Source organism: Myotis daubentonii, chromosome 9 (genome assembly GCF_963259705.1).
Source record: "Myotis daubentonii chromosome 9, mMyoDau2.1, whole genome shotgun sequence".
Taxonomy (NCBI): Eukaryota; Metazoa; Chordata; class Mammalia; order Chiroptera; family Vespertilionidae; genus Myotis; species Myotis daubentonii.
In genome coordinates this window covers 14,520,498-15,065,740 of record NC_081848.1, presented here as the reverse complement: position 1 = coordinate 15,065,740, position 545,243 = coordinate 14,520,498, and the positions used below count along the sequence as shown (strand labels likewise).

Sequence of the window (545,243 nt, the reverse complement as noted above, 5' to 3'; positions counted from 1 at the left end):
AAAAAGAAGAGAAAGCAGAAGAACTACAAGGCATGGAAGTGTTTAGAAAAAAAGAGGGAGAAGAAAGGGAAGAAGACAACATCCTGACACAGCCCTGTCCTTCAGCTGCCCCTTTCCCTGTAGTCCAAGGAAGAAATAGGAAACAAGTCCTGTTGCACAGTGACAGGGCAGCTGCTGTCAGCCAGTCTTTGACTTTACCTGGGTTCCGATGTGAGCTGGGTGTGGGAAGGGAAGCAGCCATGGGGGGCAGGGGACCTCCCTCCGAAGGGGTGAGGGTTCAGGTCTGCAAAGTTGGGGGGGAAGGCGCGGTGAGGGTCTGTGCCCCACCTCCGTTGACCCCCAAGTTGTCTCCTGACGGCCCCGCTGCGACTGTGTCTGTCTTAGGTTGTTCCTTCCCTGAGGAATCTTACCATCTCTGGCTAACCAGCCATCCTCCGGGGCCAAGCAGAGTGATGTGACGTGTGCGGATGAGGGATGGGGCAGCACGCCCCTGCAAGAGGCTCAGTTCTGTCTCCTTGGTAGCATGTGCCCCCGTGGCCTCCACGCCCAGCACCTGCCTTGGGCTCCCCTCGCCTGCCAACGGGGTCCCGGCTCGGGTCACATCTCCTTGGGAACCCAGGATTCTTCCCCAGGGACGGCCCAGCACACCCCATTGGGCGAGAGACAGATGCAGGGCACCGGCCACCACCAGGCCTCAACCTCAGCGTGAACAGCCAGCTCAGGGCTGCACATCTGCTGCAGACGGGCACTGGTCAGGTGTGCACTACCCGCCTGGCAGTTTTGTTAAGGGTTTTGTTTTTGGTTTTGGATTTTTTTGGGGGGGAGGGGGTGGGGGTGGAATTTGTTCTTTACTTACAGGAGACTGCAAGCTATGAAATTCCACTTAGGAGAAACTCACAGAGAGCAGAAGCTTCATACAGTATGTACAGTTTGGAACTGTTCACCTATAGATTCATTGTACAAAGTGCTACAATAACAAACCACGTTTAAAGAGAGTTCTTTATTTAAAAAAAAAAAATATTTTATTGATCTTTCACAGAGAGGAAGGGAGAGGGATTGAGAGCCAGGAACATCGATGAGAGACAAACACCGATCAGCTGCCTCCTGCACGCCTCCCGCTGGGGATGTGCCCGCACCAAGGCGCATGCCCCCGACCGGAATGGAACCTGGACCCTCGAGTCCGCAGGCTGACTCCCCATCCACTGAGCCAAACCAATCAGGGCTGAAAAAGAGTTCTTAGTAGAGAAACAGTGAGACGTACTGATACCAAACACAGTACACAACAGACAACTTTATGCCTCAGTTGTCCAATCTAAAAGTTAAAGGTCCCAGGAGTGCCATCCCAAACTTGGAGTGTATAACCTTCAGAGGTAGTTTCCGGCACGACATTTTGATCTTCCTGTTCCTCTACGGAAAAATATTTCTCAATCAAGTATAGTGACGCTTCGTACACAGACTCATTTTTATGGTTTTGTAGAGCTTCAATTTTGTCCAAACCTCCACATTCTTCAATCATCGTACTGAGCTTCTCAGTTTCACCTAGTTTCTCAGCAGCCTGGAATATATTGGAAATGGCATCCAGAATAACCATAATAATTTTGGTATCTTTTGCAGTTAAGAGGTTCATCAGTGGTTCTATTATGCCACAATGAACGAGGTATCCAATCTGTTCAACTGTTCCGCCACTTGTGTAGTTGCTCACAGCCCATACAGCTTCCTTTTGTGTCTGAAAGCCCGCCTTAGCAAGAACAGCAATGAGGAATGGGACTAATCCATGATTGACAACTTGCTGTATCTGGTCCTGGCGGCCAGTTGTGATGTTTGAGAGGGTCCGTGTAGCTTCCTTGTGAATTTTAGTTTCGGAGTTCATCAGTAGGCTGGGAAAGATGGCAAGTGCTCCTGCGTCTATTACAGCCTGTGTCTGTTCATACGTGCCAGCGGCAATATTGCCTATCGCTCTTAGCGCAGGAGTCACAATTGGCACTTCAGTAGCTCCTAGGAGCTTCACAAGTTGGGGCACAGCTCCTGTTTTCACAACCATTTCAATCCGTTCATGTGGACCAAGAGTCAGGTAGGAGATGGCCCAGCAGCTATCTGCTAATACTTCTGGATCTTCATGATGCAGGAGCCGAACTAAAGTCGGGAGAATCTTCTCAACAGCATCTAATGGGGGTACAGCATTCTTGTGGCGACAAAGGTTTAAAAGTGTCCTGGTCAGGTTACGTAGGTAACCACGTGCTAAGGATGACATATCAGGAACTGCAAGAAGAGCCAGCAGTGGGTCAACTGCACCATACCTGATAACCAGGTCTCGGAAAACTGGACCATCGCCTGCAATATTTCCTAGAGCCCATGCGGCTTGGTCCCGGATGTGAGCGTGGGGAGATGCCAAGAGAGAAATGAATGCTGGAATAGCACCTCCATCTACTACAGCTTTGGTCTGTTGCGAAGTCCCGGAAGCAATGTTAGTGAGGGCCCAAGCAGATTCAAACTGGATGCGACTAGAGTCGGTTCTGCCCAAGAAGGACACAAGTTGTGGGATCAAACCAGCCCGGATGATGGTGCCTATGGGTGGCTGCTTTCCCCTAGAAAGCAGTTTCCTTGCAGCCTGAGTAGCTTGGAGCTGGCTTCCCAAATTGTTGCTATTTATGGCTTTGACAATGTCCTCAACAGACCAATGTACAGTGCCCTGGTTGTTGCGGTGTTCCTGCAGTGGAGACGCAGCAGCATCATCGGGAAAGGAGCTCACATTTCTCCTTTTCAGCATCTGGTCATCCTTCTTAGCTTTCCTCAGCTCCACATTAACTTCTATTCGGCGCCGCCTCATTTCTGTACTGTCTTTCCCCTTGTTCTTGAACCTGTGAAGGTGGGCAGCTGGCGAATCAGCATTGTCGTTGGTGGGCATGGTTATGAGACCAAGGGAGAAGCTCCACACAGCCGCTCAGGCTTGCACAGGAGACCCGTGAGCAGAGGACGGGCTGCGGTTCGGTGGCTCCGAGAACGTCTACAGTGGCTCAGCTCTCAGAAGGTGTGTTGGGGTCCAACCCCAGCAGGTCCAGGGGTTCCCAAAGGTGTGGACAGAGTCGGCGAAGAATGAAGGACACGGAGACAGCGTTCCGTTGATCAGCAGCCTAGCCAGGATCTCCAGCCAAGTTCTGTCCAGGATCTCCAGCCAGGTTCTGTGTTTTAGTGCCTTGATACGTCCGTATTTATACCGGCTGATTGTAATCCTATCAATGTCTGTTCCAAAGGTTAGGGCGTGTCTCTTCTCCATTCCAGGGATTAAAGATTACGTAGCTTAAGCATGACTGTTCGTAGTGAAAGTGATTAACCACCCGGCTGGCACTTAGTTAAAGGGTTTTGTTCCCTCCCTAACTTCAGGGGAAAATCCCTACCTGGGGAAACAACCTCTCTCAGAGAGGTGACCTTGGTTAAAACACATAGTGCCAAGGAGGGGAGCAAACATATTAAGAACAGTATGCCATTATGCGCCAGGTCCCTTGAAACATATGCCGAGCAGAGCAGAAGTTCCTTCCCTGCAGCGACTGTGTCAGGCAGCAAGGATGGACCGGCTCCCGGCAAATTCCCCCTTTTTATTTTTTAAATGATGGCGCATGTAAATCTGCGGCCACCTCTTGGATTGGGTTGCTTAAGGCTCGGAAGAAGGCTGACAAGCAATGGTAGCGAGCATAGCTATAAACATAGTGGTTGGAGTGCACAAGGAGCCTGGTTCCTGTAGAAGGTTGCGAGCCTGTTCACTCAAGGGATTTCAGCTGTCCTCAAGTCAGTGGTTTGGTTGTCCTTGTTGACCCGGCTAGCGGGCGGCATCATTGGCGCCAGGCTTCCCGAAGCTTCAGCGAGTTGAAGGGCTTCATCAAAGGGTCCATCAGGGCCGCTCTTGGTGGTGACGTAGGTGTTCGGGGAGGAGTCAGCTGTGCCCTGTGGGTCGGCTGATATGAAGATACCGGGGAGGAGGAGTGGGGGGAGGAGGAGGAGGAGGAGGAGGAGGAGGAGGAGGAGGAGGAGGAGGACTAGGACGAGGAGGAGGAGGAAGAGGAGGAGGAGGAGGAGGAGGAGAAGGAGGGTAGTAGAGAGAAAAAGAAGAGAAAGCAGAAGAACTACAAGGCATGGAAGTGTTTAGAAAAAAAGAGGGAGAAGAAAGGGAAGAAGACAACATCCTGACACAGCCCTGTCCTTCAGCTGCCCCTTTCCCTGTAGTCCAAGGAAGAAATAGGAAACAAGTCCTGTTGCACAGTGACAGGGCAGCTGCTGTCAGCCAGTCTTTGACTTTACCTGGGTTCCGATGTGAGCTGGGTGTGGGAAGGGAAGCAGCCATGGGGGCAGGGGACCTCCCTCCGAAGGGGTGAGGGTTCAGGTCTGCAAAGTTGGGGGGAAGCGCGGTGAGGGTCTGTGCCCCACCTCCGTTGACCCCCAAGTTGTCTCCTGACGGCCCCGCTGCGACTGTGTCTGTCTTAGGTTGTTCCTTCCCTGAGGAATCTTACCATCTCTGGCTAACCAGCCATCCTCCGGGGCCAAGCAGAGTGATGTGACGTGTGCGGATGAGGGATGGGGCAGCACGCCCCTGCAAGAGGCTCAGTTCTGTCTCCTTGGTAGCATGTGCCCCCGTGGCCTCCACGCCCAGCACCTGCCTTGGGCTCCCCTCGCCTGCCAACGGGGTCCCGGCTCGGGTCACATCTCCTTGGGAACCCAGGATTCTTCCCCAGGGACGGCCCAGCACACCCCATTGGGCGAGAGACAGATGCAGGGCACCGGCCACCACCAGGCCTCAACCTCAGCGTGAACAGCCAGCTCAGGGCTGCACATCTGCTGCAGACGGGCACTGGTCAGGTGTGCACTACCCGCCTGGCAGTTTTGTTAAGGGTTTTGTTTTTGGTTTTGGATTTTTTTGGGGGGGAGGGGGTGGGGGTGGAATTTGTTCTTTACTTACAGGAGACTGCAAGCTATGAAATTCCACTTAGGAGAAACTCACAGAGAGCAGAAGCTTCATACAGTATGTACAGTTTGGAACTGTTCACCTATAGATTCATTGTACAAAGTGCTACAATAACAAACCACGTTTAAAGAGAGTTCTTTATTTAAAAAAAAAAAATATTTTATTGATCTTTCACAGAGAGGAAGGGAGAGGGATTGAGAGCCAGGAACATCGATGAGAGACAAACACCGATCAGCTGCCTCCTGCACGCCTCCCGCTGGGGATGTGCCCGCACCAAGGCGCATGCCCCCGACCGGAATGGAACCTGGACCCTCGAGTCCGCAGGCTGACTCCCCATCCACTGAGCCAAACCAATCAGGGCTGAAAAAGAGTTCTTAGTAGAGAAACAGTGAGACGTACTGATACCAAACACAGTACACAACAGACAACTTTATGCCTCAGTTGTCCAATCTAAAAGTTAAAGGTCCCAGGAGTGCCATCCCAAACTTGGAGTGTATAACCTTCAGAGGTAGTTTCCGGCACGACATTTTGATCTTCCTGTTCCTCTACGGAAAAATATTTCTCAATCAAGTATAGTGACGCTTCGTACACAGACTCATTTTTATGGTTTTGTAGAGCTTCAATTTTGTCCAAACCTCCACATTCTTCAATCATCGTACTGAGCTTCTCAGTTTCACCTAGTTTCTCAGCAGCCTGGAATATATTGGAAATGGCATCCAGAATAACCATAATAATTTTGGTATCTTTTGCAGTTAAGAGGTTCATCAGTGGTTCTATTATGCCACAATGAACGAGGTATCCAATCTGTTCAACTGTTCCGCCACTTGTGTAGTTGCTCACAGCCCATACAGCTTCCTTTTGTGTCTGAAAGCCCGCCTTAGCAAGAACAGCAATGAGGAATGGGACTAATCCATGATTGACAACTTGCTGTATCTGGTCCTGGCGGCCAGTTGTGATGTTTGAGAGGGTCCGTGTAGCTTCCTTGTGAATTTTAGTTTCGGAGTTCATCAGTAGGCTGGGAAAGATGGCAAGTGCTCCTGCGTCTATTACAGCCTGTGTCTGTTCATACGTGCCAGCGGCAATATTGCCTATCGCTCTTAGCGCAGGAGTCACAATTGGCACTTCAGTAGCTCCTAGGAGCTTCACAAGTTGGGGCACAGCTCCTGTTTTCACAACCATTTCAATCCGTTCATGTGGACCAAGAGTCAGGTAGGAGATGGCCCAGCAGCTATCTGCTAATACTTCTGGATCTTCATGATGCAGGAGCCGAACTAAAGTCGGGAGAATCTTCTCAACAGCATCTAATGGGGGTACAGCATTCTTGTGGCGACAAAGGTTTAAAAGTGTCCTGGTCAGGTTACGTAGGTAACCACGTGCTAAGGATGACATATCAGGAACTGCAAGAAGAGCCAGCAGTGGGTCAACTGCACCATACCTGATAACCAGGTCTCGGAAAACTGGACCATCGCCTGCAATATTTCCTAGAGCCCATGCGGCTTGGTCCCGGATGTGAGCGTGGGGAGATGCCAAGAGAGAAATGAATGCTGGAATAGCACCTCCATCTACTACAGCTTTGGTCTGTTGCGAAGTCCCGGAAGCAATGTTAGTGAGGGCCCAAGCAGATTCAAACTGGATGCGACTAGAGTCGGTTCTGCCCAAGAAGGACACAAGTTGTGGGATCAAACCAGCCCGGATGATGGTGCCTATGGGTGGCTGCTTTCCCCTAGAAAGCAGTTTCCTTGCAGCCTGAGTAGCTTGGAGCTGGCTTCCCAAATTGTTGCTATTTATGGCTTTGACAATGTCCTCAACAGACCAATGTACAGTGCCCTGGTTGTTGCGGTGTTCCTGCAGTGGAGACGCAGCAGCATCATCGGGAAAGGAGCTCACATTTCTCCTTTTCAGCATCTGGTCATCCTTCTTAGCTTTCCTCAGCTCCACATTAACTTCTATTCGGCGCCGCCTCATTTCTGTACTGTCTTTCCCCTTGTTCTTGAACCTGTGAAGGTGGGCAGCTGGCGAATCAGCATTGTCGTTGGTGGGCATGGTTATGAGACCAAGGGAGAAGCTCCACACAGCCGCTCAGGCTTGCACAGGAGACCCGTGAGCAGAGGACGGGCTGCGGTTCGGTGGCTCCGAGAACGTCTACAGTGGCTCAGCTCTCAGAAGGTGTGTTGGGGTCCAACCCCAGCAGGTCCAGGGGTTCCCAAAGGTGTGGACAGAGTCGGCGAAGAATGAAGGACACGGAGACAGCGTTCCGTTGATCAGCAGCCTAGCCAGGATCTCCAGCCAAGTTCTGTCCAGGATCTCCAGCCAGGTTCTGTGTTTTAGTGCCTTGATACGTCCGTATTTATACCGGCTGATTGTAATCCTATCAATGTCTGTTCCAAAGGTTAGGGCGTGTCTCTTCTCCATTCCAGGGATTAAAGATTACGTAGCTTAAGCATGACTGTTCGTAGTGAAAGTGATTAACCACCCGGCTGGCACTTAGTTAAAGGGTTTTGTTCCCTCCCTAACTTCAGGGGAAAATCCCTACCTGGGGAAACAACCTCTCTCAGAGAGGTGACCTTGGTTAAAACACATAGTGCCAAGGAGGGGAGCAAACATATTAAGAACAGTATGCCATTATGCGCCAGGTCCCTTGAAACATATGCCGAGCAGAGCAGAAGTTCCTTCCCTGCAGCGACTGTGTCAGGCAGCAAGGATGGACCGGCTCCCGGCAAATTCCCCCTTTTTATTTTTTAAATGATGGCGCATGTAAATCTGCGGCCACCTCTTGGATTGGGTTGCTTAAGGCTCGGAAGAAGGCTGACAAGCAATGGTAGCGAGCATAGCTATAAACATAGTGGTTGGAGTGCACAAGGAGCCTGGTTCCTGTAGAAGGTTGCGAGCCTGTTCACTCAAGGGATTTCAGCTGTCCTCAAGTCAGTGGTTTGGTTGTCCTTGTTGACCCGGCTAGCGGGCGGCATCATTGGCGCCAGGCTTCCCGAAGCTTCAGCGAGTTGAAGGGCTTCATCAAAGGGTCCATCAGGGCCGCTCTTGGTGGTGACGTAGGTGTTCGGGGAGGAGTCAGCTGTGCCCTGTGGGTCGGCTGATATGAAGATACCGGGGAGGAGGAGTGGGGGGAGGAGGAGGAGGAGGAGGAGGAGGAGGAGGAGGAGGAGGAGGAGGACTAGGACGAGGAGGAGGAGGAAGAGGAGGAGGAGGAGGAGGAGGAGAAGGAGGGTAGTAGAGAGAAAAAGAAGAGAAAGCAGAAGAACTACAAGGCATGGAAGTGTTTAGAAAAAAAGAGGGAGAAGAAAGGGAAGAAGACAACATCCTGACACAGCCCTGTCCTTCAGCTGCCCCTTTCCCTGTAGTCCAAGGAAGAAATAGGAAACAAGTCCTGTTGCACAGTGACAGGGCAGCTGCTGTCAGCCAGTCTTTGACTTTACCTGGGTTCCGATGTGAGCTGGGTGTGGGAAGGGAAGCAGCCATGGGGGCAGGGGACCTCCCTCCGAAGGGGTGAGGGTTCAGGTCTGCAAAGTTGGGGGGAAGCGCGGTGAGGGTCTGTGCCCCACCTCCGTTGACCCCCAAGTTGTCTCCTGACGGCCCCGCTGCGACTGTGTCTGTCTTAGGTTGTTCCTTCCCTGAGGAATCTTACCATCTCTGGCTAACCAGCCATCCTCCGGGGCCAAGCAGAGTGATGTGACGTGTGCGGATGAGGGATGGGGCAGCACGCCCCTGCAAGAGGCTCAGTTCTGTCTCCTTGGTAGCATGTGCCCCCGTGGCCTCCACGCCCAGCACCTGCCTTGGGCTCCCCTCGCCTGCCAACGGGGTCCCGGCTCGGGTCACATCTCCTTGGGAACCCAGGATTCTTCCCCAGGGACGGCCCAGCACACCCCATTGGGCGAGAGACAGATGCAGGGCACCGGCCACCACCAGGCCTCAACCTCAGCGTGAACAGCCAGCTCAGGGCTGCACATCTGCTGCAGACGGGCACTGGTCAGGTGTGCACTACCCGCCTGGCAGTTTTGTTAAGGGTTTTGTTTTTGGTTTTGGATTTTTTGGGGGGGGAGGGGGTGGGGGTGGAATTTGTTCTTTACTTACAGGAGACTGCAAGCTATGAAATTCCACATAGGAGAAACTCACAGAGAGCAGAAGCTTCATACAGTATGTACAGTTTGGAACTGTTCACCTATAGATTCATTGTACAAAGTGCTACAATAACAAACCACGTTTAAAGAGAGTTCTTTATTTAAAAAAAAAAAATATTTTATTGATCTTTCACAGAGAGGAAGGGAGAGGGATTGAGAGCCAGGAACATCGATGAGAGACAAACACCGATCAGCTGCCTCCTGCACGCCTCCCGCTGGGGATGTGCCCGCACCAAGGCGCATGCCCCCGACCGGAATGGAACCTGGACCCTCGAGTCCGCAGGCTGACTCCCCATCCACTGAGCCAAACCAATCAGGGCTGAAAAAGAGTTCTTAGTAGAGAAACAGTGAGACGTACTGATACCAAACACAGTACACAACAGACAACTTTATGCCTCAGTTGTCCAATCTAAAAGTTAAAGGTCCCAGGAGTGCCATCCCAAACTTGGAGTGTATAACCTTCAGAGGTAGTTTCCGGCACGACATTTTGATCTTCCTGTTCCTCTACGGAAAAATATTTCTCAATCAAGTATAGTGACGCTTCGTACACAGACTCATTTTTATGGTTTTGTAGAGCTTCAATTTTGTCCAAACCTCCACATTCTTCAATCATCGTACTGAGCTTCTCAGTTTCACCTAGTTTCTCAGCAGCCTGGAATATATTGGAAATGGCATCCAGAATAACCATAATAATTTTGGTATCTTTTGCAGTTAAGAGGTTCATCAGTGGTTCTATTATGCCACAATGAACGAGGTATCCAATCTGTTCAACTGTTCCGCCACTTGTGTAGTTGCTCACAGCCCATACAGCTTCCTTTTGTGTCTGAAAGCCCGCCTTAGCAAGAACAGCAATGAGGAATGGGACTAATCCATGATTGACAACTTGCTGTATCTGGTCCTGGCGGCCAGTTGTGATGTTTGAGAGGGTCCGTGTAGCTTCCTTGTGAATTTTAGTTTCGGAGTTCATCAGTAGGCTGGGAAAGATGGCAAGTGCTCCTGCGTCTATTACAGCCTGTGTCTGTTCATACGTGCCAGCGGCAATATTGCCTATCGCTCTTAGCGCAGGAGTCACAATTGGCACTTCAGTAGCTCCTAGGAGCTTCACAAGTTGGGGCACAGCTCCTGTTTTCACAACCATTTCAATCCGTTCATGTGGACCAAGAGTCAGGTAGGAGATGGCCCAGCAGCTATCTGCTAATACTTCTGGATCTTCATGATGCAGGAGCCGAACTAAAGTCGGGAGAATCTTCTCAACAGCATCTAATGGGGGTACAGCATTCTTGTGGCGACAAAGGTTTAAAAGTGTCCTGGTCAGGTTACGTAGGTAACCACGTGCTAAGGATGACATATCAGGAACTGCAAGAAGAGCCAGCAGTGGGTCAACTGCACCATACCTGATAACCAGGTCTCGGAAAACTGGACCATCGCCTGCAATATTTCCTAGAGCCCATGCGGCTTGGTCCCGGATGTGAGCGTGGGGAGATGCCAAGAGAGAAATGAATGCTGGAATAGCACCTCCATCTACTACAGCTTTGGTCTGTTGCGAAGTCCCGGAAGCAATGTTAGTGAGGGCCCAAGCAGATTCAAACTGGATGCGACTAGAGTCGGTTCTGCCCAAGAAGGACACAAGTTGTGGGATCAAACCAGCCCGGATGATGGTGCCTATGGGTGGCTGCTTTCCCCTAGAAAGCAGTTTCCTTGCAGCCTGAGTAGCTTGGAGCTGGCTTCCCAAATTGTTGCTATTTATGGCTTTGACAATGTCCTCAACAGACCAATGTACAGTGCCCTGGTTGTTGCGGTGTTCCTGCAGTGGAGACGCAGCAGCATCATCGGGAAAGGAGCTCACATTTCTCCTTTTCAGCATCTGGTCATCCTTCTTAGCTTTCCTCAGCTCCACATTAACTTCTATTCGGCGCCGCCTCATTTCTGTACTGTCTTTCCCCTTGTTCTTGAACCTGTGAAGGTGGGCAGCTGGCGAATCAGCATTGTCGTTGGTGGGCATGGTTATGAGACCAAGGGAGAAGCTCCACACAGCCGCTCAGGCTTGCACAGGAGACCCGTGAGCAGAGGACGGGCTGCGGTTCGGTGGCTCCGAGAACGTCTACAGTGGCTCAGCTCTCAGAAGGTGTGTTGGGGTCCAACCCCAGCAGGTCCAGGGGTTCCCAAAGGTGTGGACAGAGTCGGCGAAGAATGAAGGACACGGAGACAGCGTTCCGTTGATCAGCAGCCTAGCCAGGATCTCCAGCCAAGTTCTGTCCAGGATCTCCAGCCAGGTTCTGTGTTTTAGTGCCTTGATACGTCCGTATTTATACCGGCTGATTGTAATCCTATCAATGTCTGTTCCAAAGGTTAGGGCGTGTCTCTTCTCCATTCCAGGGATTAAAGATTACGTAGCTTAAGCATGACTGTTCGTAGTGAAAGTGATTAACCACCCGGCTGGCACTTAGTTAAAGGGTTTTGTTCCCTCCCTAACTTCAGGGGAAAATCCCTACCTGGGGAAACAACCTCTCTCAGAGAGGTGACCTTGGTTAAAACACATAGTGCCAAGGAGGGGAGCAAACATATTAAGAACAGTATGCCATTATGCGCCAGGTCCCTTGAAACATATGCCGAGCAGAGCAGAAGTTCCTTCCCTGCAGCGACTGTGTCAGGCAGCAAGGATGGACCGGCTCCCGGCAAATTCCCCCTTTTTATTTTTTAAATGATGGCGCATGTAAATCTGCGGCCACCTCTTGGATTGGGTTGCTTAAGGCTCGGAAGAAGGCTGACAAGCAATGGTAGCGAGCATAGCTATAAACATAGTGGTTGGAGTGCACAAGGAGCCTGGTTCCTGTAGAAGGTTGCGAGCCTGTTCACTCAAGGGATTTCAGCTGTCCTCAAGTCAGTGGTTTGGTTGTCCTTGTTGACCCGGCTAGCGGGCGGCATCATTGGCGCCAGGCTTCCCGAAGCTTCAGCGAGTTGAAGGGCTTCATCAAAGGGTCCATCAGGGCCGCTCTTGGTGGTGACGTAGGTGTTCGGGGAGGAGTCAGCTGTGCCCTGTGGGTCGGCTGATATGAAGATACCGGGGAGGAGGAGTGGGGGGAGGAGGAGGAGGAGGAGGAGGAGGAGGAGGAGGAGGAGGAGGAGGACTAGGACGAGGAGGAGGAGGAAGAGGAGGAGGAGGAGGAGGAGGAGAAGGAGGGTAGTAGAGAGAAAAAGAAGAGAAAGCAGAAGAACTACAAGGCATGGAAGTGTTTAGAAAAAAAGAGGGAGAAGAAAGGGAAGAAGACAACATCCTGACACAGCCCTGTCCTTCAGCTGCCCCTTTCCCTGTAGTCCAAGGAAGAAATAGGAAACAAGTCCTGTTGCACAGTGACAGGGCAGCTGCTGTCAGCCAGTCTTTGACTTTACCTGGGTTCCGATGTGAGCTGGGTGTGGGAAGGGAAGCAGCCATGGGGGCAGGGGACCTCCCTCCGAAGGGGTGAGGGTTCAGGTCTGCAAAGTTGGGGGGAAGCGCGGTGAGGGTCTGTGCCCCACCTCCGTTGACCCCCAAGTTGTCTCCTGACGGCCCCGCTGCGACTGTGTCTGTCTTAGGTTGTTCCTTCCCTGAGGAATCTTACCATCTCTGGCTAACCAGCCATCCTCCGGGGCCAAGCAGAGTGATGTGACGTGTGCGGATGAGGGATGGGGCAGCACGCCCCTGCAAGAGGCTCAGTTCTGTCTCCTTGGTAGCATGTGCCCCCGTGGCCTCCACGCCCAGCACCTGCCTTGGGCTCCCCTCGCCTGCCAACGGGGTCCCGGCTCGGGTCACATCTCCTTGGGAACCCAGGATTCTTCCCCAGGGACGGCCCAGCACACCCCATTGGGCGAGAGACAGATGCAGGGCACCGGCCACCACCAGGCCTCAACCTCAGCGTGAACAGCCAGCTCAGGGCTGCACATCTGCTGCAGACGGGCACTGGTCAGGTGTGCACTACCCGCCTGGCAGTTTTGTTAAGGGTTTTGTTTTTGGTTTTGGATTTTTTGGGGGGGGAGGGGGTGGGGGTGGAATTTGTTCTTTACTTACAGGAGACTGCAAGCTATGAAATTCCACATAGGAGAAACTCACAGAGAGCAGAAGCTTCATACAGTATGTACAGTTTGGAACTGTTCACCTATAGATTCATTGTACAAAGTGCTACAATAACAAACCACGTTTAAAGAGAGTTCTTTATTTAAAAAAAAAAAATATTTTATTGATCTTTCACAGAGAGGAAGGGAGAGGGATTGAGAGCCAGGAACATCGATGAGAGACAAACACCGATCAGCTGCCTCCTGCACGCCTCCCGCTGGGGATGTGCCCGCACCAAGGCGCATGCCCCCGACCGGAATGGAACCTGGACCCTCGAGTCCGCAGGCTGACTCCCCATCCACTGAGCCAAACCAATCAGGGCTGAAAAAGAGTTCTTAGTAGAGAAACAGTGAGACGTACTGATACCAAACACAGTACACAACAGACAACTTTATGCCTCAGTTGTCCAATCTAAAAGTTAAAGGTCCCAGGAGTGCCATCCCAAACTTGGAGTGTATAACCTTCAGAGGTAGTTTCCGGCACGACATTTTGATCTTCCTGTTCCTCTACGGAAAAATATTTCTCAATCAAGTATAGTGACGCTTCGTACACAGACTCATTTTTATGGTTTTGTAGAGCTTCAATTTTGTCCAAACCTCCACATTCTTCAATCATCGTACTGAGCTTCTCAGTTTCACCTAGTTTCTCAGCAGCCTGGAATATATTGGAAATGGCATCCAGAATAACCATAATAATTTTGGTATCTTTTGCAGTTAAGAGGTTCATCAGTGGTTCTATTATGCCACAATGAACGAGGTATCCAATCTGTTCAACTGTTCCGCCACTTGTGTAGTTGCTCACAGCCCATACAGCTTCCTTTTGTGTCTGAAAGCCCGCCTTAGCAAGAACAGCAATGAGGAATGGGACTAATCCATGATTGACAACTTGCTGTATCTGGTCCTGGCGGCCAGTTGTGATGTTTGAGAGGGTCCGTGTAGCTTCCTTGTGAATTTTAGTTTCGGAGTTCATCAGTAGGCTGGGAAAGATGGCAAGTGCTCCTGCGTCTATTACAGCCTGTGTCTGTTCATACGTGCCAGCGGCAATATTGCCTATCGCTCTTAGCGCAGGAGTCACAATTGGCACTTCAGTAGCTCCTAGGAGCTTCACAAGTTGGGGCACAGCTCCTGTTTTCACAACCATTTCAATCCGTTCATGTGGACCAAGAGTCAGGTAGGAGATGGCCCAGCAGCTATCTGCTAATACTTCTGGATCTTCATGATGCAGGAGCCGAACTAAAGTCGGGAGAATCTTCTCAACAGCATCTAATGGGGGTACAGCATTCTTGTGGCGACAAAGGTTTAAAAGTGTCCTGGTCAGGTTACGTAGGTAACCACGTGCTAAGGATGACATATCAGGAACTGCAAGAAGAGCCAGCAGTGGGTCAACTGCACCATACCTGATAACCAGGTCTCGGAAAACTGGACCATCGCCTGCAATATTTCCTAGAGCCCATGCGGCTTGGTCCCGGATGTGAGCGTGGGGAGATGCCAAGAGAGAAATGAATGCTGGAATAGCACCTCCATCTACTACAGCTTTGGTCTGTTGCGAAGTCCCGGAAGCAATGTTAGTGAGGGCCCAAGCAGATTCAAACTGGATGCGACTAGAGTCGGTTCTGCCCAAGAAGGACACAAGTTGTGGGATCAAACCAGCCCGGATGATGGTGCCTATGGGTGGCTGCTTTCCCCTAGAAAGCAGTTTCCTTGCAGCCTGAGTAGCTTGGAGCTGGCTTCCCAAATTGTTGCTATTTATGGCTTTGACAATGTCCTCAACAGACCAATGTACAGTGCCCTGGTTGTTGCGGTGTTCCTGCAGTGGAGACGCAGCAGCATCATCGGGAAAGGAGCTCACATTTCTCCTTTTCAGCATCTGGTCATCCTTCTTAGCTTTCCTCAGCTCCACATTAACTTCTATTCGGCGCCGCCTCATTTCTGTACTGTCTTTCCCCTTGTTCTTGAACCTGTGAAGGTGGGCAGCTGGCGAATCAGCATTGTCGTTGGTGGGCATGGTTATGAGACCAAGGGAGAAGCTCCACACAGCCGCTCAGGCTTGCACAGGAGACCCGTGAGCAGAGGACGGGCTGCGGTTCGGTGGCTCCGAGAACGTCTACAGTGGCTCAGCTCTCAGAAGGTGTGTTGGGGTCCAACCCCAGCAGGTCCAGGGGTTCCCAAAGGTGTGGACAGAGTCGGCGAAGAATGAAGGACACGGAGACAGCGTTCCGTTGATCAGCAGCCTAGCCAGGATCTCCAGCCAAGTTCTGTCCAGGATCTCCAGCCAGGTTCTGTGTTTTAGTGCCTTGATACGTCCGTATTTATACCGGCTGATTGTAATCCTATCAATGTCTGTTCCAAAGGTTAGGGCGTGTCTCTTCTCCATTCCAGGGATTAAAGATTACGTAGCTTAAGCATGACTGTTCGTAGTGAAAGTGATTAACCACCCGGCTGGCACTTAGTTAAAGGGTTTTGTTCCCTCCCTAACTTCAGGGGAAAATCCCTACCTGGGGAAACAACCTCTCTCAGAGAGGTGACCTTGGTTAAAACACATAGTGCCAAGGAGGGGAGCAAACATATTAAGAACAGTATGCCATTATGCGCCAGGTCCCTTGAAACATATGCCGAGCAGAGCAGAAGTTCCTTCCCTGCAGCGACTGTGTCAGGCAGCAAGGATGGACCGGCTCCCGGCAAATTCCCCCTTTTTATTTTTTAAATGATGGCGCATGTAAATCTGCGGCCACCTCTTGGATTGGGTTGCTTAAGGCTCGGAAGAAGGCTGACAAGCAATGGTAGCGAGCATAGCTATAAACATAGTGGTTGGAGTGCACAAGGAGCCTGGTTCCTGTAGAAGGTTGCGAGCCTGTTCACTCAAGGGATTTCAGCTGTCCTCAAGTCAGTGGTTTGGTTGTCCTTGTTGACCCGGCTAGCGGGCGGCATCATTGGCGCCAGGCTTCCCGAAGCTTCAGCGAGTTGAAGGGCTTCATCAAAGGGTCCATCAGGGCCGCTCTTGGTGGTGACGTAGGTGTTCGGGGAGGAGTCAGCTGTGCCCTGTGGGTCGGCTGATATGAAGATACCGGGGAGGAGGAGTGGGGGGAGGAGGAGGAGGAGGAGGAGGAGGAGGAGGAGGAGGAGGAGGAGGACTAGGACGAGGAGGAGGAGGAAGAGGAGGAGGAGGAGGAGGAGGAGAAGGAGGGTAGTAGAGAGAAAAAGAAGAGAAAGCAGAAGAACTACAAGGCATGGAAGTGTTTAGAAAAAAAGAGGGAGAAGAAAGGGAAGAAGACAACATCCTGACACAGCCCTGTCCTTCAGCTGCCCCTTTCCCTGTAGTCCAAGGAAGAAATAGGAAACAAGTCCTGTTGCACAGTGACAGGGCAGCTGCTGTCAGCCAGTCTTTGACTTTACCTGGGTTCCGATGTGAGCTGGGTGTGGGAAGGGAAGCAGCCATGGGGGCAGGGGACCTCCCTCCGAAGGGGTGAGGGTTCAGGTCTGCAAAGTTGGGGGGAAGCGCGGTGAGGGTCTGTGCCCCACCTCCGTTGACCCCCAAGTTGTCTCCTGACGGCCCCGCTGCGACTGTGTCTGTCTTAGGTTGTTCCTTCCCTGAGGAATCTTACCATCTCTGGCTAACCAGCCATCCTCCGGGGCCAAGCAGAGTGATGTGACGTGTGCGGATGAGGGATGGGGCAGCACGCCCCTGCAAGAGGCTCAGTTCTGTCTCCTTGGTAGCATGTGCCCCCGTGGCCTCCACGCCCAGCACCTGCCTTGGGCTCCCCTCGCCTGCCAACGGGGTCCCGGCTCGGGTCACATCTCCTTGGGAACCCAGGATTCTTCCCCAGGGACGGCCCAGCACACCCCATTGGGCGAGAGACAGATGCAGGGCACCGGCCACCACCAGGCCTCAACCTCAGCGTGAACAGCCAGCTCAGGGCTGCACATCTGCTGCAGACGGGCACTGGTCAGGTGTGCACTACCCGCCTGGCAGTTTTGTTAAGGGTTTTGTTTTTGGTTTTGGATTTTTTGGGGGGGGAGGGGGTGGGGGTGGAATTTGTTCTTTACTTACAGGAGACTGCAAGCTATGAAATTCCACATAGGAGAAACTCACAGAGAGCAGAAGCTTCATACAGTATGTACAGTTTGGAACTGTTCACCTATAGATTCATTGTACAAAGTGCTACAATAACAAACCACGTTTAAAGAGAGTTCTTTATTTAAAAAAAAAAAATATTTTATTGATCTTTCACAGAGAGGAAGGGAGAGGGATTGAGAGCCAGGAACATCGATGAGAGACAAACACCGATCAGCTGCCTCCTGCACGCCTCCCGCTGGGGATGTGCCCGCACCAAGGCGCATGCCCCCGACCGGAATGGAACCTGGACCCTCGAGTCCGCAGGCTGACTCCCCATCCACTGAGCCAAACCAATCAGGGCTGAAAAAGAGTTCTTAGTAGAGAAACAGTGAGACGTACTGATACCAAACACAGTACACAACAGACAACTTTATGCCTCAGTTGTCCAATCTAAAAGTTAAAGGTCCCAGGAGTGCCATCCCAAACTTGGAGTGTATAACCTTCAGAGGTAGTTTCCGGCACGACATTTTGATCTTCCTGTTCCTCTACGGAAAAATATTTCTCAATCAAGTATAGTGACGCTTCGTACACAGACTCATTTTTATGGTTTTGTAGAGCTTCAATTTTGTCCAAACCTCCACATTCTTCAATCATCGTACTGAGCTTCTCAGTTTCACCTAGTTTCTCAGCAGCCTGGAATATATTGGAAATGGCATCCAGAATAACCATAATAATTTTGGTATCTTTTGCAGTTAAGAGGTTCATCAGTGGTTCTATTATGCCACAATGAACGAGGTATCCAATCTGTTCAACTGTTCCGCCACTTGTGTAGTTGCTCACAGCCCATACAGCTTCCTTTTGTGTCTGAAAGCCCGCCTTAGCAAGAACAGCAATGAGGAATGGGACTAATCCATGATTGACAACTTGCTGTATCTGGTCCTGGCGGCCAGTTGTGATGTTTGAGAGGGTCCGTGTAGCTTCCTTGTGAATTTTAGTTTCGGAGTTCATCAGTAGGCTGGGAAAGATGGCAAGTGCTCCTGCGTCTATTACAGCCTGTGTCTGTTCATACGTGCCAGCGGCAATATTGCCTATCGCTCTTAGCGCAGGAGTCACAATTGGCACTTCAGTAGCTCCTAGGAGCTTCACAAGTTGGGGCACAGCTCCTGTTTTCACAACCATTTCAATCCGTTCATGTGGACCAAGAGTCAGGTAGGAGATGGCCCAGCAGCTATCTGCTAATACTTCTGGATCTTCATGATGCAGGAGCCGAACTAAAGTCGGGAGAATCTTCTCAACAGCATCTAATGGGGGTACAGCATTCTTGTGGCGACAAAGGTTTAAAAGTGTCCTGGTCAGGTTACGTAGGTAACCACGTGCTAAGGATGACATATCAGGAACTGCAAGAAGAGCCAGCAGTGGGTCAACTGCACCATACCTGATAACCAGGTCTCGGAAAACTGGACCATCGCCTGCAATATTTCCTAGAGCCCATGCGGCTTGGTCCCGGATGTGAGCGTGGGGAGATGCCAAGAGAGAAATGAATGCTGGAATAGCACCTCCATCTACTACAGCTTTGGTCTGTTGCGAAGTCCCGGAAGCAATGTTAGTGAGGGCCCAAGCAGATTCAAACTGGATGCGACTAGAGTCGGTTCTGCCCAAGAAGGACACAAGTTGTGGGATCAAACCAGCCCGGATGATGGTGCCTATGGGTGGCTGCTTTCCCCTAGAAAGCAGTTTCCTTGCAGCCTGAGTAGCTTGGAGCTGGCTTCCCAAATTGTTGCTATTTATGGCTTTGACAATGTCCTCAACAGACCAATGTACAGTGCCCTGGTTGTTGCGGTGTTCCTGCAGTGGAGACGCAGCAGCATCATCGGGAAAGGAGCTCACATTTCTCCTTTTCAGCATCTGGTCATCCTTCTTAGCTTTCCTCAGCTCCACATTAACTTCTATTCGGCGCCGCCTCATTTCTGTACTGTCTTTCCCCTTGTTCTTGAACCTGTGAAGGTGGGCAGCTGGCGAATCAGCATTGTCGTTGGTGGGCATGGTTATGAGACCAAGGGAGAAGCTCCACACAGCCGCTCAGGCTTGCACAGGAGACCCGTGAGCAGAGGACGGGCTGCGGTTCGGTGGCTCCGAGAACGTCTACAGTGGCTCAGCTCTCAGAAGGTGTGTTGGGGTCCAACCCCAGCAGGTCCAGGGGTTCCCAAAGGTGTGGACAGAGTCGGCGAAGAATGAAGGACACGGAGACAGCGTTCCGTTGATCAGCAGCCTAGCCAGGATCTCCAGCCAAGTTCTGTCCAGGATCTCCAGCCAGGTTCTGTGTTTTAGTGCCTTGATACGTCCGTATTTATACCGGCTGATTGTAATCCTATCAATGTCTGTTCCAAAGGTTAGGGCGTGTCTCTTCTCCATTCCAGGGATTAAAGATTACGTAGCTTAAGCATGACTGTTCGTAGTGAAAGTGATTAACCACCCGGCTGGCACTTAGTTAAAGGGTTTTGTTCCCTCCCTAACTTCAGGGGAAAATCCCTACCTGGGGAAACAACCTCTCTCAGAGAGGTGACCTTGGTTAAAACACATAGTGCCAAGGAGGGGAGCAAACATATTAAGAACAGTATGCCATTATGCGCCAGGTCCCTTGAAACATATGCCGAGCAGAGCAGAAGTTCCTTCCCTGCAGCGACTGTGTCAGGCAGCAAGGATGGACCGGCTCCCGGCAAATTCCCCCTTTTTATTTTTTAAATGATGGCGCATGTAAATCTGCGGCCACCTCTTGGATTGGGTTGCTTAAGGCTCGGAAGAAGGCTGACAAGCAATGGTAGCGAGCATAGCTATAAACATAGTGGTTGGAGTGCACAAGGAGCCTGGTTCCTGTAGAAGGTTGCGAGCCTGTTCACTCAAGGGATTTCAGCTGTCCTCAAGTCAGTGGTTTGGTTGTCCTTGTTGACCCGGCTAGCGGGCGGCATCATTGGCGCCAGGCTTCCCGAAGCTTCAGCGAGTTGAAGGGCTTCATCAAAGGGTCCATCAGGGCCGCTCTTGGTGGTGACGTAGGTGTTCGGGGAGGAGTCAGCTGTGCCCTGTGGGTCGGCTGATATGAAGATACCGGGGAGGAGGAGTGGGGGGAGGAGGAGGAGGAGGAGGAGGAGGAGGAGGAGGAGGAGGAGGAGGACTAGGACGAGGAGGAGGAGGAAGAGGAGGAGGAGGAGGAGGAGGAGAAGGAGGGTAGTAGAGAGAAAAAGAAGAGAAAGCAGAAGAACTACAAGGCATGGAAGTGTTTAGAAAAAAAGAGGGAGAAGAAAGGGAAGAAGACAACATCCTGACACAGCCCTGTCCTTCAGCTGCCCCTTTCCCTGTAGTCCAAGGAAGAAATAGGAAACAAGTCCTGTTGCACAGTGACAGGGCAGCTGCTGTCAGCCAGTCTTTGACTTTACCTGGGTTCCGATGTGAGCTGGGTGTGGGAAGGGAAGCAGCCATGGGGGCAGGGGACCTCCCTCCGAAGGGGTGAGGGTTCAGGTCTGCAAAGTTGGGGGGAAGCGCGGTGAGGGTCTGTGCCCCACCTCCGTTGACCCCCAAGTTGTCTCCTGACGGCCCCGCTGCGACTGTGTCTGTCTTAGGTTGTTCCTTCCCTGAGGAATCTTACCATCTCTGGCTAACCAGCCATCCTCCGGGGCCAAGCAGAGTGATGTGACGTGTGCGGATGAGGGATGGGGCAGCACGCCCCTGCAAGAGGCTCAGTTCTGTCTCCTTGGTAGCATGTGCCCCCGTGGCCTCCACGCCCAGCACCTGCCTTGGGCTCCCCTCGCCTGCCAACGGGGTCCCGGCTCGGGTCACATCTCCTTGGGAACCCAGGATTCTTCCCCAGGGACGGCCCAGCACACCCCATTGGGCGAGAGACAGATGCAGGGCACCGGCCACCACCAGGCCTCAACCTCAGCGTGAACAGCCAGCTCAGGGCTGCACATCTGCTGCAGACGGGCACTGGTCAGGTGTGCACTACCCGCCTGGCAGTTTTGTTAAGGGTTTTGTTTTTGGTTTTGGATTTTTTTGGGGGGGAGGGGGTGGGGGTGGAATTTGTTCTTTACTTACAGGAGACTGCAAGCTATGAAATTCCACTTAGGAGAAACTCACAGAGAGCAGAAGCTTCATACAGTATGTACAGTTTGGAACTGTTCACCTATAGATTCATTGTACAAAGTGCTACAATAACAAACCACGTTTAAAGAGAGTTCTTTATTTAAAAAAAAAAAATATTTTATTGATCTTTCACAGAGAGGAAGGGAGAGGGATTGAGAGCCAGGAACATCGATGAGAGACAAACACCGATCAGCTGCCTCCTGCACGCCTCCCGCTGGGGATGTGCCCGCACCAAGGCGCATGCCCCCGACCGGAATGGAACCTGGACCCTCGAGTCCGCAGGCTGACTCCCCATCCACTGAGCCAAACCAATCAGGGCTGAAAAAGAGTTCTTAGTAGAGAAACAGTGAGACGTACTGATACCAAACACAGTACACAACAGACAACTTTATGCCTCAGTTGTCCAATCTAAAAGTTAAAGGTCCCAGGAGTGCCATCCCAAACTTGGAGTGTATAACCTTCAGAGGTAGTTTCCGGCACGACATTTTGATCTTCCTGTTCCTCTACGGAAAAATATTTCTCAATCAAGTATAGTGACGCTTCGTACACAGACTCATTTTTATGGTTTTGTAGAGCTTCAATTTTGTCCAAACCTCCACATTCTTCAATCATCGTACTGAGCTTCTCAGTTTCACCTAGTTTCTCAGCAGCCTGGAATATATTGGAAATGGCATCCAGAATAACCATAATAATTTTGGTATCTTTTGCAGTTAAGAGGTTCATCAGTGGTTCTATTATGCCACAATGAACGAGGTATCCAATCTGTTCAACTGTTCCGCCACTTGTGTAGTTGCTCACAGCCCATACAGCTTCCTTTTGTGTCTGAAAGCCCGCCTTAGCAAGAACAGCAATGAGGAATGGGACTAATCCATGATTGACAACTTGCTGTATCTGGTCCTGGCGGCCAGTTGTGATGTTTGAGAGGGTCCGTGTAGCTTCCTTGTGAATTTTAGTTTCGGAGTTCATCAGTAGGCTGGGAAAGATGGCAAGTGCTCCTGCGTCTATTACAGCCTGTGTCTGTTCATACGTGCCAGCGGCAATATTGCCTATCGCTCTTAGCGCAGGAGTCACAATTGGCACTTCAGTAGCTCCTAGGAGCTTCACAAGTTGGGGCACAGCTCCTGTTTTCACAACCATTTCAATCCGTTCATGTGGACCAAGAGTCAGGTAGGAGATGGCCCAGCAGCTATCTGCTAATACTTCTGGATCTTCATGATGCAGGAGCCGAACTAAAGTCGGGAGAATCTTCTCAACAGCATCTAATGGGGGTACAGCATTCTTGTGGCGACAAAGGTTTAAAAGTGTCCTGGTCAGGTTACGTAGGTAACCACGTGCTAAGGATGACATATCAGGAACTGCAAGAAGAGCCAGCAGTGGGTCAACTGCACCATACCTGATAACCAGGTCTCGGAAAACTGGACCATCGCCTGCAATATTTCCTAGAGCCCATGCGGCTTGGTCCCGGATGTGAGCGTGGGGAGATGCCAAGAGAGAAATGAATGCTGGAATAGCACCTCCATCTACTACAGCTTTGGTCTGTTGCGAAGTCCCGGAAGCAATGTTAGTGAGGGCCCAAGCAGATTCAAACTGGATGCGACTAGAGTCGGTTCTGCCCAAGAAGGACACAAGTTGTGGGATCAAACCAGCCCGGATGATGGTGCCTATGGGTGGCTGCTTTCCCCTAGAAAGCAGTTTCCTTGCAGCCTGAGTAGCTTGGAGCTGGCTTCCCAAATTGTTGCTATTTATGGCTTTGACAATGTCCTCAACAGACCAATGTACAGTGCCCTGGTTGTTGCGGTGTTCCTGCAGTGGAGACGCAGCAGCATCATCGGGAAAGGAGCTCACATTTCTCCTTTTCAGCATCTGGTCATCCTTCTTAGCTTTCCTCAGCTCCACATTAACTTCTATTCGGCGCCGCCTCATTTCTGTACTGTCTTTCCCCTTGTTCTTGAACCTGTGAAGGTGGGCAGCTGGCGAATCAGCATTGTCGTTGGTGGGCATGGTTATGAGACCAAGGGAGAAGCTCCACACAGCCGCTCAGGCTTGCACAGGAGACCCGTGAGCAGAGGACGGGCTGCGGTTCGGTGGCTCCGAGAATGTCTACAGTGGCTCAGCTCTCAGAAGGTGTGTTGGGGTCCAACCCCAGCAGGTCCAGGGTTCCCAAAGGTGTGGACAGAGTCGGCGAAGAATGAAGGACACGGAGACAGCGTTCCGTTGATCAGCAGCCTAGCCAGGATCTCCAGCCAAGTTCTGTCCAGGATCTCCAGCCAGGTTCTGTGTTTTAGTGCCTTGATAAGTCCGTATTTATACCGGCTGATTGTAATCCTATCAATGTCTGTTCCAAAGGTTAGGGCGTGTCTCTTCTCCATTCCAGGGATTAAAGATTACGTAGCTTAAGCATGACTGTTGGTAGTGAAAGTCATTAACCACCCGGCTGGCACTTAGTTAAAGGGTTTTGTTCCCTCCCTAACTTCAGGGGAAAATCCCTACCTGGGGAAACAACCTCTCTCAGAGAGGTGACCTTGGTTAAAACACATAGTGCCAAGGAGGGGAGCAAACATATTAAGAACAGTATGCCATTATGCGCCAGGTCCCTTGAAACATATGCCGAGCAGAAGTTCCTTCCCTGCAGCGACTGTGTCAGGCAGCAAGAATTGACCAGCTTCCGGCAGCGGGCCACATACAAATCCAAATATTGTATTTGTTCCCGTTTTGTTTTTTTACTTCAAAATAAGATATGTGCAGTGTGCATAAGAATTTTTTCATAGTTTTTTTTTTTAAACTATAGTCCGGCCCTCCAACGGTCTGAGGGACAGTGAACTGGCCCCCTGTTTAAAAAGTTTGAGGACCCCTTTTCTAATGGGTCCTTCTCAGTGGCCGGGGAAAAGAATAATAACACAGACCAACCAATAAGAATCGTCATTCACCTTGTTATTTTCCCAAATACATTGAGAACTTATGGCCACACATAAACCTATATGTGGATGTGTATGGCTGCTTTATTCATAATTGCCAAAACTTAGAAGAAACCAAAATGTCCTTCAGTAGGTGAATGGATTAATACACTGTGGAACATTCAGACAATGAAATATCATTCAGTGTTAAAATGAAATGAGCTATCAATTCATGAAAAGACATGAGGGAAACTTAAATGCATGTTAGTAAGAGGAAGAAGCCAAAGAGTAAGAATATCAGTGGTTACCAGGAGCTAGGCGAGAGGGAGAGGTGAGTAGGCAGAGCATAGAGGATTTTTAGGATGGTTCAACCACTCTGTATGATACTATAATGGTGAATACATGTCATTACACATTTGCCCAAGCTCATAGGATGTACAATATTAGAGTGAATCCTAGCGTAAGCTATGGACTCTGGATGATGATAATGAGTCAGTGTAGGTTCATCATCTGTAACAAACATATCACTCTGATGTTGATAATGGAGGGTGGTTTGCATAGGAGGTATCAGGGGATATATGGGAAATCTCTGTACCTGCCCCTCAGTATTACTGTGAATCTAAAATTCCTTTAAAAAATAAAGCCTATTAAAACTATTATAATGCCCTCATAGAACCCTCAATTGCAATTACCAGATAAGCAGGCATTAAAATAATTACAAATTTTGTCTGTTTATGTTATGAAAGAATAAAAAATAAGAGGGGCTGAGATAACAGAGAAAGAATACGCTCATCGTTTTGATTCCCAATAGCCTGGGTCCTTTGGCAGGTATCCTTTATTGTAAACAAAGTGCTACTAAACTGCCGTAGACCTAAGACTTCAGTGAATTCATTAGTCTGAGCCAGTATCTTAAGTCTGATTCCCTTTTGTCCCTACCAAGAGTGATTTTCTGGCCTTCCAAAGTGGGAAGTCAAATTCTGGAACTGGTAATATAATATGGATGTAGTAGATCTTCTCTTAACCTACTTCTACTAGTTGAGTTGACAGAACCAATGTGCTCCGGTGCTTCTGTAACACATACAGACTGAGGTACTCATACTCAAAGGCTTTGGTTTTGTGTCAAAATATCAGCAAATAAATTCACATTTATACATTTCTAGAGAAACTATGAATCACATTGTATGCTTCTTCAATTTAGTCACTTTTTCAATCAACCAATCAACGGCTGGTCCTGAATGTGTAGGACCTGTACCTGTACTGTGGTGCTAGATCCAGCTCTGCAGAAGACCTCCCTCCGATAGAACCACCAGCTTCACCAAACTCCTACAGCTAGGTCAAGAAGCTTCTATAGTTACATACTGGCCTCCAATTATGCTACAGCAGTGAGGCAGTTGTGACATGAAATAGAGATTCAATCAATGTCTGCAGAGGAATCAATGATTGCTGGATTAATGAATAACAGAATAAGAACCTGGAGGTTCTTCCAACGTCTTGCTCATCTAGTTCCCTAAACTAGCTCATGTAAATGTTAGTGTTTTCTTTGTAAATATCCATTAGAGAAGAAAAGAGTTGAAAGTTATCCTTGCTTTGGAAGTACAAAGACTTGTCTCTCACCTAACAAAAATGATCAGTCCTAAGATGCCAGTTTCTTTCTGCTTGCCGGCTCTAAAAGACATGGTGAATACTCCTTATTGCTCAATCTGCTTTGGTTCCTCCAGATTCTGCTAATTCACTCAACAAACACTCATTAGGGCCGACAGTGTGCCAGGCACTGTGCTGGGTGTTGGGAATACGGTAGGAAACACAACAGGCACAATCCCATCTCTCAAAAGCTCCCAGTCACAGAGACATACTAAATATAAGAAGGTTATCTTGGGTTTTGAAACAACAAATCTATAGGCAAGGCCAAGACTAGGGTGAGAGAAGTAAGATACCGAGTGAAAGGAGTTTTGGGAGTAAAATAGGAGGTTTGGGGGTAAAATAGGCAGGTTTAGGAAATTTTTTAAAATTAAGGGGTCCATGGAAAAAGCACAGGGCTACAGAGCTGCAGAGGGTACATTTCCATAGAATAAGGAGACAGGGAGCTGCAGAAGGGTTTACATTTACAAAAGAAAGGGAAAGAATCCCTTCATTCACAGAGAGAAGAGGAAAGCCCAAAGGGAAGAGGGAAACAATGAGGGAGGAGGGGAGGAGAGCCTCACAAGACCCCTGTGAGGTTGACCTTTGAACTCAGGAGTTACTATAGTAACCAAATCAGGAAGGGATGGTGACCAATCAGAGGGGATATCAAGGCATAAAGCTCTGCAGCCTTTATAACTATAGGAAAAGGGGACTCGGTGGGACTCTTTTCCCCTCCCCACATGGGAATCTGTACTTGTTCTTGAATAAATTTCCACCTTTACTATACCATCTTCCGTCCGTGGTTTCATTCTTCCACTCCGACGAACAAAGAGCCCGGGGAAAACCATCCTCCCCAGGGGAACACCATGCATTCCAGTCCAAAAATTCCTGTTTCACTCGGGCACAAAATTTAGGGGGGTGTCACTCTCAGGTTCTCATGCATGACCTCGAGTGATGTCTCCTTTCATCTCGAACTCGAAGCACCTTGCTTGCCCAGTCTGTAGGTCCTCCCCCACATTGGCAGGTTCCCTGTTCTCCTCCTGAATATGTTTAGTTTTCTGTAGCCAAGCTTCCAGAAGCCGTTCCTTCGATTCATCTGTAGCCCACTATAAATCTCAGGGCCCTTTTTTTCGCAAATGTGTTTGGTATATTTTAACATAGTTGGAACTTGAAAATAGATCTTAAAGATGTGTTTAACCATAAAATTATCTATCAACCTTACTACTCTTCAGGAAGAAAAAAATCACTGTGTACTTTATCTTTCAAATAATAAATTATCAAGCAAACCTGAGAGTAATGAAGAACTGTTTTACTCTGAGGTATAGATAGGTTTCAGCAAATAAAGATGCCAATTCTTCTTTGAGTTTAGAGATGCTAGGAAAAATCTCTCTTTTTAAAAAATTTTATATTTTTATTGATTTCAGAGAGGAAGGGATGGGGAGAGAGAGAGAGAGAAACATCAATGATGAGAGAGAATCATTGATCAGCTGCCTCCTGCATACTCCCCAGTGGGGATGAGTTTGAAACCTGGGCATGTGCCCTTGACCAGGGAAAAATCTCTTGCTGAAAAACAAAACACACATGGGAGACAGGATAAAGCAGTGGTGGAGTTTAGTAGTAAAAATGAGAGTTCAATTTCAAGTTCTGATATTTGCTAGGTGGATTAAAAAAATGAGTAAGATATAATCCCTGCCATCAAAGGACAGACATCTAATAGGGACAATAAATAAATGATCACCACACAGTGAGGCAAGCCCAGCACTGGAGACTGGAGACATTCACAGTCTTAGGAGCATAGGGGATGGGGCCAGAGGGGAGAGAAGGAGGAGACGACAAAAGAAGGAGGAGCATCTGAACAGAGCTGTAAAGAATAGAGGTTAGCCAGGAAAAAGAGGGGGAAGAGCAATCTAGACAGAGGAGACCTCAGACCTATGTTAAATTTTTCCAGATTGAAAGACTAAAAGGTTGCTTCAGTTACTGGGAATCCTATATAATAAAAGCCTAATATGCAAATTGAACCAATGGCAGAATGACCGGTCACTATGATGCACACTGGCCACCAGGGGGCAGATGCTAAATGCAGGTCCAGTGGGCCCTCCCCCCAATCACCCCGCCGGTCGCCCTGAAGGTCGCCCCACATATAGACCCTGATCGCTGGCCAGGCCTAGGGACCTACCCGTGCACAAATTTCATACACCAGGCCTCTAGTTTAATATAAAGATGCACAGAGAAATAAGCGACATGAAACCATCTCTTCAGAAAGATGGTTGGACCTCTTTTGGAACACTCAAGAATCAACACAATTGTTAGTGCTCAGTCATCCTCTCTTCTCTTAGAAGTAATCCATTGCCCCTTATTCTAGTGACCATCACAATGGTGATTTAGTCTCCCCGCCCCCTCCCTCTCTCGCTCTCTCTCCTACACTAGCTTCTGTCTACCACCTTCTCCTTAACTTCTTCCCATGCTGATTTTCTGCTCATTGCATTCAAACTTGCTGAGAGTGGAACGCCATTGGCCAACCCTGCCCAGTATCAAGCAGCTCTATTGAGCCAAGGTCTCAAGCCAGGTCACCTGGGGCTGCTTGTCAGTGATGTCTGTGCGTCCTTCTATTCCTGGTTGCTATCTGCATGCAGAGTGGTGGGGTGAACAGATAACCCACACGACACACAAACCTGCACATACAGGGCTTTGTTCAGATGTTTCCTCTCAGGGCCCGAGCCAAGGCACCGAGGTGGAAAGGCAGTCCTGCTGAGAACTGCAAGCTGCTTGGCCACACTGCAAAGTAAAACTGCAAGAGGGAGTGTTCAGAGGTGAGGCTGGCCCAGGTCCTGGGACAGGGAGAGTGTGCTCAGCTTTAGGATAAGCAGGGAGGAATCTCAGTCTACAAACTCAGATATGCACGAATATCACATTTCTGCACGGACTTTAAATCCATTTAAATCCAATGCTGAGCCCCCCTTCAAAATGCTGACCAAATGCAATCACAGTTGAGGGCTTGTCCTGGGGGTTGTGCAGACATCCCAGAGTCTCCTCCCGACTCTGGTCCTTGGTCCACACAGGGAACCACTAAACACCTGTGCTTGCCCCGGCAAAGCTCCACTCTCTTGCTGTTGAAGGAGGCCCTGACCCCTCCTCACCTAGCGGGTCTTGGAGTATGAAAAGGAGCCCAGCTCCAAGTGCATAGCGTTGCTCTTTCGCATACAGGCTCCAGCTCACACCACCACACACCTCTGCCCCCTCCGCCAGCCAGGCAAGGTTACAGAATGGAACTGGCGTTTTATAGGACTCGTCTGTCCCACTGGAGAATTCATTTATGACACAGCCTGGCTAACTGTAATGAATCACAGGATAACGCATCTCAGGGGGTGGGGGTAAGAGCTGGGTATCCAAGCAGAAATGTAAGCAACGACAGGGCCCAGCACATCCCTCTGAGGCAGGCTGCGTGCGGTGGCCCAGACGCAAATCCATCACTGACAGGCATGAGATGGGGACTGGCAGGGAGCGACTGGCCCAAGAGACACAAGAGGAGATCCACGAGGCAGGAGAGTGTCTTTCAGGCTGATTTGGCAGAAACGGAGACAGCGGTAGTTCCTGGGAGCCGCAGAGCAAACAAAAATCAGCTTCCTGGCTGAAAGAGATGTAGCAAAACTGCGTCTCTGGAATACATTTTCCCAGAAAGGAAGAGAAACTCCTTGAAAGCAAGGACAGAAAAAAAGCCTACAGAACAGGTCAACAAAGAGTCACCGTCATCAGAGCCTTTTCCTGTCTGCACTGCGAGGCCTCCTGGCAGGAGAGCATCGCACACCTGGGAGCACCCTCGCCTGCTGTGTGCCTCCTGGAGCAACCTGACGCCCCCTGAGCTCAGTGTCTGGGCTATGAAAGGGGGATATGAACGCCTGCCTCACGGGGTTGTGTAAATGCAATGCTCCTCTGCAAGGGCCTAACCCCAAGGCCACTACCCACTGTATCAATCCAACTATATAACATTCTGAAAAAGGCAAAACTATAGAGACAGTAAAAAGATCCGTGGGCCCTGACAGGTTTGGCTCAGTGGATAGAGCGTCGGCCTGTGGACTGAAAGGTCCCAGGTTCGATTCTGATCAAGGGCATGTACCTTGGTTGCGGGCACATCCCCAGTAGGAGGTGTGCAGGAGGCAGCTGATTGATGTTTCTCTCTCATCGATGTTTCTGTCTATCCCTCTCCCTTCCTCTCTGTAAAAAATCAATAAAATATATTTTTTAAAAAAAAGATCCGTGGTTTCCCAGAGTTGGGTTGAAGGGAGGGATGAATTGAAGGAAAAGGGGATTTTGAGGCGTGAAACTATAATAGATATATGTCCTTATACACTTGTCCAAGCCCAGGGGATGTACAATACCAAGAGTGAACTCTAATGTGAATGATGGACCTTGAGCGGTAAAGATGTGCCAATGTAGGCTCCTTGGTTATAACAAATGTACCACTCTGGTGAGGGATTGATAATGAGGAGGCTGTGGGTGAGTGGGGGCCGCAGGTATATGGGAAATCTGTTTTCCTCTCAATTTTGTTGTGAACCTAAAACTGCTCTGAAAATAAGGTTTATTAATAAATAAAGCCTGCTTTTTTAAAAAAAAGAGCCAAAGTTAGTGTCACCAAACGTTAGCATGAGATGCAGTGTGCATGCACTCATGTCAGAGACAGGCCCAGGGCTGTCCCGTGGCACCCCGTTCCAAACCTGCACAGCACTGCATAGGCTACAAACCACTTTCACATGCCTCTCCGGTGGCTTCCTCAAGGTCACACAGCTCCTTGGCTGGCTCAGGTGCAAGGAGCAGCCCAAGGCAGCCCCAGGCCTCTGCTCCTGCCACCGTGTCCTATTGGCAGATGTCTCAGAAATGGCTTCTCTCCACACCAGCCTGGTGCCCACCTCGTGCCTCCCTTTCCCAGTGTCTCCAAGAGCTGCCAGGATGTGCTGGGCCTTCTTTTGCGAATGTCTCCCTACCCTTCCTCTCAGCCCTTGCCACTGACAACTGCCTCAGAGACCACACCCGCTCCCCTGATAGCTCTGCCTGTGCTCACAGGTGTGGCCAGATGGGCCAGGCTCCCATGAACCTATATCAACCCAGGGTTTCTGGCCTCAGCTCTTCCTTTATGAATTCCCTGATGGAAAAGCAATAGTAGCATCACTGTTGAACATCTACTCTACACCAGGCACTTCTATATATTTCATCATCGAATTCTCACTGTAGTTTGTTGACTTAAGCTATAAGTAAAAAGCCAGGATCCCTGTTTTTCAAATGAGAAAATTAAGGCCCAGGAGACTGTATACAGGAGTACATACAAGAGTCAGGGTTCAAAGCAGATCACCTGACTCCAGAGCCCATGTTCCAGTCCACCCTCCAAGTGCTCATCATGGAAACTGTTCTGCTGGCTCTGCTTCCCCCCCAGTCCTGTGGTGAAAAGACTTCTCACACCCACACATAGGAGAAGGGCACTCCAACTTCCCATTCTCCATTTTTGGGTGGATCTTTAACGTCCTTCCCTCACTAGACAATGCCAAGGCTGTCAGCCTACACATTTCCTCTGGACTTCATCACAGCCTGCCTTCCTCTATCTATGATGTCCCCTGTCATCAGCCTCAAGGTTATCAACACCCCTGTTGACAATCCTCTTAATTCCTTAGCCTCTGATTTAATCTACAAAGCTAGTGACCTCCATATCTGCTCTCACACAGAACCTGCAGGGACATAAGAGTTCCATAGACATATTGGGCTCGGGCTGCCTGTGGCTGTGTCCAATAACAAAGGCAGGGTGGAATCATACTAGGCGTTTATTGAGAAGGCTAGCCAACCAAGAAGACAGGGCGCTTACAAAGCATTCAAATCCTGTCCTCCCAGCAAGGTATAGGGCACAGGATTATAAAAGGGAGCTGGGGTGGGGAACAGACGTCAGGTGATGAGATGATGTTGATGAGATGCTGTTTTGATTCCTGGTCTGACCATGCTTATCAGTTCTACTTGCTGGATTCACAGCTAAGTCACCACCCTAATCACTTCGCACAGGCCTTGCAAAGGAAACTTAAGAAAAACTTAACCCTCTATGCACATATAAGAAACTTAACCCCCTATTCACATAAGTATATGTGTTCTAAGATTTAAAATAATATGATTACTTTTCAGATTAGTTCAGGTGCTCTATCAGATGATAAGACCCCCTTATCAATATCATCCCTCATAACGGCTGTAGAGCATCCTACCATGTCTATAAACCCTTCCTGCCCATCCCTGATCCTTTACTTCACCTCTCTAGCTGCTTTGATCTCCGTTTACTCACCTATATTAGCTGCCCAGTCTGCCAGCCCCTCCCAATGTTCATTCACCCACACCCCAGAGGTAGTCACTTCAACAGTGCACTCACTTCCATCCTAGGATACCATTTGCCATCAAATGCAGCCCTTCCCTAGCTAAGCAACCCCCTCTTTCCCAAGACTTTCTCCAGAACACACTGGCAGTCTGCCAAGTGGGGATGGATTAATAACATGACCCTGAGCTTTTTTCAAGGTAAAATCAAACACACGCTACCAATTTGAGCAGGGCCCTATTTCCACGGAGAACCTTTCATTGGACTCGGCTCTCTCCCTGGAGTGGTACTTTTCATAACAGCCACTCCCCCGCTTCCCTTAACCTCAATTCAAAATGTGCCACCTCGCTTTCTATAGATAATTTCATTTTTACTGGGAAGATTATAACAACTTAATGTGATTTAATTCCCTCAGCTATCACAGTCTCTCCTTAAAATATCTCTGAAGTTCCTTCACCTTCTTATCTGAGAAGTGTCCGGCTTCTTTGCCAATACTAACACTTCCACCTGCTCTTGATCCCATTCACTCTTATCTCCTCCAGCACCTCACATTATCTACAGTCTAACCTCTCTCTCTCCATCCTTCCCTCCACGGCTCCTTGCACTATGTTCACACACAATATGGTTTCCCTCTGCTCAATCAGCACTCCTGGAAGGGCCCCAGGTATACCATCAATGACCACTGTGAAGCAGGCACTGTGTTTGATGCTGGAGAGACAAAGAGAAATTGGTAACTTCCACTCTTCAGGAGCTCAAATTCCAGGATGAGAAATAGATAAATGAAGATAAATTCTAAGCGAGAAATAAGTACAGGATTGTGCGGGATAACAGATGAACGACAGGAATGTTCCCAGAAGGGCTTATACCTGAGCTTGGTCTGTGTCAGTTTCATAGAAATCAAAGAAAACTGATCAATAGCTCCCCCAAATACAGTTTATCTCTCAAGCAGAAGCCCAGGAGAGGCAAGCCTGGGGTTGGCATGGCAGATCTCTTTTCTATTTTCCAGAAAGAAGAAATGGACATGAGGGAAGAAACAAAAGACTCCCTGGACAAACTTGCCTTTTTGGGGGGGAAATGGGTGCCCTGTGCAGTGACTTCTGCCAAGAACATATTGTTCAGAGCAGTATCCCATGGACACCGGCAGCTGCAAGGACAGCGAGAAAGCGCAATGGTTTAGTAGGACAGAAAAGACAAGAGTGGGCAAAGCGTCGGGAAATAGAGAAGGGAGAACAATAGACCCAGATGAATCACTTACGTGAGATAAGAGTGTTTGAAAATTGTCAAGTGGAGCAGGGAGAATCGGAAGGGGCCATGGAGAGGTGAGGTGGAAAAGGCAGGCAGGGGCTGGGACATACAACACCTCAATGCCATGCAATGGCTTAGGACTTCATCCCCTAGACCAGTGCTTCTCAACCTTCCTAATGCCGCGACCCTTTAATACAGTTCCTCATGTTGTGGTGACCCCCCATTTCATCGTTACAAATTGAACATAATTAAAGCATAGTGATTAATCACAAAAACAATATGTAATTATATATGTGTTTTCCGATGGTCTTAGGCGACCCCTGTGAAAGTGTCGTTCGACCCCCAAAGTAGTCTCGACCTACAGGTTGAGAATCACTGCCCTAGACCCTTGTAATAATGATGATTATATGTATATTTTAGAAAGATCACTGTTTCTAAAGATCACTTTATAATGGGGAATGAATTTTAGAAGCGTCAGATTGGAGAAAGAAAAACCTTCAAAGTGCCTGTTTCGAGGATGATGGGAAAGAATAGTAACATGCGCTTGGGGGAACAGAATCTGGGGATGTTGCAGGCCCCGCCTCCTCTGAAAGGACTGTTTTCACCACCCTACCCTAAACAGCAGCTGTATTGAATTGTCTGTTAGCAATTCCCCCATCTCATTCTCACTTGCATCACAGGGCTACAAGACTGGGAACTACATTTTCCAGACTAACCTTGCGACTTTAATTGCAAGGTTGTATCCTAACCCTGTTCCTCACCTCTTCATTCCCAGATATAGCAAACATTCTTCTGGATACTCACATGGTTTCCAATCATCTTTTAACCCAACCTTCACACCACCTGAAATGTAAAAATCACTTCATAACAGATACTTCAATGGTAAATACTGCTCACCAACTCAAGATGCAAAAATGGCTCACCTGACCTACACAATGGAAGAAGCTATTGCAAAGTAGATAGTTCTCACCAGTACTGCTGATACCACTTACTCTGTCTTTACTTTGTCGCCTCTCATTTCTTATATTTCCATTTGTATGACTCATTTTCTCTACAGAACTGTAATTTCCTTGAGGGAAATGTTGCAGATGGAGGAGTTCTTTATCTTTTCCTATTGCGTCATGACATGTCTCAGTTCCTTATCAGACTAGAAAAATAAAAGGCAAGAGATATACCAAGAAATATTTGTGACATATATGACACATTCAGATCTTATAAACATTTTATATAAAGAGTTCTCATAAAGCCAGCCCTGGCTGGCATGCTCAGTGGTTGGAGCATCGGCTCACGCACTGAAGGATCACAGGTTTGATTTCAGGTCAAGGGCATGTACCTGGTTTGCAGGTTCAATCCCCACCCCTGTAGATCTCTCCTCTCTCTCTCTCTCTCTCTCTCATTCCCTTCCTTCTACTCTCCCTATAAATCAATGGAAAAAAATATCCTCCAGTGAGGATGAACAACAAAAAAAAGAGTTCTCATAAATCCAAAATAAAACAAACCCCTCAATAGAAACGTAGCCAATAAACATAAATAGGCATTTTGCAAAAGAAATAAAAGTGGCTATAATAGTAATTTCTTAAATGGTTTAACCTTACTAATGATCAAAGAAATGCAAATTAAATTAAACACCTTTTTAAATATGTGAACCAGATAAAGATGAAACAAATTAACAACAGCTATGATCCAGGTTCTCTTTTAAGTACTTTGCATGAATTTATTCATTTAATCTTCACACAAGCCTAGGAGGAAGTTGCTATTATTATCCCCTACATTTTACAGATAAAGGAATAAGTCACTGAGGGGCTAACTTACCCTGAGTCATACAACTGGATAATGGATGACACAAGGGGGGGGGGGTGGGGCGGGGAAAGGACTCCCTGGACAAAAATCTGGAGACAGAATTTTAATTCAGAAACTTGGGCTCCAAAACCATGCTCTTGACTATTTCACCTTTATGTCTCCTCCAGAAGACTCAAGATTTATTGGATGTCTTCTATTTGCCAAGTGCAGTGCTAAGTGTGTGCATAAATCATCTTATATGACCCTTGTAATAGCCCTAGAAAAGCTTTAAATTTATTGTTTCTACTTCACAGACTAATAAAACTGGACACACAAAGAGCCTTCTATAAAGATGTGTAATAACCACTATTTATATTATAACTTAACTGGAGCAATAGTTAATGGTGTATCTTCATAAAGGAATACAATGCAGTCATTAAAAATGATGCTATAGTATGACATTTTTATGACATGAAAAAATATTAATGATCTGTTGCATAGAGAGAAAAAGTAGATCACCAAACAGCAGTACTATATGACCTCATTTTTATGAAAAAATGTAATATAAAGAGTCAACTAACTAGATAGCTGAATAGAGGTAATTAGCTAGATAGGTACATAGAGTTATCTAGACAGATAGCTACAGTTAGATTTTTTTTAATTAAGAAAATGTTTAAAGTAGTCGTCTTCATATGGTAGGATTTTAGGTGATTTTTTTTCTTGTTCTTTTCTGTATAGTCCCAATTTTCTAGTTTTCCCCTTGTAATAGGGAAAGATACCAATTTTTGTATGTGGTTCTATAAAATAAACTAAAGAAGGTGTCTTAGGCTCTTCTACAAGTAAAATATCTACCTAAAGTTCACAGTCAAGAGCAGGGATTACAGTAAACCAGGAATAATGATTAATGTCCCCCATAGGCCAGTCACAGAAAAGATTAGTCCTTCCTCCCAAATCCAACAAGAAATTTCTCTAGACTCTGGATCCCTTCACATCAGGGGACTCTAGACAATTTTCTCTTGCCCTAAAATATTGGGTTTTCATTTGATGATGTTCCCCATGGACCTCCCCTCCTACACTCCAGTCTTAATACATCTTCTTGGCTGATGAATGAATCAGGTGCTTTGTTTAGAACTCTATTTGCTGACTACAGAAATCAAATGGAGAAGCTTGCATTGAAATGAATTTATCAAAGAGATACAAGGTGCTTCTCCCAAGTGCAGACTGAGAAAGGCCATAGGTGGCTTCGGCTCCAACACCTGCTTCATTCCTGTGTGCCCCTCGACTGGCACTCTCTGTTTCTCCACCCCACAGTAGAAGATGGCCCGAGTTCACGGCCTCAAGGTCAGCCCACGGACTCACTGGAGAAAAGCCAGTTGGCTGATTAGGCTCAGGCATCCACTCTGGTTGTCACAGTGGGCTGGCATGAGGGTTCCAGGGCACACCTGCAGACTCACCTGGTGACCCTGTGGATGGAGTTGCGGTTCCCAGAAATGGGGGAGGTGCTAAAAGCAGAGCAGACTCTTCCAAGAGGTGTCGTAGGCCAGTTCACTCTGCCGTGCCCTTGGCTGCTCGACCACTTTGTCTGCAGTTAGGATCCCACAGGTTAGCATCCAGCAGCTCTTATTTCAAGTCCATTCCAGATAAGAACAGCGATCAACGTCTCTGTTCTTCTACAAGGTATACCTTCCTCATGCAGCACATCCGAGGCTTTGAATAACTGCAAACCCTAAAACCAGCTTTCAAGTGATAAAGCCAAACAAGCAACTCTGCTCCAGAATCAGGACCACGAACGAGGGGTGGGTTTAAACTCTGGGGTTTAAAGCCACATTTAAGTGGAACTGAATGTATTCTATGCATGTGGGTGCGTGCATACACCCAAGCATGAGGGCATTTCCTCCTCACTGGCAAAGTGACGAGGTGAGAGACTAGAAATCACCTCCATTTCAACAGCACGCAGTTTTCCATGCTGGGAGCCAGTTAGAAAGATATTGTGGTCCGTGGAAATAAAACAGCGATGTTTGCATAAGAATACAAGATAAAACAGCGATGTTTGCATAAGAATACAAGCAGAATAAAATTTAGATCCCATCTCCTCAGACCTACCTGATACCCAGCTCAGACTCATTAGGAGAACTCCATTTGGGATCTTGTTTTAATTGGATTTTCTAATCTTCCGTATGTTCTAATGAGCTTGGGGGGAATCATCAGTGTTTAGGATACAGCCTCTATCAAGAATATCCAAGAGCCTTTTTCCCTGTCGGCTGCTCTGTGTTGGGGATCAGGGTGAGAGGGATTTAGCGTGAATTTCGATCACCGGAGGGAATTTCCCAGCCTTCCGAAGGTACTTTCCCCAGCCTTTTATTTTGGTTTCCAGGGAGCCTTATATTACGAAAGAAAGACCCAAAGGCCTTCCGCAAAACAACTCCCTCAGGGACTCACTGCAGTTTAATATGTGGCGCTTGGTGAGGACTTAACAAGGACCTACAAATCCAGCAGCAGCCAGAGGTCCCTGAGCTGCCGATTGGAAGGGCAGAGGGCTCAGTGGCTGCCAGCCACCGAACAAAGGACACATCACCCAAGGAATCCATGACCGTCCACCCAAACCAGATGGGCAGGGATGCCCAGCTCCTTAGCAACAGTGTCTAGGAAAACAAAGGTGGGCACAACACTCACCACCTCTGGCCATCTGTATTAGTGTGTTAGGTCTGCCATACAAAGTAGCAGACTGTGCCATTTAAACAATGGAGTTTTATTCTCACACATTCTGGAGGCTGTGAATCCAAGGCAAAGGCGCTGGTAGGGTTGGTTCCTCCTGAGCCTCTCTTGGTGTCTTGTCGACGGCTCTCCTTTCCCTCGTGTGGTCTTGCCTCTGTACATGTCTATGTCCAAATTTCCTCTTCCTAAAAGAACACTGTCCTATTGCATTAGGACCCACCCTAATGACCTTATTTTAATTTAATCACCTCTTCAAAGGCCTTATCTCCAAATGTGGATTTGAGGGAGCACAATTCAGCCCATAGGACCACCCACCGGGCAAGCTGGCAATGTGCAGGTTGCCTCCAAACCTCTCTGACCCTGCTGGAGTGTCAGACAGACCTGTTCATACATGTGCAAACTCTGAACAGAAGGCCCAGATCCCGCTGCTGCACATCCAGACACACGCTGAGAGACCTTAGGTGAGTTACGTGTCCTCTCTGGGCCACAGTTCCTCAGATGCAAAATGGGAATGACCATAGTAGTCCTATGACATCGGGTTACCATGACAAGTCAATGAGTTCACACATGTAAAGGGCTCAGAACAGCCCCAGGCACAAAGCAAATTCCTAGTAAATATTAGTGATGATTATTATTAATTGAACCACTGCTAGCTAATTGCACCCTAGCTGATTGCTGGCCCAGCCTGGGTGGGGATCTGTTGGATCCACCCAAAGCATCATTGAAGGTGCCCCCAAGGGACACTAACTGAGGACACTCTTCAACCCATAGCGAGCCTGACCACGACCTGTCAGCCACGAATTTGGGAACAAATACCCATTCACCTTACAGAAGGCTCAGCCAGTTTGCTCTTTTAACATAGGCCCCTGAGCACTTCAGGCATCTGCTTGTATGTATTAAGTGAGTTTGCATCCACTTGTACATCCCTTTGTAAAGGCTGAATTGGAAGGCAATGAATGTTTCCCTTTGCTTTCTTGTTCTCAATGCAGAATATAAAGAAAGGCTTAAGCTAATCCTTGGGAGATAAAAGTGTTCAAGTGACTCTTCTTCCCCAAGCCTATGTAGTCTCGACTGTAATTAATCAGCTTGCTCGTCAAAGCCGACCCTAGATCTGCTGGAAATTCATGACAAGCAGCAACATATCCAGACGGCGACATCTGCTCTGTATGCTGGGTGCTTGCCATTTGAGGCTGCCAGGTCCCCAGCTGGACAGGAACTGCACCGGGTCAGTGGAACCTTGTTTCCACCCCAGATGTGGAGTGCCCTCACTCAATCAACAAGCATTTTTTTTTTTTAGAACCTACTATGTGCATCTCTCTATCCCGAGGTGGGCAATGAAGAAAGTGCAGTAAGGAATAAGTAAGCCCCTGCACAGTCAGCAATTAGAAGACCTGGTAGATGCTGGAAGAATCGTAACCACTCTGCTTGGGACCACACAGGGCCCATGGTTGTGGCTGGTGGTGGGGAAGGCTGCATTTGAAGTGGGCTTTGAAGGATGAGTAGACAGGTAGCAAAGTGAGGATGAAGGCCTTCACCACAGAGTGAACAGGATAAGCAAAAGGGACAGGGGCATGGAGACGCTTTCAGTAATATCATTGGGGAAGGTGCAGGGGGTGGTGAGAGAAGGGAGTGGAACTCACAAACACCACCTACTTGGAATTCCTTCGCTTATCGGGACAGGCCTCACTGCACATGTACATGGAGACCAAGCTCACCTACCTTTCTCACTTCATACCTGTCCCCACCTTCACTCCCATTTGCTGCTTGTTTTCCTAGGCTTGGCTTCCTGGAATAGTTCCATCACTGCAGAAATATCTCTTGGACAGTGCTGTCTTAGAGAGTATTGTTCAAGAGAGCTGATGGGTTTGAAACAAAGCAATTCCATAACCACTGCTTAGGGAAGTTAGAAACCAGGAACATCACGGTAATTTATTTAATGTACCATTATTTTTGCCTTTGCTAACAGAACACCCAAACATTTAGACCACGTTATAAGCATCTTCAGTCTCAAATATTTCTTCCAGGTTTTGTGTAGCCCTTGATAAGTTACCTATTGTTTAGAACCTAGCCATGTCTGTGATGTTGGTGTCATTTTTGTGCTCTTCGTGTATGTGCACTAACTCATATATATGCGCCATCTCACAAGATTTTAAGTTCCTTAAATGCAAGGATTTGTTGTTTCAACTTTTGATGTCCCTATTGCCAAGCACAGTGCTTTGCTCATAGGCTCTGCTCAGAAACCATAATAATGTCACACAAGGTTCTCTCTGACTTGGTCCTGCTTTCCTTTCCAGACTCATCACACCCCTCCCAGAACTGCTGGGCTCCATGCAGTTCCCCCGAATGCTCCCGCTTTTATATGCTCCCAGGCTTTGTGCACATCGATTCCTGGGAATCAGCTTCAGCTCCCTGTCCTTCACCTTGTCTAAGCTCGGCCAGTGGGCAGCCCCTCCCAGGAGCTCCCTTGGCAGGCCTCTGTATGTGCTGTGTCCTCCTAGACCAGTGGCCGGCAAACTGCGGCCCTTTGAGTGTGGCTCTTCCACAAAATACCACGTGCGAGCGTGCACGTACAGTGCGATTGAAACTTCGTGGCCACACTCAAGGGGCCAAAGAGCCACGTGTGGCTCGCGAGCCGCGGTTTGCCGACCACAGTCCTAGACTATTTCATGAGCCCTGTGAAGCCTGGAACTATGGCTGCTTCCTGGTTCTAGCCCCAGAACTGAGTAATGTTTGGCACATGGAAATGACACAGTATTTATGAAATGAATGCATGGATTAATGAGCCGCTGAAATGATTGCTTATCAGATAAGTTCAACTGAAGATTTGTAGAAATGATGTGAACCCACGTTAATCACACGATGGCATTTCTTCCTCCCCATCATTTAAAACAGCAACCATGAATCCAAAACTCAAGAGAACACTTACCTCAGAGACAGAGAGGGGGGCTTGGGATGGAGAAAGAGCACACAGATGACACTACAGTTGAGCCGTGAACGACACGGGTTTGAATATATATATATATATATATATATATATATATATATATGCAGATTTTTTCAATAAAAAACCCTCTGTCTGTGGGTTTTGCATCCACAGGCTCAACCACAGTTTCCCAGCCTCGGATTCCCAACCCAATAGGAAATAGTGTTATCAACTTGCGGTTGTCTGAGTCTGCAGATTTGAAAGGCTTAAGTTAAACGTGAATTTTCAACATGGTGCAGCTCCCCTAATAGCCTTCCTTGTTCAAGAGTTCAGCTATATATTTTTAATATTTAGTTTTTAAGCTGGGTGGTGAGTTCATGGTGTCTATTTTATTAATATGTCTTCTATATGTGTTACTATATAATTTAGGTATCAAATATTGCAGAATATAAAATAAAAAACTTTTCCGGTTTTATTGGCCTTTAATGACAAATTAATTTTAACTGTTTTATCGTTTACTTTTTATAAAATTTTACTTCTTTTGCTGTCTTTCATAACTATTTCAGCAATCATTTTTATATTCTTTCAAATAAGGAACAAAGGGTACTAGCTTGGAGTGTAATGGTAAGATGCTCAATCCTTCTCCCACTTATGAGAAAATGTATGTCAATCTCTCTGTCAGACCTTGAGACATCTTTAAAAGATTGTTTTCCAGCTCAGGTGGTCATGGTGATGCTAATGACAGCCAGTGCAACGCCTATGCCTAAAAGCCCAATTCCTAACAGCTCAACATTGTTTTGCCAGGTGACGCTTTCTTCCAGGAGCGATGAAAGAGCCTGCTGAGCTATGGAGCAGGCTTGCTATCTCCTCAATGTGGTGACGTCTATCTGGTGCCTGCTACTAGTATGTGCTCAGCATTGATGGGCACTGAGGTCACAGTGAAAACTAAGACAAAAGGACACACTGCTGGTCTCCAGGAACTCACCTTCTCATGTTGGCAAGTAAACAGAAGGGCAGAATGTCAAAGAAACACGGGAGAGGAGGGAGGTTGATGGTGAACCAGAAAAAATCTTCTAAAGGTGGGGGAAAAAGGCATTTCAGGAAGAGGACACGGCATGTGTTAAACCGTACATATCACTGAGGTAGTACTAAAGGGCATTTAATTTCTGAACTGCCCTCAAGTCCCATTAAAATAAGACCATTATGTAGCATGGGAACAAGGGGAGACCTTCAGCACACCAGGAATTTTGAGAATTTCATAAGTGTATCCACCTACCCTTAACGGGGGGCCCTCGGCTGCTAGAACTGGCGATGCACAGGTTATATTAAAAATTATTTAAATTTTGCTCTGCAAGACTTAATACCTAATTATATTTGACTTTGATCAATGTTAAAAATTACTGTACAACTGAGCATTCTGCAAGCTAAAAGGGGGAAAATACTGGCTCAGCATCATTAAAAAATAAAAGCAAACTACAAAAGCATACCAGAGCTGAAAATGGTTTAAATAAAGCGATAACAAAAACCCAGGTCACTGAACAGTCTCTAACATTAAACCTTCAGCTTCCTCTGTGAGAAGAGGTGGCTCTGCAAGACCTGGGATGTGGCCTTTCTTGCCCAAAGCCTCTTTCATAGACATATTCGTTCTCCCTTCCCAAGAATCTTTTCAAAGAACTGGAGAGCTCTTCCTGTCAGATCTTCATGTATAATCTTGTGATATTTCTTCAACAACCCAGCCAGAACAAGGCTTTTAAATTGCTCACTAGACTGGGGGGGGGGGGGGGGGGGTGCGGTTACAAACTGATAGTCTTGAGTTCCCAGTCCTAACAGAAGACAGCAAACTACAAGTACTTGATGCTCCTTTCAAATGGATGATTCTTTTCTGGTTTCTTTTGGACTCTCCCATTTCCATTCTGGGTAGCAAGCTCTGCTGGCAGGGATGGTAATTAGGTGTGATTTAAGTGCTGCATAATGTGTACAGTGCTATAAAATGCCAATGCAAAATCAAGGGAGTTTGGTCAAGAGGAAAATTTATTTTGGAAAAGAAGAGGAGAGGGGAGCAGGTGGCACTAGGCCATCTGCTTCAGAAAGGATAATTAGGATTCTGGTTTTGCTGGGAACATTTTTAGAAAAAGCATTTGCAAGGGTTGCTGAAAAGTAGCATCGATTCTGAGAAGGAAGTAGCATGAGAGAGCAAAGGCTGAGCAGCTGAGTTCTCCAGATTAAACCAGTGTCAAGTCAACCTTGACAATGAAAACTTTCCAGACAGACCCAGCCCGAAGGAAAGCCTGCAGGTTAAAAAGTCGCCACCAGAGTGGATAGGATGCCCCCAGCTCTGAAAAGTTGTTATCTCTTTTATCCCTGGTATTTCAAGATGTTTTGAAAATGAGACGATTTTCTTCATTCTCAATCTCTGGCTTCTGATTATGTGGCCATTTCTTAGTGCCTCTACCCCTGTCAAGGCAAAGAGTTTGGGCATATTACCCCTCAGGTATACATACCCATGAGGAGAGAGACAAGCTCTTAAAGGACTCAGGAAAGAAGAATGGGAGGGAGGAAGGAGAGAACAGAAGAAAGTGAAAAGAAGAATATGTTGTTGTGCTCTAGTTTTAGATGGTATTGATTTGTGAACAAGGGTCATGAATTTACATCAATAAAGATGGAGATGGTTTCTATAAAATTACTAATTCAAAGTATTTGTGCTATGAACTTTAAAAAAATAACTGCACAGTTAGAATGTAATGCTTCAGTTCTAGTAGTTTCTGTAATGTGAACTAAATTAGTCGATGGATTGCAATATTTGCCAGCATCTATTATAATCACTGTAATTACCTTCATCTGTCTATTAAAGGACAATTTCTACTTCATGTCATTATCCTCACACTAAAATAGCACAACACAAATTAGAAATTATATGTAGACAAATTGAAGCTCCCTCCCAGAATTTGTGTTTCTCATGTGGAAATTTCACTGATAGAATCCAAGATGGGTTAGAAGAGTTTAAACTTAACTCATAATCTGGCATGAAATGAAGTGGAAAATAATGGATAAGATGGAACAGAGAGAGAAAGTTCATGAATTCAGACTTCATTAATGTAAACTTTGCCATGCTTATCTTTGTTATATTCACAAAAATATAGTTTCCTAGCAAATTGTTGCTATAAATTCAATTGTCCCAAGAAGAAGCTCCCCAATGCTCTATTTTTAAGAGTCTTGAGGCCTATAAAAGCCAGAACTTAACAATGTTTTCTATATTAGTGTATATTATACTCAGTCACAAGCTTTCAAGAGTTCAGCTTACTCTTTTTTGAAACAAAAACATTATATCTAGTTTTATTTAATACATTGGGAGAAACACACCCCACTAAAAGCTAATATCTTTATTCCTTCCTCTACTTGAATATATTCTTATTAAAAGGTTACAAAGGGTTAATTGAAAGAAAAACATGTAGTAGTATCTTCATGTACATAATAAAATAGTCTACTTTTTTACATATTAAGACAGAGCGTTGCCAAGTCTCAACACTTCAACAGTGTCCATTAGGGCATCTCCTTTTGGAAAGCCCTCTTTTGTCCCCAACTTGGAATTCTTGATGCCATTGGTCAGCTTGAAATCTATTTCTATCAAATGCCTGACCCACTGATCTCTGGATAATGGCTGGAATGTTTTTCTAAATCTGTTGGAACTTGAAGCAGAAATGCGTCTCCTCTCTTCCTAATGCCACTGTATCCCACTCCTCTCCTAAGGAGACTCCTAAGTCTCCCTCTGACCCTTCACACACCGAGCAGTCAGTGCGGGTACTTCTGCAGAGAACTGGAGTGGGAAATGGAGTGAATCCTCCTAGCTCAGCCTGGCTTGTGCAACCATAAATACTAGTATTTCCAAGCCATAGGGCCATAAATCTTAGCATCAGAAAGGATAGCGTCCAATTCAAAACTTTCGTTTTACAACTGAGGAAAATGAGTTCTAGGGAGGTGAAGGTCACCTATCTATAAAAACATAGTTGCCCAAGGTCACCTATCTCTTTTTGATAGTATTGTTAAGAACTACGGAAATTCACTAGGGAAAATGATGGCAGTTAGACTGCTAGTTCTTGTTGTGAAAATAATGAAGTGACATTAATTTATTTTTCTACTTTAGGCTTCACATTAACTTATATGAGCTTTAGCCTTAATTAATCTGTGAACCTATAAGCCTTTAGCCCATGAATGTTAAAAAGGGAAATTCTCAACTTATTTCCCCACATTTTGGTCTTGGTCCATAGTACAAAAAGAAAGGTTTTGTGCTCATACACTGGTCTTCTCTCCACTCACTTCCTAGCCCTCTCCTCTAGAGAAGGGGTTGTCTCTGCAATTGCTCAGAGCCTGATGTTCATTAGGCTACATTTCACCAGAAGGTGAGTTACTAAGCCATAAACAGGAATGATACTACTTTTTGTTCTTTACTTCCTACACCATGGGACAGTGGGCTCAGCTTATGGCCCTTTGAACACCCTAGTGCTCATCCATCTCCTCTTCTTTCTCATAAGCAGCCTGACTTGGGCTGCTGACATAGCCTTGAGCCAAACCTACTTTGGGCCACATACTGACAACAAACATGTCCCTTAGTGATGTCTAGCATCCCTTCTCCTAGTGTTAATAGGTGTACTTTGGATTAGCCCGTCCTTGATTCACAATTAAAAGATCCCCTCTTCTGGTTGGGGATGTTGGGGGTAAGGATGAGAATAAGCAGATATTCAGAGGGAAGGAAGCAGAAGATGGCATTTCAGCTCAAGTTTAAAGCGAGCAGCCTGCCAACTCAGTTCTACAAGAGAAGCCCTGCCCAGGGGTCAGGAAGGGAGCAGTGGCTGGTTATTGTGTGTTGCCAAGTTCTATCACTACTCCTAATGCTGAGAATATGTGTCCTATGTCCTTGGTCCTTGTATTTGTGTGTATAGATTCCCTAGAAGAAACCCCAAAGCAAAGAGGAGTGAATGGGAGGATTCAGTGATCAATTCCTACTCCAAACCCACCAAACAAGTACCTAACTCATCATCACAGAAGAAAAAAAGATCCGGGTCATCTTCTAGGGGGAAACTTAGCTCAGCTCCTGAATGAAGGCTGTCTACAAGGTGCCTCCACATCAAGACCTCTGCTCATTGTTTCCCAAAGCCATTTAAGAGAGCATGGAGATAAATGCCTGTGTTCCCATTGGGCATATCTCTGGTCCTTTCTCCAACAGAAGGACTCAAGTGGCTTGAGTTCATTTGTCATTTTACCAGAAGGAAAAATTACCTGATCATGCCTGCCATAGGCAAGACTTACCCAGAAAGAGAAAAATCATTCTACTTGTGGTGAGACCACATTGAGAAGTTTACCTGGCTGATCCCTAAGGTGCTACCAACAATAATCAATTTCTAATTCTAGTTCAATCTATGCCTAATCAAATGTACATTTACATATGTAAATAATTATTTTTTTAGGCAAAAAAACATAAACAGAAGTGGTGCTTGTAAAGGTCAAAATGTGGAGTCCTTGGAAGATTGCACCAATGGAGCAGAACCACAGCAACTCTTGACTGTACTGAAAACCATGCTCTTCGAGGTAAGAAATCTGATTGGTCAATATGCTCTTTAGTGCAATACAGAAAAGTGGAAAGAGTACCAGAAAATAAGGACACTCAGGTGCTAGTCTTGAATACCATTTAACGAGCTGTGAGACCTGTGGCCAGCACAATATCTCTGAACATTTTTATACACCTCATCTACCACAGCCACATCAAAATTACAACTAAACTACAGAGCAACCATCATTCAAAACCTCCTGAAATCAATCTAAACACAAGTCCTACAACTAAGGACATAAAAAAAATAAGCCACATTGACACTGGTAGGAGGAGTGAAGATGCAGAATGGGCTGGTCCCACACCCACGCGTGGTATGTGGCAGATGAAAACTGGGAGGGATATCTTGGCTGCAGAGGTTCCCCCCTGAGAAGTGAGGATTCCCAGCCCCACACTAGGCCCCCCAGCCCAGGATTCCAATGCCAGAAAGAGATAGTCCCATAAGTTCTGGCTATAAAAACCAGTGAGGATTATGGCTGAGTGCGATGGACGGCTGCTGAAGTCCTAGGTTATCTTCTTAATGGGCCCATACACAAACTTACTCAGACTCACTGCCTCCAAGCTCCAGCACTGGGGCAGCAGCTCAAAAGGTACCAGGGACATACGGGAAGGAACTGAATTGCCAGGCATCAGGGCAAGAGCTGGAGGGGCAGCTTTCTGCCAGAGAAAAGTGCTGGCAGAGGCCATTGTTCCTTTTCTGAAACACACCCCCACCGCCACCCCCTCTGTATACAGACAGAGCTGGCTGGCAGGTGCCGTGTCTAAGTCTTCATCAACCTGGCTTACATTGTTCACCACGCCCTGATGGTTGCCTGAGATCTCACTCCACCCAACCTCTGGGCCCACCCAAGCTGTTTCCAGTGGCTTTTCCAAACGAATGACCTGCCTTGGCTCATGCTTAAACTTCCTTAAAATTCTCTCAAACAAGCAGCATCTTGCCTCAGCATGCCCCATACCTCTCGCTAAGTGGTCTCTCGCTAAGTGGCCCCAGTACGAGCAGCAGCCATCCTTGGTTCACAGCTTGGCCTCACCTGGGCACCTCCAAGCCCAGCACAAGTAGCAGCAATCTGCAGATTTTTGTTTTGTTTTGTTTTGCTTTTTTTCTTGTTTTGTTTTGTGTTGTGTTGTGTTGTTTTGCTTAATTCTCATCCTAGGATATTTTCCCATTGATTTTTAGAGAGAGTAGGAGAGAGGGAGGAGGGGGAGAAAGAGAGAGAGAAAAAAAAAACCATCTATATGAGAGACACATCGATTGGTTGCCTCCTGTATGCACCCTGACCCAGATGTGGGATAGAACCTGCAACTCAGGTAGGTGCTGTTGACTGGGAATCAAATTCACAACCCTATGGCCCTTTGGTCTGTGGGCCATACTGTAGCCACTTAGCCAAACTGGCTACAGCTGAAGATTGTTTTGTAGCTCATGCTGGGTGGCCCTGGGAAGAACATAAGTTGTGGCTGACCTTGGCCTGCACCTCCCAGGAGGCCCCAGTGCCAGCACAATTGGTGGACAGCTTCAGACTGTCCAAGCTAACACCCAACCACCTCCACAAGTGACACACTCTAGGTCAGTGATGGCGAAACTTTTGAGCTCAGTGTGTCAGCATTTTGAAAAAACCTCAACTTAACTCTGGTGTCGTGTCACATATAAAAATTTTTTGATATTTGTAACCATAGTAAAACAAAGACTTATATTTTTGATATTTATTTTATATATTTAAATGCCATTTAACAAAGAAAAATCAACCAAAAAAATGAGTTCGCATGTCACCTCTGACATGCATGTCATAGGTTCGCCATCGCTGCTCTAGGTGTTGCCTCAGCAGGCACCAGAGCCCTGCTGAAGTAAGTCCTACTCTGTGGGGGAGGCCCCTGCACAGCTGATCCTCCATGGTGGTTAGTGGTCACAGCTAGTCCTTACAGCCACTGTCCTGGAGATAAATCCCTCCCATTGATGTGCCGACAGCAATCAAGACTCAAATACAATGGAGGGTGTATACAGTCCACAAGGGGTGGTGGGAGGGAGCACACCTGGATTGCCCAGCTCAGGTGAACAGGGAAGTTATGCCATTGGCCCTTACAGAACACTCTACCAAGCTTACGAGATGTACCAGCTCTACCTAATACATGGGGACAAACACAGAGATGATGTCTCAAATAAAAGAACATAACAAAACTCCAGAAAAAGAACTAAACAAAATGGAGACAAGCCATCTATTAGATGCAGAGTCCAAAACACTGATATTAACAAAACTCAATAAACTTAGCAAGAACTTCAACAGCATAAAAAAGACATGGAAACCATAAGAAAGAACCAGTCAGAAACGAAGGATACACTAACTGAAATGAAGAATAATTTACAGGGAGTCAATAGTAGAGCAGATGAAGCCAAGGGTCAAATCAGTGATTTAGAATATAAGGAAGAAAAAAAAAATAAGAAAAGAAATTTAAAAAATGAGGATTGTGTAAGGAGCCTCTGGGACAACTTCAAGAATAACAACATTTGCATCATGGGGGTGCCTGAAGGAGAAGAGAGAGAGCAAGAAATTGAAAATCTATTTGAAAAATAATAACAAAAAACTTCCCTAACCTGGTGAAGTACAGGAAGCAGTGAGAGTTCCAAACAAGATGAATCCAAAAAGATCCTCACCAACACATCATAATTAAAATGCCAAAGGTTAAAGATAAAAAGAGAATCTAAAAACAGGAAGAACAAAGCAGTTAGTGATCTAGAAGGGAGCTCCCAGTAGGTTGTCAGCTGATTTCTCAACAGAAACATTTCAGGCCAGAAGGGAAGAAAAGCAAGGATCTATACTGCCAAGCAGGGCTATTGTTACAGAAGACCGGGAAGAACCAAGCAACGCTTAGAGAGATGGAGTTATACTTTATTATTATTATTATTATTATTATTATTATTATTATTATTACACATGGGCCGAGAGAAAATTGTATTTCAAATTCTGGGCCCCAACATGGAGGAACTTTCTCTATTTATATCTTTTTACCTTCTTTGTCTCCCAAATATGGTTTTTTCCGGTCCCCTTTGCAAGTTCTTAAAGAGCCCTATGTGCTGGGGCTTTGAGACCTCAACCAAAGGCTTGGCCTGGCGCCAGCACTGATAACTTCATCCGAGGAAGGTTTATGGCCTCTCTGGAATGGGAGTAGTCTTATTTTCCTTATTATTTAAGCCAGCAAGCATTTACAGGAGCCAAAACAGCAGGGTTAAAATTTCAAACAGCAGTTTTTATGTAAGATGGATGCTTCACTATCATTTAAAATTAAAACAGACATAAAGATAAAAAGTTAAAGGAGTTCATCACCACCAAATCAGTATCAGATGAAATGTTAAAGGGTTTTCTTTAAGAAGGAGATAAAATAAAATAAAATGGCAATAAACACATATCTATCAACAATTTAATCTACAAACAAAATGAACAAGCAGAACAGAAAGAAACTCTTAGATACAGAGAACTTTGTGTTGGTTGCCAGATGCAAGGGGGTTGTGAGGATGAGTGGAAAATGGTGAAGGAATTAAAAAGTACAAATTGGTTGTTACAGAATAGTCATGGGGGTATAAAATACAGCATAAGAAATATAGTCAATAATATTCTAATAACTATGTAAGGTATCAGATGGAAATGAGATTTATTGATATGATCATTTAGTAAGTTATATAATGCCAACTCAATCACTAGGTTGTACACCTGAAACTAATATAATGTTGTATGTCAACTCTAACTGAAAAATAAAAAATTAATTTAAAAAATATTTTTAATCCTAAAAGAATTAAATTAAATTAAATTAAATTAAATTAAGGAGATGAATAATATAACTACTGGGTCCTTTCCAGCTGTAGGACTTCATGTTGTTAATGAAATGCCCCTTCACTAGAGATAATAAGAGGATAGTACCTATTTTTTTAACCAAGAAATTAAGGGTGGGGCAAAGGTAGGTTTATAATTGTTCATATGGAAAATGCAATTATTAATAAATAATACTACAAGACTAAACTCTGTGATTCACGTATTCACAACTGCAAACCTGCTTTTGCCCCACCCTGTATATATACCTAAAAATGGCATTATTTACCCCCAATTTTTGAAAGAACCAAACTCAATAAAAATAGTTTTTTAGCCGAAACCGGTTTGGCTCAGTGGATAGAGCGTCAGTCTGTGGACTGAAGGGTCCCACGTTCGATTCCGGTCAGGGGCATGTACCTGGGTTGCGGGCACATCCACAGTGGGAGATGTGCAGGAGGCAGCTGATCGATGTTTCTCTCTCATCGATGTTTCTAACTCTCTATCTCTCTCCCTTCCTCTCTGTGAAAAATCAATAAAATATTTTTTTTTTAAAAATAGTTTTTCAGAAGAGATTGGAATTCAATCCATTAAAATAATTGCTTCCCAAATTCCAAATTCAAAATAGATTGTTTCAGTCTATTCTGAGTGATTTTGAGAAATATTACATTAAAAACAATTTGGCCCTTTTCCTGAAAAATCCTGGTGGCTTATGTTTCTGTTCCGTAAGAGCAATTACCACTCTGTCAGTGGGAACATGAGCAGCAACTTGGAGCCAGAAGTAAACCGAAAGTCCATTTTCATTTCCAAAAGCACTAAAGACAAAAACCCAGGGGTTAAGTAGAAGCTGTAAAATAGCAAAGATGCTGAATGTGTTTTTAAAATTCCAATTTCATTTTCAAGTGCAGAATGTACCCAGAAGCAAGACTCAACACAGCAACCTACAGTAAATGTCCTTAATTACTTCTTTCCCGGAACTTCCAGCATTAGCAATCTGGAGGCTTGGTCCCTAAAACTGGCCGGAAATTGTTTCAAATCATTTTCTACTCACTTACTAGGGAAGTAGGCAGAAGTTACACTATGACGTGATTCCCCTGCATAATTATTCGACAGAGTGAAGCTCTGGCCTCCGGAAGCCTCTCGGGCCAAGGGCATTTCAGAGGCAGCAATGAATGAACAATTTGTTTCCCTTGAGATCTAAATGGCATAGTTCTCTCTGCTTCCCTTGTTTTATACACCAAGATGAAGTTCTTATTGCCTTCCAAGTTCTGGAACAGACATAAAACGGTCTGCCTTATTGCCTCCACTATTACAAATATATTTTCCAGGCTATGTGTCCCAATTTGTAGCCTGAAAAATTGGATATCCTAGAGACTGGACCTACCATAACTTGTCCTCTGTGCGCTCGTGTGCTCTTTCTTGCTCTCACTCCTTTTATCCAATCAAATGGCCTGCTTTTTTCCAAATAAAATGCACATTGCCCAACACACCATTTGGTTTTAGTCAAAAGATTCCTTCAGATACTAATCAATAGCACACAAAAACTCTAAGAATTTATTTTGTCTCCAGGGTCAGTCTGAGATGCCTATCACTGGTGTGGAAGCAAACATCTCCTGGAGAGGCAAATAAACGTCCTGTCCAGTGATGTCAAGCACTGCAGTGTGGAGGGGGCTGGGGGATCCTGCAACACAAGGATGCAGGATGAAAAGGTAAACAGAGAACAGAGTGGTGCCGGTTATCTTGGATAGAAGAGATTTTTTAATTGAATTTATTGGGGAGACATCTATACATATATATATAAGCTTAAGCGACCAAACAACCAAATGACCGGAACGACCGGTCACTATGATGCACACTGACCACCAGGGGGCATATGCTCAATGCAGGAGCTGCCCCCTGGTGGTCAGTGCGCTCCCACAGGGGGAGCACTACTCAGGTGACAGACCCATCCTGGTGGCCCATCGGCCTGGTGGCAGCCACTCCCTCAGTAGTTCCTGCAGGTCCAATCTCCAGAGAATGAACCAGCACCACTGGCACGATCCTGACAGCACTGCTGGCCTCCTGGAAATCAGCCTTGGGCACCACAGCCGATTCCCCTCCCTAGATGCTCCGCAAAGAAGAAAGGATATAAAAGAGACCGCCAGGTGGCTCCCGACAACTTGTGCAAACATCAGCGAGACAGATTGGATCCTGGGCCGGCAAGGGTATCCCACCGCCCACCCAGAGGGCCAATAGTGTCCCAGCCCCCCACACACACCCTCCTCAGGACCCCACTCTTGCACAAATTCGTGCACCAGGCCTCTAGTTGGTTAATAAAATCATATAGGTTTTAAGTATACAATTCTATCATATATCATCGGTATATTGTGTGTTCACCACCCAAACAAAGTCAATTCTCCTTCCAACACTATTCATCCCCACTTTACCCTCATCTACCTCCGTCTCCCCCCTTTCTCTCTGATAATCACCATACTGTTGCCGGTGTCTATGGGGTATGTGTGTTTTTTAACTCCCCACTTTTTATTTTATATATATTTTTTCACACAGCGCCCCCAGCCCTCTGATAGTTGTCCATCTCTTCTCTTTATCTATGAGTATGTTTCTATTTTGTTTGTTAGTTTATTTTGTTCATTAGATTCCACATATAAGTGAAATCATATGATACTTGTCTTTTTCTCTGACTGGCTAATTTTATTTAGTATAATACTCTCTAGGTCCATCCTTGCTATTTCCTTTTTCTTTTATGGCCAAGTAGTATTCCACTGTGTATCGCTGCTTTTTTATCCACTCATCTACTGATGGGCATTTGGGCTGCTTCCAAATCTTGGCTACTGTAAATACTGCTGCTGTGAACATAGGGGTGCACGTATTCTTTTGAGTCAATGTTTTGGGTTTCTTCAGGTAAATTCCCAGAAGTGGAATCACTGGGTCATAAAGCAGTTCCATGTTGAATTTTCTGAGGTAACTTCATACTGCTTTCTACAGTGGCTGCACCAATCTGCATGAGGGTTCCCTTTCCTCCACATCCTCACCAGCACTGTTGTTTGTTGGTTTATTGATGGTAGCCATTCTGACAGGTGTGCGTTGATATTTTACTGAGGTTTTAATTTGCATCTCTCTGATGATTATTGACATTGAACATTTTTTCATATGTCTATTGGCCATTTGTATTCTCTTTGAAGAAGTGTCTATTCAGGTCCTTTGCCCATTTTTTAAAAATTGGATTGTTTGGGGGTGGTTTTGGTGTTGAGTTTTGTAAGTTCTTTCTAAGTTTTGGGTATTAACCCCTCATCAGATGTATCATTGGCAAATATGTCCTCCCATTCAGTGTGTTGTTTTTCTTACTTTGTTGATGGTTTTCTTTGCTGCGCAAAAACTTTTTAGTTTGATACAATCCCATTTGTTTATTTTTTCTTTGTTTCCCTTGCTTGAGAATATATGTCAGAAAAAAAAATATTGCTATGAGAAATGTCCGAGATTTCACTGCCTATGTTTTCTTCTGGGATTTTTATGGTTTTGAGTCTAACATTTAAGTCAATTCATTTTGAGTTTATTCTTGTGTATGGTGTAAAAAGGTGGTCTAGTTCCTTTTCTTTCCTTTTCTTTTTTGCACACATCAGACAGAAGAGATTTTTAAAACCCTCATATGTTTCATCAAACATCATGAAAGGACAAGATCACCGTAGGGGAGAAAATTGACCACAGTCTATGCTGATGTACTTGGCAGAAGCCACGCAAGAAATTTACGTTGAGGGAACCCAGTGCCCTCCTGAGGCAGGTGGCGTGTGCGGGATACCTGCAGGATGATGTCTGAGTGATGCCCATTCAGCCAGCTTCCTCATCAGAGGCCAAAGAGGCAATTCTGCAGCTGCAAAGTGCTGACCCCATGCTGTACAGCCCCTTGCGCTTTAGAAGGCCGGTTCACTCACAATGTCGCAAGAGCCACTTGACTCCTGATTCAGAACGTCCCTCCTTCCCAGCAGCCCCCAGCAACCCAGCCTTCCTGCAAGTGCTCAGGGCAGGCAGAAGGTGATTACTGGAAGGGCAGGTGTGCCTCCCCTCCTGACTAACCCAGGCAACCTTCACAGTGGTGAGCAGGTGTCAGTAGCAGGCATAACAGAGACAAAGAGATGGACCCTCTTTCTGTAAATAAACACAGACATCTGTTCTGGGATTCTATGTTTACAAGTCATAAAGGTGCAATAGACACACCACATTCCCCATCACCCACCAGGAAAACCTTGGCATTATGTAAGAATTGGTTGGTGCTTACACAGAAGGCAACTTCAAGACACTTTTAAATGTAAGTTAATGTTAATGCAACAGTTCAGGAATGTGTATTTTAGTCTGAGACAAGGAAGAAGAGGAACTTTCTAGGCCTTTTGAGTTTTCCTACATTTACAAACACTTTCAGACCTACCCTAACAGTAACCTGGTTACTTTAAAAGAACGCAGAGTCCTCCTGTGTGCCAATCTGGCCTATTCACAACAGGGATATCCAACCCTGTACTGAGCTTTAAAGCTGACCCCAAAATAGTTTGTGGTTTTGGTGAAACCAAACTTGTCCAATGGCTTATCTTGTATGATGAACCAACCACCCGTGATGGAGCTGTCAGGTCGGAGCCACGGAGATACATCCTGACCAGCATCAACTCCATCTTGCTGACCAGGCTAGATCAGCAAAGTCCCTGGCTGCCCCACCCACCAGGACTTTTTCTCTTTTTTCCCCTTTTATATATTTTATTTTATAGCTTATACCTAAACATTTATAATTGTATGCCCAAGTGTATCATTTCGGTGATGATGGCTATTTTGTTTTGTTTTGCAACTTTGCTCTCCTCCCTCATGGCTCCACCCACATCATAGCCTCGTCCCCCAAACAGCAATCTTCTGGTAACGGCCTAACATGTGTCCTTCCCTACTTTTCCCTGTGCTCATATAATAATGTACAAACACAGACGCGCGTACATATATGAACATATACATGGAGAAGAGATATGGCATTGTTTCACAAAAATGGAATTCTACTTTAAACCCTTTTCTGCATCCTGCTTTTCTCACTACAGCCCTCCTCATGGAAATCCCTCCAAGTCAGGCAACGGAGTTAGAGGTGATTTTGTTTGTTTTGCTTTGACTTTTAAATACCTGCACAAGATGCCTTGGTATGCATGAATTACTATAACTGATGAAACCACTCCTTTCCCACCGGGCAGTCACTTCATTTTTTATGTGTAAATCTGCGTTGGCTGAGGATCTCCACAGAAACAGGTCTGAGAGGAGGCATGTGCACAGAGAAAAAGTTATTATACAGAACTGGCTCACGCAGTTATGGAAGCAGAGAGGTCCCCAGCTCTGCGGTCACCAGGCTGGAGACCCAGGAAGGCCAATGCTGTCGTTTCCGTCCAAGGGAAAAGGCCTGAGAATCAGGGGCGCCTAAGTTCTGGTGGCCTAAGTTCCAGTCCCAAAGCCAGCAGGCTCAAGACCCACGCAGAGCTGCTGTTTCAGCTCGAGTCTGCGGGCAGGCAAAGGTCAATGTCCAGTTCAAGGCAGTCAGCAGAAGGAGTTTCCTCTTACTCTCAGAGAGAGCCTTTTTCTCTTCTTTACCTCTTCAACTGATTGGACAAGGCCCACCACACTGGGGAGAGCAACCTGCCTTATTCAATCTGGTTCAAATGTCAATCTCATCCAAAAACATTTTCACAAACCCAGAATGTTTAACTAAATATCTAGGCAAGTTAACATAAAATTAACTATCTCAATCTCTACATACTATTTGGGTATTTGTTTGTTTGGGGGAAGTCATGTGTGTGTGTGTGTGTGTGTGTGTGTGTGTGAGTCCTAACCTAAGGATATTTTCCCCCCATTGATTTCTAGAGAGAGAATGGAAGGGAGGAAGGAAGGGGAGAAACAGAGAAAGAAGCAGCGATTGATTGCCTCCCGCATGCACCCCTACCGAGGCTGGGAAACTTGCAACCAAAGTATATGCCCTTGACTGGGAATCAAACCCATGACCCTTCGGACCTTGGGTTGTCGCTCTAACCACTGCGAAAAACTGTCCAGGGAAGAGGTGTTTAGGGGTTTAGTTTTGTTTTTTTATAAAGTCCCAGTACTGGGAGAACCAAGATGGCGGCATAGGTTAACACCGGAGTTTGCTGCTTTGAACAACTACTTCAAAAGTGAAACTAAAACACGGAACGGACATCACCCAGAACCACAGGAACGCTGGCTGAGTGGAAGTCCTACAACTAGGAGGAAAGAGAAACACATACGGACACTCAGAGGAGGCGTAGTGCTGAAGTCAAATTCTGAGGTGCGGAGTGCGCGGAGCAGGCTGGCGGCAGAGGGCACGGTTGGCGTTTTCAATCGGGAGGGAGTCGCAGACTCTGAGCTCCAGATCTGGGCGAGTCTTTAGGGACCCAGACTCAAACGGGAGAAGCGGGACTGTCTGGCTTCGGTCAGAGCGAGTGCAGCTTTCTCTGCGAGCTTTGCAGCGGGTGCTGGGACTCAGAGAGGCAGAGCCCCTGGGGACAGGACTGAGAGCCGCCATAACTGCTCTCTCCGGCCCACCCTGTTGATCCTGTGCGACCCGCCCTGCCCACGCCCTGCACAGAGGCATTTGCCGGATAGCCTCAGGCAAAGGCTAGATTAGCACCTCCCTAGAGGACAGAAGTTCCCTCACTGCTGACACAGCTGATTCTCATAGCCACTTGGCCTGGAGGTCAAACCCTCCCTGGAATTAGCTACAACAATCAAGATTTATCTATAAGACTGCGAACAAAGACCACTAGGGGGTGCACCAAGGAAGCATAACAAAATGCGGAGACAAAGAAACAGGACAAAATTGTCAATGGAAGAAATAGAGTTCAGAACCACACTTTTAAGGTCTCTCAAGAACTGTTTAGAAGCTGCCGATAAACTTAATGAGATCTACACGAAAACTAATAAGACCCTCGATCTTATATTGGGGAACCAACTAGAAATTAAGCACACACGGACTGAAATAACGAATATTATACAGACGCCCGACAGCAGACCAGAGGAGCGCAAGAATCAAGTCAATGATTTGAAATGCGAGGAAGCAAAAAACATCCAACCGGAAAAGCAAAATGAAAAAAGAATCCAAAAATGCGAGGATAGTGTAAGGAGCCTCTGGGACAGCTTCAAGCGTACCAACATCAGAATTATAGGGGTGCCAGAAGATGAGAGAGAGCAAGATATTGAAAACCTATTTGAAGAAATAATGACAGAAAACTTCCCCCACCTGGTGAAAGAAATGGACTTACAGGTCCAAGAAGCGCGGAGAACCCCAAACAAAAGGAATCCAAAGAGGACCACACCAAGACACATCATCATTAAAATGCCAAGAGCAAAAGATAAAGAGAGAATCTTAAAAACAGCAAGAGAAAGAAACTCAGTTACCTACAAGGGAATACCCATACGACTGTCAGCTGATTTCTCAACAGAAACTTTGCAGGCCAGAAGGGAGTGGCAAGAAATATTCAAAGTGATGAATACCAAGAACCTACAACCAAGATTACTTTATCCAGCAAAGCTATCATTCAGAATTGAAGGTCAGATAAAGAGCTTCACAGATAAGGAAAAGCTAAAGGAGTTCATCACCACCAAACCAGGATTATATGAAATGCTGAAAGGTATCCTTTAAGAAGAGGAAGAGGAAGAAAAAGGTAAAGATACAAATTATGAACAACAAATATGCATCTATCAACAAGTGAATCTAAGAATCAAGTGAATAAATAATCTGATGAACAGAATGAACTGTTGATTATAATAGAATCAGGGACATAGAAAGGGAATGGACTGACTATTCTTGGGGGGGAAAGGGGTGTGGGAAATGTGGGAAGAGACTGGACAAAAATCGTGCACCAATGGATGAGGACAGTGGGTGGGGAGTGAGGGCGGAGGGTGGGGCGGGAACTGGGAGGAGGGGAGTTATGGGGGGGGAAAAAAGGGAACAAATGTAATAATCTGAACAATAAAGAATTAAAAAAATAAAAAAATAAAAAATAAAAATAAAGTCCCAGTACTGAGATGACTGAACCAAAAGAAAGATGCGGTTCATTTTAAAGGCTTTAACAGTTTGCTTTCCAAAAAGACTATAAAAATTTACATTTTGCCAGCATTGTATAAGAAGATTCTTCTCCATATCCACCCCACCCGCAGGAATGGATGGTCTTGCCCTTTTAAAGTTGGCCAGTTTATGTCTTGCTCTTATTTAAAATTGGATTCCCTGAATACCAGTGACTTTTAATATCTTCTCATAAAGTTTTGGCCATTTGGAGTTGTTTTTATGCCAACAGCCTCTGCATATTATTTGTTCATTTTTCTACTGGGTAGTTTGTCCCTTTTTGACAATTTTCAAGAATTGTTTGTATATTTTCAGATATATGGCTATTGATCCTTTTTTTTCATTGATTTTTTTCTATGACTAGCATTCACTTATTTTTGTTTCGTTTTGCTTAGTGAAATCTTTTATTTTTTTAATAGCTAGTGGGTTTCTAGTCTTGGTTAAGAACTCTTCTGCCACCAAGTTGCACAATTGAAGGGGCAAAATTTACATTAATATGTGCATATGAAAGTGATCCAATTTCACTTTCTTCTAGTTGGGAAACCAGGAATCCCAAGACCATGTTATTAAATCCAGCCTTTTCCTGCTAAATTAAAATGTCATTTCTGGAATACACTAAATTCCCACCAAATCAAGCTCTATTTCTGGATTATTTATCCTGTTCTGCTAACCTCTTTGTCTATCCATGCCAGGAATATATTGATGTAATCTCACTGCCTTAAAGTGGGTGGCGATATCAGCTGAGGGCAGTCTCTCTGCCATTGCATTTTTCTTTTAAACAAATGTATTCTTCCATATACTCTGTACCATTATTTTCTTTAATTCCCCAAACACTCCCTGTTAGAATACTGACAGGAATTTCTAAGTTTTGTATATGAATTTGTATTAAATTTTTTAAAAAAATAAAGTCTTTCCAAATGTTCAGAGATTGTTGCGTATCCCTCAATAAAGCTTTATAGTTCTCTTCATATAGGTTCCACATATTTCTTAATCTGCTTACTTATAAATATGTCATAATACTTAAAGCTATGATGAATAAATTTTTAAATTTTAATTTCTAAGTGCTTACTTGTAGAAAAAGACTTTTGGGTATTTGTATATGTATCTTATTTCGGCTACCTTACAAAATGATCTTATTAACTTCAGCATTTTTTAATAACTAAGGGTAGAGATTGAGTTTTAAAAGGTTAAAGAAAATATATCACCAGCAAAAAGAAGTCATTTTAATGTCAGTTTTTTGTTTTCATATTTAACCCACTACAAACTTCAGTACAATGTTGCATAATGATAGTAGGAATATTCCTCTTTAGTTCCTGATTTTAACAAAACACCTGACTTTGTGTTTTGCCACTAAGGATTATATTTGCTGGTAAGTTTTGGTGAATGGTCTTTAATGTATTTACATTGTTTACTTCTATTTTTCTATTACTTAACTTTCTTTTATAAAATACTAGAGGCCCGATGCACAAAATTCATACAAGAGTAGGCCTTCCTTCCCCTGGCACCGGCTTCCCTCTGGCTCCCGGGACCTGGACTTCCCTCCGGCCCAGGCTTCATCCAGAAGGACGTCTGGTCTAATTAGCATATTACCCTTTTATTATTATAGATTTATACAATGAATGCTTAAAATCTATTAATCTAATAATATTATTATTTGCTTTTAATTTGCTGATGTAACAAATTATATTAATAGATACTCTTTTTTAAAATCTATTTTTGCCATCCCTAAAATAAATCTTACTAGGTCACAGTGTAGTATTTTAAAACTTCACTAGATTCTAATTGCTATTTATTTTATTTTATTTTTTGCATCAATAGTCACGTTAGATTGGTTTATAATTTTAAATTTCCAATTATGCCTCCTTTATGAGTTGAGGATTAAAATTACGTTGGCCCCATTAAGTGAATTCAACTCTTTTTTGTATTTCTCTATGGCTGAGAATACTTAAAATAACACTGCTACTGTCTTTCTTTAAATATTAAGTAAATCTGAGTCATGGCGCCTGATTTCACTGGGAAATCTTTCATCAAGACTTGCTCTCGGCTCTTCTCTTGATGCTGCTGGCCCCAGGGCTAGAGATGGCTCAGTCTTTCAGAACCTATGGCCAGAGAGAGCAAGGTTCTTTTTGCTCAATACTGTTTGCAGTTCTTGTCTTCCGGCTCCGTTCGCTTCCCCTTTGTGTAGAATCCTTTTCAAGCATTTTGCTGAGATGGTGGATGTGAGTGAAACACGCCAGAGTATTACATATCTTCACATCACTTTTTCCCCCTGGCCTTGACAGGCGAGTGATGTCTTGGCTGGGAATAGGATCCTTGTGTTGTGTGTTTTCTGTACATTTCGTTCCAATATCCTCTAGCTACCAGATGAGAAGTCTCATGCCAACCTTATTCTTATTCCCTTGCAAATAACTTGTTCTTCCTGTTGAACATGTACGAGATTTTATTCTTAGCATTCAGGAATTTTTACCAGAATAAATTGGGTCTCACTTTTCTCATTAATCTGACCTGGAACTTGGCTCATCCCTTCAATATGGAGAGTTGGATCTTTCCAGAAAATTTTCTTCTACTGTACGTCTAATTATTACTTCATCTTCAGCTGTTCCTTTTTCCTTCTGTAAGCCCCATTTTTTGCAGGTTAGGTCTCCTGGTTCTATCCCCCCGCCCCCCCCCCTCCTTTTTTTTACTTATGATTTTCCTCTCCTTGTGATTTCCCTCTTGGGTTTGGTCTTCCAAGCCACCAATGTGGGTCTCCATAGTGACTGTTAACTCTTTTCAATTACATCTACGGAATTGATTAATGAGGATATTTTCACATTGTAATGTTTTTTTGTATTGCATTGACTCGCGTTGGGTTCTCTTACTACATTTCTGCCTCCTTCCCCCAGCAGCTCCCTTTTGCTGAGATTGTGTGCGGTTGGCTCTGACTCATCTCCCGCTCTAGCTGCGGGGTCTCCCACCCGCCTGCTCTTTCTCTCCGGTTCGGCGGGGTCCAGTCTGGTTGGTGGCTCTTCACAGGCACCAAGGGGGTGAGAAGTTCCCGCAGCCTGGGTACCAGGATTTCCCTGGGCCAGGCCCTCCCAATCTCCACAGAATGCCGATGGTGGTCCCACAGCTCTTGCCAAACTGGTGTCCAGTTTTGACGTCAACTTCCTGTGTGAGTTCTCCCCTCCCCTCAGTCTAGCTCCAACTAGAAAATCACATGAGAGGCCTGCTGGGGGCTGGAGGTGGGGGGGTGGGGGAGAGGAGGAGAGTGAGGGGGAATAGGAGGAATCCAATTTCAGAAACACTTTTCAGTAGTTCTCAACCTTCCCAATGCCGCGACCCTTTAATACAGTTCCTCATGTTGTGGTGACCCCCCATTTCATTGTTACAAATTGAACATCATTAAAGCATAGTGATTCATCACAAAAACAATATGTAATTATATATGAGTTTTCCGATGGTCTTAGGCGACCCCTGTGAAAGGGTCGTTCGCCCCCCAAAGGGGTCGCGACCCACAGGTTGAGAAGCTCTGCTTTAGATGCTATTTTTCTTCATTCCTGCAGGCCTGCCCTGATTCTGCAGAGGCCTACAGCATGTGGGTCAATTCTATGTTCGCCACTGTGTTCATTAAATACAGGAAACTGGGCCAAGAGGCAGATCCTAAGCAGAGGCGATGCCTCCCCTCCCCTCCCCTCCCCTCCCCTCCCCTCCCTTCCCCTCCCCTTCCCTCCCTCCAGCTCCCACTGCTCTTCATTTAATTCAGCTGCAATGCCAAGAGAATGACACATTACAAAGCAATAATCCTTGCGTGAGCACTAAGTTAGGAAATGAAGAAAAATATCCCTGGCTCATGCCCTAATAAAACGGAGCTATCGGAAAGGCTGAGGATTTACGGCAAAACTCCCCTCTGCGGAGCCTAATGGCCATTCCGCTTCTCTGCTCCCTTTTACCAACGATTGAAGTTTGTTTGTGCAGCCTGGGGCCGCTCCCGAATCTCAGCCCAACTCACTTCAAATCAAGCGCGCGGGGAAATCACAGGCCCAGAGGTCTCGGGCAGCATGGTCGGTGGCTGCAAGCATAAGCCTGAATGCACCAACGCCAGGCACATGTCCATCTGGGCCCAGAGGGGGCTGTGACGGGAGGAGAAAGTTCTGGACTAGGAAGCTACCCAGGTTTCCTCACCAGGAGGTAGAGGCCAAAATGTCTACCTCACAGGGCTCTCCATGAGTAAAGGCAAGCCATGCGAAAGCGGGTGATGGGGTGGAGATCGTCGCCTGTCCCCCCCAAAGGCTTTTTACAGCTTCACTTTCCAGATCTCTGCCTTTGCTCCCTCCAAGCCCGGCAGGTTTCAGACAACACATTTCTTCACACCTCCGTCTATTTTTATAATCCCCATTAGCAACAAGAGGCCTCCGTGTGATGAAGCCAGTGTTACTATGAACAGTCACTCAATGATTTATGACAGCGCAAGCAGGAGAAGCAGCGTCCAGGTATAGCTGACTGGATACAGTAACTGTGCAATAAAAGATAATATTTCTAAGTAATAAACATAAATCAATCCTGGCTCTTCAAAACAAGACAAGAAGGGAACGATCTTGACTAGGCCAAATCCTTCAGAAAGCGTAGGTTTTTGTTTTGATAGTCTTCTCTGCTTTTGTTTGTGTGTTTTTGTTTTGTTTGTGTGTTGTTGTGTTTTCGTAAAATGGGCCGCCTCTCTAGTTCTTCTGGCAGAGAAATAACCAGAATTTTTCTTCACTCAGAGTGCTCAGCATTCGTGGGGTGTCAGCTTTGACTCGCTGCCCTCCCTCCCACTGATAGCCAAAGAGGAAGTCTTATCTCCAAAGGCAAAAAAGAGCCGAGAAATTCTGGAATCATCACTTACCTCATAGACTAGCGGCCGTGGATAGTGGTTCAGTGACAGGCTTCCTTCCACAGGCAGAGACACCTGGGCCCAACCATATCCCAAACTTGAAATCTTTCCTCAAATAATCTCCAACTTCTTTCAGCTTCACATGCCTTCACTCCAGAACATGAGGATGATCTACGGCTCATCCATGAAGACTATGCTAAGTTAAGTAAAATAATTCTTGGAAAGTCCCTATCCCAGCGTCTGGCAATAGCAGGTAGTCAGTGACTTAATATTGGTTTTTGTTAACAAACCATTATTTACTTCTACACTAAAATGCCCGTCTTCTTCTTCAGAGAAAATACAATGCCGATGTAACCAAAGCTGGGTTGTAAATCAGAAAAATGTGACTGGGGGGCGGGGGGGGGGGGTGTGATTCCCACACCTAGGTGCTCATCAGAATTTTCTGATGAACTTGACATGCAGCCGCCACAGCCCCAGTGAGTCAGAAGCTCCTGGGGGAGGGGTCACGGCAGGAAGCTGTATCTACCGAAAGCATCTCAGTCATCGTGACGAGCAGTTGTATATGGAAACCACCAGCTTAAACAAAAAGGACCCAAGAAAAGTTAGTTTCCTTGCAGCAAAAGCTAAAATAAATTCATCTCAATTTCATTTCAAATTGTGTGTCTGAGTTCCCTTTTAAAAAAACAATTTTAGAGAACGCCTGTACAAATGTGACAAGATAAATATAAACACGTAAGGAAACAATATTCACAGAAGGAAAACATCCATGGAAGCCAGCAAAGTTACCCATTGCCGCAAATGGGCCTCTTACAACACAGGCACACTGTGGGATGGGAAAATGAACCAAACCATCCTTCCGTCTTCACACTAGAATCAGCGGGAGTTCAGTAGAGTCCTGAGGGCGACTGCAAACTGTGTCCTGCTGATGAGGCCCAGCAAAGCCTCGCTGGTGTTGTGAAGCATCTCAGGAGAGGGCGGTGTGTAAGGACCCAGCTTCCCTCACAGCTCTCCCTAAGGCTGTCCTTTCCTGCACATGCTGCCTGGGGACACCCTACACTCCTCCTTTCCCCTCACCTGTCTCACCCAAACAGTGACCAGCCCTTCCTGTCTGTGCCACCCTCTAGCCATTTTCCCGTTGGCTCTATCCACCCGGTTACTGCTGGCTAGGAGAGCCCTTCCTTTTCCCATCCCAACTATTCCACTGCTCTTGGCAGATCGGGCTCCGCCCAGGGCCAGGGCCTCGACAAGGAAGGACACAGGAACTCATGGATGCTAGCTAGCCCTTTTATCAATAACTGGATGTATATGTGTCTGTTTTTCTGTTATTAGAAAGAAACTGAAAATATATAGTCAAAAGAGAACTATTATTTAGGGTTACATCATCCTCAGTTTTAATTTTCAAATTTCTGTAAATTTTCCCACAGCTTAAAAGTCTCAGATTCTGCAGGGGTTTGTGTTTTGTTTTTGACACACAAACACGATGCCATTTTGACGTCAGCTTGGTTCCCCAAACAGCCTAACATGTGTCCTTCAATGCTTTTTCCTTTGCTCATATAATAATGTCCTCATGGAATAGATAACAATAATAACTGATCATTAAAATCCGGTTTGTTCTCAGGTCTTGTGATAAGCAGCTTTCCATGTAATTCTCATGATAACTTTTTGAGGTAGATTCTTCTGTTACTCCCATTTTACACAGGAGGGAACTGGGCCTTGCTGGGGTTCAGCCACTTGAACAGGCGCCCCAGCTAGTAGGGGCCGAGTGGGAACTCAGCTCTCTCTGTCTCCAAGCCCAAGGAGGGAGCCCCTGCAATGTGCCTCCTGCACAGCTCTGAGGAGGCTCCGGTGCTTTCTGCATGGACCAGCGGGGAGAGCTGGCCTAAGGGGCTACTCTCCTTACGTTGAAAGCATTCCTTCCACTTGTCCTCCCATATCCATCTCAGTGGAGGAGAGCATCAGGGTGGTAGTGGCCAGTGCTGCTGCAGTTGCAGCTACACCCACCCATCCGCCACACCCTTCCACTCCCTCCCTGCAGATTCACAAATGAGTCTTCCCCTCACATTTTGATGATTCTTGCTCCCTGATCCCTAAACATCTAGGAGACAGAGTGAGACTGGTGACTGTTGCAATAATACCTAGTCAACCCCCCTCACCCCCCTAGAGACGCTTGAGAGAGAAGAAAGGAAGAGGCTTGGGACCTTATTTGTCCCATCACATGTGATGCTTTACGTAAGCGTCCCTGATTTTTAAGTCATGAGGAGGGGAGCAGGCCTTTCAGCTCGAGGCTACATAGGTACTTCCTGAGACAGTCAGAGGGTGGAGAGGCGCCGGGGATGTGTCCGTGCAGAAGGAGGAGCCCCGGGGACCCATGGTCCCAGGGAGCGTGCACCCAGGCCGGGTTATGGGTACAGAAGCCTGGGAAGTACTTTGAGGTCAGAACAAAACAGATTTCTTTTTTCTGCTTTTCTCGATGAGTGGCTCCTGGAAGCAGGTCACAGTGTCCCCATCCCATCCAGGCTCAGCTGACTGTGAGTGCTTGGCATGCCCTCATTAGGATCCCAACTGAACACGCTCCGTACACTTAGTACCTAATGTGGCGCTCAGTGCAGACAGATGTTAGAAATTACTCCTAAATTAGCATGTGGCACGTGACCTCTCTTCTCTCTCTGCAAGGAAAGGTTGAAATAAAGATGAGGACAATGGTAGCGCTCAGTAACCTTGTCACAGCACTATTTGTTCTCCCGCGGCCCCATCCTGGGGCCCCTGCAAAGGGATGTGGTCATTAAAATACCTAAGAGACACGTTGCAAGCTGGTTTCACCGAAAACACAGTTGAGGTACATCAATTTTTTTTAAAAGAAATCGAATGTCTTGCTCTACCTTCATTCCTCGCTCTGTCTCCTAGATGTTTAGGGATCAGAGAGGGGAGAGGAGGTGGCAGATGACGCTTTTAAACATCCCAATGGTTTAACTGTGTGTGGAAGTGGAACCAGAGAGAGAAATCTATTTCCCCAATTCACTTAAGCAGCCTACTGAGCTACTCCAAGTCTCCAAAACCTCCAGCTGTGATGGAGAGATTGGGACTGGACCCAAATCCCCACCTCCCTTTATTCTTTCAGTATGAATTAATTGCTCTGATGTGCCAGGCATTCTGCTGTGCAAGATGGAGACAATGGTGGAAAAGACCACACGGACTTGCTTCGTGAGCTCCAGTCTAGGGAGGGAGGCAGGAGCATCTCACCCACGTGTCACACGCCTCTTGGCCTCACCTCGTATCCCCTAAGCCCAGCCTTCACTCCAGCTTCCCACGGCTGCACCACAATGACTGCTCAACGTGTCTCTCACTTCCCGTCTTCTCTGCAGCTGCTGTGTGGGATGTCAGCAGGACCACTGGGCACTCCACAGGTCTAATCTGGAAGAACAGGAGAGTTTACACCCTGGGGACATGAGAAAAAAAGACACCTACTAGGAAGAGCACCTGGTGGCTAACTGGGCTCAAATTTTGAAAAACAGAGGCTAGCAGCCATTTCTACACGGGGGCCTCTCACCCAAACGGCACTTCACAGAGAAGCATGTGCTGGATTTCCTGCCTCTGCTCTGAGCTGCCTGCCTGTGCGCGCTGTGTTTCTGCCACCTGGGCCAGCCCTTATAAAGGAGTTTCTGGAATCATATTTCAACCAGTAGGACTGAGGCTTTCCCCCATCCAATCAGAGCAGCACTTTTCTGAACTAATCAAACTTGGAGGATGTGGAGTCCTCATTTACATGAGGATGGACCCATCAGGGACCAGGGGGGGGGACTTCTGTCCATGTCAGCCAGTTCCCCTCTGGGTCCCAGAGCTCACTTCCCCTTTCCACTAAATGCAGAAGGTGTGCCAGCAGAGTAGAATGGGCCAGACCAAAGCAGACCAACATGGAGCAGAGATGAGCCTGGCCCCAGGGCCACCTGGCCCAGACCTGTTTTCATGGCCATGCTGTGTCACAGTTGAGCTGTTTTGCACAGAATAAAGTTTCCTTCTTCATCACACCCAAAACTGGGGATTCCTGTTGGCATTGAACTGGACATATTATGGGTTAAATTGTGTCCTCCAAAAGGTGACGAAGTCCTAACCCCTAGTACCTGTGAATGTGACCTCATTTCAAACGTCTTTGCAGATGGTCCTGTTAGATGAAGTTCTGAGAGTGGACCCTAATCCGACAGGACTGGTGTCCTCATAAAATAAGGACATTTGGACACAGAGACAGATGCACACACAGAGAGAAGGCCATGTGAACATGAAGGGTGATATGGGGCGATGCTTCTATGAGCCAAGGGACGCCAAAGGCTGCCAGCAAAGCACTGAAAGCTGGGAGAGAGGCCTGGAGCACATTCTCGCTCAACACCATCTCAGCCTGCCAGCCTCCAGGAATGTGAGACGGTAAATTCCTATTGTTTACGCCGCCCGTGCTGTGGCGTTTTGTCCCACCTGTCCTAGGAAACCAGCACACAGCACCTCCAAATGTCCCAGTGAGAGGGTGCCTCAGTTTCCCGTGGTGAGGACCAGCTAGATAACCCTCCCTTGATCGTGGGAGCAGGAGAACTAGGGAAGCCCTTCTGCCCGGCCTGGCCACTGACCGTGAGCGCAATCGGAGTGTTGCTCCCACCTCCACAGCCCGCCCTGCACATGTTATAATCAAACAGCAACAGCCCATCACATGCTCAAGGGCTTGGGAGGGGAGCCAGAAAAATCAAAGACAATCTCTTGCCACAAAGCTCCCACCTGCAGCAGGGCTATGAGAACCGTCCTATTTTTAGTGAGGAATAATGGCATCAGGTGCTGGGTGGAGAGGGCGGGGGTGGGGCTGGAGTGAACCAAAAGTTCTACACAGACTCGCTCTGCCTCTCTGCCATGTGCACCCTCCCAAACGCACTTGCTGCTGGTTGCACTTAAGGATCATAACATGCGTAAGAGAAACTAGCAGCACAGAATACTAAACGCTGCAAACAAGTGGACCCTGTGGGCACTCATTTGCTCAGAATTGATGTGTGCCTGCAACTATCTGGGCGAGGTTTGAATGGCATCGGCGCGAAGGGCGGGAGAGAGGTTCAGGTCAGGCAGCCTGGCGTTGCACTCTGGGTGCGGTGAGGGCTGCCCGCACTGTGCAGAGGTGAGCCTCCGGGGACGTGGGTCTGCCCCAGGTTCCACCTCCTAGAAAGTTCCTCATCTCCCCCGTGACGCTGGCAAAGCAAAGTAGGCACAGAAAGTGGTGATTCGGTGGCTGGTAACTTGCAGAGGACACTGGACCAGTCTAACTCGCTGCAGCTGGGCTGCAATAAGCCAGTCACAGTTAGAGCCTGTGAGCATCTAGCACTCGCTGGGCACCCCCGGGGGGGGCCTAAGGAGGCGCTCACTCCCGTGTGACTTGCACAGAAGCAGCACAGGTCAGGGGCTGTCTCTTTGGGATCCAGATGTCAGAGGTGTTTTCCCGTCGATCTCACATGTGTCTCAGTTCTAATCACTTTGGGGAAACACCACACATCCTCTTGCCAATAAAAATAAATTGTTATCCCCAGAAGCAATCCAGCCTCTATCAATGAGGGTGTTACGCGCTAACAATGAAGAATGCCCTCAGCCCCGCAGGTGCAGTAAAATTGATCTGACGGCATGATGTGAGCACCTGACCAATTTATCTCCCTGACAAAGGAATCGATATGCCAATTATTAAAATAGCACTAGTCATTAGGCGAAACATACTGGTTCTGCAGAAATCTTTGTACTTTTAGTAACAGGGGTTTCTCTCTCAAAACCGTCACTGTGAGATTTCTTTATCTGCAGATGCGACATTTCGACACTCGGGCCCACAGAGGACAGTGCACAGGAAGCAATCCCAGGCTTGGAGGCCTGCGTTCTTCCCGGGACCAGTGATCTCAGACAAGGCCGTAAACATCTGCGAAGCTGGAGGCAGAATGAGCATCCACTGTCAGGCCTGGGCCCAGAGAAAACACATGTGGCTTCTTGTCCCCACCCCACTTTGCTCAACAGTTGGTCCCCTGTGGTTCTCCAGACCAAAAGCTCTGAGTTAGGCGGGTGGCTGGCTGGTGAGTGCGTCTGGGAGGCGGCAGGCAGGGTCAGAGAATAGAAGGCCTACCTGGCCAGGCCAGGCAGCAGTATCATCGTCCCAGGTCCTTCCCAGAGCACGCTTGTTTAAAGGAAAAATCAATAGGCGAACGGAGGTCTCAGCCCTGGGGAAATGGTTTGGGAGGGAAAGGCTGGGTATTATCAGAGACTGTTCGCACCTGGGAACTAGCATTCCTCAAGCCCAGCGGTACCTACTCCAGACCTGACAGCAACTGATGCCAGTGACGTCAACAGGCTTTTTGCTCCCATAATAAAGGGCAACTTCAGGAAAGCGTGTGCAGTCAAAGCACGGAGACGCAGGAGTCTCTCTGACATCTGTCCGGAGCGTACTTTTCACCAAAGAGCCCGTTTTGCCGGCAGAGAAGCACACGGGCTGGGCCACCTGTTGAGTGTTAGCCATGGACACCTTCCCACGCAGTGGGAAACCAGGCCTCTCCTCAGGCAGGAGGTGACAAATGGGGCTCTCCGGAGGGGCAAGGGGACACCAAGTTATTAGGGCAAATCGAAGCCCAGAAGAAGCAGGCCCTAAAAGGGGGTGCCAGGGATTGCTCCAGAGGGGCAGGGCACACACAGGACTGAGGGATTGCAGTCTGTAACTGGCGATTACTGGGCCTGGTCCTGGAAGTTTGAAAACACACCTTCCCTCTCTGCCCCACCCTCGCCAGAGCTCCTTTCCAGTCATTCAGCACTGACGGATGAGCCACAGTGCTGCTCCTTGGACTGGCCATTTGAACTGGTCCATATTGACGACAGCTCTTTGGGGCAAAAGTGTATGCACATGTACATGTCCATTCATTGATTATTAATCTTATAGATCTAACAGGTGCATAACATACAAGTGACAACCAATAATAACATCTACAATACTCTCTATTGTAAATGTCATATAACTAATTGATTCTTGTTGATTTTTGTCAAAGTCCTCTAATTGATGGAGTAACCATTTGAGGATCATCACCTCACGGGGACAGCATTCCAACAAAGCAGCAGACAGGCAGAAATTTCAGGGATCAATTCATCTTTTTCCTGAAGTACCAAATTCCTCAGCCATGATGTTAAACATGGCCCAGCAGTTCTACTCTTGGATACATCCTCAAGAGAAAGGGAAACCTGTCTACATCAGCACTTGTAGATGAGTGATGTTCACAGCACGTTATTCATATAGCCAAAAAGTGAAACATCCCAGATGTCCAACAACTGATGAGTGGATGAGCAAAATGTTGCGTGCTCATTATATAGCAGAATAGATAAATAAGACAGAAATTCAGATACATGCCTCAACATGGATGAGCCTTGAAAACATTGTGTACGTGAAAGAAGTCAGACACAAAAGGTCACATGCTTATGATTGCATTGAAACTAGAAACTTATGAAACTAGAAGCCCGGTGCACGAATTTGTGCACCAGTGGGGTCCCTTGGCCTGGACTGCAGGATCGGTCCAGAACCAGCTCTCCAACATCCCCCAAGGGGTCCTGGATTGAGAGAGGGCACAGGCCAGGCTGAGGAACCCCACTGGTGCAAGATCGGGGCCAGGGAGGAACATGGGAGGTTGGCCAGCCTGGGAGGGACCGCGGGAGGGCTCCAGGGTGTGTCCGGCCCTTCTTGCCCAGTCCTGATCAGCCGGACCCCAGCAGCAAGCTAACCTACCTGTCAGAGTGTCTGCCCCCTGTTGGTCAGTGCACATCATAGCGACTGGTAGACCGGTCTACTGCCCCCTGGTGGTCAGTGAATCATAGTGAGTGGTTGAGCAGCCTTAACATATCATTAGTATATTATGCTTTGATTGGTGGAATGGACAACCCGACGACCAGACACTTAGCATATTAAGCTTTTATTATGTAGGATGCGCAGAATAGACAAAATTATAGGGAGAGAGTAGATTGATAAGTGGTTTCCTAGGATTGGGGAAGTTAGTGGGATAATGGGGTGTAACTAACAAATACTGTGTTTTGGGGGGGAAGATGAAAATGTTCGAACACTGATTGTGGTGATGGTTGCACAGCTCTGTGAACATACTAGAAATCACTGAATTATACTTTTTAAGTGGTGAGTTGTATGGTACGTGTACCATATGCTACACATTCAATTTTTTAAAACCTTGAGCCATGACCGAGTTGTGCACCAGTTTAACCCTATGAATGCGCTAATGACACTGCTAATGGTTCAGAGAGGAGCATTACAGATGACTCGGCCTCATTTTCTGATTGAATTCCCACAGCTACCCTGTGCGGTTGGCAGAGCAGAAAAGATGACGCTCATTTACAGAAGACTGGGCCCAATCTATTACGTGACTTACTTAGGGCCACACAGCCAGCTTGGCAGGAAAGATGGGGACAGGAAATCTGCCTCCTGGTGCATCGGGCTTCTCCTCCTCGTGCTGACACAGTTCAACCGAGTGCAAATGAGGAGCTACCACCCTGAGTGGTCACACAGCAAGGCCTCGAGGGAGCCCAGCGGGTGGCTGGCTCCACGTGGAGAAGGGGAACGGAGGGCTGAGGTGCTGACTCGCAGGAGGAGCCTGAGGAGCAGGTGAGATCAGGTCTCCACAAATCCAATGTCAAGGATGCCTGGCCTGCCTATCTATCCATTCAGCAAGCACCCACTGGGCATGTGTGATGAGCAAGACACTGCGAGGCCCCACGGATCCAGTGAGAAAACTCCCCACCATCTCTGAGCTGCCACGGTGGGAGGCACAGAGGTTAAACAGATAATCCCACGAACAAGTAACTGTAATTGTGGAAGGGGCTCCAAGAAAGAAAAAAAAAAAAGGCTAAGAGATGTATAATGGGACCGGCCTGCTCTGGATTAAAGACAAATTGAGAGGGAAATCTAATATTTTGCCAGTTCCTAGCTTATCGGTTCCAAGTATGTCTTTGCCTTGCAGAGTCAAATCAGATAACCTGTGTCTGGTTTTCTGTGTTAGCAAAGGATGTTTACTCCTCTACTCTCAGGTTCTCACAGAAAAAACTTCTGCAAACACTTCCATCCTCTTCGACATCCTCCAGAGAGAGGTTTGTCTGATTGGTGGCGAGCGGCTGTCACCGCTGGGCCATTTGCCAGGGCAGGTTGGTGCATGACACAGGGACACGGGCTCCTTGCTCAGCTCACGCCCTCCGGGACCCCGGGCTCTGTTTGGGTCCCAGCCTCATCTAGTCAGTGCGGTGTTGCTGGTCCTGCCAAGCTGACCTCTGCTCTCAGTGTCCCAGCGTCTCCAGCGGGGGCCAGTTTGCGATTGCTGAGAAGCAAACTACTTCAACGCATAGTGGCTTAAAACAACAGCCGTTTTATTACAGATCACTATTTCGTAGGTCAGGAATTTGACTGGGCCATTCTGCTCTCCCTGGCACTGGCAGGGTTCCTCCACTGTATTTGGCTGTGGGCTGGGCCGGGTTGGGGATCCCCAGACAGCTTTCCTCAGACGCCTGGCATCAAAGTGGGGGGGGGCTGGGAGGCTGGGCTCCACTGGGCCTCCCCCGATGGAGTCACAGGGCCCTGCTGCTCGCTGCTTGCACCAGCAGGATGGTTGGACGATGTGCACGTGCCACTCGGGGCTCTGAGAGTAAGCACTCCAGAGACCAAGACAAGGGTACGGGTGGTGGGGGGCGGGGGGAGGGCCGGAGCAGTGTCACTTCGGCCACGTTCTCTTGGTCAAAAATCCTCACCACATTTCAGATACTCATCACATTTCAGATTCTCACCACATTTAAGAATGGGGCCACAGATCCTACTGGCAATGAAAGGAGGGTCGAAGGATTTGCGGCCATCCTCAGCTACCAGGGTGGGGAGATTGATTTTAAGATGGGGATAGGAAGCAAAAATCCCCATTTTTTTTTTATCTCATGCCTGCATAGTTTCCTGGGGAGCCTTGACTTTGAGAAATAAAGACTGCGTGTGGAGCCCTGCTTGGCTGGCTACATTCCCTCCACCGGACCCTGAGGGGTAGAAGGGATGGTTGCCTCTCAGACCTGAAGAGCCTGGATCAGAGAAGTCAGGAGCCCGAGGCAACCAGGGCCGGCTCAGAGGGTGAGGAGCCCAGACAAGGGTGGGTGTCCTCAGTCTCTTCTGCTGCCAGTATGCAGCTCGGCGCTGCTGTGCTCACCAGCTGCGGTCCTGGGACTCCGGGGACAGGCCAGCCTGGGAAAGAGGCTCCAAGTGAAGCTTTTGGAGCTCTGCCCAGACCCCGCACTGAAACGGGCCCAGTGGGCCTGGAGGTGCGATTCCTCTGCATTGCTTGGCAGCTGGCACCACCTTTTCTAGAGCAAACAACCTGGCCCTTGGGAACCACACCAGCCAAAGCGCAGACGGCTCTGGGGCAGCAGAGCCCTGCAGGGGCGCCTGCAGACCAGATCAGAGATGCACAGCAGGATTCAGTCAGCCTCAGACCCATATATCTGTGCAGGGAGCACCCCACACTCCACCCCCGCCTTCATCCCCAGGGCCCTGTACAGGCAGCATGGCTGTGGGCGCTGAGCACGCCATGCACAGAGGCAGGGATGTGCCCAGTTGGAGCTGGGGGATAAGTCATGGTTCCTGATCCCAAACCCAAGGGAATGATGCCTTTATTAACCACAACGGTAACAGCAACCACTGCTCTAAATGCTGATGGACTGCAACTCAATTCACCCTCCAAACAACCCTCTGAGGCAGGGACCAGCATGAACCACATCATACAGGTAAGTATTCCCAGGCACGAGCCCAAGGTCACCCAGTGAACGCGTGGTGGAGCGAGGACTTGAAGGCCAGAGTCCCTGGCCTGTCTTCTGTCTGCTTAACTCAGTCACAGGGCAGAGGACTCCCCACGGTCAGGCGAGCACGGAGGACCTTGGCTTCCGGTTTCTTAGCCTCCCTGGCACTGGTTTCTCAGGGTTGCCACAAAAATGGCCACAAACTGGGTGGCTTAAGATAACAGAGATGTATTCTCTCACAGCTCTGGAGGCTGAAAGTACTATGCCAGGGTGTTGGCTGGCAGGGCACCCCCTCTGAAGCCTGGGGGGGTGGGGAAAGGGGGAGGAGGAGGGAGAATCCTCCCTTGCCTCTTGCAGTCTCTGGGTCACCGACACTGCTTGTTTGCAGATGCCTCACTCCACTCTCTCTGCAGCCCCCACCGCAGGGCCTCCCACGTTCCTCAGTCCTCTCTGCAGGTGTCTATGTCTGTCTCCCTCTTAGCACAAGGACACCAGTGAGGGTGCATTTTCAGCCCACTGCACCCCAGAACAACCTCAGCGTCACTGAGCACATCTGTAAGACCCTCCTCCCAAACAAGGTCACACTCTGAGGTCCGGGTGGCCATGAGTTGTCAAGGGACACGAAGTGGTATATCTAGGAACAAAAACGGCGTCATTTCACTGCAAAGAGGCAAAGGAAATTTAGATCTGGACACGTCAACTTGACTTCACATTAAAAGAGATGCATGTGTTTGGCCAGGCGAGCTCTGCTGTCGGGACCCTCTTCTAGGACTGAACTCATCATGGTTCTCATCCCGCAGCTCAGGCATTTCATTGGCTCATCGTGAGCTTTGCTGGTTAAGGAGACTCCACGCGGGAGTGCAGCATCCCGTTTTCTGCCTCTCTCGACCAACATCTTGCACAGCCGGTCTGCACACGGCTCTCAGAATGGACTTTCTGAAACACAGTCTGAATGTCCAAATGATAAAGTCTTTCCCAAACCCTCCTCCCACCTCGGGAGTGTCGCATGGCACAGTCTCCCTGGCGTTGAGGACCAGCCCCAGGCTGCCAGGGTGGGCTGGTGCTCCTCGACACTCGGGGACTTGTCAAGTTCACGTTATGTCATTCCCTTTCTGGAATGCCTTTTTCTCCTTCTTTCTTTTTTGACTGGAAAGTTCCAGTTTTCTTTAAAGCCCAGCTCAAAGTCACCCTCTTGGGGACACCCGCTATCACCTGGCTTTGGCAAATTACTGTTTTCTCCTCTGCAGACCTTGAGCTTCCAATCCTCTGCCCCCATTACCTGCCCCCCACCCCGACTCAGAAAGTTTCTAGCACAGTACCTGGCACATTGGTAAGTCGCCAAAAACTATTTGTTCAATGGATGTACAAAATAGCGAATAGCTGACACTTTTTCCATTCTTCCCCCTCCTCTCTCTCAACTGCACATAGACTCGCCATTGTCCTTCAGTCCACCTGCCTACCCACAACCCCTCCCAGCTACTTTATAAATAGGAAATGACAGCTGCGTACAAATATATCCCAGAGGCCGGGAATGTTCTGAAGACAAGGTCAGACTTATTTATTTCTTGCATCTTCTAAAATATCTGATTCCTACCGATTCCAGCTTCTTCAACATCTAAAACTCGGGCGTCTCCCTCAAGGTCAGTGAATGCTTCGCTCACCTTTCCACATTCGTCCTGGGGAGCCTTTCTCCTCAGGCTGACAGCCCTTCCCCAAGGTCACCCAACCTGGCGCTAAATTGCTTCATTTGAAATGACTACACAGTGCTCAGAGAATCCAAATGCTTTATTGATTCACCCAATTCAACAGGGAATCTAACAAGACAGGTAGATACGGACCCTGTCCTCGGGGTTCACTTTGTCGAGTGAGGAAGACCTATTTATATAAAAACCCTGGGTGTAACACCCATCACGACCAAGGCTCAACCAACTGGAAGGAAGTCAGTTCTGCAGGGGTCACTTTGGCAATGGCTGCGCCCTCCCTGAGCTGTTTCCGGCGAGGGCGAGGTTTAAGAAAGGAACAGGCCCTCGGAGCATGGAGGCATATCTTTATAAAATTTTAATACATTATATTAGAGGTCGTGGTGGTACTGTTTTACCCACAGCGTCTACAAGAATTGCTGCAAATTTACTTCTCAGTGGAAGAACCTTTCATTCCCAATATAAATTACCAATTCCATTAAATGAAACTTCAATTTCTAGACTTGATATAAACAGTGAAGTTGCTAAAACTATTAAAAAGGCTCAATTTCTCATTGATGAATGCACCATGGCATCCAGTCATGCTATAAATGCCATAGACAGATTACTAAGAGAAATTATGAATTTGAATGTTGTATTTGGTGGGAAAGTTCTCCTTTTTGGAGGGGATTTTCAACAATGTCTCAGTATTGTAGCACATGCTATGCAATCGGCCATAGTACAAACAAGTTTAAAGTACTGTACTGTTTGGGGATGTTTCAGAAAGTTGTCTCTTACAACAAATATGAGATCAGAGGATTCTGCTTATAATGAATGATTAGTAAAACTTGGAGATGGCAAACTTGATAGCAGTTTTCATTCAGGAATGGATATTATCGAAATCTCCTATGAAATGATTTATAATGGATCTATTATTGAAGCTACCTTTGGAAATAATATATCTATAGATAATATTAAAATATATTTAAACATGCAATTCTTTGTCCAAAAAATTAGCATATTCAAAAATTAAATGAAGAAATTTTGGATATACTCGATGGAGATTTTCACACATAATTGAGTGATGATTCCTTTGATTCAACAGATGATGCTGAAAAGGAAAATTTTCCCATCAAATTTCTTAATAGTATTACTCCTTTGGGAATTCCATGTCATAAATTAAAATTGAAAGTGGGTGCAATCATCACGCTATTGAGAAATCTTAATAGTAAATGGGGTCTTTGTAATAGTACCAGATTTATTATCAAAAGACTAGTAGCCTGGTGCACAAAAATTTGTGCACACAGGGGTGGTCCCTCAGTTATTAAACATTTATCGGCACAACACTGACCACATTGGTGGTGGTGGTGGTCTTGTCAGAATGTGTTATATTATGCAGATGAAACTCTATTTAAACAGATTTGATGTAGATATTTTCAAAGATGGAAGAATTGTCCCTGTCAACTATTTTAGTTGATTCATATCTTCACTAATTGTCATCATTGCAAAGTTATCAGTCCCCATATGGATTGCTGGATATAATAGGCCATGCGCTGTCCCTGTCCTTTGTAGCCTTTGTTACCTTAAGGACTCTAGTTTTCCATTTATATATTTAAGTACCAACCTTACCAGCTTAAAAATATAAGCTTTTAACACTGCTCTCTCTGTTCCGTATCCTTCCGATGAAAAGTGGAGTTGGGTTGCAGCACAGGAGAGAAATTCAGAAGGGGAATATTGAAGTAATGACTGCAGTAGGAGAAGAGGGAACCTATTACCCTGGCCACAGGCACTGGCGCCCTGGACCACAGGGCTGGCAGCTTCTCCGGGTGGCTGCAGCCTGGGACCTCGGGCGGGTGGCTTGTCCGTCTCCTGGGCTGCAGCCAGCCGCAGGCACTGGCGCCTGGACCAAAGGTGGGCGGCTTCTTCTTCTGGCTTCTTCTTCTGCGCTTCCAGAGAGGGCAGTCAGTTATGTGTACATGTGTGTGCATGCAAACATAGGCGTGTACACGTGTGTATATGGAAATCTGCTGGGCAAGTCAAAACCATAGAAGAGTTGCCCCCTATCTCTTGAATCTTCCAGAGATATCCCCCACTTTTTGTTCTATCACTACTGGAGAGTCAGTATTTGCAGCCAGCCAGCCAGTGACTCTCTCAGCGTCTATTTCTGACTTCTTTCCCTGTCTGTCTTCCAACCCCTTATCATATTTCCACCTGGATGCATCAGTTTTACTTCCAATATGCTGTATAGAGAAGGAGTTAGGATGCTGTCTTCCCATGAATAGTACTCAGTAACAAACCAATTGCATTTTAGTTGGGCAATGCCCCTACCCACCCTTCAGATCCCTTCCACCATGCATTTGTTTGCTGGATTTTTCTGCTGCTCCTTTTCCTCACCCCACCACCTTTGGATCGTAATGTAAAATCTTTTTACCATGTCAAGAAATTATTAAAAATACAGGTACTTTGAAAAAAAAAATACAGGTACTTCTCCGAACACCGGCCGGTGGGGGGGTGGAGGGGTAGGGGTGGGGAAGGGCAGGGAAGAGGCGGCTGCTGTCAGCAGCCTCTTCCCTGCCCCACCCGGCTTCTCCTATCACCGATCACCGGTCGGGGGGGGCAAGGAAGAGGCGGCTGCTGGCAGCCACCTCTGCTGGCAGCCACCTCTTCCCTGCCCCGCCCGACTTCTCTGATCACCGGCCGGGTGTGGGCAAAGGCGGCCCCGGTTCTCCGATCACGGGCTGGGGGGCAGGGCAAAGGTGGCCCCCAGGGCTGACTTTGCCCTGCCACCCGGCTCTTGCCTCCCGCCTGGGTTTCTGATCACCATCAGTGGCAGGAAGCTTCTTCCGTCCTTCCCCTTTCGCCTCCCAGCATTGCGCCTACGTATGCAAATTAACCGCCATTTTTGTCGGTGGTTAACCACCATCTTTGTTGGCAGTTAATTTTCATATTGCCCTGATTAGCCAATGGGAAGCATAGTGAAGGTACGGTCAATTACCATGTTTGTCTATTATTAGATTAGACTAGAGGCCTGGTGCATAAAAATTTGTGCACTCGCATGGGGGTCCCTCAGCCCGGCCTGTGCCCTCTCACAGTCTGGGACCCCTCGGGGGATGACCATCTGCTGGCTGAGGCCTGCTCCCCAGGGGATTGGGCCTAAGCTGGCAATCAGACATTCCTCTGGCAGCCCGGCAACCCTCGGGGGATGTCCACTTGCCAGTGGGGAGCAGACCTAAGCTGCAGTCGGACATCCTCAGCACTGCTGAGGAGGCAGGAGAGGCTCCCACCACCACCACTGTACTGGCAGCCATCAGCCTGGCTTGTGGCTAAGCAGAGCTCCCCGCTGTGAGAGCACACTGACCACCAGAGGGCAGCTCCTGCATTGAGCATCTGCCCCCTGGTGGTCAGTGTGTGTCATAGTGACCAGTCATTCCCAATCTTGCTGCTGTTGGGGTCAGTTTGCATATTACCCTTTTACTATATAGGATAGAGGCCTAGTGCATGGGTGGGGGCCAGCTGGTTTGCCCTGAATGGTGTCCCAGATCAGGATGGGGGTCTTGCTTGGGTACCTGGCCAGCCTGGGTGAGCGGCTGAGGGCTGTTTTCAGGCTGCCCGCACCCCCTTCAGGGTGGGAGCCCCCACTGGGGTGCCTGGCCAGTCTGGATGAGGGGCTGAGGGCTGTTTTCAGGCTGCCCACACCCTTTTCAGGGTGGGGGTCTCCACTGGGGTGCCTGGTCAGCCTGGATGAGGGGCTGATGGCTGTTTTCAGGCTGCCCGCACTCCCTTCAGGGTGGGGGTCCCCACTGGGGTGCCTGGCCAGCCTGGATGAGGGGCTGAGGGCTGTTTTCAGGCAGGCCAAGCCTGCAACTGAAGCTCTCAGTCTCTCCTTTTTTTCTTTATTTTTTTCTTTTGGGATTTATTTACCTTCTGTAATTGAAACTTTGTTGCAGCTCCAGCTCTGAGGCCAGCTGGCTGAAAGCAGGTATCTGGGGTTTGTTTAGCTTCTATAATTGCAAAATTGTTGCATCCGGAGCTCAGAGCTGGGCCGCAGCGGGGGGAACCTTGGCTTCCTCCATCGCTGGGGCAACCAAGCCTCATGTTCACTTCAGCTGCATGGCTGCCGGCCGCCATCTTGGTTGGCAGTTAATTTGCATATCCTGCTGATTAGCCAATGGGAAGTGTAGTGGAGGTATGGTTAATTACCATGTTTGTCTATTATTAGATAGGATTATAACCTAACATTATTGAAGCTGAAGTATTAACAGGATCTGCAGAGGAAGAGGTTGTTCTGATTCCAAGAATTGATTTGTCCCCATCTGACACTGGCTTCCCATTTAAATTAATTTGATGACAGTTTCCCATGATGCCAGCATTTGCGATGACTATTAATAAATCACAAGGACAAACTCTAGATAGAGTAGGAATATTCCTACCTGAACCTGTTTTCGCAGATGGTCAGTTATATGTTGCTTTCTCTTGAGTTCGAAGAGCATGTGACATTAAAGTTAAAGTTCTAAATACTTCATCACAAAGGAAATTAGTCAAGCACTCTGAAAGTGTTTTCACTCTTAATGTGGTATACAGGGAGATATTAGAATAAGTTTAATCACTTTATCAGTCATTGTTTGCATCACTGTTGTTTTTATATCATGTTTTTGTTGTTTTTATATCATGCCTCTGTTGTTATATCATTTTGTTACTGTTTATTTATTAATAAATTTATACATTATTTTCATATAATTTTACTAATTTCCTTTCATCTCTCACACTTCTATTATAGAGAAAAGGCAAATAGCAATATTAAAATATTTTCTCTAGTTAATTCCCTTTTAGTGTGCACAAATTTCATGCACCGGACCACTAGTATCTGTATAATAAAAGCCTAAGTGACCGTTATGGCAGAATGACCAGAATGACTGGTCCCTATGATGTGCACTGACCACCAGGGGGCAGATGCTCAACCAGAAGCCAGGCTCACAGCTGATGAGTGCAGCGGCGGTGGCAGGAGCCTATCCTGCCTCTGCAGCAGCACTAAAGAGCAGCAAGCTGAGCAGTAAGGGGCAGCGAGCAGGCGGGTGGTAAGGAACGAGGGGTCCTGGACTGTGAGAGGGTGCAGGCTGGGCTGAGGGACTCCCTCCCATGCACAAATTTTGTGCACTGGACCTCTAATTGTTACATAAATAGTTACATGTTTTATAGGAGATGTGAACATGCCAGGGGGTACGAGAGTAAGTATGAGACAGGGAAGTCCCTGAGAAAGTAATATTTATTCAAAGACCTTGAAGGATGAGAAGGTGTTGCCAAGAAGAGCAAGAAGAAGAATGCTCTAGGCAGAGAGAGGAGCAGTGAAAGGCCCTGAGGTGGGAGAAAAAGGTTCTTTAAGCTCAAAAACAGACACAGCCAGTGTGGCTGGGGAACAGCAAAGCCACGGAGCTGAGGCCGCATTGCAGAGCACACGTGAACTGAGACAAGGGTTTTAAACCCTATCCTACAAAAACTGGAAAGCACAGACTTGACGTGCTTTCGTCTGGTTTCAGAAAGTCTCTCTGGCTGTGGAAGGGAACATGGATTGGGGGTGGCAAGAGCAAGGCTGAAATGAAGACCCTTGTGTCCTTGGCATAAATTGCTGAAACTGGAATTGTTGGGTAGAAGAAACACATAATTCACAGCTTTGGATGTGTATTGCCAAACACGTCTAGAAACAGCAAACTCATTTCAGGCAGGTTGGTTTCCTAACCATTGCTATTCTGTATTGCCCTGTGCATGTGTAAGGCCTCAGCCCCACATGCCCCTGGTGGCAGTGGGAGCCCCACACGCCCTGGCAGGTGCGGAGCCCCCTCCCTCACCCCAAGGTTGGGCAGCACTCCCACCTATGCAGCTGCAGCCCCTGCGATGGACTAAAGCTGAGCCAGGCAGGAAACCCTAAGGCAGGGGTCCTCAAACTTTTTAAACAGGGGGCCAGTTCACTGTCCCCCAGACCGTTGGAGGGCCGGACTATAGTTTAAAAAAAAAACTATGAACAAATTCCTATGCACACAGCGGCGGCAAAAACACCCGGCGGGCCGGATCAATGTTTTCCGCGGGCCGCATGTGGTCCGCGGGCCGTAGTTTGAGGACCCCTGCCCTAAGGTGTTTTAAATGTAGCTTCTTGAGCCTCTCTGAACAGGACTAATTTCCATTTCCTGAGAACTCCATAGCCCTCTCCAACACAGAGAAAAGAATCACACCAAAGCACAAACCCCTCAGTGGTCTCTTCTCAGATCTCTGAAAAGATTTCAGGGCCTGCAATTCTTCTGCAAAAACCGCCTCCACAGCTCCACTCCCCACCCCCCCTCCACACACGTGCTTTCCTCGCGTGAAGGTGAAGCAGGTGCGTCTGTCCAAATAAACACAGACGCTCCCGGGGTGACGCTGCCTGCTGGCCGTTCTTTCTGTCCCTGGATTGCTCACAGTTACACAGCCGCATAAAAAGAACTCTGTCCAACATCCTACAGCGAATGCTAAGAGGTCTCCTGGCGGAGGCCAGTCGTGACGCTTTTGTGCTGCATCTGTTCTCTGAGCATCTACATCGCAGCCTCCCGAAGCCCAGAGATCACAGTCTGGAATATTAAGTTTGCCCTTGGAATCGGCTCATCCTTTCCTCACCCTCTTTCACTGCCAGCCCCCTCGCTAGATTCCTGATTCCTCTGGCCCTTCCCCTCCCAGGAGCCGTCCTCCGAGTCCGTGGCGGCTGCTGTCGGGAGGTGCTCAGAAGGGCACCCTGCGTTGGCAGTGTCCCATGTGCCCCCTCGGGGCCCCCGTCTCCTGACACCCAGGCCTCCGTCTGACCTGCATCCCCCCGGGAATACCACACATACACACGCATTGCGGTGACTCTTGAGCGAGGGGGTAATTTCCAGCAGATCTTCAGAGTTGTCTCAGTAATGTTGACAGTGTTTGCTTTGTTCAGCTGGGCATCCATGGAAAGAGACTCACAGATTGTCATGGGCCGCGAGGTACCAGATGTCACATGGAGGGTGGGGGGGTGGGCAGCAGTTTGAATATTTCTAGATTAGAAGGGGAAAAATGGAAGGGAAAATTTCATTCTTATCATGTAGGACATTGGACAAAATGCACTCCTGTAGGGAAAAAATCATAGTTGTTACTTCTCTCTCCCTACGCTCGTGCCGATGGCTCCTCACATCCCCAGCTTAGACGTGGCCAGAGGTGGCCACAGACTCCGGCCTCGGCCACGACTCCCAGTTCCACAGCCACAGTTCTGTGGCTCCTAATGTAAAGTCCCCTGCGAGACTCTCTGAGTGACCAGCTCACTTGTTGTCTCTCAGGGCAGCCACGGGGAGGGCTTTGTGGGCCCACAGCCAGGCCCCTGCCATTTAGTGGGAGGGAGCAGAGGTCCTCTGAGGCCAGCGCCCCCCCTCCCCCCAGCTGTGGGAGTGGACAGCCTCTAGCTAGTGGACTCTGCGAGCAGGTGCTTGTGCCAGGAAGACCTCCGTCTCTGGATTGACATTCTCACAGGGAGGAGAGCAGAGGAACGCTCATAACCCAGATGGCCCAGGCTGGGCCCAACCGGCCACACAAGCTCTGCTGTCAGGCGTGGGAGGCACATCAAGAGAAGGTGGAGGAGGAGAAGTGTTTTAAGGAAACAAAAGCCTCCCCAGTAAGAAATCCAAGCTCGGGTCTTGGAAACCTTAAAAGTGTTGGGACCATTTTCACTCTTCGTCTGAAAAGCCTGCTGGGAACCTCCAGACAAAAGGAGTGCCTCCTCTCACGCACATGTGCCTCCTCTCACCTGTGCGTGCTGTCTTCCAGAACAGCTGGAGGCGTGCGCCTGGGAGGAGGGTGGATGGGAGCGTGACTCACCTGGAGAGGCCTGGCAAGGCTGGTGTGCAGGCGGCTGACGGCAGGGCCTTTGTCCCCACAGGACACCCCGCAGGAGTGCAGGCTCTTGGAGGGGCAACCTGAACCCAGCCCTCCTCTCCCTGTCCCTTCAGTGCAGCTTCCCCTCCCTCCAGGCACTGCCTGCCCTGCCTGCCCTGGCACCCACCCACCAGGACTTCGGAGAAGGAACTGGCTGCGAACCTTAGGGAGTTGGTCAGAAACAGGGGCTCAGGGTCCTTGCTGAGCAGCCAGATTGCCAGCTACATGCCTCAGCCCGCCGCAGTGAGGCCAGGCTGCGGTAGTGCTGGGCTGCAAGGCATGGGCCAGGCGCTGGCTGGCCCTGGGGACCCTCCAGGCCATCCCCCCACCAAGTGGTGCAAGCTGAGGACATCTGTGTCATCAGCAAGGAGGGCATACCATCTGCGCAGGCTGCCGCGCTCCTCTCCACCACGAACCAAGACCCCAGGCATCGCCCACGGAGCCCCACAGCTCAGCGCCCTGGGGAGACCTTCTGTTCCCAAGGCAGCAGGCAGGCAGCTGCTGGCCAGCCATGCCAGCATGCCCCTGAGGCAGTGCACGTGGTGGTGGAGGGCCCAGCCCTGGAACTGGACAGGCCAGGTTCAAATCCTGCCTCAGTCAGTTTTCTTATCTGTGAATGAGAAAAACAATCCTCTCCTCTCAGAATCGTTGCCTGGATTAAATGAGCTCATGGATGAAAATGGCTTAGCATAGTGCTTGACACACAGGCTGAATTAGTAGCACCCATTCATCATCCACCCATTCCAACACACAAACCTGTCTTAGGCACTTCCTATGCAGCGGGCACTGGGCTAGATGTTAGAATAAGAGAGCTCACACTTATAAACAATTACTTATACTATAGCACATATACGCACTGGGTGCCATGCAAATACACAGAGAGAATTACTAACTCAGGAGGAAATCAAGGAGGGCTTCTGAGAGGAGGTAGCAGCAATGAGCCAGGAAAAAAAGGGCTGAGAACTGGTGAGGGAAAGGGCGTGCTCGGCGGAGGGAGCAGCATATTCCAAAGCCCAGGGCTACAGGAGTTTGCTGTGCAGGGACCCGCAAGGCCCCGGGCCCTGGCAGCTGTCTGACCTCACTGCAGCCAGCTGCTTCTCCGCGGAGCTGAAGGCCGTTGATGTATCCGTGCATATGATTTCTGCTATAAACACACGTGTAATGCTATTAGGTTCAAATGCTTCCAGGCTGGTGCCTCGCAGGGGAGGTATCTGCTGGCAGCGAACATCTGTGGCTTAAAGGAATCCAGTGCTGGTGATGAGGATGCAGTCTCCAATTTAGTAACATTTTTACTTCCTGGCGGATGGGTTTCTGTTATGAACCGGAGCCTCCAGAACCAGGCTGATTTGCACACCGCAGAGACACGCAGGTTTGTTTTTATTCAGAGCAGAGGCTAATGAATAGATGAGGATGAAAAATTCTAATTGGATGAAGGTAGTTTGACGGAGGGAGGAAATAAAAGCCCTTGTGCTTCACCCAGCTGCATGGGTTGCAGGGCAATGCACCCTGTGGAGCACCCCGCCAATCACTCCTAGAAACCGACAGGCTGATGGAAACAATGACTCATCTTTGCAACAGCAGGGTCAAGGCTAGAGGTTGAGACACTTTTTAATTTAATAAACCATCTGTGAGAAACGCCAGGTTTTCAGTGTGGTGTATTTGGCCTCCCTATATAAATGCTTCTACATTAAGGTCCAAACACATCTCTAATTAAAATCTAAATTGCAATCGAGACATTTACATCCAAAGAATGCCATTCTGTTCAGCAGAGACCTAGACCTAGATTGTGAGTTAATATTTGAAAGCCCTTTAACTCTTTCTTTCCCGATGTGCCATTTTCCATTTTCACCTGGGTGCCAGTAAGCTTGCTATGAATATAACTAGCCTCATTTCTCCTCCTGGCAGATATAACAACTGACACTTCATAAAAAAACAGCCAGAAATCTTCAAATGATTCATCCCAGCAGCAGCATAACAATAGCTTAGAAACACACTGGCTTTTCAGACACGACACTTACATGTCAGAGAATGGGCAACATTCACTATTATATAGCCAATTATGTCCTCATACAGAATGCTAACCGCAGGGCTCCGCTGTGCGCCCCAGCAGTTCCCACCCTGGCTGCACATTAAAATCACTGGAAAAATATTAATGGACCCCAAGAAGATGGAGCAACTAAGATCCAAAATTGCAATTGACGAAATTTGAATAAGATCTGTAGATTAGTGAATAGTATTGCATCAATATAATATCCTGTCTTTGACAATTGCATGGTGGTTATATAAGACGTTAACATTTGGGAAAGTTGGAAAAGGACATACAGTACTTCTTTGTACTAGTTTGAAGCTTTTTTTATGTCTGAAATTATTTCAAATTATTTGAAATTATTTCTTAGTACTAGTTTTGAAGCTTTTTTATGTCTGGAATTATTTCAAAAGGAAAAGCTAAAGAAAATGCAAAGAAGAAAGTAATGGAAAAAAATACCGATGCCTGGGCCCTACCTCAGACCAATTAAATCAAATGTCTGGGTATGGATCCTGAATATCAGTATTTCTTAAAAGCCCCCTCCCCGGGTGGTTTTAACGTGTAGCTGGGATTGAGGTGGACAGAGACTGAACCATTGAACACACCCTCTCTCTGACTTCAGGCAGGCACTTCCCCTCGCGATGCCTTGGTGGCCTGAGCTCTGACATGAGGAGACGCGCTGTACCGGGGATAGGGACAGGGTGAAGGCAAAGGGAGTGTGCAGAGAGGAAAGCTCCACACAGTTCCAAGAACTGAGGTCCTACTGAGTCACTCCTTCTGAAGAGAAGCTTCCACACTCAGAGCCCAGGGACCTGCAGAAGGAACAGTGACCTGCTGGTGAAGTAGCGAGGGGCAGCCTAGAGGTCAGAAGGTGAGCAGCTCCATTATAACCGGGGCCTCCTTTCCTTCAGCCACCTCAGCCCAGCCTGTCCCCGCGCCTCTAACAACGGGAACACCAGTCCATGGGCCACACACCATCAGAGCTCTCTGCCCAGTGCCCTCCTCTTCTCAGCTCTTCCTTTTCCTTAAAGGATAAATGGTGCTCCCTACTTACTAAAATACTCTGTCCTGTTACCTCGTGTCCCCCCTCGTCTACGATAGAGGTTATCAAACCACAGCGCGCACTCAGTCAACCAGAGGGCTCGTGAGAACACTATTCACAACAGCTAAAAGGTGGGACCCCCCCCCCCCCCACGTGCCCATCACTCATGAACACATGAAGTGTAGTCCTGCTACGTGGGTGGACCTAGAAGACATGATGCTACGTGAAGCAAGCCAGACAGAAAAGGCTACAGAGTACATGCTTCCATTTATATGAATAGGCAAATGTGTAGAGGCAGACAGTAGATGAATTGTTGCGGAGAGCTGGAGGGATAGGTGATAGCTGAAGGGTGCAAGGTTTCTCTTTGAGGTAATAGTAATTTTTAAATTGATTGGGGGATGATGGCACAAATCTATGAACATACTAAAAACTACTGAATTGTATACCTTAAATGGGTGAATTGTATGGTATGTGAATATACCATATTCAAAATTTAAGTGTATATACCTCTCTAAATATATATATATATTGTTTTTTTGTTTTTTTGTTTTTTGCTGGGCCCCAACCCCAGATGCAGATTCAGTGGATGAAGCTGAAGCTGAGAATGTGCGTTTCTAACAGGCTTCCCGGTGATGCTGCTGGTTCCAGGACCGCACTTTGAGAACCACTGATGTACAGTATTCTTCTGATAAAATCCAGGCAGGCTCTGTCCATGTCGCCTGGATATCTAGAGATATGTACAGTGGGGCCTTGACTTACGAGTTTAATTCGTTCCGTGATGGAGCTTGTAACTCAAATTACTCGTATGTCAAATCAATTGTGAATGAGTGAGACACGTGATGCTGAGCTGATGTTGTGGCGTTCACTGTGACGTTCGCTGCGCCAACTAGCGGTGGGGTATCTGAAGCTGGCTTGTAACCCGAATTTTAGCTTGCAACTCAAAGCAAAAAATTGGCCGAGAGACGGCTTGTATCTCGAAAAACTCGTTAGTTGGGACACTCGTAAGTCAAGGCCCCTCTGTATTTATTTTTCTCCTTTCTTTCCTTTTTTTTGGACTGGGCTGGTTGAACAGCATGAAGAAGTGAAGTCTTCTGACCAGCGGATGCCTTAATAGGCTCATTTTTCTGCTATGCAGGCTGCAGACACCCAATGCAAGATGCATCTGAGTATTTTGCCTTTAAGTAAAAAGTCCCTCCTATCTGGCTGCACCGCCTCGCTCCGCTCCGAGGCTGCCTTCCAGCAGCAGAGCTGTGGCCAGGAAAGCGCCCGTTGTGCAGGAGCCGCCAGCCTCTGGTTGCTTCAGCTCTGGCCAAGTCTGCGACGTGCTGTAACTTTGTCAGGTTTCAGAGGCAGGTGTGTGGCATTTTCAGAAGGTAGCATGGTCCTCAAGTGAGTTATTGGTATTTTATCTCAGCAAAAGAATTCAATGTTATAGATTGCAATCAAAATAAAAGCTGCTTATCTTTATGCATTTTATTCTTTTAGAAGAATAAGTACATGCGGCTGTAATAAAACTCTTTAATCACTTAATAAGCCTAACCTTGACTCAAGCAGTGAATGCCTATAAACATAACGAATGAAAAATGCTGGCATTTTTAGCTTATCAATAGTATATTGTCCCACAAAACAAGAAAAGCCCAGTGGGGAGTCACCTTCACACATATCATTCAATAGCAATGATGGAGGCTATTTTTGTTAAGACTGTCGGAATTTACTGACCACAATTAGGACAGATAGTCCAAAGAATGCAGTAACCTCCTCATCGTGATAACTACTTGTTCTATTTTGAAAATCTATTGTATTGACTGATTGAACGATAATTCAAGTAGAGTGTCCCAGAGAAAAACCACTTGGGCTTGCTCTTCAGAGCCTGGCTGGCGGCTCTGAGTATCGGCCGCAAAGGCCCGACTCCCCTGACGTTGTGTCCTCTTCCAGGGGCCCCACGTGCTGTGCAGCTTCATTAACAGCGGCCTGAAGACAGCTTGGGGGTGAGTGTTGTGTTCTGCCAAGTCTACCTTTTCAAAGAAGATGCACCCCTCAACACAGGCCTGTTGTTGCGAGTTACTTTCTCAGGGAGCCGCATTGGATGTGACTGGCCTGGCCAGGAAGAATATCCCACAGTCCTCCCCAAGTGTGACCAGCCTCAGCATAGGCTGTGGTTTGGAGTGAACATGCTTCAGCTGAGTGCCTCATTAGGTATCTTGTATCAAAATCCTTAATACTGTTATAATACGCACAACCATTACCCCACAATTACTTCACCTCTACAAAAATTATTCTACGGGAAATAATAACAGATGTGTGCGAAGATTTAATTGTAAGGACGTTCATTCTAAATGTGTTCAAAAGCAAAATTTTAGAAACTACTTAAATGTCCAATTATAAAACATTAGATTAAATGTGTTGCATCTGTTGTGTGTCATTTCTAAGATAAATGTTTCCTTTCAAACGGCTAGACCTACAGAGTCATTGTTAAGGTAGCACAGAGAGTTCCCATATACCCTGCACCCAGTTTCCCTATGATTAATATCTTACATTGTTATGGTACATTTCTCACACCCAATGAACCAGTACTGATAAATTAATACTAACTAAACCCCAGGCTTTATTCACATTTCCTTAGTGTTAGCTGCTGTTTGATTTCTGTTCCACGCTCCCATCTGGACACCACGTTACATTCGGTTATGATGTCTCTTCAACCTCCTCTTGGCTGTGACTGTATCTCAGACTTCCCTCTTGTCTATGACCTTGAGAGTTTTGAGAAGAGCTGGTCAGGTATGTTGTAGAATGTCTCTCAACTGGGGTTTGCCTGTTTTTCTCACTCAGAGATCGGGGTTATACATGTTGGGAAGATCACACAAGTAAAGGCTATTCTTGTCACATGTCAAGAGCAAACACCATGACTTACCACTGTTGATGTTGACCTTGATCACCTTGTCAGGTTTTTCCACAGTAAAATTACTTCCCTCCTCTTTCACGCTGTCCTCTTGGGAAGAAAGTCACTGCACTGAACGGGAGTTATGGCCCACCTCCCTGAGGGCAGAGTATCCACAGGAATTATTTATGCACTCAATCATTTATTTATGTCAACAAGGACTAGCAGGTATTTATTATATCTACTGGGTTATGATTCAATGCTGCTTTATTTTCTTGCTCCAACGCTTTCAGCTTTGGCCATTGTGAGCTCTCTCAGTTGGCTCCAGCACCCCTTCGGCATACCCCCACATAGTGGGTTTTTCTTCTCCTTTCTTTATTTCTTTTTTCTTACTTTCTGGCATGACAAGATGTTCCAGGCTCATCTTATACGTTTTCCGCCCTCCTCCTAGAATCAGCCGTTTCTCCAAGAGCCTGACTCCTTTTAGAAACAGAGATCCAGGTGCTGAGTATGCTCACTGCTGCCAGGGCCTCCCATGGAGTTTCAATATATTATTGAAAATTGTGTTAAAAGGATATTTAATATCTTCTAAATATTAAAAGAAAAACTTACTTTATAAAAACAACATAATCCCATAGATTCTTTCATATATATAGAGGAAAAGACACTGAAATATTAACAATGGTTATCTCTGAACATTCAATGCTAGGTAAGTTTTATTTTTCCATTTTGTACAACTACAATTTTAAAGTTTCTACAACAAAATTTTATTCATTAATAAGAGGAGCCTACGAAGCTCCTATGCAAGACTGGCTGAAGCCACAGAGGCACTGCTCCAGCCTTGCCCCACTGCCCCCCCTCCCCCGCCCGGCACGCGGCTCTAAGGGAGCAGACACACACTGAATGAGGTCTCACCCTGGAAGAGTAGAATTGGATTCAGACCTTTGACAATCACCAAAAAAACTGTGGTGCAATCTCCCTTCCTCAAACGAATGAAAAATAAAAACAGTACTAAATTGTAAAAAAAACAAAGTTTGTTTAAATTAAAATGTCCATACTTTTTAAAATTGCAAAATGCTAAAGTCCATTGAATCCAAATCTTTCACACTTTTTTTAAAAACCTGCCATTGTATGGCAGAGCAAACACTGAGCAATCGTCGCTGGCGGGGCACAGGGCAGTGCAGGTCTTCTCCCAGTGCTGCTGGTCATGCCCCACTGGCTCCTTGAGCAGCACCTCCTTCCTGCAGAGAAAAGTTTGAATAGCAAAGGCTTAGGTCAGGGGTGGGGGACCTTTATTCTGCCAAGGGCCATTTAGAAATTTAAAACATAATTTCCGGGCCATACAAAATTATCAACTTAAAAATTAGCCTGCGATATTTGGTCAAACATTTAATTATTTCACCCCTAGTGCCTTGGCAGGGCCAGGCCAAATGGTTTTGAGGGCCTTTATATGGCCCGTGGGCCGGACTTCCCCACCCCTGACTTAGGTGGCCGGTCCCATGGAGGCTACATTGACCTTTGGGACAAGTGGAGATAATCATTTTCTGTAGAGTTCGGATAGAAGGTCTCAAAGGCGCTTCTCCGGGACCCATGCCGATAGATAGAACCGTCTATTAATTTTATAGCTAAACGTCACACTGATAGTCCATTGTCCCTGTTAGATTAGTTACAACAAATCAACTAACACCCCCCACACTGACGAGGACTCGGGTTCTCTAGCTAGCGATTCACTTTTTGATAATTTGCAGAGTAAGCTCTCTTGGAAGACTTTATGCAGTAGTTGGTTCATATTTGTTGTTTATGAATAGTGCATCCACATATCCACATATTGTTCATGGCTACTTTATTCTTAATGGACTCAACCTGGAAACAACTCAAACGTCTATCCACAGGAAAATGGATAAACAAATTGTGGTATAATTAAGCTTTTGCAGTTTTCAATTGGTACATGACGAACTATGACAAAACTTAAAGGCTTACAAAATAACGTTTTTTTCTCACAATTTTGTGGGTTTGATGTGCTCAGCCGGGCAGTTCTTTAGTACCGGGTGGTGGTGACCAGGGTTACTTATATGGCTACATTTAGCTGGGGGCGTGGCTGGGCTTGGAACATCCTAGATGGTTTCTTTCATGTTAGTGCCTCAGCTGGGATGGCTGGAATGGCTGGTGATGGCTGAGCCCCTTTCTCTATGTGGTCTCTCATGATTCAGTCTTCTAGCTGGATCTCAAGAAGAATCTTTGGTTTATTAGTGATATTTTCTTGAGCACATACTCTGTCCCACATGTACTGTCTCATTGAATACTCAAAAGATCTGTTGGGGGTGAGCATTAGCATTAGACTTTACAGTAGATTAGTTCAAGGCTCAGCAAGGACGAATGTCATTCACCAGCTAAGTAGCAGAGACCAATTAACTAGCAGTTGGAGGTAGAACTGGTTATAGTTGAGGTCAGAAATAGGAAAAATATGGAGTCTTAGAGGACATGGAAGACATTGGATTTTATTGGACTTGAGATAGGAAGCAATAGAATTTGGAGCAGGAGAGTCACATGATCCAGTTTGTTATTTAAAGGGATCATTTTAAGTTGTATGAGTTCCTTATATATTTTGGATAGTAACGCTTTATTAGATGTATCCTTGCCAAATATGTTCTCCCATACAGTGGGTTCCCTTTTCCTTTTTTTAAAAAAAATATATTTTATTGATTTTTTACAGAGAGGAAGGGAGAGGGATAGAGAGTTAGAAACATCGATGGGAGAGACACATTGAGCTGCCTCCTGCACACTCCCTACTGGGTATGTGCCCGAAACCAAGGTACATGCCCTTGACCAGAATCGAACGTGGGACCCTTCAATCTGCAGGCCAACGCTCTATCCACTGAGCCAAACTGGTAAGGGCTCCCTTTTCTTTTTGTTAATGGTTTCTATTGCTGTGCGAAAGCTTTTGATTTTTATGTAGTCCCATTTGTTTATTTTCTCTTTAGTTTCCTTTGCCCTATGAGATGTATCTGTAAACATATTGCTATGAGAGATGTCTGAGATTTTGGTGCCTATGTTTTCTTCTAAGATTTTTATGGTTTCATGACTTACATTTAAGCCTTTTATCCATTTTGAGTTTATTCTTGTGTATGGTGTAAGTTAGTGGACTAGTTTCATTTGTTTTGCATGTATCTATCCAATTTTCCCAACACCATTTATTGAAGAGAAACTGTCTTGACTCCATTGTATGCTCTTGCCTCCTTTGTCAAATATTAATTAAATGGTTTGGGTTGATTTCTGGGTTCTCTGTTCTGTTCCATTGATCTCTGCCTGTTCTTGTGCCAGTACCAGGCTGTTTTGATTACGGTGGCTTTGTAGTATAACTTGAAATCTAGTATTATGATTCTTCCAATTTGTTCTTTCTCAAGATTGCTGTGGCTATCCAGGGTCTTTTTTGGTTCCATACAAATTTTTGGAGTATTTGTTCTAGAACTGTGAAATATGATGTTGGTATTTTAATAGGGATTGCATTGAATCTGTAGATTGGTTTGGGTAGTATGGACATTTTAATGATGTTAATGCTACCAATCCATGAACATGGTATACCGTATTCTTCCACTTGCTTATTTCTTCTTCTCTTTTTTCAATGTCCTGTAGTTTTCCGAGTATAGGTCTTTTGCTTCCTTGGTTAAGTTATTCCTAAGTATTTTAATTTTTTGTTGTTGTTGTTGCAATGGTAAATGGGATTGCTTATTTAGTTCCTCTGAGAATTCATTATTAATGTATAAAAAAGCCATCAATTTGGGGGTGTTGATTTTGTATCCTGCTACATTGAGAAATTCATTTATTAAGTCTAGTAGTTGTTTGGTGGAGTCTTTAGAGTGTTTTATGTACAATATCATGTCACCTATGAATGAGAGTTTTACTTCCCCCTTTCCAATCTGGATGCCTTTTATTTCTTCTTCTTGTCTGATTGCTGTGACTAAAACTTCCAGTACCATGTTGAATAAGTGTGGTGAAAGCAGACATCCCTGTCTTGTTTTTGTTCTTAGGGGAAATGGTTTTAGTTTTTGCCCATTAGATATGATGTTCGCTATAGGTTTGTCTTATATGGCCTTTATCATGTTGAGCTATGCTCCCTCTATTCCCCCTTTGCTGAGTTTTTATCAAAAATGTGTGTTGGATTTTGTCGAATGCTTTTTCCATGTGATTTTTGTCTTTCAATTTGTTTATGTGATGTATAACATTTATTGATGTGTGAATATTGTACCAGCCTTGCATCCCTGGAATAAATCCCACTTGGTCATAGTGTATGATCTTTTTAATCTATTGTGATTTGCTAATATTTTGTTGAGGATTTTAGCATCTATGTTCATCAGGGGTATTAGCCTGTAACTCTCTTTCTTTGTAGTGTCTTTATCTGGTTTTAGAATTAAGTTAATGCTGGTCTCATAAAAAGAACTTGGAAATGTCCCTTCCTCTTGGATTTTTAGAATAGTTTGAGGAGAGTAGGTGTTAGTTCTCATACAACTTAACAGAAGGAAGACAATCCAATTAAAAAATGGGCAAAGAACTTAAATAGACACTGCTCCAAAGTAGATTTATAGAAGGCCAAGAGACATATGAAAAAATGCTCAGAGTCACTGATCATCAGAGAGATACAAAGTAAAAGGAAAATGAAATATCATCTCACAGGTTAGAATGGCTCCATGAACAAATCAACAAATGGCAAGTGCTGGCAAGGATGTGGAGAAAAGGGATCCCTAGTGCAGTGCTGGTGGGAATGCAGACTGGTGCAGCCATTATGGAAAACACTATGGAGTTTCCTCAAAAAATTAAATATGGAACTGCCATTTGACCCAGTGATCTCACTTCTAGGAATATATTCCTCACATTGATATTTCTCTCTTTCCCTTTCTCTTCCATTCTCTATAAAAATCAATGGGAAAATATCCTCAGGTGAGGAGAAGGAAGGAAGGAAGGAAGGAAGGAAGGAAGGAAGGAAGGAAGGAAGGAAGGAAGGAAGGGAGGGAGGGAGGGCGGGAGGGAGGGAGGGAGGGAGGGAGGGAGGGAGGGAGGGAGGGGGGGAGGGAGAAAAAAAAAAGAAAGAAAAGCAAGGTTACCAGCTCTGAGTGGAGAGGTTGTGGAGATTTAAGACAAGAGGAAAATGTGTGAAATGGTTCTTTTGGCGAAGACCAGCTTTCATTTGCATCACCCACTAAAGTGCTGCATGTGCTTGGGAAGTGGCCCTGTGGCTTCAGACTTCTACCCACGAGGTCCCGCTGCCTTCATCAAACTACCCGGCCCCTCTTGCTCTCTCTCCTCACCCTGCTGTTTTCTCATAGCATTTATCCTCACTCGATGGTGCTTTATACGCTGGCTTGCTTGTTGTCCATCCTTGCTGTGTCTAGTACTTAGAACAGTGTTAAAGGGACAAAATCTGAGGGCTTCTCTTCATCCACAAAAAGATCCCACCTATTTATACCCTACATCTCGATCCCAATGTCCTGTTGGCCCCTTACCTGTTCTGTGTCCTGGGAGACGGCACAGATGACATCTACACAGTTTGCTTTCTGGCCTTGGTTGGGGCCAGAGGGAACCCTGGCAGGAGTCCAGAACAGCAGGAGAGTGAGGTCACAGCATCTATTCTCTAGGACGGTTCCCTGTGGTCACCTCGGGTTGGCGCATGTCAACGGAAGGTCAAGAATTGCTAGTCTCTCCTTTGCTCTCTGCCCGCAGGGAGAGTGGGGCAGGGGGAGGGGGGGTAACACTTCCATGCCTAGCCTCAGGTGGGCCTCTGTGGTTTCCTTATCCTGCCCTGGCCCATGGACACAATCCTTTCACTAAATCCCCTTAAAATGATCCTGGTTTGTGTGCACCATCTGCCTCCTGCTGGGACTCTGACAGAACCCCTAGCTGTGAATAATGATTCTAATAACTCTCTCAGTTCCATTCTGTCCTACTACTCAAATGTGGCCAGGGGCCCGTGCATGCCACCACCTGGCAGCCTGTACGAGTGCAGAATCCCAGGCCCCACCTCAGACCAACAATTGGAGGTTCGTGCTCTAAAACGCCCCCTTGGTAATGCCTTGCGCATGTTGAAGTCTGCGAAGCATCAGAGTATTCTGAGCTTTCATGAAGCTCTTATGGGTGCAAAAACCCCCAAGGACTCCCTCAGGCTAGCTCAGGCAATGCATCTTCCACCCAGGCAGTGAAGGAAACCAACTTGCACAGAAATCTAAGAACAGGACCCAGGGGGAGGGAAGCCCTATGGAGACAGGACCTAGAACATGGTTCTCAACCTGTGGGTCACGACCCCTTTGGCAGTTGAATGACCCTTTCACAGGGGTCGCCTAAGACCATCCTGCATATCAGATATTTACATTATGATTCATAACAGTAGCAACATTACAGTTATGAAGTAGCAATGAAAATAATTTTATGGTTGGGTCACATGAGGAACTGTATTTAAAGGGCCAGAAGGTTGAGAACCACTGACCTAGAGGGTCAGGGAGGACCTGAGGCCTCTGCAGGTCCTCGGGGCGCTGCCCTGTGCTCATTACTCTGCATACGTTACTAATTGGATCCTCACCATTTGCTCTGTTATCGGTTGGCCAGTTTTTGTTCACTTACAGCTTCGCCTCACTCTGACTCTGAACTCACTTTTTGCTTATCATGTGCTCCCTGTTCTGTCTCAGAGCCTATTTTGCTGACGACCTAAATTTCAGTTTCTGAGAGTAAGAATGTTATTTGCCCAATTCGTCCGTGTTTGGGCAGTGCTTTCTGCACCAGCCTCTCTCAAAGGTTAATGGGCAGCCCATAGGCTGGCTGCCGATTCCTGACTCAGCAGGCGCTGGGTAATATGGTATAAACATGTCTGCCTGCCTGCCGTCTGCTCAGCACTATGGTCACACGTCCAGTTACAATAGTCTTCAAAGACATGAAACAGGGTTTCAAACCTTGGCTGCAGGCTCTCCCCCTTTACCTCCATGGCCACACTTTCCGCTTCTTCGCCCCCCACCCCCACCCCCTTCTCAGCATATTGCATCCTCTGGCAGACCCCGACAGTTGTGGAGATGAGTTTTCATGTTCAGGGTGCTCCAAACGTTGTGTAACAAAATTAATTACATTTAATTAAATGTATCCACTTTTTACAGCCCCAAACAAATCGAAAATGCCATGTTAAGCTTATGAGATGGCAGTCCTCCAAAGGGCTCCATGGCTGGGTGTATCCACTCTGAGACGAGGCAATTTTAGAGATTGTCTTACCCGAGTGAATCTGAGGAAGGGCCTACCGCAGTGGTTCTCAACCTGTGGGTCGCGACCCCTTTGGGGGTTGAACGACCCTTTCACAGGGGTCACCTAAGACCATCAGAAAACACATATATAATTACATATTGTTTTTGTGATGAACCACTATGCTTTAATTATGTTCAATTTGTAACAATGAAATTGGGGGTCACCACAACATGAGGAACTGTATTAAAGGGTCGCGGCATTAGGAAGGTTGAGAACCACTGGTGCACTGGCCTCGGGGAAGCCATCAGGCAAGAACTCACCCCTTGTCCTTGGTCCCAGGACAAGCACCTACCCTGTCCTCCCTCCTTCCTTCATCCCAGCAACAGCTTTCTCACTCAGACAACAATCTTCCTCTTTCTGGCTCTTCATTATACAATAATGAATTTATGAATCTGCTTTTCTCTTTCCTCCACTCTGTTAGCAGGAGAGGGAACTGTTTGTATTCTTACAAGTACAGGGCCTGGAATACAGCTGCTGAATTTATTAACGTTTATGGGATGGATGAATGAATGAATGAATGAATGCTCGTTTCTCTCCCCTTCTGCACTAATCAGGCTCTTCTGTGCTGACTCCCCGAGTCTCAGTGGATTCTTGCTCCGCAGGTTTGGGAGGGCCCGTGGGAGCTGCACGGCTGTTGCAGTGTTTCCCCTGTGCCCACACGGAAGCAGGGTCCTCTCTTTGGTCCATGCTGGTCCCAAGATGGAAGGCAAACGCGGGAGAGAGCTGATGGAAATGTCAGTGCACCTTAAAGCCTCTGCTGAACCGGCACACGTCCCAAGGCCTAAAGTCAGTCACACAGTCAGTCCAGTACCAGCAGCCTGGGAAAGATACGCTCCCCGAAGGGAGGAAGGGGCTGGAGTGAATATTTGCTAAACAACAGTATAATCTACCATGTGTTGTTAGGAGCTTTCTATTCTGGTGTTTTCCAAATCAGCAAACTAAAATCCCCTACAATGTCTATCGTAGTCAAGATCCACTCAGTGTTAGGGACAGAATATAACTGGAAGTAGTTTATGCAAAAAAGAAATTTACACCCCAGCCCTGGGGGCTGCATGTGAATCTCCCCCCCACCCCCCACCCCCCTTCCCCGTGCCCCAGGCCCTGAGGCAGCCAGTGGACAGTGGGGTCAGGGCTGCCAGGCCCAAGGGCTGTGCATCATATACAAGCTACGGAGCCAAGCTCGCCTTTCCTTTTGCAAGCAAAACAAAGGAAAAATGTGAAAACAGAAATTAAAAGTTTTTAATTAAAAAGAAAAAGTACAGAGCCCTGACATACAGGGAAGGATAAGGAGTAGATGAGTGAAGCACAGGGGCTCAGAGGACGCTGTCAGCATCTCTCCCATCCTTCACCTGCTCACCTCCGTGTGGGGTCTTATTCTCCCGGCCTCTCCCAGGCGGCTGCATTTGCTGGAGGCAATGGCGGAGGAGGCACTTGCAGAAGGCCTGCAAGCTACTACATGCCAAGAGATGAGGTTTTAGATCATGTTTTAGATTCAGGACATCTATAGATTTTATAAATGAGAGCTAGCAAATCTGCCAAGTGAAAGTTAAATGACATCATTGAGGAGGTTAATTTAAGAATATGGAAAATTCAGTTTCAGGAATAGACCAAGGATTTAATCTTAAGAACCTTCCCTTGAGAATGCATTCATATTAGTGGACACAATGGAAACAATAATTTTATAGGAAATATGTTTATTATTAATCATCTCAATTAAAAAATACTCAGTCTTTCTTAGGGCTGGTCCATCGTATTCTGTCTTTTGAAGATATTAATCAAAACTGTGAGCAATTTTATTTAACAGCACAGACACTTTTGTAAGATAAGAAGAAAAGAAATTCCTAACAACGAAACAAGGTCTCCAGAACTTGCTATTAAAACAAAGAAAGCATTTCCAGTGACAAGATGTCACAGGTTAAAGCCCAAGAGAACACTCTACCAGGGCACATGCTGGAAAAGGGATCAGACGTTTAGGATCCACCCTCACTCGGAGTTTGCTGTGAAAGGGGCTTAGGGACTCTCACTTCTGCCTGGAACGCATCCTTTGGGCCTGGGACTCACGTTATCCCCAAAGCCGACAGCTTTTCAACTTTTTGTCCACATAACCATGACCAGAGGTCTTGAGGAGAAGACGAAGCAGGAAGCATTTAGCTTTGACTTTTGAGCAGATGTAACACCAGTTCTTCATCCTCTGCCAAAGACAGGCCTGTATCCAACGGCTCTAAGACTTCCCACTTGGCCTTCTTTCTGTTACGACTTGTGAGTCCCGTGTTCTCCACTTCGCTGTTGTTCCTTTTCCTCATCCCCTGCTTCTTCTTGGTGTCACTGGTGAGAACAAATCCAATGATTTACTTTGTAAGTACATAATTAAATTCATTGTTATGAATCAAACCTTAAAACGTGACAAAATTACCAATAACAGATAGCTGGTAAAGTGATACTATTATTCAAGAGGGAAAGAAACTGTAACAATGTCAGGATATCTGTGTCGTAAGTTAAGTACCTTCCCAGCAGTGGGCGGGAGGGAGGGCCCATCAGGCACCAGGCACCTGCAGGGGGTCTACATATACTGTCTCATCCAATCCTTACAATAACTCTAGAAAACTAGATGTATCATCCACCATTTGAGGACGCTGAGAGGTCTACAGTCTGGCTCCAATCTGTGCTTGTGCTGCCTCATCCCTCTCCCTCTATTAAAGTTGGGCCATCCTTTAGGAGCAGTCTGTGGGCTAACAGATATCAGGATATCAGGTGCTAATTCTATTATCTGTTGCATTAAGTTGTGATATACAGACCATGACCAAAACAGAACCTGAAATGTTAAATTACAAATTAAGATAGCAAATAAATTTTCCCCATTTAAAATCTGCATCTAAGGCCCACACAAAGTCTTAAGGAAGCATAAACATTACTGCTGTATTCTGCACACACCTGGGGCATAGACTATAAAAATAAAGCTAATTTCTGAAGATAGAGTCAATCACATGATGCAAAAGGATTTTAAGATACCATCATCATGTTCCAAGATGACCCAATTACTAGATACAAAATTAACAAAATAAAAACCCAGCAATGGCAGTAGGAACCATTTATTCAAGGGTCTGGCTCTGTACTACATTTTTTACAGAGATTAAATTTATCTTCATGAAAACCCTTAGTGTGGAGTCCTTAGACTCACTCCACAATGAGCTTAGGGAGGTTAAATGACTGGATCCACATTATACCCGTGGGATTCACACCCAGATCTGAATGACTCTAAATTCAGCCCAAAGCAATTTGAATTGGTCAACATCTTTAGTCAGCATCTGGAGAACAGTAATAGAAAGGACTAGCTGTGGAAAGAACACTGGTTTTGACATGAACACAGTCAGACCTTGGCCAATCAACTAACATTTCTAAGCCTCAGTTTCCTTATCTGAAAGACGGGGATTATATAATTTACTTAGCAGAACTGCTATAGGAATTAAATACAATAATATAACTGTAAGAGCATATTAGTGATCAATACATGAAAGCTGAAAATTACCCATGACACACCTGTCCTGAGCTAAGAAGCTTTACCTTTCCCCATACTTGTATGGGTCCCAGGACTATAAACCAACCCCTTTCAAATAAATTCTTACATTGCTGTTATATAATACAGAGGGGAAAAACACATCACAAAAATTACATTATCGTCCAAGCATATGATGTATTCCAAAAGAGAACAAACTGCTCAAGTTTCAATGGAGCCTATTACTCCATAAGACAGCCTGGATATCAAAGTGAATGTGCCTCGTAAGCATATCCAGTTATGACCAGCTTAAAGCAAAACTAATTTCCCCATTTACCTCCCAGAAATGCCCAATGCTGACTCAGCAGCCACACTCTCTCACCGCTGGAGGAAAGAGAAACCAGACAACACTGAGGTTACCCACAAATAACTGCATTTAAAATAGCACCTGGAAAGGTGAAAATGAAAGTGTCCCCTGTGATGGGGATTCAGTTAGCAGAGTAATTCTTAGCAGAAAGGGGCCTTCATAGAAAGTTCTGTGCTGATTCTACTGGGCCATGATTTATTTCATATGATACTCCTGATTTCAACATTTTAATTTTTTCGGGTACTTGTAGCTAACCTAGTTACCCAGGACAAGAACGTCGTAGTCTGTTATATGAGAAACAGGAAAAGGAGGGGCGCCTGGAGTTACCACGCGAGGGTCAGCCTTCCTCCTGGCCCCTCTTCTGGGCAGTCCTCATGCGTGGCTCTTACTCATGAGGTCAGAGACACTTCTTGTGTGTTCCCACCTGTGCCCCTCTGTGAGCAGGGCACCTCCTCCCTCCCTCTGGGTACTCCCTGATTCAAGACTCATCTTCAATTCCGCATCTTCTATGAAAGGTACCCAAGCTCCCTATTAAAAGTGATTTCTTTCCTCTGAATTCCTACAGGTCTAATTGTTTATTAGCCATTTTGCACCTTCCTAATTGACTTGCTACTTCCTAATACTTAAGTGACTTTTTCCCCACCAGAAAGCATCTTAACTCTCAATCAGAATATAAACTCCTGGATGAGAATGTATATTACTACAACTGCCTTTCAAAAGTCATTCACGTATGCATGCCCAGCAATTTCTCTTCTGGGAATTTATCCCCAGGAAATAATTAAGGATATTCAAGGCAAAGCTATTTGTAATTTCAGAAAGTTGGAAACCCAAACATCCAACCATAAGGGACTGATCTGTTAAATATGTTATAAAATTTCAAATGAAACATGATGCAGCTATTAAAAACAATGTTGCAGGAATTTCTTTATTGACACTGAAAACAGTAATAAAACCAATATAGAAAGAATCTTTGTTTAAATAAGGCAGCATGTATATTTGCATAGAAAAAGATTTGGGAGATTTTTTTTTATGTTATTTCTGCTGGTACGTGCATCTTTTGTTTTTGTTTATTTCTGTATTAAGCTTGTATTGCTCTTTGCAATAAAAAAAAAAGAAAGAAACTTAAATTTGAAGGAAAAAGTAGTCTGGGCAGCTAGGTATATGTCAATTATTCTCCATAATTTCACAAAGCTCAGAAGCATAGAGAGTAAGTGTTCCACTTAAGTGTCAACCCGGGACCCATACAAGTATGGGGAAAGGTAAGGCACTCAGGACAGATGTGTCATGGGTAATTTTCAGTATCACAAAACACCTGCAACTATGTGCCACAGACTAAATTCTGGTATTTCTTTTCTTTTGGCTAGAATTATATTAACTGAGTTTTGTACATACTTTACACTTCAGAAGCTTGAGTGGAATGAAAATTATCTCTTTATTAATAAAACAAATGTGAAAGACAAGTCTTTCAAAACATAGGGACCATTAGTGTTGAAAGCAGACGTTCTCGGTGGTGATGAAAGGTTAGAAGTCAGTTTTCTAGATTTGATAACGCTGCTCCACAAACCACATGGAGAAATTTGTAGAAGTTTGGGCTAGTTTTACATTTCAGTTTTACATGGGCTTCTAAAGAAGTTGTTCAATACTGGTTTCCATGCCTACTATCCACCAAGAAAAAGTTAAAAAGCAGTCTTCTTAAATGTTGGCTACTAACTCCTTGACATGCTGAAATAATCACCCTGGCTCTTGTAATTCTTCATAACCATTTCAGTGACTGCTTATAGTATTATTTATTACTAGAGACTTGGTGCATGAATTCAATCATGGGTGGGGTCCCTTGGCCTGGCCGGCGATCGGGGCCGATAGGGACCAGCTGAGCGTGGGGAGGGACCACAGAAGGTTGGCCTGCCGCGGAGGTTGGCTATGGGAGCACACTGACCACCAGGGGCAGCTCCTGTGTTGAGCATCTGCCCCTGGTGGTCAGTGCATCGTAGCGACCAGTCAACCAGTCATTCGGTTGACCAGTCCTAAGGGTCGCTTAGGCTTTTATATATATAGATAATTTTTAAGGACTCTCATGATCTGGCTTAGGCCTGCCTCTATAACTATTTTGTTCTTTTGGACTACTTGTTACTCCCTAAACATGCTCTAGGTTCTCACCTTCTTTTGTCTCCATTTGGATTCCCTCTTTCTATTTTATAACTATCTAAATCCTCCTTATCCTTCAAAACCCAGTTCAAATGTCACCTCATCCTCAATGACTCCATCCTACATGATTGCACCGCTTTATGCACTGTTTGTGCTCTCCCATGGCAATCACTCTGAGTGATATTAGAGAGTAGACCTCTTCCCTGTGTCTACTAAATTCTTAGCTTTTTGAAGCCTGGGGCTGTTTGTTACCTTCATCTATAAAGATAACCTGAATAAAAGTCATTCAATAAATGTCCACATATGTGAATGGTAGAAATCATGTCCTGTTTGGGTTGTTTTAAGCCGTGCGAACTACTGCCACTGCAATGAAGGAGGCTATGTTTCTTTTTTTTTTTTATATATATACATTTTATTGATTTTTTACAGAGAGGAAGAGAGATGGACAGAGAGTTAGAAACATCGATGAGAGAGAAACATCAATCAGCTGCCTCCTGCACACTCACCACTGGGGATGTGCCCGCAACCAGGGTACATGCCCCTGACCGGAATCGAACCTGGGACCCTTGAGTCCACAGGCTGACGCTCTATCCACTGAGCCAAACCGGTTTGGGCAAGGAGGCTATGTTACAACAGACGTTTCTAATTCAATTTCCGAAACAGCCGTGGAGGAGCACAATGCCATGGTAGCACCCCAGAGCACTCAGTCCAGTGTGTGAGGGTGCAGGCTCCTCTCTCCTCACCAATCCTTCTGTTAATAGTACAAGTTCCTGGTTTTCTAAACTTTGGCTTTGCATATATTTTTCAAAATTAAATAAATGGTCATATTATGGCTATATTCAGTACTCATTTTTCCAAACAAATGACTTCTACTGAGTTAACACCCAGCCAGGGGACAGTCAAAATGATACCATTACTGCAGCTTCCCTAAGAGATGTAATGAAAAGTCATCTAAATTTTAAGTACCTAAATGTTGACTACTACCTCCTTGGTTGTACCTTCTTAGCTTCCTCTTCCTCTGTCCATTGCTTCAATGTCCATATTTCTAAGCTGCATCCTTGGTTCTCTACTATTCTCATTTTACATATTCATTCTGAGCATTCTCATGCAGTTCAGTATTTCAAGCAGCTCCCATAATGCTAATGACTTTAAAAACAGGCATCTTTAGCGTAGAGCTTTTCCCTCATCACCAGGTCAGCGTATTCAATCAGTTCCTAGGTTTATATAATTTGCAAAATCTCAGCAACAATAGTCTTTGGTGCTTTTATTAAAATTAAGTCTATTGCCCTGGCCAATGTGGCTGTGTTGGTTGGAGCATTGTCCCATGCACAGGAAGGTCACGGGTTTAAGTCCCGGTCAGGGTACACACCAGGTTGCAGGTTCAATCCCTGGTTGGGGTGTATGTGGAAGGCAACCAACAAATAGATGTTTCTCTCTCCCTCGTCTTCCCTCTAAAATTAATTAAAATAATTAAGCCTATTATTATTAGTCTTATTTCTGACAAGAAACCATAGCTTTGAGAGGTTGCAAACGTTAACAAAATATTGGTAATAGGAAAGGCTGGGGTGGGGAGGGAGAGAGGCAAAAATTTCATTCAATTTTTATTGTAAAAACTAAAATTTTAAAAAAGTCTATTAATAAAAAGATTTACATAGTTCAAGAGTTGGTATACCATCAACAAATTATGACTTAAATTATTAAGCATAAAATACATTAGTGTTTTCTCCTCTTATCCCTAAAGAATGATATGTCACTTTAGTTCAGAACATGTATATGTTTCCAGCCTTCACCTGGAGTACTCAGACCATCTCACCTCCACTCTCTGTTCTCAGAAATGTCGGGATGGCATATGCCTTTCTAATGAGTTGCCCCCCATGGACTAGAACAGCAGCTGTTTCTTACTCTCATCACCTTCCATGAAGCCAACTAGCATCACCATTGTATAGACACATGGTTGAAGGGATGATGGGATGAACAGAAGCTGAGAAATCACCTCTGGCAGGAATATACATAATTGTACAGTCATGATTATGCTGTTAGGGTAAATACTTAAATTTTAATAAATGTCAAAGGAATTAATGGTTAGTATGTTAGCATGTATCATTCCTTCTTTACCTAAAAAGAAGGCTTTCAATAATTCTTCAGGTGTCACCCCAAAGAGGCTTTCACTAAACACCTCATATAAAGTGAATTCTCCCAACCCCTCTCATTATCCTACAGTTACCATTTTCATGGCCCTTATCATCATCTCTTTTCTATTTTTTGTTTACTTCTTTATGGTCTCCCTCACCAGAGTGTAAGCTTTAAGAGGGCCGGGAGCTAGTCTATCTTCTTTATTACTCTACTAGAGGCCCAGTGCATGAAATTCGGTGTCCCTCAGCCTGGCCTGCACCCTCTCCAATCCAGGACCCCTCGGGGGATGTCTGACTGCCTCTCACAATCCGGGACTGCTGGCTCCTAACCACTCACCTGCCTGCCTTCCTGATTGCCCCTAACCACCTCTGCCTGCCTGCCTGATTGCCCCTAACTGCTCCCCTACCGGCCTGATTGCCGCTAACTGCTCCCCTGCTGGCCTGATCGCCCCTAACCGCCTCTGCCTTGCCCCGCACCCATGACCCGGGATTTTCTCCTCCGGCCAGTCACAGGCACCTGGGACTCGGGCTTCCCTCCCTCTGGCCGGCTGCAGGAACCCAGGACCCAGGCTGGTTCGCCTGGGCTGGCCGCAGCCACAGGGGACCATGGACAGGCAGCTTTGCCTGGGCTGCAGCTGTAGGCGCCCGGAACCGCAGGGCAGGCGGCTTGTCCCTCTCCCGGGCTGCAGCCTGGCTGGTCCCCATTCCTCTCTCCCCAGTGTTGAGTGTCTGAGCCTATACGGTGTGACGGCGTGAGGGCATGATGACCATTTGCATATTAGCTCTTTATTATATAGGATGCCGGGAACGCATTACAGCTTTCCATTTACTGAATGCCTCAATAATTCCAATTTGGTGATAGAGACTCTACCCATATGTTGGATGCAATATATTACATGACATTAATTTTTTTAACTGTATCATTCATCATTTCAACATAGTCTGGAAGACATTTTTGCAGACTGTTTTGAATAGAGGGCCTGCCATGTCACATGTAGCTCAACGAATGATTTTGATGAGAAAGAAAATGGAAAGTCGATTTTTGAGAGGACATTAAATTATATTTTTGTAAATGTACATACTTATTTAAAAACTTCTAACACTGTTTTACTTTTAGTAATTAAATTGATCAGCATAGATTAGTGACCCTAGTAGCATCATACGCTGCACTCTTTATACCTTAGATTTTCATGATAACCTTGCAACATTAAGAATTATCCACATTTGACTGGTGATTAAAATTGGGGGTCAAGAGGTTAAATAACTTGTCATTAACCAGTTAACTGCCACATGTCCAAAATGGAAACCATACCCACGTGCAATGATATTTTGAATTTACTTGTGTCTATAGATGCTTATGGCGTGCAAAGGGTTAAGTAACTTGTAAAAGAAAGTAAGATTCTTTTCTTAGAAAACATTCAGGTCTTAAGTTTCTTAAGCCTCAGGTCTGTTTATCTGACCCCAAAAGCCACAGTTTTCCCACAGGGTCAAGTAGCCTGTCTTTGTTCTAACACAGACTTAATTTTCCAAACTCCTACTTCTCCCCATATTGCAAAGTTTATGATAACATACCATAATTTATTTCCAAATTACATGCAGTGGTGAATGGGGGCAAGGCATTCAGTCTGTTGGTTCATAGAAGCTCCTGCAATGCCTATCTTACACCTGCTATACAGACATTGTAATACAGATGCTCCTGAGATCATTCTGCCAGGAACAGATACGGTTTACATTCCTATGTACTGATACAGAAAGGCAAAGGAGGTAGACTGATTCACTGATACAATAATTTTCTAGATAGAGGAAACTCTAGGTCTTATTCCCCTTGATTTTTTAAAATTCTCTCTCTCCTTAGGAAGCCTTTGCCAAGGCTCACAGACATGGAAAGGGAGGAGACAAACGATACACTGCACCAAGAAGAACATCATTCGTACCTGCTATGAACAGGAATGGGCTTATTGATAAAGAGCATACTTTAAATAAACAATGTGTAAATTAACGCCAATAAAAAGGGGCCAGAGCATCTGTAACACATTCCCTGGGCTACAACGCTGCACTGAGGACCACTCCTTCAAGCCTTGAGAATGTTTCAAGCGCTGTCTGAATGATTGTGGTCAAGGCACCATAGAAGAAAAAGATCTGCTGGGAAAACCTATCGACTTCTTCCCAGGTATATGCAGAGCTTTACAGAAACACAGCACAGCAGAGTGAGCATCAAACTTCCAAGGACACCGGGGCAAGCAGGTCCAATAATGAAGTTATAAAAAGGCAACCGAAATCACTGGAGACTGTAAGCCTGACACTGGAAAGGAGGCTCTGTAGCCAGGTGTCATGATGCCTCCTGTTACAGCTCCCAACCTCTGCAGCGGCTGCATTTTGCGAGGTGTGTTTGTGTGTTACTGCAGAAAAATGGGAGAGTAACATCACTTTACAAGCCAATTCAGAAATCTAGGCCCTGGCAGGGTAGCTCAGTTGGTCAGAGCATTGTCCTGATACACCAAGGTTGCAAGTTTGATCCTGGGTCAGGGCACATACAAGAATCAACCAATGACTGCATCAATAAGTGGAACAACAAATGAATCTCTCTCTCTCTCTCTCTCTCTCTCTCTCTCTCTCTCTCTCTCTCTCTCTCTCCATTTTAAAAAACCTAACAAAAGCCAGGACAAGGAGCCTGCTAAGAAAGCACAGTACCTTTACTGTAGTGTCTGCACAGCTTTTGAAACTCTTGCTTTTCTCTCTCTTTTGGAACACAAAGAAAATACATCAGGGAAACTGTGGAATGTTCTAGCTGCACACTAGCTGAAGACAGAGGTGGAGAATGGTGGATATTCAGTCACACAGAAACCTTTGGGTGTCCTTTTCCAACATGCTGCCAAATTGTGTGTGGAAAGCTACCAAGAGCACAGTACCTGAATGTCTAGTTTGTGTCTTATTTGTATAAAACTCCCCCTCTTACATTCATATCAATAAATGTAGCTTAGAAATTTTCCTAAAGAACTTTGAGCTAATAATAAATGATCTTGAGACCACTGAAAAATTCTCAGAAATCTTTATACATGTCTTTTAAATATTGGCACTCTGGTATTCCAATATGTTATGCCAGAGACTTTTCCCCTCATCATAAATTTTAATTTCCAAGGCTGTGGCAACAGTCCTAATGAAGATTAATTACTGCAGTACATTCCATAAAATCTGCCCAGCTTCATTCTGATGGTGAAGGCATACAGAAATGGAACTGAAAATGTATCAATCATGTCCTTTAACGTCTTTTCTAACACTCGGTACTTAAAAACAATTTAGTCAAAGGAAAGATTTATTGGCTCAGAGTTCATTACAAACGTAACCGCAAGAGCAGAAGATGTCCTCTTAGATCAGAATCCTAATAATCAGAAAACGCTGGGGGTGGTGAGGATATAGAAGGCAGAGGACTGCAATCAGACTACTGATCCATGGACATTTCCTTCTAAAACGTACATGTATTACAAATGCCCACATCATTTGGGATTGGAACAACGTTTTGGTCTCCAATCTATTTGGTTCACAAACACACTTGAGAACTGGATAAAAATTCATGACCCTTTCACAGATGAGTGAAGGGGAGTGTCTATGCTGCCTGTACACCCACACCATCATTTTGGGAACAATTTCAAGATGTCTGAGATGTCCCTAAAGCTCATCCACAGACTCCAGGTAAAGAATCCCTGCTCTTCAGCAATACAGAAAATATACACAATTATTTCTCTTCTCCCAGATTTATAAAAACAAAACTCGTAAACACCAACAAGTTGGGTTGCATTACGTATTTTTCTTGTTACTAATCTGTGTGTAAACCATTTTGTGCTCCCCAGGAGTACATTGGCTTTTCTCCTCAACTATTTTCACTGATTAGTTTTCAATATTCAAGATCATCACCTACCCAAGCACGTCCCCAGTGTTCCAGCTATCTGGAAAAATTAAGTTTAGCACTATAGTATTACTCGTTATTAGTCCTTCCAGTGATTTCATCAAGAGAGAAATTACCCAATTTTCAACAAAAGTTGTCCTTTAAAAAAAATTAGTTATAATGGCAGAAACAAAAATCAAACAACAGAACCAAAAACCTAAGCCTGGGTACAACCTAAAATCCTAAAGGGGAGTGGACAGGGAAACTATATGGTCACTGGTCTGAATGCATGCCACATGAAGGAAAGGGAAAGGCAAAGGACGGTCCCCAGAGAGTGTCTTCCTCGAGGTCTTTCAGTGAAAACAAAGCTGCCTGCACCAGAATCAGGACAGCAGCCAGGAGAAGCCCGCAGTGGTTCATCACCCTTGCCGGATGGCTCATCCTGGCCTCACACATCCAAGCCATTCGTCCGTCTTAGCGATCCTAGCACTTGTGAAACATAACAAACTCATAACTGTCATTGAGTGACAGTCATTCAATGGGTCCCTAAATGACAGAGGAATAGAGAGTGCAGAGCAATAACTGAAGATGCCAAGTAAGATCAAGCTGCGAGCTTTCAAAAGCCCAATTTCACAAAATACAACTTCCCCTTCCCAACCCTCGCCCGGGGAAATAACACCTTCCTTCTCCAACGGGTAGCAACCTTTCCCCTAAAAGCACCAAGCATTTAATACTCCACCCCAACAATATTCCTTGGAAGTTTTTCCATTCATGCTACATGTCACACACGATATTCTTGTTTTATTTTTAGGGCATTAGCATAAGGGAGAAAAACCAAAGGAATATAATTTAAAGAAAGTCAAGTAAATTAATTCCTCCTTTTATCTACAATTCATATTAAGTTCTGATAAAAGCTCTTTGAAATTTGTAATTTGTGGAACTCTGTATTTTACCAATAAAGAGAATGATCGAGATTTTCTCTTGGAAGCTGCCAGGCATATTAGAATCAGGGATAAATCTCCTAAAGTTAAAAAGAGTAAAAGGAAAGAATGGCAGGCACACAATAAAGTCAATATAGCATTAAGCTGAGCTGACTTTTTTCAACGCACCCAAGCCATTCATCCACCTTAGTGATCTGCCCGCCTCAACTAAATTCACCAACCAATAGGATTCAAGTCAGGGGAAACTATAGTCAGTAAGTATTTTTCTTTTAATAGTATCTAGAGACTCTAAAAAGAAAAATTCTTTTAAAAATCACCCCCTCTATTTGGCACCAATAATTCCACTAAAATTTATATAAAATATTTAATGTAACATACCAGCTCCCAAAATAGTTAAGAAGGAAATGAAAATGCTTTCTAGGAATTTCCTTCCCCAGAAATTCTTTTTTGACTCATACTCATTTCTTTTCCAGGTGAAAAGCCTTCCATGTATTACAAAGTTGCTATAAAATCTTGGAAGAATAGTTACTGGGCCAAAGTTTACATTAACATTAGGTGAAACCACAGAGATTAAAGTGGTTCATCTCCTTTATGTAAGAGATACCTTTCAAAGATAGGCAAGTTCACCCCAAAACAGAAAAGTATATGGAACAGATTTTAAAAACAAAACCAAACAAAAACCCCAGAATGAAAAAACAGACAAAAATCCTTGACCAGTCTTCTGGCTCAGAGCTGTGTCAGACAGACCAGCCAAAAAGAACAGCTAAATGTATTAAGATGTGAAACATTTACTCTGAACAGGAAAAGGTGTCAATCCATACAGAATTTATCATGGCTAAATGATGCCAATAGCATCAGTACAAATTATAGATGCATTTGATGGGTCTTATGCCACCTACGAAACACCCCACAATGTAACAGTTCTTTATAAAGCAACCTGGTTGCCTTAGCCAAAGACCATGGTCTGTGAAGAAAAGATTGATGTAAGTCAGTAAGCGTCTAACCACAACCTTTTTCTTTTTCCTTTTTTTTTTTTTTTTGTTAGAAAAAGGTTAAGATTATAAATATTAAAAACTTAATTTGGATAATGAATATCTGGAATATCCAGCTGCTTCTTTTTCATCAGATTCAATACTTTGCAAATTTTCACATCATTAGCAATTCACATGAAGATGGCCATAAACCAAGCATGATGAATGCTCCTAGATATACAAAAATCAATCTCATATTCCATGCTCAGAACCAAACCTCTCAGTTTGCAAGGCACAGCTAAAAGGAACAATTTTATCGAAAAGAGTTTAACTGAAATATGGTTAGACACTCTTGCCTCAAATTCTAGAAAGGTAAGTCCTAAACTTCCTTCAGGCTTAGTTTTGATGTCACCTCCCTTAGAAAGCTCTTCTGGATTCCCATCAAGCCCAGGTTCGGTCCACACTTGCCCGATCTCCAAGTCCATTTCCTACTTCCCACCCTCCCCACTGCCCGCCTCAGGGCAGAAATCACAGCACGGACCTATCACACAGTTTTGTAATTCCGTGCTTAGCTCCCTGTCACCTCCACTGACCTGAACACTATAAAAGCAAGAAAGGTATTTTTCTAGCTTAGTGTTTTGTGTTTGTTTGTTTTTAAATGTTTTTATTGATTTCAGAGAAAGAGGAAGGGAGAGAGAGAGAGACAGACAGAAACATGAATGAGAGAGAAACATTGATAGGCTGCCTTCTGCCCACCCCCTACTGGGGATCGAGCACACAACTCTGGCAGATGCCCTGACTGGGAATCAAACATCACCTTTTGGTGCATGGGACGATGCTCAACCAATTGAGCTAAACCGACTGGGCCCTTGCTTAATGTTTTATCCTCTGTACCTGTACTCACTATGCCTGGCACATGACAGCTATTAAATTTTTTTTTTAGTTGAAAGAATAGATGGAGGAAATATTACAACAAGCTAGGGACTAACAGATCAAATGGGTATTTTTAACTCTTAAGTAGAATGTGATTTAAATAACGTTGAAGGTTCTTACTCCAGTTCTTGACAACACATGTAGAAAATTGTCTAAATATTTTTATTGTGAAAGCAGTATAACTACATTGTATGGAGTATTTGGAAGAGAGAGAAATGAAAAATCATTTATGAGCAAAAAGACCATTGCAATATTTGAGGTCATTTTTCCTCAAAAGGTATAAAAGTCTACATGAAAACTCACTAGAGATAAGAATATATAATTCTGCGTAGTTCCTAGCAGACTAGTGAATTCTGTGATGTCATAAAGTCAACTGCAACAAAGAGCTAGGTTTCCTACCAAACTTTTCTGTTTCCATTTTAATAACAATAACAACAAATCCTAATATCCTGTATTAATTCTACCTATGCTCATTCCCCGGTTCCGAGGGAGGAGCCAAAGTGAAAGCCACAGAGCAAAGCCCATCCTGGACCAATCTGTAACAAGGATGAAGACAGGAAAAGAAACAAGAGCATCAAAGCTCTACACTTGTTTTGCAAAACAGCACACACCAAAGCTTAGAGCTTCCTATTGGGCTGGGCATCTGCTGTGGACGAGCCAGCTGACACCCCTCTGCACCCATATTTCACAGTTTTATATCTGATAATAAATAGAGCTATTAATGATGACATTCTTAAAATTCCATAAAAGGAACTCAAGGTGACATTATTTCATTGTCCCTGGGACCATATTGAAAGCAAGAGTCTCTCTTTGTCATGCTAACTTATAGGACCTGAATCTTGCATGTCAGAATCCCTTTAGAATCTCAGTGGTAGAGATGACAATTCTGATCACTGCACAGAGGGTGGAGGATGGTTTAAATAGACTGTGGCTGTGCACTGAGTTGAGGAGGAAAGAGGTATAAAATCCTATCAGACCTCCCTAAGGAGAAATTATTGACTCCAGATTCAGCCATTCTCCATTAAGGCTCTCTTTTGCCTATTTCCTACTAAGTGTCTTTAGGTGTTACCCATACTGAATATTTATGACTGTCACAAAAGTGAAGGGGAAAAAAATACACAAAGAAAACTTCCAAAGAAACTAGCTATGCTATTACCTTGGTAATAGCCATTTTCCATTTGGTGTATTTAGTCCCTTAAGAGTACATTCATTTCTGAAAATGCAAAGTTAATACCCAGAGAATAACCTACTGGGCGAAAGAAGATGACCAAAAGGCTAGAACACTCGCTGTTCCTAAAACTACCAAGTGGAGGTTAGAAACAATGCAGCAAATAAAACCTGTGAGCATGCCTGGAGGACCCTCTAATCCAACACCATAAAATCATAGCATCTAGTCATTCATGGACGGCAAAGAAAAGAGATGGAGACAAACTGCAACAACCCAGGAAACTGTACTGGTGCTACTGTTATAATTAGCCGTACTGGCAGCAATTACCACTGTCAAAATTCTAGTGTGTATGGATTTACTTGTGAATATGTTTTCTTAACCAAAACAATTTTGGATTTAGTTTATATATGTCATTATTCATTGCCATTGAGGTGATTTTAAGAGAAGAGGCAAAAGGAGAAAAATGGAAATTAGACTACAAATACAAATTTCACATATAACTTACCCTAAAATCCTGCCTTCTAGCCCAGGAATGGCAAACAGGTTTGATCTTGTGTTCCAATCCCAACTGATTAATAGAGGCTGCATTGAGAAGGATTGCTTGGCCAAGTGGAAAGTAATGGATGAAGGATGGGGAAATTAAACACCAGAAATAGGTACCTGCCATTCTGGGTCTAGTTCAGTGGTTCTCAACTGTGGGTGTTTGCTCCCCAAGGGATATCTGCAATGTCTGAAGATATTTCTGGTTGTCCTGACGGGGGAGGTGCTAGTGGTAGAGGCCAGGGATGATGCTAAACAGCCGACAATCATTCCCAAGCACTACCACCTCCCGCCCCTCCCCCCACCCCACCCCCCGCAAAGAATGATCTGGGCCGGAATGTCAGTAATGTTAATGCTGGGGAACCATGTTCTAGTTTAATCTATCCTATCCATGGATCAGGTTTTCAGCCAAATGAAAACCAACTTGTCTTCAGGAAGTTTCCGGAGCTACCTCTCCTAATGCTAGAGCAATTCCATATGATTTGACTGGAGTATTAGAACTAGGGAATCTGTTTGATCTGGGCAGTTCACACTGTCCCTCACTTGTATTGTGATCATGGACAAATTACTGTTTTATTTGAATAGAATTAGAAGGAGTTTGACTAGACAATCACTGTTAGTAGGCAAAAGACAAACCGCTAAAGAAGCCCTTTAAAAGGCTAAAGGAATAAAGCCCTTGCTGATATTCTCTTCTACAAAAGAATGTTTCTTCAGCTTAAGGTAAGTTTACCAATTCCTTTCAATTTCCACAGGATGCAGAGTTACTACTAGCTGTGCCTGAATTAAAACTATTTTAATTTTCATGTAATGCTTAAATATTTTGTCTAAACCCTTACCTTTTTAAAAAAGGTTTTTTTCATGTTTATTTGTTTATTTTATTTAGAGAGAAGGAGGGAGGGAGGGAGGGAGGGAGGGAGGGAGGGAAAGGGAAGGAGGAATGGGGGAGGAGAGGGAGGAGACAATCAGTTGCCTCTCGCACATGCCCCAGGCAGGGACTGAACCTGCAACCTGGGTATATGCCCTGACTGGAAATTGAACCCAGCACCTTTTGGTGTATGGGATGATGCTCCAAACAACCAAGCCACACCAGGCAGGGCTGAACGCTTATCTTTAAGTCAGAATGCTTTGGCATCTCAAGGTACTTCTATCTCCATGTGCATCACCATAATAACATCTGAACTTGACTTCCTCCAAGTCTCCACCCATCTATTCTGTCATCTCCTGTATCATTTAAGCTATCAGGACCAACTGCATAGCTGTTTATTACTATGTATCTTTTTTACTCTATAAATATGTTTTTATCAATCAATCAATTCAAATATTTCAGGGTCTTCTTTGTGCCTATGACATTAATGTTAGGAATAGGAGTAGAGACTGGAGGAGCTGGAGGTGTTGGTACAAAAAGACTGAGTTTCTAGCTACAAAGCATTTACAGGCTAATTAAGAGGCTAGCACACATAAAGCTATTAAACAACCAATCATATTAACTAGGTGGTAGCAAGGAAATGTCAATCTGAGAGTAAGAAATGCCAGAGAATGAAATAAAATGTCTGCTATACACAGAATAAGGATGACCCAGAAACTATCATATGAAATGTTAGGAAAATTCCTTATGAATCAGATACATAGGGATACTTAAAAGGCTGGTTCTCTGTGTTAGAGATGTTAGACAGATGTGCAAAGTATGGCTGCATGACAAAATGGAAGAACCTATTAATGTTCCCTCCAGAGGGTAAACATACACAGACACATTTGGAAGTTAATGATATAAAGCCATATGTGTAAGTTAGATTATATCTATCAGAATGGAGATCCCTTAAACCACTCTCACAGCGAGACATTTATGTAAGCATAAAGGAGCAGCAAACTTAACCACAGTGGAGTTCAGGTTTCGACAGGTACACTAAGGAACTTTCTGAAGCAAAGTATGTATGTTTACTCTTAAAAGTTAATTTCTAAAGATTAGGAATATGCCCTGGAACTAAATTATTTAAGCCCATGTCATACATTTATACTTTTTAAAAAAATATATTTTATTGATTTTTTTTTACAGAGATTAAGGGAGAGGGATAGAGAGTTAGAAACATCGATGAGAGAGAAACATCGATCAGCTGCCTCCTGCATACCCCCAACTGGGGATGTGCCCGCAACCAAGGTACATGCCCTTGACTGGAATCGAACCCAGGACCTGTCAGTCCGCAGGCTGTCGCTCTATCCACTGAGCCAAACCGGTTAGGACTATACATTTTTTGAAATACTAATCGAATTATTTTTATCTATGGTGCCTCCTGTGGTAGGAAAGCTAATTCTCACTCCCTTGTCAGCAAATACACTAGAACACTATTCTAGCCACTACCTAAGTGTCCAATAGCAAATGTATTAAGTTTCTAGCATTACTTGGTAAGACTGCATTTTGGACATTTTCACTATTACTGAATAATTTAAATGAGCACAAGATTAAAATGAAGAGTAACTGAAGTTATCCCCCTACAGCATTTTCTTCTCAGGAGATAATCTTTTTAAGACTGTTTGTTAATGTTGTTCTTACTGAAAACCAGATTATAGCTCTCTGTAGCCTATTTCTCCAACTCTACCTGGGCTAGCATTTAGGGGTTCCACCAATCTTTCTCTTCCCTTCAATCACATTAACTTCATCTGTCATTAGAACCTACCTTCTGCCTAAACAGACACATTGGTTTAGAATGCCCATGAGTTCCATGTCCTCAACTTTTAAATCAATAGACTCTCAATGTAATCTAATACATAGTATTCTGAAAACAAATGCTGAACAAGCCACACTATTATTCAACTCATCACATTTCATCTATTTTGGACAGGTAGCAAATAAGTCCACATTACAAATGAACAGAATTTAAAATGAGAGAATTTGCCAAGGGCTGTTTATGTATAAGCTTTCCATTATATTATGCATATGCTTTTTAATTTTATATCATAGAATGTGAAAGTATAATGGCTCTCTTTTTAAACTCAGAGACACTTATTTATTTATTTTTTAAATATATTTTATTGATTTTTTACAGAAAGGAAGGGAGAGGGATAGAGAGCTAGAAACATCGATGAGAGAGAAACATCGATCAGCTGCCTCCTACACACCTCCCACTGGGGATGTGCCTGCAACCAAGGCACATGCCCCTGACCAGAATCGAACCTGGGACCCCCCCAGTCCACAGGCCGACGCTCTTATCCACTGAGCCAAACTGGTCAGGGCAAACTCAGAGACAATTTTTAACAACACTTTCAACAGGGTTCTTTGACAGTGAATCAAAATAAAATCCTGCTTCTGTTTGCATTAAATATACCCTAGAGCAGTGATGGCGAACCTTTTGAGCTCGGTGTGTCAGCATTTTGAAAAACCCTAACTTAACTCTGGTGCCGTGTCACATATAGAAATTTTTTGATATTTGCAACCATAGTAAAACAAAGACTTATATTTTTGATATTTATTTTATATATTTAAATGCCATTTAACAAAGAAAAATCAACCAAAAAAATTAGTTCGCGTGTCACCTCTGACACACATGTCATAGGTTTGCCATCGCTGCCCTAGTGCATCAAATAATTAAGCATAATGGATTCCCACAGAAAGAGACAAGAGGCAAAAAAAGAATAGAGAAAGAAAAAGAAAATACAACTTTTATAACACCCTTACATTTGTTGATAGGGATTATAGAAACAGTAAGAGAGCCCTTAAAATGACGAGAAGAGCAGGAGACATTTGTTTCTACATCTTTTGAATTAAACGGAGAAGACTCATATACTTAATGCCACCAAAGGTAGAGACATACCTAATATTATTTTCTGTTTCTTCACTATCTGTTTCTTCAGAGCTTCTGTACTTATCTGGATCTGGAAGTGTGCTTGGATCAAATCCATCATCGTCATCATCACTCCAATCCAGAAAGGCTTCTTCTTCATCTTTGGCCTAAGAAAAAACACAAGGGAAATTGTGGTGTAAGAAAACAGCTAATAAATACTCAGGTCTTATTTCTAGACACAACTAAATACTCCTCTAACTAAGATCCTCAAATTAGAAGCCTTCTATTCTGGTGAAAGCCCCCATATATATATATGACTTTCAGAACTATAATCATTGGCAAAGAAAACAAGTCATTTCAAAAATAAAATACGGTTATGAAAGTAAATCATTATTAAGTCTCTCACATGTGATATGGGGGAAAACAGTCAGTTCTGTTACTTCCATATAATACAATTATCAAAGAATCCTATCTAATAAAAGAGTAATATGTAAATTAACCATCACTCCATGACAAAGATGGCAGAGTCCATAGTGGCCAGGGCAGGATGCTGGTGGTGTTGCCCCGGCAGTGTGAGCCCAGCTTCTGCGCCTCAGCCGTGCAGTGGGAGGGGAAGGGCTTCTGGCCAGAGGCCTGGGCATGGGACACTGGGCTTGCCTCACCCCTGGCAACATGAGCCCAGCATCCCTGCCCCAATCGCAAGGCAAAAGGGGTGGAGCCTTGGGCCGGAAGCGGAAGCCGAGAGTGCGGGGAGCACCAGGAATACTGGGAATTGTAGTTCTGGTGGTGGTCCCTGAACTGGAGGTGGAAGCCAAGAGCGCAGGGAGCATCAGGAATGCTGGTAATCGTAGTTCTGGTAGCGAACGCATTGCGTGATCTCCTAGACACTCCAGCGAAGTGAGCCTGGAGCAAGTTACTATTGAGGGTGGGGAATTGAGGGAAAGCAAAGGTGACAGACATAAGTCAGAGTGTTGAGGAAAAATTAAAAGGAAGATATCCTGCAACTTCTAGGAAATCTCCACCAATGGAGCAAAGGAAAAAAAAAGAAGCTCTATTATTCTGTGAGCACCAAACCAGCCTGGGTTGGGGTCTCACACAATTCACTCATATGATTGCAAAGACAGACAGAAACTTCACTCTTTCATGCACCTAGGCAGACAAAATTCACGACATGCACGTTTTCACGGAAGAGGAGTTAACAGCACTGTTTGCTATACACCCTTTGGTAAGTCACCTTTTTGGTGTCCATCTGTGTTAGTTGATTGCCATAATCAAGAGTAAAAATTAAAACTTTTCTATCTCTATGACAAGCAGTTCCTTACAACTTGGAGCAAGGCAACTATCTATAATAATCTATAATAATAAAAGTGTAATATGAGGGGCAATGCAGCAGGCAGGGAGAGGCAGTTAGGGGTGATCAGGCAGGCAGGTAGGTGCAGTTAGGAGTGATTAGGCAGGCAGGCAGAGTGGTTAGGGGCAATCAAGCAGGCCAGCAGTTAGGAGTCAGTGGTCCCAGATTGTTAGAGGGTGCAAGCAGGACTGAAGGACTGCCCCCCGCCCCCCGCACGAATTTAGTGCACCAGGCCTCTAGTCCTATATAATAAAAGGGTAATACGCAAATCGACCAAACAGCAGAATGACCGGTCTTCATGATGCACACTGACAACCAGGGGGCAGACACTCAATGCAGGAGCTGCACCCTGGTGGTCAGTGCACTCCCACAGAAGCCCTGAGCTGGGCTCACGGCTGGCAAGTACAGCAGTGGTGGCGGAAGCCTCTCCCACCTCTGTGGCAGTTCTAAGGATGTCTGACTGACGGCTTAGGCCCACTCCCCTAAGCTGGCAGTCAGACATCCCCTGAGGGCTCCTGGACTGCAAGAGGGCACAGGCTGGGCTGAGGGATCCCCCAACCCCCACCAAATGCACAAATGTCATGCACTGGGCCTCTAGTAGAGTATAAAATAAAGTTGTCAGTGCTCCCGTCCACACATGTGTAAATGTTAAAACTACCCAAATTATTAGGTGAAAATATAAAAGGCCAGGAGTGACAGTACAGAGACCCTTTTTGCCTAATGATTTTGATCATTTTATAACCACAATAATCTAAGTTTTAAAATAATCAGATGAGTACAAACTCATTAACAGTACGGGTTATTCTAAATTCAAGTGTAAGTATAAAGTCAATGAGAACAATGGGAAAAGGAAAGAAATAGCAAGAGATAAAAAAAGCACTAACATGAATTAACTTGGGAACCATCCAGTTTTGTACAAGTAAGTAGGTAGGTGGGCCATTTTGCTTTTGTTTTATGGTAGTTTATTTTTGTCAAAGAATAAAGGATACAATGTCAAAATAAACTTATTACACATCCTATATAATAAAGGCTCATATGCAAATAGTTGTCATGCCCTCGCACCCTCATGCGAGGGCTGAGGGACCTGAGGCCAGGCCAGGCCAGGGGACCTGAGGCTGCACTCCCCGCCTGGCAGGGCTTGACGGGGGACCTGAAGCTGTGCCCCCCACTCTGTGGGGCTTGACGGGGGTGGGGCTGACTGGGTCTGGGTCTTGTGCAATTTCGAAGCGTGCACAGATGGGTGGGACTTGACTCTGGGTCCCATGGTGTGCCCCAGACTCTGACAGGAGAGAGATTTTCATATACATTTTACTAATTTTCTTTCATCTCTGACACTTCTATTCTAAAGGGCAAATAGCAATATTTCCTCTAATTCATTCACTTTTAATGTGCACAAATTTCGTGTACTGGGCCACTAGTTTATGTAATAAACATCTCTTATAACAAATTTATTTCTGTCATACTGGTTTTGTCACCTAGTAGATAAGAAATACAAATAAGCATTTCTACATGCATTTAAAAGATTATAATTTCTCTCAGCTGCCATTTTTATAATTCTCCACACCACATGAGACAAACTTCAGTGATTCTTTATTTTCAAATATTCTTCCACAGAAACTAAAACTCAGACTAGCACAGCAATGGAGCATGCAGGCCACTACAGAAGCAATGGAGCATGCAGGCCTCTAACACTTTGAACAGCTCTCCTTTGGTAAGTCTACACATAACAAAAGAAAGAAGATGTAAAGAAAATAGGGATTAGTCACCAGTGCTTAAGTTCATTATTGCTTTTTGGTGAAGCTTCCTGCTAAAAATAAAGGGTCTGGAGACAAATATCGGAGGGGACAAGGTTGCCACCAGGAGCAGTAAGCAGAATTTGAAGTATTATTAAAAACACAATAATCCAGGTGAGCAGGGGATTCAATAAAGACTCTGGCAGTGGAGATAGAGGTTGGGGGCATGCATGAAAGATGTTAAGGAAGGAGAACCAACTAGACTGTGGACCAATATATTATGGATACATATTTCAGAGAATCAATATGCACAGAAGCATAACTGTGCATGTTAAATATGGTCTAAGAAAGCAGTTTAGTAAATACTGTGAAGATGCCTTAGGAAAATGCCTTTATTCAGCTATTACATGTGCCAGACACACTACTAGGTTCTGGAGGTGCAGCTATGAATAAGAAACAGTCCTGCCCTGATGATAAACTGTTCTGAGATAGTTACCCATGAAGTATGGTACCTATTTGCTTTGTTTAACAATGGACAAGTTATTTTGACTTTCTGAATTGTATACATCATCCCATTCGACTGAATAACTATCCCATTGATTGTTATCTTACTGGTTTTAGAAAGCACATTCTTCTGTACCTGGGAAACAGGACAGCATAATTATCCTAAATTGTTTTAGTGGCCACAGATAATGCGTTCCAGTTGACTCAGTGGTCCCAAGACCAGGACAGTGCAATTACTCTAAATTACCTCGATGGCTCTAGATAATGAGTTCCTGGCAACCCAGTGGTCTTAAGAACCGAAGGCTCTAGGTAAGGTGTTTCTGTCAATTCAGTGACCCCAGAGACCCAAAACTATAATTAACATGCTTAATTCTGCTTCTGTAAACTGCTTTTTTGCAAATCAGGTTCCTCATTCCAAACCTTGAGATGTAATCAATGCCTTTGTGATCTTTGCCTATATTAAGTCTGGTTTTCCCACCATCTTATCACTATGAGATTTGGGGAATGGCCCCTCATAGTCCCGGATTGCAATAAATGTGACTCTTTAATTCGACTTCTTGAGGTGTCCTTCTGTGATTCGCAGGGTATATTACAACACCCACACAAACATAAACATGAAATCTATGTTTTGCTAATGCTGATGAACAGCCAAACGAGAGTGAACTGACTCCACTGGCCCTGCTCAATGTCCAGCATCTGCTAGAATGGTCTTCTACTTGTGGACCCCTAACATGTAGCTGATATGAACCCTCCCCTCCAGTATGCCTCTTTCTCTTGGGTACTTGGGCACTGCTGGGTTGGAAGGGGCAACCACTTCTCTCCAACCAATCATTCTCCCATTTCTCTCCACCCTCCCAGCTTAAAACAAAACAAGAACCAAGAACGCCTGCTTTCATATTCACACTCCTCTTGAAGCCCTGAGAAGGTTGGGAGGAAGTAGGTCACACACACAAAGAAATCAGGGTCACCTCTATGAACTGGTTGTTCCTGAAACATAGTTTCAGAACTTCTGAGGAAAACACTTCACCTAAAATAGGAATGATTTTTCCTAAAATAGTTATTTGGAAGATTCAATTACAAGTAGGGCAGATGAAAATATCTGGAAAAGAAATGTAACCTAGCTAGTTTTTACTTTGTTTTCAGTTCTGATGACGGAAGAAACAGATGAGAAGTAGCATTCATTCTCCTATAACAAATTTAAAAAGTGCTCTGACACACATTATCTTACTTGATCTTCAAACCCTATAAAGTAGGAAGAAAAAGGATTTTTGCCCATCTTCAAAATTGAGTAACTGAGTTAGATGACTACATAACTTAACCAAGGTCATGCAAACCTGGGCATACGCCAGGTCTTCTCCTACATCACCCTGAATCTCAACTTTGACCATTAAAGCTCTGAATTTGATGCTTATACTATTCTCCATATCAAGCATATTTTATAAATTTCATGAAACACATTCTGGTGCTTTCTATGTCACCCTGTATGTGCCCATTTCACTCCCAGTTCTCCCAAGCCTCTGTTCTCTCATGTGAATATTGCACCAGCTTCCTAACGAGTCTCCCTGTACCCCCTCGTTCCCCCCTCCCAGCACTCCAATTCTCTGCTGTAATTAGAATGTTAGTTTCGTATTTTTTCAATAAGTTTCTATTCTAATTGTGTCTATCACCTGCTTCCAACCTTTTAAACCACACTCTCTTTCAGGGGCTGGAACAAGTCAAGCCCCTTGACACCCAGGAGTCTCCACACCTGCTGTTTCTCTGCTTCTTCCTCTATTTCCTCTTGCCTGGTCTGTGGTGTTTTCTTGACACCAAACACACTGTGTCTTTGACATCAATTCTCCAGCACCAAATGAGTCTCTAACAATCCAATTCTGACACCAAGCAGAGTTAACCCAGACCCCATGGGTAAAAGAACTCAGTCCCACAAGAATACCCACACTTCAGATGCCACCTGTAAATAGGGTCTCCAAGCCACCTTCACTTCTGCCTGGCTGACTACAAATTCAGGGGCTCTCACACTCCCTTCTCAGATTTGATAATTCTCTAGAATGACTCAGAACTTGGGAAAGTGCCATAGTTCTGATTACCAGTTTAGTTATTAAAGGGTACAACTCAGAAACAGCCAACACAAGAGATGCATAGGGCAAGGTATGGAGTGAGGACGGGTGCAACGCTTCCATGGCCTCTCCAGATGAGCCACCTTCCCAGACCATCAAAGCATTCACCAACACGGAAATTCTTGGAATCTTATTGTTCAAGAGTTCTTTTCATGAAGTAATATGAATTAAAGAGCAGAATGTCAACTTTGACACCTCAAAACTTCATGAGGAAAATTTCAAAATTCATGATAAACTGTTTCTGATACTGAAAATCAATGTAAAGACAAGACAATTTTAGAGAAAAGTTAGGTATTCAAAATATTTTTCTCACTAATATAGAACTTTATAACAACTTTCTAAAAAAGAATTGAGAACAGGATACTTCATAGTTTTCTAATTCAAAAGTTCTGACTGCTATAGCTAGCTAACCATCATCAGTAGTTAGAGATGGACTGGTTTTTGAGATTTACCTAACCTATAAATCCAAGGCACAAAGTTACTTAGAGGAGAAATTACTGAAATTTTATTTCTGAATTATACACCCCAAAGGTTAATGATATTATTAAATGTGCCTGTTGAAAGTGAGCATCTATCTTCTAAGGCAAATGTGCAGAACAGTAAACACAGGAGCAGCTGATAGTGCTGAGAAATCACTGCTCCTTCTAATAATATTGCAATACTAATTGAAATACCTTAAGATATTTTTAAAATATAGAAATGTATTCCATAATGGTGATGTTGGACCTAATGCTGATTTATACTTGGTATATAAATCAGAGTATATTTTGTGCACTTGTAATGGCTGAACTGTACTGGCTGAATTGCCACTGAAAACCCTCACTTTGATCAAGGGCCCTGGACTCTTCAGTTGTGGGGATTCTGCTCAGAAACATCTGTGTCCTTTCTAACATCCAGCAATTATGAAAACAGGCAAAGCAAATGAGAGGAAGGCAACACAATTCAGCTCTACACCCAACCATAAAGACATCTGAGAAGACAAAAGGGATGCACAATATTGGGGAATGCTAAAAGCAATATCCAGGGAAACAAATAGAATTTACGCAAAGGACGCCTCGTTACAGAATTTCCCTCTTAAATCTAGTAGAATTTAACTGAATTTCACTCAGGTGACTTCTTTATTTTTTCCAAGCATTCCAAAACAATAGGAATATTTGATTGAAGGACTGTGAAGAGGCACTATAAATACACAAGAAGTAAGCATAGTTAAGTATGGCAGACAAAGGGCTGGCACATGAATATTCAAAGCCTCAAAGAGCAAGTCCCAAACCTGGAAGATCTTCAGAATCAAGTATCCAACAACCGCTGACTGCACACTCACTGAGCACTGCTGTTAAAGAAGGTGCAGTATGCAACAGTACACAGAAGAGACTATGATTCAGCATTTTAACATTAGTAAGACTTTCAGCAAAATACAATTTCTTCTAAAGCTGCTTTGTACAAAATTCATTATTCTTCCTATATTGCTTACTCATCTGCTTATTTGATACATGAATATCTCCCAGAGCTCAACAGAATACTGAAAACGCTAATATTTCATAACACCCTATTAAATAATACTGAATTTGTTTCTCATTCTCTGCTTTCCAGAGGAAAGTTACACTAAATATTAAATAATACAAATTACAAGCCCACTTTGCCATTCTTCTCATAATAATGAAGACTTTAATATGAGTCACAAGACTCTGATTTGATCATTCCACCAGTGGCTAGCTGTGTGACCTTGAGACAATTTACTAACTCAGGGAGCCTGTTTCCTCATCTGTATGTAACCTAAACACTGCCATCTACCATTCAATGTTGCTGTGAACACTAAATAAGAAGTGTTTGAAGAAGTCCACAATAATGTTTATCATCATTATTAACAACTGTGCAAACTGAAAAAGACATTCCAGCAATTTGGCGGTCTTATCCTTCTTAAGTACTCTCCTGCTTTCTCCAAACCAAATTTTAACTTGGGCAGAAATGTGCAACAGATTTAAATCTCCTTAGGAATTTGTGCAATAGATTTAAATCTCCTTAGAGAAACATGTTAGTCAAACAAAAAATTACACACAAAAGAGAATATAATTGAAATTATAAAAATAATCTCTCTATATAAAACCCTAATATGCAAATAGACCTAAAGGCAGAACAACCAAACAACTGGTCACTATGATGTGTGCTGACCACCAGGGGGCGCACACGGAACATGGAAGGTGCCGGCAGCAGGTGGCAGAGCGCAGAACATGGTGGGCATTGGCCGTGGTGGATTGGTGGAGCAGGTGAGCCAGGCCAAGGCGGGGTGCCGGTCGCTGTCATAGGGGTAAGCCTCTGGTAGTTACTGAAAATTCTTTGCTCCTGCGTGCCGTGGTCCTGCCAGGTACTCCCACCTGCTGCCGGTGCCGGCCCTGCTCACACCCGCAGCCAGCTTCTGGTGCTGATCCCGATTGCTCAGCGCCATCAGTGGGTACGAGGGGCAGCTGCCAGCCCCAATCGCCACTGAGGGCTTCTCCACCTCCCCCTGCTCCTGAGGGGTGACTGGGGCAGCAGTAGCTGCTCGCACCTGCTGATGGCGCCGACCCCAACCATCAGCGGGTGCAAGCAGGGCCGGCACCTTCAGCGTGTGGGAGTGGCAGCGGTGACGGCCCTGCTGGTAGACAGAGGACTGGGGCCATGATGGGAAGGGCTGGGCAGGGGCACAGAGGATGGGCCAAGACCCGCCCCTGTGCCCACTAAAGCCTTGTGACCCACAGTTCCTTTCAAGGTGCACAAATTTGTGCACTGGGACCCTAGTTAAGGTTATAAAAGGTGAAAGTAATCAATGTTAGAATGAACCAGAGTACTTGTGGAAGGTGGTTCAAGCATAAATAAAAGCACTACTTGGTAAATCAACCAGTGAATAGTCTGATGAATGGAGTATTACTCAACAACAACAATTCTGATACATGCAACACCATGGATGAATCTCAATGTATCTTATTAAGTAAGAAAGGACAAACCCTAAAGGCTACATACTCAACTGCTCTATTTACATAAAATTCTTGAAAAGGAATATCTATCGGGAAAGAAGACAGATCAGTGATTGCTAGGAACTAAGGTTGGGAGGAGACAGCAAGAAATAAGTTTTTGAGATGATGGAACTATTCTGTGCCTTTAATGGTGGAAGATGCACAACTCCCATGTAATTGTCAAAACCCATAGAAGTGAATACCACAAATAGTGAATTTTACTATATGTAAGTTAATAAATATAGGACCCCCTCCTAGAATATTTTGATATTTAAAAGAGTGTCCACAATGCAACATAATTACTCCTACAAGGACATGCTTCACACTTCATTTATAAAAATGTGAGATACTGTGTTTCATCCACAGAATATCCATAATTATTTCACTCAAATATATCATTCTGGCACTGGGTCAGGTTTGGATGGAACGGCTGCCATGAGTGCTTATATACTTGTAAGATGAAATTTTTGATTATTCCAACTAACATATGATTCACGTAGGCACTGGTGACTTCACCCCGTGACTCTTACCTGCAGTAAGTAATATCTTTTCAATCCACAACACGTAGACTAACTCTGTTCAACTTTCCGTCAGCCAACCACTACTGTAACTGTGTACATTATAGCTGAGAGGGAAGGCAAATTATGTATAACTAACTATCATAACTGGGCAGCATACCCTGGAGGACTCATGTACATGGAGACTGCTGCCTTAGAGCTATTATTCTCAAAGCATGTATGGTCTTCAAAATGAAAATAAAGTCTAAATTGTCCCTAAGTTCCCTTAAAATTTCACAACAATTATATAATTAAAAAAAAACACACACCATGAGGTAATAAATATATATCAAACTGCTGAATAAATACTTGTTTTATGAATCCATTAAAAAAAGTCACAGTTGTTCTTAACTAGAAGCTTAAAAATTTTTAGTATTTTATAAAAAAAGTATTTTATAAAAGAGTATATCTAAATAAGCAAAATACCACTTTCTAAGAAGTTCTGTATTTTGAATCATTAATTTTGTTATTTCCCACGTTTTCATAACAAAATTTTTTATTTACAAAATTTAATAAATCAGGTTTAAGATAAGCCATGATAATATGTTCTTAAATCTGCTCCATTATTTGTTTTAGGCATCTAGTTTCAAGTTTAGTTAAAATAAATTATAAATTAAAATGGGAAAAAATCACCCTAGCTGGTTTGGCTCAGTGGATAGAGCGTTGGCCTGTAGACGGAAGGGTCCTGGATTCAATTCCAGTCAAGGGCACATGCCCGGTTTGCAGGCTCAATCAATGATTCTCTCTCATCATTGATATTTTTATCTCTCTCCCCTCTCCCTTCCTCTCTGAAATCAATAAAAATATATTTTTAAAAATTAGAAAAAAAATGATTTCTAGCACATAATAAGCAATGGCTTATCATGAAAAACGATTGATAACTCTCATTTTAAATTGTATAGATTTTAAAATTCTACATAACAATCTCCATCTATAATATAAATGGATTATATTATAGAAATGATAAAAATCTCAGTTACTATCGATTTCCTGTATCTTTACCATCTTCACCTTAAATAAAGACAGAAAGGGTGAATCAGGATGCTTCAAGTTCACGTACTATTTCCCTATCCTCACTCTCCGGCTATAAAACTTCATAGCACCAACCGAGGACCTCTTTTGCTAAAGTGTATTATCCTCCTGTTCTCACGAGCTTTCCTTCTACTTTTTTTTAATATATATATATTTTATTGATTTTTTTTTTTTTACAGAGAGGAAGGGAGAGAGATAGAGAGTTAGAAACATCAATCAGCTGCCTCCTGCACACCTCCCTCTGGGGATGCGCCCACAACCAAGGTATATGCCCTTGACTGGGACCAAACCTGGGACCCTCCAGTCCGCAGGCCGATGCTCTATCCACTGAGCCAAACCAGTCAGGGCTTAATATATCCTTAATGATTTCAGAGAGGAAGGAAGAGGGAGAGAGAGACAGACACATCAATGATAAGAGAGAATCATCTATCAGCTGCCTCCTGCACACCCCACACTGGCGACTGAGCCTAGGTTGCTGGGAATCAAGCAATGACCTTCTTTCTGGTTCATAGGTTGATGATCAACCACTGAACCATGCCAGCCAGGCTCCTTTTACTTTTTTTAACCAAGAAATCAATTAATGAGTTAATGATTTTAATATTCAAGTTCGATTTTCATCAAGTTCACTTGTGCAGTGAAAACCTTCACATGCTGAAACTGTCTATTCTGTCTCTATCCAGTTTGCCACACAGTCCTCTATACATGGGTTTGAATAGAGGTACAATTAAGATAATCAATTTTCCATTCAGCAAAAGCAAAGATAATGTTTTATATACACATGAGCATATTTTAAAGAGATGAATACCTGGAAATCATAGCTAACTCATTGACTGCATAAATTTACATGAAATTTCTTATATTACTTTCTCTGTTTGGAAAAAATAGCTAATCTTGCATATCAATCTCTTTAATATTCTACTTAGCAACCAATGCTTCCCTGATAAGGGGCTGACAAAAAGCAATTTCTGTATATCATTCAGGTGTTGAGCTAACATTAAATCATCTATTAACAGAGATAAAGAGTTGAGACTACAACCTCTAGTGACCATATATTTGAAAGACAATTTATTTTGTGCAGTTTTCCAAAAGAAAAAGGTAGGCAGCCCTGGCCGGTGGCTCAGTTGGTTGAGTATCATCCCGTGCACAAAATAACTGGCAGTTAGATTCCTGATCAGGCACATGCCCAGGTTGCAGGTTCGATCCCTGGTTGGGTGAGTGCAGGAGACAACCGGTCAACGTTTCTCTCTTTCTCTCAAATCAATAAAAATATATTTTTTTAAAAAGAAAAAGGTAGGTAAATAAGCAGCTAACAGGAAAATAATAAAACAAACATTTTTGGGTATTTTCTAAAGGTATAGGCAATACATAGAAAAACCAACATAATTATTTAAAGATTAAAATTTAAACATTGAAATATCAATGTCTAGAACATAAATATTTGTTTAATGAACAAATGTATGAATTTATGAAAATGTCAGAATTTCATATTTTACAGATAGGGAAATAGGATTAGAGAATTTAGGTATAGTTAGTGGTAGAACTAGAATCCAAATCTTTGGGTTTTAATACAAAATTAATACAAAAGAACCAAATACTGCTCCCCTTCATCCATAATAGAAACTACTACTAAGTCAATGATGTTAATAATGGCAATCTTCAAATACCAACATAAGTCTGAAACAATCACTATACCAAGAAGCTACCATACAAATTTGTGAATTCTCATGAGCACATCTTTTCCTTCTTTCCTTCAGCAAGCATTTGACAACCTAGTATATGGCAGTTTAGTAATAGTTCTATATTGTAAAGCATCTGCTCATACAATTACCTAATTAATGCCAACACACACATATATACACAAAAGAAATCCAAGAGGACAGTGAAGACTTCACAGAAGAGATCAAAAATAGTCCTGAGGATGAGTTAGAATGTGGAGGGCAATGGGAAAGGTAGAGGGGAAAAAGGAGTTTTCAGTGCAGTGAAGGACGGGAGAATAGTAGGAGCCCAGGCTAGATGAGTACACAAGGGCTAGCTTGGGGAGGACCTTGAAGGCATGCTAGGGGAATCTGGAATAAATTCTAGAACCCAAGGGTATATAAAAACAAGGACTTCTTTTATCATGAAAAAAAAAATTGTGTAGATTCTTCCATCCTCATCTCCCCTCAAATGATAGTAACTGTACTTTTATCATCTTCAAGATTACACATAATGACAAAAATTACTATAGATTTAAAGATCCATTTGAAATGTGTATTTTTACTAATTCTAAAGTAACAACATATTTTCAAGTTAGTACAGGCATACCTTGGAGATATTTCTGGTTTGGTTCCAGACCACCCACAATGAAGCTAGTATCTTAATAAAGCAAGTTGCAATAATCTGGCTGGTGGGGGTCTGGCTTTCAATTTGTTAAAAAAATGTCATGTCTGTGAAGGGCAGTGAAATGAAGCACAATCAAATGAGGTGTGCCTGTGGTATGTATATAGGAGAATTATTCAGTTTTGTCTTTTCAGTTGAGGTGTGTTTTTAAAAATGCTGGTTGCACAAGCATTACTATAGGATGATGATACAAATGAAGGAAAACACAAATATAGAAATGGCAAAGCATATGGAACTACATCTGTTCTGACTACTACAGAAAGTACGAGACAGTGTAGCATTTCCCAGATAGAGGGGCAGGCCTCCCAGGTCTGCAGAAGGTCTGTCTGGAGACCTGCAGAACTACTTGAACAGACTGTGGACACAACCGGGTGTGTGACACTCATCTTTGCCAATATTATAGGAGTTTTTGTATCACCCTGGTAGCTCTTCACCTCTTTGCCCCATGCCCTCCCCGCAAAATGTTCTGGAGATTTCTGCTGCTCACCAAATCCAAGTAGCTAGTAGCACAATCCTGAGTGTAAATTATTGCAACATTGGGTGAGTGCAAGGTAAATTGTAGAGGCTAAGAATGTTTTAGCGGATGGGTTGGGGCCTATCCAAGGTTCATTCCAGAACCACAGTATGAACATAAGGTCAGGAGTAAAGACATTATGAAGGGGACTGATTCACAATTGCACTTTAAGGCAAAAAAAAAAAAAAAAGTGCAGAATTGTAATACTTTTCTATAAAGTCTACTTTTTCTTGGGAGAGCTGTTGAGCTGTATACCTGAAGAGGGCTACAGTGGAGGCTCTAATTATTAAAGTTTTTTGCCATACACTGCACAGACAGGCTTAATTACTTGCCAATGGATCTTGATTTCACTGGCTATGTTAGAACCTCAGCTCTGTGCAGGCTCTGATGAAGGATTCAGGAGAGTGACCACGGTCTCTCGAGGGTCCAGTGACACAGGCACCACTACAGGATGATGATGCAAATGAAGGGAGCCACCAACAGACAAGTTCAGAAATACAAAATCTCTCAGAATACTTAAAATCTATTCTGTTGGCCACAAAAGATGGGTCATGAAAGGCTCACACAGTGAGCATAGCTGCTACAGGAGTCCAAGGAAGGAGTTCCAAGAGGGCTGGGTTGTGTGTGGAGGGGGCTTCATGGAAGGCAGGAAACAGGTGTGAGCTGAATGCTGAATAATGGACAGTGTATGGAAAGATGGTAAGTAAACACACAGAAATGCTACTGAACATGGCACAGTGCGGAGAAGTTTATACTAGAGTAGATGTGTGTTGGAGGGGATAGAACAGGTGATAGCTAGCAGCTCAGAGCTAAATCTTAACCTGTTACCACACGTCTGACCTATACATTGGAGTTCTCTTCTCTAGTCTCAATCTTCTGCTTGTTATTTCTTTCCATGGTTCCTCCCTCTTTTCTAAATATATTATTCCATTATTTTATAGTAAGCGTTTTCATGGGATCCCTCAATCGTCTGTGGAATGGAACTTGGTATAATCAACAAGTAAATCTGTGGTGGCATCAGGTTATGGAGGACTCGGAGTGCTGAAAAAAGGAGTTTAATGAATGAGGAGGTCTACATAGGTTCCTAGGCAGGGAAGTGGCATAAAAAAAGTGATACTTGAAAACTTCATTATAGTCATAAGACCCATACTGAAGTGATACATTTTGTTTCATTCTTTTTTAAAAAGCAGAAGTTGGCAAGGGTGCTGGAGCACTACAGGTACCAGGTGACCATCAGAAGACACTGAGAACAAAGCAGCAGCTCTAGGCCAGCTGAGGCCCACACAGGTCCCGCTTGTCATTCCTGACAAACCCCTAGTCTCTCTCTCAGTAGCAGTTAGAGTGGTGTGGATTGATCGTCCCTAAACTGATGGCCTATTTACATGCTATTATTTTCCAGGCACAGAATGTGGGTACCATATAGGTCTTATTCTTTCCTCATTCTTACATTTCTATCAAATTATATTTACCTTTGTGAAAGAATTATAAATCTACCAAATACTCAGGATAGTGAAATTCTCAAAGGATATCATGTAGGAAGCCATGCACCTACGTTTTAACAAGTACCTAAAATCTGTCTAGTCTGTAAAATATAATTCTATGTTAAGGGTCATGTATTCTTAGCTTTTTAAGGAGATTCAATATACCTTTTTGGAAAGCTCTGCTACAGAAGAAATAAAATTGCTATTCCTTAATCTATTTAATTATTAAACAGGCTATTTACAAATAATTAAAACTTTTATTTATTAAGGACTTGATACATTATGCCTTAAATTTTCTTTAATATGCCTCATGGTCAGAACAATCAAACAACATTCTTTCTGAGGCTTCTCTTTTTCATTTTGGCTCTGCTGAAATTGTGTGCTGCTTTTAAGTCTTGGTTTACTTGTTTTATAGCAACCATGAAAGTACACAGTAAATTACTATTGCTAGATTTCAAGTTAGGCTAATATCAGCTACAGAATTTAGCATATTTTATATGGTTAACTGTGCTCTGGCTCAAGTTTTATAAGCTGTAAGTACTTTAAGGTCATAAATAAACTAAATCCCCCATTATTCAAACAAAACTGTGATCTTTAATTAAGTAAAAATTGGCGGACAATGAACTTTTAGTAAAAGAAGCACTATGTGGTATGGGTCATAGAGATTCGGCTCCAACTCCTATCATGCTAAGATCTATAAATTATGTAATCATTATAAAAGCTGATGAAGGTAACCCAGAAACACTGTAAGATACTGAATCATTAAGGGAAGATATCTATTAAGAATTCTGGCCAAAACCGGTTTGGCTCAGTGGATAGAGCGTCGGCCTGCGGACTGAGGGGTCCCGGGTTCGATTCTGGTCAAGGGCACGTACCTGGGTTGCGGGCATATCCCCAATGGGAGATGTGCAGGAGGCAGCTGATCGATGTTTCTCTCTCATCGATGTTTCTAACTCTCTATCTCTCTCCCTTCCTCTCTGTAAAAAATCAATAAAATATATTTTAAAAAAAAAGAATTCTGGTATTTGTATGATCAATATGTTTGCAAAGCACATTTTAAAAAAATACTTTTTTATTTCAGAGAGAAAAGGAGAGGGAAAGAGAGACAGAAACATCAATGATGAGAGAGAATAATTGATTGGCTGCCTCCTGAACACCCCACACTGGGGACTGAGCCTGCAATCCAGACACGTGCCCTGACTGGGAATCGAACTGTGACTTCCTGGTTCATAGGTTGACACTCAATCACTGAGCCACACTGGCCAGGCTCACAGCACATTTTTATATGTTGACTCTTTTTGTTGTTGTTCATCCTCACCTGAGGATATTTTCCATTGATTTTTTAAAGAGAGAGTGGAAGGGAGGGGAAGAGACAGAGAGAGAAACACCGATGTGAGAGACACATGAATTGATTGCCTCCCAAACATGCCCCGACCAGGGCTGGGGATTGAACCTGCAACCCAGGTACATGCCCTTGATCAGGAATCAAACCTTGGTGTGTAGGCTGGTGCTCTAACCACTGAGAATACCAGCCAGGGCTACTATGTTGACTCTAATTCTCAAACAAATCTATTTGATGGGCTTTTTTGCTCTTTTTTAGACTAAATAAATAAGTAAATAAGGCTCAGAGATCTTAAATATCTTGGCTGAAGGCCACAATGTTGGTAAATGGCAGGGTCTGGACTGGAAGTGGATCTTCTAACTACAAACTCTATGTTCTTATCACTAAATCACCACAGCTTATGTTGCAGAAACCTAGATTTTAACCACAGAGATGAACACCAAGAAAATTGACTGGTTCGGCTTCAAAATAAAAAATGTTACAGGGGGCTGGATTTGATCGATCTTGTCAGATATATCAACATCTACATCTCATTTCTGACATATTACCAGTACAGCATGTCCAATTTCCCTGGTATAATGCTCTGGTTTAAGCAAATTTCACCAGATGTGGTACAGTGGGCAGGGGTTCTGCAGCATAAACCTAGTCAGGGGTAAAGGTACAGCTGTGCAGCCTTTCATGAGTCGTGGGTGCAGATTGCAGTTCCGCGGAGCATATACAGAAACAGTCAAGACGTGGCAATATTAATAACTATACTCGACTACAGAATAAAGGAAGTTCACTGGCCTCTTGGCCCACATAACTACAATGCTAAGGCAGTGGAGGCATATATAGTGAATATGTGTAAGTATTTTAAGATAACTAGAGCCATGCATGGTGTTTGCAGATATCAATAAAATCACATTATCTGATAGTATCGTCACCCTTACTTGAATTTAATTTGACATTTCATACAGACATGATTTTTACAGCTCAGGGCCTACAACATAAATGATTTTGTATCTTTATTTTCATTCTAATCATTATCCCTCTGCTGAGGAGACATGTTTATGAAGTGATTGGCAGGGCTATTAAAATCCATGACTCATCTCATCTTAAAAATAAGGCTTATAAGCACAAAAAAACACTATCTCAAACAAAGCAATATGCATTTCCTCTGGTTGAAAAAGTTATAAAAACCAACACTAACTTAGTAACTATAAAGAATGAAAAAAAACTAATATTTCTAGCCAATGTTACTAGCAGACTATGATTTCAGGTTACTTAAAATGTGAGTTCATTCTTTGCATTAAGAGAATTCACTAATTATCTGCTCAGAGCCTAATAAACTTCCTGTACCACAGTTTTTCTTAGGGGAAAATAACCCAAAAATTAAAAAAAAAATAGAACAAAAATAAGAACAACCTTTTTCTAAGCATCTAACTTGCTACACAGAGACAAATATGAGGAAAAAAAATACTTCTAAGATTTTAAGAAATGTTTTGCCATTGTTCTGTTTGGAAATAAGTACTTAATTCTAAAGACCAACTAGTTCTTTTGTGATGAATAGCCTTGACTTTTGTATTGGGTAAAGCAATATAGAACATGATACCTATACCGCCTATGTATAATGTAACAGTAAAGTATTCTCACATTCAGAAGCCGCCCCCTCCCCCCCAAAAATTAACCTTCCATTTCCCCATCAATATAAAACTTGCTAATTTGTAGATTTTTCCAAAACTATAACACATTTAAGTAATTAGTTATACTATTTTTAATGCTTCTAAGTAATATATCATTTCCCAAAAGTTATTCTTTCCATGAAGGGAAAAAAGGAAGATGGTGGCTAAGGGTAGCCACAAGACAAAAATGGGAATGTTTCATTCAGGTAAAGCAGTGGTAATAAAAGGGATAGCCTCCAAATGTCCAGGATAGCAGGTGTATTTTCATCTGCTGAGATTAGTTTTGTGTGGCTAATGGAATAATGTTTGCTAGTGAAAAAATAACAACAAAATCAAGAACACAGATTCAAAGAAAGATCACCTTAATAACCTGATGGCTAAACAACTAAAAATGTTTGTTTGATTTGTCTTGAATAAAACATATCTCTTAATTGCTATCTTGTGGTTTTGATTTGTTTCATTCCAAATAAAGAAAAGCTACTTTGTTTCTGGTGTCTGATATCCTGATCAACATCACTGATATTTTTATTAGATGTCAAAGGAGGCAAAGCAATGTTATAAATAGCATTCTAATGAGAATGAATTTTCCTTGGCAAGATTTAGTAGTCACTTCAGAAGATCCTATATTTTAAGGGGATTGATAGAGGCTTTTCACCAAAAACTTGGTAATAAAGAATGAATTTGTTTTCAAAAAATTTTATATAATTTTTCAAAGGATTCATCACTAGAACAGGAAGACAGACAAAGAGAGAGGAAGTTGGGAGGTGAAGGGATGGAAGGGAAGGGAAAAGGGAGGGGGGAACAGAAAGGGGTGGGGGGAGAGGAAGAGGGAAGAGCGAGGAAGAAGAGTTGGGGGGAAGAGAGAGGAGAAAAGATGGAGAGTGAAGGGAGAGAGGGGAAGAGATAGAAAGGAAGAACTATACATGGATCTGGGGAAGAAGCATTCTCAGAAGAGGGACCATCAAGTGTAAAGCCCAGAGGTAGCAATGAGCTTGGTACTTAAAAAGCAACTCCTATGATTTTCACCCAGTCAAATGAGTAAATGATATGCCATACACTATGATGAAGACTTGGAGAGATGCAGATTTAGCAGAAATGGAGACAGGGATTTGTAAAGAACAGTTTGTTTAGCTTGCATTTTCAACTCGAAATGGCTTGCCTTTCCAGTTTTGCATCTAACTGCAATGGGTGGCATTGGTTAAATTATTGCTAGGTACAGTATGTTTCTAAATTGTTAGGAAGGATGGATTCTCTGTCACTGAGTCTGTTTTGAAATGACTCACCAAACACGCAGGAGAGAATACAGAATACCTTCGGAATTGGCCATAAATGAAGATGAATTGACAAGCTACACATTACATAACATTCACTTGTGCTTTCCCAAGAATAGAGATCATTTAAATTCTTATCATTCCCTTTGATTTGTTGACCTTAAAAGCTTGCCAATTTCCTTACTCAGCATGGAAAAAAAGTTTGTTTAGCTATGACAAATTTGAAATGCCTAACAGCTGCCCAAATGGAAATATTATGTAGGCAGTCAAATAAATGAAGCAGGAGCTCAGGAGAGAAATGAAGGCTAAAGATATAACTTTAGGATTCATCAACATTGGAATGATATATAAAGTGCTGAGAATGGATGAGATTACCTGGGGATGAGTGAAGACAGAGAAGTACAAAGGTCCAAGGACTGAGCCCAGAGCATTACAATTAGAAGCCCAGAAGCAGAAAAGAAATTAGTAAAAGAGATGAGAGATTTCCAGAGAGATTTTCAAAACTTTATGTTTTGAAAAGTTTCAAGCAGAAAAGAATGAACAAGTCCAATAAAATGAAGACTGGGAACTGGCCATTTGATTTGATGGAAACTGCTGATGATTGTGTAAAGAAACTTTTCAGAGAAATGGAAGTATAACATCTGGGCAAGTAGTCGGAAGAGATGGGGGATGAGAGTGTGGTAACAAAAGCATAGAAAAAATTCTGTGTCAGAATGGCTATCATCAACAATTCAACAAACGAGAAGTGCTGGCGAGGATGCGGAGAAAAAGGAACCCTTGTGCACTGCTGGTGGGAATGCAGACTGGTGCAGCCACTGTGGAAAACAGTATGGAGTTTCCTCAAAGAACTAAAAATGGAACTGCCATTTGACCCAGTGATCCCACTTCTAGGAATATATCCCAAGAAACTAGAAACACTAATCAGAAAGTATATATGCACCCCTATGTTCATAGCCCCACAATTTACCATAGCTAAGATTTGGAAACATCCTAAGTGCCCATCAGCAGATGAGTGGATTAAAAATCTGTGGTGCATCTACACCAGCGGTTCTCAACCTGTGGGTCGCGACCCCTTTGGGGGTCGAACGACCCTTTCACAGGGGTCGCCTAAATACATCCTGCATATCAGATATTTACATTATGATTCATAATAGTAGCAAAATTACAATTATGAAGTAGCAACGAAAATAATTTTGTGGCTGGGGGTCACCACAACATGAGGAACTGTATTAAAGGGTCGCAGCATTAGGAAGGTTGGGAACCACTGGCCTACACAATGGAATACTAAGCTGTTGTGAAAAAGAAGGAATTCTTACCATTTGCAACAGCATGGATGGACCTGGAGAGCATTATGCTAAGCAAAATAAGCCAGTCAGAAAGATAAATATCATATGATCTCACTCATTTGTGGAATATAATGAAAAACATAAACTGATGAACAAAAACAAATCCAGAGACAGAGAAGCATCGATCAGATGCTCAAACCTCAGAGGGAAAGTAGGGGAGGGTGGGGGTAAGGGGAAGAGATCAACCAAAGGACTTGTATGCATGCATATAAGCATAACCAATGGACACAGACACCAGGGGAGTGAGGGCATGAGCGGTGGTGGTGGGGGGGGGGGGCAATGGGGGATAAGGACACATATGTAATACCTTAATCAATAAAGAAAGTGGGGATTTGGGGGGGGGCAGTGGGGGGGTTAAGGACACATATGTAATACCTTAATCAATAAAGAAAAAAAGTAAAAAATAAAATAAAATAAAAATCAATAAATGTGACAAAACAAGGGAGAGTGTAGAAGCTAGGAAGGGATTTTTCCCCCCTTATGATGGGAGATACAACATGTTTGCATGCTAATAAGAATAGTCTGATAAAAAGGAAAAAATCAATGTTACAGAAGAGACATGGGAATATCCAAGAGCAAAGTTTCTGAATAGAAGGGAAGGGGTTGGATCTAGAGCCCAAGTGGAGAGGCTGGCCTTGGATGGAAGCTGAGACAATTTATTCATGGTAACAGATGCACAGATGCAAGAAGGAGTGATGATCTGTTTTTTTTGTTGTTGTTGTTCCCAAATCTTTAAAAGCAACCATCGAAGGTATAGGGCCTATTGAAAACAGGACCAGCTAGGAAGTGGCTTCCAGGAAGTTCAGTTTACCACCAAAATACCACCAGCCAAATCTCCTTTCTCACCTGTATGATAATACCTCAGTTGCCCAATTTACCTTATAGAGTGTTGTGAACGCAAGTACTGTTTTAAAGTTATATAGAACAGCAGTAAGTGTCACAAATATACACAGTGATATGGTGTGGGCTGTAGAAAATTTACAAAGGAATGCTTAGCAACTTATATGAGCAGTATCTTAAAAAATTGAAATGTGATTTAAGGTAGATACTTCTGAATTAGAAATTCAGAGGATCATGGACTGTTGAAGTAGGAAGGCCATGTAATTAAACTGGTCAAATCATGAGCTTTAGAGGTGGTGGGTGAGGGTGGTGGTGGTTGAATACCATCCCCGCCACTCACTATAAGGCTAATTATTTAGTCTCTACTAGACCTTAGTTTCTTTACCTTTTAAATGCCTCATCAGGCTGCACATTTGTACAAGAAACATTAGCAATTGTGATCGCTACCAAAAATAATCTAGTTCAGCCTCCCCCTAGTACAGAATCAACGTGTGGAGATCTGCCATAAAATCAGTCACACAGCCCACCACTACAGAGTTGCAACATTTATTTATTCAGTGCTTGCCTTTGAGACAACACTTGTTTAAATAAAGCAAGCCTCAATATTGAAGGTGTGATCTGCATAGATTACTACAGAAGTGAAAAACTGCAAAATTATTCATAACATGTTATCCTCCAAGTCTATGTATTCCCTGAAAGTAAAAAAGAAAGCAGCATGCATGATATCTGATATTTCATTCCATTATAGTCGGGTCTGAAGGCAGAAAACTCTTATTTTTCCCATAAATCTCACAATTACTATTATTACGGAGAAAAACAGAGACTTGAATCTTCAATTTTCTTTGTTATTCCAACCAACCATAATGAGCAACCTGCTAAAACACAATTCAAGTTTTAATGAAACCAGTGCAAGTGTCCTTAAACAGAGAGCATGTAAGGAAAGCACGGACCCACAATATATCTACTCATAATTTTAAAGTCAGTGTTTAAGGATTTTATTGATAACCTTTTTCTGTCTTTCCATTGATTAAAAAAAAAATCTTTATTTTTGAAAGTATTACATATGCCCCCTTTCTCCCAATTAACCTCTTCTAGCCAATCCCCACCCCCTGCCCCAAGCCTTCACTACCCTATTGTCTGTCCAATGATAACCATTTTAAATGGTAGTTGCAACCAAGAGGAATGAATGAATCATACAATTTTAGATGTGAAAGCAACATTTTTAAAATAAATGAGTAAATGTTAAAGACCCAGAGATTGAAAATGATTTTTTAAAGATCATGTCACTGGCCGAAAACAAACAAGAAGTTTGGTGTCCTAACTACAGCCTACTGCTCTGAATCCTTTTTTATTAAAATACTAGAGGCCCGGTCCATGAAATTCATGCACTGGGGTGGGAGGTGGGGTGTCCCTCAGCCCAGCCTGCACCCTCTCCAATCTGGGACCCCTCGGGGATGTCTGACTGCCAGTTTAGGCCCAATCCCCATAGGCTTGGGCCTAAACCGGCAGTTGGACATCCCTCTCACAATCCAGGACTACTGGCTCTCAACTGCTTGCCTGCCTGACTGCCCCTAACCACTTATGTGTGCCAGCCTGATCACCCCCTAACCACTCCCTTGCCAGCCCGATCACCCCCAACTGCCCTCCCCTGCTGGCCCGGTCGCTCCCAACTGCCCTCCCCTGCTGGCCTGGTCACCCCTAACTGCCTTCCCCTGCAGGCCTGATTGCCCACGACTGCCCTCCCCTGCCAGTCATCTTGTGGTGGCCACCTTGTGACCACATGGAGGTGGCCATCTTGTGCGAGGGCATGATGGTCGATTTGCATATTACCTCTTTATTATATAGGAAGTTTGTACAATATTAACTAAAACACATTTTCTGTAATTTCCTAAAGCACTAAGAGAACTAGAAACCAAAGCTAACAAAGACACAAAAAACAGAAATCTGGCTCTAATACATCAATGAAAGGCTACAAATTTTACACATTAACTACATAATAGTTTTAAAGAATGTTTCAAATTACCTTGTTACTTAAACAATTGAGGGTTCCCCTGGACTAGGGCCTGCTCTTTTCTAACCATTGCCTCCATTTCTGAGTTAGATGAGGAATTAGATCATGAATGGAACACCCTGAGATCATAATGGTTGAGAATTATCTTTTTAAGTTAGCACCAAAAAATGAGACTAGTTATGCCTGCCCCCAGATTTTAAAAAACAAGAGGGAACAAATTTTGAGCAAACACTTCTTCAAAGGCACAGTATAGAAAAGCCAGAAAATGACTTCAGAGAATTCTTGGGGAATTTGGACTGTTTCATCAAGTTTAGAAAGATCAAGATGCTTTTAGTTTTCTTTCTCCCCACAATTCATAATTACCTCAGGGTTAGACAACCCTCAAGATGCTCAGTTCTTTACCAAGAAGTGAAGTTAATAAAATAAATTGGTTTCAGACCTGACAATTTTGACCACTTGTGATTCTTCTAATGGTTTGTTCTTGAAGGATATTCTATCACAGGATAAAATGATAAATACATAGATTTTATTTATCTAAGATATACTTCTTATTATTACAAAAGGACTACTTTATATTACTGAATTGAAAGGGTTAACACTATTCAAACTATAACCCTGTTGTGAGACAGAGACAAAGAGAGAGTCAGAAATGTTCCCAATAACCTAAACGAGAAAGCAGGAAGCCTTCTGTTTGGGAGTTGCCTTAGATCACATTTTCATATAAAATAAATAAAACTGAAAAATATATAACCTGGCACACTGCTAAATAAAAACTAATATACTAAGGAGACAGAGAAGTTCTAGAATTAGGCAAACCCAACTTCAAATCCCAACTCTCATGGTTGCATAAGTTCAGTTAAATGACTTAATATCTCTGAAGATATTTCCTCCTCTGTCAAATTGGGATGTTACTACCTAGGATACCACACGGGAGCCCCTGGCCCATACAGTACACAGTACACACATTTTAGTTCCCTTTTGCTCCCCACTCCCTAACAATATTTAAAATGTGTGTGTGTGTGTGTGTGTGTGTGTGTGTGTGTGTGGTCTGAAATGTTGAGAAAAATGAGCACCCCCTCAGATTGGTTGTGGGCACAAAATGGAGTGAAATAATCCATAAGAGATGTGGCTAGGGTTCTAATTTTAGCTAGTATGCAAAAACAAAATATGAAGATTGCTAAACAACAGACTAACAGAGTGAAAGCAGCACACTGTCAGATTAATTTTATAGAACTATGCAGGACTGGTGAAGGGGGTATCACAGGGCTGCAATGAGATGCATTATACTGTGTGTAAATTATACCCCTGGAAAATAATTCTAAGAGTTTAGAGCCATTCAGAAAGCTTTTGTAGCAGTTTGATGCAACAGAAACGTCAAACTGGAGTGATTGTAAATGGGAAAGATGACTGAAAAGGAAATGTTTCATATACTTAAGAAAGGAAGCTGGGTGGATTCAATGAATTTCTTGAAAGTAAAACTAATGAAATGTTCTCTACACCTGGAACTAGCTCATAGACTCTTGTTTCTTTCTGATAGGCAATATGTAAAAAAAAAAAAAGTTTGTTGGTGATTCTAACATGTTTGTCATTAATGGTAAGATAAAGACAGTTTTTAAACTATCATTGAAAAATGACCCTGCCTAAAAGCAGAAATAAAAAGTTGCAACAAAGCTAATTATTTATAGTTCTGCTCTCTAACCAGCAAAAACACCCTTTCCTCCTTTCTATCAAGCATGGGTTTTATTCAGAATATAAATTATGATTCTATAAAACCTACAATATCTTAAAATAGCACATACACATGCATTTTAAAGGACTCTTAAAAATACATCTACTCAACTCTCTCCCATAAAAGATGGTGCCTGACCCACCTCCTTCCCTTGAAATTTCCCAACTCCACAGCTCTTGTGGTAAGCCATTTCAAGGTATCTAACCCAATTCCTTCGACAACAGTTTAGGCCCACATATTTCTATCCTATACTAAAAGAAAATGAAGTTATCATGATCACCTGAAAAATATACTTTTATATAGTCCAGATTGTTTTTAAATATTTTCAAGGTCTTTTCTAATCTAGACTAGACTCTACTAATTTCTTGAACTTTATTTTATAAGGTATATTTTCCCAGATTGTTTTACCTCAAATATCAGGTTGCCATTATAATCACACTGTGCTTATCATCTTTAATTCATACCTAAGGTTTCTACATCATCAAACTAATATATAAAAAAATCTCTGACAAAGCCAATATTTCTACAGGAAGCAGTAATGACACCTAAGAGCCTCTCTATCTTGTACGAGAGGGGAAAACTATCATTAAGCTCCCAGTCTGACCATTCACAGAGCTTTCAAAAGGAAACAAATCTGAATCCTTTTTTGGTGCTATACCATATGCACTTGTGCTCACAATTCAAGTGGTACATCAAGAAAGTGAGAGTTTAAAGAGCACTTCAAAAGTATTAAGTTTTAAACACTTAATACATATGGCTTAGTTCAGAGAAAGCAAAAAGGTGCACAAGAATCTATAAATACAGCGGTAGTGATAAAAATGAAGGTGTTTTGAGTTTTTTTAAGGTCCAAGAAGAAAGCAATGTAAAAATGCTTTAAACTACATAAGGAAAATTCAAGGTTAACATTAGAAGACTTCCAAATTACAAGGTAGAAGAAAGCTCTTCCAAGAAATATAGTGAGAAGTACTACTTAGAAACAGCTTTGATTAAGTGCTTACAAGAATTAGGAAGTTCTACATCTATCTAGAGACTGGGCTAGATGGTCACTGCTATCTTTCTAAAATATAAATCAGATTGTCACTTTCTTGTTTAAAACTCTGCACCGTTCACCATTAACTACAGTTCAACCCTGGAATGGGATGTTATGCAATTCCTTTCCCCAAAATGCCGATATTTCCTCTGTTCATAGCAAAGCCTACAATTTTTTCATTATCCAGCTAAAATAATACTGTCTTTTGAATATATCTGCGATCTTATTTACTAGATTATATACAGATAATTTTTTATATGTTGAGCTTCCACATTAGAGTGAGCCCTTTAAAGATTACGATGAGATCTAATTCATGTTTTAACATATCCAATGCTTAATGCAATGCTGTTATAAACTAAATATCCCCCCCCCCTCTCAAATTCATATTGTAAACCCCTGACTATAATTAGAAACAGGGTCTTTAATGAGGTAATTAAGGTTAAAAGATGTCATAAGGGCGGGACCCTAATCTAACAGGACTGGTGTCCTCCTCACATGAGGAAGACACACCAGAGATCTCTCTCCTGAAATACATTCACACCGAGGATAGCCATGTGAGGACACAACGAGAAAGCAGATTCCAAACCTAAAAGAAAGACCTCACTAGACACCAATCCTGATCTTGGACTTGTAGCCTCCAGAACTGTGAGAAAATACATTTCTGTTGTTTAAGCCTCCCACTCTGTGGTACTCTGTTACGGCAGCTTGCACTGACCACTGTAAATGCCAAAAAAGTATTATCTCAGGTAGAGTGTTTTTCAAAGCTACTCTTAAGAGGTCCACAAATCAGTAAATGTTCTTCAATTATTAGCACATATTTTTGAATGTCTTAAATTTGGAAAAGTATGCAATTATACCCACAAAAACTTGATCCTGACAAGGATACCTTGAAATAAGGGACATCCTGACAAGACTAATTTGATGAAGTCATGTCAGAGTGACCCCATTAGAAGGCAAAATCAATTTTTTTAAATTAACAAGTATTATGTGCAGACATAGCGATAACTCAATCTATTCCTGCCTGTCACCTATCCCGAGATGGCAAGAGTAGTCAGGTTAGGTGCATGGTTACCTATTTTGTTGCAATTAACTCAATAACAAAACAGGTGAAAGGAATAGATTTTCATTTGTCTTTTCTTGTACTTCAGCATTTATCCATATCAAATAGCCACACGCCAACTGCAACAAAACCATGTGTCTCTAACTGCTTCTAAAGCCTATTGTGATTCTTATTTCACACACAATTGGTAGAAGCAATGCAGAAGTTACTATTTCAGGATAATTAAACGGTTGACCCTTGAACAATGAGGGGGTTAGAGCCATTGACTGTCCTGCACAGTCAAAAATCCCTATATAACTTCTGACTCACCCAAAACTTTCTACTGATAGCCTACTGTTGACCTTACCAATAATATACAGTCGATTAACACATATTTAGTCTGTTATATGTGTTATATACTGTATTCTTACAATAAAGTAAGCTAGAAAAAAGAAAATGTTAAGAATATTATAAGAGAAAATGTTTACTGAAAAAAAAAATACACGTTAGTGAACTTGCACAGTTCAAACCTGTGCGGTTCAAGGCTCAACTCTTTTTAACCATAGCAGTTCATGCTGGAATGACCCAAAGCAGTACTCAAGACAGAGAATCTCACTATAGCAATATGTCAAATAAAGATCTTCATCAGAAAGAAACAAAGCAAAACATTCTAGGAAGTTCTGTTGACTTGATGGGCTATTGTGAAAAAAAGAATGATTTTTCAAGTAATCATAATTTCATTCCAAAAGATAACAGGAATATCATGGGGGTGGGGGCAAGAAAAGAGAACAAGTGTGGAGGTCATACATACTTCAGTAAAAATATTTCATAGTAGCTACCCAGAAATGAGGGTAAAATAAGATATAAGAGCTGTCTGGAGCAGTAGTGTGATATACATCTATACCCACAAAAGCATTTTATATAAAGCTTTTGATATGCAATCAAAAGTTCACTGAGACAACTCGTTCTTTATAAAATGATGTCTCAATGCATCTCAGTTTAGTTGGCTTTTCTTCTAAAAGACAAGAAAGCAAATAAAAACCAACCAAACCAAACAAAAAAACCCCCAGTAAACGAAAATTTCTGTTCAATCTATTTTTTTTGGGGGGGGGGGAGCTTTAAAATATTTTCATATGTGGAGATGAAAAAATCATTACACTGTCTCTAACAAAAAAAAAAAATGTCCTGTTCTATAAACAAATCCAACATGCCTAACTTTGAATATGGGGAGGTTCAAAGACAATCAAATCTGGTAATGTGTCTTGAATATTATTTTCAACTAGTGACTCAGTGCATGGATTCATGCACATTGAAAGGAAATTAATTAGAAGGTGGCTGGCGGGGCGGGATTGGGCAAGATGGGCCAGACACATGCTGGAGACAACCTCCCATGGTCCCTCCTGGTATCTGTGGCATGAGCGGGGTCCCTCCAGCAGGTGGGGTCCCTTGGCCTGGCCTATGGGGATCGGGCTGAAACCGGCTCTCCAACATCCCCCGAGGGGTCCTGGAGTGCAAGTGGGCACTCTGCAAAGTTGCTGTGGTACAGGGTATGGAAGGCAAAAGCAAGTGTGCAGTGAACCAGATTCGAGGCCGACAGCTGCACCGGCAACAACATAATCCATGGCTGAAGGTGGAATCACACAGCCCCCTGAGAAATTGGGCTCCCTCCTCTCTGGTTTCGGGGTGCATCATCTGAGAACTGCCACTGCCAAGTCACTGCAGCTCGGCAGCTCCTGCGTTGAGCATCTGCCCCCTAGTGGTCAGTGCGTGTCATAGTAACCAGTTGGATGGGCGGAGGGACACTTAGCATATTAGCCTTTTTATATAGACTAGTGGCTCAAAAGGAAATTAATTAAAAGAAATATTTTAATATTGCTATTCGCTCTTTCTCTATAATAGAAGTGTCAACCAAATTCATGATTGACAATGACAGATTGAAACACACACGTGTGATTGGCACCAGCGAGAGCTTTGTATGTATCATGCATGCGTGAGTCAACTTAGCCATACATACATATATATATATAAAACTTGCTTAATTAGATCTGCTTTCTGATTTAGCTAAACGTTTTCCAGCCCAGTGAAGCACCCCAACATCTTTTTCAGGTAATTGTCAGCAACACCACAGTAAACATCAACACAAAGCACATTATTATTGTAGATCACCCAGGGAGAACAAAGGGTAAAATATTTAACATGTTAAGCACCAAGCCCCTTTTGTCTTCCTTTCTGTTTAACCCACAATATCCAATTTCACTGATATGCTGGCGGCACCAGTGACTGACCGGTCCGGACGGAAAGTATAGTGTCAGTCACCGGTGACTGACATGGCGCTTAACATGTTAACTGTAGCAGTGTTTGACTATATTCTGCGCAATGAGAAAACCTGAAGTCATTTTCAAGGTCCACCATTTCTTACTTCTTTTCAGTCGGGTCAAGTTTCTAAGCTTTCTAAATCTCCGTTTTTCTGGCTAACGAAAATAAAACAGGATTCCACCGAGTTTCCTATCTACCTACTCCAGGATTTCTGTGAGGATCAAATGAGATGACGCACGGGAAAACACTTTACAGACATTTGGTTAAAGTGTAAATGTTTCCACTTGGCTATAAAGCAAGTTGTGTTCCTGGGCTGAAGAAACTGCAAGGAGGCTAGTCGCTAGGGAGAGGAAGTTGGGTGTTGCTGCATAATGTCATTACCCGGCACCCACAGCCACCGTTTCTGGGCTGGGCTGGGCTGTGGGCCACATTTGTGCCATGGCAGCGTCAGCTGTGATTTGGTGGGGTGTTGCTCTGGGGTAGTGGCAGGCCTGTGTCCCACTTGGGGGAAGTCACGTGTTGCTTTGTCAGCGCCAAGTCCATGCTGCTGTTTCTCTGTAAATGGCCAGTGCATGTCACATTAGCTCCTGCATTGAGCGTCTGCCCCCTGGTGGTCAGTGCGCATCACAGCGACCAGTAAAATTATGGGAGGGACACTTAGCATATTATCCTTTTATATATATACTAGGGGCCCGGTGCACGAAATTCGTGCACTGGGTGTGTGTGTGGGGGGGAGTGTCCCTCAGCCCAGCCTGCCCCCTCTCACATACTGGGAGCCCTCAGGCGTTGACCCGCATCACCCTCCAATCGCAGGATCGGCCCCTTGCCCAGGCCTGACGCCTCTGGCTGAGGCGTCCGGCCCGGGCAGCGGGGACCCGCAGCTGCAGCGGCCCCACGATCGTGGGCTTCGCTTTAGGCCCAGGCAAGGGACCCCTAGCTCCTGGGACTGCCAGCTTTGACCGTGCCCAGCTCCCATCGCTGGCTCCACCCCTACTTCCTGCTATCACTGGCCAGGGCGGAAAAGGCACCTGATTCTCCGATCATGGCTGGGGGGCAGGGCAAAGGCGGCCCCAGGGCCGCCTTTGCCCTGCCCCCCAGCTCTTAGCTCCCCCCTGGGTTTCCGATCACTGTCAGTGGCAGGGGGCTTCTTCCTGCTTTCCCTTTCGCCTCCCTGCATTGTGCCTACATATGCAAATTAACCGCCATCTTGTTGGCAGTTAACTGCCAATCTTAGTTGGCAGTTAACTGCCAATCTTAGTTGGCAGTTAATTTGCATATAGCCCTGATTAGCCAATGAAAAGGGTAGCTCGTACACCAATTACCATTTTTCTCTTTTATTAGTGTTGACTAGAGGCCCGGTGCACAAAAATTTGTGCACTCGGGGGGTAAAGGGGGGTCCCTCAGCCTGGCCTGTGCCCTCTAGCAGTCTGGGACCCCTCGGGAGATAACGCCCTGCTGGCTTAGGCCTGCTCCCGGGTGGCAGAGGGTAGGCCCAATCCCTAGGTGCAGCCCCTGGTCGGGCTCAGAGCAGGGCCGATTGGGGAGTTGGGGCTCCGCCCCCTGTCATGCACAGAGCAGGGCGGATTGGGAGGTTACAATGCCACCCTCAGTCACACTCAGGGTAGGGCCGATTGGGGGGTTGGGGCACAGCTCCCCATCACACTCAAGGCAGGGTCGATAGGGAGGTTGCGGCACCACCCCCTGTCACGCACAGAGCAGGGCCAATCCGGGGGTTGGGGTGCTGCCCCCTGTCACACACGGAGCAGGGCCCATCAGGGTGGTTGGGGCTCCTTACCCTGTCACACACAGAGCAGGGTCGATCAGGGGGTTGGGGAGCTCCCCCCTGTCACTCACAGAGTAGGGCCGATAGGGGAGTTGGGGCACCACCCCCTGTCACACACAGAGCAGGGCAGATCAGGGGGTTGGGGCGCCACCCTCTATCACCCACAGAGCAGGGCCGATCAGGGGGTTGGGGCGCCGCCACTGTCACATTCAGGGCAGGGCCGATGGGGAGGTTATGGCTCTACCCCGTCACACACAGAGCAGGGCCCGTGGGGGGGCGGGGAGGGTGCGGTCCGGGCGCCTTCCCCTGTCACACACAGAGCCGCAAGGCGATCAGGAGGTTTGGTTGCTGCACCCTGTAATGCTGATCCCGGTGCCGGGAGGCATATTACTCTTTTACTATATAGGATAGAGGCCTGTGCCCTCTCACAGTCTGGGACCTCTCAGGGGATGACCATCTGCTGGCTTAGGCCCGCCCCCGGGGGGGATTCGACCTAAGATGGCAATCAGACATCCCTCTGGCAGCCCGGCAGCCCTTGGGGGATGTTCACTTGCCAGCGGGGAGCAGGCCTAAGCTGCAGTAGGACATCCTTAGCGCTGCTGAAGAGGCAGGAGAGGCTCCCACCACCATTGCTGTACTGGCAGCCATCAGCCTGGCTTGTGGCTGAGCAGAGCTCCTCCCATGTGAGAGTGACCTGACCACCAGAGGGCAGCTCCTGCACTGAGAGTCTGCCCCCTGGTGATCAGTGTGTGTCATAGTGACCAGTCATTCCCAGTCTGCATATTACCCTTTTACTATATAGGATAGAGGCCTGGTGCATGGGTGGGGGACGGCTGCTTTGCCCTGAAGGGTGTCCCAGATCAGGGTGGGGGTCCCGCTTGGGTGCCTGGCCAGCCTGGATGAGGGGATGATGGCTGTTTGCAGCTGGTCACACCCCCTTCAGGTTGGGGGTCCCCACTGGGGTGCCTGGCCAGTCTGGGTGAGGGGCTGAGGGCCGTTTTCAGGCTGGCAGGTGACTGAAGCTCCCAACCTCTCCTTTTTTTCTTTTTTTTTTAATTCTGGGATTTATTTACCTTCTATGGCTGTCACTGGAGCTGAGAGCTGGCTTTAGCTCTGAGGCTTGGCTCCAGCTCTGAGACCTTGGCTGCTGAAAGCAGGTATCTGGCTTTGTTTGGCTTCTATAATTGTAACACTGTTGCAACTCCAGCTCTGACGGCTGAAAGCAGGTTTCTGGGGATTGTTTAGCTTCTATAATTGCAACATTATTTCTTGGAGTGCAGCTCAGAGGCCGGCAGTGGCAGGCAGGGAACCTTGGCTTCTTCCATCACTAGAGCAAGCAAGCCTCCTGCTCGCTTCAGCTGCCTGGCTGCCAGCCGCCATCTTGGTTGGCAGCTAATTTGCATATCTTGCTGATTAGGCAATGGGAAGAGTAGTGAAGTTGCGGTTAATTACCATGTTTCTCTATTATTAGATAGGAGATAGATAGATAGATAGATAGATAGATAGATAGATAGATAGATAGATAATAAGTACAAGTGTTAAAGCCTTCCTTTAAATAGCTTTCCTCCTTCTAAAATAAAGGAGGGAAAGGAAGGAAGAGAAAAAAGGAGGTAAGAAGTGAAAAAAATCACCAAAGTACAAATTGAAGCAAGATAAGGAAAAAGAAACCTTAGCATCATCTGGCTGTGCCTTAATGGACTTTCTGGATGCAAAGTTAATTTTCCTTTCACTAGATTGTCTCATTTCCAATAACCAGATGAATTCTGCCAGATTTGGAAAGCTACAACAAATGGCAAATCAAATGGGAACTGCATTTTCTACTTTCTAGTTATTAAGACAAACTCTCTGAGCCAGGAAGCTCTACAAGTATCTTTCACAGGATTCCCACAGGAATGTTTATGCTTACCCAGGTCCATGAGTTTAGATGATCATATGTACACTTTTTATATATCAAATGTGGACAATGTAAGTTCCATTCAGAAGGCACCTCCCCCTTCCTCCAAATCAACTATGCATGACCAAGGTGCTTCAGTTGTTAGTAACACATTACATATCTAATACAAGTATGCTTGATACAAATATTTGAGAAACTCAGTAACATTCTTCATTGCAACAATGATATAACAACAGGATTCAAAATGTGAATGAGATTTGGATACAACATATAACACTTGTAAAATTTCATCAGGTCACTAAAATGAGATTTTACCTGTGGTATCTATACCTAAAAGAGTTACATAAATTTAAGAACTATAAATACACATAACTTACTAGACTTTCCCCCCAGAATAACTTCTAGATAATAATGACATTCAAAGAATCATGAAAGTAAAGCAACCAGATAAATTATTTATATTCAAATTTGCACCATGCTTTAACCTGAGAACATTCTTTTGAAAACTTAAATATAGTACATAAAAATAGTCACAAGACAACCATGACTTCACCCATTCAGGCTTTCCACAAGGGGGCTAGATATTTTCCAGTTTTATGGGAAAAAGCAATCTTGGACGTGTATCAAAATTTTAAATGTTCCAGAATATTTTATGGTTTATATGAAGACAACATAACAAGTGTTGCCCTCCATGCTGTGATTCTCTCCAAAGACCTGAAACCTAAGAAAATTTTTGGAAATCAATAGACTATTATTGCACCAACAATCCTCTATAACAAAGGAGACTCTTGACTTTTATTTTATAGTGATGGTGGTACCACTGTAATTGAAATCTCTAAAAATTTGCACTGAAATCTGCTACATTTTAATATCCATAAAATGATCTTTAATGTGATTTTCCACAGTAATATATTTTTTTAAAGGCTGTGTTTCTCTCTTCTGAATGAGAAGTGGTATGAAAGGTAACTAATTTGTAGGGAAGCCCTTAGTGCCAAGCATTAACAGGCACTTCACAAATGTTATAGCACTTATTTCCCTCAATTATCCTAGCATTTACCTGTTAATAGCTTCACAGAGAGTTTCAGAAACTTTCAAGCATGGCTCCCTAGCTCGTATGGCTCAGTGGACAGAGTGTCTACCTGCAGGCTGAAGGGTCCTGGGTTTGATTTCGGACAGGGGCATATCCCTTAGTTGTAGGCTCAATCCCCAGACTTGGTTGGAGTGCGTGTGAGGCAACCAATCAATTTGTCTCTCTCACATCAATGTTTCTCTCTCCCTTCCCTCCACTCTTTAAATATCAATGGAAAACTATCCTCGGATAAGGATTAACACACATAAAAAAAGAGATTACATGCTAAGTGTTTTCTCAGAAAAGTTAAGTACAAAAGTTCCTCTGTAACAGTTTCTCACATCTCATGGCTCCACAGTCCCCTCACCATTCTGGCATAAAATAAAAAAAGTTTGGAGTATGTGGATTTATTTACCAGGCACATAACCTGTGTGACTTTAGACAAATCATTTAAACTCTCTGACCCTCAGGCTCTTCATTTAATGAAAGAAAATAAATGTCAGGTAAGACATAGTAACGACAGGAAAGTACCCCCAAAGAACCTAAAAACGACAATCTCCTAAGACTCAAATGACAAAAATCAACATAAAATGAATCAGAACAGAGATACACAGACATATCTAGCTAGCAACATTGAGTAAAGTATTAGGTTGAACCATGTCAAATTGTTCCTGTTCTCAATGAAAGATTATCACTTATCAGTAATTTTTAAAATTCAACCTAATGTTTAACCTCTCCAAGGCTTAGTTTTCCTCATGTACAAAACTGGGAGACAAAGATACCTACATCATAGGTTTAAGAACATTTTATAATCTACTGCACATAATGACTTTAGCCACTTGCTCTGACTTATTTATATAAAAATAAACAGCAAAATTCAGATGCCTCCTGGAAATCAATCATTTGGCCTCTCCAACTTTACACAGTCCCCCTCCAGTTCCTACCAATACAATAGTAATCCCTACCTATGTTATTGCTAAGGCCACTAGTGAGAAGCTAACCCACAGGAACATGCCATGAGGCAGACTTCCAGGTACTGGGAGGCCAGTGCAGACCCCAGCCACTGTTGCTACAGGTAACATCTGGCAGGGTGTTGGCTCTGGACTCTCCCTGTGGAAATGAAGACTCTCCCTTCTTCTGTCTAATCTCCTGGCTACCTGGTCATTTATTCTGGGTGAGCATGCAAATGTTACAGGCACTATTCTATCTCTGCCCTTAACACACCAGCAGCTGCAAAAGGCATTCCAATGTGAGCTTAAAAACTGGAACAACCACCCAGCCAGTGTGCCTCAGTGGCTGAGCATCGGCCCATGAACCAAAAGGTCACTGGTTCAATTCCTGGTCAGGGCACATGCCTGGATTTCGAGCTTGATCCCCAGTAGCAGGTGTGCAAGAGGCAGCCAATTGGTGATGTTTCCCTCTCATCGATGTTTCTATCTATCCCTCTCCCTTCCTCTCTCTAAAGTCAATAAAAACACATTAAAAAAGTTGGAGCAATAAATCTCTTGCTGAGAGACCCTTCTGAGTTGACAACCCCTGAGATTGTTATTCTATGATGACCGAAAAAGGGCCACCAGGAATTCTAAAAATGGGATCAGAAGAATCTGCAATTTTTTTTAAAGCTTATGAGATATAAGGTATCCACCAGGACCTGCACTTTCAAACCATGACTCAGGTTCTATGACACAATAAGTCTAATTTTAAAAATACACATATTAAAAGTTTAGAAAACATTTGTGTGCCAGTAGACAACCAGCATAGACTGACTAATGTTGGCCACTATCTTCTCCTTTAAATCAATTAAAATGTTGTCAATAAGTAATGAAGTCTTCATAAAAAGTTTCTATCCTTTCTTGGTTTAAAGTTATTCCTTAAAATAAGCAAAAACTACTGCCCTAAAACCTCTTCCTGGCTCCACAACAACCTTTTGTTGACTGTTTAATTGTGGTAACTTTATATGCACTACCTTACTTTATCCCCCAAACGATTGTTATCTTCTGTTAGAAATGGAAAGTGCTCTAAGGATTTCAATAACTTTCCCAAGAATTCAAACCCAGGCATTCTAATTCCAGAGCCAGCCCTCCTTACCATTGCTCTGCTGCCATAGATAAGCTGAGGAGAACTATAATACTTCATTAATTTAGGCCCCATCTAAAAAGGTACAGCTGAAATTAACTGTTAAACTATCAGGTAAGACTGGATTTGTTAGGATGTTAGATGGTGTGAGCTACTAAGATAGGAAAGTATTTTAAAGTACCTCCAAATATCTCAGAGTCAATTTTTTTTATTAAGTTATTACATATGTGTCCTTACTCCCCCATTACCGCCCCCCTTCCCCCCCCGCCCCCACTCATGCCCTCACCCCCTGGTGTCTGTGTCCACTGGTTATGCTTATACTAGTATGCATGCATACAAGTCTTTTGGTTGATCTCTCCCCTTACCCCCACCCTCTTAAAGCCACTACCACTCTAATCCACAGCTCTCTGCTGGACAATATGTTTGCCTCTTCTAATTAGTCTCAAAGTAGAATCAACAGAATTATGAGTTTCTAAGTGTCCTGACAGGCCTTAAAAGCTATCTCATTCAAACTCTCACGGAGGGCAGGAGTCCGCTGCTTCAATAAGAAGGATGTCTGAAAAGTGGAGGGCACAACCTTGTCCCTCATGAGAGAGCTCCTCCCATTTCTCAACAGTTCTAATTGTCCTGAAGTTCTTCCACAAGGCAACTTTTAGTCCTCATCACATGCAGTATTTTTCAATTCGTTTCTTTTTCATAAGCCATGTCATCTTGCAGCAATCACCAATTTTGCTGCATTTCCTGTAGCTGTAATTTAACTGGAATAAACACTGGAATTTATTCTGCTGCTGTGAAAACACAATACTGTCACCTAAAGCAATATCCCTCCTGCCTCTCAGCAATCTTGCAGATTAAACAGAATGCGCTCTCCTTCAGGTCAGGCAGGGCCACCGACTGTGGATAGCTAAACAGCCAAACAGAATAGACCCCTTGCAGTTATTTGAATGAAACAGCTCAGGCACTGTTTGGTCCAATTTAGTCTAATACCAAGAAGGATAAAAGATTAATAAAGTAACTTATTTGAGCTTGGTGCTATATAATCTGTTTGCTAAAACTATAATAACATCGAAACTTTCACACGAGGCAGCTTTGCATCATGGACAATAATTTGCAGGGATGCTGAGGGTCAAATAAAACACATAGGCAGTGCAGATGTCACAGGACATGAAGTCCATGTTATCCTTCTTAGCTAATCAATCACTGGAAAGTGGTCTTATGAAAGGAATTTAAAATTCTTCAAAAGGGAAAAAGAAAAGCAGATCCAAATCCTTAAAGAATTTGTCCCAAAAAGGTGTTCTCAGGTAAATAAAACTTTCTTGGTTGGAACACCCAGGACAATGTTATAAGACAAAAGCAACCATAGACTAAAAGAAAATAGTGATTCACTCCTATATAAAAGGGGTGTTTGGTCAATCTTGAGGATAAAAAAAATATATTTGCCTGAACTATCAGCTATACATGTGGAGATCTGAAGCAGTGAAAAGGAGGAAGGGAAAGAGATTGTAAATCTTTTTCCATGGGACTGAGCCAACACACTCATTCCTGAAATTATCATGCTATTCAGGGACAGAGTGTCAAAATCTCCTCAAGTTTGACCTTCAGAAAATTAAGGCAGCCTTGTATAGCTACTCAGAAGAACAATACACCACGGTTCCATTTTCCAACTGAAAGAAAATACCATAATATGGTATTAAATACCATAATAATTATGCTACCACAAGATGACAATGCTAAATCTCATGGTAACCTTCCACTGATTCATGAGACCCCTATAATGATTAATGTAAATACTGGGGATGATTTAACTATGAATTGCACAGAGAATTCATTCCAAGCCTTCTTGTGGGCAGTGGCTCCTGGTTTCAAATCACAGTATCAACACTAATAAAAGAGAAAAATGGTAATTGGCGTACGACGATACCCTTTTCATTGGCTAATCAGGGCTATATGCAAATTAACAGCCATGATCGGAGAATCAGGCGCCTTTGCCGCCCTGGCCAGTGATAGCAGGAAGTAGGGGTGGAGCCAGCGATGGGAGCTGGACACGGTCGAAGCTGGCAGTCCCGGGAGCTAGGAGTCCCTTGCCTGGGCCTAAAGCGGAGCCCACGATCGCGGGGCCGCTGCAGCTGCGGGTCCCCGCTGCCCGAGCCGGACGCCTCAGCCAGAGGCGTCCTGCAGGGGCAGGGGCAGAGCCCACACGATTGCAGCGCCCCCCGCTGCCACTGCAGGTCCCCACTGCCCGGGCCGGACGCCTAGGCCAGAGGCGTTAGGCCTGGGCAGGGGCGGAGCCTGCAACCGCGGGGAGCTGGGGGTCCCCTGCCCAGGCCTGACACCTCTGCCGGAGGCCTCAGGCCTGGTCAAGGGGCCGATCCAATGATTGGTGATCGGAGGGTGATGAGGGTCAACTCCTCTGGCCGAGGCATCAGGCCTGGGCGGGGGGCTGAGCCGGGGATTGGGGCAATATGATGGTCCCCTTGCCCAGGCCTGAAGCCTGGGTCAGAGGCGTCAGGCTTGGGCGGGGGGTGGAGCAAGCGATCAGAGGGAGATGGGGGTCCCCTGCCCAGGCATGATTCCTGGGCCAGAGGCCTCAGGCCTGGACGGGGGCCAGAGTCAGTGATCGGGGGGAGATGGGGGTCCCCTGTCCAAGCCTGACGCCTCTGGCGGAGGCGTCAGGCCTGGGCAAGGGGCCGATCAGGTGATCAGAGGGTGATGGGGGTCTACGCCTCTGGCTGAGGCATCAGGCCTGGGCAAGGGGCAGAGCCAGCAATCGGAGGGGTCTGGGGGTCCCCTGCCCAGGCCTGATGCCTGGGCCAGAGGCATCAGGCCTGGGCTGGGGGCAGAACCAGTGATGGGGGGAAATGAGGGTCCCCTGCCCAGGCCTGACGCCTCTGTCAGAGGCGTCAGGCCTGGGCAAGGGGCCGATCCTGCGATTGGAGGGTGATGGGGGTCAACGCCTGAGGGCTCCCAGTATGTGAGAGGGGGCAGGCTAGGCTGAGGGACACTCCCCCCAACACACACCCAGTGCACAAATTTCGTGCACCGGGCCCCTAGTATCTTATATTTGCTGAGAGCAATTCCTAGTTTTCAGAAGCCTTTACAATATGGGGGAAATAGGGATGAGAGAATGAAAGATAGAATGGGAAGGAGAATGAGAAAACTAGGACTGAGAAAGAGAAACGGGTGAGTGAGGGAATAGACAGGAGAAATTAACATCCTTATTTTTGAGATAAACAACACACTATATTTGCACCAGAAAACCCTACTGAAAGGCGAGTATTTCCACAAATTCAAACACACGTACACCCAACCAGTCACAACTGAGTACCAGACAGTTCTTCTAAAAGAAACAGAATGGTGGTGGCGCCAGAAATAATAGTCAGTTGAGAAGCTAGCAGACTGAATTAAAATGGGCTCATATTTTTGCTGTCAAAACAAGTTTCTTTTGTAAATCAAAGCTGTTTAAACCTGGAGAGAATATTATCTCAAACAATCCCTGGTTTTGTGCAACTCACATACTTTTAATAAGCTACATACCGATCCCTCTACCCCCTACACTAACTTATATAAGTGCTAATTTTAAGGAAATGAGGAATGTTTTCTTAAGTATGGTATGCTTATACCAATTGCTTATCGCTGAAAGAGCTGAACATAGTGAAGAAAGTGCATGTTTTACAAACACTAAAATGGAACACAATGATCTTAAAGGATATTTAATGCAATAACCACCTAATAGCAAGTCAATTATGTAAAGTTGACTGGTTGCAATTAATCATCTCTTTTATATATTTGTGATCTATCTTGTTGATACAGCATTATACCGGTGTTTGGTAGTCACAGTAACATTTGACAAGATGTGTTTTCAAGAACACATTGTACAAAAGTAAGAATCAAAAAACTGCAAAATGGTTAACTCATAGGACAAATTGAGAATGTTGCAATGGATGTTATTTGTTAACTTTTAAAATTCTTAGCACTAAAAAAAAATTCTTAGTACTTCACCGAAACTCCTTTATACATAAACAAAGGGGGAGACATTCATCTACCAAAAGAGTTAAATCTTTAAAAAAAATTGGGGGGAGGGGGATTAGTAGAGAAGATGAATGGAGTTTGGATGTGGGCAAGTAGATGGATATAGGGGAAGAAATGCTAAAATTTATTCTAGATTCTAGAACAGCACAGGGAAAAGACTCCCCTCTTCCCCTGACCAGGGCAAGGGTAACAAGTAGCGCATGCTGGGCTGAGAAGGAAAGGGGAAGGATGAAACAAAATATGGCATTATATTACAACTCCTATTTTTTACAAGCAAAGGCCTATTTCCACAGTCCCAATCCTCCAGGAGCACTTAGGATGGCCTTTCCCATGGATTAGGGTAACTGCATGTTTGAGTTACAATAAGGGTGACCGTATGACCGAGGGTTTGCCAAGTACAATCTTACAACTGTCCAAGACCAGTGACCAGGTGTAATTATTCATTTCACCTATTTTCACTCTCTAAAGTGTCCCATTTGGATGGAACTTTATATGGTCACTCTAAGTAACAATGGAAATCAACCTTAGTGTACAACATCTTTCCTATGAAAAAAAACATGCTCCAGCTGACAAATGAAAATGGAGACACAAAATGTTCAATTAGAGGTTGCCTATCTATACTGATAATAGGGTAATATGCAAATTGGTCAGGATGCCGTCACAATAACAACCAATCAGCAGGCCGCATGCACAGCAGGCGCAGGTGGGCAGGGACTTGCAGCCTCAGGGACAGGGGCAGGGCTGAGGTAGAAAGGGCTCTCTGCGTGCCTGCTCTGGGGGTCTGCAGGTATGCAGAGAGGCCTCTCTGCTGTGGCCCCAGCTGGGGGTCCGGAGCCCTCCCCAACCCCCCCCCCCCGGCTCCAGCCTACCTCTTTGGGGCGATGGATCACAGGGCTCCCACACTGTGACAGGGCACAGGCCAGGCTGGGGGAACCCCCCCCCCCCCCCCGCTGAATGCACGAATTTTGTGCACCAGGCCACTAGTATCTAATAATACCTATTTGGACTGGCAACACTGCTTTGGAGTTGTCCCACCAACTTTATTTTGCTTTGTTTTACTGTTCTTCCTCTGAAGTCACCATTAAATATCACCAAAGTTATGTCTTCCAATAAATGTCATGCTATAATTTTGCTGTATTATTGTTTTTTAAGTGTCACAGTGAAAATAAGTAACTACATTAAAAAGTTACTACTGCCCTGGCCAGTGTGCTCAATGATTGAAGCATTGTCCCAGGCAGTGAAGGATCCCAGGTTCAATTCCTGGTCAGGGCACATATTCAGTTTTTGGATTTGATTCCCAGTTGGAGTGTGTACAGGAGGCAACTGATTGATGTTTCTTTCTCATGTCAATGTTTCTCTCTCCCTCTCCCTTCCTCTCTCTCTAGAATCAATGGGGGGGGGGGGGAAATATCCTCAGGTGAAGATTAAAAAGTAAAGTTACTGCTTCATTCACATTAAGTAGTTGGTGTCTACTATTTGCTGGATACTAGTCTAGACACTACCGGCACACTTGTCATGGAGTTCACATTCTAGCGGGGGTAAGACAAACAACAATAAACTAGCACATATTTATATTCTGTTTGGCAGAGATAAGTACTAAGGAGAAAAATAAATCAGAGTAAGATAGTGCAGGGTGGGAGGAGGAGAAGGGAGTAAGGAAGCAAATCACATAACTATCTGGAGTTTGAAGGGCAAAGAACAGAATCAGCCTAGTGTATTAATGTTAAGTGAGTTAATGGCAGAATAGTGGCAGGTAAGATCAGAGAGGAAGCTGGGAGTTAGATTCTGTATGTAGGACTGACTTTATAGTTTTAATTATAAAACAGAGAAGCCTTTTGAAGGTTGAGTACTGAGCATAAGAGAGATATAATGCCAATTACTTTTAAAAGATTCATTCTTGGCTACTACATTAAGAATAAACTGGAGGTGGGAGTGGGAAGGAGGATAAGAGAAGGGAGACAAGTAGACTAGTCAGAAGGCTATTACAATTAATAATCCATGCCTGAGATAATGGTGACTTGGATCAAAGTGATAGTAATGGGGGTGTTAAAAATGGCTAGATTCTATATATAATAAGAAAGTTTTTCTTTCTAAATAATTTTAGATTTACAGAAAATTTGCCAAGATAGTACAGAGTTCCCATAGAACCTTCACCCAGGTTTCCCCAATTGTTAATATCTTATTGCATATTTGTCACAACTAAGAAGCCAAAATTGGCATGTTACTATTAACTAAACTCTAGACTTAATTTGGATTTCACCAATATTTTGGATCATTTTTAAGGCAATGTTAACTGGATGTACTGATGAATGGTGATGGAGTATAAGAACAATAGGTCAAGGGTATCTCTAAGGTCTTGCCTGAGCAGCTGGAAGGATGGAGTTGTTATTTCCTGGGATGAGAAAGACCATGTTTGAAGACCAGGTTTGAATTTGGCTATGTTAATGAGACTCCTTTTAAAAATTCAGTTGGATATGTCCCATAGGCAGCTGGTTTTATGAGCACAGGTTTCAAGGAAGAGTATGTACTAGTTTGAGAGAGCGTTTAAAAAACAGAATTGCAAGAACTTGACACTTAATTGCATACGATGAGCATAAAAGAAACTAAAAATGACTCCCAGGTTTCTAGGCAAGAAAAAACAGGTAAATGATGTTAGAGAACTTTTTTAATTTTAGCCCTCTCTTAACTAATATCCACATTTTACCATAATTCTCTAAAATGAAGCTACAAATATCAACTGTCAAAATTTCAGTAATAACCTTTAAAAATTAACACATTTTGCAGAAAGTATTATTTAAAAAGAAAACCACACAGAACATATATCAAACTTTTCTTGGTTAAAGAAACAAATTCTTTGGGCAAAATTATAAGAAATCAGAAAAGTACAAAATTGAGATTGTAAAGTTTACTTGTATACAAATATATTCAAGGATTCATTTCTTCATTCTTGTGTTTCAGACTAACACTGATGAACTGCGGTCTGTTCAGAGTGAAATTTGGAGCAAGTCATTCTGTTAATGACTTTCAGAAGGGTAAGAAATAAAAATAAAAACGATATTAACAAAAGCTTATCAATGAAAATACAGAATAATCTATAACAAAAAGGAAGAACTCAGGCACATCTATAACAATTCACACTTGACAAAAGACCTGCTGACATGTCTTATTCCAAATTATAGGTGTATGAAGTTTAAATGTCAGTATTTTCAAATTTGAACGTTAAACAATGAAAAATGCTTTCTCAATTCAGTTCCTTCCAAAGAGAAAATGAGTGATGAAAACTATCATAGGCCATGACAGAACATAATGGCAATTTTATACACTGGCCTTGCTGGGTAAATGGGCTGGAATTTTACAACATAACCAAAAAAGCTATCTTTAAAAAAAGAAGAAGAAAAAAAAAGGAATCCGAGTTAGGGTGCATGCATATGGCTTTCAACAAAGAAGTTACATTTTCAAGCAACCATTTGGGTTTCCTTAAATAGGGCCCCTCCCTTCCATTTCCATCACTATCATTACCTCTAGCCCAGACTTTTGAAAGGGCCACTTAGCTAAGTTCTTCCCCCTACTCACTGATCTGGCAGTCACAAAAATTGAGCTTAAGTCCTAACTGTGGCTTTAAACTTGACACCAGGGCTTTACCTCTTTAAACCTCAGTTTCTTCACCTGTGTGAAGGAAATAAATATATCCTCTTATCTACCTCTCAAGATTATTATGGGAAACAAGTTAAATGATGTATGTAAAAGTTATTTATAAGGACTTCTGTTTGGGTATATAAAAATACTAGAGGACCAGTGCACGAAAACCGTGCACTGGTAGGGTCCCTAGCTGTGGAGGGAGGCTGCTGGCTGGGCCTCCCTCCCTTTCCCCCGCTGGCCCTGCCCCCTGATCGAACTCCCTGGGGAGGGGACAATCTGCATACTATGCCTTTATTATATAGGAGGATTCCTAGCACAAAGACATAATCATGTTGTCACCAGGACACAAACTCTTCAAGGATTTTTGTTGCCCATTGGATCAGAACAAGTTCAGGCATGGTACCTGAGAACATCTGCAGTATAACCTCAATATATCCCCTCCGGCTTTACCTCCTCATAAAATAATCCACTTTTAGTCACATTAGACTAGTTTTATCAGACTGTACATCTTAACTCATTGGTGAATTAAGAAATCATGGAGTGGGCTGTGATGATCACTTTTTTAAAGGAAACAGAAAATCTCTGAGTATATGAAGCATAGGAAGGGTAGTATTGTTTTGTGAAATTTTTCTTTCAATGTTGTACTTGTTACTAACAAGGAACGTCAAATGTGTTTCTTACTCTAGGGTCCAGGCAAAACAGTGTGGCAAACTGTATGGTGAACTATTCCCTCTTCTACAACCATACCTTCATGATCTTCAATCACCTAGCCATACCAATCACTTTCCTTGCACCCAACTACCCTTCAATCTAAACTTTCTGGGTCTTCTTTCCTTACCTGAAAAATGGTACTAACACAAATAGCCATCTCACAGTGTTGCTATGAAGAGCAGATCAAAGTCCTTCGTTACTTGGTTTTAAAAGAGATGAGCTTTTCTCTGCCCCTTCTTCTTTCCTGACTGCAAACCCATATGACAAGGTAAAGAGGTAATGCTGGTAATCCTGACCACTGGACACAAAAGAAAAATGAACCCAGTGGACACCAAGCTGTAATTATCTATAAAAGTAAGAGTTTCCTATTACCTTGGGTTCTAAGCTACCATTCATATGGAAGAGGCCTTAAAGTTAAACTATTTATGGAGGGATGCCTAAAGACTGAGTATAACAGTATTTCCTTGCTGCCTGAGGACATAAATTAATAACCATCAGTACTGTAACAAAATGGTGCCCCTCGGGTCTACTGAGACTCCTGAGGACTCTGTGTCTCTATCTTACTGTGATTTTCAATCATGAGGTTTACTTTATTAATAGTTTTTCTATAAATTTTCCTTGCTGTGAGTTAGCTCATTTCACTAATGATTAGGTGACTGGCCTTTAACTATCTGTTCTAATTTGCTATTTATCTTCTGTAACCTCATAACCCACAAAACCATGTTGGTAGGACTGTGACTGAAATACAAATCAATGTGTGATGGGTGCAGACCTTCGTGGAGGCAGACACATGGCATGCCCAGTGCCCAGGTGTTGCAACTTCTATGTTCACTAGTAAGAGTAACAAAAACCAGTAACAAAAACCAGTTCACTTCCTGGTTCTTGATTATGGTAGTCAATTTTCAAATACATGAAGTATTGTATCAGGGATATTACATTCCAATTTTTAAAATTAATTATTTGCATAAATTTATAGGGAAACCCCCAACGTGAAGAATCAAGTGAAATTTTGGCTTATTTTTCAAAGTTCCACCTTTCTATTCAGACTACTCAATATATGTATATGCAAAAATACTAAAACATGAGCTGAATACATAAACACACACCCTTGCTCACAGCTCTTCATGGCTTTCTACCACCCACAAATAAAGTGCAGTCGACTTATTATAATATTCAAGATCCTCTATTTCCAGCCTCAACTAGTACTGCTCCACTTTGAGACTCTCTAGCCCCCCAGGGGAAAAAAATTGCTGATAGTGACTTGGGACTTCATGCTCCCTTTCTTCTATTTGATGGCAACTTTGTACATTTAACCTCACTTGTCATGAATATAATATTTCTATGGTCCATAACAATTAATACTTCAGGAACACTTATCTTGATTTATGCTCTAAGGCCTCACTCAAATGGCCTCCCTTCCTGGAATGCTCTCTTTTTTAATCCTACAAACCAAAAATAACCTCTCCAACTTCTGAATTATTTGTACCTTGCATCATTCATGGGTGGTGCTGCTACTATAATAATGTCCATTACTGTATGTTTTTTACTAGCTCTGCCAAGATTTTGGACTCAATCACTTATCAAATATCAGTTTTGGGGAAAATTTCTTTAAGTTCCAGGTCCCTCATCTGTCAAATTGAGTTGAGAATATCTAGATGTGAGTACTAAATAAAACAGCTTAAATGGCCTTCTGTTATAGAACTCTGTTCTCCATAAGCAGTCAGCATATGAGAGGTGCCAAGTTTAGGAAACCTCAGGACAATTTTATATTCTGTCCCCCCATTCCACATTCCCCGCTCAGAGATTCTAATGAGAGGAGGGTGAGGATGGAAAGAGGCAGATATGTGCATTTTAAGACATCTTTCAGTGATTTGGACTCAACATATCCCAATCCTAATTGAACCACTGATTTAGATTTTGTGTAACTGAGAACAAGACTGGCTGAGACGGCAACATACATATATTCATGCTGACAATGGTTAACATTTTGATTCATAAACTCACCAAGCCCTTACACATTTATTACCACTAAAAGAGACCTGGAAAGCTGCCAATGCAGGCAACATCACTACCACTGTTCTACAGAAGGGGACACTGAGACTCATGGGAAAGATGACTGCCTAGAATTCCAAAGCTTACTGGCAAGAACTGAACCTCCTCCATCTTCTATTTCCAAATCTTATGCTCTTTTGGGAGAGTGCTAACAACTTGGAAGTTAATGATAAAAGCTGACCTTAAACTCAAAATCTATGATTTAACATTGCTGAATTTATAATGCTGACCGTGGTATCATTCAATCTTAATTTTCTCTTTTACTTAAGGGATGACTTCCTTTTCCTTCCTTTTTTTCACTTTCTGTCATCCTCAAAGGAACACAAAAATGCCATGTACCAGCTGTACTGAGAAGGGCAAAAATCTTAAGACTGGATGAATGCCAGGAGGCAGTGATCAATAGCAGTCGTGTTTAGAATTTAGATGAGACTCATGTAAAGAGCAATTCAGTGAGGCTGAAGCCCTATGACAATACACTTTCTAGTTTCCAACGAAAGCTGCACGAATATAAATGTGTAAGCTTGAGAACGTGTATCATTTCTCACTAAAGGAAATGAAAGGACTTTATGAAATAAAAATCAAACGTGTCTGTAGTAAGGGAGAAACAATTTACACAGCTGAAAATCAAGATGGGTAAATACCTAGTTTAAATTCTAACACTAATCATCTTATAGCCCAAAAGACAGATAAGCAATATGACTCTTGATAAAGAATCTTTTGGATCATGTACCGTATATACCATTTCTGTGTATTCCAAGGTTCACATTTGATCTGGAATTGCAAAAGATTTACTCCCCCTAGTAAAGAAAAAATGAGGCTACATTAACAAGAGAGATTACATCCTCCTTAATGCTGTAAATTCTTACTGCTGGACCAGGTACATGACAGTAAGCACTGTCAAATTTATGTTTTTCTATAGATGGGGAAAGCAAGAGAGCAAATACTTGACTCTCACAAAATATGCACAGAGCATATTTGAATAATAAGAGTCTATGGCAAGAACAAGGTAAACCCAATGAAAAAAGTCTACTTGTGGGAAGGAAATCCACTTCTTTATTAAATGATCCTTCAAGCTTTGTATTTTTCCCAATTTCTCCGGTCACTTATTAACTTATTGAACATGTATTTCAATTTATGAAGCTAAAATCCTATCTAATAAAAGAGAAAGATGGTAATTGGCGTACGACCGCTACCCTTCCCATTGGCTAATCAGGGCAATATGCAAATTAACTGTCAGCCAAGATGGCGGACGGCAGCCAGGCAGCTTGAAACTAACATGGGGCTTGCTTGCTTCAGTGACAGAGGAAACCAACGTTCCCCACCTGCCTTGCAGGCCTCTGAGCCTGCAGTTTGAAACATTTTAACAAATATAGAAGCTGAAAAAAAAACCCAGGAACCAGCTTTCAGCGAGCTGGGATCTCAGAGCTGGAGTCAGAGCTGGAGTTATACATTGTTTCGAACTGAAACAAACCAAATACCTACTTTCAGCAGCGGAGGCCTAAGAGCTGGAGCCTCAGAGCTAAAGCTGGCCCAGAATTAAAAAAGAAAAAAAGGAGCGGTTGGGAGCTTCCATCACCCGCCAGCCTGAAAACAGCCCTCAGCCCCTCACCCAGACTGGCCAGGCACCCCAGTGGGGACCCCCACCCTGAAGGGTGTGTGACCAGCTGCAAACAGCCCTCAGCCCCTCACCCAGGCTGGTCAGGCACCCCAGTGGGGACCCCCACCCTGAAGGGTGTGTGACCAGCTGCAAACAGCCATCATCCCCTCACCCAGGCTGTCCAGGCACCCCCGTGGGGACCCCCTACCCTGATCCAGGACACCCTTCAGGGCAAACCAACCAGCCCTACCCATGCACCAGGCCTCTATCCTATATAGTAAAAGGGTAATATGCCTCCCAGCACCGGGATCAGCGGAGCCGAGAGGCCTCCCGGCACCGGGATCAGCATGACAGGGGGCAGCGCCCAAACCCCCTGATCGCCCTGCAGCTCTGTGTGTGACAGGGGGCAGGGCCACAACCTCCCTATCTGCCCTGCTCTGTGTGTGACAGGGTGCGGCGCCCAAACCCCCTGATCGGCCCTGCTCTGTGTGTGACAGGGTGCGGCGCCCCAACCCACCCCCTCCCCCCAATGGGCCCTGCTCAGTGTGTGACGGGGTAGAGCCATAACCTCCCCATCGGCCCTGCCCTGAGTGTGAGAGTGGCGGCGTCCCAACCCCCTGATCGGCCCTGCTCTGCGGGTGATAGAGGGCGGCACCCCAACCCCCTGATCCGCCCTGCTCTGTGCATGACACGGGGGAGCTCCCCAACCCCCCTAATGGGCCCTGCTCCGTGCATGACAGGGTAAGGAGCCCCAACACCCCTGATGGGCAATGCTCTGTGTGTTACAGGGGGCAGCGCCCCAACCCCCGGAATGGCCCTGCTCTGTGTGTGACAGGGGGTGGCGCCGCAACCTCCCCATCGACCCTGCCTTGAGTGTGACAGGGGGCAGTGCCCCAACACCCCAATCGGCCCTACCCTGAGCGTGACTGAGGGTGGCATCGTAACCTCCCAATCCGCCCTGCTCTGTGCATGACAGGGGCAGCGCCCCAACACCCCAATAGGCCCTGCTCTGAGCCCGACCAGGGGCTGCACCTAGGGATTGAGCCTGCCCTCTGCCACCTGGGAGCAGGCCTAAGCCAGCAGGGCATTATCTCCCAAGGGGTCCCAGACTACGAGAGGGCACAGGCCAGGCTGAGGGACCCCTCCTTCCCCCCGAGTGCACAAATTTTTGTGCACCGGACCTCTAGTAGTTACATAAAGAATTATTCATATTAATGTCCATTTCATCATCATTGTGTTCCTTATGCCTTATACAGTCCAATTTAATAGCTCTCAGGGTTCTCTCAGATGAAAGGAACAGTACAAAGCTACACAACAATCCAAGGTCATCAAACCACCTCAAATTCAGTATAGAAACTTAGAAATTCACTGATGTGGGGAGGTCTCTGAGCAGCCCAATAATTACTGTGCCCCCTTTTAGAAAATATACTTTTTCTTTTTAATTTGCATGGGAATCAAAAGAACAATTATCCTCTCATTTGGGAGAAACCATTTTATAAGTTTTAGGAGGTAAAAATATCATACTTCTTGAGCAAGGGGATTTAGAACAAAATGTGTATTGGTAAATATACATTTTTCATTTTCTTTCATAGCTTTCATAAAACATGGATGACTCTAAGGACTAAGGCCCTAATCCTACCTAATAAAAGAGAAAAATGGTAATTGGCGTACGACGATACCCTTTTCATTGGCTAATCAGGGCTATATGCAAATTAACTGCCAACTAAGATTGGCAGTTAACTGCCAACTAAGATTGGCAGTTAACTGCCAACAAGATGGCGGTTAATTTGCATATGTAGGCACAATGCAGGGAGGCGAAAGGGAAAGCAGGAAGAAGCCCCCTGCCACTGACAGTGATCGGAAACCCAGGGGGGAGCTAAGAGCTGGGGGGCAGGGCAAAGGCAGCCCTGGGGCCGCCTTTGCCCTGCCCCCCAGCCATGATTGGAGAATCAGGCGCCTTGCCGCCCTGGCCAGTGATAGCAGGAAGTAGGGGTGGAGCCAGCAATGGGAGCTGGACACGGTCGAAGCTGGCAGTCCCGGGAGCTAGGGGTCCCTTGCCTGGGCCTAAAGCGGAGCCCACGATCGTGCGGCCGCTGCAGCTGCGGGTCCCCGCTGCCCGGGCCGGACGCCTCAGCCAGAGGCCTCAGGCCTGGGCAGGGGTGGAGCCTGCAACCATGGGGAGGTGGGGGTCCCCTGCCCAGGCCTGACACCTCTGCCGGAGGCCTCAGGCCTGGTCAAGGGGCCGATCCGGTGATTGGTGATCGGAGGGTGATGAGGCATCAGGCCTGGGTGGGGGCTGAGCCGGGGATTGGGGGGATATGATGGTCCCCTTGCCCAGGCCTGAAGCCTGGGTCAGACGCGTCAGGCTTGGGCGGGGGGTGGAGCAAGCGATCAGAGGGAGATGGGGGTCCCCTGCCCAGGCATGATTCCTGGGCCAGAGGCCTCAGGCCTGGGTGGGGGCCAGAGCCAGTGATTGGGGGGAGATGGGGGTCCCCTGTCCAAGCCTGACACCTCTGGCGGAGGCGTCAGGCCTGGGCAAGGGGCCGATCAGGCGATCGGAGGGTGATGGGGGTCTATGCCTCTGGCGGAGGCGTCAGGCCTGGGCAAGGGGCCGATCCTGCGATTGGAGGGTGATGGGGGTCAATGCCTGAGGGCTCCCAGTATGTGAGAGGGGGCAGGCTGGGCTGAGGGACACTCCCCTCCCCACACACACCCAGTGCACGAATTTTGTGCACCAGGCCCCTAGTACTCCTATAGTTACGAAAGTTATCCATAACGCATTATAGCAGCGGTTCTCAACCTGTGGGTCGCGACCACTTCGGAGGTCGAATGACCCTTTCACAGGGATCGCCTAAGACCATCCTGCATATCAGATATTTACATTATGATTCATAACAGTAGCAACGAAAATAATTTTATGGTTGGGTCACAACATGAGGAACTGTATTTTAAAGGGCCAGAAGGTTGAGAACCACTGCACAATAGATTCCTGAGTCCACAGATTAAAACATCTAAGCTGAAAGTACATATAGATAAAATAAGCTTTGTAACTGAAGTATGACATTCAGAAAATGCACATTTAATAATCATACAGCTTGATGAATTTTCATAGACTGAATCCCTGTAGTAAAACTTTTTCAACTGTCAGATGACTACTATGTTTCTACTTATTACATAAAGTCATTCATCATATAGGATAATCTTAATGAAAATGATCTGAAAAGGATAAAACACTATGTGATGTTACAGAAAAAATACATCAACATAGTTCATAAACAAATTCTGGAGTTCTCATCAAGTAAAGAGATCTTTGAATCCCATGACATATATAAAAAATAAAGACTTAATAGGCAAAGGAAAACTATTTCCACATAAAACATTGCAGACACCTGCCTACATCTTTACCCAAAACAAGAAAATATAGCAAACAGGAATCATTTAATGTTGCTGATAACAATAACTGCAGTCGCCCTGACTGGTTTGGCTCAGTAGATAGAGCGTCGGCCTGCGGACCAAAGGGTCCCAGGTTCGATTCCGGTCAAGGGCATGTACCTTGGTTGCGGGCATATCCCCAGTGGGGTGTGTGCAGGAGGCAGCTGATCGATGTTTCTCTCTCATCGATGTTTCTGACTCTCTATCCCTCTCCTTTCCTCTCTGTAAACAATCAATAAAATATATTTAAAAAAAAAACAAAAAAAAAAAAAAAAAAAACAATAACTGCAGTAATAAACAACAATTAGCTAAATAGAGCTTTATAGTTAAAAACATTTCATGTAATTCTTTAGAGGATAAAAAACAAGATGTAAGTGAGAAAAACAAGTTCTTCTCAATGATATTTCCAATAGCATTGATTACCTCCAGTAACAAATTCTCGTAGCCACCACTAACTTTTCTTTTTAGAACACTGGTTACAGTGCTCTTCAAGAGAGTCTTCATGGTTTAAGAGGGGCAATACAGCTTGGTCACTCAGTAGCCCACACAGCCCTGCAGTGAGTAAAAGTTCATCTTCCAACAGGGCATACCTTATTCACAAAAAGTTACTTTACAGAGTGGATACCATTAATACTTGAAAATTAAGAATCGGTTCTTAATCAGATAATCCAGGCATCATTAATTCAAACTTTATTTTTATGGATATTATCTTTAGTATTAATGAGGTTTGTCCATGTCTGAATTAGTCATGATTTCTGAGACTTCTTCTTCTGTCCTCTACTTTACAAGCAAAGGTTAATAAATGAAGACTAGCTAAAAAAGAACAAAGAATCGGCTTTATTCTATCACCCAGCTCCAAAATCGGGAATGTCCTTTAGTTATTGGTACAAAACTTGTATTTCCGTTCTCCTTTTTCTATGTTCCATTTCTTTTTCCCATGAACTTCGTTGGGGGACATAGCCTTCTCTTTCTCCCTATCCTCCCTGGTACCTATTGTCTTAGATATTTGACTGTTACACATATGGCTGGTCCTATTTATACACCATATGACAGTGATTTCCATCTCTTTTGGTAAAAGAAGTTTAACACAAAACTACTTACAAGATAACAATAACATTTGGTAAATGTCATTTAAGAAAAGACAAGACTTATAAAGGTACTATACACTTAGCAATACAAATTCCTATTTTAATAACCTTAATAGCCTTTACATACATTTAAAAATGGTAATCCTATATAATAAAAGCCTAATATGCAAATCAACCGAACTGCGGAATGGCCAGTGGAACAACTGGTTGATATGACGTGCACTGACCACCAGGGGGAAGATACTCAATGCAGGAGCTGCTTCCAGCCTGCAGGCCCTAGGCTAGCAAAGGCAGGTGCCAGTGGGGGTCCCCCGATTGCCCCGCCAGTTGCCCCTCAGAGGGAAGTGACTGGCGGCAGCGGTGGGGGGTGGGGCTGGCCAGTGAGCAGGTGGCAGCTGGGGGGGTGGGGTGGGGCCTGCCAGTGAGTGGGCCAGTGCCGCCCCTGACCGCCCTGCCAGTAGCCTCCCACAGGCGGCGGCGGCAGCAGCAGGGGGCAGTGCCAGTGAGTGGGCAGCTCCACAGACCGGCCCTGGTTGCCAGCCAGGCCTAGGGACCCTACCCATGCACGAATTTCATGCATCGAGCCTCTAGTATATATATATGTGTATATTTGATATAATTTATTCCTGTTATAGCCAATGTTGTGTGCTTATGACAACTTGAAAAAATCTCTAGTATATCATGTAAGACCCATACAGATTCTTGTACCACAATTTGAGAATCATTAAAATCAAGTTTTATGGTGATTTTCTAGACATGTCTCTATAGCTAAGTATAAATGAAAGGATTCTGAGTTGTAAAGCAAAATCTCAGGACAGGAAAAAAAACGCACCCCCTACCCCACCACCCACAGTGTATTTGAGATTTTTATATACTGTGTCAGAAATCATGATGGTATAATCTTCCAAAAGCCAACAACAGCTTCAACAACCAAACAAAGTTATCTTGCTGTGCAGACCATTAGTGAAGAGCAATACATATAAAAATATGGGTCAGTGATTTTAAGATCAGTCTCCTCAATTATGGTGGTCATACACACACACAGATGCTCATGTAGTTTCTATAGAGTAGAGTATTGGCCAACAAAATACACACACTCAACCACATAATTATCAACTGACCCCAATGGTTCAAATAAAGTTCATTTGATCTGTCTATAAACCACCAACTGAAGCATATAAATGTCCAATTACCTCTAATTTGAGGTAAGCAGAATAAACCACAATTGACTATAAAGGGCATTATAGGAATTGATTTATTCTGTTTTGGTCCAATCTGAACTCAGAGTATTAATGTATTGGAATAGACGTGAGTGACCATTCAACTGAACAGAGTCCATTGGAATATTTAATATTATAAAAATTACTGTCTATAACATACACAAAGCGATTTGTGTGTGTATACATACATATATACATATATGTATATGTACATGTACACACATATGAGAGAACATGAGCACATAAACACTTCTTTTTGACATCTTATTCAAATGTGTTTTGAGTCTATTTTCCCCTAATTTTATATGGATAGAACATTTTACTTTGCAAGTTTTATAAAAGAAACATCTTTTTTTACAAAGTATTAGAAGAAACATACCCTGAAATAGTCATTAAAATTCTGTCTCTAATTAATCTGTATTGCATTGTCAGTTTAAAAGCAACAAGACTTGTTTTCTGAAAAATTTCTTCTTGTTCTGGGTGAATGGCTTGCACAGGACAAGTTTAAGATCACTCTTAACCTTAACACCCACTGCAGCCTTCTGTGGTCATGAGTCAGAAGGTAGAGACAGATCTGTATCCCAGTTTTCTCATGATCTAACCACATTTGAAAAGGTTGCAATTATTCAGGCAACATACGTTTAATGCTATTAAATTCAATATTCAGCATGATACTGCCAACATATAAGTTTTCAATATCCCCTGTTTTGGTCAGCCAACAAATATTTATGAGCAATGTACTGGATGACAAAGTAAAGTCCCCACTTCTATGGGGGTTAAATTCCAATGCCAGGAAGCAAGGTAAAACTCAATGTGATAAAACTACTAGATTTTCCTTTCTATCACCCATAAAGTACGATCCACATAGTTTTGTATAATCACCTACAGTAAAGTCTGAGGACCACTAAGTTAGATAAAAAGAGGGAAGAAAAGGAAAACCATTATGTACATATTAGGATATTTCAACCTTTAAGATTAATTTGTTAACTTCTGAACAAATAGGATATGGGTCAAGTATTCTAAAAGCATCCCGATTACCTACAGCAGCGGTTCTCAACATGTGGGTCGCGACCCCTTTGGCGATCGAAAGACCCTTTCACAGGGGTCGCCTAAGACCATCCTCATATCAGATATTTACATTACAATTCATAACAGTAGCAACATTACAGTTATGAAGTAGCAACGAAAATAATTTTATGGTTGGGTCACAACATGAGGAACTGTATTTTAAAGAGCCAGAAGGTTGAGAACCACTGACCTACAGAGTTTAATACATTCTATTTTAATATCAGGGATATATAACCTTAATATAAGTTAATGGATCTGTCTGAAATTGGGATGAACAAATAAGATGGGGATGGAGAGGAGCAACAGCTTTTGAGAGCACTGGGTGTGTTGGGTACACCCAGTTTAGCAGAAATTTAAATGCACATGATACAACTCCCATTGTATTCTAAGGACCCTGTAATTGACATAGCAATGGCATGTAAATGTTTATTTTAAGAATAAATATAACTGTATTTCATTGATTCTTTCAATAAACATTTATGAGTATTTACTATGTACCAGCTATGAAAAAACTCCATTGCTGCTCTCAAGGAGTTTAACAATGAGAGGAAGAATCACTAAGTACTATAGGAAAATAATGTACAAAAAATATAGTGGAATAGAAAGAAAAACATGTCTACATCTGCCTGAAGGCTGTAGGAAAGGCTTAAAAAAGAAACAGTGCTATCCCTAGCTGGTTTGGCTCAGTGGATAGAGTGTCAGCCTGAAGACTGAGGGGTCCTGGGTTCGATTCTGGTCAAGGGCACATGCCTGGGTTGTGGGCTCCATCCCCCGTGGGGGGTGTGCAGGAGGCAGCCAATCAATGATTCTCTCTCATCATTGATGTTTCTATTTTAATCTCTCTTTCATCTCTGAAATGAATAAAAATATATTAAAATAAAGAGAAACAATGCTAGGAGAAAGAAGCAGTGGAGAAGAATCTTAGGCAGAGGAACACTCCTGCAAAAGTAAAGTAGTAAAGGAGAATATAGTATGTGGTATGTTTAACGGGTCTCCGTGGACTGGAAATGGTATATTGTTTCATAATATTTCACTCATAAGAAAAAATTGATTTCTGGGATTCTGGTGAGGAAATTAACAATACTCTGTATCTACCAATGGTTATGCAACCAAATGTTCTGTTTCTTAAAGTATCTACTACAAAATGGAAGTAATTGTAGATGAGGAGAACAATTTCATGAGAAAAGTGTTTACCTGCAATTTCTGCTTTAACTTTTAAGATTCACAAATGGGCACAGTCTTGACTGCCTCGGAAATGAGGGGACAGTATGGTCTGATGTTTAAGTGTCAAGGCTTTAGAGTGCTGTAAAGTAGATTCAAGTCTGGGCTCTGCCATAAATTAGCTATGTGATCTGGGAAAGTTGCATAAGCTTCCTAAGCCTCAATTTCCTTATCTAAAAAAATGAAAATAATACACATTACCTCTCAGTGCTGTTTGTGAGTATTAAAGCAATGATACAGGCAAAGCCTAAACTTAATCACAGTATTTGCAACATAGTAAGCAGTCGATGAATGAAATTACTACTATGATTTACATTAGCTGTGGAAATCATACCCCAAACTAATGTTGCTATTACAATTTCTATTCTAGACACACACAAAAAGATATTCTTCACAAAATCTTTTGCTATTTTAACCTTGATGCTATTGAAACTTTCAATATTACTTGGGTTACAGTTTTCAGTATGTGTTGAGGACTGGGAACAGTATTAATATTTTTTTTTTGTTATTTTTATATGTGGCACCTTGAATAAAATAAATCTAATAAAACTAAGCCACATTGAGTGCTCTTTGGCATTTTCTATATTGTTATATGGGGGGTGAAAGTAGAATGAAAAATCACCCAAAGACCTGGGGTCTAGCCCAGTTTTGCTGTTATTGAACTGTAAGACCTTGGAAGAATCATCTATTCATCAAAGAGTCTTCATTTCCTCGCATACTGAAACATTATTTGGAATGTAACAGTGTTCTCTTGAAAAGTTTGTACTCCAGTCACAGTTTAATGAGCACAGAGTTTCAGTCCAGGATAATGAGAAGGTTCTGGAAATGGGTGGTAGTTGTTGTGCAACAATGTGACTATAATTAATGCCAATTAAATATACTTTAAGATGGTTAAAATAGTAAATTTTATGCTATGTATTTTTTATCCAATAAAATATTTAAAAAATGTAAGTCTGTGTTCTGTATCTCTCCCTTTATTTCCTTTTTTCTTTCTTTCTTCCTCTTACATCATTTTAGAAAAATCTTTATTAGAGCCAGGGAACAAATATAAATTCAGAATTTATTTTTTTAGAATCTAATTTTTGTAGTAAACTCTGTATTGTGGGACATTACACCTAGGAATATTACTTCCTTGGTTCAAAATTTCCAACCAGAGCTAGCTATTCAAAACCTCTCAAATATAGCCGGCTAACATCCAATTGCTTTACATTTACATACCCAACAATGGGAGGATAATTTCTGTAAAGAAAGTTGGACAACTGAAATGATTTTATGCTCTTATTTCCATCAGGTTCTGTATCTCTTTAAGCAATTCATTCACCCACTCATTCATTCATTCATTCAAATATTTATTTATTAAGTGCTTATTATGAAGCAAGCATTGGGACAAGGACGCAAAGGAGAACACGACATAGAGCTGAGTGGGAAAGACAGATACTATCCAAATAAGTGCTGTAAACTATCAGAAGCTTTAACAGGAGACTGGAATAGCAGTTATAAAAGCAGGAGTCCACTGTGTCTGAGAGGGTCAGAAAAACAAAGGGAGAATTCAATAAGCTGAGTCTTAAAGGCACAGCCTGTATGCACATGAAGATGATATCATGAGCGGCGTTATCCCTTTAAATCTTCATGACTAGAGAAGGCCAATTCTCTGAAAGGCAACACTGAAAGTACCTCTTAAATAATCCAAGATGGTTAAAAATTCAAATTTCATAATCCACTTCTTCTTCATAAAGGGGGGGAGGGAGGAGGAGAGAAAGAAAGAAACCACTACAATAATCCTCAAGCAAAACAAACAAACAATAGAATCACCAAAAAATAAAGTACTGTTGATTTAAAAAAATAAAAAAAAGAATCTAAAGGAATTCTGGTGCGTGCATAAAAATATTCTTTTCACTTGATTCTGATATTGTCACCTACCTCCGCCCTCATCCTGAGAATCCCTAGGCAGAAAAGAAAAGGCACTGCCATGAAGAAGTAGGAATGCTAGTTCTCAATGTACTGTGACCACAACAGGAACAGTAAAAAAAAAAAAAGAGGTGGGAACTGTGGCAATGTCACTGCTGAGGGATTCCAATGCCTGGAGCATGTTGTGACATAAGGTTCCATTGGCAGGAGAAACTCCCAGGCCCTAGAACTTCTACAGCTTCCAGAGACCCCAGCCCCTTGGACTAGAAGGAGAGATGGGCAGCACTCCTCCCTCTCATGAGATGACTTCTCACACTGACAGTAGTTACTTTACCTGAGAGCAATTTGCCAAAACAAAAGTAGGAGCAGTGTGCAGCTAGTTGGACACCCTGACTTTGAAAGAGGCTAGATGAGGACACAGGGACACAGAGACACACAGGGAGAAGAAGGCCATGTGGAGCTGGAGGCAGAGATCTGAGGGCTGCATTTACAGGCCAAGGAACACCAAGGATGACCACAGTCACCAAAAGCCAGGAAAGCCAGGAAGGATTCCTCCCTGGAGCCTTCAGGGGAAGCATGGCGTCGGCGATGACACCTGGATTGTGGACTTCTAGCCACCACAACTGTGTAAGAATACATTTTTGTTACTGTTTTTAAAAACAATAACAACAACACTAAACCTACTTGTGTTTTCATTGCTAAAAAGCACATCATCTACAAGGAAAGGAAGGAGAGCATAATGGGTCTTATTTTAGTACTAAAACAAAGTACTTGAGCAGTTTGCTTAGAGAACCAAATGGCTCATTTAGAGCACCGTTAAATATATCAGAGTCACTAAAATAAAAATCCAATAAAAACCAGACAGGAAGAAATCAAGTTAAAATGTACAACTAGCCAAAACCGGTTTGGCTCAGTGGATAGAGCGTCGGCCTGCGGACTGAAGGGTCCCAGGTTCGATTCCGGTCAAGGGCATGTACCTGGGTTGCGGGCACATCCCCAGTAGGAGATGTGCAGGAGGCAGCTGATCGATGTTTCTCTCTCATCGATGTTTCTAACTATCTCTCTCCCTTCCTCTCTGTAAAAAATCAATAAAATATATTTAAAAAAAAATGTACAACTATAAAACTTCAACATTTTAACCCTTTTCGGTCCAACGTGGAGGCTGACTCGACAGACCAGGCGCTAGGAGCAGGTCCAACGTCAAGGCTGAGGTCGACACCGCAAACCAGTTCAACATTCAATCCCATCAATTAATTTGGACCAGACTGTTTGAATTCCAAAAATAAAATTGGACCGCAAAGGGTTAATGTATGACATAATCTTAGCTATCTTAATATCATTTTCCCAGACCTAAAAAATAAGAATCATAAGCATCATCTGGAATATATTCAAAGTAATGCTTAATTTTCTAGTGTTAAAGTGCCTCTAAGCTGTTTCCTACTCTGCTCCTTTATACTTAACATTCAGTTTTATCAGCCTTATATTCTACTTTCTTTTCAAAAACAGCATAGCACTAAGATATTTCTCGGATGTATTTCCTCAAGTTTCAGTACTGTTGCTCCTTTCTTTACATTTCTGCAAAGTCCTTCCAGGCATCAGAGGCTGGTATAGGCCTTTGTGAGCATCAAAGTAATATGAGGAAATCTGGCTGAATAATGAAGTGAAGCTATCAGTCCAGGATTATGTAACATCCCGAAATCCAAAAAACAATGTGGTCTATTGATCTCTGCTAAAACTACTTTTTTCAGATTTCACTTTAAAATGTCTAAGTTACAAGAACACACAACATCCTGTCAATTAAGTAAAAGTCCATTGAGTAGTTCAAATATTTCTCTGCTTGTTTTGATACCCAAAAGACCTCTATCTCCCAAATCACTACATGTTGGGTATCCAGAAAACCTTAAGATTTTTCAACTTCATGTCTCTCTCCTACTCCTAACAATGCATACAACATATTCTACGCAGATCTTAGATCTGTCTTTTAACAGAAAGTTGCATCTGATTACTGTGAGGTGTGTTCCAACTTTATTTTAGTGTACTCAGACTTTAAAGCAATTTTCTTAGGAATATTTTCTATGTAAGGAAAGAGATTACCAACCATCATTTATAAAATTTCTTGGAAATATAGAAAATTACATTAACTTTCATTCAAACACGTTTTCCAATTAAAAAAATATTCTGTATCATATGTTCTTCTTAATGAACACACTTGCTGACAGAAGCACAAAACAGGCAGAAAGAAAGCTATGTGCGTCCCTTTCTCACACTTTCAGTTTCTATATACTAATTTCTTAAAATATCTATAAAAAGGTAATACTAAAGCACCATTTGGAATAGTTGTAGGTTCACTGCTCTAGAATGAAGCTGACCAAAGGCCTCAGAAGGCACAGCATCAAACACAAAATGATTATGTTTAAACATATTAAATGGAGGAAAAAGTTTACTCTAAAACTACCATATCCATTAGTTAAAGCGCACACACATAAACAACAGGAAACCTGATCATTCACATCATATATTCTTCTTAGAGATGACAGAACTGTGGGCCATCACCGCTTTTCAGAGTCCCTCCAAATAACATCTTCTGGGTCTGTTTCCAAGGAGCACCTGAAAAGCCATGAAGGCTTTCATGCCCTGTCACTTTCATTTGCAAAGAAACTCAGTGTAAAAAGGCTAATTCTGGGATCCGTCAGTAGGCCTGAATCTGTCAGTAGGCTGCAGTCCTTAGTGTCTCAGGGAACACCTGAGTCTTGGCTACTACCCAGGCACTCATCCCTTTGTTAACATCCCTCTTTCTGAGGGCTGCCATCTCTGAGCCCTCAGACAAGGCTGTGAACTGGAGGCAGCTCGACCATTCAGAGTGATGCTAAAACACAGCCTTTGTCACTGAAAGCTCCCGACTGAGCAGCAAAGCCAGTCAGCTACAGAGCCTCTTACTGTTCCCAGTATGGACCTTGGTGGTTATACAGAAGGAAATGAGTTGTCCTTTTGACAATAAATTCCTCCTCCTTTCTTAAACTTCAGATAACAAACAAACATGACAAATATGGGACAGGGTGATGTGTAAAGGGATGGCCTTGGCTGGGGGAGTTCATATTAGGTATCTGCTGCAAAGGAAAAAGCAAACTCTGCTAGCCTTTTCACTTTCTGTCTGTATATTTCCCAGCTGGCACAGTATCAAAACCAAATACATTTGAATTTATGAGGAAACAAACGAAGAAGCAGAAGAGGCCAGCTCAAGGGAAAGAGCAATTTCTTACAGCTTAAACACTATGAAAAATCAAGAATACAGTATCAAAAATTATAACAATAAAGCATATTTAGTAACATACACAAATATGCATGAATTCACACAAAGGAAATAGAGTAACAGAGATTTCTTCTGGTCTAGAGTTTAATTTTCATTTTACAATTTTATATGCAGAAATGAGAGCTTCTTAGTGAAATGAATCGGTATGTTCTTATGTGAACATGCAATATTCATAAATATCAAATGCTTTCATTAGATTTAAGATTTCCTTCTTAAATTTAAATTTTCCCACTATAGCCCTAAGATCTAATTTCCATGCCATGACAGTTCATGTCTGCATTTTAAGCTTGTGCAGAATCCACCACCTGATTTAGCAGTCAGGCTGCACACGCTGTAGCTTCGTTCTCGGGCACCTTTGAAGACAGAGTGATATTTAACATGGAATATAAGCGGGCTTTTCATCTCCCACTGTGCAGTAATTGTTTCCCACTTCAGAACTATAACATGAGCCATCATCTCTGACTTGCTCTCTAAATGCTATGGCCAGCATGAAAAAAAATAACAAAGGACATTATGGTCTTACTCAAGGGAGTCAGATCTATGCTGACTGCCAAGGAGAAATCATGGCCAGTCAGGCACAGCACAAAGGGAGCATGAGAAATGACATACGTTACTGGGCCTGCTTCTAGGAAATCATTTTTCCTAAATGTCCTTGGAATGCAGAAGCTGAGCCTTTCTCGGTGTCTAACACACCAGATAAAAATTACTGCTGCACATGACTGGCGTTTACTATTGTACATATATACTTGCTGGAAATTGTTTACAGAATAAACAGTGAAGGTGGGAGATACAGAGAGAGCTTTCCCCTAGATTCTAGGAGTTGAACTGAAGCAACCAATGCTTTCAGTTATTATCATATTGGGTTCATGTAAGCTGTTTAGCAAGTCTAAAGATGATATAGTTTAAAATCCTATCAGGCCTGGCCCACAGAGTCAACCATCTGCTATATTAAACAGGCGCAATATATAATGAAAAAGAAAAAAGGCTGTGAAGTAGCAGGGCAAAGGCCAATCAACAAATTATCTTGGGCATTTTCGTCCCACATCAGAGGAAACAAATTAATATGAGAAAGTGACACAGGCTACACAGACTCCAATCCAATTTGACTGTCATGATGTATAAATAAACATAAAAGGCAGATGGAAAAGAAGAGTATTTAAATTCCATTCAGTGTTACAAACACTTTCTCATGAAAATATAAACCCTTACCTTTGCTTGCCTCTTATTGGCCTCTCTTCTGGCTTCCCTTTCTTTCAATCTTTTCTCCTACAAGAAGAGGGGGGAAATGAGTGATATACTTCCAACTATTAGGTGTAAATCAGACTGCACATTCATAACAGTTTTTATTAAATCAAATGATTACTGAATAAATATTTATGAGATTGGCATACATATTCGTAATCATTAAGTATGTGTCAAACAGAACTAGAATCAAATCCCATTTCTACCACTTACTATGCAATTTTCAGCATCTTATTTATATTTTCTAACTCTCATTTTCTCATCTAAACATGGAAACAGAAGCACATATTTCATAAAACTGGTATAAGAATTATGTAAAATAACATACATAAGTATTTAGCACAATTAGGGATATGTGACTGGTACACAATCAATGTTAGCTATTAGAATAAAAAGAAGGAAAAAATGCAATATTGACTATTTCGCTTTCCCTTTATCTAAACAGAATTTATAAGGATATGAATCCTCATCTCTGGAGTTCTTAGAAAAGTGGTAATATTTCCCCAAACAAAAAACAATAAAAGATTGTTCTCATAAAGCATGTTATTTCATTGAATTGCCCTGTAATTTCCTCATTAGTTTTTCAATGATTATAAACTTGTCAGAAAATGCAACACTAACTTTTTTAAAATAAGAAAAAATAAATATGCACAATATTAAAATCCATAGCAACAAACTGACCCATCTAAAGTTGAAAAGAATTTTGTTTTAAATAAAAACCTCTTTTCCTCTTCAAGAATAAAGTGTTAACATAATAAAGACTATTTTCAATCCGAAGTGCACAGCTAACAATTTATATATTTTTTAAAATTTTCTTTTCATGAAGTAATATGAAACTGCAAGCATGATTCACTATTATATTAAACAGCTGTTAACATGAGAATTAACAAGTTTTCCTAATCTGAATACACCATCATATCTGCTTTACTATTCATGGCTTTCTCCAGATTCAAAAGCCAATTCTAACACACACTCTGAACAGACCTGAGGTTGCTCTGCTGCTTACAGCACTGAGAAGGACAGACAATTGCTACTAACCACCTTATCTAGGTTTATAGACTCCTTTACGACAAAGTGAGAACATAAATGTTGAAGGTCTCAAAGAAGAGGAGCTTAGAGATTAACTTTCTATAGTTTCAGACTGCACAGCAGAAAATCTAAATTCTAAGCGAAACTAACAAGAATTCAAATTCAAACAGCAACAGTGAATGTGTCACACCCCTAATGCATAATGTTAAATTATGACTTTCTGTGATTATTATTCTTTTTCTACCCCAGTTTTGGAGAAAATGGGTGTTATTTTGACTTCCAAATAAAACATACAACTAAAAGGGTAGGTAAAACTTAAAACAATGTGCAATTATTTATACAGAGGAACATTCTAAAGATTACTTGAAAGTTCCAGGACCAACGTTGGAGGAAAAGGAAAGATGAAGAAACAAAAACCCAGATGCTGACTTTTTCAAAGAGCTTACTTAGAAAGTGACAGAGACTGATCTCAAATCTGGATCTTTGTATGCCAAGTCTAGTGTTTTTTTCTAAAAATTCTAGTAAATATTAAAAAGCTGGGGTTTAAAAACTTTAACAGATGTGACTTTAATAACAAAAGAAAATAAGACCTAGAATTATTTGAACAAACAGCCAATTAATGCAATCCTATATAATAAAGAGGTGATATGCAAATTAACCCTCATGCCCTCACAAGATGGCTGCCTATGACCAGGCTGGCAGAAGAGTTAGTGAGGGACGACCAAACAACTGAACAAGCAGGCTGCATGGGGCAACCAGGCCAGCAGGGGGGGTAGTGAGGGACGACCAAACGACTGAACAAGCAGGCTGTGGGGGGAAGGGGTAGTTAACAGCGACCAGGCCAGCTAGATGGGGGGTGCAGTTGGGGACGACTGGCGGGCAGGGGGAGGGGGGCAGTTGGGAGCGATTAGGATGGCAGGGGGCGCAGTGAGGGGTGACTAGGCCGGCAGTGGGGGGCAGTTAGGGGTGACCAGGCAGGCAGGTAGGTGAGCAATTACGAGCCAGCAGTCCAGGATTATGAGAGGGATGTCCGAGGGGTCCCGGATTAGAGAGGGTGCAGGTTGGATTGAGGGGACTCCCCCTGCCCTCCGTGCACAAATTTTGTGTACCGGGCCTCTAGTAGTTATTACAATACTCTATCCCTGAACTGGTTCTTTAAAGAGCTTATGAGTAAAGTAAAGTCAAATCGTCTCAATCTTTCCTCAATTTATAGAAGAAAAAAAGGTAATGGATGGCAGTTTCTAAACATTTGCACCCAAATTTTCCATTAACATTGGTATCAATTACTGATTTTCTATAAACATTAACAGACAAAAAAAAGGAAGTAGCAAAATACTAAAGAAAAGAATTAAAAACAATTGATCATAATTATGCTTAGTTTGAGAGATGGCTTTAGTTTGTGGATGCATGTATTTGTAATTTTATCTCTTCTCTTTCACATATACACAATTTTATTCTATCTTCTACCAAAAAAAATAATAATAATTCTTATGTCTTAGGAGATAAAATTAAGCAGAGCAGTGTTCTATGTCCTTCTACAAAGACCACAATGACTTTCAAGCGTTGCGCTGCTTAAACTAATTTTAAAACTATAGCAATAAAAGAACATCAAATAACTGGAAATAATAAGTTGTACTTTTATAAGAATACTAGGGGCCCAGTGCACGAATTCATGCACCTTGAAAGGAACTATGGGCTGCGAGGCTTTGGTAGGCACAGGGGTAGGTCTCGGCCCATCCTCCACACCCTCACCTGGCCCCTCCCGCTGTGGCCTCTGGTCCCTGGTCTGCTGGCAGCCCCACTCCCAGTGCTGCCACTCCCGCATGCTGACGGCACTGGCCCCGGCTTGCACCTGCTGACAGCACGGAGCGATTGGGGCTGGCACCAGCGGTGGGTGTGAGTGGGGCCGGCACCATCAGCAGCTGTGAGCAGTGTTGCTGTCCTGATCACCCCTCAGGAACAGGGGGAGGAGGAGAAGCCCTCAGGGGCGATCAGGGCCAGCAGCTGCCATTTGCATCTAGTGATGGCGCCAAGTAATCAGTACTGGCACCATGCACCAGCAGCGAGTGCGAGTAGGGCTGGCACTGGCAGCGGGTGCGAGCGGGGTCAGCGCTGATAGTGGGTACGAGCAGCAGCTCCAGTGCTGGCAGTGGGTGCAAGCAGGGCCAGCACTGTCAGCAGGTGTGAATGCCGGGTGGGACTGCGGTGTGCAGAAGCAAAGAATTTTCAGTAACCACCAGAGGCTCGCCACAATGACAGTGACTGGCACCTCGCCTTGGTCTGGCACCCCTGCTCACCTGCTCAACCATCCTGCCATGGCCAACTCCTGCCATGTTCTGCACATGCCCCCTGGTGGTCAGCACATGTCACAGCAACCGGTTGTTTGGTTGTTCCGGTTGTTATGCTGTTCATTCTGTTTGCATATTGGCCTTTTATTATATAGAATATCTGCCCATTAGCACATTATTACTACTGTTATTTTCTTACTAACAGTAATAGCTCTGAATTATTAAGTATCACCAGTGTGGTAGGCCTTTTACATATATTTTTAAATCTGTTAACAAAACTTTGAGCACTGGTCGGTGTGTTCAATGGTTAGAGCGCTGGCCCTGGCACCAAAGGGTCTCGGGTTCAATTTCTGGTCAAGAGCACATACCTGGGTTACAGATTCAATCTCCAGCCCTAGTCAGGTGCACGTGGGAGGCAATCAATCAATCTGTATCTCTCACATTGATGTGTCTCTCTAACACATATTCTTTCTTTCCTTCTTTCTCTCTTTGTCTCTGCCTGTCTCTCTCTCTCCACCACCCCTCCCTTCCACTCACTCTAAAAACAAATCAATGGAGCCTGGTCAATGTGGTTCAGTGATTGAGCATCAACCTATGAACCAGCAGGTCACAGTTCGATTCCTGGTCAGCACATGTTAGGGTTGCAGAGAGCCACATGTGGCTCACGAGCCGCAGTTTGCCGAGCCGCAGTTTACCAACCACTGATCTAGCCAATTTAATCACAGCACACAAAAAATTATATTGACAATTTTTCACTACTACTAAACTCCATTGTTAATTATTATACTCAGTGAAGGATATTTCAAATTTCAGATTTCAATTGGCTATCAGAATTCAGATATGCATGCCAATGGGACAATTTTTTTTTTTTTTTTGGACAGATCAGAGATATCCATGAAACTCAAGAGCAAGAAAAAAAAAAAACTTAATACTGGGCGAAACAAAATTAGAAAAATGTACATTATCTTTAAAAGCCATGTTAACACTCTGAAAAAAGGCAAGAGTAAAAAGTAGTCTTTAAACAGATAACAGAAAAGTAGAATTATGATAATCCAAAATTTGCGAAATGAATATTGGGAAGAAACTATGATTTTTTCCCTATATTATGGCAGGAAAATTTATTTTCAAAAAGTATGCATATGAATTATAGCTGCTATACTGATAAAAGGTTGGAGTACAATTACTTGAGATGAAAATATAGTTGAACTTTTTTAGATTCAATAACTGAGGTTTCCTCCTACCCACCTTAATTTTATGTAGTTCAAATACTTGAAATCCTTCAGTTTTCTATTTCATTCTTGAGGTTAGATTAGTACCAAAAGCTATTTTATGCCACACAAAAAGAAGGCAACATTTTATCTTTAGTCCTGCCATGCTTCAAATGATTAAGTATAAGAAGAGCATGAAATTCAATAATAAAATCAAAATTACACAGGATAGGAGAACAGAAAAATCACATTTCAAGGTACAAAATACTCCCTTTATAGATGTTATTGTACTTCTTTTGACGTCTCAAATACTATAGTCCTTACCTTCAAGAAAAGAAAGTGCCATGAAATATGACTTTCATCAGCAGTCAGGACTATCCAATCTAATAAAAGAGTAATATGCAAATTGGCTATCACTCCAACACACAAGATGGCCAACCCCATGCGGTCAAAGATGGCCAGCAGGGGAGGACAGTTGTGGGGGACCCAGGCCTGGAGGGGAGGGTAGTTGAGGAAAACCAGGCCTGCTGGGGAGGGCAGATGGGGGGGACCAGGCCTGCAGGGAAGGGCAGTTAGGGGCGACCAGGCCAGCAGGGGAGGACAGTTGGGGGCAACCAGACCTGCAAGGGAGGACAGTTAGGGGCAACTGGGCCAGCAGGGGAGGACAGTTAGGGGCAACCAGGCGTGCAAGGGAGGACAGTTAGGGACAACCAGGCCGGCGGGGAGGGCAGTTAGGGGCAATTGGGCTGGCAAGGGAGGGAAGTTAGGGGTGACTAAATTGGGCCAGCTGGAGAGGGCAGTAGGCAGAAACCAGGCCTGCAAGGGAGGACAGTTAGGGGAAACCTGACCGGCAGGGGAGGGCAGTTAGGGGCAATCAGGCCGGAAGGGGAGGGCAGTTACGGGCAACAGGCTGGCAAGGAAGGGCAGTTAGGGGTGATCCGGCCTGCAGGGGAGGGTCCTTAGGGGTAATCGAGCCAGCAGGAGAGCAGTTAGGCATCAATCAGGCTGGCAGGGGAGTGGTTAGACGGTGATCAGGCTGGCAGGCAGAAGCGGTTAGGGGCAATCAGGCAGGCAGGCAGGTGAGTGGTTGGGAGCCAGCAGTCCTGGATTGTGAGAGAAATGTCCCAGATTGAAGAGGGTGCAGGCTGGGCTGAGGGGCACACACACACACACCCATGCACGAATTTTATGCACCGGGCCTCTAGTCCTATCTAATAATAGACAAACATGGTAATTGACCATACCTTCACTAGGCCTCCCATTGGCTAATCAGGGCGATATACAAATTAACCACCAACAAAGATGGCGGCTAATTTGCATACTGCAGGCAGGGCAGGACAGCACCATCCCACCTGCCATGCCACCATCTGGGCCTGCTATCTGCGACCCAGGGCGGCAGGCGTCCGTGTGCGACCCGACCCAGGGTGGCTGGGTCGGGCAGCAGAGATCGGCCGGCCTGCCCAGGCGTCCTGTGTGCGACCCGACCCAGGGTGGTGCCCCAACCCCTGGATCGGCCCTGCCATGTGCGCGACCCGGAGAGGCGGGGCAGGCACCGAGGTATTGGGCCTGCCATTTGCCACCTGGGGAGCGGGCCTAAGTCAGCAGGTGGTTATCTCCTGAGGGGTCCCAGACTGTGAGAGGGCACAAGTGGGGCTGAGGGGCACCCCCTACCCCCCAACCTCCACCCCCCACCCCCGCCAGTGCACAAATTTTTGTGCACTGGGCCTCTAGTCAATATAATAAAGAGCCAGGGTTGTAACAACTGATTACGACTGAAGGCTTTACCAGACTGGAAGGCAACCCAGCACTGATCTGGGCCACTGCGGGCACCCTGACCCAGCACTGACTGCCTAGGGGGCTGTGGTACAGGCCTGGAGAGAGGCCTGCAGAGAGAGAAGGAGGGTCTGATCCATAGCCTCTGTGGCAGCCGTTGATCAGAACTTGCCTCTCTTTCTCTCCCAGCCTGGCCACCAGCCACGCCTCCATTTCTCTCCAGGCCTCCACTGGGGCTGCTGATCAGCCCCACCTTTCTGATTAGGCTCCGTTGACAGGTCCAGAGACGCTGACTAGCATAAAAACTGACCAATCAGAACCAAATCTGGGTCAATGGTGATGAGCCAATTGCTGCCTAGGAAGCAGAGATTTTCATGCTGACTGGCATAGAAACTGACCAAGAGTGATACAGTGGTTCTCAACCTTCTGGCCCTTTAAATACAGTTCCTCATGTTGTGACCCAACCATAAAATTATTTTCGTTGCTACTTCATAACTGTAATGTTGCTACTGTTATGAATCGTAATGTAAAAATCTGATATGCAGGATGGTCTTAGGCGACCCCTGTGAAAGGGTCGTTCGATTGCCAAAGGGGTCGCGACCCACAGGTTGAGAACCGCTGGAATAAAAGAAGAACTACAAAGATTTTTTGGCTCTGAAGATACCGCCTCCCCTCAAAAAAAAAAAGTCCTCATAGCCCTGACCGGTTTGGCTCAGTGGATAGAACGTTGGCCTGCAGACTCAAGGGTCCCAGGTTCGATTCCAGTCAAGGGCATGTGCCTTGGTTGTGGGCACATCCCCAGTAGGGGGCATGCAGGAGGCAGCTAATTGATGTTTCTCTGTCATCTTATGTTTCTAACTTTCTCTCCCTCTCCCTTCCTCTCTGTAAAAAAATCAATAAAATATATTTTTAAAAAATCCTAATAAATCTAAAACCCTCCCAGGAATTTGGAACAAAACAAGGTTCTTTGATTTGTTACCTATTCATTTAAACATCATAAAAAAATTGGTCTTCCGTATACAAATCTGTTAACAACTATAATATGGATATAAAGACAAGTAGAAAAATTTACATGGAAACACTGATTCACTAATCAATTCTTTCAAATATTTGCTGAGCAACTATGCACCAGGCTCCATCCCATGGCAGGCTCTGAGAATACAGAAATGGGCAAAACAAACTTAGTCTTTGTAGTCTATGACCACATCTTGTCAGACCCCTTAATTCCATTAGTACCAAACTCTACTCCTGCTCATTAAACCCAGTTTCAGTTATCAACCATCAATTTAACAACCACTGCCACCTCTCAAACATCATGTGCTGTTAAAAAAAAGTCTGTAGCCCTGGCTGGTACTTGTAGATGGTTGCAGCGCTTCTCAACCTGTGGGTCATGACCCCTTTGGCGGTCAAACGACCCTTTCACAGGGTTCGCCTAAAACCATACACACACACACACCCACACACACATGAAGCATTTAGTGCAGGGCCCAAGTAACTAACTGCTACCACCTGTTATTGTGAATGTTCTTTTTTTTTAAAATATATATTTTATTGATTTTTTACAGAGAGGAAGGGATAGGGAGAGAGAGTTAGAAACATAGATGACAGAGAAACATGGATCAGCTGCCTCCTGCACACCCCCTACTGGGGATGTGCCTGCAACCAAGGTACATGCCCTTGACCAGAATCGAACATGGGACCCTTCAGTCGGCAGGCCGACACTCTATCCACTGAGCCAAACCAGCTACGGCTGTTAATGTTCTTGTTATTACTATTCCTAAAATGCCTGATTACTGCTCCCCACCTTCTTGACTACCATATAGATTATGTTTAAGATACCTAGATTACATGCCAACTAAATTCTATGTCAACAAAATAGATTTTTTAAAAAGTCCCTTTACTTCTTTGCTAACGTTCTAGTACTCGTGCTACTAATAAATGGAATCCAAAGCAATGCTATGCCCTATCTGGGAACAGTCCAGTCACATCTTGAGGCATGGCTGTGTTACCAAAACACACAATCCAAAGTGGATTGAATACTCAAAGTAAATTTCAAGGGAATTAAAGAAAACTTCATAATGAATTGCTTCTCTCTACTCTCAGCTAGTATAGCAGATATTATCATCCTAAACACAAGTAATCTTTCATAACTAAGAATGATGACATACACCACAGAGCAAACTTTCACTCCATTAAATTAAAATCCTATCAGTAATGTGATCCATGACCCATCTTTCACAGTTCTAATTACCAAAAACACAATGTTTTCACGTAAAAGCAGTGTGTTTTTGCCTTTATAATTTACTAATGACTTTATATGCAAAATTGTGCTATAATTTTACTTCTGATGAACAGTTTCAAGAAGTTCAACAGGGAAAATACTAAGAGGCCTATGAAGTACAGTTACTTCTGAATTGTCAGGGGAAGCTAAAAACCAAATGGTCTCAGATGAAAACAATGCTTAATGGCTACAATGAAATAAAACTGCTAACACAAAGCAGTTGCAAAAGGGCACCCTGAAGTCCACCAGGTGTGTAGCTATGAGTTCCAGCAAACAGGCAGATAAGCTTCTACTCCCAGTGATGCTGTAATTTTTGTGTTGTTGTTTTGGGTTTTTGTTTTTGTTTGCTATAAACTAGTTAAAAATTCGTACTGCTCACTTTCTAAATCTTTAAGAGAAAGATATTTACTGGAATCACAATACAAATTACAGGGCTTTCAGAATTTGGTAGGTGAAAATATGAGTCAAGAACAGATGTAATAGCATGGAGGAAAAGAGGTAGGAATAAAAAGGGTAGCTGAATCCTACATTAGAAAGACCAAGTACTCATTCAAAACTATGGTGAGAGGCTAATTTTGAAGAGCAGGAGCAAACAACTACTTTCAAACAGAATTACTAACACTAAATTCACTTACATATTAAATATCTTATCCTTTTAAACCAAAAAAGATAATCATGAAATATTTTGAACATCTAGTCAAAATACTGAAGGAATACTTCTAAGTTTATGAAAACTTCTAAAATTGGCACAATAAATAAGAAAATAAAAATAAAATTGACACATTTTTAAAAATGTAGTATGTTTCAAATATAGAATTATATTATAGATTTTCACACAGCTTTCTTTTCACATGTACAATTAGTTCAGGCACATTCCTTATTCACAATTTTGTGTCAAAAGTTTCTTTACCTTTTCTGTCATCATGAAGTAAAGCTTATTCCTAGGCGCTAAAGTCAGTATTTCAAGTATTCTTTAGGGACATACAATTCTTCTCCATATACGTTCAAAAAAATAAATTAGAAGTGATAGCTTTAAGGGAAATATAATTACATTTGCCCAAGGTAAAATTTTATGCTAGAAGAACTAAGAATTGCCATTTTAGTAATATACTTAATTTGGAAAAAATTACAAATTCAAAACCAATATCATGTTCAGTTAGAGAAATTAAGATAATAATTAAAAATTAATCTGTGTGGTATTATTATATTTAGTTTTTGAAGTAAAAGTTAGTAACCAATAAGCAAATACTTACATATGGGTAAATAACTTTACTGATAAAATAATACCAAGAAATTAATCATATTTGTGTCAAGAAGCATTTACATTAAAATTCAATATAGAGGCCCTGGCCAGGAGCTCCATTGGTTAGAGCGTCGTCCTGATACTCCAAGGTAGTGGGTTTAATCCCTGATCAAGGCACACAGAAGAATCAACCAATGAATGCATAAACAACAAATTGAGGTTAGACACACACTCTCTCTATCTCTCTATCTCTCTCTTCACCCCTCCCTCCCTCTCATCCACTCTCCCTCCCTTTCTCTCTCTAAAATCAATAAAAAATAAAAATTTAAAAAAATTTAAAAATTGAATATAGAGAAGACTACTTTATAGTTATTCCCTTGTACTTTTTTCAGGCAACATATTTTCAACCTCCAATATGGAGGGCATGCCATGATCACTTTGTGTAAAATATACATATTTTATATAAAATAACCTTTGATTTGTTTAAAAAAAGGGGGAGGGGCCTTCATATTTCTTTTACTGCTGGCTACAATTTAAAAATAAAGTATAAAATGTTCTTATGCCCAATCTTCCCCTAGACAAATGCTCAAAGTAGACCATGAGATGAAACATAACATAACATACTGACACTCTCAGTAATATTAAAAATTTTAGTAACAAATATTAATGCCAAATTTCCATGTAAAGTACTATCCTATAAGCAGCAATGTAGGAAATGTTTAGTTCTCTCAGTAACATAAATATCCAGCAGCGGCAACCAGTATATTTCAGGTTCATTAGTGTTATTTCTGAAATGTTTTTCTCACAGTTCATTTCTATCCCTGAAGCTAACTCCAGTATCTACTTTTTCCTATTCATCAAATGCTACTGTGAAGCTGCATCAAACCTGAAGGAAATGAGAACTGCTGCTCTTTTAAAACAAATTTCTCCGGGGCAATTAAATGGTTACAAGGTCAAATAGGAGTCAAAAAGTATAAGAACCCCGCTCAGGATACAGTTAATAAAGGCCTCATCAAAAGGCTTGACTGTTCTTTAATACAAAACTTAATATTACAACAGTGGTTCTTGGTTATGATGTTGTATTCCCCTGACATCATGCACTATCTCAGGAGTATGCTGCAGAAACTTCTTTAAAAATGTAAATTTCTATTTATTTCATTAATTGACTCAATTGTGTAGCAAAATGGAAATTAAGTGGCGTGAAAGGACAGCAACATCATGAGTCATCAGAATGGAATAACCCATTTCCAGGATAAGAAAAAACTGTCAAGTTTAAAGTCAATGAGGCATGTGCTTATATAGAAGCACTCCCTCTTACAAGGTTTCCTTTTTTAAATATAATAAGTTTAATTTTATATGCATTACCAAGTCATTGCAATGGGGGGAAAATGTAACCATTAAGTTGAAGCCTAACACAACACTAATGTTGCTCAAGTGGGTGAGTGGTGAAACACATTGTGGTACATCCATAACATGGAACTCTCCTCAGTAATAGAAAGAATGAAGTACTAATTCCCACAGTGACTTGGATGAATTGACAGAGAATTACCTGAGTGAAAAAAGCCAATCCCAAAAGGGTGTATACTACCTAGTTTCACTTATGCAACATTCCTGAAGTGACAAACTATAGCAATGGAGCCCATGGGATTTCTCTGCAGTACTTCTAATGACTACATATGCAATTGCAATTATCCCAAAATTAAAACTTTAATTTTAAAAAAAGCATATCTGGTGACACTCCCAGAAACCAGTCAGTATACAGAGCCTCTACCAATCGAAAGAAGAAATAGATAAAAGGACAAAATAGCCACCAAAAAAGAAGTTAGAGAAAACAATACAGTGATATGATTATTAATGAATATGTAATGAATATTTAGATATGTATAGGGACATATTAAATTTCTCTCAGTGTTAATTCATGATGGAAAAAGCTTACCCGATGCTTTGCCTTAATTTTCTTTCTATATTCTTCTTTGTCAAATTTGTCCTCTTCTTGAAGCCTTTCCTTTGCTTTATCCAAATTAATACCACCAGTGTCGTCCTCTTCCTCAGTATCCTTTGAGACAGACTTCTGCACTTGTGGCCACTGCTGAACCAACTGCAGACAGGAAAAGATTCAGTATGGGTCAGGGGACAGGGCGCGTCGGCAAAAAACCATTTCCCTTTGTATAAGGATTTTGAACCAGTGCATATGCACACTCTCTGCCTTACTACCTATATGTTTTAAACTTTCTAACAAACTTTATCATTAAAGTGAGCAAGCCACAGAAGACTGTCCCAATTGGGAGAAAACAATGCCACCATAACCCAATGAAGGCAAGACTGAAGGAAAATTTCATAAATTATTGTGGAGGAGGAGTAGTCACCTCAGGTCATTTCAAGCAGTGTTCTCAGTATGCTCTAGTCCAGTGGTCGCCAACCTTTCAGACCTCGCGGACCACTGGTTGGCAACTGCTGCATTAGTCCACTGATTTGGCTCTGAACGTGCATGGGCCACAGCCAGGCTGCCTGAGAGCCCCCTCCCACGCCTCTCTCACTATACTGGGTTGCTTTATTTTCCTTGTTTTTTTCACTAGAATTTATTTCCTTGAGGACAGTTATATGTCTTGTTCATTTATTCTCAGAGCCCAACACAGTATCTGGCACACCTTAGTTGCTCAAAATTGATCAATGGATCACATATCAGCTGGTACCACACATAAAGACTGAAATAACTAAGTGAAAAGGAGAAAATTAGTCTGGTTTCACAGGCTGCTCAGATCTGCATGACTTTACACATACAGTTTATGGCTAGGAACAAGGTGACATAAAAGTCAGAGCACTGATCTGGGAGTTGGAAGGCCTGGCTTAATATCCTCCCTTTCTCACTTAGCCCGCTGTACAATCCTGAATAAGTCACTTAATCTCTGGGCATCTGTGTCCTTGTCTGAAAAATAAGGTTTGACTCAACAATATTCCAGGCCTAACACTGCAAAAATTGTAGACAATTTAGACAAAGAATGATTCTTTTATTTTACCTACTATTGTTACCAGAGGATTTAAATAGCTGCAATTGTTTTTTAAAGACTGCTAATTAACTGGCAGGCAAGTGGAAGTTGTAGGCACACAGGCCACAGGTATTAAGGTCTCCTCTCCCTCTTATCGCCACCAGTCATTCTTCAAGATGAGATTCCTACAGTCTCAACCTTTGGCAACAAATGAGGTCACAAATGTACTGCATGAGCAGCCATGCTAGCAGTTACGAACACTGAATGAAGAAGCAGTGAAGAGAAATCAGCTATGGCAGTAAGAATGCCATCCACTGCTCTTCCCCTTTTTTGTCAGAATGAAAAGTCCATCCCTCTGTGGTTTGCACCAATAGCAGCATTTCTTTCAGAGTTTTAGGTCAGAATTTTCAATGTGGTTCACAGCTACCCAGAGCTCCTATCAATGTTTACAATGAAATTTTATAGTTAAAGATTTACATCCACCTTAGAGCCAATTGGTATAATCTGTGCAGTTACTTATTAACACAGTAAGGAACCTCTTTATGCTAGCAGCACTAATCCTGTTTACCCTAAGCATCTGATGTCATACAACTACAGTATGGCTTGGCCTGCTTCTCGGGTGATGACCTCTTTTTAGTAATTTCATAAATGATAAGATTTCATTACTTATCAATTATACAGGCTTCCTCTGCAACTACCAACAACTTTGAACTGCACTTCATTTTGTTAGTTTTCATATGAATCATACACCATTTCACTCCATATTATTAGTGCAAACCCAGGCTTCTGAAATAAAATTCCCTCCCCCCACCCAAACACCCAAACCTTTCTTAACTTCAAAATTAAAAGAAAATATATGTTACTCGACATAGACTGCTTAGGCATCACTTATATTAATAATGATGAAATAGCTGATGTGATATATTACAGTTGGTATAAAAAACTTATTTTATTGGGGTATCAATGATTCACTCATCCAACAAACTTTTTTGAGGGCTTACTATATGTAAAACACTGTTCTAAGTGCTGAGGACAGAGTAGTGAAAAAAGTCAACAAATACCTTCCACAGTGGAAGAAACGAACCACCACCAAATAAATACAGAATGAATTACACAGTAAGTGCTATGGGAAAAAGAACAAAAAGACAAGGCAAGAAAAATGAGATTATGTAAGTGCTGTGTGCTGTGTGCTGTGTTAGAATGAACAAGGAAACCTGTAGGCTGGTGAGTGAAACCAAGAAATAATATTCAGAAGAGCCTGCAATCACTACGAACTTCTAGCCATTACTCCTTAGGTAGTCACTCAACTTCCCAGATATCCTTCTTCTTTAGCAACAAAGATAGTATTCATTTGTAATTGAGTGACCCTTCATGAGCAATCTGCGAGTGATAACCCTCCCCTAAGCTATGGGTATATATACACTCAGACCAAGGTAATGATGAGAGGAAAGCCAGGCACCCATGTGTCTGAGATTATTTTAAAGCAGAGAAATCCTCCCCATTAGCAGGCCAGCAAGTAAGAAACATGCCAACACAACATCTAAAACTGAGGAACTGCACAGCAGAGTTTCTTTTAGAGTCCAGCAAAGCTGTGGCAAGTAGCTGTGTTACTACTTGTGCTTGTCCCCACAGAACACGTTGATGGACACCAGGACAAGAAAATCTGATCTATACAAGCAGAATTTAGGAAGCTCAAAACTAACTCTGTTGTTATCACCAAGAAGTATCTCAGTCTATTGTCAATAAAATGTTCTTGCTTCCAGGTGTAGAGTTGATGGAATTCCTTTGGTAACAGTGAAGGGAACTGCCTATCCTATTTTAGAGAAACATTTTTTCATTAGTGAGAGGCAGTTAGCAGGGCAGTTACTCTTTATGAGTTGGAACATACAGTCCTCACTTAACATCCTCACTCGTTTCTGGGATGTCAAGTAAATGGACCAATGATGAAACCAATTGGCTTATGAACAAGAGTTAAGCTGCTACATCATCTCATCAACATCATAATAAAAGGACACATTTGAGGACCTGCTGTACCTCAGAAATGAAGCATTTAAGAATCTTACCTCCCCTTCATCAGTAAACGTTATTTTCTTATTCACTTTAAAATTTCTCTTCATTACTTTTTTTGCTTCTGCGACTTTGGTCACTTTTTTCTTGACACTGGATTTAGAAGATTCTTTCTTCTGTGTGAGAATATAAAAAAACAACAACAGATGATTAAGTAAATGCTGCTTTATATTAACAATTTAACTCTGTCTGGCAATAAATACACTTTCCAAAACTGAGTACATTTACTGCGCAATGGCTAATGAGAGGCACCAAAAACAATGTCCAGAAATAAAGTCATTAAACTTATTAACTAACGACACACGCCCCCCCCCATGCTAAAGGGGATTAAGTGTAAATAAATGGAAGTTAGACATAACTTCTAAAATTTATTCTATTACTAAAACTATGTTACCCTGATAATGGAACTACATAATAATGTGATAAGTGGGCATGTAAGATAAATAAAGCTATCTTCCAGCTAAAAAAAATTGAGCACATTTTAAAAATACATCTAATTTCCAAGTGCAAACTTAAACTTTTAGGCTAGAGAAATGTTTAGTTGGGAAGCAAGATGGCTGCAATACATGGCCACTCAACATTCTTCCTGCCATTACAGTACTTTCCTAGATGAACAAGGGAAAACACCGTATGAAAACTAAGCTGGCACCAAAGGTGAGAAGGAATAAGAGGACTTTAACAGAGATACACTGATCAGCACCTAGCTAATGTCCTACAGTGGTTCTCAACCTGTGCGTCGCAAACAATGAAAATATATCCTGCATATCAGATATTTACATTACGATTCATAACAGTAGCAAAATGAAAGTTATGAAGTAGCAACGAAAAAAATTTTATGGTTGGGGGTCACCACAACATTAGGAAGGTTGAGAAAACTGTGACCTAAAACCACTAGAGCAAGATATTAAAAGTACAAAGCCACAGCTTACCTACACAAGCGAATGCTGAGTGAACTGAGATAGGAAGTTACAGATCATACCATAGCCTACTTCAATGAGTGACAAAAAATAACTCCTTTGAGAAGAATTTGGATTATTTTTCTTAAATCAAAGCCAGTAATACCAGTGGTGATGCTTAGTAAACTAATCTAAGGAAGCCTCCATTAGACAAGTAGTCAGAATGGTAGAAGTTAGGAAAATGGTGTCGTTTAAAAAATAGATTTGAATTCAAGCTTTACCATTTAGGAGCAAGTTACTTAACCTCTTGGCTTGAGGATAATAATAGTACCTATCACATAGGGTGCTGGGAGAGTTTAATAATAAATGTAAACATATAAAATATGTGTTACATAAACCTCAAATACCACTATTATATATTGATTCCATGCCACCTAAAGAAATTGTACCAACTGTATAGACACTTAATTTGCAAAATCCCAGACTTTGAGCTTCATAGTAGATTGTGGTTGTTTTTTTTTTAATTTTGTACCGCAGGGCTAGTTAGAACAGGACTGACTGATCTAGGACACAAGAATTATCAGAAGCTTCAAGATGTACATCAATTACAACTGTTACTTTATGGTAATAAATATGCACACAAAAAAAACAATTCATTCAACAAAAATATTATTGCTGATGAATACAAAAATGCTTAAAAACATAACACCATAAAATAAAAAGCAACAAATTTACTAAAATAGGCTTCTGACAAGTTGTTAATAAATTATATTTCTAGATAATGATAATAGCTATTATGAAAATCAGCTAGAACATCTGCAATAACATTATGACTTAAGTACAGGAAAATTTTGGCACTGATGGTTCTATTATGTAGGTATTACTAACACTACTTTTATATTTCTTGTTCTTAGTACATGCAAACTATAGTATCAGAGCACTTAAGAATCTGCTAGAATTTCAAATCCATAAAATGTTTATGAAAAGATTAATCTCCTCTTAAGTAACTAATTTTTATTACATCAGACAGAGACATCAATATGCTACAAACTCTATACCTACATGTGACAGGACTTCTACAGAGATTGTTTGCTTTTAGATTTCTTCTCACCATGGAACACCCCATCTCTGCCACCCCTCAGGGGGCCCATGACTGCATGAATGTTAACATCTGATGAAATAAGGCCCTAAATTGGTGTGCCTCTCCCCCAAAACCCCCGACCCACACCATGCTCTACGATACATCACTATTACTCTCCCTCATGAAATAGTGCAATCCTCATTTCCTTATTTGGCTTCTGAGAGTATGAATAAACTGTGGTGGTAAAACTCCTAAATTAAAAAGGGAATAGGGTGGAAGGAAGTTGTCAACTGAAATAAGTTGCTACCAATAGGACATCTTACAAAACAGGGAACAAATACCCCCCCGCCCTCCCCACCTCCCCCCCACACACACACACTTACTCCCAATCATTACTCCTACAACTTTCTCCCCACAAACACTTATCAAAGAACATCACCAACTTGACCACCAGGGGTGAAGACAATGTTACTGACTCCTACTGGATTTTCTTGATTTTATGGTTTGGTCCATCCTAACCATACAATATCTGCCTGGCTGATACTCTGTCATTAGACCTCAATTAATGATAGAGAGAATGCCAATGAAACCGCAAACTGAGAGTCTCAAATGACAATTAAACAGGAGTAAGTTATAATCACTGAAAAACAAAACATAATGGGGATTATCAGGAGCAGATTTTCTGTCTGGAGGGACAGTAACGCTCTATATTTTGACAGGAGTTTGCGTTACATGGATCTCTACATTTATCAGAACTCATCAAATGTTACACTTAAGATTAATGCATTTCACTGTTTGTAAATTTCTACCTCAAAAGGATCCTGTAAGCAAAAACTGAACTTTAGTTAGAACTAGGCAAGCTGAATTATATGGGAGAAAATGTAGTGATACTGGAAACTTACTCTGAAATGCATTAAATAAAAAAGAGTGACGGATGAATAGATGGAGAATTGCATATTAAAGGTAAAATAGTAAAAGGTTAATTATAAAATATGAGTGGTTGGTATTCTAGTGTCCAAAAGCACACATTTTTTTTTCAACTTTCCTATATGTTTAAAATTACTTGTAATAAAATATAAAAGCCCAGTCTCAGGAACAAGAGAAAAAGTCACAAAGCAAAGATACCAAAAACTGTTAGAACAGAGTATATACAAGTCAGTCAGAAAAACAATCCTGCAGAGTGGAAGCTTGGAGTGATGCAGATCTACTGGAAGAGCTTAAGGGAAATCCATGAAACCACTGAAATCATGTAACAAAATTTGGGAGTATTTGTATCTTTGCATTTTTTATGATTTATCATGATTTTTAAATGGGATCTGTGACCTCCTCCCCTATGTCCCACCCCTGCTCCCAAAGAAAAAAAGGTCAAATTTTGCTTGTTTAAGGGAAGAAGCCACTGAAAAAAGGACCAAAAATGGCAACATGTATGAAAAGATTCTGTCATATTTTTCCTGATAGGCATGGCGTTGTTCTGGTATTCTAGAATTATTCTTCACTCAAATATGTCATCAAAAAACAAGACACATCATGGTACATACTGGGGCCCCAGCAGTGAAAAAGCCAGGTGGACTCCCAATCCTCATTGAGCCTAACTCTATTGAAAGAATAAAAGAATGTTGATGTTACAAACTGCACAGGCCCAGCTGCCAGGCCTAGCTGCCTGTTTTATCTCAACTCCCCAGGTTTCTCATGCTAGAGATAGGAACGGAAGGGAATGACGCCCTCCCCAAGGCTATTACAGGAGATAGCCCCAACAAAGGCTGGGTTGAGTAACCTTGAGAGGAACAGGCTGTAAAACACCAGGAAGGAGTGCCTTATCCCTATCAAGACACAAACCAGACCCTTTTGGAATTTCTTTGTTCTCCTCTTACCCTCCTGCATGCAACCCCTCCCTGATGTGTGATTTTAGCATATAAATAGCTGAAAAACCCCTTGCTGGGCGCACAACTCCTCTGCTCCTGCGTGAGTACGGGTTGGGCCCCAGCGCGCTGGAATAAAGAATAAAGCCTCTTGCGTTTTGCATCAAGTGACGTCTCCTGCGGTTGATTGGGGTCGCCGTCGATCTGTGTGACAGAGTGGGGGTCCCTCTTGGGGGGGTCTCACACTATCAGTTGGGGGGGTGGGGGGAGGGGGACATTAAACCATTGGAAAATATATTTAATCACAAATGCAGTAGTGCTCAGAAAAAAATGCACAGGATGACTAAATCTATGTAACAGATGCTTGCCCTAGCTAAGCTACGGTAAGGAGAGGAAGTCAGGAACACTTCCTTTTGAGGGACAGATGTTGAACTGAGCAGCAAACAACTCAACACAGCTGCACTGTTGGTCATCAATGGTGTAAAATACCTTCTGTATGTACAGTGACGGCATGTTTCACATATGGCTCACAACAGAGTCTTAGCTCAATGTCATCCTTTTGAATGTTAATTTTAGCAGGTAATACACACTCATTTCTTTTATAAAGGATATTAAAAAAACACAATCCTGTCATTTGTGTCCTCTTAAGCCGCCCCAGGTTACGTCCCAAGAAGCAAGCATTGCTAGTAGCCTTTTCTGCATCCTTCCAGAGACATCCTTCCCAATGCAAGTATACTAGTATATGAAGAACACCAAGAACTCATGAAAGAGCCTTGTAGCCCTGGCCGGTTTGCTCAGTTGATAGAGCATCGGCCTTCGGACCAAAGGGTCCCAGGTTCGATTCCAGTCAAGGGCATTCCTCAGTTGCAGGCTCAATCCCAAACCCTAATCGGGGCAAGTGCAGGAAGCAACCAATTGATTTCTCTCTCTCTCTCTCTCTCTCTCTCTCTCTCCCACCCTTCCACACTCTCTTAAAAAATCAATGGAAAAAATCCTCAGGTGAGAATTAACAAAACAAAAAGTGTTGTATATAAACCTTCATATATGTGTGCATTTATATATCTAGGGTAAATTTCTAAAGTTAAAGCCCTCTAAGTATGTACATTTAAATTTCAAAATAAGCGTCCAGAGAAGTTATACAAATTTATACACTTGCCAAAAAATTTGAGAGGAACTGATTCTCCACATCTATTTAAATGAAGTATGTTATTAGGCTTTATATTTGCCAGTCAACTAGGTGAAGAAATATCATCTCAGGGAAGGCTTAATTTGCATTTGTACAAAGGCACATCTTCTTGTACACTGTATATATTGTTTGCCAGTATTTTTAATGCTTCCTAGCATTTATTTAGTAATTTTGGGGATCTCTTCATTTGTTAAAGATGCATTAATACTTTCTCCCACTTCATCATTTATGTTTAAACTTTGCCATATGGAATAAAATTGTTGGGTTTCTTTGGCAAGCATATATTTTTAATTATGTAATACATTTTTTAAGTAATGAAATTTTCTGGGTTTGTGGCATACCTTAATATACTTTTCTAACTAAAATACTTTTTCAAAAATATGTTTTTACTAATTTCAGAGAGAGGAAGGGAAAGGGAGAGATAGAAACATCAATGATGAGAGAGAATTATTTATCAGCTGCCTCTTGCACACCCCCAACTAGGGATCAAGCTAGCAACCTAGGTATATGACCTGACCTCCTGGTTCATGGATCGACGCTCAATCACTGAGCCACATTTGGCTGGGCTAAAAGACTTTTTAAAAATGAATTTAACTCCTTAACATGCAGATTTTACTTAAAAGTTTCAACACTGGCTCTTGGACAAAGGAGAAAGTACTCATTAATAATTTTAAATTTCTATTCATTAAATCACAAAAAATATAAAGTATTCCATTGTTAAGAAAGAATTCTGTTTTGACTATAAGACTTTATGTTATCGCTATAAAAATGAAATTTGCAGCAGCCAGAAAGTATTATGAAAGATTTTCTGACAAGATGTAAAACATCAAAATCCAATTTCCATTTCTATTTGCACTTCTTCCACAACATGTATGCTAGACTTCAAAATAAAATGCTAAAAGGAAAGTATCAAAAAATACAAAACTGATAAAACTTGAAAGATAAAGAACCATCACCATCGGAAAAACAATAATGGCTCTGATTAGAAGGATCATGATATAGTTAACATTGGCTACAAGATTCAAAATATTCCATATAATAAAAGCTTAATATGCTAAGTGTCCGGTCATCTGTTCAACCAAAGCATAATATGCTAATGATATGCTATGGCTGCTCAACCACTCACTATAATGTGCACTGACCACCAAGGGGCAGACAGTTGGCGGGTAGGTTAGCTTGCTGCTGGGGTCTGGCCGATCGGGACTGAGCGAGACAGGCCAGGAATGCCCTGGAGCCCTCCCATGGTCCCTCCTGGGTTGGCCAACCTCCCACATCCCTCCCCGGCCCCAGTTGTACACCAGTGGGGTCCCTTGGCTTGGCCTGCACCCTCTTGCAATCCAGGACTCCTCAGGGGATGTCAGAGAGCCAGTTTTGGCCTGATCCTGCAGGCCAGGCCAAGGGACCCCACTGTGCACGAATTCATGCACCAGGCCTCTGGTAATTAAGAAAACCTACTTTATGTAAGTATTACTACTAGATATCCAAGGGCAGGAAGGAGTATCATATTGCAAAAGAAAAAGAAAAGAAAAGAAAAGAAAGCTTAAGTAAATGAAATTTAGAATTAAAGGAAAAGATACTCTAAAGAAATCATATTTTTATGCTTCCTTAAAGTAGCTCCCATATGTATCACTGAATAATTAAAAGTTTCTAATACCAACTGTATCCAAAATTGAAGGAAATCCACAAAATAAAGAACTATCAACTCTGATGGAGACTTTAGAAATTACCTATTATACCTTAAACCCTTATGTTAAGCAGGGGTGGGGAACATTTTTTCTGCCAAGGGCCATTTGGATATTTATAAAATTGTTCGTGGGCCATACAAAACTATCAACTTAAAAAGTAGCCTGCTATATTTGGTCTAACATTTACATAACTCACTCCTAATGCCTTGGCAGGGCCAGACCAAATGATTTCATGGGTGGTATAGGGCCCGCTGGCCAGATGTTCCCCATCTCTGCGTTAAAGGGCACTTCCTAGCATTTATAAACACTGTTGCCTAAAAGTACTTAACTTTAGATATTTCCATTGCCTAAGTAACCAAATCTTACCCATGGTGGGATTTCTTTAAGAAAAAAAAAGCAAAGTCACGTGCTATAACAGCATATTTCTTCTGTCATTCTAATTTTACAATTTAAATTAAGGATGAACTAGTTGACATTTTCTTTTAAAGCCGTCTACAAAATCTTTGCTTGAGAAATAATGAGTAGTAATATTGAGCAACTTTCATGTACAATAATGGCCATTTGTATGTCTTTTTGGAGGGGAAAAATGTCTATTCAGTTTTTTGCCCATTTTTAAAACCAGATTGTCCCTTTGCTTTTGAGTTATATGAGCTCCTGATAGATCTCAGCTATTAATCCCTTATCAGATATATCATTGGAAAATATTTTCTCCCATTTCAAAGGTTGCCTTTTTTTTTTAATATATTTTATTGATTTTTTTACAGAGAGGAAGGGAGAGGGATAGAGAGTTAGAAACATCAATGAGAGAGAAACATCGATCAGCTGCCTCCTGCACACCCCCTACTGGGGATGTGCCCGCAACCAAGGTACATGCCCTTGACCGGAATCGAACCTGGGACCCTCAGTCCGCAGGCCGACACTCTATCCACTGAGCCAAACCGGTCAGGGCAAGGTTGCCTTTTTAATTTGTTTTTTACTCTAATCTACTCACATTGTTTATTTCAGCTCTTGTTGCTTGTGCTTTTGGTGTTATAGCCAAACGATCATTGTCAAGACCAAAATCAAGTAACTTTTTCCCTATGTTTCTTTTAGGAGTTTTAATCATCCGGGAAATGAAATAAAAACCAGTGAGATATCACTTCACACCTGTTAGGATACATATCACCAAAAAGACAAGAGGTAAATGTTGGCAAGGCTGTGGAGGAAAAAGAACTGTTGGTGGGAATGTAAATTGGTTTAGCCACAGTGGAAAACAGTATGAGGTTCCTCAAACAATTAAAAATAGAAGCTACCGCCCTAGCTAGTTTGGCTCAGTGGACAGAGTGTCAGCCTGTGGACTGAAAGGTCCCAGGTTCGATTCCAGTCAGGGGCACATGCCTGGGTTGCAGGTTCATTTCCCAGTAGGGGGCTTGCAGGAGGCAGCCGATTGATGATTCTCTCTCACCACTGATGTTTCTCTCTCTCTCTCTCCCTCTCCCTTCCGCTCTGAAATCAATTTTTTAAAAAAAACACCACAACTTTAAAAGTAGAAGCTACCATACACCTAGTAATCCTACTCCTGATATATATTTGAAGGAAACAAAATTAGTATCTGAGAGGGATAGATATCTGCACTCCCACGCTCACTGCAGCACTATTTAAAATAGCCAAGATAGGGAAACAACCTAAGTGTCAAAGGATGAATGGATCAGGAAAATGTGGTATATGAACAACAATGGAATATTACTCAGCAATGAGAAAAAGGAAATCCTGACATTTGCAAAAACATGGATGAACCTGGAAGGCATTATGCTATGTGACATAAGTCAGGCAGAAAAGACAAAGACTGTATATCATCACTTATATGTACAATCTTTAAAGGCAAAAAAAAAAAAAAGGCCCCTTTCATAGAAACAAAATGGTGTTGCCAGGGGCTAGGAAGAAGGGTACAAACTATCAATCATGAGAAAATTCTGAAGTTCTAATGTATGTACAGTATAGTGAGTACCATTAATAATACTGTATTATGAAAGTTGCTGAGAGTAGATTTAATCATTCTTATCACACACAAAAAGGAGTTAACTGTGAGGTGACAGATGTGTTAATTATCTTGATCTTAGTATAGCAATCATTTCACACTGTATATGTACACAAAAACATTACATTGTATACTTTAAATATATACAATTATATTTGTCAATTATTCCTCAATAAAGCTGCAGCTGCAACATATAAAATGATTAAATTTGTCAAAGAATACTATAATATATTAAATAACAATGACAAAATTTATTATGAGATATTCATGATTCTTTAAAAAATCATCTTGATGGGTCAACATTAATGGGAAAACAGACAACTGAGTATTGCTTATTTCTTTTTTTCCCCCAGACCAAAAACCACATAGCTATGTAGTGATCTCAGTTCTGTTTGGACTTTCTTCCTTCTGTTAATGGAGGATCATACGGCACTACCATTCTACGCAATGTTTTTTGATTGCTAGACTCCTCCTTCAGGATTCCTACTGTTTGAATCCACAGGCTTACCTTGGAATACTTTCCAGAAACTGCTTTTTAACCTAATAAACTCTACCTGAGAATGTGTACCTCCACCTTAACTACTGAAAGCTTTCAGAAAAATAACTTTCAGATCTCAAATACAGATTCTGTTTCCCTCTGTCCCTTCTCTCATTTTTCAGATGAGTCCCCCCACCAAATTCTCAAACGCCAGTGTTGTTTTTGCCAACATATTTGTCTTCTTTTCCTCAATTTCTTGTCATAATTAACACAAAATTTCCCTTGGTTTTAAAAAGCCTCTTTATGGCATTTTAGTCTAACTCTTTAAATCTTTCTTGGCTCCCAATTAGTCCAGATAAGATTTAAGTTTCTTTTCTCTACCATGCTGTATTTTACTTTGCTTATTTCCTTACTTTTAGTCTCATTTCCAACTTCATGGCCAGCCAAATCCATCATTGTCTTTGTCTTTTATTATCCTAAACTAGAGGCCCGCTGCACAAAAATTTGTGCACTCGGGGGATTCCCTCAGCCCGGCCTGCACCCTCTCACAGTTTGCAGTCTGGGACCCCTTGGGGGATGTCCACCTGCTGGCTTAGGCCTGCTCTCTGGGGAATCGGGCCTAAGCTGGCAGTCAGACATCCCTCTGGCAGCCTGGGAGCCCTTGGGCAACATCCAACTGACAGCTTAGGTCCGCTCCCCTGTGGGAGCGGACCTAAACTGCAGTCGGACATCCTTAGTGCTGCCTAGGAGGTGGTAGAGGCTCCTGCCACCACTGCTGAGCTCGCAGCTGTCAGCCCAGCTTGTGGCTGAAGAGAACTCCCCCTGTGGGAGCACACTGACCACCAGGGGGCAGCTCCTGTGTTGAGCATCTGCCCCCTGGTGATCAGGGCACGTCATAGAGACTGGTCGTTCCCAGTCTTTCTGCTGTTAGGGTAAATTTGCATATTACCCTTTTATTATATAGGATGGTTCCTGCTACCTTTTGAGCACTTATACTACTGGAACATATAAAGGATAATTTCATATTCCTCACTTACTACTTTAGCAAATTTCCTTTGGTTCACTGAAACTGTCTAGGCCAGTGGTTGGCAAACTGGCCCCTTGAGTATGGCTCTTCCACAAAATACCACGTGCGGGCATGCACATATAGTGCAATTGAAACTTCGTGGCCCAGGGAGAAAACCAAGATGGCGGCATAGGTAAACACCAGAGATTGCTGCTTAGCACAACCACTTCAAGAATACAAATAAAAGACGGAACGGACATCATCCAGAACCACAGGAAGGCTGGCTGAGTGGAAATTCTACAACTAGAAGGAAAGAGAAAAGCATACCGAGACTCAGAGGAGCTGCGGTGCAGAAGCAAAGTACAGAGGTACGGAGGTGCACGCGGAGAGGGCTGGCGGCTGAGGACACGGTTGTCTTTTTCAATCGGTAGGGAGTCTCAAGCTCTGAGCTCCAGTTCCAGGCGAGTCTCTGGGGACCCAGACTCATACGGGGACACTGAGAACCTGGGACTCTGAGGACAGCCATAGCTGCTTGTTCCACCCTATTGATCTCCTGGGACCCCCGCCCCGCCCAAGCTGTGCGCCGGCTTTTGCATATGAAAGGTCTGGCCCTTTGCAATCTGGAAATTACCTAACAAACTTGCAGCTGGCCCAAGGCCCCACGGCAACTTGCACTGCTTCACAGCTGAGCTCCTGCTGGGTAGCCTCAGGCAGAGGATAGATTAGCACCTCCTTAGAGATCCAGGAGCCAGTATGCCCGGTGGTCAGAGTGGGACCATCCAGATTGCAGCTCCTCGGACCCATAAAGGACACACTCAGGGGGCAGACTCAGTGAGCAACAAAGCCCCACTGAAGCAAGTCTTGCCCCAGAGGGGTGTTTCCAGAACAGAAGTTCTCCCACTGCAGACACAGCTGATTCTCACAGCCAACTGGCCTGGAGGTCAATTCCTCCCAGTCATACCTACAACAATCAAGACATAACTACAACAAGACTGTGCACAAAGCCCACAAGGGGGTGCACCAAGAGTGTCCACCTCAGGTAATTGGGGAGGCTGAGCCACTGGGCCCTATAGGACACCTAGCACACAAAGCCACTCTATCGACGCAGGGAAGCATAAAAAAATGCGGAGACAAAGAAACAGGACACAAATGACAGAAATGGAGGAAAGCAAATGACTGGATATAGAGTTAAAAACCACACTTTTAAGGTTTTTCAAGAACTTTCTAGAAACCGCCGATAAATTTAGTAAGACCCTCTAAAAGTCTGGTGAGACCGCCGATAAATGTAGTGAGACACTCAAGAAATCTAGTGAGATCCTCGAGGTTATAAAAAAGGACCAAATAGAAATTAAGCATACACTGACTGAAATAAAGGATATTATGCGGAGTTCCAACAGCAGACTAGAGGATCGCAAGAATCAAGTCAAAGATTTGAAATACGAAGAAGCAAAAAACAACCAACCAGAAAAGCAAAATGAAAAAAGAATCCAAAAATACGAAGATAGTGTAAGGAGCCTCTGGGACAGCTTCAAGCATACCAACATCCGAATTATAGGGTTGCCAGAAGAAGAGAGAGAGCAAGATATTGAAAACCTATTTGAAGAAATAATGACAGAAAACTTCCCCCACCTGGTGAAAGAAATAGACTTACAAGTCCAGGAAGCGCGGAGAACCCCAAACAAAAGGAGTCCAAAGAGGAACACACCAAGACACATCATAATTAAAATGCCAAGAGCAAAAGACAAAGAGAGAATCTTAAAAGCAGCAAGAGAAAGAAAGTCAGTTACCTACAAGGGAATACCCATACGACTGTCAGCTGATTTCTCAACAGAAACTTTGCAGGCCAGAAGGGAGTGGCAAGAAATATTCAAAGTGATGAATACCAAGAACCTACAACCAAGATTACTTTATCCAGCAAAGCTATCATTCAGAATTGAAGGTCAGATAAAGAGCTTCACAGATAAGGAAAAGCTAAAGGAGTTCATCACCACCAAACCAGGATTATATGAAATGCTGAAAGGTATCCTTTAAGAAGAGGAAGAAGAAGAAAAAGGTAAAGATACAAACTATGAACAACAAATACACATCTATCAACAAGTGAATCTAAAAATCAAGTGAATAAATAATCTGATGAACAGAATAAACTGGTGATTATAATAGAATCAGGGGCATAGAAAGGGAGTGGACTGACTATTCTTGGGGGGGGAAAGGTGTGTGGGGAATGCGGGAAGAGACTGGACAAAAATCGTGCACCTATGGATGAGGACAGTGGGCCGGGGGGGTTGAGGGCGGAGGGTGGGGTGGAGGGGAGCTATGGGGGGGGAAAAAGAGGAACAACTGTAATAATCTGAACAATAAAGATTTAATTAAAAAAAAAAAAAAAGAAAAGAAACTTCGTGGCCCATGCCATGGGGCCAAAGAGCCGCATGTGGCTCGCGAGCTGCAGTTTGCCAACCACTGGTCTAGGCTGTTAACTGTTCTGTTTTACTAGCCAGACAGTATGTATTATCTGTTTACACCATGGCCCTCAAAAAAAAAAAAAAAAAGCCAGATATTTCCTGTTCTTTAACAAAATTATGGAGCCAGTCATATTTTGCCTTAGGAATCTAATTTTTAAAGTGCCACTTTCAATAAATATTTCTATATTAGGAAGCAGGCAGCTGGAAGCAATTTAAAGAAATGGAGCTTGATACATACTTCTTTGCCTCTCTATTTAGACTTCAAGAAATTACAGTATGGATTTATTTCTAACTTATGTACAAATTGGCTGCATCAATTTCTGTTGTCTCTTACAACTTTTAGAATTCTTCTAGAACTTAGAAATATAAGCTTTATATTTAAAAAAACAGTACTGTCTATAAAGGAAAGCTAATTGAGTTACATGGCCATTGAATTAACGGGGTTGAGGGAGACTACGTAAGTAAGTCAGGATGATGGTAATGAACAAGTTAAAAAACCTGGGCAGGCTTTCTGAAATTACAATAAGCAATATGACACTAAGGCAGGGGTGGGGAACATCCAGCCCACGGCTGTATAAGGGCTGCAAAATCATTTGGTCTGCCCTGCCAAAGCAACTGCAAGCAGGACTCGAAATTCAATAAATCTAGGAGCTTGTATCATAGAACATACATTTAGATTAAGTGAATTATAGTAAGCGAATGATGTTATAAATATCCAAATGGCCCTTTCAGAAAAAGGTTCCCCACCGCTGCACTAAGGTATGCTTCTCTTAGAGGAGCATCTAATCTATCAACCTACTTCTAAGTGATACCAGACTCAGCAACAACCAGTAGTTTATTAATCAGAATCAGTTTGGCCAAAATTATATAGCATCAAAATAACAGTCAACAATATGTAATTATAAGGTTTAACTGAGAATTCCATAGCTGGTTCCAGAACCTAAAAGAATATCAAATTATTTGGCAGTCTGGTTACTGTGATATAAAGCAGAATTTGTAAAAATTCATTCATCATGAGTGTATAATAAGCAATTGTGACATAATGCCAGTTGTTCAGTACACCAATTTAAAAATTATATGCAAACACACACATGGACATGGATCTGCACTCGAAATTACAAAAATAGAATCTTTGTATGATTTAAAGACTTCACAAAGAATTACAATCATAGAACTAAGATATACACTAAACTCAACTCGGACTTGGGACCTGGTTAGTTAAACCATTTTTGACATTCTATTTTAAGACATTTGAGATATACTTATGCCAACCTCCCAGACCCCCAAGACAGGGTAATCATTGCTACTGGTTATCCATGGATCCAGTGTTTGACATTTTTCTAAATTTGCTGACTTACTACATCACAAGATATGTATAGGATTTATCATAACTAAAAGAGAAATAACAAGCCTCACTACCATGTCTAGTCTACATCACGTTCAAAACTACATATACAGTCAAGTTTCCAACACTATCTTTACTGTATAAGAAAGTTAGCTAAGCAAAAAGACTAAATGAAAAGTCAATGGCTAGCCTACGTGTACCACATTACAACAAGGCATGCTTGGATGATGTTTAATCATTTAAAATTGGATATTCTTAAAAATACACCATTTATAAAGTAGTGGTATGCAAAACCATATAATGGCAATTAAAAATATTGGCATTAAGTACAGAACTTAGAAGGCTAAAAAGGCCCTAGAGCAGCGGTTCTCAACCTGTGGGTCGCGACGCCTTTAGGGGTCGAATGACCCTTTCACAGGGGTCGCCTAAATACATCCTGCATACCAGATATTTACATTACGATTCATAACAGCAGCAACATTACAGTTATGAAGTAGCAACGAAAATAATTTTATGGTGGGGGGTCACCACAACATGAGGAACTGTATTAAAGGGTCGCAGCATTAGGAAGGTTGAGAACCACTGCCCTAGAGGAATAGCACTGCATGCACATATGTATGCAGAGGTTAAGAGAAGGTCAAGATCATAGTCAATACCAGCAAAGTTAGGGACAGTCTTCCAAAAACCCTAACCTGTGATCTCCTTGACACCACATATAACAAGAATATTTTAGTCAGAAACATCTCAGAGACTACACTTTCCTTTGAGAAGTAAAATTTTTTGTAGCAACGCTAAGACACCCCATAAGATGGAAATCAAGAGTTGGTCAACAGCAAATATTTTTAAAATGGAAAGAATCCCTCAAGGATTTTTTTTTTTAATTATGAGAGAGAGAGAGAGAGAGAGAGAGAGAGAGAGAGAGAGAGAGAGAGAGAGAGAGAAATTTGTTGTTCTACTTATTTATACATTCATTGGTTGATTCTTGTATGTGCCCTGATGGGTATCAAACCTGCAACCTTGGCATATCTGGATGATGCCCTAACCAACTGACCTACACAGCCAGGGCTTTAAATGAATTATTTTTTAATATATTTTTTGTCATTGATTTCAGAGAAGAAAGGAAAGGGAGAGAGAGATAGAAACATCAATGATGAGAGAGAATCATTGATCGGCTGCCTCCTGCACACACATCCCCAATGGAATCCAGAACAACCCAGGCATGTGCCCTGACCAGGAGTTGAACTGTTATCTCCTGGTTCATAGATCAAAGTTCAACCACTGAGCCAAACCAGCCAGGCTTAAATGAATTACTTTAAAAGTGGTCTTTATTCAAAGAAGGACCATATGGCTATGACTAAATCTTACCTCTAATTTTATTTTCTCTCTCAAAAGCATAACATCTAGAAAAAAGTATTCTGTCCTTCAGTGCTCCACTACTTTGTCTTATTTTTTTTTTTTTTATTCCTGGCAAATTTCAGGTTGAGCATGAAGTGATTAATATAATTTCCATCTGCCTTCCTTAGCACTTAAACAGTAAAAAATGTTTGACAGCCTTAGAAGCTGTTGACAGATACTTGCTCATTTGTTTATTTTTCCTCCGCCCTGATATTTGATTAGTAAGTCTGTGACACTAAAATGTAATACTCTGATTTACAAATTATTAATAACTACTGTATACCACAATACCCAAAGAATTAAAATATAATTTTTGGTAGGCTCCAAACTCTATAAGCCAAATAGCTACTTTTTTTTGGTTTAATCACTCTCCTTACTGTTCTATCCACAGACTAGAAAATGCAGAAGCTATCAATATGCTTGAAATTCTCACCCAAAAGGCAAAATTAAGGTGATTAAGTAAAATTCAACACTGGCTATTTTTTGAGACCTTTTCTCACTTTCTACCTTCAGCCATTTATTTCAGTGATATCTCTTGTGGCATTTCTTCTAGTTTTAAGAAATTCTTCCACTTCTATTTTACCCCTCTTAGACACTAAAGTCCCTGTGGACAGAGAGTCTGTCTTACCTTTTAATTCCTAGAGTAAGCATCTACTTTGTGCCTGAACAAATCAATAATTATTTGTGAAGCTGAGCTGTGCGCAGGCAAATTTAGAGCAATTTTCATCGGTAACAATATTAATTCTAAGACTCTGAATTTGTTTAAGAGTCATTCAAAGACATCAACTTGCTTGAATAGCATAGAAATAAACAAACATAACATTTAGCATTTAATTTGACACTTATTTGTTGAGAAAACAGATTTACTGACCCTGGGCAGTAAAGTGTGATGCACGAAGCAGAACTGTCTGAAAATGCTGTCAGGAGTCACTGGGATGCCTAACCAATGAGCTGGAATCACTCCTCTATCCCTTCCTCCCAGCAGGAGAGGCCGCCATCACACTCAGCTTCAGACAGAACCATAGTGTCTTCTCTTAGCAGGGCAGTCTCAGTTTCCCATGGACCCCAGGTCTCCACATGCTGGACAGATGAATTCCTCACTTGACTATAGGCATCCAACTATACTGTCTGGTTCCTAACTAGTTTGTGTAACTATTCACTGATAAGGCTGAATCTGTGGCTTGTTCTGTAACAAATAAGGGGGAATAATATGGAACAGGATACCTTCACTGGAATAAAATCTATGCTCTATATATTGAGCCAACTGTCAAAATTCTGGTACCCCTCTAACTAGAATAAGGGAGTTGGGAACTCATGCCTCAAGTCTTGCTGATCCTGGCTATTCCCCATAAAATGCCCCCTTTTCCCTTAGTTTATTCCTTAATTTATGCCATGATATTGCCGAATTTGTCCTCAGTTCCAATACATGACAAGTGACAAATCCAAATGGATTCACTGAGCAAATCAAAGGCCATTAAACATTTCTTTGAATTTACAAAACAGTAATTAGAGATGGCATCTGCCAGATACCATGCTAGATGTTTAATATTTGAATCACTCCTCACAACTTCCCTTTTAAGGTACTGCCTGCATCTTACAGGTGATGAAACTGACAATAAAACAAGTTAAACAATTACCTAACGGAGGCAGCCTCTAAACACAGGCTCATTAAACTTCAAAATGTGCTCTTCAAGTATGTGCTCTTCTCGGGACACCACAATGTCACTGACTCAAATAAATTCTAGAAACATTGTCTGTGGGAAGGTTTAGTCCACTCCCCAAGTGCTGGAGCCCATGACCTCCCTAGGATATAGACATACAGTTTCTCCTTGAACAAATCCTTTCAGAGAGAATCCACTAAATAACAGAAGAATGCATTGCATGAGGACACCTATAATTATCCTTCGTGTACATTTTTAAAGAATAAATTACATCAAGGGAAAACAATAAGGAAAATTACCCTTTTCACTAAAAAATTCATGTAGTTTCCAAACCAAATAAGCAATTAACATTGGTAAAATCTCAATCTAAATGTTTTTTTTTGTTTTTTTTCAAGTTCCAGTGTTACCCTTGAGAGGTCTACCTACTACTGAAAACAAAGATTAATTGTATTTTCTTATATCACTCAAGGAAAAAGACAATAGTAATTACAGATAGAGGTAAAGTTAGGAGGCTGGAAAGGTAATAAGAGTTCTGTGACAAGCTTCGGGGCAAAAGAGACAGGATGTATAGAACAAAACAGACAGGGAAAAGGACAGCCATGTAGAGTTAAGACAGTTATGGTAATAAAAGCAGACAAACTGAAAACAAAAACACAAGAAAGGAACTACTGTAGTTTTTTAGTAAAAGTGCTATGAAAAATCCCTCTCATGATTAGTGATGCAATGCAAAAACATTACACCTCTCATGATTAGTGATGCAATGCAAAAACATTACACCTCTCATGATTAGTGATGCATTGCAAAAACATTGCAAATCATTTTCCTCTCAACAGACAACCAACCAAACAATCAATTCTAAACTGGAAAACAAAATAATTAAATTAAAACCAGGAAATTGAGAATTTATTAACCAGTTACTGACAGGATATGTAATAATTATCTTCCATCTCCCAAATATTCTCTACCTTATACCAAAAGAATTCCTGAGGTATAAGACTAGAAGTGGTAAGTCCAAAAGAAAAGAATATGAAATTGGAACATGAAATGAACCTTGGGAACTCAATGTGGTCATTTCCAAGTTAGTATGTTATCACTGGAAAGCATTATTTACATCTTATCTAGACTGTTTCAGAAAACTTGAATTATTTAAGCCATATAATAATTTAAAGGAATTGGTTGAATTATTAATAAATGAATGCAATAGAAAACTTAATGATAATACTAATAAAATATTCACCTCAAACTAGTTGTGAACATTCAATTCCAATCTAATCAAGTAAACAGGTTGAACTGATGGGAATTTTCTCTATTAAAATGCAATTAATTCTCCATTAGGTATATTAAGATTTCTGAAGTTACTACATTATGAAACTCACTAATAATTTGCTTCATTGAATCTGAATCCAAGATGCTGAATATCAAAACTTTCTAACAAAAAACTACAAACTATCATAGAGTAACTTGATGAAATAATACTGTTATCAGCGATTTATTTGAGCACCTACAGGAAGCCTCCTTCAACTAAAGACATATCTGGCTAATTTTCAACTTTGGAATAAGCTACCAATCCTACCTAATAAAAGAGAAACATGGTAATTGGCGTACGACCGCTACCCTTTTCATTGGCTAATCAGCGAGATATGCAAATTAACTGCCAGCCAAGATGGCGGCCAGCAGCCAGGCAGCTTGAAACTAACATGAGGCTTGCTTGCTTCAGTGACCGAGGAAACCAACGTTCCCCGCCTGCCTTGCCGGCCTCTGAGCCTGCAGTTTGAAACATTGTAACAAATATAGAAGCTAAACAAAACCCCAGAAACCTGCTTTCAGCGAGCCAGCCGGGATCTCAGAGCTGGAGTTATACACTGTTTCGATTATAGAACCCAAACAAACCAGATACCGACTTTCAGCAGCAGAGGCCTCAGAGCTGGAGCCAGAGCTAAAGCTGGCCCAGAATAAAAAAAAAATAACAAAAGGAGCAGTTGGGAGCTTCAGCCCTCAGCCCCTCACCCAGACTGGCCAGGCACCCAAGTGGTGACCCCCCACCTTGAAGGGTGTGTGACCAGCTGCAAACAGCAATTATCCCCTCACCCAGGCTGGCCAGGCACCCCAGTGGGGACTCCCACCCTGAAGGATGTGTGACCAGCTGCAAACAGCCATCATCCCCTCACCCAGGCTGGCCTGGCACCCCACTGGGGGCCCCCCACCCTGATCCAGGACACCCTTCAGGGCAAACCAGCCAGCCCCACCCATGTACCAGGCCTCTATCCTATATAGTAACAGGGTAATATGCCTCCCAGCACTGGGATCAGCGGAGCCCAGAGGCCTCCCGGCACGGGGATCAGCGTGACAGGGGGCAGAGCCCAAACCCCCTGATCGCCCTGCGGCTCTGTGTGTGACAGGGTGCAGTGCCCCAACCCCCTGATCGGCCCTGCTCTGTGTGTGACAGGGTACAGCACCCCAACCACGCCCCACCCCCACGGGCCCTGCTCTGTGTGTGACAGGGTAGAGCCATAACCTCCCCATCGGCCCTGCCCTGAATGTGAGAGTGGCGGCGCCCCAGCCCCCTGATCGGCCCTGCTCTGTGGGTGACAGGGGGCGGTGCCCCAACTCCCTTATCGGCCCTACTCTGTGAGTGACAGGGGGGAGCTCCCCAACCCCCTGATGGGCCCTGCTCTGTGCGTGACAGGGGGGAGCTCCCCAAACCCCTGATCAACCCTGCTCTGTGCCTGACAGGGGGGAGCTCCCCAACCCCCCTGATGGGCCCTGCTCTGTGCGTGACAGGGGGGAGCTCCGCAACCCCCCTGATGGGCCCTGCTCTGTGCGTGACAGGGGGGAGCTCCCCAACCCCCTGATCGACCCTGCTCTGTGCGTGACAGGGTATGGAGCCCCAAACCCCTGATGGGCCCTGCTCTGTGCATGACAGGGGGCAGCGCCCCAACCCCGATTGGCCCTGCTCTGTGCGTGACAGGGTGGCAACGCAACCTCCCCATCGGCCCTGCCTTGAGTGTGGCAGGGGGCGGTGCCCCAACCCCCCAATCGGCCCTACCCTGAGCGTGACTGAGGGTGGCATCGTAACCTCCCAATCCGCCCTGCTCTGTGCATGACAGAGGAAGGCGCCCAACTCCCCAATCGGCCCTGCTCTGAGCCCGACCAGGGGCTGCACCTAGGGATTGGGCCTGCCCTCTGCCACCTGGGAGCAGGCCTAAGCCAGCAGGGCGTTAACTCCCGAGGGGTCCCAGACTGCGAGAGGGCACAGGCCGGGCTGAGGGACCCCCCCCTTCTCCCCCGAGTGCACAAATTTTTGTGCACCGGGCCTCTAGTCTATATATATAAAAGCCTAAGTGACCTTTATGATGAAATGACCAGAAGGACCGGTCGCTATGATGTGCACTGACCACCAGGGGATAGATCAGGGGTGGGCAAACTTTTTGACTCGAAGGCCACAATGGGTTCTTAAACTGGACCGGAGGGCCGGAACAAAAGCATGGATGGAGTGTTTGTGTGAACTAATATAAATTCAAAGTAAACATCGTTACATAAAAGGGTATGGTCTTTTTTTTTTTTCTTAGTTTTATTCATTTCAAACGGGCCGAATCCGGCCCGTGGGCCATAGTTTGCCCACAGTTGGGGTAGATGCTCAACACAGCAGCTGCCCCCAGCCTGCAGGCCCCAATCGCTGATTGGGCCTGCCGGCCAAACTCCTAGTCCCTCCCCCGAGTCCAGCAGGCCCCGAGGCTGGGACGGGGGACTGGGGGTGGAAGGCGTTGGACACTCGGTCCCTCCCCCTGGCTGGCAGGTCCCAATTGGCCCGCTGCCCACCCACCTCAGTGGCAGTCGGACCTTCCTCCTGGCCGGCAGGCCCTGATCACCTGATTGGGCCTGGGACAGGGAACCGGGGGTGGGTGGCAGCAGACACAGGAGGCAAGGGAAGGAGGAGGAGGGGGGGTAGCCGGAGAGGCGGGGAACCACACAGTGGCAGCGCACAGGCAGCAACAGAAAGAGGAGGTGGGGAGGCGGGGAAGCAGGGAACCATGTGGTGGCAGCGCACAGGCGGCAAGGGAAGGAGGAGGTGGGTAGGTGGAGAAGTGGGGAACCTGATCAGCCCTGATAGCCGGCCAGGCCTAGGGACCCCACCCATGCATGAATTCCATGCACCGGGCCTCTAGTTTAAGAATAATGAGTACACTACATCTCACTACTCTGTCAGAAAAGAGCTCTACCTTACTCAGAGAAGCATGCATGCATAATGGGGGGGTGGGGGTGGGGGGGGGGAATATAGATGGGTACCTTATCAGTCAGTTTTCAGGGAGTCACTCTCCCTAAACTTTATCCTGGTATCATCTCTCCTGATTACTTTAAGGATAGGTATTAACCATTGCCATATAAAATGTATTATTTTATGTCTTGTAGGATAATTGTTGAATTGCAAGAAAAAGCTGTGCTTCTTTGGAGAAGAATGTTTTCTCCTTATGGAAAAGGTGTTCTTTTCATTTTAACAGGTAAGATCTCAGAGCCAAATTCCTTATCCATATTTAAAAACCAAAGCCTTGCATAACCTGCATATTAAATGTCCCACCAGTCATTTCTATTCTATCTATAGTTTGCATGCCTGATATTTTCCATTTTATTACATTTGAAGTTATTTTTAAAGTTACTTCAAATTCCTTATGGGATTAGAAGTGATAAAATATAACTAAAACTAATAAAAGAAGTTCAGTCATTTATTCAACAAACACAACTGGATATCTACTATTCTAGTCCTATCCTAGGCACTGAGGATACTGTGCAGCTTGCATCCTAGTAGGAAAACACACACACGAACACAGGATACTGTGTATGTCAAGGAGCGTTAAGAGCTAGAAACAAATAAGGCAGACTAGGGAATGACTGGGTGGAATGAAGAAATTTTAGATAGAAGGCTTTCCTAAAGAAGGTTAACTTGAGCAGAGGTCTAAATGATAAGGAAGACAAGTCATCTGCATAGGACTTCTAGGTAAACAGTAAGCAACAAAGGCCCACAAGTGGAAATGAGTTCGTTGTTTTCAAGAAAAGAAATTCAGAAAAACTAGATAAGAGTGAGCAAAGTGGTGGGTGGAAGGACAGAAAGTCAGAGACAAAGGAAGATTTTGCATTATATAAGGTCTTGCAGGACATGGTAAGGAGTTTGATTTTACCCCAAATATAACAAAATGAATACCAGTTTTGAGAAATACAACATGATCTGGATTATTAGACTGCATAAAGCAAGGGTGTTAAAAACCAAGAAAATCAATTAAAAAGTTAATTTATTAGTCTACAAGCAAGGTGATAGTTTGAATCAGAGCAGTAAGTGAAGAACATGGTAGTGTATGGATATATTTTGAGTAGAGGGTAAAGGGGGGATAAATAGGGACAGAAGGAGACTTGACTTTTGGTGGTGAACACAGAATACAATATACAGATGATGTATTATAGAATTGTACACCTGAAACCTACACAATTTTATTAACCAATGTCATCCCAATAAATTCAATAAATATTTAAATATTTTAAAAAAGAAGAAGAAGAGTAGAAGTGGGAGGTAGAAGAGGATTCAGAAATAATTCCTAGGATTTTGGACTGAGTCACTGAATGACTGGTGTTAAATATTCACAAGACATAAAATAGTTCATTAAAAGAAGTTTTAAGGTTAACAGAAGGGGTTTACATCATATATTTGGATTCACTGACAGATCCAATGTTTCGGTTTGCTAGGGACCATATGTAGACAGAAGAAGAGCTGTGGGGTCCTCCCTCATTTAAACAATGGGAAAGAAGGAGGAACCAGCAAAGAAAACCAAGCGGGAACAACCACTTATGATAGGAGCAAAACCAGGAAAGTGTGGTGCAGAAGCCAAGTGAAGGCATTTCAGAAAGGAATACTTAATCATGTGTAAAATATTGTCTAATCTAGTCCTGGCATGAGCACAATATCTAGGCAATAAAATGTATCATTTTAATCACTTAAGGTTTACTTATCACCTATTTCTTCATATCTTGTCTGAGGCAGAAAGATCCCAAGATGACCTCCAATGATCCCACCTCCTGGTATTCATGCTTTTGTGTAATCCCCTCTCCTTCAGTGTAAACAGGACCTGTGACTTTCTTCCAACCAATAGGATATGCAAAAGGTAGTGAGATATCACTCCCATGATTGGGTCACATTATATAAGATTCCATGGACTAGAGCTACATTCCCCTTTTGCCAGTTTAATGATGTAGCAGCCATACAAACAGCCTGCATGGCAAGGAACTATGGGCAGCCTCTAGGAGCTAAGGGTGGTCCCCAGCCAACAACCAGCAAAAAGCAGGGGCCCTAAGTCACACAGCTGCCAAAGAAATTCTGCCAACAACTTGAATGAGCTGCAAAGGGGATTTTTCTTCATTTAAGTCCCTACATGAGATTGCAGACTGGGCAACACATTGACTGCATTTGCAGCAGTCTTTTGAGACCCTGAGCAGAGGACCAGCTACCTACCCTGTGCCCAGACTCCTGAGCCACAGAAAACACACAATAATAAATGTGTTGAGCTGCTGTGTTTGTGGAAATTTGTTATGCAGCAATAAAAAAGTAATGCATTGCCTCAGAATGGCTCTTTAGTTTGATTTTATTTTTATTTCTTTGATGTACTTGGACTAACACAATATATCTTGCCCTCAATAAGTGCTTATTGAATTAACTGTGAGAATCTGATCTTTCTGACCTACTTAAATTTCAAGCTTATAATAACAAACAAGCAACAACAACAACAAAAATCCCACAAATAAGAGATGCTGGTAATTGCCTTAGAAAGAGAACCATTAGCAGTACCTTCCCTACAAAGGGATAAGAAGCTATAGAACCTGCAAGTAAGAAAATATCAAAGGAATGTGATTATTTCATGTGATTCCTCAGAGATTTAAAAAAGGAAAACACAGCCCACAAACAATAACCAAAGATATTTCCAACATATGAGCATTTGCTTTCTCAGTCTGTTACCTAGAGATTACCTTATAAAAGAAAAGAATATTAAAAATCACAACATTCTGATGAAATTAACATCTGAAATATACATACCTAAAAAATATAAAAGAATGAGAATATGAAACTACATATTAAGTATATTCTACACGACCTCAAAAGACAACTCTGATTTACATAATATATGTCTCAGAGAACTAACAAGGAGAACAGCAATGATAAAAACAAACCCTTGAAGGTTCTAAAATACTACTCCTGGGTGCTATTATTCATCTGGGTGACAATGACCCTGAGAAACAAAGGTAGCAAAAGCTTGCAATGTTAAACCAAGTTTAGTATGCTGAAAGAATGCTGCTGGCAAAGAACCATTTGTTTGAAAAGTAAAAAAGAAAAAGTAGAGGAAACTGAAATAAGCAGCCAAAAGAAGGAAAAAGAAAAGGTTGTTGGACTCACAGATGCAGAGAACAGAATGATAGTAGCCAGAGGGAGAGGGGTTAGGGGACTGTGTAAAAAAGGTGAAGGGATTAAGAACTACACATGGGTAGTTACAAAATAGTCATGGGATGTAAAATACAGCATAAGGAATATAGTCAATAATCTGTAATAATGAAAGTGTAATATGCTAATTAGACTGGACAGCCGAACGACCTTCCGGACGTCATTCTGGACAAAGCCATGGCGGTGGGGGTCAAGGCAGAGGTGGTTATGGGCAATCAGGCAGGTAGGTGAGCACTTAGGGGTGATCAGGTAGGCAGGCAGAGTGGTTAGGGGCGGTCAGGCAGGCAGAGGGGTTAGGGGCAATCAGGCAGGCAGACAGGCAAGTGGTTAGGAGCCAGCAGTCCCAGATTGCAAGAAGGTGCAGGCCAGGCTGAGCCCCCCCACAATTCTGCCCCCCGCCCCCGCACGAATTTCGTGCATCGGGCCTCTAGCACTGTAATAATGATGAAGAAGTAGGTATGACAATATCAGGGGAACACTTTGTAAAGTATATGATTATCTAACTACAATGCTGCATAATTGAAACTAATACAAAATAATACTGAATGTAAATAGTGATTGAAAATAAAATTTAAAAAAAGAAACAAAAAGAAAAGGTTGCTGGAGACAGCATGTGTCTGTAATAGCAGAGTATCAAATCTATAGTATAAATTCGAATCTGATGGCCTTTTCTGAGAACTGTTTTTTTTCCATTTTTTCCTATGTTGGATTTACTTTTTTAAATGATAGGTGCAACATTAATTTTATAGCTTGGTTCTGTTGATAGTACTTAGGAGTTGCACTGTACCTAAGTCTGGGTGATTGGTATAATTAAATTTCAAGTCTGGAAAGATCAATTCAAGTATCCTGTGCTACCACTTTATCATTCAAAAATTGTCTTTGTAAAATGAGATGTAGAGGAAGGAGATTTTCACTAAATTGTGCATATTTAATAAGTACATCCCTGTCTCCATGCAATATAAGCAAATAACTCTAGGAATCATTTATGTTGTTTTTCAATTACAGTTGACTTTCGCTATTATTTTATACTAAAGGCCCAGTGCACAAAATTTGTGCACTTGGGAGCGTCCCTCACCCCGGCCTGTGCCCTCTCACAGTCCAGGAGCCCTCTGCCACTATGCTCACCAGCCATGAGCCCGGCTTCTGGCTGAGTGGCCCTCCCCCTATGGGAGTGCACTGACCACCAGGGGGTAGCTACTGCATTGAGCGTCTGCCTCCTAGTGGTCAGTGTAAATAGCATATCATTAGCATATTATGCTTTGATTGGTTGAATGGACAACTGGACACTTAGCATATTAGGCTTTTATTATATAGGATTAGTTTCAGGTAGTACAGCATAGTGGTTAGACAATCATATAGTTTACAAAGTGATCTTCTGGTATTACAAGTACCCACCTGACAGCATACATGGCTATTACAATATTATCGACTATATTCCCCATGCTGCACTTTAAATGGAATCTTTTAATTATCTTTTTAAAAAATCTCCTAGGGAATAAAGTTTCAGAAAATTACCACACAAAAAAGGCAATTTATTCTAAGCATGACTAAACCAGACTTGACAGAATAACATATCCCTGAAGGGAAACAATATACTATCTCATAACCATAAATTGTGTAAAAGAAATCAGATGTGTCTTCTGTCTTATACATAAACAAAAAAGGACTGATAAATATTTTAAAAATCAGTTTAAGAGAAGAAAGAACACACCTAGTATTTTTCGAGTTACAATACATTCTGAATCTCATAAAGACACTATTAACTGAATGTTCCAGATTTACCAATACACATACATTTGAGTTTACTGAATGGAGTAGTAGTGATGGGTTGGTCCACAATAGGTCACATTGTACTCTATTTTTTTTCTGTTTTGACTACAAAGTAATGCCATATAAGCTAATCTCTTTATTTTTCAAGCTTTTCACACCTCCCTTTTAAGTAATAGATATTTCTGAAAAATAAGATTCTCAAGATCACCATTCTACAGTTAATGGTGGTAAAAGAATATTGATAGTTGATAGCATATATATTGGTTAATGGCACAGGCTTAGGTGTCAAAGGATTTGGATTTGAATTCTAACTTTGCTAGTTACTAGTTGTGTTTTTATTTAGTATCTAGCAAAACAGACAAAATTTATGAGGAAATGGGGAAGGGACTACTGCTGTAAGCAGCTGGGTACATTATAAAGGGGTGAAAAGCACGTGGAGAATGTATTGATGCAGGCGAAAATGGGAGCTGAACACAGAAGCAAATGTCACTTCATATTTATACCACACAGGCTATCAATGTTTCCCTTTGTGCTTTTACTTGATTTGAACAGCAGGAGAAAAATCAAGGCTCTAAGTAGTTAAGAAACTTGCCTGTGGTCAGAAAACAAAACATTGTATATTCAGGATTCACCGGTTTCTGATATCTAGTTCAGCAGCTCTCTACACCAAGCTACTTCTAATTCTGTGATTGTTTAACATTTTAAAAGTTCAGACACTTTAAAAACATGGTTCTAAAATAATTTCAAAACACACACTTATCTCAAGCTTTAAGGAGAGGAGAAAGTCAAGCCAACAGAACAGAAACCTACTGATTCTATGGCAGTTTACAAAATAGTTGATCTGTCCTTTCTTTTCATTATTTAGGCAGGTAAGGAGAAGTGAAGATAAAATTTTGTTTAAATTCTAATATTGTTAGAAAACTATAATCTAAATCCTATAGTTAAATATTTCCTTAAATTTGAAGCAATCACACTCTGGCATTCAAAGTACCTCTTCTGACATTCCAAAGTACATAATCTAACAACTACAGGGGCTTTTCTATGAAGAAAATATACACTATAATCATTTTGCAAAGTCTGGGAAAGAGGTGTTTAAGAAGTTATATACATCTTTACATTTTATACATCTGAAAGTACATTGGTGCTTCAACTCTGTGATTCCACCAACTCAACAAATTATAAATAAGCATTTACCTGACAAAATTACATCAAATAATAATCAATATCCATTTCCATTTCTACATACTAAATAGGGATGCAAAAAAAAATAAGAAGAAAAGTCTGTTATCACCCAGATGAGAAATCAATTTATGGAGCAAACACTCAAATGACAGTTATAATAGCATATAGGAAATATTATCAACTAAGAAAATGGAATAGCTAGCAAACTATGTATCACAAAGACATTATTATTCAAAATGGTTCAACCATATTTTCTCCAATAAAATCAGGCAAAAGCATCATCTCCTACAATTTTCCATGTGACTGTCAATTAATCAACAAAATTTTAATTTCTTTTAAATTTGACACTAGGCTCTAGTTCTCAACCTTCCTAATGCCACGACCCTTTAATACAGTTCCTCATGTTGTGGTGACCCCAACCATAAAATTATTTTCGTTGCTACTTCATAACTGTAATTTTGCTACTGTTATGAATCGTAATGTAAATATCTGATATGCTATATGTGTTTTCCGATGGTCGCGACCCACAGGTTGAGAACCGCTGCACTAGAGGTTCTAAAACTCCCTTATCAATAGGGTCTCACTAGGAGTATTTAGCTCTGTTTAGGCAAGAAGAGCATCCACAAGGAACAAGAAAAGTCCTTGAAATGTGATAGATAACCAAGTGAAGAACAGGGTAGTATATTAAGGTGATCATTTTAAGGAAGAAAGAATATGCAAAAAAACAAAGTTAGAAAAGGGAATAAACAATGTAGAATGCAGTCATACTAAAAAAGGATGAAGCTAAACTACTTTTAGAAAGTCAATATAATCCTCTCAGTATCTCTATCTATTATTCCCCTAATATTTATTGAACATCAACTCCAAGTAAAGAATGGTGCTGTTGAGTCCTGGGTGTGGGAATGTATAAGACAGATATTGTATCTGTTCTCTAGAAGCCCAGTCTAAAGGGGATGTTGATTATACAAATAATTATGTGACAAATGTTCTGGAGGAGTGTGAAATCTGTGCAAAGGCAACAGAAGGAAACAAACTCAGTCTAGACCTTACTCATCCAGGGTCTCAAAAGAAAATTAGCCGAAACCGGTTTGGCTCAGTGGATGGAGCGTCGGCCTGCGGACTGAGGGGTCCCAGGTTCGATTCTGGTCAAGGGCATGTACCTGGGTTGTGGGCACATCCCCAGTGGGAGATGTGCAGGAGGCGGCTGATCGATGTTTCTCTCCCATCGATGTTTCTAACTCTCTATCTCTCTCCCTTCCTCTCTGTAAAAAATCAATAAAATATATTTTTAAAAAAAAAGAAAAAGAAAATTAATTCTTAATGCCCTTAAGTAGGGGTAGGGAAAGTCTGGCCTTCCCTAACGCATCCACTGAAAGTAATGAATTAGCATCTAGAATGGTAATAGTCAAATACCATCCTCGGGAAAATTAATAGTCTGAGGTTTGGATAAGGAACCCTGGCAGACAAAAGCCACAATCAAATAGTGAGATTTCACCAGATAGAAAGAAACAAGAAAAGGTTGTCCCAGGCAGGCAGAATCACATTTGCTTGGACATGGCCAGAGTAACCTCATTTGGAGAACTCTAAGTCATCTGGTGGAGATGAAGACAGAGGTAAAAGGGAACTGAGTGAGAATTAGAGTCTGGCAAGAAATAGGACAAAGATTTAGTTTTATATCAAACAGCAAAGCACTTACAAGTTTAACATAAATTAGGTACAGTAAGAGATTAACAACAATAACCAATAATAAGAGAATAATTATAATAATAGTAAAATGTTATGTAAGTCGTTTTGGAGATAGATAGATATATATATAAAGGCTAATATGCTAAGTGTCCATCTGACCAGTAGCTATGATGTGCACTGACCACCAGGAGGCAGGTGCTCAACACAGGAGCTGCTCAGCTGCAATGATTTGGCAGCAGTGGTTCTCGGGTGATGCACCACGAAATCAGAGAAGGGGGAGCCCGATTCCTCGCAGGGCCGCACAATTCCACCTTCGGCCGTGGGTTACGTTGTTGCTGGGGCACTGTCGGTCCCGAATCTGGTTTACTGCCCACGTGCGTTTGCTTTCCACACCCTGTACGACAGCAACTTTGCAGAGTGCCCTCTCGCACTCTGGGACCCCTCGGCAGATGTCGGAGAGCCAGTTTTGGCCCAATCACCGCAGGCCAGGCCGAAGGACAGCCACCTGCCATAGGGACCCTGCTCACTCTGCAGACACCCTTCGAGCCATGGTGCCAGCCCAGGTGCAGCCAGCTGGGGAGGGAATGTGAGAGGTTGGCTCCAGGGTGTGTCCAGCCCATCTTGCCCAGTCCCCCCCCAAAGGCCACCTTCTAATTAATTTCCTTTAAATGTGCACGAATCCATGGACTGGGTCATTAGTTATATAAAACTAGAGGCTCAGTGCATGAAATTAGTGCATGGGTGTGGTCCCCAGGCCTGGCCGGCGATCGAAGCACGAGTGTCTGGCATGGAAGGGCAGGTCCCAGGTGACCTCTGGACCCTGGGCAGCACCTGGGCTCCCAGGCCCTCACGCATTCCTCTCAGCCTGAGTCATGACGTCCGAGTCCCCACGCAGAGATGTGGTGAGTGTGGCTAAACGCTGTGGGCCAGGGCACAGTGTCGACCTCTGGGCCACCCAGCAATGCCGCACGGAAGTGCACTATCTCCCGCCCAGCCTCGCAGATCAGCTCCTGCGCGAACCCATGGGGAGCCCTACCGGTCCCTGCAGTCCTGAAGGCTGCCGCCCAGCTCACCTGGAAGAGGCCACGTGGGTGCAGGGCAGGCAGGCTCCTCATGGGTGTGCGCAAGAGCTGGGGGACTGACCCGGCGCACAAGCCCTGGCATCCTGGGGGAGGGTAGCAGGGGAAGTGAGAGATCGACGGAAATCCCACATTTACCACACCTCTGTCCCCAAGGCCCCCATACCCCGGTAGCCAGTGAGAGGTCGCAGGCCCCCGCTCAGGTGCCGTGGGAAGTTGGCCACCACCACCCATCCCCAGTTCCCCATCCCAGCCACTGGTCGCCATCTGCAGGTCAATCGGTCAGGGCCGGGCCCCCTGCCCTACTCCCTCACTGCCTGGGAGCCGAGCAGCAAACCCACCCCCTACCACCGCCACTGCTTGTTGCCATCTGTGGCGAGATCAGCGGGGCGATCAGGCCCCTGCTCACACCCACCTTGGCCTGGCACCACTTGCTCACCTACTCAACCATCCCGCCACAGGCCTGCTCTTGTCGGGGCCCAAGGGGACCGGCAACGCCACCACTGCAGCCTGCTGCCAGCACCGCATTACCAATGCCTGCCATGTTCCGCGCCACCCCCTGGTGGTCAGTGCACATCATAGCAAGTGGTCGAATTCCCAGTCAAACTCCCGGTCGAGGGGACAATTTGCATATTAGGCTTTTATTATATAAGGATAAGTTTTACCACAATAAATAATAAAAATTTTGAAAAGATAATTCATTAAGACTGAAATGGTAAATAACAGAATGAATCCACATCCCAAAAAGGTGAAACAAGAAGAACCATATACATATATACTTATACATACACACACACACACACACACAGACACACACACACACACACACACACAAAAAAAGCCTAAGTAACTGTTACAACCGAATGAATGGAACGATCGGTCGACCAGTCTCTATGACGCACACTGACCACCAGGGGGTAGATGCCAATGCAGGAGCTGCCCCCTGGGGGTCAGTACGCTCCAACCTCCCATGGCCCCTCCCCCCTGCTGGCCAACCCCCTGCAGCCCCTACCCACCCCCCGCCGGCCTGCCCCAATCAGCCCTGATTGGGACTGGGCAAGATGCCCAATCGGCCCTGATTGCCAGCCAGGCCAAGGGACCCCACATGTGCACAAATTCACGCACTGGGCCTCTAGTTGAACAGTAAAAGTTTACGAGTTTCTTATTTGTAAGAATTGAAAGTTTGGGGGCAAAACAGTTGATCAAAATGGGTTTGAACTGCACAGGTCCATTTATATGCAAAGTTTTTTCAATAAATACTATAGATGTATTTTCTCTTCCTTATAATTTTCTTTATAACATTTTATTTATCTAACTTTATTGTAAGAATACAGTATATTATAATACATATACAAAATACATATCAAGCGACTATTTTATTGGTAAGACTTCCCATCAACAGAAGCCTATTAGTAGTTAAGGTTTGGGGGGAGTCAACAGTAACATGCAGATATTTGACTGTGCAGGGAGTTGATGCTCCTACCTAACCTCTGCGTTGGTCAAGGGTCAACGATGATTGAAATGTTTTTTACTAAAATTAATATGACATCAATATATTACATGAGAGTAAAGAGCAGGAAATAGGATGTCAAGTGAAACACAGAAAAATTTGAAAAATACATAAGAGAACTCTTGCCCTAACTGGTTTGGCTCAGTGGATAGAGCGTCGGCCTGCGGACTGAAGGGTCCCAGGTTCGATTCCGGTCAAGGGCATGTATCTTGGTTGTGGGCACATCCCCAGGAGGGGGTATGCAGGAGGCAGCCGATCGATGTTTCTCTCTCATCGATGTTTCTAACTCTCTATCCCTCTCCCTTCCTCTCTGTAAAATATCAATAAAAATATATTAAAAAAAAAAAAAAAAGAGAACTCAACGTATCAGTTCAATGATGAAGTTGTTACGGTTTCTAGCATGGTAAGAGGAAGCATACAGCCTGAGCCTGCTCCCTTGGGATAATTAAAGAGTGGCTGAGCAAGCAGATAAAGGGGCTGTAAACTGCCCAAGAGACAAAATGAGGTCCTTTCTATTGCTTTTCAGCCTCCAGGCCATTTATCAGGAATCAAAGGATTTATTTATTTATACCTTTCCTCACCTAAAAAGATCTGAAAAGGTCAGCAAATAACTACTCTTCTTTACTAGCTGTTGGCCAAGCATAATGGGAGTATTTACACTCCCCCAGAATTTGAGCTGCTGTGATAATAACATAGCTCTCCTTACAAATTACATGATAGATACAATTCTGAAATATCTTAGAAATAAAATTGTGCTAACTCCAGTCACATGTTAAATGTGCTAGGTAAGTCCATATTTACTAGATACGAGTTCTACCTCCTAAATCGTTTTGAAATAGAAAATAATTTATATCCTTTGTTATATCCTACTGTGGATTTCTTTGCATTCACCTCCACTGCAGCATGCAAGAAAGGCTTGGTATGAGGTTAAAAGAAAGCCTAACAGATAAAGTTACTAAAAGAACCCTTCTCCTTCTATATACCAAAAGAAAGTGAGACCACAATTATCGAAAGCATATTAAGAATGTGAATAACAAAACTGAAATATTTGTTACATTACACAGACATACTATTTATAACAGTGATGGCGAACCTTTTGAGCTCAGCGTGTCAGCATTTTGAAAAACCCTAACTTAACTCTGGTGCCGTGTCACATATAGAAATTTTTTGATATTTACAACCATAGTAAAACAAAGATTTATATTTTTGATGTTTATTTTATATATTTAAATTCCATTTAACAAAGAAAAATCAACCAAAAAAATGAGTTCGCATGTCACCTCTCAGATCACAGTGGAATGAAATCAGAAATCAACTACAGTAAAAACACCCAAAAACATTCAAACACATGGGGACTAAATAGCATGTTATTAAACAACTAGAGGCCCGATGCACGGATCCGTGCACCGCTGGGGTCCCTCAGCCTGCACCCTCTTGCAATCCGGGATGCCTTAGCGGATGTCCAATTGCCGGTTTTGGCCCAATCCCCGCAGGCAAGGCCAAGGGGCCCCACCGGTTCACGAATATGTGCAACAGGCCTCTAGTATGCATATAAGATCTTTGGTTAATCTATTCCTGCCCTCACCCTTTCCCTCTGAGATTCATCAGTCTGTTCCATGTTTCCATGGCTGTGCATTGAGTGTCTGCCACCTGGTGATCAGTGCACGTCATAGGTACCGGTGGAATAGTCAAATGGTCAGCCGGTCGCTTAGGCTTTTATATATATACTAGAGGCCTGGTGCACAAAAATTTGTGCACTCGGGGGGGAGGGGGGTCCCTCAGCCCGGCCTATGCCCGCTCGCAGTCTGGGACCCCTCGGGAGATAATGACCTGCTGACTTAGGCCTTGCTCCCAGGTGGCAGAGGGCAGGCCCAATCCCCAGGTGCAGGCCCTGGTCGGGCTCACAGCAGGGCCGATTGGGGAGTTGGGGCGCCGCCCCCTGTCATGCACAGAGCAGGGCGGATTGGGAGGTTGCCATGTCACCCTCAGTCACGCTCAGGGTAGGGCCGATTGGGGGGTTGGGGCACCGCCCCCTGTCACACTCAAGGCAGGGTCGATGGGGAGGTTGCGGCGCCACCCCGTCACGCACAGAGCAGGGCCAATCACGGGGTTGGGGCACTGCCCCCTGTCATGCACAGAGCAGGGCCCATCAGGGGGGTTGGAGCTCCGTACCCTGTTACGCACAGAGCAGGGCCAATCAGGGGGTTGGGGCGCTGCCCCCTGTCACGCACAGAGCAGGGCCCATCAGGGGGTTGGGGCGCCGCCCCCTATCACCCACAGAGTAGGGCCAATCAGGGGGTTGGGGCACCGCCACTGTCACACTCACGGCAGGGCCGATGGGGAGGTTATGGCTCTATCCCGTCACACACAGAGCAGGACCTGTGGGGGGGGGGGGGGGCACTGCACCCTATCACTCACAGAGCAGGGCCGATCAGGGGGTTGGGGCGCCACACCCTGTCACACACAGAGCCGCAGGGCTGATCAGGGGGTTGGGGCGCCTTCCCCTGTCACGAACAGAGCAGGGTGGATAGGGAGGTTGTGGCCCCGCCCCCTTTCACACACAGAGCCGCAGGGCGATCAGGAGGTTTGGGGGCTGCCCCCTGTCACACTGATCCCAGTGCCGGGAGGCCTCGCGGCTCCGCTGATCCCGGTGCTGGGAGGCATATTACCCTTTTACTATATACGGTAGAGGCCTGGTGCACGGGTGGGTGCCGGCTGGTTTGCCCTGAAGGGTGTCCTGGATCAGGATGGGGGTCCCCACTGAGTTGCCTGGCCAGCCTGGGTGAGGGGATGATGGCTGTTTGCAGCTGGTCACACATCCTTCAGGGTGGGGGTCCCCACTGGGGTGCCTGGCCAGTCTGGGTGAGGGGCTAAGGGCTGTTTTCAGGCTGGGGGTGACTGAAGTTCCCAACCGCTCCTTTTTTTCTTTTTTTTCTTTTTTTATTCTGGGCCAGCTTTAGCTTTGAGGCTTGGCTCCATCTCTTAGGCCTCCGCTGCTGAAAGTAGGTTTCTGGCCTTTGCTTACAATGTTGCGATCCTACTGGCTGAAGCCCGGGACTAAAGCAGGTTTCTGGGGTTTTGTTTAGCTTCTATATTTGTTACATAGTTGCTCAGAGTTGCAGCTCAGAGGCCTGCAGCAGCAGGCGGGGAACGTTGGAGTCCTCCATCACTGAAGCAAGCAAGCCTCATGTTAGTTTCAAGCTGCCTGGCTGCCAGATGCCATCTTGGCTGGCAGTTAATTTGCATATTGCCCTGATTAGCCAATGGGAAGGGTAGCAGTCGTACGCCAATTACCATGTTTCCCTTTTATTATATAGGATACTAGAGGCCTGGTGCACAAATTGGTGCACAGGTGGGGTCCCTCGGCCTGGCCAGTGATCGGAACCAATCAGGGCTATCTCACCCAACCCAACCGGGGCTGATCGGGGCCGGCCTGCCAGGAGGAGGGCCTGCGGGAGGTTGGTCGGCCGTGGGGAGGGACAGCAGGAGGTAGGCTGTGGGAGCACACACACCACCAGGGGGCAGCTCCTGCATTGAGTGTCTGGCCCCTGGTGGTCAGTGCACGTCATAGCAACCAGTCGACCGGTCCTTTGGTTAACCGGTAGTAACAGTCACTTAGGCTTTTATATATATAGATAGATGAATGGGTTACCAATGAGATCATGAAAGAAATCAAGAACTTCCTGGAAATAAGTAAACCTTAATACACAACAACCCAAAATCTCTGTCACAGCAAAAGCAATCCTGAGAGGAAAATTCATAGCACTACTGGCATACCTCAAAAAAACAAGAAAAATCAGCAATGAACTATTTAATCTTACAACTTAAAGACCTAAAAAGAGAACAACAAGAAAAGCCCAAAGCAAGTAGAAGGGAGGAAATAATAAAGATTAGAGCAGAAATAAATAATATAGAGACTACAGAAAACAAAAAACAAAAATATTAATGAAACCAAGAGCTGGTTCTTTGAAAGGATAAACAAAATTGATAAACCATTAGCCAGACTCTTCAAGAAACAGAGAGGACATAAATAAAATCAGAAACGAAAGTGCAGTAAACCACTGACACCACAGGATTAAAAGGATTATAAGAAAATACTATGAACCACTATATGCCAATAAGCTGGACAATGTGGATGAAATAGACAAATTCCTGGAAAAATATAATCTCCCAAAACAGAATCAGGAGGGATCAGAAAACCTGAATAGGCCAATAACAACTGATGAAACAGAAGTGGTAATCAAAAAACTCCCACCAAACAAAAGCCCAGGTCTGGGAGGCTTCCCAGGGGAGTTTTACCAAATATTCAAAGAAGACCTAACACCTATACTACTCAATCTCTTTCAGAAAATCTAAAAGGAAGGAACACTTCCAAACTCTTTTTATGAGGCCAGCATTATCCTAATTCCAAAGCAGATATAAACACTACAAAGAAAGAGAATTACAGGCCAATACCCCTGATGAACATAGATGATAAAAATCCTCAATAAAATATTAGCAAATCACATCCAGCAATATTTTAAAAAGATCATACACCATGATCAAGTGGGGATTTATTCCAGGGACTCAAGTCTGATAAAATACTTGCATATCAATAAACGTGATACATCACATAAACAAATTGAAAGACAAAAATCACATGATCACATCAATAGATGCAGAGAAAACATTCACCAAAATCCAACACCCATTTTTGATAAAAACTGTCAGCATAGTGGGAATAGAGGGAGCATATCTCAACATGATAAAGGCCATATATGACAAACTTACAGCCAACATCATACTCAATGGGCAAAAACTAAAACCATTTCCCCTAAGAACAGGAACAAGACAGGTATGCCCACTCTCACCATTCCTGTTTGACACAGTACTGGAGGTGCTACCCATAGTGATCAGACAAGAAGAAAAAATAAAGGCATCCAAATTGGAAAAGAAGAAGTAAAGCTGTCATTTTTTGCAGATGACATGATATTGTACATAGAAAACCCTAAAGACTCCATCAAAAAAACTATTAGACTTAATAAATGAATTTGGGATTGTAGCAGGATACAAAATTAACACTCAGAAATCTATGGCTTTTTTATACACCAATAATGAATTCACGGAAAGAGAAACTAAAAAAACAATCCCATTTACCATTGCAATAAAAAAATTAAGATACCTAGGAATAAACTTAACAAAGGAGGTAAAAGACCTATACTCAGCATTGAACTACAGGGCACTGAAAAAAGAGATAAAGGAAGACATAAACAAGTGGAAGAATATATCATGTTCATGGATTGGTAGAATCAACCTCATTAAAATGTCCATACTACCCAAAGCGATCTACTGATTTAATGCAATCCCCATTAAAATACCAACGGCATATTTCACAGACCTAGAACAAACTCTCCAAAAATTCATATGGAATAAAAAAAAAAAAAGACCCCGAATAGCAGCAGCAATCCTGAGAAAGAATAAAATTGGAAGGATCACAATACCAGATATAAAGCTATATTACAAAGCCACTGTTCTCAAAAATGCCTGGTACTGACACAAGAACAGAGATATAGACCAATGGAACTGAACAGAGAACCCAGAAATCAACCCAACCCACTATGTTCAATTAATATTTGACAAAGGAGGCAAGAGCATACAATGGAGTCAAGACAGTCTCTTCAATAAATGGTGTTGGGAAAATTGGACAGATACATGCAAAAAAATGAAACAAGACCACCAACTTACACCATACACTTTAAATATAAATAAGATTTTCATTTTCATAGCTTTCCAATTTAGGCAGGACTTGGCAGGGATGGCTTATCCATGCTCCATGCAGATCAGCTGGGGCAGGTTGATTGGGGGCTGAACGACCCGCTTTTAAGCTCACATGGCAGCAAGATGGCGCTGGCTGGCTTAGCTAGGGCTGCAGGGAAGGTTTTGGTGGGCTCTCTCAAAGCATGGTGGCTTTGATTCCATAGGAAGCCCTATCACTTCACCTTGGCCAGGTAATTTAGTTGGTTAGAGTGTGAACCCAATATGCCAAGGTTGTGTGTTCCATCCCTGGTCAAGGCACATATAAGAATCAACCACTGAATGCATCAATAAGTGGAACACCAATACGATATTTCTCTCTCTTAAATCAATCAACAACTTTTTTTTTTTTTTAAAGGAAACCCTAACACTTTTTATGACCTGGTCTATAAGGTCATATTAGTGACCTTCCACCACAGTCACATGCCTACCCAGACTCTAGTGGAGGGACACAGACTCCACCTCTTCATGGTAGGAGTATCAAAGTCACATTATAAAGCACAGCATGTGAGATGGGAGTTGTTTTTCTGACCATCTTGGAAGAGATAATCTAATACATTGGGTTTTTATTCTGTAGACTAGAGGCCCGTGCACAAAATTTGAGCACTGGGGGGGGGGGGGGGGGAGGGGGGGAGGGGGTATCCCTCAGTCCAGCCTGCACCCTCTCCAATCTGGGACCCCTCGGGGGATGTCCAACTGCTGGTTTAGGTCCAATCCCTGTGGATCTGGGACTCACAATCCAGGATTGCTGGCTCCCAACTGCTCACCTGCCTGCCTGATTGCCCCTAACCACTTCTGCCTGCCAGCTTGATCACTCCCTAACCACTCCCCTGCCAGCATGATCAATGCCTAACTGCTTCCTGCCCGCCCAGTCACCCCCAACTGTCCTCCCCTGCCAGCCCCATTCGCTCTCAACTGTCCTCCCCTGCAGACCTGGTTGCCCCCAATTGCCCTCCCCTGCAGGCCTGGTCACCCCCAATTGCCCTCCCTTGCGGGCCTGGTCACCCCTAAGTGCCCTCCCCTGCTGGCCTGATCATCCACAACTGCCCTCCCCTGCTGGCCATCTTGTGACCACAGGGGGTGGCCATCTTTGTGTGAGGGCATGATGGTCAATTTGCATATTCCCTCTTTATTATATAGGATAAGTGGGAGTCATTAGGACAATGCAAAAACAATATAATCCCATCTATAGTTTAGGATGATAATTCCAATAGCACTATTAAGAACAAACTAAAAAAGTATGTGTGAGCACAGCAATGGAGAATGAGAACCCATTAAGGTGGTATTTCAGGAGTCAAAGCAAAAAAGACCTTCAAGTGGCACAACATCTGTGATAAGAATGATGAGGCAACAGGCTTGTCAGAGGCACCCTACGAATACAAGTAAAATTTCTTGGCAACTAGTGGATGTGGGTAAACTTGGATCCTCTGCAAAATGAGATGCCATTAAGCAAGACAAAGTTTAGGAGGGACAGTAACAAATTCTCTTTGGCATTGCTGTTGAAGGCAGAATGTATTTGGAAATAACAAGGAAGAGAGCCACAATAAAGAGCACATTTTATATAACCCATTAAGAAAAGACTCAATTCTGAGTAATCAAGAGTTGGCTACATTCTGATGACAAGGCAACATAGATGATTGTATTTAGCTAAAAGACTGATGTTTATCTACATACAAAATGACTAAAAGTATGCTTTAATATCCATTTCCTTCCTAATGAAAACATTCTGTTTGTAGTTCACAGGGTTAATAAACTGCCTATCTGGGGTTCTGTTTCTAAGACGAGGGGGTAGGAAAAATGTATATAGCTCTTTTTTAAGTGATAATGGTGATCATGCATGAATTTAAAACAGTGTTCCTTTTAAACTGTGAATCCTCAATAGCAGGGCAGACACCATTGGTGAATTAATTTCTCTTATTCCTTGCTAAAGGAACTGCGTTCTACAGTCACTGAACGGCCACATGCTTCAGAGGAGCTGGGCTTAGAAGCTCCAGGCTGAATTATTACTTGGGTTAGCTCATTGTTCTCAATCCCAGGGAGCTGTAAAACAGAATGAAAGGGGCGTTTTTAAAAGACTAATGCCTAGATACCCTTTCTCCCCCATTCTGACTTAATTGGTCTGGAGTTACAGTATCTTCTAATTATTAGGTGATAAGTCTAGAGTTATAGTGTTTTTTAATTATTAGGGGATAAGTCTAAGACAAAAGTTAACTCAATAGGAACCAAGGCTGTCAGCAAAAAGATGGATAGAACCTTGACTTTGACAACATTGTTGAATTAACTAACCCTTGAACTGTCTTTCATCCAGATTTCTCATCATGTAAAATGACAAATTTCTCTCATATTTAAAGCCACTTCTGATTGTTTTCCATTACTGGCAGTGAAAAGTATCTTACATGCTACACCTGGCAATACAATTTTTGGGATAAGAGTTTGGCTTTCTAAACAGGAAGCAGAACTTCAGTCACTCTGCTGACAAAGGACAAGCCAATTTTATTTGATCTAGCAAAGGATGATGTTTTTCTGTACATGCAAAAGATCTTTTCCCACAGCTTATATGAATATCTGAATAGATAAGTATGTGTCTGCTCATCTGCCTCTCCAAATGACTAAAGGCTCCTCTCTGAAACCCAATGATGCAGTAGTGTACAAGACAGAATCATCTTGCACATAAACCTTTTACAATCTTTTAATAGCTATCTCCCAGAAATTCTTTTAACATTAGTCTGAAATAATTAAAGACATTCTGAAAAACCAAAACGAAACACTACATGGATGATATATCCTTCTTGTTCTATTCATCAATTCAAGCTACCTAAACACATCAAAAGCAACTGCCACCAATCTTTGAGGATGGTAGATACTCCTCAACTTTGGTTCTGATTTATGGTACAACATGAACAGGAAACACCAGATTTAAAGGAGCATGGTTTTCTTCTTCCAGAAAACACCAAGTGATGGATGACACCACTGGGAGAGCCCTGGACTGGAAGGCCAAGATGGCTCCTACAAAGGTTTCGGAGTGAGACCAGGGTTAGAGTTGCAGCAATGGAGCTGGAGCTGGAGCTGGCAAGGACATGGAATGGATCCCCATTTCCAAGCAGAGCCAGCTGGTCTAAAATATGATGATGAAGTCCTTGGAAGAAATCTCTCTTTTTGCCCTGCCCATCAAGGAATCTGAGATCACATACTTTTTCCTGGTGATCTCCCTCAAGGGTGAGGTTTTAAAGATTATGCCGATACAAAAGAAGACCTGTGGTGACCAGTGCGCCAGGTTCAAGGCATCTGCCATCAAGGATTATAACAGATATGTCAGTCTGGGTGTTAAGAGCTCCAAGGAGGTTGTGGGCACTGCCATCTGCAGGGATATCATCCCTGTGTGGTGAGGCTACTGGGGGAACAAGATCAGCAAGCCCCACGCTGTCTCTTGGTGATTGGCTGCCTCGGCTCTGTGCTGGTGTGCCTCATCCCTGCCCCCAGGGCACTGGCATCATATAGGCCCCTGTGCCCAAGAAGCTGTGCTGATGGCCAGTATCAATGAGGGCTACACTTCAGCCAAGGCTGCAATGCCACTCTGGGGACTTCGCCAAGGACAACTTTGATGCCATCTCCAAGACCTACAGCTATCTCACATCCAACCTCTGGAAAGAGGCTGTGTTCACCAAGTCTCCCTATCAGTAATTCACAGACCATCTCGTAAAGACCCACATCAGGGTCTCCATGCTGAAGACCTAGGCTTCAGCTATGAACACCATGTAGTTTTTATACAAGAAAATTAAAGTGAATTAATCCTCTGAAATAAACAAAGGAGTGGGTCCCCAAATTCAATTCTAAGTCAATTATTTAAATCTTTTCTCTTTTTGGTTTCAAGGGAAATGAAGACAGCTTGTCACTTCCAAGGCTCTCCTCTGCCCATATTCTGGTTTTGTTCCCTCCAACTCCTCCTGAACCTCTTCAATGAGGTTCAGGGGCTCCTTCCCTTTGACCTTTAAACATGTTCTCACCTCCCCATATAAAACTCTGCACCATATATTCCTTTCCTACAAGCTACAGCCTCCACTCCCACCCCCTGCCTTTCACAGCCAACCTTCTTGAAATGTGGCCCATTCATCTCTTCCACTCATTTATCAACCCACTTCATTTTGCCTCCCATCTCCACTACTTGATTAAAATTGCTCTGGGAAAGATCACCAATTATTGCCTCGTTGCTAAAATTAAGGACCCCTTTTAAGTCTTTGTGTTTCTTTCTTGATTATTTTTAAGCTTCCATTAATACCAACTTGTATGTTAGGTACTAGATGGCCAAATATGCTTAAAACAGTCCCTGTGTTACAAAGCTCACAGTATAACAGGTGAAAGAGTCACAGAGACAATTCTAATACTATGGTATGTTTGATGATAGAAGCCTTATACATTATAGAAGGAAATTATTGGGAATGGAAGCTGGAAAGTGGTTTTAAAGAAGCAATGAGTAATCTCACTTTTAAAGGATTAACAGAAATTCTTAATGTTGTAGCCATTGAAAAATATTCTAAATACAGCATATGTGTGTGAAGAATAAAGAAATGACCTAAACTCAGGTCATAGCAGTGAGCAGGAAGGAGGGAATGAATCTAAGAGAAATTAATTAAACTGTAAGTCAGAATTTGATATTACTGGCTATTTTTCCTTCTTGATAGTCATACCTCCGTAACTGTGAGTGATTGGTTCCAGTCAAACTCCATGCATGCTCAAGTCCCTTATATAAAACGGTGTAGTATTTGCATATAAAATATGCATATTATCCCATATACTGTACTTTAATTCATCTCTAGGTTGCTTATAATACCTGATACAATGTAAATGCTATGTAATTAGTTGTGATACTCTATTGTTTAGGGAACAATGACAAGAAAAAAGTGTGTATTCAGTACAGATGCAACAACCACAGGCCTAACTACATAGTACACATCATTGACAATGTAACTTTTTTTGCAAATACTTTTGATCCACCTATGCAAAACCCTAGAATATGAAGAACTGGCCATACTTTCCCTCAGGTTCCTCTTATCTCTCTCTTTTGTTGTATCCTTTTTCTATTCCCAAGAGTCTGCCCCCCTCCCCTCCCACTCTAAATGCTCTCAGGAAGATTTGATCCAAGCTGAGCACTGGCTGGGAGACACTGCAAACCAGGTTACTATAAAAAAAAAGCTTTTATATGTAACATTTATGATGGTACTGTTAAACAAAAGAATCTCAGGATTAGCCACATCAATTGCTTTCACAAAAATAATGTACAAACTAACATATAAAAAAATAGCAGTTATAAGGATAATATGGTGCATGAGCAGTGGCCTAAGGTATACTAACATGAATAAAATGTTCAACAGAAGCAAGCAGAAATCCTGGGGAAACGAAATTGCAGAATCTAAAGTGATTTAGAAATAGTCTAACTAGAATTTAACTGCAGATGAGAAAAATTTATCAGATAAATTTTAAGCATATCAAGATGTTAAAAAATGATTACATAATGAATTCATGGGAGATGATTTCTAGGCTTGTTCTTTCTTAGAAAAACGTGGGGTCATCTATATCCAAATTCAAATCTGAAAATGTTCTGCAGAAATGCCTGTAACAATCACAATTTCTAAGCAGAAACCTAAGGAAAAACGGTGGTTTCTAAGCTAATCAAGGCCCATACCCATACCATATATACTCTGATATATCAAAGTCATCACCGAGCTTGTCAGAAATTAGTTGAAAAGACTGACGTGTTATATTTATGCACTAAGGCTGCAAGCCTTTTAGCAGATGAACCCCATGTTCTGCATTAGCCAAACTTGCCAATGGCTTTCTCAAGGAGAAAATACACCTTTGTGGAGGTCAAAGAGGAGTATGTGAGAATAATCTCTTCTCATGGCTGTGCCTTTAACTCCCAATGGCCAACAGAAACAGTTCTTATAAAATTACATGAAGAGCTTTCAAAAACTTAATGAGAAACTTAAAATAGAGCAATTCAGTTGTCCTATTCATATTCATATTCTCTTGCTAATTCATATTCTCTTGCTAATTTTATTTCTACATGGAAAAAGCAAATTGTTCATCCAAGAAAGTAAACAAACAATTGGGGAAGATGACTCTCTTTGATTTTCAACATTAACTACACTTTTTAAATCTTTATTGTTGGGAGTATTACAGATGCTCCACTTTTGTCTCCTTGCCCCCTCCACCCAATTCCCACCTTTAGAACCTCAGTAACTGCCAATCAGATTCTGCTTCTCATTTAAAGGAAAACCACTTCAACTATAAATTGATAGAACCATTTTGGAAAGCAAAACAAAAACTCTGTGTCTTCTTTTTAAGAAGAGAGAAGAAAAAGGGTCAATAGGAATGGAGCCAATCCCTTAATGCAGCTCAATATTATAAATAACATTTGGTATATATAAAAAACGTTATGAAACTAAAGATTTTTTTCATTCAATCTAATTCCACTAAATGAGCCTCTTTGTTAAGTGGATCAGCTGTCATCACAATGTAAACTGCTTTTAAAATTATTTTCCTTCCTCTTGAGAATTTCATTTAACAAGCTTATGTAAATTAAGTAGTTTTATTTACTGCCCCATCTAAATAAAAAGTTGTCAGTAACAAAAACCTTTCCCAACAACATAACTCAATTTATTAATCTTCATTAATAAATTGCTTGAACTGAATAGGAAGAATATATCATTTCAATGTGTTGTAATAAAACAGCATCCTTTGGGACATAGAAACAAGACAAGTATATTTATGGAAGATGTGGTAAACTAGGAAAATTATAAATCCAATTAGCACTTGATAAAGACCTCCAATATAGCCCTAGCCAGTTTGGCTTGGTGGATAGAGCAACAAACAGCCTGTGGATTGAAGGGTCCCGGGTTTGATTCCAGTCAAGGGCATGTACCTCAGTTGCAGACTCCAACACGGGCCTGGTCAGGGTGGGAGGTAACCAATGAATGTGTCTCTCTCACATCCAAGTTTCTCTGTCTCTCTCCTTCCCTTCCATTCACTCTAAAAAATCAATGGAAAAATATCCTCAGTTGAGGGTTAACAACAACAACAACAAAAAGATCTCCAATACAAAGCTTTTTAGGACTCCTACTAATTATTCAAATGTACAGTTTGCTGGCATAAACAGACTAGACCTAAAGGGAAGCACAAAGGGAAGGGGGAGGGAGGCAAAAACCACTCCTCTAAGCCATCTCAAAAGGATTTCCTTTTAATGCACAAACTCAGGAGAATAGAACAATTATGTCTCTTAGAGACCTGACTCAGCATCAAATATGCACATGGTAGTACTGTAAAGTCTGTTCTTTCACCTGTAACTTCAGCTACCCTGTCCTGTGCTCCACTATTTGCAGTTGTCCCTCTTTGTTTCATTAGTGACATAGAAGGCCTATTAAAAGAAGCAGTACAGATGTAAACTGGCATTTTACTTGTGGAAAGCAAACACAGCAATGGCTATGATCACAATATTGATCTCCTCATCTCCCATTAAGCATCTAGTCTTTTGTCAGTGCTTTCTAAAGGCTGTCCCAAAATTCACGCAAGAAATAATTTTGATAGAAAACACAGGTTTATAATTAAAAATTGAAAATTTTTTATTGATTCATAAAGTATACAGTATAGGGTTATGTATGGAATAGCATATCGGGTAAATGGCCTCCACGGCTTTGCAGGCACATATGCACTGTTTTGTTATTGCCTGAGCAGCCGCATTTTCAAAGAAGAATGGTCCGATGATGCCTCCAGCCCCAAATCCGCACCAAACAGTGACACGCTGTGGATGCATTTGTTTCTCAACAATCAGTCGTGGATTTTCTGAACCCCAAATGTGACAATTTTGTCGATTAACCAAGCCATCAAGATGAAAATGAGTCTCATCGAAATTCAGCCACATTTATGCAAAACGGCCATGGAAAATTTCAACAAAAGAGTGCGTATGTGCCAGCAAAGCCGTGGAAGCCATTTACCCGATATGCTATTCCATACATAACCCTATACTGTATACTTTATGAATCAATAAAATATTTACAATTTTTAATTATAAACCTGTGTTTTCTATCAAAATTACTTCTTGCGTGAACTTTGGGACACACTTTATAAACCATATAATTTAAACCTCAAGCAACCATAAAGGTTAGACTTTCTTACCTTTCCACATAAGATGAAAATGAAACTCAAATAGGTTAACTTGCCATAGTCTCACAACTCGTAAACAGCTTATCAGAATGTGAACTCACATTACATCTCACTCCAAAGGCTCTGGATGACATTACTGTTCATGCAGAAAATCAAAGGATCTACCAAAAAAGAAAACCTAATAGAACTAACAAATTTACCAATGTTGCAGGATACAAAAATCAAAATACAAACATCAGTTGTATTCTATGTTGTACTAGCAATAAACAATTTAAAAATAAAATTTTCAAGTATCAGTTACCAAATGTCATAAAAAACCATAAAATATTTAAAAATAAATTTATAATAGGTGAGCAAAGAGAATTTTGGGGGCAGTAAGAATACTCTGTATATATCCATAATGGTGGATACATGTTATACATTTGTCTGAACCCACAGAATGTACAAAACCAAGAATACACCTTAATGTAAAGTACGGACTTTGAGTGATGATGTGTCAATGTAAGTTCATTAATTGTAATAAATGTATCATTATGGGGGAGTCTAGGAGTGAGGGGTCAGGGAACATATGGGAAATCTCTGTACATTCCTCTCAATTTTGCTATGAACCTTAAACTACTCTAAAAAAAGAAAAAAAAAGTCTTAATAACAAATCATAAAATACTTCAAAGAAACACAAAACTCTTTAAGACTTTTAACAGAAAATTCCAAAATTTTGCTGCCAGAAATTAAAGCTCTAAAGAAATAAATAGGTACTCCATATTCATTAATTGAAAGACTCAAATATTAGTAAGATGTCATTTCTTCTCAAACTGATCATTGCTATTGCAATTAAAATCCCGCATACTTTTTGTAGGAAATGACAAAATTTTCTATGGAAATTCAAAAGACTTAGAATAGGCAAAACAACATCAAAGAAAACTAAACTTGAAGGCCTTATATTACCTGTTTCCATGACATAACTATAATACTATAATAATTAAGGTAGTATGATTTTAGCAATAAGAGAAAAATTCCTTGGGGCAGCCTTTATATGAACAACAAACCAAGATCTTTAGGTATTGCTTTGAGATGTCGAACTTAACTGGATAGGTCATAGCTTCCACAACTCATCCCAGATACCAAGACTTAACATATATTCCTCTGTTACTCTTTTCAGTTCACTGGTCACCAACTCCTGGATTAAACAGATGATCTACGTCACGCATTTATTTGTTGAGAGATTCACTCAATTGTCAAATGAACTGTGTGCTTCCTTGTGAAGGTCAAAGTCTTCACAAGCACCCATCTGCCAGTATAACCTGACACATTTAAAAATCAGTATGCATGGCAAAACCAATTTAAGATTATTAACATTTTTCATTTCCATTTAGTTTCCCATGACAGTTCACCCCATATTCACAATGTTTCCTTCATTTCACAAATAAGCTAAAGATAACTTTAACATTTATTTCACTTCTTCCAGAATTAAATGCTTTGGCAATACCAACCATTTAAATAAGCCAATGTTTAATATGGAATAGGTTTTGAAAATATTTCCTTAAAAAAAAATTAGAAAAGATCAATGAAACCAAGAGCTGGTTCTTAGAAAAAAATAAAACAGATTGACAAACCTTTAACCAAACTCATCAAAAAAAAAAAAAAAAAAAGAGAGAGAGAGAGAGAGCACCCAAATAAATAAAATCAGAAATGAAAGAGGAGAAATAACAACTGACACCAAAGAATACAAAGAACTAGCTGGTGGGTGTGGCTCAATTGCTGGGTGTCATCTCGTGCACTGAAAGGCTGCTGGTTCAATTCCTGTCCAGGGTTGTGGGCTCGATCCCCAGTGGGGGGCATGCAGGAGGCAGCAGATCTATGTTTCACTCTCACATTAATATTTCTCTCTCTCTCCACCTTCCTTCCTCTTTCTATAAAAATCAATTTTAAAAATTAAAAAACAAAAAAAAGAACACAGAATTATAAGAAAATATTACAAACAACTACATGCCAACATATTGGACAATCTGGACAAAATGGACAAATTTCTAGAAATATACAATCTCACAAACTGAATGAAGAGGAATCAGAGAATCTGAATAAACAGGTTACACATAGTGAAATTGAAGCAGTAATCAAATAACTCCCAACAAAGTCTTGGACCTGATGGTTTTACAGGTGAATTTTACCAAACATTCAAAGAGCCAACACCTATTCTTCTCAAACTACCCCCCAAATCTCAAGAGGCCAGCATTCTCCTAATTCCAAAATCAAAGACACTACAAAGAAAGAAAATTATAGGCCAATATCCCTGATGAACACAGATGCTAAAATCCTCAACAAAATATTAGCAAACTGGATCTAGCAATGCATTAAAAAGATCATACACCATGATCAAGTGTGATTTATTCCAGGTGTGCAAAGTTAGTACAATATTCACAAATCAATAAATGTGATACATCACGTAAACAAAATGAAGGATAGATAAAAACCACATCATCATATCAATAGCTACAGAAAAAGCACTAGATTAAATTCAGCAACCATTTACAATAAAAACTCTTAACAAAGTGGGTATAGAGGTTATATATGGTAAACCCACATAATAAAGGTTATATATGATAAACGCACAACCAACATCATACTCAATAAACAAAAACTTCAACTGTTTCCCATAAGATCAGAAAGAGACAGGGATGTCCACTTTCCACCACTCTTATCCAACATAGTATATGGAAGGTCTAGTTACAGCAATCAAACATGAAGAAGAAATTAAAGACATTCAAAATGAAAAGAAAGAAGTAAAATTGGCACTATTTGCAGATGACCTGATACTAAATACAGAGAACCCTAAAGATTCCACCAAAAAAACTACTAGCATACATGAATTCAGTAAAGTAGCAGAACATAAAGTAAATACTGAGAAATTGATGGCATTTGTATATTCCAATAAGGAATTACCAAAAAGGGAAACTAAGAAAACAATCCCATTTACAATTACATCAAAAAATAAAATACCTAGGAATAAATTTAACCAAGGATGTAAAAGACCTGTTTTCAGAAAATTATAAGACACTGAAGAAAGAAACTGAAGAAGACACAAATAAGTGGAAGAATTTGTTCATGGGTAGGAAGAATTAACATCATTAAAATTTCCATATTATTCAAAGCAATTTACAAAGTCAATGCAATTTCTAGCAAGATACGAATGGCATATTTCACAGACCTAGAACAAATATTCTAAAAATTTTAATGGAACCACAAAAGACCCCAAATACCCATAGCAATTTGAGAAAGAACAACAAAGTGGAGGAATCACACTACCTGTAACAAGTTATACTACAAGGCAATAATAATCAAAACAGCATGGTACTGGCATAGAAACAAACATAGAGATCAACTGAACAGAATAAAGGGCCCAGAAATAAACCCATACCTTTACAGTCAATTAATATTTGTAAGGAGACAAGAACATACAATGGGGTAAAAATGGTCTATTAAATAAATGGTGTTGGGAAAATTGGACAGAGAGGTATAAAACAAATGAAACTAGACCACCTTCTTACACCATACACAAGAATAAACTCAAAATGAATTAAAGACTTAAATGTTAGACTTGAAACCATAAAAATCCTAGAAGAAAACACAGGCAGTAAAATCTTGGACATTTCATGCAGCAATATTTTTTCTGATATATTTTCTAGGGCAGTGGTCGGCAAATTGCGGCTCGCGAGCCACATGCGGCTCTTTGGCCCCTTGAGTGTGGCTCTTCCACAAAATACTACGTGCAGGAGTGTATGTACAGTGCGACTGAAACTTCGTGGCCCATGCACAGAAGCCGGTATTTTGTGGAAGAGCCACACTCAAGGGGCCAAAGAGCCAAATGTGGCTCGCGAGCCGCAGTTTGCTGACCACGGTCCTAGGGCAAAGAAAACAAAAGGAAAAATAAACAAATGAGACCACATCAAACTAAAAACCTTTGCACAGCAAAGAAAGCCATAAACAAAAGACAATCCACTAACTGGGAGAACATATTCACCAATAATACATCTGATAAGGGATTAATATCCAAAACTTATGAAGAACTTACAAAACTTAACACCCCCCTCAAAAAAAAAATCCAATTTAAAAATGGGCAAAGGACCTCGATACTTCTCCAAAGAGCACATACAGATGGCCAATAGACACATGGAAAGATGCTCAACATCACTAATCATCAGAAAAAATGCAAATTAAAAGAACAATGAGATATCACCTCACACAAGTCAGAATTGCTATCATCAGTAAATCAAAAACAAGTGTTGGCGAGGATGTGGAGGAAAGGGAACTTCATGTACTGTTGGTGGGAATGCAGATTGGTGCAGCCACTGGGGAAAGCAGCACAGAGTTACCTCAAAAAAATGAAAAATAGAACTGCCTTATGACCCAGCAATTCCACTTCTGGGAATATATCCAAAGAAACCCAAAACACTAACGCTGCATCCCTGTGTTCACTGCAGCATAATATATAATTGCAAAGATTTAGAAGCAGTCCAAGTGTGCATTAGCAGATTAGTGGATAAAAAGGCTGTGGTACAATTACACAATGAAATACTATGCAGCCATAAAAAAGAAGGAAATCTTACCCTTTGCAACAGCATGGATGGACCTGGACAGCATTATGCTAGGCAGTCAGAGAAAGACAAGTAGCCATATGATTTCACTCGTATGTGAAATCTAAAGAACAAAATAAGTTAACACACAAAATAAAAACACTCCCCTGTAGGCCTGGTCCCCCACAACTGCTCTCCCCTGCCAGCCTGGTCATGCCCAACTGCCCTCCCCTGCAGGCCTGGTTGCCCCCAACTGCCCTCCCTTGCTGGTCTGGTCACCTACAACTACCCTCCCCTGCAGGCCATGTTGTGTCCACATGGGAGTGGCCAACTTTTGTGTTGGAGTGATGGTCAATTTGCATATTAGCGCTTTATTATAAAGGATGTCATCCCAATAAATTCAATAAAAAGGGGAAAAAAACATTTCTTCGTTCTGTCACTCAAAAAGTTACTGGTATTGAGCTCTTTAAATAAAAGTAGACATGAAAAGTTGTAACAAATTGCCCCAGCCAGGTAGCTCAATTGGTTAGAGCACTATTCTAATATGCCAAGGTTTTGGGTTCAACTTCCAGGCAGGGCACATATAAGAAACAACTAATGAATGCATAAGTGGAACAACAAGTCCATGTTGTTGTTTTTCTCTGTCTCTCTTAAAATAAATGAAAATTAGAAAAAAAGAAAAGTTATAACAAATTACCAAGGGTCAACAGCTGCCAGCCTCCAACAGCTGACCTGTTTTCTGGCTCTAGCAAGTAAGATACTGATCAGAGGAGGCTATAATCTCTCCACAGTGAGTAGTGTGTGACTTTCACTGGAGAAGAATCACATGTCCAACGTCTTCCTCAAAACATACCAGGAATAGTATGAAACAGCAGATTTCACATGCCTATATTTTACTGTAATACAAACTACACTGAGTGGCCAGATTATTATGACTGGCCAGATTATTATGACCACCCCATCAGTACTTCGGTGGGTCACCTTTTGCCTTCAATACTGTGGTGATTCTTCTTGGTATTGACTCCACGAGATGTTGAAAGGTGATGCAAGGAATCTGACACCATGCCTGATGAATAGCACTGTCCAGTTCTGTGAGATTTGATGGTTGTGGAACCAGCTGCCTGATGGCTCTTTTAACTTCGTCCCACAGATGCTCAATTGGATTGAGATCTGGTGATTGTGGGGGCCACTTAAGCAAGGTAAAGTCTCCCTCATGTTCTTGAAACCACTCCTGCACAATACGAGCACCGTGGCATGGCGCATTGTCTTGTTGGAAGAAGCCATCTCCATTGGGATATGCCATCAACATGATAGGATCAACTTGATCAGCAACGATACTTAGGTATGTTGTGCTATTCAGACGTTTATAATGATCTGGCACTCTAGCAACTTCAGCAGGTGCCTACAAATGTCAGGTGGTCATAATAATCTGGCCACTCAGTGTATAAAAAATAAAGCTCAAAAATCCTCTTCACTGAGGTAAGAACAGTGTAAGAGACTAAAGTGGGGCATGGTTTTGGTTTTTTGTGGGGTTTTTTTTTTGGGGGGGGGGGGGGGCGGTTTGGGGGGATATAATAGTATTTCCTATTGTAACCAAGTATGAGTTCCAGGAATTGGAAAAAATGTTAATGTCTAAGGTATAATTCACAATTTGATAAATCGATGTAGAAATTTCCAGATAAATCGGATTAAAAATGGCAGTAGAGTAAGTGGATGCTGCACGAACATGCTCCCAGACCAAACTGGAATTATAACTAAAATACAGAAAAACTTCCTGAATACAGCAGACTCGCTGGAGAGAACCCTGATACCGGGGACCAAAAGTAGAGACCGCATAGAGACAGATGTATGCATTCTAATCAGTGAACCCAAACAGATAATAGAAAGAAAAGGTAAAGAGGCCTGGCTGATGTGGTTCAGTGGTTGAGCGTCAACCCATGAACCAGGAGGTCAGGGCACATGCCTGGGTTTCGGTCTCAATCCCCAATAGGGGGTGTGCAGGAGGCAGCCGATGGATGATGTTTCTCTCATTGATATTCCTATCTATCTTTCTCCTTTCTTCTCTCTAAAAATTAATAAAAACATATTTTTTTAAAAAGGAAAGAATGAAAAGGCAAAGTACTACAGAAGAAGGACAGACTAACACCAGAAATAGCATAAGCTGGAAGACATTGGGAAAATATCCTCAGATTAACAAAGATAACCATCATACCCAAGGAAAACTAACATTTAAGTGAAACGTTTTCAGACAAAAAGAAACAATCAAAAAGGAGAAAATGAGGCACAAGAAAGATCTGAGCATGTGAATAAACATGCAAGTATATTTTTAAACCATAAGCATGGCTGTTCAAGGAGAAGGGTAACAACTAAGAAGGCATAAAATATATGAAACTAAAATACTGAGCACAATAACATTTGAGTTGGAAAAGCATATAGAAAGTGTCCCAAAGTGCCTCACATTACACAAAAGAAGGGCAGAGGAAATGGGTAACTTCAGACTTGGTTAAACCAAGTATGCTTTTATGATATCAAGAGTAACCAAAAAGTTAGAATGTTTAAGATAACCAGGTACACTATAACAAGTTTGCTCTGAATCTAAATAATTGAGATTAAGAAAACATACACGTTTTACATAGTAGGTCCTCAATACATGTTTGCTAATAGCAATTATAATCATTTTTTAAAATCTAAAAAAGGAATTAGCATGTAATGGTTTTCAAGCAAGCGTGGCTAAAGCCACGTGTGTGTAGAACTACTTTTATCTAGATTATGTACTTGAATGAAATAAAGAATTTTTAAAGTCCTATGCTACTTTTGTTTCTAGTTTAACTGTTATCATGAAAATAAATTACAGATCAGACATTACAAAGGAAGAATCAGGAATATGTAATTTTAGGTATATGGTATAAAATCAATTGTATAGCTACATGTTATTTTATTTCTGGGTTCTGTAACACATACAAAGAAAAACAAAAGATTTCTGCCCTCTTAAGTTTATAATCTAGTGGAGGAGAAAGTAGGTACAAAAATAACAAAAAAATACAATTAGAACTATAAATGTAGAGTTCATGGATTATTATATTGGGGAAAATATCCAATGCAAAATCATTTTTTAAATTGATAACATCAATCAAATTTAAATAAGCCTTTGCTGAAGTTAGAATTACAACTGTAGCTCACACTGATCATTCAATTTTGCAGGCACCTATGATTCAATACTCGAACATATTAATGAGAAACCTTGTAAATTTCCTTAAAACTTGATCAAATTCAGCTACAATGTAAGGTTCATTACAGCACCACCTACCCCGATCTTCCACTTTATTCAACACCTTCTCACTGCACCAAGGAATGTGCAAAGCACACAGAGGGCAATTAAATGATTGAACTGCAGAGCTGACTTAATAGAAAATCTCATCTATTTGGACACAGATCGAAATCATTTTGTGATGCTCACATGAAAAATGAAGTGCATGAACAAATGTCAAACATCATGGTTAGTAATATATTTTGCAATGCAGAAGTAAAGTGACATGCATTAAATACAGAATAACTCTTGAATTTAATATGAGGTTGTCAAATTTCTCCAACTACAGTCAAAATATTTTATTTCCTTTCAGCAGCTGAAGTGAAACTACAGCTACAAATATTTTTCTGAGCCAAATTTAAAGGCAGAGCACCTAATTTACTGAAAAACTAATAGCACCTTGTCATCTAGTCCGAAGTAACATTTCTAAAGGAGCTGTAAGTAATTTTCTAAAACTAAAGTATGTTAAACTTCAATGTTAATTTTTTTTTCTTAGCCATATTCCAATTCTATGATTAATACTGAATTCAATGAAGGGGCAAAATGACGATGTAGCATAAAACTCATGAAGCAGCCTACTTCTTAAATTCAGTACCACTACAGCTGTTTTGACACTTCAATTTTTAGCAAGCAGGAGATTGTTATATTTCTTGCCTCAGAGTCAAGGTACACACCTACTTTGGGGAACTGGAAGAGTTTTATAAGTGTTGACTTCTCTGTGTCTTTCCGGTCTATGAAGAAATTTTGCTTTCTGTAGTACAGTTTTATTTAATTTGAAGGTCATTTAAAACCTTGCTTAGTTAAAACTAAATAAAAATAATGAAGTTTGAAATTGTAATACATGTAGATTTATTTTCATTTACATGTTTTGCCTAATATAAGAACATGCTTTTTAATTCTAAAACTAATAGATGAATATAAAGTTTTAACTTTACTTTATAATTTATACTAGAATCATCACAGATGTGACACTTCTAAAAGTCATTTTATCCAAGTACTTTTTCTTTGTTTATGATCACAGTTTTCAAGTCATTATAAAGATTTTAAGAGACAAAGTCAAGGAAAGGAATGTTAAGAAATGCATTCCAGGCCCCATAGTTGTCCATCTCAAATGAGACTTTTTCTTGTATTTATAGTATCAAGGCAGCTTTTCTTCAGCTTCCTTTTGCTTTTATTGTTTTGCCCTTTGGATGTCCTCCTAATTTACAACATCTACTTGCAAACACAGTGAAACTGACCTGTGTTATAATGACCTCTTTGTTGTTGTTGTTAATTCTTACCTTAGGATATTTTTTCCATTGATTTTTAGAGAGAGTCAAAGAGAAGAAAGGGGAGGGAGGTAGAGAGAGAAAGAGGGAGAAAGAGAGAGAAAGAGAGAGAAAGAGAGAAATAGAAACACAAACATCAGTGTGAGAGAGACAGGTTGCCTTCCTTATGTGATCCAATAGGGGCCAAGGATTGAACCTGCAACCCAGATACACGCCTTTGACAGGAATCGAACCCAGACCCTTCCATGCTCAGGCCGACATTCCAACCACTAAACAACATGGGCCAGGGATGAACTTTATTTTTTAAAAGCAACTTCAGGACCTTTTCTCTTTTCCCTCCTACACCAAAATTAACAACCCCCATCTCTCTCATTCTTCATCTTGTGTTCTACTTTGCTAAATCTAAAATTCCCTGGAAGTTATGATATCCTTTGATGGAGTGTTTGATTATTCCATAAAATTGAAAAAGGTAAACTTCATTTGTTTCACTAAGACTAACAGCATATACTGCAAACTGCAAAGGCAGTTTGCAAACATGAGCTGGGGTTATAAAGACACGCTAAAATACAGAAGATTTTTCATTCAAAACCTACCAAAGATTTTAGATGTCTTGCCTTCAAAACAATAATGGTCTATTGCCCCAATTCTCATAATTATCACTTGGCCAATAAAATAATGAAAGTTCCATATTTTGAATGGTTAACACTTGTCAATTTGTATTTTCTGAAAATTTAAAAACTTTTAGAACATAGTATATTCTCTCTTTGAATAGTAACTATTCTTATACAAAATTTAAAACCTGAACTATTTAGTGCAGTATTGCTAGGTAAAAAATGTATATTGGGATTAGAAATCCTTTTGCTTTTTCCTATTCATACATTTTGAGAAAGATCAAGTATTTTCTTTGTCACAGATTACTTTATTTCCCCATTAAAACAGAACCTACTATCCAATGAATCACAACTCAATTTAAAAATTCAATTTTAAAAGTTCACTGTTCTTTCACCAAATGACTTTGGTTCTATCAAAGCACAACTATAAAACATTTCAAAAACACAAAGCTTTCAAGCCCATTTTAAAAGGAAACCCAATAAATTCAATACTGGAAAAAGCATGGTGCTCACTTACCCAGTGTTAAGCATTCCCTACATCTCTATTCACAGATCTCTAAATTAACTATTTAGAATTATTTGTTATTAACACATTGTGTTTCTGGTAATAGAATGCCTTAACACATTAAGCACCAAGCCTGTTTTGTCTTCCTTTCCGTTTAGCCCACAATATCCGATTTCACCGATATGCTGGTGGCACCAGTGACTGACATGGCGCTTAACATGTTAAGATACTCTTTAAAAATGTTTTGCATTACTATGAATTCTTCTTAACCCAAGGGGAGAGAGACTACGCCAAAAAAAAAAAGCCCAAGTAAGGATGACCCAAGTGAAGAAGGCCTATGAAATTCCACATCAGTGCCAACCACTCCATGAGAGGAGGTATCAACTTCTCGATACTACTGCTACAGTGTAGACAGGTTCGGCAGCAATGGAACTGAAACCAGAGGAAGAACAGGCAAACCCTTCTCTGAATCTGTTAACTGAGCACCTGCTCTGCCGGTTAATGTGATTTATGCCAAGGACAGCCAGCTCCAGCTCATGCATAGAGACATGCATGGTGGAAGTCTGTCTGAAAATCAATGAAAACAGAGAGGGAGCAATAAGAGAGAAGAGGATCCATATACACCACAATTGCTTTGTAACTAGAACTTATTTCTTTGAAGCATGACTCAGAAATTCAAAGATACTCTAACAGGAATCCAATTATTCTACATACAAGGAAAGAAAGCCAGCAGAGCCTACTGTCAACATTGTTCTAAAAAGGGGAAAAGGAAAGGAACATTCACACTTGGCCAAATAGTGTTCTCCATGGGGATGTGAAATAAAAATACTCAATGTATGATATCAGGGTAGAAATGAACATAATTTTTATTTGCATGACCCCCTACACACACACACACACACACACACACACACACACAAACAAAAAAAAACAGGCCACTGATCTAGACATTGCTTTACTTTTCTCTACCTTTAATGAGGGTCATTTATTTACCTCCATTAGATCTGCTTCACCCTTTCAACAAGATCAGTATAAAAGTATTTTTGAGAACCCGTATCATAGGGCCTTTAGTAATCAAGATCCCCTTAATCCAAAAGAAAACCTTTAGTTTGACTAATACTGCTTTTAGGACCTCCTTCCTAGGTTGTTTTTGTTTTGTTTTGTTTTGTTTTTGTTTTTTATTTTATTACTAGAGGCCCAGTGCACGAAAATTCATGCACTCGAAGGGGGGTCCCTCAGCCTGGCCTGCACCCTCTCACAGTCTGGGACCCCTCGGGGGATGTCCACCTGCTGGCTTAGGCCCACTCCCCGGGTGATCAGGCCTAAGCAGGCAGGCAGACATCCCTCTGGCAGTCTGGGAGCCCTCAGGGGATGTCCAACTGACAGGTTAGGCCCACTCCCCGCTCCTAAGCTGCAGTTGGATATCCTTAGCGCTGCCAAGGAGGTGAGAGAGGCTCCTGCCACCACCACTGCGCTTGCAGCCATCAGCCCAGCTTGTGGCTGAGTGAAGCTCCCCCTGTGGGAGCACACTGACCACCAGGGGGCAGTTCCTGCATTGAGCGTCTGCCCCCTGGTGGTCAGTGTGCATCATAACAACCAGTCATTCCCTGTCATTCTGCTGTTAGGGTCAATTTGCATATTACCTTTTTATTATATAGGAGGACTGCTATTAGTTCAAGGAAAAAAGGTTGCATAAAATCCAATCTGTTCTACAAATATAAGTGGCCTTTCCAGTACATAACATTTCAAATATCAAATTATATGGTAAACATACAAATAAGGAGAAGGCAACACAACTCCTATGTACAGTACAGTATTTTAAATCATAAAATAAGCTCCATAAAGTACAACTGGCGAGTGATTCACAACACAGTTCGTACGTGGCTAATCAAAACTCTCACGAGGAAAAAAATGGCGGAGGTATAAACAAATGGGTCCTGTGCCTTGTCCTGGAGCAGATAAGGGTGAGCAGCTGAAACGGGTAACATATATCCTGAATAGGCAGAGGATATTCAGCTGAGAGACAGTCTGCAGCTGGGAAAGACAGAGAACTCCCAGGAAAAAAAGGACGTTTGGAGACTGTGGCTGAAACCTCTCCCAGTGCGCCAGCTCAGCAGCGGAGACCGCGCCATCTTGAGTGGCTGTTACTGGCATCCAGAGACCAGCTACTAACCTGGAAACAAGGGATCTCAAGCAGCGTGACTGCGTGAACTCAGACGAGCACTGCTTCTTCTCACGGAAAGGTTAGACTTCCCCTAAAGGTGCGGTTTGCAACTCAGGTTGGAGAGAGGACCGCGTGCGCATGAGGCGAAATCTGTGTCCCACAGAGTTCGCGGCCATTGGGACCAGCGTGACCGCAAGTGGGGAAGGGGCCCCACAGGGCTGCTGGCAGAAGGGAATGCTAAAAATAAGCCCATACCTGGACTGGATGCAAAAAAAAGCAGCCTCGGATTCTGCCAGTCTGCCGGATGCTTGGTGCCAGGGGCGAGTGGGCCCGTGGAGACTGCGCACAGACCTGGAAGGTGGAGGCTTGCGAATTCACACAATGTATCAGGCTCTTGTTGTTACAGTTCCCCTTAGATCCGTGTGTTTGATTATTAAACCCAGTGCATGGGATTCCCCAGTTGGGGTCATGCGCAGAGCCTGCAGGGGAAAGCTCTTTTTGGGGAGCCTAAGAAACAGAGCAGGGAGTAACGATTAAAGAACCAGCTCTGGGCAGTGGACTTTCCCGAACCAGTTTCAAGTACCATAGAGAAAATAAACCCTACTGATAGAGAGGACTTATAGCCTCGGAGGTCAATCCAGACACACTGCCACCCAGAGGCAGAGCCACGAACTGTCTCTTCTGTGATCACAAATAAAGGCAGTCTGGTAAACAAATACAACCTCCCTTAAAATCAGGACTGTGGTTTACAGCATGGAGGGACAGTGTATCGCAGGGAAATTCACAACTCTCCTGAATACCTGGCAGGACTAAGGCGTGCCAAAAAGAAGAGTAGAAGATCTGAAGCACCTTCACTACTGCACATTTTTATCTTTTTTTTTTTAATTCTTTTTTCACCATTTCATTAAGAACCTATTTTATTATTTTTTTCCATCACCTGATTTTACCTTTTTATTTACTACATTTTTTTAACCAGTATTATTGCTATCATTTTACTATTTTTTCAAGTGTCATTTTATTTTTTTTTCTTTATTTCATTTTGGGAATAGTGTTCTACTCTCTAATTTCATCGTTCCTTTAGCATCATTTTTCTCTATCTCACCTTTACCCTTAAGCCAAAACTCTCTTTCTCACTTTTCCACTTTTGTTGTCCTGTTTCTCTTACCCTATTCCTGCTTTAGATTTTCCCTATTCCTTCTTTTTACCCACTGTCTAAATTTCACCCTACTTATATATCTAATTTCCAATCCCTTGCTCTAAATCCATATACACCTCTCTTATCTTTCTTCATTATCCAATTTTTTTTCTCTCTCTCTCTGTCGCTTTGCTAGTGTTCGCTTGATTTTGAGTATATTGGGGGTTTTTATGCTCGTTTGGGAGACTGTTTTGTTTTTCATTTTTCTGTCTTGCTTACTTTTTCTTTCTTATTTTTGTGCTTCTGTTTTCCCTTGCCTCTCTTGATATTATTGGTTGTTTCTAGTTTGCATTGATCTCCAGGGAGCTGTTGCTGGAATTTGTTGGGATTAGTGGCGGTACTATAGGAGTTTTCTCCTCGTATAAATAGTCTCTTCCCCTCTTCTACTTAATTCTCTCTTTTCGGTCTTTTTTTTTTCTTTTTCCCCCCCTCCTTTTTCCAAATTTCATTTTTGCACTCCTTTTCTTCTTTTCCCCCCTACTTTTCTTTTCTTTTTTCTCTTTTCTCTTTTTCTCTTCTTTCTTCCTTATCCCCTAATTCTCTTAATTTCGGTGGTCACCTTTATTTGGGGTTATCAATATCGTGAATATACTTGTGTTTAGTGCCTGGTATGTGGTGCCTTGTTGTGTTGTATTTTGTGCCTTTAAATCAACGCAGCAGATCCAAGCAACAGCAGCCTCCTGAGCAACACACCCTCTGTCTGAGGAACAGCAGCTGTACGTGAAGCCACCGCCCACCAGCCAGAAGAGCCACCACAGCTGTGAACAGCACCCACCAGAGGAGCTGCTGCCAACTGAGAAGCAGCTGCTACCGCAACCGCCCGAAGAGCAACCACAGCCCAAGGAGCCACGGCCACCCAGGGAGCAGCCACTGAACGACTAAACGTCTAGATATGTCAGTGAGATCAAACATGGGTAGACAAAGAAACCCCCAAAGGAAAGAAAAGGACTCGCCAGAAAAGCAGCTAAGTGATACAGAGGCATGCAACATGACAGAAAAAGAATTCAGAATAAGGGTCCTAGAGTGCATAAACCGGATGGAGGAAAAAATCAACAACTTATGCAAGCAGCAAAAAGAAACAGATGAAAAAATCAATAACATATGGAAGAAGCTAGAAGAAACAGATGAAAAAATCAACAACTTAAGTAACTCCCAAGAAGAAATAAAGAGCGATATAGCTGCAATAAAAAACACCATTGAAAGTATCAACAGTAGACTTGGAGAAGCGGAGGACCGAATTAGTGAACTGGAAGACAAGGAAGCAAAACACACCCAAACTGTACTGCAATTGAAGAAAAAAATTAAAAGACAGGAGAAGAGTCTAAGGGAGCTTTGGGACAACATGGAAAGAAACAACATACTAATAATAGGGGTGCCAGAACAACAGAAAGATGAACAAGGATTAGAAAACCTATTCAAAGAAATAATATCAGAAAAATTCCCTGAGGTGGGGAAGAAAAAAGTCACACAAGCCCAGAGAGTCCCAAACAAGGTGAACCCGAAAAGACCCACACCAAGACACATCATAATAACCATGGCAAATGTTCAGGACAAACAGAGAATCCTACAGACGGCAAGAGAGAGGAGGAAAGTTACATACAAGGGATCTCCCATTAGATTATCAAATGATTTCTCAACAGAAACACATCAGGCCAGAAAAGAATGGACGGAAATTTACAAAGTGATGCAAAGCAAAGGACTGAATCCAAGAATACTCTATCCAGCAAGGCTATCATTCAAACTTGAATGGGAAATAAGAAGCTTCACAGACAAAAAACGGCTAAGGGAGTTTATCACCACCAAGCCAGCAATGCAAGAAATGCTAAAGGGACTGGTGTAAAAATAAGAAATAAAAAGCTCAGAAAGAAAACAGCCACACAAAAAAAGAAATGGCTACAAACAAGTACCTTTCAATAATAACTTTAAACGTAAACAGACTAAATGCTCCAACCAAAAGACATCGAGTGGCTGAATGGATAAAAAAACATGACCCATACATCTGCTGTCTACAAGAGACCCACCTCATTAGAAGGGACTCACATGGACTGAAAGTGAAGGGATGGAAAAATATCTTTCAGGCAAATGGAAAGGAAAAGAAAGCTGCGGTAGCAATAGTTATATTGGACAAAATAGACCTCAAAGTGAAGGTCATAACAAGAGATAAGCAAGGCCACTTCATAATACTAAAGGGATCAATACAACAAGAAGATATAACCCTGGTAAACATATATGCACCCAATGCAGGAGCACCCAAATTCATAAAAAAACTCCTGGAAGATATCAAAGGAGAGATCGACAACAATACAATCATAGTAGGGGACTTTAATACAACACTGACATCACTGGATAAGTCCTCTAGACAAAAAATCAGCAAAGAAACAGCAATCCTAAATGACTCACTAGATCAGATGGACTTAATAGACATCTTCAGAACACATCACCCCAAAGCCGCGGAATATACATTCTACTCAAGTGCTCATGGGACAGATTCAAAAATAGACCACATATTGGGTCACAGGCAAAGTCTCCAAAAATTCAAGAAGATTGAAATCATAAAAAGCATCTTCTCAGACCACGATGGCATAATATTAGAAATAAACTACAATAAAAGCAACCCAAAATACTCAAACACTTGGAAGCTGAATAGCATGTTATTAAATATTGATTGGGTTACCAATGAGATCAAAGAAGAAATTAAAAACATCCTGGAAACTAATGACAATTAAAACACAACAATCCAAAACCTATGGGACACAATTAAAGCAGTCCTGAGAGGGAAGTTTATAGCTCTACAGGCCTATCTCAAAAAACAAAAAAAAATGGTAGTAAATCATCTAACTCTACAACTCAAGGAATTAGAAAGAGAGCAACAAGAAAACCCCAGAGTGAGCAGAAGGAAGGAGATAATAAAGATTAGAGCAGAAATAAATGACACAGAGACCAAAAAACAATACAGAAAATCAATGAAACCAAGGGCTGGTTCTTTGAAAGGATAAACAAGATTGACAAACCTCTAGCCAGACTCACCAAGAAGCAAAGAGAGGACCCAAATAAACAAAATCAGAAACGATAGAGGCGAAATAACAACAGACCCCACAGAAATACAAATGATTGTTAAAAAATACTATGGACAGCTCTACTCCAACAAACTAGACAACCTGGAGGAAGTGGACAAATTCCTAGAAAAATACAACATTCCAAAACTCAATCAGGAAGAATCTAAAAATCTCAATAGGCCAATAACTATGGAAGAAATTGAAGCAGTCATCAAAAAGCTTCCAGCAAACAAAAGCCCAGGACCAGACGGCTTCACAGGGGAGTTTTACCAAACATTCAAGGAAGAACTAAAACCTATCCTCCTCAGACTACTACAAAAAATTCAAGAGGAAGGAACACTTCCAAGCTCATTCCATGAAGCCAGCATCACCCTAATACCAAAACCAGGTAAAGACAACACAATGAAAGAGAATTACAGGCCAATATCCCTCATGAACATAGATGCCAAAATCCTCAACAAAATCTTAGCAAATCGGATCCAGCAGTACATCAGAAAGATCATACACCATGACCAAGTAGGATTTATCCCAGGGATGCAAGGATGGTACAATATCCGCAAATCAATAAACGTGATACATCACATAAACAAACTGAAAGAAAAAAACCACATGGTCATATCAATTGATGCAGAAAAAGGATTTGACAAAATCCAACACCCATTTTTGATAAAAAAACTCTCAGCAAGGTGGGAGTAGAAGGATCATACCTCAACATAATAAAAGCCATATATGACAGGCCCACAGCCAACATCATACTCAATGGACAAAAACTAACACCATTTCCCCTAAGAACAGGAACAAGACAGGGATGCCCACTCTCACCACTCCTGTTCAACATAATACTGGAAGTATTAGCCATTGCAATTAGGCAAGAAGAAGAAATAAAAGGCATCCAAATTGGAAAAGAGGAAGTAAAACTGTCCTTATTTGCAGACGACATGATATTATACATACAAAACCCTAGAGACTCCATCCAAAAGCTACTAGACTTAATACATGAATTTGGCAATGTAGCAGGATACAAAATTAACCCCAAGAAATCTAAGGCATTTCTATACACCAATATTGAACTTTCAGAAAGAGAGATTATAAAAACAATCCCATTTACCATCGCACCAAAAAAATTAAGCTACCTAGGAATAAACTTAACTAAAGAGGTAAAAGACCTCTACTCAGAAAACTACAGGACATTGAAAAAAGAGATAGAGGAAGACATAAACAGATGGAAGAACATACCGTGTTGGTGGATTGGTAGAATCAACATCATTAAAATGTCCATACTACCCAAAGCAATCTATAAATTCAATGCACTTCCCATTAAAATACCAATGGCATACTTCACAGATCTAGAACGAACTCTCCAAAAATTCATCTGGAATAAAAAAAGACCCCAAATAGCTGCAGCAATCCTGAGAAAGAACAAAGTATGTGGGATCTCAATACCAGATATCAAGGTGTATTACAAAGCCACTGTTCTCAAAACTGCCTGGTACTGGCACAAGAACAGGCATATAGATCAATGGAATAGAATAGCGATCCCAGAAATCGGCCCGAACCAATATGCTCAATTAATATTCCACAAAGGAGGCAACAACATACAATGGAGCCAAGATAGTCTCTTCAATAAATGGTGTTGGGAAAATTGGACAGATATATGCAAGAAAATGAAACTAGACCACCAACTTACACTATACACAAAAATAAACTCAAAATGGATAAAGGACTTAAATGTATGACGAGAAACCATAAAAATTCTAGAAGAATCCAAAGGCAACAAAATCTCAGACATATGCCGAAGCAATTTCTTCACTGATGCAGCTCCTAGGGCACTTGAAACTAAAGAGAAAATGAACAAATGGGACTACATCAAAATAAAAAGCTTCTGCACAGCAAAAGAAACCATCAACAAAACAACAAAGAAAACCCACTGCGTGGGAAAACATATTTGCCAATGTCATATCTGATAAGGGCCTAATCTCCAAAATTTATAGGGAACTCATACAACTTAGCGAAAGGAAGATAAACAATTCAATCAAAAAATGGGCAAAGGACCTAAATAGACACCTTTCAAAAGAGGACATACTGAAAGCCAAGAGACATAGAAAACATGCTCAAAGTCACTAATCATCTGAGAGATGCAAATCAAAACAACAATGAGGTACCATCTCACACCTGTCAGACTGGCTATCATCAACAAATCAACAAACGACAAGTGCTGGAGAGGATGTGGAGAAAAAGGAACACTCGTGCACTGCTGGTGGGAATGCAGACTGGTGCAGCCACTATGGAAGACAGTATGGAGTTTCCTCAAAAAACTAAAAATGGAACTCCCATTTGACCCTGTGATCCCACTTCTAGGAATATATCCCAAGAAACCAGAAACACCAATCAGAAAGGATATATGCATATATATGTTCATAGCAGCGCAATTCACCATAGCTAAAATCTGGAAACATCCTAAGTGCCCATCAGTAGATGAATGGGTTAGAAAACTGTGGTACATCTACACAATGGAATACTATGCTGCTGTAAAAAAGAAGGAACTCTTACCATTTGCAATGGCATGGATGGAACTGGAGAGCATTATGCTAAGTGAAATAAGCCAGTCAATGAAGGAAAAATACCACATGATCTCACTCATTCATGGATAATAGAGACCATTATAAACTTTTGAACAATAACAGATACAGAGCTGCCTCAAACAGATTGTCCAACTGCAGTGGGAAGGCCGGGGAGGGTTGGGGGACTGGAGGGAAGGGGGTAACAGATCAACTGAAGGACTTGTATGCATGCATATAAGCATAACCAATGGACATAAGACACTGGTGGGTAGGGGAGGCCAGGGGATTGTCAAGGGCCGGGGGGGGGGGGGGGGGAGGACACATATGTAATACCCTTTGTAATACTTTAAGCAATAAAAGAAAAAATAAATAAATAAATAAAAAACATTTTAAAAAAAACCTCTCACTTGAACAACTCAACTGTAGCTTAACAATTAATTTAATAATGTGGTCCAAAAATACCGAGATAAAATAAAATATAATTAATCAAAATAATTTCCTTTTACTCAAACTTTTTCTTCTTTTTAAATTAAAGCTTTCATCTACCTCTTCATATCCACCACTCCCCTTTTAGCCCCCACCCTAGAAGAAAGTTTCAAAATGTACATCAGTGCTGTAAATAGAAATGCTACCTAGCAAGCATTGGATGAAGCTTCTTTTCCTTCCAGTTTTTCCTCTTGTCTGGCAATCTGTTAGGCTTCCTAGTTGTTCCCCTGTTTTCAAGCCTGGGTTCCCAATCTACACTGATTATGTCCGATTCCCACCATGAGAGTAATACCAGCAACAGAAAATGACGTATTTATTATTCTATAACCCCGTTAGTGTGTTTGCTCATTTATCTTCACAAGCACAATATAAATGAACCCACACTGTTTGCCTGACAGCACAACCCTCCTAAATGGGAAAGTAACTCAAGGGGGAATAACTATCCATTGTGTTGAGTTTTGTTACCTAAATAGATAGAGACTGCTGCTATATTTCCATCTCACTAGTACACATCTATTTCATAAATTTGAGCATTTTATTCAACTGAAGCAAACAGAACCATTAGGAATAAGAATACCCCCAAGCATCTGAAATTTAGAACAAGGAAGGGAGTTACAGGAATGTCCAGTCCACCATTTTCAATGCTGTGCCACAACAATCTTTAAAACATGCAGGACCTATTTTGTCAGGGGTACTGACCTGTTTTCCCTTAGATTGTCAAATAAAAAAAATGACAACAGCCAATACAACAGTAGTCATCCGGTGTAAATGAAATGAATCAAATTTATACCTATTTTTTGTCAGATCAGCAAAATATATTTTTATTTGGTGTGCTTCAGAATTTTTCATAATAGTTTATATGTGCCAAGAGATGAAAAATCGCTGGTCTAGTCCAACTCTCTCCTTTCTACTATAAGATAAAAACAGAAATTAAGAATCCAGTTTAGAAACTTAAATAGCAATTTGATCAAGGTCAATAACAATTTACAGTGTGCAGATCAGACTTTGAGTAGCACTGCTTTAGAACAAAGTAGACACTTCTTTGGGAATTGCTAGCCCCTTTATCTTGCTACCAAAGAAAGGTACTCTAAAATGTCTGCAAAAACAGACCACATGACACATCTAAAGAATTCCCTCTACTTATCTATCTAGCTATCCTATTTAGAAAATGAAATGAGCTAGGTTTAAAGTGAGCAATCCACACTGGCTTCTAGTGTGCATTCCTTTTTCTTCCCTACGTTGCTCACATCTATTTTTAAAGTTCCAGAATTTTCATCACAGATAGGGCTAGATTGCCAGTTTTCACTGCCAGAATTTACCTCAACTTAAAAAACAAAACAAAAAACCATTCGCTATTTGACATTCTTCTACTTTCTATCACTTCTTTATAAATTTTCAAGTACTATTCGGGGACACAATGAACACAGCTACAATTTTCTTTAAAAGCCAAGCATATAATTCAATGCTGTCAAAATTAATTATTTTGGGGTGGAAAGATGTGAAGAAAATGGTAAGAAGGAGGGAGGGTAGAATGAAAAGAAATCTATGTATGGCTTATATCTAGAAAATAGCAAGTACTAGAATAATGCATCAATCCAAATACTTAACTATTTAATATTTAAGATAGTTCAGTTGAAATGGATTGATGTTACTATGAAAAAATATAGAAGTCATAAGAACTTACAGGAATTAACTGCCATTTTGATATATTTGAGTCTTTTTTAATGGTAAAGTTATAAAGACTCACTGCCCATTTGAGTATCTTCTTGCAAGTGTTTATGGAGAATTAAATGACTCAAGACATCATTCAGTTAAAAGTAAAATGCTCCTTGCATTAAATATTTAAGTTATTAAGATTGATTTTTATTATGCACTGTGTACAAACTTTGTTATTACCATAGTACTTAAGTTACTGAAGAAGTAGACAGGGAAATGTTTTTATATGCACAAAATGTCGCTTTCTGCAACTTTGGCAAAATACACTTAATCTATATATATAAAAGCCTAAGCGACCGTCAGCGCACTATCAGGGGGCATACGCGCAACACAGGAACTGCTGAGCAACAGCAACTTTGCAGAGCGCCCTCTCACACTCTGGGATCCCTTGGGGAATGTCGGACTGCCGGTTTCAATCCAATCCCCACAGGCCAGGCCGAGGGACCCCACTGGTGCACGAATCCATGCACCAGGCCTCTAGTATTTAAAATAAAGTCAAATTGTTTGCTATCTCAAAGAAGCTTTATTATGCCCACCACAAAATGATTTTGGCAAATCAGGAGGGTTTTAGAACTGGGAGTTAAGGAAAGGTTACCTCTGATTCAAAACTAGTAGGCTATAATATTAATAATATTCTCAACAAAGAGATTTAGTAAATAAATCAGATTTAGTAAATGAACCCACGTACACTACTAGGATAGCCAAAAGCACTACTGGCTATGACTTGCTCAAAACTCTTCATTTAAATATATGTCTTTTTTTAAAAAAATAATTTAAGAATACTAATAACAGCAGTATCAATCCAAAAGAAAGATTACTGTTATAATCCAACTACCAGAATTGAGCCTGAGAAGTAGCAGTGAACAATAAATATCATATTCATTCTTAATGAGAGCAAAAGTCAAACATTGATTTTTTTTTCATCTTTATACTACTACAGAAAATACTACATATATTTATCTACTTTCCATTCTAATAAATCTCCCATGGTAATAACATATTGTGCTCTCACATAATGTATATTTAAATTTCCTACAATTATAACTCTCCATGCTACCAAGGAAGTTTTATTTCTTACTACAAGGTGCTTCCTCTATCTGATGTCCTTTCTGATTCTGTCCCCAAATGGAAGATGACAAAATGTATGCAAGTTAGAACAGAAACAACACTACTACAGTTGTTGAAATGTCCTACAATGAAAATAGATCTAGATTTCTACTTGGCCCTTCTCTAAAATACTCATCTCTCTTATACAGTAGTCCATACATGTTTTCCGAGCTCCCTAACAAAGAGGCTTATCACTGTTAATTTTTTGATCACTGAGGACAACACAGTAATAGGGACATAGCAATCTCACCAAGCGAGAAGTAACACACAGCATTCTAAGTCAGGCGATTGGAAGTCCAAAAGGTCTTTAAAAGTTAACATTGACATCCATTTAGAAAGAAAATCCAGAATCAATAAGGACCAAAAGCATTACTTCAATCCCACTAAAGTTACAGCCATGCAGAATGAAATGCCTCACAGACCACAAAAAAAAATAAATTGAGAGAGAGCTGCCTCTAAACTGCTGTTCTCTAAAAGAAAAGGAGGAGAAAAGCACAAGTACAAAGTAAAAGTATTTTCATAACAGAATCAAAATGGAAGTCAGGCTTTTTCTGCCTTGAGTATTCAATAAGGGTGAAAAGTGATCCGCTGACTCGCTTGAAGGATGCTCATACTGTTGCCACATTTAGGAAGGTGGAAACAGAAAACCAACCAGGTCCTTGGATGCCTTATCACATTCTGAAATAAAAGCTATCTGAAGTGATGAGAGTATGGAAATTGTTTTCATTTTGTACCTTGTATTTTGTACCACTTTTTTATGCAGACCCTGGTATAGAGGAGTTAGGTTCTGTCACACAGCTTGAATTCCAACAGAATGTGCTTAGGTGATAAATTAATATGCAGAGGTGATTGAATTACTTTGTTTATTCAATCTTCTACTCCCCACGATATTTTACATCATTTCAAGGAAGATTTAAGTGATAGCTCTACCAATCATAGACAGAAAATAATCATGAAAATAATCCAGGAGATTGAGCGTCCACCATGAACCAAGGATTCACTGGTTCAATTCCTGGACAGGACACATGCCTGGGGTCAGGTTCAAATCCCAACAAGTGGTGGGCAGTAGGCAGCCGCTCGATGCTTCTCTCTCACTGATGTTTCTATCTCATCGATGTTTCTATCTCTCCCTCCCTTCCTCCCTCTCTAAAATATTTTTTAAAACACATGGCAAAAGCTAAAATCAAACTTAAAACTCCTCTTTGAGAATAGCGTAAGAGGAGGTTCTTCTCATTACTAAACTATAGAGTTCTGCTTCAACAATTCATTCTGTCATTTGTGACCTATTTCTTTTCCCTGTGTTGATAGAGTGACTTTTTGTGCTAGGTGTCCTATACAGCCCAGTGGCTCAGCCTCCCCAATTACCTGAGGTGGACACTCTTGGTGCACCCCTTTGTAGGCTTTGTGCACAGTCTTGTTGTAGTTAAGCCTGATAGTTGTTGGTATCACTGGGAGAAACTGACCTCCAGGCCAATTGGCTGTGAGAAACAATTGTGTCTACGGTGGGAGAACTTCTGTGCTGGAGACCCCCTTATGGGGCAAGACTTGCTTCAGTGGGGCTTTGGTGCTCACTGATTCTGCCCCCTGAGTGTGACCCTTATGGATCTGAGGAGTTGTTATCTGGATGGTCTCACTCTGACCACTGGGTACACTGGCACTTGGATCTCTAAGGAGGTGCTAATTTAGCCTCTGCCTGAGGCTACCCAGCAAGAGCTATGGAGAGATCTGCAGATTCCTCTTCTTTGTCTGGGGTTTAGAGGTACCCAGATGAGGCCCAGCTGTGAAGCAATGCAAGCTGCTGTGGGGCCTTGGGTCTTCTTTGGATGTTCTGGGTCTCTCAGACCCAGCTGCAGTTTGTTAGGTAATTTTAGATTGCAAAGGGCCAGGCCATTCTTATGCAAAAGCCTCTGCATGAAGCTTGGGTGGGGCGGGGTCTCAGGGAATCAACAAGGCAAAGCAAACAGCTATGGCAGATCCTCAGCCCTGCCCTAAGAGGCCCTGGGTCTCAGTGTCCCACGGTAATCGCTGCAAGCACCTCTGAGAGAAAGCCGCCCTCGAGTTCTGCCCGATCCCAGACAGTCCAGTTTCTCCCCATATGAGTCTGGGTCCACAGAGACTCGCCCAGAATTGGAGTTTAGAGCAGTCGGGAGCTTGTGTCTCCTTCCCGATTGAAAAAGACAACCGCGTCCTCAGTTGCCAGCCCTTTCCGCATGTGCCTCCGTACCTTTGCACTTTACTTCCGCACCTCCTCTGTGTCTCAGTGTGCTTTTCTCTTTCCTTCTAGTTGTGGAATTTCCACTCAGCCAGCCTTCCTGTGGTTCTGGATGATGTCCGTTTTGTCTTTTAGTTGTAGTTTTGAAGTGGTTGTGTGAGGCTGCAATTTCAGGTGTTTACCTATGCCACCATATTGGTTTCTCGATATAAATTTTTTAACTAAATCATACAATATTGTCAAACATCCTGAACACCCACTGCACACAAACTTGCAAGTGGGTGTTGGGAACACAAAGGTGTATTATAGACTTACCTCTCATTACTATGACCCAGGGTTTCTGCCAGATGGCACCTATTTTCTCTTTGGAGTCATATCATAAAATTGAACAGGAGGATGACCGATAAGGGGGCTTAGGAACAGTGAAGATCTGATCTTGCCACTCTGAATGAATAAGAGGAGGCAGAAAGAGTTGGGCCCCTCTGAGGTTGTTGTGGCACTCGGCAGCCCAAGCTCAGGCACAGTGAAGTTGGACAGTCAGATGAATTCTGTGTGAAGTTTGTCAGGTAGATGAGGCCGAAAAACAAGAGTGTAATGGCATTAAATGTACTGACAAGAACAAAACAAAAAAGAAAAATGCCGTAGACCAATTCCAGCATGCCATAATTTCAAGAGTTTCATCAAAAGGTTGATGAGACTTCGGGAATCAACAGGGTTGAGTCACACATGTAGTTACCTGTTGGGAATGGCTAAAGGCATTTCCCCAAACGTGAATAGGAAACTGATTGTGGCTCCCAGAGTTAAAGGGCATCTTAATCTACATGTTATTGCCTCCTACTGGCCAAACACCTGTACAGCTGTAGGCTATTCCCCAAACTGACAATGCTTCTGTACCCTTTGAAACCTTACCCTTTGAAGTGTATTATCTCCACCTTACCTTAGGACAAATTGTGTTAATAAAAGCAAGGGTCCTAGACAAGGAGGGAGTCTTCAGTTCCTTTAGCTGAAGGTCCTCAGACCGCCAAGCCTTTCAAAATTATATCTCGTTTCCGGATTCTTTATTAGTCTCTGGATTCCTATGTCATCTACGCACAGCACCTTTTCCAGATTCCTGAACCCTTCTTGATGCTAGGACAAGAACCCCAGCAGAAAAATGTTGAAGAAATGGTTCACAAATTAGAGAGTATACAGGAAAAGAATAGAGGCTTATAGAGGGTAAGAAATTAACTGGCTGGGGCATGGGAGATCAGGCAAGAGCCAGAAAAAAGAGAGAGGGTGAGCGGTCGAGAGTAATAAATTATAAAGGCTGAAAGGTTAAGAAATTAGGGCCAGAGAGGATGATGGTTTCCAGGACAGAAAGTGACAGGTGTTTCCAGAAGGAAATAAACAGTCAAAAGAAATTGGTAAAATTTAGGCATAAAAGAATCACAAGAGTGTAAAGAGAAGCTTGACAATAAAGGCATCAAGGAAGATAACTGTACTTCTTCAGGAAACCCCTTGGGGGGAGAGGGGGTTGCACTGGCCACAGAACTGTTGACTATTAGACCTAGGAGTTTTACAAAAGTATGGAAATCCTTATAATTAGTAAAAGGAATGGTATGTGCATACATTTGCTTCCAAACTATATAAATATGATTACCAGCAAATATTTTTAACTGGATAATTGCATAAAATTATAATTAACAGGTGTGTAGCTTATGTTACATGCAGTGGTACACAAAGGGTGGCAAGTGAATTTTTAGAAATAAAATTATTTTCATTTACAGCATTCATCCTGGAAAGGAAAACAAACATTACTTCTATTGAGACAGGAAAAGAGGAAGATCTTGGAGATGAAGGTGAATGCAGACAGGCTGATAATTTGGCTTGGAGAATTCTTTGCAGGGCAAAATGGGAGAGTTCTGGGACTGGGTTGCTACCATTATGCTGAGGTAACCTACGAAGCCACAGATCACAGACTCCAAAAAGTCATTCCACAGTGTCCTCAGCAGCCTCAGCCTCCATCTGCTGCCTGGGAAGAATCCATTTCACTGACCAGTTTAACACAGACCCAGACTAAAATCAAATGCTCTATATTGGCTGTATTTATTTTTCAGATTTTCCTAGGTCAGGAAAGAGAATTAATATGTGTGGGTGCTTGAGGAATTATAAGGGAGATGATTCTACTCAATAAGTGACTTTACAACTTGTTCTCCTTCAATAAAGACCAAAAGAATCTGAAAGATATGACTAGATGAATGTTGACTGTAATTTACTAAATCATAAGACCTGCATTTTTCTCACTAGAAGACTGGCCCAAAATGCCTAATGGCTATCACAAGCTGTCGAGAAAACACAAATACATACTCTGAAAATATCATGAGAAAACTACCTTATTGTTTTTAGGCAAGCCACAGTGAGAGAATAGTAACCAACCTGAAATCTACACAAAATTACTCACAGCTCATAGCCACAGCTCTAACAGCAGAACCATAAAGATGTTACAGGAAGAACATTACTAATTCAGAACTATGTAAACCAAAGATCAGGTACAGCCCATAGTATCTTAAATCAAAAGAAAAGTCCAACTGCATTCACCAATCTAAAAGCTAAATTAAAGAGCTCAGTGAAGTGAATAAATTGAGTAAAAATACAGGGTCAATTTCAACTGTCCTCTGGTCTATTCAGGGACCTTATTCTCAAAACAACCATAAATTTGAACTTATTATGCTTGCAATCTGATTAAGGCAGATGCAGAATGCAATTTGATCTCAGTGAGTCTGACATCCAGATGCATGAGGTTTCACAGCACTAGAAAATTTTATATGTAAGCATCTCCCAGTTCAATGAACAGCATCATACTGAATTTCATTAAATTGATTATAAAAAAATACACATGGATTAACCAACAAAAATCACATTCAATAAAGTTAACTGCAAACTAACCTTCCTGCGGCTTGAACAAACATATTTAAAGAAGAAAACTGTAGCAGCACTAATGAATTAATATAGGCAGGGCCTAAGTATAACTGACATAATGCATTATCTTGGCATAGTTCCTTTTACCTTTTCCTTTACTTAGCTTTCAAAGGAAAAAAAATATACAGTGAAAACAGCTAAGATTGTTTACTGAGCACCTGTCATATACTAGACACATCTCTTATTTATCAGAACAAACCCTTGAGCTAATACTATTATTAGCCTTACCATTCAGAAAGGAAACTAAAGGGAAGAGAATATTCCCCAAGTCATAAAGTTGACAAACGGCCCAGTCAAGATTTGAACTCACAAAGTATTACTCCAGAAGAAATGTTGTTAACCATTCTTACTGTCTCATAAAAGGTAAGGTAAGTTTCTCCATATAAACATCTAGAAAACCATCTAACTGGGGAAAGAGAAAAAAACTATTCATAAAAACCATGCAAGTTCAACTCACTCAGTCAGGGAGAGGTTAAGCTTTTTCTGTAAAGGGCCAGATAATGAATATTTTAGGCTTTCTGGTCCACCTGGTCTCTGTCACAACTACTCAATTCTGCTGCTGTAGCCAGAAAGCAACCATAAATAAACAAATAAGCACAGCAGTGTTCCAATAAAACTTGATTTAAAAAGTAAAAATTTATTTGCAAACACGGATAACAGGTAGGCCTAATCTGTCTCAGTGGCCACAGTTTGTCAACCCCAGACCAGTTCATAAGCAGATTTAAAGTTTCGTTATACTATAAAACTCATGATTCCTACATATATCAATTACAGAACAATCTGCACATAAGTCTTCTCAAGGGCAAGTGATTTTAGTTGCAGAAAAACTTTTATTTTAATTATATTGTTAAATCTTTCAGTGTTAACAGCAGCTTTTCCCTTTGCAGCCATGGACACCTCTATGTTTTTCTAAATGACAAGGGATGCCAGGACCTCCTGCCAAGAACAGGCTTTACAAAGCCACAGCAGTGTGCACCAGGGCTGCTGCATAGCCTACATTTATTCCCCATCAACAGCATCTATTCTATTAGGATGGGGGTTCTGACATGTAGCCAACAAAATCAGATTTTCTAGAACAATGACGGCAGGAAGCTACTAAGTGAGCGCACTTGAGTTAGCTATGCAAATTAACGATGTAATGAATCAATCTAAAGTGTCACTTATATGTGGAATATAAAACAAAAGAGTAACAACCAAACTAACAAAACAAAACAAAACTCACAGATACAGACAACAAATGGTGATTACCATAGGGGAAGGGAGGTCGGGGAAGGGCCAATTGAAAATTCCACTTCTTTGATTCTTAACTTCCTAGTTTTTAACTGCCATCCTCCTGGCTGCTCACCCAGTGAGACACAGGTGACAGGAAGTGAACAAGGTTTGCTCTATGTTCTTATAAGTCCCCCAGGCTAACTGATATCATGAACAAAATGGTATTTTCTCTGATCCTTCTATCACTTATACTTATCCTCTCTCTCACCTGTAGCTAAATGTGCAATATATCTTAAATTATACTCCTTTTTCTCATTTTCCTAATGCTACCACTCTAATTTCTTATCCACCTATCATCTATTTGGTTTCCAAATGTCTTTAATCACACCGTTTAGTAAAAACAGTTTAAATATACACCCAACATACATTTTTATTTATAAAATTTGTGCATGAATATATGTGGGTGTATATCAAATCAAATAAACAAGAAAAATATGAGGGGTCAAATGTAAATACAAGTTCTAATATTCTTCCTATTTCCCGGAGGTTCTCAACCTGTGGGTCGCGACCCCTTTGGTGGTCAAACGACCCTTTCACAGGGGTCGCCTAAGACCATCCTGCATATCAGATATTTACATTACGATTTATAACAGTTGCAACATTACAGTTATAAAGTAGCAAGGAAAATAATTTTATGGTTGGGCACAACATAAGGAACTGTATTTAAAGGGCCAGAAGGTTGAGAACCACTGCTATATCCCAATGATTCATCACACACATTCTACTTATAAACTTTATTATGGCCATAGGTTCCAAACCTGGTACTAACAAAATAATCCTTGTAAAATGAAATGTATACTCACACATATCTATATATATAAAAGCCTAGGCAACCTTTACAACTGAAGTTTCCTCAAAAAACTAAAAATGGAACTCTCATTTGACCCAGTGATCCCACTTCTAGGAATATATCCCAAGAAGTTAGAAACACCAATCAGAAAGGATATATGCACCCCTATGGTCATAGCAGCAGAATTCACCATAGCTAAGATTTGGAAACAGCCTAAGTATCCATCAGAAGATGAGTGGATTAAAAAAACTGTGGTACATCTATACAATGGAATACTATGTGGTGGTAAAAAAAGAAGGAATTCTTACCATTTGCAACAGCATGGATGGAACTGAAGAGCATTATGCTAAGTGAAATAAGCCAGTCAGAGAAAGATAAATATCACATGATCTCACTCATTTATGGAATATAATGAACAACATAAACCGATGAACAAAAACAGATCCAGAGACAGAGAAGCATTGATCAGACTGTAAAACCTCAGAGGGAAGGTAGGGGAAGGTGGGGTTACGGGGGAGAGATCAACCAAAGGACTTGTATGCGTGCATATAAGCCTAACCAATGGACACAGACACCAGGGGGGTGAGGGCATGAGTGAGGGCGGTTGCGGGGGGGGGGGGGGTAATGGGGGGATGAAGACACATATATAATACCTTAATCAATAAAGAAATTTTTTTAAAGCATAATATGCTAATTAGACCAGACTGCCAAAAGACCTTCTGGACATCATTCCGGACATCTTTCCAGACAAAGCCGCATGGCAGAGGTAGAGGCAGAGGCAGTTAGGGGCAATCAGGCAGGCATGGAGCAGTAAGGGGACAATTAGGCCAGCAGGGGAGCAGTTAGGAAGCGAACATTACTGGCAGGAATGTGGAGAAAGGGAACCCTAGTACACTGCTGGTGAGAATGCAGGCTGGTGTAGCCATTATAGAAAACAGTATGGAGTTTCCTCAAAAAATTAAATATGAAACTGCCATTTGACCCAGCCATCCCACTTCTAGGAATATATCCTAGGAAACTCAAAATACCAATCAGAAAGAATATATGCACCCCTATGTTCATAGCAGTACAATTTATAATAGCTAAGATCTGGAAACAGCTCAAGTGCCCATCAGTAAATGTGTGAATAACAAAGCTGTGGTACTTTTACACCATGTAGTATACAGCAGTAAAAAAGAAGGATCTCTTACCCTTTGATACAGCATGGAGGGACCTGCAGAGTATTATGCTAAGCGAGATAAACCAGTCAGAGAAAGACAAGTGTCACATGATCTCACTCATATGTGGAATCTAATGAACAAAATGGACTGTTGAATAAAACAGATCCAGAGACATAGAAGCATGGAACAGACTACTGAATCTCAGAGGGAAGGCAGGGGTGGGTGGGAAGAGATCAACCAAAGGCCTTGTATACATTTATGCATAACCCATGGACACAGACAATAGGGTAGTGAAGGCCTGGGGTGGGGGGGGGGGGCGGGGGGCGGGGGCAGGCTCGAGAGGGTCAATGGGGGAACAAGGGGACATATGTAATATTTTCAACAAAAATTTATTTTAAAAGAGAGTAACACTAAATATCTTGAGGAACATAAAAATTAAGATGCTACTGCTCACAGTGGCAAAAAGTGTTATGCTACATTTATAGTTTAGTTCTGGAAAATAGTTTTGCAATTTTCTACTATTTCTGTTTTACACGTATACATAATATGACTATGACAAATACAAAACCATTTCAAATACTACTAAGTATCACAAGTTTTCTTCACTGCGATCATTCCACAATGGATGACTAACAAGCACATGGCATCCAATCTGGCTAAAAGACCAGAACAATAAAATTGTTCCCACTGAGTCATGATATTCATCAGCTACCTACTCAAAACAAATATTCATAAGTATATCAAGATGGGACCATGATAGTGATGCAAAACATGCGTCTCTGGTTATCATAGGAAACACTATTGGATGTTCATGCTAAAAGAGAGTGGCAGCTGTGATCAAGGACTTTCTTAAATTACTTGGTGAACCACCTCTACCCAATTCATCCCACAGGAGAGACAGTAAAGACCATGTAGAAATAGGTGGCAGAAACCCCAAACACTGACATGCTGAAGTCATATTAGGATACCTCTACCTGTTTTCTCTATCTTTTGCTAAGTACACATCAAAAGTATGAAAGAACTATTGCAGATGAAACTTGAAGACCCTGCACAAATGTATGTCTAAGACCTCCACATAAAAACTAGTCGCTGCAAGAGTAGAAAAGTGGTTGCCAGGGGTTGGAGGGTAGAGAAAATAAGACGAGGTTGGTAAAAGGGTACAAATTGCCAGTTGTAAGATGAGTAAGGTCTGAAGATCTATCATATAACACGGTAACTACAGTTGACTGTAGTTGAAAACACTGTATTGTATAATTAAAATTTGCTAAGAGAAATGAATTTAAATGTCCCCATACACATACACAAAAAGATAAATGTGAAGTGATGTACATTTGATGCACATCCTGGCTCAAGAATGTGTATTTTTGCTAATTTCTTAATCTCTTTAAGCCTTGTGTTGTTTTAAGATGTAGAGGTCTCCCTAACAACACTTTAAAGCCCCCAAAAGAAAGGACCTTTTGTTTTGCCCTCTTCCTCTTTTGCAAAGGACCCTGTTGGGAGTCTAATGATGCCTATAGTCCCCTTCTCAAAGTAATGTTTCAGATGCAAAAAAATAAAATATTTAGGATTACTTGACTCCTGACTTTTTCTTCTATCCACTGCAGGATAAGAGGTTTTGTTATAGAGGGAATTATAATAACTTTTCTACTTCTTAAAGTCTTTGATTCCAAATTATGGAAAGTCTCCTTTGATAATGACATATCTTAAACTAATGTAAAAATCCCATGCTTCACAATTTACTGTGATTCTTTATACATCCTATACCTACCCCACCCCAAGACCCTTTAATTTTTTATGCTAAGATACATGGCCTGTGAAAGGGCCCATGGCAAAGAGAAGAGGGTGAGAATGACAGCAAGTGTTAGGAACCCCTGTACAATATAGAAATTGATTACAGCACCACTGTGTGAGTGCAAACATCTCATTTTATTGTGCTTCACTTTCTTGCTTTTCACAGATGTTGTGTACTTTACAAAGTGAAGGCAAGACACTTCACTAGCATAAAAATTTCAACTCACTTTATTGTGGTGGTCTGAGCTAAACTCATAATATCTTCAAAGTGTGCCAATATTTCAATATCCTGTAACTTGTTAGTAGAAAACTTAAGATTCAGGTCTCACATTTTCTATTTGGCAAGTGAACCTTAAGAAAGTTTAAGACAACTATGTGACTGACTTTCAGTCTGAGTCACAGCTGCTTAGTCAGTACTAAAAGAAGGACAAACCAAGCTGGTGGCAGTGCTGTAACATCATTCACTGCTAAATATACTAAAACAAAAGGTTCCTTTAAAGTTAGCTTTTCTGATTGTTTCCCAAAGAAGAAAACAATGACACACTCTAACAGCCAATTTCTCAAGTGGAATCTTTCATAATAGAGTCTTAATATGGCTTCTCATTTCCATCAACTAAAACATTCAAAGCAACAGCTGTACTTCATACAAATTCTGCAATTTTATTTTAGCTCTGACCATATTGATGATTTTTTTCTTCTTTAAAGAAATTACAAGCTCAAGATAAAAATCATTTTTTACAGAGTATTTAAAAGGATTACCAACCAATAAATTCAATATAGAACTTCAGTAAAATACAGCTTATAACTACTTGTTTTACCTAATTTCCTTACCAACAAAGCAAAAACCTTTGTAACAATAAAGTACAAATGACTATTTTAATAATCCATTTGAAATAAGAGTAATTCTACTTAAATTATAATTGGTTGGAATTGTACACTCATTTAAAAAAAACATGTATATATATATATATGTATATATATATATATATATATATATATATATATATATATATATATATATTTAGATCTATATAGATATAGATATAGATATAGATATAGATATAGATATAGATATAGATATAGATATAGATTTCAGAGAGAAGAAGAGAGAGGGAGAAAGAGAGATACATCAAGGACAGGGAATCATCAATTGGCTGCCTCCTGCATGCCCCCTACTGGGGATCAAACATGTGCCCTGACCAGGAATCCAACAGTGATCTCCTGGTTCTTAGACCGATGCTCAACCACTAAGCCACACTGACCAGGCTGAAATTCTACAGTCTTTTAATTGATTATTAAACACTTAGTTTTTATGTGATTTCTGTCATGATAACTCAATTTATTAACAAAATTTTACATAGTAAATGTTGTTTAGCCAGAGTTTATGTCTTACACACTATATATATATATATATATATATAGCTAGCAGTGGCACCTCCAAAAATCATAAGAGAAAGCCAAGTGTTTACAGGAAATGTTTAATAAGAAAATTACATGGTTCCTCTCTTTCAAGCATAACAAAAGAGGATCAGTTCTTTGACATTTAAGCACAAGAGGACTTTTAATTTTGACCTGATAAAATATGCAACCTGAAAATGACTTTAACCCTTCTCTCCATGTTTCTTATATTCACTGTTATCACCTGCATCTACCCTTCAGAAACGGGAAATAAGTAGTGATCATGTCAAACTCTTCTATATCATACTAAAAGTGAGCCTCACTCTTCAACTACTGCACTCTGGCTCGTTGAGACAAACTGAATTTATCATTCCTTTCAATAGAGAGATTCAAGTTGCCACCACCAACTGGTCAGTTAGACATAATAGGAAATCTATATGCTATCCTTAATTCATATTTTGATCAAACTGACTAATCGAAAAAATGATTTTATATATCTAATCACACTAAACAAAACTAGTTAAATGAACCCTATTTACACTAACAAGTTCAAATTCATATAGAGCCTCTTAATCTAGCACAACCTCCCTATCCAAATTTAGTTATGACTCCCTCACATATATCTCTGCAACTCCACCCACTCCCTAGTCACAACATTACATGTACATTTCTATCTGCAAGCCTTGGCTTATACTACCCCCTTGCTAAAAAATCCTTATAATCACAATTCTTGGCTAAATTTCTTTTTTCAAGGCTCAAGTCTTACCTTCACAGGTCCTTGTGCTTCCTCCCTCCAAAACATTTCTATAACATACCTAAAGTTAACAGGTATTGTTACTCATCGTTTAATGCTTATGCTCTCTGAACTCAACCAAACTACAAACAACATGAGTATAAGCACCTCACTGATCATTGGGAAAATGCAAACCACAATGAGATGCCACTTCACACACAGTAGGATGATTATAATCAAAGAGACAGATGATAATGAGTGCTGGTGAACACACAGAAGAACTGGAACCATCACACACCACTGGTGGACATGCAAAATAGTACAACCACTCTGGAAAATATACTTGCAATGCCTCAAAAGTTACAGTTACCATTTGAGTTAGCAATTGAACTCATAGGTATATATCCAATAGAAATAAATACTTATGTGCAACATACATTTGTACAAAAATGTTCACAATGGCAGCATTTATAATTGTTTTAAAAAAATGGAAAAAAAGTCAAATGTACATCAACAGATTGGATCTGCGGGACTACTGAGGGAGTGAGAGGCTGCTGCCAGGCTGATGGGCCACCAGGACAGCACTCCTGCTGTGGTAGTGCACTGACCACCAGCTGGCAGCTCCTACGTTGAGCATCTGCCCCCTGGTGGTCGGTGCACATCATAGAGACCAGTCATTCTGGTTGTTCGGTTGCTTAGTGACATATATATATCAGATTTATAATTAAACTGCAAAACATATAAATAGAAATTATCTTCACTTGCTTCATTATTCACCATGTTCTGCTGAGCTCTTCTATTCTTCCAAAACTGATTGACCAAAACTACTGCCCCCACCCGTCATAACCTTTCCCTCTTTCTCTACCTATCAAATCCAACATAACCTTCAATACTAATCAAGTCTCATCTTCTCCAGAAAGAGCTCCAGTACTCTGGCCCAAAGTTCTAGCACAAATTCAAAACATTTTATTACTACAGATGAATATTATACATAAATCTTTCTTATATTTCGATCTTATATTATTTCACTTAATGTTTCCATATGAATATCATGTCTCCACAACTATGTAACTTTACTGAGTACTGAGAAGTCTGTTTCACATTTGATATAGTAATGTCTGTACTGAGTATTTTAAGAAAATAAAACATTTGATTAACTACAGAGGGAAAATGTGGCAGAGGATAGTTAGGGTCAACAGACATGATCCCAAATATTTAGGCCAACCCCTACCTAAAGGCTCAGTATTTTCATTCCTTCCCCAATGATTTTTAGGTCTTGGCACTATGAATCATTTCAATGAAAATAGGAATAAGTGAGTTCCTAAAGTTAATGTAGGTGTTTTTATAGAAGAAGCTGGTGTTCTAAGTAGTCCAGTAGGATGTTTCAACCTAAGAAAACCAGAGACATAAATAGCCTCATTAAATAATCATTCATTTCTTGGCATCTGTTAAGGCTTCACATTTCACACAATGTGCGCAACTCAACACACAGATCCTACTGAAAAAATGCTCCCAAACTGTGATGAAACAATTCTTTCCTTCAACTTCTGACTTGAGAAATTCCTAGAAAACTACATAAAACCATTCAAATTACTGATATTAAGGAAGACACAATTAAGTACAAATGAGCCCTACATCTGAATTTGAAAAAGCTTATGAATCATTTTTCTCCTTTATACTACTAAATATATTTTGGTAAAAACACGTAAACCCAACAAATATGTGAACACATAGACCTGTCCAAAACAATTCATTTCTGGTTTAAAGTAATTAGATAATTTTTATGATCATGTTTCCACATACGTCTCAAAAGAGATACACAGGTACTACATAGTAGTTTTTCGACTATTCCTCCAAGCTTCTTAAATGTGGGAACAACAAAACTCAAGAGGCACTGCACTTATGCAAGAACCTGTGTGGGCACTTTGCCTTTGCCTCTGCTAAAGTTGATGTTTCAGCTGAAGCACAATGCTATCAAGAGTTCTGCAAAGTCTTCTGGCAACAATCATTTATATACACACCCTTCATCATAACTCTACTCAGAACTACACACATTTAGACATAAAACAAGCCACTCAAGAGAAAGAATTAGGATCAAAGTGATCTCTACCAGTGAACTCTCTATAAAATTTAGTTTTTCAAAAAAAAATTTTCAACCAACTTTAGAAGGGTAGTCAACTTTTACTTAAATTTTTATTTTTCTAGAGAACACAGAGGACCACATCAAGGTCCCTAGAGATCAAAACAATCAGTATGAGGAAAAGATGATGGATGGGATGATTTCACATAGATATTTATTCTGTATCTAACCACCTTTCATCCAAAACAAGATGCCAACATGTAACTTTAGTGAGAAAAGAGTCCTATCTAAGATTAACCCATTCAGCCAACAAATATTTTCTGACCCCTTATGTCTAGGTACATTTTTCTATCAAATATCTAAGTCTCAAATTGGGGTAAGGAACCTGAATAAACAAAAGATCAACAGATCTGAATTAGAGGTTCTCCTCACTTATTCATTCAGTCATCTCATTCAACAAATAGCTACTGAGAATCTACTCCACTAACAGGCAACCCTGACAGATATAAAGACACAGAATGAATAATACAATTCCCTGCCTCCCTACAGGTATACAGTGCAGTAGGGAAAACAAAACTATGACAGTGCAGTGTGCTCAGTGCCAAGACAGGGAGGGGTAAGCACACTCTGGAGCAGCAGTTGCCAACAGGTGGTCCGTGAGGTCCAAAAGGTTGGCAACCGGTGGTTTACGGAAACCTTTGGCGCAGCGGTCGCCAACCGGTGGTCCGCGAGGTCTGAAAGGTTGGCGACTGCTACTCTGGAGCATCTGTCTTGGTACCAGAAAACCTAACTACACACTAGTTTAGGGCCTTATCAAACAAAAGCAATGGTTTTCACATGGAAGAACCTGTGTGTCGCTGGAATTCATGTTGGCATTTAAAGTGAAGTAGGTTTTCTACAATCTGATCTGGGAGAAGCTGACCAAAGCGGAAAGATTAATGGAAAGTTGGTTGCTGTACCTAGCATGGGAGAAAATCGTCCCTGTTTCCATACACCTTCTATCAATTACTCTTTCAGATTAGCTTTTCAAGCATGTAAAAACAGAATATAGCCTTAGATGATAGAGACAATATCGCCGTTGGGAGCAGATAACAGATTTGTTCCTGACCAGGTTAATGAAGATAATGTCTCCCTCTGGGTGAAGGCTGGGCAGGTTGGCTAGCAGACCTCTCACAGGACCGGGGGTTTCTTAGCTCTGACACAAACCTACTCTGTGGATGACACAACCTGGGCACACTTTCGCGTGGCCCCTGTGGAATTTGAGAGGCAGAGGAACCAGGGCAAACTTGAAGTTCATGTAGCCTGCTGTGCCACGAGTTGCCTAGCAAAGTACATCAAAACATGGCAGGCTAACTTGTTAATCTGCAAGTAGAGTAGAATCTCAGGTTCCTCATAATTCTTGAAGCCTAATTTGTTTTTCTCTCTTCAGTAAATGGAGAAGACAAATGAATCTGCAATTTCCACCACAGAACAGGGCTAGTTAACGGGAGGTGAGGAAAGAAAGAGGAGTAACCAATACACCATATCCAATCCTATAACCATAAATCTGGTTGGTGTTAGTAGACAGGCTGGAAACTAGACAGGTAGCCTCAAGGACACTGACAGCATATTGTTGGACAATAAAATACGTCCTCCCTCCTTTTTGTGGAAGGAAGAGTGTTAGAAACAGAGTATTATCTCTAAAAACAACCATTAAAAACCAATAATTTGTTCACATTATTAAATAAAATGGCTCAATAGCTTTTAAAATATGTATTACTAAGTGTGTCTGAAGGTGAGTCAATCTAAAACCCTTAACAGGATATAGTAAAAAGAAAACAACATTCATTAAAAGTCAAATTATCGCTTCATTTTTTAAAAAAAATTAAGTCTCAGAAGATTTGAGTAAAGTGTAAAGATAGAGCACATAATAGACTTTACCTATTCTTTGATTTGCAAAGTTCTATTTTATGGAAATGTCAGCAAGTAGGAAAAACAGTCCAGATAGATCAAATATGCAATAAAAACAAAACAATACTGACTGAACCAAACCACAGGAGAGAACATTCATCAGGTTCTTACTGTTTCTGCAGTATACAACTATTTCCCCCATCAAACATTCTGAAATTAGTATGCCTTCCAAAATTAGGTATCACAGCAAGAAAAAAGAATTCCTGTGCTATTGCTTCGTTTGACAAAAACCAGCAGATATGAAAATGAATGCAGGTGGAAGAATTATTCTAACAATGATCACTCAAAAGATGCAATAGGAAATTTGCCATTTTAATTTAGAAAACAAACTTCAGTAGAAATTGTTATTTGGAGGCATTCTCTATAGTGACTGCCACTAACAGACTGAATCACTTGTTCCACCAATATGAGGGGTGGGAGGAAACAGACAAGCAGGATGGAAAACTGCATCAAGATTATCCCTGAAAATCTGAGCCACACCCTCTATGTGCTCTCAGAAAGTAACAATATGTGATTTCTATCTCATGCGTACCCAATGGTTAAGATTGTCTTCATATATTCCTAGGACATTCATAGTGCCCAGTATTCCAAGACACTTGTTTCCAGAGCTTACAAGTAATGTACTCCAAGAATCACCACTGTGCTGGCTTGATTAAAACTGTAACAAAAGATCACTGTTTTCAACCATTTATTATGCCAAATAAAAACTAGCAGATTCTCTGCCCAATGATATATCAGGACCATCTGTCACCTCTATTCTAACAGCCAGCAGGCATGCTAAAAGAAGAAAAAAAAAGAAAACAAACCAAAAACAGCAACAGCCCTCTGGGGGAAAATGTCCAGAGATTGATGGTCTGCTACCTGCTTAATACAGATAAACTTTATGTCCTTTGAAAAATAAGTAAAAATTTAAATATTAGGTTTGTTAAAAGTTTACTGTATTGTTGCTAATCATTTTTTGTTTGTTTGTTTAGGAAGAGCTACATTATGTTGCCAACTCTCAAGGAGATACATCTTACTACACATTTCTTTGAATAGTCAATGTGCCTATCAAAAGCCTATTTCCCAATTCTTTCTCTTAATCTTCCACCCTTCCTTTTCTGAGGGGTACGTGCACAATATAAACAAGGACCCAATAACAAAAGGGGTCAAGGAACCCTCACATCGCAACTGTAATCCCATCCATCAAAAATAACCCATAAGACATGGAAGGGTTAAAAAAGAAACTGCATAATTTTGTAAATGACAAACAAAAATGTTCCATTCATTAAACATCATGCATTACAAACACATTCACACTCAAACATCCCACAAAATTGGATTCTTTTAGTCACATAAACAAAAAAGACAGGAAAAATATATACAGAAGGAGGCTTTATGATTAAACGGTAAAAAGAGAAAAATAACCCAACCTAGTGAAAGAAAAAGAAGGCAACAAAAAAAGGTCAAGAAAGCCCTAGCCAGTTTAGTTCAATGGACAGAGTGTCGGTCTGTGGACCAAAGGGTCCCAGGTTCAATTCCAGTCAAGGGCACATACCGTGGTTGCAGGCTCTTCCCCAGCCTGGGCCCTGGTCAGGGCATGTGCAAGAGGCAACCAATCAATGTGCTTCTCTCACACCCATGTTTCTCTCTGTCTTTCCCTTTCTCTTCCACTCTCTCTAAAAGATCAATGGAAAAATATCCTTGGGTGAGGATTAACAAAACAAAACAAAAAGGTCAAGAGAAGCCAAAAAAAACAAAAACAGAGAGGAGTTCATTTCACTTTGTAATCTTTCTTTAGTACTAGAGGCCCAGTGCATGGATTCGTGCACCGGTGGGGTCCCTCGGCCTGGCCTGCGGGGATCAGATGGAAACTGGCAGTCCTACATCCCCCAAGGGATGTAGTAGTGCATGAAGAGGCAGGCCCCACTACGCCTGCTACAGTCCCAGTCCCCAGTCCGGATGGGGGAGGGGCGTGCAGGGGGAGTGTCCGAGGGAGAGGCTTGTGTAGCCACAGCATCACTCGCCAGCCATGAGCCAGGCATCTGGTGCCCATTGTTCAGCTGAGGGGGATTCCGCTGTGGGAGTGCACTGACCACCAGGGGGCAGCTCCTGCGTTGAACGTCTGCCCCCTGGTGGTCTATCTGGACTGTTTTTCCTACTTGCTGACATTTCCATAAAATACCTTTGGACAAATTTAAGAGTATTATGGGGGTTGGGGGGGGGGGGGGAAGCATTAAGAGTTAAATCCAGTGTTACCATCAATACAGTCCTTCCTTTAAAAAGCTTCAGGTAAGTATACATATGTTAACTACCTAAACTGAAGAATAAAAATTCTGATGATTATTATTTTGGAAACTAACCTGTTCATAAGCAGAGGACCTACCATATTAGCTGAATTCTCTACAGTTATATTTGTTAGAGCTATAAAAATAAACAAGCATTCGTGACCACTTTGAAAAGCTACTTATTTCTGATTATTCCAACAATTAAATTCAAGAACAATTTATATATGACCCTCAAGAATAACTTGTTCTGCTCCGGCAGCATGGCTCAGTGGATAGAATGTCAGCCTGTGGACTGAAGGGTTGTGAGTTTGAATCCAGTCAAGGGCACATACCTCGGTTGCAGGTTCGATCCCCAACCCTGGTGCGGGCATGTGCGGGAGGCAAGCAATCAATGTGTCTCTCACATTGATGTTTCTCTCTCTCTCTCTCTCTCTCTCTCTCTCTCTCTCTCTCTCTCTCTCCCCCTCTCTCTCTCTCCATCTCTCCTCCCTCTTCCACTCTCTCTCTAAAAAAAATCAATGGAAAAATATCCTTGGGTGAGGATTAACAACAAAAATAATAATAATGGCCCTAACCAGTTTGGCTCAGTGGATAGAGCATCGGCCTACGGACTGAAAGGTCCCAGGTTTGATTCAGGTCAAGGCATGTACCTTGGTTGCGGGTACATCCCCAGTAGGAGGTGTGCAGGAGGCAGCTGATCGATGTTTCTAACTCTCTATCCTTCTCCCTTCCTCTCTGTGAAAAAAAAAATCAATACAAATAGATTTCAAAACAATAATAATAATAATAATCTGTCCCTATTTCACATTTCTTTTATTACCTCCACTTTATCTTAAAATGAAGATAAACAAACCCTGATAGTTTCTGAAATTTGGACTACAAAGTAGGTCAATAGAAAATTCAGTAATCAGCAGATGCTTCAAATATTGAGTATATAAAAGTAGAAAATGAAGAAAAACAAGTCAAAATGCTTTTATACAAAAATGATTCAGCATATGAAAGAATAAACATCAAGATAAAAACTTTTTGCTTTCCATTGTGAATTTAGAGCCTTGGGAAATCATATGCATACAAAACTTAAAAAGGAAAGGAAGAAAATGTGGGTATGCAGTGGGGCCTTGACTTACGAGTGTCCTAACGAGTTTTTTGAGATACCAGCTGTCTCTTGGCTGATTTTTTGCATTGAATTGATAGAGTAATTTGAGTTAACGAGCTCCTTAACGAGCTCGGTCTAGGAACGAATTAAACTCGTAAGTCAAGGCCCCACTGTGTGTGTGTGGGTGTGCGCGCGCGCATGCACGTGCATGTGTGTTTGTGTATGTACATCTAAGTTTCAAGTCACACAATAATTATTCCTTTTGAATCAGAATGAAGTTTCAATTATAACTAAAGAATTGAGCACAAGATGCAAGAAAAAGAAAAGGCACCTTATGAAGAAAAGAGAACACATATACCATATTTCAACTATTCAACATTTAAGATCATCCCACTGTTGTTCTTCATGGGTCAAAATATTAAGAATATAGTAATCTTAACTCCTCGGTTTTACTTTAAAGACCTCTCCTTCTGTTTAATTCAACTAAGTATTAAATAAGACACTTGCACACAAACGTGATGACAATATCAATAATAACCAGGTATAGAAGAATCAGAAATTAAGATATTCATTATGAAATGCCAAAAAGTAAAATACAAGCAAAATAGATAATTGGAATCCAGATGGTGGTGGAATGAAGAAGTAAAGGCTTCAAGGGCCCAGTCACTGTGGCTCAGTGGCTGGGCGTCGAATGAACATGGAGGCCACGGTTCAATTCCTGGTCAGGGCACATGCCCGAGTTACAGACTCAATCGGCAGGAGGCAGCCGATCAACGTTTCTCTCTTATTGATGTTTCTCTCTCTCTCTCTCTCTCTCCCCCCTTCTTCTTCTCTCTCTCTCTTTCTCTCTCTCTCCCCCCCACCCCCTTCTTCCCTCCCTCTCCCTTCCTCTCTGAAATCAATAAAAAAATATTTTTTTCTAATCTTCAAGGAAAAAATCAAGATCAGCACAGAATTCTTGAAATACAGGTAAGATGTGAAATGCTGGAATGGTGAGCATTCTTTAGGAAAAAATCACTTCAGTGTTAAGTGAAACTCACACTAGAAAGAACAGGCTGGTAGTGAGATAGAAGGGGCTAGCTCAGTGGCTGGCAAACTGCGGCTCGTGAGCCACATGCGGCTCTTTGGCCCCTTGAGTGTGGCTCTTCCACAAAATACCAACTTCTGCGCATGGGCCACGAAGTTTCAATCGCACTGTACGTGCGCACCCGCACGTAGTATTTTGTGACCTGATCCCCAGGGAGAGCAGGCCTAAGCCGGCAGGCGGACATCCCGGAGGGGTCCCGGACTGTGAGAGGGTGCAGGCTGGGCTGAGGGTCAGCCCCCACCCCCAGTGCACAATTTTCATGCACCAGGCCTCTAGTTAAACTATAGCCTTCCAAATTAATGTCTCTTTCCTTCCACCAGCCCATTTATCATAATTCTTTTTCTTCTAGCTTTTGCCCCAGTAATATTAAAATTTATAAAACAGTTTGTCACTACCAGGTTACAAGCCCTACTTGTACTCAGGAAATACCATCTCTAGACACCATAATAATCTCCTTTTGTGTCCAGACGTCATCATCCCTTTGACCACCCCAACCCTCCCACAGAGCAAGGATGATGGGCCAGGTACAGATACTCACTGGGCCAGAGAGCTCTGGATGCTACCAAGGGGCAAAACTGGGAAAACAAGAACCTCGTCCCCCAGGGTAACCTATCCTCCCCCAGCAAATAACTAGTCAGGCAACGAAGATCTCTGATCTTTTCTTCCCTAAAGATAACATCTAGGCCTCAGTTGTATTTCAGCTTCAGGCCCACAAAAGCAGCAAAACCAGACAAGTTTGGTGACGCTGTGGCAGACTCGGGACTAGCTTTTACCTCCCAAGTCACTCACAGGACTGCTTTCAAGTCTCCACCAACCAGTCTCTTCGGGAAATCATGCTGCTGCATCCCTCATCCAGCCCACTACTATCAAAGCCCATTCCCCTGTGATCTCAACATCCCCCCTCAACAGGAAGTAAATACAGAAGATATGACCTTCGTCCCTATTCCATAGAACAAAAAGGCTGGAATACTAGGCCTGATCAAATAATTGAATCGATACCTCCTCCCCTGGGAACTGACCTTTAGGCCATTTCACTATGGACATTCCCTTTCGCTGAGACCACACTTTACTTGTTGAGGCCACATTCCATTATCTCTCCCCTCTGAACCTGCATAGAGAATTCTCCGCCCAGAAAAAGCCCACCAAAAGTCCTTTAAAAACCACTGACTCCATCACTGGGTGCTGAAGCCATCTGGGGCTCAGCCACCTGGTGTGTGGAAGACTGAATAAATTCATAATCCCTAACCATTCTGGCCTCATGCGGTCCTCCTTTGGCGACCTAACAATCAGCATCTCAGAAGCCTACTAACTATACCTGTAAACATATTCTTAGTTAGAATTTTACATCATTACTATTAGATGCCCTCATTTACTACCTCATTTACAAAGTTTGGCCTGCACAGGTATATTATTTAGAATCAAATAAATAACTTATACTCATGTTTGTAGAAATTTAACAATACCTTTTGAATCATAATAAATCAATCAGGTAAATTTAACATAGCTTCAAATTATAGGCTTCCAAGAATAATCCTATATATATGAATTCTATATAATTCACAGCAAACAAAACTATCAAAGTGAGAGAATAAGAAATTCAGTAATTCACTCATTTATTCATAAAACATTTGTGAAATCTGCAACAGGAGTTAGACATTATACCAGGTCCTGAACACATATTGCTCATTAAGACATTAATTTCAAGGAATTCAGAATCCAGTAGGAAGGCAGACAAATAGCCCTTGTCTATGTGACAAGGGCTGTAAAAAAAGTTAAAAGCCAGGGATAGTATACTAATGTTTAAGGACATTTTGGAAATCAACAGGAAAGAGGCCAATATCATAGCAGCGAAACACATAAGCAATACACATACACAGAAATCATATACCTAAAATAAATAAATAAATAAATAAATAAATAAATAAATAAATTTATTTATTTCAATAATATCCAGCATTGGTATCAATAAATGGGTACTGACATACAAATTTGGAAAGACAGTGATCAATATGACCTCTCTGTAGGGTAGTTTTAACAAAATGTATCAAAACTTTTAAAATGTGTCATGTTCCCAAAGTCATTAAGAGAAAACGACAAGTCAATATCCCCCATGATCCTTAGCAAATTAGCAAATAGAATCCTCCAATAGAGAAAGGGAAACACATTATGACTAAGTGAAGTTTACTACAGGAATTTAAGGTTGGTTCAAGGTTAGAAAATCAATGTTTCAACAGAACAACTATATGTTCCCTTTAATAGTTGCAGAAAAAGCATCTGATAAAATTCATCATCCATTTCTGATAAAAACACTAAAAAAACTAATAGAATGGAACTTTCTCAACTTGATAAAGGCATTTAGAAAAACCTATAGCTAACATCAGATGTAATTAATGGTAAAAGCTTGAATATGTTTCCCCTCTCTAAGGTCAGGAACAAGACAACAATGTCCACTCTCACCATTGGTATTCAACATACTATGTAATCAAGTAAGAAAATGAAAAAGAAAGCCCACACATTAGCCTGGCTGGTGTTGCTCATTGGTTGAGTGTTGACTCATTAACCAGGAGATCATAGTTTGATTCCCAATCAGGGCATATGCCAGGGTTGCGGGCTCAATCCCCAATAGGGGGCGTGCAGGAGGCAGCTGATTAATGACTCTCGTTCATCAATGGTGTTTCTATCTCTCTCTTTCCCTCTCCTTCCCTCTCTCTAAAATCAATAAAAACATACTTTTTAAAAAAATCACACAAATTAGAAAAGAAAGAAGTGAAACTATCTTTATTCATAAACACCATGACCATCTACAGAGAAAGTCCCAAAAATCGCAAAAGAAAAAGTAAATAAATAAGCCATTAGAACTAATAGGTCAGTTTAGAATGCTTGTTATACAAAACTAAATTATTTTTCTATATACTGGCAACAGAACTAGAAATTGAAAATTTTAAAGTAACATTTATAATATACCATTTAAAACTATGAAACAGTAAGAGATGAATCTAACAAGTGTGCTTAAAACTACAAAACAGTGTTTTTCAACCTTTTTCATCTCATGGCACACATAAACTAATTACTAAAATTCTCTGGTACACCAAAAAGTACATTATATTTTTTGCCGATCTGACAAAAAAAAAAGGTTTAATTTTGATTCATTCACACCAATGACTATTGTGTTGGCTGTTGTCAATTATTTTATTTGACAATCTAAGGGAAAAGAGGTCAGTGCTCCTGACTAAACAGTCAGTTATTGCATGTTTTAAAAATTCTTGCGGCACAATGGTTGAAATTCGCTGCTATAAAACAATGTTAAAAGACAGTAAAGATGACCTATGGAAAGATGTCATATTCATGAATCAGAAAACTCAATATTAAGATGTCAATTCTCCCCAAATAGATTTATAGATTCAATGCAACCTCAATGAAGTTATCATCAGGGTTTTTTGTACAAATTAACTAGTTGATTCAAAACTTATATGGAAATGAAATAATCCAAAAATCTCCAAAACAAATTTTTTTAAAAACATCAAGTTAGAAGGAAGACTCACACTACACAATTTACAGATGTACTATAAAGTTACAGTACCAAGACAGGTGTTATTGGTGAAAGGATAGCTGTGTAGACAGAATTGAGTCAACAAAGAGACCTATACATAAATAAAAGGTCAAGTAAATGGATGGAAACAGCACAGCATTTAATAAACAGGACTGGTCTAATTGGACAGCCTTTTGAAAAAGACAGAACAAAAATCTCAAACCTTACCTCACATCATACACAAAAATTAAGCTGAAGTAAATCCTTGCCCTAAATTTAAGTAATAAACTATAAAACCTCTAAAAGAACACATAGGAGAAAATTTTTGTGACCTTGAATTAATCAGATTTATCAGATATCACACAAAATATATCAATTATTTTAAAAAGTGATAAACCAGACTTTAAAAAACATCTTTTATTGGTCAAGAACTACTCGAGTCAGAATACCTAGATTCAAATTCCAACTTTGCCAGTAACAAATTGCATACCTCACTATTTTATTGTCTGTGTGTCTGTTTTTTCCCCCTTATCTGTATGAGAGAGTACCTACCTCATAGGGTTAGTTAAAAAAAAAAAAAAAAAAAAAAAAAAAAATGAGATGTTTAGAAAATACCCAATATAATTTAGTACTCAATAAGTATGATTGCTACCTTTCTAAAATTTTTATTTAGTTACTTTGAACTCATGGTTCAAAATTTAATTTTTCATACTGTGGGTTTTAGAATTTTATTAAGCTTTATATAAATAAGAGTGCAATTTCATTTTTCATTCAATTCTCTTTAAAGAAATTATCAAGAATAAAAGGCATATAAACAGGAAGGGAAATAGGGAACAAGGGAGAAACACATTTACTGTGCACACGCAAGTACTCCAGAAAACAGGTGCTATCTCTTTTATTCCTCCTAGCAGATACCTACAGAGAAACAAGGAATCTACATGAAACTTTCAATAAACCTTCATAAATGGCCTTTAAAAAGAAGTGCTACTTTTCTATTTAAGATGCTGGATAGATGCCCAAATGCAAATGTCTTATTAAAAGTAAAATTCATGTTTAGGGAGATTCAACTGTTGTAAGGAACATTTTAATTATTTAAATCAGTAGTATGTTAGGAATCACAATGAAATATCTTCACACTATAAACCATGAAACCCCATCACCTTTCTAAATGTTATAATCATGACACTGGCTACTTTAAAAACTTGCATCAGAACACCAGTACCTAAGATGATTAAGATTTCCTCAAGTCACAAAAAAGTGAGAATCCTTTGGTACATATCTCTAAATATAGAGAAAGAGGGAGAGTTCACTGCAAAAAAAATCATTCTACAAATCCTTCCTAGTTCTTGCTGTCCCATAGTTGCCCAAAGGCAACAAAGCAACACACAATAAGCGTTGAGAAATAATAGGAGACTCTCCATTGGGAGTACACTTACCTGTAATGCTTTATTCTCTTTAAGGTCCAACCCAAACACATTGTGTCGCTTCACCTTAAAGAAATCAGCACCAAGTTCATCTTCTTCCTCCTCATTATCATCATCTCTGTCCAAGAACTGCATGGGAGCTTCCTTGTGCTTCTGTGACTCATCAGTGCTAGGGCCAGAATGAGGTTGATACCCTTTTGCTTTTCCCAGTTTCTCTTCCACTTCTTCTTCACCTTCCTTTTCTTCTTCCTCTTCATCACTAATGCCATTAGCCAGTCCATCTTCTGTCTCTTCTAGTCTTTTCCCACCTTTCTGAAGGATGGACATTTTCTCACTGAAGTAGGCTCTAAATTCTTCCACTTCATCATTGCTGAGGGAGGAGGCCCTTGGCTCACTTACTTTTTTATCTTGGCTCACTATCAATTCTTTGTTTGGTTGTTTCTGCATTTTCTGAAGAAATCTTACCCGTGGTGCCACAGCAAGACCAAGAGACCTTAAATGGGCAATTAAAAATACTTATATCAATACACTGATGATGTGTTTATGGTTATTATGAAACAGTTTCTCAAGAGTCAGGATCTATTTTTAGAGCCTTTTCCAAAGAAAATGTTCCTCTGAGATACAAAAATCTTGATAGGCTAGCCAGAAAATACTGAATACATGTCAGAAAACACTGACGATACCCCATTTTTCATTAAGAGGTTAACACCTTATAAAAGAAAAAGCATGAGACCAGAAACAAAGAAACAATACCAGTAGTAGGTCTGCCAACTTCCAGTTTAACTCTTTCAGCCTCCACTTCCTGAAACATGGGATAACAGTACCTACCAGACCTATCTCACAACTGTTGTGAAGATATGATATACTAACTCTATAAAAACACTTTGTAAAATGTAAATACTAACACTGGAAAAGACATGACCCTGAAAGGACAAAATATAGTTCTCAGCAAAGAATAAAGTCCAGTATCATGGTCATCCCTTCTGAGAGATATAATGGTAATCACTTCTATACAAACAATTTTCAAATCAGAGACAAAAAAAAAAATTATTTTCTCCTTCTAATATCAAGGTTCACTTTATGATAAGGTCTTTCCCAGGTTCTAAATTCCCACTGATGGATTGGAAATAAACTCTTAAAGCACAGCCTGTTATAACAAACAGCTAACATTACAACATGGATCCACTGCCTTTTTCCTATAAGACATGATCCATAGACACTGCGAAGTATAATGGTAACATGTAGATTCAGAAATAGGGCTGTTAAGGTTCAAATCCTGGCTCTGCCACTTACTAGCTGTATGATCAAAAGGCATTATTGAACCTCTCTATACCTCAGTTCCTTCATCTGCAAAATCCTATCTAATAATAGACAAACATGGTAATTGACTGTACCTTCGCTATACCTCCCATTGGCTAATCAGCGAGATATGCAAATTAACCCAACCAAGATGGCGGCCGGCAGCCACGCAGCTGAAGCGAGCAGGCTTGCTTGCTCCAGTAATGGAGGAAGCCAAGGTTCCCCGCCTGCCGCGGCCTGGCTCTGAGCCCCAAAAGCAACAAAGTTTCAATTATAGAAGCTAAACAAACCCCAGATACCTGCTTTCAGCCAGCTGTGGCCACAGAGCTGGAGTAAGCAGGAGCCCAGCTCTTAGCTCCAGTGACGGCAACAAAGTTTCAATTATAGAAGCTAAACAAACCCCAGATACCTGCTTTCAGCAGGACGTGGCCTCAGAGCTGGAGCGAGCAGGAGACCAGCTCTCAGCTCCAGTGACGGCAACAAAGTTTCAATTATAGAAGGTAAATAAATCCCAGAATAATAAAAAAAAAAGAACAGAAAAAAAGGAGAGGCTGGGAGCTTCAGTCCTGGCCAGCCTGAAAACGGCCCTCAGTCCCTCACCCAAACTGGCATGGCACTCCAGTGGGGACCCCCACCCTAAAGGGGGTGTGGCCAGCCTGATAAAGCAAACATCTTCAAATGTAAACAGATGAGAACTACTGGCACCTGTGGCAATAAAATGTCCCCTAAATATGGTCCCACAGTGTTAATGACTTGTGCCTCTCCTGTTGCTAATCTCTCAACTAAGTCATTCAGACAACCAGAATAGAATTTCATGAGTAACTGGTATATAAACAGATAAACAAACAAAAATGTGTTTTATTACCTAGGCCAGTGATTTTCAACCAGTATGCCACAAGAATTTTTAAAACATGCAATATCTGACTAGTGAGGGGCACAGACCACTTTTCTCTTAGATTGTCAAATTAAAAAAATGGCAATAGCCAACACAATAACAGCTATCTGGTGTGAATGAATAAAAATTATTCCTTTTTTTGTTGTCTTTTTTGTCAGATCAGCAAAAAATATACTTTTGGGTGACACAGATTTTTAGTAGTTAGTTTATGTGTGCCATGAGATGAAAAAGATTGAAAATCACTGACCTAGACAGAAAGTCAGTGGCCTTACTTCTATTACCTAGCAATTTTAATGGTTCTAAAATGTTACAACTGACAAATTACCTGTTATACTATAATTGCACTCTAACATGGAGAACAGAAACCAGCAGCTCACCCAGATACAAGTTTTTATTAGACTCATTTTACAGGTAAAGACACTAAAATTCCTGGAGAGTTGGCTAAATATACAGACCTGGACTTAAAAGTACGTATTTCATCACAGACTAGGAAATTTCATGCTGAAATCCTAAGTATGATCTACCTCTAGGGTGCTTCTATCTATAGCATATTGTCCGTTATTTTCCCACAGGTAGAACCCCATTAAAAAATAGATGCTCCTCCTTTATAGCTAAAAATGTTAGGGAAAAATCCTGCAAATACCAAGCCTAAACAAGACCAAGAGTTTCGTTTTCATATAATTGTAACCACTTCTACTAAACAGGGACGTTTTGCCATGGTAACTGTGAGTACCTATAAGAAAAACCAAGACAAAAAGAATATTTAGGCAGTACGCAGTATAGAAAACCAATCTAAAATAAAGGAAGAACTGCCCATCCAGTGTGGCTGTTGGTTGGGCGCCTGCCCATGCACCAAGAAGTTGCAGATTAGATTCCTGGTCAGGACACATGCCAAGATTCAGGCTTGATCCCCACCCAGTAGGGGTACGTGCAGGAGACAGGTGATCAATATTTCTCTTTCATTGATTTTTCTATCTCTCTCTCCCTCTCCCTTCCTCTCTCTTTAAAATCAATAAAAACATATTTTAAAAAATAATAATAAGATAAAGGAAGAACTGAGGAAGTTATTTGTATCCAAAGCATAAAAAGAACTGTCTATTGTAATCCAGGCCAGCATTTCAGAGAGTTAAGAGGAATACAGACATTTAAAAATTTCAAAGAATGCTTATAAATTGCTCTCCATCTCCTTTAAGGCCATACTATAGGAAGCTGCAGGGAATTTATACTTACAAGTAAGAAATTTCTTTCTTATAATAAGAACTAAACACTCAACTAGTCTTCCAGTTTATAGAAACTTTTTCTCTGCAGATTATTAACAGATTATCTTAATGTAAGGCAGTATGGTTTAAACTAGGACTCTCTGATAACCAGGTTTCAAAGAAATTCCCTCTAACTTTGAGGAGTCACAATTAAAGCTATAATATGAATACTTACAGGGCATATTCAGGTATAGGTAACTTGCTCACATCAAATATTTCTTTATCCTTCATCAGATATACTGAACGTATATAAGAGACAAAACACTGTAAAAGAGGTTTAAATATACAACATATAAATAGTCAGAAATGGAAAATGAATTAAAGTAAGATAAAATAAACCAAAGGGTAAAATTCAACAGTAGTAAAACACTTCAAAAATAGTTGAGCCAGGCCGGCATGGCTCAGTGGTTGAGCATCCACCTATGAACCAGGAGATCATGGTTCGATTCCCAGTCAGGGCGTATGCCCGGATTGTGGACTCAATCCCTAGTGCGGGGCGTGCAGGAGGCAGCCGATCAATGATACTCTCTCATCATTAATGTTTATATCTCTCTTTCTCTCTCCCTTCCTCTCTGAAATCAGTAAAAAAAAAAAAATTTAAAAAAAAATGCACACACACATACACACACAGTGGGGCCTTGACTTACGAGTTTAATTCGTTCCGAGACCGAGCTCGTTAAGGAGCTCATTAACTCAAATTACTCTATTAACTCAATGCAAAAAAATGGCAGAGAAACAGCTGGTATCTCAAAAAACTCGTTAGTCGGGACACTTGTAAGACAAGGCCCCACTGTATGTATGTGTGTGTGTGTGTGTGTATATATATTAAATGTATATATACATATTACATATGTATATATATAATATAAATATATATTTATATATATTATTTATATATAAATATAAGTAATATATATAAATAAATATATATATATTAAAATAGTTGAGTATATCCCCATTCCACACAAAAAAAATAAAACCTACCTTTTTAGAACTATAATACCAAAAGACTTAAGATTTGGTTTCATCAAGCCAACTCAACATAGAATGTCACCTTTTCAAGAAGCTGTTCTAGAAGTTGTTATTATTATTCAGTTGCAGTATGATGTAATGGGGAAAACCACAGGCTTTAGAATAATATGGATGATAATCTGAGCTCCAAAATTTACTCTCTGAGCAAGCCTCTTCCTTTTGTCAGGTCCCTCACATATCAAACAGAGATAATAGCACCTTCTACTATGAGGAGTAAATGAGAAAATGTATGTAGAATACCTGGGCTTATCTTCTGGAATGTAGAAAGTATCAATAAATGCTCATTATTAGTAATAACTATTATCATAGGAGTCAAAGGATATTTTCCACCAAAACAAGATTTTACCATTTCTAACTAAATTAAGCTTAATAAAATCATGATAGGAACAAGTTTATTCCTAAAATTTATTCCTTTTCTATTATAATTTTAAATAGTACATCATCATCATAATTTCAAGTAATTTGTCATCATGCAATATTTTCTTCTGTTTTTATAAAACTACCTTTATGGAAAGAGCTATACAAACCAAAAATTAAACATGGTCCTGATCCTTTGTCAGTTTGTAAAATAAACAGGCAACAAAGATTATGAAACACATCTAAGCAGGCATTTTTATTTTTAGATTTTAAAATTAATTTTTGTAAACCATATTTAACTTCCATTTATATCTCAACTTCACATTTTCTCTAACTTTACACAAATCCTTTCTTCAAAACATGTACACGAATCTTCAAACCGCTTTCCCTGTCTACACAGAAAGGAACAATGAATGGTCCAGTTCAAGGATAATTTTTTCCCCTACAACAATCCACAAGATACCACCCCAGTAGCTTATCATTCTTGTTCTATCCAGATTAAAACCAAAAGCTAGAAAATCATTTCTATGAAACTAGATAGCTTGCTGCTGCTGGCAATACAGTTAGCCATGCTGCTAAGCCATGCGTGAAACCCGATAAATCACATCATTTATTTCAATGTGCTTTCCTATAATCTTTGTTCTGGAAGCCTCATTTTGTGGCTTCCACAAACCAGTGAAATAGCATCCTTCCAGTGTTTCTTATTTCCTAATTCATAATTGAATGATCTCCTGGGTATATGATAAATCACAACATATCAGAATTTATGTATATTATTTTTATATGTACATACTATTTCCAAAGCTTTCAAATGAAAGATTGTACTCCTAGCTTAAAGTATGTCTGCTAGACAAAACATGTGCATTTCCAAATATATCCCTAATAGTACAAGAAAAAAAATGTGTGTAAAGACATTTTACATTTCAGGTGAAATTAACTTACAGAAGTCCAACTCTGCATAGTTTATTATTTGGTTTTCTTATATTGTGGAATTAGTCTCTCCTGAGTTTATCATGGAAGTTCTGAAGAAAGGCAGACTAAATCAGAATCTCAGGTCTGCCACTAATGGCCATGTAGCGGTGGACAATTTTTAATTTCCTCAAGGTACTATATAGTCATCTATAAAATTAAATCAGTATCACCTACTAATAGGTTGTTGGGAAGATTAAAACAGTGTACAAACTGCCTCATAAAAGTCACGTCACAGCTAAGTGCCTAATAACACATAGTAAGCATTCAACTTCTAGCTTTCATGTATCTGAAGAACAGTGATGATAATTTGATTTAACTATAAGTTAATTTTTTAAATTTAAGACCTGCTCTTTAAATAAAACTTCTTTGCTGAAAATACCCAGTTTCAAAATCATCACATAAAAGCCTGACTACTGCCTGTATTTCCACTTGGACTCCTCTCTCTAATAGGATGCCCTTTTCACATATCCTCTATTTTCTTCCTCCCACTTCATCTATCTGCTGAACAGAATCCAACCTCTGAATCTCTACTCTCTAACTCACCGATGGTGTGCTATGGTAAGTGCAGATGTAGATGGGGAATGTAGATCTCATAACTATGATATAAGTAAGAGTGTTGAAAATGAAGAGCTTTATAACAGAGACTCAAATAGTTGTCAATCCAAAGAATGGATAGCTATACTCACAATGCAAATTAATTTCACATCTTCCTTTTCAAAAGAATCTACTGCTGGGGATTCTAAGAACTAAAAAATAAGTTTAACTAAAAGTGACACTTCTTTTTATATTTGCTAATCAAGAAAATTTCTAAGTCCAAAAAAGTAATTAGGAACATTAAATCGTATTTACCAGTATAAGTTAAAATCTCATTCCTAAAGACAATTTAACAAGAGTGTTAATGCTTTCCAGAAATTCACACTAATATAATTAGAGATGATAATCTTATATTCAAGAAAGTGCAATCAGGAGTTATAGTAACTTTACTGAAGAAATCAAAAGTTGATAACTTTGCAAGTATACTAGAAATCAGGTCACTATGCACTGAAAAAAGTAATCTTTAAGAAGATTTTTTATGGACAAATAATAGAAATATATAATTTTCCCAGGTTACTACAAGAAATATATAATTTAAAAGTTAAAGAATAAACTAGCCCTAACCGGTTTAGGTCAGTGGATAGAGCGTCGGCCTGTGGACTGAAGGGTCCCAGGTTCGATTCCGGCCAAGGGCATGTACCTTGGTTGCAGGCACATCCCCAGTGGGGAGTGTGCAGGAGGCAGCTGATTGATGTTTCTCTCTCATTGATGTTTCTAACTCTCTATCCCTCTCCCTTCCCTCTCCCTTGTTCTCTGTAAAAAAATCAATAAAATATATTTTTTTAAAAAAGAATAAACTAAACTTTTTTCATGTCTCCAACCTCTGTTTTTTTGTTTTGTTTTGTTTTTATCAAAAAACTAGAGGCTCAGTGCACAAAATTCAAGCACGGGTGGGATCCCTAGGCCTGGCTAACTATCAGGGCCTATCTGGGCCATCTCGCCCAGTCCCAATCGGGACCAGGCCAGCCGGGGCATGCCAGCTGCCAGACAGGGCCTACCAGATGGGGCCTGCTGGATGGGGGGAGGGACGGGGGAGGGACTGCAGGAGGTTTGCCAGCAGGGGGGGAGGAACCAGGGGAGGTTGGCTGTAGGAGCACACTGACCACCAGGGGGCAGCTCCTGCATTAAACGTCTGCCCCCCTGGTGGTCAGTGCGCGTCATAGTGACTGGTTGACCAATTATTCTAGTCATAGCGTCACAGCAACCGGTTGACCGATTATAATGGTTCGCTTAAGCTTTTATATATAGAGACTAGAGGCCATTGCTGGGGGGAGGGACTGCTGGTGGTTGGTGGGCCGGCCCCGCCCCTGATCAGGGTGGGGAACTGATCGAGGGCGTATCCAGCTGGGGGAAGGGGTTGAGGGGGGTTGGCAGACCGTTCCCACCCTCTGATCAAATTCCTGGTCGAGGAGACAATCTGCCTATCAGCCTTTTATTATATAGGATTTTAATGCTGATAATTGCAGATATCCCCCTCCCACCCATTTATTCACCTCAACCTATCCCCATACCCCCTCTCTTGGCCTTTACCAAACTATTGTCTGTGTCCATGGGGTATGCATATATGTTCTTTAGCTAATCCCTTCACCTTCTTTATTCAGCCCACCCTCCCCACCCCCAACTCAGGCACTGGACAGTCTGTTCCATGTATCCATGCTTCTGGTTCTATTTTGTTTGTCAGTTTATTCTATTCATTAGATTCCACACATTAGTGAGATCATATAATATTTATCTTTCTTTGACTGGCTAATTTTGCTTAGCATAATACTCTCCAGGTCCATCCATGCTGTCACAAAGGGTAAGAGATCCTTCTTTTTTACAGCTGCACAGTACTCCGTTGCATAAATGTACCATAACTTTTTTATCCACACATCTGCTGATGGGAACCTGGGCTGTTTCCAGATCTTGGCTATAGTAAATAATGCTGCTATAAACATAAGGATGAGTATATTCCTTCTGATTGGTGTTTTGGGATTAAGAGTAAGCTAATCTTGCCGAAACCGGTTTGGCTCAGTGGATAGAGCGTCGGCCTGCGGACTGAAAGGTCCCAGGTTCGATTCCAGCCAAGGGCATGTACCTGGGTTGCAGGCACATCCCCAGTAGGAGATGTGCAGGAGGCAGCTGATCGATGTTTCTCTCTCATCGATGTTTCTAACTCTCTATCTCTCTCCCTCTCTCTCTGTAAAAAATCAATAAAATATATTTAAAAAAAAAAGAGTAAGCTAATCTTATCTGAATATTACACTACTTAAATATCTGAAGCATGCAACCAGAAGGATCAGAAAATGATGAAATTTAACTTTATTATATATATGTTCCATTCCAATGAAGGTATCAGATTCAGAAATGACTTACCCTTTGAGCTCTTTCTTTTAAATCTTGATCTTGAGCTAAAAATGATTCCAGCTTTTTCTGGACATCAATAAGTTTTTCTGGATTGATTCTTTATAACAAAAACATAAAGGTTAAACTAAGACATCTCAATTTTGGAAATTAAAAATAGGACACAGCATTTTCCTGTTTTCCTCAGTAGTTTTAAATTTATAACATTATTTCTCATTTATGAGCCAGATTAGATTGAAATTACTAGACAGAAATTTGACTCTCTTGCATATTAATAATGCAGGAAAAAGAAATGAAAGATTAAAGATCTCTAAACATCCCATGCTGAGTAAGTGAAAGACACTAAGGTTACTAGTACAATGAGCATTGGTAACTTAATTCTATAAAGTTAGAGAGTAGCCTTTTATGGGAGATGATGGATCACCACTGAAATGGAATAAATGAAACCTAATGTCATTTGTGTATTTCCATTTTCAGTCAAATATCACAAAACCAACTTCAAATAAACAAGTCAACAAAGGATATTATCATTTTCCTTATCTGAATATTAGGCACAATATAAAATAATTGTTACTTAACTCTGCCCAGGTAGGCTACAGGAATAAATGAAATTCTTATAAGAGTATGGGTTTCACAAAAGAAATCCCATTTGATTTCTTGATTTTTAGACTGAATCACTTTGTTCCTGCAAGTCTGAGGTGGTGACAGATGGTAGTAGATGAGGTGGTTTTACTTAGTTTGTTTTTTAATTATAGAAAATTTCAAAATACACAAAGGTAGACAACTTTTACTCAGATTCAACAATTACCAAATCAGCCAATCTTATTTCATCTAACCTCCTTCCCACTCCTGCCCCCAATTAAACAACCTTCCCAACTGTTTTCCTTCAAATAAACGCTAAGGTGTTTCAAGGACTCCAATACAAGTGAGCTTCTGTTCAGTTCTGCTAACACTCAATATAAGTATCTTCAATGATAGGGAAATAGAATCCTCTGAAATAGACAAACAACCTTAAAAAATGGCATCCAAGAGACTTAATCCTTTCAACCATCAATGTCTCCTGAAGCTAACAAGTTCTATTTTTCATCTTATTTTCTCCACTAACAGTCTTCTGTAAAAGTTAAAAACAAAGAAGTCACAAACCAAACAGCAGAATAGATTAGGAGGAGGAGGGAACTGGGCACACATAAGTAAGCATAATAATGTCATGCCTTCATTACCCTGACAATCCCATCATCACACCAGGTGTCTTACTTGATTTCCTTCACAGGCACTTTCCTCTGGAGGAGCTGCTGCACCATCCCTTTCTCTTCTGAGGGCAGCAAAATTAGTAAAGCTTCCCCATCCTCTTTATACCTAAACAAAAAAAACAAAACAAAATCTCTTCCACATCGATGCAGTATGCATTTTATATTTTAACAGTTTGATGAATAGATAATATGGAAGCAAGTTCACCTAATCTATATATATCAAAGCCTAGCAACCGACTAGCAGAACGAACAGAATGACTGGTCGACCAGTCGCTATGACGCTCACTGACCACCAGGGGGCAGACAATCAATGCAGGAGCTGCCCCCTGGTGGTCAGTGCGCTCCCACAGTAGGAGCGCCGCTTGGCTGACCAGGATAAGTGGCTGCTCCCACAGCAGGAGCAGCCGCTAGCAGGCCCAAGGTGAGGCCGAGTCTCTGCACCTATCAAATACCTTAGACCCGTGGTTGGCAATCTGCGGCTCGCGAGCCACATGCGGCTCTTTGGCCCCTTAGGGCTCATCCTGGTCAGTGGGCTAAGCCTTAGGAGTACCCTAATTAAGTTAATAACAATGTACCTACCTATATAGTTTAAAAAATTTGGCTCTCAAAAGAAATTTCAATCATTGTACTGTTGATATTTGGCTCTGTTGACTAATGAGTTTGCCGACCACTGCCTTAGACAATCCAGACTCTGGCCTGCCCCCACCAGCTGATGCAGGCCCTCTAAGGTGTGTTCTAGAAAGAGCATAGGCAAGAGGGGACGTGACTGTGGACCCCCTGGGGAGGCTGTCCTGATGGCTGAGGATCTTGGAGCATGGCTGTCCTGAACATCCCCGATGGAGTCACTGACCTGGCATCACACATCAAGGACATTCATCAAGTGGCTTTGGTGTGCAAAGCTTTCCGCCAGGTTCCTCCAGGACACAGAACACGCCGTTACCCAAGACATTACTCTGAAATATCAGCTCAGTCTAATTTCCTCATTCCGCAGCCGCTCAGAGGATGGGTCCACAGCTGCTTGGCTGATCAGGATGAGCGGTGCTCCAAGGGCGGGCCAACCCCCGCAGGCTACACCCCCCAAACCAGTGCACGGATGTGTGCACCAGGCCTCTAGTCTATATATATATAAAAGCCTAAGTGACCGAATGACTGAACAATCAGTTGACCAATCCCTATGACACACACTGACCACCAGGGGGCAGACGGTCAATGCAGGAGCTGCCCCCTGGTGGTCAGGGCGCTCCCACAGTGGGAGTGTTGCTCAGCTGACTATTGGGTGCCAGACGCTGGGCTCATGGCTGGAAAGCGCAGCTGTGGCATCCTGAGCCTCTCCCACCTCCGCGGCAGCGTACTACCAAGTGGTGGCAGAGGCAGCAGGCACAGCAGGGCCAGGATGAGCAGGAGCGGCACGGTGCCCGGCCCAGGCTCAGGCTCCTCCCTGGCCACCTGCTGCTTTGCACACTACTACATCCCTCAGGGGATGTTGGACTGCCCCAAGGGGTCCTGGATTGTGACAGGGCGCAGGCCAGGCTGAGGGACCCCGCCGGTGCACGATTCTGTGCACAGGGCCTCTAGTTAGTAAATATTACGAATATCATTTTTTAAAATAATTACTGTTGAAAGTATTACAAATATCCCATTCCCCCCCCCCCCCCATTAACACCCTCGTCAGCCCCTGCCCCTCACTCCAAGCCTTCACCAACCTATTGTCTGTGTCCATTGGTTATGCATATATGCATACAAGGTCTTTGGTTGATTATCTCCCACCCACCCAACCTCCACCACCTTCCTTCTGAGATTCTGCACTCTGTTCCATGCTTCCATGTCTCTGAATCCACTCCATTCATCAGTTTATTTTGTTACTTAGATTCCACATGAGTGCAATCATGTGATACCTGTCTTTCTCTGAATGACTTATTTCACTTAGCATGATACTCTCCAGTTCTCTCCATGCTGTCATGAAGTATAAGAGATCTTTTTACTGCTGCATAGTATTCCATGGTATAAATGTACCACGGCTTTTTTATCCACTCATCTACTGATGGGCACTTACTTGGGCTGTTTCCAGATCTTAGCTATTGTAAATTGTGCTGGTATGAACATAGGGGTGCATACATATATTTCTTAGATATATTCCTAGAAGTGGGATCACTGAGGCAAATGGTAGTTCCATATTTAAATTTTTTAGGACACTCCATACAGTTTTCCACAGTGGCTACACCAATCTGCATTCCCACCAGCAGTGCACAAGGGTTTCCTTTCCTCCACATCCTTGCCAGCACTTGTCATTTGTTGATTTGTTGGTGGTAGCCATTCTGACAGGTGTGAGGTGATACCTCATTGTCGTTTTAATTTGCATCTCTCTGATGATCAGTGACTTTGAGTATTTTTTCATGTCTCTTGGCCATCTGTATGTCCACTTTGGAGAAGTATCTATTTAGGTCCTTCGCCCATTTTTTAATTGAATGTTTGTCTTCCTTTTGTTAAGCTGTATGAGATCCCTATATATTTTGGATATTAACCCTTTATCAGATGTATCATTGCCAAATATGTTCTCCCATACAGTGGGCTCCCTTTTCACTTTGTTGATGGTTTCTTTTGCTGTGCAAAAACTTTTTATTTTGATGTAGTCCCATTTGTTTATTTTCTCCTTAGTTTCCTTTGCCCTAGGACATGTATCGGTAAACATATTGCTACGAGAGATGCCTGAGATTTTGCTGCCTATGGCTTCTTCTAGGATTTTCATGGTTTCCTGACTTACACTTAAGTCTTTTATCCATTTTGACTTTATTCTGGTGTATGGTGTAAGTTGAGGAATACCATTTTTTTTTTTTAATTTCTGTGACACCAAAAATACTGGAACTCTGAATACCTTTTTCAAAGTTTCCTCACTAGCTAGAATTCCTAGTGACTTTGTGACTATACTACAATAGAAGATCTAGATACTAAGAAACAAATCAATTAAAAAAAATTTTTTTTTATTCCTCACTCAAGGATATGTTTGGAGGGAGTGATGGGAGGGAAAAAGGGAATGAGAGAAAAAGGGAGGGAGGGAGATCAGTTGCCTCCCATTAATGTCCCAACTGGGGACTGAACCCAAAATCTCTCATGGAACAATGCTCTAACCAATTGTGCCATCTGGCCAGGGTTAAAAAGAATTTCTTAAATAGCTCTATACCTATAGCAAGGAGACAATTTCTCATTTAAGTCACTAGAATGTTGTAATAAAATTAGTCATTTAATAAACATGGAACTCAGTACATTAAGGAAATCTAATCACTTCCTAGGGATTTGGCTACTTAGAAATGTATCTCTACCCAGTGAAAACCTTGCCTCCAATTCATGTACTTCTTCGCCTTTACCTAGTAATACCTTATTTCGTGCTGTACCATAATAAATTTCTGCATAAACTGGCCAAAAGGCACCCACAGTTACTTAAGCTTCTTGTACTACTTGACTACAGATTTCGCTGATACTTTAGTGTCAGCTATTACATACAAGCAGTAAGGCAGAATGTGATTGGGTATTTATGGAAATTATTTTAAAGACCCAAAAGAAAAAGTAATCACAAAGCATTCCCTTCAGGTTTTCTTCCATAAAATAAGAAGGCAAGTTTTTACAGTTAACCAAATAAACAATTTACTGAGAAACTGTGGCAGGAATAAACTGAAGAACACAAAGAAATAGAAGATGAATATCCCTATCTTCAGTGATATAACAATCCAGTTAACTAGAAAACACACACACACACACACACACACACACACACACACACGCACGCACGCAAAATTTAAAAAGCCCCAAAATGGTAAATGAGTGTCAAAGAACTACCACAAGCAATAAATGCCATGAACTCAGGAGTGAAAAGAGACCAGTCAGACAGAAGCATAGCACATGGACTCTGAGGTGGGCCCTGAAAACAGAAAGATAAAAGCTTAGGAATCCCAAAGGGGGAGAATGGCATGAACAAAGGAACAGAAACTGGAAAATATGAAGCAAACTTAAAGAGAAATTCAAGCAAAGCCAGTACATGTAAGTAAATAGCAGGAAAGGTTGCTAGGAAGATACATTAGAGTCTGGTTTGGTTTGGGAGAATTCTTGGATGCCTCTATAGAGAGAGACTGAATACCATCGTATGTAAACAGAACTTTATCACTAAACACTGGAGGGAAAACTGACTTTGGTGACTTATTATTCTGTAATGCAAAGACTGAAGGGCAATTTTACATCAAATGTTGACTTCAAAACTCCACTTCAACACATAAGGTGAAACCTTTACAGAAGTATGTGCGAGTATATCTTTATGTGTACACAGACAGATAGAAAAGTATGAAATAAATCAAAACTGTTACAAGTTTTAAGGTAACTGATAAATTTTTTAAAATTAGGGGCTACTATATGCCAGGTATTGAAATAGAGTGACAAAACAGACATAGTGCTGGCCGTCACAGAACTAAAAGACCACCACAGACATTCAAACCAGTGAGTTTGAGTGGTATGAGTGCCACAGCAGACATACAGGAAGCCATGAGAATTTATAATGGAAAGCTCTATTGAATGTAGTGTAGGAGTCAAGAAAACCTACCTATGGAAATGACTCTATAAGCTGAGACCTAAAGAACAATTAGAAATTAATCAAATATTATGGAGAGTCAATTTTCCAGGGGCTAAAGGCAGCAGTTGAGGAAGTCAAGTTTTATCTTCTTCATGCTTATTTGCATTTATTAGGTTTTCTAATTGCATGAGTATTAAACAGGAAGAAAAAATTAAGGGTGAACATCAAGGTTTATAGTAATGAGTATGCAAAAATAGTTTATTCTTATATTATAATGTATTAATTATTGTATTACTTTTCATACAAACAACTGTAAATGTGCTTTTGCCCCACTCTGTATTTACGCCTTTCACTAAGTATCCTATCTAATAAAAGAGAAAAATGGTACTTGGCGTACGACGATACCCTTTTCATTGGCTAATCAGGGCTATATGCAAATTAACTGCCAACTGAGATGGCAGTTAACTGCCACCAAGATGGCGGTTAATTTGCATATGCAGGCACAATGCAGGGAGGCGAAAGGGAAAGCAGGAAGAAGCCCCCTGCCACTGACAGTGATCGGAAACCCAGGGGGGAGCTAAGAGCTGGGGGGCAGGGCAAAGGCGGCCCTGGGGCCGCCTTTGCCCTGCCCCCCAGCCATGATCGGAGAATCAGGCGCCTTTGCAGCCCTGGCCAGTGATAGCAGGAAGTAGGGGTGGAGCCAGCGATGGGAGCTGGGCATGGTGGAAGCTGGCAGTCCCGGGAGCTAGGGGTCCCATGCCTGGGCCTAAAGCGGAGCCCACGATCGCGGGGCCACTGCAGCTGTGGGTCCCCGCTGCCCGGGCCGGACGCCTAGGCCAGAGGCCTCAGGCCTGGTCAAGGGGCCGATCCGGTGATTGGTGATCGGAGGGTGATGAGGGTCAACTCCTCTGGCCGAGGCATCAGGCCTGGGTGGGGGGCGGAGCCAGGGATTGGGGGGATATGATGGTCCCCTTGCCCAGGCCTGAAGCCTGGGTCAGAGGCGTCAGGCTTGGGCGGGGGGTGGAGCAAGCGATCAGAGGGAGATGGGGGTCCCCTGCCCAGGCATGATTCCTGGGCCAGAGGCCTCAGGCCTGGGCGGGGGCCAGAGCCAGTGATGGGGGGAGATGGGGGTCCCCTGTCCAAGCCTGACACCTCTGGCGGAGGCATCAGGCCTGGGCAAGGGGCCGATCCTGCGATTGGAGGGTGATGGGGGTCAACGCCTGAGGGCTCCCAGTATGTGAGAGGGGGCAGGCTGGGCTGAGGGACACTACCCCCCCCCCCCCACACACACACACACACACCCAGTGCACGAATTTCATGCACCGGGCCCCTAGTATTTCATAACTGAAAATCTAGTACCAAATACCTTCCTCATTGTATTTTAATATAGACTAGTATGACCCAAATGTTTCATCCTCATTTCCTATGAAGAAATATGAATTTAAAGCATCTCCCTTCACAGTGTTGGACTAAACTAACTCTGAAGGCAGAAATGATTACTGTATGAAGTAGTGAGGTAACAGCATGAGCAGAGACAATATCTAAGCAACATCACAACTTCTGAGACTACAAGATTTCATCAGGGACCTGGATAAGGGTCAAAAAGGACAGAGATCAGTTAATACTGGCCACTATGTAGTATACTTACTAAAATGCCCTCAAGGCAACTAGACTGGGGGTGAAGTCGATAAAAAAGCTTATTTTGTGTGGCCCAAAGAACAATCAAGAAGAAGGGAGATTAGTGGATTGAGGATAAACAACCCTTTAACATTCTATAACCAAATGCAGAGATGGAGAGAAAAATCAATAGGCCCGCGACTCTATACAGGGCCAAACTATAGCCAAGGGTAAAGAGAAAGATCTAGAACATCAAAAAGTCATCTACTAAAGGTCTCTGATCTTTAGACTGACTCATAAACAAGAAGAATAATCTAATTATCTACATCTATCATACCTACCCATTCATGCTCCCAAGAAGAATCTGGGAGAATGAGTTATGACTAAAGTCACAAGAGGGCCATATCCAAACCTTTCAAAACTATAGCTAACAGAAAAAAAAAAAAGAAAAAAAAATATATATATACATATATACATATATGTGTATATATATATATATATATATATATATATATATATATATATGAGGCTACACAAGGTTAAAACAGACCACAACACTGAAATTTAGAAAAGATTCCCAAAGGAAAATGGGGGCAAATGTCTAAAGTTGGACCCCATAAGGCAAGCATCTAATAAAGATCACCAGCCATTTTACCTATCTTACATTACACAACTTTTTCTGGAAGCACTGGAAAGCACAAATTATCTCCCACACATCAACACCCAAAAATTTCCAGTAAGCTTCTTATTTCAAAAATAAAAGCACTTTTAAAAGAAGGCATAAGCACATTTCACTTTTTTATGCTTACAAGAATAGTTTATTTACCCATGAGCTAGCTTTTAGATTTCAAAAGCAATATCCTAAGCCCAAGGCTAAGTATATATATAAAGAGAAATAAGTATTCTTCATAAGAACTACATTTTAAAACTCCATATATTAAGACAAATTATTTTAAGAGACATTCTAGGCACCATATAAAAAGCCCAGAATCTAAACCAACAAAAATCTCATTTTCACCATCAGTATTAATGGCATGCTACATTTATAGAACTCTTTAGAATTTACAGAGCTTCATTTTACATTAATTTGCCAAACTTAAAAGCAAGCAAACAATGAAAGAAACAAATAAAAAATAAAGTTCCTGAAATGACTAGGGTAGTGTCGGGGTAGCACACTAGTCACTACATTTCAGAGACCTATAATTTCCAATTCATTGCTATTTCAACTCTACCAGAATTCCCTCCAGAAAGAAGGATCTTCAATAGATTGATCACAATTTTCTGCTATCAGGAAACTACCTCTACACCCTAGAGCACACTAGTATTTCTAGCCATAATAGGAGATCCAGACATATTGCATCCCGATGGTAATTCTTCCATTTGAAATAATGGCAATAGTTTGCCTTCTAGCCAAGAACTATTAATCCTCAATTACTCCAATTTAGATTCCCCACCACACACTCCATTCCAGTTGAGTCTGTAAATACCCTTTGATTTTGATCATCCATACCTTTACTGATATGAGCATGATCTGGCAGGGTTCACAACCACCTAGCCACCCTCACTTCTCCAAGCTTGGTTCTCCAGGTGACTTATCATAAAATATTATATTTAGAATAATTTCATTTTTATAATTTTTAAAAATGCACAAACATATATAAAAAATTTTCTAGGTGGTAGAGTTTGGGTGTTTTATTGTCTTGCCATAGTCTAGGATTTGTATAATGAATAAGCATACTTTTATAATAAAACAAGTTATTAAAACCAAGTAAAAAAACTGTATATGCTTTTAATAATCTACATTTTTTGTATCACTCTTACCTTGTTAACACATCCTAGTTCTACCAATATTAGCATATTTCCTTATCCTGACCATTACCTTTGAAGACATGTATGAATTTACCTTCTGCACCTAATATATACATCATTTATACCTAAAATCTGGTCACTAAATATTTGGTGCATGAACAAATGTAAACGAACCACTAGGAGTTACATTAGTACAGCAATTTTCAACCATCATGACCCAAGAATTTTTAAAACATGCAATCCCTATTTACTCAAGGGCACTGATGTCTTTTCCCTCAGATTGTCAAATAAAAAAATGACAACAGCCAACACAACAATAGCTGTTCGGTGTGAATGAATCAAAATTGTACCTATCTTTTGCTCAGATCAGCAAAAATATATATTTTTTGGTATCCCACAGAATTTTAGTAATTAGTTTCTGTGTACCATGAGATAAGAATTGCTGTATTTAGTAGAAAAAATACTGGATTTGGGGTTCAAAGAACTAATTTCAAATCCCTATTGTACTATTTATAAACCCTGGATAATGAGTCATTGTATCACTGTACATCACTTTTTAAAAAAATATATATTTTTATTGATTTCAGAGAGGAAGGGAGAGGGAGAGAGAGATAGAAACATCCATGATGAGAGAGAATCATGGACTGGCTGCCTCCTGCACACCCCACACTTGGGATCAAGCCCACAACCCAGGCATGTGTCCGGACCAGGAATCCAACCATGACCGCCTGGTTCCTAGGTCAATGCTCAACCACTGAGCCACACTGGCCGGGCATTTTTATCACATTTTTTAATTTATAAATTACACAATTTGAATGAGATGATCTAGGTCCTTTCAAGAGCTAAAATTCTATTCCTGTAACTACTAATATACTAATCACTGTTCTCAATACAAGTCTGATCAAGAGTTAGAGAAATGGAGACAACTGTTGGTCACACTCTGCTATTCCACAGCTCTTCACTCTTTTTCCCCCTCCCTCTGTCTCCCATTCTCCCTATGCCTCGGCCTTACCTGTGGCAACCAGCCCCAACAGTTCCTGCTACTGTGGGAGAACAGTGCAGCCAGTCATGCAGACAGCGAGCCATAGGCATCAGAGTCCAACTGTTCTGTTACTCCTGCTCAACATGGTACAAAGGAGAGATTATTCCCAGAAAAAAAGGGGTATCTCTGACTCAGAATATCTAAAGACTTACACTAGATTTAAAAAAGAAAAAGACAGGGAAATACCCTGGGAAAAATAAGTCATCTGCAGCTGAAGATCATGGAAACATGAACAAGTATACCACAATAGGCTCAACAATTTGACAAATGAAGTTCACCGTCAAAAACTGGAAAGAAACCAAGCTGGTTGATGTGTATTCCATAGAAAGGATCTAAAAAAATAAATAAGAACAAAGACTTACGGCATTCACAGGACAAATGTAGAAATCATTAAATGCTATCAACTATCTCCAGAAGAAAATTTCTAAGACTGTTTTTAATAGATTTAGAGAGAAAAAAAAAAAAAAGAAAACCCATTTTAAAGCAGCAGTGATACCACCTAAAATTATACTTCCAGGAAACTGAGTTAGCTACAATTAACCGCATTTTACAAGAGCAGAAACTGGGGCTTAAAGAAATTAATAACTTTTCCAAGGGTATGCAGCCATCCGATGACAGATCCAAACCCAAGTTTCTTGACTTTTTAGGAGAGTGTTTGATCAACTATGCGATATGTGTCTCTCATAGTCCAAATAAAGAAGGAAAAAATGCATATATTTTAGTACATGATCACAAATTGTAGCAAATTAAAGCTATCTACCTTCCTTCTCCAAGGACCTGGCTTTCATGAAGTCTAGAAGCCCTGAATGAGAGGAGTAACCACTACAGTTCATTAAGTAAAAACAGCTGCTCTGGGCACACAAAAAGAATGCGAGCTGTGTCAGAAAGACCCCAGTATAATGCCAACCCTGGTGCTTCCTGAAGAGCTTGGAGACATTTAACCTCCTAATCTCTGAGGAAGAGTTCCCTAATAAGATCTGTCATAAGGCTATCATAAAGGCTAAATGAGCCCATTCCTTTATTCACTCAGATATTTATTGAGTATGAGGAAATGGCTAAGGTATAATCCAAGCACTCCCCGTGTGGATCCAGGGGAAGGGAAGTCTCCCCAGCTTCAAAAAACCCTATATGATAAAAGAGAAACATGTAAATTGACCATCCTTTTGCTACGCTCACCAGCCAATCAGGGTGAATATGCAAATTAACCCAACAAAGATGGCGCATTAATTTGCATACACAGGCGCCATGTGGTGAGCAGAAGCGGGAGAGCCGGCAGCTTGGGGGAACATGGCTCCCTTGGTTGCTTCCTCGGTCGCTCCCTTGGGGGGAATGTGGCTCCCTCGGTCGCCGGGCGGAGAGCAGAGGAGGAGAGCCGGAGGCTTAGGGGGCTATGGCTCCCTCAGTCGCTCCCAGCACAGGAAGCACCAGGAATTCTGGGAATAGTAGTTCTGAGGGCAGTGCCAGGACTGGAAGTGGAAGCCCAGAGCACGGGGAGCACCAGGAATGCTGGGAATCATAGTTCTGGTGGCAGAGGGATCTCCTAGACCAGTGATGGCGAACCTATGACACACATGTCAGAGGTGACACGCAAACATTTTTTTGGTTGATTTTTCTTTGTTAAATGGCATTTAAATATATAAAATAATATCAAAAATATAAATCTTTGTTTTACTATGGTTGCAAATATCAAAAAATTTCTATATGTGACATGGCACCAGAGTTAAGGTAGGGTTTTTCAAAATGCTGACACGCCGAGCTCAAAAGGTTCGCCATCACTGTCTTAGACACTAGAGCAAAGTGAGCCAAGAGCAAGTTACTGTTGCAGTGGGGGATGGAGGGAAAGCAAAGATGAAAGACATAAGTAAAATCAGAGTGTCTAGGAAAAATTAAAGGGAAGATATCCTAAAACTTCCAGGAAATCTCCACCAATGAAGCAAAGAAAAAAAAAAATGCCTCTCTTATTCTGTGAGCAACAAACCAAACTGGGTTGGGGGTCTCAGACAATTCGTTCATATGATTGCAAAGACAGACAGAAATTTCCGGATTGGAGAGGGCTCCCCACCCGTAAATAAATAAAAAGCAATATAGTCAGATCTCCTCATAAACATACCAGTGACAGGCCTGCTTGGGAACAAACCTGGCAAATTTGCTAGTATGAGAGTAGTCCTCAACTATGAGATGCTATTAACAGGAGGTATCAGGTTTGTTGACAGTCTATGGATTCAAGAGGTAGGTGATGAGGGTCAGCCTTGTAACTGAGTATACCAATGGCCCTTCTGTGTAAGTGATAAGCCATACATATCGCTTAGAGACTCTGAGGTTAATCTGGGCCAGAGCACACCCTGATGTGCAAGAATGGACCTGTGCACCTGTGTTGAAAGCCACAGATCTTTTCCTGCCTCATATATACCTTGTGATTATCTTTATCCTTGAAATCATTAACGTTTGATATTAGGTGTATTAAGCAGCTTCCAATAATCCATGCCTCCTGGTATTCACACCCTCGTACTCACCTCACCCCTACACTTAATTGTGCTAATTCGTGTAACCCTAGGATACTACAGATACGATGGAGTGTGACTTCTGAGTCCAAGTCATAAAAGACATTGTGGTTTCCATCTTACTCTCCGTTCCCTCTCATTTGCTCTCTCTGATGAGCCAGCTGCTATGTTGTGAGGAAACCCTATGAAGAGGATGACCACGTAGAAAGGAACTGAGAGGCACCTCTGACCAGTCAGTAAGAAAATGATCCTGGCAACAAGCTCGGAAAGGGGTCCATCCCCAGTTGAATCTGAAAGTGCTGTGTGACACCTTGACTGTAGCCCAACAACAACAACAACAAAAGATGAAACTAAATTTTAATAGATTAAGAACATGTGATTAACCAATAGCCAGAAGACCCAGATGACCCACAGAAACCGTAACATACAGTTCTTGCTTTAAGTCACTAAATTGTAGGATAACTTGTACAGCTAATTAATATATTAGGTAAGATCTCTAATTCATGCATCTGATTTGAGAAACTAATTGTGTTATCTCAAGTGTCCACTCTGCAAGCCCTGTGCTAGGCACTCAGAGTACATCAGTTAAGTAGACAACCTGCCTTGCCTTTATAAAGCTTATATTCTAGTAAAGAGAACAAAAAGCAAATAATAAATATAAGTTAGTGCTCTAATATATTTAAAAGTGTTAAGTGCTATGAAAAAAAATAAGAACCAGGTAAGAAGGAGAGGTTAGGGCAGGGTAAGACAGCCAGCCATGTGGACACTTAAGGAAAAAGCATTCCAGAGAAACATAATATAATGGTCTAAGACAAAAACATGCCTGGCATGTAGGAGAAACAACCAGACCAGTGTGGAGCATAAGATAATAGAAACTGGGGTTGGAAGGGGGTTGCACAGTATAAGCCCAGAAAGCCACTGGCTTTTACTCTTGAGTGAAATGAGAAGCCATCAGAGGAGCGAAATGATCTTACTTGTGTTTAAAAAGGATCACTCTGCCTGCTGTGTTGAGGACAGACAGTAGGAGAGCAAGGGGGAAGTGTCTGGGAAATAACAGATTCCTAAGAAATATCAGCCCCTTTACCTACCTTGATAGCTAGACTGGTCATACTCTTCCTTATCTCCCTAATGCTTCTTTGATGCAAAATAATGGATTGATTTTGTCCTCCTTTTTTTAAGCTTTAAATTTCAGATACCAATAGACAAAGGCAGAAGGCCATGTAAGGAAGGACCAGCCTCCATAAAGGTAGAGTGGGCTGAAGATAATCTCTGTAAAGTCTAAACTAGAGGAATGAAAGAATTTTCACTAGCAAATGTTGTACCTATCTTAAACCTAAGGTACACATAGTAAGCTTCAGTAAATTAATACTCATGGAAATTGTCTTCTCACTTTTATTATTTCAATTTACAAACCAATTAAAGACATTTAAAATTTTTTCTTCATTATCTGTTCTATAAAGTACCAGTATTTTCCAAAAAACAGCCATCATAAACTCTTCACAAGTTATCACGTTAGAAATTTAAACCACTTTCCATCTGTATATTTGCTGCCGCTGATCTCAACTATTGCCCATGAGTGTGCAATGCAAAGAACTGTCCTCTGCTGTCCCCTAGTGGGCCCACCTAAATCACTTCCCACAAAATCTGAGAGCCACAAAACAGCCAAGATAACTAAAGTGGAGCTGGAATATTGCAGGACTGTACTGCTAGTCTGGAAAACAAAACAGTTACATATATATATATATATATATATATAGACTCCTCTCAACTCCCAATTCCTTATATATAATGTTACATGAAGTGCCACCTTTTACCCACAGATCCTCATTCCCCAAAATGAAAGCATTTTGAAAGTGAGGAGTATCTGATGTATACCTATTTTCTATTCCCAAATCTTTATTTTCAACTGGGCTTTTTGTAAGTGGAAGAGCCTAATTTTGTGAGTACCAAACACTGCAAGCCCTAAAGATAATCACATTTAAGACGGAGAAAGTATCCTAGGATACAGTTTTATAAAACAAGATTTGGATCCCTTGCCTCATTTGTTTCTAAAGGAGATTAACCACTATGTTAAAAGGGGTATGGATGATTAAGGGAAACAGAGGGAAATTTTCCTCAATTGCTAAAGAGCAAAAGAATTTTAGACAGGTGAATAAATTAAAAATTAGAATAAGTACTTCAAGGCAACAAGTACCTGAATCATCCTTTTCACTTAGCTAAAACACAGAAAGGAAAAAGAAAACTGATTTTCCCAAACTTTAGTTATTTTGCCACAAAGCACTAAGTTCATTTATCTATATTCTTATGTCATAGTTCAATTCCAAAAGCAAATGCTATCTGGCAACCTGGTTTTAATTACAGCATATACACAGGATTTTAATTAATTTCAAATTTTAATTTAGCCTTTATTCAATTCAATTATCCAGGGCTCATGGCATAAGAAATTTTCTAATTATCTCTAAACCCATTAATGGCAACTTTTAAATGGCAATTTAGTCAATTTTTATTAAACTGACAAAGAAAAATAAGCATTACATATCCTAAACCTTTCCACTCACTATACACCTAAAAGTGTCAATTCAAAGTATTTTTAATTGGTTATGAAGGATCAAACAGGCTTGTACTTTAAAAATTAATGACCACAATAGAAATTGCATTCTAATATAGTTTTTCAAATTAGTATTCTCTCTCTTAAAATACAATCAATTGTGATGCTGTTCTACCTCCTCCGCAGCTCCACAGTCATTAAGACCAATTTCATGTTCACTATGGCATGTTCAACTACATAACATTTTTTTATTTTTATTTTTTTTATTGATTTCAGAGAGTGAGGGAGAGGGAGAGTGCAATAGAAACATCAATGACAAGAATCACTAATTGGCTGTCTCCTGCACACCCTCTACTGGGGATCTAGCCCACAACCCGGCATGTGCCCTGACCGGGAATTAAACCATGACCTCCTGGTTCATAGGTCAACACTCAACCACTGAGCCACACCAGCCAGGCTCAACTACATACATTTTTAACAACTTCTCCAAGAAATAAGAATCTGGAAATATTTGCCCTTCATCAACGTTTTCCTGATACACTAAAATGTCCAATAATCTTCATATAGGAAGAATAATTTCAAAACATTGCTAAATGTATTCTATAAAGGAATTAGTTTGCCTTGCCCATGTCAACACTAATGGCACATCTAAAAGCCTGCTTACCCCTGGTCCAATATGCTAGTGAGAGACCGGACCCAACTTAATCTACCTAGAGGCCCACAAGACCACAAAATGCAAGTGTGTACATGAGTACCTGTACAAATTCATACTTATTACACATTCGTTGAGAATTAAACAATAGAGAAACATTCATTCCAACAACCACAACTAAAAACTTCTGAAAATCTCACTATGAAAGATAATCTGAACATGTACCCAATGCATCAGAGACACTGCAACACAATGTACCTTCTCATAAAATGGAAAACAAGGCTGTTATTCTACCTAGGTCACATTTACTTAGAACCTATTTAAAAAAAAACAAATGTTGTCATTCTAAGGTAAGTTTGTCTAAATGTAGAAAGACATCATACACAGAACCCAGTTCTAACCCCATTGCTTATTCAAATTATCTAACTGCAATAAAATGACATACTTTGAACCCTCTAATACATAAATCCTATTTATAAAAAGTGTTACCTTTCACTCTTATACCATGCTCTCTCTTCATGGTGGTCAAAAGAAAAGCACTTAAGTGAGGAGACCTTGACTAAAGTCCATGTTTAATAGCCCACGGGCTAAAATTGAACCAACTGAAAAATGTTTGAACCTACTTCTTAGGCTGTAGAAGAATATGAAAAAACTTCACTTAAGCTGAAACAAACAACAGAATCAAACAAAAAGATAAAATTTCGTTAAAGCCATGAGAACTGTGGACACAAAGAAATGTACAAGTAAACACCAAAGGGACTTCATAGATAAACAAGGGACAGAAGACAATTGGGCCACTTGCTGAAGGAGATGCAGGGCAAATGGAAGAGCAAACTGCTGGAGAATGAGTCTCCACTCAGACGAGTATTCCAATCTTGGTCTGAAGACCCTGCCATCCCTGGGGAATCACTGGAAGTTCGTAGCTTAAAATTCTGAAGTGACTGTTGCTCCAGGTAGTGTCTCTTCCATCATGAAACATCAATGTCTCATTGACGTCCACGTTATAAATACTCACTTAGCCAGTTTTGATGAGAAAGAGAGTGGTAACAAAATGGAAAACCAAAAAAATAGTCCATCTGTGGCTAATCATAATTAACCATAACTCTATTATGGTTATTATTTTGGCTGTTTCCAATTCTTAACCATCACAAATATCAGTAAAATGAACATGTTGACTGAAACTTTTTCCTTCTCCCTATTTTCTTAAGATCAATTTCTGGATATGGAGTTACTGAGTCAAAAGGAAGAACTCTAAGACTTTTGATAAGTATTACAAAATGCTATCCAGAAAGATGCTAACCGTTTACAGTTCTACCAGCAGCATACATATCCCAACTTCACTGCAACCTCAATAGCAATGACATTTGTTATTCTTTTCATTCATTCAGATACCTTTCTATGCCATTCACTCCCAAATGATTATGACTTTGCTATATTCTCTTCCAGATAGTTACCCCACCACTTGTTAGCACTTGTTCATTTTACTGATATTTGTGATGATTAAGAATTGGAAACAGCCAAAATAATAACCAAAATAGGGTTATGATTCATTATGATTAGCCACAGATAGACTATTTCTTTGGTTTTCCATTTTGTTGCCACTTTCTTTCTCATCAAAACTGGTTAAGCGAATATTTATAATGTGGACGTCAATGAGACATTGATGTTTCATGATGGAAGAGACACTAACTGGAACAGTCACTTCAGATTTTTGAGCCACCAACTTTTAGTGATGCTTTTATTGGGGAGGAAGGGGGACATATTTGAAAAAGGGAGTAATTGGGAGTAGCCTCCAGCAATGTCTAATTTCCAAACTAGGGGAGAAAAAAGAAAGAGAAATCTACAGCTCAAAACCACCTTGCCTCTTAGGGTCGATACCATAGAAAGTAAGAGTACAGATCTAGACTAGAGAAGTCAGACTACCTGGATTAGAATCCTGGGGCTGTGCGACGTCAAAAAATTGTTTAACTGCTTAAAGACTTAGTTTCCTCCTCTGAAAATAGATATTAAATAACAGTCTGATACCTCGCTGAGGGTTCATTAGGATTCAGAGAGGTGATGTTCAGTGAGCAGTTCTTGTAAAAAGTTTAGTAAGTAAACGAAGTTAGAAAAAAAAAAATAAGATTTTCTTTGATTTTTCGCAGCAGTAATCAAGTCTCAGCTATATTGACTTGCAACAGCTGACCAGATGTTCTCAAACTACACCGTAAAAATGCCCAACTATACTCACTTACCTGAATTCTTTGTCTGCATTTCAGGGAGCATAGTTTTTTATTTAGATAGCACCAAAAGTAAAGAAATGGGCCAGCACACTTACCTGGCAGTTCTACCTGCACGGTGAATATATGTGTTGGCATCTTCAGGACAATCAAACTGAAGAACCCAATTCACAGCTGGGAAATCTGTACAGAAGGAATGTCAAGGTAGAAAATCAGTTTCAAGATCTGCCCTGCTGCACTATTTTTATTTTACAATATTGCTTGCTAGGACTTTCTGTCACATTAAACTGATAGCTATACTCTGTAGACTCTTAAAAATAAAATTAATTGCATGAACCAAGAGATAATAAACACGTCTTTGACAAAGTGAGCTAAAATTAATGACAGTGTTTGAATGTGAAAATTATTTCTTATCTGACACAGCAGAGACAGACAGCTTTGTGTTACACAAATAATGAAATATCCTGATATTTAATAACCTAAAAGAACCAGTTCTCATGGGCTCCTAGTGAACCATAAAACTGGTTTCTTTTTTTTTTTAATTGTTTTATTGCTTAAAGTATTACAAGGAATATTACATATGTCTCCTTTTTTTCCCACCCTTGACAATCCCCTGGCCTCCCTCCCCTACCCCCCAGTGTCTTATGTCCATTGGTTATGCTTATATGCATGCATACAAGTCCTTCGGTTGATCTCTTACCCTCCCCTCCTGCCCCCCAACCCTCCCCGGCCTTCCCACTGTAGTTTGACAGTCTGTTCGAGGCTGCTCTGCCTCTGTATCTATTTTTGTTCATAAGTTTATAATGGTCTTTATTATCCATAAATGAGTGAGATCATGTGGTAACTGGATTCTAAATTTAAATAAAGGTTTACTTTTCCTGGTATTCCCATCTCCATTCGAATTAAGTCCCTCTCCCTGGAAAAGGGGGTCCTCCGGGGGTGAGGACGACGGAGCCCAATGCGCTGGGGCGTCTGCATGCACGACTCCGGAGACCAGGTTCAGAGACACAGATCTAAGTTTATTGAGAACTACAGCTGTATATAAAGGGGTAAGCAGCCAATGCAATAGGGACATGCTTGCTATGTTATCCAATGGGCGTGAGGGCCGGGGCTAAGAGTAGGTGGCTCCTGGAGATTTGTCAGGCGGGCGTTGCCACTTCCTGGTGTGCCAAGGAAGTCTGTTTGCTGTAGTGTACTCACAGCGTTGCTTCGGCCACAGCACTGAGATAGATCTCCTGAGCTCTGCCCACATCTCCCAATTTCCTGGCAATAATTACTCCATATATATTTCTGGCTACATAAGTTTCCGTTCATTTCCAGAGATCCTGCTCTCAACTCCTTAATGCACATTCTCTTACTATCTTTAGTCATTTAGAAACTTTGTTATGAGGTTTTCAGACCACCTTCTATAATAGAGGAAAGGACTGAGCACTTTTTTAAAAAGATGGGAATAACAGGCTAAAGAGGTAACAAAAGGAAATCTTTAGCCCAGCCGATGTGGCTCAGTGGTTGAGTGTGGGCCCATGAACCAGAAGATCACAGTTCAATTCCCGGTCAGGGCAAATGCCTGAGATGGATTCAGGTTCGATCCCTAGTAGGGGGCGTGCAGGAGGCAGCTAATCAATGATTCTTTCTCATCATTGATGCTTCTATCCCTTTCTCCGTTTCCCTCCCTCTCTCTGAAATCAATAAAAATACATTTTTTAAAAGCAAATCTTGAGATAATTTCTAAACTTGACAAATTAAGAATTGACAATATAAGATTATTACTTCAAAATATAAAACTAAATGTCAAAAGAAGAAATAGCAGGCTGAAATAATTGCTTTTCAAGTGAGGAGGGGTAGAGTAGGGACTGGTTTGTCTCATAACTCATTTTTACCCATATGCATATGTTGCTCGTTAAAAAAGTAAAATAATTTAGAAAAAATTAAGAATAAAATAAAGTTTAAAAAAGATACTGGTGTATTCTGGGAGCTCCAGTGGCGCAATCGGTTAGCGCGCGGTACTTATAAGATACTGGTGTATTCTGAAGAAATTCTTAAACATTTACATAAGAATAGAGCTTCAGATTATTCATTGCACCTCTTTGGAATAAAAACATAAACTTAAATGTCCTTTTCTCCAGGAATGGATAAATTCATGCTATGACATACTCTACAAAATACACTGGATCTTTGCACATTAACATGGGAAGACTTTAAAAGCAAGTCATAGACTAGTTTGTTAATATTATTGATGCAAAGTTTTTAAACACCTAAGAAAGTACATGCTATTTATGAATACATTCATCTAAACTTTTTAAAATAAACTAGAACAAAGGTTCTTGACATTTTTTGTGCTGTATCTGAAGCCTACAGACCCTTTAAAAAAAAATTCTTTATTCTTGAAAGGTATTACATGTCACCTATTTCCCCCATTGGCCCCCTCCACACACACACCCCCTCCCCCAGGTCTTCACCACCCCTATGGACGCTTTTTTAATGTATAAAGTAAAACGTTTAGGACTACAAAAGAAAAATTATAATAAAATTAAAAACATTTTCATTAAAATTTTAATATTGTACTATGTATACTTATTTACTAATATATTAAGTAACAACCTAGTTGTGGGTCTGATAACCACCATAATAACAAAATAAAAGAGGGTTAACAATATTTCAAGATATCTGCAAAACCTGTAATGTGAAATATTTCAACCTAGAATTCTATTCCCATCCCAACTGTCATTCAAAAATAGGACACTGAGCCACCCTGGGGTGGCTCGATTGGTTAGTGCATTGTCCCATACATCAAAAGGTTGCAGGATGCCGAAACCGGTTTGGCTTGGTGGATAGAGCATCGGCTTGCGGACTGAAAGGTCCCAGGTTCGATTCCGGTCAAGGGCATGTACCTGGGTTGCGGGCACATCCCCAGTAGGGAGTGTGCAGGAGGCAGCTGATCGATGTTTCTCTTTCATCGATGTTTCTAACTCTCTATCTCTCTCCCTTCCTCTCTGTAAAATCAATAAAAAATATATTTTTAAAAAAAAAAAAAGGTTGCAGGTTTGATTACTGGTCAGGGTACATACCTAGGTTGTGAGTTCAATCCTAGGGGGCAACCCATCGATGTTTCTCATATCCACGTTTCCCTCTCTCTCTCTTTTCCTTCCTCTCTCTCTAAAAACAATCAATAAATAAAAATATATCCTCAGGTGAGGATTAAAGAGAAAAAAAAAGAATAGGACACAGATATGCAATGACTCAAAAAATTTACCTCCCATGCACCCTTTCTTAGAAAGCTATTAGAGAATGAAATTTAAAAAGAAAAAAAAATCAAGAAAGATCTGGAAAGAGAATTCCCGATGGCAAATGTTCATCAAGCTTATGAAGCAACCATTTAGGTTAGAGCTGGAGACAAAAGACTCCCAGAAGAGGAAGTTTCAAGGGGAAAAAAAACAGACTGTTTTTGAACTGCTAGACAATTAGGCATGAGACATCTACTGGAACATTTGAGAAACATTAGAACTGGGAAACAAAACTAAGCAAATTTTAATTATTAATTCAAAGAAAAACACAAATGAAAGTACAAAAAGAAGACAATCATACTACACTACTTCCCTTATCACACTAGAGTCAAAACAATGTAAATGCAAAATGTTCATTTTACCAAGTCGTGATATAACAACATAGCCTAGAGAGCTTTAAAAACACGCATACTTATCTAACTACCTCGTTACATGGGGGGGGGGGGGGGGGGGTACAGTAGACCTGTTCTCTTTGTATATGTTTAAAATTTGCCATAATAATTAACACAGTAAAATAAAGTGATTCAAGAATTCAAATGACCACCTATTTATTCTCATTTCATTTATTCTCATCTCTAGTTTTCCCATAATTATTTCCATACCTCATTCAACCTTCACAAAGCTACCAATGTATACCACAGTGGCTTTTTGAAGGTTTACAAATCTATACTAATAAAAGGGTAATATGCTAATTAGACTGGGAGACCTTCCAGGAGACCTTCCAGATGTTCTTCTGGACAAAGCCATGGTGGCAGGGCCGAGGTAGAGGCAGTTAGGGGCCAAGAGGGGAGGGCAGTTGTGGGTGATCAGGCCGGTGGGGGGATGGAGGGGTCGTTGTGGGTGATGAGGCCGGGGGGGGGGGGGGGGGGGGGGGTTGGGGGGGGTAGTTGGAGGTGAGCAGGCCAGCAGGCAGAGTGGTTAGGGGCAATCAGGCAGGCAGGAGAGTGGTTAGGAGCCAGCAGTCCCATATTGGGAGAGGGATGTCCAACTGCCGGTTTAGGCCCACAGGGATTGGGCCTAAACTGGCAGTCGGACATCCCTCGAGGGGTCCCAGATTAGAAAGGGTGCAGGCTGGGCTGAGGGGACCTCCCCGCGCCCCCCACCGTGCACGAATTTTGTGCACCAGCCCACTAGTATTAAATATGATTTTAAAATAAAAACTAGAAAGCTTGCTAAAAAGATGGACTTTACTGATTTTCCTTGTTAAATAAGTTGTAATATTTATTAAGTTTTCAGTTTCAAAAAACAGGACAATTTTTTAATATCTTTAAACCTTTCATTCTTTGATTTTGTAGGCTCCTCAGGGTTTTATGCTATAGCTATTATCATACAACAGTAAGAGCACAAAGATGAAAATATTACAAAAAAATCTTCACTGATGTATATTCTTTGAGTCTGCAGGCCAAAGCTCTATCCACTGAGCCAAACCGGTTAGGGCTATCTGATGTATATTCTTAATGCTAATCATCTTAGTTACAAATTCACTTGTTTTTCTCTAATAAGACAGCCCAATTATTTGAATCAAACTATTTGAATTCCCAGAATCTACGCATTTATAAGTAAGTCATATTTCCCATGATCATAGAATCTTTTCTCCAAAGCTTTCTTACCCAGTCCCCTGGCTGCAATATCAGTAGCAAACAGTACTGCAGCTCTCTTGCGAACAAATTCATTATAGACTTCCATTCTTCTCATCTGCTGCTGCCGACCATGCAGAGCAAGGATAGATATACCAGGACGTAGCCGGCAAAACACTCGAAACAGATACTGAACCTAGGCATTAACAGAAAAATGAGTTTAATACATCTGGATAGAAGCAGCAAAGTAAGTTTACAAAATGAACAGCAAAAATGTATTAAGGAACACGATTAAATATATAGAGAGCAGAGAAAGGGATATGTAGTAGAGTTATGGTGTTAAAGCATTTTTGCTCATGTTATTCCCTAAAACAATTCTGGTGGGGTGGGGGGCGGGGTGCTCCCCTTACCTTTTTAAGTTTATAGTTGATATTTTTGCAAATTTAATTGGTTGCAAAGAACGTAATTTCTGGTATATTGTAAATATTATTATTTTTAAATAAATACTTAAAATGTCTTACAAATGTATCCAATAGATTCTAAATAGCAGAGCAATTTGATACCCACTATCAATTATTTTTAACATATGTCAAAATAATGAGGAGACGCCTGGCCGTTGTGGCTCACTGGTGGAGCATCAACCTATGGACCAGGAGGTCATAGTTCAATTCCCAATCAGGGCATATGCCTGGGTTTCAGACTTGATCCCCAGTGGGGGGAATGCAGGAGGCAGCCAATTAATGATTCTCTCTCATCATTGATGTTTCTATCTCTCTCTCCCTCTCCCTTTATCTCTGAAATAAACAAAAAATATATTTTAAAACATAATACTGAGAGTATGCATTGTGAGAGAGAGCCCCTCAATTTTGCTGCAAACCAAAGCAGCTCTAAAAAAATTAAGTCTTAAAAAAATAAGATTATGGGGCAGCAGGCAACTGGGGAAAGGGAGGGAGTACCAGGCCGCAGCCACCAGGGACCCTACCAGTGCTTGAATTTTGTGCACTGGGCCTCTAGTCTTATATAATAAAAGCCTGATACGCAAAAATAATAATAATAAATAAATAAATAAAAGATTAAAAACACAATGTGAAGAAACTTGTTTAACAAAAAGAAATTTTACATCATTTCTTTTCCTCCGTGAACTCTTATTTCCTGACTCCACAGAATTTTATCTTTGCAGCTTTATGCTTGAAAGTCTTTTGAAGACTTTATCAAAATTTATTATTTTCTACAACCAATCTATATAGATCAGTTTTAACATTTAAAATTTCCTGTGGCCATAAAGCTGTATTAAATTTTTTCTTTCTGGATTAAATGAACTATTACTACAGTCATTATTAGTACAAAAATGACCAAAACAAGAAATGCTAGAATTTGATTTTTAAAAACTGTTAGACATAAAAAATTTTATTGTTGTAAGATGTTGGACATACAATAGTAGATGTTATTACATCTCTTAATTTACGGGACTAAATAGAGCTGACTGTTATAGTTTTACTACCTGTCTTTATCTTATGTATTCATAAGTGAATACTATTGATTGCTAGACCCAGGCAGAGTACAGCATCACTTAATTTCTATTTTCTCTTTATAATGTAGGTATTAAGAAAATCTTATCACAAAAATATAGGAAATGGACTGAAATGAACTTTAACTCTCTGAACTCTTATAAACATCTAAAAGGAGACTTGACTTTGGATGGTGAATACAATAAATACGCAGATTATGTATGAAACAATTGTACTCCTGAAATCTATATAATTTTATTAACCAGTTAGTGGTCCAGTGCACGGATTCATGCACATTGAAAGGAAATTAATTAGAAGAAATATTTTAATATTGCTATTCGTCCTTTCTCTATAATAGAAGTGTCAACTAAATTCACAACTGACAATGACAGATCAAAACACATGCATGCAATTGGCGCCAGCAAGAGCTTTACAACCAAATTCACAACTGGCAATGACAGATCAAAACACATGCATGTGATTGGCGCCAGCAAGAGCTTTACAACCAAATTCACAACTGACAATGACAGATCAAAACACATGCATACGATTGGCGCCAGCAAGAGCTTTACATGCATCGCGCATGCGCGAGTCAACTTAGCCTTTTGTATATATAGAATAAACTTGTTTAATTAGACCTGCTTTCTGATGTAGCTAAACTTTTTCCAGCCCAGTGAAGCACCCCAACTTCTCTTTCAGGTAATTGTCAGCAACACAGCAGTAAATATCAACACAAAGCAGATTATTATTGTAGATCACGCAGGGAGAATAAAGGGTAAAATATTTAACTGTAGCAGTGTTTGACTATATTCTGTGCAGTGAGAAAACCTGAAGTCATTTTCAAGTTCCACCATTTCTTACTTCTTTTCAGTTGGGCCAAGTTTCTAAGCTTTCTAAATGTCTGTTTTCCAGCTAATGAAAAGAAAAGAAAATAGGATTCTACCGAGTCTCCTATCTACCTACTCCAGGACTTCTTTTAGGATCAAATGAGATGAGGCACGGGAAAGCGCTTCACAGACATTTGGTTAAAGTGTAAAATGTTTGCACCTGGCTATAAAGCAAGTCATGTTCCTGGGCTGAAGAAACTACCAGGAGGCTAGTCATTGCTAAGGAGAGGAAGTCAGGCATTGCTATGTGACATCATTACCCAGCGCCCACAGTGACTGTTTCCAGGCTGGGCTGTGGGCCGCATTTAGCATCATAGGGTCTTGTCAGTGCTGGCTGCAGTTTGGTGGGCTGTCACACCGGGGTGATGGCAGGGCCTGTGTCCCACTTGGGGGAAGCCGAGTATTGCTTTGTCTGCACCAGGTTTGTGCTGCCGTTTCTTTATAAATGGCCAGTGTGCATCATTGCAGCTCCTGCGTTGAGCATCTGCCCTCTGGTGGTCAGTGCACATCATAGTGACCGGTCAGACAGTTGGAGGGACACTTAGCATATAAGCCTTTTATACATGTAGATATCACTCTAATCCTATCTAATAAAAGAGAAAAATGGTAATTGGCGTACGACGATACCCTTTTCATTGGCTAATCAGGGCTATATGCAAATTAACTGCCAACTATGATTGGCAGTTAACTGCCAACTAAGATTGGCAGTTAACTGCCAACAAGATGGCGGTTAATTTGCATACGTAGGCACAATGCAGGGAGGCGAAAGGGAAAGCAGGAAGAAGCCCCCTGCCACTGACAGTGATCGGAAACCCAGGGGGGAGCTAAGAGCTGGGGGGCAGGGCAAAGGCGGCCCTGGGGCCGCCTTTGCCCTGCCCCCCAGCCATGATCGGAGAATCAGGCGCCTTTGCCGCCCTGGCCAGTGATAGCAGGAAGTAGGGGTGGAGCCAGCGATGGGAGCTGGGCACGGTCGAAGCGGCAGTCCCGGGAGCTAGGGGTCCCTTGCCTGGGCCTAAAGAGGAGCCCACGATTGCGGGGCCACTGCAGCTGCGGGTCCCCGCTGCCCGGGCCGGACGCCTAGGCCAGAGGCCTCAGGCCTGGTCAAGGGGCCGATCCGATGATTGGTGATCGGAGGGTGATGAGGGTCAACTCCTCTGGCCGAGGCATCAGGCCTGGGTGGGGGGCGGAGCCGGGGATTGGGGGGATATGATGGTCCCCTTGCCCAGGCCTGAAGCCTGGGTCAGAGGGGTCAGGCTTGGGCGGGGGGTGGAGCAAGCGATCAGAGGGAGATGGGGGTCCCCTGCCCAGGCATGATTCCTGGGCCAGAGGCCTCAGGCCTGGGCGGGGGCCAGAGCCAGTGATTGGGGGGAGATGGGGGTCCCCTGTCCAAGCCTGACACCTCTGGCGGAGGCGTCAGGCCTGGGCAAGGGGCCGATCAGGCGATCGGAGGGTGATGGGGGTCTATGCCTCTGGCGGAGGCGTCAGGCCTGGGCAAGGGGCCGATCAGGAGATCGGAGGGTGATGGGGGTCTATGCCTCTGGCGGAGGCGTCAGGTCTGGGCAAGGGGCCAATCCTGCGATTGGAGGGGGATGGGGGTCAACGCCTGAGGGCTCCCAGTATGTGAGAGGGGGCAGGCTGGGCTGAGGGACACTCCCCTCCCCACACACACCCAGTGCACGAATTTCGTGCACCGGGCCCCTAGTAAATTCAATAAAAAGGTAAAAAATTTGCAAAATCATGACAAATAAAATTTATAGTAATCTAGCACCTAATAACTCCATTTAAGTCTCCCTTCAAATTTTGTTCAAAGTAAAGAATGGGAAACCACCTGAATTTTGAAATGACCTGTTACCTTATTAGAGTCATTCACTTTCTGAGTAGCTACCCTGGTGCCAGAAAGGTTCTCTGACCATGAGACAATGAATCAATAAGATTAAGGATAGAAGGACATAAGCCTTTCTTTTATAAAGTTTTTAAAAGAACTACCATGACCCTATCAGCTCAGTGGATAGAGCATCGGCCAGCGGACTTAAAGGTCCTAGATTTGATTCCGGTCAAGGGCACATGCCTGGGTTGCAGGCTTGATCCTCAGTAGGGGGGTGTGCAGGAGGCAGCCGATCAATGATTCTCTCTCATCATTGATGTTTCTCTCTCTCACCCTCTCCCTTTCTCTCTGAAATCAATAAGAAAATGTATATAGTAAAAAATAAGTGAAAAAAAAAGAACAACCATGAAAAGGAAATGGGAAATGAGAACCTGCAGACCACAAAGGCCCCCTGAGGCAAGTCAATCTTAGAGAAGTACATATGGAAATTGAGGTATAAATTGAGATCATGAAAACTTTCTGCAATCTGTCTCTCTCAAATCAAGACTGACCTTGAATTCCCACTATTGAAAAAATTGGCTGAGGTGGAAGACATAGCCTATAGAATAAAGAGGTAATATGCAAATTGACCCTCACTCCATTACACCGTCACAAGATGGCTGCGCCCATAGCCGAGGCAGGGTTCCCGTAATACAAGATGGCTGTGCCCACAGCGGAGGCAGGGTTCCCGTAATGAGTGATCAGCAGGGACCTGAGGCTGTGCCCCCCGCCAGGTGGGGCTTGACAGGGGACCTCAGGCTGCGCCCCCCGACCCAGCAGGGCTTGATGGGGGACCTGAGGCTGTGCCCCCCACCCGGCGGGGCTTGACTGGGGTGGAGCCAGCCGGGTCTGGGTCTCGCACAATTTCAAGGTGCACACGGGTGGGCAGGGACTTGACCCTGGGTCCCGCGGCATGCCCCAGACTCTGACAGGAGGAAGATTTTCATATACATTTTACTAATTTTCTTTCATCTCTGACACTTCTATTATAAGGGCAAATAGCAATATTAAAATATTTCCTCTAATTAATTCCCTTTTAATGTGCACAAATTTCATGCACCGGGCCACTGGTATAGAATAAAGCCATATAGGTTCTAAGTAAGGAATTTATATTTAATTCTAAAATTTATAGAAAAATTCTTAGAAGGTTTGCAGCAAGGCAGTGACATATTCCAGTTTCCATTTTCCAAAGATCATCATTGCTATAGTGTGGAATAACTATAGGAAAGAGAGTAAAGAAATGGAGAGACCAAACAGGTTCAGAGTAAAGTGCAGCATGAGGGGTGGTGAGAATGGTAGCACTGATGAGAGTTATCAATAGACTGAATATGGATAAAGATGGGCAAAAATTAAGAATTCAGGGGGTGTTTGGAGGAGGTAGAGGAAGGTATTGGGGGGGAAATGGTGATGGACAGAGACTTGACTTAGGGTGGTGAACACAAAACACAATGTACAAATGATGTGTTATAAAATTGTGCATCCGGCCGAAACCGGTTTGGCTCAGTGGATAGAGCGTCGGCTTGCGGACTGAAAGGTCCCAGGTTCGATTCCGGTCAAGGGCATGTACCTGGGTTGCGGGCACATCCCCAGTAGGGAGTGTGCAGGAGGCAGCTGATCGATGTTTCTCTCTCATCGATGTTTCTAACTCTCTATCTCTCTCCCTTCCTCTCTGTAAAAAATCAATAAAATTTATTAAAAAAATAAATAAATAAAAAAATAAAATAAAATAAAATAAAATTGTGCATCCGAAACCTATATAATTTTGTTAGCCAGTATCACCTGAATAAATATAATAAAAAGGGAGGGAAAATCAAGTCATGTATTGAGATGAGGAAGCAAATCTTAAAGAAAGAAAATTTTAAATTGTTTTTCCTATGTTAAATTTGAGATGCCCTTTAGACATGCAATTGGAAATACCTAGTAATCAAGTTTGAGATGTGGATTTGGCAGCTGCCAGAATACTGATGGTATTTAAAGCATGAAACTGAAGAGGTTACCTAGAAAGAGCATAGATGGAAAAGGGGCAGAGAAGGGTAGAGGACAGAGATTGGAAGCACTTTAACCTGCAGTGGAAGGCAAAAGAAAGCCAGCAAGGAAGGTTAACAGAGCAGTCAGAGGCAAGGGGAAAACATGTTAGTGTGGAGTCACAGAAGTCTAAAGAAGTATTTCAAGAAGGAGAGAATGCTCAACTGTATTACTATGCTTCTAAGAGGTCAAATAAGTAAGGACTAATGACTGACCACCCACTTTGGTAGGCTGTACCTTTTAAAGGGGCTAACTCTGGAGGACTGAGGAGAGAAGAGGAGATGAGACAGTGATGCTGAGTGGAGAGATAAATCGTTAAAAGAGATTGTTGTGAAGAAGAGCAGAAAATAGAGGCAGTGATTGTAAAGAGATATGAGCTTTGTATTTTATTCTTAATCTGGGCAATATTCAAGCCTAACAAGGAGACAAGAAAACATAGGACAGAGGACATCTGCAGTAATAAAAGCCTTGTGCAGAGAGAAGATAGGGAGCACCAGTAGAGGATTAGTCATAGATACTTCATCCACTGTGATGAAAGGGAAAGCAGAGTGTTATGGAGTAAAATTTTAAATATAAACTCTAAATTTATTTCCTTATATATACATAGCAAAAACATCCCTTCTTTCAGAGATGTAAAGTTCTAAAAATCTAAAGTAGGTCCTAAAATAAAACTGTAAAGTCATTCTTTACATGGTAAAATGAGAAACCACTACTTATCTTCCTCATAAGATAAAGGGAGATTCATCCTCATATTTATAAGGCTAAGCTATTCCAAAAGTTATAAATCTAGAATCAATCTACTCTATGCCAACAACTAAGTCATCAGGGAGGGTGAAAAAGTGGCAAAAGTCAACCAGGGTCTCTTCTCTGTAAGGGAAGGAACCCAGTTTTCTTAAACAATTACTGAATCCCTTAATTATAGTACAAGACTAGTGTTGAAGAAATGTTTATAACTAAATAAAGATATAAACACTACAGAGGGTAGGAGAGGGAGTTGACTGTAACAAGGGAGTCTGGAGTGTCAGAAAAGGACTTCCAAGTATAACATTTGAGCTTGTTAGCCTTAAAGGATGCTAAATATTTCCCCAGAATTGGGATGAAGGGATGCAGGGAGGGCATTCCAAAGATCAGCATGAACAAAGATATGGAAGCATGAAAATAAATGACATATTCAATTCAGTCTTCATGGAGCGTATGTGAGTCTCAGATTATAAAGACTTCTGGTTAGTCTATCAGTATTATGTTCTAAGTAGTGTGCTAGGTACTAACAATACTTCAGTACAAGAGACAGTTTCTTCCCTTACAAAGCTTATAGTTTCATCCACAAGTTCCTTTTTAAAACAAAGACACAGGATTCTCTATCTATGGATCCCTCACCACATCCAGCACTCTATTTACTAGAAAAGAAAAGAAAGTGCTATTTGTCTAACTGAAATTTGGTATTTTAAAAGGGATGATCCAACACAAATAACTTATGAAAAATAAACATTCAGTACCTCTTTACAACTGGAGAAAAATACAATACTTTTCTTCTTCAGGTGGCTTTTCAAGAAGGAATAGAGTACACTTATTTTTTGCTGCAGCTGACAAACTATGTAGTTCTGCTCCAAAGTGGCAGGGGTGCTTATGGAAATAAAAGGAGGAAAAACATTAAAAACATGCCATGTTAGTAATTTTGAAAACCAGACCAGAAAAAGAAGAACTCAAATATTACAGTTGCATGCCTCTTGGGTATTTCTCTCTGTCTCTCTCGCTCGCGCTCTCTCTTTCTCTCTCTCTCTTTCTTTCACTGAAGGAACTTGCTGAGCTGATGGTAAACTTCCACATCTTAATAGGGACTTGGGTTACATAGATACACATGTTTATCAAAACTCAGCTAACGTACTCTTAATTTGTTCACTGTATGTAAAAATTACATCAAGATAAAAAACTTATATATTGAATTCTACTTAGTGATATGTGCACTTAAATACCTAAAGGAAGTGAACAGATGGCTTCAATTTACTTTGAAATGCATCAAAAATATGTGGGTGTATAGGTAGATGAACTGGATAAACGGACACTAAATGAATGCTACTACCATTAGGTAGCAGGTATAAGGTGTTCACTGTAAAATTTTTCAATTGTGCTACATGTTTGAAATTTCTCATAATAAAATGCTGAAAAGACATATACATATATTTACTCTTTGAACTAATAAGACTACTGATAGCCCTGACAGGTTTGGCTCAGTGGATAGAGCATCGGCCTGCGGACTGAAGGGTCCCAGGTTCGATTCTGGTTAAGGGCGTGTACTTTGAAGGCACATGGGGGGGGGGGGGTTGTTGCAGGAGGCAGCTGATCGATGTTTCGCTCTCATTGATGTTTCTAACTCTCTATCCCTCTCCCTTCCTCTCTGTAAAAAATCAATGAAATATATATTTTTTTAAAAAGACTACTGATAAACATACAAAAAATATGGTATTATTTATAAAGCAAAAAATGAAAATCAATCCACATCAATAGAGAACTTGTGGAATGAACTACTGTGTGCCCACACAATTAAGTATCTTGCAGCTGTAAAAAAGGAATAAATAATCTATCCACATATTATCTGGCTTGGGCTGTACAAAATACACACACACACACACACACACACACACACATTCATGTACACAGGCATCCCTGTGTCTGCTTATAACTTTAAAAAAGAGGCAGATGCCCAGCAGGTGTGGCTCTGTGGTTAAGCATCGACCCATGAACCAAGAGGTCACCAGTTCAACCTACATGCCCAGGTTGCAGGCTCAATCACCAACAGGGGGGCAGCCAATTGATGTTTCTTTCATAAATGTTTCTATGTCTACCCCTCTCCCTCCCTTTCTCTCTCTCTAAAAAAAAGATATTTAAAATTTAAAAAAGAAGAGGCAGACAAACCAAAACCTAAAAGTTGGTTATCCGCGGGGGGATATATAGAACCAAATTTAATTTAAAAAACAATTAATCCTAAAGATATAGCAAGTTGATAGCTTAATGACAAAGGAATTTCAAAGAAATTTGAATTGTTGTTACACTTACTGGGATATTTAAGGGAAAAAATGCAAAGGAATCTTAATTTTCTTAAACAATCATGTTGTTAGCAATATTATTGGTATTATCCTGAAACTTTAGATATAGTACCTAATAAATGGAACAAATAAGTAAAAGACATTAGGAAAGAAGATGTCTGGCATAAGAAAAGAATACATATATGAAAATCAAAGAGGCTGCAAAAATAAAAGGCTTAAATTTGCTTTTTAAGTATCAGCATGAACTCATGACGTGTTTCTCTTCAAAAAAATAAAATAAGCCTGTCCACTGAAAAACCTGAACACAATGACCATCTCATAGCACCTAGACTATGGTCTCTAAACACAATATCCTGCCAAAGGAATTTTACATGGGATGGAAACATAAGGTGAACCAAGAACACCAGAAGCAAGGAAGCCCAAAACTACTGGGCTGTGTCTAAAGGATCCAGGTAACAATTTAAAGAACCTCCTGTTAACCAAGTTTGGAATGATATAAGATAATTTGTGTATTAAAAATACAGTATTAATTTTTATTGAAGGATAAATAATAAAGTAAGTTTAAATGTATAGGTTAATATCACTAAATAATTAATTCATCTTAAATGTCATTAAGTCAATGAGTTCATTTTAATTTTTTTAAAAAACTGCTCACCTTTGGAAAATATTAGGGAAGCAACTCTTTAGTATAAAAACTGTTAAGTAACAAGAATGAAGCATATATTCTGGTATTCTAACCTCAATTAAAAAAATAATAGAATCAAGCCAAACCAATGGACATGGACAACGGGGGGATGGGAGCATGAGTTTGTGTGTGGGGGGGGAGGTTGGGGGTTAATGGGGGGGATGAGGACACATTTGTAATACCTTAACTAATAATAAAAAAAAATAAAATAAAATAAAATAAAATGAAACAAAAAAAATAAATAAATAATAGAATCAGAATATCACAATTTTGCACATCCTAATGAAATAATGAATCCAGGTAATCATCATCACTGACTACTAAAATTCTAAGGTTACAAAGTTCTCATTCCTGTCATAAGAAGCTGTTTGTATCAGATTGATCCTTTGTTTTAGAGCACTATCTATAAAAGCCAGATTAAATATAAAACAAAAAATACTGTAGGCATCAGAGAGCAACCAAGGCAGCAAGGAGGTGCTGAAGGAGACCTAGAAATGCTCTGTTCAAGCCCCATATTAATCTCCACTTTTCACACAAAGCATCTGCTGATTTACAAGAGAGATGAGAGATAAAGTAGAATTAGGCCTAAACATGTCAGTTCAAGATCCTAAAGAATGAACCATGAAAAACCAAATCTGAAATTCTTCATATAATTTTCCCACATATGTCAACTCCTAAACTCAGCACACACAAGGCAAAATGAGTGAAAACAAGCCACAGGTAACAGGGAAGCTCAGAGCAGAGCACATATCCTGCCAGTCTCACAGTGCCACGAAGTTCAGAGCCTACCAAGGGGAAGGATGGAAAGATAAACTCCCCCGTCTTTCCCTCGAGATCCACAGAAAGGCTAGGCCTCTGAGTCAGGGCTATACTCCAGGACTAAGGGCAAAACAGAAACAGAATAGCTCCAGAGTGTAAAAACCAGAATAGCCCAGGACCAGGTAAAAGTCCTTACCACATCTCATACAACAAAAAGACATCACTCATGATTTTGCTAAGAACTTAAGAAAATCTTAAAAACCACAAACTACCTTCAAAGGAACAAGAGAACTGTCAGCTACTTTTAACAGTTAGGGAAAAAAAAAATGGAAGTTAGAATACAATAGAAAGATATCTTTGAACTGAACAAAGAAAAACACCTACCATGATATCCTTCAAAAATGAAATAGATTTTCAGAAAAGTCAAAACAGAATTTTTCACTAGTAAACCTAAACTATACAGAAATATTTTTTAGTATGGCATAAGAAATAAAAAACACCAGAAAAGGTCCTGGCCATATAGCCCAGTGGGTTAGAGCATGGTTCCAATACACCTAGGTTGTGGGTTTGATCCCCCGTCAGGGTATATACAAGAATTAACCAAGGAATGCATAAACAAGTAGAACAACAAACTGATGTTTCTCTTTTTTTCCCCTCTCTTTCTCTCTCTCTCTCTCTAAATTAAATCAATAAATTAAAAACAAAACAAAAAAACACCAGAAAAAAAGTAAGTATTTGGGTAACTCTAAATAAATACTGATTTTAAAACAGTAATAATAATGGCTTATGGGGCTTAAAGTAAGTGCAATTAAAATACTTCACAATGGCCCCAGTTTGCCTCAGTGGATAGAGTATTGGCCTGTGGCCTGAAGGGTCCCAGGTTCAATTCCAGTCAAGGGCATATGCCGGGATGGCAGGCTCAATCCCCAGTAGGGGGTGTACAGGAGGCAGCTGATAAATGATTCTCTCTCATCATAAATGTTTCTATCTCTCTCTCCCTCTCCCTTCCTCTCTGAAATCAATAAAAATATATTTTAAAAAAATACTTCACAATGAAGGCACAATGGAAAGGGGTAAAGAGACTTAAATAATGGGGTAAGTTAAATGTAAACAAATTCAATCCTCCAGTTAAAAAGCAATTATCACACCAGATTAAATAAGAATAGAAACATATGTAATGCTTTCAACAATAAAGAATTTATTATTAAAAAAAAAAAGGATTGGACCATAAGCTGGTTACAAAGACAAATCTAAAATAAGGGCATATACAATGTAGAAAGTAAAAGAAAAAGATTTACTAAGCAAATATTAAACAAAAAAAAAGTTACTATAGGCAGACTAATATCAAATTAGACTTTAAGGCAAAAAGAATTAGTAAAGATAAAGAGGAACACTTCATAATGAAATACTAAATTTGTATGCACCAAATACCATAAGCTCAGAATATCCATCTCAAATTTGAAATGTTTCATAATTCATCATAGATTCTAACTTATACAACACATACAAAAATCAGCCAATGAATACATAAATAAGCCGAAACCGGTTTGGCTCAGTGGATAGAGCGTCGGCCTGCGGACTGGAAGGTCCCAGGTTCGATTCCGGTCAAGGGCATGTACCTGGGTTGCGGGCATATCCCCAGTGGGAGATGTGCAGGAGGCAGCTGATCGATGTTTCTCTCTCATCGATGTTTCTAACTCTCTATCTCTCTCCCTTCCTCTCTGTAAAAAATCAATAAAATATATTTATAAATAAATAAATAAATAAATAAATAAATAAATAAGTGGAACAATAAATTGATGTTTCTTTCTCTCTCTTCCCTTTGTTCTCTAAAAATCAATTGATAAGTCATTTATGAAATAAACATCTTTGGATACAGTCTTTGGATTCAATTTTATCTAACAATCTCTATAAACTACAGATAACAACCAACTATCATCTATAGCAACAGAGAACAGGGATAATTTGTACAATTTACCTAACATAAATTACAAAAGGTTTTATAGACTATCTAATGATTGATAAATCAGTGTCTAGAAGACACTATTATGTTTTGAAAACAGGCAGAAAGCAAACAACAAAAAGAAGAAAATGAAAAGACCTAGGCAGTCTTTAGATTATAAAACTAATTGTACCAAGAATTTCAACAGCAACCTCAACACAACTTTACAAGACCGATGTCAACTCAATAGTAAGCCGTGGAGGAAACCATACCTCAAGTACCTTTTGCTATTCCATTCCTGAATCCTTGATAAACAAAGTCACCAGTACTCAGATTCTCCTAAGTTTACCCACTAGGATCACCTGGGAGTGTAGAGCCTTGCCTCTGAAGCTTTTTCTAATCCTAGACAGCTATCAGCTAGGTCAGGGGTCCTCAAACTACCGCCCGCAGGCCACATGCAAATACAAATATTGTATTTGTTCCCGTTTTGTTTTTTTTACTTCAAAATAAGATAGTGCAGTATGCATAGGAATTTGTTCATAGTTTTTTTTTTAAACTATAGTCCGGCCCTCCAACGGTCTGAGGGACAGTGAACTGGCTCCCTGTTTAAAAAGTCTGAGGACCCCTGAGCTAGGTCAAGGTGGGACTGAAAGCCATTTTCCCTATATTTGAAGATGTCCCAGGAAGATAACCCAATTCATTTTCCTAATCTATTTCTTTTAGGCTAACATTTAACAGCAATAAGTGAAAGTTAAAATAGAAATAATGGTGGAGTTGAATCCATATTGAGGTCTTCAACACATTCAATTTATATTCCTAGGAAAGCACTTCTGGAAGTCAAATATGTCCATAGTCTACAATGATTCAAACCAAACATATACATCCTTCTAAATGTCGTAACATCAAAATTCACTTTAAAACATATTTCTCCCCGCCCTAGCCAGTTTGGCTCAGTGGATAGAGTGTCGGCTTGCAGACCAAAGGGTCCCAGGTTCGATTCCAGTCAAGGGCACGTACCTCGGTTGTAGGCTACTCAGGCCCTGGCCCTGGTCGAAGGCAACCAATCAATGTGTTTCATTCACATTGATGTTTCTCTCTGTCTTTCCCTCTCTCTTCCACTCTCCCTAAAATTCAATGGGAAAATATCCTCGGTGAGGATTAACAAAAAATAAAATAAATAAATAAAACATACTTCCCCCAACCATTTACACATACCATACACACTCTCTCCCTCTTTTACACTTTCTACTGTCACATAAACATACACACCTTAACTGTCCAGTTTTTAGTGAATACAAGACAAAACAATAGACATTTTAAACATAAAGGTACTTTGCTAAATATTAATGCATTTTATGTGTTCCACAGCACATTAGTCCTGCCTAATGCAGCTATAAAGAAGGATTCCATACCCAAATAACTTTGGTAAATACAGGAAACTATATTCATCTACTGCTTTGTAGAATCACAATGTCTATGAAAATATCAAAGGTTCGGAGAAGTCTTAAAGAATACTGTTTTACTTTAACTCAAAATTCACTATTTATCTATTGAGGAATGCATCCCTCCTCCCCCAGCCTCACCCCACCACATTTTATGAAGGATAGTTGATGAATAAATACCTAATAACATCTTATGAGAAAATATTTGTTTCCCAAACCACAATCTGGAAAATCTTTACTAGAGTATTCTCACATTTAATGATGCATTGAGAATTTAAATAATTTTTACTAATATATTTACTATATCTTGCATACCTAATAACTCATAAAATGGTATTTTATTTTCTTTCCTAGAAAAGTAGTATTAATTTGAAATGTCAAATTCTTAAACTAAAAAGAGAGAACATTTGTTTTGATTGCATCAAATATGGTTTCAGACAGCACATACCTGTATTTTGCTTTTTCATGAACCCAGACATACTCAGGGTTTTTCAAACTCAAGCGTGCAAGGTCCTTTACAGATTTGGTTTGTGTTGCTGAGAAAAGTAAGGTCTGACGTTTCTTGGGAAGATTCTCAATAATAGCATTCATGGTATCAGCAAAGCCCATATCCAAGATTCTATCTGCTTCATCAAGAACTAAAAAAAGAAAATGCAGGTTGAACTACAATCCTATGTAATAAAAGTCTAATATGCTAAGTGTCTGGTCATCCATTCAACCAATCAAAGCATAATATGCTAATGATATGCTAAGGCCGCTCAACCACTCACTATGACTGCACTGATCAGGAGGGGGCAGATGCTCCGACTGGTAGGTTAGCTTGCTGCTGGGGTCCAGCCAATCAGGATTGAGCAAGACAGGCCAGACACACCCTGGAGCCCTCCCACGGTCCCTCCCTGGCTGGCCAACCTCCTGCACTCCTCCCTGGCCCGATCATGCACAGGTGGGGTCCCTTGGCCTGGCCTGCACCCTCTCACAATCCGGGACCCTTCAGGGGATGTCGAACAGCCGGTTTCAGCCCAATCCCACAGGCCAGGCAGAGGGACCCCACTGGTACATGAATTCACGTACCGGGCCTCTAGCATTTAAAATATACATTAGGCTGGGAAAACCAAGATGGTGGCACAGGTGAGATCCTGTACTTGCTGCCTCTCACAACCACATCAATACCACAACTAAATGGCAGAACAACTACCACCCAGAGCTGCGGGAAGGCTGGCTGAGTGAAAGTCCCACAACTAGAGAGGTGAAGAAGGCGCACTGAGACTGGTAGGAAGTGCGGAGGAACAGAAAATGCTGGCACCTGGATGTGCTGCTCTTTTAATCAGGAGGGAGATACAAGCTCCTGCTTGCTCTGAACTCCAGTTCCGGGTGAGACTCTGGGGGACTCAGGCACATATGGGGAGAAACTGGACTGTCTGGCATTGGGACAGGAATGCAAGGGCGGCTTTCTCTTAGCGGGGCTCACAGCAATCATTATTCCTGCACGGGGACACGGGACGCAGAGAACCAGGGACTTCTCTGATTCAGGGCTGACTGGCAGCCACTGCTGTTTGCTCTACCCTGGTGATTCCCAGAGACCCCACCCCAAGCAATTTACAACCCCACCCAAGCTGTGCGCATCGGCTTTTGCATATGAATGGCTTGTCCTTTTGCCTAAAACCTGTCAAACTGCAGTTGGGTCAGAGAGCCCCAGAGCTTCCAAAAGAAAGACCAAGGCCCTGCCGACCTTGCTTCACAGCTGGGCCTCATCTGGGCACTTCCAAACCCCATACAAAGAGGAGGAATCTGCAGATCTCTCTGTAGCTCCTGCTGGGTGGCCTCAGGCAGTGGCTGACCTTGCGCCTCCTTGGAGATCCAAGAGCCAGTGTACCCAGTGGCCAGAGTGAGACCATACTGGATTACAACTCTTCACATCCATAAGAGACACACTCAAGGGGCAGACTCAGTGAGCACTAAACCCCCACTGAAGCAAGTCCTGCCCCATAAGGGTATCTCCTGCATGACAGATCTTCCAGTGCAGACAAGCTGGTCATCACAGCCAACTGACCTGGAGTTCAATTCCTCCCAGTGATACCAACAGCAATGGGTTAATTACAACAAGACTGTGCAAACAGCCCACAAAGGGGTGCACCAAGAGCGTCCACCTCAGGTGACTGGGGAGGCTGAACCACTGGGCCCTATAGGACACCAACCACAGAAGGCCACTCTATCAACTCAAGGAGACTTAGCAGCTACCCATACATAGAAACAAACACAGGGAAGCAGCCAAAATGTGGAAACAAAGAAACAAGTCACAAATGAAAGAAATGGTTGAAAGCAAATGGTTGAGTTCAAAACCAGTTATAAGGTTACTCAAGAATCTTCTAGAAACCTCTGAGAAATTTAGTGAGACCCTCAAAGATATGAAAAAAGACCAATCAGAAATTAAGCATACACTGACTGAAATAAAGAATAATTTACAGAGATCCAACAGCAGACTAGAGGATCCCAAGAATCAAGTCAAAGATTTGAAATACGAAGAAGCAAAAAACACCCAACTGGAAAAGCAAAAAGAAAGAAGAATCCAAAAATATGAAGATAGTGTAAGGAGCCTCTGGGACAACTTTAAGCATACCAACATCCGAATTATGGGGGTGTCAGAAGAGAGAGAGCAAGGTATTGAAAACCTATTTGAAGAAATAATGACAGAAAACTTCCCCTACCTGGTAAAAGAAATAGACTTACAAGTCCAGGAAGCACAGAGAATCCCAAACAAAAGGAATCCAAAGAGGACCACACCAAGACACATCATAATTAAAATACCAAGGTCAAAAGACAAAGAGAGAATCTTAAAAGCAGCAAGAGAAAGACAGCCAGTTACCTACAAGGGAGTACCCATACGACTGTCAGCTGATTTCTCAACAGAAACTATGCAGGCCAGAAGGGAAGAAATATTCAGTGATAAATAGCAAGAACCTACGACCAAGATTACTTTACCCATCAAAGCTACCATTTAGAATTGAAGGTCAGACAAAGAGCTTCACAGATAAGAAAAAGCTAAAAGAGTTCATTACCACCAAACAAGTATTATATGAAATGCTGAAGGGTATTCTTTACGAAGAGGGAGGAGAAAAAGGTAAACATAAAAACTATGAACAACAAAGTGACAACAAATACTTATCTATCAACAAGTGAATCTAAAAACCAAGTGAATAAAAAATCTGATGAACAGAATTAACTGGTGCATATAATAGAATCAGGGGCATAGAAAGGGAGTGGACTGACAATTCTTAGGGGGATGGGGGTGAGGAGGGTACAGGAAGAGATTGGACAAAAATCTTACACATATGGACGAGGACAGTGGGGGGGGCGGGAGGGAGTAAGGGCATGGGGTGGGGTGGGAACTGGGGGGAGGGGAGCTATCGGGGTAAAAAAGAGAACAACTATAATAATCTGAACAATAAAGATTTATAAAAAAGTGAAGTAAAATAAAATATACATTAGGCTAAATACAATGTGGCATACTGATTGATCTTAGAACAGAGAAAGTATATTAGTGAAAAAAAATGGTGAAATCCAAATGAATTATGGAACTTATATAATGTACATCTTAGTTTTGACAAAGGTATCAGTTACATAAGATGTTATACTAGCAGAAACTGGGGAAGGGTATAGAGCAGCCGTGGGCAAACTACGGCCTGCGGGCCGGATCCGGCCCGTTTGAAATGAATAAAACTATTGAAATAAAAGACCGTACCCTTTTATGTAATGATGTTTACTTTGAATTTATATTAGTTCACACAAACACTCCATCCATGCTTTTGTTCCGGCCCTCCGGTCCAGTTTAAGAACCCATTGTGGCCCTCGAGTCAAAAAGTTTGCCCACCCCTGGTATAGAGGGACTCTGTATAATCACTCCAACTTTTCTATAAATCTAGAATTATTCCAAAATAAAAGCTGATTTAAGAAAACACATTAGATAATATCGGTGGTGACTGTACCTTTAAAAAAAACTCTTAGCTGTGTCACATACTGAAGTATCTACTTTCATATGACTACTTACATTCTTCCAACTAATTTTTGCCGGGAGCCGGTCCATGCTTGCTGTTTCAAGGGACCTGGCATATATGGCATACGGTTCTTAATATGTTTGCTCACCTTCTTGGCGCTGTGTTTTAACCAAGGTCTCCTCTCTGAGAAAGGTTGAATCCCCAGGTAGGGATTTTCCCCTGAAGTTAGGGAGGGAATAAAACCCCTCAACTAAGTGCCAGGCGGGTAATTAATCACTTTAACTATGAACAATCATGCTTAAGCTACATAATCTTTACTCCCTGGAATGGAGATAAGAAACGCCCTAACCTTTGTAATAGAGATTGATAGGATTGAATCAACTGGTATAAATACAGAGGTAACAAGACAGAAAGAGACAGAACTGAGAAGACAGAACCTACAGACAGAATTCAGAACACAGAACCTACACAGAACGTTCTCTAGAGACAGAAGAACTTCGCTGGAGAGAACATGGCAAAAGATCCTGGACTGAACCTGACTACAGAAATTGGCAAGAGAACCTGACTAGAACCTGGTGACTGAACCTGTCTGGAGAACCTAGCGAGGGAACATGGCCACAGAACCTGGCTGGAGATCCGAGGCAGAACCTCTCTGGAGATCCAGACCAGAACTTGGCTGGAGATCCTGGCTAGGCTGCTGATCAACTGAACGCTGTCTCCGTGTCATTCCTTCTTCGCCGACTCCGTCCACACCTTTGGGGACCCCTGGACCTGCTGGGGTTGGACCCCGGCAAATTTTGATTTTTTAAATCTAGTTGTACTCTCTGGTTTTAAAAACCAAATGCCAAAAAATTGTTTCAAGTTATTTCTGAAGTTGTCTTTAATCAAAATATTTATTGAATAAAACATTCTTATCATTAAAATTTATGAGGGCTCTCTCCTAAATCTGAGATTTTTTTCATTATAAATTCATTACTCACCTAACATTTGGAGATTAGTAGCATGAAAACATATTGTTTCATCCATGTGTTGAAGAAGCCGACCTGGTGTGCAAACCAGTATATTTATGTTATTGATCCTCTCAGCTTCATGTTTCAGATCCTGAAAACAGTTGTTTCTTTTTATTACACAAACACATCACTGAGCAGCTTGTGTAGCAAAACTATAAAAGCCATCTGCATATGGCATTTCATCACATCACTCTAGAAATAAATGTAACTTCTCCTTCTACTTCTGAAACACATCCAAATTTCTGGACTAAAGAAAAGTCCTCAGTGAAGACCTAAAGAGTGCTATGTTCCTGTACATTCTTAATCATATGCAGGATTTTGAGGCCATAAGAAATATCATATGAATGTTCCAAGTCTTGATTTCCTCTTAGAATTACCAAAAACATCTTAAATGCCAGAATTATTCCCAGGCTCTCTGACACCACTCACTGCACTTCATGGACTAAAAAAAAGAGCTCATCTCTCTATATTCTGAAAGTTCTTCTTGAAATGAGAACCATAAAATGTTCATTATTAAAGTTCATGGGTAACAGGTACATGAATAAGTAAGGGTCTGTGATGCTATTTTTTCTTTTTTTGTGTACGGCTGCATATAAACTCAACAATTCAAGCATTTAGCCTCACAATCTAGCGAAGACTAGCGAAGACAAGCATTCCACAAGGTAGCGCAGAAGCTTAGCAGCAGGTTTTACCATTACCTAAAATAAACATTCCTCAAAACTATATCTTCCTTTCTTCTGCTAACTCAGTAATTTTCTGAATTATTCAACCTCTTAGATACCTTATTAAAAGAAAATAGTTTACATACTGAAATGGTTCCTTTCTCAAAGTATACTAACAAATAGATTTACAGGTTGGTTAAAGTAAATTGGTCTCAGAACCTGATCAATTCAGATACCCTGACATATGGACTTTCTAGGCCTACAAAATGGACAACCAGACTCTAAATGACAATGACCACACCAGGATGCTACCACCCCCTATCCAGAGAGCCAGCCTGTCTATCTAGATGAAATCTCCACCCCTTCCCCATCAGCTGCCACAGTGCTCCAACATTAAGTTACAGAAAAAAAGAAAGAAGGATAAGGACAAAAGGGCAAACCTTCCCACCAATGATGAGACCAGCAGAAAAGTCATGATTCTTTCCTACTTTTCGGAGAACCTCAAAGGTCTGATAAGCTAGCTCTCTCGTAGGTGATATAATCAGGACCCCCAAGCCATCTGTTGAGGTCCACTGTAGACGATATAAGGCTTCCAGCACCTAAAAAAAAAGGCAGCAAATTCATGTTCAGTAAGTCCTGAGAAGGCAGCTTTTTGACTGCTGAGTCAACCTTGCCCTCCCAATCAGAGGCACCTTCTAAGCAGAAAGCATATCAAAGTGTTTTCCAATCAGAAAGAAGAAACTGTTTACTTTGTGTGTTTTTTTCTTCCATCCATCAGAAGTATCCTCCCCCAAGTCATAGACGGAAGGGAAAAAGAAGCCCACGGCAGTTCAGAGGTTGCGAGAGCACACTGGCAATCAGAGAAGTCCTGCAAAGCCCAAACCCTTAAAACAGATTTCAGAAAAATACGTCACCATTTTCTCAACAGAAACCACATCAAAATAAACTCATTTTGTGTAGCTACTATAGTTACACAGTGACAGTTTTTTAGTTGTGGAGTAACATCATTATGAAAATTAGGATTTAAGAGAAAAATGGCTTTGCAATACTTGGATCAAAAACTTGAATGTGGAATGGACTGACTATTCTTGGGGGGGGAAGGGGTGTGGGAGATGCAGGAAGAGACTGGACAAAAATCGTGCAGCTATGGATGAGGACAGTGGGTGGGGAGTGAGGGTGGAGGGTGGGGCGGGAACTGGGAGGAGGGGAGTTATGGGGGAAAAAAGAGGAACAAATGTAATAATTTGAACAATAAAGATTTAATTAAAATGCAAAAAAAAAAATCTTGCCCTAGCCGGTTTGGCTCACTGGATATAGTGTCGGCCTGGAGACTGAAGGGTCTCAGGTTCAATTCCGGTCAAGGGCATGTACCTTGGTTGCGGGCACATCCCCAGTAGCGGGTGTGCAGGAGGCAGCTGATGAATGCTTCTCTCTCATCGATGTTTCTAACTCTCTCTCTCTCTCCCTTCCTCTCTGTAAAAAATCAATAAAATATATTAAAAAAATTAAATATATTTTTAAAAAAAATCTTAAATGTGATTTTTTTATGAGCCAATTATTTTGAAGGAACTAAATTATGAAAGCAGCTGCATTACTGAGATATAAGTGAATGCCTATTGTTTTAGTGCTATAAAGGACAGATACCATTTCTCAAAGAGTGACCCAATCTTCTTAAAGTGAGCGTATTTCAGCTTCATCCTAAACAAATGGCAAGTATAAATGCAACTAGCAGATTTGCAAGAGGGAGAGCAGCAAAAGCCTCCCTTGACAGTCGTACAGCAGAACAGAACCATTCTGACCTGCCACCCTGGAATGGCTTGTCGAGGCACAATAATTCACTCAGTGAGTTACTGACTGCTCACATGTACAAGGTGCTATGTTAGGACCAGGGTGAAGAAGAAGACACCTGTCTGATAAAGCTTGCACTCTAACCAGGGAGATTCAACATGAAATAACTCTTGACATAGTTAGTTTCTATCTAGGCACAGAATGTTCTAAAGCAGGGGTCCTCAAACTACGGCCCGCGGGCCATATGCAAATACAAATATTGTATTTGTTCCCGTTTTGTTTTTTACTTCAAAATAAGATACGTGCAGTGTGCATAGGAATTTGTTCATAGTTTTTTTTTAAACTATAGTCCGGCCCTCCAACGGTCTGAGGGACAGTGAACTGGCCCCCTGTTTAAAAAGTTTGAGGACCCCTGTTCTAAAGTCATATAATAAAGAATCTGACCCAATATGAATAAGCTACTTACTGGAACCAGGAAAGCCAAAGTCTTGCCAGAACCAGTTTTGGCAGCTCCGAGGACATCTTTACCTTGCAAAGCCAACCCAATGGTCTGCTTCTGTATCTCGGTTACCAAACGGTACTGGGCTTCTTGCAAACCTGCAGTTGTGAAGAGAATAACACTCTAGAAAAATTCCTATAGAATTATGGGCTGACCTGTGCATATGTTGAGGGCCCCTTATAGGTTGAGACCCTTACCCACCCCAGTACTTTAGAATGTGACTGTATTCAGAGACAGGGCCTTTAAAGAGATGACTGAGTCAAAAACAGCCCTTGTTTTTGGGTAGGTCCTAATCCAGTGATGGCGAACCTATGACATGCGTGTCAGAGGTGACACACAAACTCATTTTTTTGGTTGATTTTTCTTTGTTAAATGGCATTTAAATATATAAAATAAATATCAAAAATATAAGTCTTTGTTTTACTATGGTTGCAAATATAAAAAAATTTCTATATGTGACACGGCACCAGAGTTAAGTTAGGGTTTTTCAAAATGCTGACACGCCGAGCTCAAAAGGTTCACCATCACTGTCCTAATCCAATCTGAGTGGTGTCCTTATAAAAAGGGGAAATCTGGACAAAGACATGAGGGATGTGAGTGCAGAGGGATAACTCCATGAAGAAGCAGCAAGAGAGAGCCATATAAAGCCAAGGAGAGGCCTTCTGTAAGCCCATTATGACCCTCCGAAGAAACCAACCCTACCAGCATCTTGATCTTTGGATTCCCAGCCTCCAGAACTGAGAGAAAATAAATTTCTTTGTTTAAGCCACCCAAGTCTGTGGTTTTTTGTTCTAGTGGCACTAGCAAACTAAGACAAAAGTTATCACATTTTTGTTTGTTCTCCTGCTCATATTAACATAATTAGGCTTCATTTTAATTATACAGAGGCCCTAGCATCTTCTTTCATCACTACTGTTCTTTAGTCCAGAAAGGATGAGAATGACAAATTGGTAAAACTTAAATGTTTCTTGTCATAGGTTGTCATGGTATCAAAATTACTTGCCAAAATAAGATTTTTCAGGTTAAACTTTCTAAATCTGTTGTCATTTATAAAAAGCATCAAGAAATCCAACATGTTCCAAGATCATCATTTACCTACCTTTCAATGTTTTTTTAGACAAGGGGAAATCTGAAAATCTTGTAATTTCATTTACATTTATCTAAAAAGAAAAAGAAGACTATGTCAAATAAAACAAAATAACATACTACATAACTGATTCATCTTACAACAAAACCAAATTTATTTATTTGGGGGGGGCTAGAGGTTTACGTTATGCTGCCTAGCTTACCCCTGGAACTACAGGATTAAATTCAATCATGAGTTCTAATTGAAAACCATTATTCCTTCTGAAAGGAAATATGCCTCAAGGAAGCTGTTATCAAAAATATAAGGTTGTAGCCTGGCCAGCGTGGTTCAGTGGTTGAGAATTGGACTGTGAATCAGGAGGTCACAGTTCAATTCCCTGTCAGGGCACTTGCCTGGGTTGTGGGCTCAATCTCCAGTAGGGGGCATGCAGGAGGCAGCCGATCAAAGATTCTGTCTCATCACTGATGTTTCTATCTCTCTCTCTCTCTCCCTTCTCTCTTCCTCTCTGAAATCAACAAAAATTAAAAATTAAAATGTAGCCCTAACTGGTTTGGCTCAGTGGATAGAGCATCAGCCTGCGGACTGAAGGGTCCCAGGTTCGATTCCGGTCAAGGGCATGTACCTTGGTTGCAGGCACATCCCCAGGAAGGGGTGTGCAAGAGGCAGCTGATCGATGTTTCTCTCTCATCGATGTTTCTAACTCTCTATCCCTCTCCCTTCCTCTCTGTAAAAAATCAGTAAAATATATTTTTTTAAAAATTAAAATATAAGTTCATAACTTCAAATGGTCAAAAAAATTCGCTCAACACATACTACTACCTTGAACATCCTTCATCTCTAAAATGTTAAGACAATAAGTTATCACCACGTCAATTTTAGGAATAAAATTTACTTTCAGCCCATCCATCAAAGAATATCAGTTTAAGAAATAAGACGCAAAATGACTATAAATAAATCACAAAAAATGATGAGAATAGTTCTATTTACACAGTTTAGAGAACAGATTTAAGTTAGTTGGAGAAATATATCTTGTCAGCACAAACTTTCAAAGTTTAACCATAAATCAGTGGCATGAGAAATCCAATCTGACAACTACTCATTTGGGAATACAGTAAAGGAGGGGCATTACTTAGTAATAACCAGGGAAGTGTCCCTGCCACACTCTGCCGCCTCAATAAGTAACATTTTGTCCTTTACCTTTACATCATCTAAACGTGCATTACTGATGTGCTTCATTAGCATCAGCCCAACTTTCTGAATTTCATTTAGGCTGCTCAGGAGAATTATGTTATTACAGATGCTGAAAGCACAAAACTGGTCAGATATGAGAATAGGCTGACAAATTATTCATCATTCACAAAAGGGGGAGCTTGCATTCGTAAGGTTCATTTATTTAAATTACACTCCAGGCAATAAAAGGATGACAGCTTGTATTTCATTTTACAGTCTACACATCTTTCCCAAGATTTTTACTGTAGTCCAGACAGGTTACTCTTGGCCTCCAATGCTGAAAACAGAAATATTAAAACATTGCCTTAATCGCTACAAATCACTCCAGATAACATTGGAGAGAAGGCAGAATCAGTGTACTGCATTAGGAGGAGAAAATTACCTCATTTAGAAGGTAATCTTCTAAACAGGACACTAAAATTAGGTGCAGTCCACCTTGGTACTTGTTTTCAGAGAATGGGATGCTTACAGAAAGAGCTAGACAGGCAACATACTCTTCAATCTCTCTTAGAAAAAAAACAGCATAGGCAAAGTGGGCTCTTCAAACAAATACGTACTTCTAAAGTCTGTTAACCTCCTAGAGCAGCGGTTCTCAACCTGTGGGTCGCAGCCATCAGAAAACACATATAGCATATCAGATATTTACATTACGATTCATAACAATAGCAAAATTACAGTTATGAAGTAGCAACAAAAATAATTTTATGGTTGGGGGTCACCACAACATGAGGAACTGTACTGAAGGGTCACAGCATTAGGAAGATTGAGAACCACTGTCCTAGAGGAAGAGTCTGTAAGGATAAAACATGTCCAGCACTCTATCAGCCATGACAATGTAAAGCTATACACCACAGTCTTAGAAAGAAGTCACCAAAAAACCAAAGGACATTATTATCCTGCTAATGCTCTAGAACAGAAATATGGCTCAATCCAATTTGGTGCCTATTTTTGTAAATACAGTTTTACTGGAGCACAGCTACAATCATTCATTTATATATTGTCTATGTAGTTGTGACAGACAGGGTATGGCCCACCAAGCCTCAAAGATACTGTGGCTCGGTTCCAGAACACTGAAATAAAGTGGATACTCAACACAGGAAAGTAACCTATTTACTGGTAGAGGACCTTGCCTTCAATTTGTAAAAATGCAACACCTCCCTAGCTGGTTTGGCTCAGTGGATAGAGCGCTCAGACTGAAAGGTTCTAGATTCGATTCTAGTCAAGAGCATGGATCTCAGTTGCAGACTCAATCCCTGGTCAGGGCACATGCTGAAGACAACCAATCATGTGTCTCTCACACATCGATGTTTCTGTCTCTCCCCCTTACACTCTTTCTAAATATCAGTGGAAAGATTAGCAAAAATAAAAATGCAACACCTGTGAAGAACAATAAAGTGAGGTGCAATAAAACAAGGTATGTCTGTACTGACTATCTGGCCCTTTTAGACAAGGTTTGCAGACCCTGTTCTAGAAGATTCTCAAGTATATTCCAAGAAATATAGAAAACCCTCAACGTTGCAGACCTCGATTTAACGGACTTTGGATTTAATGGACAAAATTTCTGGTCGGTATGTCCTATGTGAAAATTAACACCCTGTTAATTTTTAAATGCTTTTAACCAAGATTTGCTTATAATTAAATTAACAGGGGGTTTTTTTGTTATTAATTCACTGTTATTTTTAACAAATTTTAGCAAATAGGACATATGTTGGAAAAACCACTGTAGTAATTTTGCTGGCATAAATATTACATATCTACAACTATATTCTACATATTAAATCCAAGAGTCACTGCTCATATGCAATGTTTGGCTAATGATTAGCATGTGATCACGCCTCATCACAGGAGATAATTAGTTCTATTGCTGTGTGGTATGACTTTCTAGAGCAGTTTTTTGTGTTTTTGTTTAATATGTTTTTATTGATTTCAGAGAGAGGAAGGGAGGAGAGAGGGATAGAAGCATCACTGATGAGAATCAACTGATCAGCTGCCTCCTGCATGCCCCCTACCAGGGATCAAGCCCAGAACCCCATGATCTCCTGGTTCATGGGTCAATGCTCAACTACCAGGGCACACCAGGCAGGCAGTTTTAATGCGGGCTGGCCAATGTGCAGACATGCGCTAAGCCACGCCCCAGCCATGTGCATTTGTTCACTCACAGTGACTGGCAAATGTGATACCGCTGTAATTAACCTAGTTATTAATAACAGGAAAGGAGCAAAGGGAAGGCCAAATATTATAGGCATGTCATTTGAGTAGCTCTGTTAGGAAGCTACAGTTGAACACTCCCTAGGGAGCCACTAGTCTATATCTCCTGAAGATAGCTGGCAGAAGGACTGGGTGGGAAGATAGAGGTATGCCAGTAAAGTTAGGGGAATTAGCGAAGGTGCTTACTGTCAGTCACACCTGGGAAAAGAGGTCATTGGCCACTGCAAGCCTGGAAGATGTGGGATAACTTAATTCCCTCAACAAATGAGTTTGCTCTCCCGACTCTTTGAGGACTCTTGTTGCAGGGCAATGCTCTCTTGGCTCCTCTGCCCACACAATGGACTAATGGACTGTAGCTAGCTTATTGCTGAACTAGACCACCTTGCAACATGGAACAGAAACTCTGGACACTAGCTTTAATTTTAGCTCTACTGAATCCCCAGCTGTACCTCTTCCAGGACTGGATTAAGGGAAATGGGACTTTGGAAACTCAGGGATATAATTTCATGCAAATAAAAATCACGCATCGTCCCATGCAAGTCTCAGAAAATTGTTTTTCTCAAGATATTGTAAGGACTCCACACTCCCAGCCTTCAGTGGGGAATGGGATACACCACTTCCACTGATAACAAATGCACACAATTACTAGACCTATTCAGCATAAATTTAAAATTACTGTAATACATATAGAAAATTTTTCTGTAAAATTAAGCTTTTCATACATATTTCATTTTAATTACACAAACATGTACATAATTAAAAACAGGTAAACTAACTTATTAATTTTTTAACATACACATTCAGAAAACCTCCCCTGAATTAGTCCGTTTTGTCAAGGTTTTACTGTACTTAGAAACCATAGCAGAAGATGGGTATGGTTCCTACAAACAAAATAACACCCTTACCCATTTCCTTCATCCCTTTCTTTTCTCAGAAAAATCATCCCTGTCTTTCTAACCTTCACACTCACTCTAAAATCTATAGTATTCTTCCAAAATCAAAGAGCAGATGGTTCAGTGATGGTACCTGTTAAAGACTATGAACATTGATGAAAAAGTTGAAGGGGACAGAGTGAAGAATAGAGTGGATATCACTTAACCATTCTCCTATTACAGGCACAACTCATTTTATTGCTCTTCACTTTACTGTACTTCACAGATGTTGTGTTTGTTTTTGTTGTTGTTAATCTCACCCATGGATATTTTTTCCATTGATTTCAGAGAGAGTGGAACGGATGGGGGTGGACAGAAAGAGAGGAAGGGAAAGAAAGAGAAAGAGAAACATCGATGTGAAAGAGACACATACATCCATTGGTTGCCTCCTGATCGTACCCCCAACCTGGGCTTGGGAACCCATGCTGGGGATTGAACCTGCAACCTAGATACATGCCCTTGACCGGTAATCGAACGAGGTAATGTCAGTCCACAGGCCGACATTCTAACTACTGAGCCACACTGGCCAGGGCAATGTTGTGTTTTTAACAAACTGAAGGCAAGACACCCTATCAGGAGCAAATTACAACTTACTTTATTAAGATGAACCCTGAAATGAACCCGCAATGTCTCCATGGCATACCTATATACTTATTACAATTCCCTTCTTTCTCACAAAAATGAGTAATGTTTTTACATCCCAAACCTAGATTGCTCCACCTCTTACAATCAACAGAAGAAAAGCAATCTGACTCAAATTATACACACAAAATTCTGAGTAAGGAAAGAGAAACCTGGATTAGGATGCAGAGTACTGCCTATAGAGCACAGCTGATTACAATATAATCAATCCCAGATGCAGAGAGTTTGAATGGGTCTGCAGTCCCACTGCTGGGGTGTTCAGTTGTTGGGAGCAGATGGCATTTTCTGTGATGAATCTAGGGAGCGACTGCTGGCATTGACAGTTAGTCCCGCCCCCAGGCCCAGTGGGAGATCTGGGTGATGTATTTCTAAGGCCCACCACATAAGGGGTGTGTCCTGCAGGGGCTGGGGACTGAAGCTTTGAGAGATGTTGAACAACTGTTTTCACTGGATAGTTTGCATACTACACAAAGGCCTCTAGTAAGGCTGAGGTGTGGGGCTGAAATCCAACCCCAAGCCAGGCCTGAGGCTACAACCACCAGGAGCAAGGGTGCCCAGAAGAAACACATTTTTTCAATTCATCTGGCCAGATAACACAACCTTTTTTCTCTTCATTACACCATCCTCTAACACAGTGGTTCTCAACCTTGGCTGCACATTAGAATCACCTGGGAATTGAAAGGGCGAGGGCTATGCCCTCCATCCTACCCTGGATCCTCCATGTTGGGGCAGAGGCCATGTGCTCAGAAGAGTGCCTTCTTCCCGGAAGCCCAGGCCCCTGCTGGCCACGCCCGGGATTTCTAATGACAAGCAAGGGATGTTCGCCCCATAGAGATGACCACATCCTGTGCAACAAGACCCGACTTGGTGCCTGGCCAATCCGAAGGGCCCACAGCTAGCCCCCTCCCCTCACTATTAAAGCCCTGATTTTCTCATGGATATCACTCGGTTTTCCGGTCGCTGCGTCGGCTGGAGGCCCGGGTCGGGTTAGCTAACTCAATAAAGGACCTTCTGCTTTTGCATCGGATTGGCTCCCTGGCATGGTATCTTGGGGATCTTGAATTCTGGGCATAACATTTTGGGGGCTCGTCCGGGATCCCCAACACCATCGATGGGACTCCCAGTCCGGAGGGCCTGACTGACCGCGGTAGGTCGTGTTTTGTGTGTGTCGTGTGTTTTGGTGTGAGCTCACTTCTGAAATCTGTAAATGCCTGTAAATGCCTGTAATAATGATCCCGTGGATGCACGGGATCAACAGGTGGGAGGAGCCGAGGGACGCCTCGATCCTCCGTCTGAAGGGGTATAGCTTTGCTTCCGCGGAGTCGGAAGGTCTGTAGGAAGCCCCTTAATCTGAGACAGGCAGGAGGAGTCGGGGGGCGCCCCGATCCTCCATCTGAAGAGGGGAAATTTTGCTTCCGCGGAGTCGGAAGGTCTGTAGAAACCCCTCAATCTGAGAAAAGGCGGGTCGCTCCTGCTGGTTGGCGCGCAGCCAACGTCTGGCTTTGGGTTTGTTTTGTTTTTTGTCTTTGTTTTTTGCTTCCATGGAGTTGGAAGGCTGTATTTCTTTGGGCCCTTTAGTTGTTTGTGTTTCCGTTTTATTTTGTGGACTTGCTGGATTAATAATTTCAAGGAGATTGGGGGAGGCTTTAGAGCTCCCTCAGGAATGGGGAAGTTGTTAGGAGTTGAATGGATTGTTTAAACTCTGAATGAATGTCTAATGAAAGTGTATAAATGTGGAGGGAGGGAGGACTGCTCTCACCCCTCCTTTGTGTGGCAGTCGGCGGCTGCCTAAGTGAGGGTCTGTGGAAACAGGTCACCCCCTCCCCAGGTAAATGCGTCTGGGATTTCTGTGCACGTGTAGGGAGAAAAGCTGGCTTAAAACTAATGTGCGCACCGTCCAATTTTGGATAGGGTTTTAAGCTAGCGTCTCCTTTCAAAAGTGCAGGATAAATCCCAAGACTAATCCATAATAAAGAACAGTTTTTCCAAAGGGGAAAAAAAAAAACAAAAAACTGGTCCTTTGTTAATTAAGAAAGCTTTTCTTAATGGAGGGAGGAGATAGCCGCCTCCTGCCTGCAGCAAAATCTTAAAGAATGTGGTCAATTTACATCTGAAAAGACCAGGGAGGCCAAAAACCTGTCTTGCAAGGCTCGAATGTGGTTCTCCAGAGCCGCTTGAAAGTAAAAAGTAATTTGCCTCATAAAAAATCTATAAGACAGAATTAAATCTGTTGGTTAAGTATTGAAAAATGAAATCTAGAAAACACTGCTTTCCTTAAACTAAGGACAATTAAAGGTTATGTCAAAGTCTTTCAGGTAAAAACTGTGGTTTCATACTGATCTTAAAGGGCTCCAGTTACCTTGCCAACTCAGTATTTGGGAGACCCAGGATATGCCTAAGTTTAACCTAGGTTCTAGATAATATGTTTACTTAAATATGTATCTTTGTTGTTTAAAATTGTTTAACTAGTGCTAATCACCTAAAAATTAAGGCTAAAAGTTCTAGCTACCTGGAAAGCATGGCCTTGGTGTGATAGGAGGAAAAAAGAAATGTTAAATGGATGGTAGACCAGTGAGCTGGGACTGGTCACTAATGGTGGATTGTAAGAAGGGCTGGTTGTGGCCTAACTTCTCCTTCCTTGGTACCCCTGAAACGTCAGAGGGTACTTCTGGCCTTGGTTTTCCAATGTGTTTAATCTGTCAATTTTGTTGTTTCGCCGAAATCCTCTTGAGTGACATTGAATGATTCTTTCCTTCCTCTTTAACTTTTGGGGGACTGTGTGAATGGATTAATAGCTTCTAGATGGTATTCACCATCGCTGAGACTTCCAGAGAGAAGTCAAAACTCAGACTGGCTACACAACTGAAACTGATTTGTTGGTATTTTGTGATATAAATGTGGACCGTTTCTATCTGGATGAGACATAGGTCAAAAGTCCTGTCCTAGGATGTGAGAAAGGGAGGCCTCCACATCTGTTCCTGTCTGCTCAAGATCCCAAGGCTGTAAAAGTATTTGTTCACTGAAAGGATGTAAGTATGGATGTTTATTTGGTGTTTATATGTCTACTTGGGTATAATTATTTGTTCATATAAGTGTGGAAGTATATTCTGCGCTAGGTTGGGATTTTGGAATTCTAGGGTAGATTTAAAAGGTATTTACGGCTTTTCTAGTCTGATTGGGACATTTAAAGGTGAGGCTCACAGTTCCTCAGGGCAGAGATTCCATGGGCCCTTCCCCCTGCCTGTGCTGAATTAAATAATACAGGTCAGTGTCATTTAGCTTGCTGGTTAAAGGAAAACAATGGGCCTTAGAATCTGTAAAGGTGGGCAGGAATGAAGCTGGTCAAATGTACTGAAAGGGTTTGGTACCTGTTGCTGCTAGCAAAGGAGGGGCTGGTACCCCTTCTAGCGCACTCCCTTCAAAGAGGCCTGGTTGCTGCTCTGCCACAAAGGGAACTGGTAGAAAGGCAAGAAAACAGAGCGCTGTAACTGATAAACAGGGTTACCTAGAAGCCATCAGGACTTTGAAGTTCTCCAAGAGAGGAGGAATCTGACTCAGAGACTGGCGAGGACTGGGTCGCTTTTCTTTAACTATCTCTTTCCTTGAGAGGGCTCCAGAGGGCGCACGAGGACATTTGGCCACGCCTCCGCGCCATCTATGAGACCAGCCCAACCCCAACTCCTCATCAGCACAGACCAGGAGATTGGGTCTACATCAGAAGGCACCGCCGGGAGACCCTAGAGGCACGTTGGAAGGATCCCTACATTATGGGGCTGACGACCCCCACCGCTCTCAAGGTAGACGGCATCACAACCTGGGTCCATCCGGAAAGACTTCATCACCAAATGGAGCATCGATCGATAGAGATCAACCCAACCTGCTCAAGCTCAAGCTACAGAGTGCTTGACCTGCCTGATTCCGGTAACATGACTTGCGATCGCTCCTGTCACCAGGAGCCCCCACAATACTGTGTAATACACTTAGATAATGCCTGCATCTTCATGGACATGGCTCCAAAAAGACAAGAACCATTTATAGAATCACATGTTTAGTAGAATATTTGGCTACCTGAAGCGGCCATGATGCCGTTTCATTGTATTGATATGTTATATTAACCTTTGATTCCTTTGCAGGTTTGAATGTATGTTGGCTGTCCTGGAAGGGAGCTGTGTGGGGTGACCCCCAAAAGTAAAGGGTGCCTAGCTGCCAAGGGGGCAGGTGCCCAACTGGGCAGGGAAGGGTGCCCATCAGATTTTGGTCTCTATTGAGAGACAGCTAACAGTTGACAGCCTGTAATACTGTCTTGCAGACCTGCGTGACCATGCCCATGTCAGGGGTAGTAAAGCTGGAAAAAGCCTGTTTAGACTAGAAAGTCTGAGGCATGGTTATGCATAGAAAAAAGGTTTTATACCAACAATTACTGTTTTGTTTTAAATCCATGAAAAGGAATTAGCAAGGAAAGTCAGAAAATCTTAGAGTAGATCAATATGTTTTTCTCCTTATGTAATTCCTCCGAAATCTGGCAATGCTAAGTAAGTACATTTCTTTGCATAGATTCAGTAAGACTGGTTCCTAATAGTGGTTTTATTAACGGAAAACTTTGACTGGAGTATCATGTTTTGAAGAGCCCTATCTGAGCTCTAAAGACTTGAAGCCACTAAGAATGCCACGAAGAAAGCCTGGTGTCCTGCCTGGGAGCCCTGAAGATGGCTGGCGCTGGAGCGTCAGGCCCATGCCCTACCATCACTGGCGGTTGGTAAGAGTAGAAGGGGAGCAGTAAAGATGCCTCTGCATCCCTGCAGAACCCCCACACACTCTGGGCCGCAACGAGTAGGAGGGCTACTGAGATGGGCCTTAAAGCCTGGAGCGTGGGCTCAGGTGGAGTTGCTACAGGTGAGGGATTCACCTAACTCAGCAGATACTGCAGGCAGGCCTGATGGCAGCTGGATGGCTTGGCTTCCTGGCCCTACGGGGCACATTAAGGTTCAACCATGAAATTCCAGCAAAGATAGTCAGTTACCATTCTTGTTGTGTTTATGCAAACATCAGGACAGTAAATAAATTTATCTTGATTTGGCTTTTTAATAGCCATGGAGGAATTTTAAGAAGAAAAATCCTATTTCAATAGAAGTCGTTAAAGCTAAAATGGTTTCTTTCCCTTCCACCGGACCATTTGTTAAGTGTATAAAATAGTTCAGTTGATAGTTCTGTGTGCTCACTATGGGCCCCTAGCAACGGTGAAATAAAAGTGCAGTCCGTCTCATGATTGAGACGGAAGTTCCAAGACAAGGGGGGAATGAAAGGGCGAGGGCTATGCCCTCCATCCTACCCTGGATCCTCCATGTTGGGGCAGAGGCCATGTGCTCAGAAGAGTGCCTTCTTCCCGGAAGCCCAGGCCCCTGCTGGCCACGCCCGGGATTTCTAATGACAAGCAAGGGATGTTCGCCCCATAGAGATGACCACATCCTGTGCAACAAGACCCGACTTGGTGCCTGGCCAATCCGAAGGGCCCACAGCTAGCCCCCTCCCCTCACTATTAAAGCCCTGATTTTCTCATGGATATCACTCGGTTTTCCGGTCGCTGCGTCGGCTGGAGGCCCGGGTCGGGTTAGCTAACTCAATAAAGGACCTTCTGCTTTTGCATCGGATTGGCTCCCTGGCATGGTATCTTGGGGATCTTGAATTCTGGGCATAACAGGAATCTTTTAAAAAACCTGATTTCTGGGCCTCATCCTTCGGAAATTCTGTTTCTTTGTTATGGGGTGAGTCCACAACATTTGTAACAAAGAAAAAGAATTTCCGGAGGATGTGGCCCAGAAATCAGGATTTTAAAAAGATGCCCAGGTGATTCTAATGTGCAGCCAAGGTTGAGAACCATTGCAACACCACAGCACTGTACATATTTATTACATTTGTCAAAATGTATCAATTCCACCCACCTCCCTAGGGTCACAGACGTGGGTTTTTTTGTTTTGTTTTGTTTTGCATCTATTTTTACCTAGACCTACCTTAACAAGTACCTGTCAAATTGTTTCAAAATGTTTCTGAATCAAATTGCTCAGGCTATTGAGCACCACCTGTGTACTACAGCAGTGTAACAAGTTTTTTGCATAAATGCTACCATCTGAGGGGTCATAGGCTGAGGGTCTGCCCCTTAGTTACCTCCAGAATAACAAATCTGCTTTGATGTACTCTGGTATTTGTAGCCCTGGCAATTGATTACACTCTGCATTTTTCTACTGACAAGGTCTTAAAAAATACTTCTAAGATTTAAAAAACTAAAACAGAATAATAAGGGGGGAAACTGCTCTTTCAATTTAATGAAAAGATTTAAACATCTGTGCACTGCAACGCAATAAAGTGTAGTGGGTTGGAGCTCTGGCATCAGACTTAGACTACCTGGGTTAGAACTCTTACTTTTTCACTTGCTGTTTAAATTATTAAACCTTGCACAAATTATTAAACCTTATTGTGCCTTCAAGTTTCCTCACCTGCATAATGGGAACAATATCATAGGGTTATTTGTTATTTGAAGATATGGCAAGTCAACACATGTAAATGCTTAGTAAATATGAGTAATCTATATATATAAAAGCCTAAGTGATCAAATGACCAAATCACCGATCACTATGATGTGCACTGACCACCAAGGGACAGACGCTCAACACAGAGGATCGGGCTCCCTCCTGTCTGAATTGGGCCTGCAGGGATCAGGCCGAAACCAGCTATTTGACATCCTCCAAGGGGTCCCAGATTGCAAGAGGGCACAGGCCAGGCCAAGGGACCCCACCAGTGCATGAATCTGTGCACCAGGCCTCTAGTATAAAATAAGAAGCCAAAAAGAATGCACCAATGTTATCAACTAGAATAAACCCATCTGGAAAAGGTCATTGTGCACCAAACAATATCTAAACACCAGCTGAGCACCTACCTACTCAAGGACAAGCACTCTATGACCAGTCTTTGGGGAGAGCAAAGCAAATATAACGATTGAATCAATGGTCTCTGACCTTCAGAGGTTTATGGTCTAGTGCAGGGGTCGCAAACTCATTAGTCAACAGAGCCAAATATCAACAGTACGATTGAAATTTCTTTTGAGAGCCAAATTTTTTAAACTTAAACTATATAGGTAGGCACATTGTTAACTTAATTAGGGTACTCCTAAGGCTTAGGAAGAGCCACACTCAAGGGGCCAAAGAGCTGCATGTGGCTCGCGAGCCACAGTTTGCCAACAGTGGTTCTCAACCTTGGCTGCACATTAGAATCACCTGGGAATCTTTTTAAAATCCTGATTTCTGGGCCTCATCCTCCGGAAATTCTGTTTCTTTGTTATGGGGTGGGGCCACAACATTAGTAACAAAGAAACAGAATTTCCGGAGGATGAGGCCCAGAAATCAGGATTTTTTTTTTTTTTTAATATATTCCATTGATTTTTTTACAGAGAGCAAGGGAGAGGGATAGAGAGTTAGAAACATCGATCAGCTGCCTCCTGCACACCCCCCACTGGGGATGTGCCCGCAACCAAGGTACATGCCCCTGACCGGAATTGAACCTGGGACCCCTGAGTCCGCAGGCCGACACTCCATCCACTGAGCCAAACTGGTTACGACCAGAAATCAGGATTTTAAAAAGATTCCCAAGTGAGTCTAATGTGCAGCCAAGGTTGAGAACCACTGGTCTAGTGGGAGAGTTAACAAAGAAGTTAAAGAAGCCAATCATCACAGCCTGGTGATAAATACTGTAATAAAGGTGTATACAAAATGCTACAGAAGCACAGCAGCCCTAACTCTACCTGGGGAGGGCAGGAAGAGAAATTTAAATCTGAGAGGACAAGTAGGTCTCCCTAATGCGGAGGAAGGGGATTTCTCACTGCAGTGGGGACATCAAGTACCAGGACGAGAAGCATCAAAGAGCAGGAACAATTCACAAAACTGCAAGTTGTTCTTTCATGTATACCTATCAGACTGCTTGCTTTACATACATTACCTCATTTAAGCCTTACAAATGGTGGTTAGTAATCTTGTTGCATGAAGAAACTGAGCTCAGGAACATTAAGAAATGTGGCTAGTCAATACCCAAACTGAGATTTAAACCAGGTCTGCCTGTCCACAAATAACTTATTCTTCCACTGGACTAGAGCATGTTGATAAGTTAATTCGTTTAACCATTTTCCTGAAAGTAATTGTGAAGCAAGGAAAAGTTTTGTTCAGGAGTTAAGTGACTGGATTTTCATCTTGGAAATACATCATTCTAGCAGCAATATGGAGGATAGATTAGAGGGGGAGAAGGCATAAAGGCCAAATCCCATCAGCCACCTGTTTTAATAATTAAAGTTCTGCCAAAACCGGTTTGGCTCAGTGGATAGAGCGTCGGCCTGCGGACTGAGAGGTCCCAGGTTCGATTCCGGTCAAGGGCATGTACCTGTGTTGCGGGCATATCCCCAGTAGGAGATGTGCAGGAGGCAGCTGATCGATGATTCTCTCTCATTGATGTTTCTAACTCTATCTCTCTCCCTTCCTCTCTGTAAAAAAATCAATAAAATATATTAAAATAAATAAATAAATAAATAAATAAAGTTCTGCTGGAACACAACTAGTGTACACCCATTTGTTTAAATATTTCCATGGAAGCTTTCGTGTTACGATGTCAGAGTTGAGTAGATCCACCCTTCTGACCTGCAATGCTGAAACCATTCACTACTGGGTCCTTTACAGAAAGTTTGCTAGCCTCTATATAAGCAATAGCTACTATAGTAACCAGGCAAGAAATAATGGGGCACAGCAGTAGGAATGGAGACACATTTGAGAAATTTAAGATCACCAATGTGACTGATGGGATACAAGAGTTGTAACAGGGAAATCTCTAGGATTACTCCGAGGTTTCTAGCTCAGCAATCTGCTTAGAAGGTAGGCTAAGATGTGGCAGGCTAAATAATGGTCCCCAAATATGCCCGTTGCCTAACCCCTGGAACTGTGAATGTCACCTTATATTGTAAAAGTGACTTTGCACATGTGATTAATAATCTTGAGATGTGAAGATTATCCTTGATTATCTGGTGGTCCCAGAAGTGCACGTATTAAAAAAGGGCACAAGCAGATGATACAGAATAGCAGAAGGCAATGTGTCCAAGTAGGCAGATACTGGAGTGACGCAGCCACAAGCCAAGGAACACAAATAGCTAGCAGAAGCAAGAAACCCCTTTTCCTCTAGAGCAGGGCTGGGGGATGTCATTTAGTCTGTCCCTGACAAAGCATTAGGGTGAGTTAATTAAATGTTTGGCCAAATACAGCAGGCTAATTTTTAAGTTGACAATCTTGTATGGTCTATGAATGTTATAAGTATCCAAATGGCCCTTGGCAGAAAAAAGGTTCCCCACTCCTGCCCTGGAGCCTCCAGAGTGTGTGCCCATGATTTCAGATTTCTGGCTTTCCGAATAGTGAGAATTTTCTGTTGTGTTGGTAAATGAGAACATGGGCCCCTCCCATACGCCAACTCCCCCTCCCTAGGGAAATACAGTGAAGGCCCTCAGGCTGCGGACTGTGAGGCCTTGGGAGCCTGGCCAGCTCCTTCGTCAAGAAAACAGCTAGTGTTTTGGTCTCACACACGTACCTTCTCCCTGAATGCCCTGTTTTCTCAGTTTTCTGTCCTCAATAAAACCTTGTGTTGGGTAAGTCTGGGTGGTGCTGAAACAATAGGGCCATCCACCTTAGCAGTTCAACTTCACTGGTGGAAGCTGGTGGGGCGGTAAACTTCACCAGTCAGCCAGCACTGGAGAGCACGTCAGTCCTAATAAACCCACGTCTTTCCCAGCCAGTCCTCCGGGTTACTTCTTTGGGAATCCAAGAACAAAACGCTGAGGTTTTCTGGGACTTCAGCACTTTGCATAACCTGTTTTAAGCTCCTCAGGTTGTGATAAATTGTTACAATGGCAGTAGGAAATTAATACACAAGACTGAGAATTTAGAAGAATAAGATAATGAGCTCAGTTCTGGCCTTGTGGCATTTAGGGTATCCTAAGACACAGGTAAAGACATCCAGCGCAGTCAGAATAAAAAAGATGCAAACTCAGAAGAGCTCTGGGCAGAATACAAGAAGAAGCAGTCACTGGTCCACAAGAATACACCTTGAGATTACACCAGGGAAAAGAACAGAGTGGGAAGAAGCAAGGGCTGAGGCTAAACCCCAGAACAATTCTAGTCTTTGATGAAGAGTCAAAATTTACTACAATCCAGTAGTAATTTACTTTACAATGGCTTCTTGAGACGCTATGTATGTAGCAGCAGTACTAACAGAACAGCTAACACATGCAATATTTACGTACCAAGCATTGTGCAGAATGCGTTGCATGCATTCTTACTGACTCCCCACAACAACTTGTAAGGTAAACATTACTACGCCTCTTATAAACAAAAATAGGGAAGCCAACAGAGTAAGTAACTTGCCCAAAGTCACTCAATCTGATGAACAAAAGCTAGGATGATTAGATCACCGTCATCTCAACTCAAAAGCCAAAACAAACTCGAGGCTCTCTCTAGCCTTACTGGTGATTTAAAGGTTTAAAGAAAAGCTCTAGCAGCACAACACATGGTGACTTTAATTCCAGAAATCTCCCACAGGTTAAATTCCTGATTATACTGCACTAGAAGGGAGCAATCACTGAGAGGCTGAGAGAGGTGAAGGTCACAGACATGGGAATTAGGGGGAAGGAAAAGAGGGGTACCGACAGCCCCAAGGAGCCTGATGGGGGAAGAGGTCAAGAGGTCAAAATGACATCTCCTGGGAAACTCATCTAGGAATATCAGCTACCATGTGGGATGGTAGACACTGAAAACAGACCGGGAGTCTAGTTTTCCTTCCCAGTTTTTGAATGGGGACATACTTGTAAAGCAAGCAGAGAGAATGAGGCAGGCACAGGAAGGAAGATGGGTGATGTCGAGGCATGCAAGTCTGGCACGGTGGGTAAAAGCAAAAAGCTTGGAATAAGAAAGACATGGGTTTAGGTTCCAAATCCACATCACCTACTACTACTAAGCTCAGGGCGAGTTTCTGGTCCTCTCGGAGCCTCCATGCTTTCATCTGTAAAATGGGGATAAAACCCATATCCGAGACCCAGACAAGTAATGTGAAACACATGGTAAGGGTCTTAACACGTTGGCGTCACTATTACCGTTATGTGGTTGGCATTATCATGTGTATTACTGGAACCATTAACCTCCCGACCCTGTAAGTCCCACTGCATGTCCATCTTGACCGAGGACAGTGTGGGGAGCGGGAGGGCGGCCAGGCCTCACAGGCGGCCTGGGCTGTGGCGCCCGGCAGACCACAGGGCCCCCCGCGTCACCCCTCACCCACTCCCTTCCCGGCCCAGCGACCACCAGCTGACTGCCCAGGTCCGGTCCCCAGTGACCGGTCCGCCCCATGCCCTCCGCAGCCCAGCGCCGCGGCGACACGCAGCCGGCCGCCGGCCCGCGCCCCCTCCCCGGAGCCCCTCCCCGGCGCCGGCCGTACCTTCCCGTAGTTCAGCATGAGGCGGCTGATAACCTCGCGCTCGACCTGCCACTCGGGCTTCTTCAGCTGCTTCCTCAACTGCTTCTTTTGACTCTGCTTATGGCTGTGCTTCTTCTTCCAGCGATTGAAGCTCCGCACCGGATCGGGCCGGGCTCCCGGACCCCGAAAGTCGGTAGTTTTGCCCATCGCGGCGGCGGCAGTGGCAGCGGCAGCAGCCCAGACCACCGCACACGAGACTCCCCGGGCCAGGCGACAGGACGCGGAACCAGCGTGGGGAAAAGGTAGGCGACGGCGCATGCGCGAAACCGGAAGCCCGCCCCCGAGTTTACCCGGGGCACGCGCCGTGGCCGGCCAGGAAAAGCTGGACGTTGATTGGTGAGTTGGGTGCCGCAGGGCGCAGCGAAGCCGGCCCGGGAAGACGGAGGCGGAGCGAGCTGAGGAAGAGGGCGGGGTTCAGTCCCTGTCAGAGAGCATGGACTCTTTAAATGAGCGCTTCCGCACAGCTTGTTGTTGCTATGGTTACGTCAGAACTCGTTAACCCCTAAGGGCTGTTCACGGCTGCGCTGCGTTTACACATCCACAACCTGCAAATGGTAATTATAAAACTTGTTTTGCATATTTCGGCCCAGGGACCCAAAGGATTTGCCCAAAAATCAAACAGCTAGTTCAGTGGCTCTCAACCTTCCTAATGCCGCGACCCTTTAATACAGTTCCTCATGTTGTGGTGACCCCCCCCAACCATAAAATTATTTTCGTTGCTACTTCATAACTGTAATTTTGCTACTGTTATGAATCGTAATGTAAGTATCTGATATGCAGGGTGTATTTTCATTGTTACAAATTGAACATAATTAAAGAATAGTGATTAGTCACAAAAACAATATGCAATTATATATGTGTTTTCAGATGGTCTTAGGCAGCCCCTGTGAAAGGGTCGTTCGACCCCCAAAGGGGTCGCGACCCACAGGTTAAGAACCGCTGAGCTAGTTCATAACTTCTGGTTTCTATTCACTGCAGGGAACCTCCCTAGGAATAAAAGGTTTTCCCTTCTTCTGGCCTCAGACTCTGCAGCATCAGGTAACTGTAGCAGAGGCATACTGAATTTGCATTAACATTCTATTTATGAAGACAAAATAACTAAAAATAAAGAGTTAAGAGAAACATTGTTGGCTATTTAAGTGAACGGGATTTCAATGAGTGGTTTTCTGGCACATTTACCTAGAGTGTGAACGGGTGGGACAGGAAAACAGGGAGGTTAGGTTCAAAATTTACATGGAGTGTTTGGGCTCTCAAATTCCCCTTCCAACTCCACACGACTACCCCAGCCACATGCCTATCCTTAAACAGTAGAGGGCTTTGGGGGGTGAGGGCGTTAACTAGAGAATCTCCATACTCAGGGTCACTAGATATGGTATAGAGTAAAGCCCAAAAGGAGAAGTTATATAAATGCATAGCCCGGCCAGGTGGCTGGGTTGGTGGGAGTGTCATCCCGTGCACCAAAAGGTTGTGGGTTCAATTCCACGGGAGACAACTGATCGATATTTCTCACATGAATGTTTCTCTGTCTCCCCCCCCCCTTCTCTCTCTAAAATCAATAAACATATTCTGGGGTGAGGATTTAAAATTTTTAATGAAAAGAATATATACAGCCCTGGCCCGTGACTCACTGGTTGGAGTGTCACCCCATGGAGCAAAAGGTTGAGGGTTCCATTCCTGGTCAGGGCACATACCAAGGTTTCAGGTTCAATTCCCCTATTGGGGCATGTACAGAAGGCAACTGATGGATGTTTTTCTCTGACATCAATGTTTCTCTCTCTCTCTCTCTCTCTCTCTCTCTCTCTCTCTCTTCACCTCCCTCCCTTCCTCTCTCTCTCTTTCTCTCTTCACCTCCCTCCCTTTCTCTCTCTCTCTCTCTCTCTCTCTCTCTCTCTCTTCACCTACCTCCCTTTCTCTCTCTCTCTCTCTCTCTCTCTCTCTCTCTCTCTCTCTCTCTCTCTCATTCTCTCTCTCCCTCCATCAGCCCTAGCACGTTTTGCTTAGTGGATAGAGTGTTGGCCTGTTGACTGAAGGGCCCAGGGTTTGATTCCAGGCAAGGGTCTTACCTCAGTTGAAGACTTAATCCCTGGCCCTGGCCGCCGTGCAGGAGGCAACCAATCAATGTGTCTCTGTCATGTCAATGTTTCTCTCTGTGTGTCTCCCCTTCCTTTCACTCTCTATAAAAATCAATGAAAAAATATTCTCAGGTGAGGATTAACAAAAATAAAAATCAATAACATCATCAGGTGAGGAATAATCTAATCTAATAAAAGAGAAACATGGTAATTGGCATACGACCGCTACCCTTCCCATTGGCTAATCAGGGCAATATGCAAATTAACTGTCAGCCAAGATGGCGGCGGGCAGCCAGGCAGCTTGAAACTAACATGAGGCTTGCTTTCTTCAGTGACCAAGGAAACCAACGTTCCCCGCCTGCCTTGCTGGCCTCTGAGCCTGCAGTTTGAAACATTTTAACAAATATAGAAGCTAAAAAAAAAACCCAGAAACCAGCTTTCAGCAAGCTGGGATCTCAGAGCTGGAGTCAGAGCTGGAGTTATACATTGTTTCAATTACCTACTTTCAGCAGCAGAGGCCTAAGAGCTGGAGCCTCAGAGCTAAAGCTGGCCCAGAATTAAAAAAAAAAAAGAAAAGAAAAAAAGGAGTGGTTGGGAGCTTCCATCACCCGCCAGCCTGAAAACAGCCCTCAGCCCCTCACCCAGACTGGCCAGGCACCCCAGTGGGGACCCCCACCCTGAAGGGTGTGTGACCAGCTGCAAACAGCCATCATCCCCTCACCCAGGCTGGCAGGCACCCCAGTGGGGACCCCAACCCTGAAGGGTGTGTGGCCAGCTGCAAACAGCCCTCAGCCCCTCACCCAGGCTGGCCAAGCACCCCAGTGGGGACCCCCACCCTAAAGGGTGTGTCACCAGCTGCAAACAGCCATCATCCCCTCACCCAGGCTGGCCAGGCACACCAGTGGGGACCCCCACCCTGATCCAGGACACCCTTCAGGGCAAACCAGCCAGCCCCACCCATGCACCAGGCCTCTATCCTATATAGTAAAAGGGTAATATGCCTCCCAGCACCGGGATCAGCGGAGCCGAGAGGCCTCCCGGCACCGGGATCAGCATGACAGGGGGCAGCACCCAAACCCCCTGATCGCCCTGCGGCTCTGTGTGTGACAGGGGGTGGGGCCAGAACCTCCCTATCCGCCCTGCTCTGTTCGTGACAGGGGAAGGCGCCCCAACCTCCTGATCAGCCCTGCTCTGTGCCTGATACGGGGGGAGCTCCCCAACCCCCTGATCGGCCCTGCTCTGTGTGTGACAGGGTGCGGCGCCCCAACCCCCCACCCCCCACGGGCCCTGCTCTGTGTGTGACAGGGTAGAGCCATAACCTCCCCATCGGCCCTGCCCTGAGTGTGAGAGTGGTGGCGTCCCAACCCCCTGATCGGCCCTGCTCTGTGGGTGATAGAGGGCGGCGCCCCAACCCCCTGATCCACCCTGCTCTGTGTGTGACAGGGGGCGGTGCCCCAACTCCCCTATGGGCCCTACTCTCTGAGTGACAGGGGGAACTCCTCAACCCCCTGGTGGGCCCTGCTCTGTGTGTGACAGGGGGTGGCACCGCAACCTCCCCATTGACCCTGCCTTGAGTGTGACAGGGGGCGGCGCCCAAACCCCCCAATCGGCCCTACCCTGAGCGTGACTGGGGGTGGCATCGCAACCTTCCGATCTACCCTGCTCTGTGCATGACATGGGGCGGCGCCCCAACTCCCCAATTGGCCCTGCTCTGAGCCCGACCAGGGGCTGCACCTAGGGATTGGGCCTGCCCTCTGCCACCCGGGAGCAGGCCTAAGCCAGCAGGTCGTTATCTCCCGAGGGGTCCCAGACTGCGAGAGGGTACAGGCCGGGCTGAGGGACCCCTCCTCCCCCACAAGTGCACAAATTTTGTGCACTGGGCCTCTAGTCCTATATAATAAAAGCCTAATATGCTAAGTGTCCAATCGTCCATTCAACCAATCAAAGTGTAATATGCTAATGATATGCTAAGGCTGTTCAACTGCTCGCTATGACGTGCACTGACCACCAGGGGACAGACTCTCTGACCTGTAGGTTAGCTTACTGCTGGGGTACAGCTGATCAGGACTGAGCAAGACAGGCTGGACACACCCTGGAGCCCTCCCGTAGTCCCTCTCCGGATGGCCAACCTCCGGCATCCCACCCGTCCCTGATCGTGCACCAGTGGGGTCCCTCTGCCTGGCCTGCACCCTCTCGCAATCCAGGACCCCTCAGGGGATGTCGGAGAGCTGGTTTTGGCCTGATCCCGCAGGCTAGGCCGAGGGACCCCACTGGTGCACAAATTCGTGTACTGGGCCTCTAGTTAAAAATAAATATAAATACATGCACAAGCCTGGCAGGTGTGGCTCAGTGGTTGAGCATCCACCTATGAACCAAGAGGTCACTGTTCGATTCCCAATCAGGGCACATGCCCGGGTTGTGGATTAGATCCCCAGTGTGGGGCATGCAGGAGGCAGCCGATCAATGATTCTCTTTCATCATCGATGTTTCTACTAGTATCTCTTCATCTCCCTTCCTCTCTGAAATCAATTTAAAAAAAAATTTTTTAATACAGCCACAAAAAATTTAAAAGTAGAACTACCATATGATCCAGCAATTCTACTTCTGGATATATATACAAAGAATTGAAAGCAGGATCTGGAAAAGATATTTGCTCACCCAAGTTCATAACAGCCTTATTCACAATTGCCAAGTGTCCATCCAGGAATACAATGGAATATTATTCAGCCTTAAAAAGAAAAGAAGTTCTGACAGTGTTACAATGTGAAAGAACCTTGAGGACATTATGCTAAGTGAAATAAGCCAGTGCCAAAAAAACTAATACTGTATGATCCCATTTACACGAAATAATGAAGGTCATCATAATCACAGAGAGAGTAGAATGGTGGTTGCTAGGGGCTGGAGGAAGGCGGGAAGGGGAGTTTTTGTTTAATGGGTATACAGTTTTGCCGGGGTCCAACCCCAGCGGGTCCAGGGGTCCCCAAAGGTGTGGACGGAGTCGGCGAAGAAGGAATGACACGGAGACAGCGTTCAGTTGATCAGCAGCCTAGCCAGGATCTCCAGCCAAGTTCTGGTCTCGATCTCCAGAGAGGTTCTGCTCAGGCTCTCCAGTCAGGTTCAGTCACCAGGTTCTAGTCAGGCTCTCCTGCCAATTTCCACAGTCAGGTTCAGTCCAGGATCTATTGCCATGTTCTCTCCAGTTCTTCTGTCTCTAGAGAACGTTCTGTGTAGGTTCTGTGCCTAGGCTCTGTCTTTCTTGGTCCTGTCTTCCAAGCCCTGTGTTCTGAGTTCTGTGTTCTAAGTTCTGTCTCCTGAGTTCTGTCTTCCAAGCCCTGTGTTCTGAGTTTTGTGTTCTGAGTTCTGTGTCCTGAATTCTGTGTTCTAAGTTCTGAGTGTTTCTGTCTTGTTACAACTGTATTTATACCAGTTGATTCAATCCTATCAATCTCTATTACAAAGGTTAGGGCGTTTCTTATCTCCATTCCAGGGAGAAAAGATTATGTAGTTTAAGCATGATTGTTCGTAGTTAAAGGGATTAATTACCCGCCTGGCACTTAGTTGAGGGGTTTTATTCCCTCCCTAACTTCAGGGGAAAATCCCTACCTGGGGATTCAACCTTTCTCGGAGAGGTGACTTTGGTTAAAAGACAGCGCCAAGAAGGTGAGCAAACATATTAAGAACCGTATGCCATATATGCCAGGTCCCTTGAAACAGCAAGGATGGACCGGCTCCCGGCACAGTTTCAGTTTTGTAAGATGAAAAGAGTTCTGGAGATTGGTTGCACAACAATGTGAATGTATTTAATGCCACTGAACTGTACACTTACAAAGGTTTAAATAGTAAATTTTTAAAATAACTGTTTTTAATTTTTGTGAGGTATATATACAGAACAATGAGGCTCTCAGGTCTAACTCTCATTTTTCTCCTAAAGCTGAAGCAACCAGGCATATATGTCTCAGAGAGAAAGAAAAAAAAAAAAACCTAGAAAATTCATCTCTATGGAAACTGACTGCTCTAAGAGAAATACCTAAATATTACAGCTCTTCCATGCATTCATTGTTTCTAATCAGCCTTACTCAAATATAAAAGAACTAGAGGCCCGGTGCACGAATTCGTGCATGGGTGGGGTCCCTCAGCCTGGCTGGCAATCAGGGCCAATTGGGGTTCTCTCGCCCAGTCCCTATTGGGGCGATTGGGGCCAGCTGTCTGGAGGGAAGGGGGGCACAGGGGAGGGACCACGGGAGGTTGGCTATGGGAACACGCTGACTACCAGGGAGCAGCTCCTGCATTGAGCGTCTTCCCCCTGATGGTCAGTGCACATCATAGCAACCTGTCAACCAGTCATTCGGTCGTTTGGTCATTCAATCGCTTAGGCTTTTAGATTATAGATAACCAAAGACCACCAAACACTTGAATAAATTTTAACTTCAGAACTGGAAACTAAAACTAATAAACTAAGCAGAGAGCAAAAGAAATATTCAAAAATTATTAATATTTTTAGAAAGATAAGGCATTGTATCTATGAATGAAAACAAAACTATTAAGATAATGAAATAAGCCGTAACCAGTTTGGCTCAGTGGATAGAGCGTCGGCCTGCGGACTGAAAGGTCCCAGGTTCGATTCCAGTCAAGGGCATGTACCCTGGTTGCAGGCACATCTCCAGTGGGGAGTGTGCAGGAGGCAGCTGATCAATGTCTCTCTCTCATCGACGTTTCTAACTCTCTATTCCTCTCCCTTCCTCTCTGTAAAAAAATCAATAAAATATATTTTTTAAAAAAAGATAATGAAATAAAACTCTTAAGAGAAGTCATTTTGTTTGTTATATAAATAAAATTTATAATAGAAATTTCAAAGTTTTTATCATGATTTAAAACTCAATATCACATTCCAAAGTTATTAGGATTTAATAATTTGGAATTTAAATTGTTCACATCTTAACTGCATAAAATGACATCTTTAGAATGGTTTCCATGCTTATTTGCTCCAATAACTTATTTTCTGGAGAAATGATCCCTAGACAGGCTTTCAGTTGGGACATTGAGGACATTAAGTATTTTTTAACACATTTGAATTTTGAGACTCATTCTCCACTACCAATGACCACTATGTACAACACTGCCAAAGGGCTGAAAAGGATTTGGAAATGTGCCTGTTAACTGCTACTGTAAATAGAAGCGACACTTCAGTGGGGGTAGGCCCTATACCAGTGATGGCGAACCTTTTGAGCTCGACGTGTCAGCATTTTGAAAAACCCTAACTTAACTCTGGTGCCGTGTCACATATAGAAATTTTTTGATATTTGCAACCATAGTAAAACAAAGACTTCTATTTTTGATATTTATTTTATATATTTAAATGCCATTTAACATAAAAAAAGTCAACCAAAAAAACGAGTTCACGTGTCACCTCTGACACGCATGTCATAAATTCGCCATCACCGCCCTATATTAAATTTAGGGCGGGGGGATGTAATATTAGCTCTTCATACACTATTGATATCCCATTTAATACTATTCATTAGTTAGTCTGTGTTGTAAAATTTTACATAGTTGTGATTGATCATCATAATGCTTCCAATTACCTATGTCTCTAAAACTCTGAAAAGACTTTAATTTCTTCCAGTACTTTGAAACTTTTTTTAAAAAAAGAGTCTCTTTGAAAAAGCATAAAAACAATAATACCCCAGGAATGATGAGTATAACTGTCAACCGGATCTCGGTTTGTAAATACTTTTTTGTTAATCCTCACCCAAGAACATGTGTTTATTGATATTTTTAGAGAGGAAGGGAGAGAGAGAGAGAGAGAGAGAGAGAGAGAGAGAGAGAGAGAGAGAGAGAGCACACATACACGTACACACACACACATCCATCAGTTGCCTCCCGCACACCCCCAGACCAACCTGGGATTGAACCTAAAACTTAGGTATGTGCCCTCACCTGGAATTGAACCAGAAACATTTTGGTGTATGGGACAACCCTCCAACCAAGTGAGCCACCCAGCCAGGGTAATACTTTTCTTTTTAATCAAATGAACCAGAGTTCTTTTGGAGAAATAGCTAATTCCAGGGATAGAGCAAAGAAATCACTAGATTAGTCTAGAGACTCTAGAATGTCCTGAGGTGCCGGAAAAGAACGAAGAGCTCAAAAAATTGTGGAAATGAAGGGCACAGCTCTATTTCATTACCTAGGTGGTGGTTACAAGAATGTTGCCTAATAATACTTCATTAGGCTCTCTACTCCTTTTATGTAGTTTCCTAGAGATATACTTTTTAAATTATTTAAAATATAAAATTCCACACCAAAGGAGTAATGACAAATTAGTACTGAGAAGATACATTTAAATATAGGTGCTGTTAAAAGTATATCTTTGTCTAGCATTCTAATCAATATATACATAAGACTAAGTGACTAGCCAACTGGACGACCAGATGACCGGTTGGTAGCTATGATGCACACTGACCACCAGGGGCCAGATGCTCAACACAGGAGTGGAAACCACAGGCATGGAAACATGGAACAGGCTGATGAATCTCAAGGGGGAGGGGAGGGCTGGAAGAGATTAACCAAAAATCTTATATGCATACTAGAGGCCTGGTGCACAATTCGTGCACTGGTGGGGTCCCTCAGCCTGGGGATCAGGCCAAAACCGGCTCTCTAACATCCCCTGAGGGGTACCAGATTATGAGAAGGTGCAGGCCACATTGAGGGACCCCACTGGTGCAAGAATCCATGCACCAGGACTCTAGTCTTTAGATAACCAATCATTGAAAATATCAATAATTTATAACATCATTGCTTACTGCCTCTAACTGAGTATTAGCAAGATAGCATCAACTGGACTTTCGCATCATAGATTTTATGATTTCACAATAAAGTAACTGTTGCCCTGGCTGGTGTTTCTCAATGGTTAGAGCATTGGCCCATGAACCTCGTGTTTGATTCCAGGTCAAGGGCACATACATGGGTTGCTGGTTTGATCCCTGGCCTGGTCACATGCAAGAGGCATTTTTTTCAATGCCCTTCCATGTTTCAATGAACTATAAGGTAGTTTATAGCTCTTGAATGATATAAAATTTTCAATAGTGTAAAAAAATATTTTTGCTATATATTGCATCATTAAGTTTAAAGAATGTACAATGCATATGGAATGCTCTAGAGTTACTTTTTGAGAATCATTCTGTCAAATATATTATGTTTTCATATACAATATTGTAGCACTGTTTTATCTCTGACCTCCCAATTATCTATATATCTCTCTATATAAAAGCCTAAGTGACTATTATGCTCTCAGCGCTACATTCTGATGAAATTACTGTCTTTTTTCCTAGTATTCCCTATATTTTCTCCAGAAAAAAAAATGTATTTAATTATCCAAATAATATTATTTTCCTCAATAATGACTTTATGTTTTTTTTTTCTGATTCTTTTAATTTTAAAAATTATTTTCAAATGTCTAGTAAGAAGTTATATAATATCTTAGTTCTGTGTTTTATCTCAGAATTTGTAAAAATTTGAAACCATATATACAAAAATGTTGCTAAATTGTAAGAGTAATTACTGTTGCCTTTATGATTTTTCGTAAGAACAAGAAACGGCCCTAGCTGGTTTGGTTCAGTGGATAGAGCGTTGGCCTGCAGACTGAAGGGTCCCAGGTTCAATTCCAGTCAAGGGCACATGCTGGGTTGTGGGCCAGATCCCCAGTAGGGGGCGAGCAGGAGGCAGCCAATCAATGATTCTCTCTCATCATTGATGTTTTTATCTCTCTCTCCCTCTCCCTTCCTCTCTGAAACCAATAAAAATATATTTTAAAAAAGGAGAAAAGAACAAGAAACAAGTGCTCTTATATAATTACCTAGATATTTCTAAATTATTTGTTTTGCCTGGAGGATCAGGATTTTTTTTCTTTTCTTTTCTTCCTTTTTTTTTTTTTTTTTAACAAATCTTAAAAGTTTTACTAAGTTATATCTTAGAGTTAACTGCTACAGATCAATTTTTTCCCCAGGCACACAAAGGACCTCTTCAATAATAGCTCTTTTGCCCAGCTGGTGTTGTTCAGTGGTTGAGCATCAACCTATGAACCAGAAGGTCAAGGTTCGATTCCCAGTCAGGGCACATGCCCAGGTTGTGGGCTTGATCCCCAGTGTGGGGCATGCAGGAGGCAGCCAGCCAATCAATGATTCTCTCTCATCATTGAGGTCTCTCTCTCTCTCTCTCTCTCTCTCTCTCTCTCTCTGTCTCCCTCTCCCTTCCTCTTTGAAATCAATAAAAATATATATTAAAATAATAATAATAGCTCTTTTTAAAAGCCTTGTCTGCTCTCTGTACTGTACTGGCCTCTTATTGTTACTGAAATTAAATACTCTTTCATTTTGAGCGAGTCCCACAAGATCTGAATAACTTAGCCTGAAGAATCTAAAAGGTAACCCATCCAAGTCCTCGTGTCTTACAAAAATGGAAAATAATTTTTGGTAAATCCATCCAATCCAATCCATGTAGACTTTTTATTGGAAAGGAAATCAATAATACAACAAAGCATATGTTTATTCAAGTAATGAAATATCTTTTTGTTTCTTTATAACATTGGCATAATAGCCTGAAGTAATCCTTTGTATACACTACTCTGAAATTTTAGAGGTTGCTGCTTAAATTGGTTCCAGCTTTTTTTACTTATACCCTCTCAAACTTGGCAGGGCCAACACGCAACCACTTTAATCCCAAAGTGCAACCTCTCTGAAATTTTGAAGAACAACAAACAACCTTTACCTAGTTGGCTAATACACAAAAACTAGAGGCCAAGAGGTTTAGCCTGACACAGCTATTGTGTTGCTAACTACTGCCAAGAGTCATGAATCAATTAAGTTTGGCTTTGTACACCTTTGTTCATTCATTTATCTTATTTTTTGTGGGTGCCTATAATGTGCTGGATATTGTTAAGCTTAAAGAATACAAAAATAAATAAGAAATTGTCCTTGTCTCAAGGAGCTTATAATCTAGTATGATGGTCTCCAAAGTTAGCTGCATGAGAATCACATAGGAAACTTTTAAAAATAGTACTTCCTGCCCTCGCCAGTTTGGCTCAGCAGATAGAGTGTTGTCTTGCAGACCGAAGGGTCCCGGGTTTGATTCTGGTTAAGGGTATGTACCTCAGTGGCAGGCTCCTCCCTGACCTGGGCCCTGGTCAGGGCACCTACAGGAGGCAACCAATCGATGTGTTTCTCTCACATCAATATTTCTCTCTCCTCCACTCTCTAAAAGTCAATGGAAAAATACCCTCGGGTGAGGATTAAAATAGTACTTCCTTAGCTTTACCCCCAAATATTCTATTCTGCAAGCATGAAACAGAGACTAAGCAATTCTGATACGTCCAGCAGATCAACTGGTCTGCAGATTGCCTTTTAGGAACCTCTGGTTAAATTATAATTAATCATAATAATTGAAGTTGATTAAATTTACATATTTTCAATAAGTTATAGTTTTTTGTTTTTTTAAAATATATTTTATTGATTTTTTTACAGAGAGGAAGGGAGAGGGATAGAGAGTTAGAAACATCAAGGAGAGCGAAACATCAATCAGCTGCCTCCCGCACACCTCCCACTGGCGATATGCCCGCAACCAAGGTACATGCCCCTGACCGGAATCCAACCTGGGACTCCTCAGTCCACAGGCTGACGCTCTATCCACTGAGCCAAACTGGTCTCGGCTTAAATAAGTTATAGTTGAATGCACTAAAATTAAATCATAATAAAAACTATAAAAGATCAGGAAAATAGTAGTGAATTAGTAAATAAAGCTTTCATATGCCCTTGATTCCTATTTGAGCCATAATACTAATCCAAACAAAACCACCTCCACTCACTAATGTTATCAATAAAAATTGCTGTGGCTCTCACACATAAGGATTCTGATCAGGAGATCTACTTAGTAAAAAATATTTGAAGACTCTTACCCTTATCATTTATCGGAGATAAACTGAACTTCTACTAGTTTTCACTTAGTGAGGAATCAGAACTTTCAGATAGTTCTTTTCAGTTCATTGCAGGCCAGCAGGTGGCAGCATAGGATCACATGATAGTTGTCTCTTGGGGTTAAACCAAATTTGGCCTGAGTTTTATGTCCACCAAGTAGTAGGTTTACTAGTTAGCTTATCTTTTTAGAACATGATTTACAATTAGTCCTCCTCAAGTTCTCTGGAATACTTTTAAATTCTTTCTTCCTCCACCATGTTTTTTCAATCAAAAACAAATGATTGCTAACATTTTTGAACATCTAGTAATGGCTGACTCTAAGAGTGAGGCAAGAAATAGATAAGATGAGCCTGGGGTATTTTGTAGAATGAGAAAGTAAGCAAGTACTCAAAAGACAAAACAAAAGAAAACAAAATCCCACAATGATGGGATATATCAAAGGAATATAGGAGCCAACCAAAAGAGCTACCAATAGCCAAACCTAGAAAAAGTTGAGCAACAAAATAAATAAGGCAATATTGGATAGTAACCCAAAGTATAAAATAAATATGCAGGAACCCATTCTGATATAAATAAATGATTGAATAAATAAATAGGGAGGGGGGATAAAAAATGTCCCATGCAAAAGAATTTTAAATAGCGTATGCAGATACTTACCTTTAAGGAGATGGAACATAACTTTCCACCCCTTAAGTCAGTGGTTCTCAACCTTTTGGCCCTTTAAATACAGTTCCTCATGTTGTGACCCGACCATAAAATTATTTTCCTTGCTACTTCATAACTGTAATTTTGCTACTGTTATGAATCATAATGTAAATATCTGATATGCAGGATGTCTTAGGCAACCCCTGTGAAATGGTCGTTCGACCGCCAAAGGGGTCACGACCCACAGGTGGAGAACCGCTGCCTTAAGTCTAAAATGTGCATGTTGACTTTCTCCCAAAATGTACAGTATGGAAAGGGAGTTTAAAAAGGGAAACTCTACAGTGAAAGAACCTGATAAACACCACTTCATCCAGGTGATCAAGATCAACAGCAACAACAAAAACTATTAACAGCAACAGTGGTAGGTTACATTGAGAATAGGTACCCTTGATGTAAGGTGATGAAAATAGCACTTTGTTCCTATGCTCTTCCTCCCCAGAACACATTGCTTCAATCCAATCATGAGAAGAATATCAATAAAATCCAAATTGAAGAAGTCTACCAAATATTTGACCAATACTCCTTAAAACTGTCAGATCACCAAACCAAGGAAAGTCTGAGACACTGTTACAGCCAAGAAGCACTTAAGGAGACATGCTAACTAATTGTAATGTGGTATCCTCGATAGGATCCGGAACAGAAAAAGAACAATAGACATTCATTGAGAAAATCTGAATAAAGTACATACTTTAGTTAATAATAAGATATCAAGTCCTAGCTGGTTTGGCCCAGTGGATAAAGCACTGGCATGTGCCCTGAAGAATCTCAGGTTTGATTCCAGTCAAGGGCACATGCCCAGTTGTGAGCTTAATCCCCAGTAGGGGGCATGCAGGAGGCAGCCAATCGATGATTCTCCCTCATTGAGGTTTCTATCTTTCCCTCTCCCTTCCTCTCTGAAATCAATTAAAAAATCTATATATATATCTACACTAATAAAAGAGAAACATGCAAATTGGTCACTCTGCTATACCCACCAGCCAATCAGAGTGACTATGCAAATTAACCCAACAAAGATGGCAGTTAATTGGCATATGCAGGCCAAGCCTCGCTGCGGTTGGACCAAAGGCCTGGGTCCTGAATGCCGGAGGAAAACCGGTGCTGGCAGCCAGGGGAAGGAAGGCCTATTGCACGAATCTTCATGCAACGGGCTTCTAGTCCTATCTAATAAAAGAGAAACATGGTAATTGGCATACGACCGCTACCCTTCCCATTGGCTAATCATGGCAATATGCAAATTAACTGCCAGACAAGATGGCGGCCGGCAGCCAGGCAGCTTGAAACTAACATGAGGCTTGCTTGCTTCAGTGACAGAGGAAACCAACGTTCACCGCTTGCCTTGCTGGCCTCTGAGCCTGCAGTTTGAAACATTGTAACAAATATAGAAGCTAAACAAAACCCCAGAAACCTGCTTTCAGCGAGCTGGGATCTCAGAGCTGGAGTTACACATTGTTTCGATTATATAACCCAAACAAACCAGATACCTGCTTTCAGCAGCAGAGGCCTCAGAGCTGGAGCCAGAGCTAAAGCTGGCCCAGAATAAAAAAAGAAAAAGAAAAAAAGGAGCATTTGGGAGCTTTAGCCCTCAGCCCCTCACCCAGACTGGCCAGGCACCCCAGTGGGGACCCCCACCCTGATCCAGGACACCCATCAGGGCAAACCAACCAGCCCCACCCATGAACCAGGCCTCTATCCTATATAGTAAAAGGGTAATATGCCTCCCGGCACCGGGATCAGCATGACAGGGGGCAGTGCCCAAATCCCCTGATCGCCCTGCGGCTCTGTGTGTGACAGGGGGCGGGGCCACAACCTCCCTATCCGCCCTGCTCTGTTCGTGACAGGGGAAGACGCCCCAACCCCCTGATCAGCCCTGCTCTGTGCCTGATAGGGGGGAGCTCCCCAACCCCCTGATTGCCCTACGGCTCTGTGTGTGACAGGGTGCGGCGCCCCAACCCCCTGATCGGCCCTGCTCTGTGTGTGACAGGGTAGAGCCATAACCTCCCCATCGGCCCTGCCCTGAGTGTGAGAGTGGTGGCGTCCCAACCCCCGATCGGCCCTGCTCTGTGGGTGATAGAGGGCGACGCCCCAACACCCCGCCCCCCCCGACAGGCCCTGCTCTGTGTGTGATGGGGTAGAGCCATAACCTCCCCATCGGCCCTGCCCTGAGTGTGATAGTGGCGGCGCCCCAACCCCCTGATCGGCCCTGCTCTGTGTGTGACAGGGGGGAGCTCCTCAACCCCCTGATCGACCCTGCTCTGTGCGTGAAAGGGGGGAGCTCCCCAACCCCCTGATCGACCCTGCTCTGTGCGTGACAGGGTAAGGAGCCCCAACCCCCCTGATGGGCCCTGCTCTGTGTGTGACAGGGTAGAGCCATAACCTCCCCATCGGCCCTGCCCTGAGTGTGAGAGTGGTGGCGTCCCAACCCCCTGATCGGCCCTGCTCTGTGGGTGATAGAGGGCGGCGCCCCAACACCCCCTCCCCCACAGGCCCTGCTCTGTGTGTGATGGGGTAGAGCCATAACCTCCCCATCGGCCCTGCCCTGAGTGTGATAGTGGCGGCGCCCCAACCCCCTGATCGGCCCTGCTCTGTGTGTGGCAGGGGGGAGCTCCTCAACCCCCTGATCGACCCTGCTCTGTGCGTGAAAGGGGGGAGCTCCCCAACCCCCTGATCGACCCTGCTTTGTGCGTGACAGGGTAAGGAGCCCCAACCCCCCTGATGGGCCCTGCTCTGTGCGTGACAGAGGCCAGCGCCCCAACCCCCGGATTGGCTCTGCTCTGTGCGTGACAGGGGGTGGCGCCGCAACCTCCCCATCGACCCTGCCTTGAGTGTGACAGAGGGCGGTGCCCCAACCCCCCAATCAGCCCTACCCTGAGCGTGACTGAGGGTGACATAGAAACCTCCCAATCCGCCCTGCTCTGTGCATGACATGGGGCGGCGCCCCAACTCCCCAATTGGCCCTGCTCTGAGCCCAACCAGGGGCTGCACCTAAGGATTGGGCCTGCCCTCTGCTACCCGGGAGCAGGCCTAAGCCAGCAGGTTGTTATCTCCTGAGGGGTCCCAGACTGCGAGAGGGCACAGCCCCGGCTGAGGGACCCCCCTTCCCCCCGACTGCACAAATTTTTGTGCACCGGGCCTCTAGTATGTATATAAAAGCCTAAGCGACCAAACAACTGAATGACTGCTCGACTGGTTGCTGTGATGTGCACTGACCACCAGGGGGCAGATGCTCAATGCAGGAGCTGCCCCCCTGGTGGTCAGTGCACTCCCACAGCCAACCTCCCTAAATAGGCGCCCTCCCCTGCCCCCCATTGGCCCTGATCGCCGGCCAGGCCGAGGGACTCCACCCGTGCACGAATTTGTGCACCGGGCCTCTAGTATATATTATAATAAATAATAAGTTATCAATATTGTTTCATTAATTGTGACAAATTTACTGAAAATATCAATTTTAATTGATTTTAGAGAGAAAGGGCAGGGAGAGAGAGACAAACATCTATTTGTTGTTCCACTTATTTATGCATTCATTGGTTAATTCTTGTATGTGCCCTGCCAGGGGATCCAACCTGCAACTTTGGCATGTCAGAACCACTCCCTAACCAACTGAGCTAACCTACCAAGGTTCAGAAGATATCAACAACAGAGGAAACTGAGTGTGGGGTATATAAGAACTCTGTGTGCTATCTTTGCAATAATTCTCTAAATCTAAAACTTTTCCAATGTTTCAAGTTTATTTTAAGAGTTTTTATCAGAATTTTTACAGGCATCAGTAAATTATCCTAACTATCTCAAGGTAATAATACTTTAATTGAACCTCTGAGACTGAATGCCTTTAATCTACATAGAAAAAGGATATTCTAAATGCAAGGATGCATGCTAGCTTAAGTTTGCATGTCTGCATTGATCAGTGTGTTTTGCTATTCATCTGCAATACAAACAAACTGAAACTATCATTAGTTACGCAAATCTTGTTTTAGAATCTGCCTGCCTGCCCATGTCCCTGACTTTAACTGTGTAAGCGTCTGAACTAGAAATCATGGGCCTAATAGTATCAACTGCCCATATGTCTTTAAATACTTTCTTTCAAAAAAATGTTTGCCTCCCCACAGAGAACCTAGCAAACGCCTTACAATATCTATTCGTCCATGCACTTATTATTTATTTATTTTTATTCTTTGCAGCTTACTCTAGAAAATAAGAGTTTACCCAAAGTGCTCTCCTAGGAATTAGGGACTAATATAATTTCATGTGAAGATGATCTGCCTCTTTTGTTTGATGTTTAATGTTTACATGACATCAGCTAAGCACTTAACTTATCTGAGTCTCATGGAAATCTTAGAAACAACTTCCTGGGGTTTATGAACAAATGAGGGGGTAGAAATCAGAGGCCAGTCAATCAAATTAACCTCCGAGGCCAAGTCTAATGTGTCTGAATACAATTTTTTTTAAAGAGCTCATCTCCATTCTTTTGAAAGCAGGGGAAATGAGTTTGACTAAGTTAGGAAGAGTGTTTTGCTGTGGTGCTAGTTTTGGTTTTGGTATTTTGATTTTTGGGGTGTTGTGTGTGTGAGAGAGAGAGAGAGAGAGAGGAAGGACACTTGAACAGAAAGCTGGTGCTTCCGTGTGTAGCTGTTTCCCTTGCCCTGCAGGCTTCATCAGGGCCTTCCCTGGAGCCAGGGCAGCTGAGTTTGAGTCTCCCAGTATCACAGACCAATACACAAGAGTTTACAGAGAACATGAAGCTCTACAAACTCAGCTTCTCCCTTGCTTCCTTTATTCTGTCTATCCCCCTCTTCTCCTTATCTCTCAAATATCTCTTCTCTGGGAATGCTCTCTAGAAAGGAGGAGGAGGAACACTGAGAAAAGGAGTTACAGTTGAAGAATCTTGGCTGGCAGCCCCCCAGCGTGGACAGGGCTGTGTAGGCACCTCACAGTCTGTGGGCCCCGACAAGCGGCATCAACTGTGTCAGCCTCATTTTTACCCACAGTGAGTATGAAAGCTACACAAATGACAGTTAATTGTCAATGTGAGTATCTTGATTCACCTATGTTGTATTTTTTGCTCCAAAGCAGAAAAATGAAGACAAGCTTAAACATCTCATCAAATCCGGGGTCTTTGAAATAGTCACATATAACAAGTGGATGAAACAAATAGTGCTTGTACTTGAAGGCCAGTGAACACAAAAGGGGTCAAAGACCTGGAATATGAGGAAGAAAATGAGAGTCAACAGCTAAGAATAAATCTCCTCCTACTTCAAAGATGTTGTAAACAAGAGAAATCTGAATGATAGCACTGAAAGTAAAACAGGTTAAATTTGTAGTAGAATCTCTATTTAGATATGATGAAACTTAAGATGTTGAAAATGAACCAAAATGCTTTAATTGAAAAGATAAAGAAAAGATAATTTTAGACAGTTGTCAATAACATACAGACCCTGGGAGAGAGAGAACCTAAGAAACTCAAAAAAAGAGCTTTTCCAAGTTATGAAGCAAGAGATGAACTTATTTAAGGAATAAGTAGCAATGTAACCTACCCAAGATCACTTTAACTGATAGTGCCTTAGATGGCCTTGGCATAAATACAGTTATGGTTGGAATCACGCTAATACAGTATGTCCAATTTAGGAAGCCAACAACTACCGAGACCTGACTGGTAAATAACAGAGCTGGGGTCCAGACACTATGCCCAGTCTAGCTCCAGAGCTCACTGTTTTAATCACTTATCTCACTGTAAGATAAGGCAAACTTGGTTATATTGGCCATGTAACTAAAAGAGCGACTTTATCACTGTATACCTCATTTTCCTCATCCTATATAATAAAACCCTAATATGCAAATCGACCGAACAGCGGGACAACCACTATGACACACACTGACCACCAGGGGGCAGCAACCCGCAGTGGTGATGGGGGGGGCGGGGCCGGCCAGTGGGCAGTGCCAGGTCGCCAGCCAAGGCAGGTGTCAGTGGGGGCCCCCCCGATGCCCCACCTACCGGTTGCCCCACAGATAGCCCTGATCACCAGCCAGGCCAAAGGACCCTACCCTATGTATTGGAAACAGTCTCTTAGATTTAAAAATTAAAACCTGGCAAGGCTACTCTAACACTGAAAAGAACAGGATGATGCAGTGATGACATGCATGGACTCTGGCTTGCACATTTTGAGGTCAGCCCTGATTCTGACACTTATAACTATGTGACAAAGCCAATTACTTAACTTCTCTCTGCTTCAGTTTTTCCACCCATAAGATGGGGAAAATGGTACTACTGCCTCAGAAGTAGTACTTTTTATAATCAGGGCAAAAAAAATGTAACTGGCCATACAATAGCAAGATGGCTTTCACCGGTATGAAAAGTATGGTCACTGGTGCATGCAGCATCCCAGATTGCAAGAGGGATGTCCAACTACCGGTTTAGGCCTGACATCCCCAGAGGGGTCCCAAATTGCGACAGGGCGCAGGCTGGGCTGAGGGAGCACCCACCCCCCATGCACGAATTTTGTACACCAGGCCTCTTGTATGTAATATGAGGGTGAGGGTTCTAATACTTGGGTGCTTTGTGAGGATTAGAACCAATGCCTAAAGCAGTGGTTCTCAACCTTGGCTGCACATTAGAATCACCTGGGAATCTTTTTAAAATCCTGATTTCTGGGCCTCATCCTCCGGAAATTCTGTTTCTTTGTAACTAATGCTGTGGCCCCACCCCATAACAAATGTGCAGCCAAGGTTGAGAACCGCTGGCCTAAAGGCTCTTGGCATGTGTTCAGATCATAGCAGTATTTACTAATAGTTGCTGTCACTGCTGTTGCTGTTATTACTATCCTATCCTCTGAATATTGATGTTGTTATTTTGTGATAAAAGCCTGATATCTGTGATAAACACAAAATATTTTTAAAAAACTGTTTTAATTACTGTTCTCTATACCTCATTGTAAGACACCTCACAAGGTTTATTCTGTTATGAAGAACATTTTGCCCTTTTGATTTGTATGTGTTGATCTTGTGTCCAATAACCCTGCTGAATACTCTTATTAGTTCTAAGTTTGTAGATTTTCTTGGAAGCTTTTACATGTCAATATCAATAATTTTGTTTTTTCTTTTACAGCACTATATCTGTTATCCTTCCTTCCGACCTTTCTGCCTTCCCTCTTTCCTTCCTGATTTCCTGATCATGTCAACTAAAACCTCCAGGATAATTTAGAAAGGAAGGTGACAGCAGACATCCTTCTTAACATTACTGTTAACTAGTTATATTGAAAAATTATACTATGGAATGAACAGACTTTTGAAGATTGCCCAGGGAATCTAGACACAATATAATATTTCTATGTACATATATTTAATTTTGTAAATAATTGATTTACTAATAAACTTTTGAACATAATCTCTTGGTAAGTTAAAAATAGCATTTAAAAAAAAGTTTTTCTTGATTTTAGAGAGAGAGGAAGGGAGAGAGAGAGATAGAAACATCGATGAACATCTATCAGCCACCTCCTGCTTGCCCCCTACTGGGAATCGAGCCCGCAACCTGAGCATGTGCCCTGACCAGGAATTGAACTGTGACCTCCTGGTTCATGGGTCAACACAACTACTGAGCCACACTGGCTGGGCTGAAAGCATTTCTTGCTTGGCCATCAATATATACGTGCTTCTGCCTGATCATTTAGCTGGTCAAGATTCCTTCAGCACAAACACAAATCATTCATGGAAGAAACAAACCAATTTGTTTGGAAGCAGGCCTCCACCATCTGATCTGGAAACAGAAAACCAAGTTCAAAATTATATCAGCAACAAGAATCAGTGTGGAATGAAAAATCCTCAGCGGATAGCAGGCGGGTCAATGCTGTGTTTGAAATCCTATTTGTACTTCATATTCTGGTGAAATTACATATTGAGTTTAATGACTTCAGGTCATCATCAACTCTGCAGTCATCGAAGAAAACAATGCAGCAGCAAAGGAGGAGATGGTTTTGAAGGCGTTTGGGTTTTCAACGAACAGGTATTTATTTACCACTGGAGGTCATTGTACAGCCATGCATATTTTGTTGTTAACGAAGTCTGAGTGTATGCCTATAAGCGTTCGGCTGGGGGTTGCCAAGCATCAGATTCATGATAGTTACCGCTTGTGTGATTATGACGCTGTCCGACATCAAGCACTAGAATCAAAATATGCCTTGGGCGTCCTTGGAATGGTTTATAATTTAATGGGCTTTCCGCTTCCTACCTCCTTGATTTTGTGTGCTAGATTTCTCCCCATATAGTCTCCTGTCTAAACCACACTGCAGATGGTTTTTCCGTCAGTCCTCCCTGCACTGAATTCCTATGCTCAATCAATATTTGTTTAATGCGGTGGTTCTCAACCTTGGCTGCACATTAGAATCACCTGGGAATCTTTTTAAAATCCTGATTTCTGGGCCTCCTCTTCTGGAAGTTCTGTTTCTTTATGATGGGGTGTGGCCACAACCTTAGTCACAAAGAAACAGAATTTCCGGAGGATGGGGCCCAGAAATCAGGATTTTAAAAAGAGTCCCAGGTGATTCTAAGGTGCGGCCAAGGTTGAGAACCACTGGTTTAATGAATGAAAGAATTACCTTAACAATCATTTGGCATCCTAATAAGGTCTTGTAACATCCATTTTCGTTTCTTGCATTTCTCATTCTTTCCAAACATTATTCTGAGTTTCTTGACTACTTGTTTTATATTTCTTAGTATCAATACAAAACAGAGTAGGAGCACAGTAACTTTATTCATGGAATATTTCTTATAATTTCAGCATAAAGCAGTTATTTATTCAATGTAAAGAAGAAGTATTTAGATGCTTTGTGGAGTTTTACTGCATTTTTAGTGGTTTAATACCTACATTTTAATAAGCAGATATAATATTCAGGATTAGGAATCTATTCTGGTTTCCAAATCCATGTGAAAATCAGTAAGTGAAGAGAATAGTCTTTGGCTTAACCTGTTTTTATTATTATACTCATAAATAAATCTTGATTTAGTTGAGATTCATTTATTTAATGTCATATCTCATGTTTCTATGATATTGTTCAAATACCCAAGCTGTCCTACTGGCAAAGTAATGAAAAGTGGTAGACTGACTGACAATTGGGGGCCTGTATAATGTACAACCACTCTCAACAGCATTAGAATCTGTTTTTGTTATTAGTGTCATTATAATGAAAGTGTCCACTAAATATCATTGTCCCAAATAACTTTACATTAAATATTAACTTGAAAATTTTTATTAATATGCAAAGTGTCACAAAGTATTTTCCTTTAAGTAAAATGGAATGTAACACTGAGGTAAGCTAGTCTTTATCCACTCTTGGGAGTATTATACTTGGCTAAACACATAAACAAAATGGAAAATTTGACTATCAGCTTCAGTGGCCAATTCTCAGAAAATGTGACAATTATAAACTTGTAGTACCTAGTCCCAATAGTCTCAAAATATCTGAAGCAAAAATTTGATAAATCCATGAGCAAAATGGGAAATTTTTAACATAAATCTCTCAGTAATTTACATGTCAAATAAAAACAAGATTAATCAGTATGTGGATTTTAACAACACAATTAAGATGTTTAACCTAAACATATGTATAAAACATTCCACACAACAATTGAGCAATACTCATCCCTTTCAAGCACAGAGAGAATGCTTTCAGACATTGAATATAGACTAGTCAAAAAACTAATTACAACAAATTTCATTTGGCATCATATGTAACCTCTCCACAAAGCAAATAGAGAGATGTCCACATTTTCCTCCTCCAATGTTAAACCTTGGATAAACCTGTAATGACTAGTTGACTGGTCTGAGGGATGCCCATTGTTTTGGGTGTGTCTGGGAGGGTGTGTCTCTAAGAGATTAAGATTTGAGCCGGCATATTGAGCAAAGATCACTCTCATCAAAGCAAGTGGGCATCATCTAATCTGGTAGGGCCAAGTAGAACCAAAAGGCAGAGAAAGGCCAAATTTGCTCTCGGCTTGAGCTGGGACGTCCCTCTTCTGCTGCCCTTGGACATCACCATTCCTAGTTCTCAGGCTTTTGCATCCAGACGGGGACGTCAACCATCTTCCCCCAGTCCTCAAGTCTTCAGGGTTAGACAGGAACTACTGGCTATCCTGGACCTCCAGCTTACAGGCAAACTGCTCAGCCTCCATAATGAATGAGTCACTCCCTCATAGATAAATCTCTTTCAGCCTGGCCAGTGTGGCTCAGTGGTTGAGTGTCAACATATGAATCAGGAGGTCACAGTTCTATTCCCAGTCAGGGCACATGCCCCAGTTACAGGCTCGATCCCCATGTGAGGTGTGCAGGAGGCAGCCGATCAATGATGCTCTCTCATCATTGATGTTTCTACCTCTCTCTCCCTCTCCCTTCCTCTCTGCAATCAATAAAAATATTATTTTTAAAAATCTCAGTGTATCTCTATGTAGCCTATTGGTTCTGTTTCTCTGGAGAAGTCTGACTATTACAAAACCTAAGGACAGAATGAGCTCTACCTTCTGCTACCCTGTCTGGTTTCTGAGAGATCTCTGTACAGAGAGCTTCTTGTCACATTGGGCCAATTCAATACAGTAAAGAAAAAGAGGCAGATGGACAGATAGAGGGAGCCTCTCATTGACACATCTGAACTGAGCCTCCCTCGGTTCTTGGGTGACCAGTGAGCTTGTCATGGGGTCCTCCATAATTGGACAGGCGATCCCACAACAATGCTAGAGATGGGTGGAGTCAGGGGCCTGGGGCCTGAGTTGGAAACCCAGAAGTCTCCCGCTGGTAATAACTGAGAGGATATCACATAGGCAAGGGGGAAAACCAGTGTCCTCAGAAGAAGGCTGAGTCTAAAGAGTAAACCTTGGGTATACCATCCAGCAGGACCAGGCAGAGGACATCAAGCGTAAAAACTCCCCTCCCTGCTACTAGGTCACATAAGCCACGCCCCTTACGTAAAATTCCAGGGAAGGAAAGGGAGGTAACAGAGGCTTTTTGTAAAAACCTCGCCTTTTTAGCCAAATGAGAGCTTAAAGGACTGTTTAATCATAGAACTGGAATAAGTTTGAACAGGATCAGACATTCAGTGAGGTGTATCTACTAGCCTGTGAGTGGGGCCTGAGGACAGTAATTAGTTGTAGACAAGAGAACCAGTCTGTATGCATCTGCACTGCTGCAACTGTAAGTACATAATATTCTTTGGTTTTATATATTTTTTATTTTGTTTTTCTGATTATGAAAAAGAATATAGAAAGATAAAAAAGCCCAGAAAAGAATGAAGAAGGGAACAAAGTATCCATAATGTTATCATGTCCATGACGGCTAACCACTCCTAACATTTTGACAAATTTCTTTAATTTCTGTTATGTTAATAAAACATTGAGTTTCATAAAGCGTGTGGGTTTTGTATTCTGGTTTTTCATACTTGAGTGTTTTCCAGTGTCTTTAAATTTTCTTTTTAAACTTAATTTTAAAAGCTACATAAATTACGTTTATGGATTTATGAAAAATTACTTAACCAAGTACATTTTGATTGCTTCTGATTTTATTAGATTAAAAGTAACATCACAGTGAAGAAGTTTGTATATTAAACTATGTCTGCACTTTTCCTTATATCCTTATGAAAGGTTCCTAAGAGGTATCATTGCACAAGTTGATCTGAGTATTTTTTTAAAGCTCTTTAAAATATGTAGCTAGATTGCTATTCAGATGACTTTTTAACAATTTATGATCACATCAACAAAATCTTATTCTTAACAATTAAGATCTATTTATAATGTGATTACTCATGTAATGGAGTGTCATCTGGAGACTGAAAAAAAAGTACAATTTAAAAACAAACATCTTCTACTTTCTGTATGAAAAATTGGATTTACCTCAAAACATGGTATCTCCTAGTTCTAGGAGGAAATCGTGAGGACTATAGGTGGCCTGGATGCCAAGTTGAGAGCTAACATATCTTCCAATAAGCCCCATGATGCCATAGCAGAGGTGTGTGTGTGTGTGTGTGTGTGTGTGTGTGTGTGTGTGTGTGTGTGTGGCGGGGGGGGGGGGGGGGGGCGGGAAGGGCCTGGTTTATCGAAGGGGAATGGAGAGAGCTGCAGCCAGTGAGACCTGAGGGAAGTGGAATCACCAGGAGAGGATAAGCCAGCACTCCCAGGAGGGAGAGCTGAAAGAGTCATCTATGTTCACCACCTGACGGCTGCAGCCCTACTTGGTCTCAGAACCATCTTTGTTAAGAACCTTATAGATCTATTGTTAGAAAGTGCACATATTCATAACTACTGTGTGATAGGATAAGCAAATTTGAAGCTCCAGAAATGCAAATAGCATAGTTTACTTGAGATAAAGTAAAATTAGAAAGGACTACTCAAACAAAAAAAGAACAATGGACAACTTATGCCTGTGTTTTGTATATTAACCTAGCATTATTTACAAAAGGAAAGTTCCCTATTTTATTTTATTTTTTTAAATACATTTTATTGATTTTTTACAGAGAGGAAGGGAGAGGGATAGAGAGTCAGAAACATCAATCAGCCGCCTCCTGCACACCCCCAACTAGGGATGTGTCTGCAACCAAGGTACATGCCCTTAACCGGAATCGAACCCGGGACCCCTCAGTCCTCAGGCCGATGCTCTATCCACTGAGCCAAACCAGCCAGAGTGAAAGTTCCCTATTTTAGATACAAGGAAGGGGATGGCTGAATTGATCTGGTATTGATGATTTGCAGGATGGAAGTGATAGGAAGACAAGGGAGAGAGGGGGTGTTATGGCAAAAGAATAGTTAAAATAATGTACCAAGATGTTGAGGCTGGATTGGGAAGTAAAGCTAGACGAAGACTGTAGGGGCCCAGGCAGACCATCCCAAGATATCACACATGGCATATTAATTATTTTGAATTAAACTTATTTAAGGAATTTCCCATGCAGGAAAATCTGACTTCTCTGTCCCCCTAGAAGCAGGAGATAAATTTCCCATGTAATATGTACCCAGCCTGTTCCTGAGGGGTGAGACAACCTCATCACAGGAGTTAGAGTGAAAAGCTTATATAAACAAGCCTTTACTGCCCAGGCTGGTGTGGCTCAGTTGGTGGAGCATTATCCCAGATACAAAAGGGTGGCAGGTTTGATTCCCAATCAGAGCCCAGATTACAGGTTGAGGTACATGATAAGTTGTTCCCCAACTTATCATGTTGAGGGAGGCAACTTAAACAATGTTTCTCTTACTCTGTCTCCCCTCCTCTCTCTAAAATCAATTTTAAAAAATAAAATAAAAAACAAGCCTTTACTAATTTACCACCTAAGCCCAAACTTGTTCAGATTCCTCACTAACAAATATCCAAACTTTGCTTAGATTTCTTTCTAATGAGCACTAACTTTCTTTGTCCTGTCAACTTCTCATAATCTATTGTCTCTTTGTCTAAAAAATATTAAAAGGTGTCTGGTGTGGTCATTTCTTTGAGCCTCATTTTATGACCTGAACATCATATTGCAATTTTCCCATGTGAACGTATTAAATTGGTTTTTCTCCTATTAATCTAGTCTTCTGTCAATTTTATTATCTTCCCATGAGTCCAGCCATAAGAACTAAAGCAGAGTAGAAAGAGAGGAATTTTCCCCCTCCCCAACAAGGGTTACAGACATCTTTTAAAAGGAAGAGATGAGGATAAAGATCTTTGTGCAGTTGACAAAGAGGAGTGGAAGGAAAAGAATTGGGAAAGTGGAGGGTTAGAAATTGGAGCTGGAGAGAGAGAGAGAGAGAGACTGAAGTGAAGATTCTGGAAGTGATGACATTTAAGGTCTACAAATATTGGAGCTCCCAATAATTCACAGGCATTGTGTTTGTCACTGGGGATTAGCATATGTATAAATAAGACTCAGTACTTATTCGTTAGTCCAAGGGAGAGAAGACAGACAGTCAACTGATCATTTCAAACAAAGAGGCAATGGATACACAGGTGTTGGCACAAAACAAGGTAGGAGTAGGAGCACTTACATATATACAAGAGTAGAGAAGGCAGCAGCTCATAGGGAAGAAGGTCAGACAAGGTTTCCCATAAGATGCATTGTCTCATCAGAGTCTTAAAAGAGGACTAGAAATCAGACACAAAAGGAGCTACGAGGAAAGGTCGGTCGAAACTTTCACAACTCTGTGGCTCCTCTGTTAAGCTCTCTGCTCCCTTGGGACTTCTAGTTGCAGCGCATAAATATCTCCCTCCCTTGCCTCAGAGGGATTCTTCCCAGCTTGGTCTCTCCCATCTCTCTTATTTCAGGGTCATCTCTCTTATTTCCAGTCAAAAGCCCCTCTCACTTTGATCTCATCTCTGCTTTCTGCCTATTGTTTGGAGCTTCTTTGTTTCCAGTTTCACTCTCATCGGGGCTTCAAACTTTTCCCAGGCGTCCCAGCTGGGTCTCACCCCACCTGGGAAGATAGGTCAGACAACAAATGCATTAGATAAGCACCCAACTGCTGAAACTTGGGGAAGAGGTAAAACTGGAGGAGCAGGGGCTTTATGTTTTAGAAAGGTCACTGCAGCTGCAATGTGGAGAACGGATTCAAGGCAAGCAGGGCCAGACACAGAGGCACAGCTAGGAGGCTATTGCAATTAACACTAGATAACAAGGGTATGAGCAAGGACACCGGCGGTAGGAAAATGTTTTGGAGATAAAATCAATAAACTCAGATGGATTTTCTATGGGATTTGAAGAAAAATTAAGGATAAAGCCAGGGTTCTAGTTGAATGATTGGGCCAAATGATAGCATCACCAACTACGTTGGAAATGCTAAGAAAAAGATTTTTGGATAATGATGTTAGTTCAAGCTTGGTCACGTTGAATCAGAAGTGTTTATAGGTCATCAAGGACTATATCCAGAAGTCAGTGTTTATAACTTTCTAAAGTCAAAGGCTGGAGAAATGATTTGGAAGCCGTCAAAGAGTGAATGGGGTTGTCAAAGAAGAGCTCACAGGGAAGAGCTGTTTGGGGAAGACATCCTTATGGAAAGTAACACGTAGGAAATATGCACAGGTACCACTTTCAGTCCACAAATTCAATTATGCAAGAAAAATGTGGCAAGATAATAGGTCATGATACTGGAACCTCCTTTTCATTTCTTACGCTCCATTCCCTTTCCCTTGCATAGGCAAGAACATTCTACATTTATATCTACATAAAAAGCTGGCACTTCAGAACATAAAAGTAAGAGTCAAATTCTGGATTTTGAGTTTCCAAAGAAAATATCCAGACCTCAGACAAAAGATGTGCAAGAGGCCAGGAAGAGTCAAGGTCATTTCTCTCATTGCAAGTCCCTGGAATATCCCTGGGGGCAGCGAAAGGAGGAGAGTGGAGAGGTAGGTAAGAGGGCTCAGGCCCCTGATTCCCCCGCCACCCCCCCCCACCCCCCGCCTGAGTAGGACCACTGACCACAGTCAGGCTGTAGGGATCTGAGCCTGAAGAAACCCAGGCTTACTTTCCCAAAGGAAAAGTAGCTGATTTATTTCTAAAACTTCAGGCATTACCTCCCCAAAGACATATTTGCCCACTCAACTGATAAACTCATAAACCTTGTGCTTTATGTCATCAAAGAAAAGAGAAAATGTAAATACACCTGTCCAAAAACCAATTTTTTCAGTGGCTTTATTATAGTGACTATAAATATCACAAAAATTTCATTTTTATGCCCTATTTACTCATCTTTATTTCACTTCCTTTTTTGTTAATATAACATAAAATTTTCTTATTATGGCTGCTGGTTCAAGTCAGAGGATATAGGGACAATATATTTTTATAAATAACTATTTCAAACTCTCTTTCTGGGAACAAAACCCTGCAGAATGAGCATCTACACTAGCCCACTTCCATTTTTGTAGGGCTCATGGCGTAAGAAAGGAGATTACATATTTCAGTGATCAAAAAAGTCAAAGAATGATATTGCAAGACACATGAAAGTTAAGTGAAATTCAAGTTTCAGTATCCATAAATAAAGTGTTGAAACACAGTCATGCTTATTTATGTATTGTCTACAGCTGTTTCATATTACAAGGACAGAACTGAGTACAGTAATTATAACAAAAATACTCATTATCTGGCCCTGTATAAAGAACTTTTGCTGACCCTGGTCTATATGCCTGTTATCACTTTCCTTTACTTGGAAAAACGTGTTCTGGCCTGACCAGTGTGGCTCAGTGGTCGAGCGTGGACCTATGAACCAGGAGGTAATGGTTCAATTCCTGGTCTGTGATTAGAAGACAACTAATCAATGATTCTCTTTCATCATTGATGTTTCTGTCTCTCTATCCCTCTCCCTTCCTCTCTGAATTCAATAAAAATATATTTTTTAAAAGGAAAAATGTATTCTGCCTCCAAGAACTTACAGGGGAAAATTTATGTTTAAAAATTTACTTTCAAAAGAGGTATCCAAATATACCAATTTAGCAGATGACATGATACTATATATAGAGAACCCTAAAGATCCCACCAAAAAAAATACTAGAACTGATCAATGAATTCAGTAAAGTAGCAGAATACAAAATAAATATCCAGAAATCAGTTGCATTTTTATATACCAATAATGAATTACCAGAAAGGGAAACTAAGAAAATAATCTCATTTACAATTGCATAAAGCCCTGACCGGTTTGGCTCAGTGGATAGAGCATCAGCCTGCGGACTGAGGGGTCCCAGGTTTGATTCTGGTCAGGGGCATGTGCTTGGTTGTGGGGCACATCCCCAGTGGGGAGTGTGCAGGAGGCAGCTGGTCGATGTTTCTCTCTCATCGATGTTTCTGGCACTATCCCCTCCCTTCCTTTCTGTAAAAAATCAATAAAATATATATTTTTAAAAAATTCCTAGGAATAGGTTTAACCAAGGATGTAAAAGACCTGTACTCAGAAAATTATCAGACACTGAGGAAAGAAATTGAAGAAGATAAGTGGAAGCATATACCATGTTTTTGGATAGGAAGAGTCCATACTACCCAAAGAAATCTACAAATTCAACACAATTATTATCAAGATACCAATGGTACCACTGGTGTATTTCAGAGAACTAGAATAAATATTTCAAATAGCCACAGCAATCTTGAGAAAGAAGAGGAAGGTTGGAGGAATCATGCTACCCAATATCAAAATATACTTCAATATAATAATCAAAGCAGCATGGTACTGGCGTAAAAACAGACAGATAGATCAGTGGAACAGAATATAGAGCCTAGAAATAAACCTATAACTTGACGGTTAATTAATATTTGACAAAGGAGGCAAAATCATACAATGAGATAAAGATAGTCTATTCAATAAATGGTATTGGGAAAATTAGATAAATGCAAAAAAAAAAAAAGAAAAGAAAGAAAGAAACTAGACCACCTTCTTACACCATACACAAAAGTAAACTCAAATAGATGTAAGATTCAAAACCATAAAGTCTTTGAAGAAAACATGGGCAATAAAATCTTGGACATTTCCCATAGCAATATTTTTTTCTGATATATCTCCTCAGGCAAGAGAAACAAAAGAAAAGATAAACAAATGGGACTATATCAAACTGAAAAGTATTTTCACAGCAAAAAAATAACCATCAACAAAATGAAAAGGCAGCCCACTGAATAGGAGAACATATTTGCCAATAATACATCTAATAAGGGGTTAATATCCAAAATTTATAAAGAACTTATACATCTCAACACCAAACAAACAATCCAATTAAAAAATAGGCAAAGGACCTGAATAGACACTTCTCCAAAGAGAATATACAGGTGGCCAATAGAGATATGAAAAGATGCTCTATGTTACTAATTGCCAGAGAAATGCAATTTAAAACCACAATAAGATATCACCTCACATGTATCAGAATGGCTATCATCAATAAGTCAACAAACAAGGGTTGGTGAGGATGTGGAGAATAGGGAACTCTCATGCACTTTTGGTGGGAATGCAGATTGGTGCAGCCACTGTGGAAAGCAGTATGGAATTAAATTAAATTAAAAATGGAACTGTCACCGAAACCGGTTTGGCTCAGTGGATAGAGCGTCGGCCTGCGGACTGAAGGGTCCCAGGTTTGATTCCGGTCAAGGGCATGTACCTGGGTTGCGGGCACATCCCCAGTGGGAGATGTGCAGGAGGCAGCTGATCGATGTTTCTCTCTCATCGATGTTTCTAACTCTCTCTCTCTCCCTTCCTCTCTGTAAAAAATCAATAAAAATATATTTTTTTTTAAAAAAAGGAACTGTCTTATAACCCAGTGATTCCACTTCTGGGATATATTTTAAGAAACCCGAAACACTAATTTGAAAGAATATATGTACCTCTATGTTCATTGCAGCATTATTAACAATAGCCAAGATTTAGAAGCTGCCCAAGTGCTCATCAGATGAGTGGATAAAAAAGCAGTGGTACAAAAAAAAAGAAGGAAATCTTACCTTTTGTGGCAGCATGGGTGGACCTGGAGAATATTATGCTAAGCGAAATAAGCCAGAGAAAGACAAGTGTCACATGATCTCACTCATAAGTAGAATGAACAAAATAAACTGATGAACAAAATAGATCCAGAGGCATACAAGCATAGAACAGACTGCAGAATCTCAGAGGGAAGGAGGGGGAGAGTGGGTGAGTGGAAAGTGATCAACCAAAGAACTTGTATGCATATATGCATAACCCATGGACACAGACAATAGGGTGGTGAAGACCTGGGGTGGGGGACAGGGGTGGGCTAGAAGGGATTAATAGGGGGTAAAGTGGACATATGTAATACTTTCAACAATAAAGATTTTTTAAAAAGGGAATATGTTCATTGCAGCATTATTAACAATAGCTAAGATTTAGAAGCTACCCAAGTGCCCATCAGTAGATGAGTGGATAAAAAAGCGGTGGTACAATTACACAATGGAATACTGCTCGGGCACAAAAAAAGAAGGAAATCTTACCTTTTGTGGCAGCATGGATGGACCTGGAGAGTATTATGCTAAGTGAAATTAGCTAAGTCATCCCAGCCAGCATGGCTCAGTGGTTGAGCATTTTGACCCATGAACCGGGAGGTCAGGTTTTGATTCCTGGGCAGGGTCATGCCTGGGTTGTGGGCTCAATCCCCAGTGGGGGGTGTGCAGGAGGCAGCCAATCAATGATTCTCTCTCAGCATTGATGTTTCTATCGCTCTCCCTCTCCCTACCTCTCTGAAATCAATAAAAAAATATATTTTAAAAAAATAAATTAGCTAACTCAGAGAAAGACAAGTACCATGTAATTTCACTTATCTGTGGAATCTAATGAATAAAATAAACCAACAAACAAAAAGGAAACAGATTCACAGGTGCAGAGAACAGACAGCTGTCAGAAGGGAGGGATTTGGGAGGTTGGGTGAAAAAGGAGAAGGGATTAATCCAAAATACAAAAACAAACAAAAACTCAAACACAGACATTATGGTGATTACCAGAGGGGGAGGGGGCTGGGGGAGGTAGAAAGGGTAAAGCTGGATAAATGGCTTGGGTGGTGAACACAGTACAATAGACAGATGATGTGTTATAGAACTGTACACCTGAAACCTGTATGATTTTATTAACCAATGTCACCCCAATAGTTCAATAACAACAAATCTATATTTTTTTATTTTTTGTTTCTGTCTGATAAGGTTAATTTTCATTTTTTATCCTTCTATAATAACATATTTAGGTAAAGAAATTCCAAGGCCCACCTGGCTGGCATGGCTCAGTGGTTGAGCATCGACCTATGAACCAGGAGCTCTCGGTTTGATTCTCAGTCAGGGCACATGCTCGGGTTTCGGGCTTGATCCTCAGTGTGGGGTATGCAGGAGGCAGCTGATCGATGATTCTCTCTCATCATTGATGTTTCTGTCTCTCTCTCTCTCCCTCTCTCTTCCTTTCTGAAATATATATATGAAATTCCAAGATTCTAAGCTTAAGATAGAATTAACAATAGGAAATTGACAAGGACAACAGTGTAGTAATGCTAGAGGGAGGCATGGGGGAGGAGTGGGGGAAGGGGAGGAGGGTATCACAGGGATAAATGGTGATGGAAGAAGACTTGACTTGGGATGGTGATCACATAATACAGTGCGAAGATGATGTGTTGTAGAGTTGTGCACCTGAAACCTGTACAATTATGTTAACCACTGTCATCCCAATAAATTCAATAAAAAGGAAAAATAAAAAATAAAAAGCAAAAGGAATCTGATAATAGAGATACTGAATTATTTATATGTATGTACTTTTCTCTTTCCACTTCAGTATAACAGAAAGTTGAACAGCTATTAACTAAAATTAATAATTTGAAATGAAAAAGTACAAGTGATGATTAAGTCATTTCATTTTTCCAGCTTCCTTGCATTATTATAGTGTCACTAGATTTTAAGAGCTTGTTTATAACTAAAGATGTTAACCATTTCTCATGCATTGCAAATGATATACCATGTTTTTTGTTACTATTTTACTCTGCTGTTTTACTTTTGGGTTGTATCAAACTTGTGCATTAAATATAATCATATTCTGTTTTTAAAAAAATAATAAAATAAAATTAATAATTTGATTTATCTGTATTCTCCCCAGTTCTTGTTTACAAAATTGAAATGAGGAGAATACAAAAAGGTTCAGGATGTAATTTGTAATACTTGCTCTTATGAATCTCTGTCAATTAGGGAGTGAAGACATGCACATAAAAGAAATCTTATACGATATGATGTATTTCAAATGGATCACACAAGCAACAAAGTCTTGAGATAGGTATGATCATTCTCAGCTTTGGGGAAAATTTATTAAAAATTTAGTATTGTTCTCCCCTCTTGCTTGAGGGAGGTCAGTCTTTTTGTTCTAGTTAGCCTTTCAACTGATTGGATGACGTCCATCCATGTTATGGACAGCACTTAGCTGTTACTCTTATCCAAAAACACCCTCACAGAAACATCCAGAACAATGTTTGATTAATATCTGGGCACCGTGGCCAAGCCAAGTTGGCATGTAGAACTAACTATCATGCTTGCCTTAGGACTTTGCACTGCTTGCTTCCGCCTGGAATACTCTTCCCTTGCTGTGCAGCCTATTCTCACCACACTGTTCAAAGCAGCAACATGGCCCACAACTCCCACTCCTAAGTCCCTTTAGCCTGATCCAACTTTCCCATTGTGCTCCTTACCTTCTCACTTTACAACTCGCCATATAATGTACTTAATTGTTTACTGTTTATTTTTTACTCAACCCCTTCTCCCCAATTAGAATGCAAATTCTGTGAGAGTAGAGATCTCACCCTGTTTTGTTCACTGCCAAGAGTGCTATTTAAAGCATAACTAGAGGCCCAGTGCACAGATTCATGCTCCAGTGGGGTCCCTTGGCCTGGCCTGCGCCTTCTCACAATCCGGGACCCCTCAGGGGATGTTGGACTGCCGGTTTCGGCCCCGTCCCTGCAGGCCAGGCCAGGCCAGTTAACATTTTGCATGACCATGGTATATTTATTAAAACTAAGAAATTAAATATCTGTGCAATACTATGAATTAAACTCTGACTTTATCAGGCTTGCCCAGTTTTTCCATTGATGTCTTTTTTCTGTCTAAGATCCCACACTGCATTTAGTCACTGCCTCCATAGCCTCCTTCAGTGACAGTTTATGAGAACTCTGTACTATCTTTGCAATTTTCTAAAAATCTTAAAATTGTTTTCTGTGTTTGTTGTTGTTGTTGCTAATCCTCACCTGAGGGTATTTTTCCATTGATTTTTAGGAAGAGTGGAAGAGAGAGGGAAAGACAGAGAGAAACATTGACGTGAGAGAAACACATTGATTGGTTGCCTCCTGCACACACCCGGACAGGGCCCAGGCTGGGGAGAAGCCTGCAACCAAGGTATGTTCCCTTGACTGAAATTGAACCCGGGACCCTTCGGTCCACAGGTTGATGCTCTATCCACTTAGCCAAACCGGCTAGGGCTAAAATTGTTTTTTTAAAAGTTTTAAAAAGTAATACACATGCCATGATCACATAAAATTACTTTTATGTATTCATCTATACTTTAATACATCCTTCTATTTCCTCAATTTGTATATAGAGATGGAAAGATACTTAAAATAATGGTCACCCAATGTTAACACTATTTATTATTAGATATTGGGATTTTCAGTTCATTGCTTTTTCTTTGTACTTTTCTTTATTGCCTAACATTTAAAATTATTTCATATCAACAATAATAAACAACTAACATGTACTGAGCACTTATTATGAGGTAGAATTTCTGGGATTAGAAAAAAGAATACCTTATTCTTTTTTAAGGTTTTAAGCTATTTAATGAAAAAGAATTTAATATTTAAAAGGTGACTAGGTCATATCTTAGTCTTTAAAAATTTTTTTTCTTAATTTCATTTTATATTGGTTTTGGTGTACAGCTTAGCAGTTAGATAATCACATGCTTTTTTAAAATATATTTTATTGATTTTTTTTTTTACAGAGAGGAAGGGAGAGGGATAGAGAGTTAGAAACATCAGTGAGAGAAAAGCATTGATCAGCTGCCTCCTGCACATCTCCTACTGGGGATGTGTCTGCTACCAAGGCACATGCCCTTGACAGGAATCGAACCTGGGACCTTTCAGTCCGCAGGCCGACGCTCTATCCACTGAGCCAAACCAGTTAGGGCAATAATCACATGCTTTACATAGTGTTCTCCTCAATATTCCCAGGCCCTCAACTAGCACCATATAGTTATCGTAATATGCACTGAGTGGCCAGATTATTATGACCACCTGATGTTTGTAGGCAAATTAGCTGTACACTGCATCATATGGGATATACAAGCTGAAGGCCTCTTCAAATACCTTTGCTGTCTGCAGTTACCAAGATAAAACATCTCCAATTTGCACAGGAACACAAGGATTGGACAGTTGAGCATTGGAAAAAAGTCATGTGGTCCGATGAATCACGTTTCCAGTTGCATCATGCAGATGGCAGAGTGAGAATTGGGCGGAAACAGCATGAAAGCATGCACCCCACATGCATGAGTACAACCCTTCAAGCTGGTGGGGGCAGTTTTATGGTTTGGGGCATGTTTCCCTGGCATGATTTGGGCCCTTTAATTCGTGTGGAACAATGTCTGAATAGCACAACATACCTAAGTATCGTTGCTGATCAAGTTGATCCTATCATGTTGATGGCGTATCCCAATGGAGATGGCTTCTTCCAACAAGACAATGTGCCATGCCACGGTGCTCGTATTGTGCAGGAGTGGTTTCAAGAACATGAGGGAGACTTTACCTTGCTTAGGTGGCCCCCACAATCACCAGATCTCAATCCAATTGAGCATTTGTGGGATGAAGTTAAAAGAGCCATCAGGCAGCTGGTTCCACAACCATCAAATCTCACAGAACTGGACAGTGCTATTCATCAGGCATGGTGTCAGATTCCTCACATCACCTTTCAACATCTCGTGGACTCAATGCCAGGAAGAATTGCCACAGTATTGAAGGCAAAAGGTGGCCCAATGAAGTATTGATGGGGCGGTCATAATAATCTGGCCACTCAGTGTATATTTCCTATACTTGACTTACTTCTCCAAGACTATTTTATAATGATCAATTTGTGCTTTCTTAGTCTCTTCACCTCTTTAACCCAACTCCTCAATTCCTCCTCCCCTCTGGCAGCTACCAGTTTTCTCTCTGTATCTATGAGTCTGTTTCAATTTCATTTGCTTGTTTATATTATACTTTAGATTCCACATATAAGTGAAATCATATGGTATTTGTCTTTGACTGACTTCTTTCCCTGAACATAAATCCTCTAGGTCCATCTATGCTGTCACAAATGGTAAGATTTTATCCTTTTTGTTATGCCCTTGTATATATATATACCACAGCTTTTTTATCCACTTATCTATTGATGGGCACTTAGGTTGCTTCCATAGCTTGGCTATCTATAATAATAAAAATGTAATATGCAAATAGGCCGAACGACTGAACAGCAAAACAACCATCTGGACGACCACACTATGACACACGCACAGGCACCAGGTGGGTGTGATGCGATTGATCGGGGATCCACCATCTCCCCGTGATCTCCCTCCAGAGGGAGGCCCAGGCCACCAGCCAGAGGGGCAATCAATCGGGGGGGGGGGGGGCTCCACAATCGCCCCACAGAGGGAGGCCCAGGCCACCTTCTGCAGGGCAATCGATCAGGGGGGGTGGGCTCCACGGAACTGGGGAACCGGGGCGGGGTTTGATGGTGAACACAGGCAGTGCCAGGCCAAGGCGGGTGCAGGCAGTGGGTGGGGCCTCAAGGCAGCCAGGGCTGCAAAGGCCTATCCTTGCATGAATTTTGTGCATCAGGCTTCTAGTTGTAAATAACACTGCACTGGACACATGGGTGCATATATTCTTTCACATTAGTGTTTTGAGTTCCTTTGGCTGTATCCCCAGAGTGGAATTACTGGGTTGCAAGGCAGATCATTTTTAATTTTTTGAGGAAACTCCACACTGCTTTCCATAGTGGCTGCACTAGTCTGCATTCCCACCAACAATGCATGGGGGCGGGGGTGGGGGGGGTGTCCCCTTTTCTCCACATCCTCACCAACACTTGTCATTTGTGGTTTTATTGATGATAGCCACTCTGACAGGTGTGAGGTGATAGCTCATTATGGTTTTAATTTGCATTTTTCTGAGAACTAGTGATGTTGAGCATCTTTTCATATGTCTCTTGGCCGTCTGTATGTTCTCTTTTGAGAAATGTCTATTCATGTTCTCTGCCCATTTTTTAATTGGATTGTTTGTTTTTCTGTTGTTGGGTGGTATGAGTTCTTTATAAATATTGTATATTAACCTTTTATCAGGTGGGTCATAATTTATTTTAATCCTCAGAATAAACCAGGAGACTAGTGTGGTTATTGTTTTTATTCTTACAATATTACTTCTTATCTAAGTCAAACATATCTATCATAGTAGTGAAAGTCAGAGTTCTACAAGGTGCTCTGTGAAAACGTAGGTATCCAATTTTTTGCAGTCTCTAGGAGCAGTCATTTTAAACTCTTTCAGCTGTTTCTTTTAGTATTTACCTATATGTTGCTTTCCCAAAAAACATGCTTAAAAGCTAATTCTTATTTTCAGTTTTAGATGTTATCTCTTGACTTTCTACTATAGAAGATGAATATTTAGATCCTTTAAGCTGCTCCCCTTTTAATTATGTACATAAGTTTGCTAGGTTAATATTCTATGTTTGCATTATTAATGTCCATGTAAACATGATTCACAGCTAAGCCATGAGTACTCCCTGCCTGGTATAACTTGCTCTTTTTCCTGAAGTTAATGATTGTCTCATTTATTCCTTACATAGACTTTTTTAAATATATATATATTTCATTGATTTTTTACAGAGAGGAAAGGAGAGGGATAGAGAGTCAGAAACATCGATGGGAGAAAAACATTGATCAGCTGCCTTCTGCACACTCCCCACTGGATATGTGCCTGCAACCGAGATACATGCTCTTGACCGGAATTGAACTTGGGACCCTTGAGTCTGCAGGCCGACGCTCTATCCACTGAGCCAAACCAGCTAGGGCCCTTACATAGACTTTCAACTATCTTATTTTAACCTCACCTATATCCTGATTTTAGGGAGACCTGGCACCACCAATTCCACCCTTTCAGTAGCTTTGCAGTGTGAAGCAACTTGCTTTTTGCCTCTGTTGGTTCTGCTAAGTCAGTTAACACCAGTCCATTTACTTTTTAGCCTCTAAAGTTTCATTCCCAGTTCTTTTTTCTGTTTTCTTTGTCTTCGTGGATTTGGGAACATGTTAAATCTCTATTATAATTTTGATGGCATTTTAGCAGAGAGTAAAGGTAAAGAAGTGTATTCAGTCCACTTTTTAATAAAAACTCCATTCCTGAATATTTTAAATAATCTATACTAATAAAAGGGTAATATGCTAATTAGACCAGACATCCTTCCGGACGTCATTCTGGATGAAGCTGGGGCCGGAGGGAAGCCAGCCTGGGTCCCAGGTGCCTGCCAGCAGTCAGAGAGAAGCAAGCCCAATTCCTGGGTGCCAGAGGGAAGCCAGTGCCGGCAGTCGGGGGAAGGAAGGCCTACTCTTGCATGAATTTTGTGCATCAGGCCTCTAGTAAGCTATATCACTCTTATGAAGACACAATGTTTTGGTTTATAAAGACAAAGTTATTTAGTTAAAAAGAAAAAAGAGCCCCTAATGTATTCTTGTAACCATCTGAGCATTAAGGTCACATTTTGCAGCATGTCATAGGAGACCCCTTGTGAATTGGTTCTCTACACAACCTCATTCTATCACCTAAGCAGGGCCACTGGAGAAAGGCCAGGACCTTTCAGATTACCCATAAAATAGATGATGACTTACTCTACCAATGCTACTGCTGCTCCTAATTTCTCTTTGCTTAATTGTCTTCATTTTTTTTATAAGATAGAAAGACTGACATTTATCTCATTGAATGTGTTTTTATCAGATCAGGCCAGGAAATCTATGCTACATTGTGCAAAGTGGCCTTTTAGAGAAGAGCTTCTATAGAAACACTGAAGTACTGTCGGTTAGCTAGCTTGCCTTCCAAGGCTTATCTGGATGAGCTGTTTTCCAGTTTTGTGTACTGACAGAAGTATTTCATTACTCACTGTGGATTAAGTTGAATTGCCAATTCCCCACCCACTGTATCAAAACAAAAGCAACTTAAAAGAAGAAGGAATTGAACAGAGCGTAGATTGTGAAACCACAGAATCTTAAATGTCATTGAGGTTTCAATCTATGTCCTTTCCTGCTTCATGAAAGCAGAGATTTGGCAGGTGAGATCTTACTTCTTAAACATTTCAAATGAAACCAAAAGAGCCAGTCAAATGAGGGCTGCTCAAATCTTAAAGGATGAAAGTTGCTATTCAGCCACAGGATAACTTTACTACTTCTGGAACATTTTTGTTTATAATATAATTGAACAGGAAGGGCCTGGAAACTGAGCTCTCCATGGACTTACATGCCAATATAAACCCTGCACCCAGAAGGCATGCTAGACACAGTTGTGTTGACTCTTGGAGAAGTTTGCCTTTCACAATAATGCCAATTACACCATGGGGACATCTCTAATGCACAAGCCCCACCTCAAGTACAAAACTTTATTACAAGACAATGAGCATATATTGGCTTGTTTGTTTGGGACAAGCAATGAAAATGAACCTGCTCCTAAGAAAAAATTAGAACAACTGTGAGTTAAGAGGGCAAATCTGTTGAACAGGTCTTTCAAGTTGGTGGCCCTGAACCCTTGGGGATCTTGGATGCAAGGTTTTAAAATTTCATATTTTCATTCCAATGATAATCAAAGCAATAATATAAATACTATAGGGATAATATTTCTTAAATATTAAACAGGCCATTTTTTGTTTTCCTTATTAATCATGTTCCTCAATAACCTGCTATCATTCATGCTAAACTAGATGGTGCCCCAGGAAAAAAGGTATAAACTAGAAGGAAAATCCATTAAATGGGGAAGATATGGTAAACTTACTCCAAGACTAGGAAGGGAAGCAGAAACCCTCTGGAATGGAAAAGAGATGGAGAGAATGAGCCCAGAGGTCAGAAACCAGTATCTTCCTCCTCATTGATTTCCCAATCCTCTCTCTTCCTTGTTTTTTTTCTTCTCCATTCAAATGGCTTCTTCCTAAAGTAAATCCTTTGGTAGGTCTTTTAGGAAGAATCTGTGAGTGGTAAATTTCCTCAGATATGTCTTTTTTTAATATTTAATTTAAACTATTTATTGTTGAAGGTATTACATATGTCTCCTTTTTCTCTTGTTGACCTCTCCCTGTCCACTCGCGCCCCCCAGCACATGCCCGCACCCCCTCAGATAAATCTTAAAATACATTTATTTTGCCTTATTTTACCATTTCAGTTGAATGATCATTTAGTTAGAAATAGAATTCTAAGGTGATAGTTTTGAAATTTCTATTCCATTGACTCTGAACTTGATAAGTCCTGTTTAAGTCCATTGTTGTTTTAACTAATGTTTTCTTTTAGTAAAAACTAGAGGCCCGGTACACGAATTCGTGCACCAGTGGGGTCCCTCGGCCTGGCCTGTGGGATTGGGCCAAAACTGGCTCTCTGACATCCCCTGAGGGGTCCCGGATTGTAAGAGGGTGCAAGCCAGGTCGAGGGACCCTATTGATGCATGATTGGGGCTAGGGCCAGATGCGGGAGATTGGTCAGCTGGGGAGGGACCACAGGAGGGCTCCAGGGCATGTCCGGCCTGTCTCACTTGGTCCCGATTGGCTGGACCCTGGTGGTCAGTGCATGTCATAGCGAGCGGTTGAGCGGCCTTAGCATATCATTAGCATATTATGCTTTGATTGGTTGAACGGCTGACCGGTCGACCTGACACTTAGCATATTAGATTTTTATTATATAGGATTGTAAAAATATCTTGTTGCTTTAATGTTTTCTTTTTATTTTAGGTGTAATGTAATTATTTATCCTGAACATTCATGTCTTTCATTAATTCAAGAAAATTCTCAGTCATTATCTTTTGAAATATTGCCTTTCACTCTCCATTTGTTCCTTTGTAAACTATTAATAGACACTGGACATCTCCCTTCTTTCTTCCATGTCTCTTAAACTCTCTTTCATTTTATCCATTTCTTAAACCCTTTGATATTCACATTTTGTGTATGTTCTCTTAGTTCTATATTTCAGGTCATGAATTCTCTATTTAGGAAATTATGTTTTTAAGCGACAATTATATTTTTTAATTTTTCTTTCACGAAGTTCTATTTTTAAAGCCTACCTTTTATAGTACCTCATTTTCCTATGCTTGTTTTTCTTTCTTATCTCTTAAATTATTTTTATAAGATATATATTTTTTATAGTGCTATAAGCTGACGTTTTAGGGAGGAATGTTTGGAGAATGTATAAATCTCTTGTTTATGGAATCCAATAACTTTCACAGATGGCAAATTGTTTCCTCTTTTGTTTTATAATTTTCAGAATGTGGGTTTATATTCAGTGGGTAGTTTTTTCTATACAGACTTGAATTTAGAAGTTCCCTCCCAAATAGCTTCTTGTATATTTGATTTTTGCGTTTGCCAGGCTGCTGAGTGGTAACACCAACAGGCACAAACTTTTACATTCACTTTTTTAAAATCCTCACCCGAGGATATTTTCCCATTGATTTTTTAAAGAGAGTGGAAGAGAGAGGGAAAGACAGAGAGAAACATTGATGTAAGAGAAACACATAGATTGGCTGCCTCCTGCATGAGCCCCAACCAGGGCCTGAGCCAGGGAGGAGCCTGAAACCACAGTGCATGACCTTAACCGGAATTGGACCTGGGACATTCCAGTCCCCAGGCTGAGCTATCCAAACCGGCTAGAGCTACATTCACTTTTTGATGTGGAGTCAGGTGGGGTTGCAAGACAAGATTTTCTGGACCATGAAGAAGTTTCAAATCTTACATGGGATAAATTCGGTATTTTCAGACTCCAAATCCATACCTGAGTAAACTTGGGGCTTTAATTTCTTAGGCATTGACAAGTTTCCTTTGAGTCTCCCTGGAACGGTGGAGAAAGTTTTTCTAGTCCTTTCAGAGGTACATCCCTTTCAGTATCCCCGCATAGGTTTAAAGTCCATGTCCCTAAATATTAGTGTTAATTTCTAAGTCTGAAAATTACCTCTGCCCACCCTGGTGTCTGCATAGTGAGCTGTGTGTTCAAAGTAGTACTCCTGTTTAATTCTTTTACCAAAGTTAAAAGTTGTTTTTTTTTTTGAGGTGATAATTCAAAATAATTTCAGTGGATAGAGTGTTGGCCGGCAGACCAAAGGGCCCCAGGTTCAATTCTGATCAAGGGCACATATGCAGGAGGCAACCAATCGATGTGTTTCTCATACATCAATATTTCTCTCTGGGTTTGCCTCTCTTTTCCACTCTCTATAAAAAAAATCAATGGAAAAATATCCTCAGATGGGGATTAATAAAAAAAAGACTGGTTTCATAGAAAAGTGGATGCATTGAGGATTTCATTTCCTTGTATGAAAATCATATGAATGACTTTGACTGTTATAGGCCAATGAGAGAAAAACACACACACAATAAGCAAAGGTAATACATGAATTATAGGTTCAAATCAAGTGCAAGCTTAATGTACAAATGAGTGGAAGTTTTATAAGCAGTCCAAAAAGAGACAAATGGTGGAAGAATTGAACGGAATTCTCACATAACAAACACTGTAAAGGGCATGTTGTCATACATGGGAGAATTCCATCTTTGTACATAGACACTTTCAAGAGCTCCTCCTCAAAAAATGGGTCACAGCCCTGCCAGTGTGGCTCAGTAGTTGAGCATCAACCTAGGTATGAACCAGGAAGTTACGGTTTGATTCCAGTCGGGGCACATGCCCAGGTTGTGGGCTCAATCCCCAGTGTGAGGTGTGGAGGAGGCAGCCTATCAGTGATTCTCTGTCATCACTGATGTTTCCATCTCTCTCTCCCTCTCCCTTCCTCTCTGAAATCAATATTTTAAAAAATGGATCACAAAGTCCAAATATGAGCATGTAGACAGACATACACCCCACTTCACCTGTGAATCTCTAAACAAATGTCATATTATTTTGTCTATTCAAACACAGCTGAATTTTAAAAAAATTATTCTCTTGTAATTTTATATTTTATTTATAAGTCTAACATATACGTAGACTAAAAGCAAAAATTAAGCCTTCTTGTGCCAGGGGAGCATACAAAAGGTGAGGAAAAAGATGGGGTAGGATACAGCTTATAGGAGTCTCTGACAGGTTAGATCCATATGGTCATTTTCAAAGCATCCTGCTTAAGTGGTTTGGGTAGCTTTTGCTTCGACTTAATTTGCTTATTTTCAATTTTCCCCAAATTATGCCATAAATTCATTATCTATTCACTAATCAAATACAATCCAAAGGCACTTTTAGCCTGTCTAGGACTTCCCTGGTTTATGTCTGGTGTCAATAGAAAATACAGAAAGGATAGAGAAGAAAGGCCTTGCTTGTTTGTCTGCACCTTTTCAAGGTGTCTCAGCTTTTCATATCCACAAACAGGATGTGCATCCCCTCTAGGCTAACAAGGCTTAGTAAACAGGGAAAGCTTCCACCTCTTTCTGAACCACGGAACTATCCACGGACTAGAGACCTTAGTCATCTTCCTTCCCATCCCCTTCTTTCCTCTTTCTTCCATCATCTCCCTTTGTCCTCAAACATGATGCACCATTAACAAACAATACTCTCAGAGCGTCTAGGGAGGACACTGGGCAAGGAGAAGAAGGGCTTATTTTCATTCTCATGCAATGGTTTTAGTGGAATGTATTTGCTAACACACTAAGCGTTGCCTATGAAAGAGAACACTGAGGACAAAGAAAATGTGTGTGTGTGTGTGTGTGTGTGTGTGTGTGTGTGTGTGTGTTTATTGGGGGGAGGGAGTAATACAGTGGATCCTAGAGTTCAAAAATCCAAAATAGCTCTTGGTAATATCCTCATGATCCTTATTCTTACTTTACACATTTATTTCAATGTTAAAGAAAAGACAGCCTTGGGAACTATCTTATGATTTCCTATTCCAAAATGGGAGGCTATTTTGGTTTAGGTTAGTCTTTATGTCATATTAAGAGATTGACATCGAAGCAATTGGCATGGCTTGTTATAAACCTCCGACCCTGTCTATTTTACTCAGTTGTACTCTAACATTTTCTACTCCTCTGCTAGGCTGAGAATTCTTACAGGCCAGGGACCACAGTCATTAGCATTATACTGAGCAGAGTTCATGGAATATTTAAGGGATAGCATGGAATCATGTTATCCTTAATTCACTCTCCTGCCTCCATCCAGTGCCCTGGAATGTGATCACCCTACTCAAGTGTCACGGTGATGCTGAGCACAGCAAAAGGGAGACAGCCTCTCAGGAGAAACCAGGAGGGCTCCTTCTAGTCAACACACACAGGCCAGGGGATGATTCATATAATCCCAACCAGGCAATCATTAGACAATAGGATTTCAAGTCGAGCAGCAATTATGAGTCATAAGAGTCATGCTCTAAGTTTGAGTATCCAGGTTTGTTTTGCTCCTCAGTTACATAAGTAATGGGCAGCACACCTTCCATACAGACAAAAACAAAAGGCCCAGATCATTTGAGTTTTTCAAATTTAAACACTCATTACATACATATATGTTTTAGTTTTATGTCTATGAAGGAAATAAAATGAATCATATACATTTTCTTCAATTTCATAAGTCTTTTGCTTGCATTCCTAGGAGTTATATTTATTTCCCTCAAATATCCACTCAAATATCACATCCTAAATTATTGTGAATAGATATTTGAAGTGAGGACTGGAGAATACAGTTTTTCCCATAGGAAAGCCTCTCCTCACATAATTGGCATAACTGTTGCTCTTGAGAAAACATGAAATCTGTTTTCTCTCTTTTTAAAAAATATATTTCTATTGATTTCAGAGAGGAAGGAAGAGGGAGAGAGATAGAAACATCGATGATAAGAATCATTGATCGGCCGCCTCCTGCACACCCTCTATTGGGGATCTAGCTGGCAACCCGGGCATGTGCCCTTGACTGGAATCAAACCCAGGGCCTTTCAGTCTGCAGGCTGACACTCGATCCACTGAACCAAACCACCTAGGGCTCTGTTATCTCTTAAATAATATAACTGACAAAGCATCATCGCAATATTAATAGAGATGCTTAGTAGCAAAAGGGGGACAAAAGCTTAGAACCCCATTAATGAGGTTTTTGGTAGAAAGAAATAGGCCACTTCTCTTTCTTGAGCCTTTTGAACCTCTTTGTATAGCCCTTGGCACGACTAAATTTTCTCTACCAGTCAACATCCTTAGCAATTTTGACTTCCCACAAAGTGTCTCCCACACAATAGTGTCCAAAATACAGTTGATAAACGACTAGTGAATGAATGAATGCATTTCTCGACTTTGACATGCTGGGCTTATGGTAGGTCCTTCATATGAACTTGTTGAACTGCTTTGACACTATTGTCAACACTTCTGTCAGAGCTGCTGCTCCTCATGCCACCTGTTGATTTTGACAGTTGCCAAATAAACAACACTTGTATACACATCCCTACAGATATGACTCAGAAATAGAGTGCTGTGTTGTACCCTGGTCATTTGACTCAAATCTTCCTGCTTTGTAATGATCTATGTAGAGTAAGAACAGAGCATGAAACACAATTCCTTCCCCCATCATTGGTGGCTGTAATGTCTTTACCAGTTTTACTTCAGTCATCAGAGTCCGATTGATATGCTTTATAAATGGGAACTTAAAAATCATAACTCATCAGCACGATTAGCTATATGTGTTTTAAGCTACCTGTTGTGGACAATAGTAGTTCATTTGGCATGTCTTGCTGAGCATTAGCACAATAATGAAATCTGACGACAGTTGCCTTTTCAAAAAAATATATTTTTATTGATTTCAGAGAGAGAGGGAGAGGGAGAAAGAAAGAGGTATCAATAATGAGAAAGAATCATTCCTGCACACCCCCTACTGGGGATTGAGCCAGCAACCCAGGAATGTGCCCTGACCGGGAATCGAACCATGATCTCCTGGTTCATAGGTCAATACTCAACCACTGAGCCATGCCAGCCAGGCCTACAGTTGCTATTTAAATTTTACTAATTATATAGTTAAACTCTATATATGATCACCTTAATCTTCTTGTCACTTGTTTAAACTTTTTTGAAAATGTATTTTTCAATCCAGAATTATACAGGCTTTTAAAGTTTATTCTGATAATAATGTGTACAAGAATTAATAGCCCAACATTTTTGAAATACTAGTTCAGAAATTCACACAACTTGTAAACTTCTTTTTTATAAGTACCATGCGCTAACCGATTGCACCACTGGAGCTCCTAAACTTCTTTTTAAAAAAAAAAAAATATATATATATATATATATATATATTTTATTGATTTCAGAGAGGAAGGGAGAGGGAGAGAGATGGAAACATCAATGATAAGAGAATCATTGATCAGCTGCCTCCCGCAGGCCCCTACTGGGGATCGAGTTGGCAACCCCGAGCATGTGCCCTGACTGGGAATCGAACCTTGACCTCCTGGTTCATAGGTCGATGCTCAACCACTAAGCCATACCCTCATGCTACCTCAAATGGTAACGAAATAACTGATTATGTTCCTGGAATGTAAAAAAATGAGGGGTGGTGCCCTGGCCAGTTTTGCTCAGTGGTTAGAATGCTGGCCTGTGGACCAAAGGGTTGCAGGTTCCATTCCCGGTACCTCGGTTGCAGGCTCACCCGGGAAGCAACCACTAATCGATGTGTCTCTCTCACATTGACGTTTTTTCTCTCCCTCCCTGTCTCACCTCCTCCCTCCCTTCCATCTCTTTCTAAAAACAAAACAAAAAACAGTGAAAGGTGGAATAATAATTTCACAGTATACACATATCAAATGATTATGTTGTATACCTTAAACTAATACAATGTTATATGTCGATTATATCTCAGTAAAATGGAAAAATGTTGAGGCCCCTGACTGCTTCTTCTCTCCCAGTCCCTGCCTCTCGAGAACCATGTACCCTTTGGTGCAGACAAAAAACAAGCAGCAGTTGGACAGGAAGTGAATGGCACTGAAACAGATTTCTAACATCAAGCGCTTGGGGGTTGGCAGAAAGTTCTTGAACATGACAGTGTTGGACTGAACTACAAAATGAAATTTCTTATCTACTTAAACCACCAAAAGCAAATGCCCTGTACTATATTGGCTGTCTGCTTTTTTAATAGCAAAATCTGGTGATCATTAGGCTGCCTCAGCAAGTGGCCTTGTTGTCATTGTTCCAGATACCAACCCTCATGGCTGAAATATTAAAGGAGAAGGTGAGTCTGGCCAGTGCTGCTCGATGGTTGAGTGTTGACCTATGAACCAGGAGGTCATGGTTCAATTCCCAGGCAGGGCACATGCCCAGGTTGTGGGCTCGATCCCCAGTGGGGGGCATGCAGGAGGTATCTGATCAATGGTTCTCTCTCACCATTGATCTCTCTCTCTCTCTCTCTCTCTCTCTCTCTCTCTCTCTCTCTCTCTCTCTTCCTTCCCCTTTTTCTCTGAAATCAATAAAAATATATAGTTTCTAAAATAAAGGAGAAGGTAAGAGCTGGGACTTCGGCACTGGTGCTGAGTTTTATGTGAATGCCACTGGAGATCCTTGGAACACTAAGCACAGAATGTACTCATATGTAACAGGAGCTTCCCAACTCATAAATGCCAGTTTTCCAGGGGACCCCCCCAAAATGTCTATTTTTGGCCACTCCGTGGGAAACCATGGAGCTCTCATTTTTGCTTTAAAGAATCCTGGAAAGTATAAATCTGTATCAGCTTTTGATTCAATTTGCAATTCAGTGCTCTGTCCTCGGGGCAAAAAAAAACCTTTAGTGGATACTTTGGAACTGATCAAAGTAAATGGAAGCCTTATGACGCCGCCCATCTTGTAAAGTCCAATCCAGGTTCTCAGCTGGACATACTGACTGATCAAGGAAAGGATGACCAGCTTCTTTCAGATGGACAGTTACTACCTGACAACTCGTAGCTGCCTGTACAAAAAAGAAGATCCCTGTTGTTTTTATTTATTTATTTTTAAATCTTTGTGGTTGAAAGTATTATATATGTCCCCTTTCCTCCACAGTGAGCCCTTCTAGCCCAGCCGTCCCCCCAATCCCTGTTGTTTTTAGATTGCAAGAGGTTATTAATCATAGCCACTACTTCATTGCAACCTTTATCACTAATCATGCAAAATAGCTACATTCCTAAAAAACCTTAGATAAGAGAATCTCTTCAGGATTATAAAAATTGTAATAAACAGAATTGTAGGGGAAACTATTTCAAAACAGTGTGTTTCATAATGCTAAAAATGCTTCATCCTATGTCGTTGAATCACTTTCTGAATAAATATATAAAATCTGAAGGGGAAAAAAACCCTGGGAAATTGATGAAGGTGGAATGATTGATTGACTAACCGTATTTTTCTGTCAATGCCAGCGAATGACAGTCTTGAAGGACTCGGAATTTCTGAACATGTTCCTTTAAGGGCTCATTGTCCGGGGCATCTCTAATGCATCTAATTGGAGCACAGGGAGAAATGGTGACATTGCCAATGGAAGCAAGGATGTTGAGGAATCCAATGCAACATTAATACATATGTATCAGCTAAGGAGTTAGTAACCGGGATAACTTTATGTCTGACTGAGAAGAAGCAGCACTTCTATTTAATACCAAACTCTATACCATAAAGGAATTATATGTAAGAAATAGATGTGCATTATTTAAATCTTCTCCAGACAAATGTAACTTTAGTTCAATAGTACCTAATAATAAAACATTAATATATTTTATTGCTTTTTGTGTATTAGGAAGAGATATCTACATTCATGGTCAAAAGAACTCAAAGTACCAGCTTTGCCACTTACTGCCAGTATGTCCTTGGTATGCCCTTAGATGAGTTACTTAAATTCTGTGAGACTCAGTTTCCTCATCTTTAAAGTGGGGGTAATAAAACCTAAATCCTAAGCACAGTGCCTAGAGCTCAATAAATGTTCATTCCTCTATTAAATTTAAAAAGAGTTTTGACAAGCTCTAGTAAAAATGGAAACAAATTGTCAGATTTTGCTTCTCCCACGTCAAAAGTCATTAATAAATTTATCAAGTTCATGTGTCACATTGCAAAAGAACTTAGAAAAAAATAGAAGTAAATGTTCTGGTTCTAGAGCCACAAAATGTTAGTGAAAACAAACAAACAAGTCTATGATTTTGAAGAAAGACTCAGCTGCCCTATCCAGGTAGCTCAGTTGGTTAGAGCGCCATCCCAAACCACCAAAGTTGTGGATTTGATCCCCCATCTCGGCATATACAAGAATCAACCAATGAATGCATGGATAAATGAAACAATAAATCAATATTTCTCTCTCTCCTTTTCTCTCTCTTTCAAATCAATCAATAAGTAAATAATTAAAAGAAAAGAATCTTCCCCTTGTGAGGGAAAAAGGTGCAGTAAAGGAGCAATACAATGCAGTGGGAAATAAAAAAAGGTTTTGGAGACCATTAGGGTCACAGTCTAGCTCATTTATTAGTGTATAACCTTAAGCAAGAAACTTACTACCTTTAAGGCTCATTTTCTTTATTGCCAGGCAAAGGAGAATAGCATATTTCATTGAACTTAATAGTCTGTATATTGCCAATTAAACACAATGCTTTCTTATAAGGTAGAAGTTTTATTTCATACTTATTTAAAGAGCTCCTTTAAAAATATTTAGGTAGATTTTAATCATATCATTCTCATATCACCCTGATCCCATATAATAAAGAGGCAATATGCAAATTGACCACCACACCCTCACAAGATCGCTGCCTATGACCAAGCCAGCAGTGGGGTTAGTGAGGGATGACCAAACGACTGAACAGCAGACTGCGTGGGGTGACCAGGCTGGTGGGGGGGACATGAGGGGTGACCAGGCCATCAGGGGGAGCAGTTAGGGGCAACCAGGCCAGCGAAGGGGGGCAGTTGGGGGCGACCAGGTTGGCAGAGAGGGCAGTTGGGGGCTATTAGGATGGCCGGGGGGGCAGTGAGGGGCAATCAGGCCAGCAGGGGGGCAGTTGGGGGCAACCAGGCTGGCAGGCAGGTGAGCGATTAGGAGCCAGTGGTCCAGGATTGTGAGAGGGATGTCCGACTGCTGGCTTAGGCCAGAACTGGCAGTTGGACATCCTCCAAGGGGTCCTGGAATAGATAGAGTGCAGACTGGGCTGAGGGAACCCCCTTCCCCCATGCACAAATTTCGTGCACCGGGCCTCTAGTGCATAGATAAAAAGACAAACTTAGCAACATAAATTACTTAATATATCCCTCAAATTTTACATAGAGACAGCCCTCTGAGTCACTTTGGACTCAGAGTCATTGGTGTCCCCATTTTTCTTCACAATGCTGGCATGTCATTAAGAGCATTGGCAATGCTTATTTCTTAAAAGCTGCCTCCACTATTGCTTCTAGGATGTTTTTCCAAGTCATGCCTTGATGCTGCCACTTTTATGACCCCAGAGTAACAACCCCATTTGCACACAAGTAGGCAATGACAACTACTGTCATCATGCTGTCTTTCTGACAGTAGCTATGAGACATCACACACCATCTAATGTATCCTAAGATGCTAAGTGTGAAAAAATGAGCATCTTAGAATTGTGAGATTTGGATAATACTAATCTTCATAGAACTACAGTGAGGATTAATAAGAAAATACAGAAAAAGGATTAATAAGATAACATAAATAAATGGTAGCTATTTTATTACAGGGAAATGAGAAAATTGCGCCACTTCTGATCTGGGCTCCTCACCATGTTCCTGGGATGCTCATAAATACTGAATTAGCTTATTCGACCCTTATGTATTGTAGACTTACTTGAGGATTGGCATTTTGCACGTGATGGACTTTGCAAGTCTAAAGCAAGTATTGCCAAATAGGAGATTCATTCCAGTCTCTTACTCCTTCCCTCCAAATTAAAAAACAAAATAGCAAAAAGCCTTGTGGTCTCCTAAAATCATGGCAAAATCGCCAGATGAAGACCCTCTTTTTCCTTTTTGCTCTTCACCTCCTAGGTCTCACTCATCCCCCATCACCGCCATCTGACCTGCAGGTCCATTTCCAGTTTACATTTAGAAAGCCACTCAGGCAAATGGCGAAGAGTGTATCAAAGGAAATATCAAAACTTCTTTGAAGGGTAAATGAAAACTAGCCATAAGAATTACTTGAGACTTTTAGAAGACAAAAGCCAACAGTGCAATGATGGCACTGAGCTTTGTTCTTTTACTCGGTTCTGCAGTGAGAGGTCTGAAGATCAGGTTAATCTAAAACAGGAAGGAAAGGAGAGAAATCCTCCATGCACTTTTCTTTCTATTTTATTTCATTAAATATATATTTATATATATTTACATATATATAAATATATATTTACATAATTATATATATATATATATATACATATATATAATTAGAGGCCTATTGCATGAAGAGATTTGTGCAATAGGCCTTCCCTTCCCCTGGCTGCCGGCACCGGTTTTCCTCCGGCACCTGGGACCCAGGCCTTTGCTCTGGCCGGAGCCTTCAGTCTTAGCTGCTCCCACCGAAGCCTTCAGTCTTCGCTCCGCTGCTTCACGCCTATGTATGCAAATTAACTACCATCTTTGTTAGGTTAATTTGCATACTCTCCTGATTGGCTGGTGAGTGTAGTGGAGGGATGGTCAATTTACATGTTAGTCTATTATTAGCAATTATATATATTGATTTCAGAGAGGAAGGGAGAGAGAGATCTATAAACATCAGTGATGAAAGAGAATCATTGATTGGCTGCCTCCTGCACATCCCCTGCTGGGGGGGATCGAGCCTGCAACCCGGGCATGTGCCCTTGGCCAGAATCCAACCTGTGACCCTTTAGCCCATAGGCCAGTGGTCGGCAAACCGCAGCTCGTGAGCCACATGGGGCTCTTTGGCCCCTTGAGTGTGGCTCTTCCACAAAATACCACATTTTTAGCAAAGGCCAGCTTAGGAGTACCCTAATTAAGTTAATAACAATGTACCTACCTATATAGTTTAAGTTTAAAAAATTTCAATTGTTGTTCAATTCTGTTGACTAATAAGTTTGCCGATCACTGCCATAGGCTAATGCTCTATCCACTGAGCCAAATCGGCTAGGACTTCTGCACTTTTCTGCAGAGGATTAAAGCACAGTGCAAGGCTGAGCCTCTCTTACACCTTCGCTGCTCAGACACCACATGCTCTCTTGTAAACTTTATAATTTGTCCTAATTGGTCAGGCAGGTCCCACAATAAAGCTGGACCAAAGCAAATTCGTCAAACCAAAAACCTGCTTGGGATGGAAATGTTAAGGGAAAATTAGCAAAGGATAGTGGGTAGGAGTGGGCCAGGGAAGAATGACCAGGCCCACATCAGGCAGGGCAACATCAGATAGGACAAAGCTTTTCAATATCACACTACTGACATTTTGGCCTAAATAATTCTTTGTTTGGGCGGCTGTCCTGTATAAAGAAGGATGTTTAACAGCATCACTGGTTTCTACCTACCAGATACCAGTAGCACCCCGCCTGTCCCCCTCTTCACCCTTGGGTTGTGATGATCAAAAATGTGTCCAGACATTGCCAATGTCCCCTGGGAGCCCAAATTGCCCTTGGTTAAGAACCACTTACATAGAACCGTGTGAACAAATCAAAGATCATGGATTGTTGTGAGATGCCAAGTGCCGGGGTCCAGCCCCAGCAGGTCCAGGGGTCCCCAAAGGTGTGGACGGAGTCGGCGAAGAAGGAATGACACGGAGACAGCGTTCAGTTGATCAGCAGCCTAGCCAGGATCTCCAGCCAAGTTCTGGTCTTGATCTCCAGAGAGGCTCTGCTCAGGTTCTCCAGGCAGGTTCAGTACTAGGTTCTAGTCAGGTTCTCTTGCCAATTTCTGTAGTCAGGTTCAGTCCAGGATCCCTTGCCATGTTCTCCCGCTAGGCTCTGTCTCTAGGCTCCGAGGCCAGTCCCTCTCCAGGATCCTCCGGCATGCTCTCTCCAGCGAAGTTCTTCTGTCTCTAGGCTCCGTGTAGGTTCTGTCTTCTTGATTCTGTTCTGAGTTCTGAGTGTTTCTGTCTTGTTACAACTGTATTTATACCAGTTGATTCAATCCTATCAATCTCTATTACAAAGGTTAGGGCATTTCTTATCTCCATTCCAGGGAGAAAAGATTATGTAGTTTAAGCATGATTGTTCGTAGTTAAAGGGATTAATTACCCGCCTGGCACTTAGTTGAGGGGTTTTATTCCCTCCCTAACTTCAGGGGAAAATCCCTACCTGGGGATTCAACCTTTCTCTGAGAGGTGACCTTGGTTAAAACACAGCGCCAAGAAGGTGAATAAACATATTAAGAACCGTATGCCATATATGCCAGGTCCCTTGAAACAGCAAGGATGGACCGGCTCCCGGCAGCCAAGGTCCCAAAAGTAGTCCGTGTGCAGAAGACTAATTCAAGCAGAAATAATTCTCGGTGTTGTAAATGTTTCCCTCCGTGTCCCGCGTGGCTCAGGGTTCAGGATCTGGAAGAGGAGCCGCACACAAATGAAAGAAAAAAGACAAGAGATAATTTGAGAATATTGGGGGGCCAGGTGGGTAAGTCCAACTCAAGAGGAAGGACTTCCACCTGTACTCAGGCCGCACCAACCATTTTATAGTCAGAGGTAAACAAGGTAGTGGTTACCATAGTTACACTGTTCTTGTGAGTTTCACTTGTTTTGACCATAGTTACACTTCCTGCACTTCCCTCAGCCCATTAGCATCCCAGATAAGATCTAGGGAGTGTTATAAGGTCAAGCCTAATTATGCTAAGAGGACTGTGCCCTCTAAGCTGGGACTTGTTTGTGACTTTGCCAACAGGTCAGTCTGAGGCTTAACCCTATATCGGCTCCCCACATCTCACCCTTCTTTTATTATTAAGCTACTATAATGAAAATAAAACTTAAACATTGAGAACAAAAAGCTACCATAATAAAAGTAAAACTTAAGCATCAAGAACAAAAATGTTTAAGTCCCAATTTCGATGTCCAACAGTTCTGAGTCCAAGATTCAATGTCCCACAGTTCCTTATGTGTACATGTCAGCAATATTTCAGTTCTGGATGGTGGACAAATGGTGGCAATGCAGTTCCGACCCTCTCTGGTTTGATCCTGGGTAACCTGCAGCGACACACAGCTGCTGACTGCTAGTATGGCGAAGTGTTGTCAGCGTCTTCCATCTCTGGATTGTTTTTCCTCTTGTCTTCATGGCTGGAGTATTTCTGATAATTCCTCTCTGTTGCAGGAATCCACATGGTCTTGGAGTTGTTTTCTGAAAATATACAAACATATTCTTGACCAAAAGTTAATAAAGGACATTTTACTTGGGATCCTTTTTATATTTGCCCAAAAGATTTTCCTTTGGCTTATTTTGACACCATGTATGTTTTTCATGGGTGTCTTGCTGTTAGCATTACAAATGAAAAAAATATTTTTTCTAGTTGTAAATTAGTTACAAGATATTTTTCCTTACATGGTATTTTTCCACTATCTCCCCTTTTTTATTTAGTTATTAGGAGGCTTTGGGAAAAATTTTATAATGTAGTTTAGATAACTTTAAATTTTTTTTTGCACAAAAATATGACTGTTTTAGGTTCATTGCATGTTAAGCAATTTTACCATGAAATGAAAATTTTGGTTACTACTACATATTTTGATTAAACTCATTACTGCCAAACTTAATACTCTAACAACAATCTTAGTTTACACTGTAAATATTAATGGAAAGGATTATTTTGCATCCTTGAGAAGGCCCTGAGCATTCCTGGTGTTAGGCTGGATTTAGATATAGGGTAGCTGCTGTCAGCCAAGTCTCTGTTGTCTGGGTCCCGATCTGGGCTGGGCATGGGAAGCGGGAAGCGGCCAGGGGGGCAGGAGACCTCCCTCAGAGGGGGCAAGTGTTCAAGCCCCTGCATAGTTGGGGGGGTGAGGATCTGTGCTCCACCTCCGTTGACCCCCAAGTTCTCTCCTGATGGCCCCTCTGCGATTGTGCCTATCTTAGGTGTTCCTTCCCTGAGGAATCTTACCCATCTCTGGCTAACCAGCCATCCTCCGGGGCCAAGCAGGTGATGTAAGGTTCAGTTCTGTCTCCTTGGTAGCCTATGCCCCTGTGGCCTCCACACCCAGCAACTGTCTTGGGATCCCCTCGCCTGCTGGCGGGGCCCCGGCATTGATCACATATCTTGGGGAACCCAGGTTTCTTCTCCAGGGAGGGCCCAGCTCATGCCATTGGGCGAGAGACAGATCCATGGTTACCAGCCACCATGAGGCTTCAACCTCAGCATGAACAGAGAGCTCAGGCAATAGCTGTGGGCAATTGGATTGTGAGAAGAGGGACACTCTTGGCAAAAAGGGCAAGAGAGGTCAATACAGAATGCTCAAGTGCCTTCCCAGGGGGCCTTCCACACAGTGGAAGGGATTAAATCCTTTCATGTATAAATGCACAATATGCTGTTGTAAAATATCAAAAATTATTAATGACATTGTAGAATAATATCATGTAAGGATATTCTTTGCTCTAGGCCATGGCAATTCAATTTTAAACTGGAAATGATATTAATTAAATTCTTTCAATTAGTCTTTCAGTAACTTTACACTAGCTATATTCAGGAAGGCAAAAACCCAAATTATTTACCTTTCTATATTAAACCTAGTACATTTAATTACAGTCCTCCAGATGTTTGAAGGAAAAACCTCTTTCTATTATTTTCTTGCAGAGTAATTTCTAATCAGTATCCTCGTCCTCTCACAGCTGGGTTACACTTGGAGAATTTCAATTTAAAAAAAGAAGAATCTTTTTCTTTTACACCAAGTAACCTACAGGGTTACTTCTTGGATGTTGACTGATAGTGCCGCAAGGTCATGTATTTCAAGTCAAAGTCATTAAATTTGGTTGAATTAAAAAATCCTTTAAAAAGAGAGAATAAACTTTTGAAAACATTTCAGGGCCTGTGAAATGTCCCAAAGTCATTCCTTGGTTATAGTTTTGAAATCCAACTTGAAAGACCATCAAATACATATGTGTATATAAGATTTAAAGATTATATTCAATTCTGTCCTCTAGATTTTTCATGAGGCAAATTTAGATTATTGAACAATTTTTAGCATTTTGTTATTTCAGAATATCTAATTCAATTTAGCAAACTCCCAAAGCCTTGAGCTGCCATTGACTGGAAATAATTACTCTTGGGTTTTATTTCGTACATTTGTAAAGAGATTCCAGCTCAAAACTCTATCTAAATGTCCAAAACCAGGACAGTTGCGCGCATTAGTTTTAAGCCAGCTTTTCTCTTTACACGTGCACAGAAATCCAAGACCCATTTTTAAATTTTGTAAAACTTTTCAATTATGAGAAGGAGACTTTAAATTAGAATACTTGGGGAGGGGGCGTCCATATTGGATCGCCATGTGCTCCCTTCTTCCCTTCCCCACATCCTGCTTTGGGGGAAGTTTCAGCAAATGACTCAGACGGCGTATTTTTTCCCAAAGTCATGCTTAATAGAAAAAGACATTTTAAATTTTTTCCTATTTCACTTTCCAAAGTAATAGCTAGCACCCAAAGTTATCTTAGCCAAAATTCGGTTATCATAAGATGTTGCCGGTAATTTTTAAACAAAACATTAAGTAATCTCATTGTGGGAGAGCTTATAGCTTTGCTCTCTCCTGCCACCTTTGAATCTCTCTGCACCAGAGGTGGATTCGGCAGCGGGGTTTCATTTCTTATTACAGATTTTAGATTCCAAATACAAATTAAGATTTTAATTTGGACAAGAAACCACATTAAGATGACCATGGCACTCTTTTTTTAGCCTGATTTAAAAGAGTACCTTTTAATATTCCAATTTCTTTATAATTTGGCCTTTTTGCACAGGTGATTCTATTAACGGAGAATTAAACGTTTCAAGATGAGGACATGGAGGTGGAGGGAGCCATGAAGGCCATTCCTCCCATTTTTTCTTTTCTTTCTGCTCCTCTTTAGGAGCGGAGGGTGCAAGGGGAGAGATTTATCCTCCTTGGCCTCTCTTAAAGGCTCTAGCAAATGAAATACCGTGTTCCACAAGGGAAAACAGTTTGGAGGCAAGTTTTTTCCCTGCTGCTGACTTTTTTTCTCTTTTTCTCTCTCTTTTTATTTTTTTCCAAGTTCTGACTAACTTTTTGGCAAATATTTAAGATCTAATGTACCTTCTTCAAGAAAACAAGGGTTATGTTCTATAACATCAAGCAAAAATTATAAGAGATTACCTTCTGAAACTTTAACTCCTTAAGCATGCAAATCAAAAGTCTATAATAAAGTTTCTTACTTTTTAAGCCAAATCCTGCCCCATTAGCCTGGCTAAGAAAATGTTCCCACCCTACTTACAGATCACGACTTCTGCAGCTGATCGTGGGCTTTGCATGCGGTGAAATATCTCCCCACCTTTATGGTGAAACTTCGTTTTTTTGCTCTAGGCGAAGCCTTCAGTTCCAGATTTCCCGTCAGGCGCCAGATATTGTAAATGTTTCCCTCCACATCCCGTTGTGGTTCAGGGTTCAGGATCTGGAAGAGGAGCCGCACACAAATGAAAGAGAAAAGACAAGAGATAATTTGGGAATATTGGGGGGCCAGATGGGTAAGTCCAACTCAAGAGGAAGGACTTCCACCTGTACTCAGGCCGCACCAACCATTTTATAGTCAGAGGTAAACAAGGTAGTGGTTACCATAGTTACACTGTTCTTGTGAGTTTCACTTGTTTTGACCATAGTTACACTTCCTGCACTTCCCTCAGCCCATTAGCATCCCAGATAAGATCTAGGGAGTGTTATAAGGTCAAGCCTAATTATGCTAAGAGGACTGTGCCCTCTAAGCTGGGACTTGTTTGTGACTTTGCCAACAGGTCAGTCTGAGGCTTAACCCTATATCGGCTCCCCACACTCAGGGGTGGGGGGGGGTGTCGGGGGGGTAAAGGTTATGTGTTTCAGCCCACATCCTGGGCTCACTCATTCAGTCTCTCTCCCCCACCCCGTCCCCTCATTGACAATGAAGCTGGCCCTCACAGAGAGCAGGCCTCTAAGACAGAAGTCTTTGCAGTCTCTGCTCCAGCATTTCCTTCTACCAGCAAATGTACGTGGCAGCCCTGTTCCCCTAGCTCAGTGGTTCTCAACCTTCCTAATGCCGCGACCCTTTAATACAGTTTCTCATGTTGTGGTGACCCCCAATTTCATTGTTACAAATTGAACATAATTAAAGCATAGTGATTAATCACAAAAACAATATGTAATTATGTATGTGTTTTCCGATGGTCTTAGGCGAGCCCTGTGAAAGGGTCATTCGACCCCCAAAGGGGTTGTGACCCACAGGTTGAGAACCGCTGCCCTAGCTGCTGGGAAGGAGCTGCAGAAAAGCATAGAGGACTCCTCCTCCTGGACTCGGCAAATGCTCCTTCACCGTGTGCACAGTCAGAAGAGCCAAGCGTAACCGTGGTATATCTGAAGCTTCCTCTGCTTCCAGAACTTCACTAGCTTGTCCTGAATACCCATGTTGGAAATTCAGTCATCACAAAAGCACCTTCCTTTTGAACTGTGGTGTTAATAGGTGACGAGCAGAACCTTCCAAATCTTTATACTTTAGGGAAGTGCAATTTGAACACCCCAAAACCTAGCTGTGGTTACAAACTTTACTGTGTATACTAGTAAGTATTACCTTACAGCACTAATTAAAATGTAGAGTCCTTAAATACATTTAATGGACTATTATTCAACCTTCAGAAAGAAAGAAATTCTGACACATGCTACAACATGGATGAAGCTTGAGGACATTCTGCTAGTGAAATAAGCTAGTCACACAAAATACAAATTGTGATTCCATGTATATGAGGTACCTAGAGCAATCAAATTCATAGAGACAGAAAGTAAAATGATGGTGGTCAGGGCTGAGGTTGGTTGGGGGGAAGGGGGAGTCATTTGTTTAATGAATATAGTTTTAGTTTCGTAAAATGAAAAGAGTTCTGGAAATAGGTGGTAATGGTTGCGCAAAAATGTGAATATACTTAATGCCAATGAATTGTACACCTAAAATGGTCACAATGGTAAATTTTATGTTAAAATACTAAATTAAAAATGCAGATACTTGGTTACCACCCATGATTCTGTTTCAGTTCGTCTGAATAGGCCCAGAAATTTGCATTTTTAATAAGTAACCTAGCTGATTCTTGTTTTTAGATAATCCTTTCAAAAATTCTAGTTAGTAAAGGAACTAAAATCTAAGGATGTACTGAGATCAGCTAGAAATGTATGATTTGCCAGAAATTCCAGGACACAATTTTCTTCAATGAAGACAAGATTTTAAAAACTGGTTCATGGGAAGAGCTCCGGAAAATCATAGTACAGAGTCCCAGGGCTAAAGAAATGTTTCTAGATTTGATCTAAGAGAAGGTAATTAGCAGACACATGTGATCTTGTTTGCTGTAACCGTGGGTGGAGGCATGGAAGATTAGTAAAGGGGAGGGATTCCTCACATGCGTAAATCACCGTGTGAGGAAAGTGGTAATAGCTTGGCATTTAGGTAATTACACATGCAAATCAGAAGAGCATATATATACGAGCCAAACAAAACAAAGACAATTATGAGCACATTCTAGAGCCACCATGCCCGTCGTACCACCATTTCCAGCTGCCACGATGTAAGTACCAGCAAAGACACGATTTCCAATTGTTTATACTCTATTAGATATGTATAGAGCAAAAATGTTTTCTTTGGAGGGGATTTTGTACATCCAGTGAGGAAAACATATGATGGATTCTTTTCCAATCAACTTCATATTCTCCCACACTAAAAACCACATGACATTAAATAAATATAGGTCTAAGTAAGTTCTTGAAATAATTATTATTTTCAATGTTAACATTGACTGGGAATATACGAATTAGAGTCTTTCAGTTCTTCCAGTTCTTCAAGGCATGTGAGTGACAAGCAGATGGTAAAGGGAACACACAGAAATGAGGCATTTCCCCCCCCCCCTTTTTCTAAAATCTTATGTTGGTAGTGATATTCTCATTAGTAATGTTTTACATTTGTGTTGTATTGATCTATTGTCTGGAACAGCTTCTGTTCATTCTCAGATTCAAAGTATGTCCAGAGAACCTGTATTTTTCAGACCTCCTGACCTTGTCTGTTCCTCTTGAGCCTCAATTTGATGACTCTTAGACGGCCACAATGATAGTCCATCATTTGTGATTTTTGTAGTCTGTGAGGGTAAATGGAAATGTTCTCAACCGTTTGTAATTTTAAAAGTCGATAAGTGGGTTCTGGCTGCTGTGGCTCACTGGATTGGGCGTTGCCCCATGCACCAAAAGGTTTCTGGTTCGATTCCTGGCCTGGATGTTTCCTTTCTCTCTCCTTCTCCCTTTCTCTCTTTCTCTCTCTCTCTAAAAATCAATTTTAAAATATTTTTTAAAATCGATAAGTGGTATGGAAAAAAATTGAACCTAGAGCCAAATGTGTGAGTTTAAAATAAAAATAATTAAGATATGATTCCTGCTTCACAGACTTTACCATCTAGCTAGGGGAGAGAGGGATGTAAACAAAAAGTGCAGTAAAGAATTAACCCTTTGAGTGCCAACCAATATCCTAGGAACTATGCTAAAATTGCCAAGGCATTCTGAGTTAAGGTTTTTAAATTTGTTTTTTCCCACATAAAGAGTGAACTACTAGCATCTAATAGTGACACTGCAGGAGGAGCGCGATAGCGGTCCTGGCACTTTTGGCAAAAGACAAGAGGAGCACGATCGCGCTCCCCAGCACTCTAGGGGTTAATTCTAGGTGCTGTGATAAAAGTCTCTATGTGTCAACCGAGGCTTGAGGGAGGGTATCAGCAGGCAAGGATGAATCATGTGGGGAGAAGTGGGGACAGTCTTCATGTGCACAGTGAATCTTGAGCTAAGTGCTTAGTATGAAACTGTCTTTAAAAGGCTTAAAATCAAGATGTTCACAATCTCCTTAGAGAGTCCAAATAAAAAATATATGAATAAATAGTGGATTGTTTAGCATTAAATTGTGTGGGACTGATTAATAAGTCAACAAGCTTTTGGAAAAGGTGGGTTGGAGCAGGTGCTTTATAAAGGAAGTGGAGGGGAGCCAAGCCGTAGGATGGGCAGGAAATGGATACGCGCAGTGGAGGAGACGAGGGAGCACAAGCAGAGAAAGCACCTGAGCAAAAGCCTGGGCCTCCAGGAAACCGACTGACTGGGGTGGCCTGGAGGGACAACAGGGTCAAATGAAGATGGGGCTGTAGAGGCAGGCAGGGGCTTTTGAGGATTCGTGTAGAACAAGCATGTCAAACGCAAAGGCTAACACAGGCCAAATAAATGAGGCATGCAGCCCGCGGGCCACGAGTTTGACATGCTTGATGTAGAAGGTGATGTCAATATCGCACAGATTTCTGATCAGGGAAGTAATGTGCTAAAGGCAACATTTTGGGTAAACAAGTCTAGTTTCCATTTGGAACTATGAAGAGCTTGGAGTGGAGGCTGGGAGGCCAGCACAAAGGCTGCTGCGATTCTCCAGGCGGAAGATGTGGTGGGCCCTGGAAGGGAGAGCCCTGCACAATAGGGTGGGAAGGTGGGAAGGGACTGTAAGTCACTGTCAGTCACTGCTTCCCATGGTGAATTATTACATCTGCATTTCTAGTCACACTTTTCTCTTTTGTGATTGTAAATTTCATATTCTTTTCTAACCAGCAATACTGAAAGTCAACATGATCAATTAGGATTCTTTAAATTAAATTTATTGTGACATTGGTTAATAGGATCATATAGGTTTCAGATGTAGATTTCTATGATACAAGATCTGTATATTGCACTGTCTGCCCACCACCCAAAGTCAAATCTATTCACATCTTTCAGAATGATTCATTATCACATACGTCCACCATACGATGGTCATGGCAAGCAACTTTGTATATTCTTTTAAAATATATATATATATATTATTGATTTCAGAGAGGAAGGGAGAGGGAGAGAGAGAGAGAAACATCAATGATGAGAGAGATTCATTGATTGGCTGCCTCCTGCACCCCCCCTACTGGGGATCCAGCCCACAACCTGGGCATATGCCCTTGACCAGAATCAAACCTGGGACCCTTCAGTCCCCAGGCCGACATTACTAGTATATCCACTGAGCCAAACCAGCTAGGGCAGAACTTTGTGTATTCTGATCCATCAGAGAAACCTTGAAAACCGAGTAGCTTTTCAGAGGACCCAGAGCAATGAGAGCAGCATGTCTCAGAATAAAGGTTCTCTCAATCAAAATCACTCCTATACAGGGTTTCTCAACCTTGGCACTATTGACATTTGGGACCAGATAATTCTTTGTTGTAAGGGGCTGGCTTGTATATTGTAGGACTTTCAGCAGCATCTCTGGCCTCTACAGTAGATGCCAGGAGCACCCCTTCTCCCCAGTTGTGACAATGAAGAACGAGTACATTTGCTGAGTACAGAAGGAAGGTGTCCTTGTTGGCTTTCTGCAGCTCCTGCCCAGCAGCGAGGAGAATTGGGCTGCTGCTGACCTTTGACAGTAGGAGACAGTGCTTACGCAAAGGTTTCAAAGCCGTCTGTCTTAGAGGGCTACTCTGCCAAAGGTTCTCCAGAAGTGCCAAAATCACCCTCAGTTGAAAACCACTGCTGAAATTTATCATGCAGATTAATTTTTAGAAGAATAACATTTTCTCCTATGCTTTACTGAGGCAGATATTTTCCATTACTGTCACTGTAAACTTCAGGCGAGTGCTGCTCATACACTGAGTCTTTGAAGGATGAGAAAAATCCAAGCAGCGGAGTGACTGCTTCTTTGACCAATTCATTTTGGAAATAACAGCTACAATTCATTGCCAGTGAAAGGTTCTCTACCTTGAAGCACCCTTACAAGGGGCTTCACCATCACACGCCAGCTCCATCTGGAACTTTGGGGATAATTGGTTTGGTGCTCTTCTCCCAGAAATTTTTTTTCTTCTGAAACACCACACCAATCCCTGTGATCTAGCTCTTGGAGAATGTCTTTACTGTCCATGGACCTCTTCTTCTTCTTTTAAAATACATTTTTATTGATTTCAGAGAGAAAGGGAGAGGGAGAGAGATAGAAACATCAATGATGAGAGAGAATCATTGATCAGCTGCTTCCTGCATGTCCCCTAGTAGGCATCGAGCCTGCAACCCAGGCATGTGCCCTCAACCAGAATTGAACCTGGGACCCTTCAATCCACAGAACGACACTCTATCCACTGAGCCAAACTGGCTAGGGCTGATCTCTTTCTTACTCCCAGTCCCTTCCAAGTTAGTCTGCTCCAACTCAGCTCCATACAACTTAGCTTTACCTCTCTATCTGGTTCACTACATGATCTCTGAAACCCTTATTAACTTTACCAAATTATTCTATACATTTATAGGCTTTCTTTACAGTGTTCCTCTCCCCTTTAACCAAAAACTGATTTTGTTTTTCATGACTTGGATTCCCTCCTTGAACAGAGGTGTTGGCCACTTGTTGTGTTGTCGCCTTCCCTTTATTCCTAGGGCCTCAGTTATTGGCATTCTCTTTGACCTCCACATTCACTTCCAGACCAGATTTCTGGCCACCGTTCTTCAGTATTCTCTCCTTTAAAAGTTCTCTTCTCAACATTCTTGTTGCTGTTCCACCTTCTCATCTATAAACCAGGACACTTGCTTATAGAACAGGGATTGGGGTCAGGAAATCTTTTCCTTTGAGTTCAAATTTTTAGTAATAATATTCATAAAATAAATATGAAAATCACTAAGGATGAGAGAGTAATGAGGGAAAGATGAATTGAAAGGAAGCAAAATAGATTCTCTTTCATCAGCAAAGACATTCAGCCCTTTCCTCAATTAAATACAGCAAAAAAAAAAACTGCCTACCTCCAAAAATTAACCTAAATCGGATCAAGTACCATCAGAACATCTGTTCTACCCTGGATCACTAGATATATCTAAAAGGTATATTTAGTTACTTATCGATAATAGTCTTGTTAGGCTTCCCCAACATCATTCCAGAATCCCAGCCATCTTTTTCCTTAAATTTCTGAAATCTGTATTGCTTCTTCTAGAAAATGCCTTTCTTCCCTCCAGCTCAATCCTTAAGGGAGCCCTGCTCCTTATGGTAATTGGGTGTCATTAGGAACTGCTCTCTCCACCCACAGGTGGAGGCCATATTTGTTGCAGGATTCAGAGTTATGTGGAACAAACAGGCTATAAATCAGTACAGAGTGGCTATGCCTTGCATGTGTTTACAACTCCTTTGACCCAATGCTGTCCTGCAGGACGAAACTTAAGCTTTACATTTTAAAAAGATTGAATTAATAATGACATTATGTTTGATACATTGAGTTCATATTTGAACTATTTCCTTGATTACTGGAGTGAAGATGGGGAGGTTTATAATTTTATTAACATAGACAGATACAGTGAAATATAATTTTTAAAAATTTTATTGAAGTGAAATTCACATAACATAATATTAATCATTTTAAATAGAAACATTCAGTGGTATTTAGTACACCTACAATGTTATATAACTACTATCTAGTTCCAAAATATTCTAGCACTCCAAAAGGAAATCACACCCATTGAAATATAATTTTTAAACCAGCCTAGGAAATTATATATATGATTTGCACAATACCAGTAGTAGGCACTGGGTTTCTATTTGTTTTTCATATCTTACTGATCCCTTACAACCCACTTTGTGTTAAAGGCAGTTTTAGTGAAGAGGGAGTCCAAGGATCACAGTCAGTGAATTACACAGAATAAAACTCTCCTAGCCCACATAACCCTCCTGGAAATTTGATGAGTAACATGGATTTTTATAGAATACACTCTTCAAAAAGAGAGGTGTAGGGGATGGGGGCAAATAACAGTTTGAAATGACCAAAGTAGGAATTGGAGGATATTAAACTAAAAAGCAGGACTAGAATAGAGAAGTAAAGAACAGTGCTTGGCATATGCCAGGTGCTCAAAAAAGTGTTCGTTGACTGAATAAGTGAACAAACTACCCCCATAGGAATTAATGAAATAACCCAGAACGGATGAATGGGCAGATGGATGGATGAATGCATGCATGCATTGAAAATGGATCTAGCATGCAAGGAGTAGTGTTTCAATGAGCAATTGATAAGCCATGGGAGGAAGCACAATAAATGTTTACTGTGTAATTGCAGCTGGACCAGCCTTAAAAACAAATAGGAAAAAGATGTAAAGAATTTATTATTTTGTATTCAAATATTTACACTTGAGGCAAAAAGATCAGTCTCCATAGTTTTGCTGATTATCATAATTAACTATTTGAAATTAAAAACATTTTATACTGAGAGAAAACAGCTTTGAGGGATAAATATTGATTGAATTAAAATACTTAAGGTTTTAAAAAAGGGCCTGGAAGTAGAAGAGCTAAGGTTTTAAAAAAGGGCCTGGAAGTAGAAGAGCACCTGCTATTATATAAATTGTTGTTTATAAGCTTGGATTGCTACTCGTATAGTCATAAATTTGCATGACCTTTCTTAGTCAGTCGTGAGGATACTATTTCTGGTTTGCATTTTCTCCCATATGACTATTAATTGAAGTATGCTATTAATTTTTTTAAACCATCTATCCAGTAAACCCCTTGATTAGAAGAATGTCTAATATGATACATACCATCATTGATTATTGGTATTGTAACAGGATTAATTAAAGTACTGGCATATTTTTATCTACAGGATAATTAGTTGAATAGGATTTAGCAAGACTTAGAAGTTATTCTATTCTGAGAGTATTCATTTCTGCCCAATTACATTCAAATTAGATATTTAAACTCAGGGACCACAAGCAAAGAAGCGTATTTTTACCTTCAGCAGGATTATTCCATTAGCTGAAGGGAAAACCTCTATTGCAGGCAATTCTTTTTCATCCACAGGCTTAACTAGAGGAGTTAGCTTCTTTTTTTTTTTTTTAAATTAAATCTTTATTGTTCAGATTATTACATTTGTTCCTCTTTTTTCCCCCCCATAACTCCCCTCCTCCCAGTTCCCGCCCCACCCTCTGCCCTCACTCCCCACCCACTGTCCTCATCCATAGGTGCACGATTTTTGTCCAGTCTCTTCCCGCATCTCCCACACCCCTTTCCCCCCCAAGAATAGTCAGTCCATTCCCTTTCTATGTCCCTGATTCTATTATAATCAACAGTTCATTCTGTTCATCAGATTATTTATTCACTTGATTCTTAGATTCACTTGTTGATAGATGCATATTTGTTGTTCATAATTTGTATCTTTACCTTTTTCTTCCTCTTCCTCTTCTTAAAGGGTACCTTTCAGCATTTCATATAATCCTGGTTTGGTGGTGATGAACTCCTTTAGCTTTTCCTTATCTGTGAAGCTCTTTATCTGACCTTCAATTCTGAATGATAGCTTTGCTGGATAAAGTAATCTTGGTTGTAGGTTCTTGGTATTCATCACTTTGAATATTTCTTGCCACTCCCTTCTGGCCTGCAAAGTTTCTGTTGAGAAATCAGCTGACAGTCGTATGGGTATTCCCTTGTAGGTAACTGAGTTTCTTTCTCTTGCTGTTTTTAAGATTCTCTCTTTATCTTTTGCTCTTGGCATTTTAATTATGATGTGTCTTGGTGTGGTCCTCTTTGGATTCCTTTTGTTTGGGGTTCTCCGCGCTTCTTGGACCTGTAAGTCCATTTCTTTCACCAGGTGGGGGAAGTTTTCTGTCATTATTTCTTCAAATAGGTTTTCAATATCTTGCTCTCTCTCATCTTCTGGCACCCCTATAATTCTGATGTTGGTACGCTTGAAGCTGTCCCAGAGGCTCCTTACACTATCCTCGCATTTTTGGATTCTTTTTTCATTTTGCTTTTCTGGTTGGATGTTTTTTGCTTCCTCACATTTCAAATCATTGACTTGATTCTTGCGCTCCTCTGGTCTGCTGTCGGGCGTCTGTATAATATTCGTTATTTCAGTCTGTGTGTGCTTAATTTCTAGTTGGTTCCCCAATATAAGATCGAGGGTCTTATTAGTTTTCGTGTAGATCTCATTAAGTTTATCGGCAGCTTCTAAACAGTTCTTGAGAGACCTTAAAAGTGTGGTTCTGAACTCTATTTCTTCCATTGACAATTTTGTCCTGTTTCTTTGTCTCCGCATTTTGTTATGCTTCCTTGGTGCACCCCCTAGTGGTCTTTGTTCGCAGTCTTATAGATAAATCTTGATTGTTGTAGCTAATTCCAGGGAGGGTTTGACCTCCAGGCCAAGTGGCTATGAGAATCAGCTGTGTCAGCAGTGAGAGAACTTCTGTCCTCTAGGGAGGTGCTAATCTAGCCTTTGCCTGAGGCTATCCGGCAAATGCCTTTGCCTGAGGCTATCCGGCAAATGCCTCTGTGCAGGGCTTGGGCGGGGCGGGTCGCACAGGATCAACAGGGTGGGCCGGAGAGAGCAGTTATGGCGGCTCTCAGTCCTGTCCCAAGGGGCTCTGCCTCTCTGAGTCCCAGCACCCGCTGCAAAGCTCGGAGAGAAAGCTGCACTCGCTCTGACCGAAGCCAGACAGTCCCGCTTCTCCCGTTTGAGTCTGGGTCCCTAAAGACTCGCCCGGATCTGGTGCTCAGAGTCTGCGACTCCCTCCCGATTGAAAACAACAACCGCGCCCTCCGCCGCCAGCCCGCTCCACGCACTCCGCACCTCAGAATTTGACTTCAGCACTGCGCCTCCTCTGAGTGTCCGTATGCGTTTCTCTTTCCTCCTAGTTGTAGGACTTCCACTCAGCCAGCGTTCCTGTGGTTCTGGGTGATGTCCCTTCCGTTTTTTGGTTTCACTTTTGAAGTAGTTGTTCAAAGCAGCAAACTCCGGCGTTAACCTATGCCGCCATCTTGGTTCTCCTAAGTCTTAAATTCAGGAGTTAGCTTCTTAATGCACAGCAACAACTTTCTGTATTCTTTCAACTGCTCCTATGTAGAAACTTACGTATCATGATCCTGTTTGAAGGCACTTGATAACATTGTACCTGTCATCCACTTTGTCACTTGCCAGCTGTCCTAGCCCGTTTGGGCTGCTATAACAAAATATCGTAGACCAGGTGGCTTATAAACAACAGACATTTATTTCTCAGACTTCTGGAGGCTAGAAGTCCAAGATCAAGGTGACAGGAGATTCAGGGTCTGGCGAGGATCACTTCCTGATTCATATACTGTGGTCTTTTCTCTGTGTCCTCACAAAAAAGAAGCGCCTAGGAGCGCTCTGGGTCTCTTTTCCAGAGCACAAATCCTATTGATGAGTGCTCCCTCCGCAGGACTTAATCACCTCCCAAAGGCCCTACCTCCTAATACCATCACATTGGGGGTTAGGTTTTAACATATAGTAAACCTATAACCATGTGACACAACAAATATGACCAGAAAAAACAATTGGGTATCATAGCAAAGGTGATGGCTCAAATCCTGAAATCTATGTGGTTTAGGTACCATTTGAAGCATGCCCAGGTATCAGAACAAATGTCTAGTAAAGGTAATGAAGGACCAAAATTTACTTAGAACATATCCCAATTAAGTAATGAAGGTTAAGTTAAGGCGGCCATAATTAGTAGTTAGATTTACTTAAGTCTTCCAACCCGCTGGTCCTGGTAATGAATTTAGAAACAAGAAATGAAATTATCAAACTCTATTTAATGAAAATTTGTCTGCTTAATTCATAAGTTTTGAAGAACTACATAATCTTGGTACTGTGGTAGTCACACTAAGGAGATAACTTTATCTAGTTTGAAATCTAGGTTTTTTAATAAAAAAGAGAAAAAAAATTAAAAAATATATATTCATAAGCTCTCTTTAAATGCACCGAGGGAAAAAAACCTTCCAGATTAGCCTGAGCCACGATTTGATTTGATGTAAACAATATGTTAATCAACCATAATGGTTTAGTTTATTAGAAATTGCAAACAGGAACCGCCTCTGGCATGTTGGAACAACAGTAGTTGAACATGGGTCAGTCGGTCCTGAGAGATGGGCGAGCGCCGTTCCGAAGGGACGGGCGATGGCCTCCGTTGCCCTCAGCCGATCGAAAGGGAGTCGGGTTCAGAAATTGCAAACAGGCCGCTGTGCACCAGTGGATGGGGAAAGGAAAATGTAGGTTTCAATCTTTCTCCTTTCATTCTGAAGGGCCCTTTTTCAAAACCTGGGTATGTGCCCTGACTGGGAATCAAACCTGTAAGTTTTTGGTGTACGGGTGATGCTCCAACCAACTGACCCAGAGCTAGCCTCTCTCTTTCTCTCTCTCTCTCTCTCTCTCTCTCTCTCTCTCTCTCTCTCTCTCTCTCTCTCTCCTTTCTTTCCTTTCTCCTTTTCTCTTCCTCTCTCTCATATCCCTTTTTCTTTCTCATTTATACATTATTTCATCAGAACTACTATGTGCTAAGCACTTCACATACATTGTGACATTTAATTCTACAACTTTATGAGGTGGGTACTACTATCACTCTTATTTCCCAGATAAGGAAGTAATATGACCATCCAGGGTCACACATCTACTCAACTGTACAGCCAGAGCTTGAACCCAGGACTCCTGACTGCCAGCCCATGCCCTTAGAATGAGATCTAAACTCCCTTGCCCTGACCTAATGCCTCATGTTGTAAGGCCCATGCCTATCTCCCCAACCTCCTTTTATGTCCCTCCTCCTTCCACCAATGCCCCATTTTTGCCATGGTCCAGAGACGTCAGCCCAGAGTATGTCAATGTCTTCCCTGCCTCAGCATCTGTGTACTTGCCTCTGCTTGGAAACCCTTTCTCCTGGTTCTCACCAAGGCTGAAGCACTGCCCCTCAGCTCTCGACTTCATGTCACTTTAAGGTAGTCCTCTGACCACCCCATGTGAAGTTGTCTCCTTTTCTCCAAAATCACTCTCTGTCAAATCACCCTGTTAATTTTCTTCAGAGCACTTATTATGCTCAGTTAGTCTTTTACTTATGTATCTCCTTAGGTATTGTCTGTCTCTCCCCTCAGGAGTGCAAACTGCATGAGGACAGAGACCTTGTTTGTCTTTGTACTTCTGTGTTCCCAGCATCTGACACAGGGCCTGACACATAGCAGGTTGAACAGATACTAAGGGACCTTAACCACTAAACCACATTACTTGGGGCGGGGAACCCAATGGATTATTTCTTGCATAAAAAGGATATAAGTTCAAAAGACACTATACATAGCATACAAGTCTATTTTTACCCACATTTTACTCAAATTTAAGCCACTTTGAGGTCATCTGTACATTTATTTTCCCAGTTCTTCATGTCTAACTTCTTAGCCTGCAGGTTTCAGCTCAAATGGCATCTGGCCAGAGCCTTTCCTGATCATCTCACGGAGTATGCCACCCGCCACCCCTCCCAGCCACCGCTGTGATGTTTGTCTGTTATCACACTCTAAATTTCTATTAATTTGTTTCTTTTTTTTCTTTCCCCCTCAGCCCATTCAATGTATTTTTTGTTAGGGCCGGAACATCTTTATGTTAACACTGTATACACAGTGTCTAGGATATTTCCCAACACATTCTAGACATTCCATAATTAATTGTTAAATGAATCAGTGCACTGGTCACTTATATGTATTCTCTTTTTGTTCTACTAGTTTGTAAATGGATTTCTTCGGGATTTTTTTCTAAGTAGATAATCATCATCTATAGTCAATTCTTTCTTTTCTGAGAGTTATACTCATTACCTTTTCTTTCCTTTAATGTATCAACTAGAACAAAACAATGTTAGATAATACAGGTAATACCAGGCATCTTTGATTTTTTTTTTTTACTTAATTAATTCACCACTAATTATGGCACTGGGATGAACATTACTTACCACACCAAGGAAGCATCCTTTTAATCCTAAGATTTTGTGTTTTAAATTCAGTTTAGTTCAAACAAAAAGCAATCTGGAAATTTATCAAAGGACTTTTGATCATACGGTATTCTTTCTTTGAAATACTAAAGTGTACTACGTTAATTATAATACTCTTGCATTTCTAGAAAAACTGCACTTAGTCATTTCATAGATTTATTTTTTTAATTGATTTGCTTTAGAGAGAGAGAGGGATAGAGAGGTAGAAACATCAACAAGAAAGCAACATCAACGGGCTGCCTCCTACACAACCTTATGTGACCTCTTGGTTCATGGTCAATGCTCAAACACTGAGCCACACCAGCTGGGTTCATTTAATGTTTTCTATCTTCTAGAAATGTTTTCTAGCCTTTTTCTTAGGATTCCCCCCCCTATCTCTATAGTCACAAGGAGAACTATATTGTGTTTGCCTGTCTGTGTAATAACCTAGTTTCTTCAGGTATTGTTTTCAGGCTAACAACAAATTCACATAATGCCCTAGGAAACGTGTACTTCTTTTGAGTTTGGGAGCAGAGTCTTGGGTGTTTGTACAAACCTCAGAGTCCACCACCTTCTTCCTTTATCCTTCCCCACCGCCTTCTTCCTTTATCCTTCTCCACCGGCATCTTCCTTCATCCTTCGGGCGCAGGGGGAACACCGAAAGCCCCTCACGCGGAGGATGTGAGGCGAGGTGGAATTGAATGTTTAGGACTGGGATGAATAACAAATGTGTGCTGCTCAGTTCCTTGATTTAGTCAGGATTCTTTGTTTTTATCAGGTAGATGTTGGTATCTAGACCTCATCCGTGTTGAATTCTGACATGAAAGCAGGAAGCTCTGGCCCCCTTGCTTCATATGGTACTTCGGATTTCAGATGGGCTCAGTGACCTGTTTAAACACTTCAAAAGCCTTTTTGAATCTTGCACAGTGTTTCTCTTACTCAAAGGGCCATTATCCTAGGGAGCTCTATGCAGCCATCTAAGGGGTCGTTATAGAAGACTATTTAATAATATATTAGATATCTATGAAAAGGGGGGCTATATAAGGATGTAAATAAAAATATTTTTAAATAGCAGGTTATAGATCATTGGTCCTTTTTTTTCTTTTCTATATTCTTATATTTTTATATAATGGGCATTACTTGAGGGCGCAACCATTCCCTTACTTCTCTGTGCAGGTACTTCCATAACTAGAGTAACTTCCCAGCCTCTCTGTCTGGTCCTTACTTTCTCCTTCTCAAGGTAGATGGAGGAGTAAATCATTTGATTGGAGGGTAGTAAGGGTATGAAATTCCATGACTCATTGCTTTTTGAATGAGTGAGACCCATCAGTAGGAAACTTTAAGTACTGGTGGCATTCTCCCTACCATCTTCCTACCACCAATGATATCTGCGCCCCAGACCCAAAGCTCCCTCTGGTGATCTGCGCCAAGGTCTAGACTTGCGAGGGATGAGACTGGGGAGCCCATTTGGCTGTAGAACGAAGACACATTCTTCCATTAACTTAACAGTAATGAGGCTGAGATTTTTCATCTCCATCTGTTTGACTCCTATGTTTGTTTGTTTTTTCAGTTTTCCCCAAACTCAAGTAGTCAAAGAAAATGTTACTTTTAAAATTGTAGGCTGCTCTGTGTGTGAATAATATTAATAGGTGCCGTTTATTAAGCATCCATCTTGTCAATTGCTTTATTGCATCATCTCAGTGAATTTTTACAATAATCTTCTAAGGCTGGTTCTATTATTATCCTTGTTTTTGTAGGAAACAAAAACAAACCAAAAAACTAACGTTCAGAGAGTGTAAGATGCTGTTCTTCATGGAGTATTTATTCTATAATTGTGGATTCAGGACTGAAGCTTCAGGGAAACCAAAAAGGGAGTTTTCTGTCTAGATTTGCAAGCCTATTCACTGAACTACTGTTAGAATAGTGAAAATTGAAAGGAACAACTGTGCAAACTCTTTCCTTCTTGGAGTTTCACGTCTCTTGTTTATTAATAAAGTCCTGTTGCCAACATCTAACATTCAAGTCGACATGTATTTGCTTGTTTAACTGAAAGCTACCACCCAAACTCACCCCAGAGCAGATATGTGTGTGGATGGGAGGGAACCCATTCCTATGCTAGAGAGATGATTTTCAAGGGCCTACTAGGGGCTTAAGTGACTTTACGTGACAAAAATTCAGATATTTAACCAACTATGTGATCAGCATTTCTCTTGGATGAGTGAACTGCCAAGGGAAGGGGAAAAACTAAGGCATCTATTGGGGATTTGGCCAACAGACTGGAGAAACAGGAGACTATGGGAGATTTCTAAAGATTATTGCTATCTATCCAGCTGCTATTACTAAAAAAAAAACAAAACCCCACAAAACTGATGAGTATCGCTTTAGCTGGGAGGCTGGGCAGGAGGTTGCCAGGGTTACCAGATACTAAGGTGAAAAATAGTTGCTTAGAGCCCATCATGCAACACTTTGAGAATTATTTTTACTTTAAAAGCATGATGTTTACAGCCCCACAGAAATTATTCTGTATGGTTTCTAGAGCAAGCCTCAATGCCTTGCAAATTTCTCATTATAAAACCTCAATGTTAAGATTTCTCAATCGAATGCCCTGCTGTGCCACAACCCAGGGCTGAAGCATGCCTCGGTGACGATGTCTGAGGTGGTCATTCAAGGGTCTGAGCTCAGCCTCTACGCCCTGTCTACCCTCTGCTCTGGCCATCTGATCCAGTCTCAGGGTTTTGGCTTTTAGCAGATGACTCCCAAACCTACTTCTCCATCCCTGTTTTAAGAATTTTCTGCCTCACATTCTCACTTTTGCTGATTGTCTCCATAAATTGCAGGTACCTCAATCTCTTTATGTCTAAAACTGAACTGTCGATCTCTTTACAAACCATATGCTTCTTGTGTCATCAGATAGATTACTTTCAGGCACTTCTCTTAAAAACCTGCATCATCTTTGTGACTCCTTTTTTTTAAAATATATTTTATTGATTTTTTTACAGAGAGGAAGGGAGAGAGATAGAGAGCCAGAAACATCAATGAGAGAGAAACATCGATCAGCTGCCTCCTGCACACCCACCACTGGGGATATGCCCGCAACCAAGGTGCATGCCCTTGAGCGGAATTGAACCTGGGACCTTTCAGTCCGCAGGCTGATGCTCTATCCACCGAGCCAAACCAGCTATGGCTGTGACTCCTTCTTTAACCCTCATATCAAATGCGTTACCAAGTCCAGCCAGCCAATATCTTTGGACTCCAACCCTCTTTGCTATTCCCACTTCCACTGCTTTAGTTCAGGTCCTCTTTGTCCTTTCTCCTGCATCAGCATTCCAGCACAGTGGTGTCCTTGCCACCATCCTCACTCTACTCTTCCTATTTCCTGCTGCCACAGTCATCTTCCCATTGCTCCATTTCAACTACATCATTGTCATCCTCAAACCCTGTGTTGATGCCTTAGTGCTTACACCTGGAGTCCAGATTCCTTAGCCTAGTAATCATAGTTGGGTCTCAGCCTTCTTTACTCTTCATATGCCCTATGCCCTAGCCCGGTGTTTCTCAACCTCATTTTCATTTCTGTCCCCCTAAGGAGCCTTCCAAGGAATTTGTTTTTTTAAAGAAGTACGTGTCTATCATTTTCCTTTTTTAAAAAAAAATATTTTTTTTATTGATTTCAGAGAGGAAGGGAGAGGGAAAGATAGAAACATCAATGATGAGAGAGAATCATTGGCCAGCTCCTGCATGTCCCCTACTGGGGATCAAGCCCGAGACCCAGCCATGTGCCCTTGACCGGAATCAAACCTGGGACACTTCAGTCCACAGGCTGACGCTCTATCCACTGAGCCAAACCAGCTAGGGCTCAAGGATATTTTTCTTAATCACCGCTCTTACGAAATGTTAATGCCACCAATATACTAGTGTATATCTGTTTATGCATTATACACATGTTTATGTTCTATACTTTATATTTAAAAGTAAGATGTTTTCACCCACCAAGAACCAATTTTTGCTTCATTAGGGGCAATATCTTTCCTATTGACAATGTATACTCTAGCAAAAACAGATCACTTACCAATTCCTGAATATGTCCTTATATTTTCTAGCTTCCAAGTGTTTGTTCACTTTGGCTAATAGTCAGAGGAGTTGAAAGAATATGAGAAGATTCCTGGCGTGTAAAGCTGCCTTGCCTGGGACTGACTCACACATCTCCTCTCAGCACCCTCCATTCTTCTGTTGAAAGCTGACCTTTGCTGTTGCAACCCAAATGCCCTGCCCTCCTCCCTCTCCTCCACTCAGCGGGAACCAGCTTCTTTCTGTGCCCCAGTAGAACCTTCTTTATGTCTCTATTGTGTTCTTCTTTGCAGTGTAGTGATTTTGCTTTTTGTGCTATCTCCCCCACTGTACTATAAACTTCCTAAATACAAGGACTAACTTCTTCAGGGTGTACAATGCCTGCAAACAGTAGGCACCAGTATACATTAGTTAAACTCAATTCACTGATACCCCGGGGACAGGAACAAGATAAAAGTCTACCAGTGCTCACATTAAAAAGTCCTACACGCATGCTGAATAAATGAACACACTAATGAATGGGGGTGGGGGGAAATGCACATTCCTAAACCAACATCACTAACACAGAGACTATGTATAAAGGAATGTGAGTGTTGTACAACATTGGTGAACTGAATTGATTCCTGCTGCAGAGGAATAACAAACACCCACTGAAAATTATTTGAATGGCTACCTGCCCACATATGTCTTAAACAATGATGCTCAAGTTGAGGAGAGGACCCAGAGGCCAAAACATAAGTAGCCATTTTTGACACCATGATTTTGTGACATCACCACTACATAAGAAGTGACCAAACTGAGGCCGTGGGCAGGGAAGTTGATCTGACCAAGTTTATTTTTGTGTGGAGAGTGAAGCAAAAGAAACAACATTTTCTGGAAAAGATTTGATAATTTTAAAATATCAATATGGATATATTTAGAAAGTGCCATTATATCTTTGAATACTACTTTCTAAGAAAACCTGTTTCTGTGGTTTCATAGGATTACATTTGGCTTTAGTCAGAGGATTAGGTATTTGAAAGTGGCACTTGTATTACTTTTCTTATTAAGACGAACAAATCTTTTTTTAAAAAATTTTTATTGAGGGCAAATTTCTCAGTCTTTTTACTGGTTGATGCTTTTTGGACTTTGTTGTTGTTAATCCTCATCTGAGGATATTTTTTCCATTGATTTTTAGAGAGTGAAAAGGAGGGAGAGAGGGAAGGGGGGAAGGAGGGAGAGAAGTCCATGTGAGAGAGAGAGATGTGGGTCGGCTGACTTCTGCAGGTCCCCTACAGGGATCAAGCCCAGAAACCTGGGGTGCATGGGAGGACGCCCAACCAACTGAGCCACACCAGCCCAGGCTAAGATGATCAAATCCTACAGAAAGCTACAAACAGGTGCTCCCTATTATTCTTTGCCTCAGGGCTTTCTCCTTAAATGCCATAAACAGTTTTATGTTGTTTCTTTCCTAAAATCTGAAAATGACTTTTGTGGGACAATCGGATGGGGTGGGGGAGGGGGGTTGGGATCTGAAGGATGAGAGGCTTGGCAAAAAATAATTTTTTTCCAAGGATGCTTTAAATTCAGCCTTTGGGCCTAGTCTGCTCACAGAGACTTATAAAGAGTTCAGCCCTTTCCTGCCTTTCAAATAGGGTAACTAATCTTCCTTCAGCCCCTTTAAGGCGCCTACAGGCGATTCTACTTCCAATGGGCCCTTTACTGAAAAGGAAGCTTCGTAGCGAACCTCTTTCCTTTGCCCTCCTATTAATCCAGCTCAAGTTCTGAAAGCAAACAGCAACAGCCAAAACAAATACTTTGGAGCCAACACTTAAGCCTCAGCCTCACTTAACAGCAGAAGTAAGTAGGTTTGTTGGTTTAGCAAACAGGATAGGAGGTGGAGGGGTGGGGAGGGGATGAGAAGGGGCCCGCCCCTTGGGAGCGGGATTGGTTCCTTCTCTCCCTTTAGCCGTTCATCTGGCACCTCGGTTGGGTAGGTGGAGACAAACTTGTCGTTCAGGTGGTGTCAAAATGAGCCCCGTAGGTGTGGGCTGTTCCCTAAGTTTGTGGTTTTAGATTTTCAAAGGGACAGACTTATTGGCTATGGGACCAAGACTTCTGTAGCTCGAAAGATGTCATCGTAACAGGAGGCGCCAAGGAGCTTAAGGGTAACTCACGCACGACCCAGAGAAAATGACGAACGTTCCTCGGGGGTTTGATTTTAGTTTCCTAAATGACGACGAAGCCAGGAAGATCCTTCAGGTGCTGGAAAGAAATGAGGAGCTGCAGAGGGCAGAGAAGGACAGAATCAGGTACAAAGCCGATGCGTTCTCTTTCTCCCTGGACCTGCGTCCCGCGGCGGTCGGGGCGTGGGGGAGGGAGGCGCGGAGCTTTGCCGGGACACCTGTCTGCGGTCCTCAGACGCGCAGCATCCCCCGGTGCGCACCGGCCGGGGCAAATCTGCAGTGAGGTTTTCCCTTAAGGACTTTGGGGTGCCTGGATGGTGCTCTTTCTGCACAGACGGGCTCGGGTCCCGCGGGGTGGGGAGCGCCCCTGCCCTCGCCTGGCTGGCGCCTGGTACTCCGGGGTGCTTCTCTCCGAGTGGGTCCAGCGCCGCTGCCCCGCCTCCGCCAGGACCCGGGGGTGGGACCCGCCGCTGGGGTCCCGCCGGTGGGACTCTGCCGCGCCTCGCTCGCCTGCCTCCGGTCCGTCTCAGGACGGGGCCGGGCCGGCGGGTGAAATGGGACAAGGGCGCTGCGCCGCGTGGAGCGGAATCCCGGCCCGCACGCACCCAGGTGCTTTCACAGCTCCTCGCCCAACACTCTCTCGGTCGCAGAAACACCTTTCCCCGCCCCACGCCGACGGCCAGCGGGGCCAGGGAGGGCTGACCTCTCACCGGAGGCGAAATGATTCCCCACCCCGAGGGCTGGAGCTCCGGGAACTTGCCAAACTGTCCGGAGTGAACCGGGCTGGGACTGGGATGCGCGAGTAGGCTGGGATGGGTGGGGCTCCTTGCTGGTGGTGCTATGGGGAAGTTGCCCGGGAATTTCACCCTTGACCTTACCATGCGGTGCTGGAGGTGAGGGAATGAAATCGAGAGTTTACAACCTGGGAGGTAAATTAACCCGTTTTTCTGTTGGGGACGTGTGGATTAAATGCTGGAATTGGTGCGGGAATAGACCACCCAAAGCCTGCTCAGTTGACTGTGGAAAGGAATTCACTCAGCCCAAAAAGCATGTGGCAACGACTGGGATTTGGAAAGCTGCTTTGTTTGTGAGTGGTATTTGTTGTTGTTGGTGGTGGTGATGTGAGTTCTAGATTTCCACCTCTTATCAATGATCTCACTGCCCATCTGCCCTACCCCCAGTTAAAAACCTCCAAAGATCCTCTTCACATAGGGAAACCCTAGCTGGTCTTTGTGGTAAAAACAATTAGAATACCCTGGGCCCGATCCCCATCTTTCCTTTTCCACTGGCTCCTGTGGGGATAAATGAATAGTTGACGTTTGCAGATGTGTTTTTCACACCATCATACTCTGCCTTTCAAAAAATACACCCACCCCATCATTTCCTCAGACAGTGTTTAAGTGTGTCCTCATGAACACAGTTTGTCCACACCCACACACCCACGTGCATGTACCTACACATGTGGACGTGCACTATACACAGGCACACCCAACCTTGAAAAGAACTTTAGAACTGCGTGCAGTTTGTCTTCAACACATAGTCCGGAAGCAATAAGAAAGTGTCGTTGCTCTCAGTGTGTGTTCTTGGAAGTGTTTCTTGTCTCTGCAGAGGATGGGGCTTAAGTTATCCAGTGCTATGTATTTGGGGAAATTGAGGGGAGAATTGGGAACTATCGGGAGGGATGGGGGCTTCCATTTTGGATATTACCAACGTGGCTTCTCATGAACTATATAGTCTTAGAAACAGTAATGTTGCCCTGGCCCGGGTGGCTCAGTTGGTTGAGTGTTGTCCCATGCACTGAAAGGTCACGGGCTGGATTCCTGGTCAGGGCATATACCTGGGTTTTGGGCTCCATCCCCAATACAGGCATGCGGAAAGCAGCCAATCAATGTTTCTCTTTCACATCAATGTTTCTCTCTCTCTCCCTTCCTTTATTTTAATTTTGATTCAACGGAATTTTGACTTTCTATAGTTGACCTGATGCTTGCCTTGTGTTTACTCTATAGCAGGTTTTGGTGGTCATGTCAGCTGACTTCAGTGGGAACTGCAACTATCCATCAGTGGCAAAGGCCATGGGCTAAGCAGGAAGGCCTCAGCAGGAAGGCTAAAACACATTTTCTGATTTCATGGCACTCCTATCCTAACTGTAACATCAATAGGAAAATTAATACTGTTAACTATTAAAGTATTAAAAATAATTACCCCAAATTTTAAAAAATATAAAATATATTTTATATTAAATATGTATATTTAATATATTCATATATATATATATATACACACATTTTAAATATAAAAAATTTAAGGAAAGTAGGCACTTGGGCCCAATGCTCAAGGCAATTATATCTAATGCATTCTTTTCCCTGGATCCCACTACCAAATACCTGTCGCTGGATAGCAGTCGCAGTGGGATTGTTCTGCTTACCGACCCATGTGCATCTGTTTTAATAGCAGGTACCGGCATGCAGAGAAAGCCTGAGATAATGTGTCAACTTGGCCGCCTCTTCTGCTTATTTTCCTGATATGTATGATCATCATATTTTCCAAATCAAAAGTCAGAACATGTGACTTATAATTCAAGATTATTATTTGAGACTCTGGGAGGCCTTTTTACTACATTGAAAAACAGTCTCAAGATCTCTTGGCTAGGATACTAAGGGACCAAATGAGGAAGTTTGGGAAGTTTGCTGGTTGGGGGACAGCTGATGATTTCAGTTACTGATAGCTGTGCTAGGCTTGAGGAGTCTACAAGACAACCAGGAAAAAACATTTTGTAGAACTACAGTGTCATGCAGGGCCAGAGATGTCCAGAGATGAATGTTAAAGGAGTGAGAATAGTTGAGTTCAAGCAGAGACGGCAGACAGCCCCATTTAAGAAAGGATCCTGAACACACAGTACTTTCCCCTGTTCTCTCCTCATTGGTCCCGGACCTCATCTGGCTCCAGCTTCCTAGGAAAATATTTGCATTAAATATTATAATGTTTTTAATATATAAAGTTTATTCAAATTTTTAAGAAAAAACACCAAGATTCAAAATGATAGGCAAAGGTAGAAACAAATCATTCATGCTAGAAGATATCCAAACAGTAAACAAAAATACTACAGGAAAACATTCACCCTCACAGTAATGAAGAAATAAAAATGGAAGTAACTACAAGACACCATGTTGCATCTTTAAAAATAACATAAAAAATTAGTGTGGGGTTGCAGTGAAATGGATAGATTCAGCGTATTGTTAGTGGCGTTGTAAATTGGATACAATCCTTTTGGTGAACTGTAAAGCGATACCTGTACATAATGCCTTACCCTTGACCCAGTCGTCCAATTCTTGGATATTTTTCATTAGTAGGAGATTAGGGAGGAGAAAATGGCCACACCAACATTTATTCAGTGCTTCCTTCTTATATAATAATAGTAATTACTATGATAAAAAATAACAGTATTTATTGGTCTCTTACTGTATACTAGGCACAGTACTAAACATGCTATCTATATTTAATTAATCCTCCAAATAACCTCATTAGGTACACACTTTAACTTTCATTTCACAGAGAAGGAAACAACTTACAAAGATTGAGTATCTTGTCCAAGTTAAGCGAGAGAGCCAGAATTTAAACCCAGATCAATCTCAAAACTGTTTTACCCATCAGCATTGAATAATCCCCACAACCATCCCTTAGGGTGAGCGTTATTAATTAATGACTTTGTGTAGAAGGGAAACTGAAAGTTAGCAAGGTTAAGGAACTTGCCCAAGGTCACATAGTTCATAAGTGGCAGAGCTAGATTTGGAACTCAAATCTGTCTGGCTTCAAAGCCTATATTTTTCCACTATACCATATTTTTTCCTGAGGAAATAATTTCGTAGAGGAAAAACAAGAAATATAGTCTCAGATATTTATTGCAGTATTTCCTATAATAGCAATATAGTTGGAAATTTCACATCTAAATGTCCAATAGAGCACAGCCCTTACAAAGGACAGTTGTGAGGAGATAATTACTATATCTCACCCGGAGTGATATGATAGTTCTATATTCCTGACTACCTTGGTTGTTGTTTAGCTACCTCAAGCTTATCGTATATAAAACTGTGGGGAAAATGCAAATGCGGCCTTGTTTTGTGAAAAAGCAGAACAAAAATAGCGCCAATGCTATCATTGCACTTTCTTCAGGACATCTGTGCATGTGCTCAGCAGCTGGAAGAAAATGAGCAAAAACCTGTGCCTTTTGATGAATTTCTAGGGCTTGATGCAGCTTCTGGCACATGGTCAACATTCAGTAACTGTTTGTTTTTAAAAATATATGTTTTTATTGATTTTAGAGAGAGAAGAAGGGACAGAAAGAGAAATATCTGATCGGTTGCCTCCCACATTCCCTGACCAGAGACACACACTCCGACCAGGGACACACACCCTAACCAGACAACTGAATCCACCTGGGCATATGCCCTGACCAGGAATTGAACTGGAAACCTCTCAGTGCATGGGGCGATGCTTAACCAACTGAGCCACACTGGCCTGGGCCATTCAGTAAATATTTAGGAAAGGCATGGGCTTGCCCTGACAGCTGGGAGAGCCTGTCTCCCGTCCTCAAGCCCAGCACTGCCAAGATGGAAAGTCAGGCCTGAGGGAGAGGAGGCCTGCAGGCCAGGCAGGGGTTCATGCTGGGCACAGGCCACCTTGGAGGCTCTGGGAAGGCAGATGAGGGGAGGGCATAGGATTTCATGGCTTGGAGGACAGGGGGCACCAGGGACAACCAAGGAGCTTGCCTGTAATAGGCCTCCAATAAACACTTAGAGGAATTAATGACTTGCACTGGCTGAAGTCAAAGGCTCCTGCAGTCCCTCACTTCTCTCCCCACTTCTGACTCTGTTTTGCCTTCCTGTATATTTCAAACATCCTCTGCCCAACCACACAAGATTTCTCCTTCCTTGGAACCCTGTCATGCACTATAATCTCTGTGTCACATTTATTCTCTTGTGTGAGTGTAAGATTCGTGCTATAGAAATCTTCTCAGAGCCAGTTAAAGAGATAGAAATTGCCATTTAAAATCCAACCTGACAGTTCCACTTCTTGTTGGATTGTGGACAGGATTTTTTCCTGGAGGTAGTCACCTGGGCATGACTTCTCAGGCCTTACACAGTCTGTGGTTCTGGCCACCGTGAAGAAAAATGGCTGAGAATTTGAATCCCTATTTATCGATTCTGAAAAGTGTCTTACTTTCTACAAGTCTTTGGAAAACACAGCTACCTACCTATCACCCCCACTCCCACCCACCCACATCCCATAAATGTAACTGATATGGAAAGAACCAAGAGATTATATCAGCTCACAGAAGAGACATCAATATGTCAAAAACGTTTAAGTATAAGTTGTTACAGAGCCTGGCGTAGTCCCGTTGAAAAACGGCATGCCCAGATTTGGCCTATCTTTGCTCAATGGCAGGATTGCAGCCTAGGAGGGTTTCCCGGAACTTAGTTGTCTGTGAATGATTTCACTGGTGTCCTTGAGCTCTGGCGCAGTCCTCAGAGGGACTGCAGAACCAAAGCGGTGAAGTGGGTGGAAGCTGGTGGAAGCTACCGCATCCTAGAGGGATTGGAAGCCAGGTGCACAGGTCTCCTGTCTCTCCTAAGCTTCCCGCCTGCTCCCTCCGCTCCCAGCCTGTGAATCTGCCTCTGGCTGAGAGACAGACTTTCAGGAAACATCAGATGCCAGACCCTGTGAGGATACAGCCGAGAAAAGAGAAATGGATTCTGCCCCGATGGCTTCGCGCTGTGGTTGGTGGTAAATCCTGCAAGGTGAAGGTGTCCATCTCAATGTAGCTTCTCCTCCAGTAGCCCTGTGTGGCCTGGGGAGGGGGCCCTGAGAACTGCCTGGGAGTCACAGGAGTGCCCTGGAGGCTTGAGTGTACCTAATGTAACAAGGTCTGAGACGAACATGGATCTCTGAGGTGTCTGCATTTTCCAGTAATATCCAATTTAGTCAATTCCTTTAAACCAAGGGGAGATCTTTCTCTCAGACACCTTCTCCTGCCTACTTACTCCTGTGGGTTGGTCTCCGTGGGCAATACACATGGAACTACTGGATCACAGTTCCATATCCCAGGGTTGGAGAGAGTGTCCTTGTTAGGCTTTGTGACATTATAACTCTCTTAGCTTTTTTTCTATTTTCTTTTATCCTCATCGTAATCTGATAAAGCAGGTATTTTTACCTTTTTGTAAAGCTAGTAACAACAGTAATAATAGCTAATACTTATTGACACTTGGCTCTGTATTAAACTCTTCATATGCATTATCTCATTTAATTCACAACAGCCTAATGAGTTAAGGGTTGTTGTTGTTGTTGTTTTAAATCTCCATTCTACAGAGGAAGCTTAGAGAGGATAAGCAACTTGATTGAGATAATACTGCTAGGAAACTCTGGCCAGGTAGCTCAGTTCGAGCATAGTCCCAATGCCAAGGTTGTGGGTTTAATCCCCGGCTAGGGCACATACAAGAATCAGCCAGTGAATGCATAAATAAGTGGAACAGCAACTCAATGTTTCTCTCTCACACTCTCTCTTCTCCCCCTACCCCCCCCCCCCAATCAATTTTTAAAAAGCTGCCAGGAAGTATTGGATCTGTGAACTCCATGTGCACTTAATCCCTGTGCTGTATTGCCTCCCACAATGAAGTATGAAGAAGTTAAAGTGATCACCCCCACAACTTGTAACAGAGCCAACCCTGGCCTCTTCTCACTACAAAACTCTTGCTATTTCTACTGACCATGAGCTAATTTTTTAAATGCTGACCATTTCTTTTGACAATAAAGAAATGCAAGATGTTTGCCTTTTTAACTTTCACACATACTTTTGAAATAATTTGTTTTTAAAAAATACTTGACTGTTTTGCTGCCCTTTTCTTTATAGTGTTTTAGTAACATTAATGTAGTCATGGCTAGGTTGGTTTCTGTACATTGATTGTGGTCAAGGGTTGTAAGGGATGGAGAGCCTAGTCGTACTCAATTCCTAATTAAACGGATCTTAACTTCTGTAAGGGAATACAAAGGAAATGAAAGATCTGGAGAAACCACATGAAGGACAAAGAAGTTCAGGTGAAGGTTAGTCAGAAATATTTTTCCTCCTGTTAGCATACTTGGGCCTTGAAACTGAGAGGCAGCTAGCTGAGAGCTTTGCTAAGGCGATTGAGTCTGTTTTGTTGCAGTTAGTTATCTGCACAGACTGTGATATTTGAGAGCCGTAGGCTCACCTTCCTCCCCTTCTCAGGAATGTTTCCTTATTGGCATTGCCAGTGGCGCTATTTAAAGGCTGGATTTAAAATATCACCTTAGCATATCACAGGAGCCAGCTTCCTCATTCCACTGTGTTAGACTTTCTAATAATGAAAGAGGAAAGTGGGCTGCAAGGACCAAACTCCCCAAAGAAATGGGGTGTTTTACATTTATATCAAATTAGCCTTGGTCTCAACTTTAAAACAACGCATTGCACATCAGCTGAAGGGAGCCAGGGGTGGGGGTGGGGGTGGGGGGGTGGGGGGGAGGCTGTTGGGAGGGATGGTCACCTGGCAAGCTCTGCTCTGCTCTCCAGGTCTGTTCTCAGGAGTCAGGGAGGCCAGCCTCCCTCGCAGACACTTGGGAAGAGACTGTTCCAGGCATGTCTCCCAGCTTCTGGTAGTTCCTCGGCGGTGGCAGCATAACTCCAGTCTTTACATAACACTCTCCCTGCGTGGATATCTGTCTCTGTGTCCGAATTTTCCCTTTTTTGTAAGGACATCAGTCATATTGGATTAGAGCCCATCCTAAAAACCTCGTTTTAAGTTGATTACCTCTGTAAAGACCCGGTCTCCAAATAAGTTCATATTCTGAGGTACTGGGAGTTAGGATATATATATATATACACACACACACACACACACACACACACACACACATTTTTGGAGGATACAATTTAACCCTTAAGAGCAAGGCTGGTTCAATATTTTAAAATAAATTACTGTAAACCATTATATCAGCTGTCTACAGTAAAGCAGAAAAACACATGATCACAACAATTAATGCAAAAAGAGCGCTTGACAGCCCTTGGCCGGTTTGGCTCAGTGGAACGAGCATTGGCCCACGGACTGAAGGGTCCCGTGTTCGATTGCAGTCAAGGGCAGGGCACATACCTCAGTTGCAGGCTCAATCCCTGGCCCTGGTTGGGGCATGTGCGGGAGGCAACCAATTGATGTGTTTCTCTCACATCAGTGTTTCTCTCTCTCTGTCTCTCCCCCTCCCTTCCACTTTCTGTAAATATCAAGGGAAAAAGTATACTCAGGTGAGGATTAACAACAACAAAAAAAGCATTTGACAGAATTGAACATGCATTCATTATTTAAAAAATCTCAGCAAGGCCCTGGCCAGTGTGGCTCAGTGGTTGAGTGTCAACCTATGAACCAGGAGGTCAAGGTTCAATTCCCAGTCAGGGCACATGCCCAGGTTTCTGGCTAAATCTCCAGTGTGGGGCATGCAGGAGGCAGCTGATCAATGATTCTCTCTCATTGTTGATGTTTCTATCTCTCTCTCCCTCTCCCTTCTTCTCTCAAATCAATAAAAAAAAATTTTAAAAAAAGAAGGAAAGACAATCCCCCAAGAAAACCTACTGAAAAGAATAAATCCCAGAACTAGTAAGTGAATTTAGCAACGTGGTAGAATACAAAATCAATATACCAAAATCTACTGTGTTTCCATATACTAGCTATGAACAATTAGAAATCTGAATTTAAAATTTTTATGAAAAAACAAAGGAACTGAATAGGCAAAATAATTTTGAAAAAGAATAAAATTGGAAGAATTATGTGACTTGATTTTAAGACTTTCTATAAAGTCAATTTAGCATGGTATTTGTGAAGGAAAAGACATATAAATTAATGGAACAGAATTTAGTCCAGAAATAGACCCCCAAAATATCTCCAATTGATTTTTTTTAAATTCAGGGTAGTTTTTTAACAAGTGGTATTAGGATAAGGAGGCACAAGGCTAGAAACATTTTCATCACCCTAAAATAAAACCCATTAAACAGTGCCTCTCCATTCCCACCTCCCTTCAGTTGCTGGTTACCACCAATCTGCTTTCTGTCTCTGTGGATTTACCTATTCTGGATGTTTCCTTTAAATAGATATGGAGCCTTTTTGTGTCTGCTTTCCTTAGCATAATGCTCTTGAGGTTTATCTACCTTGTAGCATGGATCCGTACTTCCTTTCTTTTTATGACTGAGTAATATTCCATTGTGTGTAGATACCACAGTTTGCTTATCCACTCTTCCGTTGGTGAACATTTGGGTTGTTTTCGCCTGTTTGCTGTTGTGAATAGTGATGCTATGAACATTCATCTAGAAGGATTGTTTGGGCTTCTTTTGGGTACATACCCAGGAGTGGAATTACTAGGACATTCAGTAATTCTGTGTTTAACTTTTTAGGAACATTAAACTATTTTCATCCACATTCACTTTATACAGTGTATATTTTTATTTATATAACATCTAACATAAAATAACCTTTCCAAATTGACTCCTAGTCAGCATAATGTTGTGGCTGCATACTATTCTCTTGCATGTATTTTATAATTTAATTAACCATTCCAGTATTTTAGCCATCTTGATGTTTTTTTTATTGGTATGCTAAATGATCTGTGACAAACCTTTGTGCTTACATCCTTAATTCAACTGAAATTGTCTCCTTAGGGTAAATTCCACAAAGTCAAATCGTTAGTTTATAATGTAAATATTTTCTAAGTTCTTGTTGCATGTTACCAAATTGCTTTCCGAAATTGTTCTACCAAATGTACCCCTGACTGGCAATGTGGGAAGCCTCTATTTTGCCACACCCTTCTCAGCACTTGATGGTTTTATTATGTTTTTAAAATCTAATTTTGTAGGTTAAAGAAAAAAGATTCTTATACTGGTTTAATTTCTAAAAACGGTTATAATGACCTTGAACTTTTTGATGTGTTTACTACTCATTTACATTTCATGATTTATGAATTGTCTATCCATAGCTTTGCCCATTTATGTTTGAAGATTTATATTTGGGTTGCTTCTTGTCACGAATAACAGATCAAACCATGGCTTCTACAAACTGGGGATAAACTTTTCTGACATAAAAAGACATCTGGAAGTATGCAGTTGCAGGCTGGTGTAGTGTGTAGGATGTCAATCAGCATGGTGTATTGGCAATGCAAGATGTCTGCAACGCCTCCAAACAGCACATCCACGTTCAAGGCAAGGAGAAAGGGGACCGGATTGAGCCAACTGCCTCTGTCCCTTTTATTACTGAAGTAATAGCTTCTCCAGAGGCCATCCCAGTAGGTGTCCCCTCACATTTCACTGACCAGAACCAGGTCTTCAGGCCACCCTTCACTGCAAGGGAATTGAGCAAAAAAGGATTCAAATGCTAAGCTTAGACCAATCATGACCCATCCCCTGGGAATGAACACTTTGTTGCCCACAACAAAACTAGAAAGGAGGAGGCACCTGGAGGGCATGGATTCTAGAAGGCAACCAACACTGATACAGAGTCTCAATGTGGGTTTGTTTTTTTTTTTCCTGCCCGGCCGGTGTGGCTCAATGGTTGAGCATCGACCCACAAACCAGGAGATCACGTTTGATTCCCAGTCAGGGCGCATGCTCAGGCTGTGGGCTCGATCCCCAGTAGGGGGAGTGCAGGAGGCAGCTAAACAATGATTCTCATCATTGATGTTTCTCTCTCTCCCCCTCCCTTGCTCTCTCTGAAATCAATACAAGCATATGAAAGCTCTTTAGGAGCTCATTGTCAGTATAGTAATCAGGGTCCCACCATGAACACAGAAACTACTCCCTATTTAAAACAGAATGTAGTGCAGGGAATCGGTTACATGGTGATAAAAAGAAGCAGAGAAACCAGCTGGGACAGTGAGAAAACTAGAGATTGGCAGCAGCAGGAGGCCTGGAGGCAGTGCTGCGCTGGTAACTGGCTCTCCCCGAGGAAAAAAAGCCCTGATTTTAGCATGGGCCAATTTGATGCTAGCAACAGTTTAACAACCAGCTTGCCAAATTCCTAAATATTTACCAGCCTGCTCTTGTGAGTCAGTACAAGCCAGCTCTAGCACTCCACCCGCTGGAAAGGAAAAGGGAGCAGGTGGTGTTACCCAAGCCCACAGGCCAGAATCCCCCAGGAGAAACTGGGACCGTGGCAGGCCCGCTTGGGGATTTGGAGAGACAATCACTAACTACCAAGAAGTCCTCCATGAGACGGGGAGGAGGAGAAACAGTCTGACTTTTCCCTTCTTCTCGCCCACAAATCTCCTGACCCGTGCCCGGCTGAAGCCGGCTGGAAGCAGCCGACCAGTAGTGAGAGCCTGGGAAATGCGGCTTGTAGGGTTGTCTCCCAGCTGCACAGAGCAGAGCCGGGGAGAGACCATTGCTGTCCTCCTCCTTTCTCTTCCATCCCTGTTGTCTTTTCCTGTCGTCCTTTAGATTCTGCATTTTCTCACTGCCTTATATTGCTAAGGCTTTGCTTCCCTGTCAGAAAATTCTCAAAAGGGGAATTTTCCTTCCCCTTATCCTACACTGCGGATCATGCCCGTTCTGTGCCCTCCTGTGGGTTCTCTCTTGCTTCTGCACCTTTTGGGAGTCGCTCTGTTCTGCTCTTCCCTTCTTTGTGCTACTGCTTCTGCCACCTGATATTCTGCTATGCAGTCTCCGTCATGCTCGGTGAGTCGGCGTTTTGTGTGGAGAGGGGGAGCCTCACTCAGCGCACCCGTGGTAGAGAGGGCTTGGCAGAAAGGTTGCACGTGGACTGAAACTGGAATTTGACGGACTCGGGGAACCAAGATGGCTTTAGGGACCAGCTACCAACTCTGCTTGCATGCCACAGCCCGCACCATCCTTCCAGGATTCCTTCGATTCCCTCTCCTGATGAGGCTGAATTCTTTAACTGGCCGATGCATTCCACATCAGCTGGTCCAGATTCCGAAGCTCATGGCTGTCCACGCCAGGTCACCTGATGCATCTCTAGCCAACCTGTGGATGGGCTGCCCTCCCGTCCGGCATCCAATCTGTAGCACGGCCCGGGGAAACGCTTAGTGCTGGGTTTTCTCAGCAGGGGCTGTCGGCCATCCAGTTCACCTCAGAGTGATGTCATGTTGGCATGGCAGGCCCTGGGATTTACCTGTCCAGAAAGGGGGTGCACTTGCTTTCACTCTCCTCACTCTGCCTCTCCTCTCTCTCTGCCCACCTGGGCACTAAGATCCATTTGTTGTGTCTTCCTGCCTCTTGTGATGGCAGGTCTTGGCCCACAGACTCTAACACAGAGATTCTCAACCCTGGTTGAAATGACAGCTGTCTGGGGAATTTAAGAAACTACCAATGCCAGGCCCACTGGACACTCTGGCTTAATTGGTCTGAGATCGGGTTGGGCATAGGTGGGGTTTTTCTTTTTTGGGGGGGAAGGGGGTTCGTTGTTAATCTGACCTGAGGATATTTTCCCATTGCTTTTTAAAATTTAAAACAAATTTTGTTTATTTGTTTTTGTTGTGTTGTTGTTGTTGTTAATCCTCACCTGAGGATAGTTTTTCATTATTTTTAGAAAATGGAAAGGAGGGGAGGGGGGAGAGAGAGAGGGAGGGAGAGAGAGAGAGAGAGAGAGAGAGAGAGAGAGAGAGAGAGACATCGATGTGAGAGAGAAACACATTGATTGGTTGTGCCCCGACCAGGACCAGGGATTGAGCCTATAACCAAGGTACATGTCCTTGACTGGAATCGAACCCAGGACTTTTCAGTCTCAGGCTGATCCACTGAGCCAAACCAGCTAGGGCTTCATTGCTTTTAGATAGAGCAGAAGGGGGGGGGGGGGGGGGAGAGAGAGAGAGAGAGAGAGAGAGAGAGAGACATCAACATGAGATAGACACATTCATTGGTTACCTCCCGCACGCACCCCCATCAGGGCAGGGAATGAACCTGCAACCCAGGTATGTACCCTAGACCAGGAATCAAACCCGTGTCCCTTTGGTACCTGGGCTGATGCTCTAACCACTGTTCAGGGCCAGGGCAGGCATGGGTATTTTTTATAAGCTCCCCAGATGACTCTAAAATGCAGCAGGGATCCCATCTTGGCTGCCTGGGCACTGGGCACTGACTTCACCTGTCACATCTTTCCCACGCTCCTCACCTTTCCGTGAGTGGCACTGTTGATTTCTCAGGATACGCTGTTGTTTGGGAAGGGAAAGCCTGGAGTCCTCGCAAAGAACAGTCAAGGGGGTGATGCCTGACATCAGTGTAGTAAACCTTGTTTCTAGAACTTTCCCGCTTTAAAAGTGCTTGAGAGTGAAAGGAGTTTAGAGACAGGAAAGGCGGTTTTAGAGGAGGGGAGTCCACGGGAGAGGAATGCATACGTAATGGGAGGAGATGGCTCCAGGCTAGAATGTTTATCTTACAAGAGGCGGGGGGAGCACTGAGTGGTTCTGAAGCTTTAAAACTTGGAAACTGGTACCATGTAAGGAACAAGGGGAAAGTGACCAATTAGGAAAACACAGGGGACACAAATTAAGGAAGAAACCAATTAGAAAGTGTCATGTTCAGTCAAAGAGGCTACCAGCATTTATAAACCCATAGACGAAGAGACTTGGGGGACTAGGTTTTTCCCATCTGCGGAGCCCTTCCCAAGGGGAGTTTGTATATGCTTACAATAAACTTCCACACTTTGCTTAAAATCTTTTAGTCCACGAATTTTATTCTTCAAACTTCGTAGGACAAGAAACCGCAAGGAGAGTCCGAGAGCTTGGGAGTCCACGTATCAATAGGATCAAAAGGACCTTCTGTCCCTGGAAGAATTGCTTTTTACTTTTCATTGTTTTTTATTTTGTTTTACTGCCCACTAAGTGTGGCTTACACAGAAACACAAGTACTGTAATAGCCATGAGCTGGTTAGATCCTGGTCTGTGAACTCACTTCCTTGAACCCGACTCTAGTCATGGGTTCTTCACACTGGCGGTTGAGTGGTTATGTTCAACGGGGAGAAACGGCAAATGGCTCAAGAGGGGCAACATAGAAGCCCAGAGAGTTCTGAAAGGCTAAAGCAGCCTGGTTTCCATCCAAATTGGTGAAAAGAAAGAGGCATTAGGTCTCTCTCTGATGTTTCTGTGATTCTTCAGGAATTCTTGACTAGTGACTTTTAAAATACTAGTATATGTAATTCTTAAATACTAGAGGCCTGGTTCATGAATTCATGCACGAGGTGTGGGGTGTGGGAAGAGGGTCCCTCAGCCCGGCCTGCACCCTCTCACAGTCTGGGGCTCTAGCAGTCTGGGACCCCTCGCTCCTTACCGTCCGCCTGCAGTGGAGGCGAGAGAGGCTCCTGCCACTGCCACTGTGCTCACCAGCCATGAGACTTGCTTCTGGCTGAGTGACACTCTCACTGTGGGAGCGCACTGACCACCAGGGGGCAGCTCCTGCATTGAGCGTCTGCCCCCTGGTGGTCAGTCCACATCATAGCGACTGGTCATTCCACTGGTCATTCCGCCGTTTGGTCGATTTGCATATTAGGGTTTTATTATAAAGGGTATGCCTTCCACATTCACTTGACCCCCTCCCATACCTTTTAAGGTAGAAAGAGCAGATACCATTATCCTCATTTTTTCTGGATGAGATATTATCCATATTTTTTTTTCCCAAAGAACCTCAAGACCATAGTAACACCCAGGTGTGGACGTGGGACAAAACATAGGACTCCAACTGTCCCCTGTGGCGCTTGTGCAGCATGTCCTATGGCTCTACAGGTGAAGCAATCCAGACACGGGCAATGGACATGTGTGGAAATGTGTAGGTTCAAAGGGGAGTTAATACCTCCGCTTTCAGGGAGTTAAATAACAGGAAGGGAACATATGTGTGTGATCGCAGTAATAGCGGTGTGAGGTCAGACTGAGGCCCTCCATGATTTCCATCAGCTACTGTCACACCAAGTGAGCTCATGATCTAAGTGAGACCCAAGTGCTGTCCATTTAGCAAAGGTTCGCACAGGACCGCCTTCGCTGCCGGCAAGGGGCTTGCAGCACTCAGCCCCTCAGTGAACATCCTGGAGGTGCTGCAGGGATACAGGCAGGAGGGAGGAGGGATACAGGCCGGGATACAGGATGGTGGGGCTGAGGAGCTCTGACGACAGGATCCTCAGAGGCCCCCAGATGGCCTGAGGACAATTTTATGGGTTTTAATTAAATCCCCTAAACAGCCAGCATTTTTATTTAACTTGTGTCAGAGCCCAGATGGCAAAACGAGTTTTTTTCTTGTGTTTTGTTTTTCATTTTTAGGCTTTTAAACTGCAGGACTTTTTACAGCCTATTTTAAAAATTGCCGGCATGCACTCCGTGTGTGCTTCTGGAACGTTCCTTCCCTCCAGATGCTGGTGAGGTCCATGGACTATGGACTATGCGTGTTAGAGGGCAGGTCTAGGTTGCCGGCTGAATTACTGCATTTGCACTTGAGCTTGCACTCCCCTCAGAATCACCAAAGGCCAAGTGAGAACTCTGCTGGCTCCTCAGAACAGAAAAAGCCCTGGGCTCAGCTGGGCCGGGCATTTCTGACAGGGGCCGTCCCCCTGGGGAGGATGGGGGGGGGCACCTAGCCACCCCTCTGCTCTCTCTGCTCTACAGTTGTGGGTTATGCTCTAGCACTGGCTCCATGGACCACTGGAAAGGCCAATAAATTAGGTCATGTCTGTCCACTGCCATCCAGGCAAAACTCTTAAAAAGGTTTATGAGTAACATATTCCCTCCAGGGTAGCTATCTACACCTTCAAAGCCACACTGGCCCCACCCTCACCTAGTTCTGCCTAGCACTCACACACCCAGTTTTACTGAGCTCTGGCTCCAGTTTCTTCCCCAGCTTTTTTTCACATCCCCATGTGTCAACTTATAACACTTTGTTCTGGCCTCTTAAGAGGAGGGAGATTACAGGAGCAAAGTGGTACATGTCTTTTTTTTAAAAAAAAAATCTATTTTAAAATATATCTTTATCGATTTCCGAGAGAGAGGGAGATAGAAACATCAATAATGAGAATCATCGATTGGCTGCCCTTTGGGTCATAGGTCAACCTTCAACCACTGAGCCATGCTGGCCAGGCAATAAGTGTCATTTTTTTAATTATAAACAGCTTGCATGTGCCTAAAAACCAACTAACAAATGGTGTAAATGCCACAGTTTCCAAACAGTGCTCCAAAACAACAATTTGGTTTTATCATAAAGTGATTAAAATGCTTTTCTGTTTTCAGCTCATCTCGGAGGGCTACAGGCACAGGCTCCTAAAGATGGGAGCTTCTGCACCTCTAGCGGCTGAGGTAGAGAAGGGAATGAGGAGGGAAGCCAGGTCCCCACACTCCTTTGGCTTGGATCTGCCTTCCTTCCTGGGAGGCAGGTAGTCATCAGTCAACCGGCTGCCAGATACTATTATTGGAAAAATGCATAGATGGTCTTTCTCCGTTGCTAGTGTGAGTGGGGTTCTTGGGGTGCTGCTGGAATAAGCATTTCCAGAGGCCCCCACGGGACATGAGATGTGGTAGAAAGCTTTATTTTCATAGAATTACATTCCTTTAGTGAAGCCCCATTTCCCTTAATTCAGTCCTGGAAGAAGCGCAGTTGAGGACTCAGTAGAACTAGAATAGCGGTTCTCAACCTGTGGGTCGCTACTCCTTTGGGGGTCAAATGACCCTTTCACAGGGTTCGCCTAAGACCCTCGGAAAACAGATATATAATTGCTTATTGTTTTTGTGATTAATCACTATGCTTTAATTATGTTCAGTTTGTAACAATGAAAATATATCCTGCATATCAGATATTTACATTACGATTCATAACAGTAGCAAAATTACAGTTATGAAGTAGCAACGAAAATAATTTTATGGTTGGGGGGTCACCACAACATGAGGAACTGTATTAAAGGGTAGTGGTATTAGAAGGTTGAGAACCACTGCATTAGGCCATTGTGTGGAGGGTCCACATGGCCCCTGGCCATGTGGGCAAATGCAGAACATGAGAGCTTCACAGGCCAGGAGTCAAGGCACTATGCCAGGAGGCAAGAGAGAAAACTCCCTTGTTTAGGAGCTTAAGTGTCTCAAATCTTCCCGTGCTTGCAGTGGCCACACCTACTCTGGCCAATGACCTGTTCCCAGGGGTGACTGACAGACAGTTACCTTCCCTATTTCACCCAGATTTTACTGAGCATGCGTCTTCTCTGCCCTTGTCCAGTCCTTCCGCAGAGGATCTGCAGGGAACAGACCAGTGCCGCCCCGGCGAGTGTTAGCTGCAGCTTCCTGGCAAAACTGTCCACATGACATGCCTATATTGTTTGGCCTTTTCTTTGCTCCTTTCCAGTAATTAATGAACTAGGTTAATTACATTGACATCAATATGACAAGCTCCTCCATTTGCAGCATGAAGGCAATTAATTGTCTTTCGACCCTGTCACTGCCTCAGGACCCTCCGCACACACAGTGCCTCCCGGCTTCAGGGCTCAGAGGTCTGGGTACCTCTGTGTCTACTTTAGAGTCAGAGCCCCACAGGGTAGATTTTTTTTCATATTATGATTCAACAATATTTCTGTTAGGCATCAAACACTTCTTTAGCAGATATACTGAGATCCGACTATGAACCTAGGGTTAGGGGCAGAAATAGAATATTGGGGACTAGCTACAATTATAAGAAATATTAATCATGCTCTGTTAACTGTGATTGATCTGATTTGAGAAAGCACATTCTAACCTCGCCCTGGGAAGAGAGTTGTACGCCCTGGGACATGGGAGCTAACATTGGAATGCAGTCCCTCCTCCTTTCTCAAGACCTGCCTACCATTATGAAAAGATTAATAACCTTGTGGCTGAAACTATCTGGTTCAGGAGGCACCCACCCTCTGCAAACCGCCCCCCACCATCCCCGGCCCCAGCCCGAATTGCCTGTAACCATTATCCCGGGCCTACTTTCCCATGCCTGTAATTCTTACTCTCCCACATAATCTTTGCTTCCTACCCAATATAGGCAGCTGGCTTCTGGGGAGGGGCAGAGCAGATTTTTGTGGATGACCTGCTGCTCTCCCATACTGCCGGCAGTATTGGAATAAACACTCATACATGATTCAACCTTGTTCCTGCTTAATTGGCTCAAGTAGTGACAGGCAGCACAGACCCATTGGTTATCCAATTACACACTATTATCAGAGATACAAAAACGCTCTCTACAATCTCTCAACATCGTGAGGGAGATAGATTTAAAAACAGTATCTTCACTAAAATGCAGCAGGTGATAAAATAGTTGCCCGCAGGGATACCGAGGCCATTTGACCTTAGGTGAGGTGTTAGGGAAGACTTGCTGGACATGGTGCCTGGACTGAGTGTTGAAGGAGGTGTGGGGCAAACAAAGATAGGAATGGAGCGAACAGCGTGAGATAAGGCACAAGGTGTGAAAGGTGAAGGTGGAGCTGGAGGCACCGTCAGCAGTGGGTATCAGTAGAATGAGAGGCCATGCCTGACCAGGGAGAGCCTGGTACAAGCTAGAGGCTAAGCAGAGTCGCCAAAATGCTTAGAGCAACAGTGACAATGTGAAATGGCTGTGGGTAAAGGGTTAAGTCTGGGTTCGAAGAAAGATGTGTTTAGGAACCTTGACTAGAGATGAAGAGAAGGGGAGCGACTCAGGAAATATGTGGAAAGTTGAATTAGCAGGACTTAGTGGCTGACTGGCTGGGGGAGGAGGGAGAAAGGGGCGTGCAGATGAACTCAGGTTCAGCTTTGACGTCTTTGGCATTTGAGCTACTGTTTACACGGGAACTGGTGGATTCAAGTGGACTCTACACTTTGCGAGTCCAGAGTGAGGTAATATTTCTGAATACTAAAGGCACCAATTCCTATCAACATTTAAACATGTAGATACATTACCTCTCAATGAATGTTATTTCTTGGCAATAGAGGTCGTTTCGGGCCTGCGAGCAGGATTGGGGGTGAAGCGAGGAGTGCGCACATTTCCAAGCAGAATCCTGGCAAGGGAGCTTAACCGTGTTCCCAACTCCAGATGGCCTGGGGGAGGACTTCTGGGGAGAAGCTGAAAGCAGCAGAGGGACTGATTGGCCCACAGGGACACCACCCGCACACGCTGAGGGGGACAGCCTGGCAGGCAGCAGGTGCCCGGCCAGCCAGATGCAACTGCACCTGGTCTCATTTCCTCCCGGTCAGCTTTGGAATTCTGTCAAGAGCTTTATTTCTCTCCTATTCTAAGCAAAAATAATTAAGACCAACTGATCACTGAAATATCCTCCCCCACGCCCTTCAAAAAAAGCCCTAAGATATTTCAAGTGGCTATTTACCTCTGTAAAGTAGCAGCAAGCCGGCTTTTCAGCAGCACCCTCCTCTTCGGTCGGGGATCCATAGAAATGTGTTTCCCCTTCAGCCAGTGAGGGAGTCTCTATCTTCGGTGTGTCCTGCCCACCAGCTTGGGGTGCTGGGGACCTTGGTTTGAAAGCTTGTCCAGAGTCATCGAGGAGAGAGGCGAAGCCATCATTCTACCGTTGGCTGCCCAGCACCTACCAGGTAAGCTGCTGTGCGCCAAGATGAAGCCCTTGGCAGGTCCTCTGGACCTGGTATTCCAGAATCGGCTTGAATATATTGAATGCACATCTCTGGGTTCAAAGCAGCAAGGCTGAGAATGTTATCTCCAGCAGGCATGGTGATAAATGAAAAAGATACCCCTTTCCAAGTTTATCATGATGGGAATTTACTTAAAAAAATCCCAGCATCTTTGGGCGATTAAGATTAGTGGTATTTTCATTTTTATTAAAAGAAGAGCTACTTGACAAATATTTTGAGGACCTACTCTTTGGATGGGCTATGCAACCTACTATGATAAATACAAAGTGTAAAACTCAAGGAATGGATAATCTATTTGGGTGGGCAGAACGCAGAAAATTAAATAATGTTATAAGGCTGCACATGGCTAAGTGCTCTGGTGAGTGGCATAGATAGACAGTAGATTTTGGAGTGAAAAAAAAAAAGAAAAAAAAGAAAAGATGGGTAGTAGCTGAAGTTATTAGGAAAGCCTTCAGAAAGAGGCTAGCCTCGAAGGGTAACTGGGTGTAGATAAGTGGAAGGTGAGTAAAGGGAGAATGCCTTGCAGTTATGACTTGTTAACACTTCCATTGAGCCTATTCTACATAACACACTTAATGAACTTTAATTAGTAGCTGGAATATGTAAATCTTCCATTCAGAAAGGCTATTTATGTCAATATTAGGAGCTAAAGTCCTTTAAAAAAAAAAAAAGGTTTGTTTGTTTGTCTGTTGTGGGTAAATGCTGGCTTGCTAGAGCATTCCATCCCACCTGAACTCCCTTCCCTGCCCAGGGAGCTGTTCATCTTCAGTAGCCTCTACTAATCGTCCACTGATTTTTAACAACCTTGCACAAGAGAATGAGATTTAGGCTAGCTGGCTTTTCTTTTTTTATTCTGTAAATTAAAAGCAGCAGCATAGCATGAAATAATTTCTGATAAAATAGAAGTTAACTATGTGTTTAAGGCTATGTGGTAACTTTCTCCACACCTCAGGTTTTTAGTTGAATGGGCTGAATCAGGGAGCAATCTCCCAGTCTGTTGGTGTTTGTGTGAGTAACAGGCATGAAGCCACAAAAAGAAATCTTTAGCTTCCCCGCTCCAAGCCCTGTTCTTAACATGAGAGCGTAGGAAACCTCCAGAAGATTTTCATGATCTTAGCATTGACCTTTTCCTCAATACTATCTGTGTGTATCTATCAAGAAATTGAGAGAGTTTCAGAGTTTAGGGATTCTTAGTTATAGCCCAGGGACACAGGATGGCAATGAAAATATTAATAGATAATGGTTGACCTCCATGAATAAAATTTGACAGTTTCTGCTGATTACAAGGCCAGCAAATAAAAACTTCTTACGACAACTTAAGCAAAACAAAAACAAACTGTGGGGAGGAAAAATAATTTTCCTTCTACCCTTCTAGGTTCTTCTGGTTGGTCTAATAATCAAATTGACATGAGACAGATTAACAGGGGAAAATAACCAAATTATTACATATGTACATACCTAAGAATATGGATGGAGCCAGAGGACAGTTTGGAAAAATTGAGGCTTATTTGCCACGGAGCTAAGAAGGGGGGAGGTTGTGGTTTGGGACGTCAAAGGGCAGGGAGGCAGTTCCTATGGAGATGAAAAGCACATGTTTGGTAAACAAATGTTTTCTGGGTTTTCTCCCACCTAGTTGGTGTGAAGCCATAGTTATATATCATGATAGCTCCCTTCCTGGAAAAGGTCCTCTATCTAAATTATTTCAGGTAGTTTAGGGAAAGGTCAGATGTTTTTCCTGAGTCTTTCATGTCTTAAAAATAACCAGCTTAAAACAATCATTATCCCATAAAAGGCATTTTCGGGGGTTGCAAACTCTGCTTCCTTCAAAACAAAAAACAATTTTCATTTTCCATTTTCTTTGCTCAGATTATTCTCTGCTTATCATGGCCTTCACACACACCCCCCCCCCCCCACCACACCACCTCACCCCCGCACCCCTACACCCCTCACACCCTCCCCCACCACACACCCCACATCTACTTTCTGAATCATTGAATCATGCACTGGAGAATGAGCATCACTGGTGAAGAACAGTGGTGGATTCAGACTTTGGCCCCTTAATGGGGCTTAGACTCAGTAAGTCTACTTCCTCTGTTATAGGACCCAAGGTCGTGTGCCCAATACTTCGAAAGGCCAAAACTCAAAATGTCAGTTTGAGTAAGAAAGGTGTATTGATTGAGAAGGAGCCAGCCGAGAGGGTGGGAGACCCATCCTGCTCACTAGACTTTATTACTGGTTTTCTCAGGGCTTAGGGGAAACAGGTGTGCAGAATTGCTGCTGGGGCAAGTTTTAATTGGAGAACCTTGGAACTTGGCCATTTATGGTAAAGGGGCGTTAGCACCGATCTTCCTGTACAAGGGACCCTTGGCTTCTGAAATGATTCCTGTGTTCAAGTTCAGGTTCTGTCCCAGTTCTTTGGTTCCGGGGGTGGGGGGCGGGTACAGGGGGGCGAATAAGGGGGATAGGAGACCGATTCAGGTGCAGCTGGGCATGCTTTGACTGCATTACTTGCGGTTTTGGTTTGCTGAAAAGTAACCCAGGTATCTTGTTAAACAGCATGGGATCATTTTGAGCTGGTTCTGCAGTTATACTATCTGTTCTTTGAGGCCCATCTTTGCAAATGCTTTCTCAGATCTTAGCCAGAACTCATCTTATCCTTCTTTACGATCCCAAAGCAAGAGAGTTGGTTTTCTATTACATGATAGCAATATAATAAGAAATATATATACAGATATATATATGTGTGTGTGTGTGTGTGTGTGTATATTTGGTCTTTGTTCCCTTTCCTGGCACAGAGCTTCTTACACCCCTGCAATTTCCTGAATGGTAGAGATCAGAGGAGTATCTTTTCATAATAAGCCCCTTTCAACTACACCTGAGTTTACGCTAAGGAGGTGACTCTGGGAGTTGGTTGCCAGAGGAACCAACCCTGTGATCGGAGGGTTGGAACTTTTAGCCCCACCGGCCAATGATTTATTCAACCGTGCCTGCATGATGAAGCGTCTCTAAATAACAAAGTTCAGGGAGCTTCTGGGTTGGTGAACAAGAATGTGTCTATGTGTCAGGATGGTAGCATACCCCAAATTCCATGGGACAGAGTGCCTGTGCTCAGGACCCTTCTGGACCTTGTCCTATATATCTCTTCATCTGGCTGTTCATTTGTATCCTTTAAAATATCCTTAGTAATAAATTTGTGATAGTAAGTAAACTTTCATTTCAAACTATTATTTTATCTGAGTTCCGTGAGCTGTTCTAGCAAATTATTAAAACTGAAGAAGGGGTTGTGAAAACCCCGGATTTATAGTTGGTCAATCAGAAGTACTGGACTTGATAGTGGGGTCAGTTTTATGGGACTGCGCCCTTAACCTATGGGGTCTGCACTGACTCCAGGTAGTTGGTGTCAGAGTGTTTTGAGTAGAGAAACCTCCCCTTTTAATGATTTGTCCTGTGTTATATCACAGCTATTTTATGCAGATTTTTTTCACGGTTACATCTTAAATTTCTTAGTGTCTTCAAATTATTCTTACAAATTTTCTTACTCATTATAGTTGAACTGATTTTTTTTTAATTCAAAAAACATTTCTCAATCCTTTAGCTAAGCGCCTGCACTGAGTTAGATCATGGGCAAAGACTGTGTAAGGACGAGCAATGTAAACAGAAGGGAAAGTTGGAAACACATCCAGAGGTCACGGCACAGAGTTTGGAATGGTTGGTACCCAGGCTTTAAATGAGAGGATAATGGGAAACAATCCAGATAGGTATGCACGGGGTCTGGTTATGAAGAACTGAGCTTTACAGATGAGGAAAACGAGACACAAAGATGTCATTTGATCAGCCCAAGTAACAAAGGAATTAGAACCCATCATCTGATTGCGCCCACCATCCAGGCCCAACACCCTCACAGAAGCTCAGACAGTGGCTTTATGCAACCATGCCAGGTTGGGATAATTGGCTGGTAAAAGATGAAGATATTATTAGAGAGTGTCCAGGACAATCATGTCTGTTTAGTTCAACCACATATACCTCTCTTTGTATTTGGCGCTGCAACCTAAACTGAGGAAAATAACCAAGAAAATTCAGGACACTGAAGACGCATTCAGCGCTGCTCTATGGCATGCTGTAGTCGCCAGTCTGAGCCCCTGCTTAGAGATGCACAGACCAGTCTATGAGTTGCCCTTTGAAACAAATACCAAGAGTTGCCAAATCTGCCATCTTTTTGGTCCTTTTCCTTGAGTTTTAAAGAACTAATATTTTCTTTTTTTTAAATATATTTTATTGATTTTTTTTACAGAGAGGAAGAGAGAGGGATAGAGAATTAGAAATACAATGAGAGAGAAACATCGATCAGCTGCCTCCTGCACACCTCCTACTGGGGATGTGCCTGCAACCAAGGTACATGCCCTTGACCGGAATCGAGCCTGGGACCCTTCAGTCCGCAGGCCGACACTCTATCCACTGAGCCAAACCGGTTAGGTCAATATTTTCTTTTTATTTCTTTTTTTATTGTCAAAAAAGTAATATTTGCAATGACACCTGGGTTAAAATAATAAGGAAAGGTGTAGAGATTAAGTCATAAAAATGACATTCAATAAACAAATGAAATAATGTTTAACCTCTAATAAAGAACTTTTAAAATTTTGGGCAGTATTTTTGCTCCTATTTAGTTTTGTGGTCAAGCACAAATTCATGGTTTGGTTGACTAGGAATGCAAAAAGTATTGGATCATATGACCCAAAACACAGCAACTACCTATGACTGCTTTGCTATAGGTGGCACACGCTCCCAACCATTCATGGGCTGCCTATGTGCTAGAAAAATGGTCCATGACTCTCAGACAGATCTACCCCATACTTAATTCATTATTTCTGTGGCCTAAGTTTCTGTAGAGATATTTTATTGATTTCAAAGAGGAAAGGAGAGGGAGAGAGAGAGATAGAAACATCAATGATGAGAGAGGATCATTGATCAGCTGCCTTCTGCACGCCCCACACTAGGGATAGAGTGTGCAACCCAGGCATGTGCCCTTGACTAGGAATCGAACCTGGGACCCTTCAGTCCACAGGCTGATGCTCTATCCACTAAGTTCTGTTTTGTATTCAGTAAAGAGAATAGAGGTACCAGAACGATTTAAAACAAAACAAAAAACAAAAAGATGGGGGGAAATCAGATACCGAGATTTATTTTTCTTTGTCATTCATTATCCTACCTGAAAGAAAACAAAAGGGTGAAGAGATTGAGAAATACAAATTGGTAGTTACAAAATAGTCATGGGAATGTAAATTACAGCATAGGGAATATAGTCAATGATATTGTATACTTATGAATGGGCCCAGGTGGGTACTTGAATTTTAGGGGGACCACTCTGTAAAGTACATGATTGTCTAATCACTATGCTGTATACCTGAAACTAATACAGAATAATATTAAATATAAACAGTAATTGAAAAATAAATAAGGAAACAAAAACATTTTTGCAAATAAGACCAAAGTGACTCAAAGCTAAATAGATAATGCCTTTTAAAATATAAGGTCATTGTTAATAAAGAATATGCCACACCCATATACCTACCCATTCAAAGTAAACAGTTTTTCTCATGTCCACTTTCCTTCTGTAAAATGCACTTGGCATTACTACTTCATTACACTGGCATTTCTTTCCATTTTTTAGAAATGGGTTGGATGTTTACAGATTTTTTTTCCCTGTTGTTTTTTTTTTAATTTATTTTATTGCTTAAAGTATTGCAAAGGGTATTACATATGTGTCCTCTTTTTCCCCCCGCCCTTGACAATCCCCTGGCCTCCCCTACCCGGATGTTTACAGATTAACTACAATTATTCTATACTGCTTCTTAATGTACTGAGATATTCATTTAAAGTACATAACAGCCTCCAATGTTGCATTATCATTTTTTATTGTGTAACAGAGCTTGATTTAGGACTTTTGTCCAAAGAGCCATTGAGATTTTATGATAAAGCATTTAATACATTATGAACAATGATCACAAATTTTTTTAAAATATATTTTATTGATTTTTTACAGAGAGGAAGAGAGAGGGATAGAGAGTTAGAAACATTGATCAGCTGCCTCTTGCACACCCCCTATTGGGGATGTGCCCACAACCAAGGTACATGCCCTTGGCCGGAATCAAACCTGGGACCTTTCAGTCCGCAGGCTGACGCTCTATCCATTGAGCCAAACCAGTTAGGGCTGATCACAAATTTTGTTTGTTACTGGGAAAGAAGAATTTAGATACTAAAACCTGAAAGCAAATAACATATAACAATATTAACAGTAAAATAACTTTTACACAAATGTTAAGATTCCATAAATAAAAATTATAGAATTAGGAGAAGACAATGCATTTGTACAACTAGCATTATTTCATTTCACCCCAGGTACTGATTCTATTAGAGAATCATTCTAGGAGTGCTTCTTAGGAGTATGGGTAAATACTAGTAAGTGTAACTGCACATAAAGACAAAACTTAAGAAACTTCTAGATGAGATAATACCATATGAAAACATCATGTGTGTTTGGGATAACTGATCAGCAGAGTAATAATTCTGACAACGTGTAGTATACGGATTCAGAGGGAAATGTGCAAAGTAAAGCCCTTTAATGGAAGTGGAGCGTTGGCTTGTCAGCTCAGTAGATGGAGAAAAAGAGTTTAAACCAAGCTAATTATGGTGCGGCAGGTGTACTAGAGAGGACTTGGAAAAGGCAGCAACCATTTGGATAAGGGTTGCTCTGAGGGTTAACTCTTTTTGAAAATATACTACAAACTGTAATCCAATGAGCTTTAACTGATACCCATATCAATCCTTCTCTGACCTGGGCAGTGAATCCTGCAGGGGATAATGATTTGCAAGTAACGGGCTTTCTGAGTCTCCGTGATCCCTGATGGGGATCTAGGGCATTTAGGAAACCACGGGGCATTTTCTTAGGATTCTGTGTTCTGAAGCAAAGACTGAACAGCTATTTGCGAACTATCTATCTTTGCTTAGACATTTGGTCAGTAGTATATGTGGGTAGGAGTGGAAGGAAGGAGCCTCATTTTGCAACATTAAGTTCCTTAAAGTTAAGGCTACTTCCAGAATGTTGAATTTGGGTTGGTTTTCTAACATCTTCAAGTTTTCATGATAGAGTGAATTAATTTGAATATAACAATTGTGGATCTTAATTACAGTGGAGGCAATGTAGTCTTGTGACCTTTCGGCCTGGACCTGGAATGAACTATGGGGACATCACTTACTTCCAACCATGTGGAGTTGCCTAAGCTACTCCTGCGCTGTCCCCTTTCTGTCTTCTTTTCCTGGCAGGACATGATATAAGAGATTAACCAATGAACTTATATGCTAGGCATAATCCATGGTGTGGTGAAGGCCTTGGGGGAGGTGGGAGCTGGGTGGGGGAGCCAATATGCGGAGAAGGAGGATATCTGTAATACTTTCAACAATAAAGATAAATTTTTGAAAATTTAAAAAAAGAATTAACATTAAATCACTCGAATACAAGAAAAAAGCATGCTCTGCATTCTTATTGATAAAAATGAAGGAGAGGTGCACTAGATCTGTATGTGTACAGTTCTGTCTTATTACCTAACTCTACACAACTAGCAGTAAAGAAGGTATGGTCAGCCTTTGGGGTATACTAACCTTAGAAAAGAAGTCATGAATGATATATGATATGATATGATTTACTTGTTCCTGTGGAAAGTAATACAATAATGAATAAATAATAATGCAAGAATACACTCTGTTTTGAATATTCACAATATTTGCCCCCCCCCGTATTATAACATACCATAGTAATATATACATATACAAATATGCATATAAATAAATATACACTGTAATGACAAATCCAAGATACTGAGATCATTCACTTTATGCATCAGAATTTATTGGCTCCAACCTGCTGTACAGGTGTGCTAGTAACAGCCTTGCAACAGGTGTTTATGTCTAATTCTGCAGCTACGAGCAGCTTTCTGAAACTTGTAGAACCCAACACCCAGTTTGTATTAACTCTTTTTTTTTTCACTGTTACATCTTTTATTTTATGTTTCAATTACAGGTTACATTCAATATTATTCTATATTAATTTTAGATGTACAGATAGTGGTTAGATATCATATACTTTACAAAGTGATTCCCCCAATATATCAAGTACCCATCTGACACCATACATAATTATTACAATATTATTGACTATATTCCCTCTACTGTACCTTATATCCCCATAACTATTCTGTAATTACCAATTTGTACTTCTTAACCCCTTCACCTTTTTTACCCAGCCCTCAACACTTATTCCCTCTGGCAACCATCAGTTTGTTCTCTATATCTATGAGTCTGTTTCTGAACACATTTATTTTATTCTATAGATTCCACATATAAGTGAATATATAAGTGAAATCACATGGTATTTGCCTTTCTCTGTCTGACTTACTTCACATAGCATAATAATACCCTCCAAGTCCATCCATGCTGTTGCAAATGGTAAGATTTCTTTTTGTGTGTGTGTGGCTGAGTACCATTCCATTGTAAATGTACCACAGCTGCTTTTTAAAAAATTTTATTGTTTAGGTATTACAAATAGTAGCACATATGTCTCTCTTTTTTTCCCCCCCACTGACCTCCCCCCCAGCCTCCCCTACCCCCCAGCACTTGCCCTCTTAACCCCCTCCCACCTCCCGCCCCCAGTGTCTTGCGTCTGTTGGTTGTGCTTATATGCATGCATACAAATCCTTCGGTTGATTCCTTACTCGCCAAACCCTCCCCTATCTTCCCGCTGTAGTTTGACAGTCTGTTTGATGCTTCTTTGCCTCTATCTATTTTTGTTCAACAGTTTGTAATGTTCTTTATTGTCCATAAATGAGTGAGATCATGTGGTATTAATCTTCCACTGACTGGCTTATTTCACTTAGCATAATGCTCTCCAGATCTATCCATGCTGTTGTGAATGGTAAGAATTCCTTCTTTTTTACAGCAGCATAGTATTCCATTGTGTAGATGTACCATAGTTTTCTAATCTATTCATCTGCTGATGGGCATTTAGGCTGTTTCCAAATCTTAGCTATTGTAAATTGCGCTGCTATGAACATAGGGGTGCATATATCCTTTCTGATTGGTGTTTCTGTTTTCTTGGGATATATTCCTAGAAGTGGTATTACTGGGTCAAATGGGAGTTCCACTTTTAATTTTTTGAGCAAACGCCGTACTGTTTTCCCAATGGCTGCACCAGTCTGCATTCCCACCAGCAGTGCACGAGTGTTCCCTTTTCTCCGCATCCTCTCCAGCACTTGTCATTTGTTGCTTTGTTAATGATAGCTGCTCTGACAGGTGTGAGATGGTACCTCATTGTTGTTTTGATTTGCATCTCTCGGATGATCAGTGACTTTGAGCATGTTTTCATATGTCTCTTGGTTTTCTGAATGTCCTCTTTCAAAAAGTGTCTAGGTCCTTTGCCCATTTTTTGATTGGATTATTTATCTTCCTTTTGTTAAGTTGTATGAGTTCCTTGTAAATGCTGGAGATTAAACTCTTATCAGAGATAACATTGGCAAATATGTTCTCCCATGCAGTGGGCTTTCTTGTTGTTTTGTTGATGGTTTCTTTTGCTGTGCAGAAGCTTTTTATTTTGATGTAGTCCCCTTTGTTTATTTTCTTTTTAGTTTTACCACAGCTTTTTAATCCCTCTTGTCTGTTGATGGGCTGTTGGGTTGCTTGCATGTCTTGGCTATCGTAAGCAACGCTGCCAATTTGCATTAACTCTTGCCTTACACATTTTAGTGGAAGATGTCTGAGCAGATGTATAAAGGGGAATAAGTAGGAAGCAAAGGCTAAAAACGCTAGTTTTCAATTCTCTTGTATTTATTTGTTGGTTTATTCAACAAATATTTCATCACTGCTTGTTGTGTTTTCAGAAAGTCCCGTTCTCTGCTTAGTGAGCTGACAGACTAGTGGCAAGACAACTGGGATGAAAAGGAGTGCAGACACAGGCTCTGGGAAATAATACCTGTAGTCACTCAGCACCTGTTATCGTGCTGGGGCGCAGGGGTCAGAAGCGAGGTAGAAGCCCAGCTCGTTCACTCACCACTTTATAACCATAGACAAGCTGTTTTACCTTTCCTGGTTTTAGTTCCTCTTACTGTAAAATGAGGATAATCATGTCACCTCACCTGTGGTGATTAAATGAGATAGCTTCTGTGGAAGCACCCAGTGCAATGGCTGTCACAAAACATATGCTTAGCACTCAATGACAGGCCCAATTTCCTCCCCAGGGAGCGCAGTGCAGTTGCGGGGTTCGGGGTTCCCATAGCACTCAGCCGCATTATGAAGATACTAGATACAACACAAAATTTTACCTCCATCTTCCATAAATGCACTCACTGTTTGAATCTGGAATGTGAAGGAGCCAGAGAGAAGCAACTGGCAAAGGTCATGAAAGGGCAATTGACACCTGGGAACAATATGAAAGACTGGGACTCTTCAGGCTCAAATACAGAGGCCCAAACAGGTACGTGACAAGTAACTCAATCTAATCTGGTAAATACAGAGGTGACCCTGGGTGCTTTCCCAGGTGGCGTGAGTAAAAAGAATAAATGGGTTTTAAAAAGATAAAATAAATCTAGGAAAACAGAAAAGCCTTGATATCTACATGAAGAATCAGGCCTTAAACTCTCAGTTTGACCTTAAACTCTCAGTTTGACCTTAGAGTGGATGGACAGCCAGGCTTTCTACAGCACCTTCTTTAGGGTGATGCATTGGTAAGACGTCACTCGCTGTGCTCTGAACTAGTATGGGAATTACACATCATTGGTATTACTCAGACAGTTTATTTCCCCCCTCTGTTGTGACTGTGTGTCACGTGAGGATAAATATCCAGGAAGGTTACAATTCCCAATTTAAAATATAGAAAAGACTGTCTTTTATTCTAGATTGGGCAACCCCAGCCACAGCCGTTCAAGGGGATTAAACGGGCTGATTATCCAGTGTGGCTTGCATGCTGGTGCCATTATTTTGCTGCTACTCTTTGAGTTCTAAAGATCTGTTGTTTTTGTCATTGTTGCTTGCTTTAGACAGTATCGCTTTTCTTTATCTGAGCTTCCCTTCCCTCAGGCTTCCTTCGGTGGCTTAACTTTACTCTCAAAAGAACACATTTTCCCCAGAAACCTGCTTGCTTTTCTAATCCCTGCCCTTCCCTGAGTCTTGGCTGCCAGCTGAATCGAAGAACAGGTTCTGGTGACAGGGGAAAGGCTCTCAAAAAACAATCTTGTAAGAAGTTCAGCAGGTAGAGGCCAGGCCCTGGATTGCAATGCTGTTGGGGCAGCCCCTGACCAGGGCTTTTGCTTTCTTTACTCTGCCCCTCCCTGGCTGAGAACTCACAACAGTTGTCCTAAAGCTTTCCCTAGAGGATGAGCCCTAAGAAATCTGTACCTGGAAGTATCACCTTTCTGGGGCAGAAAAACAAAGGGGCAACACTTTCCTGAGTTTCCTTGGGGTTTTGGGATTTTGTAAAGGTCTTTCAATGGACAGACTATCCAGCTTCCTTGTGGCATTAACCCAACGTTTAAGCTCTGACTCAGAATACAATTCCTGCCCCATGCACACCATCTGTGGTTTTTTCTGTGTGTTGTGGCTGCTGGGCAACACGAAACAAAAATGTGTTTGAATTCCTCTATGGGAGGAAAACTTTGTGCTGCTTTGATCTCTTATAATTCAGGCAACAAGCCCACTTTTCCAGGACTCAGTGTAATTGAACAATTCGTTCTACGGTTCACTGATGACTGAACCTGGAAAGCCAGCATGGGGTGGGGGATTTGGAGACTATTTGGCAAAAGGTCCTTGAAACCAAGAGTAGACGGTTGATAGGGATCTAGATGCTTAACTGCCTAGAAGTCAGAACAAGGTGGAATAAGATGGGTCAGGTACAGGAAGATCAGCTATGAAAGAACACCATGTGTACAAAAGCCAAGAAAGTAAGAAAGTGGAGGAAAAAATGTGAGTGCTGAGACAAAAAAGGGGGGTGAAAACATAAAAAAGAGGAATTGATGCCCTTGGCGAGAGGAACTGGTAAAGGGAACTATTTTGAGAAATAGTTGAGATTTTTCTGACAAGGAAATGGAAGATACAATTCCTGTCTTAGGGCTTCAGGGACTTGTTTGCTTTCAAAATTTGTCAATCATTTTTAAATTGTCATTATCATATTTTTAATTGGCAAAAGTGACTTTAAGCTTATACCAGCTGCATTGCTTAGTAGTGGGGTTAGTAACACCCAGAGGCAGCGAGATAGAAGATGAGGAGGACAGGGGCTTTAGAATTGAAGTGCGATTTCTTGTCCCAGTGCAACAAATCCAGTCTGCTTGCCGTCTCTAAATGTGGACATCTGTACCTCCGAGTGTTGTGAGGGTTAGCAAAAAAGATGTCAAAGTCCTTGGAGATAGTAGGCACTCCATATATAGCATCTGCTGTTAATATTTGTTATTATTATTATTATTATTTCACCTGAAGACAGGGAGGTTGATGTTCTAAGGCCCTTTTTAGTTTTATAAGATTTCTTAATGATTTAAATCTGATGTAGGAATGATGAGTCTTGATCAGACATTTTAGACTAGAAGATATCTTCAAGATGATCTCACCTTTGTTCATGTTTCTAAATTGTGCATAACAAACCATCCCAAAGCTTAAAGGAATTCTGGTCATTAACTCACCAGTCTGGTGGTTGGTGATGTGCTTCACGGGGCCTCCCTCTGAACAAGGACCTCGTGCTCAAGGAAGCTAGCCCGAGATTCTGTATGCGGCAGTATCAAGATTCCAGGAGGGAGAGAGCAGAAGCTGCAAGGCCTCGCTCGCTTTTCACTTTGTCACTTTCAGCTGGTCTGTGCAAGCACAAGGCCAGCCCAGGTTCAAGGTCGAGGAGAAGTGACAAAGTCACATGGAGAAAGAGTGCCTTTAGAGATGAGAGGAATTAGGGAGGCCTGCTTTGTAACAGGGTACCACTTCATCTAACCGTCCTTAGCAAACCAGGAAAATAAAGCCAAGAAAGTTAAATATTTGGCCCAGATCATCCAAATAAACCTGAGCCTCCTCCACTGCTCTTTCTACTATCTGAAGGCAACTCAAGAATGGGCTAGGGTTTGATTCACTGAAAGCAGACAAGTGGGGCCAAAGAATGGAGATAAAAGGACAACTATCATTTACTGCGCACATTGCAAATGGGTAGGACATGATCAATTAGTCATGGAAATAAATATGAGGACAAACACCTGCTCAGAATAAAGGTGAACAAAAAAAAGTGAGTCACAAAGATCAGCAAGGGCACAGTTGGAGAAAATAAAGAAGGGGATTTGATTCATCACTCAAGGATGGAAAATAAAGGAAACAAATCGAACTCAGGAGGAGGAACCTCAGGGGGCAGACTCATTCGGGAGATGCTGGAATGGAATCCAAGGCGGCACAGGGCAGGCTAAGATTCCTGCGAATGAAGGAGGAGCATTTTGCCTCGGAGTAGAGGGCCAAGACGATATGGCCCAGCAAGAGAAGACCTGATTTAACTTAGTCACGTTAACTAGCCTGGGGCTAGGACAAATTACAAGTGTAGTCAGCAGTCCTCATGATAATGTTGAGTCAGGCTGGACTGATGAAGCAAACCAGCTGTGCACTTGTAATTTATCTATATGCATGCCATGTGTAACCCCAAGGTTCTTCTCATTGGCATAAAGTGGATTGTCTGCTCTAGATGGCTGGCTGAGTGTATAACAAACCAATGTAGGTGAGGAAGAGTTCCATGCAGGGTGGCAATGAACTTGGTTGATTTCCACTTGTAAGCAAATGTTATCCCTGTCAGACTAAAGCCAGCTGAGACTTAAGAGTACTGCCCTCTTAAGTCTCACGTATCAGGGCACCCTACTTTATATTCAGAATTTCTTTTGCTAGTGTTGAACTAATTTGATACTTTACTTCTAAGTAAATGAATGAATCTAAACCACTGGTTTACAATTATGCTCCTTTTACTACAAAAAGCTCACTTAACCATTATTGATGTACAGGCTATTTTATAGTACACAGGATTCTTGAGTGTCTAAGACTAAGGAGCTGAGCTATAAGTACGCAGAGAGTTTAGATGTTTGTGGCATTTCCCAGTTTCCCTTTCTGGGTTATCCTTACTTTAAAGGCTAGAGCTATTTATGTTTTGCTTCATTGGTAATAGGTAAACACAGTGCTATTTTTTTTTTTTTTTTTTTTTTACTACTTTACCCTTGAATTTTCTGGCTGTACATGTTCCCCACTTTCCTGACAACGCTCCCCAGGGTTAATCTTGAAATAGTTCTTCTTTAAAAGTTGTTGAATTTCTCCAAAATCTTGCCCTTTTATGTATCTGCTTGTAACTACTGTCTGCATTTTATTTCTCATGGTTTTCATGAAACAAATATTAGCATATGCACACCTACAAATCAATTATGTTTTGCCTAGGCAGAATGCGTTTTCTATGGCCCAACATTCACATTTAATCAGGATGAAAGTCAGAAACCTGGGAGAAGTATTTAGAGCAATTAGTTCATATTTTTATTAATCATGCCTTAGTCCAATGAAAAACTCTGAGACATGGATTCATAAATTGATAAAATGTACAATTGCCAAAACACAAAATGTAATTAATAAACAAACATGGGAAAGTGTTCAAACCTTACTATTTATCAAAGAAATGTGGCATATTTTGTTAAGCAAAGAAAATAAAAAAATTTTTTAAAGAAAAATAGCCACCCACAATCATACCTTGAAAGTATTAAATTCAGAAAATAAAAATACTCAAAATAATATTATCAGTCTCCCAAGGATGCCTAATGACAGTCTTGCACATTGCTGGCATGAGTAGTAATGCTACAGCCATTTTGAGAAGCATTTGGTAATGTGTATGAAGAACCGCAAAAATGTTTTGACTTTTTGACCAATAATTCTACTTCAGTGTCTGTCATAGGCACTATAAAAGTAGAAAATGCTCCTGATACTCATTACAGCAGTATTTATAAGGGGGAAATCTCAATGTTCCACACCAGAGCAATAATAAATAAATTATGGAAAATATACCAGCTTGAATATTGTGCAAATATTTAATGATTGCTCCCAAGATCAGTAATGTTAAAGGTGTTTATAATGTTGGGGTTTTGTTTTTGTTTTTTTAGATTATATGAGCATTGTGTCTATGAATAGCATCTTCTATGTACCCATGAAAATAAAAAATCTGGGAGTCTTCCAAACATGTCTCTGTGCCTAACCCTACAAAGTCACTTCACCTCTTGGTGGACACTTGGGGATCAATTCTATCTCTCCTGTATGCCACTGGAATTTTCTCTCCGAATGCAAGTCAGATGTGCCCTGCCACATCCTCAGTGCTTTCTCATTGCTCCAGAACCAAATGCCAAGCTTCCACCCAACTCCAAACACTGCCTGACCTGGCAGCCAGCTGCCGCCTCCTCTCCCTTCAGTGTCTTCTCCATCTCCACCCTCAGCCAGGTGGGCCTCGTTTCAGTTCCTTGGGTCTTCCTTGGGCCACTTGCTCCACAGCTGCTACTCTTCTGCTTAGAAAACTCTTCCTGCCTATGACCCTTTGCCTCATCCTTTATCCTTCAACCTTCAGGTCGTTTGTCATCTTTGTAGGGAAATCTTTGCTGCTGCCTCAGACTATGTCCCCTTCTTACTAGTATATGCTCTCATAACATCTATTTACTTTTTAATAGATGCTATTAAAAGGGTCACAGGTTCTATTCCTAGTCAGGGCACATGCCCAGGTTGAGGGCTCAGTTCCCAGTTGGGTTATGTGTGGGAAGCAGCCAATCAATGTTTCTCTCATTTGACCTCTCTCCTTCTCTCTTTCTCTCTCTCTCCCCCCGTCTCTCCCTTTCTCTTCCTCTCTTTAAAATCAATAAACACATATTTTTTAAAAAACATACCTGCTCTGCTCACCATTATACCTCTGTATCTGCACTATAGGAGGCCTTCCACAAATACATATTGAATAAGATTTATTACAACCATGTGAAAAACTGTCCTGCATGTTCAATGTAAGCATTTTTTGCCATAAACATCTTTGCTGCAAATATTTTGACCATACAACTAATTGGCTGTAAGGCAATTTCATGGTAAAAGACAAAGTAACAAAACAGAAAAGAGGGATATTGCCCGGCTGGTGTGGCTCTGTGGTTGAGCATCAACCAATGAACTAGGAGGTCACAGTTCAATTCCCCATCAGGGCACAGGCCTGGGTTATGGGCTCTATCCCCGGTAGGGGGCGTGCAGAAGGCAGCTGATCAATGATTCTCTTTCATCGTTGATGCTTCTATCTCCCTCTCCCTTCCTCTCTCTGAAATCAATTAAAACATTAAAAAAAGGGGGGGGGATGTGTGTGTGTCTGATACTTTAGTAAGGGAAGTAGCAATAAAGATAGGAGTGAGCTTTTGTCAGAGGGGTGGCAGTGGCAAAATGGGAAGCACTAGTGCAAATTATGTAGGCTGGACCTAATGATTGTTGCCTAATGCTTTTCAAAATGCAAGTCTGGGCAGGATGGCCTCTGGCTTCCTTCTCAATTATTTTATAAAATGACAGTATCATAGCCCCAAGCAGGAGCCTGCGTTGCACCTACCTCAGTTCATTGCCTTTAACTCCAAACTTGCCACTCTGCAGCTGTCTTGCACCATCACCTTCTTAGTAGTGCAAGGCCCCTAAAACGTGTGCTTCACTGAGGACCCTGGGTAAAGGGCAACCACTGCAGAGTCACATGAAATTCTTTCCAGAACAGCAGAACTTGCCAAGTTTGAACCCAGCAGCAAGCCCGACTTTTTCATCAGTGCTATGCCAAGCTGCCTCTTCATGACAATTATCAGGTTCTTCAAACTCCCCTCTCTGCTCTGCTTGCCTCAGGGCTGTCTCCCTCTGGACTGAGCACTTCCCATTTCCAAACACTTCTAGGAGCCTCCTGAAATAGAGCAAAATGACCTTTAAAACATATATATATATGTTTTATTTCAGAGCGGAAGGGAGAGGGAGAGATAGAAACATCAATGTTGCGAGAGAATCATTGATCAGCTGTCTCTTGCATGCCCCCAACTTGGGATCGAGCCCACGACCCGGGCATGTGCCCTGACTAGGAATCGAACTGTGACCTCCTGGTTCATTGGTCAATGCTCAGCCACTGCGTAACACTGGCTGGACATAATGATCTGCTTTTTAAAAACAAGCATAAGGTTCTGGTCCAGATGGCGGTGCAGGTAAATGGACTCAGAAACCCTCACAACAATATCAAAATTGCAACTAAACAGAACAACCACCATGCAGAATCACCTGAAATCTAGCTGAACAGAAGTCCTGTAACTAAGGATATAAAGAAGAAGCCACCTGGAGACTAAAAGGAGGGGCAGAGAGTCGGAACAGGCTGGTTTCATATCCCTGTGTGGCAATCGGAAGGGATATCTCGGCTGAGGAGGCTCCCCCTAAGGAGTGAAGGGTTCCAGTCCCACATCAAAACGCCCAGCCCAGGGTCTGAGTGCCAATAAGTCCCCAATAACTACTGGCTGTGAAAACCAGAAAAAGAGATTGTGGCTGAGTGAGAGGAAGGCGCTGGAGTCCCAGGTATTCCTCTTAAAGGGCCCAAGCACAGACTTACTTGGACTCACTTCCTCTGAGCTCCAGCATTGAGGCATCACTCTGAAGGCACCAGGGACATACAGAGGGAGACTGAATTGTATGGCATCAGGGCAAGGGCTGGAGGGGGAGCTTTATCCTAGACAGAAGTGCTGGCAGAGGCCATTGTTCCTTTGCTGAGTCCTCCCCCAGCAAAGCCAGAAGGTAGGCAGTATATCTAAGTCTCCATCAACCTGAATAACACTATTTGCCTTGCCCTAGTGATGCCCTGAGACCTTGCCCCAGTCAACTTTTGGATCCATCTAAGTTATTTCCAGTGGCTTTTCCATACAAAGGGCCTGTCTTGGCTCATTCTTCAGACTTTCCTAAAATTCCTCAAGCAAGCAGCATCTGGCCTCTGCATGGCATCTACCCCTCACTAGTTGGTCCCAGGCCTGGCACAAGCAGCAGCCAGCCTTGGTTTGCAGCTTGGCCTGGAATGGGTACCTGCAAGCCCAGCACAAGTAGCAGCCATCTGCAGATCATTTTATAGCTCATGTTGGGTGGCCCCAAGTAGGGAATAAGTGGCAGCTGACCTTGGCCTTCACCTCCCAAGAAGCACCAGAGGCAGTGCACCCAGTAAAGAGCTTCAGACGACACCAAAACACCACCCAATCATCGCCACAAGCAATGCACTCAAAGGGTGGACATGATGAGTACCAAAGCCCCACTTAAGTGAGTCCTGCTCCATGAAGTCAGCCCCTGCACAGCCAATCCTCCATTGTAGTCATAGCCAGTCCTCAAAACCATTTGACCTGGGTGGGGGCTGAATCTCTCCCATTGAGGTGCCAACAGCAATCAAGGATAAACTACATACACTAGGACAATGCACACAGCATACATAGGGCACACCTGCAGCACCCAGCTCTGGTGTCTGGGGAGGCTGTACCACTGGGCCCTATATAAGGCCACTCTAGCAAGTTCAGGAGATATAGCTGCTCCATCTAATACATAGAAGCAAACACAGGGAAGCAGCCAAAATAAGGAAACAAAGAAACAAGTCCCAATGGTTATAAGGATGCTCAAGGAACTTAGTGCGAATGTCAACAGCATAAAAAAGGATATGAAAACCATAAAAAGAACCAGTCAGAAATAAAGAATACTGAAATGAAGAATAAATTATAGGGAATCAGCAGTAGCCTAAATGAAGCAGGAAATTAAATCAATGATTTGGCAAATAAAGAAGCAGAAAACACCCAATCAAAACAGCAAAAAGAAAAACAAATCCCCCCCCCCTAAAAAATGTAGGGTCTGTGGGCTGACACTCTAACCACTGAGAAAAACCAGCCAGGGCTCTTCTTTTTTAAAAATCCTCACTGGAGGATATGTGTTTGGGTTTTTTATTATTATTGATTTTCAGGGAGGGAGGGAGGGAGAGAGAGAGAGAGAGAGAGAGAGAGAGAGAGAGAGAGAGGTTAGAGTGTCACCCTAGGGTCGCGGGTTCAATTCCCAGGCAAGGGCACCAAAAAAAGAAGAAAAGGATAAAATACATGAATAGTAAGATGGCAATAAATACTCTCTATCAACAATTACTTTACATGCAAATGAATTAAATGCTCCGATAAAAAGATACACAGTGACTGAATCGATAATAAAACAAGCCCCTTACATATGCTGTCTGCAAGATCCTCACTTCAGATTGAAAAACACACACAAACTGAAAGTAAATGGATGAAAAAAGATATTTCATGAAAATGAAAACAAAAACAAAAAGCTGGGGAAGCAATACTGATGCCAGATAAAATAGACTTTAAAACAAAGGTTATAAGAAGTGACAAAGAGGGACCAAGAAATTCTGTTTCTGGGTATTTATCCAAAGAAATCCAAAACACTACATCAAAAAAAAAAAAAAAATACACCCATATGCTTACTGCAGCGTTATTTACAATAGCCAAGCTATGGAAGCAACCCAAGGGTCCATCAACAGATGAATGGATAAAGAAGTGGTGCATGTATACAATGGGGTATGACTCAGCCATAAAAATAAAAAAAATAATAAAAAAGGAAATGTAGCTATCTGCAACAAGATGGGTGGGCTTAGAGGGTATTATATTAAGTGAAATAAATCAGACAGAGAAAGACAAATGCCAGATGATTTCACTTATATGTTAAATATAAAAAACAAAATAAGCAGAATAGAAACAGACTTAAAGATACAGAGAAAATTCTGATGGTTGCCAGATGGGAGAAGGGTTAGGGCAGCCGTGGGCAAACTACGGCCCGCGGGCAATAAAACTATTGAAAAAAAAGACCGTACCCTTTTATGTAATGATGTTTACTTTGAATTTATATTAGTCCACACAAACACTCCATCCATGCTTTTGTTCCGGCCCTCCGGTCCAGTTTAAGAACCCATTGTGGCCCTCAAGTCAAAAAGTTTGCCCACCCCTGGGTTAGGGGGTGGTTGAAAAAGGTGAGGGGATTCAGAAGTACAAATAGGCAGGTACAGAATAGTCACAGGGATGTGAAGTACAGCCTAGGAAATATAGTCAATAATATTGTAATAACTGTGTATAGTATCAGATGGGCACTAGATTTACCAGGGTGATCACTTTGTAAGTTGTATAAATGTCTAATCACAAGGTTGTACACCTGAAGCTAATATAATATTGTACGCCAACTGTAATTTAAAAACAAAAAAATAAACAAAAAGCCTATTACAACCAGTGATTAAATGAAAACTTGAGTAGCTTTTCATTTGAAAAGAGGACTAAGCAGAATACGGTAGGGGAAAAGGAAGAAGTAATGACAGAATTTCGGTTCTGGTATTCTGAAAGTGGGGGGCAGACACATTTGTGCGTGGGTTTCCTTTGCCAGCTATCTCAAATCACACTGCTTCTTACTCCCTGAGTATTCGCTCTCTGTTCATTCATGGGCTTTTGTGGTTTTGTGTTTAAAGAATTCCATTATCTAAGACCACTTACATTCAACAATTTCTTTTCTGCAATTTCTTTTATCTTTGACCACTGGATGGGCAAGTAAATACCCTGTCTGTTGTATTCATTGTTGAATCCCCACTGCCTACTCAGGGACTGGTACATGGATATTGCTCAATAAACATGAATGAATGAATGAGTAATCAGAACTAGAATATTCTAGTTTCAACATGTCATTAAAACATCTGTCATTCAAATGCATTTTAAGTCAGGTTTGCACAATGTTCAAAACAGGTTGTCCTCATGGATTTGATTATTTTGACTACCAGCAAAAACTCATTTTTTTTATTTGTAAGTGAGGATTGTTAGTGTATTTGGAAGAATACAACTAATATATATACATATACACAATCGTGAAAAGGAAATTCTGACTACAGCCAATTTCTCACCCCCCCCCCCAAACTTATAGTTTATGGAGAGTCTCCATTAGGTAAAGTTTAGCCCATCCACATGAGTTTACACTTGATGTGAAAAATTTAAGGGTGTATTTTATATTTTTCTTTATTTCAGCAAGCTCCAGAAGACCAAGAGGGATATCAGATGGCTTCAAGGAGTGACTGGTGAATGGTTTGAAGAAATTCAAAGAAAAAAGTTTTGCAATGAAACAGATGTCAGCCAAATGTTAAAGCAACCCCTTACATACAGGCTAAGGAAGGGGATGGCAGAAAATGGTGAGAAAAATTTTACGTCTCGTTTGTTGTTGTTTTTTCTTATGGCACAATATTGTAGATAATGGTTCTGTGGCTCTTGACTCTAACCCATTTATCTTTAGGACTATTTTGAAATAATATGATACAAAACTGTCATAACACACACAATGAAAAGCGTGAACTGATCCAGAGACAGAGAAGCATCGATCAGATGCTCAAACCTCAGAGGGAAAGTAGGGGAGGGTGGGGGTAAGGGGAAGAGATCAACCAAAGGACTTGTATGTATGCATATAAGCCAAACCAATGGACACAGACACCAGGAGGGTGAGGGCCTGAGCGGGGCAGGCGGGGGGGGGGGGGAGAATGGGGGGATAAAGACACATATATAATACCTTAATCAATAAAGAAAGAAAAAAATGTGGTTAAAGAAAAAGATAAAGAAAAAAAGTGAACTGAAAATGTACTATAATATCTGGGGAATCTGTTATTAGAGCCAGGCAATATAATACAGTGGTTAAGAACACAGACATTAATAGCCCTGGATTCAAATCTCCACCCTATGTACGTTCTCTATTCTTTCAGAATCCATGTGACTCTATTCAAGTTACTTATTCTCTATAAGCCTCAATTTTCTCATCTTTAAATGGGTATGATAATTCTTACCTCACAGGGTGGTTGTGAGAATTAAATAAAATTATATGTATGAAGTACTAGGCTGGATCACAGTATGCACTTAGATTAGTGTGGTGATGATGCAGAAGAAGGAGACAGGAGAGGTGGGGAAGGATGGGATGGTGTAGAGGAGATGCGACCCTTCTGGTACTTTGGTAACTTCAACCCTGCGAGCTCCAATAAACATCTTCTGTGGACAGCCTAACTATGTGACAACCAGCATGTCACTTACCTTCCTTCACCAATCACTTTTTTAAAATCTGTAAATAAGGATAATAAAACCTTTCACAGAACTATAATGAGAATAACAAAGTGCATTAGAAGTTATAAAATATGTACTATAGCAGTATACAGTATCTTTCTACTGATAGTCACATTGACTACTTTTGCTTATATGTGACTAACATTAGTGACATCAGAAAACATGTAACGATAATTCTAAACTTACATATTGACAGTACTTTGTAACTCCCATAATAAACAAATACATCTAAAAAGACCCACGTTTCAGATATTTAGATTAACCCCATATATATGTACTGAAAGGGTTAAAGAGAATAAAACAGGGCAGAGAGAAACTTACTGTGCTTAGCAGATATCTTGCAAAAAGCTTGCAGCCTTGAGCACAGCATAACTCAGATAACCAGAAGACACCTGGCATGGGAGGAACCAAGGACGGACCAGACCTTTACGTCAGCAGAGCGGCTTGCAGCCAGCAAAAATTAATAAAAACCTCTCTCTCCCTGCTCTCTTCTCTGATGCCTTTCTCAGTCTCAGCCCACTTGCACCCAGGTGTCGGGAATAAAATCTCTTTTGATACATTATAGCCTCATGTCATAGGTGCGCGACCCCGGCCCAACTCTGAACCTTTCATATACTATTGTGACTTTCTCCTTACCTTGAATTCCTCTAATATTTATAAACTCAGCATGCCCAAAAGATGGTGTGCTAAATGTGCATAAATGACTTTGTATGTGTTCATGTTGCCTTAGAATTTTTAGCACTCATATGTAAAGCTATATGCTATCTATACATCTATATTCTACATATTTATATTGCATGCATATGTACATATAAACCATATATGTAGCAATATATAGGGAAATAGATTCTTTACTTTAAGCGGCTTAATTTCCTTTTCCTTTCATCTCTTTGATATGAAAGTTACATTGTACCTATCACGATGTTTTAAAATACTAAAATAAAAATTTCTGAAGGACAGGGTGATTAAAAGCCACACAAGAACTGAATGAGGTCCCCAACACCTAACCTTAGGTTTTCTTTATTTACCAGAGGTCTGGTGCACGAAATTCATGTGTGTGTGTGTGGGGGGGGGGGGTCCCTCAGCCCAGTCCGTACCCTCTCGCAATCCCAGACTCCTCGGGAGATGTCCAACTGCCGGTTTAGGCCCAATCATCCCTGCAGGATCAGGCCTAAACTGGCAGTTGGACATCCCTCTCACAATCCGGGACCACTGGCTCTTAACCACTCACCTGCCTGCCTGCCTGATCACCTCTAACCACTCTGCCTGCCTGCCTGATCGCCCTTAATTGCTCGCCTGCCTGCCTGATCACCCCTAACCACTTCTGCCTTGGCCCCCACTGCTGCAGCTTCATCCAGAAGGATGCCCAGAATGATGTCTGGAGGTCGTTTGGCTGTCCAATCTAATTAGCATATTACACTTTTATTATTATAGATTTTTTTTTTTAATCCTCACCCAAGGACATTTTTCCATTGATTTTTAGAGACAATGGAAGAGAGAGGGAAAGACAGATATCGACGTGAGAGAAACCCATTGATTGGTTGCCTCCTGCCTGAGCCCTGACCAGGGCCCAGACCAGGGAGAAATGTGCCCTTGACTGGAATTGAACTGGGACCCTTCGGTCTGTAGGCCAACGCTCTATCCACTGAGCCAAACCAGCTAGGGCCACCTCACCTTGGGCTTTAGGTAGCCATGGGGAAGACAGGCTGAGTAAATTACCAGGGCTGGAGCAGGGGAGGTACCCACGTGCTCCGCAGTGCACATGGATCTTCTCCACTTGGCAGACCCATCAGAGGCACAGGACTCCCCTCAGGTCCTGAGGTCTCCATGTGGAGATGCCTGCTGCGCCCCAGACTCCAGGAGAGCGGAGGGAAGAGAGAATAAAGCCTTAGTTCCATGAGATTCGTTTACCTGGAAATATTTTAATGATGCTGAATTTTTACAATTTTCTTTTAGATCCTCTGGAATTACGAGCACCCAGATCTAAAAACACACCTACTCCAAGAAACCCAACACCCGTTCCCTCCCGGCTGAGCTTCAGATCCTCATTTGCTTCCCTGTTCTCATTCAGAAAACCCAGGAAGGACACCTTAAAGCTGCAGTCGCTGGGACAGAAAGGGTGAGTCAAATTCAGGTCATGTGACAGCTCATTAGTTACCTGATCCCGGAGGAGGCCGGCAGCCTGTGTGTGTTCAGAATGTTAATGTTTGCTCCCAGAATTTAAATTTAGATACTAAGGCAGGAAACAGGACTTAGCTTGCAGAGGGACAAAGTCCTTATGAAACTTGGCTCACCTGAAATCCCACTTCTAACCAACTGCACACGTCCCAGGTAATAATTACTAACAATTTTCCCACTGCTCCAAATGCCTGGTCTATGCCTTGGTCCGGCAGATATACTCAAATCAAAGCGACTTCTTCCTGGGGGAGTAGGTGTGTCTGTGGTGGCAGAGAAGGATGGGGCACGAACTGAGCACTAATGAGATAGGCGAAGAGACCCGGGCAAATCAGAACCATTGCGATGCTGTTGCCCAGAATTTAAACTTCAGGTGAATGGGGGCAGTGGGAAGCTTTGGGAGCAGTGGAGGCACAGCCCCAGATGGCTCCTGATTTAGATCGGCATAAATCAGGTCTACTTGACTCATATTGCTGGATTGTTTTCTGAAAAGCAAGCGAGACTATTTGCTTCCGTGCAATTGAGCTGACTGCCAAATATTTTCAGCAAGCCTTCCTGGTTAAAGAGCTTCCCACCCTCTTAAGGTGTTGGCCTGGCGCGTGGTGTGTTCCGGGTGTGCGTCCAACCATTAAGAGTGCACTGCAGTGCTTGGGTAAAAGGTGTTAGAGGTCACTCTTGCAGAGAAACAGTAGGCAGCCAGCAGCTGGTGGCGGGTGATGAGGCTCCTGGACTCAGGAGACAGTTCTGTCCCCTCCTCTGGGGTGGATGGAAGGCTCTTTGCTCCTAACTTTCACTGGAGGTTCTTTTGTCTTTGATGAAATAAGAAAGAGCTGAACAAGATGTAGATTTACGTGACTGTCTCCACCAGAGTCACTTACAAGCAAATTCTCTTCAAAGAGGTGAGTCGATTTGTTGTTTTGTGTGTTTTTTAAAATGTTTTAAACATCAGTCATTCTCTCATTTGGGAAATTAAAATGGAGGAGTATTTCCTTTGTAGCTAAAATTTCTTTTAAGGAGAAATCATCCTAATGTGTATTGTAGCTGGGACTTGTGATGTAATCTGTGTTTTAAGTGATTTTCTTTTAAGGCAGAGTTTTATATTGCTAAACAATCTAGCATTAGCAAACCAGGAAAAGTTGAAAAACCTGTTAGCTCTATGGACAAGTTATTTCCAAGCTCAGATTGCAAGTTACTGGAAAAGGGGATCAAAGAAGATAAAAGATCTATGATCTTCATTCTGGGTGGCATGTGTCTTTGTTATACACCAAACTGAAAAGAAAACTGAAACTCCTGCAAAATTCTGTTTAGCAACCATCCTTCTCATCTACCAAAATGACGTGTAGCTTTCTTTTAACCAGATGAACTGAAACATGTAACACAGCGTGCAGAAATTAAACAGATTTCGTCATTTTTAAGTGTACACGTGTGCTTAGCTTTAAATATATTTTACTTTTTAATCTTTAAATATATTTTACTTTCAAAACATAATTAGGAATAAATATTTATTAGTTATGCGGGTGCGAATGTCATGAAAGCACTGTTTTTGCTCCTAAGAGGTTTCAGAGATAAAATGTAAACATATGTCCTTTTTATCTTTAAATATTAGTTTGACCTAACTATTTGGATATAAATCCTGAACGTGTACAGTTAAGGAAGTATTTTCCTGTGGTAGGAATATCAGTTCCAAGGGGCTCTTTACCCTTAAGTAGAAATGAACTTCCTTTGGCAGTTCCGATCTTTCTAAATACAAAATCGACCTCCAAAATACAGGCTCTGGTTCAGGAGCTGCTCCTTGCCTCTGAGTGCAGCAGGGGGACTGGCACAGGGCCCCCGGCGACGTGCAGTCATTCGCGGCCGGTTTCTACTTGCTGAAGTCATCGAGGTTTGACTTTGTCACACTCCTTGCTCTGGAGAACAAGTCAGCAAAGCAGTTTATAGGATTTTGCAAATCACAGAAGGAGAACCAGCCGCTCTAGACAAAATCCAGCCTTCTGCTCAGCCCTAAAAGAGTTGCGTATCAGAGAGATTTCTTTTCCTCTTTTAAGGTATGGCTTAACTGAGCAATGACACTGGATATGGGGGTAACACTCCCCATGGCGGGGGGGTGGGAGGGGTGGGGGAAGGGGGGCGGGGGGAGGGGGGAGAATGGACTTTATCATTTTACCAGATATGCTTGTTCCTTCTAGAAAGGCCTAGCCAATAAAACCAATGGCATTTTGAAGCTTTGATTTCCTATTGTCAGTGCATGAAAAATCATGGGAACACAGTGACCTTGGGAATTGATCAGAAGGCAAAAAGTTCTGTCATTTCTGCTTAAAATAGCACCAGTTTCTCCTCCAAAATCTATGCACTTCCCATATTACTCCATTATTATTTGAATCCTATATGAAATGGTCATACAGTACCCTCTGTGACCCCCAACCCCAGGAAAGAAGAAAAATATTTTCCATTCATGTTTTATTTATTGCTGGCCAATCCATTTGAGAAAGTATGCATGTTTAAATGTATCTTTCCCCCGGCATTTCCTTGTAAGCCGTACTTCCTCATGTCTTGCTATGGGGCATCGAGTGCCTGTGGCATATAGTGCTCATCCCCCACCACAAAGTTTCAGTCACTCCATTGCCCCACAGATTCCTTCCAGAGTTCGGCAAGTCACCCACAGTGCATGTCATGAGCTTACAAATGCATGGCTGCCAGTGGCATCTACAGCTGTTCCTTTCTTATTCCCAGACCCCAGGGGGTTGCAGTGGTGCCCTCCCCACCACGAGTAGGTGGTGTATGCGCTTCTCTGTTTCATGCTCCAACATACTGCAAATAAAGTCGCTCCTTCAAGGGGGCCACGCCTTCATGTCCACACACATTCTCAGAGCTGTGCAGCCATGTGGCACCAGCCCATTATGCCGTGTGTAGGGATATGGACTTTGGTCCCCTGCTCTTTCCTCTGTTGTAATCCCAAGGGCTAGGCAAAGTGCAAATATAAGAGAATTAGTTCACAGGCTCATGTACAATTAAGCTTAAGATCACTTCTTTCCTTCCAGGACCATCACAGTGCTTGGCATTTAGTAAGTACTCCCTCCTTAGCGAGTGATAACTGCTATCCTGGAGTGAGTGTTTGCATGCCTACTACCCTGTTCCTTTAGGATCATTTTTTCCCCCTTGAGATGCAGAGTTTTGGTGGATCCAGCCAGCCACTCCTCAGACATGCCCAAATTTGCCTGATCCATAGGGTGTACACAGCTTAGGCACTCCAGCTGCAACCTCAGTTTATATAAGCAAAAAGTTCAAGTACTATTTTGGGAAACTTGAAAGGCAGATTCGTATTTTCCTAGATTCTGGTTGGTTGTTACTTTATTTTCTCTTCCATGCCCTACAAATGTCCTACTGTGCTCTCTCCCCCGCCCCTACTTGAGTGCCTGTGCTTGCGTGGAGCACAGACGTCTGAGACACCCAGACTGAAGAAGTGAGAGTAAGGAGCTCCTTCTTAGGAAGTGCTCCACACCAGGTGTGGTGTCCACAGACGAACAGCGGGTGTGGAGACAGCAGGGCGAAGCAGGACAAGCGGAGTGGTCTTGAACTTCAATGCTGGGTGGCCAGTGGTTCCCCATTGATCTGATTGATCAGTATCATAATCTCATCAGCAATTTAAAATTAATGGCAGCCCTGACTGGTATGTCCAATGGTTAGAGTGTCTGCCTGGTCAAGGGCATGTACCTGGGTTGCAGGTTCACTCCCCACCCCACCCCACCCCACCCTGTCGGGCGCGTGCGGGAGGCAACCAGTCCATGTGTCTCTCTCACATCGATGTTGCTCTCTCTCTCCCCCTCCCTCCCTCTCTCTGAAAAAGCAGTGAAAAAAATATCCTCAGGTGAGGATTAACAAAAATAAAAAATAAATAGAAATAATGACAGATAATCAGTCCCCAACCTTCAGACGCTGATTAAGAAGGTCTGAAGTAGGGCGCAGGGATGTTTATTTTTATAGTTTACTTTTAATTCTGCAGGACGTTTGGATGTTCATTCAGGGTTGGGAACGACAGCAGCAGAGCTTCCTACTCCCTCTGTGCTAAGGGCTGTCAGAGTTCTTGGCGTGGGGGCCAGCAGCCAAGGCGATAGTTTGTCTTTCATTTATCAAGCTTTTGCCAAAGCCCTACTCTGGATCAGATACGATGTTTAGTGTTAGAGATAAAATCGTGGAAATAAGGCCAATCTCCGCCTGGAGGGCTTTGTAACCTAGCAGGGAACACCAGATTGCTGCGTCTGGTTGGGCAGGAGGTGCACCGCATCATGTTCTCTAGGACATGCCAACCACATCAGGATCATCGTGGATTCGGGTGTTTATTATGGCAGCTTTCTGGCAAACGACAGTAAGGATCTTGAGGAAGGGATGCCCTTCAGAATTCACACAGGGATACCTTCTGACCACCCTGCAACCTGGGTGACAGCCTGGTATACTGACGACTATGGTAGAATATGGCGAGTGCTATGGTGGATGCATGGCATTCCTGCCATGAGGACATATAGGAGAAGCACTTAGCTCAGACTGCAGGATCCAGGAGGCTTCCTGGAAGAAGAGAGCCAATGTTTGAAGGACACGGAGGGCTGAGCTAAGCAAGTAAGAGTTGGGATGTTGCACCGGGCAGAAAGAATGACACAGCAAAGATCCGGAGACTGGGAAAGGCAATCATCTGGGTCACTGAAGTTCAGTGAGCCAATATAATAAGGTGAGACTGATAGGAGAGGGGATGGGAGGGGATGGCAGAGTCCAGGACAAAGGGACTCACAAGTGCAGTGCTAAGGAGTTTGGACTTGATTAATGCTGTAGACAGCAGGGAGCCATAAGTCATGTTTTAAAATAATACCATTCTTTTCCTTAATATATATGTTATATATGTTTATTTTATGTATATATGCATATATAGCAGACATAAATCACCCATGACTCATTGGACAAACACTAGTATTTTGGTGTATTTCATGCATGTGTGTGTGTACATATGTATGTAATTTTTTCATTGATAGTTTTTTTAAAATATATTTTATTGATTTTTTACAGAGAGGAAGGGAGAGGGATAGAGAGTTAGAAACATCGATGAGAGGGAAACATTGATCAGCTGCCTCCTGCACACCCCCTACTGGGGATGTGCCCGCAACCAAGGTACATGCTCTTGACTGGAATCGAACCTGGGACCCTTCAGTCCACAGGCTGACACTCTATCCACTGAGCCAATCTGGTCAAGGCTCATTGATAGTTTTTAAACAGAGAAGTAACATAATCAGATTTTCATTTTAGAAAGATCACCTTAGCTCAGTGGTTCTGGATCAGAGGCAATTTTGCCCCCGAAAGACATTTGGCAATGTCCGAAGGCGTTACTGTTTTACACAACTGGGGGTCAGTGCTATTGGCATCTAGTGTGTAGGGGTCAGAGATGTTGCTAAACATCCTTCAATGCATGCGACAGACCACCACACCGAAGATAGGCCAGGCGTGCCAAGGCCACAAACTCCTCCAGCTGGGACTCAAAGAACAGGCTCGAGGGGGCAAAATTTGAGTAGGGAGCCCAGGTGAGAGACCGCTGAGATGGTAGTGGCTTTAACGAAGGTAGTGGCAACAAGGAGGGCAAAGGTGGACAGATCTGTGCATAGTTTAGAACATGGAATCATGAGAACATGGCCACTGGATGTGCCGGCTGAGGAAGAAAGGAGAACTCAGGGAACCAGGTGGATGACGGCGAAGAATATAGGAGAAGGAGCAGAGGAGATGGGGAGAAAAATGAACACATTTGCTCATTCATTTAACAAATACGGTTGGAGGAATCCCATTGGCAGCACTCTGGAACAAAGCAACCATCCCTGGCTTCGCAGGCCTTCATCTCATGAGGACAACAAAAAGGAAACAGAAACATAGACTCGTGCTAAGAAGGGGGAGTTCTGTGTGCTCTGGGAGCACGTTTGGGAGAGGGTTAGGGTGGTATCTTAGAGTAAGAATCGAAGTCTGGGCAGGTCTGCCAGGGAGAATAAAGTTTATAATGATTCTTCAAGAATGAGATAGCTATTTAGGCAAACAATGGTAGAAAATTGTTCTCAGGAAAGGAACAATGAGTGCATAGGTTCAGGAGTGTGGCTAATTTCCTGTGGCAGCAGGGATAAAGGAAGGTGAGATGCGAGGTTGACAAGTATCAGGAGCTAGGTGATGTAGGGTCTTCTGAATGCAGAGAAGAATTTGAACTTCCACCCAACTGTAAATGGGAATCATTACAATGTTCAGCAGGAAGTGGCATGTCTCAGTTTATACTGATCACTCTGAAGAAATTTTCAACTGGTGTGCCATAAGAATTTTTGGCAGAGAGCAGAGATTTTCAACTGGTGTGCCATAGTAAGAATTTTTAAACATGCAATACCTGACTCTTTAGCGGGGAGTACTGACCTCTTTTCCCTTAGGTTGTCAAATTAATTAAAAAATGACAGCAGTCAATATAACAATAGCCACCTGGTGTGCATGAATCAAAATTATACCTATTTTTGTCAGATCAGCAAAAAATATAATATTTTGGGGGTGTGCAGCAGAATTTTAGTAATTAGTCTATGTGTGCCATGAGATGAAAAGGTTGAAAATCACTGGTGTCAAGAATGGATTGCATTAGAGCAAAACCTGGAGACAGAGGAACAGTTAAGGGACTATTGCAATAATAAAGGCAAAAGATGATAAATGTCTTAATGAGGGAAAAGGCAGGGAGATGTAGAGATGGGGATGGTTTTGAGAGGGATTTCTGTGTTTGAATCAACAGGATCTACCTGTCCATGAGACAGGACAGAGTGGATGTGGAAGGAGACATGCAGGGTCTGAACTGCCTGTGTTCACCCAGGTGGAGGTCTTCCATGGGCGGTAATTAGAGCATGCCCACCAATACTTGGGGGAAATGACCCAGGGCTTAAGTTAGGAAAGAATATTTTTTCAAAAGAATGTTCATGAGCCCTAGCAGGTTTGGCTCAGTGGATGGAGCATCAGCCCAAGGATTGAAGGTCCTGGGTTTGATGCCGGTCAAGGGCACACACCTCAGTTGCAGGCTCGATCCCCTGGTCGGTGCACATGCAGGAGGCAATCAACCTATGTGTCTCTCTCACATCAATGTTTCTCTCTCTGTCTCTTCCCTGTCCCTTCCACTCTCTCTAAAAATCAGTGGAGGCCGAAACCGGTTTGGCTCAGTGGATAGAGCGTCGGCCTGCGGACTGAAAGGTCCCGGGTTCGATTCCGGTCAGGGGCATGTGCCTGGGTTGCGGGCACTTCCCCAGTGGAGGATGTGCAGGAGGCAGCTGATCGATGTTTCTCTCTCATCGATGTTTCTAACTCTCTATCTCTCTCCCTTCCTCTCTGTAAAAAATCAATAAAATATATTTTAAAAAAATAAAAATAAAAATAAAAATAAAAATAAAAATCAGTGGAGAAATATCCACTAAATGGGGATCTCTGAATGGTATCTGCAAAGGGATAGAGACAAGAGAGAATATTTTGGAGGAAGAATACATTTCATAAGTCTAGCATACAGGTACCTATAGAAAGGTAGGGGTTTTCTAGGGGACTCATCAGATGAAAGAAAAGCCTAGTTGAGATGTTGGAGTATCCTATCTAACAAAAGGATATTATGCAAATTAACCGTCACTCCATCACAAAGATGGCGGCACCCATAGCCACAAGAGGGCGGCACCCAGTCCCCTCAGCCCCTCTGCTGGAGTGTCCGGTCCTGTCAGCCCTGCTCTCTGGGATCCACCTGCGCCCGGCATGTTCAGGGGAGGCAGCTGGGAGCAGACAGATCCTGGGCTCGGGGAGGGAGCAAGCAGGAGGAGAGGAGGTCAGGGCGGTTCATTCCAATGGATCTCACTCCAAGGCTTCATTCAAATGCAGAAAGCTCTCTGCTGACATCAGGGCCTCGGACTTCGCCTCGGGCTTCTCTGACTCCCCCACCCTTAGGCCAGAGCTCACCAACTTCAGGGAGGGAGGATGTTTGAAAAACCGGCCTATCTGGGTGGAAAAGAGGGCGGAGGCATCCCTCTGTTTGCTTCTGTCTGTTTTCTCTTTGTAAATCCCATTTCTGGTTTTCTACACTCTTTCTAAGGGTGGCCTGGCTTTTGTCAGCAAAAACAGACTCCTCTACAGTTTCACAGCAGACTTCATGGACTGATTCTGTTTCCTCACCCTCAGAAACCAGCAGGTGTATATGTCGTATTCATGTAAAAACATTCAAACCTGTAGAGAACTTTTATGAGTTTACTTGAGCCAAACTGTCCACACTTGCTGGGAAGCAGCATCTCAAGGCGCTGGGACAATGATCCAGAGAATGGCTGTTTTTTTGCTTTGTTTTATTCATTCTTCTTTTTTTATTTTTATTTTTTTATTTAATATATTTTCATTGATTTCCAAGAGGAAGGGAATGGGAGAGACGGAAACATCATCAGTGAGAGAGAATCACCAGTCGGCTGTCTCCTGCACGCCCCCAACTGGGGATCAAACCCACAATGAGGCAAGCATCCCACCTGGCTGTGGAGAGCCTCTGGGTCGCAGAGAGCCTCTGGGCAGTGGGCACGAAGCGGCCAGGCCTCGCCGAGAGCAGAGAACCACAGGGAGTGAGCCTGAGCTATCAGGGCTCCCAGGTTGGAGAGGACTCCCCTGAGAGCTCCCAGATTGGAGAGGGTGCAGGTCGGGCTGAGGGACACCCCTCCACCATGCATGAATTTCATACACCGGGCCTCTAGTACCTTATAAGATTTTAAGTAGGAAATTGATACTTATTGAGATTATATTTGCATTTTTTAGACAGATTTCTCTAGTGATAGGAAAGAAAGGATGGAGAGAAGTCCAGGAGAGAAACTGTGGGAGTTTGATATAAGAATGAGTGGAGTTGGAAAAATGGGGATATAAGTGAGAGAGCTTTAAGACATGGCATCAGTAGGATTTGAGAATAAGTGCAGAAGATGAGGTAGCTTTGTAACCCTTGAAATCACGAAGTCCAGAGGATTTTGCCAGCATAGCTTTCATGATACCACTGTTGCTTTTATTTCCTCTATGAACAGAAGCCATTCACATCAGAAACATAACTTTTAGGAGGCCCTGGGGGTGGGTGCAGAGACTCTGGGTCTCCAGCCAGCTGAGTCCTGTCCTCTGCGGCCTAAATCCACAACCACACACAGTTTTGCACACCCTCAGGGAGCATACATCCTGAAACTCCTCCATGGCACTCTGTCCCAGGCATCCTCTAAAATCACACCTTCTCCACCTGCCACTCTCAGAAACTGACTCCTGCCCCCTGCCCTCATTTTCATCCCTCCTTTTCAATCAGACTGGGGTCTGGGGAGCTGGGGAGAGTGTGGAGCTGTGTGGGTGCACGGGAAGGCTGCAGCCCCTCGGGGCTCTGGAAAACTGTTTAACAATCTGGCCGGATCTCCTGGCTCCTGAACATTTGAATTACTTGCCCATTCCCAGCCTCCCTTGCTCTTTCACATCTCCAGGCCTTTGCTCTGGCTATCCATTGTCTCTCCTACCAGTTTAGCCCTCATCTTCTCCCTGTCCCCTTCCCTGTTCACCCCAGGAAGTGCTCCCTGGCCCCTCTGCATTTTCAGCACATTTTACTAACATCTGTCTATTGTCCTTACCGCATCTTGGCTTGTATCTGGGCTCCTTAGGTATCTAATCTTCCCAATTATAAATGCTCTCAGAGAGCAGGGTCCCTGTGGCAATGGGCCGTGTTTCCTCCAAAGCACTCAAAATAGTGCCAAGCAGGTAGGAGGCAGGCAAGCTCAGTAAGGCTGTAGGGAAAGGAAGACTTAAAATAAAAGCAGTATTTAACTTATAAATATTATTAATATAAAGCAGTGATTTTCAACCAGTGTGCCACAAGAATTTTTATAACATGCAATACCTGACTATTTAGTCAGGGGGCACCAACCTCTTTTCCCTATTGTCAAATAAAAAATGACAACAGCCTGGCTGGTGTGGCTCAGTAGTTGAGTGTCAACCTATGAACCAGGAGGTCACGGTTCAATTCCTAGTCAGGGCACATGCCCGGTTGTGGGTTCAACCCCCAGTAGGGGGCGTCCAGGAGGCAGCCGATCAATGATTCTCTCTCATCGTTGATGTTTCTAACTCTCCCTCTCCCTTCCTCTCAGAAGTCAATAAAAAAAAATTTTTTTAACCACAACAGACAACACAATAGCTGTCCTGTGTGAATGAGTCAAAATTACACCTATTTTCTATCAGATCGGCCAAAAATACATTTTTGGTGTACCACAGAATGTTAGTAATTAGTTTATGTGTGCCATGAGATGAAAAAGGTTGAAAATCACTGATGTGGAGCTTGGGCAGTGTCTCCTACCTTCTCTGTACCCCCATCTCCTGGCCTGTGAAAGGGGAATAGACATAGTACCCACTTCATGAGAGTGATGCATTTAAATGAGTTAATATGAGCATCTGCGAGAGCACTGCCTGCACCTAGGCTAAGCACTCAACAAATGTAACCATGTTGCTATTACGTCTCATGCTGTGTTCAAATATGTAATTTCTCCTCGACTCCCTGGGTGACAAAGATGTAAAAACATCCCTCCTAAGCGATCATAGGAAAAGATTTCTGAAACTTTTTTCAGCAATGCACTAAGAAATCTACAGCTGTGTGGGTGCACGGGTCTACACATCTTCTCCAGATAGCAAGGTATAATGGCAGATGGCTGTTGATTTTCCTCCCGGTAAAAAAGTTAGGCACTTCTTCAAATAAATTATTTCAACTTCTTTCCACAGGTGTGACGGCCACGCGGGACCTCCTGTGTCTGTGAGGGGAACTGCTGTGGTAAGTAACTGGAAACGAAAGGAATTCAGAATTAATGTAATCCCTGGATGGCTATCTATTTCAATAGGATTCTTTTTGGCTCAGCGTTAAAATTACTTAGGAAACTTAGATGTCTCCTAGAGAGCTCACAGTGTTCCATGCGTGGTTGGTTTCCCGTTGGCTCTGGCTCTGCCAAGAAGGAACGAGGCCACTGGGTGTCCACTCGCACCACCAGTGGCATCTCCGATATTTTACCACGTGTCCCTCCTGTTCAGGGCTAAAGCGGTGGGCGGAGGAAGAGACAAGAGGCGTCACCGCCACTTTTGCAAACCCATGTGGACCTGGGCTGGACCTTTTTGGGTACGATCATCATTCGTATTCAGAGAGGAAGCCACTGATCGGTGGGATGCTTTTGGCCGGAACAAGCTCACAGGAGGGTACTGTCCCCACATGACTCTCCATCAAGGGCTTAGATGGGAATCTATCTGTGTGCTCCGTGCTTACAAGATTGAAAAGCGGTACGTCTTCTATTTCTTGTTTGTTCGTGGTCCTCGCTTTGGTTCTACACATGCCTGTGACTGTCTGAGCCACTCGTGTGGTTTGGAGCTGAAAGAAAGAGAATTTTGGAAGAGATCTTAGAGTGCAGGAGGAGGTAGAGGTATTCTTCAATTCATTGTGGTCTTAGTAGTCATACCTCTCTCTCTTGTTTTTATTTGTTTTTGCAAAAAGCATGGGGGAGAATTCTGGTGAGGAAAGCATATAAACAGAGGTCCTTTGAAAGTGAGCCCCTTTTTCCTTCTGAGTAATGCTGCATCGTTCCTTCTTTCTGGATGACACTGAACCCTGTCACTCTCCTTTATATGCAAGACACCAGCACCAGCTGCCATTCTCAAAGATCATTTCAGTTAATCCCCAGAGGAACTGTGCCAAGTCCCCATTTGAAAGATGAAAAAACGGAGGTTTAGAGAGTGTAAAGATCAGCCTTAGGGTCATTGGTAGAGTCAGGGTTAGGAATGCTGGGTCTCTGTAACTCCCAGGCAGAAGTTAATGATGCCTACAGCGGCGTCAGCCCCCAAGCCCTGTGTGCACATGAGCCCTGGGTGCTCACTCCCTGCAGACTCTCCGTTAACAGAGGAGCAGTGGACTGAGGGGGCACGCACAGAGCTCTGCTCCCTTAGAGGCAGAGCCTGCTCCAGGATGCTTCTGTGTCCGCACTCTTCCTTGGAGAGAAGCGCTCAACCTCACTGGCCTCGGAACCAGATGAGGACTGTAAAAAGAAATGCAAATGCCTAGAAGTTACAAAACAGTAGAGCCAATTTGGAATTCTCGGGATTTGAAAACCCAATGTGGGGATTAATAGATTTCTTTCTTTGGCACTGTCGATTGCTGCTTGCATTTAACCATTTCACTGTGTATAGCGTGTCGATATAAAAGGTCAGAACTGGGAAAATACATGCAACTCGCACCCCTGATTGTTGATCCCAGTTAATAACTTTTATAAGAAGTAGGAGGGAGAAAATAATAAAACTACTGTCTAAAACCGGGTGGGGACCATCCAACCTCTGGGGTGTATAAGGCACACAAAAGCATTTGGTCTGGCCCTGCCAAGCCATTAGGGGTGAGTTAATTAAATGTTTGACCAAATATGGCAGGCTCCTTTTTAAGTTGATAATTTTGTATGGCCCCAGAATGACGTTATAAATATCCAAATGGCCCTTAGCAGAAAAAAGGTTCCTCACCCCGGTCTTAAACAAAGGTTTTGTATGATATGTAGGTTTCCATTACTTATTCATGGAAGCTCTATCCCCTTAAGCCTGCAGGAAGCTGGAAGTTGGCTGTTGATGCCAGAGGGATTCTTGCTAAGGTTTAAGGTAATGAACTTCCCATCACTTGGTTGGCAACCTGGCAGGAATGGTGCAAAGAGGATTCTGGTATTTTATAGGAGACTGTACTACATTATTAGACAACCTTCCACTCAAAAGAGAAGAAAGCTGCTATTTAAACATTTTGCTTCGGTTTAAAAGAAACAAAGGGTTTGAGCTAGCCGGTTTGGCTCAGTGGATAGAGCGTCGGCCTGCGGACTGAGGGGTCCCGGGTTCAGTTCTGGTCGGGGGCATGTGCCTTGGTTCCGGTCGCGTCCCCAGTGGGGGGTGTGTAGGAGGCGGCTGGTTGATGTTTCTCTCTCATTGATGTTTCTAGCTCTCTGTTCCTCTCCCTTCCTCTCTGTAAAAAATCAATAAAATATATTTTTTTTTAAAAAAAGAAAAAGAAACAAAGGGTTTGAGAAAACAGAGAGAAATTTAGAGACGTGCAGCTCAGAGTTGCTCGCACCCTCAGTGCTATTGCCATTTGGGGCTGGATAATTCTCTGTTGGGGCTGTCCTGTGTATTGTAGGATGTTTATAGTATGCCTGGCATCTACCTACTCGATGTCCATGGTTCTCCACTCAGTTGTGACAATCAAAAATGTCTCCAGCCCTGGCTGATGTGGCTCAGTTGGTTGGGCATCGTCTTGTGCACCAAAATGTTGCCAGCTCAATTTCCGGTCAGGACACATGCTCGGTTTTTGGGCTCCATTCCCTCGAGCAGGAGGTAGCCGATTGATGTTTCTCTCTCTCTCCCTCTCCCTTCCTCTCTTTCTAAATCATCAACAAAACTATTTTTTTAAAAAAAAAAATATCTCCAGAAATCGCCAAATGTTCCTTAAAGAGCAATTGCTGTCAGTTGAGCTCCATCTCCTTACAGGTGAGAAATCCAAGGTCAAAGTAGTCAATGAGAATAGAAACGAAACATATGTCCTTGGCCACTTGATCACTCCTCAAATCTGAACCAATTTTGGCGGGGCCTATTGTCAGGTAGTATGTCAGCTGTGGGATCCTGGCACAACCTGAGCACTCAGAGATTGAAAGAGGAAATGAATGAGTGGTGGTTTTCAGACACAAAGTGCGTTGGTGAATTTGACCTTTGCCAGAAAGCAGACACAGAACAAATTCAGGAACATCTTGGAAAATTACTTTGTTGACTTTACTAAGGCATTTGATAACATCGGCGGGCTTAGACTTCTGCTCCAACAGCTGTTCTGCAGGTTTGTCTGCTCCAGGAAGTTCTCAAATAGTTTAAGGTTACTCTGTGACAGGTTTGTTTGTCTCGTCATGTCAGAATTGCAAACTATATCAGTAGAGTGCATTGGGGTTGCTTTTAAAAGGCCTCACGTTGCTCACATGTGATTCACCATGTTTGAGAATGTCACTGAGATCCTAAAAGCCAGCATTTTGAGACTCTGGCCTATAACCCTGTGGGACATTTTTCTAGCTCATTGTCAGTGCTCCAGGAAATCTTCTGAAACTACTGAAACTACAGAAGAGTAGTAATGACTAACAATACGACTTACTAAGCACAGGATACCATTCCAAGCTGCTCTACAACTTTTAATTCATTTCGTATGGTGAGGTGGGGGTTTTGCTGCTGCTGTTATTATAATTTTTTCCGCATTTTACCAAAAAAAGAAGCTAAGGTACAGAAAGGTGTGATAACTTGCCCAAAGTTATACAGCTATTAAGGGGCAGAGCCGGGACTTGGATCTCTATGGAACTCATGTGTTTAACCATTACACTTTCTCACCTCGGACATGCTTTTCTGAATCCTAATGTTATAAATATTCAGCATCTCCACTTCGTAATAATGTGTACTAGAGATTTTATAAATGTAATTTTCTACCTTGGCATATTGTAAATCAGCCCATAATGGTGTGCATGGAGAGCATGAAATGTTTAAAGCAAAGTTCCTGTCTTCAGAGAATTTACCATCTAATTGAAGATATGTACATGAGTAAAAGCAACAGAGTAGAAAGAACAGGGTTAGGGATCAGATCCAGTGAGTGTGAGTAGCCGTGCTACCATTTATTATTCATATCACTTACCCAAGACTCAGTTTGTTCATCTGCAAAATGGGAATGATAATCCTTACCTCATTCACAAATTTGTTCTAAGGATTAACTGAGATAGGTTATTTTGAAAGTGTATTGAAAAATGAATGTAGGAGTAATTTAAGAGTTGATGAGAATGTAAACGACTTTGCTGTGACATAATAGCTATCATACCAGAGGCGCATACAAATATACTGTGGTCATTCATTCTTCCTGGGAGAAGTGGAGAAGGGCTCACAGAGACCATGATATGTGAACTAGACTCTGAAGGGTGAGCTAATATTTTCCAGGAGGAGAAGAAGAGAAAGAGCAAAGACCAGGAGCAGAGACGTGGAGGCCGAGGAAGATGTGTGCAGCATTTTAGAGAACTGTGTGGTGCACTCAGAGCACGGGGCCCTTGAAGAGAGTTGGGGAGGGAAAGGCTTAAATCAAAAGCTGGAAAATTATTTGGGCAAAATTTTGCTGCGTAGAGGTGTTTCAACCTCATCTTCTAGGCCAGGAATGGAAAATACACTTTATTTTTTATGGCAGCCTCATGGCATGGAACATTATTTTGGGGGGGGATTCTGAGGCCAAAATTGAGCCCTGACAGGAACCGTGTGCTTTGGGCCCGGAGGATGTTACCTCTGCTCTGGGTATCGAGAAATTCCAGGTGTTGTCCAGCGGCTCTAAGACCTGTGCTTGGCCTCGGAAGATGCCTATCGCTAGGGTACAGGAGACTGATAAGCTAATAAAAAAGTAGTGAGAGGTGATTCAGCCTGGGCTCCGTAATCCGACAGCCTGGAAATGAATCCTTCCCGCTACCCCTGCGACCTGAAGCAAGTGACCTGACTTCTTGCAAACACACTTTTCTCAAAGTGGGAAAAATAATAGCACCAACTGCACAGAGTTGTTAAAATAATGAAATAAAATAATCCATATGAAGCCCTAAGCACATTGCCTAGAATAATTAGTATATAGTTGCTGTTGCAGCTAATAATAATATCTCACATACAGCTTAAGCAAATGGGGTCCCTAGGGCACTGGTGGAGTTCAGTCTTCTCTGTCTGATACCTACCACTGACTAGCAGTTAATTTTTTTAAAAAAATATATATATTTTATTGATTTTTTTACAGAGAGGAAGGGAGAGGGATAGTTAGAAACATCGATCAGCTGCCTCTTGCACACCCCCTACTGGGGATGTGCCCGCAACCAAGGTACATGCCCTTGCCCGGAATTGAACCTGGGACCCTTGAGTCCGCAGGCTGACGCTCTATCCACAGAGCCAAACCAGTCAGGGCTAGCAGTTAATTTTTTACATTTCATCACTGGAAAAAAATTCTTGCAAAATTAAAGTTGAGTGTAAGTAAATTCTCCATATTTTATCTTATTCATATAGTTTAGATCTCGCTGTGTTAGAAGCATTCTTAACATGTTGGGTGAGCAGGGTTGGTCTTGAAGTAGAGGATCTGGCAGACATACAGCCAAAGGAGGTTATTTGCAAGGTCTCTAGGTGGTAGTAATCTTTCCCAGCTTAAAGGGGTTCATCTTTTTACCTGAGCCCTTGGTTCCTATATTTTCATTTTAATATATATTTTCATTATAAAGGGTTGTGATCCAGGAGGCCACAAGAGTGTACTCTGGTCTACATAGAGGAAATCTGACATTTGTGTGGGTGTTAAAATGGCGGAGATGCCCAGCTGGCATGGCTCAGTGGTTAAGCATCAACCTATGAACCAGGAGGTCATGGTTCAATTCCTTGTCAGGGCACATGCCCGGGTTGCAGGCTTGATCCCCAGTGTGGGGCATGCAGGAGGCAACCAATCAATGATTCTCTCTCATCATTGATGTTTCTATCTCTCCCTCTCCTTTCTCCTCTGAAATCAATAAAAATATATATTTTTTAAATGTATGAGAGACAATGTATTCTCTTAATCAGATGTTCCTAGTCTGTACCAACTACCAGACTGCAGATTTGGGAAGAATGGACTGATATGATGCATGACGATTGTTATTAGCACAAATGAAGACTTGGAGAGAAGTAGGAAGGGCACAAAAGAGAACAATGTCTTAATGCATTTTACAAAGAAAAGAATTTAGCTGTAACTGATCTCATTTCTCAAATGATTAGCTTCTGGTTTTATTACCTACAGTCGGTATCTCACTAGTTATGTTTTGCTTCTAACATTTACTTCTGAATTTTGTATTAGTGTGTTAAATTATATGCAATAACCAACATATTATGATTGGATTGTTTCTTATTAATAAATCTTCCTTGTATGTATTCAGTTATGGCTTTCCCATAGAAATGAATGCCACAAGTCAATGAAATTTGGGCAGGGCTTCTATAACAACTGACCTAGATCTTGAGAAAGAAAACAGGCGGGAGTGAAAATACTAGATTGTGAGGAATGTAGGGATTAAGGGAACCTGAGCTTTAGAACTGGACAGACCTGTGCTGGAGAAGGAGAGAAGTTGGAGTTTTGGAAAGATTCCAGATTTGTGCTGAGGCTTTCAGAGTGAGATGAAATGTAATCGTGAACATCAAATGGGAAGGGAAAACTTGGGAAAGGAAAGGAGTCAAGAGGCAAGGACTGGGTCGCAGAGGGGACTGAAAACAAAGACGCCGGAATGGTTCAGGGATGGGTGCAGGATTAGCTGAGGTGGAGTCAGGAGTGACAGAGCCAGTTTGGCAGAGGAAATGCAAATGGAGTTGTGGCGCAAGAAAGTGAAGGTGTGGGAGTGGATAATTCCCCCAAGGTTATGAGGACAAATTAAGCTTGAAAGTAGGGCAGTGATGGGTTTGATGAAATCAAAATAAACATTTGCTAGTAAAGAAAGCAACGTTAGCTCTACATCATTCTCCTAAATCCCGTAAAGCTAGCAATGATTTTTGAAAAATTTTACAAGGTCATACTTTTCAGCACCTGGGTTTCCAAACTATGAATCAGCATCTGTGTCTTTCTGGTAGAGTGTACCATTCTATGTGAACTCTTTGGATAAAAGTACTCCCCCCCCCCTGCCCCCCACTACCACATCCATCAAGTTCTTTAAAAAAAAAAAATAGTTTATTGATTTTTAGAGAGAGAGGAAGGGAGAGAGAGAGAGAGAGAGAGAGAGAGAGAGAGAGATCCATACATTGATGTGAGAGCTACTGAGCTACACAGGCCTGGGCAAGTTCACAAATTTTTTTTTTAAATTTAATTTTTTCCGTCACCTTTTGTCCCCTCTATGCCCTCTGCCACCGCCACCCACCTCCCACCCCAGAAATCACCACACTGTTGTCCATGTCTATGAGTTCCCTTTTTTTCTTTTTTGCTCCATCCCTCTTCCCTTCCCCCAACTGATCCACCACCACCACCACCAGAGCTGTCTGCCAGCTCTCTCTGAGTCTGTCTCTATTTTGCTTGGTAGTTTAGTTTGTTCATTAGACTCCACATATGAGTGAAATCATATATATGGTACTTGTCTTTCTCTGACTGGCTTATTTCACTTAGCATAATGCTCTCCAGGTCCATCTGTGCTGTCCCAAACGGTAGCATTTTCTTCCTTTTTACAGCAGAGTAGTATTCCATTGTGTAAATGTATCACAGCTGTTTCATCCACTCATCTGCAAATCTTGGCTTTTGTAAATAACACTGAAATGAACACAGGGATACATATATCTTTTCAAATTAGTGGTTTGGGTTCCTTCAAATAAATTCCCAGAAGTGTAATCACTGAGTCATAAGGCAGCTCCATTTTTATTTTATTTTTATTATTTTTTGTTAATCCTCACCTGAGGATATTTTCCCATTGGGTTTGAAAGAGAGTGGAAGGGAGAGAGGGAGGGAGGGAGGAGGGAGGAGGGAGAGAGAGAAACCAATGTGAGAGAGACATATCAATTGGTTGCCTCCCACACATGCCCAGACCTGGGCCAGGGATCAGACCTGCAACCCAGGTACATGCCCTTGACCAGGTATCAAACCTGTGACCCTTCGGTGCAGGGACCGACATTTTAACCACTGAGTCACACTGGCCATGGCTCCATTTTTAACTTTTTGAGGTAACTCCATACTGCTTTCCACAGTGGCTGCACCAATCCGCATTCCCACCAACAGTGCAAGGATGTGGAGAAAAGGGAAGTTCACAAATCTTAAGGTCCACTTCCAGCTTCAGCTAACCACCTCTTGATAGAATAGGTACAGTGATAAGAAATCTAAAATTCTAGCCATTGGGGCCATGGAGACAATACTCCCAACTTAAAAGAGTTCAATTTCTTTCCTGTTTTTGAAGGATTTCCCTAAGGTTTGTGTAGTGCTGTTTAAGTTTGTAGGAGTCTTTGGCAGAGAAAGACTCAATATCTTGCCTGAAGACTCATAGAAAAAGAATTGACATAGGTAAGGAGAAGTTTGTGATCACTTGAAAATGACAGAAACAACAAAACACTATTAAGTTGAGGAACAAATGTTAGAAAAATTGATGGCAGTCCTTAGAGCAGTACTTTTAAGCAATGAAAATTTCTGTGGGGATATGTGAGTATTCTGTCTACAGAAGTTCCAGAAATAATATTGCATTTTCTATTTTAAAATTAGCAGGCAAAACGATACAATTCACCTCTGGAAAACCACCCAGTGGACAGTGCATTTGCGCCCAGGCCAGCAGGCATGAGGGAGGGAAGCAGTGTGCCGCCGTGGGGTACTTCTGTGCTAGACAACGAGTTCTTCCGAGGTAAGTCTATGCATTAAATCCTCTTTGCAACGCCCTAAACTAAAGCAAATAATTACAGTTTGTATGAAAATCCTCAAAACATATCAAACTCTATTTTTTAAATCCTCTTGTTTACCTTACTTAAAGAGGATGCTGTTATATGTTATTAACACAAATATTAAAGAATCTTAAGTTTAAATATAATCTAAGCAAATATTCTCAGACCAAGGCTGATAAATCTATGGAATGGTCATAATGTTTAATATTTAACCTCAGTTGAAAAGGAAATACACCTTTAGGAAATGTATCTATAAAGTTTACTGTTCTTAGTAAGCTTTTATTATTACTGATTAGGACCTACCTAAATGCACTGTGATGAAATCTAATTGTTGTTAAACAGTTAACCTTGTACGATAGATAGCCATAAAGAAAGAGATTCCAAAAGTACAACCCATGCCTGGGTGCTATTATTATGTGAATATAGCTCGCCTTTACATAGGTTATTCTGTATCAAAAGAGGTCTGGCCATTGGAAAAGTAACTCTGAAGTCACCCCCGGCTTCACTTGCAGAACTAAATTCAATTTGCAAAGGGCAGTGACATCACCTAGGCCCTGTAGTTGGGACAGGTGAGGGGGTCCGTGAGAGGCACCCAGCTGACTGGCAACCTGGGGACCCCTTCTAGTAAGATGGTTCCCGGCAGACAACTTGCTTCCGAGGAAAGAGACCCAGAGGAAAATCTGTTTCAGAAAAGGGTTTTGCTGGTAGAGGAGAGCAATAGTATAGGAAATGGAAAAAAATGACTTCGCCTCTCTGGAAATAAAGAGGAGAAGCAGAACAGGATATTTGAAAAAAGAAAAACAAAAAACCTCAAGAGTAGTGAGTAAAACAGCATTGCCAGTTTGGGGTTCTATGGGGATATAAGGAGTGGTACCCTCTGAGGAGGATTCCAGGTGATTTTACCTCTTTCGTTATTCTTTCCTGTATGTTCTGTTATAGCCACATATTGCTTTTATAGTCAGCGAAAGACTTTATTTCAGGAAAGAAAAACTACGAACAGCTTTAAAGGGAGAATAGCATTCAAGGAGATTTTGTTATAATTATTTCAAAGGCAGATTATGTTACTCATCACATAGTTTTGGGTTTTGTCTTGTTGTTGTTGTTTTTGGAGTATTTCCCTTTTTGCCCCACCTATAGTTTGGCATTGCTTGATTATTTTATTTGTGGATATGTGGGATAAATGATTTCAGAGATGAGATAATTTTTTTTTTTTTCATTAAAGCACTGACAGGATGATTCCCTGAGGAATTCCTTAGTTACAGATCGTTAAGGCTCAAGATCAGTTCTTCTACTGGCTGTGCAAACTTAATAGCACCAACTTACAAATAATATAGGGTAGGGGTAATCCAGAACAGAGGCCCAAAACCCCTTCAGCACCTGCCCTAATTGACATGTCACAAGTACATCACACTTACATTCACTCAGATACTGATATGCCTCGCTTTCCCTATCATTGTTAAAATCAAATACTTTGATAACAAATAATTTTAAATAACCGAGGAGAGTGCACCATTTTATGTAACTCAGAATGGAAGATTTCTGTAAAAACGCCTTAGCAATTTAAATAATCCCCTAACTTGTTTCTCATAAAGACTTTACCTTCTTTAATGAACATTTCTTCAATAAAGATTTCATCGACTTATAGTCATTGTAACATGAATATGGTAAAATTATATCTACTACAATGTGGGCTTTAGGGAATCTTAAAACTTTAGAAGATTATGGTCCTATTTAAACTCTAACAGGTTTTTATTGAGAAAAAGATGTCAAATATGATTAAATAAACACAATTCAAAGAGATACCAACTGCAAATACCCTGTGACTGGTCAGAGCACAGAGATGTGGACCTAGGAAGCCCGAGCACTGGTCTGGGGTTGGCCTAGGTCCCTGGCATGAGAAGGAGGTCAGTAGGTCCTAACTTGGACACCATTCTCTGACCTTGCTACTGAGAGAACGGTAAACATTGTTTGACAGTGGCCATTCACAACCTTGTAACATTGTGAGCTCATAGTGAAATCATCTCTATAATCCATTAAAAGAAATAGTGAAAAGTGAACTTTTACGGCACTGAGGTGGCCTTGCGTAGCGGTTGCGTGTATGGCCCCCGGAGACAGACTGCCTGTATCCATGTACTTACTAGCGGTGTGACCTTAGCAACTTACCTCATCTCTTTGTGCCTCAGTTTCCTCATTTTTAAAACAAGACTAGTAATAACACCAAATCTTATAAGGTTAGGTGCGGATTTAATGAGTTAATAAATTTAAGTGCTTAGAATTGTGCATGACACATAGGAAGTGCTATCTTAAAGGAGTGCTAATGGGCCTTATAAATAAGTGAAACTACAAAAATCGATGTTTCTCTCTCACTCTCTCTCTCCCTTCCTCTCTTTCTAAAATCAATCAATAAATTTTTTTCAATAAGTGAGTACTAATAGGTCTTAATTTTTCCAGGAAAAACAATCTACCATTAGCAAATCATTTAACAATATTGTATAGAACTTTAAATTTTATAAATTGCTCAGATCCATCCAAGTATGTTTATAAATTAGGTGTTAAACTTTTGGTGGTAATACTGTTTTCTTAATGTAGAACTGAGAAATCACATGTTGTTTACAGGCTCTCATTTCTATTACAATCCTCTGAGGTAAACATGGCTGTAAATACTTTAGCCACTTAGTGACACAAAAGAAGTATTAAAAGAAGCCACGATTAAAACCTGTCATTTGGGAAAATGTAGCTTTATGTCCATTAAGGCATTATGGGAAATTAACTTTGAAAAACTATGAAAAAGAAACTTTCATTACAGCTTTGTAAAAGTCAGACTATTGTAAAATTATAATCAAAACTAATGTCATCACATCTATGATAATATGATAAATATAAAATTATTATGTTTCTTCAAGAGGGGCCCCAACAACTCAAGTTATTAGGCTAAAATGCTATACCAAAATGTCACTCATATTCTCCTTTCAGTTTTAGATGACTTGGATAGCACTCTGGCTCAGGAGCAGTCTTCAAGCTCAGTGAATTCAAGAACGCCTCTCGACTATGGACCAAGAACACAGTTCAGTCATTTTTACTCCAGTGGGAACCGACATGGTAATACCACCGGAAGGCACAAAACCCGCTCTAATGAAACTTCTAATATGTCTTTCTATGACATCCTCAGACCAGGAGCTCCTAGAGAAGGATTTAGAACCTTTTCTCCTAGAACAAGGACCATTTATGATATGTACAGAACAAGGGAGCCCCGAGTTTTAAAAGAAGATTATGCGCAAAAGAGTGCTTTCGGCAGCACTTCTCTGTGTTTTGACAGCAGGCAACGGTTAGCCTCCCCAGCCGCAGGGCGTTTCACAACAAGAAGCATACATTTTCCAGCCACTACTCAGAACAAGAGTGGATTTATGACACCAAGCCACCAGCAGAGCCCAAAGAGAACCCCTTTATCATCCATCATATGGAACAGATCAGATTCTTCTGGAGAGAGGCCGAACCGGGAAGAGTTCCTGAGGGCACCATCACCAATGGAAATTGACCCTGCTGACCAGTATATGTATCCCAGGTGTTTTCAGGAGACTAGGAGATATGAATTTTATCATTCACAGACTATTTACCAAAATGTAAGTTTAAATTCCCCCATGGATAGCACAGTGAGTCCGGACCCGTTTGAGAACTCAGAGAACATGCCATTCTACCGTCAAGACAACCCATTTGCGAGGTCTTTTTTTAGCAATACCTTTGGACGGAGCAGGCAACAGAGATTTAGACAAAGTCCTTTTGGGGGCCAACAGGAAGAACATGCTCCCTGGTCTGGCTTTCATCAAAGTAGGAAACCTTTCACTTCTGACAGAGACTTTGAAATGACTTCCCCTGAGGCAAACTGTGCATCAGCTGGTCACAGCCATAATGTTCCTTCCCAACACTGGGCATCATTTTCACCTAGCTACAGAACAAATATTTCCAGAGACCATGAAGAGCCATATCCCTGGCAGTTTGATCCTCAGACGTCTACACTAGAGAGCATGGAGGTGTCACAAGGTAATGGAAACCAGATGACTCATTTTGGCACGCCAAATATGTGCTCCACGGTGGGTTCAAACTATCACATCAAATCTAGGGGGTTAGGATGTCAACAGGACAGTTCTCCTGTAGAAGTACATGGAAACAAAGAACCTTACTCATTTGGAACTGCTCCGACTCTGGCATCCTCATTCAGAAGTTCCTTTCCCCAGATTTCTGATGACAAAGGGAATTGTCAGGGTCCCAACTTTCAGAATCCCACGGTCACTTGGCAGAAAAGTAAGCCTGCCTCTCTTCTAGTAAGAAGCTACACAGAAGTCACTGTGACCAACAGCGATTCAGTTGATTCCCCATCTCTTACTCAAGGCCAACCCAACATCTTGGCCTCAGAAGTGAATGATGAGCAAGACTTAAATGGATCTATTTTGGAAAAAGACAGACAACTAAACAAGATGGACCAGACAAACACAACAAGTGAAAAGCCCCAACCTGTTTCAGAGACAGTAATCTCTAATCCTTTAGCTGATTTTCAAAGTTCCCTCTCCCGAGACTCAGCCAAAACCAACGGACTTGTTTTTAATGCATCTACCACAAAAAGTTCAAAAAAGTCACCCCAAGTCATTTCTGGGAAAGATGTCTCCAAAATTCATATATCACAGAGAGGTAAGGCCAATGAACCAAAGAAAGATCAGAGTTACACTGAAAACAGAAAACTTGGCCCAGCAACTTCCTTTCCTTTCATTCAGGAGAGCAGAATACCATCATTGATTCCCAGCCCAAGTGAAGGTGACCTCCAGGAATTAACAGTAAGCAATGAAGCTATTTCAAGTACTATTGAAAGTAGCCACTGGAGCTCTGAATCTACTGGTAATCAAAATACACAGTCACCAGAAATGTCTGCTGTTTTAGATACCAAGGAAGAACAATGTACCAAAACTCATTCCACCAATGGTAGCAAGTCAACTGCGGGCCACAATATCCCATGTGATTCTTTAGGTCTGCCATCAGGTACAGCACCAGATTCTTCGCCATCAAGTAATGGTTTCCTTGGTGCTCTGATAGGTCCTTCTACTACAGTGTTCTCTGGGAAAAGTCTTTCAGGCAAAGATCCATCTTTGAGGGAAAAAGAAAATGAAGACAATAATAGCAAGCATCAAAATAATCCATTTACCTCGAGCCCTTCAGAAAATGAAAGCAGAGATGCTAGTTTTGTGCCTATCCATCACAAAGTGGTTGATGTCAGACGCCATTCACATTCTCCTGTCAGGGCTGGAAGGGGAAAAGGAAAAGTAAGACGGCGTATATCCTATCTTGAAAAGTTGAGCAAAACAGAAAGTAAATCAGCACCCACAAGTGGCAGCAGTAGCCTCGTGGAGGTGAATCCAAGTGATTCCACGGCTCCTGAGCTTCACACAATTTCCTGTAGCTTACCAAGAACAGCAGCCAGTTTCCCCATGAACAGCAGGAAGTCAGAAAGTAAGATAATGGCTCCTTCATTTAGGAATAAGCCACTTCCATGCCAATCTGAAACTGATGTAGAGGATCCAATAGGGAGAGACACATCAAACAAGTTCAGCCCCAGTTCTTCTGAGTCAGAAATCAGCTGTGCCAAAGTAGTTTCAGACTCTGCCTCAGCTGGGCCTAAAGCCACAGAGAGGATGACAAACACTGGACCTGCTTTCATTAGAAAAGGACCCCTTCCATTCCTCATCAAGAGGGCTGTGTCATGTCCTTTAGGGGTACCATATGCCTCCCTTGGAAAAGATGAGAGAGAAAAATGCTTGATCACAGACATGGATGCTTCTGCTATAACACTACGACCTTGGGAGAAAACCATGAACCCTCTGGAAAGTGACTCATCTGTTAGGGATTGTTCTTTAACGAGAAGACACCACGGAAAGGAACACTGTCAAGAATGCACTGAGAAGGATGGTAAAATTGTTGCCTCCAAGACAGGTACATTTTCCCTTTCAAATGAAGACCCTTTACCCCTTTCTTCGGCTATGTCAGGGGGAAAAAGTGGGAAAACATTACATAAAGTTAAGACTACGAGTATGTTTTCTGTTTCGGGTGATGAAGAGAATGTAAAGTGTCTTGAGATCGTGTCAATATATTACACTCTACCAAGGAAACACAGCAAAAAATTCTGTAGCCTCCTCCAAAAGTATACTGAAAATATTGACGCACTTACAGAATCAACTAAAGTGGCATCTGAAACATTCCCTGATACTTTAGAAAAAGAGAAACTGAATCATTCTACACACGAGCAGTCAGGAACAACTTCATCTGAAGACCTAACGTCTCAGGAAAACAGCAGTTGCCTTTCTCACAACACTGAGAATGAGACTGTTTCACAATTACCAAGTATTGGGCCCTCAGAACCCACCCTACAGGAAATGGCTTCTATTGAGGCAGATGTTTCTCTTCATAAAGGAGAATCTAAAACTAGAGAAACGTCCCCAGGTAACTTAGCTAAAACACCTCTAGGTGATTCACAAAGCAAGAAAAAGATGGGGGGAAAGTTGCAAAGTGAAACCCTGCATACTTCATCAATGCTTCAGGGGGAAAAAGTCACAGAAGAGAAATCTGAAAATTGTCAGCACTCCGTTAAATCTGCTGACAGTGGTCCTTCTAATCCTCCAGCCCATTCAGAAGGGAACACTGAAAATCTGAAAACCAGAAGAAGTTCTGGGGAGTGTGCAGGTGGTGGTGTAGCCATCACAACTACTGGAAGCGCAAAGTGTCTTCAGAAAGTCAGCACGGGCATCGCTAAAGATGGCCGCTCCAATGGATTGCAGCCTAGGAAAGTCAGAGGAGCAGATTTCCAAAAAAAGACGGATAAAGCACTTGCTGACTCAGAAAGCCAAGTCTTTGCTCTTACTCCAGCTTTGCATAAACTACATCTCGATGAGACTTGTTCAGGTGAACGAGATTTGGATAGTTTGCAGTCGGAACCCAAAGAACTACCTCAAAGAAGTCAGGAGGTAACTCTGACAAAGAATGGGAAGGCTAAAGATGAAACACAGGGATTGGCAGGGGATCAACTCTCACTTCCTGCAGGAAGCAATAAAAACAAAACCGGTTTGGATGACCTAGAAAAGGGGAAAAGCAGATCTTCCGTTAAACACAGATTGGCGACCATGTCCAAAGCAAGCAGAAAATTTCCAGCTAAAGATGTAAGCCCCAGAAGACATATAGCTACTATCTTCCCCCATGGTGAGAACAGCTCTGGCTTCGGTGGTTTATCTCTTGGCACACCAGACTGCAACCCACTGTCCCCTGAGCCTACTCCAAAGTTCACAGAATCTACAGATGAAAACAAGTTGAATCATGATGGAATGGGTGTGAAGAAATCTGAGGACCCTTTCCAGATTACTATGATATCCAACAGAGAAGCTTCCACACACTTAAGCAATCAGAAGTCTAGCAGCATTTCACAACCACGTCAGGATGAGTTTAGAAATATCTCAGAATCACCACCAAAGCATGAGAATTCTAAAGATGTAACAGTAGTTCAGAGTTTGGAAAGAGAGTCGGGAGCCCTGGCCCAACCCACCTTCACCAGCCTCAGCGAAGCCGATTTCTCCAGCCATTTGAGGAGGCTGACCCCTCGTCTACCATTGGAGCCTGCGGAGAAATCTACAGTGAGCATCCCACTGGCCATGTGTCAGCAACAACAAAGGAGCACTGCATCTCAGGAGTGGGAACCTGAGCCACACCCCTATCGTTCAAAGAGTTTAAAAAATATCCATGTGCACGGCAATCTGCTACGCCAAAGTCATCCTCCGAAAGCCAGGGAGCGCCATTTTTCTGAAAGCACTTCTATTGACAATGCCCTGAGCCGCCTGACCCTTGGGAACGAATTCCCTAACAACAGTGAGTCCAGTCGAAGATTCAAGTCCTTTTCTGAACTTTCCTCCTGTGATGAAAATGAAAGCTGGGCTTTGCAGAGTGGCAGGGCAGAAACGGGTCCCAAGTCAGCAACATCTATATCCAGACCTATTGACTATGGGATATTTGGGAAAGAACAGCAGTTGGCTTTCTTGGAGAATGTAAAGAGGTCACTCACACAAGGAAGGCTATGGAAACCAACTTTTCTGAAGAACCCTGGCTTCCTGAAAGATGATACAGTTCACCCTCCTAACCCAATGGAGTCATCGAGCTCAGATTCTCCTAGCAATCTGACGCCAGAAGGTGGCTTACCTCCAAATGTACCACTTAATATCTATGAAGAGGATCCACTGGACTCAGACTGTGACACAGACACAACCACAGACGATGAGTACTACCTGGATGAAAATGACAAAGAGTCAGAACTGTAAGGCTTTTTTCAATAAAATGCATAACCTTTTCTCCAAAAGCTTATAGTGGAAATTAAGTATAATTGTGTGTGTCTATGGGAAGAACAAATATATAAAAAAGGAAAATCTATTTGGGCAGTACCTGCTCTGAAGCAACCCAAATTCTTTTTCTTTTTTCCCCTCTACTTTCGGAATTCCACAGCAACCAATTCTCATTTTGAGGGATTCTCTGCTATTTTCTTCCTCTATATATATATCCTTAGCCTTCCTCCCCTACACCCAGTTCAGTCTCTAGTTCACGGTTCAGTATTGGCTTTCTGCTCTATTTTCCCCCTGACTTTTTTTTTATATACCTTCCATTGTGATTTACAACCCTAATATCCCAAACACATACAAAACTTACTAGTTACCTAGTCCAACTGCAAAACTCTATTGCCCTCCTCTGGCCCACACCCCATATCATGGCATTAAATAGAAGGTAGGGATGATGACAGTGGTGTAAATAGTATCATCCTGTTTAACTCATCAACATTTAGGAGGTTTAGGGTTTAGGCTTTATTTTCTTTGACAAAGAAAAAAGGAATTTTTATAAGGACGTCCTATTGTATCCACGGTGGAGCCAGGGAGGCACATGTCTTGAGTGCTTATTGAGATGATAGATAAGGAGCTGAATTCCTAGGAAGCCAAACAACACTTGTAGGAATTCCTTTGAAATTGTAAGAATTGGCTGAATTCTTAAGAGCTAAATTTTAATTAAGTCAAGGACCTGAGGGGAGGGGACAGAAGGCTTGGCCACAGAATTTCTGCTTAGGAAAGAAACATAACTGAGTGGTGGAGACAAGTAGACATCCCTTCTTTAGACTGAAATTCCTATTGCAGCTCTCTAAGCAACTGGTTTTTCCCATTTCCATACTACATTTTTCCATTTCTTCATTGCAGGATTGAATACTTTTTTCCATGTGGGACATTTTAGTCGTAAGTTTCCAGTGGTAACCTTCGCCAAGTCCCTAACCTGTGGGATCATTTACCAAACCTTTAGAAATAACAAGGCAGATCTTCTAAGGGCTTGTCACTATCATTCTTTCAGTAATTTATCCGACTAAATAACTTCCCATACGCTCTGATAACCTGACTTTCCTAACACTTTAGTTGCCATGCAGAACTTCAGGGGGATTTCTCTCCTCCTAATCAGAATAAAGATAATTTGCTAAATCTACAGAAAGCATGCCATCTTAGTACTGTGAAGGTCAACATGAGTGGGCTTATACTTGTTTTCTTTATACTTACTTCCACACTAGTCTGTTTTATCCATATAAATTAAGGATAATGATAGGTGTTGGTGACCTGTATGGAGATCTGGAACTGATAAAATTCAAGACAGTGCTATATTATCATTATCTTCTTAATCATTGCCTGGCTTAGAAGCAAAATGCTAGGGCAAGTTTATGTTGTTCCCATGCAACTCAAAACTAATGAAGATGTGGTAACTGACTTGAAAGCTAATCCTTAAATCTGTAAATTGTTTTAAACTTCAGGCTCTGACCAATCTTGATCTTAAAGAGACTGATAATAGAATTTAAAATCAACTATTCTATATTTTTTAATTTGAATTTGTATGGTAAAAAATAAATAACATTTAATATTTTGTGTTATGAATGTTTGTAAATGCTACCTTTCCCTTTTTCTATTTATCTGCTTATTTAAGTAAAGTTTTCATAAACCATGACCTATATTTTCTATGTAATTTAAAGATATTCAATTAATATTTTAATATTGATTCTTGACTTTTTTAATGATCAGCTTTTGAGTTCTATTTCAGTAAATATCTGAGTCTACATGTATGCTACAAAAGAGGAGATGAAGTTAGCTTATTTTTCACTGCGTTTAGGCTATATTAACATTGAAACAACATTGTTAACATAAGTAAGTTAAGGTGAGGAATCTTTGCACTGGAATCTACTATATCTGGTTTCAAAGGTAACTGATGGTCAGCACTCACTTGCACGATTTGTAATGTTTGCTGTTGGTTTGGCTTAAGAATCAAGAAAACAGAAAATGTATTAAAATAGCACCTTCTATAGTTTTATACTTTTATAAAACACTTCGTTAAAGAAGTACAGAAAATTTCTATGTATTTTAACATAAAAACTACTGCTTTTAATATTCATTTTTGGTATAGCTGTAGTAATTTATAATAGTAATTTTTATACTTATAAATGGAATAATCCAGGAGGGAATCAATACTAATAAGTATCTGGTAAATTATTAACTTGTTTAGATAATGGACTTCTAAAGCCATAAATTTTTAAATGTAAAGTCCATTTAAAATAGGGCCTAATGAGGTTATTTTAATTTTTAGAGACTTTTCACTAAAGAGTTTATTCCCTTACATTGTAAATACATTGATGTTAATAAAACTTCAACTGCTCCTAACAAGCTTTTGGCTGATAATAAGCTAATAAAAGTGACTGTAGGAGGTAAGTTTGTGCCTGTATTGGAGGTGATGAAAGAAAGTCCACTTAGGTGATGGTGAAGATGGGAATCAAATTGGAAAAACTGTAAAAAGGATGCCAGCAGATTAAACAGACCTTACTGGTAAGAGTTTATTGTTAATGTTAGTAGTACTGCTCCAGAATATCCCAGTTAGATGTACAGTGTAAATGTGTAAATATTTTATTCTCAAAGCAAGTTTGTGATGTATTACCACTTAGGGGCTCTTTGTAACAGGAACTCCTGTGTCCTGAAACAAATAAGCCTTAAGCACTTTTGTTAAAATGTTGTCAAATAATCCTTTTATATACTTGTTCTCAAACCTGTTCTCCAGATGTGAAACAAGACAAAGCACACCCTTAAAACAATACCTGTGTTGAAATAAATGATTTCAATAAATGCACTGTTTGACTTAGTTTTCATTCCCATCCTCAAATGATGATTTTTTAAATGTGAAAATTTCAGGAAAACTACAAAGGGAAGAGGCACAGTACTAGAGTATTCAAACACATCTTTTTGGTGATTATTGAATATCAACCATATGAGTGGTTTTAAAAAAACAGGGGCCTCTCTCTTCTCTTTGTACCCCAAAACAGACAACCAACAAATGAGATCATTGAACCCAGTTGCCTAACAGAAGAGGAGTCAATAAAGTCTAGCATTTCTCTGAGAGCTCCCACATTTATAGAGGAAGAGGGAGCTGCATGGAGCTGGGTCTTCCTGCCCGGTAGCAATGATGAAAAATAAATAGGTCTTTGAAATGGTAATATAAGACATGCAATGTTAATTCCTGCTCAACTGTAGGGAGCAGCTCTAAAGTTAAGCCTGGGATCAACCTGTGGCAGAGCCACAAACAAGTCCTAGCTTAGAGGGCAGAGCCCTCTTAGCATAATTAAGTTTGACCTTATGGCCACCCCCTGGGGCCTTCCTAGGTAGCTAATGGGCTGCGGGAGATGCAGCAAGTGCTGCCAAGACAAGTGAAACTTACAAGAACATTGTAACTATGTTGACCACTACCTTGTTTTTCTCTGACTATAAAATAAAGCCTCAGCTTGCTGGCTGGATCCTTCTCTGTGGCCTCGTCCAGGCACAGGAGATCCACCGAGCCCCAACTATATTCTCTTTGTCTGTCTTTTCTTTAATCCTTCACCACCCCTCCTCAGGCTCACCAAACCCTTGGCTGTGCTGGCACGGCACACTCAACATTGGTAGTTCTGAGGAAATAGACACTAAGCTAAAACCATGACACAGAATTGAGTTGATTTGGAGCTGTTGTCTCGTTATGACCAGGAAGATGCAGAATCAGGAAGTTGAGTGAGCCAGCATACTGAATCACCATATTCATTTTCCCCAGAAAGCAATAGAAATAAAAGCAATAGTATGTATAGACTTACACAGAAGAGCGTTTATTGCTACAATGTTCGATTATAGCAAAAACTGGAAATAAAGTGAATACCTAATAAAAAATGATTGAATATATTTATGGGACATACACATATGTAATATTACCATTAAAAAGCATAAAATAAAACCACATACATTAACTTGGAAGAATCTGCATGAGTACTGTTGAGTGAGAAAAGCAAAATCTCATTTTTGTAATTATTAACAACACACCTGCATGTGCATGTGTACATACAGAGGGATACATACAAGGCTGCTTTGCAGCAGGGAGTTGGAGTAGGTAGAGGTGGAAGGTGGGGAGCTGTTGGGAGGTATGTTCAAGAACATCAGGAAAGAGAGGAAGGGTAGCAAGACACCCTCAAAAATGTAAATACACTATATATATATATATATATATATATATATATATATATACATATATACACACACACACACACACACACAGATAATAGGGAGGGTGAAAGCCTGGGATGGGGAAGCAGAGGCAGCTGGTAGAGGTCAATGGGGGAAAAGAGGGACATATATAATACTTTCAACAGTAAGGATTTTAAAAAGAAATATACTGTATGTATATAATTATATTATGCACTTCAAAATATCAGTGGGTGTTACACATGAGCACAGCAAGGACAATGGGCCGGGTATAGAAACTCACCAGGGCAGAACACTCTGGATGCCTAGTGAGGGCAAAACTAGGAAAACAAGAACCTCACCCCGGGGTAAGCTGTCCTCCCCTAGCATATCACTGGTCATGTGGTTTAGAATCCTGACCTTTTCCTCCCTAAAGATAACATCTAGGCCTCAGTTGCATTTCAGCTCCAGGCCCAAAAGCAGCAAAACCAGGCAAGTGACACCCTGGCTGCCTTAGGACCAGCTGCACTGACTAATGACCCCCTGCCCTGGCAGTGACCAATCAATGGAGACCACGACCCTGAAAGAGCACACCTGGAAAACTGATGAATAGTCTTTTAATAGACTCCCCTATGACCTCCCCTAAGATTTCCACCTGAAAAAAACATAAATGTGCTCAGGACAGAGGACCCAGGGTACACTCTCCCTCCAAGGAGCACACCCATGCCATTTCTCCCCCCGCCCCCCGCCCCCCCCACCCCCGCCGGCACGTTTCCCCCAACCTCTAAGGCAGTGGTTCTCAACCTTCTGGCCCTTTAAATACAGTTCCTCATGTTGTAACCCAACCATAAAATTATTTTTTTTGCTACTTCATAACTGTAATGTTGCTACTGTTATGAATTGTAATGTAAATATCTGATATGCAGGATGGTCTTAGGCACCACCTGTGAAAGGGTCGTTCAACCACCAAAGGGGTCGTGACACACAGGTTGAGAACCGCTGCTAAGGGACCCTATGAGACTTGCAACCAGGGCAGCAATGAGCAGTAGCAGCTGATCTGGGCTAAAATGGACCTTTCATAGAGAGGTTTGAGACTCCCTGACCCAGCTGCAGCTTGTTTGAGAGATTTTAGCAAAGTGTGAAGCCTAAGCAAAGACAGGCCATTCATATGCAAAAGTCACTAAACACAGGTTGGGTGGAGTTGTGAATTGGATAGGGCAGGGTCTCAGGGAATCACCAGGGTGAAGCAAACAGAAATGACTGCCAGTCAGCCCTGCAACCAGGGAGGTCCCAGCATAGGAACAATGACCCCTGTGAGTACCTCCTTCTGGGAGAAACTCACCCTCAAGTTCCTGCCCTGATGCCAAATAATCCAGTTCTTCCTTGTATGTGTCTGTGTCCCCCAGAGCCTCACCTTGGCACTGGCGCTCAGAGGAAGCAGAACGTTGTAAGTTCGGTTCATGTGTTGGCTCTTTAAGAGGAACCTCTGGGTCTCCAGCAGCCTCTGTGTCACTGAGCCCCAGTCTGCACTGGTTTTTACAGCCTGTAGTTATGGGGACTTCTTTTCCCAGCTCTGAGAGCCTGGGATGGGGGTCTGGTATGGAGCTGGGGCCCCTTGCTCCTCCGGGCGGCCTCCACAGAGATGATCTTCCTCCCAATAAAAAAGCAGCACACAAGGGTGCCAGTCCAGTCTGTTCCGCACATCTGTCCTTCCTACCAGTCTCAGTGTGCTTTCTTCTTTACTTCTCTAGTTGCAGGACTTCCATTCAGCCAGCTTTCCGTGGTTCTGGATGATGGCTGATCTATATTTTAGTTGTAATTTTGATGTGGTTGTGGGAGGCAGCGAGTATAGGCATTTTATGCCACCATCTTGGTTCTTCCAACAACTGTGTTTTAAGAGGAAGTATACCTATTCTATGAGATTCTGAATGCAATATTTAAACCAAATATCTAGCCATTAAAATTCACTCTAGGAACTATAATAAATAGAAGTTTATATCCCCAGTATCTTATGGAATACATGACAAATTGCATGCTGAATAAATATTATTAAAATAATTAAATATTTATGCATTTTATGGGATCTAAGCTTGCCTAAGTCCATATAAGTTTTTTTTTTATTAATTAATGATATTGAAAATGAGACAGTTCTCTAATGTCAAAGGAGGAATTTATCATAAGAAACAGAGCTATCCCTAAAACCAAGGGTGGAGATGCCACTTATGAACTGTACCAAGCCCGTATGGTGCACTATATAGAAAACTCTCTAAGTTTCCTCCTCCATTTCATCTACAAGGCAAAAAATGGTAACGTTTACATTGCCTCTGTTTAAGAGAACCATCAGTTACAAATTGAAATCCCTTAACTCTGATTTTTAAATTCCCAAAGAAAAGGTTCTGATTAGTCCAGCATGAGGCAGGTTCCAAATTATGGGCCAATCAATTGTGGCCATCCATGGGTTAAGGTGATATTTTATAAAGCTTCATTGTTAACTGTCAATTGTGGGGGGGTGGGGGAGAGAAAGAGAGAGAGAGAAGTAGTTACTAGAAGGGGATAGAAATGCTATGATCTGTGTGGACAATCAATAGCTGTGAAGTTTACACAGCTTTAATGTGACAATTCCAGGTGCCAGTGCAATACATAAAAGTATACTGACTATATAGACCTTCCAGAGAGTCTCACACAGACCATAATTCCATGTGTCTGAGATTGGAGTTCAATATAGAGATGAATGTCAAAGGGAATAGAAACTTCTTATAAGTACCACGCGCTAACCGATTGCGCCACTGGAGCTCCAGAAACTTCTTGAAGTATATCATTTACTTCAAGATTATTTTTCCCCCATTGATTTTTAGAAAGAGTGGAATTGAGGAAGAGGAGGAGGAGGAGGAGGAGGAGGAGGAGGAGGAGGAGGAGGCGGAGAGAGAAACAATGATGTGAGAAAAACACATTGATTGGTTGCCTTCTGCCCACTAGGGGCTGGGGATGGAGCCTGCAACTAAGGTACATGCCCTTGACTGGTATTGATCTGAGACCCTTCAGTCCCAATGCTCTAACCACAGGAGAAAAACTGGATAGTGTGACTTTTCTATTGCCAGAAAAGACCTTCTCCCCCTCTTCCATGATTTTCATGTTTAAGCATGGGCATGATCTCTTTCAGAAAGCCTGTCTGAATTCCACCAAGATTAGGTTAACTGGCCTTCATATGACGCACTAATATTGGGAAAGGCAGTTTGCCATGGGCCCTGACACCTCTGAGTGTTTTTGATGGGTATGCCAAGAATGAACGTCCTGCCCAGCTGGCATGGCTCAGTGGTTGAGTGTCAACCTATGAACCAGGAGGTCACGGTTTGATTCCTGGTCAGGGCATATACATGGGTTGCAAGCTTGATCCCCAGTGTAGGATGTGCAGGAGGCAGCCGATCAATGATTCTCTCTCATCATTGATGTTTCTATCTCTCCATTCCTCTCTGAAATCAATAAAAATATATATTTTTTAAAAGAATGTCCTTGACCACTCTTTACCCCTGCCACTTGTCATGTGTTTGCAGCAAGCCACCTTGAAGGAGGAGATAACATCTCCGTACCTACACAGAGCAGGCTTAATTCACCTTACTCTAAAAGCAGTAATCCCCTAAATTCCATGTGCTTCTCTTGCAATGCAGGCATCCATGATAGGCCTTTTGCATTGTCCCCACTGGATCTGGTGGGGTGGGGTGAGGGGGCGGGGGTGGTATATTAATTTTCTAGAGCTGCCATAACAAAATACCATAGACTGTAGACCGGATGGCTTAAACAACAAAATTTTATTTTCTCACAGTTCCGGAGGCTGAAATCCAACATCAAGTCATCTATAGGTCTGGTTTCTTCTCAGGCCTTTCTCCTTGGATTGCAGATGGCTGCCTTCTCACTGCATCCTTACATGGTCTTTCGTCTATGCCCAAACTCTTCTGATGTCTCTGTGGTGTGTGCCCAAATTTCCTCTTCTTATAGGGACACCAGTTAGATGAGATTAGGGCCTGCCCCAGTGCCCATTTTAAATGGATCGTCTCTTTGAAGGCCCTATCTTCAAATACAGTTAAATTCTGAGGTTCGGGAGTTAGTGCTTCAACATACAAATTTCGGAGGAATACAATTCAGCCCATAACAGGGGTCATGGGGATCCAGCACAAACCACCATGAAGCTCTGGCTGCTGCTTTTGCAGTGACTAACCAAGTTCGGTCTCTGACCCAGGGGTCTGTGTCTTTTGCAGAGTCCATGGAACAATAAAGACTAACTTGTGAGCTTGAAGGTAGGCTGAAATCCCAGACCCCACGCAGCTCCTGGCACCCATATTTTAGCAGCCATTACACTATTTACACTGCCTCTCTTTCTTGTCCACTAAACCACAGGAGCTTTGAAGTCAAAGTATAATGTCTAAAACACAGTAGACAGTGAATGAATGCTTGTTGAGTAAATTCAATTTGATTTATGATAAAGAATCTGGCCGAGACATCTGTTGATCTGAAGAGAGATGCGCTTTTAAAGATATGGATTAAGAAAGAAAACAGGTTGGTACAGATGCAGTATTGCTAAAGGAGTGCTCAGATACAATTATATGGCTTCTTTGACATGTTCTTAATAAAACTGGGTGTTAACACATGTGTTACATAATTCATTAGGCCATATTTTATTATCCAGTACCAGCTAACCCTCAGATTCTTTCTCTGGAAAATTTTTTTCAAAGTTTGATTTTTGGAAGAAAGTGAACAAAATGTTTCAAATTTCTTTTTTTTTTTTTTTTTTTAAGTGCTAGCTAGAGCGGAGGGAAGCTTTCAACTTAAAACATGCAGACACAACCAGTGAAATTCCCTGTCTAAAGGCATTTCCCCTAAACGATATAAATTCTTCCCTGCTGGGTCTTTCATTCCCTCCCCCGCCTACCCTCGGCAGTCACCGCAGAGGTTGCCTCCTTTAAAAAAAAAATCCATTTTCCTCTAAACAGCTGACAAATTCAAGCAACAGGAGGTGAGGCCCGGCGCGCCAAGGCCTTGGCGATCAAGGGTGCTCCTCTCATCCTCGGTCTCTCTTTGCCAGACCTACGATCCCGGCTCTCCACGCGGCCGAGGAGGCTGGGGGGACAGGGGGACCGGCCCATCGCCCACCCTCTTCAGTGCGCAAGGCCCACGACCACCCCGCGCCCCCGCGTGGCCGCCCGCAGGGAGCCGGGGGCGGGCTGGCGGAGCCCAGGCGCAGCCCCGCCCGGGGTGTGCCCGCCCCGCCAGTGCCCGCCTCCGCTCGCGGCGCTCCCCGCCCCGCCCCTCCCCGCCGCCGCCGAGCTGGACCCAGCGGCCCGGGACCATGGGCCGCCTCCCGCGGGCCCTGCTGCTGTCGCTGCAGCTCGCCCTGCTCGCGGCCGCGGGGGCCCCGGAGGCGCCGGTCAGCGCGCCGCGGAGCCTGGTGTGGGGCCCCGGGCTGCAGGCGGGCGTCGTCCTGCCCGTCCGCTATTTCTACCTGCAGGCCGTCAGCTCCGAGGGCCACAACCTCACTCGCTCGCCCCCAGGTAGCGTCCACCGCGGGCCTCCCTCGCCCCGCCGCCCGCTCCCCTGCGTCCCCCGCCGCGCGCCCCCGCCGCGCCCGCGCCCCTCGGGAGTCGGCCCGCGGCCTGCGTGGCGCCCCTCCCCTGGCGCGTCGCCCTTCCTCGGTCTGGTCACAGCCGTTTCCCTCCGCCTCGGTTCACAAAGGGGGAAGGTCGCAGTTGAATGAATGATGATGAATGAACCATGAGGGCCCTTTCTCCGTTAACGCGCTGGGACTGACGTTCCGAGTGCGCGGCGCCCGAGGTGTTAATGCGGGAAGATACGTTAGTCACACACCGGAGACCTCTGCTGAGTCCCAACTGCTTCAGCTCGTAGGGAGGAGCGCCTTCAAGTATTGAGTCATCAAGCCCAGGAATCGCTGGGCTCACACTGCTGGGGCCCGATGGGGTGAGAGACAGTTAACTCCTACACTAAGGGAATGGCTGTCAGATCAGCAGGCAGGAAGAAGGCAGTTTTGCCTGCTAGATTTTGGCTTTCCTACAGTTCTGAGTTCTTGAAAGCAGATGGCAGGAGTTGGAGAAACTCAGTAGAACTCATGAGATGTTCCCTCTCCCGAGGGTGGATCTTGCCCTGAATCCCTGTGCCCAGCTGTCCTCCCACGTTCTCCTTCCCATGTACCTTTGCAACTTATTACAACTAGTCCTGCTGGTTTCAAGTGGTTACCAGTCAGGATTTGTTCATTTGTGTCTCATTTATGTTCAGCCAACTGGCACCCTGTTTGATCAACAAAGAATCAATCAGAATTATTCAGTGCCTCTCCTTCCCCTGCCAGTGGAAAACGATGACTACTTAGTTTTAGAAAGACTTTCCATGGGCCTAAGAATCAGAAGACAATATTCTTAAACCCAGATTCAAAGTCCTTCACTATGCGGTGTATTTTTCTTCCTTATAGTTTCTTCATTTTCTAAAGTTAATTTTATTATGCTCTTAGGTGGTGGAAAGAAAAGAAGGTGGAAAACTAAAAATAATAATTTCTACATGAAAAAAAGAAAAATTACATGATCCAAAATGAAATACTGCTGATCTTACTATTAATGAAAGAGCTGTAAATTCAAATAAAATTCCATTTCTTCTTCTAAAAATATTGGCAATTTTTTAAAAGTAGTAATACTAAAAACTGTTAAGGGAGCAATGAGTTACTCAGTGACCGTCATCCTCTAATAATGGAGCCCAAATTGGCCAAGCATTTCTGGAAAGTAATTGTCCAAATGTAGCAATTCTTAAACATTTATAAACCTAATGTACCAAAAAAAAAAAAAAAAAGATTTTCAACAGTTAGAAAATGTCATTTGTAAATGTCACTTACAAAAAATGCCTTTGGCCTTTAATCTGGTGGTCTGGTTCCTAGGTATCTGTCCTGAGATAATGATCAGAATATAATAAAAGATTTTTATATACAAGGATATTCTTGCAGCATTATAACTATTTATTATAGTAAGTTTATTTTATTATTATTATTATTGTAAGTTTAAGTAGCCAACTATAAGGTAATTGCTAAATAAAGTATGGTACATGCATGTGATGGGATATTTGACAGCCATTAAAAGTAATGTTTTGCCAAAGGGCTGTTGGAAGAGGGAAATGGGAAGTTGTTGAATTCCTATAGAGTTTCAGTTTGAAAAAGGTCTTGAGATTTGTTGCACAACAATGTGCATATATTTAATGCTACTGAGCTATACAATTAAATGGTTACACTGGCTGGGTAGCTCAGTTGGTTGGAGCATCCTTAGCTACACCAAAAGGTTGTGGGTTTGATTCCTGGTCAGGGCACATACCTAGATTGCCAGTTCAACCCCCAAGTTAGGGCGAGTACAGGAACAACCAACTGATGTTTCTCTCTCCCCTCCCCCCTCTTTCCTCTCTCTCTAAAATCAATAAACATACACTCCGATGAGGATGAACAAATTGGTTAAACCCTGGCTGGTGTGCTCCATCAGCCCACGCAAGGAGGGGTCTCAGGTTCGATTCCTGGTTAAGGGCACATATCTGGGTTGCAGGTTTGATCCCAGGCCCTGGTCAGGGCATGTACTAGAGGCAACCGATCAATGTGTCTCTCTCACATTGATGGTTCTCTCTCTCTCTCTCCCCCTCTCCCTCCCTCCCTTCCACTCTCTCTAAAAATCAATGGGAAAAATATCCTCAGGTGAGGATTAACCAAAAAAATTTTTTAAGTAGTTAAGATGGTCAAATTTATGTTACTTTTTTTTCACAATTTTTAAAAAATTTGAAGTAACTTATTAAAAGACTAGAGGACCAGTGCACCAAATTCGTGCACTGGGGGGGGGGGGGGGAATCAGTCCGGCCTGCACCCTCTTGCAGTCCGGGAGCCCTTGGGGAATGTCCTGGAGGCAGGAGAGGCTCCTGCCACCACCGCTGCACTTGCCAGCTGTGAGCCCGGCTTCTGGCTGAGCAACACTCCCCCTGTGGGAGTGCACTGACCACCAGGGGACAGCTCCTGCGTTGAGCATCTGCCCCATGGTGGTCAGTGCACATCACAGTGACCAGTTGTTCCACCATTTGGTTGATTTGCATATTAGCCTTTTATTATATAGGACTAGGGGCCCGGTACACGAAATTCGTGCACTGGGTGTGTGTGTGGCGGGGGCGGGGGAGTGTCCCTCAGCCCAGCCTGCCCCCTCTCACATACTGGGAGCCCTCAGGCGTTGACCCCCATCAGCCTCCAATCGCAGGATCGGCCCCTTGCCCAGGCCTGATGCCTCTGACAGAGGCGTAGACCCCCATCACCCTCCGATCACCTGATCGGCCCCTTGCCCAGGCCTGAGGCCTTCAGCAGAGGTGTCAGGCTTGGACAGGGGACCCCCATCTCCCCCCGATCACTGGCTCTGGCCCCCGCCCAGGCCTGAGGCCTCTGGCCCAGGAGTCATGCCTGGGCAGGGGACCCCCATCTCCCTCTGATCGCTTGCTCCACCCCCCACCCAAGCCTGACGCCTCTGACCCAGGCTTCAGGCCTGGGCAAGGGGACCATCATATCCCCCCAATCCCCGGCTCCACCCCCCACCCAGGCCTGATGCCTCGGCCAGAGGAGTTGACCCTCATCACCCTCCGATCACCAATCACCGGATCGGCCCCTTGACCAGGCCTGAGGCCTCTGGCAGAGGTGTCAGGCCTGGGCAGGGGACCCCCAGCTCCCCGCGGTTGCAGGCTCCGCCCCTGCCCAGGCCTAATGCCTCTGGCTGAGGCGTCCGGCCCGGGCAGCAGGGACCTGCAGCTGCAGCGGCCCCGCGATCGTGGGCTCTGCTTTAGGCCCAGGCAAGGGACCCCTAGCTCCTGGGACTGCCAGCTTCAACCGAGCCCAGCTCCCATTGCTGGCTCCACCCCTACTTCCTGCTATCACTGGCCAGGGCGGCAAAGGCGCCTGATTCTCCGATCATGGCTGGGGGGCGACCCCAGGGCCGCCTTTGCCCTGCCCCCCAGCTCTTAGCTCCCCCCTGGGTTTCCGATCACTGTCAGTGGCAGGGGGCTTCTTCCTGCTTTCCCTTTCGCCTCCCTGCATTGTGCCTACGTATGCAAATTAACCGCCATCTTGTTGGCAGTTAACCGCCATCTTGTTGGCAGTTAACTGCCAATCTTAGTTGGCAGTTAATTTGCATATAGCCCTGATTAGCCAATGAAAAGGGTAGCTCGTACGCCAATTACCATTTTTCTCTTTTATTAGTGTTGATTATTTAATAACTAGGGACCCAGTGCATGAATTCGTTCACCTTGAAAGGAACTGTGGGCCTCGAGGCTGTGGTAGGCACAGGAGTGGGTCTCGGCCCATTCTCTGTGCCCCAGCCTAGCCCATCCCACCACAGCTCCCAGTCCCCTGTCTGCTGGCAGCCCTGCTCCCGCCACTGCCACGTGATTGGGGCCAGCACCAGCAGCAGGTGCGAGCAGGGCCCGCACTGTCAGCGGGTGCAAGCGACAGCTGCTGTCCCAATTGCCCTCAAGAGCAGGGGGAGGTGGAGAAGCCCTCAGAGGCAGTCAGGGCTGGCAGCCGCTGCTCGCACCCGCTGATGGTGCCGAGCAATCAGGACTGGTGCCTGGCACCGGCAGCCGGTGAGAGTGGTGGCTCTGGCACCAGCTGCAGGTGCGAGCAGACCTGGCGCTGGCAGCAGGTGCTAGCGCCAGGCAGGACCGTGGTGTGCGGGAGCAAAGAATTTTCAGTAACCACCAGAGGCTCACCCTGATGGCAGCGACTGGCTCCCCGCCTTGGTCTGGAGCCCCCGCTCACCTGCTCCACCATCCTGCCGCGGCCGACGCCCGCCATGTTCCACTCACCCCCCTGGTGGTCAGCGCACGTCATAGTGACTGGTTCGGTTGTTCGGTTGTTCTGGTTGTTCTGCCATTTGGCCTATTTGCATATTAGCCTTTTATTATATAGGATGTTTATATTTGGTTAAGGCTGGAATGAACAGGAAACAAACTATGTAGTTTCATTCTAATTTTGTAATCAGTAAATTAACCTGTACCTCACTCATTAGTGTCATCAGTGGTTATAGCAAGAGAGTAAGGAAATTTTCAAGAAAATTTTCCCCGAAAATGGTTATATTGTATTTTTAGTCAGGAAAAAGTTTTAAGAAAAAAAAAAAGACTTTCACCAAGTCTTCAGACAACCTCACTTTCATTCCCTTAGACTCCACTTGTTTCCTTTCCTGCCACTTGATTCCTACCTTCCATTCAAAAGGCTGTCCTATAGTCTGAAAAACAAACCCACCAGTTTCTCACATCTCCTGCCACCGTCATTCATTTATAAGTTCTGAAATTTTTTTCTTCTCCCAGAACTAATTGGAAAAGAGGCAATATTTCCACAAGCTCTAGATTGTCTTACATGACTTACCCAGATTCCCTTATTACTGTAATTATCACTCACACTTAATAGTATCTGAATACCATTGTTATGTGGCATATCTTCAAGTACAGAGATAGCAAACATGTTGTGAACTGGAGTGGTCTAAATCTGGAGATCTCAACTGGAGTCCCCAGACAGAAATTAGGGGGTCTAAGACCTTGGACGGGGAAAAGGACCTATCTATATCTTGATTTCTCTAACTTCTGACTTAAACTGAGTATTTTTGTATTCCAAGCATCTAGCACAGTGTCCGGCAGAGATTCTCAGTAAATATTGTAGAAGAAAAGAAAGAAGGTGTAGAGCAGGGGTTCTCAACCTGTGGGCTGCAACCATCGGAAAACACATATAGCATATCAGATATTTACATTACGATTCATAACAGTAGCAAAATTACAGTTATGAAGTAGCAACGAAAATAATTTTATGGTTGGGGGTCACCACAACATGAGAAACTGTATTGAAGGGTCGCGGCATTAGGAAGGTTGAGAACCACTGGGGTAGAGGGAGGGTGGTTAGAATACGCAAGATGGTAGAATACAAGTGCGTTTGATCCTTGAACAAGGTGGGAGTTATAGGTGCTGTCGAAAATCCACGTATAACTTAACTACCCCAAAACATAACTATAGTGTTTTTCCATGGCACAGGGGATTGGTTCCAGGACACTCACAGATATCAAATTTCACAGGTGCTCGAATTCCTTATGTAAAATGGCATAAAACAATGCATACAGTTAGCCCTCCACATCCATGAATTCCCAACCGCAGATCAAAAATACTGTTTTCAGTCTGTTGTTGTTTGAATCACAGAGGTGAAACCTAGGGAAATGGGGGGCCAATTGTGTATTTATTGAAAAAAATCCACGTATACGTGGACTCATGCTATTCAAGCTCAGGTAGTTCAAAGGTCAACTGTACTCATTTTCTACTCAGTCCTCTCCTGTCTTCATCAGGGATGACATCACTATAAAATAGTCTTACCTCCTAGTTGTGTAGCACTTTACTTTTTAAACTTGCTTTATTTAATTTGTTCTCCTCACTTGTCTCGTGATACAGGAAGGATAGTCTTTTCACTTTACATATAAGAAACCGAGGATCAGTGAAGCTAAAATGCCTTGCCCATGGCCCCACAGCTACTAAATGTCAGAGCCAGCTGTGGGATACCTAGTTCAGTGCACTTTCCCTTTAACCAAATCACCATAATAGAATTGCCGTGCGTGGTCTGCAGGCAGCCAGACGCTTTTGGAGGCTTCCATGCAGCCTCAAGGCAAAGCCAGTTGGCATTCTGGGACTCTGTTCCTTTGGTCATGTGGCTCAACACTTTCGTTGCAGCTGCTGAGACCCTTAATAAACTTCCTGAACAACGGGGTTGGGGGCTGGCGATAGCTCCATTCAACCAGGAGTGCCAGAGGTCATTCCTCCAACTCTGAGTTCCGGGAACCCGTATGCTAACATTACACGTGTGACCAGGTGGATTCAGGATGGGCTTTGACAGAAGGAGGCTCCACCCAAGCTGTGTTCAAACACTGGCTCAGTTACTCCTATGCGTGGGACCTTGTGGGAGTTACGTAACTTCTTCCAGGGAGCCTTGGTTTCCTGGTCTGTAAAATGACGGTGACAATACCTACCTAACAAGTTCTTGTAGAAAATAAATAAGGTAGCCCTAGCCGGCTTGGCTCAGTGGATAGAGCGTTGGCCTGCGGACTGAAGGAAGGAGCTATCGGCATATACAGGAACACTGAAGGGTCCCGGGTTCGATTCTGGTCAAGGGCACATGCTGGGGTTGCAGGCTCGATCCCCAGTAGGGAGCATGCAGGAGGCAGCCAATCAATGATTCTCTCTCATCATTGATGTTTCTCTCTCTCTCTCTCTCTCTCTCCCTCCCTCCCTCCCTCCCGCTTCCTTCCTCTCTGAGATAAATTTTAAAAAATAAATAAATAAAGTAGACAATGCATGTGAAAACCTCAAGCTCATGGACTGGTTAGGTGATTTTTTTAATGTTTTTTATTTCTTTCCAAATCAAAAGTCTTCAGAATTTCTGGTTCTAATGATGTAAGACTTTGATACTGGCAACCTCTTTTTGTCTACACAGTCACTGCATTCTCAGTTTATTAGCTTTTGAATTTGTGGAGTAGAAAACTCAAGCTGAGCTTCAGTTCTGTTCCATTATATTAGCCGCAGGGCAAATGAGAATCCACATTTGGTCCTTTTGAAGCAATTTGCAATTACATTCTTCTCATTTTCTCTTTTATGAGATTGGAATTGCTTATTTCTATTTGGTCCTTATTATTTTGCATTGAATCTAACATTAGTTTCATGCCAACAATGACAGAGGCATGAAGGATTCCTACAAAAGTAGCCAAAAAAATCACACAGTCATTACTATGCTTGTCTTCTGTTTGTTTTGTTTATTAAAATCACAAATTTATGGAGAGCAGGACTATCTGGTCAGGAGACAAGAAAACTTCTGTCCTGTTTCTAGTCTGGGAGGGAATCATGGAAATGGCTCTCTGGTCCCCAGGCTCTGCCTTCCCGGTTTTCAGTCTTCTTGCCTTTCTGGAACTAAGTGGAAAATAACACAAATCAAAAGCTTATGTGTTTCATTAAGCATCTCAGCTAACCGGCCAACATTTTAAATAATTTCACATTATATTATTACCTTTCTTTTACAACCACCCCCTATATTTATCTCTTATAGGTCATTTCTTCTGGCAAATGTCCATCATAATTTTGTCACATTTATCTCAAACATCTAAAAATGTATGTGCTTGGTACATAATTATTTAATAGCAAGATGTCAGTTACAACATTACTGTTACTAAATCGAAGAGACTGAGAAACATTTCTCCTGACCCACAAGAAAAAAACATAAAACTGGTGAAGACCAAAAGAAAATAGAAAAGTCACTCGCTACATTTAGAAACTAAAAAGAGGTGATACAAACTTTTTCAGTAATTTAAAAAATATATACAAGGGTGGGCAAAAGTTGGTTTGCAGTGGGGAGTTTGTGAAATGTATAAGTTATTTTTTATTATTTATTTATTATTGTATTATTTGTTATGAACAACTATAAACCTACTTTTTCCCACCCCTGTATTAAATATGCTTAATTTCACAGTGAGGGATATGAGATAAAAGAATACTTTGGTCACAACTTATTGTTTGTTAGGCTGTGGATTTCAGAGGATTCACCACTTTTTAAATATGATTAACTGTGGTTAGGACACTAATTGATCTTTATTTATTTATTTATTTTAATCCTCACCTGAGGATTTTTCCCCCATTGGTTTAGAGAGAGTGAAAGGGAAAGAGAGGAGGGGGAGAGAGAGAAACATTGACATGAGAGACACACATCTATTGGTTGTTTTCCTACTCGGGCGATTGAACCTGCAACGGAGGTACATGCCCTTGACCTGGAATCGAACCCACAACCTTTCAGTCCACAGGCCAGTGCCCTAACCACTGAGAAAACCAGCCAGGGCAGATCTTGATTCTTAAAGCTTCTGAGGATCAGATCTGCACTGAATACACCCTCTGCCCTCTCTGAAGAAAAAGGTCTCGACGTTCATACCTGGGCCACAGTAACGTTAATCACAGCCACTGTATGTCAAAACCTAAAGTCAGCTATCTCCTGCCAAAAGAGAAGGGGGTTTCTAAGTAGGTATTATTTACCCTCGAACAGAAAACCTATGGAGTCTTGGAGTTATAAGAGGTATTAGATCATCCTTGTGTAACTGTTTCATTTCAACCTGAGAAATCGAGCTTAGAGAAGTGCACTCTAGTAGTTACAAAGGTGTATGAGCGTGTGTGTGTGTGTGTGTGTGTGTGTGTATTTGTGCATGGTCGTGTAACTCTCTAAAATATCTCTCTACTTAAAGAAATGGGCTTAGATGTACAGCTTGAAATTTGGGTTAGCAAAAGGAAACATCCTCAGAAATGAGGGTTATTTGATATTATAATGCTTTACAAAGAAAGCTTGTGTATGTCTTAAAAGGAAAAGTTGGATTGCCTTCAAGTTCTGTTATTTTATGATTCCCAGATTTTTAACTACCTGGGCTTTTACCTACCCAAAAGAGGAAAGATCAAATAGGCAAAAAGTTCACCTCTTCCTTGCTTTTTTATGAAGTAATTTTGTTCATGCAATAAATCTTTATGTGAATGACTAATGAATCAATGTTGAGTCAGGTCCCTGATTTGAAGACATAAACCAGAATAGTTTCTGGCCTCAAGGATCTTTCAAACTAAAATGATTTATTTTACCATTAATAGTAGAAAAATTAGAAACTCCAGTGTAGAGACAGCTATCCACTAATTTCCACTAATTGTTACAACAAAGCGACTGTGAAGTAGTGGAGATATTTATATATTTTTTTCTTTCAGGTCAAGCACAATTTAAAGTAGTAATCAAATCTCTTTCACCTAAAGAGTTAGTCCGGATTCACGTCCCAAAACCTTTGGACAGGAACGATGGAACATTTTTGATCAGGTATAGGATGTATGAATCTGCCAATGAAGGGCTGAAGATAGAGGTCCTTTATGGTGATGAACATGTTGCCCAGTCTCCCTATATTTTGAAAGGTAAGTGATTATTACATAATTTAGAACCTTATATGTAGATTTCATGCTTTTCAGAATGAGTTATGATGACCTTGAAGTCATATGGAACAAAGTAAAGCTCAATTTAACTTGAAATTTAAGAGAAGCTCAATTTAACTTGAAATTTTAAAGGAAAGACAAACTAAGTAACTTAAAGAGATATAAGTGATAATAATTATAAAAATATTACATATTTAGCTAGGTAGTTCCATTTCCAGTACTCTTCATTCTTCGCATAAGGTAAGTTGTGTCACCTTCATCAACCATTTATAACTCACTAGGAATTTATCAGCTAATTGGCCCAGAATATGTTGGGAGAGATCATGTGCTATACTAGATTGTCTAGCAGTGGTCAGCAAACTGCGGCTCGCGAGCCACATGCGGCTCTTTGGCCCCTTGAGTGTGGCTCTTCCACAAAATACCGAATTATGCGCATGGGCCACAAAGTTTCAATCGCACTGTACCTGTGCGCCCGCACGTGGTATTTTGTGGAAGAGCCACACTCAAGGGGCCAAAGAGCCGCATGTGGCTCGCGAGCCGCAGTTTGCTGACCAGGGGTCTAGGGGATTGCAAAAGGGAGACAGAAAATAGGAGTGCAGGACTCTGACATAAGTACTTTCACCACTGATGTGTTTAGGGCAGATTTTTCCTGATAATCTTAGAATTCACCAAGAAGTCATCCCACGTTCACAACAGGGGCAGAAACAACTGCTTGCCTTGCGCTGGCTAATGAAGTGTGTGCATTGCCATCCCCAGGACCCATCCACCACGAGTACTGTGAGTGTCCAGAAGAGGATCCCCAGGCTTGGCAGGAAACGCTGTCTTGTCCAACCAGAGAACCACAGATTGCCAAAGATTTTGCTTCTTTTCCCAGCATCAATCTCCAGCAGATGCTAAATGAAGTTCCAAAAAGGTTCGGGGAAGAGAGAGGTGCCATTGTTCATTACACGATTCTCAATAACCACATCTACCGGAGACCTTTAGGGAAATACACAGACTTCAAAATGTTCTCAGATGAGATCTTGCTGTCACTGGCCAGAAAGGTATGAGAATGAATTCATTGATTTTTTTAAAAACAGTATCATATAAGTACTTAGTTGTAACATTTAAATGCTTAGGAGAATAATGGCAAAGGATAGAACTGGGTTCCAGGCTTGGAAATGTGGGCGTGAGGTGTCCACCTCCCGCGTGGCTGTAAGTTCTCCATGTCTATGGCTCTCCCTTTCCTTTAATATTTACAGGAAGTGGCTTCCCCCTCCATCCCAAATAAGTAGGGCACAGGGTACTCCCAAGGTTTCTGTGAACTCTCAGACATCTGTAGCCTCAAGGCCACTGCCAGAAGTTCTCCGTTCCTGCTGCATATTCCTTCCGTTCAGATTTTACTTTCTGCAGCTGTTTTCTTCTTGTCACCTCAGAATGACTTGAATTTAGAACACAGCTTCCTTGCTATACCCTAAACACCTCTGAAAGATACTGTGTATGGCACATTTTGTTGAAGGGTGGAGTAGCCGAGAAAGGTTATTTTGTACCCATACACAGTAAAATAAATCAGTCGATAAATAAACAAAAGCCTTTAAAAATAGATATCCCTGTACTTTCAGTCATCCACCTCCCACTCCAAATCCTCTATTTAGCCCTTCTTTTCCCATTTGTAAAACTCTTAAGTAGAGTAATTCAAAACGATTTTTGACCTGTTTCCCTGACCATAGAGTAAGGGGTGAAGATGGGCAATTTCACGTTTCTCATCCAGAAAGACCATCGAGGTAGTTCTCTAAACCAAAAGCCAACTTTCTTGATATGAGTTATATAATTTCCCAAGCACACTGAATGTGTGGCTGCAGTCATTTCTGATTTTGACTAGCAGTTGCCTCCCCTCCCCCCACCAGTCCACAATATGAACATATGGGCAACTGCCCCCCTGCCCTATATTCCCCTATCTTGTATTCAGGTGGTTCTTAACTAGGAATAATTTTGCCCTCAGAGAACATTTGACAATGTCTAGAGACATTTTCTGTTGTCACCACGGGAGGGTTGCGACTAGCATCTGGTGGGTAGAGGCTAGGGGTGCTGCTAAACATCCTACAATGCACAGGACAGCACCGCAGCAAATAATTACCCACAACGAAATGTCCATAGTGCTGACATGGAGAAACTCTGCTCTGTAGTGAGGACTCCTGATCTGGGCTTTATTAATGAGCTTACACATTACTAGTGCCCCGGTGCATGGATTCGTGCACATTGAAAGGAAATTAATTAGAAGGTGGCCAGCAGGGTAGGACTGGGCGAGACAGGCTGGACATGCCCTGGAGCCAACCTCCCGTGGTCCCGCCCCAGCTGGCCACACCTGGGGCGGTGCTGTAGCTCGAAGGGCATTTGCGGAGTAATGCGGGGTCCCTCTGGCACATAAGGTCCCTCGGCCTGGCTTGTGGGGATCGGGCCGAAACCAGCTCTCTGACATCCTCCAAGGGGTCCCAGATTGCTAGAGGGTGGTTCTTGGGTGACATATCCCAGAATTGGGCTCCCTCCTCTCTGGTTCCGGGGTGCATCACCCGAGAACCTAAGTCACCGCAACTTGGCAGCTCCTGCGTTGAGTGTCTGCCCCCTGGTGGTCCTTGTGCGTCATAGCTACCAGTCGGATGGTCGCTTAGCCTTTTATATATATAGATATGAGAAAAGCAATAGGGTGAATAGTCACATCCCTTGACCTTCCGTTTTGTTCCAGGTTCTTTGCCCAGTGACTGGGGTGAAATATAAGAGAAATGAGTCTCACCTCTGGTCGTAGAGCTCCTCTTTCTCATGGGATTGTTTTTGTGATTTGGAAGCGAGGGTGGAATGTGAATACAAACAAACAATTGTACCACACCATGATAAGCCTGCGAGAAAAATAGGTACCAGGTTAAAATGCCTGGGAGGGGGAGTCATAGCGGAGGTAACATTAGCTCTGGATGAGAAAGGAAAGTGCCAAATGAATAAGTAGGAGAAGAACATTCCGGCCAAAGAGAATTACATATTAAAGTGGGTGGCATTTTCAGAGCGTGGCCTAAAGTTTACTGGCACATAAGCAGATAGAAGATGAGGCTCAAAGGTAATAATAGGACCTTGAGTTCTAGCCAGAGAGTTTAGACCTTGTCCTAAAGGCTTAAGATTCTGTTAAGCCTGGTAGTAACATTAACTTTGGTTTTAGAAATGTGGGCAGCAATGTGGAAAACATATTAGAGTGGAGAGAGTCTAGCACCAGAACACCTAGGAAGTGAGCTATTGCAACAATCTAGGCAAGAGATGATAAAGACCTAAACTAAGGCATTGACCGCGGAGGTGGAGATGGAGTAGCAGATTCCAGAATCAAAGGTAGAAGCGATAAAGAGGTTTGATAGAGAAGGAAAACAAGGGCTTGAGTCTAACTTTGTAGATTCTCACTTAGGCAGCTGTCAGAAAGAAAGCCACTCATTCATACCCATCTGTACAATTTCAACTTCTACACTACTGACCAATTTAAAATGTCACCCCTGAACAGAGATAGCTGACGCTTGATTAAGTGAATTGACTGTTTATTGTCCTCATCCTTGATTCTCTGATACCACTGATGACTGAGGCATTCTTTTCTCTTTTGCTGCTATTTTCAGATGTTTCATTTTATCAGAAATATTTAAGAAAGCCAAAGAACTAAATCTGAAGTCTTTTCAGCGCTGATGTTTATATTTTTGTTTATTTAGGTCCTTCTCCCAGATTTAGAATTTTATATTAATCTTGGAGATTGGCCTTTGGAACATCGAAAAGTCAACGAAACGCCTGGCCCTTTACCTATCATTTCATGGTGTGGCTCTCTGGATTCACAAGATATTATCCTTCCAACATATGACATCACTCACTCCACACTTGAAGCAATGAGGGGTGTTACAAATGATCTCCTCTCTATTCAGGGAAATACAGGTAAATTCAAGTTCTAAGAAAAAGCTTAGATATAAAAAAAGGTGAAGGGGATGTATTAGTCAAGGAGGGTATATGTATATATATTTAGATAACCATTTTTCTTATTTTCTAACCAAGGAAAAAGAGAAACAGCACCCTATATGCCAAAGAGGTTTCTTTAGGATTCTTCTAATCCAAAAATTAAAGATACATGAGCAGGGCTAGTGATGTGCACACCTCTCAGAGCTGAGTCTCTTTTGAGTTGGTCACTTATAACTACTATTTGAACGTAGATATTTGGTAAAATTGTCACTGAATTCTGACACCAATGTTTTTATATCGCTAGATGAAGTGAGAGATAATTTTGAAAAGTATAAAATGATATACATGAGAATATGATAGCAGTATCATTTGGATATTCTTACCTCCAACACTGTGTCTAAGAAATTCTCCCCTTTCCTCTTTCTGCTTCTCTTGATTCTTTAAAACCTGAATTCCTTTCCCATTTTTAATGGCCTTAGGTTTATGGCACAACACACCTTTTCATTACACTGAACTCCCTGAGTAGAAGAAAGCCTGCCTTCTCTTTATAGCCTCTTTCTGTTTACTGTGGATTGGTGGACTGATTTAATAGACAAGACCAGAGACGCCTTGTAAACTATCTAAAGATGAGGTGAAAGGAAAACTGACCTACTTTTTATTTGATAACAGTGAATTTCTGAAAAGTGTGCTAACATAGTAATGCGTTTGATCCTCTCCAATTTCTGTGTCTTATGATTTATCCCTTAGAACACTGACAGATGTTAATAATGACCTATCTTTAGAATAATAGAAATGTATTTACATTAATTATTCCATAATATTTCCCTACTAGGAAAGAGAATATGAATATATGTATACCTGTGTTTATGTATATGTACTAGTATGTGTATATGTACTAGTATATGTATATAGATACACATAACAGCATATTAGCAAAAGTCTTCCATGTATTCAGAAGTGCTGTGCTCATAATTCTGAGCAACCTAAGGATTAAAGATGTGTGGGTGTTACTTAGTTACATATTTTGTTCTGGTCACCTTGTCTACAGACAACAGCTGGCTTATTTTGTACTATGAAGCACAGAAGATGGAAGAAGTGCCCTGTTCGGTGTTACTCAGTAGTTAGAGCATTAGCCTGCATGCCAAAGGGTCTTGGGTTCGATTCCCAGTCAAGGGCACTTACCTAGGTTGCAGATCCGATTCCCAGCCCCAGTTAGGGCGAGTGTGGGAGGCAACCAATCGATCTGTCTCTCTCAAATCAGTGTTTCTCCCTCTCTCACTCTTCTCTCCCTCTCCTTACCTCCCTTCCACTCTCTCTAAAAAATCAATGGAAAAAATATCCTCAAGTAAGGATTAACAAAAACAAACAAAAAAGATGGAAGAAGCTAATGCCTTGGTGAACAGGCCAAGTCGATGAATCTCTCTTTGCTTTGAACTTGGTCCAGTAATATTTTGTATATTTTCTAATGTTGTACAACAGAAACTCTAACATTTGAGTGAGCTCTCCCTAGCAGACAAAGAAATGAAATTAGAGCATTCTAATCCCATAATGTTTGAAAATAGCATTTCCTTCAGAACAGGGGTGGGGAACATCCAGCCAGAGGGTGGTATAAGGCCCACAAAACCATTTGGTCTGGCCCTGCCAAGGCATTAGGGGTGAGTTAATTAAATGTTTGACCAAATATAGCAGGCTCATTTTTAAGCTGATAATTTTGTATGGCCTGCAAATGATGTTATACTAGCAAAATGGCCCTTGGCAGAAAAAAGGTTCCCCACCCCTGCTTTAAAAGACGTGGTGATGATAAAAGAGCTTTAACCTCATAGATGCCAATGTTAGATTAAAGATGATTACATTTACCGCATAAAAGCTTTATTTATTTTTTTTTTTTATGGTCTCAACCTTCTAGGGCCCTCCTGGATCAATAAGACAGAGAAAGCTTTCTTCAGAGGTAGGGATAGCCGAGAGGAGCGGCTCCAGCTGGTGCAGCTGGCCAAGGAGAACCCACAGCTCCTAGATGCGGGAATCACGGGGTATTTCTTTTTCCAAGAGAAAGAGAAAGAGCTTGGAAAAGCTAAATTGATAGGTTTCTTTGATTTCTTTAAGGTATGCATTTAATTCTTCCTGGGTGGGTGTGAAGTGATAAATTTGGAAATAGCTGGGCTTGGGCCAATTTCTCCTGTCTTGTGAGCTGGCACACACTTGCTTAGCAGGCCTGGGAATTACAAAACTCCTGGTTTCCTGTTGTATGTCTACCAAACAACTCACTCAGAACTTCACTTAATACTCAAAATATAGCGCGAGGCTTAACCTGGAGTTTGGGTGCATTTCTTTGTGTGCTTTTTTTCAGTAAACTGGATATATAAATGTCTCCTACATAAATGGTCTCAAATGCCTTTGCAAATGGAAAGAGTATAAATCCCATATTAGTAACATAGGAGCTAGAGTTGAGGTTAAGTCCTGCCTCTGCTGCTAACTGTGGGGCCTTCATGTCTTACTGCCTCTGTCCTGTGAGCACAGGTGCTGCTGCCTCGCTCCTCAGGGCATTGTCCTGAGTTCAGAGGGGACAGAGATGTGAACAGTGTGACAAAACCTGACTGGCTAGTAAACTCCTTAGTATCGATTATTTAAGAAAAATTTAATTACTAAATTTCTGAGTATATCCTGTTCATCTCGGGGTCATATAATTATGAGAACAAGGTATTTGGACTCAGAGAATAGAGGTTTATAAATTTCTCTGAATATTAGTTTTCTCACTTAAAAATATATTTTCTTATTCATGTCAGAGAGGAAGGGAGAGGGAGATGGAGATAGAAACATCAATGATGAGAGAGAATCATGGATTGACTGCCTCCTGCATGCTCCCTACTGGGGATTGAGCCTACAACCGGGCATGTGCCCTGACCTCTCTTTAGAATAATAAAAATAGAATATAAATATATGTATACCTGTGTATATGTATACCTGTGTGTGTGTATATATATATATATTTTTATATGTATATGTATATGTATATGTATATGTATATGGATACACATAACAGCATATTAGCGAAATTCTTCCATGTATTCAGAAGTGCTGTGCTCATAATTCTGAGCAAGCTAAGGATTAAAGATGTGTGAGTGTTACTTAGTTACATAGTTTGTTGAAACTTCATCAATCGGCTGCATCCTGCATGCCCCCTACTAAGGGATAGAGCCCACAACCCAGGCATGTGCCCTAACTGGGAATCTAACAGTGACCTCTTGGTTCCTGGATCAGTGTTAACCACTGAGCCACACCAGCTAGGTTATTGCCTTCCTTTTTCATGGGTATAAGAAAAAAAAAAGTATAAGAAAAATTTTAAATGGTTATCAATATTCAGTTTAGTAAATATAAAACCTTTGAGAATAGTTTTCCTACGTTGTTACAGAAATATGAATTCTCCATTATAGTTGAAATAGGTATTCCTAGTACCTAAAATTATTTAAGATTTTATCTTTAAATGCATTGTATTTCTTTTTTAAGAAAAATATATTTTTATTGATTTCTGAGAGGAAGGGAGAGCGATAGAAACATCAATAATGAGAGAGAAACTTCATCAGTTGGCTTCCTCCTGCATATCCCCCACAGGGGATCGAGCCCACAACCCAGGCATGTGCCCTGAGAGGGAATCAAACCGTGACCTCCTATCTCATAGGTCGACACTCAACCACTGAGCCATGTCGGCTGGGCTGCATTGTATTTCTTAAAATTGACCCGCTAATATGGTTTTTATGATGTTAATACAGAGAAAATACGAGTTACAAAATAAAATATAAACCTGCTAAACAATAAAGTTAGGAAGTGGAAATAAATTCCTTTATGTGTAGTATTATAGTGTTGATGAGAAGCATAAGTGAAGCAAATGTTAAAATGTTTGTTTATGTTTGTTTTAACCTTTTAGTACAAGTATCAAGTGAATGTGGATGGGACCGTGGCTGCTTACAGATACCCGTATCTCATGCTGGGGGACAGTCTGGTTCTGAAGCAGGACTCCCCGTATTATGAACACTTTTACATGGCACTACAGCCCTGGAAACATTACGTGCCAATTAAAAGGAACCTTGCTGATTTACTAGAGAAAGTTAAATGGGCCAAGGTACACTTTCTGAATTTTAGTTTCTTTAGGCAATAACAAATGCACCAGAATTAGTTCCAGGAATTCCATGTTGTAACCTGGTCTTTTCTATCTGTAACTTGCATTTGGAGAATTTTCGCTTGTGTGTGTATATGCACAAATAGTGATTCCATGAGAAAGATATATACATTCTATAAAACACTGGACTTCATATATAAAAATCCTCAAAAATGTTGATAGAGGGCATATCAAGTGATAATGATATTGGTTCTTCAGCTACTTCATGTTTATATATACATATACACAGGTATACATATACACAGGTATACATATATTTATATTCTCTTTCCTAGTAGGGAAATATTATGGAAGAATTCATTTAAATATATTTTCATTATTCTAAAGAGAGGTCATACTTTAGTTCCAGGAATTCCTTCATGACACAATTTAATTTGACATAATTTAGTCAAAAGAAATATTTTCTGAAGTTTTTATTCTCTTGAAGTAGCTGAAGAACCAATATCATTATCACTTGATATGCCTTCTGTCAACATTTTTGAGGATTTTTATACTTGAAGTCCAGTGTTTTATAGAATATATATATCGTTCTCATGGGATCACTATTTGTGCATATACACACACAAGCGAAAATACTCCAAATGCGAGTTACAGATAGAAAAGACCAGGTTACAGTGCTTTATGCACAAGAAAACATGTAAGTCAACATGGTGCTCTTTTTCCCCCAGTTAGAAAAAGGCCCAAGTTCAGAATGAAGGCATGATATACAACATCCAAGAATCACAAGTCTCCCATAAAATAAGAATTCTTTTTAAAAAGAAAAGTATTAAAAAGTGATTGTGTTTTATTATGAAACTATAAAAATGTACCCTTTTATTATAAGACTTTACTGTTTCTAAGAAGCAGTATTTGGTTAGGGAAATCACTGGGTGCCTGAGGCAGAATAATTATTGTGACCCTTTATAACGAGTCAGAATAACTTGCAAATGGCTTTTCCTATGGGCAGCATGGTAGAATATTAGCTATTTTCCCAAAATATAATTAGGCATGCTGACTATTCCTGCAACTAAAGGGACAGCCTGTGGGTACTGGTGACTAAATTTTTATTGCAACAGCAATATAGTCTTTCATTGGTAACATTTTATAAGAAATTTGGGACTCTGATTGCATATTTAAATGGCGCTTTTAAGAGATGTTATAACATGAAAACTGACTCATTCTATTCTAGCTTGTATTTTAATATCAAACAGAGAAGGCTAGAATGGGGAAACAGATGAGGAACCCTAAACTTCCTGGGTGCCTAGGAAAGTACCAAGGTAGTCACAATAGAAGCTGCAGGTGGGTTGTTGCACTTTGTGGGGACGGGGGGAGCTGTTAGTGGGCCTGTGGAACAGGGTACAAACATGCATGATCATTTCCACATAACAGAGATGTCTAGGAGAGCACTTTGCCCATTTCCATAGCCTTGTTCTTAGGTGATATTTTCATCACGATCCATCTCTCCCGTGCAGTGCATATCCCACCCCACACCTGTCCTCGCTCACACTCACTTTTAGCTTTGTCTGTGGCTCACAGGAGTCATTTTCATTCATTGTTTCTTTTTCAACCTTTCAGGAAAATGACGAGGAAGCCAAGAGGATTGCCAAAGAAGGGCAGTTGACGGCCAGGGACTTGCTACAGCCACACAGGATTTACTGCTACTATTACAGAGTACTGCAGGTCAGTGCAGAGTACCCATCCTGCGGGGTCATGCTTGGCCTGAATGCCTCGCTTCTGGGGGGTGCTACTGAGATTGAGCTTGTGGACTCTGGTTAAGCCAAGGACCAGCCTAAAGGAGGAAGAGTACGAAGTCTCTTGGTAGCCAACATATTTTATCTCCACTCGGTATTACAAAAACAATGCTTACAGCCATACAAACATAGATGGAACGGTCCTACTATCTTGCCAGTGCCTTTTTTCTTTCTTTCTTTTTTCTTTTTTACTAAATGCCTTAAGGAATTCATCATCTAGAAAATTGGAGTAGAGGTCAGTAACATCTCTTCCCACTCAAAATGCCCACCTCTTTGTTCTTCCTGCTACTTACGAGTCCTGCTTTTGCTATCATAGTATAGGATAGAAAGCAAATATTTAGCTTCCTACATAAAACAAACAAATGAAAAATACTTATAATAGTACTAACACCTTAGAGCTAAATAACGAAGTACTGTACAAATGTTTATTGGGAATCCAAGGATTAGTTCTTGTGTAACTACCTTTACTCATTAAAATCTAGCCAGGGAGAAAAAAAAATAAGAACATATGTTCTTGTTTTGAACCTAAACTTATTTTTCCTGTGAGCAGAAAAAAAAATAAGTTTCCTCAGATGCTTGTTGATACCAACCTCTCACAGAAAAATTTAAATGATGAATTACGCCGTTTACCAGAAACAACCTTTCCCTTAGATGAGCTCTGTTCCCTCTGCTGGACTGGTAGGCGTTTCCCTCCTTACAACATTAATTAGGCTCATGTGTTCATGTCAGTATTTTGTTGGGTTTGGCCCTGGACAAGGAGTGTCCAGCTCAATGGATTTGAAACCTCTGAACTGAAATATCCAATTTTTAGGAATATTTGTCAGTGGCCAAAGGGGAGGGACATTTCACAGGCCTGTCACCATTTACCATACCTAGAGTGCATGACTACAGGCCTAAAGGAGAGATAGGAGAGAGCACCAACTTTATTTTGAGATGCTTACCATCTGATGTGAATATTCAGTAAAGTTAATTACTCATTGACGCGCGGAGGATAAATGCTAACTTGTGCTGTTGTTTCCAGAACACTTGGCTTGACATCCTTGTTGTAGAGGCTTCCTACCTACACATAAAATTGTGGATTAGGGTTCCTTGTTAGGTTATGAGATATCACACTAGTACCTATAACAACTAAAGTGAAAAATGTAACATCAGACCTTTGGTTTGCAGCCACTAGAAGTGACAGCACGATTGGGAAGGATTAAGGGGAATGAAGTGTGGACTAATCTTTTTGTTGCCTTTACAACCACAATTCAGAATTATGCTGAGCGCCAGTCCAGCAAACCCGAAATACGTGATGGAATGGAACTTGTTCCTCAGCCGGATGATAACACATCCATCTGCCAGTGCCAGGGGAAGAGACCTTCAAGAGAAGAACTTTAAGTCGGCCCGGATTTACACTCTGTTGTGGGCCGGCTGCGTCTTCAATGGAAGCATCCAGACAGAATCTAAGCTACGAAGAACACAGCTTGCCAAAATATAAATCACTCTCTAGGAATACCTGTACATCATATTTATTGGTTTGATTTTTTTATTCATTGTTTGCTTTCGCTCTTCCATTTCCAGTTATGAAGAAAAAATATTTGGGCAGGGTTGTTTTTTTACCCCCCTACCACACAATTTCTCCTTCTACAAGCTGCTTTTGACATTCAGTAACAGTCAGCTTCCTCTGGGAAAAGTCTGATAAGAATAAGGAAGAAGAGGATGACTCTCTTATGAATGGTAGCTGGGATTCTATAGTGGGGAATATTTTTTAAAAGCTCACTCATAACTTTTTAGCTGAGTTTTACCAACACCTGAGATAAAAATAAGGAGAAAGTGCCTTAAGCTAGTAGTTTCCAATCTATCACAGTTATTAAAATAGATGAATGCCCCCGACGGGACCATTCATTATCTATATACTAGAGGCCCGGTGCACAAGGTTCGTGCACTGGATGGGGGTGGGGGGTCCCTCAGCCCGGCCTGCACCCTCTTGCAGCCTGGGAGCCCTCGAGGGATGTTCGACTGCCAGCTTAGCACAGCCACAGAGGTGGGAGAGGCTCCTGCACCAGCCATGAGCCCAGCTCAGAGCTTCTGGCTGAGCAGCACTCCCTCTGTGGGAGCGCACTGACCATCAGGGGGCAGCTCCTGCCTTGAGTGTCTGCCCCCTGGTGGTCACTGCGCGTCATAGCGACCAGTCGTTCCTCCATTCAGTCGATTTGCATATTAGCCTTTTATTATATAGGATTGAATAAAGGTAACTGCAGTCAGGTGGGGATCTGTAATTCTTTTTAATATTTTAAAGGGATACTTGAAAACCTCTGCAACAAACTGCAGGAAGCCTGGTATCTTGGGATTCACTAATAGCTAACCACAAAGGCAAGCGTCCTCACTGCACCCCTCCTCCATTTCACTGGGTTGCATTGCCAAGATTAAACAAATGGAAATTTCCTCTGCCTTTAGGGTCCAAACTTAAGACTTACAGCCCAGAAGTTCGATGCACATTCCTTGTAATACCAGTTCAAGGTTGAGTTACCTGAAGAACCACACTCCAAAAAAACAAGAACTATCCACGCTCCCAATCTTAAAATATTGACTCCCCTAATTGAAATATTAACTTAATCTGGAAAACAATGTAACCACTTAAAAGTAGTCATATCTATTCTTTTTTGAAAAACAATAAGAATTTTTCTTAACTAGATAAGAGCAAAATCACATTTAGGAACAATGTAATCAAAGCCAAGTATCCATGGAAAACCCTAAAACCCAAGTTTTCCAAATGCAGAAGTGCACAGCATAAAATAAAGGGCAAGCTGTAGTTAGACCAGATCTTAATGAATCTATGTCATTGATATATGATACATGGAGTTTGGACTCGTCAAAGCTGAGATTATAGAAAGTTTGCCCTCCCTCATATCTCCCTGTCCTCCAAACCCAGGTCCTTTTTTTTTTTTTTTTTTTTTTTTTAAAAAAGGTATTTTTTTGATTTTTCACAGAGAGGAAGAGAGAGGAATAGAGAGTTAGAAACATTGATGAGAAAGAAACATCAATCAGCCGCCTCCTGCACACCTCCTACTGGGGATGTGCCCGCAACTAAGGTACATGCCCTTGACTGGAATCGAACCTGGGACCTTTCAGTCCGCAGGCCAACGCTCTATACACTAAGCCAAACTGTTAAGCCAACTGTTAGGGCAACCCAGGTCCTTTTTGATGGCTAATGATATTTTGTTAGCGACATCTTAAATTTTTAAAATTTACATCACCTGCCGCCAAACAGTTAAAATTGAGTTGAGGCAGCTTCTGGCTGTGGAACAACAAGGATGTGCTTAAGAAATTAAGTGGAGCCCCTCGAAAAATTCCACTGGAAGGGAGCAGCCTTCATAGATAATCCTCCATCATACCAACTCAGTCATGGCTCTAAAATGAGTGAGTTTAGATGGCTTCCTGGTTTGTTGACTTGAATATACTTTAGTAAAAATGGGATTACTAAAACCATGATTTTTTTCCTTCTTAGTTCAGACATTACCCATGATTGCCATTAGTCATTTTTAATACTTCGGTTTTCATGAAAAATACCTGATTTTTAAAAGGAGGAAAGGGATGTAAGGATATGCAAGTGAATATAATAACTGCATTTGTCTAAATATCAACATTTGTTGCAGTCTTGTTTTTATTAATAAAATGTTGGAAACATCTTAAATAGCCATCATTAGGGAATTGGCTAAATAGATATTGATACATAAAGGAATACAGTACAAGCAAGAATAAAGTAGCTCTAAATGCACTATTATGAAAGATTTCCATAACAGTGTTCAGGGGTGGGGGGAAAAGCAAGTTTTTTCAGAACAACATGTATAATGCGAAACCATTTATGTAAAAAATAAAAATATATCCATGTGGTTGAAAGTTTGAAAGGATATTCACCAATATCTGAAGAGGGGATGGAGAAAGGGAATTTTTGCTTTATACCTGTGTGAGATAGTTAAAATGTTTTTACTATAAGTGTGAATCAGACTATAAAATAAAGAAAAATGCAAACCTAGCAAAAGACAATAAATGCACAAAAGATATACCTAGGAAAAATGGATATTTATATTTTCTATTATGCTGTTTTTAAATCTATGTTTACAATGTTATATCATGGGACATATTATATATACTTTTTAAATAAAGTACATTTTGTAAATAAAATTTTGAAAATTATAATTTTTTAAAACGAGATTATATCTCCTTAGTTGGGACTACATCAAGATAAGAAGCTTCTGCACAGCAAAACAAACCATCAGCAAAACAAAAAGGGAGCCCACTATATGGGAGAACATATTTGGCAATGATACATCTGATAAAGGGTTAATATCCAAAATATATAAGGAACTCATAGAACTTAACAAAAGGAAGACAAACAATCCAATTAGCAAATGGACAAAGGACCTAAATAGACACTTCTCCAAAGAGGACATACAGATGGCCAAGAGACATATGAAAACATGCTCAAAGTCACTGATCACCAGAGAGATGCAAATTCAAATGACAATGAGGTATCATCTTAGACCTGTCAATGGCTACCATCAACAAATCAACAAATGACAAGTGCTGGCGAAGATGTGGAGAAAGGGAACCCTAGTACACTGCTGGTGGGAATGCAGACTGGTGCAGCCATTATGGAAAACAGTATGGAGTTTCCTCAAAAAATTAAATATGGAACTGCCATTTGACCCAGTGATCCCAATTCTAGAATTATATCCTAAGAAACCCAAAACAGCAATCAGAAAAAATGAATGCACCTCTATGTTCATAGCAGCACAATTTATAATAGCTAAGATCTGGAAACTGCCCCAGTGCCCATCAGTAGATGAGTGGATAAAAAAGCTATGGTACATTTATACCATGGAATATTATGCAGCAGTAAAAAAGAAGAATCTCTTACCCTTTAAGATAGCATGGAGGGACCTGGAGAGTATTATGCTAAGTGAAATCACTTAGAGAAAGACAAGTATCACAAGATCTCACACATACGTTGCATCTAAGTAACAAAATAAACTGATGCACGGAGTGGATCCAGAGACATGGAAGCATGGAACAGAGTGAGGAATCTGAGAGGGAAGGCGGGGGGAGGATGGGAATAATCAACCAAGAACCTTGTATGCATATATGCATGGCCCATGGCCACAGACAATGGAGCCATGAGGGTCTGGAGCAGGGCGAGGGGCTGGAGGCAGTCAATGAGGGGAAAAGGGGGACATATGTAATACATTCAACAATAAAGAATTTTTTTTTTTTAAAGAGGTACTATCTGGCAAAAATCCCAATGTGATTGAAAGAAAGAAAAAAAGGAAGGAAGATACTTTTAAAGAACTGAAAAAATGTTTACATGTATTAGAGCAATTAAAGAAATCTGAGCCTATTACTAAGAAATTACTGAATTCCTCTGGATCAAATTAGAGGCAAAATAATATATGCTTGAATTGTAACTATTATAATTATTTCTACAGTAATTCAGACAGTTATGTCCTTAAAAATACGTAGGGCTTATTTTATTTTATTTTGAATTTTAGAGGACATTTATTAAATCTGGGGACAGTGAAATAAGGAAGGGCCTAGGAAAACAGGAGAGGGATTAGGTGGGGAAATGAGGCTAGGCTTGGCTGCTTTGTCTCATTAAGAAGTCAGAGAAGGACACATATGTAATACCCTTTGTAATACTTTAAGCAAAAAAAAAAAGTCAGAAAGCCGGACCTGGGTGGCTCAATGGTTGAGCATTGACCTATGAACCAAGAGGTCATGGTTGGATTCCCAGTCAGGCCACATGCCCGGGTTGCAGGTTCTATCCCCCGTGGGATGCAGCCGATCAATGATTCTCTCTCATTATTGATGTTTCTATCTCTCTCTCCCTCTCCTTTCACCTCTGAAATCAATATGAGGAGGAAACTGGTCTTGCAAGGCGGGTCAGGCCATAGAAACTGTGAACAATGCACTGCCCTGGGGGGAGGGGGGGCGGGGGGGGGTCATATGCTGGTGCCAGGACGGGCCATCGGATGTGGCCTGACACCTGGGGGCCTTCCTGCAGGGCCACGAAGGGGGCAGGGGGCATATCTGCAAGACAAAGACCCCAGCGGGATATATACAGACAGGCTCTCTGCATGTTTCTTCACTCTGATTTGGAAATCATTCCCGGAGTCCACTGGTGTTCATAAACGGGGTCCCTCCCTTTCTCCAGGAAGCGTGCTTGGTATTTCTTTGTTCTTCTGTAACAAATATACATATGAAGAAGTCAGAGAAAGGGGGGCCTTGGGGACAGGTTCAGGAGGTTTGCCCAGGACTAACTGCCACTGCCCATTGCTGCTCTGGTCGCAAGTCCCCTGGGTCCCTTAGAGTTTAGGAGATGCATGCCTGTGGGGGAAAAAGAGGGGGAGGGGCAGGAAAAGGCACTGGCATTGCTCCCAGGAGGGAGAGCACACCTGCAGGGCTTATTTTATTTTTTAAAAATTTTGTTGAAAATATTACATATGTCCCCCTTTCTCCCCCATTGGCTCCCTCCAATCTGCCCCTGCCCCCCCTGCAGGATTTATTTTAAAAGTAACATATAAACAAGGCAATGACCCTTAAATGTATTTTTCTATTTCATTTTTTTACATTTAAAAATATTTTTTCTCAATTATTTACTAGCTTAGTTTTGTAGTTTTCTAATTTCAATTTTAAAAAATTTGGTAGAATATACA

The 545,243-nt window shown here is 42.2% G+C and overlaps 9 protein-coding genes, 1 long non-coding RNA gene and 1 pseudogene across 14 annotated transcripts; 4 read left to right on the top strand and 7 right to left on the bottom strand.

The window, feature by feature from the left end:
* Positions 1-1,312: 1,312 nt before the first annotated feature.
* On the bottom strand, positions 1,313-3,177 carry LOC132242011 (importin subunit alpha-1-like). The gene has a single exon (XM_059710948.1). The coding sequence runs from the start codon at positions 2,903-2,905 to the stop codon at positions 1,313-1,315; it is 1,593 nt and encodes a 530-aa protein (XP_059566931.1). The 5' UTR covers positions 2,906-3,177.
* Positions 3,178-5,404: 2,227 nt separating this feature from the next.
* On the bottom strand, positions 5,405-7,269 carry LOC132242010 (importin subunit alpha-1-like). The gene has a single exon (XM_059710947.1). The coding sequence runs from the start codon at positions 6,995-6,997 to the stop codon at positions 5,405-5,407; it is 1,593 nt and encodes a 530-aa protein (XP_059566930.1). The 5' UTR covers positions 6,998-7,269.
* Positions 7,270-9,496: 2,227 nt separating this feature from the next.
* Positions 9,497-11,361, bottom strand: LOC132242009 (importin subunit alpha-1-like). Its single transcript, XM_059710946.1, has one exon. The coding sequence runs from the start codon at positions 11,087-11,089 to the stop codon at positions 9,497-9,499; it is 1,593 nt and encodes a 530-aa protein (XP_059566929.1). The 5' UTR covers positions 11,090-11,361.
* A 2,227-nt stretch (positions 11,362-13,588) lies between these two features.
* On the bottom strand, positions 13,589-15,453 carry LOC132242008 (importin subunit alpha-1-like). The gene has a single exon (XM_059710945.1). It carries the CDS (start codon positions 15,179-15,181, stop codon positions 13,589-13,591), a length of 1,593 nt encoding a protein of 530 aa, XP_059566928.1. The 5' UTR covers positions 15,182-15,453.
* A 2,227-nt stretch (positions 15,454-17,680) lies between these two features.
* LOC132242007 (importin subunit alpha-1-like) lies at positions 17,681-19,545 on the bottom strand. The gene has a single exon (XM_059710944.1). The coding sequence runs from the start codon at positions 19,271-19,273 to the stop codon at positions 17,681-17,683; it is 1,593 nt and encodes a 530-aa protein (XP_059566927.1). The 5' UTR covers positions 19,274-19,545.
* Positions 19,546-21,772: 2,227 nt separating this feature from the next.
* On the bottom strand, positions 21,773-23,412 carry LOC132242006 (importin subunit alpha-1-like). The gene has a single exon (XM_059710943.1). It carries the CDS (start codon positions 23,363-23,365, stop codon positions 21,773-21,775), a length of 1,593 nt encoding a protein of 530 aa, XP_059566926.1. The 5' UTR covers positions 23,366-23,412.
* A 74,628-nt stretch (positions 23,413-98,040) lies between these two features.
* On the bottom strand, positions 98,041-360,477 carry DDX10 (DEAD-box helicase 10). Its single transcript, XM_059708004.1, has 18 exons — positions 360,168-360,477; positions 343,660-343,720; positions 342,528-342,658; positions 340,714-340,872; positions 339,582-339,702; positions 335,058-335,247; positions 328,234-328,360; positions 320,487-320,649; positions 315,691-315,775; positions 298,654-298,755; positions 297,412-297,499; positions 292,277-292,365; positions 288,661-289,141; positions 194,629-194,748; positions 191,515-191,676; positions 179,724-179,780; positions 117,205-117,341; positions 98,041-99,150 (listed from the first exon to the last, which is right to left on the bottom strand). Exons 1-18 carry the CDS (start codon positions 360,462-360,464, stop codon positions 98,973-98,975), a joined length of 2,748 nt encoding a protein of 915 aa, XP_059563987.1. The 5' UTR covers positions 360,465-360,477; the 3' UTR covers positions 98,041-98,972.
* Positions 360,478-407,516: 47,039 nt separating this feature from the next.
* Positions 407,517-408,700, top strand: LOC132242005 (S-formylglutathione hydrolase-like; annotated as a pseudogene).
* Positions 408,701-437,645: 28,945 nt separating this feature from the next.
* On the top strand, positions 437,646-512,317 carry EXPH5 (exophilin 5). 5 transcript variants are annotated; one of them, XM_059707999.1, is made up of 6 exons: positions 437,646-437,768; positions 478,394-478,554; positions 481,424-481,586; positions 492,425-492,473; positions 500,931-501,066; positions 504,077-512,317. In XM_059707999.1, the coding sequence occupies exons 1-6, from the start codon at positions 437,650-437,652 to the stop codon at positions 509,443-509,445; spliced, it is 5,997 nt and encodes a 1,998-aa protein (XP_059563982.1). In that variant the 5' UTR covers positions 437,646-437,649; the 3' UTR covers positions 509,446-512,317. The 5 variants fall into 5 exon arrangements, with proteins under 5 accessions (XP_059563982.1, XP_059563983.1, XP_059563984.1 ...); XM_059708000.1 differs by lacking the exon at positions 437,646-437,768 and adding an exon at positions 456,808-457,211; XM_059708001.1 differs by lacking the exons at positions 437,646-437,768; positions 478,394-478,554; positions 481,424-481,586 and adding an exon at positions 481,614-481,798.
* LOC132240599 (uncharacterized) lies at positions 438,118-444,479 on the top strand. Its single transcript, XR_009454358.1, has 3 exons — positions 438,118-438,729; positions 443,300-443,437; positions 444,240-444,479. It is a non-coding gene; the product is annotated as an uncharacterized LOC132240599 (long non-coding RNA).
* Positions 512,318-518,953: 6,636 nt separating the features above from the next.
* POGLUT3 (protein O-glucosyltransferase 3) lies at positions 518,954-541,478 on the top strand. Its single transcript, XM_059707998.1, has 8 exons — positions 518,954-519,212; positions 528,478-528,675; positions 529,450-529,736; positions 532,407-532,623; positions 534,551-534,747; positions 536,567-536,761; positions 538,373-538,477; positions 539,803-541,478. Exons 1-8 carry the CDS (start codon positions 519,011-519,013, stop codon positions 539,926-539,928), a joined length of 1,527 nt encoding a protein of 508 aa, XP_059563981.1. The 5' UTR covers positions 518,954-519,010; the 3' UTR covers positions 539,929-541,478.
* Positions 541,479-545,243: the final 3,765 nt, after the last annotated feature.

What these genes read in the sequence shown, in the direction of transcription:
- LOC132242011 (XM_059710948.1), bottom strand. Translation starts at nt 2,905, where the DNA reads ATGCCCACCAACGACAATGCTGATTCGCCAGCTGCCCACCTTCACAGG.
- LOC132242010 (XM_059710947.1), bottom strand. Translation starts at nt 6,997, where the DNA reads ATGCCCACCAACGACAATGCTGATTCGCCAGCTGCCCACCTTCACAGG.
- LOC132242009 (XM_059710946.1), bottom strand. Translation starts at nt 11,089, where the DNA reads ATGCCCACCAACGACAATGCTGATTCGCCAGCTGCCCACCTTCACAGG.
- LOC132242008 (XM_059710945.1), bottom strand. Translation starts at nt 15,181, where the DNA reads ATGCCCACCAACGACAATGCTGATTCGCCAGCTGCCCACCTTCACAGG.
- LOC132242007 (XM_059710944.1), bottom strand. Translation starts at nt 19,273, where the DNA reads ATGCCCACCAACGACAATGCTGATTCGCCAGCTGCCCACCTTCACAGG.
- LOC132242006 (XM_059710943.1), bottom strand. Translation starts at nt 23,365, where the DNA reads ATGCCCACCAACGACAATGCTGATTCGCCAGCTGCCCACCTTCACAGG.
- DDX10 (XM_059708004.1), bottom strand. Translation starts at nt 360,464, where the DNA reads ATGCGCCGTCGCCTACCTTTTCCCCACGCTGGTTCCGCGTCCTGTCGC. An exon ending in TTTTCTCCAGTTGTAAAGAG is followed by an intron (nt 320,650 to 328,233) that starts GTACTGAATGTT and finishes GTTAATGCCTAG; the next exon opens with GTTCAGTATCTGTTTCGAGT. An exon ending in CGTGCAGGTAGAACTGCCAG is followed by an intron (nt 298,756 to 315,690) that starts GTAAGTGTGCTG and finishes TTTTTTGTTTAG; the next exon opens with GTATAAAGAGGATGGGGAAG.
- EXPH5 (XM_059707999.1), top strand. Translation starts at nt 437,650, where the DNA reads ATGACGAACGTTCCTCGGGGGTTTGATTTTAGTTTCCTAAATGACGAC. An exon ending in GAAGGGGATGGCAGAAAATG is followed by an intron (nt 478,555 to 481,423) that starts GTGAGAAAAATT and finishes ATTTTCTTTTAG; the next exon opens with ATCCTCTGGAATTACGAGCA. An exon ending in AGACAACGAGTTCTTCCGAG is followed by an intron (nt 501,067 to 504,076) that starts GTAAGTCTATGC and finishes TTCTCCTTTCAG; the next exon opens with TTTTAGATGACTTGGATAGC.
- POGLUT3 (XM_059707998.1), top strand. Translation starts at nt 519,011, where the DNA reads ATGGGCCGCCTCCCGCGGGCCCTGCTGCTGTCGCTGCAGCTCGCCCTG. An exon ending in GTCTCCCTATATTTTGAAAG is followed by an intron (nt 528,676 to 529,449) that starts GTAAGTGATTAT and finishes TGCCATCCCCAG; the next exon opens with GACCCATCCACCACGAGTAC. An exon ending in AGAAAGTTAAATGGGCCAAG is followed by an intron (nt 536,762 to 538,372) that starts GTACACTTTCTG and finishes TCAACCTTTCAG; the next exon opens with GAAAATGACGAGGAAGCCAA.